General features: G+C 38.2%; 1 protein-coding gene and 1 pseudogene across 1 annotated transcript; both read right to left on the bottom strand.

Moving 5' to 3' along the window:
• Positions 1-125,712: 125,712 nt before the first annotated feature.
• LOC113247985 (40S ribosomal protein S4, X isoform-like) lies at positions 125,713-126,292 on the bottom strand (annotated as a pseudogene).
• A 128,612-nt stretch (positions 126,293-254,904) lies between these two features.
• NYAP2 (neuronal tyrosine-phosphorylated phosphoinositide-3-kinase adaptor 2) lies at positions 254,905-493,760 on the bottom strand. Its single transcript, XM_026491817.4, has 6 exons — positions 493,540-493,760; positions 397,216-397,517; positions 353,788-354,888; positions 320,293-320,499; positions 296,004-296,107; positions 254,905-255,238 (listed from the first exon to the last, which is right to left on the bottom strand). The coding sequence occupies exons 1-6, from the start codon at positions 493,758-493,760 to the stop codon at positions 255,011-255,013; spliced, it is 2,163 nt and encodes a 720-aa protein (XP_026347602.4). The 3' UTR covers positions 254,905-255,010.
• Positions 493,761-576,716: the final 82,956 nt, after the last annotated feature.

The raw sequence follows: 576,716 nt of genomic DNA, 5'->3' as shown, positions 1-576,716 counted from the left end.
ACTTCTGCCCATGTTTCACTCCCACCAAAGGTTCTTAATGACGCTTTGGTGTCTGAGATGAGCAATTAAGGATTTTGACTTAACTGGTAGAAGTTTCATCTTCCCAGTGGCACCAAAGTCCCATATGGCCAGGATGGGGTTTTTCATAGGCAATGTAAGGCGTGATGTCCCAGCAGCCATAGGAGAAATTATAATTAATATTCAAGCATAAAGTCTATGGACTTTATCTACCCTGGCTCAGTGAAAACATCTAAAACATCTGTGAAGTGTGCAAGAAGAATTGATTATGTTATAGAGGTGAGTGTATGTAACAAAAACAATTTTAGAGGAGAATTCATATAGAATAACAGTTCCTGGTGTCATAGATTAAAGAAAGTACTTTTACATCCATCAAAGAATACTCTTAACATGTCATTATGTATGCAAAGGTCACAGTCATGCTTTGACCTGTGTTAATAATCATATCCATTACTTTGTGTGTCATGTAAAAGACTATTTTACTTACAAAATAGTGCAGCATTTATTTTTCTGCTGAAGTTTTAGCTGATTTGTCCAAATAACAAATTTCTGACACCTTTGAGACTCTTAAGAAATTTAATATGAATTTATACCATTGTTTCCTGCTTTTAAATGTCATATAAAAGCAGTTCAGCCGTCTTATGAGTTGTAAAACTTGTAGTATCTAATAGAAGAGAGCTGAGCCCTTTTGGACATGGATCCAGAACCTGGACGGTAGTCCAAAATATGAAAGACATAGTGAAAGCATGTCAATTTCACCATGTATATAAACATGAGGAGTGATGGTGGTGTACATTTTGAGTCAGTTGCATGCAGTGCCTTTAAAAGTAGCCGTTTTTAAAAATAATCAGACTTTTTTATATCGCAAATTATGGTGCTGCCAACCAAAAGCCCGGTGAACATATCTCACAAGGAAATCTGTCATATTAGATATCCAAAGTAAATATTCTTTGAAACATTGTCAAGCTGGGGTCTTTCCACAGACACAAGCGCTTTACTCTCTGTGGTTTGTTCTCATAGCTAGCTGCTTTCTTCTCAACCAAAAAATCTCAAGTTACCTGAAACATAGTTCCTATCCATGTGACTCTGTGCTTTCCAAACCAGCAAATGTTATTTTAAACTGCCCATACTGTGGCCATAATGTCAGCCACACCCAGATAGAAATCTTGCTACCTTGGGGTGTTGGAAGATTCTTCAAACAAAATCTAATGGCAGATTAATTGAATTGTAAGGCACAGGGGGAAAAAAAAGGTGCCATTCTTACAGCTAAAGAATGGTCTTTCAGTTGGTAAGACAGTGAATGTCACTAAACATGACTGAATTTATTATGTTTTGTAGAGTAGGAGAACAGTAGATAGAAAATAATGGAGATTTTAAAGTCAGTATAAGGCAAGTTACCAGAATTTAATAAGTAGCTTCTATATGAAGGTGTATGTAGTTTGTAGCTTCTTTGTAACCTATGTGACATAAGTCATCACCTTTTGTTTTAATATTTATTTACTCATCCTTTCAGCAAATATTTATTGAATATCTCCTGTGTGTCAGGCACTGTTCAAGTGCTGAGGATATGAAAATGAATATACTTGGCAAAGTTCCGTTTCTCAAGGAGCATACCTTCTGGTGAATCTGGACATGCAATAAGTAAGTGAGCACACAATCAGATATTTGTAGTCTGTGATAAGTGCAATGACAGAAATAATAGGGTTATTGTAAGAGTTAGCAACATGAGAAGTGTTAGGGAACGCTTATCTTAAAAGGTGACATTCCGAGGTACGACTTGAATGCTAAGAAGGTGCCAGCCAGATAAAAAGCCAGGAGAAAAGCCTTCTGGAAGAGCCAATAGCACATGCAAAGGCCCAGAGGCACAAAGAAGAGTTAGGTTAGAGGTGTTGGGATCTAGTGACTTAGTGAGTGGGGCGCGGGGAGTGAGATGAGCCTGGCAATGCTGTAAAACTGGGCCTTGCAAGGCAAGGTCAGGGGTTTTGATATTATTCTAGTTGCAGTGGAAAACCTTTGATGATTTGTAAGCTGGGGGCAGGGAAATGGAGTGTCAAGATTGGGCTGAGATTTAAAAACTCTTACCCTGGCTTTTGCCTATGCAGTGACTTATTAGGGGGTAAATAAAATGCAGCAGGGAGGCTGGAGGAGCTCACAGATGCCAGCAGTAAAGATGGGGAGAGACAGACGTTTCCGCAGGGTGTTGTGATTTGTTGAAGCATGGTTTTGGAAGGAGAGGGAGAAAAGACTTCATATGGCCTCCTTGGCTCTTTCTGGGTACCATTCACTGCAGAGAAGAATGTGCTTCCTCAGTGATTGGAGAAACATTTAAAAGCCATCTGAACATAGCAAAGTTCAAATCCTAGAGACTACCTGAAATACAGAATTTTTAAAACTCTCTTTACAAGCACTTAATTTAGTCTTGTTTTATTTCTTATTCAGGGAGAAGGAAAAAGAGTGCTCTGAAGGGGGGAAAAAAAAGCCCAAAGAATGTCTTGAGGTAGTAGTAGTTCCAATAGGTTCCAAGTTGTTTAAATAAAAGCAACACGTACAAAATGCTTGTATTAGCTTCCCGGAGCCGCCATAATAAATTACCACAAGCATGGCGGCTTAAAACAACAGAAATGTATTCTCTCACACTTCCGGAGGCCAGAAGTCTGAAATCACAGTAATTCCCTTAGAACTTGTTTGCAGAGAAGATCTTGCATTTAGACTTTGGCTCTGCTTCAGGCAGAGAATAATGGGAAGATTACCTCCTTGATCCTATAGAAAATGCCTAAGCATCTCTCTCACTCTCTCATGTGCAGTTGTGTTTACAAATACACCATGGGGCAGCTCAGTTGTGAAAAGGAGTGCATCTTGTATTTTATGTGAAATGTATCTAGTCTTATTCTTGGAAGGCCACTGATAGGTAGGGGGTACGGTGGGAGAATGAACAGAATGCCCTGTGATGGTCAGTGCTCGGTCAGCTTGGCTAGGATACAGTACCTCACTTTCCACCAAACTGTAATCTGCATGTTGCTGGGAAGGTATTCTGCAGAGGTGATTAAAGTCCATAATCAGTTGATTTAAGTGTAGAAGATTATTGTAAATAATCCGGGTGGGCCTGAGTCAAGCAGTTAAAAGCGCTTGAGAGTAGAGCTGAGGTGTACTTGAACAGGAAGGAATTCTGCCTGTGGTCAGGAGCTTCTGCTGGTGCCTGAGAGATCCAGCCGACTCTTCTTGACAGCCTACCCTACAGACTTCAGACTTCCTGCTGCTCCCTGTAATTGTGGAAGCCATTCCTTGCAATGAATCTCTTACTCTATATAAAGCCTACTGGCTCTGTTTCTCTGATTAAACTCCCACTTCTGCTTTCCCTATCTGAAACTCACAGTACAATCCAATCATTAAATGATTGGCTTTTTAGGATATTAAGCTTCCACTGACATTACTCAGAATGAATCTGGATTCTAATTCTCCCCTATCCTGCACCTCTAGCAGAAAAAAAGTTATTATTATTATTTTTTTCCATTCTGCAATGTGTTGATTCTGGAAACACTAAAGGTCTTTATCCCTCCAGACCCAGGTACCCATTACACAGTCACTGTCCATTTATTCCATTCTATGGTGGAAGCTGCTAATAGGCACCCTGGCCTAGTTTTGAACTATTTTGAAGGCCCCGTCCATGCCAAAAGGAGCTGAGGGCTTTCTAAACACTGTGTCCTCCTTCTATCAACCGTGCTGCCCTGACAAGATTACTTTGATACAGCAATGCCCCAAATATGTGTGAAGAGCAGCTCTCAAGATAATTTCTTCCAGGAGCCCAAACCATAGGAAGAAGAAAAACCCTACAGGCTTTGGAATCCCACCATCTGCACCTGTCCCCAACTCATCTGGGTTTCTCTAAAGCCACTATCCCCTTTGCATTTGGCCTTATCAAGCAGCTAAGGTGTAGGGATGGAGGGGTGGCGGGTAGAAATTTCTCCTTCTTTCATCATTTCCCTTTTTTCTGCCAGTCCTCAAGAACTGGGAAGAAAGGACTTCCCCCGTAATTCTTCCTTTCTGAAGCTCCCTTAAGTCTGCGATCTAGTTAGCTAAGTCCGATATCATCTCTCATTCAAACCTGCCTGTAAGCTTATTTTCCTGCCAAGTCTCTTACCCACCCTCTCAGTCTCTGGAGTGGTAATCCACAACGGTCACTCTGGGAAGCAGAAGGATCTAGGTGTTCAGTGATTTAAAGGAGAAACACATCCATTTATTAGTAGAATAATATTATCTGCACTGTATTCTGAGGTTCACCTTGATTCAGATGTATGAAATCTTCCACTACCAATGTGTTAGCCCTCGGACCAGGGAGAGGAAAGGTCAGCCTCCCCAGTAGTCATGTCAGAACATGTGCGCCCACGCAAGCAGCAACATTAAAGGGAAGGAAGATAAGGAAAATCTTCAGATATAACGTATTTTCTCATGTGACAACGAAGTGAGAAATAGTTTCAAATTTAAATTTTTGACGTAGTCTTCAAATGAAGTTATACATAGAGTCCAAGACACATAGGGACTAGATTGAAAGATGTCTATTAAACTTTTGTCCCATGACTCAATACTCCAAATGTAGCATACCCTAAATTGATATTTTTTTTACAATCCTGAAATTTACCTTTATGACTGAATACACGTATTGCGCTCTACGTGTTAAAAGTGGTACAGCATATTTTAGATACACCACAATTTTGCAACTCTTTTGTCACTTTTATAAATATACTTGGAATCTCAAAAACTGGAAGAGGTTCAAGCTTCTCTGTAGCTCGGAGAGGTGCTATGATCAGGAAACTTCAGACGGTAAAGATGAATCGTGGCTTTGTCCTCAAATCCAGACCTTTGTCCTTGACTTTGTAAAATGTTTTAGACTATAAATCATTAGGACTATTGCAGCTGCGTGATTTCTCTATTCTGATTCAGTGATAGGGCCATAGCAGGTTATTAAAATATATAGATTGAGTAAGTAAAATATTAGGTTCATTTCCTCTGTAGAGGATTTACCTGGAACAACACTGAAGAGTGAATTTTAAATTTAAAAAAAAAAAAAGACAGGCACTTTTTTCCCCAATTATGCAAGTGTAATTTGAAAATCAGAACAGGATTAAGTTTAAAATAAACGATATTAGTCAGCCTAATAGATAACACCAAATACCGATTTTTTTTCTTTAAAAGGTATTAGAGATTGGCTTAAAATTTCACTTTTCTGTTTCCCCTAAATCTGAGAAAACTTGTTGGAAACATGGAGGAGTAAACAGAAAAGTAAAAATGGGCACATTTCCTAAGTACTTAAAAAAGGGATTTTCCCCTCAGTTTGATGAAAGTTCTAGGAGATCCAGTTTTGTTTCATCCTGAACACTATAAACCCACATAATTTAGACTAAAGAAATACATGGTGAGGCTCGTTAAGGTCAAGCAGCCTGGTAGTATTTGGAGCTTGAGGCATCAAATTCATTTTCTATACTAAGTTCCTGCTTGATTCTGAAGAATCTAAAATGTTCTAGATCTCTGATCTTTCTTTCCTGGAAAGGAAATAAGATAGTTTACAGCTCTAGAAAAAGGATAGATATGAAAACAAAAGCATAAATGATAAAAGAAAAACAACTGATAAATTGAATTTAATCAAAAACTTAAAAAAAATGTTTGTGCTTCAAAAGACACTATCAAGACAAAACAAGATAACCTGCAGACTGGAAGAAATATTCTCGAATCATATTTCCAATAAGGGACTTGTATCCAGAATACAAAAAAGAACTTTCATAAGCCAATAATAAAACACAAATAACCCAATTGAAAAACAAACAGGATTTGAGTGGACATTTTTCCTAAAAAGATATACAAATGGCCAATAAGCACAAGTAAAGGTGCACGTCGTCCTTGATCATTAGACAATGCAAATCAAGACTCTGCTGGGATACCCACCAAAATGGCTGAAATCAAAAAGACAAACAGTTAACAAGTGTCAGTGAGGCTTTGAAGCAACTGAAACCCTCATACATTATCTCTAGGAATATGAAATGGTACAGCTACTTTGGAAAAGAGTTGGGGAATTTCTAAAAAAGTTAAAACATAGATTTACTATGACCCAGTAATGCCACTTTTATGTATTTATCAAAAAGAAAAGAAAGCATATGGCCACATAGAGACTTGTACATGAATGTTCATAATAGCATTATTCACAGTAGCCCAGATAGGGAAACAACCCAAACGTCCATCAACTGATGAAAGGATAAACAGGGTGTAACAGATCCATATCATGTAATGCTACTTGGCAATAAAAAGATACAACATGGATGGACCTCAAAAACGTGCTCAGTGAAAGCAGCCAAACACACACACACACAGACACACACACACACTCTCACACTCACGCACACATATTGTATGATTCCATTTACATGAAATGTCCCAAATTGGCAAATGTACAGACAAGGAAACTGGATTAGTGTTTGCTTCGGGTTGAGCGGGGAATGACTAGTGATTATAAATGTTTCTTTGTAGAGTGATAGAAATGTTTTAGAGTAAAATTATAGCAATAGCTGTGCAACTATGTAAATCTACTAAGACCCGTTGAACACTGACATCATTAAATTTTATGGTATATGTGGTTTACCTCAATAAAACTCTTTAGGCTTTCTCCTTTTAACAATTATGCAAATGGGTTGCTTGTAAGAACAGACAAGAACATTCGTATTTTAAATATGTAACAACCATCTCACAATAGATCACTTCCTTCATCAACTATGCCCATTATCTTGGCAATCAAGCGTAGCTTAATATTTGTCCTGAACTAAATATTGCTTGCTAGGTAAAATTTTTAAGGCTCAACCTTACATCGAAAACCGGGGATGTACTGCATGGTGACTAACATAATATAATAAAAAATCATTATTAAAAAAAAAAATTTTAAGGCTCAAGATCGACCATCCCATTGAATTTACATACCCAAGTGAACCTGAAATGCAAGGAGATACGCGAATGGTACAAGACATGTTGATTAATGCTTTGGGTTTGTCAGTAGGTGTGACTTTGACCACACAAATTCAGGCATCTGTGATTTGTAACTAAAATAACAATGCCAACTATTTTTCATAAAGAGTTTCCCGTATAATTCAACAGTCATTTCATTCTCAGACTACTCTGGGCAGGAGTTGAATATAAAAGTGCTGCTCAAGGAGCAAGGGCATCCCCCCCCCCCCCACAAACACACCTTACAGCCAGCCATAAAAGCAAAACAAGTTTTCTTTAACTTGTCCGTGTGTTGTAGGTCTGGTAGAGAAAAGACCGGCATAGCAAAGGAAGATCATTTAGCAAATGTGTTGTTTAGCGTAAAGCCTTTGATGCCTGGCAAATCCCCCCCCTCCCCCCCCCCCCCCCCCCCCCCGCCTTTCTGACAGAAGCTTTGCAGAACAAAAATCATGGCTCCTGATGAGTCTCCCTTTCTCTCCACCAGAGTATGTTTAGATGACATAAAACGGTAATCTAGCAGCAGCTACAGGATGCCTTCCCTCTGCCTGGGAAAGGTGCCCCCTCTGGCTCTGCACCTCTTACTAGTTCCTCCTGATACAATCCAAGCTCTCCTTTGAAGAAACCCCGCTAACGTCTTCCAGAGACAACCCCCGGCTAGTAATATCTGCCCCCCCCCCTTCCTTAGGGGCCCAGGAGGTTCTTTCAGACAGAAACTGACAACCTCCCCTGAAATCCTCCGCTCTCTCCTAAACAAAGGTGCCATCAGCATTCAGTATTCAGGCGTCCCTAAGCTCACAAGTCTCTTGGAGGAGTACACATGTCCTCATCACACACAGGCTTCTGCAGTCACGCTCCTCTAGCCCTCTAGCACCTAAACCACCGCTTCTTTCCTCTCCGGAGCCCTGGGGATCCGAGCGGGGAGAGCTGAGTTTCTGCCTCTTAACTGAGCAGGAAGTTCCGGGGTTTTCCAGGCACAGGCACTATAAGAATGTGGTATGTTGGCTAAAACTACTTGTTTGCTTAATTTCTCAGAGTTCAGTGAGGTCATTTTGTCATCTTCCTTGTGTTTTCTGTATTTTCCGAAGAATTGCCAGCTTCCAACAACACCCTCTTTCTCCCCATTGGAAATGGAAACACGTCCTCGGCAGGAATTTTCCACTGAGCAGCTCCGGCTTCCCTGGCTGGGGCCTCCGCACAGCAGGCTGCAGGCTTATTTCTTTCCACTGCAGTTTGACATTAGTGAGCCGGCTCAATGAGTTGTATTCAGTCACCCAAAGTCCTCCCCTTGCTACATCTTTTTTTCCCCCCTCCTTTTAATAATGCATACTTTCAAGCAATTTCAGGAAGAGAGCAAAGGCTTTTAAGCGACATTACGTTTAATTAGTTTTGTCACTGTCACAGAATCAGAGTCCTTTGGAGTCACTCCCCCCGCCCCCATAGGCTCCCCATTTCCCGGCCCCCTTCCCTCTCCTTCTGGTAAACACATTAAGGACAAACCTCATGGTCCATATACTCTGCTTGTAATTGTTTGCCTTTGCAAATTATTTCCTTTGAATAATATTTACAAACTATACTTCACTGCCTGACACGATGATAAGAGGGGACACAGATTGCTTATCATCTCAGCTGTAAACAAGAAACGAGAACATGAGCTGGGAAACGTGTTCAATGCCGGCCCTGGCAGCAGCCGCCTTTGCAAATGCTTTCGGCGGAGCGGAGCTGGGTCGCACTCCCTGCCGCCCCAACACTGCAGCGGGAGACCTGGCGGGAGCCCGGGGAGTCCGCAGGGCAATCCCAAGTCCCTGGCGGGGGAGGGAGAAGGAGGAATTTGGGGGGGGGGGTCACAGAAAGACTGCATCCAGAGGAAAACAATGCGTGTCTTCCAGAAAGCAAAAGGCAGCACACGCAAACTCAGATGCCTGCAGGATCCGGCTCCCGGCGGGCGAGGAAGAGGGAATGGGCTGGAGGGGCGGGCGGGGCCTCCCCCGTCTGGCCGGGTGGTAGCGTCGCAGACTGCCAGGGCCCAGGGGGTCACCCCGGCGCAGTCCGGATAGCTCCAAAGGAACCGCGATTCCGCAGAGGGGGAGGAGGGAGGAAGAGGGGGATTTGTTCAAGCTGGGAGGGTGGGCCTCGGAGAAAAAAAGAAGAAAAAGAAGAAATAGATTGATGCTTTGCAGGACACCTAGGGTATTTCTTTCAGGGGGTATTACTTCCACTTTTAGGCAGGAACAAGAGCTGGGAGGAAAACAGCAGCACGGGCTGACAGCTCGGAGGTGATCAAAGGGGAGAGCCTGAATGGCTCTCTCAGCCAGCCATTTATTAGAAAGAGGGGTGCTCCCAGGCCACTGGAGGCGGGAGAGGGGGGATTAGCCTCAAATAAAAAGAGATCTTCCTCGCTCCCTTTATTCAGGATATATATGCAAATATATATATATACACACACACTTAATATTTACGTATATGTATATATAATATAAATGCTATTTCCTACAAGACCCACTCCTTCTTATAAACAAAATAGAGCCCCTCCCCCCATACACAATCCTCACACATGTAAAGAAAGGAAATTCCACCCTTCCTTCCCAAATATTGCCACCTCTGCTTTCTCAGAGCTTGTAATATCACAGGATGGCTTGTCCACTGGAGCACATTTTTAGGCGGAGACGTCCCCCTTAGGGGAAGGTAGCGAAGAACTTTGTGGGAGTCTAATTAACCTCGGAAATAAAGTTTAAAGCGCTCCTGGGACTTGGGTAGAACTTCCCTTTTCATGGATAATAGGGGAAGGTGTTAAAATGCACTTCAGTGGTGCAAGGGATCTCCTGTTGTAAAAATGATGATCCCCGGCAGTGGAGGGAAGGATTGCAGAGCGTGACTACATGTGGAAAGGACCACAAATGCTTTACTAGCGTTGACACGGGTATTGATCCCACAACAAACGCCTGAGAATGGTAGGCGTCTGCTAGGTGTATAAAGAGCACTCTCTTCAGTTGGAGAAATAGGATCTTTATACCCAGGAGTGCATGAGCTACTAAGGGGCTTGAATGGAATGGGAAATACCTTCTCACGTAATAATGATTTTATTTTGCCTGAGAATCAGTTACACACACGCACACACACACACACACACACACACAGCAAACTATTAACTTTCATCACCTAAAGTTTTACAGGAAAAACCAACAAGCAAACTCATTTTTACCCAAATTCACATTTTGAAATAGTCAATGCTAAGTCCTTTATTTAATCATAAAGTGGTTACCTTTTAATGTAGTATTTTATCACAGTGCTGGAATTCAGGAAAAAATAAACATAGTGGAGCAGTTCAGGGTTTTGGGGGGGGCGTTTCTTTTACTTTTAGAATAGTTATGATCAAGGTGTCCTTTTTTTCCCCTTTAAGTGTACTTTATAGTTTTTCTCCAATATTAGGAAAAATTTAATATATATTGTTCAATGTTTCAATTATACAAGCATATATTTTTATTGTAAAAATTTTGCATGATGCAGTGTTAAACAGTTTAAACAATGAAAATTTCCCATGAACTTCCCCTTCTGCAAATTATTTCCTTTTCCAGAAGTAGCCACTGTTTTGCTATTTCCATCCAGACCTTGTAAAATACTTTTGCGTGCATATATGTGCACGTGCAACCGTATGCATTTTTAAAAATAATAAATTGCATCCTACTCTATTATTCTGTGAATTCTTTGTTTTTTGATATACCAATGAGATCTTTCTTTATCAGGACCTATAACTGACCACATTCTCAGAACTACTGCGTAACACTTCATGGCTTATTTTATTATTACTCTATTGAGACATAATTATGTCTCAATTATGTCTCAAAAAATTTGTTTTTGAGGGGGGTTAATAAATAATAAGTTAATAAAACTTATTAATTTTTATAAGTAATGCAGAAACTGACATTCTTAGAATCTTTGACCATGCATGCTAGTACTTTTGTAGGCTAGATTGCATTGCAATTGCCAGGCCAGAGGGTATGTGTATTTTTAATTTATAGATATTACCAAATTACTCTCCAAAGTGCAAAAATAATTTATATCCCCACAAGTCATAGGCAGCTAGACTACTACTTTGATACACTCTCAATCACTGTTTATTATCATTAATTTTGTTGTTGTTTTTGTTTTTGTTAGGATCCTAAACAAAAATAAGGTCACATGGATTCCTCATTGGCCTTTCACAATTACTGCTGTGGTAGAATCAGTCTCACTAACTTTATTGGCCCCTGGTAGTTTTTCCTGTGAATTACCTGTTCAGACCCTTTGCCCCATTCCTCTTTGGATCTTTCCTTTTCGATTTCTAAAAATTCTTTATAAAGAGAGCCTTTGTTTCTTTTACACAGCATAAATATTTCTCCAAGACTGCTGTTTATCTTTTAACTTTGCTAATGGAGACTTCATCATAGAAACATTTGAAGTTTTATGTACCAAATCTGTCAGCAATTTCTTTTATGGACTTCAGGTTGTGTCCTGATTAAAATTGACTAAAGAACATATACCTCTATTTTGTATTCCAGATGGCCAGATTAACTCTCTAGAATTGCTTTTATTTCTTCAGCACCATTCTACATTAAATGAAGTGTGCACTGTATCAACAAATTAACAGAGCTCTGCATTCGTTCGCTTTACCAAAACACTGTGTACATCTTCCAGTGTACTTAAACTAAGATCTTGCCTGTGGACCCATGAAAATTTGTGCATTGCACAAAGGGATAGTATCAATAATGCCTACCTAAATAAAAGTTGTCAGATCCTCCTTGAGATTTTGGAAAAGTTAATGTACTCGAAACTGGTTTTCTCGCAGAATTGTATGAGATAAATCATTTGCATCCATTAAAAATGATGGTGTCATTTTCCTTTCTCCTAAGGTAGTAGAAACACATCCTCTATAAAACTGGAAACATGGGTGTCATTTGATGAACTAGATTGGTGTTAACACCATGGCTTGCCACCTCCCAGGCTTTGGCAGGGATTCACCTAGGAAGCATTAGCTGGGGAAATACCGAAATGAGATTTCGGGTATCATCCCATACATCCTGAATGACAATCTTGGGAATGAGGCTGTGGAATTTATTTTAGGGCACTTGTCAGAGCAATTCTGAAGCTCACAGAGTGGCAGTGGGAACAGGCTTCCCCCATTCATTCGGAGAATTCAGAATCCTTTGGTTCCTCTCTGCCACAGTGGTCTCCTAACTTATTTTCTCAATCTTTCTTGATCCCTACCTTATGTTACCCCAAATGTTCTTATCAGATTTAGTCATCCCACCACTACCTGCAGTCCAACAAAAGAATATCCACACTCTCTGTCATGAATCATGTGACCATGACTTGAACTCGACCTTCCTTTTCTAAGTCAAAGTCATCCTCCCCTCTGATGATGGTTTCCTACTCTAATTGGTCCTTCTCCACCTCTAATTTTTGGTCCCACTTCAATGGCTCAAGCCCTTCCTTCCTCTTGTCTTTAGAGGAGCCACTGCCATATTTTTTCCCCCACTGACTAGAATGGTCTTCACGTCATTATGAGTTACTCTTCAAGACTCAACTCAGATGCTCTTTCTTTTGTGAATTCCTTCTCCTTGTTCTCATCCTCAACAACCCTTCCCCCTCTGGAAGTCTCTGTTATTGGTTTATATCACTGCCTCTCGCATTAGATTGTAAACTTCCCGAAAACAAGACCACTTCTTATTGACCATTGAGTTGCTGTACCTAATACTGTACTTTATACACAGCAAATACTCTGAACATATTTGATGAAATAAAGTAGATAACTAGATATATCCAAATATTCTATCTGAATGGCAACAAAGATACTTGGTCCCTGTAACAGGGTAAATTTAGAAATTAGCTTTATAAAATAGTTAAAAACACGATTTGATTCCATCTGTGTCCAAGAACATTCTGTCAGACTTACCAAATTAATAACAAACATACTATTAGACAACCTAAAATAAATATATACATACATACACAAATCAAAAAAAAACATATAGTACTCTAAAGAGTTAATAGACAAAATAATAGAATAAATCAATGCTTGCTTATTAAAGCTGTTTTTGTCATTTTTTACATCATGACATTTAACTAATTCATTCCAGATTATTTCATTGAATCGAATTATATTAACAATGTAAAAATATTTGGGGGGTAAAACTCCTTCTTTAATTCAGGAAGTGCCACTTCAAGTTAGAAGAGTATAACTTCACATTTTTTTAGTGTTAAATCACATGGTTTTCTGATGGCTATGAAATTCTAGAATTAAAAACAATGTTCTAAGTACTGTACACTACATGCTACCGTTGGAACCAGAGGACTTGGGTTGACTCCCTGGTTGTTTTTTTATGAAATTTGAATAGCTGAGAGACCTGATTTATAACACAGAATGCTTTTCTACTACAGTTTTATTATTAAATGAGGTAATGTAGGTAAAATTGCTTTATAAATGACTAATAATAAAAATATGAATCAGTGATTTCAATTTAAGTCAGAAACTAAAGTCAAAGGTGGGGATGGGGCAAGCCCAGACCCTGAATACCCCACCCCTCCCAGCTCTACTTGGCTCATAGGTAATTTCTTATAGCACCGGTAGTAATATAGATGCTCTTTAGCAATTTAAAGATAATCTCACTGTAGACTCCGCAGTCTGTGTGGTGTTACATCAGGCACCATGAAGGCTACCAGACAATAAAATATACTCCCTGCCCTCAAAAAAGACTTACAATCTATTGGGAAGGTAAAGTAAAGAGTGATCAGTATGGAACTAGGCAATAGTCTATAGCTTCTTAAAAAAGGTTGCCGAAGACGTAGAGAATACAAGAGACAAGGCACAAAGGATGAGTAGTTCTGGCTAGGCAGAGAGTGAAGAGAGAACAGATATGCTATCCATCAGAGGTTTACTGAATGCTGACTACGGTAGAGATCCCATGCTTTCTCTTAGTTGGTCCCAATAAAACCTACTTTTACTATTAAGATCTTCATTTTATATGGGAGGAAACAAGTTTAGTGAGATTGAGTGGACTGCCTACTGCAGATATGAAGGAAGCCAAGATTTGAACTCAATGTCCTGTCCCTGATTTCAGATATGGCATGTTTAACTTCTACACCATACTGTCATCATGACTTGAGGGAACAGGGTTAGGGACAGAGCTGGCAATGAGAGCTTGAACGTTCTAAAACCTGAAGTGATTAGTTCTGAGTATGGGTGGCTTGAAAGTCAGGCTTAGAAGTCTAGTCTTCCTGTGGTGATACAGAGGGTATCAGTGAAGGTTTGAGAGCAGAGTACTACCATGGTGGAGGCAGTATTTAGAGAATATTGATTGGTCAAGAAGGTAGGAGATCAGTGGAATCCAGATACCAGCTAGTATCCTATTGCAGGGAGAGGGTGAAGTCCCCATTACAGTGATGATGGTGAGCATAAAGAAATGCCAGGTATGAGGGCAAGTGCATTACATTGGTTATTCTTCATGATAACCCTCTGCCATAGGTTCTATTTTTATAATACTCTCGTATAGATGAAGCTACATAGTTTAAAGAGATTAAGTAAATTAACAGCTAGTAGATAAAATAGCCAGGATTAAACCTAGATTATCCTGTTTCCTGAGTTTGCACTCTTGACCTGGAAAGTACAGCTTCTGAGGCCTTTGCCTGAAGTCGACATCAGAGAGAGGATTTTGGCCTCAATTTTGCCTGGTGCAAAATCCCTGTGGTATTGGCAAAGCTCTTAGTACCTCCCAGCACCACTTTTCTCCTTTGGGACAGAGGATGAAGTTTGTTTGCCTGTGTGTTTGTTTTGTTTCAGGATGGGTGAGCCCAGAATTATATGACTGTCCCTGTAAAGCAAGAATCTGAAGAAACAGGGATAAGACAGAATGTTTAATCAGTGTATTTTCATATGTCTTGTAATTTTTAATCTAGCCTGTTTGTTTTTGGTTGATGGTTTAATATTACTAGCTAAATAAGAGACGTGAACTTGGTATTATTTATTTTTAAACATAGTTTATAGTCATCAAAATGAACTTTACTGGGTTTTTGTTAAGTAAAAATGCACCTTTCTGAATGTAACAATGGTAATGAGTCAAATGATGGTGTAACTGATTCAGAAGAAATAAAAGCCAAGAAAATTCATACTGGTTTTCCTTTACCTGGGAGTGCATCTCTGAAAGTTAGAGTGTACATACAGGCAGGATGAAAGTTCATGTGTATTAATCCTGCAGTGCTGACGCTGAAAAATCTGATGGCAAATCTTAGTGTTCATTTACTTATATTACATTTGATAAATTTAGATGAATTCTATAGTTCTTCCTTCAAAAGTAAAGCATTTTCATCCCTTGCTTTACATGGCTGTATCTATATATGCGTTTCTTAATATAGGGTATGTATTATATCTGAGTTTATTAAAAACGAGAATATAAAAAGATTGCATATCTAGCCCTCAGTAATTTTCATTAATGATTTCAGTGTAAATTGTTAAAAATAAGTATCTTAGAGTCATTAGAAAAAACTCAAAATTGGTTATTCATTATTTTGAATCAACCATACATTTAAAAATCGTGAAATCTACTTTACAATGATTTCAGGATCTTCCACTTTTCTATTATTTCAGTGAGCTCAGATAACAGATTGTGTAAAAGTCAAAACCAAGTCGTGAAGACATTTCATCTTACTGAACAATGTAGTCAATATTCGGGATACATAAAAATGTCAGGATCCGAGGCTCCTGGTTGGCTCAGTTGTAGAGCATGTGATTCTTGATCTTGCCTTGGTGAGTTCGAGTTGCATGTTGGACATGGAAGCTACTTAAAAAAAACAAAAACAAAAACAAAAACAAAACTCAAAATATGTTAGGAGCCAGAAAAAGTGAAAGTGAAAAAATTGGGCAGTTGTAGTTATAATAAGAAAGATGGTAAGAGCAAAAGACCTAAAGGAAGACCAGCAAACATGGAGTGAGGGGATTTGCAGAGTCTAATCAATTAACCATTTAATGCCAATTACATTTACCACAGCCATTATGTCAGATAGTCATAAAGAGCAAGAATAGCAATGAAGCCGATGCAGGGGGTGGTCATCGTATTGATTGATGGATGGATGGAGTAGCAGGAATGTTCTGTCTGATAAGTTGGCATTTGGGCAGAAACAGGAATGAACAGAGAAAGCAGGGCATGTGGATTTCCCCGGGGGAAAAGTATCTGTGGCGGGAGCACCAAGTCCAGCACTCCCGAGGCAGGTGTTTCCTTATGTCTGGTATTTTCCGGGAGCAACAAAGAGGCCCACGGGTCTGGTGGAGAAGAAGAGCTGTAGGAGTGAGATCGGACATGGGGCTGAGGGCAGACACTTGGAGGCAACAGTAGGACTTTGCATTTTATTCTCATGAAGTGGAAAACCACTGGAGGGCTTTCAAGAGCGAAGGTGCATTATTATTAGGTTTTAATGGAATTACTTGAGTTCCAATCTGAAGAATATCCCTTGGGGATGAGGGCAGAAGCAGGGGAAGCAATCAGGAAGTTAATGAACTTATCCAGAGGAGAGGTGATGGTCATGTGGCTGGCATGGTAGTGGTGGAGGGAAGAGAGTTGGTTAGATCAGGGTTAGATCTGGAAGTAGAGCCACCGAATGTGGCCATTAGTTCTCTGTCTCCTGCGCTGTGTTGTTTAATCCGTGAAGGTACAGACTTCTGTTTTTCTCGTTGCTGAATTAAAGGCATCCAAACCAGTGCCTGGCCTATATAAGATGTTCACTGAATACCTTACATATAAGAATTGAATCGGTGTTGGATATGAATAAGTGATAAGGAGAATTATTCATATTAATTCATGTAGTCAGAGACATAATTTAGGTCTGTTACTTATGTAGTCTGTAAGTGGAAGCAAACCTACCTTATTTATGACCTTACTTTAACATTGAAATAACATCACAGATTCTTTTACTTGGGAATTTATATGAGTTAAAAAGATCAGTTGAAAAAATCAACATTATGAAATAGACGACATAGAATAGTATTCCGAACAATAGACGTATATACTATATATGTATATGTACGTATATATTTTATTCTCACAACTGATATACAAGTATTATTTACCATTAAATCAGTATTGATAATAGTTTCTTGGTAATAGCTAATAGGACAGTTTTCTACTCTTATTAACTCTGGATTGAGATCTTACTCTGCTCTTGATTCTTCTGCTATTTTTTGCATACCTGGGTGCAGGGCCCAGACTGGTTTGTATTTAATGGTACAAGGAATATCTGTGTGTATATCTACAGTTACTTAAATGTCAATCATTTGAATAGAGATATCTTTCTGTTCCAACGGCAAGGCCTCATTAATTGTATGTTTTGTTTTAACCATTGGTTGACATTTCAAAGAATATTTACTATTTTTACAATATGCTAGGATAGGAATTGATTCAATTGAAGGCATTTAGGTCATGAATATCTGTCTCTGAGTATCTAGGAATAATATATTTTGGTTCACTTCTTGATTCATAGATAAGAAGGGTTTTAAGACAATGTCATGGGGTGCCTGGGTGGCACAGAGGTTAAGCTTCTGCCTTCGGCTCAGGGCGTGATCCCGGCGTTATGGGATCGAGCCCCACATCAGGCTCCTCTGCTATGAGCCTGCTTCTTCCTCTCCCACTCCCCCTGCTTGTGTTCCCTCTCTCACTGGCTGTCTCTATCTCTGTCAAATAAATAAATAAATTCTTTGAAAAAAAAGACAATGTCATATTTTAGGTGAAGGAAAAACATCGAGAATTGTCTGGAGGACTCGTTTCCTGTTTTTCTGAAGCCTCTGATTTATAGTTTATCTTCGTTTCTAGGATCTTCAGCTGCCTCATCACTGTCATACCACTAACGTTCACTGCTTATGGTCGTGTGGAGTTTTGCTTAGCACTTTGCCTCAGTCTTGCTTATTCGAAAGTTGGAGGTACATCCTTTAAAGATTTTTTTTTTAACTAGAAGGATAACGATTCGGGAAAACTCTATTTTTTTTACATGAAAATTAAGTCACACTTCTTTTAGCAACCTTTCTCCATGAAGGACCACATCATAAATGTTTGGGGCTTTGCAATTGCAGCTACTAAATTCTGCCATTCTAGCAGAAAAGCAGACAAAATATACATACACAAATGGTAAGATTGTGTTCCAGTAGGAGGTCCGGATTTGGCCCATGAAACATAATTTGCTGACACGTGAGTTAGTTTTGGTGGTGGTAAATAATTCTGACAAAGGTATTTGAATTTATTTAAATTATGCTCTCTGTTGTGAAATATGTTTTTTTATAATCCATACTTCATTCTGTTAACAAAGATCTTTTCTGTGTAGAGCTGAATAAGAAAATGGTGATTTTTCTCTTTGATTCAATGAATCTCCCATGATATGTGGAAAACCTTTTGGATTTGAAGGTTATAAGCAAGTTACAAGTGAACACCTGGCAGCAGGTAATATCCTAATAGAGAGGGAACACTCAAGAAGAAATCATCCATCCCTCGGGTACTGATCCTTGGTAAGCTTACATAGTGAAAAACACCCAGCATCTTGAAAGACACCAGCAAGCTGAGCTTCTGTTTCAGTTAGGGGTTCTTTTGTGCCAAGAGTTTTCCTAGTCAGTGATTTGGAACATCTCAGGAAGGGCATACTAACACTGCAAACAGTCCTTGTCAATCTTCTGGGTTTGTGTTTGTTGACGTATTTCTTCCTATTTCCTAGGAGACTTGTTGCCCCATAGATCTCTTCTTTCTAACTTAGCCTTTTTCATATTTGGAAATATTTTATTTAAAAAAAAATCAGCAGTGGGTTTGAGTTAAATTTGTGTGTGTTGTAGTTTTCCTAATGGTGAAAACATCCAAGCCTGTATTACTGACGTAGAGTAGAAGTGCTCTCCTGACTTTGCCCAAAGCTGAGTTAGGCAAGGAAAATGAGAGAAAAAAAAAAAAAAAAAAGGAGAAGAAGAAGCTCTCGAGGACATGTGTGGATGTGATAAGACACCCACCTTGAACTCTCAAAAGCTGCAGACTATTAAGGACAAGGATGGTTAGCCAGGGAGAAGTTAGAGCAGTGCGCGTTTATACATCTCCTGTACACATCTAAAGTATCTTTCAACCCCTTTAGACTCATATTTTCTGGTACAATGACTGCTACTAGTTTTGTAAGTGCTACTGCTAATTGAAACCACATCGTGGTCAGATAAAAAATAAGCCAGTCAGGCATCCTGCTGAAAATGTACCCAGCAGGACAGCCCCTTTGTTCTCCTTAAAAATGAACTAATTCAAGAAAGGCACTGCCTCTAGATCATTATCCATTAATGTATGCAACATTCCCTCTGCCCCACGCTTTCCACTTTCTCCCATCACCCTGCACTATAATTTTCTTGTGGAAAAATAAAAGAACGCCAGTTCTCTTGTAAACTGCATAATTGGGTTTAATATGCAGACTTGCCATTTCTAGGCATGTACGTTTTCTGCATTAATGGGAGCTATACACGGAACATTTAGAGATCACCTGTGGATAGGCTTGTTAATTAACAGAGTTAGAGCCCTATTTCATTCCATTTAAACCAGAGTAATTGAAATCAGGGTAATCACCACTGCAGTATTCAGTACTTTCACCCCTTTCAAGGTTATTTTAGCAATTATGTTCTTGGCTGAGTGTATTAGTAAATGCTGAGATTACTTCCTGTACCATCTGACTTTTCTCAATCCTCTGCCCCGTGGCATGTCTTTTTTCATGATTGCATTAGTTGAAAAAGCTAGAAATAATCTGTGTCATCCTTTAGCCTTTCAAAGAAATTATTAAACCTAATCCAATCTACTAGTAGTTGTCCAGGACAAAAAAAAAAAAAAAATCAGAATATCAGGCTAAATTTAATCCCCAAATAGATCATATGTCACCTTGTTAAGGACTAAAAGAAAATTTATACACTATCAAATTCAGTAATAGCTGGTTGTTAGTACAGCTCTGAGGTTCCTGGGCCTCTGTTATTGCATGATACTTATTTGTGATAGAAATTTTTGTTTTGCTTTTTTTTTTTTTTTTTTCCAAATCTGAAAATTAACGTGGGTATTCTCAGTTTTATCAGATGGGAGGAACTAAACTACTTCAGCCTACAGTCAAAAAACAAAAAAAACCCAAAAAACACCTGAAATTATTTTTTAAAAGACACTTCCATTTGTAACATCTTCTCTATGTTCCACCAGGACTGGGAAAGAAAGCTTCCTGTTGCTATGTTGCATCATGGCAGGATTAGGATATGAAATCCAAGCTGTTACTATGACGGTTCTGTTTCATTGATGCACTAGTAAATATTTTCTTATTTTTTTTTTAAGATTTATTTATTTCGTTGAGAGTGTGGAGAGGGGCAGAGGGAGAGGGAGAGAATCTCAAGCAGACTTGAGATGGGGGGGGACTCAATCTCCCGACCCTGAGATCATGACCTGAAATGAAATCTAGAGTCGTACGCTTAACCAACTGAGCCACCCAGGTGCCCCATAAATATTTTCTTTTATTCAAAGTGACATTGCTTAGTTTCCCCAGTGATTTTGCCCCCATGTACCCATTTTTCTGGGCAAAATTAAGACCAACATAGCATTGCCTTGCAGTGGTAAATTAACATTAGGAGTTTATGCTGTGGGTGTGGTAATTCATCCCCACATATTTAACCCCTTCCCACTTATGCTTGGTACAATTCCTATAACTAATATTTACTGATTTTTTTCTATTTGCATATCTATACACACCTTTTCTCTGAAGACTAGTGTCACTAACAATTTATTTATTTAGTGACTATTTTTGCCACCCAAACATATTCATAGTCTCATGGTTTCATCATAAAACAAGTACAAACCTCATGTTGTCAAGTATATTTAAGGAATAAGAGCACATTGTGTATTTAGTTCTTTGACATGGCAATGGGGATGCGTGCAGAGTTCATTCAGTGTTGTTTGAATTATCTTTTTTATGAGGAATATTTGAAAGCTGCTAGAAATATAATTATCTTCAGATGTCCATATATCCTGTCCACTGGTATTTGCAGGAAATGTTGACATTTATATACATATTGGAATATTTTCCAGTGGCTTAATAAATATTATCATTTCTTTTTCTTTTTTTTTTAGAGAAAGAGAGAGAGAGAGTGTGTGTGTGGAGGAGGGACAAAAGGAGAAGAAGAGAGAACCCCAAGCAGACTCCGTGCTGAGTGCAGAGCCCAATGTGGGGCATGGTCTCACAACCCTGAGATCATGACCCGAGCCAAAATCAAGGGTCAGACACTTGAACCACTCAGGCTTCCCAATATTATCATTTCTAAATGCATTTTCTATGTATAGTTAAGCAAATTTTCCTTTGGGAAACCCTTCACTTTCTGCTTTCCAGTTAAAATTGTCAAAAGTTGAGAACATTCTTTTAAATCAGGTTAAGCTTATGAAGGATTTAAATTCAATACCTTAAGAGAAAGACACACACAGAGAGAGAGAGAAAGACCCTCAATATTAATGATAATTTTAATTTGCTATGTTTGTCAGAAAAAAAATAACCATAAGAAATAAGACATCCTTGGTATCTTCCATGCTGTTCTACGCAGAGGAACTCAGCAATAAGCTACTTCAGCAATTCTAGCTCATCCTGCTTTGCAAATTTACCCAAACACATTTCTGTTTCATAGTCTACCCTGATTTGGTAATATGCAATTAGAGAAAATGACCATTTTAATATAGAACAATTTTCTTGTAAATTATACAGTAAAAAATATTTGAAACATATTAAAATCAAATGGATTTAGAATGATTATAGTTATGAATGACTGTAATTTGGTCTTACACAGCTAATTCCAAACACTGCACAGCCGCTTAGCAATTTCCATTCTCTAAATTTCTCATAATGGGATTTAAGGGAAAAAAAAAGTGAAATCATCATCTTTCCCTCAAACCTCCTCCCTCTTGTTGCATATTCTATTTCAATAAATGATCTACCACCCTTCCCATCACTCCAATCGGGGAAATCCAGTAGTCACCCCAGCCCCTTTCCTCCACTCATTACTACCACATCTATGGCTGTAGAATTTTATCTCTGACAGACGTCTAGGTGAGTCAGTTCATTCCCCCCCCCCCCACCCCAGTTTCCTCTGTTATCTGCTCTTCACTGAGACCCTCACTGCTCATTAATCTCTGGGCTTCCTTGGCTAGGCATGTAGCCTTCCAAGCACACATCCCTCAATTCATGCTCAGCAGAGCTGACAAAATGGTTTCTCTAAAAGGAAAATACAACAATGCCATATTTCTGCTTCAAATACTTCAATGGATAAAATACAAATGTTATTTAGAGTAAATACAAACTCCTTGAACAGGTATTCAAGATCCTTCACGTAGGAGCAGTCCGTGGTCAACGTCTGCAGCCCCATCTCCCAACACCATGTCAGTTGCACTTAGTCTCCAACCACATCAAATCCATGCTGTTCCAAACCTATCAGACTCTTCAAGCTATCTGGTTTTGCAAAGTCCTTTCCTCTGCTTATGAAGAAGAGGACAGAGTGAAAAAAGTTCTTCACTGCTTTTTTTTTCTTTTTCTTTTACAGTCTGTTCTTCCTTGTCCTTCTTGATTTAGGTCCAGTAAGCCTTCCATTAAAGAAAAAATCATTCTGAGACTTGTTAAAATGGTAAGGAAGACTTGATGCAATAAGCATCAAGATTATTGCAATAGGGGTACTGCAACAGGCAAGAGAAATCAGGCTCAACTCTAAATACAACAAGGACCAGTAAGGATTTATAGCTAATGGACAGAGTGAAGGGTCAGTGGATGGACAGATGCTGAAAAGAGAGAGACAGCAAGGGTAGGGCAGCTCTTGTTAAACTGATCTAACAAGATTCTTGCTAAAGGCAGGCCAAGGACTTAGACATCCAAGGTGGGAGATGAGGAATTTGACCAGATATTAAGGGTCAGTGATTCTTAGCAGGATTCTTTGCTAAGACTGGGTTGAGCAGGCCAACAACCAGATAGGGGCCATTGTCAAGGTTAGTGGAGAAGAGGGCTCAGAGGAGCCAACTAGAATTTAATCAACAAGAGAGACTTCGTCCCTTCCTTAAGCACCAGATAGAGTTAGCTCTCTACTCCTCTCTGCAATTTCCAAGGCTCCTATAGTACATTGAGTGCATTTGTAATCCACTTGTCATATTGTCTTGTGTTGTGAGCATTTGTCTGCCCTTCCTCTAGTGTGAGAGCTCTCTGAGAGGGAAAATTTTGGCTCTTTATCTCTGGGTAGTCTGGTATCTTGCATATTGATTTTCTTGTAGGTGTTTAACAATGTCTGTTAACTGAGAGCTCTATGTGAATTGAAGGGAAAATCTTAAATGATCATCTTTCCATTTTCCTCCAGGGACCACTGTTCTTAGTAAAGTATCTTTGATATTTAGGTTAAGTCCTTTTGACATTGATCTTACCCAACTGGATAAGACTCAGTATTATTCATTCTCTATGCTCTCTTTTTATTGCTGTATGTATTTGTCTTGTGGAGGGATCAATATAGGCCAAAGCTCATTACAACAAATCTATGATACATGAATCTATATGTATATACATATCCCACTTACTGTAGATAATAGTTTATATAATTACAACAATAGATTTTCAGTGTCTTAGAGATTTGTGGGAGTGAATAATAAGTTATGTACGAATGAATGGATGGATGAATAATACATTCACAACAGTTGCTTTTCCTTTTTTTTTTTTTTTACTTTTCTTATCACTTTATGCTACTATTAAAAATTAAGAACTAGTCTTAAGGCAAAGCCTGTGACAGAACACTATTATGCAGAGCCTAAGTAATTATTCTATAATAGTAATCATTTCTCTCTGTGTGTAAAAATGAGTTAAGTGCTCTTCCCCCTTTTATTAAATATTTAATCTCAAACTCTATGTGTTAAATCATTTACTCCTTTCCTTGAAAAATGTCTCTTGAGTTTGGGGCAGTGGTGAACTTAGTTTAAATATTCTGAACTCATAGCAAATTTATTTCTTTAGAATAGTTATTGTGGTTGGCAGAGTTAATCACACAAATAATATGTACTTCTAAAAATAATTTCAAATGACAAATTGACATAAAGAAGGTCATCCATAATCTCATCAACCAGAAATAATCTCTGTGGATGGGTAAGGAATTTTTAACTTGGCAGCTGGCACCAGCCTTCTTAGGGAAAGAACTAGGAACTTCTAGGGAAGGAACTGTCTGTATTTAGGAAAATACCCTAATAGACCACTTTGAAGGAGAAAGGGGAGGCCCAGAAGGCATGAGCTCAAGAAAAGAGATAAAGAAGCTAAAGGGCTCTGCATAAATTAGAGTAGAAAATTAAATGAGATTAAATCGGGTGAGAGCAGAAACTCAAAACAAGACTATTAGATTCTACAGAGAATCAAAAACTTGAGGAAGCACAGTGATCTTCTCAGAGTGTGGACAAAGTGAGTTAAGCCAAATTTATTTAAATATCCCAGGCTAAGGTAAACTTGATCAAGGGAGAAATTTAGCGTGAGGCGCAAAGAGTGGGTTCTGGAGTAAGATTACCTGGGGGCCATTATAGGTTCCAACACTGTTTCTTTGCGTGTCTGTGTGTATGAGAGTGGTGCTCATCAGGGCCCAACCAGCCATATAAGAACATTTAGGAAATAAAACCAAAGGAGTTTAATATTTTACCCTGGTGGTAGAAGAACTGAGAACCCAAATGGAGACAATATGGCAACTAGATGAAGTCATCACCAACTTTACGCTAAAGGAAGAAAGGGAGGCGGGGGAGTTAGCAGGGTCCAAGGGCGATAGCTATGTCAGAAGCTAGAATCGCGCAGAAGGACGTTGTAATTGTGCTGGGCCTGTCAACGGGAACTGGAGCCACAGGAAAAGCACAGCAGCTGCCAGAAACCCTGTCTTGGGAAAACACCAGAAACTCTCACCTGGAGAAAACTCTTTGGTCATACACATCCATAAACTAGATGGAAGAGGAAGAAAATAATTCTGACTTGCAAGGAAATGTGAGGAAAGATGATGAAAGCAAAGAGTTTCAAGTTTCTGTTTCTACACATGTATGTATGTATGTATACGTGTATGTATGCATATTGTCAAGCATACACATACACATGCACACACACACACAAATATATTGCACAACCAAATGGAATCATCTTGCACAGGTCTTGCAATTTAATTTAATTCTTAATATGCCATAGATATTCTCGTATAACATAAACATAAACACAAAGCTATATATCTAGTATCATGGCTGCATTATTAGTCCATTACTTAGCTATAAAATGTATGTATATGGTCCCATATTGCTCTTTCACATTGTTTTAAGTTTTTTCCCTTTCTTTTGAGAAAAACAGAATATGTAAAATGCTTTTAAGATTTTCAGTGCTTTGGTGTTGGAAAGTGTGTATAATATGCTTGCAAATGTGGCTTTTTAAAAATTGAAACCTTAGTGCTGCATTGCTTTTTTTTTTCATCAAAATCTCTTAAGAAACAGATTGTGTAATGTGTGTCAATAACTTCAAAACAAATAATTAGCATCAGAGTTGGGATTTCATCACTCAGCATCCATCATAGGCATCCAGAACCCTGATTTCTTTGAAGTTTCCTGTTGAAAATGATATATGTCATCATGTTAAGTCAGGACTGGTTAGTACGCAGAGCATGGCCAAGGTCACTTGAAGGTTTCTTTGATGCAGACATTCCTCAATTTAGAGCTGAAATAATCCTGACCTTCCTAAGTGTGCTTTACCTTTCTGACAAGTGGAGGAAGCTGAATAATTGACTTCTTTAGGCTCACGGAATCTTTTGCATATACAGAACATTTAGACACTAAATAGAATGATCTGTAAGCCAAATGCAAATGTAGCATTTCAAAGTGTGATATCACTTTGGACAACAGTTGAAATTCTTTCTCTTTTTCTTTGTATTTTATATGATCTCATTTTAAAATCATTTTCTTCCATGTGAAAAGCACAGATCCAAATGGACAGGTTTTTATAATCTTTTCGTACTCTTGATTTCAAAGGTATAGACCTACAAGGCATTGAGAGGAACTAAGGTTCAGGCATGACAATCTAATGGGTCCATTTTACAAATGGATATTATCCCTTGGGTTTGGATTTAACTAACTCATCTAGGTATTCAATATCCCACACCAGAGTACACATCTTTACAATTGACAAACCTACAATGACCCATCTAAGTTACCCAAAGTCCACAGTTTACAGAAGCATTTACTCTTGGTGTTGTACACTCTATGGGTTTGGACAAAAGTATAATGACAGGTGCCCATCATTATAATATCATACAGAATATTTTCACTGCCCTAAAAATCCTCTGTGCTTGGCCCTTTCATCCTCTTCCCCAACCCAACCCCAGGGAACCACTAGCCATAGTTTTGCCTTTTCCAGAAATTCGTATAGTTGGAATCATCCAGTATTGTATTTTCAGATCTGCTTTTTTCTCTTAATAATATGCATTTACATTTTCTTCATGTCTCTTCATGCCTTGATAGCTCATTTCTTTTTAGCACCAAATAATATTACACTGTCTGAATATACAACAGTTTATCCATTCACCTACTGAAGAATATCTTGTTGTTTTCAATTTTGACAATTGTGAATAAAGCTGCTATAAACATCCATATGCAAGTTTTTGTGTAGAAAAAAGTTTTCAACTGTTTTGAGTGAATACCAAAGAGCAGGATTCCTGGATCATATGGTAGGACTATTTAGTTTATAGGAAACCATCAAACTGTCTTCCAAAGGGGCTGTACCATCTTGCATTCCCAGCAGCAATGAATTAGAGTTCCCGTTGTTTTACATTCTCACCACCATTTGGTGTTGTCAGTGTTTTAGATTTTGGCCATTCTAATAGGTGTGTAGTGGTATCTTGTTGTTTTAGTTTGCACTGTCCTGATAACATGTGACGGAGAGTATCTTTTCATATGCTAGTCATTTGTGTATCTTCACTGTGAAGCATCTGTTCAGGTCTTTGGCCCATTTTTTTTTTTTAAAGATTTTATTTATTTATTCGACAGAGATAGAGACAGCCAGCGAGAGAGGGAACACAAGCAGGGGGAGTGGGAGAGGAAGAAGCAGGCTCATAGCAGAGGAGCCTGATGCGGGGCTCAATCCCATAACGCCGGGATCACGCCCTGAGCCAAAGGCAGAAGCTTAACCGCTGTGCCACCCAGGTGCCCCTTGGCCCATTTTTTAATTGGGTTGTTTGTTTCCCTACTGTTGAGTTTTACGAATTCCTTTTATATTTGGATACTAAGCCTTTACCTGATGTGTTTTTTGCAAACACTTTCTCCCAATATGTGGCTTGTCTTCTCATTCTCTTGATATTGGTTTTCTCAGTTTTTCTCAGAACAGATTTTTTTTTTTTTTTAATTTTAGTGAAGTCCAGCTTACTGTTCTTTCTATCATGGATCTTGCCTATGGTATTATATCTAAAAGTCATTGTCGTATTCAAGGTCACCTAGGTTTTGTTTTATGGGTTTTTTTAGGCATTTTGTAGTTTTCTGTTTTGCATTTAGATCTACGAGTTGATTTTGTGAAGGGCATAAGATATATAGATTCATTTTTTGCATGTGGATGTCCAGTTGTTCTAGCACCACTCGTAAAAGAGGCTATCTTTGCTCCATTATATCATCCTTGTTCTTTGTCAATTATCAGTTGACTATATTTATGTGGTCTGCTTCTGGGTTTTCTATTCTGTTTCATTGATCTATTAATCCATTCTTTTGCCAGTACTATACTGTTTTGATTACTGAAGCTATGTAATAGATAAATTGATAAATTTATATGTATAATAGTATATATGATTGATAAAATTGATACATAATGCTTGTTACCAGTTGGCACACTGTGTTAGCCAGTTTGGGCTGCTATAACAAAAATACCATAGAATGGTGGCTTAAACAATAAACATTTATTTCCCATAGTTCTAGAGGCTAGGAAGTACAAGATCAAGGGATCAACAGATTCAAAGTCTGATGAAAGCTTGTTTCCTGGTTTGTAGATGGCTACCTCCTTGGCTATCCTCACATGGCTATGCAAGAGATTATCTCTCTAGTGTCTTTCATATGGACACTAACCACATTCATGAGAGCTTCATTCTCATGATCTAAACACCTCCTACATGCCTCCCCTCCAAATACTACCACACTGGGAATTAGGGCTTCAATATATATGAAATGGGAGGGAAAGGGAGGGAGTAAAAAACATTCAGTCCAGAGCATTCTTCTTTTCCTCTTTCTTTCTTTCTTTCTTTCTTTCTTTCTTTCTTTCTTTCTTTCTTTCTTGTATCTGTGCACTATTTAATTTGCTAAAAAAAAATACTGACTTAGTAAATTAAAAAAAAAATCACATCTAGATAGAGAGTTTGAAATGAATGAAACAGCTCCATTTAAAATATTGTGGACAAAATTATGAGAAAAACTCACGTGAGGAGGTATCCCCATATGTCCTCATAAATAACGTACCTGTATTGAAACTTTGGCTTAACGGGCTTTAGTGAACACTTTTAGGTATGAACTTTTAGAAAATGGTGCACCAACAAAAACACAGATATGTACAACCCTATGTTAAAATAAGATGTTTTATAGAAGAAAAAAATTATAATTTTGTAGAAATATAGAGAGAGATATTTTTGCAGATTATTATAAAAATTGGCCGAGGTCCTAGCCTACAGAGAAAATTTTAAGCAATTCCCTAAATTACACATCAAATAGGGTACACTATATGGAGAGTTAAAAATATACTCTTACACAACTTTTGGGTTAAAGCAAAAGTTAAAACCAAAATTAGAGATTATTTATAAATAAATGACAATGAGAATGTAATGTTTTGAAACCAATGGAATGTGGACTGGATTTTGTTAAGTGGAACATTGATAGCATTAAATACAATTGCTTTAAAAAGTATAAAATGAAACAATGAAGCCAAAGAATAAGCAACAAAGTAAACTTCTAGTTGGTAGAATTAATAAAGATGAAAGCAGAAATTAATCATTACAAATATGAACGTGAGAATTTATTAATGAATCCAAAAGTAGTTCTTTGAAAATTTCAATGAATTAGATACATCTTTAAAGTGTCTGATCAAACAATCATGGGAAAAAATTACATTATGAGTGAAAAAAGAGTCTTAACTAAAGCTATGGAGAAGATACATAAAAATTACAAGAGATCAATTCTACAATGTTATATAGATCCATTTGGACATCTAAGGATAAATGGAAAATTTTAGGTAAATATAAATGATCAAAATTGAAAAAAAAAGAAGTTAAATGTAACAAATCAATAAATCTACAAAAATAAAAGACATCTATTAGGTCTCTGTTTATTAAGAATTATATATGTTTGTCACTAAACTAAAATTGATATTTAAAACACCAAAATTCTATATTTTTAAAAAGTCTGCCTGATAAAGCAGAACTATTGTACAGTGTTAGTGTCAGGAAAAGAGGTCTTGTGTAGGGGAGAAAGGACAGGGAGTGAGTGACCTAAGGGACGAGAGAGGGGGATCTGGGGGTGTTGGCAACATCCTAGTTCCTGATCCAGTGGTAGTTACATGGGATTCGGTGCACTTTTCTGCACATATATTTTACTTCAAAATAGAAAGCCTAAATGACATAGTTTTAAAAAAATCTGACTGGGGCACCTGGGTGGCTCAGTTGGTGAAGCGTCTGCCTTTGGCTCAGGTCATGGTCTCAGGGTCCTGGGATCCAGCCCCGCATCGGTCTCCCTGCTCAGCAAGAAGCCTGCTTCTCCCTCTCCCACTCCCCCTGCTTGTGTTCCCTCTCTCGCTGTCTCTCTCTGTCAAATAAATAAATAAAATTTTTTAAAAAATTGAATAAAAAAGACACTTAAACAGAAAAGAAGAAATTTAAAAAGCTAGTTTAAGTCAACCCTCATCAAAGAGGCACAGGATACAATGAAAGAAAAAAGAAGGACACACTGAATATAGAAACATTTTAAAAAATGTTTTGAAGAAGGAAGGTATAGACTCATAGCTATGAGGCAGGTGGAGGTCTCCAAAGTGGGGGTACTGCATGTGTGTTTGTGTATATGTTTGTGTGTTATTGATGTTTATGCCCATGGAAGGGAGGCAATGATAATTGTCTGAAAAAGTGAGGGTAGCAAGTGTGGTAGCATGGTTATTAGATTGGCCTTAATAGGAAGGTGGTTCCATTCTTCACTGTAACATTAGGGAAGAAAGAAAAGATTCATATAAATATAAATAAAATTGTATGCATTCTGGTGGAAAGATGGAGACATTCCCTCTGGATGTCTTTCATGTTCTCTACAGAGAGAAAGCAGGAGATGGAGAGTTGGAGATCTGACAGCAGTAGAGAAAACTAGAAAAAGTCACTGTGGGGTTTTGGAAATTGGATGGAATGGGAATACATAATATATGTTTTTTAAGCAGCATTGAGGGCCTCCTTGAGGTCGGTAATAATAAATTCAGCAAATATTGGAAGACATTGTCCACCAGAAATCAGCAGCATGGGTACAAATGTAGAAATGTAGTTAAAATTCATCTAGAGTTGTGATTTCATCATGTGAAGAAGAAGAAAAGACAGAGAAACAAGGGACTTTAGAACATTGGCAAGTGGCAAGCCAAAATTTTGGAATAATTCGTGAATTCCAAGTTGGATGAGGAGCAAAGCAACAAAGGAAAAGACTGAGGGATTGGAAGAACTGGAAGTTCCAGTGAAGTCAAAGCTTAGGGCTGTAGTGGCATTGTTGGCCCATCCAGCACATTCCCTCTTTGTAGGCAAATCTGCATGGGAAGCCAACTTTAATCAGATAATTGTTCCTCTGTAAGCAGAGAGTCAGACTCATAGGAGATAACTGAATGACTCAAAAAGCATAATCCTCCCAAAAGACCAGTGTCCAGAGTTTCTGTAAAATAATTTTGGGGAAAACCACACACTATCCTTCTCTAACAATACATTTTTTGGGATTTTTTGTCAAGCATAATATAGCCGTGTTTGCGGGGGGGGGAGGGGCAGGTAGAAGCAAGAGTTTGCCCTGTAAAGGGCATATTATTGATTGGCTATAACAAGACCATGATAAAACGAGCAAGCAAAATATTGCCCATATGTGTTTGGGTGAATTACTCATTTGAAAAAATAATTTTTGAATTGATTTTCGTCATATTGGTCTGTTTCTGATTGAGGTATGAGGCAGGTCTGTGATTATCCAAAATACTGGCTGGAAAGTGAGGAAAATCTATTTTTCAGAACCGACTCTTCTCATAGTTTTAGCCAAAGTTTTGGAAAGAGAGATCTACTCTAAGACATGTTCTCACGTCAGGCTTTATAAATGAGACGCGTACTTTAGGCTTATATGGATAGTTGTCTGATCCACTCTGTAAGCTGGCCCTTAGCTCTCTGAAACTCCCTTCCACAGCTTAGTGCTCTGATATGGAGAACAGACATATGGTTGTTATCACAAATCTCAGTAGAACCATGTGATGGTATACCCTTACCCGTAACTTATTTTTAAGTCACACATTTGCAAGCAGCTCCTTGAATTACTTCCACAGATGGCTAATGATCCATTATATCAAATGACAACAGATATGTCCATTAATTTGAAGGTTTCTGAGAGGGAGTATTTCACCTATGAACTAAAAAGAATGAAAATACAGAATTTCAATATTGACTCCCATGTCCATTTTATTCTGTATCCAAGAAAATATTTTTTTTAAAAAAAGCTTACCATTACTTCTCTATAGATATTTTACTCAAGAGTCCTTCTGGTAACTCATAGATTCTACCACATTTTCTGAAGTACCTATCCTGAAATTGTGTGCTGTGCAAATTTTGCAAGCATTTTAACATTCTTTTGTCTGGCCTTTAGGTAAGGAGAAAGATACTAAAACTCTATCCCTGATTTTGACCAAAACATCTATTTGTCAAGATTAAAATAAGATAAAACAGCAATTATATTTATAATAACATTTATCTTAAGTAAAATTAAGGGACAAATACAATGCAATGTAACAAATAATATAAAAGCCAATATAATACATGTATACATACTTTTTAATTTTGTTAAAGCTGCAATTCTAAGCAAAGGAGTTTCATTTGAAACCTAGAAACCAATTTTTTCCCAAATGATTATTTCCATAGGCAAAATTTCAGTTCCTGCTCTTCCTAAAATTCACCATTTATTAACTCATATGGGAAATGTAGAAATGATCCCACAAAAGTAGTTTGTGGGCAAAGTGTTGATGCAAAACACAACAGGCCTCTAAGTTATTCACTCAGCCAAAGAGCCTTTGTTCTCTGAGACTTCATCCATTTGGTTTCTGGTAGTCAAACTGCTTAGAGTAACTTCGGACACAACAGAAGGAACCAGAAATGGAACACAACATAGAACAGATTCAAACACAGTTCACTAGGCATCCAAACAGTCTTTAAAAGGCATTAAGTCCCAGAAATTGTGGTGACAGTGCAGACAAGATCAGTGATGCTGTTTGGAATATTTCATAAGGGGTCTTAGATATCCAGAATGTATTTTACTGGAAGACGAGACAAAAAGAAATGGCAAAGTTTTTTGCTCTTATCTGCAATGGGAAATTTTATTTTCCATCTAGGGATCAGTAAAGAGAAATAAAGTAAGAGTTTCATGTGTTTGTTTTTCAATCAGCAAATCTAAATGTAACACTATTCAATCATTTTGTTCCCAAATATTCTTTCCCTGATTATTTATCAAAAGAGTGCTACGTAGAATCATAAAACCCATCAGCATTTGTAGCCATCTTTGTCTCTGTTCCTTGGCTGTGCTCAGCATTATTGCTGGGTACTTGTGCTCTTACATGGGCCTCTGTCCAAGAAGGCTCACCTGTGTTGGTAGGGTTCTCCATGGAAACACCAGGTCTGGTAATACAGGTAAGGAAAATGATTGTCCAAAATGAGCGGATTAATTCCTAACAATAATTTAATGTGATATCATCCTTTTATAACATTTGCATTTTCATGCAGTGTCTCTAGTCAAAGACATGAAGAGTTTGAGCTTTGTAAGCAGCATCTCAGGGGCAATCATGAAGACAGTTGAGCTCATGCCCTCCTTTCTGCCCTGCATTAATTCTTTCCTGTTCAGCTCAGGCTCATGCCCGCTATGCTGGGCCAAGAGGTTTCCTCCGTATGTCTATGCTATCATCAGCACTTGACTGCAATCTCTTTGATGGCAGGGATCCCATTTTATGCTCCTTTGGAATTCTTTGTCAAGTAAGGGTTGGGACCTGGAAGTGATCTGGGCAAGAATGTTACCCTGACTACAGCAGCATACCTTTGAAGCTGTCGGCCAAGTTGTTGGTTGGTTGGTTGGTTGGTTGTTTCCTTCTCTTTCTTTTTTTTTTTAAGATTTTATTTATTTATTTGACAGAGAGAGAGAGAGCACAAGTAGGCAGAGAAGCAGGCAGAGGGAGCAGGAGAAGCAGGCTCTCTGCCAAGCAGGGAACCCGACGTGGGGCTTGATCCCAGGACTCTGGGATCATGACCCGGGCCGAAGGCAACTGAGCCACCCAGCCACCCTGGTTGTTTTCTTTCCTCTGCACGGTAATGCAAGAGCAGTGTAGTTGATGATTAAGAGTCTGAATTTCAGAGCCATACTCTTTATTTGAAAACTATGTTTGCTTCTTATCAACTATATGATCATGAGAAAGTTACTGAACCTCTCTTACTCCATTTTATCACCTATAAAATATGGAAAACAATAGTACGTTGCTCAAAGTTTTTTGTGAGGATTAAATAAATTAAATGAGTTAAACTATTTAAAGTGCTTAGAACAAGGGCTATGAACAGTAAGGGCTATGTACTGTTAGTTCTAATTATTATTGTCATTTATTTATTATGGTCTTTGAGGTCTATGGTGCTTTTAGGCTATTTCCTCATCCCAATGTTTTAAAACACACCTTCTTGATGAAACTTAAGTATTAGATTTCAAAATTAGATTTGAATCCTGGATAAAGTGGATACTTATTTTGCTAACTGGTTTTGCTTATTCTAGTCTAGTTAAAGGTACCCACATTGGAAATTAATCTTATCTAGTGTGTGGAGGGCCTTAGTGTTTGTACTCTTTTCTCAAGCCCTATGCTTTGGTTTAGGATGATGATGGTCATATGTGGCAACGTTAGAATTACTGGTGGATTTATTGCTTTCTTCATTGTTTGGTAGAAGTCTGTCCTTGGGTGCCTGTTAAAAGTGAAAGCTAGGCCTGCCTCAAAGACAGTATGACAGCTCCATGTCATCATTGTTCACATCTAGAAGTCAGGATATGATGCTTTATTTGCAGGAAGAATCCGTGTACAGGCTAAAATGGCTTACATATGTGATGAAAACAGAAATACACATTTTACGTGGCTACCATTTTGAAACACATAAAGTTTTTTAGAGATAGAAGGAAGAATAAATATTATCTAGTCCACTGATCCATTCTCTAGACTAGAAAGGCCCAGAATCCCAGTTATTTGTGAAAGTTTATGTAGTCGGTTTAGTGGGAGAACCAGGTCCAGAGTGGAGTTGGCTGGCTGCCTGATTACTATTGTTTCCATTACTCCATGCTTCAAATTAACACGAAAGAGAATCTCAATGTTGTAAATATTTGTACATAATTGGCATTAATTAAAATGTATTAGAAATTTAAGAAATCTATGATATCAGAATCAATCATCAGATATTCCAAATATAAGTAGCTGGAAATTACTTAGGATTTATACCAAGATGTTATGCCATCAAATTGGCTATATATATACTTACATAAAATCACTAGTATATATGAATTCAGTGACAGTAGTAAGCATACTGTATTTTGTATACCAAGCTCTCAATAAATTTTTATAAGGGAATAATTAAAATTTGAACATTATCTTAGTGTCCTAATATAAAATAAGATAATTAGTACAACTCAACAGCATACAGATTGTTTATTGTGTTAATCTTCTCTCTTTATTATAATTGTTCAAAATTTTAAAGAGGTATTCAAAATGTATTTCAGAGAGCATAACATGGCATTTATTCTAGCTTTAAATACACTAATTAGGTATTTTATTTTTCCTTGAAATATTTTCTGAATCTCCAGATAAATTTAATTACTGTATTCTGATTCATAATTTTTAAAAAGTGTCAAAGACTCTGAAACTTGCTATTTAAAAAAAACTGATTATTGACAGCCTATGTCCACCACTTTTGTGCTATTGCTTTCAATGAATGTCTTGTTTATGACTGCAAACTCTTAGCCTCTGCTTATCTGATACTATTCCTCCTGAGATGCTTATCAACTCTTACTTTCTCTGACTCATTTCCAGAAGTGACCTTGATTATTAATTATTGGTTAATGTATCCATATCTTTTAACCACCTAGAATGCTGGGCTTTTATTTTGCACTTCATTGCCTTGTTCAATGCATGGCCAAAAGAGATACAGACCAGTTACCGTGAAATTTGCCAAGATTTTTATGTCCCTAGGGTTATTTTATAACTAACAAGTTACTGCTTGAAAACTTCAAGTCCCATTTTAACATATCAACCTGATGTATATATGAAAGTCTTTATTTCCTGCTACTAGGATGCCAGCTTCTGTCAATTGGGTTTCGCTAGGGGGTCCAGTGATCAATATTGACTCTGTAGCATAAAATCAAAGATATTGTTTACAAGAACATTGTCTTCTGTGGAAGTGATTTTGCCTGTTAAGAAAAACAATATGACTGCAGGCCAGGCTTTGTTTATTTTATAAAAAGTAACCATAGTCCACAGCTTTTACAGTTCACCAGGCTTAGGAAATACCTAATGTAAATTATCTGTTACACTGCATCATGCCTACTCTTTGCTTTGAGGCTACTCTAAAAATTTTTCAGTTATAACCCGATGCTAAAACAGGAGGGGGCATATTTCACTATAAGAGGGCTTTAAAAGTCAACAAATTAATTTGCTTTTTCCTTCCAGCTGTGCAATTCACCCCCCATTCCAGCTTTGAGCTGTAATTAAGTACATGCTTTTATAATAAAAGTAATCTTTTCCTGGTGCTTCCCCAGCTGCAAATTCTGACCCAGATTCCCATTATGAATCATGACTGTCACATGTGCTTGGAAATAGGCTTCATTTCCCTCTCCCCTCCCCCAGCTGCTGGAGATTCTCACCCCTGGATTTAGCTCCAACCTTATTGCAGAACCGGAGAGAGGATTTAACTTATATGAGCTCTTCTTTGAAATCCTTGGGTCGTTTCTGTTTGGAGAAGGGGACAAGCATCCAGTAATGTCAACTAAGGAAAAAGCCATGCTTATTTAACATTGTAGAATAAAGCTAAAGCCGGCCATTGAGTTTAGGTACAGAATTAATTGAACATTTTTAAAGTGAAAGTACACATCTCCAATAAGAAATAAGCTAAGAGGAAGAAACATCTAAGAAGACATGTGGAGAAGACCTATATTCATGAATTGTGCCTAATTTGTATGTCTCTTTTGAAGAGCTTCGAGCTCATCCTGAATGTATTCCTGTATCTCTCCATCTCCACTAGAATGGTGTTCTAGTTTCAGGTCATCATGAAGTCAGCATCATCTCACTACAAGAACTTTGTAAGTGGCCACCATGCTCCCATTCCTGACCTTCTCTGATCCAATATTCATAGTCAGGGGGCTCTTTGAAACAAGCCAATGAAATACAATGGAATGGCAATTCTATTCTCAAGACTTTCTGCTGGTTTCTCATCATAGTCTACAAGATCTGATAATTTGTAGGAGGACTGTAGCTCTCCATCAAAAATTTGGTTTTCCATTCTTCCTGGTGCATTGATAGGCTGTATTTCCTCATCTGTCTCATAGTTGTGGAAGCTGAGGGTAACCATGTGACTGAGTATGAGCCATAGAACATCAGAAGAAGTGATGCATGTGAATCCCAGGCTAGAAATGCAAAAGATCCAACATGCCATTTTCCATGTTCTTTTCCTTCCATGTGATCATCCAGAGCAAGCCTGGAAGCCAAGTATTGGATACTGCAGAATTGGCATCAGCTTATGTCTCTGAATGACCTCATGGGGACCTTTATCTATACTGTAACCCCACTGGTTGTTATATAAATGTAAAGCCACTGAATTTGTGTCTATTTGTCACAGTCATTAGCACACCCCTAACTAACTAGTACAACTCTTCATGTAATGTAGCCACTCATTTACTCACTCTTACACTACCATATTCTATTTCTCTGCATAGCACTCATCACTTGATATGTGTCCTGTTTATTTAATATATCTGTTTCCTTTCTGTTCTCCCCCAACTAGAATGTGAGTTCCATGACAACAGGGTCATTTTTATATCCTTTTAAGAGACAGGTCTATTCATGTTTTTTACCTATTCTTTTTTTTTTATTTGGGTCATTTGTTTTTTATTGTTGGGTTTTAAAAGTTCTTTATATATTCTGGATACTAGACCATTATAAGATATGTGGCTTAATATTTTTTCCCCTTCCATAATTTATCTCTTTAATTATGTGATAATGTCCTCTGCTGCACAAAGGGCTTTACTAAGGTGAAGTTCAACTTATTTTTCCTTTGGCTGTGTGCTTTTGGTGTCATATTTAAGAAATTGCTGTCTAATCAATGTCATGAAGATGTATACCTACGTTTCCTTCTGAGAAATTTAGAGTTTTAGATCTTACACTTAAGTATTTGATCAACTTTGAGTTAATTTTGTATATGGGTGAAGTGGTAGATCTAAATTCATTCTTAAGCTTGTAGATATCTAGTTGACCTAGCATTATTTGTTTAAAAACAATATTCTTTTTCCATTGACTTGTCTTGGTATCTGTTATAGGTTGACTTTTGCCTCCCTTATAAAGGATATATTGAAATTCCAATACCCCATACCCTAGAATGTGACCTTACTTGAATATAAGGTTGCAGTTGTATCCTTATAAGAAGATGGCCAGCCATGTAAAGATAGAGACACGCAGGGAAAATGCTATGTGATGATGTTCCCCTAGAACTGTGAGATAGTAGCTTTAATTGTTTTAAGCCACCTGGTTTGTGGTACTTTGTAATGGCAACCCCAGGAAGCTGATATAGCACCCTTACTATAAATCAATTAACTGTAAATGTAGAGATTCATTTCTGAAGTTTCAATTCTATTATATTGATTTATATGTCTATCCTTATGTTAGTATTACATTGTTTTGGTTACTGTAGCTGCGTAATAGGTTTTGAAATCAGGAAACACATGTTCTCTAAATTCGTTCACCTTTTTCAGGATTTTTTTGGTTGTTCTTCATCTGTTGCTATTTCTTTTAAAAAGGCAGTGAGAATTCTATTTTATTTTATTTTTTAAGACAGTATTTTAATGGAGATTTCGTTGAATCTGCTGATCAATTTGAAGCGTATTGCCATTCCAACGATTATGCCTTCCAATCCATGATAATCAATGTCCTTGCTCTAATTTCCTTTTATTTAGATCTCCTTCAATTACTTTCAACAATATTTTGTAGTTTTTAGTGTAGAAGTCTTATACTTCTTGGTTAAATTTGCTCCTAAGTACTTTATTTTTGCTTCCTATTGTTATAAATGGAATTACTTTGATTTTATTTTTAGATTGTTCAAATGGTAATGTGTAGAAATACCACTGATGTGGACCCTGATCATGTATTCTGCAACATTGCTGAACTCGTTTTCTAGTTCTAACATTTTTGAGTGTGTGGATTCTTTAGGGTATATATGTATATACCAATATTATTACATATATTGATTTTCAAATGTTAAACCAGCCCTGCATACCTGGGATAAATGCCATTTGGTCATGGTGTATAATCCTTTTTACATCTTGCTGGATTAATTTGCTGATATTTTGTTGAGGTTTTTTTTATTTATATTCAAAGATGTTGGTCAACAGTTTTTTTCTCTTGTGATGTGTTTGGTTTTGGTATCAAGGTAATACTGACCTCATAAAATGAGTTAAGAAATTTTCCTTCTTTTCCATTTTTTAAAAGAATTTTTACAAAATTTTAAGAATTCTTTGTGAAGAATTCACATTAATTCTCCTTTAAACATTTGATATAATACACCAGTAAATCCAATCTGGGTGTGAGTGTTTCTTTGCAGGAAGTTCATGATTAATTATCATTATTATTATTATTATTATTATTATTATTATTTCAATCTTTTTACTTGTGATAAGCTTATTCAGGATTTTTATTTATTTATTTATTATTTTACAAATCAGTTTTGGTCATTAGAGTCTCCTAAGAATTTGTTCAATTCATCTAGGTTATCTAGTTTGTCAGCATATTATTGTTCATAATTTTCCCTTAAATCCTTTTCTTATTTATGTAAAGTCAGTTTCTCCTATAACATTTCTGATTTTAATAATTTGAGTCTTCTTCCTTATTTTTTTCCCCTGGTCAATCTCAGTAAAGAATTGCCAACTTTGTCAATCTTTTCACAGAAACAACTTTTGGGTTTTTTATTCTCTTTATTATTTTTCTATTCCCAAATTCTTTATTTCCACTGGCATCTCTGTTATTTTCTTCCTTCTGCTTGTTTTGGGCTTCTTTTCTTCTTTTTTTAGTTTTTTTAAGGTAGAAGTTTAAGTTATTTATTTGAGATTTTCTGCCTTTTTAATGTATACATTTGGAACTATAAATTTGTCTTTGAGCACCATTTGATTGCATCCCATTACTTTTGGTGTCTTTTATTTTCAGTTTTACTTATCACAAAGTACTTTCTCATTTCTCTTGTGTTTTCTTCTTTGATTGATTGGTTATTTAGCAATGTGTTATTTAATTTTGACATTTTTACAAATTTCCTAAATATCCTTCTGATATTGATTTCTAATTTCATTTCATTATGGCTTGAGAACATGCTCCATATGATTTAAATGCTTTTAAATTTGTCTAACTTACTTTATAGCCTAACAGAAGATTTATCCCAGAGAAACTTCCATGTGTATTTGACAACAATGTGTAAAAATTATGTTGATATTGGATAAAGTGTTCTGTAGATAACTGTTAAATCTACTTATTACAGTATTGTCCAATTTTTCTACTCCTTTTTTGGTCTTCTGTCTGGTTGTTCTATCCATTATTGAAAGTTGAGTATTAAAGTCAACTGTTAATGTTGAATTGTCTATTTTTTTTAATTCATTCACTTTTTGCTTCAAGTATTTTTGGGCTTTGTTGTCATATGCATATATATTTATAATAGTTATATCTTCCTGGTAGAAGATATAACTTCTTGTCCTTTTATCTTTATAAAATATCCTTCTTTGTCTCTGGTAACAATTTGTGTCTTAAAGTCTATTTTATATAATACTGCTATATCCATTCCAACTCTTGGTTATTATTTATATGGTATATGTTTTTATCTTTTTACATTCCACGTATTTGTGTATTTGAAGATTTTATTTATTTATTTGATGGAGAGAGAGAGAGAGAGCACAAGCAGGGGGAGTGGAAGGCAGAGGGAGAGGGAGAAGCAGAATCCCTGCTGACCAGAAAGCCCACTGTGGGACTTGATCCCAGGACTCTGGGATCATGACCTGAGCTGAAGACAGATACTTAACCAACTGAGCCACCCAGGCACCCCCCCCCAACTATTTGTGTATTTGAATCTAAATTGTGTCTCTTGTATATAGCACATAATTGAAAATTTTTATCTATTCTGTCATTTAATTTAATAATTAATAATTTAATAACCTCTACCTTTTAGTTGAAGTGTTTAATCCATTTACAATTAATGTAATTGTTGATAAATGATAATTTGTATCAGACATTTTGTTATTTTTCATATGTTTCAGGTCTTAATTCCTCCATTACTACCTTATTTTGTGTTAAGTAGATATTTTCTTGTGTGTCATTTTAATTCTCTTGTAGGTTTTTTTTACTCTATATTTTTGAGTTATTAGTGGTTGTCCTAGGGATTATCATTAACATCTAGATTAATACCAACTTATTTCTAACAATATACAAAAATTTTAGTCCTGTATAACTCCATCTCCCCACCTTTATGCTGGTATTATCACAACTACATCCCTACATGTTGTGTCCCCAGTAACTTAGATTTACAATGATTGCATTATGCAATTATCATTTAAATCAGTTAGGTGAGAAAAAAGGAGATACAGTTACATTTGTACTCCCTTTTATATTTACCTATATACTTGTATTTACCGGTACTTTTTGTTTCTTTTTGTGGGTTTGTGTTACTGTCTAGTATCCTTCTATTTGAGCCTGAAGGTCAGTCAGAGGTGAGAGCTTGGGGCCTCTCGTGTCTTTTGTGAGCACACACACAAGGGCACGCAGGCTGCACAAGTGGGCTGCTTTCTAGGTTTCCAGAAACAAGTTGAGTTTTTCAAATCCCCTATGGGCATCTCATTCTGTAGCTATTCATTTTAAGCTTTTTGGCTAATCTATTCTTTGCCCCAACTTTTATGCATTGTCTCAGACAGCTTTGCTGTTAAAGCATTAGACAAATGCTTCATCCCATTCAAGACACTTGGAGCTGGGTGAGATCAAGTGACTTTGAATTAAGACAAGCCTTTTGAGTGAGGGTTTCCAGGGAACCACTAGGCAGGTCCAGTAATGACAATTGTTTAGGGATGAGGTCCATTCTTTCTTCAATACCAGGAATATGGGATGTTATCTTTCAAGGCTACTGCTGAACTGGAGAGAGGAGGATGAAACTAAGGTAAATTAAAATACCACAGTTTGCTGTTCTGACTCAGATTCAGCAGTTTCTTGACTAAATGCGTCCCTGGTTGCTACGAGACTTTGGTTAATTCCACGTTCTGGGGGGAAAAAAAAGAATCTGGCAAAATTTGCCAGTTTTTTTGCTCTTATGGAGGGATGTACTTTTGGAAGTCCTTACTCTCCCATTTCCACTAACATCTGATGACATTGTATGTTTTATGGCACATAATCATATTAAATTGACTGTAACCACTAATAATTTCAGGGATCATCAATGTTAAAAAAAATGGGCATTTACATTATAGCTGTTACATTATATAGCTCTACCAAATTACTGTATTTAATCAAAAGTTAGGTGTATATCAGTTTCTAGTGCTTAACTTCAGTGTTTATATGCAACCAATTTTTTTGACCTAAATATTGAAAATTGTCTAGCACTGCTTACTACTTTACAAGCTATGATATAAATTAGGCGTATATATTTGAAAATATTTTGAAAATATCCAAAGGACATTACTATAGGAAGGCTTTAGCTACGAGTAATTTAGACCTCAAAGCTAATGCTATGGCAATGATTGAAAAGATCCAGGATTTTAATCACAATTAAGCACTTTTCCTTTAAACCAAACTCACATTGTCAAAAAAGCTTCACAGTAGAATAGAAACTACTACTAATACTTTATGTAGGGACAAAATAAGTTTAGAAATAACTGTGGAATAAGGAGGAAAAGAACTTAAGCCTAAAATTATATGCAACTATGTTACTTATCTCCACTTAATCTTTTAATTTTGTTATTTTAGTAGTAAATTGTATCCCTCAGCAGCTTTTAATTTTCTCTGGAGAAGAGTATTCTAAATGGCTAACCACAAAACAGATTGCTTGCTCTGAGTGAGATAAAATATGAGCTGAACTGCTAATGGAGAGCAATATTTAGATATGTGGACACGAATGGGAATGAACAGGCCTACAAAGAGGGGCTATAACATACCATAAGCTTTCTTTCAACTCCATTGTCCTAGGATTCTATTCCACCTCATGGTCTTTGGGCAACACACTAGGTACGTTTCTTCTCTGTCTAAATATCCCTTTGAAAAATTATATACCCTTTATCTTATGATGAAGGAAAACAATGTCTCTGTTCAAGAGGTAAGTAGAGGCTTGCAATTTTCAAATGACAATTCTTTCAAATATCAAAACATATTTCTCAGATATATTCAGTCACTCTGCAACTACACTGTCTGTTACATTGTGAGGCTTTTCCTTCCCATCCCACTAAAAGCTAAATTAATATATCTACTCCCTGTCTTGTCACGGAACTCTGTAGATACCCCTTTTATAACACTGTCTATATTGTATTCTGGTGCATCTGTCTATTTCCTCAGTTCAACATTAAGTTCCTATAAAACAGAAATAAACCATTATTTATCTCTTGTTGCTGACTCTAAGCCAATTTTCATAAATGCTATGAAAGAAACAGAATTTGATAAAAGAAAGTACTCTAGATACTTATATAAGACTGTAGTAGAAGAAGGGCTTTCTAAGGAGAATACGTTTAAGCTGATTCCAGAAGCATAAGATGAAATCAGACAGATAAAGCAGAAGTAAGGGAGTAGGGTCTGGAAAATAAATTGCAGGTTGGAGAAACAGCCTATAGAGCAGGCTTGGAAGGAGGTAAATGAGTTACATGAAAGTGCAAGGAGGTCAGTGTGAGTGTCGTTTGGCTCACAAAAGGAGTAGGAAAAGTTGTACAGGTTCAGCACAATCATACAGGACTCTAGAACCATGGTAGCCTTATTCCAGATCCTTTACTCAAAGTGGCAGTTGAAGGTTGCAAGCAAGGATGTAATAGTCTAATTTTCACTTTAAAACCATCATCAGGATGTGAAAAGATATCAGGGTTATATGCCTCACAGCCAAGAAGACCTGTTAGGAGGCTTGGGCAGAAGTCCTAGTATTGATAGATAAATGTACAGACTAGGATGGGCAATGGACTTGGGGTAAGGTGGACATATACGGGATAGGCTTCATAGTTAGGGTAAGCTAGACCTATCAATCAGTGAATGGATATGATAGGTAAGAGAGTGGATGTTTTAAAATTGACTCCTGGATCTTAAGCTTGAACACCTGGGAGGAGAAAAATACATAATTGAAATGAGGATGGACAGGCAAGGAACAAAAATTGAGAAATAGAGCAATTGTTCATTTTAGAATACGTTAAGTGTGAGGTGGACAGGAAATGTGGAACATTCAAATTTGGAAAAGAAGAGAAAGGAGGATTACATTTGGGAGTCATCAGAATATGGTTGTTATTAAAAACTATGGGAATGGAGAGAGTTTAAAGTGAGAAGAGAAGAAAGCTCATTTGCAAGACCTGAGGCACTTCAACATTTAGAAATTAGGTAAAAGGGAAGGCCATGACATGAGCTGAAGAAAACCTCAAAGGAGAATAATATTATAGAAGCCAAAAGAAGAGAAATTTTCAAGACACCACTTTATTCATTAATTCGCCATGTAGAACTAAGCTTTGGGTCTGGTGCAAGCCTGCCTAGGTTCGTATCCAAGCTCCACTTTTCAACTCTTTGTGTCTCACTACCTTTCCCATAGGTTTTTGTTAAGATGAAATTAATCAATGCACCAAAAGTACATAGGACAACACTCAAGGAATGTTTGTTGTCATTTTTATTGTTTTTCATTCACTGGAAAAAAATGATTGTAACAGAGGTTTGGAAAATAAAAATCAAGGACTTTAGGTGATGGAAGTTATTGAATAAATTTGAGGAGAGAAGTAGCTGTAACAGACAAAAGTGACTGGCTAATAGGCCATTGCCAACTGTTCATTTCCCCACTATTTTTTTGCTAAAGAGTCTGGGAAGCTCTATTTTTTAGTTCCTGAGCCTCTATTGCAACCAGAGATATCCACAGGTTAAATTTTGGCATGCTTGAATTTAGGTGTCACTTAATGTATAGTTTAGCTTATTGCCCAGTTATTGTAAAGTAGGGCATGCCAGACAGCAATTCCATACCTATACTTGTCTTAAATAATATTTTTACGTCCATATTCTTACATAGGAGAAGACAACCAATGACTACCAGACTTTTAAAGAATACAAACAATATGAAAAAGAAGAGCAAAATAAATGGCAAAGTAAATAGTGATACACCAAGAAATAGAAAATAAATTATAAAAATTTCTCACTTGTGTTGTCAGATTCAAGAGATGTTGTATTGATAATATAGAGGGACAAATTATGAAAAATAAGTAAAGAATAAAAACAAGTTCTTTGAAGTTGAACTACGATTTTCATAAAAAAATCAAAGAAGCAGAAAATAATGTCAAAAATATCTCCCAGACTACAGAACAAAAAAATAAAAGGTTAGAATATATGCTTCTAAGAAATACAAAATCTCAAAAATTTTATCTTTCTTGCTGCCTTCTTTAGGAAACTAATTAAGGATCTACTCTAAAAGCAAGAGAATATTAAGAAAAAAGACATGGGATCCATGAATTAGAGCTTTAGGAGAATAGTGAACTGCCCTCAGTATGAAAATAGAATAGTAAATTTGGAAAGCAACAAATCAACATGGGAGTGTGAAACTAGAGAATTCTAGGAGGGAGAATTTGGGAAAAAAAGGGAAGTTGATGGCAGATGAATTATGAAGCCCTTAAAAGAAACCTGAGAGGATTATCAGAATAATTGATGACGTATAAAAATTTTGAATCCATTCTGTTGACTCCAGTAATATACTGTTTTGAGTGGCACAAGGTTGTGACCTTGGATCTGCTTGTCTCTACAATAAACACTTATGAATAATCATAATAATTATGGACTGGTTCTCAACTTTTAGAATCAACTTGTAGATAAATCTCATAAAGCCTAATTATATGTACTGAACAGAATGTAAATATTATCAATAGCATATTAAAAATGTAATTATTACATTATCAATAAAATTAATAACATATTAATAATGAAAATATTATCAGCCTTATTATGTAAAAGTAAAGATGGAGATGTAGCATTTGAGATTGGAAGATGAGAAGAGGTGAAAGTATGTTAAAGCATTCATCTTCTTAGAAAAGAAAAACTGAAAAAGTCTGATTGAATAAGAAAAGGAGAATTAATTTTACTCTTTAGTAACAGAAATGATAAGTGGAAAAACTGACAATAATGTTTATACCTATATTAGAAAGGAAAGAGAGGCTAGTAGTGTAAATTGCTAAATCCTAATCTTTCATATTAGAAAGCACTAGAATATGTACTCATTTTAACATAAAAGAAATGGAGCTACAATTTTGTTATTCATAGCTATAGAAAAGAAAGAAATGATAATAACCATTGAAAGGTTTTCCAGAGTCCCCTCCTCAACACTCTAGAAGAACCGGGATAAATGTAATGTCTCTTGTTATTTTATGTCCTACTACAGTTTGAATTTTAATTATATGCTTGCATTCATAATAATTTTTTTAATCTAAAAAAGGATTTTTTTTTTTTTGGTACTTATAGGTAATTATGGGTGGAGATGATTTTTGGATTACTCCCAGACTTCTGACTTGGAAACAGGAGAGAAGCAAAATTGGAGATGGAGAGAATTTTGTGGGGTATGGAGGTGGAGATATCAAGCTGGCCTGGAGATGATGAGGTTTCAGGCGCTGGAGAGAAGCTGGGCTAGAATACATATTTTGAGTCAACAACACATAGATGATAATTAAGCCATGCAAATGAACGAGGTCGCCCAAAAAGAGGCTATTGGATGATAACAAAAAATAATGCTGGAGACTGGGAGATTCCTAATTTCTGAAAAACATAGGGAAAAGGTGTTTCAGTAAGTGGAAGAGGAGAGAGACAACAAAAACCAATGGAAGTGCAGTATGTTCAAATTTTTGCCCTTATAATGGTCCTTTTTGTTCCTCCACTGTAACTTGTATCATAGTACATGACCACTCAGCTTCTTTATTCCTGGCTCTGCCTGGTTAAAAACTCATACTCTAGAGCTGCAAAAGAGAGGAAATCCATTATGCAAGGGCATCAGAAGAAAAGCAAGCATCTGTCAGCTATACTATTCAGCAAATAATAGTAAAAAAATCCCAGCATTTATTAAATACTTGTTACATACTTGTAACAGACCATCTAATTCTCACAAGAATGTATGAGAACATTAATTTTACCCATTTTGAGTTGAAGAAACAAAGACAAGATTACTATAATATTAAAGTCAAGTAAGAATCCTTTTTCCCATGCTAATACATTACCCTCATTCCTTTCATATCCAGAGTTCTTTGAAGTCTGTATTTAGTCCAGTGATCTTTACTTCTACAACACTTGAGAAAGGCACTTCTTAATGTAAACCTTGGTCCTGGTCATGGGGTCAAAATCCAAAATCCAAGTTTCTAAGCTATGATAACAATCTTCTACTTTACTATTGCTGCATTTCCCTATTCCCACCAATTACCTTCTGCAAACTCCTTAGAATATCTAATTCCGTAGTCTCTGCTCATTGCCTGTGTCTCAGAACCCTCATGCTTTTCCTACGTGCCTGAACATCATGGGTAATTGGTTCCACAGCTCTTTTTCCAAACCTCTTCACATTTCACTGTACGTATCCCCTCTGGATGGTCAGCCTACTCTCATCATTTGAGAACTTGTTTTTATACTTACTAATACCTATCTCTAAGATAGTAAAGTCAATAGTTGATCTTATGTTGATTTAAATGTCACAAGTGAATGTAATGCCTCTATATATATCCAGAAAATTGACATCTTGTTTCCTCCACATTTTCAGGCTTGAAATATATAGTGCTATTATTAACTATAATAGTAATGTCTTTAACAATTTCATCTTTTTAAACATGAAGTCAACTTGACATTTATATATAGCATTGTGAACATTTGCTGCTGTCACTTAATACTCGTTCTGGGTGTCTTGTACTGTTGGTGGGTTGTAAACTGGTGCAGCCACTCTGGAAAACAGTATGGAGATTCCCCAAAAAGTTAAAAATAGAATTAACCTAGGATCCAGCAATTTCACTACTTGGTATTTACCCAGATTATACAAAAATACTGATTTGAAGGGACACATGCACCCTGATATTTATAGCAGCATTATCAACAATAGTCAAATTATAGGAAGAGTCCAGATGTCCATCGACTGATGAATGGATAAAGAAGTCATGGTGTATATATGCAATAGAATATTACTCAACCACGAAAAGAATGAAATCTTGCCATTTGTAATGACATGGATGGAGTGTATTATGCTAAGTGAAATAAGTCAGTCAGAGAAGGACAAATATCATATGATTTCACTCGTGGAATTTCTGAAACAAAATAGATGAACATGGGGGCAAAAGAGTGAGAGAGAAACCATGAAACAGACTCTTAATTATAGTGAACAAACTGAGGGTTTCTGGAGGGGAGGTGGGAAGGGGGATGGGTGTTAAGGAGGGCACTAGGTGTTGTATGTGATGAGCACTGGCTGTTATACATAAGTGATGAATCATTAAATTCTACTCCTGAAACTAATATTACACTATATGTTAACTAAATGAGATTTTTTTTAAAAGATTTTATTTATTTATTCGACAGAGATAGAGACAGCCAGCGAGAGAGGGAACACAAGCAGGGGGAGTGGGAGAGGAAGAAGCAGGCTCATAGTGGAAGAGCCTGATGTGGGGCTCGATCCCATAACACCGGGATCACGCCCTGAGCTGAAGGCAAACGCTTAACCGTTGTGCCACACAGGCACCCCAACTAAATGAGATTTAAATAAAAACTTGAAAAAACAACAACAAAAAAAAAGCAATTCATTCTGGGTGTCGTTTTTTCAATTGCTTACTTCCATTCTTTTTATAGCACAATTTAATCACTCTGGAGGTTTATTTGATATGAATATTAATTTGATACATCCCTCGGCTTGCTGAATATATATTCAGTTCTTTTTTTTTTCCCAGGAAATATGTGTGGGTAAAGGTAAGCTCTGTGTACCCCTATCCTTTTGAATATCTTCCTATTGCTTTCACATTTAAAGAACATCTTGGACACAAAGAATTCAGAGGGAATCCCTCCCTCCCCCATCACTGTTACCACTACCAGGTGTTTAATAATCTAAAGATCTAAACTTTGCTCCTTGTCCATAACTACTTCTAATGTTTTTTTCTTTTAAATGAATATGTATAACCTTCTTTCTTTGTCCTATGAACTAAAAAAATCTCTAAAATTTGCCACATATTGGCATATTTTTCATTAATTTTGCTGGATCCTCAAGGAAGTCTTCAAATATTCAGAAAATATTTTTGTTCATTCAAGAAAAGTATTTTTCTATTATATATTTGGTTGATGCCCCTATATTCTTACTTTTGGTTTCTTCTCTATGAAGAGCAATGAACTATAAAACTTAAATTCTGTTCTCTATTTTCTATTGTTATCTTTTTGTTCATTATTTTTATTTCCTCTTTCTTTTCTCTTGAAAGTAGAGAAATACTGAAGTCTTCCTCTTTTTCCTCAGTTCACTGACTGCATTGTTTTATTTTACTTACTGCTTCTTATGCTCATTTTATGTACCTTTGTTTGTTTTTTTCTTCATAGTTTTTCTTTGGTGAATGTCTCAACTTTTTAAATTTCCCTCTCTGCATCCTTTTCATTTAGAAAAGAGACAAGCTGAGGTTCCTTGTACATAAAGTGTAACATTTAACATTTATCTCATTTAATGTAAATTTTGTTATATTCTTCAAAATTTAGATATCCAATTCCTTTAATCAGGTTACACTGTGTGTGTGTGTGGGGGGGCTTTGGCAATAAAGATTTATTCACGAAACATTTGGATCACTGATTCGGCTTGTATAAGTTGGGCATTTGCCAACAAAGCACTTCTCCTCTACACAAGTACCCAGAGATTCATGGATTAATTGATTATAATCAGGCAACACTATTACAGCAGAAAGATTGAGTGTATTAGTAGGAAGAATTGACCACCCACTTTGTATCTATATTTTCAATATCACATTCCATTTTTATAGTTATATAGAAATCAAAATGGTGAAATTAAAGGGGTGAACACCATGAATCTATGCCATATAAACAATACAAGAAGAAACTGCCAAATGAATGTCAAACAAATACTTTAAGGCAAGAGTAATTAATAGAAACAAGAGACATATTTTATAATAGTAAATGGTCACCCAGCAAAACACTTAACAATTAAATGCATATACATATATAACTTAAATCCAATTAAAGAAAAAGTTGACAAAGCTAAAAGAAAAGAATCATCAAATTTTTAAAAACGTGAGATTTTAATAATCTTTTAGTAATTGATAGAACAAGCAGATTAAAAAGGTAGGAAGCATGTAGGTGATCTGAACAACAGAGTTCCAGACTTGGCTTAATTAACATATAAAAATACTGAACCTTAGGCACCTGGGTGGCTCAATGGGTTAAGCGTCTGCCTTCAGCTCAGGTCATGATCCCAGGGACCTGGGATTGAGCCCCATGTTCTGTTCCCTGCTCAGCGGGGAGTCTTCTTCTCCTTCTCCCTCTGCTACTCCCTCTGCTTGTGCTCTCTCTTTCTCTTCTTCTCTCTCTCTCTCAGATAAATAAATAAAATATTTTTAAAAAAATACTAAACCTAATACTTACAGAATAACTTTTTAAAAGAGGTGACCATGAAATATTTAACAAAATTGATCACTTACTAGCAATAAAGCTAGTCTCAACATGTCATAAGATTCAAATAATGCATAGTTAATTCCTATGTCAGAGCAGAATTAATCTGGAAATCAAAACAAAAAATACCTTAAAAGTCTCCATATCTTTGCAAATTAAGGAATACTTTTCTAAATAAAGAAGTAATACTTCATAAAATCAGTTGCACTGAAATTAGAAAATATATTGAACTTAATATGAATGAAACTATTATATATGTCAACATGTGAGATGCAGCATAGTTGTGTTTATAGAGAAATTTTTGCCTTAAATTAGCTTACTAGATACAAAGGAAGGAAAAAAACAATTATTTAATAATTCTTTTTAAGAAATTATAATATTAACATTAAATTAAGTCCAAATAAAGTAGAAAGAAAAGTAAGACAGTGTGGAAAATAATGAAATAGAGAATAAGTACAATATAGTGAACCAACAAAACCAAAGGTTTAGCACTTCAAAAAGACTAATATAATTGATATGATACTTCTAATATCAATTATCGGAGAGAGAGAGACATCAAGTAGCCAGGACTGAAAAGAGTAACATCACTACTAATACCACAGGCATTTAAAAGATACACAAAGTTATTGTGATCAACTTTAAAGCAGTAAAAATGAAAATCGAGACAAAATGGCAAGTTCCTAGAAAAACACAAATTACCAGCATAGAAAAGAATTCACCAGGGTATTCTGCCAAACACATCAGAAAGAAATAACAATGAACACATACAAATTCTTCCAAAAGATAGAACTAGATGGAATAGTTTCCAACTTATTTTATAAGGTCAGTACAACCTTGACAACAGTATCTGACCCAAAGAATTTTCAAAGCAAAAATTTACAGGACAATCTCTCAAAAACATAGATATAATATTCTATAATACAATATTATCAAAATAAATTCAGCAATATAGAAAAAAAGTACAGTATATTACGACCATAGTGAATTTATAATCCATTACAATAGCAGAACACTTTTTTAAAATGATACATTTCAATAGATAGTTTATTCCAAATCTTGTTCAATATTCATAAAGCAACCAATACAAACCATCAGATTAACAAGCAAGAAGACAAATTCCATGATCGTATCAGTTGATGCATAAAAAAGCATTTGACAAATTTAAAAAACCCATAAATGATTAAAAACACTTAGATAGGAATAGAGAGAAACTTCCTCAAATTGATAAAGAGCACCCATAAAATCTATAGCTATCAACATAATTAACGGTGGAAGACTGAATGTTTTCTTGTTCAGACTGTGAAAAAGGCAAGGATGTTCACTTTTGTTACTCTTAATTGACATAGTGCTAAAAGTTCTATCAACACATTAAGGCAAGAAAAGGAAATAAAAAGCACACAGAACATAAAAGAAGAAATAAAACTTTCCATGTTTTTAATTGACATAATCGTCTGCAGAAAATCCTAACAATTTGCAAAACAAACAAGCAAATAAAAAGTACTCCTAGAATAAGTGACATCAGCAACATTACAGGATATGAAAGAAACACATCAATTGTATTTCTATAGCAAAGAACACATTGATACCAAAATTAAAAATGCCATATCATTTACAATTGCATAAAAATGTGATAATGTAAATCTATATAACTGCAAAACACTGATGACAATATCAAAAAAGATATCAATTAGTGGAAAGTCATATTGTGTCCACATATTGGAAGACTCACCATTGTACAGATGTCAATTCTTACCAAATATTTTGTCTTTATAACAACAACAACAAATCCAAAGGCATTGGAGAGTGAAACAAAGCACACCATTTCTAGATGAAACTTGAAGTTCAGAAGAAGCAAGAGGCATATCTGAGTTACTAGTTTTTATGACTTTTAACCCAGGGGCAGGTAAAATCTACACATGGGTAATCTAAAATCCTGATAGAAAATCAAGACTTTCTGTCCTGAAGAACTGTAGGAAAAAGATTTGGAAAACTATAGGTATGGGTAAGTTGTTGGGAAGAGTCCCAGAAAGGACTGAAGCAAAGAAGAACTTCAAATGTTGTATATAAACTCTTCCCAATTTCAGGCTGACCTCTAAACCCTCAAATATGGAACATATTCTAAAATATGCAAAAACTCTGAGGCTGAGTTGTCAGCCAAGAAAGATAATTTACAGTCTGAATCCAACCAAGTTAATTACATGTTAAAGAAAAGTAGTTGCTGTTGTTATATTTCTATGTTTGTTTATAATTTTTTAAAATTTATAGTCATTATATGTGTCATGGTAGGATCTTGCAAGAGCTATGTGTCAGATGAGAGGCAAAAATCTCTTGTCAGACTATTTTATCCAGCTCTCTTAAGGTAAAGAAAAACAAATAGCAATGATGCCCATATGACCCATTAACCTCAATATAGTATATAAAATATTTTAAAATCAGTTTATATCATTTAATGTTTGAATCTATGAATAAAGTATTCCTTAGAATAAAGATTAAATAAAATTGGCAGGTGCTAATAATTGAATCCTTTCTAGTGTGTTATTTCTAATTTTGTCATTAACAGTGTTTATCTAGGTATGATTTTTCAACCACTGTTTATAAGAAAGCAGTGCAAATGGTTTTGCTAGTTACTCATAATCAGTCTTTGAAGATCTTGCAATTATATCCAGTGCTATAAGCTTTTGTTTGTTTGCTTGCTTTCATTTCATTTTGTTTAATGATCTATTCACTAATATTGGCCAGTAGATTGTTTACAAAAAAAAAAAAAAGGAAGGAAGGAAGGAAGGAAGGAAGGAAGGAAGGAAGGAAGGAAGGAAGGAAGAAAAAAAGTGATTCACAGTGTTTTTAGGAAATAATTATTAGAATATTATAAATGTATATTTATTGGTTTAATATGGCATAAACAGCATGGGCTCTGCAATTAGAAAGCCTTCCCACTCCTTATTTTCCTTACTACTTTATCTTCCTCTTCACACTTATCATCTCACCAGCTAACATCTGACGTATCTTATTATCTGCTCCCCCAAAACCAACTAAAATGGGGGACAGGACCTATGATCTGTTTTTTTTAATTGCTCTTTCTGTTGCTTCTACAAGAAATTTTGGCACATGGTCGAGATTTTATTTGTTGAATCATAAATCCTACCCCTCCTACTTCCCAGCTGTCTTCTTGGGCAAGTTACTGAAATTTCCCAAACCTCAATTCCTATAGATCGAGAATGAGTATAATAATAGTAACTATCACAACCTGTCTTACTGAATATGACATGAAATCATTCATCCGAAGAATTCCTCACAGTGCACAGTGCTTGTCTAATTCTCTCCCCCCCTCTCTCTATGTATATATATATATATATCCAAATTTCATATACATATACATTCAAATTTCATTTGATAGCAATTGGCTTATAGCGACATCATTCGTGATAGTCCAAAATGGGAAATCAACCCAAATGCCTCTGGAGTCAAATGAATAAACACATTTTATTATAGTAACACATTCATTTATTGTAATATCATTACTTAAATAAACAAATGACTACAACTTCATACGACACAGATAAAAATAAAAATTATTTCAACAAACATTTAATTACCACTTACAAAATAGGCATATGTTGTTAATGATTTCAGAAATGAATAGAGTGTTTATGCTTCGGAAGAGCAGAAGTGCCTTGGAGACTATTAGGGGCTTTATGGGGTGCTAGCAATATTCTGCTTTTTGATCTGGGTTTTGACTGCACAGTTGGGTTCAATTTATAAAAATTTATTGAACTCTACACTTACGATGCATGTACTTTTCTGCAAACATGCTGTATTTGAACGAGACATGTACCTGAAAAAAAAAAAAAAAGGTACAACCTGAAATGGCTTGATTGTTCTCTCACCTAAAGATGACCCCCTCAAGGGCATAAATCCCAAATGTTACTTGATTCAGTTTTCTCAAGAATATCATATAGACAGTTTACTTTCTTGTAGATAAGGTGATTTCTATTTCATTGTCACATTGCTATTAATTATTTTTCCATGTGCCAGTAATTTATTCATTTTTTAACAGACTGTCTGATAGTTTCTAGTAACAAAACAGAGGAAAAGACATGACAAACATTAAAACTGCAAACAAGAAACAGGTGAGAAAGAAAAATGGTTGTCTTAGAAAAAGTCTTTCAAATATTTTAATTTTATTTTAATATGTGAATAGGTAGGGTTTTTACATATAAATCAATATTCCATTAAATATTGACACAGTAAAATAACTCTCATTATTTTATGCTACGCATTAAGAGTGTCTCCATCATATAATGGCTCTTCACTTCTTTATATGACTAATTATGCATTTTTGTTTTTTAAACTCAGTTAGATTGTAAAGTTCATTTGGGTAGAGATATTGTGTGTAAATGCATGTTTAATTTATTTTTAATTTACTCAGAACTTAACACTATGTTACTCAACGACAAAAAATATTGGGCTGATTCTTAGATTCCGTAATTTTGATTTACTTCACTTCTTCACTAGATTTATGAGGCTTAATTTTATATACTTCAGCAATCGAATAAGACATCAGTAGATGGAACAATAGGAGACATGAGCATCTGGGAATTCATTTTCATGATTGTCCTTCTCTCTGCAAATACTGCTCTTGGCATGCGACCTTATATACCTCTAAAAGGCACCTTGGATTTCTATAGAAATCCCTATAGATTTCTAGATCTTTCAGTTACAGATGGACAATAGTTGCACAGATGGATAGACGGATAGTAGTGGAAAATACTACTATACATAATGGGACACAAGTATAAAGATATGGTGTATAATGGGTAAAGAATTCCTAGTTCGGTTCATTCCTAGTGAAGTAGAAGACATGATAGATCAATCAATCAATTATTTGTAGTGATAGCCCTAAGGATTTGGCATTCTGAATACAGCTTGGTTACCTGAGACTTTCTGGGGGATCTATTCTTGTTTGTGGGTATCTTCTATCCCTACCCCTCTCCCTCTTTCTAGTCTGTGTTCACATGTCTTCACAGGTGGATTAGCACTGATCTCAATGACAGCAGTTTTTCTTTCTAGATTCCATGACACAGATGTCCACTCAAATAGCTTGCTGTAAACACTGTTTTCACCCTTCCACTTCTGAGTTTAAAATCCTCTGGAGATTCCTGATCCCAAGTAAGTCACTCTATTCCCATTTATTTCTCATGCAAATATTTTTTATTGAATATTTTCTGACAGGCACGATTTCAGGCACTTTAGAAAGAGATTATTAAGGCAAAATCTTACGCTGCTATCAAATATCTAATAAGCCCTAGTGGAAAAGTCTGAATTTTAGTGACCTTGATATTTTTCCTCCATTCATCTAATTGAACTTACTCCAAACCTATTTCAGTCCTATTTGGGTTTATCTCCATGATTCTTAGATACTCAGTATTCTATTGTTGATACTTTAGCCCATGTTATTCTGTCACCTTAAATAACCTCACATTCTGTGATCACCTCTTAGGTCTATCCCACTCTTACCTGTTTTTCAAAGTCCCTACTCTTAAGAAGACATTCCAGGAATGTGGGATCACTAGTGAGTATTTCTTGTTTATAGTGGTGACTATATAAGTTATCCCCTTCTGCACACGAAAATACATGAAAACCTAATGACTTAAAACAAAAGAATTATTATATCACAATTTCTGTGAATCAGAAATGCAGGCACAGTTTGCAATCAAAGTATCAGCTAAGCTTGCATTCTCTTCTAAAGACTTGACTGAGGAGGATCTGCTTCCAAGCTCACTGTCATAGTTATCAATAGAATTTGCTTCCTCATGGCTGTTGGTCACCTTGCCATCTGGGTCTCTCTAAGGAGCATCTTAAAGCATGGTAACTGTTTTCTTCAGAGCAAGCAAGTGGGAGGGAAGAAAGTAGCAGCAAGACTGAGAATGCCAGCAAGATAGAAGTCATGGCCTTGTGTATCCCAACATATTCCATCATTTTTTCTGTTTTCTATTCATTAGAAGCAAGCCACTAGATACAGTCAATACTCAAGAGGAGGAAATTATACAAAGACATGAATACCAAGATGTGGGAATCATTAAAAGCCATGTCACAAGCTGCCTACCACAGGGATAATGATACTAATGACAAAACAGCTGCAACAACAATTACAATTGTAGTTTTATCCTTATTGAGCACTAATTATTTGCCAGCATGGTGTCATATGCTTTATATATTATTCAGTTAACCTTTGAGCAATTTTATAAGATAGATGCTATCTTATTTCTCATTTCATTGATGGGAAAATGGAAAAATAGAAGATTATGCAACATATCAAAGCCACTACTTATAAGAACATGTAAGAGCTTGCTTCTAATGGACTATTACATGTATTAATAGTCACAGAACACATGTTATAAGCCATCAATTCAGTCATTAATTATATACTGCACCATCATATTGTTTATTTTTCATGCAAACTAGTTATGTTTTCTTGAATGTACTGCAATCTTTTGGAAAGAAACAAATTGCATATATTATTCTATATCTGTTGCATATAGGCACTGTCCTGAAGTAATCAAGTCATTTTTGTTTGCCAGTAACAAAAATCAAATTTAAAATGGCTTAAGTAACAAGGGAATTTAATGACTCATATAGCATACTCTTTTCTTCAATGTATGCTTTATTCTTAGACACAATCTCTCTCCACATTGGGGCCTTTGGAATTTCTAAGCTTCTGTTTTCCTCATTCAGCAACTCTAGAGGAAAGAGAGCTCAGTTCAAATAACTATCCTGGAATTGAGTCATTTTTGCATGGCTTGGGTACTATGCCCACTCTGAAACAATCACTGTCATTTGGAGGGCAGGCTAATCTGATTGATCATATATCCATCTCTGAGGCCATGAGATGAAAATGAATTGTGTTTTGCACTTAAATCAGATATATTTAGGATGTTTTGTTTTGTTTTGTTTTGTTATTTTTTCCTAAATACCAACAAGGTGTCATTATTAAAGTTGGAAGGGAATTTTTCTGGGCATGCAAAAAATAAATGTCCATTGAGGAATGATTACAGTCTTTGGCCAAAAAAGCAATTCCTCAATTTGAAATAAAATCTGTCTCCCATGTACACTTATAAACTCTGAAACCCATACAAAGTTCTGGAGATCTCACCAATATTTAAAAACTATTTAATTCTTGTTCATGCCTCCTATTCTCCTGGCTGAAGAGTTAAATTTCCTTTAATGGATCCTCTGTGGGTGGATTTAAGCTTCCATGGCATTCTACCTGCTCTTTTCTGAATGTTCTCTCATGTGTCTGCATCCCAATAAGAACAAATTCTATAGTATCAGGAATGGAATATACGATAAGATGTGAGACAGATGAAGAATATAACAGAATTATCACCTCTGTTAGTCTGGGTACTCTACTTCTCATTTTTATGGAAGAACATCACAAAAATAGATGTGACATGCCAGGAATTCTGCTTTTGGGGCAGTAAGAATGCAGAGGAATCTGGGATTATTGGTTACATATTGGTGAACTGACTCAACTGAAGATTTTTCAGAATAAGATGTGACCATAAATACTATTCTATGTTGTCCAGTACACAAGAATCTATATGGCATATTTCCAGTTGATGTTGGTGGTGTAATAGGGTAGTGGAGTCATAACAATTTCCATCCTTAAATCTAGGCCAAGATGTTGGGTTCTGATGGATCTTAAAATTTAGATGAGAATCCCAAACATTGGCTGATAGAAACAGAAGGCTGGGGGACCTGGGTGGCTCCGTTGGTTAAGCATTCAGCTCTTGGTTTCAGCTCAAGTCATGATCTCATGGGTCATGGGACTGAGCTGCATGTCACACTCCACACTCAGCTGGTAGTCTTCTTGAGTTTCTTTCCCTCTGCCCCTCCCCCCACTCGTGTGGTCACTGTCAATGCTCTCTTTTTCTCTCAAATAAATAAATGAATCTTAAAAAGAAAAGAAAAGAAACAGGAGGCTGGAATCTGCCTTGCAGGGAGGAAGGAGAGCTAACAGTAACTAAGCAGTTTGAAGGTTTTCACTACTGACAAATCTTAAGTCTACCATCTTTTATCTGGACTACTACAACATCTCTCCACCAGTCATCTTGTTTTTACTTCTGTCCATTTCACCTAGATTTCATTCTCTACAATGCAAGCCAAATCACCTTTTAAAATTAAATAAGATTATGCAAATACCATGCAAATGTTTAAAATTCTCTAGCACTTGTCTACTGTAGTTAGAAATCTTTACCTTGGCCTCTGAGGCCCCTATGTAGTTCTCCAATCTCATCCCCTCTTTTGTCCATTTCAAGATCTTTGGCTTCATTTTATACTTTAATCATGCCAAACTCATGTCCAAATAAAATTTTCACTTGCCATACTCTCTGTTTAAAATGTTCCTCCCTTGTATTTTGGTATGACTGGGTGTTTACCACCTTGAAGTATCAACTAAAATGTTGCTTCATTAGAGAAGCTTTTTGGACCACCTTATCTAAAGTACATTATCATTCCATTTGCTACCCATCACTCTTTGTTCCGTTACTTTAATCAATTTAGTTCTTCAAGAACTTCTTCAAACCAGGAGCTGGTTCTTTGAAAAAATCAATAAAATTGATAAACTTCTAGCCAGACTTAGCAAGGAAAAAAGTGAAAGGAGTTAAATAAATAAAATCACAGATGAGATGGAAGAAATAACAACCAACACCACAGAAATACAATTTTAAGAGAATGCTATGAAAAACTGTATGCCAACAATTCAGACAACCTAGAATAAATGGATAAATAGCTAGAAACATATAAACTGAAACAGGAAGAAATAGAAAATTTGAACAGACCGATAACCAGCAAAGAAATTGAGTCAGTTATCAAAAAACTCCCAAAAATCAAAAGTCCAAGACCAGATGGCTTTACAGGTAAATTCTACCACACATTTGAAGAATTTTACTTCTTTTCTTAAACTATTCCAAAAAACAGAAAAGGAAGGAAAATTTCTAAATTCATTTTATGAGGCCAGACTTACCCTCGTGCCAAAACCAGGTAAAGAGTCTGCTAAAAAAGAGAACTATGGGCCAATATCCCTGATGAACATAGATGCAAAAATTCTCAACAAAATTCTAGCAAGCTGAATTCAAAATACATTAAAAAATGCATTCACCACAATCAAGTAGGATTTACTCTTGAGTTGCCAGGGTAGTTGAATGTTCACAAATCAACCAGTATGATGCATCACATCAATAAAAGAAAGGATAAGAACCATATAACCATTTCAATAGATGCAGAAAAAGCACCCGAACAAAGTACATCCATTCATGATAAAAACTCTCAACAAAGTAGATTTAGACCAATATACCTCAACATAATAAAGGACATATATGAAAAATCCACAGCTAACATCATACTTAATGGAGAAAAACTGAGAGCTTTTCACCTAAAGTCAGGAACAAGACAAGGATGTCCACTCTTATTGCTTTTATTCAACATAGTACTGGAAGTCTTAGCCTTAGCAATTAGACAATAAAAGAAAGAAAATTCATCCAAATTGGTAAGGAAGAAGTAAAACTTTCACAATTTGCAGATGACATGATACTATATATAGAAAATCCAAAGACACCACCAAAAAGTTTCTAGAACTGATAAACAAATTCAGTAAAGTCACAGGATATAAAACTAATGTAGAGAAATCTGTTGCATTTCTTTCTTTTTTAAAAAAAAAGATTTTATTTATTTATTTGAGATAAAGAGCATGAGCAAGGGGAGGAGGGGTAGTGAGAGGAGGGGCAGAGCGAGAGAGAAAAGCAGACTCCTTGCTGAGCAATGAGCACGATGTGGGGCTCAATCCCAGGACACTGAGATCATGACTTGAGCCAAAGGCAGATGCATAACTGAGTGAACTACCAAGGCACCCTTGTTGCATTTCTATATACCAATAATGAAGCACCAGAGAGAGAAATTAAAAAAAACAATCCCGTTTATAATTGCACCCAAAACAATAAGGAATAAACCAAACCAAAGAGGCGAAAGACCTGTACTCTGAAAAGTATAAAACACTGATGGAAGAAATTGAAGAGGACACAAAGAAATGGAAAGACATTCTATGCTCATGGACTGGAAGAATAAATATTGTTGAAGTGTCTATACTGCCTAAAACAAGCTACGCATTTAATGCAATCCCTATCAAAATATCAAAAATATTTTTCACAGAACTAGAATAAACAATCCTAAAACTTGCATGGGACCTTAGAAGACCCTGAATAGTCAAAGCAATATTGGAAAAAAAAAAAAAAAAAAAAAAAAGCAAAGCTGGCAGCACCACAATTCTGGACTTCAAATTATATTACAAAGTTGTAATAATCAAAAAAGTATCATACTGGCACAAAAATAGACACACAGATCAATAGAACAGCATAGAAAATCCTGAAATTAACCCAAAATTATGTAGCCAATTAATCTTCCACAAAGCAAGAAATAACACCAATGGTAAAAAGACAGTCTCTTCAACAAATGGTATTGGGAAAACTGGACAGCAATATGCAAAAGAATAAAACTGGACCACTTTCTTACATCATACACAAAAATAAGTTAAAATTGGATGAAAGTCCTAAATGTGAGACAGTAAACGTTTCATCCAAATTTTAGGGGAGAACACAGGCAGTAACCTCTCTGACATCGGCTGTAGCAACTTCTTTCTAGATATGTCTCTTCATATCTAGAAACAAAAGCAAAAATAAACTATTGGGACTACATCAAAACAAAAAGCTTCTGCACAGCAAAGGAAATAATCAAAAATAAAAGGCAACCTATACAATGGGAGAAGATATTTGCAAATGACATAGCCAATAAAGGGTTAGTATCCAAAATATATAGAGAACTTATACAACTCAAAACCCAAAAACAGATAATCTGATAAAAAAAAAATGAGCAGAAGACATGAACAGACATTTCTCCAAAGAAGACATACAGTTGGTCCACAGACACATGAAAAGATGCTCAACATCACTTATCATCAGAGAAATGCAAATCAAAAAACTACAATGAGATATCATCTTACACCTATCAGAACGGCTAAAGTCAACAACAGAGGAAACAACAGGTGTTGGCAAGGATGTGGAGAAAAAGGAACACTTGTGCACTATTAGTGGGAATGCAAAATGTTGTAATCACTCTGGAAAATAGTATGGAGGTTCCTCAAAAAGTTAAAAATAGAACTACCTTATGATCCAGCAATCTCACTACTGGGTATTTACCCAAAGAATACAGGAACACTAATTCAAAGGGACACATGCACCCATAGGTTTATAGCAGCATTATCTACAATAGCAAGATACAGAAGCAGCCCAAGCGTCCACTGATTGATGGACGGATAAAGAAGATATATATAAAAATCTTGCCATTTGCAATGACATGGGTAGATCTTGAGAGTAAAATGCTCAGTGAAATAAGTGAAAGAAAGACAAATGCCATATAATTTCAGTCATATGCGAAATTTAAGAAGCAAAACATACAAGCAAAGGGAAAAAAATATGAGAGAGAGAGAGAGGAAGAGGGAGCGAGAGAGAAATCAAGAAGCAGACTCTTAACTATAGATAACAAACTGATGGTTACCAAATGGGAGGGGGTGAGAAGGATGGGTTAAATATGTGATGGGGATAAAGGAGATCACTTGTCTGATGAGCACAGGGTGATGTATGGAACTGCTGAATTACCATATTGTACACTTGAAACTAATATAACACTGTATGTTAATTAACTGGAATTAAAATAAAAACTTAAAAATTAAAAAATAATTTTAAAAAAGAACTTCAAGACTAAAAACAAAAATAAAAAATGTTAATTGTCTCCCTGCCCTTGGTAGTAAGACTGTGAGGGTCTGAATCATATCTGTGGATTTTGTTGTTGTTTATAGCTGCATATTGGTTCCACAATAGTCTCTGGAAGAGCAGAGGGTTAACATATATTTGGCAAATGAATAAACAATAATTTTAAGTGCCAATAGTAAATTCTAATCATACTAAAACTTAGTAAATCTATAATAATTCTGAGGAGCTCAGTGAACAATGACCTTGAAATATTTTTCTTCACCTCCGTTTCCATAACTGTAAATCAGAGGTAATTATTGTATCTGCCTCATAGAGCTGTTGTGAGTTAACTAGCAATATATTTAAGTTCTAATAATAAGATATTATGTTACCTTCCTAAGGGTGATCTTAGAACCTATAAAGATGCTATAACCATGAATGAATTAATATAATACATGGAACTCTCACTCTCATTCTTTGGTGTCTTTCTAACTCTTTATTTTTAAATGAATTAGCTGAGATGCTAATTTGTGCTCTAACCTTAAATATGCTGGGTTAGTAATTTACAGTCCGTGTTTCTAAGTACTGTTTTGGGCCTGTGATATAATCATGCAGCTGAAGGATCACATAAATAGACACTAAGGGGAGAAGCTAGGTCACATTTTAAACTTTGAACCAAATTAACCAAGATGAGTAAGTCAAGCCTTATCTCTATTATGATTGGATGCTATTATTGTCACTTGGGTCAATGTCTTAACAGTAGTCATACCACTGATTTCCTGGTATTAATCTTGACCTTTTAACACTGGGTATTTGCATTCACTTGTTTTCGGTTATGTTGATTGAATATAGTTGGAGATATTGCACTTGTTGCATCATTTGGAATGTGAGACAAGATAAATTTAAGGGCTGCACCTGCTATGAAATATTTAGTCATCTCTGACTGCTAATTTGGTTTCAATTTCACAGCTAAATTTCTATTTGTGAGTATGTAAATACTATAATTTAGCTTGGTTCTTGACAAGGCTTACATAAAATAAGCCATGTAGGACTTTTAATCTACTACCTGGATTATTAGATTTCCCTGATCTTAGTGTTCTAATCTGTAAAATGATTGGATATGACTTGACTCTTAGATCTTTCCCATCTGAAATTCTCTGATCTATTAAGAGATGGGGAAGGCGTTAGCTCCAAGCATAAATGACAGATTGGTGACAGTAATATTATATAAAGAGTACATTCAATGTTCTTTTTTTAAGAAATTGGATACATTTATATACTGCAAAATTATTACCACAATAGCCTTAGTTAACACCTTCATCACCTCACATAATTGCCATTTCCTTTTGTGGTGAAACAATTTCTTAACAACTTTTAAGTACTAAGAGTATTGTTAACTGTAATCATCATGCTGTACGTTAGAATTCCAGAACTTACTCATCTCATGACTGGAACTTTGTACCCTTGACTAACATCTCCACATTTTCCCACACCTCCAGTGCCTCACCATTCTATCCCATTTCTATGAATTCTACTTTTCTATATCCTGTATATAAATTCTATCATACAGTATCTGCTTTTCTCCATTGACTTATTTCATTTAACAGAATGCCCTCAAGTTTCATTCATGTTGTTGTAAAAGACAGGATTTCTTCTTTCTCATGGCTGAATAATAATATTCCATTGTCTGTATACACCACATCTTCTTTATCCATTCACCTATAAACTGACACTAAGGTTGTTTCCATATCATGGCTATTATGAATAATGCTGCAATGAACATGGGAAAGCAGGCATCTCTTTGAGATCCTGATTTCATTTCCTTTGCATATATACCCAGAAGTGGGATTGCTGATCATAGGGTAGTTCTATTTTAGAGTTTTAAAATTTTTTGAGAAACCTCCATACTGTTTCCCACAGTGACCGCACCAACTTACATTCCTATCAACAGTGTAGAAGATTTACCATTTCTCCACATCTATGCCAGTTTTTAGCTCTTGTCTTTTTTATCATGAATAGATAGATAGATAGATAGATAGATGATAGATAGATAGATAGATAGATAGATGATAGATAGATGATAGATAAAGATATACTTTATTTTGTCAAATGCTTTTTCTGCACCTGTTGAGATGATCATACAATTTTTATCTTTCATTCTATTAATGTGGTGTATAATATTTATTCATATATGTTAAACCATTCTTGCAGCCTGAGAATAAATCTCACTTGATCTGCTATATGATTCTTTAAGTGTGCTGTTAAACTTAGCTTGCTAATATATTTGGTTTATTAATTTTTGCATTTCTATTTATCAGGAATATTGGCCTATAGTTTCTTTTGCTTATAGTGTCATTATCTGGCTTTAGTATCAGGGTAATGTTGGCCTTGTAAAATGAGTTAAGAAATGTTTCCCCCTCCTCAATTTTTTTTGGAAAAGTTCAAGAAAGAGTATTAGTTCTTCTTTAAAAGTTTGGTAGAATTCACCAGTGAAACCATCTGGCTTTTCTATGTTAGAAGATTTTGATTATTAATGCATTTTCTTACCTGTTATTGGTCTGCTTATATTTTCTAATTCTTCATAACTCAGTCTTAGTGGATTGTGTTTTACAGGAATTTATCCATTTATTCTAGGTTTCTCCATTTGTTTGTGCATAACTGTCCATAACAGACTCTTATGATCCTTTGTATTTCTGTGGTATCAGTTGTAGTATTTCCTTTTTCAATTCTGATTTTATTTAATTGAATCATCTTTTTTATTCTTAGTCTAATTAAAGGTTTGTCAATTTTGTTTATCTTTTAAAAAAAACAGCTCTTAGTTTTGTTGACTTGTTCTGTATTTTTTTCCCCAGTCTCCATTTCATTTATTTCTACTTTGTTCATTCTTTTTGCCTGCCTTCTGTTATATTAGGGCTGAGTTTGTTCTTTTTCTAGTTACTAGAGGTGTAGAGTTAGGTTGTTTATTTCAGATCTTTCTTTTTTTCTTATTCTATTTATCATTATAAATTTCCCTCTTACATCTGCTTTTGCTGCGTCCCGTAAGTTTTGATATGTTCTGTTCCCATTTTCATTTGTTTCATGATGTTATTTTAAATATTTTTGGTTTCTTCTTGACCCACTTGTTGTTCAAGAGTGTGTTGTTTAATTTCCATGAAATTGTCACTTCTCCAGTATTCCTCCTGTTATTAATTTCTAGTTTCATACCATTGTGGTTGGAAAAGATACTGTGATCTCAATCTTCTTAAATTTGCTAAAATTTGTTTTATGACTTAACATATGATCTATTCTGGAGAATATTCCATGTAGGCTTGAGAAGAATGTGTGTTCTGCTGCTGATGGTTGAAATGTTCTGTATGTGTCAGTTAGATCCATTTGGTCTAAAGTTATTAAAATTCCAATACTTTCTCCTTGATTTTCTGTTTGGATGATATATCTTATATTGTAAGTAGGGTATTGAAGTCCCCTATTTGTATTTCTGTCTATTTCTCACTTTAGATTTGTTAGTATTTGCTTCATACGTTTTGGTGCACCAATGTTGGGTGTATATATATTTACTACTGTTTTTGTTGCTCATGAATTAGCCCCTTTATCATCATATAGTGACCTCTGACAAGGTCATTTTTGAGTTAAAGTACATTTTGTTTGAAAAAAGTACAGCTACTCCTGCTCTCTTTTGGTTTATACTTATTTTTTTTCCCACCCCTTTACATTAATGAATCTCTATGGGCAGCATATAGTTGGGTCTTGTTTTTCTTTATCCATTTGGCCATTCTACGTCTTTTGATTGGAGAATTCAATTCACTTATGTTCAGAATAATTATTGATAGATAGGAACTTACCAATGCCATCTTATTAAAGGCTTTCTGGTTGTTTTGTAGTTCCCTTTTGCTTTCTTCCTTTCTTGTTGAATTCCTATGTAAAATAATGGTTTTCCATTAGGCTATGCTTTGATTCCCTTCTGGTTTTTTGTATATCTACTATAGATTTTTGCTTTATAGTTACTATGAGGCTTACATCAAACATCTTACAGATATTACAATCTATTTTATGCTAATAACAAACTACTTTTGATCACATACAAAAACTACTCTTTCATTTCCCCTCCTTTTAAATGTTTGATGTCACAATATACCTATTTTAATTTTGGGTATCTGTTAACAAATTTTTGTTGTTACAGTTATTTTTAATAATTTTGATTTTTAATCTTTATGCTAGAGTTAAGTGGTTCGTATCCCACCATAGTACAATATTAGAGTATTCTGAATGTGACTTTATACTTATGTTCACCAGTGTGCTGTATATTTTAATGTTGCTAATCAGTGTTCTTTCCTTTCACCTTGAAGAATTCATTTCACCGAACTGGGAATGATGAATTCCCTCAGGTTTTCTTTGTCTAAGGAAGTCTTTATCTCTCCTTCATTTCTAAAGGACAGCTCTTCCGGGTAGAGTATTCTTGTTTGGCAGGTGTTTTGTTTCATTTTGTTTTGTTTTGCTTTGCTTTCCTTCCAGCACTTGGAATATATCACTTCACTCTCTCCTGTATTGTCAGGTTTCTGCTGAGGAATCTGTTTAGACTCCTATGGGGGCTCCTTGTAAGTTATGGACTTATTTTCTCCTGTTGCTTCTAAGATTCCCTCTTTGTCTTGATTGGTGACAATTTTATTATAATGTGTCTCAGAGAGGATCTCTTTAAGCTGAGTTTTTTTGGTGACTAAGCTTCATGAATTTGAATATCTAAATTCCTCCCCAGATTTAGGAACTTCCTGGTCATTATTTTTTAAGATATTTTTATTTATTTGAGATAGAGAATGAGTGAAAGAGAGAGAGAGAGAGCATGAGCAGGGGAGACGGGTGGAGGGAGAGGGAGAAGCAGGTTCTCCACTGAGCAGGGAGCTTGATCCTAGGACCCTGGGATCATGACCTGGGCTGAAGGCAAATGCTTAACCAACTGAGCCATCCAGGTGCCCCTGGTCATTAATTTTTTATATAAGATTTCTGCTTCCTTTTCCCTCTTTTCTTCTGGGACCTCAATGATTTACAAGTTGTTTCTTTTGATGGTATCCCATAGATCACGTAGTGGTTTTTTGCTGTTTTTCATTTCTTCTTCTTCTTCTTCTTCTTCTTCTTCTTCTTCTTCTTCTTCTTCTTCATCTACCTGAGTGGGTAATTTCAAAGATCCTGTCTTCTGATTCACAGATTCTTTCTTCTGTCTGATCCATTCTCTTGTTGATGGTGTCTAATGAATTTTTCATTTCATTTATTGTATTCTTCAGCTCCATAATTAGCATTTGATTCTCTTTTATGATTTCTATCTCCTTTTAAACTCATTTTTTTTGTGTGTATGTATTGTTTTCCTGGTTTCACTGAATTGTCTTTCTGTGTTTTCTTGTAGCTCATAGAAGTTCCTTAAAATAACTATTTTGAATTTTTATTGGATAAATCACAGATCTCCATGTCTTTGGGGTTGATTACTGGATGATTATTGTTATCCCATAGTGGTTTGTTTTTTCTAGATTTTTCATGTTCCTTCAAGTCTTACATTTCTGTCTTCACTTTAAAGTAGCAGTTACCTATTCCAGTCTTTCCTGACTTTGGGAGAGATATACCTTCCATCAGCCCTGCTAGGGATTCTGAGGCTTTCTCAGACCGCCTATGGTTATGCCTGCTCCATGCTGCTTGCTCCCTCTTGTGGACAAATTCCTAAGCTTCTATGCCTTTTCTTGATCCTGCAAATATATCAGTGAGGTTGCTGACAGCCTCCTTTTTGTTTTTTTCCAAAGGTGGAGTAGGGGTCCCTGGGTGGCTGGGTGACTCTCTTGATTTCAGTTCAGGTCATGATGTCAGGGTATTAAAATCAAGCTCTGTATTGGGCTCCATGCTCAGCAGGAAGAGTGCTTGAGATTCTCTCTCCGTCTCCCTTTGTCTCTCCCCCCACTCTCACGCTCACTCTTCCTCTCAAATGAATAAATAAATCTTAAAAAAAAAAAAAAAAGAAAAGAAAATGTGGGGTAATGCTCAAGTGTGGTCTTTCACTGACCCACAGATTCAGGCTAGCTTTCCATGTATTCTTACTAGTTGTCTGCACAAGCTCACCCTAACCACCATTGGGAAGGCACACAGAGAGCCAACCACAGTATAGACAGGGTGTATGGGTAATTGTGCAGAACACTGGGAGTGCCTGTGGACCAGTTGGCGAATCTGTATGCAATGTATTCCCAGTGGTTCCTGAGTGGGCTTTTTTTTAATTATTGAAGTATAGGTGACATAAAATGTTACATTAATTTTAGGTCTACAATACAGTAGTTGGATAAGTCTATTTGTTATGCTATGCTCACCAAAAGTGTAGCTATCATCGGTCACCATATAATCTTATTACAGTAGCATTGACTATATTTTTATCTCCATGACTTATTTACTTAGTAACTAGAAGCCTCTATCTCCCACTGCCTTTCACCCTTTTGCCCAGCCCTCTATTCTCTTCCCCTCTGACAATCATCAGTTTGTTATCTGTTTTTATGTTTCTGTTTCTGGTTTTGTTTATTTGCTTTGTTTATTAGATTCCACATCTAAGTGAAATCATTTGGTATTTGTTTTTCTCTGTCTGACTTATTTCATGGACAGACCTCTTGATTGTGTCTGCAACACAGCTAGTACGATCCTTGTCTCTTTCACCCTCCATGAATCCTATCTGCCACTCATCCAGCCTCTTTCTTCTGCCCCTCATTCACACAGCTCATGACTAGGTAGTCTGGAGAGGGTGAGATATAAATGGACCTCATTGACAATATCCCACACAGCTGGGGAAGCCAGGCACTCACTCACACACTCTCACTTGCCCCCTGGGGAGAAATCATGGACTGAGAATTTTTCATGACCCTGAGCTCATGGGAAGGGTGATATGAGTAAAGTCAAACTGTTCTTACCCTCTTCAGTGCATCCAAATTCATCTTTTCCCCTCCAACATTGTGTCAGAACCTCTCTACTAGCAGTTTGGATTATGACAAAGGCTTTCTCATCTGTGGCTGATTGTCTAAGATAGTGTTTTCCAAGGGCTCTCATATTGTGGTCAGGAGGGGATGGAGCTGATTCATAGGCCACTGCAGCCATAGTCAGGATTGAGGTCTGTATGCATATTACCTGATTCATGAGTAGAAGAAACTCCTCCCAAATCTGTAGGCATATAGTGCTGGATCCTATAACTACCACAAAGGCATATTTGTCTATGGATGGATCCCAAATTGTTGTTGTTGAGAGGGGGATATGAGCAAGAACATCTTATTTGGCCATGTTGTGATGTCACCTCAAATTTTCAAGACATTACTAATGACTCAGTTGATCCATCACTAAATGATATAAACATGTAAGTCACACAAGGGGTGGCTGGATGGCTCAGTCAGTTAAGCCTCTGATTCTTGATTTCAGCTCAGGTCATGATCTCAGGATTGTGAGATCAAGCCTCACCTCAGGCTCCACACTCAACAGGGAGTCTGCTTGAGATTCTCTCTCTCCTTCTCCCTCCGTCCCTCTCCCACCTTCTCTCTCTCTCCCCCTAAATTAAATAAATAAATTTTTTAAAAAGTAAGTCATGCAAAATAACTAGAATTCACATACACTAAAAACAGTAATATGGTATCATTTTCTAAATTAGCAAAATATAAAATTTATAACAAATTATAGTATCAAAAAATCAACATACTTATCAATTTCTGGTTGCAGTGCAGGCACTAGCTCTGTTGGAAAGAAATAGCAGGGACTTCAGAATCCTTTCAATTTTAGAAAAAAAGAAAACCAGCTTCAACCAGCATAAGGAAAAGAGAGGAAATGTTGCTAGAGTCATCATGCTGCTCATCATATCTATGTTGGATAACTGCTCAAGCTGACCTCTTCATGGATCTCATTGTTTTGATTTGTATTATTTTTCCTGTAGTGTCACAGATTTACTCTGAAACATATCATCCTTTCGATATAGGTCTCATGGCCATTCTTGAAGAATCACTCTAGCCAGGAGATATAATATTCTGATCAGATAAACCTGGGTCATGAACCTACATTTGTATCTGGCTGATGGGACTATTTATTCATTCTTTCTCCCTTCAGGAATTTATTTAGCAAATATTTATTGTACACCAACAATGTGTCAGGTACTGTCCTGGGTGCTGAAATATAGCAATGAACAAATCAATCTTTCTTGTCAAGTAGCTCACACATCCTGATGGATTAAATGAGTTATGCAATCTATACCTACCTTTGCTATTTTTTGAAATTTAACTAGTTTTCTGTAATCTTCTGATACCTACATAACTTACTTGTTCTGGAGTTTATAAGGTTATTCCCCAGAGCTATATTATTTTTGGAAGAGTCCATGTAGATTGGACTGCACTAAATATATTTTGTCTATTTAAAATTATTTCCCATCTTCCTTTGGGAATGCTTCCTCCACTTTCATATAGTTTTGGTAGTGATTTTAATCAAGACACTATAGCATAATCTTCCACACCCCCACCCCCGGTCACTTCTACCACTAAAGGGATGTTTATATTATTTGAACTGGGCCACACAGAGTACCATTGCTTGCTGGATTTTTTAAGAGATTGGCATAAGCACAAGGGAGGCTTTCTGTCCAATTTCTGTTTGAGCTGGAAAAGACCAACTTCTGGAGTTTAAGTTTATAGAATATTGTCTTAGAATTATTACTGTGCAGAAATCCATTCTATGTGGCAGAGGATCAGATAATTGGGCCAACACATAAAGGATGCAGAACTGAGAAATTATGAAGGAGATAAAGTGAGAGTAGGCAACATGATTGCATCATTGATGCTTTAGTTCACCCTGAACCTGAAGATGATCTTTGACCTGTTGGTTATTTGAGGCAACAATTTTCCTTTCTTATGGTTTAACTTGACCGAGATTTTGATATTTCACTTTTAATGTAAAAAGTCTTGACTAAAACAGGACAACAGAAAACAAACTGAAGAATTCATTGGCGATAATTTCCAAAGCTGGAGAAGAATATATCAGTTGTTACTTAAAGAAAGAACCAAAGAGTAAAAGTGTATTTCTCAACCAGTGTCTGTGTTTATGAGTTGTTGAGAAATAGTTAAAACTATACTCAGGTCACCTCTAAAGAGGTTAACGAGCAAGACCCAGCAGATTCTGAGGAGTTGGGGCAAGACTCTTTGGGGATGTGACATGAGACTGATGGATTATTCCATTCAAGTGTAAGCAATCAAGGTCTGATGATGGCTCTAAAGCAAGAAAAGCAATAGTGACAATTGGAAGGTGAATGGAAGGTGACTTACAACCGAATTGTCAAGATGAGAGTGGGAGGACCTATGAACATCTCATCAAGACTCTTCCAAACTTTACCAAGGAGCAGAATAGGACATTCTCTTCCGTAGTTGGGTGTTTGTGAGGTCTCAGACCAGAAATCTGAATAATAACTAAACGGAATATGGGAGTATAGGGTGATGGGACAGAGAATGAGTGAAAGAAGGAGGCATACAAAAAGAAACAGGATTTGAATGGAGAATGTGGGATAGAAAAAAATAATAATAATACGTATAGATAAAAGAGTAATGAAACAACTAAAAGAAGAGAAGTGATGGGGTGAGGAGAGAAGAGAGAAAGAGAATGAGAATAAAACAAAAAGGTGTTCTGACAAAGTCAAATTTACACATTTTTAACAATTGTTTGCACTCTGAACATTTGTGGAACTTGTAAAACAATTCTCTCTTCTTAGCTGTCATTTAGGTGTAATTATGGCTTGCTCTATACCAGCAGTTAGAAAAAAGAAAACAACAGAACATTTCGGATCAATCAACACTTTTTAAAATGAGTTTCCTTTTGCTTTAAACTTTGTCTCATAAACTAGAAGTTCCATGCAAATATCCAGAGTCCACTACAAATAGTGGTTTGGCATTAATTAAATAAATCAATTTTACATAATTTTTTTCTATCCTGGATGTTTAATGATTTATTTTTATTTATTTTTAAATTTTTAAAATTTGAGCATAGTTCACACACAATGTTTCATTAGTTTCAGGTGTTGATCTACTAAACAGTATTTTGATATTTTCACATTAAAATTGCTTCTTAGAAATTTTAATTAGCTGTATATTGTTTTAAAGGTAAGTTCTGATTTTTTTTTTATCATGGGAACTTTAACTTTGAAATCCTAAAAACCCTATACTTGTAGAAACAAAACCTGTAATTGCCAATATTAAAATGCCTTAACATTCTGCTGTAATGATTTATAGCTGATAGATTAAAGCTATTAATGCAGGAAGGGAAATCAGATTATAAATTCCGTGCATTTACGCTGTTTATGCATGTATCCCAGTTTCCTACACAAAAAGCTATAGAAGGCTTTCAAATTATTTTTCTTTTATGACTGGATGCATGTAGTCCAATATTTTATCATATATTTATGGAAACTGAGGCCCAGGAGGTAATTAACCTAAGGTAAGGTAACACTCCTTAGTGACAAAGTAGTAATGATGTTTTATGTATTTTGATTCTCAACCCAGTACTCCTTTCATAGCTGCCTCTCTTCACATGGGTTAATATTTAATTTAATTTAATTTAATTTAATTTAATTTAATTTAATTTAATTTTTAAAAGATTTTATTTATTTATTAGAGAGAGAGGTCACAACCAGAGGGGAGGGGTAGAGGGAGAAGTAGACTCCCCATTGAGCAGGGAGCCCAATGCAGGACTCGATCCCAGGACCCTGGGATCATGATCTGAGCCAAAGGCAGAAACTTAACCAACTGAGTCATCCTGACACCCTGGGTTAAGATTAAAAAAAAAAAAAAAAATCCAAGTATCTAGTTCCTTCTTCAACATTAAAATTTTTATTTTAATTACGGAAAAATTCTGAGATCATTTTGATCTTTTCTCTCTGCTATACCAAATATCCAGATATTTTCAAATGTTAGTTAATATATTACACACTGAAGAAAATCAAAATTAAGTGTTGAATAACCTCTTACTATCTATTCCAATTAGTTAACAATGAATATAATCTCAAAAGAGTAGTTAATTAACATTTTGTAGGAAATCATATGTGTCCTTATTAACACTTTCCATTGTATTAGTACTTTTCCTAAACTTCTTCAACGGTCTTTTTTCTGATAAGATTCTGAGACTAAAGCAGTGGATATTTTGCCTTGTTTATGTATTTTTTTCCCACCAGTCTTTGAAGTGACTTGGAAAGAGTCTGTTTTCATTGCCCATCGCAAGCATTTAGAATCACTGCAATGGCATTTGTGCTGAATAAAAAGTCCCCATCTTCATTCAGACAATTGCTAGAACTCCACAAACTAAATTTTTAAATGGGCACTTCTTTTGCATGACTGCTTGTCATTCTTGGAAATGTTGAAGGCCCCATAATCCTTGGTGACTGAGGCTGTTATTCTTAACACAGAGTTAGAATGTTGTAAACATGAAATTGTATACAGTAATGGGGTTGAAATTGGAACCAAGGGATGGTGGAAGCTTACAGATTGGCTAGAATTAATACCTTACTTAAGCATGATGCGGAAGAACCGATTTCAAGAATTTTATAAGTAGGAAGAAAGGAAAATACATGTGAAAATGAACATAAACTGCCATAAAACAGAGACTACAAGGCAAGAAGCATAACACTGAAGTAACATCTGATTGGATTGGAAAGCTTACAATCTGCCTCAGTATTAAATAACATTCTTAGCTTGTGACCCAGTCCAACCCAGTGGCAAACTTTAGCTTGACCTTTCAAGATCCTGGCTTGTTCTGATTTATTCTTGAATCATAGACTTGTAGGCATAGAAGGGCTTCACAAGAGAATCCAGTTCGTTTCTCAGTTTCCCTGGAAAACTGCATCTGAGCAAGCCCAGGAACAGAGGACATCGAGCCTATTCTTCCTTTAGCAATTAAATCCTGTTTCCCAAACCCTTACGTTCTAGAGAAAGAGGAGCATTTTCAATGAAATTCCCATGTGCTTTTATCCAGATTTGTTTATAGCTTTTGTTTGTCTTTGATTGGTGGTTGAAATTAAGAACAGTTGATTTTGGTGCTTCTTGTAGTGCTTTCTCAAAGATTTAAAAAACAGTGGTTTTCAGAGTTTTTAATTCTAATACATCATTACAGACATATTAATTAGTTTTCTATTGTGGCTGTAACACATGACAACAAACATACTAGCTTAAAACACAGATTTATTATTTTAGAGTCTGTAAGTGAGAAGTGATTTGAGTGTCACTCTATTAAAATCTTAGTGGCAGCAGAACTGCAGGTAACAGTGAGTCCATTTCCTTGCCTTCTTCAGATTCTAAATACCATTCACGTTCCTTGGCTTATGGCCCTCTTCTTCTATCTTCAAAGTCATCACGATCCAGTCTTTCTCATGTTGTAGCACTCTGGCACTGTCTCCTGGACCCCTTCTCCACACTTAAGGACCTTTGTGAATGTCTTAGCACCATCTGGAAAATCCAGGATGATCTTGCCCTTTTTTAAGGTCACATGATTAACAGCCTCAAATCCATGGACAACTTTCATTCCTCTTTGCCATGTAGCATAATGTATTCAGTTTCTAAGGTTCAGGATGTGGACCTCTTTGAGAGGAGCAATATTCTGCCTACCACAACAAATGACTTTGAAAATGTTTGTTCCTCTTTGTTGATTTGCAGCCTCCTTTGGAACTTCCCTGGTATAATCTGAAACTGGCCCCCATACTCAAAGGGCGGGGAAAGACTGAAGAAAGAGGAAGACTACTCCAAGTCAGTAGGTGGCATGATCAAGGAAACTTATATACAAGGCTAGTCTTGGGTGGCCAAGATCTCTGTACCCAGAGATCCCCAGAACCTTAAAAGTTTACATAAACGCCCTAACTGGACACACATACCATCCAGATGGTCTCAATACCATATCACCATCTCAAGGCTATGTCCTTGCAGCAGCCTCTGGGAGCTAGGAATGCAAGTAGAAAACATATTTCAAGATCAGGGGAGGGTGGTGAGGAGCCTCTAATTGCTGGGATCCAGCTCATGGATGACCCAATGGTCACATCCTCTCAATGACCTCCCCCAACACTCTTTTTTATCCTTGAAATTCTACACATAAGCACACACACACAACTGTGACTGTAAGAAAAAAAAGATAAAACAAAGTCCCAGATATCCCCCTGCTTTTCTTTAGTCGATTTCAGGATGTCAATGTCCCCACTTTAACAAGAGTTGATGAAGGTGAGGGACATAAGACCAAGAAGAGAAGGCAGTGAGAATACAGATGTGACGCTATACAGAGGTTCTCAATTATGTCGTCATCTCAAAACTTTCCAAGAAATAAGTTTTCATAAGATACTACGAGAACCAACCACATATGTTTCCTCCTTCAGGCAAAATAATCCAAAGTAATAAGCAAATTCAAATTTATATCTCTCATGGCTTTCGTAACTTCCAAAGCTTCCTATAGTTCTCCTAAGTGTAAATGATCCCAAATGAAGAAAAACCACACAAACTCTTATGAAATGAAAATGAAAAAAAATGAATGAAAAATGAAATGAAAAAATATCATTCTCAGGACAGAAAAAAAATATTTTTCAAAATTTGCTATTTTAAATGCACGAAAAAAGTAACATTAACTTAAAAAGAAATAAATTTCACTGAAGTACCCAAGGATCTCTGGCATGGGGTGGGTTTCCCTTGGCTGTATTTTTGTCACTTCCTGCCTTCCAGAAATAAGACACCCAAGCATTACCCTCGGGCTTCTCTTCCTAGCCCTGTGCCAACTGCAGTGCCCTGTAAATCAGAAGATGCTGGCTGCTGTAGAACACTGACATAGGAAAGTGTAATGCTCACAAGAGATCTGTTTATATGGGTAAGAGATTATTTTCTGAGAGGAAGATAGCTGCCAACGCAATATTTGATGCATTAGCTCCCTGACACCATCATTTTACATTCTAAATTATGGCATTGAGATGAGATACCTATATTTGACTAACTTGGTCAGGTTGTTCACCTTTAGTATTTAGTTTCGTTTCAACGTCTAATAAGCTTTGGTGAATTAAATTTGAAACCATATCACAACACATACTTTTACGTTAGGCTCCCCAGAGAAATAGCAAGAAGCAAAAAGTGCTGTGTAAGGCTGTATTTGCTACAGTTTGTACCCCCGTGCATCTGGGTAACTCTCTTAAGTAATTATCCTCCAACTAGAAATGTATTGTCCCACCATTCTTCAAACCATGGCTCTACCATTAGAGTATGAATCTTCCTCCATGATCGTCATAGGAGAGGGATGGTGTGCTGGGGAATTCATACCAGTAATTAAAGGTTTTAGGGTGGAAGTGAACCAGGTTACTTCTGCTCACACCTGTCTGGCTAGAACCAGTTGCACAGTGAAGCCTAGTGCAAAGACAACAAACACAAATGCTTCCAGAGACCTGAAAAGGAGAGAAATGCGTACGTGCGAGCCCTAGACATCTCTACTGCAGCTGTCAGAGGACAAATAAAAATAATTTATCCCTGTTTTAGTTTCTTTAAATTTTATCTTTTTTCACATATAATAGAATTGCTATGTTGAAGACAGATTTTCAGCAAGCCCATTGAATATAATATTTTTTCCTGAAAAAGTTGTAAACCACTCTTACGCTTTGCAGAAGTGTAGCTCAATATCATTTATAACCAATAAAAAGTGCTTTTGATTTAGTGAGACAAAAATTGTCTATTCAATTCCCATTTAATCTGTCAAAATAACAACTGGCAGTGATAAGGATATATATAAAATGAATCCTCTAAATTCATGACTCCAGTAGCCAGTGTCGGCAAACAAACCTAACCTTTTGCTGAGTAGTATCTTCGATAAGGACTATAAAGAATTTGAACTTCGCAGAGAAGGTTCATGTTAGAATCCAAACCTATGTATGTGTCATGAAAGTAATTTGCATGAAACATTTTGTACGAACATCTCTTATGTTTAGGTTTAAAATTTCTCCTAGAAAGAAAAATAAACTGGGTGGAGGACCTCAAACACCATCGTATCTTATAATGCGAGTAAATCATATTCTACCCTTAAACTTGAATACCTCATACAAGATTAATTTATTTGGTTTTGCTTTTTTTTTTTTTTTAATTTTGTTTATTTATTTGTCAGAGAGAGAGAGAGCACAAGCAGGGGGAGCGGCAGGCAGAGCAGGCAGAGGGAGAAGCAGGCTCCCCGCAAAGCAAGGAGGCTGATGCAGGGCTGGATCCCAGGACCCTGGGATCACGACCTGAGCCAAAAGCAGCCGCTTAACGACGGAGCCACCCAGGTATCCCTTGGTTTTGTTGTCAAGGGACAGTTTGCAATCCACTGCTTAGTGACTGCTGCTCTAAACTGCCACTCACAGAGGGCATGTCCTGAAGGAGGTATTGCTCAGGTTCACAGGTCATTTATGCCCTGAGTTCTGAGTTTAAAATATTCTAGGCAATTTCTTCTTCTTTCTCCTGAGATGTTTTCCCCAAAACATTTTATTTGAAGCTTATTTCCTGGGTCATTATTCCTTCAGTTTCTAGAATATTGACCTTAATCCCTCTGTCTCTGTTTTCATCAACTGGAGGGGAGCTAATGGGCATCAGGGAGCATCTTCCTAGAAAACAGGAAGGGAAACCTCAATTGCTGTTTTAGAACTGTTTCCGTGCCTCTCCCTCCTGTGTCTCTCCTAGCTCACCCCAGGCTCCATGTCTGTTGACTAATAGGATTATACTTACACTCTTTAGCTGGTCTTCGCTACTTGTCTCATCTCACTGATTATCAGCTCTCCTGAGTTCTATTGTATCACATTTTTTCCTAATACCAGATAGAGACTGGGGCTTAGAAAAACACTATGAGTTCTGCCCCTACCTTGGTAATACTCTCCTATCTAGTTAACCACCCCGCCCCCGCCAAAGCCTTGCTCATGGTACCACATATGTGCTGTAAACATTTTCAATCATTCTCACCATAAAAAAAAAAAAAGAGAGAGAGAGAGAGGACTTATGGTAATAAAATACTTATTCGTCTCCTTAAGTGCTTGTCTGTAATTTAGTTTAATGATGCTACACTTTCTTGTGGTCTCACTAGGCCTCAAGGGCCATTTGTATTGATTTAGCCATTCTGTTTGTCTCAGTAACAAACAGCCACATAAAACACAGACTGGAGAAAGGAACTTTCCTGAAGTGGAAAATCAAATTTATCAGTGTAATAGAACTTTTGATTCTGGGGTACATCTAGGAAAGCATCCTGATTTAAATACACATCTTGAACATGTTAAAGAAAGGCAAACAACATTTAGGATTGTTAATTTTCCATTCTTTAAATCACCAAGAAAATAATAAAAAATTGATAATAAAACTTGTTGAGTTACTTTCTCCTAGGAATCCAGATTTGTCCAAAGTATTATATTCATTTGGGGTAACAGGTAAAAAAGTAGATGAAAAGCAAAGAAGCTGACTAAAGAAAGTGGGAAGTCTGCTGGAGGACTCATGGCTTCTGATGTAATAGTCTTGAAAAAATAATTATTTTCAGATTTTAACAGAAAACACAGTGATGATGTTAGTTGTTGAGGCTGATTGCGATCTTCATTAAAATTATTTCATTTTCCTTAACACGCACCACCCCTAGCTTAGTTAGCTATGTAACTCAACTGCAGGACAACTAGAGTCTGAAATCACAGAGAACCTGTCACTTAAGGTGCTCAGACACTTCATTGCAACTTATTAGCCATGACAGGTTTTTCATTACATTTTTAAGGGGTTGAAATATTAAAGCATTCATTTGGACCCAGGTATCTAGTTGGAAAATGAATCCGACTATCAGTCATGAATAATCCCCATAAAACTATTGCACTGCACAGAGAGGATGGGGTCAGAGGATAGTATCCTGTCAAAATTTATAGTACATTATGCATATATATTACATATGGAAATGGCATGCATGCATGAGAAGAAAATAGTCACCTCTTATTTGCAAATGGCCAGAGAAACATTTCGGGTCATTTCAAATCATTAGGACCATTAACCATGACTCTAATTAAAAACATTGAATTGAACAATCATTCATGGTATGCCTGCTATGTACCAAGAACTCTGCCAGGAACACTGAAATTAATAAAATATGGCAGCTTCACTTCGTGAGCCAAAGTCTATGGAGAGAGACGGATGCACAACGGGCACTCAATACTCTCTTGCCCGTGTGGTAACTGCCAGGGTTCACCTTTAGTTTACCAAATCAGTGCTCTGCGTGTCTCACAACGCAGGCGGCTGCTTTCATTTGCCATCATCAAGGCTCCTTAAAAGAGCATGTTTTAGATTCTGGACACCTTCCCAAAAATATGTTCCAAAAGGTTTTTCGCATTAGCAGCAGACTTGGATACACAGATAAGCAAGATTGCTTACAACAAATATAGTTCTTCTTGATGTGTACATTCTATTAAGGCTTTTGTTTTGTTTTTGTTTTTTGTTTTGTTTCCTTTTGTTTTAATTACCAGTCCTATTGCTAGAAGCAGCCTGCTTAAAAAAAAAAAAAAGATTAAAAATTCAATAAGCAGATCTGGGTCATATTTTTACTCTAATAATGGCTTTCTGTGTAATACTGAGAATACTTAATATTTTCCCTTTTTGTAGCCAAGAAATAGTGCTTTATCTCTTTCTCTCTGTTTTTTAAGGTTAATATAAATATAATTAGTTCATTAAAATAAATTTTCTAAAAAGTTAGAAATATTCTTCGTGTCAGACCCCAGGAAGAAATGCAGTGGAGTCTCATGTAACCCAAAGTTAGATTTTAAAGACAGAGTATAAGGCAAACACCAGTGTGGTCAAATCACTATTGAAAATTATTCAGGACTATTCTTTCTTTCAGATTCTCATAAGTCTTTAGAAGTTTGTAGCTCATTTTTTTTTAATTTTATTTTATTTTTAAAAATTTATTTTATTTGAAAGAGAGAGAGAGAAGAGAGAGCACAGGAGCAGGGGGCAGGGGCTGGTAGAGGCAGAGGGAGAAGCAGACTCTCTGCTGAGCAGGGAGCCCAATATGGGGCTCGATCCCAGGACGCTGAGATCATGACCAGAGCTTAAGGCAGATGCTTAACCGACTGAGTTGCCCAGGTGTCCCTCTTTCTTTTTTCTTTCTTTCTTTCTTTCTTTCTTTCTTTCTTTCTTTCTTTCTTTCTTTCTTTCTTTCTTTCTTTCTTTCTTTCTTTCCCTTCATTTCCTTTCCCTTCCTTTCCTTTCCTTTCCTTTCCTTTCCTTTCCTTTCCTTTCCTTTCCTTTCCTTTCCTTTCCTTTCATCCAGGAGTAGAATAGGTGGGTATATTAGATGAGAAGAGATTTAGTAGTTGGCTCGCAGTGCTGTATCTTGGTTGTACAAAAATATGTATCTTTAAACATTCATATTGCACTAATAGTGGAAACTTTAATAATATCTTGTCCAACACAAAACAAACCATTTCCACTAATTTGTATTTTCCCATGTTACTCTACTCTTCCCTGGCTACACACACATAGGTTGTACCTCAGGCTAAATTTAGTGAGATGAGCCGGTTTATATGGAGCCATGAGAACAATTCTGAGGGCATTCACAACACTACAAGTGTGGACCACTACTCTCCTCTTGCCTTTTCTTTTCCATAAATTGGTTTCACACTGTCTTCCTTTAAACTCAGAGCTTCATGATGGAAGGCATTATATTTTCTCTCATTCCCTGCTGCATTTTCAGTATTTTGCAATAGTTGCTGAAAAAAATAATTGTATGCCATTTGAAACTGTTATCAATAAGTCTTCAGTATGAAATATAGTCCTTTGGAGGTTGGGATAGTGGATAGAGAAAGTCTAACTTTGGTAATGATTTTTAAGATATTAACCATGTATTACTTAACCTATTTTTTGTCCATGAATTCAGAAATTGTAGACCATTTTCTGGTGTTTAGCTCATATCTGGGAGAAAACAAGTACGGTGATACCAAACTAATATGATCAGAGTGATGGGTTCAACCTCACAGCTGACTGTATTGGACATCGTTCAGTTTGCTAGCTTTCCAGACTCTGGCCACATAATTTTTTAGGCTGTCTTTCACAGGTTTCAATGGCCAAAGATTTTTCTGACTATGCATTTAATAATGATAGCTTGATAAAAACATCTATAAAAACAAAAGCAAGGGGGAAAGCATCTTTTATCCAAAGAGACATAATATTGGAGGAATGTAAAGGCAAGTTGCCTTGGACATGTTAGTTTTTTTCTTAAAAAATGCAACTAACTAGATAAGTCAAATGCGCGCGCACACACACACACACACACACAACCAAAACAATACAAAACAAAAATCAAAAAAGTAAAGATGAAATGAGCTTATACTAATGTACTGAAATCAGGGTTTGCGAATGATTTATTGCATCTAAAATCTCTATTTCTGAGATAAAACCCCACATTCTATAGTAAAGTACCCATTTTTTACAGACGTACACTTAATTCTGGACCATGTAATGTCTCTTACAGCAAACATCTCTTGTATCAAGTAAAAGACAACTTACTTCTAAAAAATGTGGAAAAAATACTTGATAGCCCTATAACATGCTTACAGAGAGTATGGCAGTTTATGAGGATTACAGTGTTGTTTCCAGAAATTTAATACCATTGAATAGGGCTTTCTACCAGGCAGAAAATTATTCGTATAGAATTGAACTGCTCAAATTTTACCATAATCAGAAGTAAGAAAACCCAAATAAGAAAATATAACTTAAGAATAAAATATGGGGTGCCTAGGTGTCTCAGTCAGTTGAGTGTCTGACTCTGGATTTTGGCTCAGGTCATGATCTCAGGGTCATGGGATCATTCCCTGCGTGGACCTCTGCACAGTGTCTGCTTGAGATTCTCTCCCTCTCCCTCCGCTCCTCCCCCACCCTCTCTCTCTCTAAAATAAATAAAATCTTTAAAAAAGAATAAAATATTAGAATATAATTAAAATAATTAATGTAAATAAAATATACAAATAACATATTAAATTCCACTTTTTTTTTCTTTTTAAAGATTTTATTTATTTATTTGACAGAGATAGAGATAGCCAGCGAGAGAGGGAACACAAGCAGGGGTAGTGGGAGAGGAAGAAGCAGGCTCATAGCAGAGGAGCCTGATGTGGGGCTCGATCCCATAACGCTGGGATCACGCCCTGAGCCGAAGGCAGACGCTTAACCGCTGTGCCACCCAGGCGCCCCTAAATTCCACTTTTTTGACACTAAAATGCATCACTTCTTTGCCAATTTTTCTATTTTGCATTATCAAACAACTTTGAAATTGGTGTGAAACAATGTTCAATTCCTACAATACAGGTAAGTTCCTGCACTTGGAAAATAAAGTAGATCATGTTGGGTAAGAAAAAACTATTGTGGGTATTAATTTCACACATAAAATGTAGTTCTTTAATTAAATAAACAATATTAGTATTTTGTTGTTAGAAATAGGTAAGTTTTGGGGTGTCTGGGTGGCTCAGTCAATTGAGCACCCAACACTTGGTTTTGACTCAGGTCATGATCTCAGGGTCGTGGAATAAAGCCCTGCATCGAGCTTCGTGCTTAGCCTGGGGTCTGCTTGAGATTCTCTCTCTTCCTCTCCCTCTGCCCCTCCTCTCCCTCTCTCTCCTTCTCTCTCCCTTTCTCTGTGTCTCAAATAAAATAAATAAACAACATCTTAAAAGAAAAAAGAAATAGGTAAGCTTTTATAGCTACTGAGAAGAAGAAATGCCTTTTTTTCACATTCAAAGCCTCCAAAAGCAAATCCTTTGTTTGGTCTATTGGGCCTAAACTGGGAGAGTTGCCTTCGTAAGACATTATCATTAGATTGCAATGACCTTAGAAAGACAGGCAGGATCCTAGTTTTGTTGTGAAATCTTTCCAAATGTTTTTTGATAAAAATAAATATTCAGCATGCATTTGTAGATTGAATTGAATTGAATTGAATTTTTAATGTATTTTCTTCACCCATACAATTAATAGGAACTTTATTCGCATGACCTTGTAGGTTATTGTATTTATGACTAGCACAAATGTTAGCAGCAACTCCATGTTATACAGGAGACCTTCTCCAGTCCTTAACAAATTACATAATAAGAGTGTTTATTTTTTAAATGAGGCCATCAGCTTTCCAGTGAGAACATTCTCAGAATGGCAAGGATAATACAGATCCTTGGTGCTGGATTTCTTTGCTTTGTCCTCACGGACTGCAGCATCAAATGGCAAAGACAGCGGATAATACTTTCCTGTGAGATTTACAAATGACAGTTTATAGAAGAGTTTTATGAATGAATTTGATTGAGTATGTAATTAAAAGTGCCAGTATCTGTACAGTCAAGATGCTGAGATTTAATTTCAAGGTCATTTTGGGTTTTGCTTCATGAATAGTTCCCATGTTCCCATATATAAACAATTCAACTACTTTGACTCACTTCACTGTCAACAATTCCTTCCCCTGGATTTTTGCTTTGACTAGTTCAACTATTGAACTGAACAAACCGCTTCAATCAGTCCAACGGGTCAAGCCATATAGGCGTGTTAACCTAGACACAATTCTGCAATTCTGTGTTTAACAAGACTTCCATCCATGATAATATAGCTCTTAGGGAGGGTATAACTTAAAATTTGGAAGAACTATGCCTTTTGGGTTTGAAAGCATCCAAAATCATTTATTTGAATACACAATCTCCATACATGATGGACCTTAGTAAGAATAGACATCAACTTGTTTTTTTCCAAATAAAATTATACAGTAAATACCTTTTTCAGAATTATATGTAGAAAAGTTGAGCCTAGTCGTGTAGGTGAACTCCACCCAGAGATTGTGGCCTTGCTTGGAATCAGGGGTGGGGTTAGGAGCCTGCTGGAAGAGAAAAGGATCATTTATTTGCCTGCGTAAACATACATTCGCTTGGTGTATTTGTGTGTGGACTACCTCTGCTACCCCCACCCCCAAAGAGGAGATCAAACACAACAGATTGCATGTTATGCAAAAACCACACACATCCAAATCCATTTTTACTAGCGGGAGGTTAAATTTACTTTGCTTAATGTGTAACGCATTATCTGATTCATTTCAGTGACTGATCCATTCAGAGTCTCCGTATCAGATTTATAGGAATACAGAGGAAATACTTAGAATGAATCAATTTAAATGCAATGGTTAAGAAAAAGCGACCTTTGTGCGAAATCCAGGTCTTATGAATGTGCTTTGTTTTGTGGGAGCAGAAATACCAGTGATAAATATAACATTAGCATAAAGAGTCACACTGAACATTAAAAGCTTTAACAGGAAGAGCGCTTGAAATAATTTAGTGCTGATAAACAGCACTGCAGGCAAGTTTTTGGCAATTTGTGATAAACCACAAATTTTCAAAGACCCACAGAAATCCTTCTAAGTGTGCATTATGCTGGAGTCGCGGTGAGTTCATGGGGGTTCTCAGAAGAGTATTTTCAGAGCTGGACATTTTGCCATGGTTAACAAGAAAGTTGTTTCAGCAAACAGTGGGAAGTCTACACACTTTAGCGGTGTTCTGATTCTGGGTGGTGGCAAACGAAGACAAGTATTGACAGGTTAGCCAAACAATGTTCTGATTCTTGATCATGGCAAACTATCACAAGTAGCAATGCCATTTCAAAACAAAAAAGGGGGAAGGTAAATTTTAGTTACAAATAAATAAATAGATAAAGAATCTTAAATGCCAGATATAATTAATTATTTTTTTCCCTCACCATTCTTATTCTCTAGGACTCTTTCAGTGCTTACCTTGAAGACACGCAAGACATATCTTGATTACATGTCAGTTGATATGAAAAATCATTCTTTAATACTTTGGTTCTCTAGAAAACTAAAAAGTATAGATACATACCTCCAGATGCATTGATCTACTGGTGAAAACTATTACATTTTTGTATAAGGAAGTTCCCATACAAAGCTAAATATAATATCTGAGACCATGATTATTAGGTAAGTAGGTCAAGAATAGCCTGATTAAAATTCAATGACATAACAAAGCTTTCTAAGATATACAGACATTGAATTTTATCTAGGATAACACAGAAGAGAACAAGTTGTGGCCCCTAGAAAGAATTAGTAAAGGTATAATAATTTTGGATCATTCTCTCTTTTTCTGCTTCAATTTTTTTTTTTTCTTTTCGTCCTTTCTTGTGGGGATCATAAGATGAAATTAATTGCACTAGGACTTTGATGCCTTTGGAGCAGTGACTAAACTGACATTTTCTCCAGATACATATTTAACAATAGAGAAAATATGCAATTTACTGGAAATTCTAGAAAGGCTGGGGAAAGAGCCGGTTGGCACTGTTCCCGAAGGGGAGAAGAAGGCAGATCAAAGAGTCCAAATGACCACTTTTTCCAAGAGATGATGCAAACGGATGAGGATTGCCCATTGCAAGTACAGATGTGAGTGGGCAACAGAACATGAGCACAGAACTACAAAGCTAGCCAAAGGGCTCCAAAGAGAAGAGCTCCAGTTGTCAGAGGGACAGAGGTAAATCAAAATGCCCAATGGAGTTGTTGTTCAGTGTTTTGTTGATTTGGCTACATATTCTTTGAGCATCTCTTCATGCAACAGATTTGAAATAACATTTTATATTAAAAAAAAGAGAAAAAAATGCAGTAATTCTTATGGATGGCCAACATATTTTTAATATTTAATTATTAAGGTCATGCAAGAATTTTTTGTAAAGATTTTTTTTTGAAATTAATTTATTTGACAGAGACAGACAGAGAGAGAGTACAAACGGGGGAGCAGCAGAGGGAGAGGGAGAAGCACGTTCCCTGCTGAGGAGGGACCCCCAATGTGGGGCTCGATCCCAGGACACTGGGATCATGACCTGAGCTGAAGGCAGACACTTAACTGACTGAGCCACCCAGGTGCCCTAAGTCATGCAAGTTTTAAATTTGTTATCATATTTAAGTGCCCTCTTTCAAGTTCCTGTCATAACTGTACAATTTCATGGATTTTCAAGTTTCCCTATGCAAGTGCCCAAAGTTCACTACTCTTGTGCTTGTTACGTTATCGTTCATCCATGGCCGCAGTTTGTGTAAAACCGACAAGAAGTTTAAGTCTTCTTTCAGTATTTGTATAAGATTCACTTCTCTCCATTAGTTAGGTTATCAAAACTTCCAAGAAACTGTAAACTAATTCCATTAAAATTTCTCTCTTCCTTTTAGTGAATTATTACTTTTCGTAGAATCTGTATATGTTTTGGCTATAATTTGGTTCTCAATTTGGGAATCATTTCTATTTTACCGCTCTCTATCACTTTTATTTCATATTTCCTTAATTTCTATCAGAATTTTTTCAACTCTTTAATCAATACATTTAAATTTGACAAAGAAGATACACATCGCACATATCCAAGCCATCTGTCTGTAATTGCTCCATAAAATTCTCTTAAACATCTTTCCAAGTTATAAATAAAATGGTATATTCAATCTTTATTAAATGTTACATTTCCAAAATATATTATGGATTTGTAATTGAATATGCTTCCTTACTAACAATACTCCTGAAAGTAGAAAACTTTGCTCTCATCTAGGCTTTGATGAGAAACAAAATCTCCACTTGTAATTTTACATTTCTGATTTTGTGAAATATTTTCTGCGGTCTAGCTTCCAGCTCCATACATTCTAAAGCTATTTTTCCTCCTTCTCATTTCACATATTTCCTGTACTGTCTCCCATGAGTTTCAATCATATTGCCATGCAGCCTTGGATATATATATACCTTTGTGTTAGGTCAAATGTTGTGGGTGAACATTTTGAAAGGCAGGAACATTCCTGGAAGATGTTTCCAGCTAGCACACAGAAGTGACTGGGTACCATATAAAAATACCCAACTACACAGAAATTGAAAGTATCCCTAACTCAAATTCTCCTTAGCTAGATCCCCAAAATACCATGACCAAACTAAAAACAGAGGGACTTTAGAGTGGATTAGCGTTGCATTAATTAAATGTGGGCAAACATATTACTTTTGAAAATAAACAAACAAACAAACATATGACCATGTGAATGCCCAGCTAGGACCTCCCCTAGAGCCTTGGAAAAAACTTTGCAAATGAGGGGCCCTCAAATTTACTCATTATTCATTTCACTGTAAACCTGACTGGTAGGCAGAATTCTGAGATGGTCCCTCGAATAGTCGCAGACGCTCCATGTACACACCTTCTCACAATTAATTAGTACACTAATCCAGGCAGTACAGTGAGGGGATCTTACAGATGGAGTTAAAATCTTAGATCAGTAGAGCTTGAGACAGGGGGGTTATCTGGGTGGGCCTGACCTCATTACATGGGTCCTTCAAAAACAGAGAGTTTTCTCTGGCAGGTTGTAGAAGATAAAGTCAGAGAGACATGCACTAGCTAGCCTGGAAGAAAGTGACATAGGTTGTAAATTACCTATGGGAGTCACGTGGCAAGGAACTTCAGGCAGCCTTCAGTTGCTGAGAACTATCCCTGGCCATCAGCTGGAAGGAAAATGGAATCTCCAACCTGCCACTTCAGTGAAGTAAATTCGACTTTGATCAACGTCAGTGATCCTGGAATAAGACCATGAGCCCAGATGAGACTGCAGCCTCAAGTAACACCTTAATTTCATCCCAGTCAGACTCTGAGTGGAGAATCCGGGCATGCCATGCTCAAATTTACAGAAACAGTGAGAGAATAAATGTGTGTTATTTTACCGTGCCAGATACATGGCCATTTATCATGCAGTAATAGAAAATGATTAAAATGCCTTTCTTGGCAAGAGTTGTATAGGAGGTAGATTATAAATTGGAAGTACCCATAGTCATACAAGCAAAACCAGGCAGTGAGAGAGAGAATGGATCGCAACACAAGAGAGAGAGGGTTTTATTCACCACGAGGATATTTAGTCTAGGGAACACTGACCTGCTGGGTCTGAGGGGGAACACAGGGTGAACAGAAGACTGGACTCACCTTCCCAGGAATGTGGGAGTCATTGAAGTGGGCATTTGAATCAAAAGGAATCAACGAATCAAAAGGAAGTGTTATTTCTGTATGGTTTGCCCATAGACTCTCCAGCTTTTCCCCACAGGATCTTTACTAAAATTTATATTGCTTGGAGCTGAGTTTTCTGGAAGGGACGGTTCATGGTGACAGGGAAGAGGATTGAATTTGCTCCCACGGTTGAGATGGGGCCAGTACAGAGAGAGGCGAGGGGCCAGCTACACTGTCTTAGACAGGGATGCTCTAGGAGTCAGCTAACTTTAATCACGACCTCAAATCGAGAACTGTGAGTAAAATATTAATGCTAATCACATGTAACTGTAAATGTCTGAAAAAAGACGTGCTGTGGGATCAAAGGTGTCATCAGAAAAACAAAGTGACATTAGTTTTGATGATTTCTGAAGGATCAGGGCCTGAAACTCTTTCATCTTTAAGCTTAATTTGTTTAGCAGGTGAAGAGGGAATGCTTCTCTAGGAAGGATCCAGGGAGGATATACCCGTAATCAAACTCTCTGGAAATATATTTACAGAAGAATGCAAGTTTTACAACGAGAAATATCATGTCAAGAGCTCCGGGATATAGCTGTTGCCATGGCCAGCAACCGTCTCCTCCCGTAAGCATATCTACACAGCTAGTTGATTTGCAAAGGTGCCTCGATAAGCTTAGAATGAGGACAAAAGAGGGCAAGACTTGATAGCATCAGGCTCGGTTGGCTACTCAGGACTATCTTCACATCTGGAACACTTGGCCCTCCACCTGAAGTTACATATTTCTGTCTCAAGTAGTCCTCATGCTACATTTCCTGGCAAAGTAGATGAGACACTGGCACTGAGTGTCTGTCCAATATGCTGTACTTCCTCATATGGGACCATCGAAGCTCCCCTCTAGCCTTCTTGAGGCTGTATTGAAGTGCTAGCCATGTAATATGTCTTGTGGGTTGGCTTTATGGAAACACCCCTGAATGCTTTGCTTTTGGCCTTGTGACCAAGTCACAGTGAAAAGTAGCCAGCTGAGCAAAATTCATGTTTGCATTTACTGTAGAAATATTGCTGAGAATGTCATCCATTACATCAATATGGTCGATGTAAAACTTCTCCTCAGTTATTTCTTTCAGATTTAAAAAAGTTCTCTCCATTGAAGAACTGGCAGGCTTCTTTGTTTCTAATAATGAGAGCTATGCCACTTATGATGTTGTTTTTTTTGTTTTTTGTTTTTTGGGTTTTTTTAACCTGGATGCCAGGAATTTCCAAGCTCATTCTGAACTTAACCATAGTGACAATGTTATCATTCACTGAGGTTAGCTTAGTAGGCCTTTTTATTTTCAATACTCACAATTTTGTATTTGTGTTTCCTTAGCTTTGATATATAACTCAATACAAGCCACTGCAAAGTCATTAGGTATATAGCTAAGTTCGATATGTAAATAAGCCTGGCTTAGAACACTACTCAGCAATAGAAAAGAATAAACACACAACAGTGTAGATGAATCTGAAGGGCATTATGTTGAGTCATAGAAGCCAGTCTCGAAAGGTCACATTCTGTATGGTTCCATTTATAGAACATTCTGGAAATGACAAAACTACAGAGACAAACAACAGATTTGTGGTTATCAGGGATTAGGGTGGTTAAAGGAAAGTAATGATTGTAACTATAAAGGGATAGCATGAGCAAAATCTTTGTGGTGATTGGATAGTTTTGTATCATGACTGCGGTAGTGGTAACACGAATTCTACACACACTTTATGCTAACATCACCTTCTTGGTTTTAGAATTATGCTGTAATTCTGTGAGATGTAACTAACTGAGGGACTCTGTGCTATCTTTGCGACTTCCTGTGTATCTATACTTATTTCAAAATAAAAAAGTTTCAAAAGTCACCAACTTGTACATTTTACGTAGGAATTTCTTTGTATATAAATTATACCTCAAATACTGTTGATTACAAAAAGTAAGCATCATTGCCATTAACTCCTGAGTAATGAGTTGATGACTTATGCTGATAAGCTTATTGGAGTGATACCAGGTTTGAGTTCCCTAAGAAAATAACAGACTTCTGGAAATAACGTGTAATTTGGTTGGTCAAACAACTTTGGGAAAAGACCTAGGAATATTTATACTCAGCCCACTTGTATCAATGAATATAGTGCTGACAACGTAGAGTGTAAGCCGTCAGTCTGAATCAGATGGGGTTTGTCACCAGGGTACAGAAGGATAGAAGTGCATATAAAGCAGAAAGGAAAGCTCTCAGAGGGAAAACAAATGTTTTATCTGCCCAGCCAGCAACACCAAGGCCAAGAGCCAAGCAGAAATGTGGGTGGGTGCAGGTCATGGGAGACCCGCAGACCATACAGGCATGCACAGACACCTCTGAAATAAGAGAGGGGCCATGGGAAATCCTGCCCCAACTTTCACCCCTCCACGTACGTACTGTTGTTCCAAAGGCATGAAATCATTGCATGAGGTCTATGAGTCACCCAGGTCACAGGGTCGGGGTGGGGGTACTCCTAATGAGGATTTCACCTACAGTGGGGCCATTTAGCCAGCTGAATGAGGAGACAATGCTAATACGGAGTTTGTTAGCTATCCCTAACCACACTCTTCAGATCGGTACTTGTTAATGGGCTTTTAGAGAGATCGCTTGGAGTTTTTGAGGGCCGGGGCTATCCTTGCTGCTTGGATGGCACTGAATCACTCGCTTCTGAGCAGCAGCGAAATGACTCTTGGAGAAAGGATTCCGTTAGCATAGATGAAAATCTATTGGCATGATTCGATTTGGAAAAGTCAGTCTACCAACACAAAAACATGGAGTGCCGTGTTTCTCAAAGTGTAGCCCTCAAGGCCTATGGGTTCCCAATTAAAAAAAAAAAAAATACAGATCTCAGGCCTACCACTGCTGGACCTCAGGCACCACGGTGCTCTTTATGCTGCCAGCCACGGGTAGCGTGTGGTTGAAAGCAGCAGATTGGTCAGAAACCTTCATTTCACCAGTAGGGTTTTATCACCCTCTGTGTAAAGCTGTAGATGTCTGGTGGAGCAAACCAGAGATTTGCTCTTCCCCCACCCCCCACTGCAGAATCCAGAACTCATGAACCGCCCAGGAGGTACACAGATGAGAAGAGGACTAGCAATGATCCTGAAGCTTCCACCCGCAGACTGTAACATAGCATTACTAGTTTCTGAAAAATCTTTGAAGTGCACAGGGCTCAAAGGAAACTAATAATGTAATTCTAGAAGTCCTCATTTGTTTCCTTAGATACATAACACTGCACAAACAATTTGGTTGCAATTTTCAGGCAGTGGTTTCATACTTACTTGATTAAACTATGGTGGCTTTTCATAAGAAGGAGATGGACTGATAGCCCTTCAAGGTTTTTGCAAGTGTGACAATTTAAAATTATAACTTAGCCTGCTTGTAATGATATTTTTAGCTGATTCCTTCTGCTTTTAAACACATTTCTATATATTATTCCCGTTACGTTTCCCTCGTGAACACAGAGGCTGCTTTTTCACCCAAGACAATACACAGCTCTTCTGAGACCAAAAAAACAAAAAACAAAAAAAGAAACAAAGTGTAACATTTAGCTCTTGAGAAAAGTCTGTGCTCAGCAAAGGCGGTACCTCTAAATTATTGACAAGAAATCTATTTCCACAAACCAAGGGCTTTCTGTAAATTTAACCCTCCTTCTCAAACCCCCAGCACCTTCAATGAAGTTATCTAACCTTGGGGGCAAAAGGGAAAGGGGCGGAGCTGTGAAATTCACAGCAAGCAGGCAAGAAAGCTGGCAAATGCTGATGAATCACAGTGTATTCTGAAAGGGTGAGGTCATGCATTTTTTCCCATGAATAGTTAACTCCCTTTTTACTATGGGCTACATCATCCATTTTATTTGGGATTATTTTGTTTGGGTGTCAGGGATATTTGCTCCTATGACCACCCTCCCCCCATAGAAACCAACATTTAATCTATAAACACAAGACACTGTCTCCTTTGAAGCAGGTAGCCCCAGAGCTGCTCAGCTGTTGCCCTTGACCTTAAGAGAACTGTATTTTTCTCTCCACATCTCAGCCCAGATTCTATTTTCATGCCAACGTGACCTTGCGGCCTTTCTTATGAAGGGTTTGCTAGTGGTGCCGAACTGGCCAAGTCGTATCAAAATATTTGAGACATATTTAATATATGTTATGTAGAACTGCAAGGAATTGCTTTGCCAAATCCATTGCCCTTGATAGAGCCGGCAGTTTAATGCAAACCACGTCGTGTATAAAGTGTGTGTGTTGATTAAGAAACATTAACAGAAGCAAAGCAAAACAAAGAGATTTATTCAATAAAAACGAGCAGTTATTTGTGCTGTCAGCAAGTGTATTGCTTTTTAAAAATTACAGAATTGGTTTTCATTTTAATTTGGGGATAAACAAGGTACAAAGAAGAGCAAAGTAAGTAAAATAAACAAGATCATAATGGCCTGTTTTTGAAAAGAAATTCAGGCCATTTATTCTGCTAATATTCATGAGATGTTAGTACTACTGAGGCCACCTAGTAATATCACGTGTAGTATTGGTTTGGTTTGCTCTGGTCTTTTTGGTATTACTTTATTATTATTGTGTACTACTTTTAATGTTATAGAAAGCAAACTATCTGTTTATTTCTATGACTTAAAATGAACCACATCAGAAAACTTGTGATGACCGTAGTATGTGAATATACATTTTTGCTCCTTTCATGGTTTCTATTCTGTATGCCGTGCAGCAATCCCAAGACCGAGAAACACTTCCATTATTATTAAATAACTATAAAGCTGAAGTTCTTCATTAATATTTGAAAAAACACTATCTTCCCTGTGATACATAAATAACATCTGGAAAGATGGGTTCAGATATTCTCACAGTCTACTGAAATGAGTGATTACAATAACAATTTGAATTTCGAAGATTGCTTTCAAAATAAAATAGAAATTCATTAACTTGTGTTATGGAAGTCATTTTTCAATGTTAAACTGAAAAGATCATCGAGACGTAATTTTAATAACTTCTGATTACCATATTGCTCTGGATGTCCTCCATATTCTTGTCCAGACCCCTGCACCAGCCTTCTCCATACTGCCTTGTGCTACAGAAGCTGGGCCTCTATGGTGCGCATCATTGAGCTGCCTTGCTCTATGGCTCTCTGTGGGTTGAGCACTGGTAGTAGACTGAGTTGGAGGAGGAGAATGTGGCCAGGGTATCTTTTCTCAGCTGCCTGTGGCCACAGGTTGGCTGCCTCACTCTGCTGAAGGCCATAGTGTTCCCAGGCAGTCCTGTCCATACACATTCTCCGTGTTCAAGGAACCCATCTCTCTTCTCAGGTGAAGAGGTTGTAACAGCTCCAGAGCCATTCATCCTCTGGGTGATGATCCATCCTTTTTTTGTCCACACTACTTGTAAAGAAAGGAAGATATTTATTAAAAACTCTCCAATTACATCATTTGAAAGGACCATCTGTTTCTGTCAAAATGCTAACATGGCATGTGTATGGCCTATTAGAATTAAGTCCAAGCAGCTTTCTTACACAGTTCTAAAATAAGTCATAACATTACATCAGCTCCAATTTGCTTTTTCTGTATTCTCAACAAGCTACCTGTATTTCTGAAACCTTAGCTGTGTTTATAAGTGAACCATTTAATGTTCTAATGAAAATTTATTTGCTATTGTTAGCATCCTTATAATGGTTTTAAGAAGCTGGTTTTACAGCTTTGATGAAAGGAAAAAGCTAAATGGCTGTGGATTAGAGTTATAAAAGCACTGGTGTCCAACTATTTCCAAAATACATGATCAAATTAGACCTGCTAGCCTTTAAGTCAGTCCAAGCATCTGCTTGAGTGTTGGGCAAAGAATGTTTCCTTCATCACTATATTCTAAGCACCTAGCAGGGGTTGGCTCACAGTAGATTTTCAATAAATTTTTATGTGTTGAATTTATGAAGAAATCAAAGCTTATTTCATTTTCTTTTTTTTTTTTTTTTTTAAGATTTTATTTATTTACTTGACAGAGAGAGAGACAGCCAGTGAGAGAGGAAACACAAGCAGGGGGAGCGGGAGAGGAAGAAGCAGGCTCACAGTGGAGGAGCCTGATGTGGGGCTCGATCCCACAACGCCTGGATCACGCCCTGAGCTGAAGGCAGATGCTTTAACCACTGTGCTACCCAGGCGCCCCAGCTTATTTCATTTTCTGATATTGAAAGAAGCAGCTAAAAGTTTGAAGTCTGATAACTACTTCAAATTCTTTCATATTTCTTTTAAAATTAAATTATATCTGAGATATAAATATGTATCTATAATTATTATTACATTAGTAACCGAGAAAAAATTTAGTTGAGCTGTTATGATTAGGGGATTAGAGTTCATACCCCTACTTTAATTTCCAGAATAGGATATAGAAGCTTACAAGAATTCTGTGAGAATTCTATCCTAATACGCAACCTTAAGAATTTGAAAATTGAGACCAGGTAATCGGAATGACTCATCCACAACTGACACACAAATGTTTTGAAATTTAAATACTCCCCAGTTTTATAAGCGAACACAAGATCCTGGATTTCAAAAGAGATCTCCCAGAAAATTCCAGCTGCCCCACAGACGATGACTCAGAATATGGGCTGAAAAGTAGGTTCCACTTGGGTCAAAATTAACGGAAGCTCATAGCCTATCATCCTCTGCAGAGACAGGCACTAGGGAGCAGGAAGCTGGCTTGACATCCTCACTTCTCAGGACCTTCACAGCACTGGCTGATTGTTGGCTCATCCCTAGCTGGATTCTCCAACTTTAAAGGCTGGTCAAATCTAAGTGAACTGCTATCAAGTAAGTTGGGGTTTCAAGATAAGATGCAGCTAAGATGGAAGATCCCAGAAATAATATCATTCAGGGGTAAAAGAAAGGCTTCCTTTCTTGTTACTCATTCTATGTGACCTCTTCTTGTTCCTCCTTTCTATTCATATTCCCTAATCGCTGTCTTTTTACTAATTTCTCTTAGTTCCTCTCTTTCCTTCTTCTTACTGGTGTCTTACCTTCCACTAGCAACTTAACTAGAGCTATACCATTCTTCCTCCCATCAATAATGTTGACTGCATTAATTTCTTTAGCTGGTAAATTAACAAATATAACTCAACTTTTTCAACCAACTTTTGTTGAAAATCAAGCAATTTTCTCAGGAATAAGTTACAGTTATTGACATCAATGACCTTAAAATCTGGACAAAGTCTTGTGTCGGAGGAGGTCATCAGCAGAAAGTGCCAGTTGATTTGAGAGGTAGACTCAGGCAATGGAAGGCTCTTCACCATCTTCCCTGTCTTTGAAATGAACTTATCACCGTCTATTACCACATTAGGAGCCATTTCAAGGATGTAGTCTTGAGAGAGAGAAGTGCTGTTAGGGCCATCTGGACGGTATACATGCTGAACTCCATTAAGGCTTCTGTATAAACTTTTCAGATTCTGATGGGCAGATACAGAGATTTCCTTGTCCTACAGCTGCCCAAGGCAAGCCTCAGGTGTCAATTCCATCATCTATTGAAACTGCTATCTACCAGCCTGGAGTGGTCTGGCTATTTCTTCCGTCTCTCCCTGCCCTCACCGTCCAGGGGCCAGTTTCAGATTTCATTGGGGACTCTTGAGGAGATGAGCCAACTGCTTGAGACAAGTAAGCAAATGATTGTTCTTCAGTTTCCATAAGTGGGGATGGATTTGATCACGTCTACCTGAGCAAACCAGAACTGGCATCAGGAAGTAGGCAATATTTGAGTTAAATACCAATTCACCATAATAGGTAAAGACAGGAAGAGATCTTAGATTGATTTGTAATTATTAGAGTAAGAAGAGTCTGGAAAAGGAGGATGGGGCTAGCCTGGGGAGAGCCCTGCAAAAATTTATAGATAATCATGTAGTTTGTAATGATTCTTTGAAAATACTTTTAAATATGTAAGTGACATATTGTAGATATAACTTAAATGATCCAAACTGAGCTGAATCAACTGGAAAAAAAGGTTCATTTATCAAAATGAAACAGAAGCATATGGAACATGGGGCACGCTGGCATTATTATTATTTTTGGTTCTGCCTAAATGAGTAGTTATGCCAAATATTTTGAGAACCACACATTTTGCTAGCTTTATTGGTGTCTGATTTGAACCTAAATCAAGATGATGGGTGAAAGTCATTCTAAACTGTTCTTTAGATCTGCAAGGCCCAAAATTAAACAAACAAAACAAATTTAAGACCTAGAAATTTAAGCCTAGTACCATGAAAATACACAAAGAAAGAAAACATTTCTTTGGTAAATAGTTAAGAAAATAATCAGATTATGCTCACCTTTCATAAACTACTTTTTTTTTCAATAAACAAATATTGATTGCTTTATGCTGGCCTATTTCAGGAACAGGAAGACTATACACTTCCCTCATGTTAGAGAAATCCAACTTTTGTGGCCGAGGCTCAGTCTATATAAATATACCCAAGGGACTATGTTCTATCTATCTATCTATCTATCTATCTATCTATCTATCTACTACTTTGCTAAACTACTTTGAAATAGTTTGAATATCATCTGAAATGGAATATTATTTCTAAACCATTTTAGGTCATCTGTCTTTTTCACATTTCCCTTATATACTAAATATTATCATTGGACTTGTAAATTTAGCATATATGAATCTATATAACGTATGGTACTGGGAAAGCATTTTTACTAACAGGAATACTTGCAGGAGACATATTTCTGATTACTTATGTTTAAAAATCCTACTAAATAAACTCTTTTGGCCTATTGCAAAAATGTTTCTTATCCTTTCAAGAAATTAAACTGTTACTTTTACTTCTGGTTGAACTTGTAGAATCAGTTTTCCCAAGCTAAAATCATCATTATTTTTCTATAAGTCATGTCCTAAAGGGATATATTAGTATGTTGAATTTCATACCTCACTACTGGGATGTAGGTGGTATGAATTATTTTTGAAGTAGACAAAAAGCTGCTAAGATGGGCTGATGACCATTGTCTTAAACATCACTTTCCTAACATCAGGGATTACACCTGGAAACTTCATCATAGCCAAAAAGGCAAGGCCTCTTTGGGATGTGGCTCATCAGAATGACTAATACAAAGTCATTTTTCTCATAAATCTGCCTGTTCTCCCACCATCTGTTATTTGCATTTTTCCAGAAAGTTAAAAAAAAAAAAAAAAAGTACTGATGGAATGTTTTGACCCAACTGCAGTTAAATTCACATGGTTTACTGTTTTCGTTCCCGAGATGACATTTCGGCCAAGCCTATAGTGGGATATTGCATCAGAAGCTCTACCATGAGAATTCCAGGTGAGACATCTAGAGGCAAGAGGGGGAATTGCTTAAGAATTCAACCGTTACTCGCGTTTTGCTTCAAATCAACATTGAGTTTTAAAAAAAAATGGTTGTTAAAAAAAAAGAAAGAAAGAAAGAAACCTAGCAGTCTGTGTACCTACCACTGAATATTAACTCATAAACACTCACATGCTTTAATTTACAGCAAGCTAGACCCGTGAGGTTAACAGTTTTCTTTGATTTGCCATGATTTGTACAGTTGTATTTTTTGTTTTGTTTTGTTTTGTTTTTTACGGTCAACACGAAAGGAGATGGATATTTCTGATTTTATGAAGATACATGTTTATAGAAGACATGCTATGTATTATGTCTGGCCATGGGACATTGGTGACATTTAGCATAGACAAATATAAGATAATAGCTGCTCAAAGCTATTAACTTAAATAATGTTTTATTGAAGCCAAAAGGCCCATATAACATTTATAAGAAAACAAATAACTACACAATTCATTCTATGTATGAGGAACTCTACTAGGCACTGCGTGTGCTGTGGTAAGATGGGCAGAAATAGTCCCTGACCTCATGGGGCTTATGGTCTACCGGGGAGAAATCAAGATTTTAAAAGCCAACTGCAAAAGGATGCATAATAATTACAAGTTATAGTACATGCTATAAAGGAATGAAAAGTATGAATGAACTCACGGCATCATAGGAACCCATTGATGGAGGTGGGTTTGGACATCATCTAGTGATCAAACACAGTATTTCAGAGTTAAAGAATATAATGTCTAATAGATAAAGAAGTTTGTCCAAGGTCATATAACTAGTATGTGGCATATTTCAGATTAGACACACAGGACATTTGTTAATTTTACCAAACCAAAATAACGTGACAGCAAATTAAAATGATTTCCCTGGCTTTGGTGGGGAGCGATGAGATTAGAAAAAGCAGTAGAGAAGTTCTTTTTGGTTTACAAATGCCAAAGGAGAAGTGAAGTTGGTGACTGTTTTTACCCTGTTGTATCAGTCAGGCTAAGGTAAATGGTGGAGACAATCTTAAGTTTTAGTAAATTACAACGAGAAAGATCTATTTCTTTCTCATGTTCTGTGAAATTTATGTGTTGCCTGTGGCTCTGCTTCAATTCACCTTCACTTTTGGGAATGAGGTTAATGGAGAAGACATTTTTTTTTTAAGATTTCATTTATTCATTTGAGAGAGACACAGAGAAAGAGAGAGACAGAGAGAGAATGAGCAGGGGGTGGAGAGGTAGAGGGAGAAGCAGACTCCCCGCTGAGCAGGGAGCCCCATGTGGGGCTCCATCCCAGGACCCTGAGATCATGACCTGAGTCGAAGGCAGACACTTAACCGACTGAGCCACCCAGGTTCCCCATGGAGAAGACTTCTAATTGATCGTGATGGCAGAAGGAAGAGCAAATTTGTTGAACCACGTGCTGGCTCTTGAAGCTCCCACTCAGAAGTGTTCCATGTTGTCTCTGCTCATAAGCAGAGTCCACGTTTCATCAGAGTGCAGTCCTCCTACCAGGAGGAGCACCAAATGCAGGTGAATAAAAAATGCAACATACCTCATATATGGATTATATATGCTTTTCATATGAAGTCTCTAAGAGATGCAGTGTTTTAGTGACAATCCTGGCAATTTATCTGGATTAATTCTTGATTTAACCATTGCTTACTTCCTCAGCTTGTATCTACTTTCTCCTGGAAATATCTTCTTTTTTAATTGGGTACCCTCCTCCTCTACTCTCAGCCCATGGCATCTGAGTCCCACCTTCATCTTTTTTTTTATATTTATTTTTTATTTAAATTCAGTTTAGCTACCATATAGTGTATAATTAGTTTCAGAGGTAGAATTTAGTGATTCATCCATTGCATATAACACCCGGTGCTCATTATATCACATGCCCTCCTTAATGCCCATCAACCAGTTACCCCACCCTTCCACCCCCTCTGCTCCAGCAAGCCTCTGTTTGTTTCCTAGATTTAAGAGTCTTTTATGGTTTACCTCCCTCTCTGTTTTCATCTTATTTTATTTTTCCTTCCCTTCCCCTATGTTCATCTGTTTTGTTTCTTAAATCCCACATATGAGGGAAATCATATGGTATTTCTTTCTCTGACTGGCCTATTTTGCTTAGCATAATACCTTCTTGTTCCATCCATGTCATGGCAAATGACTAGATTTCATTCTTTTTGATGGCTGAGTAATATTCCATTATATATGTATTACTTATATAAATATAAATATACACACACACATCCCACATCTTCTTTATCCATTCTTCCACAGATGGATATCTGGGCTCTTTCCATATTTTGGTTATTGTAGACAGTGTTGCTATAAACATTTGAGTGCATATGCTCCTTTGAATCACTATGTTTGTATCCTTTGGATAGATACCTAGTAATGCAATTGCTGGGTCATAGGGTAGTTCTATTTTTAACTTTTTGAGGAACCTCCATACAGTTTTCCAGAATAGCTAGCTGTATCAGTTTGCATGAAATGCCCACTCCACGTCAGATCTAAGCCAATTACTGCTCTATATATTCCCAGGCACAATGATTAGGTTACAAGTAGGGACTAATTCTCTAGTTGGTCTAATTAAAGCAAAGCACCATGCTTCTGTGGAGGTCACAGATGGATGGTCATATAGAAGAAAAGTTTATTTCTTGCTAGACTCAGACCTCAAAGGAGTGAAGCAGAACCTGTCACGTCACCTTGTTCATACTTAACGCTTGGAGTAAAGCCCAACTTGGGGAGGAGGCAAATGATCTGAGATAGTCTAGATGGTCAAATCCCTTGTGACAATGTTTGAGCTCCTGAAAAAGATGTTCATGAAGATGGCCTTCAGTTATTGAGATCATTTTCTGTTATTGAGATAATTTTAATTGTTGTTATAACTAATTTATCTTGGGCTTTCAATACTTGGAAATATGTAATAAATACTTCAAGCAACTTACTCTGTCTGAATCAATGTTTCCTCCTCTTAAAAGAAAGGAACTAGTTGGATTAGATGGTATCCAGATTCACATTCTATAATTGATAATCTAAGACTCTGGGTCCCATGATTGAGTCCCTAGTGCAAGAGAAATAATGTTTGTATCTAATTGGATTTACACATTCAGCATTTGTCTTAGTGTTTTAATCAGAGCTGCTCTCATTTCATGGCATTGCAACTTTATCCAATGGCATAGACACTCTACAGATAACCCGTTAGGACTCACAGAATAAGTCTATTTGTATAGTTTCAGTCTTTGAAGCATTATTTTAAAAGGCCCTAGGATCCAGGCCCTTCAAAGGTTGCCTCTTCCCCCAGGTCCATGTGGTTCTCTGTCCTCTGTCAACAGTGTTTCTGCTGTGCTTGAGTTATTCTCTAGTTTCTCACTTTGTGGTTTCAAGCAGCAAATGTTCAAAACTCTTTCTGATATTCTCAAGATTGTTATTTTGCTTTAGGTACCTGAGGAGTGATCTACTAGAGTCCTTTATTTTCCATAAAATTCATTTTTTCGACTGTTTGGACTATTTTTGGAAAACCTGAGAACATGTGGTAAAAATAAAGAATCACTTACCAATTTTCCACTCCAAATTGGAAATCAGAATTGCTCCAGATGGGTCCCACAGGTCATGTTCGAACCTTGAGAGTTGCTTTATTCTTTGTGAAGTCATGTCAAGACCCTCCAAATCCTTGAAAACAGGATCATGAACACAGAAACAAAGCTCCTAGAGCCTTAGCCATTCTAAGTATCAAATAGATTTTTGTGTTATCAGAGATTGGCCCAATAAAAGCATTTATGTTTGCTCATAGAATGCCTAAAAAAATTACCTTGTGATGTCTCTCCAAGCATATTTTACCAAGAACTTATTTTCAACTTCATAATAACACAATTTGCAATTCACAGAGGAAAGTTTTTAGTTTTCTAGGGGAAAGATTAGATTTAGGGATTCTGAGATTCCATAGGGGGGGAAGCTTGGTCATCTTGATTCCAAAACCAATTCTAAGTCATAATGATACATCAATGGGTCCATAAACAATGTTATAAAGTTGTAATGAAAGACTTCAAATTTCAAGTAGTGGTTTTGCAACTACATGAGGAAACACTAAAGTTCCAAAACAGATTATGCACAAATCTGGTACCGATTCAAATCCACAAACAATACTGAGCTCTTAATACATATATAGCACCATGCTCAATATGATAGGGACGTGCAAACAGATGAAATCAAATCTTTATCCTCCATGAGTTGGCGCTGTCTCAGATAAGGCAAACATGTCCCTATGGAAGGGCTTTAGGGTAGAATAGTTCTCACATGATAAAGGGAAAAGATGAGAAAAAATGCTTCCTGGAGGAAATAAAAACTGAAGCAGATTTTGTGAAGTTTGAAGCCATAGAATTAAAAATGATAATGATGATGATGGTGGTAAATAGAAAGAACAAAAGCAGAAACAGCCCGAACGATAAGAAATGTTTATTAAGGCATTACAGATTCTATTAACAATCTTGTAAAGATCATGTGATTTAAATCTCAGTTACATTAAGAGAAGGTATCGTCTCCTCAGCTGAGGGACAAACACAGTTGCAGCTTCAACGATGTGTTTATGGCCACATAGCTGGTAGTGGAGGAGACAGGATTCAAACCCAGATTTATCTTACTCCAGAACTTGAGCGTTCACCCGTGTCTTGTCTCCGTGTCTTGGTCTGATGCTTCTTCCTTGTCTGTGTGTTCCACACTCACCCTGTTCTGCATTTAGGATCGCCAAAGGAAGGAACCCAGCCTGGCTTACTCTGCTCTAAGCGACCACTCCAACAGTACAACAGAGCTATATTATGCCAACAATGCTGAAGTGGTGGTGACCCAACAAGGACTAAGGTGTTACGGAGACTGTGATCTGGTCACAGAGCCAAAGGATGGTCCCAGGGCTCCCGGAAGCCCTTTGAGGGTAAAACATTTATTCCCTGCATGACAGGTGCTCTTTGACCCTCTTTGACCCTCTTACCTATAGCTGCTAAGCATATCTTTCACTCAAAACCAGGTGGATTAAGAGTCAACTAGTGGTGAACATCCCACCAAATGATGCTGACTCCATTAGTTTTGACACTTAAAGGGAGGAGCTAGAAAAAAAGTCGCCATATTCTCTGAGGTGATAGGACTCTTGTTAGAACATGAATTCCATTGAAAGTGTGATGTGTTGAAGTTCTGCCGAGGGTTTTGATGTGCTAACAATAAAATCCTTAAAGAATAGAGATTACACATTGTGGCTGTAATTGAGGTATTTCTTTGGGAAATTTAATTTTAAGAAATATCCTTCCAATAATCTTGTACTATAGCACTCTGATTGGAATTTTAAGAGAAAAATTGATTTTTTTAGCCTAAGGATTTTGTCAAAATAAAATCTAGAGGCTGTCATGAAGAATCATAGCATTTGATTTTGTTCTTTGAAGATACTAAAGGTAAATAAATCTCCATTTCTCCTTTGATGGACACTTCCCCATGGGGACTCACCTTGTTTATTGATTGCTGAAAGTTGAAGGTCTTTTGATATTCGGTGTTATTTTTATGTGATTCTATTTCTTTATCATTTAATTGTTTCAGCTCAGAATTTGCCTGTGGGCCCTTTGAGTTGTGACAAAACAGCTGGTACATGACAAGTTGCCAGAGTTAACAGCCTCCTGTCACACTTCATTTCCAACTGTGACACCCAGGATGAACACAACCCTAGTTTTAAATGGACCCATTTTTTTAGCCTCAGAAAATTGTCTTCATGCCTTTGAGCTGTTAAAAGGCAAAGAACATATCCACACTAACCTATACCTAATTCATCATCTGGTTAATGCTTGTCTTGTGTTGCCTTTTCACAATTACCAGAAGGTCATATAAATTAAAAATACAGGTCTGAGAAGCATACGAAGAATAAAACATATTTGTGGGGATGTGCATGAAAAATAAAGCATATTTGAAGCGTAAAAAGACAGACACCTCATCCAATAATTCCCAGGACAATGAAAAATTGTAATAAGTTGAGAAAAATATTTGTGCATTATAAAGGAGACAGTGTATGAGAAGTTCTAGAAGAAGGTGGCAAATGGGAATTTGTATTATTATACTCATTTTCATATTTAAATCAAAGATTGCCACACATGGCATCTTAAAAATAACCAAATGTATAATATATCTCATTCATCTTTAAAGATTAAAGTTCCAAATTTCCAATATTATACTTTGGTTTTCTGAGAATAAAACGTCTAAACATATCTTTTTTTTTTTTTTAGTATGAAGTAAATCTTCTACAAGAATGAAACTGAAAAATAATGTATTTCATATAAAAATCATACTATCTTCATTACATAAGGATAAAAAGATAGATTACATTTGAGCCAACATGGTAATGAGTAAAAGTTAGAAATTGAGTGATATGGAAACAGAAATAGAGGAAAGGACAATAAGTAAATTACAAGAAAACAAAAGAAAAATTGAATGAGATAAAAACAGACGATTAAACATATCAGTGATTTTAAAATATGGTAACTATTTGGCTTAAACTTCTTGATGAAAGTTTAGAATGCACAAATTCAATCATAAAGCAAAACCCTCAATTACTATTTATAAGAAATACGGCTAGCCCCAAGTGACCCCCAAATAAAAACAATAATGAAGTAAATAAGACAAAACAGACACAGAAAAGATGGGGAAAAAAATAAAAGGACCATGAGAGAAATTGGACAGAGAAAATGTTCAATCACCAAAAGTGTTTGCTGTTACAAAAAGCACATAGCCATGACCATTTATATGCTGGTAATATAAAATCAAAATGAGAGGTTTATGTGACTTGTTCTAGATCACAGCGTGTATAAATTATGGGACAAGAAATCAAATCACATTTCCTGTCATTAAAACCTAGTGTTCTTGGGGCGCCTGCTTGGTTCAGTCTGTTGGGCGTCTCCCTTCGGCTCAGGTCGTGATCCCAGGGCCCTGGGATTGATCTCCATGTCAGGCTCCCTGCTCAGTGGGGAGCCTGCTTCTCCCTCTCCCCCACTTCTTCTCATTCTCTCTCTCTCAAATGAATAAAGAAAAATCTTAAAACCTAGTGTTCTTTCCATGCTAATCAGGTTTTCAAAATATGGCGAGTGTGGGCATCTGGAAATGACATACCTGCCACTCACATGAATGCACGGATGCACCACCTTAAGGCTGCATGTGTAGTGAATCCAGACGCCTGTGATAACTTTCAGATATTGAAAAGACTGTCATCACTAGTGGGCTCCAGTGCAAAGTAGGAAAAGTTAGTCTTTGGGGTCCTTTCACCTTTCTTGCCCTCATTCCATGAAGAAACTTGCTAACGTTTTGCTCTGCTCCAGCCCTTCCAGTCCTGGAGGGACTGGAAGAGCTATGTTGGCACATGGTACCACACTGCTGTTGGATCTCTGGAGCTTCAAGACCCCTTACCTACAAGAGAAGGTACAAACGACAACCTGAAGAGCTAGGAAGAGAGAAGACAACACCCCTGGTGTAGCCCAGAGAGGGGCTTCACCTTTCCTAGCTCAGTATACTAGACAACAAAAGAAAACAAAAACAAAGTGCCCTTCACTTCATCCCCCAAATGTTCCAACAAGTAATGCTTTCAGTGTCTAAAATAGCAACCCCCATCATCCCAAACCTCTTAACTGTTTAAGTTCGCATTAGTTATTTCCTACTTTTTCTTCTATATTTATTATTTTCAATTGTCTTTCTCCTGTCGAATACACAGTACAGAAGGGCTGGGATTATGTCTGTTTTGTTCACTATGTCCCCAGCACACCAGCACAGAGTAGAGGCTCTATAAGTACTTGGAAGGAAGAAAGAGAGAGAGGGACGGAGGAAGGAAAATGAAATGAAACAAAATGAAAGAATATGGTAACTCTTATTTTTACGTGTCTCTCTGAACAAGAGAGAATTTCGTGCTTCCACATAAAATGATCCCTATATTTCTATAGTATTTTCCCATGCTTTTTGTTTTTTACAATTAAACTTGCTTTACATTTGAATATCTTTCTGAATACTTACCTAAAAAGAAATCAAAACTAAATTACTTCTTTATTTGAGGTATACCTACCCTTACTAAGCAATAGGTTTCTTTTTATGTATTTCATATATAATGCTAAAGAAAATTTCCAAAAGTAAATTAACTTGGAACACTATAATCACTGGTATTTTTCTGCCAGATGTGTAAGCAGGCGCTAAGATGTCCTTTTCTTATGGATTCCCTTATTCTCATATATTTCAGGTTAGTTGTGTTCATGGCATATAAATTTATATAAAAACACATTGCTTCTGTATAAAGGATCAAGGATGCATGACATTTGGCAGGTAGCCTTCAATTTAGTTTCTTAGCTATCTGTAAACTATGTTAACTTGAATTTTTATTTAGAGACAAGTTAAATTGTTAAGATTTATGTATCTTCCAGATAATACTAAATATATTTAGCCAGTTCTTTTACCAAGAGAAATTCAGATACTTTATGAAATGATCCAGTTCGTTGTCTCAATATCTTTATTGAATACCTAATGTCCGTAAATAACAAATAATTCATTTCTATGGGAGTATGTCTTCATTAATGGATGCTATTTACCTTTCCTATGTAGGCTAAATAATATATCATCTATTATAATCAGATAAAGTCCTCCCCACTCATGCATCTCTCTAAACTGGTTCCTTAAGGTAATTCATAATGAAGAAAGTAAAATGCTAGAAATCTCTGGGATAGTAATCATGTATAGATTCAGGGGAGATAGAAGAGAGCCTTGAGCTCCAGATCAGGAACTCAGGCCCCTTAATATATGGACTTCAGCCTGTGAGACTCTGAGCAGAGAACCCTTCTGGGTTGTTCCTTGACCTCTGATCTACAGAAATCCTGAGATCGTAAATGGGTGCCTAAGCCACTAGCTTGGTTGTCTTTTGTTATGCAGCAATAAATAGCTAATACAAACCACCAACCTTATTATTTAAAATACATTGCGTATATAGGTTGAACCATGTGAAATTTCTGGGGTTTGACCATTTTTGACACACAAAATAATGGCCATTTCATAGAGTTCAGTGAATCCTTATGTGGATTACTTAATTTTGGGGGGTTATAGGACGGAGACTCGCAGCAGCAAGGGGACATCTGAAGTTACCCACCACATGATCTCTCATAGGTAGTTTGTGTGGTAGTTTTGTTTCTGTAGAACTAGCAGGAGGATCTCTGACTTCTTCCAGATCCAAGCTCAAAATCCTTTTTTTAAAGGAATTGCCTGATTAGGTCAGGCCTACCTAAGGTAATCTTCCTTTTGATAGATTAGAAGTTAACTAACTAGGGACCTTAATTCACTCTGCAAAATCTCTTCACTTTTGCTGTGTTATGTTGTTTAGAAGCAAGTTACAAGTCCACACTCAAGGAGAGGGAATAAACAAGAGTGTGTGTCATAATTTTAAATTACTCTCATCTCACATATGAATTGGTGAATTTGTTAATAAGATATGCCTAAGAAAATGGTTTGTAATTTATTATCCAGAAAGCCAAAGTCTCTCTCTCTTTTTCTGTCTCTGTATTTTTTTTTTTCCCACTGTCTAGGTATTATTTATCTTAGTTTGTAAATTCCAAGCAGCAGATTTTCCCTTACACAATCTTGTTAATTGTAGATCATTCTCATTCTCATTCATTATTCACTACCATAAAGTCTGTATCAATTTTATTGTTGAGATATGTTACTTTTGCCGATATACCTTCTGCTAAATACCTGGGACCACTTTGTTATGTCCAGAGATATTTTGTCTATTTACATGATTATGGGGCTTTGCATTTTGTCCAAATTGCCTTGATATTCTGGATTTCTTAATTCATTTATTTATTCAAAAATATTTCTCTCTCTTTTTTTTTAAGTTACCTCTATGTCCAACATAGGGCTTGAACTCATGACCCTGAGATGGAGGGTCAAATACTCCACTGACTGAACCAGCCAGGTGCCCCATATTTCACGAGCCTACTATGTGTCAAGGGAGGAGATAGATGAAGTATACAGATTCAACAGTGGTGCATACAGACCAGTAGGGTAGATGGATATTAGTCAAATAATCACACACAAATAAATAAATTGTGTCCGTGACAATGGCTACCAGAAAGAAGAAAAGAACATTGTTTCATATGTGAATGATCTGGCCAACTCATGCAAGTCTGCCACATTTCCCTGAGTTAGGGATGCTTGAAGTAGGTTTGGAAGATGAGGAGGAGGGATGAGGTTAAGCAGAGGGAAAAGAACAGTCCACACAGAGGGCATTGCATGTACTAAGGCTCTATGGTGGAAGGGAGAATGACAAAGATTAGGGCCTGAGAAAACCCCTGTTTAGTGGAGTTGAAAGATCCGTGTTGGATGAGACTGGCAGAGAAGTTAGGGACTGGATCATGCAATGCATAGTATATTCCACTATCATGCTTGGAGCATTAGGAAACATTGAAGAGTTATAAGCAGGAGAAGCAGTATTACTGGAAATAGTTCTGCACTGGGCAGTGGAAAAACAAAGGGCATTCAGGGCGGCTGTACTTAGAACAGTTTGGAGACTAAGTGAGACATAGCAGAACATAGGTAGAACTAATATAGAAGCAAAGAGATGGACAAAGGGGTATAGGCTCAAGGGGCATTTACTGGGCAGTATTGATACAATTGATGCTGAGTTGGTTGTCTGATTACCAACCATCCCAGTTTGCCTGGAACTGATGGAGTTTGTTGATGCTAGATTAGATGAAGTGCTTTTGGTGCTAAAACCAAGAAAGTCCCTGCCAAACTGGGATGAGTTGGTCACCATAAGAAGGAAAGTGAAGGAAGATTATATCAGGCTTCACACTGAGTCTATCCATTTTGGTAGAGGGAATAATCTCCAGAATCTATCTCCCTTTAGGGGAAAGAATGGGCAGTTGGGTGATTTCCTGAGTTAAATTGATAAACATCTTCCAAGCCTATAACTTCTCAAGATTTTACTCTTTTTTTTTTTAAGATTTTATTTATTTATTCAACAGAGAGAGAGACAGCCAGCGAGAGAGGGAACACAGCAGGGGGAGTGGGAGAGGAAGAAGCAGGCTCCCAGCAGAGGAGCCCGATGTGGGGCTCGATCCCATAACGCTGGGATCATGCCCTGAGCCGAAGGCGTTTAACCGCTGTGCCACCCAGGCACCCCCTCAAGATTTTACTCTAAATCATTTAGTAGTCTCATATATGTGAAAAACCATTCGCTCGTTTATTCCATTGATATTTTGTGGATCATCTACTGAACCTATGGGGATGGTATTCTAGTTGGGTTGAGAGGATGGAATAGGCATATAGATAAGTAGTGTCAGATTGCAGTAAGAATTATGGGAAACTATTTCCCATGATGAGTGTTTCTAAGAGTGATAATGGTTGGAAGGTGCCTTGTAATTATCGTGTGTTCAAGAAGAGCCTAGCTAGGAAGAGAACATTTGAGCAAAGATCTGAAGCAGGTGAGGGATTATATTAGTCTACTATATGAGGAGGGGAATTCACTTAGAAAGAAGAAAACAGTGCCAATTCCTCAAGCAAGAATCTGCCTGGAAAGTGTGAGGGGCTGCAAGGAAGACCCAGAGTGTGGCTAGAGCAAGGGAGCAAAGGAAGATTCCAAGGACACAGAAAGGGGTGATGGAGGTGATGTGTGTTGAGACTGTGTACTTAATTCCTAATGAACTGTTTTGATGGAGGGCAACAGCAATACAAGTTAATTTAGATATTTTCTTTTTAGTAGTGCCATCAATGCTTGTCTAAATTTCTTCTACAACTGTTTCTTGAGGATATGGTGATTTACTTCCACTTTTGCAGTTTTGTTCCAAAAACATATTTAACTTGTAAGATCATTCTTTTCTTCTTCCTCCCTCCCCCACTTCCTACTTCTCTTTCTGGTGTGTGTGTGTGTGTGTGTGTGTGTGTGTGTGTGTTTAAGATGACAGGAAGGGGACACATGTTTACTGAGGACTTCTGCATGCAAAACACTATACTAGGTATTTTTCATGAATTAGAGTAATTATTAGATTATCACAATGTTACAGATGAATATCCCGAGTCAGAAAGGCACATGAGCAGCATACAGATGCAGAGTATAGTTGCAAATTCAGATGTGCTTTACTTTGAAATCCATGATGCTAAAATGTTTGAGGGAGGAATCACTGAATAAGGAAAGCTACTTTATATGTATAACTGTAGATTTACATGAATACATATTTATACTATACATAGATATTAATATGCGTGCATTCATAAAATGACTGCAAGATAAGGTAGAAACTAAAGACATTGTGAGATTAAAATGAGATTTGGTAGGAAAGTCAGGTGACTCTAGAACAAGTAATTAGACAAATAATAAAAGTGATTACATAGAAGAGAAGGGCCATATGCACCCCAATGTTCATAGCAGCATTGCCCACAATAGCTAAATCGTGGAAGGAACCGAGATGCCCTTCAACAGATGACTGGATTAAGAAGCTGTGGTCCATATATACAATGGAATATTACTCAGCTATCAGAACGAGTTCTCAACATTTGCTGCAACATGGACAGCACTGGAGGAGATAATGCTAAGTGAAATAAGTCACGCAGAGAAAGACAATTATCATATGATTTCTCTCATCTATGGAACATAAGAACTAGGAAGATCGGTAGGGGAAGAAAGGGATAAAGAAAGGGGGGGTAATCAGAAGGGGGAATGAAGCATGAGAGACTATGAACTCTGAGAAACAAACTGAGGGCTTCAGAGGAGAGGGGGGTGGGGGAATGGGATAGGCTGGTGATGGGTAGTAAGGAGGGCACATATTGCATGGTGCACTGGGTGTTATACGCAACTAATGAATCATTGAACTTTACATCAGAAACCAGGATGTACTGTATGGTGACTAACATAATATAATAAAAAAAATTAAAAGAAAAAAAGAAAACTAGACAAAAACTAGAAAAGATTCTTTTTGCAACATCAGCAGTCTGAAATAAAGGAAGCTCCATAGTTATGGATGAGAGAGACTAAGAGAATGGGAGCAGAGGATTTCTAACTAGATTACCTCTGAAAGAGTGTAGTTTCAGGAATCAGCAGGGTAGAAGAGGTGCTCAAGGTGGGTACAGAGGGAGGGCTGTGGGGAGGAAAGGGGAAAGAAAGAACACAGAGATGTTAAAATGCCACAAAACAAGTCGCTGAAACGGACTCCATGCAGCCTCTAGATGGTTTTGACCACAGAGTGAAATCATGGAAGCCTGCTTGAGCTGTGTTTGCTGGAATATTCTGAACATGATGACCTTTCTAAGTGAATGTCAAGTGCCAGTGGCATTTCTTCCAGCTGAGCACCGCATCTGGATTTGATCATCAACATGCCTTTATCTGTCACCATTCTGGGGCAGTGAGTCCTACCTGGTCTTTGTGACTTGTTAGCCTTTCGCTGGGATTCTAAAATACCATGGGGAAAATTTTCTTCAGCTCTACATGTAGCACAAGATGTAGGGAGCTTATTTATCATCTGTCTATTCACTGAGAATCTGACATGAAGCTTTTCAGAAAAACCAAAATGGAAGGCACACAGTATTGTGGCGGCAGGGAATGCAATCCCAGAGTGTAGCTGCCTGGTTTGTTTAAAGAAAATGAAACTGACTGCCTCCAGTGAGCCTGAGATTGTGGTGGTGATTGTGGCTTCGGGAAACAATGATCAGGGCGCCACGGTTAGCATGATGCAGGAACCAGCAAGCCTGAGAAGAAAGCACTACCTTTCTAGGAGGGGAAGAAAAAAAAGGGATCCTGGCAATGAAGGTTGTTAACCCTGGAACCTGATTTTAAATGATATGGTATAATCTGTTCCAGCAGAGGTCATTATAAACAAAAACAGAACAGAGTTTAATATACCCAGGAGACTCGAGGTGTGGTTCTGCATAAGATGAACTATAAGTTAGTTGACTATTGTAGGTTTTTCCTGTGGCCAATTTATATTTAATTACTGATAATATAAAAACACAAATTAATGTATATGATGGGCTACTTTTGCTCATTGCATTGATCTTGCTTATGGCTCCCAGTTGCTTACAATTTACTGTTATATTTCCTCAGCATGGACTCACATTCTAACCCATTTTTCCCCAGGCCTGGCTACACCTAGTCACTCTATACTAGAGTTCCTAGTTACCTACCATTAGTTCCTCATATTTGTATATTCATATGTGGGTCTTGGTGGCATTAGCTATTCACTTACTCCTTCACGGTATTTTTTAAAAGATTTATTTATTTATTTATTTATTTATTTATTTATTTATTTATTTAAATGAGAGAGGGAGGGTGGCAGAGTGAGCAGGGGAGGGACAGATGGAGAGGGAGAAAAGCAGATTCCCCGCTGAGTGGGGTACCCAGTGTGTGGCTGGATCTCAGGACCCTGAGATCATGACCTGAGCCAAAACCAAGAGTCTGATGCTTAACCAACTGTGCCCCCCAACTACTTCACAATATTGTCTCATCTTCTATCCCCTCCTCTTTATATTTCAGGTCCCAAATGCCAGGTACTTCCTTGGAGTAATTCCTAATTCCCCACTGTTTCTAGGTTTGCATAATCCTTCTCTACATCATTTATTTTCATTGTCTATTGTAGGTATCTGCACACCACTCTTGATAGTGAATTGCACAAGGGCAAAGACTATATTTTACTCATCTTCAATCACTGTATAACAGCCACAATGCATATACATAAGCATGTAACATCATGAGTATTTTGAAATTAGGAACTAATTATATATGTGTATTCAATACACTTCCTACAAAATCCTTTCAGACCTACCTTGCATGGCCCACATCAATTAGCTGGTGAGTCATAGATTCCACTGTGTATTTCATGGTTCTTATTTTTCTAATTTCATTGTCTAAGCCAAGACTCTAATAATTTTTACCTACATTTTTGAAAGAGCCTCCTAACAAGTTTCTATGCCTTGAGAGCATTGCCTTTCCAACACATCCCTTGCAAGGTAACTGCAGGTATTTTTAATGATCTGGACATATCACTTTCTTGCTCAACAACAGCAAACAAGATCAACAGACAACTTTGCTGTGCCCTCAGCAGACATTCAACCAAGAATGGAGAACATGAGTGGCTGGGGACACAATGAACTGAAAGTGAAAACCAGCCCTGCTGATAATCAGCGAGAATAAGGATAGGCCTCATGAGGACCATTCCCAAGAGAGCACAAACAATGCTCAAACAAGGGCACAGACAAGACCATGCCAGCACCACAAACGTGACTAAACATTTTCCTCCTCTGACCAGTGGTAGTGATTACTGCTTCTTTTCCATGACAACTCTAACCCAGTTTCCATCTTCCCACCTCAGGGATACCGAGTCACAAACTAGCCCTTCCTACTTACAGCGTCCTGTTCAGAACTGATTCTGGTTACCCTAATTCCTCCCTAAACTCATGGGACACAAGTCCAAGTCGCATAAAAAGCCCATCCTTAACCCCCTTCATGGTCACCCCCAAGTTTGCTCTGGGACGTGCTCCCTGCTGCTGCAGCATAATCAATAAATCTGACCTTGTTGGGCTCTAGGAGTGTTCCTAGGGGACTTTGTTCATTGAACCGTGATGAGACACACTTCGCAATTGCAGGTTATAACCACCCTCCCCCATCCCAGTAACTTCTCTTTCCCACAATGAAGATCACTGGCAATTATGAGAAGCAGATAAGACTGATGAGAGAATGTTACTCATGGGTCTTGTTTGGAGGAAAAAAAGTGGTAGATCAGTAGATCTACAGAAATAGTAAGCAAGCTGTTTAAGACACTGCTTCCTCTATCTAAATCACCTTCCTATCCTCTGATCATAGGTCTTAATAGATCCTTACACCAAAGACATGCTCTCCCCAAACACATCATGTACTTTTTTGTTATGTGCTACTGTTGTGCCCATTCTCTAATTTACCAATTCCATTAGCCATTCTGTACGTGTTAAATCTCTATGAGCTTAAAGCCCAGCTCAACTCTCATATCTTCTGGGAAATTGTCTCCAGTTCCAACATTCAGAATTAATCACCTTCTCTTCTAGACTCCCATAACTCTTGAATTTGTATTAAACTTGATTGCTTACGTATTCATCTCCCTCTCTTTATCATGAGCGCTTTGGGTTTTATGAATCCATATTTTTTTATTCTTCATGCCCAACACAGTTTCTTGAAAACAGGGCAATTCAATATGCACATAATTGATTAGTTTTAGAGCCATGTAAACAAATTCTCAAGAAACTTGTTAATAATCCAGGTTCCTAAGTTAACATTTCAACATAACAGTCACATCTGGTTTAAAAACCAGAGGTGGAAATTTCTCAAGCCATTTTTTAAGGGCAAGTTTCCTAAGGAGGCCAAATTATAGATCCAAATATTACCACTGAGCACCAAATTACAAAGGAGATGGAATTTTCTTGAACAGTGCCAAGAAGTTGTGTGGTGTTCTAATGCACAGTCTTCTCCCATTCAGGAATATTGCTACAGAAATAACTGCTATAGTCAGCAAAAACCAGAGTATCTATTTTCTTAAGAAAATTAGTTATAATGTTCTTACTCTTTGGTCCCCCACCACTCTTGAAGTTTGAATACATTAGGTTGAACTACCCCAATTTTCCCCTTTTTTCATCAAAAATTTTCAAATATCATCAATGCCACATGGTCCAAAAAAATTCATACCTCCTAACTCCAAACTGTGCTGTGACAGGTGAATGGATTAAGTTGTAACCTTCCTTTAGTTTCATTTTACTTTGCATGAGAGGCTGTCATCATGAAGATTGGACTTGGTTGTCCCCCATCTCCTTAGCAACAGATATACACATCACTACTTAAGGAGAACTCTTCCTGCAGATGGTAAATCCTAACCATTTGCTATTTATTTTTACTGGTTTCAAACTGAGAGCTATGTTTTCTTGACTTTGACCTTCACTGCGTTAAGAAGACTAAAACCAACAGACTGGCCATCATCTTTAGAGACTTATCATACAGCTTCTGATCTACGAATTCATCATTAAAGCTTAGAAATTGGATCTAACTATGGTGCACAATGCACTTTGTTGCAGTGAATCCATCTTCAATTACTGACAGCATAAAACAGTCTTCTGAAATATCACATCAGGGTTATTCTTACTAACAATGACTTCATAAATATGGTGATCTCACAGCATGGATAGTGAGAACAGAGTTGAAGACAGCTTTCATTGTACTAATCTAACATGGTTGATAACATCAGTATTTTTAAACTATGTTTTTTCTAATAATATTTTTAGCATTAATCAGTAAAATTTTACTGTTGCAGATTTTATTTCCAAATTTTACCACCTGGGAAATATTACTACCTTGGAAATCAATTACCATCTAAAGAAATTGATTACAGTTTGGTATCCTAACATTTATAGATTTTTTTTCCATTTCTCTTTCTTTTCCTCCTAGAAATTTTTGGCTCAGGTATTTCAGTTTACTTTTCCATTAGTTACAACTACAAGTTGAAGGTGACAATACAGTTTGCATAAGCAATTGAGTTGGTTGAATGAACAGGAAGTTCTAAGTCACATGTTGATAGAAAAATATAAATATACAATTCAAAGATAAAAAGTGCTTTTCTTAGTTATTGTGCTGCCTACCAGACACATAAGTACTTTTTTAGCCTCATATATTTAAGGTTTTTGGAAGACAATGTTAGTTTTTTAATACAATTTTTGAAGAATGGTTTTAGATTACTGTAAAATTTGCAAGGAAAGTACAGTGTTTCCACATATTTCACACCTAGTTTTCTATTAACACATTACGTTACTATTAGACGTTGGTCATAAACTATGAACCAATGTTGATGCATTGTTATTCACTAAAGTCTATACTTTATTCAGATCTCCCTAGTATTTCACTTTATGTCTTCTTCTGTTACTTAATGTTCATCCAGGATACCACATTGTGTTTGCTCATCATGATTATGCCTCCTTATGCTTTCCTTCATTGTGAGAATTTTCAGGACTTTCCTTGTTTTTTATATTTAACTTACTCTATTTTTAATATTTTTAACTTTGAGTATAGTTGACACACAATGTTACAATAGTTTCAGCTGCACAAATAGTGATTGAACTTCTCTCTATGTCATGCTATGCTCACCACAGGAGTAGCTACCATCTGTCATCATACAACACTAGGATTTTCCTTATTTTTGATGACCTTGACAGTTTTAAGAAATACTGGTCAGATATTTTGTAGAATATCCTTCGATAGGGATTTGTCTGTTGTTGTTCTCATGATTAGGCTGCAGTATTTGGGGGAATAACACCACAAAGATAAAGTGCCATTCTCATCATGACACATCAAGAGTATGTACTATCAACTTGACTTCTCCTTGTTGAGTTAATTTGATCTCCTGACCGAGGTACAGTTTGTCAGATCTCTCTGTAGTAAAGTTACTCTTTTATCCCTTTCTAAACTCTACTCTTTAGAAAAAAGTCACTATGTGAAGCCTACATTTAAGGGGTAGGGAGTAAGTGAAGAGGTCTCCTTGAGGGCAGAGTATCTACATAAATTATTTAGAATTCTTCTGCATTGGAGATTTATTTCCTCCCATTTATTTATTTTTCCCATATAATTAAATAATTGGTCTATACTCGTGGCTGTTTTTTTTTTTTTTTTACATTGGCTATAATCCAGCACTAATTTATTTATTTTGTTGCTAAAATTGTTCCAGCTTTGGCCATTGGAAGCTCTTTCCATTAGCTCCTACGTCCCTTAGACATATCCCCATTCAATTATTTTTTAAGCACCTCACTTGGGGGCACTGCAATATGATCTAGCTCATCTTGTAGATTCTCTGATTTAGCCTTAGAATCAGCTATTTCTCAAAATTCCCAGGTTCTTCTGTTAAGAATGGCATTAGAAACAAAGATGCGGGCACCAGGTATGTTCATTGCTTCTGGGATATAATTGCTGTTAGGCCCTTTTAGCTAGAAGAGCAAGGAAATATATGTGTTATTATATTTCATGTACTTTGCAAATCAGTAAATATTTCTGTATGTGTATATTTTTATTTAAATTAAGCTAAACATATTAATGCTGATATCCTCAACTCTAACTCGTGATCACATGGCTCATTCGAGCTTCCTGCCCTTGCTCATCTGTAACTTCCACTCTAGCAAGAGAAAATTGACTCCCACCATTCAACTTCCATTAAGTTAGGTTTTCATTTCCAGTATATATGCATAATGTTTTCAAAAATGTTAACTGATACCCCCATGGGAAACAACTTTACCAAATGAGGTTCAGTGCTATATACACATTTTCTTTAGTCTTTGTTTTAGTCTCCATTCATTTCAAAATGACTTAGTATTTTTCCTCTAACCTCTTCAGAGAAGTTATTTGATGCATTTGTAATATAATCACATTTTTGTCACAGTCATTCATCCTGGAATATCCTGACCTGCTAAGTGGCATTTTAACTATGCATATATTAAGATTCATTATTTTTGCTGTGAAGTTCTGTAGGTTTTGACAAATGCTTAGTTTCTTGTGTCCAGTGGAATGTTACCATACAAAATAGTTCCACTGCCTTAAAAAGTCTCCTATATCTCATCTCTTCGACTCTCCCTCCTCCCCAAAGTCCTGGCAACCACTGATAATGTTTATTGTTTCTATAGTTTTATCTCTCTGAGAATGTTACATAAATGAAATCATATAGTATACACTATGTATTACATACTGTATACACTATATTATATACGATATGTATTGTAAATCTTTTCTTTCTGATTTCTTTAGATTAGCAATATGCTTTTAGGTTTCATCCATGTTTTTGAATGGCTTGGCAGCTCATTTCTTTTTATTACTAAAATGTATTCTATTGCCTGGATGTGTCCCAGTTTGTTTATCCATTCACTTACTGAAAACCATTTTGGTTTTTGTTTTGTTTTGCTTTCTGAAAACCATTTTGAATAAAACTGCCATAAACATTTGTGTATAGGATTTTGTATGAGCACAAGTTTTCAGACCAATTAGGTAGAAACCTAAGAGAACAATTGCTGGATCATAACTATGTTTCATTATGTAAGAAACTGCCAAACTGTTTTCCAAAGTGGTTGTCCCATTTTGCATTTTACCAGAAATGAGAGTTCCATCAGGAATGAGAGTTCTCGTTGTTCTAGATCTTTGCCAGAAATTATTATTGTCAAGTGTGGGATTTAAGCCATTCCAATAGGCATATTATGGTATCTCATTGTTCTTTCAATGTGTTTTTCCCTAATGACAAATGATACTGAGCCTTGTTTTCATATGCCTGGCATCAGTAAATCATCTTTGGTGAAGTGTCTGTCTCAGATATTTTGCCCATTTATTAAAATGGATTATGTGTTTGCTTATTGTTGGGTTTAAGAGGTCATATTTCAGTTACTGTTCCAGGTGTTTATTTTGCTAATATTTTCTCCTAGGCTGTGACTTATCTTCTTATTCTCATAACAGGGTCTTGCATGGATATGAATTTTTAAATCTAATAAATTCTGTGAGCAATTCTTTATTTAATGAAAAGTGATTTTTTATTGTATCTAACAACTCACTACCACATCCAAAGTCATCTAGATTTTGTCTTGTTTTTTCTGAAAAATTTAGTTTTTACATCTGTAATCCATTTTCAGTTAATTTTTGTAGAATGTGCAAAAGCTGTATCTAAGTTCTCCTCCTTCTCCTCCTTCTTCTCCTTCTCCTCCTTCTCCTTATTCTTCTTCTTCTCCACCTCCTCCACCTCCTCCTCCTCCTCCTCCTTCTTCTTCTCCTTCTCCTTCTTCTTCTTCTTGCGTGTGGACCTCTGGTAGTTCCAGCACCATTTGAAAATGACCATCTTTTCTCCATTGAATTGCCTTTGCTACCTTTGTCAAAAATCATTTGCATATATTTGTTTGGGTCTATTTGTTGGATTCCATTAATTTAAGTGTGTATTATTTCAACAGTACCAGTCTGTCTTGATTAATGTAGTTTTATATTATGTCTTGAAATTGATTACTGTAAGTCCTCCAACTTTGTTCTTCTTTTCCAGCATTATGCTTGCTATTCCAAGTTCTTTGCCTTTCCATATAAGTTTTAGAATCAGTTTGGTTATACATACAAAATAGCTTGCAGGGATTTTCTTTGAGACTTCACTTATTCTATGGACCAAGGTGGGAAGACTTGATATTTTATCAATATTAACTCCTCCAATCTATGAAAATGGAATATTTCTCCATTTATAGATATCATCTATGATGGCTTTCATCAGTGTTTTATAGTTTTATGTAAATAAATCATATAAATTTTGATATATTTATACCTAAGTATTTCAATTTTGGCATTATACTAATTTTTTTTTAATTTCAAATTTAATTTGCTCAAAAGCAATGGACTTTTGTATAGTGCCCTTTATCCTGCAACTGTGTTATACCCAGTGATTGATTCAAGCAGTTTTACACGAATTCATGGGAGTTTTCTATATACACATTTTTTCCCCTTGGTGAATAAAAACTGTTTTATTTCTTCCCTTCAAACCTGTTTGTTTTCCTTTCAAATCAGTATAGATTTTTAGCCCATGGCTTCCAGTATGATATTGAATAGAATATTTCCTCAACTTGAAAAAAAACTTCTCAAAAAAAAAAAAAAAAAAACCTACAGGGTATACCGTAATTTCCAATTACTGAATACTCTCCCCATAAAATCAGGAACAGGACAAGTATATCTGGTCTCACCACTGCCATTCACTATTGTACTAGAAGTTCTACCCAGCAAATTAAAAGCCTAAAACAACAAAAACAACAGAGCATGCAAAACATGCAGTTAGGAAATAAATAAATAAATAAATAAATAAATAAACAAACAAACAAAGAAATAAAACTTTCTCTCTGTGTATGCAGATAATTTCATAGTTTGCATAGAACATCCTAAGGAACCGATAAATAATTCCAGGACTGAGTGAGTTCAGAAAGTTCATAAGAAACAATATGAACAGAAAAATCAGCTACATTTCTGTATCATAGCAACAAATATATAGAAACCCAAATTAAAAAACATACTACCATTTAAAATAGTTCAAAAACTGAAATCCTTAGGTGTAAATCTAATAAAACATGTACAGGATTTTTATGCTGCAGACCACAACATACTGATGGAAAAAATCAAATAAAATCCAGATAAATGAGGGACATATCATTTCCATGGTTTTGAAGGCTGAACACAGCCAATTCTCCCCAAATTGATATGTATGTTTGGTGCAATGCCTATTAATCTCTATAAGAGTTTTTGCAAATATAAAGGAGATTATTTTAAAATTGTATGGAAAGACAAATAACTAGAACAGCTAAAATAATTCTGAAAAAGAAGAATCTACTTGAATTCAAGACTTACTGTATAGCTATAATTACCAAACTATGTGCCATTTTTGAAGGGAAGGACATAAAGATCAATAGAACATAAGAGATAATCCAGACACAGATTCATACAAATATGGCCAATAAGATTTTTATGATGAGCAAAGGTAATTCATCAGAAAAGATGGATAGCCTTTCCAAAAATTGGTGCTGGAAAACTGAGCTTCTATAAACAAACAAACAAAAAAGTGACTTCTCACCTTATATAATGTCCAACTTCACATCTTATACAAAATTAATTTCAAATGTATTATAGACTTAAATGTAGCAATAAAATTATAAAATGTTAAGAAGTTAAATAGAAGGAAATTTTCAGGACTTAAGGCATGATAAAAAGGTTCTTAGACCTGTCACCAAAAACTCAATACATAAAAGAAAAAAAAACATTTAATTAGACTTTATCATAACTGAAAAATCCTGTAATGTGAATTAAAAGACAAACTGGGAAGAAAATAGTTGTCAACCACATAGATGAGAAAGGACTCATATCCAGATTATACAAAGAACTCCCCAAATCCAACAGTTAGAACAAAACCATCCAATTAGAAAATAGATAATTAACAAAATGACAAATATATGAAAATAGGTTTAACATCACTAATCATTCGGTTAAAGAGATAGTATCACCCAACTATTAAAACAGATATTCAGATTCTGGTGACAATACACTCTTTTCACCAGACAAATGCTGATGACAATACTAAAAAACTGAATCTATATTCATCCGCTGCTGGTAAGAATGAAAATAAAATAAACTCAGTGATTGCACTCCCGGACTTTTATCCAAAAAACCAAAAGCTGATGCCCACACAAAAATCTGTACTCTCTTTTTTAAAAATGACCTTTCTTTGCTAATAGCCAAAACCAGAAACAGCCAAAATGTCCCCCAGTAGGTGAATGGTTAAACTATGGTGTATCCATATCATCAACTATTACTTAGCAATAAAAAAGAAATGAACTATTGATACGCACAACAACTTGGATGGATTTCATGAACATTATGCTCAGTGAAAAAGGCCAATCTGAAAGAGTCACATGATCCTTGATTTTATTTCCATAATATCCTCTAAATTATAAAAACTATGGAGATGCAAAGCAGATTAGTGTTTGCTAGGGATTAGGAAAAAGAGAGGTGGAGGGATGTGTGTAACTATTAAGGGGAAACATTAGGAAGGTCTTTGTGGTGATGAAATAATCCCATCTGTTGATTGGGATGATTTCAGTGTAGATACATCTGATGAAATGATACAGAACTATGCACATGTATTATATCAATGTCAATACCCTCTTTTTGATCTTGTAGTATAATTATTTAAGATGCAATATTTGATAGGGAGTGAATGGGTGAGAGTACGTGGGATCTCTCTGTACTGTCTTTGCAACTTTTGTATATTATAATTTTAAAATGAGAAGTTTAAGTAGTTGTAAAATATTTTCATGACTTAAACTTTATAAAAGTATTTATTCATTAATTCAACAAATATTATTAATTGCCTCATCTGCCAGTACTACTTTAAGTGATGGAAATTCACCAGTGAATAAAGCAGTTTCCATTCTCATGGGGCTTCCATTCTAGTGGGAGAGGTACGTAAAATAAGAAATTCAATCTGCAGGTGATGTGTCAGATGGTGACAACAGGGCAAGGGACCTTTAATGATGATGAATGGGGAGCAGAGCTTTATCCACTGTGATCAGGAGAAGCTTCTGATGGGGTCCCAGGACCTGACGTAAGTAAGAGCATTAGTCAGGAGGCTATCTGCAGACATTGTTTTAGGCAGAGAGGACATCAAGACCCTGAGATTAGAAAGAGATTGGCATGTTCAGTGAAGAGCAAGGAGCTTATATGGCTGAGCTATGAGCAGGAAGAGATTGGAAGGAATTGGAATCAGAGAAACGAGTGGCCAGATTGTGTATAGCTGGTGAGAATTTTGGATTTTATACTAACCTAGAAACCCCTTGAAAATATTTGAGGAAAGTTCAATAAAGGTTAAAATTAAAGATAATTAAGACAATTAAAATTAACATTAAAGAGTATTACTATGGTTTTATTTATTAGATTGTAGAAAGGCTTGGATGGATGGCATAACCCAAGAAAAAAACTGCAGCCCACAAATATACATCATCTTTGGTGATGAAAATACAGAAATTTGATTTTTCAGAGACTTCAAAACACCAGTGTTATTGAAGTTGTTTATCTCTTGTCAAATGTCAAGATTATCTATATTTAAGATATTTGCTAGAAAGTTTCTTCACAAAGATATTATGGTGCATAAATAGTTCTAATCTCTACAGATTCGTCCAGTCACATAACAACATACTCCATATATATAACATCTATCCCCCTTGTACTTTAATTCTTTTATTTATTCATTCATTATATATATAGAGAGAGAGCATATTTTATTTTTTATTTTATTTTTGTTAAGATTTTATTTATTTATTTGAGAGAGAGAGCGAGAGAGAGTGAAAGCATGAGCGGGGGTACAGGTAGAGAGAGAGGGAGAAGCAGACTCCCCGCTGAGCAAAGAGACTAATCCAGGACTTGATTCCATGACCTGAGCCGAAGGCAGATGTTTAACTAGTTGAGCCACCCAGGTGCCTCTGGGGCATATTTTATTTTGTAGAAACTGGTATTTGTTCAGTAAATACAGATGAATAAGATAAGATATCAGAGGGCACCTGGGTGGCTCAGTTGGTTAATTGCCTGCCTTAGGCTCAGGTCATGATCTCAAGGTCGTGAGACTGAGTCCTGCTTTGGGCTCCCTGCTCAGCGGGGAATCTGCTTCTTCTTCTCCGTCTGCCCCTACCCCCTCTGCTGGTACTTTCTCTCTCTCAACTATATAAATAAAATCTATAAAAAAAAAAGATAAGATTTCAGTCCTCCATTGACTCACTACGTTGTATAGGTGACTAATGTATAAAGTATCCCGATGCAAGCATGTGGGAGGAGACTTTTTAATAGAAATAGGTGTAAGTTATGGTGAAAGGAAAAAAAATCATATCCTTCATGAGCTCGGACGTGACACCTGATGGATGCTGAAGGGTAAGTAGGTATCTGCCCAATGGCCAAAGAAGAATATTCTAGGGGCACACCTAAATAACAGCCAGTCCCCAGGCAAGAAAGTGTGCAAGATGATCAGTGGTTATGGTATTGGATTCTTAATTTGCATGATGCATGGTTGCACAAAGAAGAGCTCTGAGCTACATAGTTCCAGGTTACACTTCTCATGGGCATTTTAACCTCAATGTGTCCATATTTTTAGAACTAAAAGTGGCTGAGTATGGCTTGGGATCAGGGTATTGAAAAGGAATCTCCAAATGAGGCTTTGGAGATGGACAGAAAATTGAACTTTGCATCATAAAAAGCAAGGACTTCATTTTGTAAGAGATGGGGGATTGTGATAATTTTAGTAGAAATTATCATGATCATATGTACCTCAGAAGTTCTGCTCTAGGAGCAGAATGGAAAACGATTTGGAGAGGTATGAAGCTTAAGACCAAGAAAACCACTTTGTGATCTACGTCTATACTCTTGTCTAGACATGGTAATGGCTGGAGCCAAAGGATTATTAGAGAAGGAAGGGGGTATATGAGGAATGGATAAAGAACACAACCGGATAGAGATTGAGGGGAGAGAAGTAGAAAATTCAGAGCTGTTTAGATGTAGCAGGAGGATGAGAGGACGGAAGCATCTAGGCAGCTGCAAAGGTGTAAGTAAAGATGGTAGAGATGATGTTATCATTGACAAAGGTAAGAAAAGAAACTTAGGGAGCCAGCAGTGATTGTGGGAAAAGTCCAGTGCAAACTCAGTTTGAGCACGTCATGTATGAAGTACACATACGTAAGTTTGGGACTGGAAATACAGAAATGAAAAGATCACCTTTATGTAACAAAATAAATATTAGCAGATTCCAACACCACTTTTTTTCAATAACTGTTGATCCTTAGGATGCCGGGTTAGGTTAAGTTGTTAACAGAGTTCACTCTGGCTATAACAAAGTTAGTTTTGTCTATTTGTTTTTATTTTGCCAAGCTGGGCTTCATGGGAGTTAGGTTCTAGAAGTAGCCTTTGATAGTTACTTAGAAGAAAAAGGTGGAGAAGGAAAAAGGAAAGGAGAAGAGATACAGGAAAAGAAGGAGGGAGAGGTGAAGGATGAGGTGGAAGAGGAAGAGGGAAGTAGCAACAGCAGCTTTCATATAAAGAAATCAAATTCTCCAACCCAACATGTTTTGGTGCCTTCCTAGTATCAGCCCACATCCCCAGGGACAAGGAGTTTTGTCCTTTATTTGTCTTTTTGAGATATCTTCATATCATAACTAGATTTTGACATCTAGGTGCAGGGGTCCCAAAACTACGTAGGTCTTTTCTCAATAGAGCAGTGGATAAGGATCACGGATCAGAATGGTCCTCTATACCAATGACAGGGACGACGGCATGTGTAAATCAAAAGTAGCACGTATTGACACTGGCTAGCTCTGTGGAGATGATATGGAAATGCGAGATAGAGCCTGTAGCATTGTTAAATTACGGATTAGCACAGATCTCATTCTTGAGCTCATGTCAAATCCAGACGGGTTCTTCACTTCTAATTACAGCCTTCCCCAATAGGCACTCCTTAATTCTTTACTAAATGAACAAACTCATGTATTTCATTTGATTTCAACAGGTAGACGATCTCTAGTGATCTTTAGGTAAGATCTGATCTATATATCAGAATGAAGTATGTAGATGTGCTGAAAATATGGCTCAAATATGATAGTTCCACAACTGATAATGGCAAAGAGTTAATGGTAATGATGTATCCCAAAAGGTGGAAGCTTAAAGGTTATCATCAGTGACAACATTGGGGCTTGCTTCGCAAACATGTCATCAGGACCCTCAGGAGAACATGGTAATGTGCTAGGACTTTTCAATGCCGTATGGTAAGTAATACACATGTTCTAGTGCAGAAACATTGTCCAAAGTCATGTAGAAATAGAAAGAACAATAACAATAAAAACCAAACATGGACATTTTATAGGGATGAATACAAAAATCTATATTAATGTTAAAATTAGAATACAAGGCCCAGAGGTTTTACACTAACAAAAATCTCCTTAGAATCTGCCCCCAAGACCTCATAAAAATGTGCCTTTCTGGCCTCCCTTAGCTCAGAATATTGATATTCTGAATAAGATTGAACAAGATCGGGGGCGCCTGGGTGGCGCAGTCGTTAAGCGTCTGCCTTCAGCTCAGGGCGTGATCCCAGCATTCTGGGATCGAGCCCCACATCAGGCTCCTCCGCTAGGAGCCTGCTTCTTCCTCTCCCACTCCCCCTGCTTGTGTTCCCTCTCTCGCTGGCTGTCTCTGTCAAATAAATAAATAAAATCTTAAAAAAAAAAAGGTTGAACAAGATTTCCTTGTGAACTTTAAAGATCAGAAAGCTCAATGAAATTTAGAATGAACTTTGCCACCAGAAAAAGTTAAATTCACTAGATGGATGGCAGGCAGACAGCAAGGGATGGCCAATAAGTCATTGGCTATGTGATCTTTTCATTGGCAATTAGGTCACTGGGGCTGATAAAAGAATCACTTGGAACAACGGCCAGATGTTATACCAACTGGACATACTTTAAAAATATGCTATATTACCTTTAATTAAAAACAAAGAACTTTCCAATCATTTCACTCACTCTTGTCTCTCTCTTTAATAATGGTGAGACGGATATATTTTCCTTGGGGAAAAGAAATCCATGATTTGTTACATTCATTCACCAATAATGAAAATGTTGGAGGGCATCGGCATCTTTCCCATGAAACACATCCAGAGATCAGAATGTCTCTCTGTCGGTGATCATACAAGTTCTTCCCAGGTTGGCACCTCCAGTCACCAGACACAGGTTCCCAATGTCAAACTTGATGAAATTGGTCCTTTAGCCAGTCTCAAAATCAATCTGAGTAGTGAATCAATCACCAGATGAGGGACTCCTTTTGTGCCCACAACGGACTTTCTCACCTTGCACAACTTGTACTTAGCCTTCTCAGGTATAATATGATGAACAACAAAGTAACACTTGGTGTCATAGATCAGATGAAAATTTTCCGCAGTCTTGTCAATCCTGATGGCATCCATAAAACTGGCAGGGTAGGTTATATCAGTTCAGACCTTACCATCAATCTTAATGAACTGTTGCACACAGATCGTTGTTACTTCATCTGTCAGGGCGTACTTGAGTCTGTTCCTTAGGAGAATGATGAGAGGGAGACATTCTTTCAACTGAGGGGAACTGGCAGATGGATGAGGAGAAAACACGCTGGTCATTTTATCCAGCACCTAGTGCTTTGGAACTGCCACACATTTCAGATGTTTCTTGGGCCCACAAGCCATGGCTGTGCTAGGCATGGAAGCAGCCACCCTTGATTGTTTTTTGAGAAAAGAACAATTGAGCTCTCTCACACTTTATTCCCTGAGTGACCAAATGGACTTAAAATTCTTAACAGCTTAATCTCCAATTGCCATTGAGGTTAAAGATACAATAAAAAAAATACCCTGGGGATACATGTGATACTTATTATTTTAAATTGAACACAACAGAAATGCAAGCAAAATTATTCAAAAGAAAAACTTGTTGAAAATATGGTCCACAGAGTCAAAGGAATAGCTAAAAATCAATTTGGCTTCAGAGAGGACAAGAGCTTGGATTTCACCCAAATCCAGGTAGTACAGATTAATGGATAATCTCTTAAGGGGTTCAATTTTTAGAAGAATTCATTTTATCCATTTTTTTGCTCTATTTGCCAAATAGAGCCATTATTCATTCAAGATTGTTTTGACTAGTCTTATCACACTCTTTATTTTTTACATATCTGGCTACTAGAAAATCTACAATTATTTAAATCACTGCCAAGTAAAGTTCAAGTTTACTTGGAAATTTTTTAATCAATCTGTTTATTGAACAGCTATTATATGTAAACCAGGAGTTATATCAAGAAGCATAGATTCTTTTTTTAATTCAGCACATAAACACAGAATATAAATGCTTTATTCAGGTAATAAACTAAGCTATTCACAAATAAAGAACATTAAATAGATATGCCTTATAATCCATCATATGCTAGAGCTGAAACTTAATAAAGCCTTACTTTCTTCAGCAGTGCAGTAGAAAATATATTTGTACTGTGGTTGAGACTGACTAGCTACTCACCAAATCCACTAGCGTCCCATTCCTCTCAGGCACAGAGCTAGGCAACATTTCCCAGCCTTCTTCATGATAATATGTGACCAGATGACTGAGTTCTATGATATGGCCACTCTCAAGCCTGGCCAATAAAATCGTCCCATGTGATCTTCAAAACATCTTCTCCTCCATTTAATTGGTGGATTGTGCTGTCCATGGTGATTGCCAGAAGTCATTTATTTTGTATGTGGTATTGCTTCTTCAGCCTGAGTCCTTGAATGACTGTATGGAAGAGATACTTTCCAGTGCTCAAAATTATGATTACTTGGACTTTACGAGTGAGGAAAGAAAATGGTCTTTTAATAAAGAAACTGAAATTATAGGATTTTACTATTATAGCATTCAGCTTTCTTTTAATTAATACAAATGCATACGACAAGGATGGTTGAGGGGCTTAAATGAAATAATGCATATAAAGAACTTAATAGAGGTCCCACCAAAAACTAAGACCTACAGTAGAAGTTCATTGTTATGAGTAGGTAAACTGTGTTTAGCTGAATAGGAGGAAAAAAACTATATTCAATTATTTTCCAAAAGATTATTAGTATTTGTTCATCTAAATAAATTTGTATCTAATTTTTTTTTCAATTTTGCATTTAGGGTCAGTGCTGAAGTTTTCAGTATCTTCTTTTTTTTATAATAATTTTTTTTTATTATATTATGTTAGTCACCATACAGTGCATCCCTGGTTTTTGATGTAAAGTTCCATGATTCATTAATTGCTTATAACACCCAGTGCACTATGCAATATGAAGTTTTCAGTATCTTCTATAAGTCAAAAATTTGGAATATCAAACTGAACAGAAGTACTCTTTTTTTCCCCAAATATATCCCAGAATTATATTTCATCTCTAAAAATTAGTGTTTCCAAAAGCTCTTTTAGACCTATCTTATTTTTTCTATATCCGTATCTAACGTAAAAAATTCTGGGGCACCTAAGTGGCTTGATTGGTTGAGCAACCGACTCTTGGTTTTAGCTCAGGTCATGATCTCAGGGTCTTGGGATCGAGTGGGGCTTCACACTCAGTGGCGAGTCTGCTTGAGATCCTCTCTCTCCTCCCCCCTACCCCTCCCCAAGCTCATTCAGAGTACACACTCTCGATAAAATAAGTAAATAAATCTTTAAAAATTTCAGATAGAGATTAATAATGTAGTTATTAAGGGAAATGGGAAGGAGAGTTAAAAATAAGTCATGTTGGCCTTTTGTTCCTTAAACTCAGGCCACGAGTATTGAATTAAAAAAAAAAAAAACAAGATGAAATAAAAATAAACTAAATTGATCTCAAGTCAGAAACTGTAATATTTTCTTGAGCAGCTTGGTAAGAACTACAAGCCAAAATTCTTTGTCAAGTAGTCATTGCAAGTTTCAGGCTATTTGCTTACGATCTAAGGAAATATTTAATTGCCTTTACTTTTTGCCATCTAATTTAAGAGTGTTGGAGAGAAGGGCATCTGATCCGAATGCTGGCTTGGGTTGAATGATCCATTTTCCTACATGTATAAGAAATTAGACTCCAACGTGACATGTACTATGCCAAGGTGGACAGATCCAAATTCTTAATCAAACTTCCCTGTCTGTGAAATGTAGGTTTAATTTTTCTAAAAATAAGATAGACCTTGATGTAATTCTATGTAAGGTGTAGAAATTGGAATCAAACCATGAGGGGCACCTGAGTGGCTCAATGGGTTGAGCATCCAACTCTTGATTTCAGCTCAGGTCATGATCTCAGGGCTGTGAGATCGAGCCCTGCGTGGGGCTCCATGCTCACCATGGAGTCGGCTTGCCCCTCTCCCTCTGCTTCTCCCCCCGCTCGCACTCTCTCTCCCTCTCAAGTTAAAACAAAAAAAAATTTTTTTTAAAATGATCCAATCTTGCTGTACTCCTAGGAGTTTGGCAGCTCGATAATCTCAAAAACCTTGGAAGTGGTCTCATGACATGGACTTAAGTATTTAATTGAAGCAATATGTGGCCATAAGCCTATTGCAGAGATTGAAAATGAAACTCTTTATAAAAAATGGTATTTGTTTTTCTTTGTTAGAAAGAATTCAACACTACCTATACAGTAAGGTAGACGTGGAAATGAAAGGTTGAACTTGCCAACATCCTGTTTGAGTCTCCATATTGTCTTTCTGCCTAAAATTAAAAGAATTATTCCAAAAATACTGAAGTGTTCCTATGTATTTGCAATACGTTGCTGATGCTATGAATCCAGTGACTTTGATGTAAGCAATAACACCCCCAAATCCTCACGTGCCCCCTAATCCAGATAACAAAACACAAGACTCTTTTTCTATCTTTCAGTAAACTCACAGCCTTTTACGTGGAGTAGAATTATAGCCTTAATGTACTTTATGACGTTCACCTAGAACATGATTTTCAAGTCTCTAAGGATACTGTGTTCTCTGCAAGGTCACAGTGACACGAACAAAGCAGCCTGAATGACTAATGGAGAAATCTTTTGTACCTCTGTGCAGATCCCTCAATGCAGACTGCTGGATTCGACACTGGAATTCAAAACAAAATCTGTTCCTGATTAGATATAATTAAAATGGTTGCTTTGTGTCAGGTACAAACTCTCATCCCCAACCTCGCCCCAGCTCTGCTTTCTTAGAACTCAGAGAGGTTTAGCTCATGTGTTTATAAAGCTTACAGTAAAAATGTAAAGTCAGTTGTGTCACAGTTTTCTGGAAAACCGAACAAATAAGCAAACAAGCTGGGAAATGAGGAAGTCACAATGAGTGGAACAGTCTGTTAACCATTTGATTATGTTCATTCTAAAGAAAAAGATGTTTACAAGTTTGTCTTCGTACTGAATACTAATTGGCACTGGGCTGGTGGGTGAGCCTCTTAGGGAGGCATTCACAGTGCGCTAAACGAGCTGGTTCTCTGAACGTGCAAGGTAAGCAAATAGTGGATCCCCCTGATAGAGAGAACCTTGGATTTTTAGGGGTGCGTGTGAGTTCATCAACTCTCTTCCTAGCCTGGTATATCAGCACTGATCTTCACATGGGATTTCAGATCCTTCTATCGTCACACAGTATGGAGTTCCAAAACCTGGATCCCAAAGTGTCAGCTTAAAAGTACAAAAATTTATTTTCTGCTTGCTTTTGAAATTATTAAAAATGATTTCACATTTCCACCCTCACATGTGTATGAATGTACAGATGTGGTCAAATCATGCATACGCTTTTAGTGCGGCAGTTGAAAAAAATATTTTTTGCTTCTCCTGTCATCCCTTTTCCTTCCTCTCCACTACCCTCTTCCAGTCCCCCAAAGCCCATCTTCACAGTCTAGTAGTGCCCTTCCATCTTTCTTCTTATGCCTAGATAATCATTTTAACCATGTAGGAATATTTATGCAGATGCACTGTTTATGCGATGTATATTCACATCAATATGCATATAGATGTAAGATTTTTGACCTTTATTTTAAAGAAAATAGAATACATGATATACATATTTTGTATTTTTCTTTTGCCACCCAACAGAGTACTTTGTGGAACTCTCCCCAAGTTAACTGGAACACAAAGGAATAGCAAGAGCAGGGGAGTGGAGAGAGGGATCTTGACTGGTGGGGCAGAGTGTATTATTAACGTTATTAGAATTACCAGCATATAACAGTACTAAAAAGCAGAGTGACTTCTCTTTGGGTGTATTGATTATAGACAATGAACCCCCTATTACTTTCATCCAAGTGAGTTGTTTCCACCACGTCTCCCACACCTATTTAGTAAACCACAGTGGGCATGGAGCTCTCATTCGTTATCTTCAATAGCTGTAAAATATTCCAGGATATGCATATGTGTCTCATAACTCACAGTTGAGCAAATTATTTTCTTATTGAAGGACATTCTCTTTTTGTTTTGTTTTGTTTTGTTTTCCATAGCTACTTTACTATTCTCGGTTCTTATGTTCCAAGGTTCCGGTACTTTTTATCTGTCAAGAAAAATTTCAAGATAAAATTTCTTGTTCCAAAAGAATATGGATTTTTGTTTGTTTGTTTGTTTAATTTTATAATTTTTATTTTGTTATATTAGTCACCATACAGTACATCCCTGGTTTCTGATGTAAAGTTCGATGATTCATTAGTTGCGTATAACACCCAGTGCACCATGCAATACGTGCCCTCCTTACTACCCATCACCGGCCTATCCCATTCCCCTACCCCCCTTCCCTCTGAAGCCCTCAGTTTGTTTCCCAGAGTCCATAGTCTCTCATGCTTCATTTCCCCTTCTGTTTTAATTCTAGAGATAGTTCAAGAATATTCTTGAAAGTGCTCTTAAGGTTCCAAGTTTCCACCAGCAAAGATTTTTTTTTCTCTTTCTCTCTCTCTCTCTCTCTTTTTTTTTTTTTGTTTAAATTACTGTGATGGATAGAAATACTTCATTTCATTAGGACTTACATCTGCTTGAATTTTTTGAGCTTTAGCATTTTTTATGTGCCTGTGACATGCTTGTTTGCTGCCTTGCTCTTCTGCATTTACACATGTTTCTATTGTATTGTTTCTTTTTAGTAAAACAATAGGAGCTTTTGGATATTATAAATTGAGTTTTCTGAATCAAAAATACTTTTTTCCCCAAAAACAAATGTTTATCTCTAAAATTTATTTTGCTACTTTTTGCCATTTACTTACTCATTAATTAAACACATATTTATCAACTACTTAGTATGTGGTGTGGTAAAATCTCAGTTGGAACAGATTTTTAAAAGAATGAAAGGAAAAAAGGAGTAAACAAAAATTGTTTTTATACAGAAGAATTTTAATCATATTAACATAGGTCCAACTTTTCTTTTTAATCCCTTGGGTTTCTAGTCTTGATTAAGAAAGTTTCCCCTATCACTAGAAAGGTAAACACAGTCTTCTAGATTTTCTTACCGTATTTTTATTTGTACTGTTTATTTAGTTTTACAGATGGAATTGATAAATGCAATTTAAGATTGGAGTCTGTCACAAGTTGGTTCCCTGTGAAGCTGACCCTAAAATGAAGATTTATAGAGCAAATTTTATCATGGCGTGCTCTTGGGATTGTCACCTATGAAAGTAGGTTTGGGCCGAGGGAGTAGCTGGATTGCCATGACGTCTCAGTGAGGACTCCATTCAAATCCATGGAGGTTCCGAAACTGGGGTGGTTTTTTTTAGTTCCAGCGAGGAGGCTGGTCCAGTTATCGGTCAAGGCTGCTTTAGGTAGGTGGTATAACTTGGTTTAAGCAGCTTTTTTTAGTTGGGCAATTCCAAAAATGATTAGCAAGACTGTCTATAAGGAGCACTCTCAGCAATTGGGGTGAGAAGGGGAATCTGGAAACACATCATAGCACCCCTACAAGATCCAATCTTATATTCCAACCAGATAGGCAGCGAGTCTTACCGACGCCATTATGGAATAATGTCACCAAATAAAATATCATGTTTAGAATATATTAAATTATACTGACGTATATATTAAATTATATAAGCAGCCAGTCGTATCTGTACCCCTATAGAATAATGTCGCCAAGTAAAATATCACATTTATCATATATTAGATTAGATTGACATGTATAACAGGGATTCTGGGGTCATTTCCAGATTCTTTAATCTTTACCAATTATCTATTTGCCATATAGACAGAAAGGTGGATTTTTGGATAAAGGAGGAAGTGTCTTAAGCACATGGCTCATTATTTCTGTAAATCTACTGATCTACCACCTCCTAAATACTTGTGGATAAGGCATTTTCCTTTATCGATCCCTCCCTCTGATTTTAAAGAAATACAGGTGTATTTTTTTTCTTTGAACTTTGAAAAACATTAGGATGTACAGAACTTTATACGTAGTTACACACTACAAAGATCTAAACCTCAGGGAAAAATAATTCTCTTTTGTGACTTGCCTCTGAGACAGTATTCCTGGGGGTTGATACCACAAAACCAAATGTGTTGATACTTCCTGGTCCATACGTAGGCAAGGTAGGAACGATACGCTAGAACACGTGAATTAGAAAACATAATGAAATAAAATTTCTATATCGTCTAACAAATATAAATGTTGGCATTGACAGGGAAGCAGTCAAAGCAGTCAACATGACTGAAAATTCTGTTTTCATTAAAATGATCTTTTGTTTTACAGTTTTTGTTTGTACAAAGAAAGAAAACGTTGTCATCTTGGGGGGGGGTAACAATTAAGAAGCTCAGCTCTCACTGGACATTTCTGAATATGAACTTTTAGGAAAGAAAACAGGCATAGTTATTCTGATCTGCTTTATGATTTTAGACAATTATGCAATATTGAATAGACTACATAAATTCTCAGAGGCTTAGTTGCTTCATATTTGTAATTAGATGCATAAAAATAGGGACTTTAACCTGAGGTTAGTGGAGTCAGCTTTGAGAGTTTGGAGGCAAAGTTTGTATTTTTCCAGGGAGGGAGGATTGATAACTTCCAACAAATGTTCTCAGACACCTATGGCTCAAAAATGTTTCAGAAATACTCTCAAGATATTTGAAACAGTATTAGATTAGTATTAGATTGTTGTACCACTGGGCTTTGTATATTTCAACTAGCTTTAATGGAGAAAACTTATTTAATCTGTGCTGTGGTCTTCTAAGAGTTAATATTTATTGGGGGTGTACCATGTTTCGAGCATTCTGTGGAACACTCTAGATGAGTTATCTCCTTCAATCTTTGCAGTAGGGTAAAGTAGGAGTTAATGCTACTCTCATTTAATGAATGAGGAATTCGAGCATCAGAGAATTCATATTACTTTTCATAGCCTTGAGGTTTGTATACCGTGGCATCAAAATCTAAGGCCAGGTCTTGCGCCAAATGAGCACTCTTACGGTCCTTGTGCTTTAATGCGTTTGAGGGGGAAATGCTGCAATGATAATGCTTTCCTGAACTAGAGAGTCTGGATGAAATCATAAGTAATCACGGATTTGTAAATAATTTATCAAAAAGATAAAATACAAGATTGGATTCTAACATCCTTGGGAGGCGAAGCAGAAACTAGTTAGTTCAACAAATACTCAGTGTCACTGATTCTGCCTTAATCCATTGTTCTTCCCTCTGCAAAGTCTTTTCAAAAATTTCTCTCAATGAGGCAGAAGTCCCAATTATCCTCTGCTTGCCGTAAGGCAAATCCTAGATGCTAGTGATTCTGCAGCGTGCCGTTTGTGGGCATGGGAGTTTCTTCATGCTATTAAAGCAACAAAAGAAGACATGATTATCTTTGGAAGAAGAGAGATGGAATAAGAATAGTCCACATGATCCACAGCTTGGATACTCATAGACAATCCTGTAGTGGATAGCATGGTATAGTAAGTGAGTGGGAATACATGGATTATTATCAGGAGAGGCACCTGGGGTATTATAAATTGATGTAGTAAAATCCTTTCGGAAAGCAATTTGGCAACCTGTCTGAAAGCTATAAAAACCTTTATACCTTTGACCCAGTAATATCTCTCCTGAGAATTTATCCTAAGGAAATAATTCAAAAAAGGAACACAGCTATCTGCATACAGTTATTAATTACAGCATTAACTCTACCAGTAAAAAGAAAAAAAAAAAACACGGAAACAAAGTCCCCAACAAGAGAAAGATAGTAAATTATAGGTCATTAAGTCGAAAAATATCAGGTAACTATTATAATTGTAATTATGAATACTGTAGCAAAATGAAAAACATGTACAATGGAGTTCATGAAAATAAAGACTACAAAATTGCAGATATTTAATGATGAAGATTTTAAAAAGAGATTCGCACAGGATAAAAACCAAGGGAGATGGAAGAAAGAGAAAGCAGTTGCTATTATCATAGTGAGAATTGGGGCAAAATCAGTGCCTTATGGACATATTGTCATAATGCTATTAGCAAACTGTATGTAGATTTCAGAACCCAAGGACCTGTGTTCCTAGGTCTTACATGTTCGTCCTGCTTCCACAGTACTTGTCTGAGATCTGAGACAAAGGACCAGTGGTTACCTGTATTCATTGTACTGATAGTTTGAAACCTATTCTGTAAATTTTGCTATTTTGAATTACTGCAGTTAATTAGAATAAAGCTATTGAGTCTGACTTTTTCAACTCTATATACATTAAGTACTTTTAGTTGTTTCTCATTGCATTATTAGCTAAATTCCTAACTGGGTCTCCAGTTTATTACCTCCTATTTTCAAAATGCGATTTGTGAAAGCACGAATACAAGCATGTACACATTCTTTTATTTTGAATTATTCATTGATTACCCAATATGTGCAGGGTACTCTAAGTCTCTCCTATGCTTACAGGAGATAATTGCCTTACACTGTAATCAAGGGACCTCAAAGTCCATATGTTGTCTCTTGAATCTCCCATAAAACTTTCCCTTGTGTAGCCAAAAAGCAGCGCCTCTCAACCAAGTACTCTCCATTTGCACTTTCTCATTTCTGTACCATCGTTAGCCTAAAAACTTTATATAAGCCTAGAAAACTTCCCTTAGATAGCCTCTAAGTATTTAAGTCCTAGCTATGTGTCAAAAACCAGTTAAAGCCCTTTCTTCCACCAGAAGCCCTTTCCAGAAAGTACCCACCCTAACTGGCTGCCCTCCTTTGAAATTATATGCCACTGCAATTTAACATTATTTATATTACTGACCTGTAATATTACTGCACTCTTAATACTAATACTCTTACTGGTTGTAAGCCTTTGTTTCAACAATTAGATTGTTAGGACTATGAGGAACCAAAACCCTCCAATCCTTAAATAAGTAGGTGTAAGTAAGCAACCAATACACAGATATTAATCAAATGATATTGGTAATGTGCTTAAGAAACATTTGTCATTGGTTTTAGAACTCACTGAGTTCTGGGTTCTACCAAACTTATCTAATACTCCCATTATAACACTTTACCCATGAATGGCAAAGTTGTAACATCATTTTTGTACCCTATCTCTCTTTAAGAGGTGAGGTTCTTGGACTAAGAGGTATAGTGCATGCATTATCCCTTTTGTATATTCTGAACATGAGTATAGTTTTTGTCACAGAGAGGTTCACTAGTATATTTGAATGTATGCATCAATTAATCAACCTCATTTCCTTTAAGGGTCTTCCATTTATGCATTGATTTTTTTTAAAGCATAATGCCCTCTTGGAATAGAGTTTACAAATAAAGAATTACTTTACCTTACCAATAAGTAACTAAATAAATATTTTTTAAAAGGAAAGGAAGAAACAAACATTTCTCAAGTTCTCACCTTGTGCCTAGGTTGGCGCTTTAATATACTTTTTTATTTTAATATTAACAGTAACACCTATTTCTTTGAGCGTTTAATATTTGCCAAGTACGTTTTCAAGAGCTTTCCATGTAGAATTTTATTTAATTCTCATAACACCATAAAATATGTACAGTTATTCTCCATTGCAAGAGAAGTTTAAATTACCATTCAAAGATTTGTAATTGTAGGATTTGGTATTCTCAACTAAGGAGTCGGATAGTGTAAGGGCTAGAGAAATTTAGCTTTTCTGGAAGTTGACAAATAACAGAGAAATAATGAAATTTAAAATCAATTTAATTCATTTATAAAGGTGAAGCCAGACACTTGAGTCATTCTCTGAAAAGCACATGCTCATATATCTTTTAAAAATTTTTCATTAAACTTGTTATGGTTTTATTGACCCTAGCGCATAAATAGATTTTAGAAAACAATTTACTGTAAAATTCAAAAGATTGGATTTAGAGTGGTAACTCTATCTTAATGAGGTGTTATACCCTTAAAAGGACTAAAATAAAATACATGCAGGCTAACTTACTTTTCCAGTTCTTAAACATTTAGCATCATTTGATAAAACATAAACCTGTTCATTGCAAATCAGACATTTTTACAGCTTAATTTACTTTGTGCCCAGGGAATGTTATGAATCAGACTATTTATGAAGAATTAATCATAAGATTTATTTGTTCTCCGGAGTGTTGATAAGCAAACTTTTTTTAAATCTAGAAAACAGCATTTCTGGACTTCAAAGAGATACTGGCTAAGTTGATTTATCTATTTTATTAGAGGTTATAAATAACTAAGCAGATCAAACTGATATTTATTTGAAGTTCCCTTGTCTAGTTGATAAAATGAGACTATTTTCTATCAGAATTTTTGGAACCAAATATATAATTGTGCCCTATGGTGTAACATAATTCTAGGTATATCCAAAGCCATCCCAAGAACATCTGCTTTGCCCTTAATGGTTAGAAATTTTGTACTGATTAAAATAAAATAAATATTTTTATTTTAAATTAAATATATATTATAAAATAAAATAAATAACCATGCGTTTATTCAATTCTTGTCTGAAAGTTGCTAAATGATTCAGCTTCTACCCAGCCGTGATACCTTGATTAATACACCGTCTGGGAAGGAAGCTTAGATTTGTTTATATGAACTCAACTGTTTTGTCTAAAAACATCAGTTGGAGGATGAAAAAATCTTTTCTCCAAATGAAATGTCATGCCTTAAAACAAAGGAGAGTTTTTTGTTCCTTTTTTTTTTTTCCTTTCCACGAAGGTCCTGGAACAACAATAAGTTTGTTTGAAATGCCCTGCAAACAACCCAAATTAGTACTTTTTTTTTTTTTTTTGAAGTAAGCATGGTGGCCATAATGCCAGAATGGAGAATTCATGTTTTCTTACTTCCATCCTACCTCTGACTTTCTTCTGTTGACCTCAGAGGGCTACAGCTAGTGGGAAAGAGAAGGAAAGAAGGATAAACCTAGTACTCAGAGCTGTACCCCAAGAGATAGCACAAAGCAGTATAAAAATAACAGGTTCTGGAGTCAGATAGACCTGATATGCACATTTTAAATTAATTTTGTTTAGCAAACACTTATGTGGATCTAGTTGTATTCCAGCGACATTCTAAGCTCTTGGCTAATATTGTCTAATCTAATCCTTACATTAATTCGAATGAAGGAGGAACTCTTCCTATACCCATTTTGTAGAAAAAGAAACTGATTAACACAGAGGTTAAGCAACATGCCAGGGGTGCCTGGATGGCTTGGTGGGTTAAGTGTCCGCCTTTGGCTCAGGTCATGATCCCAGGGTCTTGGATTGAGCCCGGAGTCAGGCTCTCTGCTCAGTGGGGAGTCTGCCTCTTCCCTTCCCTTTGCCCCTCCCTCTGCTCATGCTCTCTCTCTCTCTCATATAAATAAATAAAATCTTAAAAAAAAAAAAAAAGCAACATGCCCAAATCACAAAGCCGACCAGTGACAGATGCCAGACCTAAGTACTATGAAATGTGTGCTCTTCACCACCATGTACAGTGAGGCTGTCTCCCCAAATCTTGGCCAAACCACTTAGTGCCCAAACTTCTTGAGCACTTAACCTCTCTAAGCTTCAATTTCTTCAGATGAAAAGCTCGAATCATATCCACAGTCAATGGCTGCTATGAGTAGTCATATAACATTTTCTGATGGTCCTATTCCTTATGAACATCTTCTCACCACAGATATACCCAGCAACTTTTCCTTCCCCAGGTACTGCCACACTCAGCCACGTATATATTTGAGGAGGGTAGCCCATTTAACATTATTAGAGTTGATACTTAATGACATTTTCATACACCACCTTATATTCTAAAACATATCCTAATATTTCTTACTTATTTTGTACCTCTCTCATTAGATTGGTGGCTGCATCTGGGTGGGCAAATGTGTCTAACCTATTTTAAACTGTTTCCTGAGCATCTACCGAGGGGTTAACATGTGGGAGAAATTCAGTAAGTATAATGTCATAAAAGGATGAGGGAATGGTTTTCCTACTATCTGTAACATTTCCATCAACAACATGTGTTAGTAAATGCATCTTCATTAATAGGTATGCTATTAATGATAGCATTTCCTAGGAATAATAGCAATATAAGTAATCCAAAAGAAAGACATCAAATGAAATCACAGTTTTGCAAAAGAAAAAACAAAATAAAGGCTCAAAGGCATTCGACAAGTTCTTAAGTTGTTGAGGTACCAAACTGGTATCTTTTTCCTTTCAGATAAAAATGTGAATTACATGATGTTATGAAATGAGAATCACCAATCAATCAAACAAAAATAAACTAAAAAATAAAACAAGAATGGGGCACCTGGGTGGCACAGTTGGTTAAGGCTTCAACTCTTGGTTTCAGGATCTCAGGGTCATGAGATCAAGCCCTGCATCAGGGTCTGCACTCAGCTGGGAGTCTGCTGGAGATTCTCTTCCTGTGCCCCTTCCCCCCACACACACCTCACTCTCTCTCTCAAATAAATAAATCTTTAAAATAAAACAACAACGATAGCAATAGCAAACAGCAACCAAAATCATAAAGCAAGGTATTTAAATAACATTCTTCCAACAGTATTGTTCCTGCCCCAATGGACATGAAAACTAACTCCCAGAGCCAAGTGATTTGGATGCTCACTTCAGTCTAGGGAGCTGAAAGTGAACGAAATCTCCATATGTGATTACCAGGTATCTGGTACCTAAACCTCACTTTAAATTGCATTCAGGACACAAAGGCTTGGTCAGCACAGCCACAGCTTACAAATACTCATGAATGGTTCCATATGACTGTGTCTGGAAGCCAGTGCGTTCATACAAGTCAAATGCAGAACTGAATTACAGTGAAATATTAAAGACAAAATTGTATGTACTTTATACTTTAATGAGAGATTTTATAGGAAGCAGGCTTTTTTTTCTTAGTTTGGAGGCTTGCATTTCTATTTATTTATATACACGGATATAGCTGGATGTGTAAAACCGCTCACTAAGCTGAGTATTTGGCAATATATTGACTTACCATGTTAAAAAGAAAAAGAAAAATATATGAAACCTTTCTAAAATGAATAGTGGATCTGCGGAAGGAAACTGAAGTGTTTTTACAAAAATGGACTTGAAGTCAAAACCAAAAGATAAATGTGTGTGTTTAAAATTATTTGTGGGCAAGCCTCCCATCTTAAATATTTGAAGTATTTAGGCCTCCAGGCACCTGTTCAAGTTTGTACTGATTCTCCCCCAGGCAGCTGCCTCACTTGCCTCTGCCTCAAGCCGGTCCTGAACTCGGTCCAGGATGAATCGCTGATGAGCAAGTCCAGCTGGTGCTAAATGACAGGTGTCGGTTCCTGATTGCCTTTGGTGGCATGGGATAATTCTTAAAGAAGGGAAGAAAGGAGCTATCAAACACTTGTCCTAAAATCTACCTTTTAATGTTTGTGCTCAAAACAAAAGCATACACTAGAAAAATTAATAGGCCAACATCAGGCTAATGAAGACTTTAAAAAAAAAATCCTTTATTTAAATTCATTTTAATTAATATATACTGTATTATTAGTTTCAGAGGTAAAATTTAGTGATTCATCAGTAGCATATACTACCCAGTGCTCATTATATCGCATGCCCTCCTTAATGCCCGTCACCCAATTATCCCTTCCCCCGACCCCACTCCCCTCAAGCAATCCTGTTTGTTTCCTAGATTTAAGAGTCTCTTACGGCTTGCCTCCCTCTCTGTTTTCATCTTATTTTATTTTTCCTTCCCTTCCCCTATGTTCATCTGTTTTACTTCTTTAATACCACGTGTGAGCAAAATCATGTGGAATATGTCTTTCTCTGACTGACTTATTTTGCTTAACATAATACCCTCTAGCTCCATCCATGTCATTGCAAATGGCAAGATTTCATTCTTTTTGATGGCTGAGTAATATTGCAAAATCTATAAATAATACATTTTCTTAATGAATGCAAAGTTATAGATAATAGTAGCACAGCAAAGAGGTGACAGACAACATTGGTGAGATTTGAAGCATCTACGATATTCTCAGAGAATATGCCCTTGTGACCACTGAAGCCTTGACTCCATGTAGATGGGTTGACCCAATGGTTCAGAGTCATGAAGAACTGCAGAAGTCGTGAACATCCAGACTGTAGGTCCCTGACAATGCAGGCACGGAACACTTTCCATAAGGGTATGAAGCTAAGAGCAGTGCAACTAGACGGCCACAGAAATGTTCCCAATTCCATCCTAGAATCCAGTGAGAGTTTTCTGGATGACAGCATGATGTACCTCAGGAATCAGCAAAATATGGCCCACAGGCCAAATCCAGCCTGTCTTGATATACTCATGATCTAAGAATAGTTTTTCCATTTTTATGTGGTTAAAAAAAGAATCAAAAGGAGAAGGGTGTTTAATGACATGTGAAAATTATGTGAAATTCAAATTGTAATGGTTATAAATAGTTTTATTGGAACAAACCACATGCCCATTTGTTTACATATAGCTCATGGCTGCTGTCATGACAGAGTAGTTGTGACAGAGACGATCATCCACAGAGCCTAAAATATTAACTATCTGTCCCTTTACAAAAAACAATTTGCTGACTCCTGGCATAGCCTCCTACCAGCTGTGGTAATACGAAATGTACTAACACACTCTCAGCCTGTTTCCTCAATCTGACTACAGAGTTGTTAGGAATCTTACATGAGATTACATGTTAGGACCTAACATAATGGCAGTAAATGGTTACCATTTTTTTTTCTTGGTGGAATGGGAAGGACAGAAGTGTTTCTTGGTCTCTGTGTTGTGATGCTACGTAATGGAAGTGGCCACCAGGCCCACTGAGGTTTCTGGCTGCCTGACACTGTATTGGAGGCTGTCTTAGTCTGGCTGCATAACAGAATACTATAGACTGGGGGGCTTAAACAACAGACATTTATTTCTCACTGTTCTGGAGGCTGGGAGTGCCATGGTTTGAGCTTGTGGTCAGGTCCTGGCTTGCAGATGTCCTCTTTTTTGTTATATTCTCACATGGTGGAGGGGGAAAGAGAGAGAGGGAGAGAAAGAATGAGTTCTGGTGTTTCTTTCTTCTTCTTTTCCTTCTTCTATGGCTATTTATCCCATCATGGGCTCCACCATTATTACTTTATCCAACCCTAATGACCTCCTAAAGTTCTCACTTCCAAACTCTATCACTCTGCAGATTAAGACTTCAGTACATGAATTTGGGTGGAAGTGGAGGAGGGGGACATTCAGTCCATGCAGACCCCAGCAGCTAATCCACCATTTCTTCAATGTGTAGCAGCATTTGATTTCACACCAGCTTTATGAAAGAACCCTCATTAGGGGAACCCTAACCAGTGAGGCACTCCCACTGAAGTCAACCAGAGGGAGACATTTTCAGTTATCTCGGTGCCTAAAAGGTGCCACTATACTGAGTGGCAGCGAACAAAAAAAAATACACAGGTTTCCATTCAACAAAGGAATGTTACACCCAAAAAGTCAAAAGCACTCTTGATGAGTATCATCCAAGGTTATGTAGCCCATATTTCCATATTTCCAGGCAGCCTACTCCTTAGCCAAACCCTATATGTCCAATGAACATGGATGCCAGGACACCTGCTGGGAATTTCAGGACGTAAATGTTCTTTCTTCTATACACTGTTGTCAGCGGATACGAAACCTAACACTGCTACAGCATGTCATTTCATGACTAGGGAATCCAGCTTAAAGTGAAAGAAACAATACAGAGCAGAACGAAGCCATAAGAAACAAAGAAGAACAAATTGTACCCTAATCAAGCCACATCTGGACCATTTCCTACCTGTGAGCTTCTCAATCCTGCAGAGTTTATGTCACTTTGAGTTGGATTTCTTGAAATTTTCCAACAGGATTAATTAATTGCTACAGTCAAGACCTGCCTGTAAGTTCAGGTGATGGTAGACCTACCCGTACTGCTGGTGATCCTATTACAGGCCAATAGTCAGAGAATCAGGAAATTGACTTGGCAATGTGCTAGACTTTTATATGTTGGGATCCATTCACAGTTTATAAAATCTCTCATATACACTGCTTTACAAACTTAACTTTTTACTTAGTGTCACTGTATTCAAAGCTCTGTGCTCAACCATGGGAGATGGAAACATGGATCAGTCATGTGACTAGTCCTCAAGGACTTAGTGACCTCATGGTGAAGAACAACAGACAGGCTACATGAGAAATTGAAATAGAAGGCAGAATCAAGTGAGAGGCAGGGGCTCTGCACAGTATTAAAGCCAGAGAAGGAGAGTTATTGCCCCCATTAGATCCTCACCACAGCTCTGTGGGGAGATGGAGCAGATGTTTTTATCCTCATTGTTACAGATTAGAAGATTCTGGAAGGTCCAGTGTAACTGGAGTAATTAGTGACACATTAATTGTGCTCAGAGATTCTGGCTCAGAGCCCAATATTCTTTCCATTCTTCCAGGATACTTCTTAACAATGATAACAGCATCATAAAAAGAGAGGGTATTGTTTATTAAACACTGCATAAAAGGCTGACATACAGGAACCAGACCTATATTGTCAAGGAATAAAATGAGAAATGTGTTAAGATAATAAGGACCAATGGAGACTGTGAAAAACCAGAGGCCACCTGTTCCAATTAAAGAGAAACAACCACTCAGCTTATTATGGGTCAATAATGTCAGAACTTTACATTTTTTAAGAGATTCTGAAATCTAAAAATGGATATTTATAAAGTATTTAACATTTTATCAAGGCCTATCAATTCTTTTTTGCACATCCTCCGAACAGCAGTCAGAGTGATCCATTTAAAAATAAAGGTTATCATTCCTCCATCCACCCCACATATTTGTCAGTGAGAATTCAATCATGAAGCCGAGCCATACTGGGTATCACAAGAATCATTAACTGATTATAATAGTTAGATCTTACATAATGTGGGAAGAAGTAGGGATATGAAGGATTCTAAAAACTGAAGTAAAAAAACCTGGGAAAGAGCCACTGACCTATCACTTAATGCAGTGGTGTGGGTGAACACCTAAGTCCCGGTGTCTATGTGTGTGTGTTTGTAAATGTATATATGTATGTGTATATATATATATATATATATATATATATATATATATATATATATATTTAATAAGCACATTTTATGTGAAGTCCCAAGTTTATAATTCATCCTATTGTGAATACATGTACAGTTATTAAAACTGATAAATATATAGGCATAGCTATAGTTAAGGGTATATCAGTATTAGTGCAAGAACATTCAACCCCGAGTACCAGATAAAATTCTGACTCCAGCACACTGGATAAGCAGCATCTCTTATAGAGTTCGGTCTCTACACAGCTCATTTCCAGGTGGACGTATTATATGTTTCACACTTAAAAACAAGTGACCAGATCACCAGTTATTTCCTGAAGCATCATCACAGAGATCATTCCTTATTCAAAGACCATCAACTTCCAACTAGGAAATTCATATCAAACAGTTAACACATCAAAGTTGTCCTATGAACCAAAGCGCCTTGCCAAGACCATGCCTAAGCTTTTCTATTTTTTCGGTATCTAAAATTCCCTTGCTCACAAACTAGAGAGAGTCACACCAGTCACACCATCTAACTGCAGGTATTCAGGCTGCATAGACTATTGGGTCTCATGAGGTTTTTTTGTACACTTTCTTTCCTGATATTAGGAGGCGTGAGAAATCCCACCCAGCCCTCTCATGAGATCCCTAGGATACGATACTATTAAAGATCTGAAATAACAATGGGGCAGCCTCTGGAACAGATGATTGGATGGAGCACCACACTGTTCAGAGGGGATCGTAGGGAATTCCACTTTGTCTGCATCCTTCTCACACCGCCTGATACGAAACATGTGCCTAATAAATATTTGTTGAGTAAATGATTGAATTGATCGAATAGAATGAATGAAAAAGAAATATATGTGAATCTGGGGTTCTCTAGAATGTGGAGCTTTACCTTCTGGTGCAGCTAAGCAAGAACAGAATTTAACACCAAAGCATTTTCCATTTTTAAGTCGACATGCAGTGTTCCTCTGGGAAAGCAGTCTGGTCACTGACATTGACCGTGGGAGAGCACCAAGTACGTGCACGCACGGGGATACATTAGCCAGTCTGTCGGCACAAATGGCATCCCTGGGGTCAAACAGCCCTCTCCTAATTCTTTACATACTAGACACTTGATCTGAGAGGTTAAACTCTCGTTAAGCAGCCCAGCCACTGTCAAGCCCTGAGATTCTTGGCCGGATCTGCTTTCACATGTTATGTTCTTATGCTCTCTGTGCTGGGCCCGGCCTCCATCTGATATTCTGTCCACCAAATCGAACACAAGACACACAATGAGGTAACAGGCCAGACTTTGTCATATCTCTCCACAGAGAAATTTAAGAAAGAAGAACAAAGTTTGCACCTTTCAGATGGGTGAGAAGCGGCAAATTAAATCCTCATCTTGTCCCCATCACCACTACAAATAGAAAACCTATCCGAGAGCTCTAATGTCCTTGGACATCACATTACATGGATGTCAAATTTTATAACTGATTATAACTCATTTCAAAACAACACAGGAATTTCTCCACAACTAAATAATTGGTACTGTACGTTGTGAATGCCAAGTGGAAAGACAAAAAGAATGACAATCTTACAGAATATGTGAGTAGCAGAGCAAAACCTGTTTGTGCCTGTCAAGCTGCATACCTCCTTCAGTTTTTTCTTTTCAACACATTTGAAATTAAGTCAACACAAGAACATGCTGGGAAAATCTGTCTCCTGGGATTACTAAAGTATAAATAAAATACAATACAGGAGATTTGGATATATATATATATATATGTATATATATATATATGTATATATATATATATATATATGCAAACACACATTAGTCTTCAGAATTAAACTTATAAAGGTCTGACTCAGAGCATTTATGTTTGCTATTTGACCCAGAATGCTCCTTTCCAAATCTTCTTATTTCCCATCAATGCTATCACATATGGCTATGCACTGCATATAACACAACTCCAGAGACAGCACTCATGTTGACTGTGATGTGATTGGTTTTCCTGGAGTTTCAGAACATGGTGGGCTATTTTTGCACTCTAAAGAACTTGGCATCTATATTATATTGTCAAAGAGGTCTTTTCTCCCAACCCTATCTAAAGCCTTTCTACCCATCCTATCCTATCCAGTAACTCTTTATTTCATCACTGTGTTGGTTTCCTTCACGGTGCTTACTAGAATAAGCAATTGTGCCGTTAATTGATTTGTTACATATTCATCATATCTCTCCTCTAAGCCAAAGTTATTTGAGTTTTATGAGCTGTAACTTTTTCCACCTTATTCTAAGCTGCATTTTGTAATGTCTGTAATATCCTAAACCATGCCTGATACAGAGAGGGCCCTTTATAAATCAGTATTGAGTAAGTAAAAAACATAAATAAGTAAATTGGTGAATGCATTTTCCCTGAACATATTTATTTTTCTTTCTCATTGTCAGGGTCCCCATTACAATTAGGTAGAACAAAAACCAGCTTCAAAATAATGGTCTCACCATCCAGCTGTTGTGTAATACATTTCCTCAGTTCCATGAATCTTTCTCTTCTTTGAAGGCATGTGATTAAAATTTAATTGTGCCTGTGAAATATAGCTTATCGGTTAACACCACTTTAACATTTTTGTGGATGCACAAAATGTGTTTAATGATGGCAATATGCAAGTAGGGCTTGTGTGAAAGTTAGTGTAGGATAGTGGATGGGAGAGAAGGCGGAAGAGAGTTTATTGATGAAGAGATGGGACAACCCCACAGAGATTTTTCCATCTGGTTCATAATTCTAATCAAGGCCTGGCTGTTCACTGCTTGTCAGGTACTAAGACTGAGGCAGATGTTTGTGATGTCCTAAACCATATTCCTTCTGCCCTTTTGATTTCAGCACAGTAGTGGTGGATAGTTCCCTGCACTTCATAGCTTTCTGCTAAGGCATTCTCTTTGTTGTGCTCTCTGCCTTAAAAGGCCATTCAAGCAAACACAGCCACAACCTAGAACTGGAGGATTAGATTGAGGAATTAATGTCCCTGGGAGCAATTTCCAACTGTAGGGGTAGAGGATTTTGTGGCTAAATGTTTTAAACTATCTCCATCTTTGGTGAGACACTTGTGAAGCAGTTTCTAAATTACTACTTTAAGGGTCAGTGGAAGGTTTGAGTCACAGTTACCCAGAAGCCACTGATGAACTGGCTATTGGGTTCATTTTTTCCTGATCTCACCTTCTACACTTTCTTACTAGTGCCTTTTGGAATCTGTTCCCAAGCACACTACTTGGATCCAGTTATTTGCTTTAGTACCTACTTCTGGGAGAACCCCAAAAGGTAAGGACTCTAACTTTTGTCCCCTCTTGTTTCATTTGTACCCATCCATCCTCTTCTCAAGAACCACTGTCACAGTTCTGTATTGCTCAATAATAAATTCAGAACTTTCTTCAAGTAAAAAATGCCTAAAATAAACCCAAGTTATCAAAATAAGGCTGTTTAAAAGCTATATGCCCCAAATTTGAGCATTCTTATTTAAGCAGTTTTCTTTCTTTTGACTAAGCCCACCTCATCTTACACATGCACAAATTATATTTATCTCGTTCCAACTTTACAAATGAGATACTGAATAAAATTTAAGAAGCAAACAAAGGCAAGATACAAAAAGACAAATTTATATGCAGACCCCATATTTACTACTTTCAGAGATGGGGAAATTATTCTTCATCTTTCTAGCTTTATTTCCTCTTCTATAAATTGGTGACTAGGATATCCATTTTACAGGTTAATGTTAATGATTAGCTTTAAAGCACACCTCCCTGTACTAGTCTTCCATGCTTCAATTAAAAGAAGAAAGTACATTAAGGAGGCCATGTAATGTAATGGGCACTGTGTATTATGTAAGACTGATGAATCACAGCCTGTATCTCTGAAACCAATAATACATTATATGTTAATTAATTGAATTTAAATTAAAAAATGTAAAAAAAAAAAACCTACCCTGTGACCTCACCACCATGCCCCTCTGTAAAAACATGGGCTGAGGGCTGGGCTGGGCAGAAGATGGTTGTGTAGTACCACCCAGATAATCCATCCATCTGCCTGCCCAATTGCCCCTGTCAGTAAGTTACAATAAGACTCTGTGTAAATAGAAAATAAAATAAAATAAAATAAATAAATAAATAAAGGAGAAGAAAGTAAAAAAAAAAAGAAAAGAAAAGAAAAAAAGAAAGAAAGAAAGAACAGTTGATTCTGGAATAATATGGGTTTGAACTGCATGGGTCCACTTACGCGGAGTTTTTTTTTTTTTTTTTTTTTTCTTTTAATACATTGGGTACACTACTATAAATGTACCTCTCTTCTGGGTATTATGTTAAAGTCAGACTGAGAAAGACAAATACCATACAATTTAACTCATATGTGCAATCTGAAAAACAAAAGAGATGAATAAACAAACAAAGAGAAGAATGTTCCTTATGACTTTCTTAATAACACTTTCTTCTCTTATTTTCTTTATTGTAAGCCTACAGTATGTAATACACAAGACATACAGAATATGTGCTAATCGACTATTTATCCTGTTGGTCAGACTTCTGATCAATAGTGGGCTATGAGTAGTTAACTTTTAGGGGAGCTAAAAGTCATACACATGAACAAGCATACAGACACCAGAAATAAACCATGATTATATGGTCAATTGATCTATGACAAAGGAGACAAGAATATTCAATGGGAAAGATAGTCTCTTCAAAAATGGTGATAGGAAAACAAGACAGTTACATGCAAAATAATGAAACTGGACCACTTTCTTATACCATACACAAAAACAAATTCAAATGGATTAAAGACCTAAATGTGAGATCTAGAACTATAAAAATCCTAGAAGAGAGCACAGGCAATAATTTCTCTGACATTAGCCATAATAACATTTTTCTAGATATGTCTTCTAAGGCAATGAAACAAAAACATTCAAATTATTAGGACTACATCAGAATAAAAAGCTTCGGCACAGCAAAAAAAAAAAAAAAACAACAAACAAAACTAAAAGACAACCTACTGAATGGGAAAAGATACTTACAAATGATATATCTGGTAAAGGGTTAGTATCCAAAAATATATAAAAAACTTATATAACTCAACACCAAAAAAACCTGATTTAAAAATGGACAGAGGACCTGAATAGACATTTTTCCAGAAAAGACATACAAATGGCCAATAAACACATGAAATCCTGCTCAACATCACTCATCACCAAGGAAATGCAAATCAAAACCACAATGAAATATCAACTCATGCCTTAGAATAGCTAAATTTGGGAAGACAAGAAACAACAAGTGTTGTCAAGGATATGGAGAAAAAGGAACCCTCGTGTACTCTTGGTGGGAATGAAAATTGATACAGCCACTGTGGAAAACAGTGTGGAGTTTCCACAAAAACATAAAAATTGAACTATTGTATAATTCCACTATTGGGTATTTATGCAGGGTAAATGAAAAAATCAACTTGAAAAGATACATGCACCCCTATGTTTATTGCAATATCAGTTATGATAACCAAGACATGGAAGCAGCTTAAGTGTCCATAAATACATGAATGAAGAAAATATGATACACACACACACACACGCGCGCGCGCGCTCACACACACAGAGGAATATTACACAGCCATAAAAAAGGATGACATTCCATTTGAGACAACATGGATGGACCAAGAGGGTCTTATGTTAAGTGAAATCAGTCAAACTGAGAAAGACAAATACCACATGATTCCACTCATAAATGAAATCTAAAAAAATTAATAAACAAAGAAAAAACAGAATCAGAACTATAAATACAGAGAACAAACTGATGGTGGTCAGAGGGGAAGGGGGTTGGGGGTTGGGCAAAATAGGTAAAGAGGAGAGGGAGATATAGGCTTTTGATAATGGAATCAGTAAGTCATAAGAATAAAAATCGGAGCATAAAGAATAAAATCAATGATATTGTGACAGCAGTGTAATAGGATAGATGGTAGCTACAGTTGTGGTGAACATAGCATAATGTACAAGCTTGTCAAATCACTAAGTTGTACACCTGAAACTAATGTAATATTTTGTGTCAACTATACTGAAAATTTTTTTAAAAAGTTGTACACAGGTTTCCACTGTATGGGGGCTGGTACCCCTACCCCTCCCCATTGTTCAAGCATCAACTGTACAACTAAATATACTGACATGGGAAAAATCTCCAAAATACAGATATGGAGAAAACAAATTTTAGAATTATAGCACAAACTGATTTATGCTTAAAACAAACCTATAATCCTTTAAAACTATATATATATATATATGTGTGTGTGTGTATGTGTGTGTGTATACATATATATATATGTATGTATAATCTCAATATATATTATATATATAGCCCCCAAAATCTCTTTTATATATAGTTTATATATATATATATATATATATATCCAAAAAATCTCAATTACAAAAAAAATATCAAAATCACAAAAAAATCTCAGGAATGTATATGATTTTCAGGTGGAACATTGACTGAAGGTGTAGTTGAAAGGGCTTAACTTTTTATTCTATATACTTCCCCAAATCTTGTATTTTATGGTACCAATAGCATCTATTCATGCATTCCTTATATAAATATTCCCCAACCCTTTCTATACATAGGGCTCATGTTATGTGAAATTTACCAGTCTAGACTCGAAGCTCTGCACACAAAGCTTAATTTTACTGTGGAAACAAGCAAAAAGCTGCATTTGTTTGTTTGTCTCTTAGCTATCACAGAGATAGTGTGGTGCCTTGGCCATACTAACCATTCAATAAACTCAATAAATTTTAAGTGATTACATTAATGATTAAATAAATAAGTGATTGATTAAGTAGAGATAGGAAAGCTCCAATCTCTGTAAGATGGTCCTATTACCCTTACAGTTGTCCAGAAGCATGAAATCCAGTATAACCTAGAAGCTGCAGGTAAATGGCCAGAAACTTACTTTTGCTTTCTATTTAGTGTCTGACAGTACTTTTCTAGGATTGTTGCTATGATGGGAGATGGTGCTGGTGTGGTATGTATTCACTTGAAGTTGGAGAGATAAGTTGGTTTTCCAGGAACATGTTAAAGAAAAATTAAATGTCAATATCATTTTCATCAGTACTCTCATGAAAACTATTTGGAATAACAAATCTATTTTAGGTTTATGAAGTGTTTTGAAATCTATATTACTCTAAGGTGATGCTGGTGATTGGAAACTGCTCAGGCATGGAACCACCCACATTTAGTGTGGTAAGACTTGGCTTTTTATATCGAAGTGTTCAGATTCCCGGCTTAGTGTTAGATTAACAATGCTATTTGTCTATCATTCTTTCTCTTTTCCTTTTTTGCATACCTAATCTCCAGTCTCTGGGAAAGAGAAATAGCAAATTTTAATGTACATTGACATTAAAGTCAGTAATTCTTTTCAGAAACCCTGAGAAAATCCATCATGAGATACCATTCTGGAATTATCTGTCTTTCGACTAAAACTCTCAGAATTACGAAACAGTGATTTATAGAGCTAAGATTTGAATCCAGACTACCTGACTGCAGAGCCAGTAAATATCAAGTAATATTTAAGTAAATATTATTCAAATCAGATAAAGCTTAAAATATTCAGTGAGAATCTGTTTCAATGAAATCTGTGTTCCAGAAGTAACTGGTCATGGTATATCTTTGTTATACGATGGACAGCATGAATAATAGTGGTGCTATCATCACTAAAACCACAGGATGTTATAGAAAGCTGAAAAAGCTGGTTTCAAATCAGGAAGACACTTATTCTGACACTTACTAGACACAGGATCTTGGCCAAGCTCACCTTGCTAAGCTTCAACATCCCTGCTGGTATAATTCTCCATTAGTATGATAATAATTATCACTATTAAATATGATAATGTATATAAAATGCTGAACACCACGCCTGATGGTGTTCACACATTCACACATACAGTGAATGAACAGTAAATGGTGTACCAGAATTAATTTCAGGTGGATCAGATTTAAATGTAAAAAGTGAAATAATAAAAATAGTTGAAGATGAAAAAAAAAAAAAAAAGAAGTACCACCCTCTGAAATATTATGCTTAACAACTCTTTTCCACATGATAAAATGAAGATTTGGGAAAGTGGAATAAATTGACCAAATTCACATACCATAATTTGAATGTAGGCATCCTGTCCACTCTTCCAATCATATTGATTGTATTTCTACCATATTCAAATTATGGTGCTAGAAATAACTGATATAGGTTAATCTTATCTTCTTTTTTTTTAACCACTTAGTAACTCTCTCACTAGACTAACACACATGAAATTGCATTTGCTCAAATAAGCACTTAATTTTGAGGGCCAGAACAATGATTTGTAGGAATTGTAAGATTGGATTTAAACAGGGTATAAGAAGGGAGTGGACCTAGGAAGTGGAAAATCATTGGAGATATTTATAGGCAAAAGGAACTATACACCTGGCTTTAAATATGGAGGAATGTTGCATGGCGGCCAAGTAACAATGATGCTAATATCATGATAATAGGTAAACATTATTGGATGCTTACTCTGTGCCAGGAATTTGCCTATCATATGCTATCGAATGTTCATTTTATGAGTGAACTATCAATAGCGTACATGGGTAAAGTAAGTTATTCAAGTCACACAGCTAGTAAATTTCAGAGTAGGGGTAACAACTAAACATGTCTTATTCCAAACCTTATCTTGTCAAGCTTTTGTAATATTATCAACAATTAGGAACAAAAGATTTTATTATTAAGAGATTTTTGTCCAGATTCTGAAAAGATGGCAGTCAGTGGAAGTTGCCGACTATAGACTTATGGGCTCAGGAAACACAAGAGAGCTCACCTTTCAGAGCTTGACTGACCTCACCAAAAGGAGTTTGTAACTGGACCAGACTGCTTGGCACCTGATAACCTTGTAATGGTGCTAAGATGATTTCATGATGGCATCCTAATTGAAGACAACTTGTTCCCATTAAAGACCTTTGTGGAAAGAACTTAGCACAATGTATTCCTAATGTCTCTGAAGATGGACCTGGGCACATTTCCTTGATAGTTTGGCTTTGCTGCTGGGATGAACTTCTTAGTGAAACTCACCCTGAAGCCCTAAACTCAGGTGGTATTTCCATACTCCATATTTTTCTTAGATTTCTTGGTACATCTGCTACGATTCATAATACATTCAGCCTTACGTTATTAATATTTATTTACCTGATATCTCTCTACTCCTGAACTATCAATACTTAATAGGCAGAAACCTAATCTTAATTATCTGTGATTATACTCTTCCCATGCAGGACCTTGCATCATCATGTCTTGAAGACAGAAGTCCAGTACCAGGATTATTTGTTGAATGAATCAGTTAATTAGTTACCAGTGAAAGGTGAAGAACTGCAGCCATGACTAGTGCCTTCATTTGTTTCAATACTCTCGTGATTTTTATCTACCTTCAAAGTGTCCAGAAAGGGCTTCAGTATATGACTGGGCCAGGCTCATCCTTGCAAATCTTCATGGTAACAAGACCCAAAGTATGACACTGACAGCCTTTTTATGATTTCTTTACTATTCATGTTACTTGGCTTCTTTGACTGTGTCATTCAGGAAAAATATGCTCAAATATCTGAAAATATTCATAACAGGAATAGTTGATTAATAAGCATTGGGATTTCCCTTTGAAAAGTTGTCATCCCCATCCATGTACAAGCAAACCTTCTCCTGTGGTTCACACATGACTAGGCTATCAGACTGAAACGGGAGACACAGCCACACTCATATCTCACCGTATGTGAGTCCTTTGATCCTTTATTTGGATGGATGTATTTTCCCCAAAGGAATTAAAGAAAAAAATTTATAAGTGCTTAGAACTTATCTAATGAAAACCACTTTCTTTTAAAATGAATAAATAAAATCGATGGCCTAGCAACCTTAAGAAAAATTATCATATATCATAGATATTGTGTGTGTGCGTGTGCGTGCATGTGAGTTTGTGTGCTGTGTAGATGTAACACTTTAGGTGCACACACAGGAGCAGAGGAGTTATTAAGGCATTAAAACTAATACTATTATTAAAATTATTCATATTTTAAAAGGAATTCAAAGAGTATCCATACCTTTACTAAAAGCTATCTAGACCTTTATACCGCCATTATATTATTAAATTCTACTTTTAAAATTAACTAACTTGAATAAATGATAGATATACAAATTTAAAAAAAATTAAAGGGTATAAAAGGTTAAAAATGAAAAGAGCTGTCATCAGCATTAACTCTCCATTCTCCACTTCATACAGTCTCCATCCTTGGAAGGAAACCAATGCCACCAATTTTGGACTTGGACCTACAGAGATTTTCCATCCTTATACAGTTGGCTCTTGTCAGTATAATATAGACCCGTCTCTTCCATATATTGAAGAGTTCATAATACCTCATGGTATTGATGTTATATTTTGCTTTAATTATTTGTTTACTTGATGGATTCTTTACTGGAATGAAATTCAGAACCTTTCTATTACTGGTTTATGTCTCCCTCAGCAGTGCTGATGCTCCCAGTGTAGACTGAGTCTTTGACTTACTAGAAACTTTTAATTACTGATCTGCAACAAAAGTATGAAAATTGAGTATCCAGTATTTACCAACCTTAATAGAAAATTGATCACATTGGGCACCTTGGTAGCTCAGTCGGTTAAGAGTCTGCCTTTGGGTGTTGGGCCACATTGGGCTCCCAGCTCAGCCGGGAGTCTGCTTCTCCCTTTCCCTCTGCCCTTCCCCCCCACTCCTGCACATGCTCCCTCTCTCTCTCAAATAAATAAATAAACAAACAAACAAATAAATAAATAAAATCTTTTAAAAAAAGAAAATTGATAATGTTGCAATGTTGCAATAACTAAGCATGTATTCAGTGTATTTTACAAAAGTATCAGTCTGCAAAAGATTGTAGGGAAAAATATGCCACTGGGTACAGTTTGAGAAATACAGCACTTGGTTATGACCCTTGAACAATGATAATACAGTGTAGGAAGTAAATAAATATCTGTGGAAAGAATAAATAATGAGTATGCATTGGTTTTTCAGCTTTATAGAAGTATAATGGACAAATTAAAATATATTTATAATGTATCCATCCCCTCATATAGTTACCATTTGAGTGTGTGGTTATGTGTGTGTTTGTGTTTGTGTGGGGAGAACACCTGACATCAACTCTCTTAGCAAATTTCAAGCTACCATACATTGTTATTAAATACATTCACCATGATGTACCTCAGATTTCCAGAAATTATTCTTATAATTGAAAGTTTGTGTACTTTGATCAGTATCTCCCTTATTCCCCACCTCCCCTGCCTCTATTAACCAACATTATACTCTTCTGTTACTATGAGTTTGACGTTTTCTTTTGGATTCCACATGTAACTGAGACCGGGTGATATTTGCCTTTCTGTGTCTGACTTATTTCATTTAGCATAATGCCCTCTGGGTTCACCCATGTGATCACAAAAATCAGGATTAAATTTTTTTAAGGCAAGTAATATTCCATTGTATACATATAGCACATTTTCTTTATCTATTCATCTGTTGACTGACACTTAACTTGTTTCCATATCTTGGGTATTGTGAATGCTGTGGCAATGAACACGAGAGTACAGATATCTCTTTGAGATCCTGCTTTCATTTTGTTTGAATATACACCTACAAGTGGGACTGCTAGATCATATGGTAGTTTTATTTTTAGTATTTTTGAGGAAAGTTCATGAAGTTTTCCATAATGCCTGTACCAATTTACATTTCCACCAACAGTGTTCAGAGGTTTCCTTTTCTTCACATCCTTGCCAACACTTATTATCTTTGTCTTTTTGATAACAACCATTCTTACAGGTGTGAAGTGATACTTCATTGTGGTTTTGATTTGCATTTCCCTGATGATCAGTAATGTGAACATCTTTTCCTATATCTATAGAACCACAAACAATCCCTAATAGCTTGTAATTTGCATATCCTTTTAAATTGCTTTCCTAGTAATTCACATTTTTATTATATTTTTTAAAGTGTTTTTTCTTGGCAATGAATTTAGAATTTTAATAACAAAACAAACTGACCTTTCCTTAGATAGTTTAAGAATTACTGTCCTAGAATATTAGCTGATTGAATCAATGTTTTGGGTGCCATGAGACTACATAAGGTTTCTAAGACTAAACACATTTAGGAAAAATGAGAACAATAAAATGCTTGAAAAGATAAAATGTTGTTTATTATTTTGGGATATGTTATATTATGAAGCTGAAGTAATACAGTATCCAATAAACATCAGATATTAAGAAATGTAAGTTTGTAGAAACTAATCAATGGACAAGATTATACTTTTCAAACATCCACTCATATCTATTATTTACAAACTCATTGCTTTTATCAGCATTTTCATATTAAGTTTAAAGGTACATAAAAATTTTTTTCCAAAATTCCATTACAATTTTATTAGCTTGCTTATTTGTTTTTAAAAGTTAACTGATTCAGGTTTCCTTCTCTTACATATTTATTAAAACAACTGAGTTTCCCTGAAAGTTAATACATGTATGGGGGGATAGATTGTGGTAATGTCATATGTCTCATTTTCAATGTTTTTTATTTATTTTACTTTTATTTTTTTATTATTATGATATGTTAGTCACCATACAGTACATTATTAGCTTTTGATGTAGTGTTCCATGATTCATTGTTTGCGTATAACACCCAGTGCTCCAATGTTTTTTTTTTTTAATTTCTTATGTGCTTGAGCATTGTCTATTTTTTTAAAAATGGACTGTGTCTTACATATAGTGATTTATTGGTAAATACTTAATGAAGATTTGTTGACTGAATGAATGGATAAGTCAATAAATGAACTGTTATTTCTCACAGAATGTTAATGAAATTTATATTCAGGTAGTAGGATAATCACATTTTTATCTGTAGGAGTTAAACACACATCTAAGACATACTCTCTTGAGGACTTTTGTTATTCCATTCTACTATGTTATTAAGGTATTTTAGAGAAGTATGATGATATCTCATAAGGATAACAAATCTGAAAATGTCAACAAAAACCCAAATTATATTTTACCAGTAGCTTAGAAAAACTGTGCATTAATCTGCAAATGTGAATAATCATTGATGTGATTATGAGAACAGATCTGAAGGAACGAGTCCATTTCAATATTGTAGAACATTATTAAAACTATCATAAGAAGGGATTCAACCTCTACTGAATAAGAATGACAATTGATCTGTTAATTATCGTTCCTGTTTAGCTATAATAATTTTGATTAGTTTGGTATGCACTGATATAGGAATCTTCTGTCAATCAAAGCCTTGATTTGGTAACAGTGAAAATAATGGCAAATCTAGAGACAGAAGGACTATAGTACTGGCATGTGTAATTTTTTACCTCACCTTATAAACCTGAATGCAGTTTCTCATTAATGAACAAATATCTAGACCAATAATACCTTAGATAAGTAATGTGTTTTATCTTTTTGATGCTCACATCCTGATAGGGAACAGTGTAAATCTCTAAAATATACAGGGTCATTCAAGCATCAAGTTTGTTTTTGTTTTCGCTTTGTGTTATTTTTGAGTAGTTATGGGCTTAGCCTTGCTCTATACAAGAGAAACATAGAAAATCTTGTAAAACAATGTTTCTAATAACTAATGGGAAAAAATCTCATAGAATATTTAGATATTTATTTTCAACATAATACTGGTTTGGGCTTTACATGTATTAAAGTCTACTAAAGAAAGAATCTAGGGCATCACGGGAGAATCTATGGATTAAATTGTGTCCCCCACTCCCAAATTCATATGTTGAAACTCTAACCCTCCATTGTGAATGTATTTGGAGGTAGGGCCTTTAAGGAGGTTAAATGCAATTAAATGAGAGCATGAGATTAAGGACCTTAATCCAATAGGATCGGTTTCCTCATAAGAAGAGAAAGCTACCAGGAATGTGTGTAAACAGAGAAGAGGTCATGAGAGGACACAGCAAGAAGGCAACCATCTACGAGCCAAGGAGAGAGGCCTCAGGAGAAACCAAACTAGCCAACACCCTGATTTTGGATTTCCAGCCTCCAGAACGGTGAGAAAATCATTTTACATTATTTAAGCCTCGCAGTCTGTGGTACTCTGTTACGGCAGCCCTAGCAGATCCACACATGGAGATAGGACTTTCACTGAGGCTTGGGTGTTGGAAGGCTAGATAGGCAGGGGGAGACCTCTTTCATTCCAGAAATGCTGGCCCTCCATTATTTCTTATATTCGGAAATGATATCCTCTTTCACCGAGATGCTCAGCCAGAAATCTAGAATTTGGCCCCATGTCCTCTATTTTTCTTACTCAGGCATGAAATCTACCTCTTAAATACCTTTAAAATTATTTAACTTTTCCCTATTCTCACCATCAACAGAGCAGTTCACAGCACTGTGTCCCCCAGCCTAGGCCACTGCCTTCCTTCTGACTCCCTCCTGTCCATTTTGCACTGTCTCCTGAGGGAACCTTGCTTAAATGTAAGTAGGGTCCCTGTGTGCAACCTCTCTACAATAAAATTTACAATCCTTAATTTTCCTGATGATGACCTGGCCCCCACTTCTCTCTTAAAGAGTCATCTTTACCAGCCTTACCCTTGTCCATTTCAACAATAATGAGATTCTTCTATTGTGTGAAGATACCACAATCCCTCCCCTTCAGATCCCTAAGCTAGCTGTTCTCTCTGCCCCCCTAAAGTTGTCATGTATGTCCTTTCACTTACATGTCTGTCATACATCCCTTTTGTCTTCTACCTTGACGCCCCCTGACATGCCCCCAGTTTCTTTCTTACCCAGAGCAAATAAAGCTTCCAGTTGTTAATCAGGAGGCACCCTTTCATTTCTCTTCCTTAGCACTTATTTCATGTACAAAAATAACTTTAAGTCTACATTCCCTACCTCACTGAAAATTTCAAAGGGTGTACAACTACTCTGTATGCGCCCTGCTTCACATTCCTGGTTATCTGCAAACTGCATAGCACAATATATATTAATTAAGTAAATAAACAGTGACTTTAAAAAGGAAAAAAAAAGTAGATTTCCTTCCTAGGGAATTATAGAGTGAGTTCTAATAATTTAATTCTACTCAAAAGAATAATATTCAGTTCATGTAAACTATAACATTGAGAAAAAGTTTAGATACAGATACAGATATGGATACAGATTATAGATAGATACAGATACAGATATAGATACAGATACAGATATAGATAGATACAGATATGGATACGGATGTAGATATGGATATGGATACAGATACGGATATGGATATAGATAGATACAGATAGGAATACAGATATAGATACGGATACGGATATGGATATAGATAGATACAGACATGGATACAGATACAGATACAAACACAGATACAGACTCTCATGACCATGACTGCTCCTTCCTGAAGTCTGGTTTTGACATATGACCACATGGATTCCTGATTTCCTACACAGGCACCTGGTGTAGAGACATACTCACTGTGTTAGCCTGTAACTATTCTTCCCACATCACCAAAAATGTGATGCTGCCTCCATTCCTTCCTTCTAGTCTTTAGGTGTTAACCTATTTACCAATTTTAATTCAGTTTACTAATTTCTGCCCTTGGAGTTAAAAGTGGTTCCTGATTTCAAGATCCAGAGACACTCCTCAAGCATGCTTCAAAAATATTCAGTTTATCATTCTCATATTTTTACTCTCTTTTTCTTCTCTGTGTTTTTCAACCTCCCTTCACTTGCTCTCACTTTATTTCCACTTCCCCTCACTTCCTGAAAGATCAGTCTATACTCTCTCTCTACCAGATCATAAGGTACATGGAAAGGTAAAAATCATGTTTCAGGAGATGAAAAGAAATTAAAGACCTGATTTTCAGGGTCTCATAACATGTCAAAGGAAGTTCTAATTTATCATCTTCTCTATCATCAGTTCAATCAGTCAAAGATAGAGATATGGGGAGGCAGCAAACATAAGCTTTTTCACTAGCAACCTGGAATTCAACAACTGAAAAATATATGAATTGTGGTATATTGGGTGGGCTTGGGTGAGGTTTTGATGTGAGATGAAATTGAAGCTTCCTATTACCTCCCAAAGAGTTCTAGACATTGGGACATGCTGTGTTCCAAATGCCCTGCCAGCCACAAGAGGGATTACAATCTGGTGCACAAACCCAGCCGCAAACAGATAGAGAGCATCTTAGAACATGGCTTCCCTGCCTGTTGTTGAAAACCAGCTTTGTCTCATGTAGGTCATTGGAGATGAGGGAGCCAATGGCCCTTCCAACCTGACCATGATATAAGGAGCTTCAGAGAAAGGAATAGAGGTTGATCCAGTGTTGCCTTGGAGGTGGTCATGAATAAGCCACTCTACTTCTTCTGAGTAAGTAAGTGTGAATTTCTGCAAAAGTTGAGGTGGTGACAGAATGCTTCTCCTTTATAGGCTGATACTGGAATATGAGGAGAATAAGAAAGATTTCCTCTGGTACATGGGAAAAGCAAGTTCAGCTCTGCACCTTCCAATAAATGGAAAGGATATTAACTTTAATAGTAATGTAGAGGGAGGTAGGAAAGTGATTGAAGTTGCAGCCTGGGAAAAGCCAACATTTAAAAGTTGGGGTAAGAAAGATATGTTAATAAGCGGGTGGAATATTGACCATGTCAAGTTTTATCTTTCCAATTAAACTTTTATGAAAATTAAATATTTTAGTATAAAAGAAGACTGATATTGATAAGAATGGAATTGATAACAATTACTACTTAAGAAATTTAGATAAGACAATGCTTTTCGGAGTGTGTAAAAATACGTTTACTGAGAGAGTCTGGGGTGAGAGCTGCTGATCTTGCTGAGTGTGGTACATGATGAAATTAAATAAAGCAAACAGGTGTTAAACACACAGTTGTCCCTGCTGCCTCAAGGAAACTCACACCCACCATTGAAGATGTCAAACTCAATTTTGAGCCTTTAATTCGTATTTGCAAAATTATTATTTGAACTTCTTTGGCTTTCTGTTAGCATGCTTAAGAAAAATAATTATAAGTACCTGAATAAACACAGAGATATTAATGAATCATTAAATAATATGCTGGAAAATAATGGGACAAATATATATTTTTTAAAAAAGACAATTATGCAGGCAAATCAATCTTTTAGTGTGACGAGAATCCAAGTAATGCTATTGTCTTCAAATACTGTTATGTCAGACAGTTGACACAGTTTCCAAATGTGGAACATTCTTAGGTTGTTATATTGTTTAGGGTATAGTTGCAGCTACCATAATTGAGACCCCAAATAATAATTGCTTAAACAAAAGTTTCTCTCTCTCCCAGAGGAATCTGGAGGCATCATGACATTGAGAACCAACCCTCTTCCATCTAGTTGCTCTGCAGTCCATGGCTATTGTCCACATCCTCATGGCCCAAAGCAACTCACAAACATTCCAGCCAGTGTAGAGGGGGAAAGGTAAGAGGAGGCCATGCACCTCTTTTTCAAGGCATGACTTCATTCTCACATTCCGTGTAGCAGAGTTGAATAACATGGACATACCAGACTACGAGGAAGTTTGTCAAGTGCATTCTTGTCTGGGAGGTCATTAGTGCAACAATGCAGGGGTTTTATTAGTAACAGAAAGAAGCACAGCAAGGATATTAAAGCTAGTAGCAGTGTCCACAACAGTTGCTTTAAGAATTTTAGGGACAAGCTGCTCCTCGGGAAAGTATGTCTACCAAAATTGGCAACCCAGGACCTATTTTTTAAAAAGGTAGTTTATACCTGACTACATAAAATTATGAAATTTTGCATGGCAAATCAATTAGCAAATGATAGATTTTGAGAAAAAATCTTTATAATGCAGATGCTACTAAAAGTTAAATATGTTTACTATGTAAAGGGTTCATGTGAGTTGATTGGGAAAAGACTTACACCACAATAGAAAACAAATCCAAATGTCCCCAAAAATTGTGAAAATATGGTCAAACCCCCTAGCAAGGAAATATAAATTAAAGCAATAAGGTATCATTTTATAACCATCATACTAAAAAACTGTTTAAGTTTCAATATAAATTGCAATACAAATGCAAAGAAAGGGGTATGCTCATTTACTGTAGGGAAAAAATAAATTGTTGTAGCTTTTTGGGAACCAATTTGGTAATGCTAGGAAGTTTTAAAACAGCTCCATTGATCCCACTCATAGAGCTCTATCATATACAGAAGAACCAACTGGTAAAACCATAGGTAGTAAGGTACTTCATGAAAACTTAGTTTACAATGACAAGAACCTGGAATAAAATGAATGCTTAGCAATTGTGAATAGGTGAAAATATTATCCAGATCTCATACTTTGGACTGTTATGCAGACATTTAAGAATGTATTAGAGATAATAATTGCCTTTGAGATATTTCCATGAGGTGTTATTGTATGAAGAAAGGAAGATGCAGGAACTATATGTGTATACATGTCCTGTAAACACCTACTGTGGGTTGAATTGGGTCACATAAAAAGATATAGTGAAGCCCTAACCCCCAGTACCTTTACATACGATATTCTCTGAAAATAGGGTCTTTAATGTAATCGAGTGAAGCTGAGGTCATGCTGGAGTAGGGTGAGCTTTGAATCCAGTATGACTGATGTCCTTGTAAGAAGAGGAGAAGAGACACAGATACACACAAGGAAGAACGTTACATGAAGAAAGAGACTGAGATTGGAGCTATGTGTCCACATGCCAAACAAACCAAGGATTGCTGGCAATCCCCAAAAGCTAGGTGAGACGCAAGGAACAAATGCAACCTTCAAAAGGAAACAACCCCGCCAACACCTAGGATTTGGGACTTCTATAACTATGAGAGAATAAATTTGGGGGGGCACTTTATTATGGCCACCCTAAGAAACTAAGACACCCCTAAACACCCTTCTCTTTATTTCTTGATTTGAACGTGGGAGAGAGCATGAAGAGAACAAAGGACAAATACGGTGAAAAATGAAATTAAGGAGCATTTTGGAAAATAAATACCAAGTCATTTTATATAAATGTGTATAGATATAAGCATTTGAAATTAGTAACTTAAAAACATAAACACATGCAAACCCACATTTCTTCACCTCAGCTACCAAATTTTGATTATGGTGACACTGTCTTTGAGTGGGTAGGCTTATCTTCTTTTTCTCCCCTCCATTTTAAATAATATGTAAATGAACTTTCTTTCTCAGAGAAACAAGATACAGAGTCAGTTCATCTGTTGTCTCTTCATATTAACTTCATCATTTTATTGTAGAATATATCTAGGGACTAAAACATTTTTGTGTGAGATTTTGGTCTAATTTGAAATAATATTAACTTAGGAAGGATCAAATGTTCTCCATAAACACTTAGCCTTTTGTTAATTTAATGCAATATTGGTTAAAAAGCTCCACAAATTGTTTAAGTTAAATGATCATTCAATAATATAATGAAGCTCAAGGTAATACATGCAGAGGAAAAATTGTTATGAAGCAAATACTAAGTTTTTATTTTAAAACATGATGATTCTTGTACATCAAATTGAATAATTCTTCAAGCAGTATTCAGTCTTCTTAGTAATCAGTAATGGTAGTTAGTTTGGGTTGAGAACCTATCTTTCCCTTGTTTTGATTTTATGTTTAGAATATTTCTGAATATCTAATTTCTTACCATTACCATTCTCCTCAACTATGTAATATTTTTATATTTGATGCTATTAAAAACAATGGAATACAAATATACATAAAATTTGACTTCTGTGGCTAATTAACCTAAATCTATGCCACCTAACTGCACACTGATTGATACATCACTTTTTCTCCAAGACTATGATATTTGTATGTTGCTAACTTGCAAGACAAAGATATTAGCCTGATCTTCTTTATATATTAGAGCATATTTCACTAACTGGGCTTCTGAACAAATGAATAAAAATTGACAGAAATCAAAGTTGTCTCAAGAATTTAATATTAAAGCCTATATAGAAATGCTACTAAAAATAAAAAAATAAGAGGTAATAATTAGAAATAAAGGTGAATACACCAAGTAGCAATAAGGACTTTCACTTAATAATCACTAAATGTACTACTATTAAAATAATACTATATGTATATGTATATACGTATACGTAATAGTAAGAATATAGTAATATCAGGTTTTAGGAGATCAAAATACTTTAAAGATTTCTAATTCATTCATAACTTCCTTTTATTGCAGAGGAGTAAGAATTCACTTCATTGTACGATGTGCCTTTTTAATAACTGGCCCTGTAAATACTCAAAGAACAGTTATTTGCCCCCTATAGTTAACTTTATTTATTTATTTATTTATTTATTTATTTATTCTATTTATTTATTTTTTTTGGTGGCAGTGATTAGCCATTTTCCAAGCAGACCATTCACTTCAAAATAGAAATGCAAAGAAAGACTACGAAGTCACTATATATTATTACGACATACATCAAGCACCCCTATTATAGAAGATTGTCAATGTGGCTGAGCCATCAAGGCTACTATTTATGTTGCTCTATCAGCCAAATTGTTAAGAGGATTGCCCATGAATTTCACTGGGATGTTTTATGATAAAACATCTTTCACTGCTAGGCAAAGTCGATTCCTAGTTCAGCAGGGAAGATTTGTATCAGTTCCGTTTTGGACTCCTTAAACATTGGACACATTAGCAGAAAGGAGTGATAACCTTTAAAAGTAAAAGACTCAGATCATCTGACAGCTGTAGCAAGATGCAGAATGATCAAGATGCCCCCACAGTGAAGTTAAAGTTTTTAATGGAAGTACAATAATTGATCAAAGAGACACTCAGGCCTCCTGGGTCCAGAGTGAGGCTATTCCAAGTCCTTAAATCTGCCATAAAGCTCTAATGGACACCCAAGAGGACACTTCTAACAATTTATTTTAGTTTAAGTGAATTCCAGGACCTTAAATTACCAAAGAGAACCGAGTCATTTGCTACATTTGCTTGCATTCTGTTTCTGATTACTTCGCGGATTAAATTAAAATTTCTCATCGTTACTAATTTCATGATAAGCAACAAATGGCTAAAATTGTATCATTACATAGCTCCACCTATATGTAAAGCTCATTTGCTGGAAGGGTCTGAATTTTATCATCTACACACATTTATAATCCTTGGTTGAACTTCTTAAAATACTTTCTCATTGCTTGCTCAAACATCCTTTATGCTTGTACAAAGTTCGTCTCTTTTTTAAAATATATTGCTTATAAAATAGAGATAGTAACACACAGCATTAATCAACCACAGATGTATGCCAACTTACCAGCATCAGAATAGAATCTGATGGTTCTGAGAAATCTTTGTTAAATTTCTCAAGCAATATCCAAACAGTTGTGGAAAGAAATAAGTTTATTGCTTTGTATAATATAGACGACCCTCTTCCAAATAGCCTGTTCAAGTATGCAATGGTTTTGAATCCCGTTGCGACCAACATCTGGAATGGAACTGTCATTGGGTTTACTCTGACAGCTACACAGGAGGGAATATAATATTGAAAAAATAAAATAGGATCCTAAAGTCCAAATGTTAAGGAATTTTAGGTTTAAAAATACACTTGTGCTAATACTGACTAACCACCCACCTCAAATTTGCCTTTTCTGAGTGCCTAACTTATTAAGCATAATTTATTGCATGTCTGCATAAGGTAGACACTTTGATAATTCCTTCTTCCTCTGCAAAATGTATGACTAAATATAAAAATCTGAAAACCAAAAGAATCTAACAAATTAAGTTTCCTGAAAACCATTCCTGATTTCCAAATATGAATGCCCATAAATTTTAAAATTCATTTTTATTTAATTATAAATTTTATATACTAAAAGTTGCCTATTTTAAGTGCTCAGTTTGTAAATTTTAGCAAATGTAAATAGCTTTGTAATCACTCCCACAATCAAGATTTACATCAACCCAAAAGTTCCCCCAAACCCACAGGAAATCAATTTTCTCCCCTCACTCCCAGCCCCCGACAAACACTACTGTGTTTTATGTCACTAAAATTTTGCCATTTTATAGCTTCATATAAATTAAATCATAGGTTTTATAATATTTTGTGTCTGGCTTCTTTCACTTAGCATGAAATTGTATGCTGATACTTTATTCAATGTGAACAACATCTGCCTTTTCATTGGAGTATTTAAACTATTTACATTTATTATAATTACCAATGTGATATCTATGTTTTCTATTTGTTCTATTCATTCCTTGTTATTTTTTCCTCTATCTCTGCCTTTTATATGAATTATCTGTGATTTTATCTCTGCTTCAGCTTTATCATCAGTACTTGTTTTATTATTTTGTAGTTGCTCTAAGCTTACTGTATTCATGTTTAATTTACAAGCTTATACTTAAATAATAGAATGTCATTTAATGTATAACACCTTATAATAGTATACTTCCATTTCCTCCTTCCTCTTCAAAATGTTATAAAATCCATAACACATTTTTATTATATTTGCTTTAAACCATTATCTTTCAAGAGATGGAATAATGAAAAGCAAACATGGATGGATTGAGAGGGTATTATGCTAAGTGAAATAAGTCAAATTGAGAAAGGAAAGTATATTATGTCATTCATCTGTGAAATCTAAAAAAAAAAAAAATCCAAAACAAATGAATAAACCAGTAAAAAAGCAGAATCAGACCTATCAATACAGAGAACAAACTGATGGTTGACAGAGGGTAAGGGAGTCAGAGGAATGGGTAAAATGGGTGAAGGGAAATGGGAGATACAGGCTTCCAGTTACAGAATGATTAAGTCATGGGAATAAAAGGCATAGTATAGAGAATATAGTCAGTGATATTGTAATAGTGTAGTATGGTGACAGATGGTAGCTACAGTTGTGGTGAGCATAGAATAAAGTGCAGAGATGTTGAATCATTACGTCGCACACCTAAAACTAATATAATATGGTGTGTCAACTATATTCAAGTGAAAAAATAATGAATAATTTTAAAATAATAAGACTACAATGTGTAAAAAGAAAAATATAACAGTGATGTACTCACTGCCTCAAATTGGCTATATTACTTCATCATATTTTTCTCAAAAACATTTTCAATAAAAAATTAGAAACAAATTCTATTATATTTATCCACATATTTACCATTACTGCCATTCTTCATTCTCTTCATAGATCTAAACATCTAGGGAACCTTAAATATTTCCTTAGTAACAGATCTGCTAGTGGTGAATTATCTCAGCTATTTGCATTCTGCAGTAATTATAGGGTATTCTTAAATGTGAAGAAAGACACAGAAAACTAAAAAAGTCTGAGAAAACTCAAAAAACATATTAAACTTGATGATTTCTAATTCCAGAATTAAGAATAATTTTTATGATTTGTTTAGGAATTTTACTGTGTTAAGCACGATGTAGTTGTTAACACCTTTTAGACTTCTAATTTGTATTTTATTAATAAATGTAGTATAAAATTTATTTTTCAAAAAAAATCACTGTAACTAAATTATAATATCCCATTTAACAGATGAGAAAATAGACTCAGTGAAATTAAGTAACTGAACCTGCTTTACATAGTTAATAAATGGCAAAGTATGGTCAAGAAATTATATCCCTCAAAGTCCGTATTTTATGTTTTTGAATCCAATATTAGTTGATATTTACAATTCAGAGAGTTTACATAATGTTCCCACAGTCATATATCTGGTACCTGGATTAATAAGAATTTGAAACTTTGCTTAATTGATTACAAACCTGTTGCTAGTACCCATTAAATTATATGAACTTCTGATCAGTCGTAAAGACATCTGATCATCTGCGGGAGAAAACAGTTAATGAAATTATGCACTATAGTTCCAGTTACACTTCTAATATAGCCTCAAAAGAAGTATTTCAATAAATTCTTTTAATTTGATGTCACCTAGAAGCTATTGTAATTCTGATTTTACCCCTAAATATCCTTGGAAGTATAGTAAGCATTAATTATAAGAAATCAAATACTATGTGAGGAATTAAAATGAACATCAGACAACATAAATTTGAATTATAAAAGGTCAAACGGGTGTTCAGCACTTCTAAACTTCAGGTGTAGTACTGATGATAAAATAGAAAACATAGATCAATGAAACAGAATAGAGAGCCCAGCTTATCTTAACTAAGATGCAAAGGCAATTTAATTGAGAAAGTATGTCTTTTCAGCAAATTGTGCTTAACTGTTGTTCATCCATCTGCAAAAAGAAAAGAGAAGAAAGGGGAAAAGAGGAAGGGGAGAAGCGAACCTAGACAGAGTCCTTACATAAAAATTAATTCAAAATGGATCATAGATCTGAATGTAAAATACAAAATTATAAAACTTCTAAAAAAATGTATGTGAAAACAATCTACATGACCTTGTTTTGGTAATTAAAACAAGAAAAATCTTAGAAATGGTCACAGTCAGAAAGGGCTTAAGGAACCATGACTATTGTAAGTAATGTGGTATCTTAGATGGAATCCTGGAACAGAAAAAGACACTAGATGAAAACTAAGGAAATTTGAATAAACTGGATTCTAATTAATGGTAATAATATATTAATAATGGTTCATTAGTTGTGATGAATGTACCATGGTAATGTAAGATGTTGACAGAGAAAACTGGAGGTCAGCAATATGGGAACTCCCTCTATCTTCACAATTTTCCTGTAAATCTAAAACTAATCTAAAATTAAAAGTTTATTTTTAAAAAAATTAAAAATGGAATTTGAAAAGAAATGATTACATCTACTAGATATTGAAATAGTACTAAAGGATATCTGTCCCCTTGTAAAGAAGAGAAAGTCCTGATGAGCTGCTGCTCAAGGGGACACATCAAGTTTGGTTTCTGTTCAAGATGATATTGATGAGTGTTTATGCTTCTCTTCACATTATTTCATTTATGAATTCTTCAGAAGAAAGACATAGTTACATGTTATTTTGACTTTAACTGGATGGTTTAACATCTACTAACCTCTATTTAAGGAAAGGCACTAAGTTCAAGGACAGAAGGGGAAAATGGAGTGATTTTGTAGATACTCTGAGGAAGAAAGGGACAAACTCTTAACAGGCTGTCTAAATAAAAAAATTGATATTTAAACCACAAAATACTATGCTTACAAACCCATGGGCTGTCTGTAATCCATATAAAGCCTGTGCCTATTTCATTTCGAATTTCACTTATTTAAAACTCAGAGATTTTAAAGGAAAAATTGTAAATTGATTCTTAAAAAATACATTTAGGTGTATTTCTCTTTTCTTAAGGTGTATTTCTTTATGGACGAATAAGTCATGGGAATAAAAAGTACAGCATAGGAAATATAGTCAATGATATTATAATAGTGTCGTATGGTGAAAGATGGTTGCTAACTTGAGGTGAGAATAGGGTAGCTATAGAGTTGTTGATTCACTATGTTGTATACCTGAACTTAATGTAATATTGTGTGTCAGTTATACTCAAATAAAAATGATGAAAGAAAGAAAGAAAGAAAGAAAGAAAGAAAGAAAGAAAGAAAGAAAGAAGAAAGAAATGAAGAGTGTTCTTTTAAAAAATGGACATTAGATACACATATGAAAAGAATTTTTATCTTAAATGGGTATTCATATTTTTTGAAACACATCCAGTTGCTAAAAAAGACTCACATCTATAATTACTAACATGATAGATATCACTATTAGACTCTTTCACCTATAAAGAGAATTTATTTCTACTAAACTTTCATAAGTTATATTATTATGGGCCATAGAGATTTATGGCCAAGCCCAAAGTTTCAGACCATGCATATGGACATCTGTCTAGTTTGGCTTCCTCCACTCCTTTTCAAAAAGAGAGAAAAAGAGAAAGAAATCATACACAAAGCTGAATATTTGCATACTGTAGAATATCTGCAGTGTCTTTTGTCTCCAAGTGTTAGCCTGTATTATGCTAATAAGAAAGTATGTGCCTCAAAATAGCTACTTAAAATGAATCATTGTAAGCTGTTCACATTGGGGGCATTTAAAGTACTTTTTTCAACTGTCAGTTAAAGAAAAAAATCATTTTATATTTTTTGGCAAACAGATAAGAAAGTACTAAAATAATTCCAGGAGCTAAAAAATATATTGTGAAAGATTCAAATAACACTTTCTTTACTATTTTTTATTGAAAATAATTTTTTTCTAGGAATCGTTAACAGTGGGAAGAGATAGTCCCATCATTTTGATGGATTTATCTGAAGAAACTGCTGATATTACTTAAGTGAGTAAGTTCTGGAATTCAGCTCTACTATAAGGAAATTTAGTTTCTATTGTAAGAAGAGTAAAATAAATATGAGAAATTAGAAGTGGCAGGAAGTGCTCTTTTTAGATCGTAATGGATGAATTATAAACATTAATTTGAAAAAGCAAACTGGGTCCTCCACTGCTTTTTTCCCAGCCGACTTTCCTTTCTACATTTTAACTGGTATCTTTTTTTCCTTTTTGAACCCAAGAAATCCCCAGCATTTCCCCTGTCTTTTATATTAAAGTATCACCTTGTTTATTTTCTATGCACTTTCATCTTCCACCTAAGCAGAATGCTTATAGTTCTTTGTGTTTTTGATGAGATAATGAGTCTGTAGTAAAAGAGTTAGGAAGGTAAGTTTTGATAGGCTTATGAACTTCCCGGTAAAACTTAGCCGAGTGTATTACCTACATATCATAATCAATATAAATATACCCTTTAAATGCTGCTCTAGGCAACATGGCTTTGTAATGTCTTTGAAAGCTTTTTCTTAAAAACGTTTATATTTCATCATACTGTATTTTAATACATACATGCATATGTGCATATGTGTTCGTGTGTGTCTATGTATGGATATACAAGTATATACATGCGGTTGTGTGTGCACTCCGTTAAGTTATTAACCATTGAAAGCTCTCAGGGCCACACATATTATATATTCTTATGCATCTTCTTATATTTTTATATGGCATTTTAGTATTTGTATTATACTTTTTTGGCCCATGGATATTACAATACCACACATGCTCTCAGCTGATGGGTCCTCCACTACTGTCTCATCCGAATTATGGTGATTATTTATTCATTTTTAACATATACGTTAAAACTTAACAAATGAGACACTTTAAGTATATGTAGTTTAATGTATGTTGACTAAACCTTGGTAAGTTTAAACACAAGTGATTTGGGATGGATTTAAACGGATGGGTAGCAAGAAAAAGAAAAAAGGAAAAACAGCACGCTGTTTTGCTTTGAGTGATAGTTACAAACCTCATTCCACAAGACACTTAAGATCTGAGTATTAAATAAAATAAATGACAAACAAAAACAAAAGAATGTAGAGATCATTAGGAAATTCAAGATTGATGGAATTGGGCATTAGTAAGCGTTCCGTAAGCATCATGGTAGCCTGGGATTATTAAGGAAATACTGCAGGAAGACTAATTGGAAGAAACTATGGATGACGTGTGTTAGGACCACTGAGGATCTAAAGAGAACAAAAAAACAATGACTGATGTAGACTGGGAATGCACTTATATAAAGAATATATAATATATCCTACATAGCCAGAAGCCCATCCATCCAATCACCTAAAGACATTATGGTTTCCTGGGGTTTGATTTGGCAGCCAGTGCATATAACCTAGTAATAAAGCACTTGGTGATGTCAGGTTGAGGCTCTAGATACTCTTTGAGGTTTCACAATGAACATTCACTAATGTTAGATTCAGTGAGCTTACAAAGGAACACTTCCACTAGATGTAAGAGATAAACCACCAGAAAATGGACACCACAGTTTAAGTTATAAATTATGCTCTAAGCACTACTAAAGAAAACCAAAGAAGACCACTGATTATGAGATCAGTTTTGGTTTTCATCAATCCAACAACCCTGCTCAGTTAATGATGATGGTAAGCTGGTCCATCGTACCAAGTACTGGGAAAGGAAATTTCTGCCTATCCTTTCTTATAGCTAAATACAAAAGACTTATTTATAACGGGAACAGAGCCTCCTTTCTGTAGGCATTATGTTACCTATGATCCCATGTTATGAGTGCCTTACAAAAAAAAGAAAAAAAACCAACAATGAAAACATACATCATTGCATATATCATTGATAAGCAAAGTGACCGTGACTAAGATCTTATGCCTATGTGGCATGAGTGTCACAGACTATAGTCAAATTTGGGGAGGAGAGAGAATTTTACCCATGCCAGAATGTAGGCTGTGTACTAGCTTCTCTAATATTTTCATAAGAAGCTGAAATATTTGATCTGAACATTTAATCTCTAAATTTCAAAGTTCTAGTCCAAATTTATAAAACCCCGTAAAGCTCAAATAAAATAAGTCTTCAGCTCAAATTTGCTCCTGAATCTGTCATTTTTCAAACTCCACTGTAATATTGGCATTGACTGAATTCACTCAAGTGTTTCCCATGTTGTTGTTGTTTGCTGTGCACGATCCACCCCCATCCCCAGAAAAAATCTTCTATGGTTGTGTAAGTGAAACTCTTTCCTTGTGTATGAATGTATTCCTGTCCTTTTAGAAAATTAATAATATAAGGACTGGTTATCCTAAACAGAGTAGAAATACTAGAGAGTGAACAAGTGTCTGTCACTTATTTATTCTTCTGAAAGGAAGGAAAAAAGGAAGGAGGGAAGGAAGAAGAGTCACTATGAGAGAGAATGGTAATCTTCTGAAAGCTCTCAAAGATACTCAAAAGCAAGAGGGTCTTTGATGTGCTTGTATATAACAAATTTCTCTGAAAGAATGAGCAGTGGGATGGTCCCAGAGTTGCGGAATAGTCCTGGCACATGGGTTGGCTATGCTCAATCTAGGAGTGATCCCATCTTTCCCAGTAAGGATGATCTTTGTGATGGTTAACTTCCACCACCCATGGGCAGGTAATCACAGTGACAAGATTACTTTTCTTTTTTTTTTTTTTTTTTCATTTTTTAACATAGCCTTAAATTTAAAAGGCCTCAGGGTACAAAACACAATAAAGTCATTCATTAAAATATTTAGTCAAACTGATAGCAACATAATACAGTATATTTCATACTGCCTTTTCATCTTGGCAGGGCAATTAATAAGGCAGGTTTTGTTTTATGTCTCAAAGATTAATAAGCTGGGGCTATAATAGCATCACACTGAGACATGGTTTGCATTAGAAATTGTTTTGCTTCTGTGTCCCCGAACGTATATATAAGTTGCCTCAAAATCTATTTCATAAAGTAGGTAGAATTAAAAAAAATGTAGGTAGAGTAGATGTGAATCAATATACAAAATAAAGAGCAGAAATTTATAAACAGCATAAACTAGGGGATGATTGTTAGGACACAAGTCAATCAACTGTCTTGAAAAAGCAAAGTGAGACTTCACTCATATGTGGGATTTAAGAAACAAAACTAATGAACATAGGGGAAGGGAAGGAAAAAACAAAATAAGATAAAAACAGAGAAGGAAGCAAACCATAAGAGACTCTTAACTATAGGGAACAAATTGAAGGTTGCTAGAGGGGAGGTGGTAGGGGGATGGAGTAACTGGGTGAGGGGCATTAAGGAGGGCACATGATGTAATGAGCACTGTGTGTTATATGCAACTTATGAATCACTAAATTCTACACCAAAATCAATAATATACTGTATGTTAACTAACTTGAATTTAAATAAAACCAATAAAAAAGGAAAAAGCAAAGGGAATGATGTCTCTTCTGGAAGCCCCGAAGTAAACCACATCAGAGCCTTTTTTACACCTTCCCTTCAAAAGCAACTGTGGCTAGGCAGGAACTAAGCAGTTAAAGGTAGAAGGAAGAGGCACAGAATGATGTAGAGGCTAGAACCACCCTCTGGTATGTTAATCTGGTTTAGATTCTTGTGCCATGGCTGGTGGAAGACTGCATTGCCTGGAGATATACAGGTCATCATCACGTACAGATGGCTTGTCAGTCTATCAAAGTAGACTCTGCTACAAGACAAAATTATGACCAGGGACAGGATTTATTAACCCAAAGTGGTGCTTGGAATATATAGAGAAATGGCTGACAAAGATACCTTTGCAATCTTACAATATTTAATATTTTGTCTTAGAGCATCTCAGAAGCTGCATGTGCTGATAGTGTTATCATTCTATAAACGAGAGTTCAAGACTCTGAAAGGCAAAGGGGCTTGTCCACAAAAACAGAGACAGCAGTTGAGAGAGTCAGATCTGGAATCTGACCTTTCTGACTTTAAATTCTATGCGCTTACAACTCCCCAAATATGTCTGTCGCCAAACTGAGATAACACAAAAAACACTGTTCCTGGAACCGTGGTTCTTCAGCTTTTCGGGGACGCCAATGTCCTGTCCTTACTTTGTCACCTCTGTGTCTTTGCTCCACAACATACAGGAATGTGTTGCTGCGTCAACATACAAGCTGCCTTGATCAGAAAGGAAGGAGTATGTTCCTGGGAAGAGCGAATGCAAATTGTCCAAATAAAAAGAAATGAAGGGGAGGTGCAAGAGAGAGGAACACAGAAATGCATGGGGCAGTAGATGACCACAAAAGATTGTGTTTGGGGTTCAGACATGAAGCAAAGCTATCTCCGTGCCTGCAGTGATGGAGGAAGGAAGACACTGGGGTACACACCAGAGATGATGTGGAGGCTCAAAATACAGTTTGTGTATAAAGGGTGAATACCAGAAGCGTGGATGGTGCATCACACCCCCGCGTTCGACTCCATCTCAATCATCCCCTAGCTGTGTGACCTGAGGCAAATCACGTACCCTCCCTGACCCTCAGCGTCCTCATCTGTATAATGGAGGTAATCACATCTGATTCACTTCAGACATGACTACTTTGAGAACCAATTGTGAAATGATTTCATAAAGCACAGTGTGTTTGATAAACGTGAGCTGCCATTACTGATGAATATGTATGACATTGGTTACCTCACATTCTGTCAAATGAAAACCAATACATTCGTGTGACCAGTGGTCAGCCAGAATGTACTTTTCAGGGTCCATCTGCCAAACTCTAATAGGAGTTTATTAGGGAATCAGACACACAGGTAAGTAAATAAAACTTGTATACAAATGTGGCACTCATGAAGCAAGCAAATCTTTAGCGAACATTATGCAATATAAATTTTCATTCAAATCATTTTCTGTAAAGCTTATATCCGTTCTTTTGTCTTCTCTCCATGTGTCTGTTTCTAATTTGCTTTCTTAAACTTAAATCAGAATTATTAGAATTCCATGCAAACATGGAACAACCAGAACACCAGAATTCTAGACTACTTCAAGAATAACTAGAAGACATACAAATGGCTAACAAGTACATGAAAAAATGCTCAACATCACTAATCATCAGGATAATCCAAAACAAAAACCATAATGAGATATAATCAGACCTTCTAGAATGGCTGTTAGCAACAAGACAATGCATACCAAGTGGTAGTGAGGATGTGGAGAAAAGGGAACATTTGTGCACTGTTTGCAGAAATGTGAATTGGTACAGTCATTACGGACAATAGCATGGTGGTTCCTCAAAAAATTAAAGATAGAATTGCCACAGCCATTACCAGCAATATCGCTTCTGGGCACATATCCAAAGGAAATGAAAACAGGATATCAAAGAGATATTGCACTCTCATGTTCATTGCAGCATTATTTATAATAACCGAGATGTAAAAACAACTTTAATGTCCATTAACAAATTAATGGATAAAGAAGATGTGATAGATTATATGTGTGTGTGTGTGTGTATACATATATATATACACATATATACATATACATATACATATATATATATATATATATATGATACATGAAGTAAATGTGTAATGTGGACTACATGGAATATTATTCAGCCTTGAGAAAGAAGGGAATCCTGCTGTTGGTAATGACATGGCTGGACCCCAAGGGCATTACTAAGTTAGAAATAAGTTAGAAAAAGACAAATCCTGCATAGTATCACTTACATGTAAAGCCTTAAAAAAAAATAAAAGAAAGTCAAACCCATAAAACAGAGAGTTGAAAAGTGGTTACCACAGGCTAGGTGATGGGGAATATAGAGAGGTTGGTAAAAATGGTACAAACTTTTAGCTGTAAGATAGATAAGATCTGAGGCTCTAGTGTATAATACGGTGACTGTGGTTGATAGTACTCTATTGTATAACTGATATTTGCTAAGAGATCAGGACTTAAATGTAAATCTCTCTCTCTCTCTCTCTACACACACACACACACACACACACACACACAGTAATAGATTTGTTAATTAACTAGATGAGGGAAAGCCTTTTACTATATATATTTACATCAAATCGTCACAATGTACTCTTTAAATATCTTAAAACTTTATTTGCCAACTACAACTCAATAAAGTTGAAAAAATAATTCCCTATTTAACCTGAAAATTAAAAAAAAATAATAACTGGGAATTAATAGAATTTGGGGGAGCTTGCCTAGCCATGGGCAATTAGGCAAATAGGAACTCTCAAATACAGCATCTAACTTAGATGTTGGGAGACTGTTTTTAAATGAAATATTTTATTTTGAATTGTGTTCTTTTTTTTTTAAAGATTTTTATTTATTTGGAGGAGAGAAAGAGAGAGAGGAAGGAGAGAGGAGCAGAGGGAGAGGGACAAGCAGACTCCACACTGGCCGCAGAGCCTGATGCGGGGCTCAATCCCACAACCCCAAGATCATGATCTGAGCTGAGATCAAGATTCAGACGCTCAACTGACTGAGCCACCCAGGCTCTGAGTTGTGTTCTGAGTTGATGGATTATCCAGTACTGATTCCAGGTAGAAGGACACTGCTGTGGCCAACATTGTTTCATTCACACAACAAACTTGCCTTTAAATGCACAACACTGAATACTTCCAGGTCTGTGGTAGACACTGGTGATGATAGAGAGCTAACAAAGACAAGGAACTCCTAAGATGAAGAACAAGAAATACTTTAACAGGCAGGAATATCAAATGCTGTAAAATGTCAAACCTTCAGTGCATTTATTCACCTTGAGTGAATCTAACACCACATTCCCATTTAACACATTAATCAATTCAGGGGCAGCAGCCATATTTAATTTATCTCCATTCACCAACACCTTGCATGGGTTTGCTGTAAGATGAGCCAGGGAAAGTTGGTCTAACTGTAATTCACATCATGTTGCAATTTAAGGACTTACTGGTTCTGGCAAACGAGGTATACTCACTTCAATTCTTTGTGCGTGCATTCATGGTCTAACACTCCTTCACAGTTAACACTTTTTCTGGATTTGTGGGTAAGGTGAAGGAGAGGTTTGTAATGCCAGCAGCTTCACCAACAAAACTTCCCTAGAGACCATCCCCTTTGGCTGATCTTGTTTTTACTTGGTGTAGTGGGCTCAATGGTGCCCACCCCCCTCTCCAAGGAGATGCCCACATCCTAATTCTAGGAACTTGTGAATGTGATCTTATTTGGGAAAAAAAAGTTTTTGCAGGTGTAATCGAGTCAAGGATTTTAAGATGAGGAGATCATTCTGGATTACGTGGGTAGTCTTAAATTACCAGTGCCCTTAAAAGAGAAAGGCAGAGGGAGATTTGAGTCAGATACAAAGGAGAAGACATAGACAGAGGGAAGGAGGCAATATGACCACAGACAGAGATCAGAGTGATTCAGCTTCAAGTCAAGGAGTGCCAACAACCACCAAAAACTGGAAGAGGCAAAGGATGGACTCTCCCCTAGAGACTCCAGAGGGAGCGCGGCCCTGCCAACACTGTGAATGTGGACTTCTGCCTCCAGAGCTGTGAGAACAAATTTCTCTTGTTCTTAGCCACCCAGTTTGTGGTCATCTCTTAGGGTAGCCACAAGAAACTAATATACTTGGTTTTGTTCTCTGGTTTCACCTCGTGATGATGCCAATGCATTTCTGTCCTTGCGGAGCAATGACTCTCTCGGGTGCATGAGTTGTGTCTTTGTCTGCCTGGGCTGCCATAACAGAACATCATAGACTGGGTGGCTTAAACAGTAGACATTTGTTTTTCACAGTTTTGGAGGCTGGGAAGTCTAGGATCCAAGTGCTGAAGGTTGCCAGTGAGGGTCCTCTTCTTGGCTTGGGGATGCCACCTTGTCAGTATCCTCACACAGCAGAGAGTGGAGGCTCTGTTTGCTCTTTCTCTTTTTATAAAGGCAGTAGTATCATGGAAACCACTCTCGTGACCTCATCCAAACCAAATTACCTTTCAATGGCCATATCCTACTATCATCACATTGGGGGTTAGGGCTTCAACATATGCAACTGGGATGCGGGATATGAGGGCACAAACATTCAGTCTGTAACAGGTCCTCTATTCTAGCTCAACATACGTGTGAACTACATTCACCAAGGCCTTTCATTCTTAGAACATTCCAAATTGGCATTGCTCCGTTCTTTAGGAAATGTGTATTTTGCTTAGAGAAACCTTGCAAAATGCTTAGGAGATAGCCGTGCTGGGGAAAGCAGTCCCTGCTTTTTGCTGTTTTGGAGACTACTCTAGTAATTCTTATTTGACACCCACATCCATGTACACCACTATGAGCAATCATTGTGTGTTTTCACTTGAATGGATCTTTGCCATAGTTTTTGTTTGTTTCTTTTAATCCAGGGGTGTATATTGTAGAAGGCTCCATAGAAATATAAGATTTTCAGTTCATTATCAACAGAATGAATGGCATGATATAATAAATGAATGAATATTTATACAAGTAGTGCCTAGTCCTTGGAGAGCACACTTTTTCAATACTTCCCTATGAAAGGCAACTTTGCTGAGATGCTAAGAGCATGATCTCCAAAGCCCAAGCAAGCAGATTGAAGCCCTGCTCCACCACCCACCCATTATGTAATCTTGCATGAGTTACTTAAACTCTCCGTGCCTCAGTTTTCCCTTCAAGAAAGTGGGAAGGAGGGTTAACTGCGTTAGCATATGTGAAGAGCTTAGAAAAGTATCTGACACAACAAATAATATATGTCAGAATTGCTTGTTCTATCATTATGGGCATTTTATTTGCACAATCTGTGATTTTAGAGGACTCCCTCTATGGGCTCAGTATAGTAGATGTGGAATCATATGGCGTTGCACCCCTCAAGAATGGAAACACTTCATTTTGCCATCCGTAACTACTAAGAGTTCTCACCCTTAGCCTCTGATCTCCTAGGCTCTCACACTACTTTGAGAAGTTGAAGATTCTGAGAAGAAAGATAACTTCTTCTTCATTTACATCTCTCTTTCAAGTATAGGACACTGTCCCAGCTGCTTTTTAACAATAGATATGAGGGGCACCTGGGTGGCTCAGTAGGTTAAGCATCTGCCCCTGGCTCAGGTCATGATTCTGGGATCCAGCCCTGCATCGGGATCTCTGCTCAGTGGGGATTCTGCCTCTCCCTCTCCCTCTGCTCCTCCCCCCACTTGGGTTCACTCGCTCATTCTCTCTCGCATTCACTCTCTTTCTCAAATAAACAAATAAAATCTTTTAAAAATAAACATCGATATGAAAATAAATGGATTGATCAGATTCATTCTTCTTAAAAGATGTTTTTAGGCATTGTTCAGAGAACTTGCTAGAGTGTCCTTGGCTTTTTAAAAAGAGTAACTGGGGTGGTGAGTGGTAATGATGGCGGCTTTTGACAGGCAAATTCCTTGTCTGTGCACCAAAAATGTGACTTGGGGCTAGAGTAGAAGTACTTTGAAGTGAGACAGAATAGCTTGGAAGCTATGATTAAAGAGGACTTGTTTACAAAATAAACTTCAAGATTATAGGAAAACTTCCTCAGTGACTTTTTTAGGTCTTTGATTCAATGAACCAGATCCTGCTTTTCTCCCATGGGGTGAAGCTGACCTAGACCACAATAGAGAAAGTCTCGCAGATAATCTTGCCAGCTCCACGCCAGAGACAATTAGTGGGAAACAAACTGTAGCCTTTAAAGAGCAGGTGGAGGAATGATAAACTAAAACAACATCAATCTCTGGCCCTATCTCCTTTCTCACTGACCATTCACAATTTTTGCAAACATCTAATTAAAGAGAAGACTTTTCGTTTTTCATCCTGGAGTTATAAATACAACACTATCAATCATAGAGATTGTTGGGGCAGGTGATGAAACAGAAATTTCCAACCAAAGGGGAAGGTCTTTGCATGTCATATAATTTTAAGACTTCTCGTCTCTCACTTTTGTTATTTTTGTGTTTGTTTTTAACATCTTTTTTTTTTTTTTTCAAAGATGGTACTCATGAACCATGCTGTCCATTCTGGAGGGTCAGTAATCCCCAAAGGCTGGTCTGAGGTAACAATGAAGGCTGTTTTGGTTAGAATTATGTTTCCAGCCACTAGCCTGCAGCAGGAAACATTATAAACATTTGACAAATAGTTGTGGAATAAATGAAAAAAAAGCCATTAGGATTTTGTCCTCAATCGTGACCTATTTTTTTTAATCGTTTTCTTTTCATCTGCCAGATATAACGGCATTTGGATAAAGCTGTGAACAGACGTACTTTAGAGTCAGAACATGTAAAATTCTTTCTGAAAGTATCTTACACTAGATTCCCCCATCTGAAATCTTGTCAATCGACAGAAAGATTTCTCTGACTATTCTGGGCACTGCTGTCTATATCCATCCCACGTATTTTCTATTGTATTATTTTCTTGTCTTCATCGCACTTGTTATTATTGAATCTACATGTTGATTGCCTGTTTTCATCTCTAGAGTACAAGACACAAGATCTGGATGGGCAGGGACCTGGCCTTCCTCATTCACAGCTATACCCCTGATACCTAGTATAGCACCAAAACCAAGACCGTAGCTTAATAAATATTTGTTTAAAATGAATTATTAAATCAAAAAACAAAATGTTTATCTTCAATAGAATTCAGAATTCATTTTTTAAAAAATTTTGAGCAACTTTTTGATAAGAGTTTTTAGTTATCTTATACCCACATGATATCAATCATGATATTCAAGGAATAGGGTTGGGGTGCCTGGGTGACTCTGTCCGTTAAGCAACTGACTCTTGATTTTGACTCAGGTCATGATCTCCAGGTCATGAGATTGGGCCCCGTGTCAGGCTTTGCGCTGGGTGTGGAGATTGCTTGAGATTCTCTCTCTCCCTCTCCCTCTGCCACACCCCACCTGTTTATACTCTCTCCCTCTCTCTCATATTAATTAATTAATATATGGTATACGGTTATTACAGAACATGAAAGAAACATTCTGATTTCATTGCAACTGATTTATTTTATTTTGAATTTAGATTTGCTTTAATTAATAAAACATTGCTCTGGGGGTGCCTGGGTGGCTCAGATGGTTAAGCATCTGCATTAGGCTCAGGTCATGATCCCAGGGTCCTGGGATCAAGTCCCTCATCTGGCTTCCTGCTCAGCAGGGAGTCTGCTTCTCTCTCTCCCTATGCTCCTCCCCCCAGGTTGTTCTCTCTCTCTCTCTTTCTCTCAAATAAATAAATAAATAAAATCTTTAAAAAAATAAAACTTTGCTCTGTTACATGCATTATATTCATATTGGTACCTAAATTAGTACCATATGAATTTACATTCACATTAGTTCCATATGAATATAAATATTTGGGATAAACTGCCAGTCACATTTGCCTTAATACTTATTCTCACAAAATTCCTCTAATAGGTATTATTAGAAGTTTTGGTGTGATGAAAATGAACTGAAGAAAGATAAATTGCTGGAACGTACATGCAAAATCAGGAAGGGAGATAGGAATCACATCTACGTACTTTTGACTTTTTTGGAAGTTTTGTGCATTTTGGTGTGTTAATAGAGACTATTATCCTTAACTATTATTTATTATTTAAAAGTAATAATGCTTATATAAATGAAAGCTTTCTAAGTCATCCAGATTAAGGATTTGTAATTTTAAATTTTTGGTAATTTTTAAAATTTTTCTGGAATTGAATTGAAAATGTATAATTTTTCATTAATCTTGGGGCAAGATATTTGTAAAATTCATAGCAAGAAGTGAGTTAAAGTCTTCTTAGTACAAACCAAGGTGGCAGTAGTAACAAAACTTTCTCTTCTTGCCATATAGTTCCACTTTTCTTTTTCCCACCAAAAAGTTTCCTTTTCCCAAATTACCACCCCATTAGCCACACTACTTCATGGTATCCTCTTTGCTAAGTGAACATGTTATAGTCACACTGAATATAATGTAGATTTTATTACATATTTTAATTAGAGATCGTAAAGGTCAGTGTTATCCAAAGAACACTCTGTAGTAATAAAAATGTTTTAATTCAAATTCTTTTTTGCCCAGTGTGGTAGTCAGTACCCATGTGTGGCTATTGAACACTTGAAATGTGGCTGGTTTTATTTCATTTTATTGGTTTGTATTTAAATGGACACATGTGGGTAGTGGTGGCCATATTGGACAGCACAGTTATAGATTGTGCGTTTGAAAGGCTCTTCCGGCTTTCCTTTCTCAAACACGCAGAAGGGTAAGTTTCAGAAGGGCCAAACACAGTGGCAGTTCTCAGTATTTCTACAGTTCATCTGGCTTAAGGAATGAATGATCCACCACCACGTTACAAACGAAACAATATTTCCCACCTAAGGTTGTCCAAGCTCTTCTCTTTATTTTTCACTCTAAAGTTCTGGCTGAGTTTAGAACCCAGAGGGTCAAAGGAAGGCTGGTTTCTCAGGATTCCCAGCTGGGAGTGGAGATGATGTTGTGAGTGCCAGATAGCTCAGGAAGAAGCCAGCCCTCGTGAGATCTGCAGCCAAGTTTACCAGATGAGAAAGGAGAGAGAAGGACGAAAAGAATCAGACAGAATAATACTAATAAATGTTTTGTTTAGCTAGCTCTAAAAAAAATTTTTTTTTTCCATATCAATCTGAGGTTCAAACTTGGTAGTAATCTCACTGTATAGCAAATAGATATTTTTGGAGTTTAGGAGTGGGGAATATACATGCATCAAAAATAACATGAGAAATTCAAAGATTTTCAAAGATCTGGAAAAAAAATTTTTTTTCCTTCCAGAAGACATCACTGTTATTTTAGTTTCCTGTAAGTCATAGGGCTTGGAATATAATACATTATATTCCACATAATTTTTAAATTGCTTATTTTCTTAAGTATCATTACCTACTTATTGTGCCCCTGAAACAAAAACAGAGATTAAAGTTGTGGATTTCCCATAAATGTAAAAACCACATATTTCTAAAAAGATTTAACTCCCCAAAGGGGTATGAAATACCTACCCTTTGGGACCATTAACATTTATTAATCCCTATCATGTTTTAGAAGATATACAGATATACAGCTGTGAGACATGCTTAACAGGTTTGTTGTGCAACAAAGAAACATATCTTTGAGGGTTGCTGGAGGGGAGATGGGTGGGGGGAAGGGATAATTGGGTGATGGGCATTAAGGAGGGCTCTTGATGTAATGAGCACTGGGTGTTATATGCACCTGATGAATCACTAAATTCTACCTCTGAAACAAATAATAATAAAAAAAGAAACCTATTTTGTACAAAAGAAACATCTTCTGAAGCCACTTTCACTATTTTCTAATGAACACCTTTTTCTTCAAGCATATTTTTGGAGTGTGGAACTCCACATAATGGAATGGAGCTTTCTGCTATCATGTAATATAACGAATCCATAGGGGGAAAGAGTGAAATCAGAACCACAGAAACCAGCTTCCTCTGCTCTATCAGCCTCCAAAGGAAACAGGTTATATATAATGCATGTAATGGAGTCTTGGGGGCCAGAGACAAGTAGCATGTGCTATTCGATTTTCACTCAAAAAGTTATATTAGAAATGCCACAAAATGAGCCAACTTTTAAAATGCCTAAAACAGAAACCCGGAAAAGATAAGCATCTTCGAATAGAGATGTATTAATAGAGCTCTCTAGTAGATGCATTAATGAAATGTTCATTGAAAGGAGTTATAGAGAAGTCCCTCAAAAGTCAGTGGCCACCTAATTTATCATCCAAACGGAGACACATGGGAGAGCAAAAGTGGGTGCTAATAATAATGAAGTTACAACTGCAGGACCAGCCAAGACAGGTGGCTGCCCGGGTGTGAGTCTTTCTCTCTTAGCCCATTATTCACCCTTCCCGATACCCCTCCGCTACTCAAATACCACCCATATTTTAAGACTGTTTCATTCCCACCGTCTCGATAATATTTCAGGACCTCTCCAGCCCCCTTCTATTTCCCTTTCCCTCCACTTCTGTAGTCCTTGTAATCTGTGCCACACATTTATCTTACATTTATCACCTGCTAATATTTCGCATGTGTTAGTTCTATTTCTATAATTGCATCGTAAGTTCCTGAAACCAAGGACTTTGTTCTATTTTTTCAATCTCCCCAAAGCCCAAAACTAGCCCCTGGAAACCGTTGCTCAAAAATAGCCCTGTAGCATAGAGCTCACTGCTGGTTTCCTATATTCTCAAAGCCATATTCAGGGCTTTCCTCCACCATGCAGTCTTCCCAAATTAAAGCAGAGGTAATGTGCACACGTCCTCTGATTGCAGATATTATTGACCACAATACTCAGCCTCATAGCAGTGCTTTGATTTATCGGCACAGATCACTCTATGGAACATACTCTTTCCAGATAGATCAAAGGCTATCGAGGCTGGGCATTGTCTTATTCCTCTTTGTATATCCAGTGTCCTGCACTGTCCTTACATGTAGCAGTGCTGGTAAAATGTCTAGTATTGGATCCCCTACCAATATCAGAGTGGCTTACCACTTTCCACCATCATGATGCAGCAGCTAGCAAGGCTAGATTAAGCAAAAATGGCCCAGGTGTCAGAGAAATGACCTCTTCTTGAATTGTACATTTAGCTCCCGCAATAAGGGGGGGAAGCTCTGGTCTGAGGCATGCTGGAACCAGCATAAAGTAGAGCAGAAAGGGACAAAAAGAAGCTGGAATTAGTTCTAGCTAAAGGTACAGCTCATTTTAATCCCCTGAACTTGCTTCAGCAGAAGGCTACTGGAAACCATAGAGCTGTTTAGTCGGCTCCTGAGGAGGGGGTCTAGGTGGTCTAGCATGTCAAATATGGCTCAGGCAAGTGCAGTACAAGGTGGTCCCATGGGGTGATCGAGGCGAGACTCCTCTAGGGACCAAGAGGAAGACAACTGCATGGACTGAACTACAGGAGAGGAGATAGTCCATACAAGCTGCTGGTTCTGGTTTCTCAAGGAAGGAGACAGGGAAGAGCTCGGCTGGGAGTCAGGGAAGTAAATCAAGCAAAGTTAGGTTTCAGGGAGGGCAGTGCAATAGGCGTGTGGGCACCGTAGGGATCAAAGATCAAGGCAGACTCCCCGACCTCTGAGACGACACTGGGAGAGAGAGGAGACAGTAAGCAACGTGCCATCGGCATCACGGGACAGACCTGGTCACCATCCATCAGATCACGAGGAGGATTTATCATCTATATGAGTCCAGACTGTCACGGAGCTGGAGCTGCTGGGGCTCTTCTGAACCTGTAATGATGGAGGTGGAAACCAGATGGGCCTGGACACAGAGGCGGAAACTGTCACTGCCCACGCCCCTGTTAAGAGACACTGAGAGGCAAAATGAAACAGGAATGGAGAAGGTCACACATAGAAGGTGAGCAGAGAGTAGCCATTCCCTGCATGCATTCTTTAGGATGCTGATCTAAGAAAGGATGAAATGGTAAGTCCCAGAAAAGCTGGTGAAACAAAATTAGCAAGATTCTTTACCAAATCCTGGCATGTACAGTGTCAATCTCTAGACACAATTCTTCTTCTTTTTTTTTTTTTTAGATTTTATTTATTTATTCATGCGGGGGAGGGGGAGGGGTGGAGGAGGAGGCAGAAGGAGAAGCAGGCTCCCCGTGGAGCAGCGAGGGAGATGTGGGGCGTGATCCCAGGACTCTGGGATCACGACCTGAGCTGAGCTGAAGGCAGACGCTTAACCGACTAAGAAACCCAGGCGTCCCCAGACACAACTCTCTCATTCAGTGAAGTGCTTAGAAGATGCTGATCCCCTAGAGCATGCGCAGAAGTCCTTCCTCAGGAGCAGCGGCGCTGTAGGAAAGACAGAAGACAGTGTGCTGGAACACGCAGCAGGCTCCTAGTCCCCAGACACCGCCTCCACCACGGACTTGGTGAAATCTTAGGCAATGCTATATGCAAACACGAACGGTTTATTTGCCTTAGACTCAACTTATGGGACAGATAATGAAGAGCTGGCTTGGAAAAGAATAAAGCACGAAGCATCTGCCAGGAGTTACACAATTAATTAATTAATTTCCCCATTCATTTTGAAAGCTTACAGTTCTTCCTTTATTCCTCAGCGTCTCTAGGGAACGCAGTCTAAGATTGAAGTTCCATCCAGAAAAGAGGAGAAAAAAGTTAAATAATGCCAACGATGACCTAAGTTCTATCAATCTTTTTCTGCAAGTTAATTACATTCTAGGGGGGCTGTTTCTTATGGGTTCCCTCCAATGTCATTCCGTGGTTCCTTCTTAACATACGTTCTTCCGTAAGTTGTAAGAGAGGGATTGTAACACAGCACAAAGTGGCAGCGGGCAGGCTGTACGGATGTGGCTTTGTACACAGCTCTGTCACTTATGACTTTGGGACCATGGGCTGGTGCACTGGGCACAGTTTTGTGCTGCCCAGACGCCACCCCCACGACTGATGCAAGAGTCCTTCCCATCCGGACGAGTCAAAGGGCAGGTACAAAGCCTAGATCTATCTCAGATGGAGACAGCTCTAAAGGTCCAGCTCTGCCCAGAGTTTCCCATGACATCGGCAGAGGATAATGGTAGAACTGCATTTGCATCACAGATTAACATCCCCCCCTTACCTGCCTTCCTTACTCTCCCTCACCCCCGGGTGTTACTGGTGAAAGAACTCCCCGATATACTTTCTGCAACCAACCTCTGTCTCCGGGTCTGTTTCTGAGAGAACCGTCCACAAGAGCTGGCTCATCATCTTCTCTGGGTCTCAGGTCCCTCATCTGTAATAGAAGAGGGGTATTAATAGCTCAAGTGCATGAGTGATTACTAGGTGTCAGGCTCTTTTCCAAGCATTTTTCAGGAATTAATTATTTTAATTTCTAAAAATCTTCTGATGTGCTATTATCCTCCCCTCTTTCTCCAGGAGAGGAACCTGGGGCACAGAAATTAGCTAATTTGAAAAATGTCACAAACCTAGTAAGTAGAAGTCCTGGGGTTAGTCACTATGTCTCCAAAAATTATCCTCTTCACACTTACGCTTCATTATGTTTCCCCACAAAACAACGGTTAAAATTAAATGAGTATATACAGCCTACATCCATCACAGTACCAGGAAACAGTAAACATTTCATCAATAAATGTTTATTTTCTTCGGTCTGCATATACATCTAAGTGTCACAGGCATCGTGAGGATGGCAGGAGACCATGAGATGATGCGATGTGTGTGTGAAGTCTGAACGCCAACTACCAAGTGACCAGCACTGATTTTTCGAGGGGAGCACATGGTCCACTGGTAGGAACCACCGCACGAGTCAGATTACCTACTTTACAGCTTGGATTCTCTGCCTGCTACTTCAATCTTCTGACCTTCAGTTTCTCATCTATTAAAAAGGAAATAATAATATTATCTATTTTATAAAGTTGTTGTGAAGATCAAAATAATTAATGTAAACTATTTAGCATATTGTCTGGCATAGTAAAAACTGAATAAATGTTAGTTGTTATTATAACCATCATTATAATTAACATTACTTATCATAGAGATGATTTTTTTTTCCAGTTAGGATTAGGCTTGTGTTCATACAACTTTAAAAAATGAAATGACTATCTTAAATAAGAGGAACTTTATTTCCTTCTCTTCTAAAGGAAGTCCAGAGGTGGGTCACCTGATGGTAGTATAGCCTGGATACCTTTCAACACTGTGGACAACCAGCTTGTTTTTGCTTCATGGTGCAAAATGCCTGTCAGAGCTCCAGCTATCACGTTTGCATTCCAAACCATAGGACGGAAAAAGGAACAAAGAAGGGGATTGTTCCTCCATTTGGAAAATGCCCCACCAAAAATACCACCCCTCTATTTTATGGCTGTACATTGGTCACATGCCACATCTAGCAAGTATGGAATGCTGAGCTATGTGGATTTCCCTTCAACCGAAGTCAGGACGCTGTTACAGAGGAAGTAAAATAGGCCTAGACGCTAGAAGGCACCCAACAGTTTCCACCCCAGGGGATGAGCCCTCTGGGCATCTGTTTAACAATCAGGTATGACACTTTTCTGGTTGCGGTCATCGAAAAAGACAAATTGTTACTTTAGATATTGCAGATATCCGATGTCAGTTAACTTAAAGGTGGAGAGTTTTCATTCTAAACTTAAACATTCTAACCCACTTTTGTAAGTAGTTCTATTTTGAGGATTCTAATTTGTACAGCAAAACCTGCAGAAAGATATATCTTATAGTATCAAGCAGTAGAAAACAATAACCCATGCTAATTCTTGCAAGTGTTTCATAAATAAAACATGAAGCAAAAGGAAATTAAATACTGATTAAAGAAATCCAAAGCTTAGGATGTTTAAGTCTGTTATATACATTGTCGTGAAGTTCATCAGAAGCCGACCATTTGGGAAATAGATAAATAGGACCTTTGAGTATCAGGACTAGCTCTTATGGCAGCCAATAGTGGGAGACCAAGGGATGCGTGATTGTCAGCAACATTTTCAGAACCTACAATGAATAAGAAATAGTGACCTTGAAATCACTTAGGAAATTTACGATGAAATAAAATCCCTACTCTACTTATTCAATTTACTCTGTTTCTCCTAAATACACATATTTCAGAACACAAAGGTTTTAACCAAAAGAAAAACATTGTGCAAAGGCCCTCAAATCAAACACTGGATTTATAATAGGAAGAAATCACCACATGAAAAGGAACATGTCACTGTCATGGGAGGAATTGAACAGCTTCTCCCATTCTAAGAATGTGTTAGAGAGAAACCACCCACAGTTTTCCATCGTTTTTTTAACCTGACTTCACCACGAAGACAGCCAGTCAAAATATAAAATTACGGGAACGTGATTTTCAGCTGCACCACAAACCTGGAGACATCCATGTTATTCTAAAGGTATTATCTCATTATAGGCAAGGATTAGCTCACAGGAAACAGCCAAATTATCTGGTCTGTTGGGGAAGAGGCTCTCATATTGACAGGGATGCCGTTTCCTAACTTCGCATTCAGGGAAGGATCCAAATGTCTTCTGGGTCAATCCGTTAGAATCCAAAGAAAACAGTTTTAGCAGAGAAATCACCCTGAACCACAGTTGCAGACTTTTCAAATTAAAAAAATAAAAACTGGGAAGAACAAAGATGAGGGTTTGATGTACTGAGGATCTGTAGGCCTCCACTCTACGGTAAAATGAAAACGACAAGAGCTGATCATCTGAACTTTGGGTTTAGAGACCAAACGATTAGACCTAATGCAATGTCCCCGATGCTTTTACGTGCTTTTGCAACTGGATTGGAAAGAGTGGTTGGTGGTGAGTCTACAAGTCTTACCTGGCTTCATAGGGCAATCAGCTGAAGAAAAGGCAACTCATTTTTCTGACATTGTAATGTATGGATAGCTTTTACTCATTTTAACTTCAGTTAAAACTTAATGTGCAGAAAAAGCAGAATAATATTCTAGTAACTCTTCCAACTAAAAAAAAATGTTATAAAGAATTCTAAACCCGAAAGATGCCAAGATGCAAATGTTTCCTTTTTTTCTTCTCTCCCTGTCTTTGTCTCTCTCACTCTCACATACACACATAGCACAGACTGAAGTAAAAGGGAATATAAAGACCAGTTTTTGGAATATTGGGCTATAAAAAGAAAAATCCAGGTTGAAATTCAAGCACTCACCAATGTTCCCTAAGCTCCCCGCCTGTTAGCTTCTTCCACGAATAAATGAGCATAACCACACCTATTTGAAGACGATCTTGGAAAGTACAGAACGTGAGTTTTGCAGTCAAAAAGGCTCCACTGAACCCTGGTGTTGGCGTCTCTTGGCCTCAGTCTCAAGTCTGCTTTCTGGGGTGGTGATGAGACAAGCCCCTAACACGAGGTCGGGCACACAAAGTCCACCCCGCCCTTCCACTTGGTCTACTGCTGCCATGTTGACATTTCTAATGCCACATCGATACTAACAGCCTCCTTGAAAAGATAATCTTTTATTTTTTTTAAGATTTTTTTATTTATTTATTTTAGGGAGAGAGAGAGAGAGAGGACATGAACGGCACCTGTTGGGGGACGGGTAGGAGAAGGCTCCCTGCTGATCAGGGAGCCCGCCACGGGGCTGGATCCCAGGATCCCGAGATTGTGACTTGAGCTGAAGGCGGATGTTTAACCCACTAAGCCCCCCAGGCTCCCCCGGGAAGATATTCTTATTAAAATCCAGCATTAGCAGACTTGAATGCTGAGCACCCCACAAGCCTCGTGACCTTGTCTCAGTCTGCTCAGTGATAGAGCTCTCCGCCCGTGTCCCTCTGCCGAAGCTCCTGACCCCCTGCCCTGTTTGGCTTTCTCCCGGCCTCCGCTTTCTGGTTGAACACGCAGGCACTCTGTTATGGGTGGTGGTCCCACATTTCTGTATAAGAAGATGCTCAGCGATGGCAAGCTCATTCAAAGGAAGGATTTGTACTGAAGCTGGGGTTATCACTTAGCTGTACAAGACATTTCTTTGTTCTGCACTGTCCGTGTCTTGCACTCAGCACTCCTGGTGCCTGGAAGCTGCATTCACCCAAAATCTAGGGACCACAGAAAATGCTCACTCACCCCCATTCCCAAATGTCTACAGGGCCTGGAGTAAACTCCACCCCAAGTTAAGATTGTGCCTCAAAGTCTTAGCCCTTGAGAAATAGTGCTTTTTTGAAATCCACTCTAGAATGAGCAACCCTGGGTCCCATGGTCAGCACAAGTTGAAGCTTGCTAAATGTTTTAAGCAACTCCTTCTCCAGTTAGTCCTCAATACTGCCCTCTAGGTTGATAACTTGTTTCATTAGATACTGTCAGAACACATATAAATCACGTAGACATTTTTTTCTGTATTATTTATACAGTCTGTGTCTTACTCAGTAAATCTTTTTTTACGTTGTGTTGAAAGGTAAAGTGAGGCACATTAAAATTTTCAAGAGTTTCTTTGAGTATACGTCAATTTGAAAAGGGCAGTGCCAAACCAAAGGTGGTTAGAAGTGATCCACCAACAGGAGCTGTGGGAAGGATTTCATAGAGAAGACATGAAAGGAAAACAGGACATCATTGGATTGGCTAAAGCTTAAACACTTGCCTTATTTGGGAAAGACTAGTCAGTGGGTGTGATCGGTGGTTCTTAGGTTTCCTTTTCTCAGATTCAAGTGTGTTGAGTCTGGCCTCAGTTTCAGTCTGCCTGTGTTGGCTCCCAAGGAATTAGAGCCCCTCAGTCTAAAGGCCTTGTTTAATTACTTCAACGATCATTATCTTAAAAAAATATATCTCTATTTTCTTCTATCACTTAAAACTTCTGCTTTTCATATCTAAGCCATTAATTAATCCATCTTGAATTTACATGTCCATGTGGGGTGGGAATCACATTCTGTTTCCAATGGAAACAGAGTTGATGGGTGTTAATACACCGAAGGTTTGTGTCCCCACAAAGTTCATGGGTCAAAACCTATTGTCCAAGATGATGGTAGTTGGAGGTGGAGAATTTGCCTGGCGATGAGGTGAGGGTGGAGCCCTCAGGAATGAGATTAGTGCCCTCATAAAAGAGGCCAATGTGAGGGGGACACAGCGAGAAGACAGCTGTCTACGAACGAGGAAGGGGACCCACATCAGATAACAAATTTGCTGATATGTTGATCTTGGATTACCCAGCTTCCAGCACTGTCAGAAATAAATTTCTGTTGTTTAAAAACCACCCAGTCTGGGACACCCCAGTTGAACCTCTGACTCTGGATTTCCGCTTAGGTCAAGATCTCAGGGTCATGAGACTGAGTCCTGCGTAGGCTTCACGCTCAGCGGGGAGTCTGCCTGCTTGTCTCCCTCTCTCTTCCTCTCCCTCTGCCCCTGCTCACACACACTCTTTCTCTCTCAAATAAATAAAATCTAAAAAACACCCAGTCTGTGGTATTTTTGTTTATGTAGACCAAGAGAATGGGTCCCTTAAGGTCTTCTATATAATTCTTTAGTTACTTACAGTAATTATTTTTCTCTCATATTTCTCCATGTCATCTAAGGTTTCAAATTTATTTTACAAGTCCATAGTGTTCTACATAGATGATAGATAGATAGATAGATAGATAGATAGATAGATAGATAGATAATAGATAGATAGATGATAGATAGATAGATGATAGATAGATCTCATTATTCCCACTTATTTCTGTGCCTTCTCTATGGTACTGAACCAATATGGGCAAAGGACTGCCTATTTGATTAGTCTCTAATATCTTGGGTTTCTTTGTTTAATATTCCATTGTTGAGGTATTTTTTTTTCATTCTTTCTTTTCTCCCACTTTCTTCGGGTTTAGCCTGTGTTCCTTTTCTAACTTCTTAAAGGTAATTTTCAATCTTTTTTTTTCCAATCATACAGATTTAATTGGTATTATTTCCCTGTAAGCACTGCTCTTTGCCATGTCTTACCTTCTGACAATGTAGTTCAATGTCACTCAGCTCTTGTTACTTTATAATTATTATGATTTCTGATTCACATTAATTATTTTAGATTGCTTAAAAGTTTTTTTTAATTTAAAAATGTAATTTTGGGTTATTTTCTTACTGGTGTCTAATGTAACATTTTTTTACAGAGGTTGTGGTCATCATATTAGTACTTCTTTTGAAGTATAGAATAATACGATTAATTTTTAGAAATGTACCATATTTCTTTGAAAATAATATGTATTACCTAATTTTCCCTAATTTTCTAATGAGCTTATTGTGTGTGTGTGTGTGTGTGTGTGTGTGTGTGTGTGTGTGTACTAGGTCCAGCTTATTAAAATTTTTATTCAAATCTTCTTCATCTTCTTTAATTCTTTTTCTAATAGGTCTGTCAGTTTCTGAAATAAATATTTTTAAATCCTCTAATATTATCTAATACAACTCTGAATTTGCTAAATTCATCTTACAGTTAATTATTGTTTTATATATTTTGCTCTGTACCGTGGAAGAATAGAATTTAGGATTGCTAAATTTTCCTGGTAAATTGTTCCTTTTATTTCATATATTGATCTTCCTTGTCTCCTCAGGATCTTTGGTCTTGAAGGATGCTCTTATTTTCTTTCTTTTTCTTTCTTTCTTTCTTTCTTTCTTTCTTTCTTCTTTCTTTTTTAAAGATTTTATTTGTTTATTTGAGAGAGGGGGTTGGGGGAGGGGGCACAGGGAAAGAGGCAAGCAAATTCCCCGCTGAGTAGGGAGCCCAACATGGGGCATGATCCCAGGACCCCAAGGCCATGACTTGAGCTGAAGGCAGACACTTAACTGATTGAGCCACTCAGGCATCCTGATAGCAATATCTGCTGTGACAATTTGCTTTCAGTTAGGATATGCATGGTGTAGTTTGCCTTTTCCTACTGTTTTTGCTTTTTTAATTTTATAATTAAATTCCTTTCTGATCTCACCTAAGGTGATGAAAACTATTGTCCATTTAGTTGTCAGTTTTTTACATCTGAGTCAGTCTTTTTCTTTGGTAATTTTAAGGATGATTTTCCTTTGGATTTAGGGTTTTGCTGTGACACTATGCCATGGCTTTATTTTACTATATTCAAGACTTGCTATGTTTCTACATTCTAAGTAAACAAGTCTTTCATTGATTCTAAACATTCTTGTTCCATATGTTTCTAAATTTAGCTTTCCCATCATGCTCTCTCTTCTTGCAGATATCCTTTTGGATGCTAGGTTCAAGTCTTTTTAATTGTCTTTATTTTACTCTGATGTCCATCCCATTTCAAGGTCACAAATACTCATATCAGCCAAGTCTTGACCTGTCAAACTTGTCCTCTGAAATTTTGGTTTAATTACTTCCTTTTTCATTTGCTTTAGGTCTATTTGGTTTGTTTTATTGTTATTATTATTATTATCATTATTATTTTTAAGATTTCATTTTTAAGTAATCTCTACACCCAACATAGGTCTCAAACTCAGAACACCAAGATCAAGACCCATATGCTCTTCCCACTGAGCCAGTCAGACACCCCATTTTGTTCTAAAATTTTAATGTTTCCTATTCTTTATTTACATCTTTAATAACTGTAAACACTTTATTTTATAAGTCTTTCATGTGATTTTATTATCTTTGCACTTTGTAGTCCTTCTATATGTTTTGTCTGCTGGATTTCGTTCACAGTGGATAATTGCCTCATCTTTTGTGTTAGTGAAATTATTTTAGAAGTAACTGATTTATCCACGGCAGTCCCACACAATCAGGATTGTGCAATTATCTCTAACAAATGGTATTGTGTTTGCTTCTGAGGAACATCCATGGATTTCAGCAATCCAAAGCATACTTGACAATTCCTAAGGCCCTTAATGTAAATTTAATCTCCATGGCAACTCATGGTGCAGGCTTAGCTGCTCAGTAGGAGCCATCCTTCTGAGATTCTATTTCAAGATGAGCTCCCAGTTCTAGTTCCTTACCTTCCTCAAGCTCAAGAATATATCTCTTCTCCATTCATACGGGTTATAATGTCAGGTCCTAGCAGTAAGAGACTCTAACATTTCAATCCCTGGATAAATCACCTCAGTATCTACCAATTCATGAAATTATACTATCTTCTCCATTTGTGTACATGTGGAGACACCAAAGCCATTTTCCCTGTCTTTTTCCAGCATTTTCATGTGCTTTTTAGTAGAATTAGAGGCTTGCCTTTGCCAATACCACCATTTTGTCCAAACTGGGTCTCTTAATTCAATCTTTATAGTATAATCCTTTATTTCTGTCTACAATGCACTGCATACTCAATAACAGATGAATGTTGTCCTCATAATCTGGGGGAGGAGAGAGATAGATGTGCCCTGAATTATGATACATTGGTGAAGCTTTGCGGAAAGGACCAAGACAGCACAGAGAGAGGCGTCATTAGTTGGCCTTGAGAGGGTGAGCGAGAGCTTCACCACAGAGACAGATTTGAGATGACCTCTTCTGGGTGATAGGGAGCCCCAAGGGTAGGAAAAAACAGAGGAGAAGATTCTCTCAGGGAGTTGAATTTGTAGACTCAGGATGCAGTGTCAGCCTAGAAGCGAGAGTTGAAGCCATAGGAACAAGGACCAAAGGGGTGCAGAAATTAGGGAACAAAAGTAAGACTTGAGAATGGTGAGTTCTCTCAATCAAGAAACGGGAGCGAAAGGCAGAACTACAAAAAGATTTGAAGGGGTAGGAGAAAAAGCAACGGCATGGGATGTGGGAGAAGCAAAGTCGAACAAATACCATCAGAGGACCTCATATTCTGTTGTTGAACAAAAGCTTTTGTTGAAAATGAAGTTTCGTTTTTTAATGAAAGTACAAGCAGAAAAGATCTTTGCAGGCCCTAACCATGAGATGAACTTTCTTTTAAGCAAAAACCACTTTTCATCTTCTATTCTCATTATGTTTTTTTGACCCTCTTGTAACACTAGTTGTGATTAAATAAGTTAATGCTTCTTCGGATCTAGTGGCTAAGGAATAAAACAAATCACAACTAAAACATAAAGACTTTTTATTACAAGTTCTGTTACTGGATGAAGACTTCTAGAATGTGCCATTTATTAGTTTTTTGGGTTTTTTTTTTTTAGAAATGTACTTCTCTTTATTTCATGGCACACAAATCCCTTCATGACATTCCATGATCATCCAAAATGTCACTGTGGGCAGTCGACCCTGGAAAGAAGAAACTAAACATTTATTTACTGAATTAAGAAAATGTCTACCTGAAAAATCCTAATGCATAATCTCCTACCTTATCTTCAGAATTCCATGGGCTTCAATAATAATATATTGTCCTTGATTCCCTGAAGGTTTACTATCTGTCCAACAGTTCCTCCTTCTAAGTCCCAAAAGGGAATTTTGCTTTTTAACTGTCTGCACTATACTAAAAATTAATTCAAGGAATTGACCGCTGTGCCCTCAAGAATTGAGTAATAAACTCTCTTGTATCCATTAAGGCTCTCTGAGAGTAAGAGTTCCCCCAAAGCACCAAAGGGCAATTATTGTAAATCTGCCTAGACAGAGCTTTCAGCATAGAGAAAATTTAATTCTCAAAGCTTACTCAGAAAAGAAAAATTGCCTTACTGAGAACAGCCTTTCTGAGAGTTGTGGTCCAATGTAGAGCACACACGTCCTAGTACCTTTCATCTCATAACTGAGCACAGTGTTTGAAGCAAGATTCTCCCAGAAAAAAATATTTCGTTTATGGTCCCCATACAGCAGTGCTTAACACACAGAAGGTACTGGAGAAGTATTTATTGTCTGGATGAAACCATGAATAATTGAGTGATAAAAACCATCTAGTTCAATGGTTACTAACTAGATTTAAAGATGAAGACATGGAGGTCCAGAGACTTTTAGTGGTAGTGCTAAGACCGCTGCATCAGGCTTATCTTTACTTCAGTCTGTTATTTTTTTTTTTTTAAGATTTGTTTATTTATTTGAGAAAGAGAAAGAGAACATGAAGGGGGAGGAGCAGTGGGAAAGAATCTCAGGCAGACTCCCCACTGAGCGCAGAGCCCAACACTAGGCTTGATCTCAAGACCCTGAGATCATAACCTGAGCCTAAACCAAGGGTCAGACACTTAACCAACTGAGCCACCCAGGCACCCCTTAGAGAAATTTTGTGTGGCTATCTTCTTTCCTGGGGCAGGTACGCTTGCCATTCATTAGTCATTGCACGTAGAATCTTCCTGCTGAACTAGTTGACTCTTAAAGTTTAAGCAATTCATTCAGGTATCAATGGTAGTTTTATACTAACCAGTGGTTTTAAATTCTTCTGTCTCCCGTGCTCCTGAAGGTCATAATATTCTTGCATCCTGTTATGCAGTAACTCTTGAACAGGGATTGTCAAGCCTAAAATAATCTTGGAGTGAAGAGGAAGAGGGGTAAATGCTATTTGAAAGAATCTCATAGTTGATTCTAATGCCCATTAAAATTTTACTTGGATTATTTTTCTGAATTAAGAATTAGCACATGCTCTTAATATTTACAGGGATTCTAGTCCTTTTGTCTAATCTTTCTTCAATGCCCTTCTTAAATTATGCCTCCTCTGAAGTCATTTCTGATTTTTTTTAATGTTTTTTTATTATATTATGTTAGTCACCATACAGTACATCCCCGGTTTCCGATGTAAAGTTCGATGATTCATTAGTTGCGTATAACACCCAGTGCACCATGCATTTCTGATTCTTACCGCTCAAATTATTCTATCCATTAGTGCTCAGCAGCACTTTTATTAAAACTCTGTATAACATAACCTATATTGGAACTTTCTTGCTTACGTGTTTCTAGAGACTAAGGGTATGTATCCCCTCCAAAATTCATAGGTGGAGACCTAATTCCCAATATGATGGTATTTGGAGGGGGGGCCTTTAGGAGATGATTAGGACATGAGGACTCTGCTCTTATGAAACAGGCCCAGAGTGTTCCATCACCCCTACCTCTGTGGAAGGACATAGTGAGAAGAAGCTGTCTATGAACCAGGAAGCGAGGCAGTCTACTGGTGCCTTGATCTTGGCTTCCCTGAGAACTGGGAGAAATACATTCTGTTCTTTATAAGCAGCCTGAACTAAGACACATGCACACTTTTGCATGGGCTCTAACAGAAGCCTGATTTTACTTACCTTTATATCATCAGCTTTTAGCAAATTGTCTGGCCTGGGATAGCCTGTCAATAAATATTTATAGAAGAAAGATAAGCAGGCAGATAAGCACACACAAATGTCCTGGTACTGTGTTAAGAACTCTTGCACGTATCTTATGGTCTGTAGACATAGGCAAGGATAACTGGAAGAGAGATTCTTCCTAATCTTGTTGTCAAGAACTTTGTTTTTAGCTAAACCTAAATACTTGTATGTCTTTGCGTGTCTTATTTTATTTTTGTCTTTGAATGTTTTAATTTAAAGCACACATTTTATAAAAGTAAGACAACTTTGAATTACAATAATGAAAAACACTTTGGATAAATTATATATATATTTTTTATGATCAAAAGCATCCTGCATATAATGTTATTTGGTAAAGGGTGATGTCTCAGGATTTTACTTTAAAAATTCAAGATCTGTGAATGTTTTTAAACTGATATTTCAGAACAACGAAAACCCTTCACAAACTCATTTAATTGCTGGCACTTTTCTCCCCCACCATGTAAGAACTCTGCAAATTTGTTTGTATTGATTCAAGTCTGCAAAGCAAACATGTTTATTTAGATTGATTTGTGAAACTGGCTGTCGTAATGGGATACTGTACTATTTGTTTCAGTATTGGGCCCTGAAAATCAATTACAGGGCACTAAGGCCATTATTTTTGCCTTGTAAACAAAGTTTCTTTAAATTCCAGGACATGTCCACCACGTCAGAGATGAGGGACCAAGCATTTCCTTTCAAGAGGGTATAACACATTTGCCTGTTTAGAGGAGCTGAAAGCCATGAAATTAATATTGGCTCATTCCAAATTTTCCAGTTATGCTCAAATGAATACATCATATTTGGAGAAAAACAACACAAGTCTTATGTTTACAGTGGCACTAACTTGCATGCCAATTCTTAAAATAAGAGTTTTACTAAAGTCATTTCAAAGAAAACCTAAATTCTATGAAATATCTTAGTCCAAATGGTTTCGAACTAGAAAGGATTCTTCCCTTGGTGCGTACCACTTGGCTACAATTAAGGAATGTTATGGTCTTGTGGAATTTCCGGTTTTAGTCATTTAGAGTCTGACCAACCTTCCATCACATTGGTTTCAGTAGTACTTACTAGATTCTTTCAAAACAGAATTGTTCTTTTTCTGGAAAGATCACTTACAATTATATCCAAGAAACAATGCTTAGAGTTTATTTTTAAAAAGAAGAGGAAGTTTAGGTCAAGATTAAAGCTACAACCACCACAGAGTCTCCACCCAAAAAGGCCCTTAAATCTAAGTTCTAGGTGTTTTGTTTTGTTTTGTTTTTTAAATATACTTCCACAAAGGGTGATTTGGAATCCTTGGTTTCCTCCTCTACAAAGAATGAAGGGAACTTCATGGCAAATTTAGGCTGAAAACCCAAACATTAACTCTTCAAAATCTTTGGGGAAATAAACAATGGAAGTAACTATTCTTCAATTAGGCTTAAACATTCTCAAAAATTCTCACCGATTACGTGTTTGGAAAAGAGATGTCAGTAAGGAGCGGTGTCTCTACATGGTACAGTTAACTCCAAAAGGAGTGACGTTGGTAATGAGAATTATTGTTTTTTAATAGTACCTGAGCTATTTTTTTTTAAAGAAGTCTCTCTAAGTGTTCCACACAACATTCACACGCACGAAGCCTGTAATTTCAAAACCATTCTCACCATGTTGTTCCATTTAATCTCGACACTGACCTGATATCATAGACAGGCAGGATTTACACCCCTCAGAGAAGTCTCTGAATCTCCTTTTGTCATTTGTAATATGGCAATAATAAATAACACTTGACAGGTCTAACCCTTGGTATAGGGGAGAATAAAATGATCTCGTCTGTCTCTTATGACAACACCAAAATAAATAAATAAATAAATAAATAAATAAATAAATAAATAAATAAATAAAAACTAATGTCTATTTTATCACGCTGAAGATAAAGAGAGAATTGGGGATATCAATTTAAAAAAAACAGAAACAATATATTCAGAACTATTAAGGAAATTGAGTCAAATTATTCATGAACTATACAAATACATCACAAATACACCCAATTCTTTGTGAGATACACACACACACACACACACACACACACACACACACACGCAGGGCCTCATCCTGCTTATCTTCATGTTTCAGTCTGGGGAACTTTAAAATGATATTTGCTTTATGCTTATCATTGCATTGTTAGTCCCTGGAGAAAGAGTTGAATAATTGAATAAAGAAATGAATATAACCATCTACCTAGAAAGAGGACCAAGCAGATCTAGGAAAAGACCATATACTGAACCATAATGCAAGCTCAGCAAAACAAAAGACTTAAAATCATGCAAAGTACAGTCTCTGATTCCAAGAGACGTTAGCTTAGAAATAACCAAAAAACTAGCAAATAATCAAATGTTTGGAAATTCAATAACACATTTTTATTTAATCCGTGGGGGAAAAAAGAAATTAAAATAGAAATCAGAAATATTGTGAGCTAAAAGGTAGTGGAAACACAACCTATCAAAACTTGTGAGATGTAGCTAATGGTTTAACAAAGGCTTATAGCCTTAAATGCACATTTGAAAAAAAGAAAGGCTGAGGAGGAATTACCTGAGAACCCATATCAGGAAACAAGAAAAAAGAAAAAGAGCAGGAAGATTGTATCTGATATATATAAAGAATACTTAGAGTCGATTAGAACAAGAGAGACATACCAATAAAAAATATTTTTTAAAGATAAATAAGCACTTAACCAAAGAGGATAGCCACATTGTGCAGAAATGTGTGAAAAGGTTTCAAACTGATCGGAAATTTAGGAAATGAAAATTGAGACCATCATGGAAGACTGACCTATAAGCACTAGAATAACTATGATTAAAACACTGATAACAAGGGTTTGTGGGGGTCTGGAAGAACTGGAACCCTCACAGATTGCTGGTAAGAGAAAAAATTTACACAATCACTTTAGAAAAGTATTTTGTAGTAACTACTACTGGAGAATCTTTGCATACCCTTTCCAGGGCACCGTAGAAGAGCAGGGCTTCCCAAACATTTACACATCATAGCATACAGAAAATAATGTTTGTTTAGTGCACTAAGGAAAACTGAGGATGCTTTTACAGCATGACGTCATCAAATTCACTACGTGTGAGCCACTCAGTCATGCTGAGGACTGACGTGTTCAATACATGGGACATTTTCATCTCTGCACCTGCGTGTTAGATTTGCACTTTGGGGGAAGCTCAGTTCTTGGTGACTAAATTGTAACAAGAGGAAAGGGAAAATTCCTATAAATATTTCTATTTTCTCTATATTTTCAATTATTTGCATAATAACAAATACTAAATATCCCCAAGTGGTGGTGTGCTCTGTTAGAATAGGGAACATTCCTGAAGAATGGGAATATAAGAAAAGAGGTCATAGGGCGCCTGGGTAGCGCAGTCCTTAAGCGTCTGCCTTCGGCTCAGGGCGTGATCCCGGCGTTCCGGGATCGAGTCCCACATTGGGCTCCTCCGCTGGGAGCCTGCTTCTTCCTCTCCCACTCCCCCTGCTGTGTTCCCTCTCTCTCTGGCTGTCTCTCTGTCACATAAATAAAAATAAAATCTTTAAAAAAAAAAAAAAAGAAAAGAGGTCATAGAAGTAGTGAGACTTGAGTTATCTTTTTTGAAAATTGCACAAAAGACAATCCACTGAAATCTATGCTGTCAAAAATGTCAGTCTGGCTCTCAGCATTCTGCAATCTGTTTCAAATCCTTGGTGAAATAAGGTGGACATGAATTCATATTTTAAAAAGACAGCTTGGCTTCTGCTTCCAGGAAAGTGGTGTAGATATACTTTTCCACTAAGTATAACTGTAAACCCTGGACATTACATATACGGGAAGCATAAGAAGACTCTAAAAGAAGAGAAGACAGACTTTCTAGAGACCTTTGGACCAGAGAAACAACATGGTGGCAAGTTCCCTGGATTTTCTTTTAGTCCAATCCAATTGGAGCATGAGCAAAGGACCTGAGGAGATATTTCACTGAGGAACAGAGACAGATGGCAAGTAAGCTCATGTGAAGTTATCCAACATCATTAGTCATTGGGAAAACACAAATGAAAGCTAAACGATCTATCAGAATCACTAAAAAAAAAAAAAATACTGCTAAAACCAAATGATGGTGAGAATATGAAGAAGCTACATTGCTTATACACTGAGCATAAGAATGTAAAGTGGTTCAGCCACTATAGGAAAAAAAAATGGGCAGTTTCTTAAAAACTAAACATACAGCCACCAAAAGACCCAGCAATTGCCTTCATAAGCAATTTCCCAAAGAAATGAAGATTTATAGTCACACAAAAACCTATACATAAATGTTTATAACTGCTCCATTAATAATACCCCAAAACTCAAGATGTCCTTCAATGAGCAAATGGCACAGTTTCTTAGATCGATACTGTGGAATACTAACTCATAAATAAAAAGGGACAAACCATGGATGAATGTTACAACATAAATATCCTGAGAATGATGATAGTGATAAAAGCCCAAAAGGCTATATTCTATATGATTCCATTTCTATACCATTCTTGAAATGACAAAATTCTAGAACTGGAGAACACAAGAGGGGTTGTCAGCAGTTACGGAGCAGGTGGGGGCAGGAAGGAAGGGGGTGTGGTTCCAGAGGGACAACTTCAGGAATCTTTGTGATAATGGAGATGTTCTGTATCTTGACTGTATCGATATCGAATATCCTGGTTTTGACATTGTACTACAGTTTTGCAAGATGGTATCACTGGGAGAAACTGTATGAAGGATGTATAAGCTCTCTCTGTATTGTCGCTTTCACGTGCATGGGAATCCGCAAGCCTATCAAGGTAAAAAGTTCAAAAATAAAAATGAAATACTCCAGTTGCACATTCATGTTGTGCAGATGACACGTCTCCTCTCAATGAATTCTAAGCCATTTCAGCATAAGGTTTACCCTGATTCCAAGGCTCTGCTCCCCTTGACTTGGTGTTATTTTCTTCTCATTTAAACTCCCTCCTCCCCCTTTCCTTCCTCAACTCCATCAAGGCTTTTGTACATGATGGGTTTTCTCCACCCTCCTGGTCTAACTCCAACTCAGGTTCAGGAGATCTTTCTTTATTAAAAATGTGTCATACTTCAGGGTGCCTGGGTGGCTCAGTCGGTTAAGCATCTGCCTTCGGCTCAGGTCATGATTCCAGGGTCCTGGAGTCGAGTCCTGCATGGGTACCCTTCCTCAGCAGGGAGTCTGCTTCTCCCTCTGCTCCTCCCCCCCACTTGTGCTCTTGCTTTCTCTCTTTCTCTCTCTCGAAAAACTAAATAAATAAAATCTTTTTAAAAATGTGTTATACTTTAATAATGGAAGTATTTAAGTAACTACCTATCCAGCATCTGATTGATTTGTACTTAAAAGAGATTTAAGAGATTATTTGTTCTAACTTTACCATAATGTAATTTAAAAAACTGAGGCTCAGAATGTGTAGGCAACTTTGTACATTGCTCAAAGTAAAGTAAAAATCCAGAGCTTGGATTCTCGAACCCTTTGCAAAATGGGCTGTTTTGTTTTTGTTTGTTTTTATTTTGCCAAGGTTATTACTTTTGCTTTCGTTTTCAAACATAGCCATAAAATACCATAAACTTAAAAAATTAACTCATTAACGCAGTATATATATATATATGTGTGTGTGTACATCTATATTCGTACACCACATGCAAACAGCAACATTTTAAAAATGACAGAAAAATGACTCGTTAATCCTTTTTCCACTCCAAATAGCCTTTCTTTCCTCCATTGTTTTCTTCAGAGGTAAAAACAAGTACTTGCACGCATATACACACATACTGGGTGTTATACGCAAATAATGAATCATGGAACATTATGTACTGTATGGTGACTAACATAACATAATAAAAAATTATTATAAAAAAAGGAATACAATATAAATACCTCTTTTTTTCTACTCCGTAACACATCTTAGAAATCATTCCCTATCAGCACGTAAATGTGTGGTGGACAGACCTTTGGGCTGCCCCTCTCTGATCTCTCCTTCCTGATATTTACCTCTGTGTGTAATCCCCTCCCTCTGAGTATGGGCCAGACCATGACTAATCACTAGAATATGACAAAGGTGCGGAATGTCACTCCTGTGACGATTTTACCCTAGTAAGACATAAGATTTTGTCTTCCTAGCAGATGTTTTTTAGAGAATCTCCTTACTGGCTTGATGAAGTAAGCAACCATGTGGAAAGAAATGGCTGGCAGCTTCTAGGAATCACCGCCTCTGGGAACTGAGGGTGACCTTCAGCCAACAACCAGCATAAACCAGGTCCCTCGATCCTACAACCAAAAGGAAATGAATCTGCCGACAACCTATGTAACTGTGGTTGCAGATGCTTCCTCAAATGAGCTCCTATAGGAGAACAAGCCCAGACAAAACTTTGCTTCAGCCTTGTGAGACCCTGAGCAGGAGCCCTAACGAAGCAGTACCTAACGCCCCACCCGCAGGAACTGAGGTGATAAATAGCCATTGTTGTGACCTACTCAGTTTGTGGTAATTTGTTATACAACATAGAAAACAAATTGAGCTACCCTATGACCCAGCAATTGCACTACTGGGTATTTACCCCAAAGATACAGACGTAGTGAAGAGAAGGGCTATATGCACCCCATTGTTCATAGCAGCTCTGTCCACAATAGCTAAATCGTGGAAGGAGCCAAGATGCCCTTCAACAGATGACTGGATTAAGAAGTTGTGGTCCATATATACAATGGAATATTACTCAGCCATCAGAAAGAATGAGTTCTCAACATTTGCTGCAACATGGACGGACTGGAGGAGATTATGCTAAGTGACATAAGTCAAGCAAAGAAAGACAATTATCATATGGTTTCACTCATTTATGGAACATAAGAAATAGGAAGATCGGTAGGAGAAGGAAGGGGAGAATGAAGGGGGGGTAAACAGAAGGGGGAATGAACCATGAGAGACTGTGGACTCTGGGAAACAAACTGAGGGCTTCAGAGGGGAGGGGGGTGGGGGATTGGGATAGGCCGGTGATGGGTATTAAGGAGGGCACATATTGCATGGAGCACTGGGTATTATATGCAAGTAATGAATCATGGAACATTGCATCTAGAACTGGGGATGTACTGTATGGTGACTAATATAACAAAATAAATATTAGTTTTTAAAAAAAGAAAACTAATACAAAGTTCTACCTTATTTTTTCCTACAACATAGCATTGCCTTATATGTGTAGACCATATAAAATTTAAAAAGTTTTAAACTTTTCTCTATTAGTAGATATTGATTATGCATGCCTCTTTGTACATAGACATAAATGTACTTGCAGGATTATTTCTCGATAGTAAGATTCTATATTGACCATATATCATAAATGTTTTCATTGATATTGTCAGTACACTCTGTAAAAAAGTATGTCATTCTATGCTTTTTCCAGAAATTTGTAAGGTTTCCATTCCTCTCAACTGTATTTCATTAGTATTGTGTCTAGTTTCCAAATACTAATAAAATATTTGACAATTTTACTCTTTTTCACAATAGTAATACTTTCATGCATTTTAAAGTTGAAATTAGATGGCTAATGATCTAACACACAACTTATCAATACATTGATTTTTCCAAATGATCTGCCTAAGGCAACGGTTACACCCAATTAAAAGCTCTAACACTTAGCAAAATGCCTTTACCCGTATAACTGTTCTATTCTTATAAGATATGGCTCAATCTGTCTGGTACTGGACTACAATGGCTTCAAAGAAAGTCATATTGTTTAATTAAACTATTGTCATCATCTATAATAATGTAAGTAGAAATATCAAGATGATGATACATTTAACTCAAGACCACAATTTCATGGAGCATTTTTACCAAAGAGTACAAAACCCCAATATATTTTCAATGAACATGTCTTTTAACTTTCCAGAGCAAGAGAGAGCAAAAGAGTTTTGGATAAATGCCCAGAATCATTAAGATGAAGAGGACTGAGCATCAGAATAACAGTTGACATAATATGCCAATGTGCACAAAGAATTTATTATTCTTCTTAGGGTAAGAGCCATAGATCTTTGGGGCACCTGGGTAGCGCAGTCGTTAAAGCGTCTGCCTTCGGCTCAGGGCGTGATCCCGGCGTTTTGGGATCGAGTCCCACATCGGGCTCCTCCGCTGGGAGCCTGCTTCTTCCTCTCTTACTTGCCTGCTGTGTTCCCTCTCTCGCTGGCTGTCTCTCTGTCACATAAATAAATAAAATCTTAAAAAAAAAAAAAAAGCCATAGATCTTTACATAGAGGTACCCAGGTGCCTGTAATCATGAAGACTTCTCTCTCGGACAATGAGAACTAGAAAACTTCATTCCCAGGAAATGGGAGGTAACAAACACTTCACAGTCAGTCTCTTTCTTCTCCTACTGAACACTGGGTATGAGAAGAGGCAGATCCAATAGTTTCTGCCTCTTGGGCATGGAGGCACGTTAGGTCTGCTCCCTTGGGTGAGTCAGTGAGTGCTAGTACGGAGAGAAGAGGCGCATGGATTTTTTCGTACTTTGGACCAGGCTGTTACTAGTCCCTACAATGTATTCTCCCCTCCTCTGAATTATTTTGGCAATAGAGTTTGCATACCTCTAAGTTTTGGTGATGAACGTGATTTCAGGTTAGAGAAACATTTTGTAGCTGCTCTTGTAGCTACTTGTAGTCATGTGACTCAATTTCAGACAAGGGATTGTGAAGCATTCTCCTTTCCATGCTTTCATACTTTCTTCTTTGGGGCTGAAATGCTGGTCAGAGAAAAATTTGGAAATCTCTAGTGAAGCTGAAGATGCCCATGCTTCATAAAGGAACGACAACCACCTAAGTGTTCCTGGGTGACTCAGTCAGTTGGGTGGCTGACTCTTGATTTCGACTCAGGTCATGATCCCAGGGTCCTGAGTTCAAGCCCTGCATTGGGTTTCCTGCTCAGCAGGGCGTCTGCTTGAGGATTCTCTGTCTTCCTCTCTTTCTGCCCCTCCCCCGCTCACACTCTCTCTCTCCCTTAAAAATAAATAAATAAATATTAAAACAAAAACAAAAACAAAACCTAAGTGTTCCTCAAAAAAAAGGAATGGATAAATTGTGTTTCATCAGTGTTATCAAGCGGCATGCATTTTTGGATTTTGGAAAAAATAATATACATGTATTAAAAGTATAAATAAGCACAGGAGATTGATAAATTTCAAATTTAGCACAGCAATTTTATCAGTTGTGGGATCAGGAGGAAAGAGACTTTAAAGTTTTGGTGGATAAGATACATATTTTTAAAATATTTAATACATATATGTAAATGAGAATGAAGGTATCACATATTAGAACTTGTGAAGCACACTTCAGAACTGCTTAAAGTAGAAAAATATACGATAGCCTTAAATAAACCTTAAAAGAAAAGGCTGAAAATAAATGGGATAAATTAATTATTTCATGAAAGAAATTAAGATCAACAGATAATAAAACCCACAGAAAGTAAGATAATGAAAAGAAATAAGGAATAAAAATGAAATAAATGGTATGGAGATCATCAATAAAACCAAGAACTGGTTATTTGAAAAATATTAAAAATATAAATCTTTTGTCATATTTTCAAAAAAAGATAATAAAGAGAATGAGCGCAAATAAAAGCATACTCGGAACCAAGAATAGGAATCAAATGACAAAGGAAAGATTTAAGTCAGATGAATAAAAGACTATAAAAAATAATTTTTAATTCAGGCAACAAATTCATCAACACACTTTAAAACATGAAAGAAATATTGGAGGCAATGGAGATTTCCAAACAAACTCAGGAAAGAATGGATAATAAATACTAAAATGAAAAACGAATCAACTACTGATAACTGTTACCCTATTGAGGAACCTCAAAAATTGTATGTTAAGTGGAAGAAAGGGCAAATGCTAAAGACCATATTTTGCATGTTTCCATTTATATGAAATGCCCACAAAATGCAAATCACTGTCGGACTGAAAATAAATTAGTGGTTGCTCAAGGTGGGGGTTGGGGTGGGGGGTGGGGAGGGTTGGGGGTGGAAACGGGAGGCCACATGCAGGCACTAGGGGCTTGTGGTGTGATGAGCATGCTTCAAAGTGGGGTTGTGGTGAAGATCGCACAACTCTGCAAATTTACTAAAAATCATTGAATTTTACGTAGGACTTTGTGGTATGAAAATTGTGCCTTAATAAAGCCGTTAAAAATAAGAAATTCGATGCTCTCATGAACCCATAACCATTAAAATAAATAAATTGCTTATTAAAAAGTGAGCCTGCCTCCCAGCCTACCTCACCATGACCCCAAAAGAAAATAGGCTTAGAGGATTTTATAGGCACCCTTATATCAAAACTCCAAGGAGTAGATAATTCATGTCCTCTACAAATCATGTCGGGAGAGAAATCCACTTACTTCAATGTGTCTGTGGTAATGTACTTTGATAGTAACACTTTGTAAGGATGATATAAGAAAAATAATAAAATAACCACACCTGTGAATGTAAATGAAAACATCCTATATGAAGTCCCATCGCCCTGAATTCCACACTATATTAATAAAAATTATAATTAAGGAAAACATATCCCAGAAATACAAGAATGTTCAAGTTCAGGAATTTGAGAAACTTTGTGGGTTGTAGTACAAAAACCATGTGATTATCTCACTAGATGCAGGAAAAAGTATAGTAAATACCCATCTATGATAAGAACAAAACTCAGTGTGCTAGAAATAAAGGGAACTATATTTAGCATGAGTATTAATTCCTTTTTTTCTTTTTCATTCAGTAAAGTTTATTTCGTGTTTTAATTACTTTTACTTGTATGATTATCATAGGAAATTCAGAAAAAGAAAACGTTCACTGTGTTTCTTCTGTTGTCATAATTATTACGCATTTAATTTAACAATTATTAGGTAAATTATTTTGTTGTTTATTGAAGGAGGTGATGCAGAAAATGATTTCTGTGTGTCCAATTATGCCCAGGATCCACCATCAAAAGAGATGCTTCAGGTCATTGACTAAGATATGTTATGACCAATATTTTTTTAACAAATTTCTTTTTTTTTTAATATTTTATTTATTTGACAGGGAAGGAGAGAGAGAGAACAAGAGCACAAGCAAGGGGAGCAGCAGGCAGAGGGAGAAGCAGGTTTCCCGCTGAACAGAGAGCCCAACATGGGGCTCCATCCCAGGACCCTGAGATCATGACCTGAGTTGCAGGCAGATGCTTAACCAACTGAGCCACCCAGGAACCCCATAACCAATATTTCTATATGAAGAATAGCTATGAGTTATACCTTGGTCTCTCATGCAATGTTGGCTTTTTTTTCTATGAAGCTTTTAGAAGATCTCTCAATATTTTCCTCCTATTGGCCTAGCTCTGAAGATATGTATAACAGTAATTTACTAGAAGAAATGTGCACTTCAAATCATCACTATGCTTACTTTTATAGCATAAGAAATATTCCTATTAATGTCAGGAACACTATACCCCTACCATAGTCCTGACATCATAATGTCTCCTAGAGATCCCCAAGTCATTCAATAGGCAATACAAAGAAAGGATAAGAAAAATAATTTTTATATGCAGGTGATAAGACTGCCTAAATATAAAGACCAAAATAGGGGCACCTGGGGGGCCCAGTTGGTTAAGTGTCTGCCTTCAGTTCAGGTCATGGTCTTGGGGTCCTGGAACTGAGCCCCAAGTCAGGCTCCCTGCTCAGTGAGGAGTCTGCTTCTCCCTCTCCCTCTGCCTCCCTCCCCCTCCCCCCACTGGAGCTCTCTCTCAAATAAATAAATAAAATCTTTTAAAAAAATAAAAAGCCCAAAATAGCCTTCAAAAAAACAAAAAACTAAAACAAACAATTTGAACTAGTAAGTAAGAACAAGGTTACATATAGTCAAAAAGACTAGCATATAAAAATCAGTAATGTCCTTATACCAACAATACCAGTTACAAAATATAAAAGAAAAACACAGATATCCTTCATGATATTTAAAAAATTGTGACACCTCGACATTGTGAATACTTAGGAAAAAATCATCCATGGTTTGAGAAATATCTAAAAGAAACTTTTTTTGTATCCAAATAATAGAGTACCATCTAGCAGTTAAATTGAATGAAAACAAATACATATACATATGCATAAATACAGATAATAAGGGACGGGGGAGAGAAAACACACTATAGGGAAACACTAATGCTATAATGCTCTGCGTATTTTGTTCCTAATAACATTACAGAGAAATATTATAAAGTTTGTTAAAAATGGGGAAGAACCACATAAGTAATTGTTACATGATTTTCTTGTCTTTCCTGTACTTTTAAAACTTTTCATTTGTAAAGGAAATAAGAAACAAGTTTGTCATTAGAGTCTCGCATGTCTGTATTTATAGGACGTGCACATAAGTTCTCTCATTTGTATAAATTGCGCGTGTACTGTGCAAATATAAAAATCCCGATAATCTACAACAGAAAAGGAGAGATTTAGATTGTCCACTTCAAATCCTTTAACCAATTATTTGCCTCGTTTACTTAAGATAAATGTAATTTCAGATTTATGTTATTGAAAACCTCTTATTAAATAGGATTTCCCTTCAGAAGAGTTTTTTTAGTAATGAGTTTTAATTTATTTCGAGGGCATGTAATTTTTATTTTTGTCAAAGGTTTAAAGAAGAAAATCAGGGGCGTCTGGGTGGCTCCGTTAAGCGTCTGCCTTCAGCCCAGGCCTTGATCCCAGGGTCCTGGAATCGAGTCTTGCATCAGGTTCCCTGCTCAGAGGGGAGTCTGCTTCTGCCTCTCCCTCTGCTCCACCCCACTGCTCGTTCTCTCTCTCTCTAAAACAAATAAATAAAATCTTTAAAAACTAAATAAATAAAAAATAAAGAAGAAAACCATACGGGCAGCAAGTTATACATTTGGTAGTTTCCATATTTCTACTCTATTGTTTTCATAGTTTTGGCATAAGGTAATAGGAATTGGGGGAGCAGGAAGAAAATTAAGGGCTACCTGGATATATGCTGTTGGGAAATTCTGTGTCCTGTTAAGAGACTGTGTGGTCCTGGGTGGCTCGCTGATCCTGTCTAATGTTTGGATTTCACTTGGCCCCATATACAGTCTTGAGAACAAGACTGAGCCTTTGTTGACCTCAGCAGTTTGGCTGGGTTTTGTCTGATTATCTCTCAAAGATGGTAATAGATAGGATTCTGTATGGAAATAGTTCAAAAATTCTCGCATTCATAAGAAAGACATAAGGAACTTCGTGAAATGCAGCTCCCTTGGCTCTAACCAGAAATACTTCCAACCGACAGGCTTGGGTCTGGCAGGAAATTTGCATTTTGGGAACCTCAGGTGATCAGGCTACTGTTAGCTCAGAGATCACAACATTGGGCATGGTCAGAAAGTCATGAGTGGGCCAAAGGGAGGTGCTGCTCCCTTTGTTTTTCTCCTCATGTTTTTCTGACTCCTCCTACACCATCCATCTGTAGAATGGGGAGCCCCAAACTCTCACTTCAGACAAAATTGCAGAGGCAAGTTGTATTCGTTTCCTAGGACTCCTATGACGAAGCACCAGAAAACGGGTGGCTTAGAACAACGGGAACTTATTCTCTGACAGTTCTGGAGCTAGAAGTCCAAAATCAGGGTGTTGGCAGAGCCACGCTCCCTCCTTAGCCTACAGGGGAAAATCCTTCTCTGTGTCTCCCAGCTTCTGGGAGCCCCAGGCGGTCCTTGCAGTCCTGTCACTGTCTTCTCTGCTTCAGTATTCTCACAACCGTCTTCCTTCTGTGCCTGTGTCTCTGTGTCCCTTCTCCTCTTAGAAGGACACAAGTCATGTTGGACTGCAGGCCCACCCTACTCCAGTGAGACCTTATCTTAACTAATTATGTTGGCACTGACCCTATTTCCAGATAAAGTTACATTCTGAAGTTCTAGGAAGGACATGAAGGGGGAGGACACTATTCCACTCAGCACACAAGCTTCAAACTACTTAATCACTATCATGACCTTGAAATAATGTTAGGCTCTTCATAAGCAAATGAGAGAATATGCACTCTCTCCCGATTTTATTTCACTTCATTAAGACTTGTCTGTCTGTCAGAGGACACAAGTATCATTTACTTTAGAATGACCTCATTGCTCTCCTTGCAGGATTTGGCATATCCTCAGAAACTAGGAATTCCTTCAATAATATATCTGTGTGTGCATGTATGTAGGAGAACAGAATAAAAATCTCCCAGGAAATCAATGCTGCATTTTCCTTTGCTTGCCAAAAGAAAGAATTTTTTGCAATGAACTGAATTGAATAACCCCAGGAAGGATGAGGAATAAGTCTACTTCACCTTTTCTAACCATTCAAATCTGAGAACCACCCATTAACTTTCAAAAAGCAAGTTGATTCGTAACAACTCTGAAAGGGATTATTATTATTATTATTATTATTATTATTATTAAATAGGCAGACCAGAGAGACTCCAGAAATTCTAGGTAACATTTTTATTTCCTGAGGCCCAGAGATTACGAGAGTCATGGAGAATATCAGCCCCAAAGAGCTCAGGTCTCAATGGTAGGTAGCATTTTCAGGGTGGAGAGAGGCCGTAATATTGAAGAACATCCGTAGAAATGACTCAAATTCAGGTCGTGCTTGATCTTGCCTCAGCAGCACAAGACCTTGCGCACTTCAGTCCCTTTGAAGTATAAAGTTCAAGTTTGATGTAAGTCAGAGACACTCCCTCAAATGGTGTTTTAATTTCTCTAAGCCAAATTCAGTCCTTTGTTCTCAGGCAGCTGATCTCTTGTGAAAGTCTCTGTGGAGCCTCCAGGGCCCGCAGCCATCTCCCTCTGAGTCGGTTGCATTATGCACCCAACACCACCATAATCGATTAAATCACGGCAGTTTACAAACTGGCCCAGAAACTCAGGGTTGTTTGTTTGTTTGTTTTAAAAGATGCACTGACAAACACACTTTGTCATTGTGATGTTGAAGTTTCCAGGATATTCTGATCCCCTTGCTTCTAAGTGTTGCCTTTCAAGGACTGGAGAGGCACCCATGAATGGTCACAACCAGCCATTCGTGAAGGAAATGGCTGTGCCCTTATAAATGGTTCTTAATCATAATTTATAGACTTGGACGCTGGAAGACTCTCATAATGCTTTCCAAGTGGTCAGAAATATGTACATGTTAGTTTAATAATCATGCATCCTAAAACTGGTCTTTTTAATAGGCGAGAATTTTCCATTTATGGGTAAGAGAAGATGAGTTGGAATGTGAATAATCTGTTTCTCTGAAATCTTCCACCAGCATATCAGACCTCATTGATAACAGGGATAGTTGGCTGTGTGTGGTACTAATTCACTACGCCTTTGAAAAGTACATATATTTTTAGTAATGTAAAGTGGAAAATAATTGTTAAGCAGACATGACCCGAAGTTTCCATGTGCATCAGACAGTGCGGCATACAGAACAGCTGTAGTCATTCTAACTTCTTCCACATACATCATGTTAAATCAATAAGTACAAGTATGATAACTGAAGGATATGGAGAGCATTTAGTAAAATACAAAATAATATGTGTAAAGTTGTCTATGATAGTGGTTCTCAACCTTTGTTATGCTTTACGATCAGCTGGAAAGCTTTTAAAAAGCGCAGCTGTCCCCATTAACTAACGAGTGGGGAAATAAATTGTGGTATGACCATACTCTGGACCACGGCTCAGTATTCTCCATACAGCATAAAGGAATGAGCTACTATCACATTTAACACTATGATGGATTTCAAAGATACCATACTATGCGAGAGAAACCAGGTACAAAGATTAAATACTTTGATTACATTTACATGACCTTCTGGAAAAGACACAACTTATAGGAATAGAAATCACTTTAAATGTGTGGATTTTAGTGCATGTAAATTGTAATTCAACAAAGCTTTGGAAAAATCAGTTACCCAAGTCTCACTCCCAGAGATTCTAATTCAGTTGTGGTGGAATGCAGGCAAGGGCAATTTTAAAAAATCTCCCAGGTGAATCTAAAGACGGGGTTGAAATCCACTGCATTGTGTTTATAGCAGAAGCCCCAGTCCCCTTTGACTGTGGCTTCGAAATCCTACATAATCAAGGGTAACTACCTGAAGTATTAATAGTACAAGTATCACCCCTTCTCTACAAATAGAACTATAATGCGATTTTCCTTATCAATGCACATTAGTCAATTGATTTGTAGTGACTTTAAGACAATACAGTGGTATGTTTATATTTTTCTCTGTGAAGATCACATTCAGCTATTTAACTCTACTCGAGAGCATTGGTGAACACTGGTAGCCCCCATGTAAGATAGAACTGCACCTTAAAAATCCGTTTGCCGATGATAATACCTATTTTTGGTTAAATTAAGACTGAGACTTCTATGTGAGTCAAGATTCTTATGTGATTCCTCAAATAGCTAAGGAAACCTCAGTTTAATAGGAAATGAATATTAAGCATTTATTACCTAAAAGACACCATAAAACCTAAGGAATCTTCTCTCTAGTGGGAGAAATAGGGCATGTATGCACGTTCAGAACTAGAGCATTTGCTAAGCATCAAGTGCCCTCAACCAGCAACCTAATCTCTACAGGCAGGGGAAGTAAAACATGCCCCCCCCCCACCCCCGCCTGCAGTGCTCAGACCTGGTTTCCCTACCTCCTGTTTCTCCCACATCAAATCCATCCACCACTTTAATACCAGATTGAATGTCAGTCTACAAATCTGATCTCTGACACCCCCGCCCGAAATCATTCAACAGCGTACCAGCACCCAGAGACTACACATCAAATTCCAACCTGCTGTGTAAACGTTTGCAGGATCTGGGCCCTCCCTCTGGCCCCAGCTTCCTCCCATCGTTGCCAGCTTTCCCCTACAGGCTTCCCCAATGTGTTTGAGTTCCAAGCCCAGTTACTACTAAATCTGGGGGGAAACGGAAGGGAAACAATGTCGGTTGACCATATACTGTGTTACTCTGGGCTAAGAATTCTACTAAGACAGAGCTGACTTCCTGGCATGAAATCTGCCAGGTAGCACAGGGCCCACCCCTGTACCCCTGCTGAGGGCTGAAAGACACCCCATGCTTGGTTTCATGTTCTCTTGTCGCCATCTTGAAATTCCTCATCATGTTAATAATTGTATCTTTGACCTAGTGACTTGGAAAGGATCTGCCACAGAACAACGGGGCGTGCAGATGAGTACAGACAGTACCCCGGGGGCAGTGTGTGTAGCCTTGTGTCCATCAGCCAGCCGGGGAGCAGGTAGCCCCTGGTCCGTGTGCCCCGCAGGCATCGGGGAAGTCGTGGGGAGCTCTCACTGTTTTTGTAGTGATGTTTTCTCTGCCTGAAACACACATTTTTAACTCCCTTCGCACTTGCCAACTCACCTTCCATTACCTAAACATTGGAGAAGCTCCTACACGGGCTCCGAGACGCAAGTGAGCCATCATTTGTCATTTGAAGACTTCCCTGAGTGTTGCAAGAGTTCATTATCTCCTCCTCGGAGCCAGCACCGGTCCGGCACTAACCCCTATTCCAGCATGTATCACGAATATTACACAATTATTCACGCGTATTTCAGCCCTCACTAAATTGTAGATCCCTAAAGGAAAGCACTCCTTTTATTAATCTCTGTATTCCTGACACTCGGCACAGCGCTCAGCACGTCACTGGCTCTCAGTAAGTGTTTAACTGAATTAAGCCGCTGGCACTTACTTAGCAAATGGGCTTCCTGCTGATGGAAAATGAACGTGTGGTCAAATTATCCTCTTTACAAGCTCGGACGGGGGTAGGCAAAAGAGAAGCTCAGTATATTTGGGGTGCTCTGAACTTTCCAACAATCCACCAAAGCCCACTCTGATGAGACACAGCCGCCCCCACTGCAGTGAGCCTCTCCTTTTCCTCTGCTCCATTCTCTTTGCCTGTCACCTACTCTGTCTCTTTTATGTAAAATTAAACAATATCTCAAATGCACTTGGGAGTAGGTCTTCCCCAGATGAATGAGTTTAATATTGTGGTGTTTACTTTCTGGCTTTTTGTTGAGGATTTAAATCCAGGTGTTTACAATCTGGGGTCCTTCTGTAATTTGGGGGTTTTTTCCCAAGTAGATTTTCTGAGGCAGCTGGTGGCACACATGTAAACAAAATCAAAATATTTGTTTATATGCCCCTGTGGTTTTGCATCTACTAGACCAGGTGACGGAAGATGTTTATTTTATAGTTGACTGTGAATGATGTAATTGAGATTGCATTGCCTGGGAAATGTAAAACAATTGAAATGGGATTTATAAAAGTACGTTAACTGTTAGGGTGTATCCGTGTAAAACAGAATAATTACAGGTGTGGTCGTTAAACAAAGTTGAAGAGAGACATATATGGATATTGATATAAATGGTACATGGGACTGAGCACCTATTACGAATTAGATACTACGTTCAAGAAGCCCAGAGAATAGAGTATGTGTTTTGTGGGCTTAGGAAAGCAGACATACATTTAGGGGCCAGATTGGGAATTTGTAAATTGCTTTGCTCATCTAGGATATTCCCTAATGAATTGATCTTAAGTAATACCTTGTCCTCATAGCTGCTTTTCTTAAAAATGTAAAAAAAAAAAAAAAAAAAAAAAAAATCCTCCTTTACGAGAGAATGTGTGGCTTAGGAGAAAGAAAGAGTAGCGCCAAAGACACAAGAAAGGATATGTGTAGGCAGGGGGTAGGCATGAAGGAGAGTCCCTGGACATTATCCGAACTCGACCTAGCGGTTAACTGAACTGTGCACAGCGCAGGGGCTGGACCCTCGCGAACAGGGAAGAATGAAACCAACACGGGTCTCGTCTGTGAGTGTCTACATTTGTATTGACAATAACGTAGTTCCGTGTAAAGTTGCACCTGGGAAGGATGCCGTGAAGAAGAGTCACATGATAAGAGGAGAGCCTATGTTAGGACCAGTGGGTGGGATCAGATGAGACAGAAAACCATGGGAACCAGAGAAAGGGGACAGCAGGGACAGAGGAGGGCAGGTATAAGGGTTAGCATTAGACTGAGGCAGGGACTCCTTGCAGAGGGAGGCAGGCACCTGCAGAACCTAAGGAATTTCGCCTTTATGCGAAAAGTCACGGGAAGCCTTGCCTTGTAGCCGCAGAGTAAGCTGATCAGACCTGGTCAAGTTCATCTGGCTGCAAAGGGGGGAAAGATTGAAGAAGAGGGGGTACGAGAAGCTTCTCCACCATTCCTTGCTCTTCTCAGTGGCCTTCATCTGAATTCCCAGTCCAAATGTAACAGATAGTGAAAAGCTCAATGTTGGACGCTGTGACACACACACACACACACGCACGCACGCACACATACACACATGCATCGTCATTATTAATTATTCATCCTTCCCTTCTAAAGATCCACAGTCACTGAAAAATATCCACACCTACAATCTTAAACCACCTCCAGGGACTGCAGGGTCAGGACTCTGTAAGGTCACACAGCTGCTTAGTGAAATGGCTCGATCCCATATAGGCCAGGGCCCCCGGCATAAGAAAGAAAAACAACCCTGAGCATTCCTTAGTTAGCCTTGCGGAGTCTGGCCGCAGTGCACAAGGATAGGCCAGCCAGGTTCAAGATACATCGGCGTGTGTCAAGGAATGTATAGAAATGTAAGCCAGCTGGACAGTTGATTGCAGCTTTTGTAGGCTCTGACCGAGGGAGCGCATTTTTGAGTGACTGCATATTTGTGCTTCTCGCTAATCAAAGGCACCTGAGTGGGAGAAACACAGAAGTCATTTCCTAATTGAAAACAGTTTGAGAGTCTAAACACTGGAGTTGGTCCTCCCCCCACCCTCCCTGGTGAACGACTTGGAGCTTTCCCAGCATCCAGAATAAAGAGTGGTTGTATGATAACCTTATGGTGGGTGAGATGTCAAGCATCATACTGCGTAGAGAGGATACAGCCCATTCCTTGCCCTGAATTGCAAGATGTGAAGTCTTCTTGGCATGAATTACTAAAGATCCTGATAATGTCAGTGTTAGAAATCTCGTTATAGTATGATTGAGCTTTGGGACGTTTGTTCAATACCTACAAAATAATTGTCAGCTTGATCTGCTGAGTTCCTTCATTCAAGCCTACGCTTCTTGTATACCACATCAAAAGCCAACTCTCTGAGAGATTCTTGAGACAAAAAGGCAAATGACCCCCAGAACTTGCCCTTCGGGAGCTTCTTCCTAAAGCTAGAGACGGACTGGTAAACAGATAGGAAAGCCGATAGAAGACTGTGGTTGGTGTTGAGTACCAGGAAGCACAGATGAGGGGACTGCACACTCTGTCTGAAGCTGGGGCTTCCACTGGCCGTGTTCTCACTCCCTACTTGTCCCTTTGGGATCAATGGCCCTCCTTCACTCAGATGACTGCCCTTTCATTTCAGTACGGCCCTTCTTGCTAAGCAAATCAAAGCGTAACCCCTTAAGGTAAGACCCCTCCCCACCAGTCTTTCCTACAAGATGTGACTCTAGTCATTCTCCAAATTCTCATCCTCTACCCCGTGCCCCCACTCCAAGGATGGCAAGCGTTATTAGAAAAAGAAGTGAAGTCATGCCAACAGAAAATCAGTTTAAAGCATCCTCCTCAAATTGTATGCACTCTGAAATTTCTGGCTGGCCAAAAGGTCAAGAAGACTTAATGCCTACCTTTTATTTTAATTGTTTTTGTAATCGCATATCCATATTGTGTTTTTTTACTCATCATTGTACACATGGGACCAAGAAAAAACAAATGAAATAATAGCCTCATTAATACATAATCATATTAATAATAATATAAAACATTCTTGCAAATGAATACCCACTTAAAATCATCCAGAAAAAGTGTAATGGTACCTTGTAACCATTCCTTGAAAATAAAATACGAAAATACAAATATAATTGATACAGAAGAATCAATAATCATGTGTGTGTGTTTTATTTTTTATTTTCAATTCCTGCTTCAACTCTCTCGGCTTCTAGTTTTTACGCAACTATTCTACCACTACACATAAATCCCCAAATATATATCAATCCTTCAGGCATCGTCTTCACCAAGCAACGCAAGAGTAGATGGCATTGCTGTCTAGTTTGGTGCTGATCTATCATGGTTTCTGTCTCATCTGGATACTCAATACCACTTGTCAATCTTTTGTCTTGTTGCAATGACTAGTCCCTCTTACTGCTATTAAAAATTCCCCATAAACCTCAATCATCCTGCCTGATCCTTTCTTCCCACTTAAGTCAACGTACTCACCTGAATACATAAATGGAACGTATCAGGGGGAAGCCATCCAACCTTGTAATACTGCTGTCTCTCGACCAAGCTTCTCCTCCCCCTCCTCCATGTCTTCTTCCTTTCTTAAGCAGATGCTACTTCTCTGTCTACCTCTTATAGAGCGGTGGTATACAGAGTTGGGTTCCCTTTTCGTTCTTCTCAACTGTCCCTGGGTGGCTTCCCTGAGAAGCCAGCTCCGCGATGGAGCCAAGCACGCCGGGGCTTCACAAGGGCCTGATCTTGGACTCGACGTCTGTGGAAGGAGGGGGCAGAAGTGGGCAAAGAGACCTCTCAAAACGTCCCCAAATTGGAGTGGGAGGGACAGACTTTTAGGGTCAGTCTGTCTCAGAGGCTGGTGCCAGCTACTCTGAGAAGGAATTATGATCTTGGGAGAAGTGGGTCTCTCCCTCGGAGGGAATCTCCAAAAGTAGCGGCAGTAGAGGGTGCCAGTAACACTTCCAAAAGTTGGGTCATGAGGCTCTAATTCATGAAGAAGGCTGGGCTGTGTGTTGCATCATCATGTCCACCACAGATTGCCCCTGGACACGCACACACACAAATGTACGTGGGCGCACATGCACACACGTGTGCACACACATATGCCAAGTCTCTGTGACTTCACCTCACATCTTAAATCTATCCTCAAATCTATCTATCATCTATCTATCTATCTATCTATCTATCTATCTATCTATCTAATCTATCTATATTTATCTATCACCTATCATCTATCATCTAATCTATCTTCTATCTATCTATCTGTCTATCATCTATCATCTATCATCTATCCTAGCTCAGATCTAACCTACTCTATCATTCCTATCTCCTCTTGGATGCAGAAGATGTAAGATACAGATTTAGGAGTGTGAATTTCCTGTCCCCCTCACCATCTTAGGGAGGTTCATCCATGAGAATGAAGCCCATGTTCCAGGAGAGGCAAAGACCAGAGTGGATGGTGTGCTAGTATGCCTCAAGCCCAACTTTCTTCCCACAGTGACAGGAAACTTCCTTCATTTTCCTCAGCTAATTCATGTAGAGGTTCTGATGCTTGGAGTGCAGGGAGCTCTAACACAGAACATCACCCAAGGTAGGACTAAGCGGGGTCCTAGTGGGTCACTGTGCCCTTCAAGTCAGGCAGCACCTGCCCGATATTTGTCTGGGCTTTGTTATGTCTGGCTGACTTGTGCCAATATGATTAATCCCTACTGTGTTTTATTTTACCTCCATGCTTTCTTTTTCCTTTATTTTATTTTAATATGCTCGGTTTTAGCAGGAAAGTGCCTGCATTTCTCATGCAGTCGACAGGATGATTCATTTCCCAGAGATGTTTATGCCTCTTTTATCAGAAAGAAAAGAAGTGGGAAAGAAAAAAAAAAAGCCTTGGAATTACTTTTAGACACTCACTTCCTTCTCCACTCTGACATTTAATTGCTCGCCAACACCCTTAAAGAATTATCCTTCACTGACACATACATTTCATACAGTGTAGCTGAAGGGGAGGTAAGAAGAGCACATCTGACTCATCTTTTACAGGATGAGAATTAAGGGAATGGTGCATGTGTCTACTTGTGTGTGTGAGTTTGCAAGTACGCAGAATAAAAGGGCTTTTCTGTTGGGGGAGACTCAGCAGTGGGCTGGTTATCTTAACCAGCCTCGTCCATCCACAGACCATCCACTCTCCTTTTAGAGATTAATTGATCCCTATGGGAGCTGCATGACCACGGTCTTTAGAATCAAACTTACGTGAAGGTAGCTAATGCCCCAGTGATGTTGATTCTTGAAACAACAAAGCAAAAAGATGTAGGGAAGGCACCACTTGAACTTGTCAATGATATTTACCTTGCATTTACTTTAAATCTGCCTCTCTCCCAGCCATGGAGGTAAACATTTTTTCCTAGGGCAGACGATCGATTAAAAGTACCTCGCTGCCAGGGCTTCTGTGACGCAGTTCTGAATTCCAGTTTATAACTGATTTCTAGAAATCATAAAATAAGCAACATTCCTGGAACAATTTATACTGTGCCACATATATTATTTCCTTTTGTACTTTTCAGTATCACGTGACATTTTGAGAAGTAGTTATTAGATTTCTCAGGTTAGAGATTTAAAAACTAAGGTCAAGGGATGTCAAAGAAGTGCCCAAGGTTTCATGACTAGGAAAGGAAAGAGTGAACATCACTTGAGTTTTCTGACACCAGGGACTAAAATTCGTCTCACACGGAGCACAGAATAAATAGGAAAGAGCTGAGTTTCTCTAAAATATTATATATCCAAATAAGACCATCGGCAGTCTACGCATAACGAAAGCAATGAGAAATTTCTGTTTCTAGGAAAAGAGAAATAATTCACTCAACAATTACTTAATGAGCCCTTATCCTTACCCCACTATTTTCCTACCGCCCACCAACCTAGTGCTGGCATCTTTGACAGCTTTTTTTTTACAGCTGAGACCACAGCACTTGCCCAGAAATACCCTTAGGGTCATGGAAGAAATGCCTGTTGAGTCAAAATTCATGGGGATGGGTGGGAAAAATGCACTTTTAACATGTGCTCTGGGCAACCCTTATGGATGGCAAAGTTTGCCCTTCTGGCTTACAGATCTTGACTCAGATTCCCAAATAGCTTCAATTTATCCTTTTCTCATTTCCAGTACACAAGGTAAACGCTGCCAGAGAAATGAATCCGACTTTCTTTCTCTTTCCGTTATTAGCCTTGAAATAACATTTTCTCTCAAATGATCCTTCTCGGAAGCAATGAAGTGACAGGTGCTGATAAGTGGGGGCCACAGAATCGAGTCACGAATACAGGAATATTTGGCTGTGTTTCTTGGAGAACTCTACGAGGGTGGCCCAACTCTGAGGGTTTTTTGTTTTGTTTTTCATTTTGTTTTTGTTTTGGCAGTGATCCCATCCGTTTATCTGACTCAAGTTTCTGCCCGTATTTTCAATGATTTGTCCTCTCCTTCTGCCCTGTCCTGTGAATTACTTGGCAGAATGTCTGCTAATTCGGAACAGCCCATGTCAAGGGGCAGCTGTTAGATTTTGTGCATGTACATTTTGAGATGAGCAGATGCAAACGCCTGAAATATTTGCTCTTTTATGGATCTCTCAGGATAATCTGATGTTCCCGACATCTTAAATTTAAAATCATAACTCAGACTTCACACTCTTGAATATCAACTTTAATCTTTACCATCTCCGAAGAAGTTCACGATATAGTAACAAGTATTGACAGAGACTCAGAGGGACAAAATTCTGTGCACATCCAGAAGGAAAGGCTGGACTTACAGAAAAGGATTTTACTCTTCAGCTTGCGACCAGTGCTACAATCTGATCTGTGAATTCTGCCTTCTAGGGGTCCATTTCCCCGGGGGTATAAATCCTTCTTTAAGGCCCGTGTGGGGAAAGCAAGGTGAGAAGAATGTGGCTTAAGAACTCATTAAGTAGGTAAAAAGGCCAAATTTTTACAATCAATCTGAGACAGAACTACCAGACTATTTAATAATTGTTCATTAATATTAATAGTCCTCGAGTCCTTTTCTGCAATCTGAAATATGGCCTCTTTTCCATGTCAGAGTCCTAGTTATACATCAGTCAGCCTCATCAGTGTTTGAGGTGGGAGGCAAAGTTTAGACGGGAGGGTGGAGAGAGGGAAATTACAAAAGAGGAGCTTCCCAAACCATGGGACACAGGATCTTTTAGGGCATGGAGGAGGAACATTTCTAAAGTTCTACGCTAAATACCAGAAATTTGCATTGTCTCCTGCCGTAACTGAAAATGAGTGTGTCTAACCTGGGGCTTTTAACCGTAGGACTATTGACACCAGAACTGGGTAATTCTCTGTTGTGGACATGGTCCTGCTTATTATAGGATGTTTACCAGCATCTTTGGCCTCTACCCATTAGATGCCAATGTACCTCTTCCCCATTATGACAACGAAAAAGTCTCCAGACGTTGCCAAATGTCTCCTGGTTGGGGTGCGGGGAGGACAATCCCCTCATGTTGAGAACCACTGAGCTAACTAGACTTGGTCTGTTACAGGGGTCACCCTCTGTGTGTGAGGCAGTACTCAGCCCAGACCGAGGCCACAACCCCACCACAGAGAGCACGTGCCGGACTTGTCACTGTAGACTCCGTCTTCACTGCTGTTGGGCTCCAGCCGGTAACCTCTTTCCACTGTATTAGAGGTAAAAACTTTCTACTGAAAAGTTGAAGTGCATCCCTTTGCACAAAATGTCCTTTGTTTTCCCCACTCTGCGCTGTACCGCTAAACCCTATTCATCTTTCAAGACTCGGTGACAGGTGTACTTACTTATTTCAATTTCTCTAAAGTTGAGTTTTGTGTCCAAAAATAAAAATATCTCAATAAGTACACAGAGTGTAATATATTATAATTGCCAGTAGATCTATTTATCGCATCCACTAAGTTGTGAGTTTCTCAAATAGTCATACCCTATTACTTTTCCGGGTATCTCCGCTACTACCCAATGGATACTTACTGAATATTTAGTGAAGAAAGAAATACTAGTTATATGGACTTTGGGTTGTTTTGTTTTTCTCGGTATAAATTAACAAATGTTTCTTTTCCTTACGTTTCTTTTCCTTCCTGTTTGATTTTTATGGTGTCATAGCAGGGAAAGTTTTTTCAGCACTGCTGAAGTCCCCCCCAGGACAAACCCATTGATGATAAGGCTAGTTCCAGAGACTTCAAGTTCTCTTCACTTGACACTGATTCTCTCTCTCTGAGGCCAGGGATGCTCAGGCACTATTGGACATCTGCCAAAAAGCACACCCAAAACCGGACTCGCCACACCTGCTTCATCTGCTTCCTCGGGTATGACTTAAATCTTCTGAATTACTAGCAGTCAAGGGTAAATGACATTATAAAATGTGCATCTGAGTGACTTCAAGGAAATCTTTATTTTCAAACATCTACAGGCAATATCTTTGCTCTGACAACTACAAATCTCAGGACAACCAAGTTGCTATTTATGTAAAAAATTAAACTTCTGGTCTTTAGTAATAGTGATTTTTATCTCAGTCTCTTTATAAAAAAAAAAAAAAGTATCTTTGAACTTTCTTAACACTGAGTCCTGAAACTAAAAACTGTTCTAATTTATATCATGGGCCCATGCATAGCTATTAAAATATCCATTTAAATATCAAATATATTAGGGGTGCCTTGGTGGCTCAGTAGGTTAAGCATCTGCCTTCGGCTCAGGTCATGATCCCGGAGTCCTGGGATCAAGCCCCGAGTCAGGCTCCCTGTTCAGCGTAGAGTCTGCTTCTCCCCCTCCCTCTGCATCTCCCCCTGATTGTGCGCACTCTCTCTCTCAAATAAATAAATAAAATCTTTAAAAAATATATCAAATAGATTATGTTTTTGTACATCGTTAGTGAATATCACCTATAATATTAAAGTTACTTAATCCAATCCTGTGATAAATCATCAACCACCTTATGGTAGGTTGAAAGATGAGATCGTGAATCCATGACCTGAGCAAAGTACCAATATCATCCGTCCTCACATAATTTGCATATTTGTAAATTGAGAAATAGGCAGCCAACTTAAAACATCAGAAGGGAACTCAAGTGGAGAATTCCCTGAATGAAATTCAGCAGTGTTAGCAGGGTAAAAGGAAAACGAAGTTGATCACCCACTCAGCATTGATTCTCGAATGCCAGCTTCGATCGTTTTTCTGAAAGGCCTTGACGGCCTTAGGACCCACTTGTTCACGCAAGCCTCCCTCTTACTCTGTGCAGGTACTTTCCGGGGAACTGAGAATGCAGCATTGAGCAAGACACACAGGGTCCCTGCTCCCATGAAGTGTGAATTCTAACATGGAGAGTCCGAGAAACAAATGAAGAATATTTATGCCAAGTGCATTGAAGAAAACAAACACAGTGTTACATACAGTGTTAGTTGGAGCACTTATCAGATGAGATGCTCAGAGAAGGCCATGAGCCTTCTGAGCTCAGATCTGATCTGCAAGACGAAAGCAAAACAACATTGGCTAAAAAGCAGTTGAAGGAGAGGAAACGGTAAGTAGAAACTCAGTGAGGAAGAAATAAACGTGACAGAAACAGGACCAGTAAGACTGAATCTTAGTGATCAGGAACAGATGGGCTAGGGCCAGGACACCTAGGGACTTAGAGATTAAAAAAGGAAATGGGATTTTATGCCAAAGGCAAGAAGCCATTCATAAATTTTAAGCCATAGAATGACATTATCTTACTAATTTTGAAAGCTCTCTCTTCCTGCCAGTGTTAAGGTCCAAACAGAACACCCATAGCAGTAATATTCTTTACTTTTCTTGCTGCCTAATCTGCTAACATTAAGTGTAATTGGCAGCTTTAATTGTGGATTCATTTTTAAAGACTATCTTCATATTTCATTTTTAATTTCAGTCATCACCATAGTCATTAATGCCATCTATAATTATTAGGACTTCCCTTCTATGCTGCCAAAAACTGGCTTCTAAAGAACCGAAGATTTACTGTACTTTAGTTCCCCCAGAGTATAGACCTTAATATCCTTAATATTTTAATTCTATATATGACACTTTCCCCTCTATTAAGGGGCATTATTTTTTTATACAAATACAGCTGTATTCAAGGTAATCTAAAATATTTACAGTTTTACAAACTCCTTTAATAATGATCGACCACTGAAAATACAGGGTTAACCTCGCAAATCTCCAGAGCTCATACAAAGCAATAAATCTGAATCAATAAAATGTAATTGACAGGGCAATAGGTTATTACTGATATGAAAAACTATTATTAAATATTGGTTCTTTTTGTTGAAAAATGTGTGTAAAGTTCAGAAGTAGAAGATACTGTTCTTTCTCTGCATTTGTCTGTTTTCAATTAAAGAAATACTTCAAACTTGTTATTAGAAGTAAGGAAGAGCTAGAAAATGATACAGGTATGGAAGAGAAAAGAAAATACTACTAGGAAATCAAAGATGTTTATCTTAAAACCTCAATCACCCAGATGACTATATCCTATACACAAAATAAAATATCAGGAGACTTAGAGGTCAATGAGAAAAATGTCCCAGGTTATTTCATTTTGACTAACAAGTGGTATATTAATAAGTGTTCTCCAAAGAAACAAAACCAATAGGATATACAAATACATAAAAAGAGATTTCTTTAATAGAATCAGCTCATATGATTATGGAGGCTAAAAAGTTCCAAGATATACAGTTAGTAAGCGAACGACCCAGAAGAGTCAAGGTTTCAGTTCGAGTCTGAAGACAGAAAAAACTGATGTTGCAACTCAAAGGCAGATAGGAGGCATTCTCTCTTACTTGAGGGAAAGTCAGCCCTTTTGCTCCATTCAGGTCTTCGACTTATTAGATGAGGCCCACCCACACTAGGGAGGGTAATCTGCTTTACTCAGTCTATACAATTTAAATGTTAATCCTCACAGAAACACCTAGAATGATGTTTGACAAAATATCTGGCCATCCTGTGATCCAGTTAAGTTGACCTGTAAAATTAACCATTGCAAGTGGTAAGGTAATGTTTAATGCTTAGGCCAGGATTAATTTATCCATTCATCCTACAAACATTCATCGATTCCTTGATAAACATTAGGTCCATTCTGGGTGCTGGGGATCCAGTGAGTGTAAGAAATAATCTCTGACTTTGGGGCACCTGGGTGGCTCAGACAGTTAAGCTTCTGACTTGATTTTGGCTCAGGTCATGATCTCAGGGTTGAGATCAAGCCCCATGTTGGGCTCTGCACTGGGGCATGGAGCCTGCTTAAGATTCTCTCTCTCCTCCTCCCTCTCCCCCTCCCCACACTCTGAATGCTCTTTCTCTCTCTCTCTCTCTCTCAAAGAAAAAAAGAAAGGAAGGAAGGAAGGAAGGAAGGAGGGAAGGAAGGAAGGAAAGAAGAAAGAAAGAATCTCTGACTTTAATGGCCCTTGGGAAGCAGGAAAATGTATACATACATAATCAAAAAGCCATGGGATAGTTACTATAGGGAATGGATTGGAGCGATGAGTAGTAAGAGTCTTAACTCTAAAATTTAAAGAATGGTAACAAGATTGTTTGCAAAGAGGAAATAAGCTTCCCAGAGAGAGGAGTGTCCAGTCTAAAGAAATGCCTTGCATCAGAAAGTAAAGAGTTGGAAAGGCAAGTGGACTAAGGAACCACCATAAGCCTGTACTATGGAGAGAAGGCCAGTGATAGTGGGAGGTCTTGTCGTAAAAGACTTTGTAGACACTGAGTATTGTTCCTTGATTGTTACCACAAGCCAAGCGCAGAGTTTTTACTAGATGAAAGGGAACTCAACAGTTCACGAAGAATTGTATTCTGTTTTTGAAAAAAAACGTAGCTAGTTTTCGCTTGAATTTATCCAAAATATTTTCTTTGCAGACGTCAACTATTCACATTTGTTCAGCCCTCGAATGACTTGTTTTGTCAAATGTTTAGACTTCAAATTTATATCATGACCCTTCTGTCCAGTGCCCATTAATTAAGTACCAACCATGACAGGAACCATGCTATTACCCAGTGGGACATACGTGGCCCAGGACAGATGTGGTCCTTTCCTTATAAAGCTGAAAGCTTACTAGAGAGGGAAGTAAATAGAGAATCATAAACGAAAATAAACGTGATTACTGCAATGAATGTAATGTAGCCACGACTTGGTCAGCAAGGCTAAACTCAGAATTATCCCCAAACAAAAGAAACTTAGAGACCTCTGGAAATCTTAGGCTGTTTTTTTGTCTTGGAGAGTCAGTGACGCAATTGCTAAGGTCTTTAAAACAACTTGTAGGATGGCCCTAACGTCTGCATAAACCCACGGTCTTGCTCAAGCATAGACCTATTATTTTAACTGTCATCTCCACCTGGGAATGAGAAATAAATTTGAAGTTCTTTCTTGACTTCCTGATCTGACTCATCCATACTTTGTTTCTAGCGGTTATCACTGATGAAGTGTACCACTGCCTTTTCAGCATTGTTGTTTATCTGACTTGGAAATTATACTTTGAGCCTATGCTGTCAACGTCCAAGAAATGACATAAAGGATAAGAATCAAGTTTGTCACAGTTTTCTGCCTCTGGGCAATTAGAGTTTTATAGCTACTTCTTAGAACTAAATGGGAAACATAAATCCTGTAATTGAAATGAGATGAACTCATTTGCTTACCTGAAGACCAAGCTGTTTTCATCATGCCAATTCCCAACACCCGGAGCCTCAAACAGAAAGCACCAGCCTTTGGTGAATTACCATCAACATAGTTTTCATATCGAGAGAGGGAGGGGGAATAAGAGAAACCCAGAAGCTGAGAGCTGGTTCATACCCGCCAAGCTCTGGTCCAGTTTTCCTGGTTGGTTGGCCTCAGTATTAAAAATATTTGCAAGGTGCAGTAATTAAAGCCCAAACAATTTATTGAGACCTTTCTCTATCTGCCTTGTACACACAGTCAGGTCTGCCCATTGAGTTCCCACTCCTCAGTCTCCTGTTGCCATTTGATGGCGGCCATTCCCATTCACTATCCTGCATTCATCACACACCTGCTTCCAAGTGCCTGGGCCCAGGCCACTCTTCTTTGGAAAGACCGTCCTCCACAGCATCCATGCCCACAGGTGATGTGACTAAGGCGCTTTTCAACTCCTGGTGAGCTGGAATCCTCTTTGTCATTACCGCGGCAAGATCACATAAAGGCTAAAAAAGAGACTAATGTTGGGAGGGGGAGCTTTTAACAGAGAAGAAGCTTTTACACAGTGAATTAGCATAGATAAAACATTGAATATCCCAGTTTTGGCTCTAATTTTGCATTTACATACCACCTATTTTAAGAATACCTAGACATTTAGCTATACTAGGTATTGAACTTTTTAATTCTAAAATGAGGAAACTCAAATACAGCCGGCAGTTAAATTCAATTAACTGTGTTACATAGGAGTGCTTGGGCTTAGAATGAACACATATTAATTCATTCATCCATTTAGCCATTCATGTATTAACTCATTCAATAAATATGTATTTCAAATCAACTGTCAGTAAGGTTCTATTCTAATCAGAGCCCTAAACATGTGGGAAAAGATTGGGTTGTATTTTCTTATCATATTGGATTTATATGCCACAGAAAAAGATTGTATAATGTATTTTTTTGAGCTTTTTAGAAGTACAATAAATATTATCTATTTCTGGGATCAAACAACAGGGTTATTGTGGTTTTATAATCTCATTTATTCATTCGTTCATTCATTTATTCATTTGGTAAATATGTGTTAAAATCCTACTATCTATATTGGATGAAGCTTATTTCCTACGGAGAGGAATAATTATCTCCATAGATTATTTTGGTCAATATAAGAGTCTAGCATGGCTTGCTCACAAGATCTTTAACAGGGAAACGGAATACATTTGTCGCTTTGTCTAGAAGTGGAAACTTTCTCCCGAGGCAGTTGAGAAACACTGAAAACTTTTAAGGAGGAGAGGGATTTTGTTGGGTTAAAAATATCTTGCTGAGTGAGGGTGGAGGGTGGGTCAAGGACTAGAAGCCTGGGGAGACGGGAAAGGCCAAGAAGTCGGCCCTGTGGGCCATATGAGAGATGATGGAATCTCCACCAGGCACCCCGAGGTTGGGGGATGAAGAGGATATAACCCATTCAGAAGAGATTTTGTGCCCCCATCAACATACAGATCAAAAGCCTAAATATAACCTAGTTATGTAGATTTAAGAGTCACCAGTTTACAGGCAAAGATAATTGTTAAGGGACAGAAGGGCTAAGCAGTAAAACCCAATATTCATAAAGTACTTCCCACATGTCTGAATACACAGATTAGCTTTTGGAGATTACATTCACAGATTAATCCTTGCAATAATCCTATAATTCTCTCCCATTTTACAGATGAAGAAACTAAGACGGGAAAGGCTAAAGAAAATTTCTCAAGCTTCTGAGCCGCTAAATAGTGATAGACTTAAAATCCAGTGATCTAACCACCAGACTAAATGGCATTATTGTTACTGTCATGGAATCTTTAATGTAACAATTCTTGCTCACAGTAACATCAAATTGTACAGAAGAATTATACAGTTCTGGAATTCTCTCTTTCCTAATCCCGCGCTCTGCAGTTCTCTTTCACTTTAGGCTGTTTTCATATCTATGGGTTTCCCTCCATAATTTCAGATAACAGGCTTATTGATGCTCTTTAATAAAAACTATATCCAGTTTCTCGTCACTATGAGCAATGACTTAGCTTACTGACTTTGACCCCCATTCTTCATCCCTAGCCCCGGTGTTTGATAGTTATATATATATATTTTTAAGATTGTATTTATTTATTTATTTATTTATTCGAGAGAGAGTATGTGTGAGAGCATGAGGGGAGGAACAGAGGGAGAAGCAGACTCTCCACTGAGCAGGGAGCCCCACTTGGGACTCGATCCCAGGATCCTGGGATCATGACCTGAGCCCCGAAGGCAGACGCTTAACCAACTGAGCCACCCAGGCTCCCCAAGGGTTGTATTATTGCTCTTACTTTGTATACTGATCTTTTATAACAGTATTAGACCTAGATTTCTAGTTCTTTCTCCATAGAATTTTTATGGTATCCTTTACCCCTTTTCCTGCTTCTTAAAACGAAGTTGTCACTACCCTTCCGACCTCCCTTATTTACTCGCCACACTTCCTTCCCTCTCTCGTCTCCCACCTCACCAGTGACATTTTTCCTTTTTAGGTAATTGACTTGGTCGACTTTTGCACTCTGTTCTGCACCTACGACCGAGCTGGCCGTGCCTTTGCTCCGTCCCCTGACTCCCTGAGCTCCAGCATGCTTGAGCAGCTGAGCCATCAGGACGGCGGGAGTGATTTTATTAGAACCGCACTCTCGTCTCGGGTGTAATGTTGGAACCCTTGTGAAAGCTGAAAGAGATGTTCCAAGTATCACGGTCGAGCTGGTTTTATTTTATGATACTAAGTCCTACCGTATTTTCATTCACTTCTCTGTGGGCTACGACCTTGTGGTGCATTTTAATTTTATCATTTCCAATTGCCTATTTATTTTCTATTCCTTTCCTTTTCCTTCCTTCCTCCTTTTGTTCCTATTTCTTCTTTTTTCCCTTTCCTCCCTCCCTTCGTCCTCCCCCACCCTGTCTCTTCAAATTGTGTGCTTTGACAGCATCCTAAGATTTTCCAAACTTCTACTTCAGAGAAATAACAATTACTTCAGGACTTTCTTGGGCAGTTTGGGCTTCCCCGCTCACTCCTTTTCCGGGGGAGCATGAATAATCTGGAAGCTTGCAGATGGTGAAAGGATAGGAGGAAGGAGGTGTGCTGGTCCTCTCTCCACATCTGCCCATGCGGACCTCTGCTGAGAGGACATGGCCCCATCTCGTCCTCTTTGCAGCCCCTCCTCAGCTGGTCTCCATCTTGAGTATTCACAACACTCAGCCCTTCCCCTGCTCCACTCGGTGGTCAGGAAAACTTGGCAGTACTATTGAAGTCTGTCTTGAAATATCTTCACAACTCCATCAGACTCTTCTATTTCTGGGTCACGCATGAGGGACTCTGTGGGGCTTGCCAGATTCCAGGGATTTAGATAGAAATACTATAAAAATCTCTTCTGCTTCTGAGTTCACCAAACTCTGGAAAATCTATCCTGACGCCACCTCCCCATTACCACTCAGGAATTGGGCTTCAGGGGAAGGTGGAGGGCACAAGTCCCTTTATCCGAGACCAGTATCCATGATTCACTTAGTGACTGTTTTTTGTTTTTTTTTTAATAAAGGAACTTTCACCCTTTTCCACCAGCCCAAAGCATTCCGATCTCCTGCACAGCTAAGTGGCCCCATTCTCAATTCTTCTCCCCAATCTCTCATTTGAGCAAGTACTTCAATAAATAGCTCCCCCCCCTTTGCTTTGCTCTTTTAATCCCACCCTATGTGCAAAACATCCTTTAGAACAAACCTCTCTCGACAGCTGAGTCTTCCAGTGAGTTCCAGATGATCTATACGCCACACTCCAAGAATGTCTGAATCGCAATTCAAACTCAAGCTGTAAAGTACTTACATGGACTAGTCTTCACCAGTGAGTTTTACCAGACATGAAACCTACATACTTCCTTAAACAAAAGTGGCCAATCAAAAATATTTTCAAAATCGAACCTGACCCGAACTGATAAATCTTTCTGGTTCCGTCCCAGAAATAAAATTGTTTTGAATTTCAGCCTTAGGCCAAGATGCTTATTAATACTAAATTCAGGTCTCTCTCGGATGTTCTCTTGGCACCTGGAGGCCTCCTGGGTTCATTCCTTGGCTTTTTTTCTCAGCCCTTCAGGGATCTGCTACAGAAAAAAAGCTTCTAGCACATAACCCAGGACCAGTTTCTGCCATCCTGGCGGATGGGGTTCCCGTGACCTGCTCACTCCCTAGTCCAGTGGCTCCTAAAGGCCATTCAGATTAACCTTCAAGGGCCTGGAAATATCAGGCTTTTTTGTTTGTTTGTTTTCTCCCATTTGCTCTCTCTGTCATTGGAAAACCTCTTAAATGGGTTAAGTAGGATCTGTGGTTACATTCAAATTGATGTTCTAACAGTTCTCATTAAAGTTTAAAGAATCTTCTCGAAATTAGAAAGTACTTATTAGCAGGTATTACATAAATTTTTGAAGAGAAAGATGAATCTTCGAAGTATCTCAGTTTTATGCTTAAAAATATCAAGAACATATTTTATTATTGCTACACGCTGCCATACGATAACCCGATTCGTAATAAATCCTTAGGGAATCCTGAGGGATTTTAAAATAGAATAGATTCGTACAATCTGGAATCATTAAGACCTAAATACAGGAAGGGTGCTGGCTACATAATCTTGCAAAACCCTCTAACCTTTTGATGCTTTGATTGATGAGTCTGATATCACTTTGCTTCAAGCTTCATGAGCCCATTGACTACTAATCAGGTTTAATAAATGTAATTCCATTTGAAAATATTAAGTACCATAAAATTATTAGCTTGATGATTTTCAACTAAGTGTATCCATAAAAAATTCTGACAGTTTTCAAGAGCAGTGATCATTGAACAAAAGTGTTTTCTGCACACAATATACCACATCCAATATACTTAGAATTATATTTTAGAGGTTTGCCCATTTCTTTTGTAATACAGGATAAAAAATTAACTAGAGGATGAGCAAAGTTTCCTAGTATGACTTATAAAATAAAGCTTACAAAGAAAAATCAATAGAGATCATTTATTCTCTAAAGAAATGAGAATAAAGTTTAATAAGTAAGAGGGCAAATCTATTTTGATAAATATGCATTTGATAACTAGATAGCCTATGGGTAAAAATAACCTGACTTAAATGAAAACTTAAGGATTCAATTAACATCCTTACTGCTTAATGCCACCCAAAGGAATTTCAAAAAAAAAAGGTTCTTGAAGATTTTCACAATTTATTTAAAAATCAGGTTAATCACTGCACAGAGAACAAGTTAAATGAAATTCAGTGCAAACAGATTTGTCATAATATAAAAAATACACTTCCTGAAAAATACACATATAATACATTTTTGAGAGGATAAGAATGATGGCTTATGGGGCGCCTGGGTGGCTCAGTCAGTTAAATGCCTACCTTCCGCTCAGGTCATTATCCTGGGGTCCTGAAATTGAGTGCCCCCTGCTTCAGGCTCTCTGCTCAGTGGGGAGTCTGCGTCTCTCTCCCTCTGCCTCTGATGTTCACACTTTCTCTCTCTCAAAAAATAAAATCTTTAAAAAAATTAGTGATAGTTTATTATGCTTTTCCACAGTCTACTTTTTAGAAGTTAATATCTAGAAAAACTGGCAGTTCCAGAAGCGAGTTTGTTGTACTATGAGGTTTTTATGATTAATTTTATGTACCAACTTGACTGGGCCACAGGGTGCCTAGAAATTTGATCAGACATTGTTCTGGGTACTTCTGTGAGGCTGTTTTCAGGGAAGACTGACCTTGGAATCAGTCGACTGATCAAAGCAAACCGCCCTCCCTGATGTGGATGGGCCTTTCAATGGGTTGAAGGACTGAATAAAACCCAAATGCCGACAAGACCACCCCTCCCCACCTGCCCTGTGCAAGTAAGAGAGAATACCTCTTGGCCTGATGGCTTTCAGACTGGGACATCAGCTTTTCTCCTGCCTTCAGAATTAAAACATCAGTTCTTCCTGGGTCTCAAGCGTGCTAGCCTTCCCACCAGAACTAAACCATTGGTTCTCCTGGTTTTCAGGTCTTCAGACTTGAACTAAAACTACAATATCGGCTCTCTTAGGTCTCCAGCAGAACAATTCTTCCTGGGATGCCTGAGTGGCTCAGTCAGTTAAGTGCCTGCTTTCTGCTCAGGTCATGATTTCAGGGTTCTGGGATCGAGTCCCGGATCAGGTTCCCTGCTCAGTGGGGAGCCTGCTTCTCTGTCTGCCTGCCATGCGCGCGCTCTCTCTCTCTCTCTCTCTGACAAATAAATAAATAAAAAATCTTAAAAAAAAAAAAAGGACTAATTTTTTCTGCAGAACTTGTCAGGCTCCATGGTCAAATGAGCTAAACCCGTATAATAAACCACTCTTGGTTCTGTTCCTCCAGAGAACCCTGACTAACACAGTCCTCATTCCCAAGCATTGACCCTGTGAAAATTTATAGTCTCCCGATTTTAAAAAGATGTTCAGTGCCATTTGGCATTTGCTAAATTAATATGCACTGTGGGTAACAGCAAAGTGCTAGAAAGTGAGTGGGTTTTTAAAACCAGATTTAAAGTCAAATCCTTGCTCTCACACTAACTGGATGAGTGGTCCTGGGAAGATTATTCTACCACTCTGAGAAGTGTGTTCCCTTATTTATTAAAAAGGCATAAAAAATTTAAAATTAGAAAAAAAAAACCCTCCAGGGTTGTGTGGCTTACGTGCACAATATAGGTACACAGGGCGGCAGAAGTAACTTCCATGTTTCATCAGGGGAGAAGGTAGACTAGCTCCCCGAGACCTGCTTCTGCATAGCACGTGACCAAAAGTCTAGTTTTAGCCACCGAAGAGAAAAGATGGCAAAGACTTATGGAAATTAATTTGGCCCCAAATTTTACTGCCTTTCTACATTTGTTACTCTCGTGATTCCGAGGAAATCTGACTTGGGGGCAGATGAGACGACGTCCAAGAGCTCCGCGTTACACAATATGTCCTTACGGGATTCTGCATGGTCTTTCCTTGGTGAAAGCAGAAATACTGAACTAAAGAAAAGATGAGGTTTTCCATACCTGTCACACGTGAGGAACCCACAGGCTCCCCTCTCTTCTGTTCCCTGTTCTCCACAAGCTGGTCCCTGAGAGAAGGGGAGGATGTTCAAGAGAAAGTCTTGGGAAAGATCCCAGGAACAGTGGGCTGGGTGCTATTGATCTCCTCTGTTGGCAGTACTTTTAAAGGGCAGAGAAACATCCAGAATGGTACATGAGTTGGTGCGTGTAAGAGCCTGTGTGTCTGGATGTGTGTTACAATCCGTACCTAATGTACTTTTTATCTGGAGTGGATCACTTTTTAATACCCCCTCCTCTATAGGAAACACATTGTTTTCAGTAATAAGTATGAAATAAAACTAATAAAAATAATGGCCAGAAAAGAAGTGCAGACACTATAAAGTTTTTCTTATTGAACTTTGCATACATAATTATGTTAGCAAAAGTGAAGTAAGACAAAATAAAATAATTTTTCAGTATAAAAATTAAAAAGCTGGCGGGGGTGAGGGGATGAGAAAAATGTGTGAAGGGGAGTGGGAGGTGCGGTCCTCCAGTTATGGAATGAATAAGTCCCAGGGATGAAGAGCACAGCAGAGCGGATGCAGTCACTGGTGTTATTGTATGGTGACAGATGGCAGCCGCACTTGTGGTGAGCTCAGCGTTCCGTACAGAATTGTGGAACCACTATGCTGTACCCGGGAAACCATCGCAACGTTGTGTCAGCTATACTTGCGTTAAAAAAAAGGCACAACTTTTTCATCAGTTTTCATATCCAACAAGCAGTTTGATCTTTGATCTTTAGGGGACAGTTCTTTATAAGCTATATAAATACTTGCCCATTAACTTACTTAGTTAATATTAGTGAAATATACACTAATGTACGTTTAGTGACATGTACACTAACTTCATTACACGAATGTAATATTAATGAAACATATTCTTTTTGTGAATGTAAGCAAAAAAGTACAATGTAGGCAGTTATTTAAACCCTACTGCTGTTGTAATTTTATTTCTCTTAAGTAAAAAAGAAACTAATAACTAGGACAGAAAAACAAAAATTTAACTTTATTTTTATGTATGTAAAATCAATATACATTTCATCATATAAATGTAACAAAGTATTTTCATTCAGTGAAACATTTCACAGGCAAACTAAAACTCGCTGTACCATATAAAAATATCACACCTTACAATTCACACCGTTTCACTGTTTTATATATTTCAAACAGTATAAACTCTATTTGCTGGGGTGAGTGGGTGGTCCAGTGGGTTAAGCAATTGACTCTTGGTTTCGGCTCAGGTTGTGATCTCAGGGTCCTAAGATCAAGCCCTGCGTCGGGCTCTGTAAAGAGTCTGCTTGAGATCTCGCTCTCTCTCTCTCTCTCCTCTGCCCCACCCACTCCTACTCTCTTTCTCTCAAATAAACAAATAAATCTTAAACACACACACGCGTGCGCGCGCACACACACACACACACACAACTCTATGTACCACATAGATCAAAAGGACCAACTATAGGAACTCCGCGTCTCTTTAGGTGTTTTTACAATCACTGTGCCAGAATTATTTCTTTTGGATCAGCTATTAAAACACAAGACCAGGTAGTACCTGCCGTAGGAGTTAGAGACACAAGCATGCCCCAGATCGACTCCAACGATTCTGCACCAGTATGCATCTATCCTCAAGAGAAATATCTGTTGCTGTGTCTCTGTATGTTGTGAATTGTATAACTGGAGAGTCTCCAAATTAACTTTCATGTAAGATACAACATTTATTAAAAGTATTAATAACAATGGCTCATTTGATGTTTATATTTATATAACCAGAAATAACCACAAGGATGGCTTAGAATGTAGACCAACAGGCGATATTTTCAGGACAGAAGTCATTCTGTTTATTAGCCTTCCCACCCCCAAGCACATGGTGGTGATCAAAGGTAAGCCGATTCCTTGGTCGTGTTGCTGTTAGAAGTCAGTTTGGGTGAGACACGCCTCCTTGCTTCCGGCAGCACTGCCGCTGTAGCCTTGACATGCGAAAGCTGATAGTGTCTGTAACTTACTTGCAGACACTTTGGCATAGGCCATAGTAACTTTGTTTGTGCTTGTTTAAACACATCCCAGTGATGACTAATTCCCATTAGATTTACCTGAATAAAGCGTGTGCAGTCCATGAGAAGGTGATCGCGTAGACTCTAACCAGGACCCCATATTCCCGGGGTGGCTGTGACACGCGCATCGACTTTATCTCTGCTCAGCATCCAAGGGCTGTTAATACAGCAGAGTGGTTTCTAGAAATGTTTTTCACTGGGGAAGGGAGTCGTGTGCAAGCCATAAGCATTATCCAGCAGCCCCACCCTTGCACAAACTCAATTTCAGAATCCACAGTTTCCAGAGCCCACCCCAGTTAAAGGGCCACTTCCACGTGTGGCCCTGCATCTAGCCCTCTTCACAGAACTGTGTCCCCTGAGCTGACTGGCGGTAGCCAACACTTGAAGCTGCTCTGTAGGGAGCCAACCTTCAGCGACCTGGTCTGGCTGTGTGCATGACTGCATTTGGGCCCACTCGCTAAGAGCCCTTTTGAAGTGGGTGAAATTCTACACTTGTTTTATCTTTCACAGATCACTTAGTGGCAAGGTGTGGGCAAAGGGCTCTCATGTGCCTCTAACTGGAGGAAGGTACGAATGCCTGCCTAACAGAGAGAGGCCACCGTTACAGCTCCGGGGGCGGGGGGGGGTATCCGTGCGTGTGTTGAAGTGATGAGCATTGAGGAAAATGGGCCAGAACTTTTTCCCTAAAAAACCCTTTCGTTTTAAGAAGCGGTGAGCCACAGGGAAGAGACTAAGGTCTGAAGTTCCCTAGTAAAACACATGTTGGTTTAATAAAACCAAACGTTAATGCCTCCTTCCTCCCGGAACAGCTAACAGAACCTTGGCGTCTTCACCGAGCCACACAAATATCGCTTGGGACCTTCAAGATACACCCAACAATTCCACACAAATATTATTTGGGACATTCAAGATGTAGAGGGTAATGGTTTATTGTCCCAGTCACCTTCTGACAAATTTTCTCCCCCTCCTGGAGAGGTGGAAAAGTTTCAAGAACCTGTGTTGCCTTTCTTTTCATTTGTGTTTAAATCAAACAAATAATGTATTGGAGCACTCTTATGATGAATTTTGAAAAGTATGTTGTGGTATATAAAATAAAAATAAGAGTACCTCCCCTCTGCTTTTTTTTTTTTAAGGTTTTATTTATTTATTTGACAGAGAGAGAAACAGCCAGCGAGAGAGGGAACACAAGCAGGGGGAGTGGGAGAGGAAGAAGCAGGCTCCCAGAGGAGCAGGGAGCCGATGTGGGGCTCAATCCTAGGACCTTGGGATCATACCCTGAGCTGAAGGCAGACGCTTAACGCCTGAGCCACCCAAGCGCCCCTGCCCTCTGCTCTTGACCAAGGATGTACCACTTCCTCTTGTTAATGGGTTAGGATTTCAAAATTGTCTATCCATTTACATGAATACATATGCACATATGCAAATATATGTTTTCAAAATGGCAATGGAATTTCAAGATCTTGTAGTGCTGGATGACTTTTCGACTAAAATATGAACATGCTTATCTGCCTCAATATAGTTGTAACACATTTTACAGGAGTTTCTTAGTGTCTAGTACTCCACCGAAGCGTTAAGTATAACTTGTGGCACCCGTGGGGTGAGGTGTGGCCCTGTGAATAAAATGTAAGTAGGAGACACATGTATCATTTTCAGGTGGAAGCTTTCAGAGCTGTCTGCAAGCCACCACGCCCTCTCCTCTGCCAGAGAGTCTGTGTAATGCTCCAGACTGGCGACCCCTCCAGCTGCCTGCATCCTGGGTGAGAAGATACAGGACAGAATCCCTAGCTGACCTGAGAGGGCCACACACGAGCAAGAAATAATCTGTTGTTTTAAACCAATGAGATTTTGGAGGCGTGCTCCAGCATACTGTAGAATTTCTGGTTAATACGAATAGTCTCTACAGACAATTTTGTAATTCAATTGTTTTCCTAATAACAGAATTGGGTATCGCATCCAATTGTTCATGTATATAAAATAGTGGCAATAGAAAATCTTATATTTATATCATACATTTCTGTACCCAAGGCCAATTTTATATAGAGTCAATGTATGTAGAGTCATTCAGATATTGTCATCCTCTAAAAAAGCATGAACTCTTTATACTATTAGAATTAGTCATGAGGATACACATTGACTTACACTATAGCCCATACTGGTTGATCAATATTGACCGATCAGCCATTTAATATTTGTAGGATCTGATGATTCAGAAATATGGCCCAATGTCATTTAATTTGTAGTTTCTGATTATTGATTTTTCCTATGTTTTTATGTGTGGGAGCTCTTTCTATCTACTCTGAATTGCTCATCCATACCTTCCGTCCATATGTCAATTATTTTGTTTTCCATCTAGATTTCTAGGGACTCTTATCTGTTAGACATCCTTACCCTGGTTATGCTGTATATGTTGCAGATATTTTCTCCTAGTCTATCTTTTGCCTTTAAATTTTATTTCTGGTGTCTTTTATGACAGGAGCTTTCATATTCATATAGTAAGATCTCTCTGCCGTCTTCATAGATATGGAATCTTGAATTTGTTGGGCTTAAGAATTTTTTTCCCCAGACAGCAAGGCATTATAAAATGAATTATATTTTATTATAACTTAAATTATTTATAAAATGGCATTAAAGTGTTAGGGGTTGTTTTATGTTGAACTCTTAAATCCAACTAGAATTTATTTCAGTGAATGGTGTAGTGACTGCAATGTATTTTTTGTTCAAATGAATGAGCAATTTTACCCACATGATTTGTTGAATAATCTGCTTTTTTCTGTGGATCCCTAACAAACATCTTGAATCCGAAATTCCAGAGCTTTTGGCATTTGCTTCTAGAGGGGCTGAACCTGAGAACGTTTGGAAAGAACTGATGTAGGCACATTACCGGCACTCAGTTGCGGGTGGGTGGATAATGATCTTGAGGATGGTCAATTGTTATCTTCATAAAAACAAGTCCCATGAGAAACCTTGGTGGTCACCGTGTTTATTCTTTCTAAGAATGCACATCATCATGAAGGAAAATCACCAAAGTGTCTGAAGTAGAGAGTTCGAACAGGTGTCAAGTCTTTAATATGAATGGGGTGCCATGGAGGTGGGGGAGGCGATAGGGAGGAGAAAAGAGTAGAACAAACAGAAGGGGATCTGCCTTGCGTATAGATGGCTGCTCGGCTCCAGCCCATCCAGGCCATGTGGACACATGGGCCCACGTGAGAACCCTTTTCCAGCTTTTTGCCCAAGAAAACCCATGGGTCCATCTATTTATACAATTATATATATAATTTCCTGCTGCTTGATTGAGAATGTGCACTGGTATGCTTACAACCATTTTTTCTCTAGAGGGGTAAGATTTCTGAGGCAGAAAAGAAAAGATGTACTGAATCAAAAATGTATTAAACCTTAATTTACCTTTAACCAGGTGCCTGGTTTTGTAGTCCTGAGATAGGAGATGACAATATGTGAGAGCCAATTGTCTGCTTCCAGCGTGAGGCTCCAAGTGCTGGCAGATCACAAGGCTTATCTTGACATGGAAGGCAGGTGAGCTAGGTTTTTGCCCCAAACTAAAAATGATAAGTTATTCCTCCTTCCCCGGGGAAGGGGAGAGGCAAATGAGAGTCCAAGATGCTATCAAGCGCCCCTCACAACAGAATGGCTCGTTAGAGTGAGGGTAAGTTCCATGCCTCACATTAGCGACATTATACATCTGATATTTTAGAAAATCGTGATATGTCTTCAAATCTATGAGGTACCAAAACAGGAGATTTTCGTGCTCTGTATTTAAGAATAAAAGTAGTAAAATATTTATCTTTATTCATTTTACAAGAATAAACAATAGTCTTATGGTTCTTGGCGTCACCATTAAATTTTGTTTCCTCCAGAAGGATACAAGCTTTACCAGATTTTTTTTACCTATTTATTTATTCATTTTTATCTTCCAATATACATACAATCTCTAATAAAAGATACCTACTTTATTTTCCTGTAGAATGATAGATTACATACGTAACCCCTTTATCATTTCACTCATCATTTCACTGTCCCCTGTGAAGGCCTTTAATTCTTAAACCAATTCTATGTCTTACAGCAAGTCCGAATGCTTGTTGCAGACTGAACATTTGCAAGTCATTCTTCTATCTCAAGAACAACTCTTCTACCTGTGTCTGATTTTTTTTCCCAAACACCAAATGTGTTAAGTTTCATTTCAGTCAACATTAACAAAAAAATAACGAAACTGGGAGGAATGAAATCAGAGGACATGCTAAATTGCAAATGAGTGTTTTCTTTTAACAACAAGTGATTAAAAGTATCCAAATAAAATATACAAGGCATTTATTAAGCGATCTATAATAAGTAGATAGGCCCAAAATTGACTAATGTTGTCTTGACTCAAAAAGTCAACCACCAGTTTCACTGCGTTGCTGTCGGTATTGAAAGTACACAGTTTATGAAGCATGTATGCATCTTACTGAACTAGGTGATAGTTCAAAAAAAGTGTCCGTGAAAATGAAAAACATAGTAATCATAGTAAAGCAGAATAAAAAGCTGTTTTAAACGTTGTATCAGTCCAAATCCAATCAGGAGATGGAAACCGCACAATCATTTGAACAGGGAAAGTTTGATGTAAAGAATTATTAACTGTAACAGGGAAATCTCTATACAGCAGTAAAGAGAATTCCAAAAATTACCCAGGGGCTGTTCCTACCCAAGGAAGGAACAAATATGGAAGATGGGAGGCAATTCTTCAGGGAATCCGGACCTTGTTAGAGAGAGTGTGGTTGTGGGTCACTGGATGTCAGAGAAGTATGCTGAATTGCCTTGGTGAGAGTTGGGCCATTGTCCCTGGGTACGCCAGCAACTTCTCTCTGGGACGCCATTCCAACTGGATGGGGGGAAGCATCACATGGATGGTGTAGGGCACAGCACAGGAGGAGCAAGAAGCAGATGAGGAAAAAGGACCTGAAGAGAAATCTTTTCTTCCTATATCGTCTCTCTAATGCCCCCCTGCTGACAAATCTTAACATGATGCAAGCTGCAAAGAAAAACCACAAGGGGCCCAAATCCATTTTCATAAAGCAGGCAACATGGGGTAGATTTGGAGCTGAGAGGTATAAATAGATTATTTTCACAGTTATATTTAACTTTCTATTATCTAGTCATTTATTTTTTCAATTTCTTTTTTTATTTAATTTCAATTAATTAACAGATAATGTATTATTGATTCCAGAGGAAGAGGTCAGTGCTTCATCAGTCTTATAGAACACCCAGTGCTCATTACATCACCCTCCTTAATTTCCGTCACCCAGTTACCCACCTTCCCTCCAGCAGCCCTCAGTTTGTTTCCTATGATGAAGTGTCTCTTATGATTCGTCTCCCTCTCTAATTTTGTCTTGTTTTAGTTTTTCTTCTCTAGACATTTCCATGTGGACATAAGTGCTTAAGTTACCAAGAAGTTTAGCTTTATCAGTTTGATTCCTATGAATATTAAAACAATCATGTTCTAATGTATATGAATATACCCAGGATACGGGACCACTTTGACGATGAATATAACGTGCTCAAGATAGGCTATGGACCTCAGGGTTTTCTGGAAATCTGAATCATATTTTCTGAGATGGTTGATAAAGTGGCTCCAATTTCTTTTTTTTTTTTTAAGATTTTATTTATTTATTTGCCAGAGAGAGACAGCAAGAGAGGGAACACCAGCAAAGGGAGTGGGAGAGGGAGAAGCAGGTTTCCCGCTGAGTAGGGAGCCCAATGCGGGGCTCGATCCCAGGACCCTGGGATCATGACCTGAGCCAAAGGCAGACACTTAATGGCTAAGCCGCCCAGGTGCCCCATGGCTCCAATTTCTTAACTATATATTGTTTATCTATGAAATTCTGTGAGGACTGAAGCTTATACAAATTGGGAAAGGGTGATCTTTAAGGAGAAAATATGCAAAATTATGAATTCCATAATTCATATGAAAATGTACCACTAAGCCTAAGGTAAATGTCCATCCAACCTAACTTCTTCTTAGATCCCCAAATTCCCACAACCACGTCAATGACTCCAAATTAAGGCAAAGCAGGGTTAAAATAGAAAAGGCATTACTCTGAGCTGACTAGTCAAAATGACCCACATTTTGCAAATTTTACAAAATCATATGACCACATGAACGTATTATTAGGGTCTGTCCCGCCATCCGAGAGTAGCTTTTACATGTGTGTAGCATAAAATTTACATGTGTGTAGCATAAAATTTACGTGTGTGTAGCATAAAATGTAACCACCTCTGATGATCAATCTAGCTATAATTTATTAAGATCTATTAAATTCTATTGGATTGCCTCTTATTTTTTGTTAGTTTTCATTAAATGTTTGATGATTCTTGGTTTTCTGCACACATTCATTGAGAGGTAGGTTCATCAGCTTAGGTAGGCGGCATGGGCAGCCTTTTTATTAGATCTATATACTCTTAAACTCTACCTATGCCTTTGGTTTTTAGATAGTGCAGGTGATATGCTTTATATAGTCTGGCATATAAACACCACTGGGCCCACATAACATGGCCCCTGCCTCTCTCCCTGACCTCATCTTGAGTGTATCTGTGGCCAGTGGGGTTCCTCAACACATCAAAGCCCATTCCATCTCAGAGCCTTTACAATCCCTCAAATATCTGAAACCCTCCTCCAGGTCTTTGCATAGCTGACTATGCACTGCTTCCATCTCCACTCACCTCTTCAGATTTAGTGAATAATACATTTATAAACCAGAAAGAGAAAGCTCTGAGGAGTCATTAGAAAATATCAAGACCAATAATTTTTGCCTTACTTGCCTCTCTGTACTGACCTTATTCATTTTTATGCCTTGAGGTGCTGTCTTGCTTGCCTCTCTAAATCGCTCTGATCAAGTTCCCCACTGGGCTTTTCTGCAGAATCCTGGTATCACTTTGAAAGAAGGCCACACATTTAAATAAAAATGAGGTCAACTTTTTTCAAAGTTTCCACCCAGGAGCCTTTGAGAGGAATTGTACTTTTCCCAAAACTAAATAGTCCTAAACTTATTTTTTAGCTTTATAGGAGCCCTGTTCTTGTATCTCTACCAGCAAACTCCTTACCTTTGTCCATGTTGGTTTATCAACCCCTTAATCCTCCATTTGTTTCAAGCTCTACCTTGTTTATTGCCCATTTCAGTATTTGAAAGTAGGTACTTGTCTCTCTCACCCAATGCATACAATCATTTGAATTTGAGATCTTTGATGTCTAACACTGGAGTCTGGGAGAAGGCAGGGACTTACGATACTGGATCAGTGGGTTTCTGGAACCAAGTGGAACTGTTCGGAACTTGGACAAAGTAATTGGTATTATAAGCTATGAGAAGTCAAGAATTTTCTAGAATAGGACAAACATTTAGTTCAGATAAAATCTAGAGGATCCTCAGGCAAGTAGACTATTTTGATAGTATCGGGGATGTCTAATCAACCCTGTGGTGGTTTCAGTGGTTTGTATGATTGTCCTCAGATCTTTCCATTGTAAAAGGAGAAGTGTATAGTTACTGAGGAATCAATATGTCCATGTGTGTGATCTCTGACACGCAGGTATCAAACCTCAAGGGAAAGAGGAGAGTAGGCATAAAAATCTTCCTCTAGCAAAGGCAATGTACATCTTCCGGTCTCAGAGAAAGCTCCCTTCAGCCTTTCAAATACTTCTTAATTTTGCCACTTCTGAATATCACTGGAACACCACACCTTATAATCCTCAAGGTCTGAGTGAGGGGGCTTACCTTGGTGCTAACAACTTCAACCTCAACATGACTAATCATATCAATTGTGTCAACTCTTTGTTCACAACCAAATTCCCATCATGGGTAATAACAGCTGACATACAAGAACTCAAGAAGTATTTATTCAGTGAATCAAATCAAGTATATTAATATGCTAACTTTGTCTTTGAAATATACAAAAAGATCTTAACTATTGAAATAATAACAAATCCTTTTTTTCCCTATCCCAGTGTTATGGGTAACACCTTTCAAGGACCCTTGTGATGAAATATTGCTGAGGAATCAAGTATCTAGGTGTCAGTGTCCTGTGGGAGGGGACATTTTAACTTAAGAACAGATACTTTTCTATTGTCTCTCTCTTTCTACTTCTCTCTCACTCGCCCGTGCTCTCACTCTTCACCGTCTCCTCTCTCTCTCTCTCCATTATAAATATGGTATCATCCAGTATCTATCCGTCCACCCTGAAGAAAGACTAACAAAATTGGATAGATGTACTATCTCAAACAAAGTACCTTGTTAAGCTGATATGTCTTTTTTTTTTTTAATGTAGCTAAGAAGGTACTTTAAAACATATCAAGAAACTTAATTCAATATAGTATGGCAATGATAGTTACCCTAAAATGTACCAGAAAAGTCAATTTAAAAGCCAACTCACTGTTTGATCTTAGTGAATTCATGTGACCTTCCTTGCAACCAGTTAGAAGATTGATAAGAAATGATCAATAAAGACAAAGATTTCTGAAAACCGAAAGTCCCCTCCCTACCCTGGGCTGTAACTATGAGGTTTGTTCTGTCGTAGGGAACATACTGCCTCTTTGGTGTTAAGTATGTGAATCTAAGTTAAATGGATTAATTCCTTTCATTGTACATGACACAGCGTAGTGTTTGCATAGTGTCAAATGTCTTCGAACCTCTGTATACAGTAAATATCGAACTGACAAAAAGTAGTTTAAGTAAGAGGCTGTGTGGCATTTGTTTCAGAATCAGAGAAGCCTGGCTTGAGTTTCCAGGATCTGTAACTACTATCTGTATAAGTTTAGATAACTTCTGTAAACTTCAATTACTTTACGTAGAAAATGAGTAGAAAATGAAGATAATCATAGAGTTGAGGTAAGAATTAAGTTAAACATATTAAAAATGTTTCAGTATCTAGCATGGAGTAAACAATAAATCAGTCATTATTGGCATCATTATTGGTGATATTCCTATCACGACCAATTGTAAACTTATAGTTAGTAATGACATAGGGCATCACTGTATGCATTTTGTGATCTAAAATCATTCCTGCTTTTATTTCTTGTCCTAATCTTTTTATTTTCCTTCTTATAGTTCTCACACATTGCTAACACATGTTATCTTGTTGTATTTTGTGCGTTAATAAAAAAAAGTTTTATTTTGCAACAAAGGGGAGTTTAAATAAATTTGTAGATGGATAGATACAAACCATAATTATATAAATAATATACATATCTATAGTAATCTGGGGCTATGAATTACAAAATGTCACAAGATCTCACATAATTCTTGTTTATTGGTGATGGACCAGAGAAAGAGGAGAATGGGTAAACGAAGTGGGTAGCCTTTGCCCTGTTACTGTCTACAAAGTGGTAGAAGTACAGGAGGACTTCAACGAGTGTTGAATAAATATGTAAATGAAGTCAGCGAACATTATTTAATACGTCCATGTGCAGAGCAATGGGCCAGGCACCTTGGGGAATGAAAGATTTACCACAAGCAAATCTAGCTCCCCTTTCTGAAACTTACCATAGAGTATTAGAAGACAAACTCTAAAAATAAATAAATAAATAGATAGATAGATGATAGCTAGCTAGCTAGCTAGATAGATGATAGATAGATAGTAGAGAAAGAAATATTATAAACAGATGGCATTTTAATGAGATTCAAACACAGTCCAGTGTGTTTGTATGTGCTGGGGGTGGAAATGGGTTTTTGAGCGGCAGACATCAATTCCAACCTGAGGGATATCTGACAGATGCCTAGTACTATTACCAACAATGAAGATTCTGAGTAGCACCTGGACACTAATTTCTAAGCAATGTCTCGAATAATTTTTCATTCCTTTACGGGCTACCCAGGCAAGGAAAGCTGTATGCAGTCAGTGCCACAGTTATAAAGACACACAGCAACACCCCTGAGCTGCTCCAGCGTAACCCTGGGGCACTTGGCTGTCTTAGTCACTTAAGGGTCCGACTCTTGATTTTGGCTCAGGTCATGATCGCAGCGTCATGAGATGGAGCCCTGCATAGGGGTCTGAGCTGGGTGTGGAGCCTGCTTAAGATTCTCTCTTTCCTTCTCCCTCTGCCCTCCCCCCACCCCTGCTCATGCGCACTCTCTCTCCCTAGGAAAAAATGTAATAAAAAATACATACATACATAAATAAATAAATAAATAAATAAATGTAATGTGACCCTGTTCTCATAGAATATTGACCTCTTCAGAGGGCAGATGGGCACCCAGTCCAAAGAATTGATTTAACCAAAAGCTGGAACTTTCTTCCCACAGTAGCACCGTTTGCCATGAGGTGCCTATGAATAACTGTTGAGTAGGGATATGGAAAGATACAGTTTTGTATTTGTTCCTGTGGATAAAGTGTTGTTTCTGGTGAACATGACACAATTTCCCATGTATGGGACACAGATGATGCCCTAATATAGCTTTCTTGGTACCAACTTCAGATTCTAATCATCTGGGAGGTTGCAGGGAAGAAAGCAGAAAGGATAAAAAGGAAGAGGGGGAGGAGAAGGAGTTGGTGAAGGGGAGAAGGAAAAGCTGTCCAGTCCTGAAACCCAGGCTGATAAAATCAGAATCTCTAGGAGTGGGGCCCAGGCATCAGTAATAAAGAAAGTGTCCTGAGAGGAGTGTCATGTGCTGCTGTGGTTGAAAACCGCACCGGGGCAATGATCTGGGACAACACTTCCCAAACCTTACTGGGCGTAAGAATCATCTGCATAGCTTGCTGAAACAGATCCATGAGCCCCAGCCCCAAAGATTCACATGTCTGGCTCCAAAGATCCCTCTAGAATGGAGCTCAAAGTTTTGCACTTCTAGCCAGTCTCAAGATAATTCTATGTTGTCCAACTGTGAAGTACAATTCGAGTACCAGTGCTCAAGAGTAGGGTACCAAAGGCTCCCTGAAAATAGGCAGAAAAGCGAGGCACCTCGGGTTTGTTGCTCAGCAGATGGTCCATGGCCAGGCAGTTTCAGCGTGCCCTGGGACCTTCCAGAGATGGCAAATCTCAGACTCGGATGAATCAGAACTTGAGTACTGTTACCAAGTTCTGCAGGCGATAGGCATGTTCATTAAAGTTTGAGAAGTACTGCTCTAATTCTCAATTTTGGCCACTTTGGAGTCACTTGAGCACTTTCAAAACCTCACAAGGCCTGTGACTGACCCCAGGATGTTTTGTGGACAGGAGGAGTTTTTAGAAATTGCCAGCAGGACTCTTCTGTGCAGCAAAGTTTGAGAAGCACGACTCTAGAGGACATGATTTGAGGTGATATTGTACAAATTTTTCCATAAACTTCTCCTCTTCCAATCTCCAAGTCTGTCACCTTCTATTAATAGATATTCACCTGTACCTGTTGATAAGAACCCTCCCAAACGCAAACGGCCAAAGGAAGATGGGTATTGTTTCATCAGTCATTCGCATCTTAGTGTTAACATAATTAGACTCTGAGATCACAAAGCTGGAAATAAGCGAGTCTTACTGGGAATTGGGAGAATAGAAGAGATGATATAGATTGGGGGGGGTCCTTCTTATTGTGAGCTGAGATGGATGGACGTGTGAAACGTTGACGATATGGAATATGATTAATTATTTCTTGTTCAACCCAGAATAGAGTGCCCACAGAGCACTGAGTGGCTTGAGGGTGGTGGGGGGGGGGCTAAATGGTGGGAGTAAATTGGATTTCTTTAAAGAAATGCTCATGAAAAGAATTTGAGGAATTATAAAATTATAATAAATTTCACTGAAATTGGACATGTGGCAGAAGATGTAAGTGGTTGATGATGTAGCCATTAGAAACTATTGCCGAGACTATATTATCACACATGCACTTTTTTTTGTGAGCTTGCTGAGCTCCAGAACCTCACTTTATGTATTTCAAGTGTCCAATGATGTTTTAGTTATGGATACCCCAGTAAACGTTAACCACACTGACTTGCTCCCTATTTAAACAAGATCAGTTCTAGAGGTCTGACTGAATAAATGAACATGGCAAATACCCACCCAATAAACATTTCGTCTGCATACGCAGGTCTAAGATAGCTGGATTTTGTTTTGTTTTGTTTTCCTTTAATGCCTCCGGCATAATTTAGATACACACTGAGTCATTTAATTGGATTTAGGTGCATATTGAAGAAAGAAAAATGTCAAGTTTCCTCTTACTTAGTGGCTCATCTGTTTGAAGCAGAAGCCAACGGTGATTGAGGACACCTGAGGGTCACATAATGAAATCCGGGTCCTCACTAGTCACCTGGGGAAAACTGTCACGATACATGTCATGTCAGAGACCGCTTCCAAAGTCGAAAATGTGTGGGTTTTTCTTTGAAAGATTCTTACTAATCTTGCTTCTCGGTGAATAAATAAAGCGACGACAAAAGTCAACTAATTTAAACTATTGCTTTTATTATAATTACACGGGAGCACAAATAAATAAGCACAAAAGTATTGTAAAATATTGCCAATGCACTAAAGAAAACAAATTGTTTTCAAACAACATCTGGTTACTTCAGTAGTATCAAAGTACATTTATAATTACATGTTACCTAAAAAAATCAAGTACAAAAATTAAGAGAAATTAAAACATCAGTGTTTATATTATTATGTATATAGAAATGGCTAACAACACGTGAATAGAGAAATCTGTTAGCTAATGCTTATTTGCACAATTTTTCAGGCACATACCTGACATTTTTAATGAGTTATGAAAAATGTAATATGACATTCAGATTCTTAGATACGGTAAACATGTTATGTTGGAATGGATGTTAAATGGTTTCTTTTAAAAACCCTGTCTTTTAAAAATGTAGTGCCATTATCCACTAAAAAACATATTGTTTTATATCATTTCTTCAATAGCTATTTGTTTTAACTTCTTGAAAAGAGCAAGAAAGTAAACGTACAATTGCTAAATACGTAAACACATTTTTAGTGCAAGATAACAAGACCTGTGACTTTACTGTGCTTTGTTTTTTTATAATCACAGTGCACTTTACACCAATGGCTACACTATAAATGTTAACTCAAGGAGTTCCAAACAAAAGAAGTGCATACTAAACATTTTCATATATATTATATACAGTTTGTATACTGTATGTGGGCGTGTACATGTGTAGATGTCACTGCTTTCAGGGTGGACAACCCAGTCATATTTGGGAACAATCAAACACTTCAAAAAGATTGAGATAAATCCAACACTATTTCTGTAAAGGTATTTCCCCTTAAATTTGAAACTTTGTAATATTTAAGGGGAAATGTCATCAGACATTTTTTTTTTTAGGTTACACACATTTTGCTACAATGTAATTGACCCAAATATCAAAGGGTTTTAAATCAATCCAAACAACAAGCCACAATGTTCAAGTCCAACATGGCAAACGTGTTATCCTTTTACTGAGTTACATGGACAGCAGTACATATCCTATGTGTACATATAGAGTCTTATACATAAACATATTTTATACTTAGACATTAACTTTAATATGTTTTAATATTTTATTCTGACTGTACACTTGATCTGGAAAAAAAGAGAGAATACCATATATAAACACATAAGAGATGTCGAACACGTGATACTGTATAACTTCTTAGAAATTTAATTGGCTTTGTTTTGAAATTTTAATGATAGCATAATTAAGCTCCTTGAAGGCAGGGACCGTATCTTTTTGAATATGTAGTTCTAATGCTTCACAGAATTTTTAAAAACAACTAGTAGATAAGTTTCTCAACAATGAACTGTTAATAATAAATTAATAATTGTCCACATTCTACAATTAGCTCTCTATTTTCCCACTGAGGGAAGATGTAGTGAGTGAATCTTATTATAGGTACCATTTTTCTTCAGTTCCATCTAAACTGGGGGCACAATGAAGTATGATTTGTTATTCTATTGTACTCCTATTCCTTTGAAAGGGTAAACTGTTCTCATCTCAGATTACCTACCGCTTAAATCACAGGAATTTTTTTTTATTTCATCGGTAGCCATAATTAGCTTACAAGCTCTATTCTATTTTAGGGAAGTGCCTCACTTTTACATATAGGTGATTAAAATTGCGTTGTTAATGTGCATTGTTTTGATGTCTTATTTAGTTAGTTAAAACACTAACCCAAAAGGGTTGTTTAGTTTTATTGACTTGATTCCTAAACTTGCTCAAAGAGTCAAATCAAATTATGTGTGAGGACAAGGACGAGGCCTAAGCCAGAGTGTAGTAAGAAAAATGTTTCTTTATTCTCTAAAAGCATTCAAGAAAACGATTTGTAACCTCCATGTCTGAAGTTCCAATGTCACTATTTTGAAAAGAGAAGTTGTATTTCGTTGTATCCAGGTAATTTCCAGATATTGGAATGTGTATATTCTTTAAAACTATGAATGTGAACCTCTTAATGTTTTGTTTTGCTTCACTTTCCCAAATATTTTGTATGGGCAGTCATTAACCTTCCCTCACATAAATCAATCACTCCAAACTTGCTCCCAGGACACGAATACAGGGAAAGGGGCAGCAGTGTTCACATGAAGAGCTACCTAATGGCTCAGAAGATACTGGCTTCTGGCCTTGAACAGAAATGCAGGATCTCCCTCCCATCGATTCCAAAGGAATTTGTCTCTTGAGTGGTAAGAAGTGTTTCCAATAGAAAAGCATCTTGGGGACAGCCAATAAAATTCTGTTTCTGTAAAAGTTGTTGGGAAAAGACCATTTCTCATATGTACAGGCTCTTTCTACCTGATAACCATGCCATGATACAATTTGTTCTGTGGCACTGCTTAAAAAATATGAGCTTTCTCTTTCCATAGTGTTCTGGCTGTCCACAGAATGTTTTATCCTCTGACCACATTCACAGATTGACGTGTCCTGATTGCCAACAGAGAATAAGCTGATTTTTCCCTCTATCCTAATGACCTCTTTTTCTCCGTCTAACGAAACACGACGCAAAGAGAAAATGAATGATAGAATGGTTCTCTCCACGTCTGCGAAGCTGCAACGGATAGTGGGTTGGGCACCCAATAAACGTTCTTGAGTCAAACATCAGTGAAGCGGCTTTCCCAGATCTTTCAGTGACTTCCCATTGAAAGGAAGATTTGGAGAAATTAAACAGAAACGGTTGCCTAAGGTCAGATTTTCAAACAAGCTGCCTTCTCAGAAAATAACTTGCTTGAAAAAAAAAAAAAGAGTGCATGAAACCTGGCAATAGCATGAGTTTGGCAGAACAAATGGGAATGACTGAATCCAACACAAATCATTTCAATACCTCTGTTTCCTTCTTGACAAGTGGCCAGCATTAAAAAATATCTTCTGCCTCATTCAGAGAGATATGGGAAAAGATTGGCATCTGAAAAACACACTTGGTTATGTTACCTAAATATAAATTTCAAAAGAATTATTCAATCATTACCATACTGAGCCTGAATATACATTTACATACACCCAGATCATCCTAAGGATGCTGAGAATTGGTGTCTTACACCTGATTGACTGGCTTGAGTATACGTGGTCAGAAGAAGTTAAATCAGGCTAACATCCTGGGTCCTAAGCCCATTTTATTTCCATTCTGATTTTATCTTAGCATATTGTCATCACTCTTAGATTGGTACTCCGTTGACTGTTGGGTTAGAAACATAATCTCTAACTGGTGAAACATGGCAGTAGGATTTATTTAAGCTACTTAACATCTCCCCATGATTTCCTGTACTTGTGATCCTGCTTCTTCTTCTTCTTCTTTTTTTAACCACCTCAGTTATACAAGCAAAACCTAAAACCTCAGTAAGCGTGTTATGTATACAGTTCTCCTGCTGAGTACTCATTCACGCAAAAACAACAGATACACATGCTCCCACTTACCCTTTTTCCTTATTCTTTCAGAATTCTAATTGGACATCAAAATATACATTGATTATAAAAGAATAAAAAATTATTTTATAACATTTCAAAGGCTTGAAAGGAACTATTACTGATAAAGCATTACTAGGTTTTTAAGCAATATATATTACAAAAATCCCCTCACTCCTGTTATATTTGGTTTTATTGAGCAGCTCTGTACTATTGCTGTCAAAACCCTTACAAGGAAAACCACTATGACAATAACTTCGAACACATACCGTTTCGCTCAGAAATATAATACTAAATTGATTGTTAAAGAAGAATCACATACTGTCAATTTTAGGAAGCATAAATAGTAATTTAAATATACAAAATATACGAGATAGTTTCCTTTTTATCCATCCGTGGCAATATTTATATGCAACTAACAAGTTATTCTTAAAAGATATATAGGATTTGTTAAACTTAAACTTTACCACCACATAAAATCGAAGCCACCCCATCCATCCCTTAGCCCCTGCATTTCCTATTTCTTCCTTGAAACAAAATAAAATAAACAAGTGGTCATAATTCTTTGGTCATGGTATCAGAATCAGTAAGAATGGATGTGATGGTCACGCACAGAAGATTACGACCCAAAAATGTGGTGAAAACTAGTTTGAAAAACTTAAGAAATACTATTTCATTCATGGACCTAAATTTTGCAAAAGATTGGCGTTTAGTGTACTAAAATATGTAAACGTATCTGTCTGAATGTTTATTTCTCATTTTCTAGGGGAAACAAACATACACGTGAAAAGTTACTTAAAAATAGTGATGGCAGTGGCCATAAAGCCACTGGTCCCACTTGCTTGAAAGCAGTCGTGCTATTTAGCTTTTGATTCCTTGTTCCTTCCATTGTCACAGTGAACCCTGGTCTCCTCCAATCAGATCCATGATGCAAGGACACACGTCCTGAAAGTCATTTCTGAAGGAAATGTTTTCTGCTGGGATATCCAAATGTATCCGAATAACTTTCTCTGGAGTCTGACTAACCATTGCTTAGTATAAACAAGACAATATTGAAGAGAAATTCTTATAAAGCCAATGCGGCAAAAATATTGGTGTTGATGTAATGTGGACGTCCAAACTATGCATCACATTTGCATTCATTTCCCGTCAAACCCTTAAAAATTTACAAAGCAACAGATGTCCATAACGAACATGATACCTGACTTCTACGTTACTAGCACCAGATCATATAATAATGTGACTGAACATGATTTATAGCTGTGAGCTCTCATACAGAAGCCAAATGTGGACAGAAAAAAAAAAGTAACATCTGAAATGCAAAAATTAATAATAAAAGGCATCAACGGATTACATATAAAAGAGATAACAAACCAGTTAATACCGAAATTATATCATATAGTAAAACTCTCAATATTTCTGTACTTTATATACGTATAATGTGTATTATTTCAGGTGTCACCCATAAACTAGTAAAATATTTACATCTTAATATCTTTTGGATTCAAAATAATCCGGGATAAATAAGTGTCTTAATTGCAAGGATACAATTAATATACATTTTATCGAGAACTTGCCATGAGTAGGCACAGCTTCCCATGGGCTTTCCAGGGAAGCACTGGCATTCCATTCCATTCCGACAGAGAAGATATGTAACAGTTACTTATCACATGACTGAGTCGACCTCTCTCTTCCTGTCAAGTGATGTGGAGCTCCCGCTGTCCTGCGCACGTCATATGGCCGTATCCCAGAACACCGTTTGCTGCTTAGAATAGGGTGGAGGGCTGTACTTCTTTGCCCCTGCGTTCTTCTTCCAGCTGGGCAGGATAGGCATGCTATCCTGTTTGCAAAGGCCCTTTTCCGTTTTCTGTCTAGCTTTTATTTCCTTGCACAAGCAACGCTTTTTCTCAATCATCTCAAGCATTGTATGGTCTCCATGAAACCACTGCATGCATGCCACCTAGCAAAAAAGAAAGAGTGAATACAGAAGCAAAAAATGGAATGAAAGCAATTTCTTTTTTCTTTTTATTTTTTTTTTGCACTGTGCTAGTAGTCGTTTCGAAAAATGCCAGCTGTTTGTCTATCTTTGTAATTCTTACAAAGCAAAATTAAAGTATGGAAACTGTAATTAAATTTTGTACTTAAGTAAACTTTGTGACATAATCAAACAATTATTTAGGCAAGAATATTTTTCCAATATGATTCAGGAGCTCACAATATGGAAATGACCCTTTCTTTTTTTTAAGCAATTGGCCTGGTATTTACCTATTGCTTTTATGTCGACTCCATCGTCTTACAGGTCCCAATGTGTCCAAGTTCAATTATTGGAATTACTTCTCAGTGAGATCTAAGATGAATGTGATTTGTTTTGAAGAATTTAAAGACCATTTTTGTCCTTGAAATAAAACTTGGGTTTGTTTATGAAAAGCATGTGGAATTAAGACTTTTCGTAATTCATCTACCAAAATGTGCATGCATCTAATGCTTGGAATTTAAAGGTTTAAATAATTTTTTGCCAATATTTGTTTTCTATATTTTTTGATGTTTCAGCAAATGTCTAAGTCAGAATCATTGGCCTGTGCCATCCTACTGACCCACGCCCCAATTAGTTCCAGCACTTCAGAGAACCAGACCCATCAGGTCAATTATGTACTAGGAGATGATTCAGAGCTGACCATATATTGACACACATACATATATTTCTGGACAGATGTATATGCTGTCATATCCCCTAATATGTCATGTCCCCAGGTATATGCTGTCATGTCCCCTAATAACTGTTCTTTAGAACAGAACTATAGAGTTGAGTCTGTCACACAAGGAAAACAATGTGATTGGGCCACGAACCCAGCATGGGGAAGCTTCCACTTAATTCTGTAAGCAAATCTACTCTTTGACTTTAAAGGTTAAAATAGCTCACTTGGAGTCACTGAATTAGATGTTACAATTTTAGTATAAAAATCAGAGCAAATACTTAAATAACATTTACTCTATACCAGATCCCATTCTAAGTACTTGGCATAGTTTAATTCATTCATTCTTCACAATGATGATACTCTGAAATAAGTACTATTTATTAACCCATAATGATGAGTAAAATGAGATTTAGAGAGATTTAGTAACTTGCTTAAGCTTACAGAGCCAGCAAACAGCAGAGTCGGGATTAGATCCCAAGAATCCATTTCTAACACTGTGCTTTTAACAACTACTCTATGCTGACTTTTAGTGTATGTGTAGAAGTGGAAAGGATTGAGAAGATAAATTAGTACAACAACATACAGATGAGGAAACTTCAAGAAATTACATATGTTGCCCAGAGCCAGGCAGATAAGTTTCTGGCGTGAACAGGCAAGATTGAAATTCTCATGATTCCTAATCCTTTATGGAGTGGGCGGGGTCTAGAGCGGGAACACAAGAATTCAAAGCCTAGATGTGTCATATTTCTCCCAGTCACTGCACTTCTTGGTTCCTTTATCTGAATAACTGAATCGGTAATATCTCAATTTCAGAAGTTGGTATAAGGATTGAACTGGACAATGAAGGTAAAGTCATTTTTCAAAACACTAAACCACTGCCCAACTATTATTATTGTAATACTGACAAACACCTAGGAGTTTTCCATACCTGCTCTGTCACACATGTGCGAGGAGCTCTGTGTATGTGACGCTCCTTCTCCCAGCCACCCTGAAAGGTTGGATTCATCTACACAGTGCAAGTGTGAAAGCAGTCTCAGAAGGTTTACGAAGCTAGATCAAGGTCAGAGCTTACTACATGTAGTAGAGACCTCTATCAAACTCAGATCTGTCTGACTCCAAAGTGAATATTCTTTCTACTACATCTCATGATTGTTGTCTAGAAATCATAATAGTTATTGTCATTTCACTCTGACTACCATTTCTAGACGTTACTCAAAAAATACACATATATCTATTGCTTTATGCGGGAATAAACAGTGCTTATCAGATAAATCCAAATCAGTGGCTTGGACTTGGAACCCAGAAGATGGCAGTCTTATCGCCCATGTGCCTAACTTGATACAAAGTTCTTTGAAAAAAATGAGCTGTGTTTTATGGGCACGGGTGTTTGCTTTTTAAAGGAAATTCTTGATATTTGTTAAATTATTCCAACCAATAGGCTTTTGTCCCAACAGAACATTGCCAAAGTGGCTTGGAAATTTTTCAAAAGATTTCTAATATTTTATAACTTGATAATCCATGCAATAAAAATACAGTAAGTCTATTTTGGTGGAAATACAGGCAAAATTTATTGAGTGACTATAAACTCTTAAAATGGATTTATAACACAGAATTCCCAGAGGGCAGGCCCCCAATTTTATCCATCAGCAGCCCCAACATGCAGAACAGAGTCATTAAGCTCTCGATAAAAGTTTTATGAATGAATAGAAGCCACCATCATTGAACAGTTTTTGTTAACTCTCGGAAAGCTCACCAGATCATTTTCTTCTTAGTAAAATCTCACTGGATTTTACACATTTCAACAAATTTGCAAAACCTCCAACCTCCATTCAGGTAAGACAGTTACAGCATCACTTTGGTATTTGCATTTATTTAGTTTTCCACACAAACCTTAAATCACTTGTTATTTAATTTTCTGTAATATTTAAGAGTGAGAATCAGTACATGTCAATGCAAAATAATAATTCTCCTAGATTGCTCTAACAAGAGTATCTCCAATATATTGCATAGTAGTCATTACATTTCCGGTATGTATAACTGCATTACTATAGGTGGGTATTTTCTGTCAGCTAGAAGTGTGTACTATATAAGTGCATCAATTTAAGAATAATCCATTCTTTAAAAATATCTAAAAAATAAGTTTAAGAATAAAGATTTATAAAGTATGATTTCCATATTCTTTACATTTTTATTTTAAAATAGTTAAATATCCACTTGATTGATATAATGGTTAAAAATATTAATAGAAGAAAATCAACCACTTTTTTTCAGAATGCCTATAATATTAACCTATTTTCTTTTGGTGGTCAATACAAATTCTGTGAGAAAGCATTGGTCAATATATGAATGATGGCTAGATATTCCAAGAGAATTTAAGTACAGGTTATTAGAAAACAGCCAATTCAAAAATTTTTTAATTTCAATATTTTAATAAATCTGTTGAAGAGTGCTACAGAATCATTTCACGTTAAGCTGTTATCGAACATTTTTTTCTCATTTAAGATACCCATGCAAGTTACTACTATGTTAAGATGAGATAAATGCTTTTTCAATGTGATTCATTTTGGGGAAGACAAATCTACTTCCGATGTTTACTTTTATAGAGCATGTGGTTTTCAATATTTCTTTCTGGAGGGTGCATGCTCTTTTTAATTCCCAGAATTAAGCTCCAACGTTACCCACTCTGGCCATTTACATGGCAGAATCTCTCTCCCTAAAACAAGTCTAAAAATTACATTTCACTCTGACAGTAAGATGTTTCCATTTATTAGTTTGTACATAACAAATAGGATATTAAACAACTATATGAAGCGTGTGAAGAATACTACCCATAAAATATTTCATGACTTTGCTGTGTTTTTGTTTCGTTTTGTTTTATCACCAAATTCTTCACAGCTTTTTACAGTTTAGCTATAAAATTCCATTTCACCTCACCCCGGAGTTAAAAGAATTCTGGGATTTGATGTACAACAAGCATGCACTGGGAGACAAGTGTAAGACAATTGCTCAATTGATATGAATACAGTTACATCTATGGGACAAGATTTTCATATTAACATGATTCAGCAAAGGTAATATTCTTGGCTAAAAGTTGATGGGGATGAAATCAAGTGAAGCTCTTCCTCAAGAACGTAAAATGTAAATCCCCATCCCTTACGAGCAGGCTACACAGAGTGACTTCTTCCCAGAGAATACAGTCTGGAAAGGGGGAGGAGAGTAACTTAACAGTGGATAGCCTGGGAAACACTATGTACACACATCAAGTGATTGATGGCGATAAGTGATGTCAATCCTATGGACCTTGGACACCATGTGATGAGAAAGGCACACGGCCTCTGTGTCCCTCCTCCCCCAAATGCATAATCTCAAACTCACCATGAGAAAAACACCTAACAAATATAAATTGAAAAATACTCTACAAAATACCAGTCCACAAGTCCTCAAAACTGTCAAGATCATCCAAAATAAGGAAATTCTAAGAAATTATCACAGTCTAGTGAAGGCAAATGAGACTTGATAACTGAAATTGACTAACGTGGTATCCTGGAAGGGATCCTGAACTAATAGATAAAAACCTAGAAAATCAAAATAAGGAATGGGCTTTAAAAATACTGTTTCAATATCGACTCATTGGTTGCGACAAATGCCCCATAGCAGTGTAAGATATTAACAAAAGGGGAAATTTGGTGTGGGGTATACAGGAACCCTCTGTGCATTCTCTGCAGCCTCTCTGTAAATTTCAAACTAAAGTTCAAAAAATGTATTTTAAAAAATCACCTGAAGAGACAACATTCTTTCCAAATGCTAACTGTAACTTATCTTTCACTCTTTAGATGGAAGCGACATGGTATAATGGAAAGAGTTCAAGGACTTGATTGGGATCTTCATTGTTAGGTGACATTGAAAAGTCATGTATGTCTTTGAACTTGTATGCACTTCCTCTATACATTGTATATATATTGGTACATAATTCATATACACACAGTATATATATTTGTATATACTTCATATATATTTTATGTATATTGTACATACTTTATGTATACATTATGTGTATTGCTACATATGTCATACTTCACATCTTTGTATGTTTGTGAACTAAATAAAGCTGGCAATTGGATTAGAAACTGTAAAGCCCCAAACACTGCTAATGATCTTAATTACTAATCCTTCAATACATGAAGAATAACATAAATGTCAAGGAGTCTTTAATTTACCTCAATCATTACCTTCTCTAGGAAGTAAACTAAGTACTTCTGATATTGAGTATATTTTATCCAAAGAACAAAGGAAAGAAAATATCATTCAACAATACATCTCCATACTATTTATTTAAAATATTCAATTGCCAAAATATGTAAACCATAAGGAGATAAAAATATTCTAAAACAAGCACTTTAACACTAGCATTTCAACACTAAAAATGATACCAGAATAAAATTGATACAAGCAGGCATATCTCTATCAATTTGATGTTTGTGCCTCATGAGTTAGCATGTAAAAAATAATAATAATTTACCAAAGACTTAGGGGACAAAGCAGTGTTGAGCAAGTGCCTTGTTGGCTTCAGAATTAAATTTAACTATTGTGAATAAAATTTAATTTCTTAAACAAGAGACCTAACACCAGCACTAATTTTCAGATGCTCCCAGGGGGGATAAATCAGTTCCATGCTGTTCTCTCTGTGCCAATTTCTCTAACCCTATAACCTACATTATGAGAAATCATTTCCAACATGGGGAATATAAGATTTAATCTGGCTGAAAAAGAAGTCGAAGTCATCACATTTCTTTGAATTTTCTCTTTACCTTGCAGAAAATTTCTCCAGGAGAGCATGGATAGCATTAGTGGGGCAACAAGTAAGAGCAGGCATGAAGGCTGGCTGGTAAGATTTGAAAAAGAAAAGCTAATTTCAGGAATTATGGGGGATAGTGAGTCCCCTGCGTCTGTGCAGTTCCTCCCCACCCTTAGCTGTCATGAGGTCAGCCAGAGGTGTTAGAGAAACGAGCGTTCTTCCTCTCTCAGGTAGTGGGCAAAGAGATCGATACTTTAGTAACGAAGAATACGTAAAAAATAAACATGTAAGTAACTGTAGCTTTCTTATGTATATCTTCAGAATAATGGACAGGAGTTAGCAAAATACAAGCCACTTCCAGAATACAGCCTACTGCCTGTTTTTGTATAGACCATGAGCAAGAATTTTTGTTTTATGTTTTAAGTTGTTGAAAAAAAACAAAAGGAGAATATTTTGTGATACCCGAAAATTATACGAAATTCAAATGTCAGTGTATACGAAGTTTTAACTGGCACACAGACAGGGCTATTTGTGGATGTATTTCTACAGCTGCTTTCATGTTATAGAGTTACATAGTTGGGACAGAGATCACACATCCCACAAAGCCTGAAATATTTACTGTCTGCCCCCTTACAGAAAAAGTTTGCTAGTCTGCTACGTAAGTGGCTAATTAACCCTTGAAATATGTATATTTTGGAACTGTCTAATAGAAGACCAAAAAGGATAATGTTAATATTGATGCAATAAAAAGGGCTATAAAGCAAGTCAAGTGCATTGATTCATACATGCTCACATATTTTTCATATCAAGTTTGGCCCATTAGATTTAAAATCAGCTCTGACAATTAGTTTAAAGGAATTATTTGAGCATGTTAACTACACATTTCATCATGAGAAGGAATAAAAATAATGTCAGAATTAAATAAAGTGGATTGTCTGGTGTAAATTAACTAGGTAAGAGACTTAATATAAGGTCAGTCCCTCGTTTTAATAACCCTGAAGTAGTCATTTGCTTGTCTGTGATGTGTTATTGTAGGAATTCAACTTCAGTATAAAAGTTCTTTTGAGAACTTTAAAAAAATAATTCTAGTGAATTATATTTGTTTTCTTCTTCTCTAAATATATTTTGGGAATATTTCAGCTCTACATATTATAGGCAACAACAGAGGTCCTCAATAAACCTTCTGAAAGTGACATAACATAGAAATGGAAGCGTTATAATTACCTTCACTTGTTAACAAATTCACTAATAAAGTTGCTTTATTACTTACCAAGTAACAAATGATCAAATCCATGTTACTTGATTCTTACACAGAAAACAAACAAACCAAAAACCTATCTTTTTCTCCTTTTTTAAAAGAGATTATGTATGTATTTAAGAGAGAGATTGAGAGTGAGTGTGATGGAGGGGAGGAGCAGAGGGAGAGGGACAAGCAGACTCCTCACTGAGCATGAAGCCTGAGATGGGGATTGATCCCAAGACCCTAATATCAGGACCTGAGTCGAAATCAAGAGCCAGACCCTTAACCAACTGAGCCACCCAGTTGTCCCCCATCTTTTTTTCTTTGAACGAGTAAGTTTTGCTCCATGTATCCGTTATAAAATAGTTGATATTTTGAAAGCAGACAGAGGTGACCCAACATCATAGTATTTTCTATGCTCAGTGTTTAAAACGTACAGTTAAATAATCTATATGGCATTATAATTACTTATAAACACCATTTGTTCAACTTTGGAAAGTATATATTCAAGGTCAGGAAGATGACTCAACACTAATTGATTCTTGTTCCTTTTTTTATGAAGACCAAAGTGAAGCCATTTGGAAAGATAATGCAAGCATGCAATCAATACCAAAAAAAAGTATGCAATACCAAAAAAAAAAAAAAATAGGTAAAATAAGTGTACAATACAAAAAAAAAAAAAAAAAAAGGTAAGTGGGCAATACCAAAAAAAATCTATAATATGTGTGCCATATCAAAAAATGGAGAATCTAAATATACAATACAGAACATAATATAAATGTGCAGTACCAAAAAAGTGGGCACTTTTCAATTTCATGGGCCTGGATTTAATCCCAAGTCTTTCAATTTCACTATGGTGGTGTTGCCCAAGTTAGTTATTTTGTTTTCTTGCCTGAGATATTATGGGAATTAAATAATCTTCACGTTATATTTTAATGATATTATTTGAAATAGCATCTTTGGTATATCTTTAGCTTTTTTGATAGTTTTTTGACTGTATTTTTTTCCACTTTAATTCTGACCTATCGATTGGGTGATTTTTAAATTGTTCCCTGGTACTGCTCTCTCATTTATCAACAATGTTGACTCAGAACATATGCCTAATCAAAGAATTACTAGACAAGTTTACATCTAAGGCATGTACTGAAACTGTAGATTTTACTTCACGTGCCTAAATTCTGCTTTAAAATATAAATATATTGATAAAATGAAAGCGACATCTTGATTTCAGAGCTGCTTTTGAATGCAACATCATGGGCATACATTAACCCCACCTTCTTTTTCCAGATCTAAAGATCCCTCTTCACGTATAATCTCTGATTAACTACTAGGCATCTGAGAAACATCACATGTTGGTATTTCAAGCCATAAAAGCTATTTGTTTTTACATATTTGTGCTTGCTTACATGATCAATTATGTAAAACTCACTAATCACAAAGATTTAAAAACTATAAGTTAATAAGCCTTACAATTGCATGGCTTTAAAGACAAAATAGAGCTTTAAGTTAATGTAGATTGCTCATTTTCTCTGCCTGCAAAATGAGGACCACAACCAACTTCAGTTTTATAGTGATGTCCTTTAATCAAGACCGAGTCACAAGTCGTATCCAAGGTTGATTTTAACTACCGTGCTACACAGGGACAAGTATAACTGATCCCAAGCTCCTCTAAGCCACTGCACATCTTTCTCAAATAATAACAATTCTATGTAACTGATCCCAAGCTCCTCTAAGCCACTGCACATCTTTCTCAAATAATAACAATTCTATTTTTGTGTGTGTTCGATTTCCTATTTTCTTAAGAGACACTATAAGACAGATGAAATGGATAACATGACCTGGTTTTCCCACTTATTTGTTGTGAGATGTGGGACAAGTCACTGAACCTTCCTGAAGCCTTGCTTCTTTCTCAGGGAAATGAAAATAATAAGACCTCAAGATTGTTGGGAGGAATGCAGGTAATTAACTTAGCAGCTATTACAAAGTGGACACAAAAATATAAGCTCCTGGAGCTGCCTGGGTGGCTCGGTCAGTTAAGTGTCCGTCTCTGGATTTTGGCTCAGGTCATGATCTCAGGCTCATGGGATCTAGCCTGCAATGGCTCCGTGCTCAGCGGGGAGTCTGCTTCTCTCCCTCTCTCTGCCCCTCCTCCAGCTATCTCTCTCTGTCTCTCAAATAAATAAGTAAATCTTTAAAATGTATATATATACAAGCCCTTCTACCCACAGTAGACTGTGAGTTCTTTGAAGACAGGACCTCTCTTGTTAATCCTCATGTCCTTAGCCGTCAGTACAGTGCAAGTATGTAGTAAGTACTCGAACAACGGACGGATGAACAAACAGATGACTAGAAGGGTAATGTTGTCCGAGTGCTTTCAGGAAAAGGCGCTTTGGAAATTTTTGACTTAATGATGATTTTATTCCACTTTTGTACAGTTGAATTCAGCAATATCCTGGATGCACAAGGTCAACCAAATTATTTCCTATGATTTTTGAACCTCAGGAGGCATCGAACCTCAAACTCAGCCCTCGATTCCATGTGAGCCATGCCCTGGGTGCTCTATAGTTGAGAGCATCTCTCTCAGATTCTGGCTGGGGTCTTGAAATTCTTGGGGTCTCAAGGATTCATATCCTTTGACTTGGGGGGGGGGGTCTCAGAATCCTTGGGCCTTTGGCTCAGGTTAAGTGACACATCCATGCTCCCTAAACCTCAGCATGTACTTACCATCCCTTGGGAGCTTGTTAAAATGCACATTCTTAGTCACCATCCCCAGAGATTCTGACTCTAGGTTCTGGGTAAAGTTGGTCTCAGAAAACTGCATTCAAATAGTCCAAAAAGCATTTAACTCTCCTTCAGCAATGTTTCTCAAACTGTCATCTACCTTTACGTGTCCAGTGTCACGTTCTTGGTTTGGTTCCCGGACTACTGAGACCACCTCTAATGTTGCACTTGTAACCCACCAGCCACACTCTGCCCAAGCTCGTTCTGTGAAGCCCCCATACAACCATAGTACTCGATTGCTCCCCATTTCCTGCAGAAAATGGTTCATGCTCCAGATCCATTACACTGAATTTCAACATTGTCTTTTCTGGCTAATCATTTTACCCCACTGTTTACTGCATACTGCCGTCATACCGGGTTATCATAGCTCACCCAACACCATAGGCACATTACTGGCTTCCATTCTTTAAATCAAGCTATTTTCCTATTCTGGAACTCTCTTCCTCCCTGAAGCCTTATCTTTCATGGGAAATTCCACTTACACTTTTAAAGTCCACCTAAACGTATCAAGAATCCATTCTGAAATCCTCTATGATCTCTGATAGCCATGCTTGCTTATTGCTGGTATAGTATTCCTTCCCTCCCTCCCTCCCTTTCTTTCTCCCTCCCTTTCTTCCTTCCTACTTTTCTTTCCTTCCTTCCTTCTTTCCTCCTTTCCTTCCTTCCATCCTTCCTTCCTGAAGTCAGCAGATCTCTCACATCATGCTATAATATTGTATTGATTATGAGTTTTGCACAAGATTCTGAAATTCTTGAAAACAGAAATCCTGTTTATATTATTTTTTCTAACCCTAGAATCCTAAGTCAGTACCCTCAAAGAAGTCCCACAATGTCTTAATAGTTAAAGTTTCTTTGAAATGCAATTTCAGAGTGATTAGTCTGAGAAGATTTTTTCACTTCTTTTTTCTAATTATAAAAATAATTAATCCATATTTTACAAAATATTTTACAAAATATGGATTATAGTAATATAATAAGAAAAACAACTGTGATATCACCACACAAAAATTGCAGTACATTTCTTTACATATAAATCATATACACATAATTATAATTCATGTATATACGTAATCATTGTGTATGTACCTGTATATACAAATTATTCTTAACGTATGATTATACTATATAAAATTTTATATCCTTGCATTTTCCTTATTATTACAGTTACTGTCTTAGACACTTTTTTCAAGACATGATAATAAAAATGAATTATTCATTATGAACACCTTTTACTTTGCCTTTGTATAATTGTTCACATATTTGGGGGTTTCATTTTTTAAATGCTGTAAGTAATATCTCAATACCTAATGACTTCTTCCTTCAGAAATCCACTCACACAGTAACACAAGTCAAAGGGTCAGAACATTTTAAAGCTTTTGATGTAGATAGAGCTTATTTGTCTTCCAGAAAAGTTAAACCATTTTCCATTCCCGTAAGCAGTGTGGGATTCATACCCTATTACCACAGACACAAGCAAGCAAGCAAACAAGAAAGCAAACAAACAAAAAATCCTGTAAATGGTACGTGTCTAGGAGAACACTTTGATTTCTACATTTACTTGTATTAATAGTGACTTGAAAGGGCTTGAATATTTCCAAAATATTTAATAACAGATCAGTGGATTCATAGCCTGAGTTTATTCTTTTCTTTTTCCCCCTAATGAGGTGGTAGTTTCATTTACTAATTTATACTTTTTAAATACATTTGGGGCATTTATATTTTATTTATCGTAATAATTTCCAGTGTTTGGTCTTTATAGTCATTTATGTTATTCCAGACAGATGTTCCTAATTTTTACACAGTCAAATCACTTGTTTTTTTTCAAAATACCTGCATTTTTAATTCTTGAAAGTCCCTGCCTTTTCAATAATTGATAAATATAATTATGTATATTTTTCAAGGTTTATGGCTTGCAAACTCCTTAATTCATTTTTTCCTTCATTTGTTTATACTTTTCCTTGTCACTAAAAATATGTTGCTTAGGAAGGGAAAATATATTTAATATGAAAAATGAGACGGAAGGTAAAACACTGAAAGGACAGATTTTACTTCTTAATTCTTCATGAGGTAAGAATCTACTTTTATTTATTTCAAATATTTCATCAGTGGTTCAAGCGCTATTTGTTACTCATAATGGCTGAGTCACATTTCAAATCCTAGAAGTAATTCTGTACTATAATCTCATTTTATGAGGTGGTAGCTGGTGTGGAACAACAGTCGTTTGAACGATGTGTATCAGCTCTACCACAACGAAAATAATGTCTAAGTGAAAAAATTGTGCTTCCCATCTTGAAATTGCCCTGGTGTCACCATTATCTTCTTGAAACATAAATCTATATGCATACTCACATACACACCTCATCAGTCTTTTGAAAAAAAAAATACTGTTTCATTTTCTAGCTTCAAATGATGCATAGTTTGGACAAATGTCATCTTCCAGGTTGCAATTTATTGTAACAGTCTTCGTAAGTGTTTCACTTAGGAAAATACTTAACAATTATGTTTTTAAAAATCACTATATTTCATTAAAAGAAAATAAAAATCTCTTTTGAAGACTGTTGAGAAGTCTATCATAGGCAAATACACATGCACACATAATACATATCTACACATTTCATGTATATTCATGAACATATGTAAGCATGTGTATATAAAGTATGTATCATACATTTGTGTATATATGTATTTGTATATATTTTTGTATATATGTATATATTATACATCTATGATTAAATTATTGGAAATTTCTAGAGATCTCCTGGTTACCATGTTGTTCAAAAAATATAATTCTGAAAGTTTTGCTGAAGGAATATATGTGTCAGTAATATCACTGAAGAAAAAATGGGGGTCTACAGCTAATAAACCTCATATCAAGATTATTGATGGTTTCAAGGAATATCAAAACATTCTTGAATGCTTTTACAAAGGTTCTAAAAATAAGTGAAGAAGTCATATTCTCCTTTGATCGGCTGACTTTGGAGAGAAGGACTGTCACAGTCTAAGGAAGATCATGACACCAATAATGCAGTAAGCAGCAAACTGTGGTTTATTATACATAAACCATGTTCCAGACACTCTGCGGGCACTTAGCATATATTAATTCCTTTAAAGCTTAATAATTCCATAAGCATGTCTTATTGCTATTTTTTAAATGATAAATTGAGGCTTGAAGAGGTTAAGTAGTATCTACAGCATCATATTCTTAAAGCTAATTATGATTAATGTGGCCCAAACTGGACACACACACACACACACACACACACACACACACAGCTATTATGGTACTTTCACTTCATATAGTTAATGACATGGGAAAGTATGTTGGATTAAATAAAGGTGTTAAAACTTGTTGCTGAAAGATGAAAGGATTAGAGGATTTATAAACTATCAAAACTTTAGTGGAGAGGTAAAACTGTGACTTTATTATTTGTAATATTTGCCATTACTGTCAACACCACCACCTTCTCATCATCGTTATTAAAATCATGGGCATAATAACCAGTTTCCTCTCAGTGGGCAAGGCATCATGGGAACACTCACCTGCTTCGTTTCATTCTAGCCACAAAATAACCCTGTGATCACCATTTTCTGGATGAGAAAATCAAGTTCAGAAGAGGTTAAAGGTCACTTAGCAGCTGCTGCAGACAGATTCCATAGGGGGTGCGAAAGGAAATTAACAATAGAGCAGAACACTACAATCTCCCTCCCTGGGTCAGACCCTCTATCTATAGTGCAGGTTCCTTGCATTTAACCCACAAGAATACACTCAGAAGGGCTCGTAATATTTTCACTTGATTGTCTTGAACATCCAGGGGTCAACTGCAAAGGTATTTCTTCTCTGCTCTTCACTTTACCTCCCTTTTGGCTTCCTTCTCAAAGACGCAATTACTAAAACGTTTAATGGAATGGGCATCCTGATAGGAGATGTGTCCAAGTGGTGAATAAGAGCAATTTCAATAACAAGAATGACGATTCCTTTCTTGCTATAGAAAAATTGCTCTATCTCATCTCACTTCCGAATGGCTCGCTCACTGGTAGTCCTTCCATACAATTGTACACTGAGCATGCATTACCTGTTCTGGATACCACACTGCAGAAGTACCCCCCTCTGAAGATCTTTTTCTTGTTATTTCATCACCCACAACTGAAATTCATTTCAATAAACACCTTTTTCCTCCCTTCCATGGTTGCAAACAATGTAGTAATCCTTCCACGCATACTTATGCTTCTCTAAGTATTTTCACAAGTATGGTGAGATATGGTGTCTCTTGACTGAGTTGCACAAATGTTAGCTGATTCAATGAGTTACGTTAGGAGAAAAAGCTCAAGTAAAAGCCTGCATAAAGGAAAAAGGCCAGGGTTGTTTTTTGTACCACCATGAAAGAAGATGCTAATGGCATCAAACCATCATTTCACAAGTTCTTTGCTGTAGCTGAATTTTAGAGAAGAAAATTTCACCATCAAGAAAAGTGAAGGTTTTAAACACTGTAAATGCATCACATTTTCATATTACAAGATGACAACTAAATGCAAAAAGCAAGTTGTAAAAATTGGGTATTAACTTTGTATCTCTTTAGAAATACACAATATAAATTGACAATTGTATGTAACTTAGCACATGTCTCTGGTGAAAGACTTGTCAAACATACAGCGGAAACATATCTATCCAAAAACGCATCATCCACCTAGATGTGAGTGACGTGGTATCTGCATCTTTACACGTGTATACAGAGCATAGATACACATGTAATAAGTGGATTCCTCTGTGCAAGGATACAGAAAAATGCAATGACTGAGAAATAATGATAATATTGCATGAGAAAGAATTGATTTGTCATTTAATTCTCAAATGTCTGAAATTGCCTTAAAGTGTTGCTGTTTTAAAATGTGTAGAAAGCATAAATGATATCTGATGTGATATATGACATTCATATATCAAAATGTGAGATGAGGCTTTTCAGAGAAAAGTTGATTTCTGTCACATATAAAAAATATGTCTATGTCCATAGGCAGGACGATGTATATTCTTAAAAATATATAATATAATACAATATAATAATAATTAATAACATGGTTATAATGTTAGATAATAAACAATGTCAATCATAAAATAATATGTAAATATATAATATTTAAAATAATATAAAATATTAGATAAAAATATATATTATTCTTGATTTGGCTTTTTACTATTTTATAATTATAAAACTCTTTGCCCTTGGAAAGCAAAAAGGCTATAGAAAAATTGTGATGCATTTTCTCCAATTAAAAAGGCACAACATATTTCTCAGCAATTAAACCTAATAATGACTACAGATATAATTTCAGCTGTTAATTGATTAAGCTAATTGTTTGTAATAAAGGGAAAAAAAACCCTCTGAGCAGGTTTCAGAATTAATTTATGTTTTTAAATGAGCAAGAAGTTTGTAAGTAGAATGCCTTAAAGAGACATCCCCTTAAGGAGCAAACAGTATTACAAGATAAAATTCAATTACAAGAAGTATATTGATGTTTTTCACTAAGTATATTCTCTTAATCGCTTACATTAGCATTAATTTAATTTCAAGTTTAATTTCATTACAAAATATTGGCTTTTAATAGTGCATACGGACTTGACCACAGATAAATTAGGGAGAGTCGCATCTCAGTAAACATTTGTTTTATCTAGCAAAAGTAGAGGGAGGTTCATAGAGTATGCTGATCCTTAAGAGTAATCACTGGAATAGCCAACAATCATTTTTAGTTCTTATAACTTTGAATAAAGCTGGATAAGTACATAAAATATATTTTTTTCTCCACCAGAACGCATTGCTCAAGATGAGCAGAACTTTCTTAGAAAGGAGAAACACACTTGCGGCCACAAATAATTCTGAAGCCAGCTTTCCTGTTCGCTACCTCTGGGCCAGTCACCTCCTGTGTCTTGGCCTCAGGTTAGAAAGAACCAGAAGGCCCACACTGAAATGCAGGGCAGCATCAGGCTCACAGCTGCATTTTATACAAACTGCACAATATTTTACATTTTTGAACCTATGTGAAAAAAATCAATAAATTTCATGGTAAAAGAGAAAGAAACCGAGGGGAAGGGAGGGGGGCGGCAAGAGCACTTGGGTTCTTCTGAGAAATCAGAGAAACACGCTCCAATTGGTGGAGGTCAGTTTTCTCTGCTCTTTCTGTAGGCTTATCTCTTTCAGTTCCTCCCGGTCCCTCCGTAACTCAACGCTGAAGCCCAGTGCCAGTCGCCATTTTTCACTTTACTGGTTAATGAGGTTTTTAATAGTAGAAAAATATTTTCTGTACTGCTGATTCTATCAACGGGAGCAAGCACTTAGCTTCAATCCTTCCTGCGCAGCTGCAGGCACGGTTGGGGTGGGGGGTGCTGTGTCTCCCTAACTGCACCATTTAAATAAATCTCCTTTTGGGGTGCCTGAGTGGCTCAGTCAGTTAAGCATCTGCCTTTGGCTCAGGTCATGATCTCTGGGTCCTGGGATCCAGTCCGTGTCAGGCTCCCTACTCAGTGGGAAGTCTTCTTCTCCCTCTCCCTCTACTTGCTCTCTTGAGCGCTCTCTCTCTCAAATACATAGACTAATAAATAAATAAATTTATAAATAAATAAATGAATAAATAAATAAATCTCCTTATGTTCTGTGATTCTATGTTGGAGTTACAGTGACCTAAAGCTTGAGGCTTTTCATCCTAACTCATGGCTAGCACTTACTCCTCAAGTCATCAAAACCACCCTTGTAATTTTGGCCATAGCTCATTGGACTCCTATTATAATTGCAATTCCGCAGAAGAGGTTGGCCATCACCTTTTAGCCAACTTCATTCAAATCTTCATGGGTCAGTATGGGAAGGCAGGAAAACCCAACACCTTGGACGAGAAACCCAACATCCCCTAAGAGCAAGGAGTTTCCTTGAGCCTATGATCTACCAAGCCAGGAGCTCAAGAGATTGGCCCTTTCCCTGCTGCCTTTATACTGCCATCTGGCTTCCTGCTTCTCTCCCGGCTTCCTGAGGTTTACTCGCTGCCCAAGAGGACATCCTTCAGAGCACCTACAAAGACAACAGAGGGCTCAGCTGACTGCTGTCTGGGAGAGGCAGGTCCTGTGTAAGATGCACTCAGCAGAGAAACAAACAAGGGTTTCCATTCAAATCGCAGATTGAAAGTCTTGTAATCTAATTTCCAGAATGAAAGGTTCTTATTTGCTGGTAACACACCTCTCATGAGGACAATTTGATGCAATGGACTAAAGTTTGAAAACTGGGAGGAATTGTTTATTAAATGGTAATTAAAGTTTTCACCACTGAGAAGTGCCGCATAGTTTAAAAGCATCTTTTCTAAATCAATATTCACAAAACGTCCAGCGTTGTGAAGCACATACTCAATTTCATCCTGAGAGTGACTGGTGGTGTTATCTGGAAATGACTCTGCCATCCCCTGCCCCTCCCAGCACCCGCCTTTCAGAGAATCGTGTATGGGCCATAGTATCATTCTCTTCTGTACATAAGGACAGCTTATGTTCAAAAGTGGAATCAGAGCTAAGTTTTAAAGCAGTAAAGTTCTTGCTGAAAATTATTCTAGGACTGTCCCTAGGCCTCTGCCCTATTATGCTACCCTGGCTGACAAGTCTCTATAGCATCTCTCATCATGATGCCCTTCGGCTGGATGCTTCAGAGGAAGCCGAGTCAACAGAGGGCAAATGCTGGGAACAGCACAGGAGGAACAGAAAGAGGAGCAGAAAGACTACTACAGCAAGTCATTGTCCCTAGAGAACAGCTTTCATCCTGCTATTTATCTGCCTAGAAACATCGAAGGGCTGCCATTGTCAAAGCGTTGTGTCTACATAAGTTAGGTTGCTATTGAAACATGTGGACCGTATGGTCACATCTGTTTTCATGATCTCATTGCTTACGACTCCTTCCTAAGAACTCTGGCCTCCCACATCATTCCCAAGTCAAATCAAAAGATGATTTCTCTCAACCAAGACGGTTAGATGTCCAAAGATGTGACACGCCTATTACTTTTGAAAATAGGAGGAATCCTTTCTGACATTCTGATCTAAGAGCCTGAAGAAACAACCAACACAGCTTCAGAAATCCATATTTCATAACAGCTAAAATGACAAGCTCTCTTCCTACCCCCCCACGTCAGATGGGTTAAACCACTCAGAAATAAACAAACAATTGGGGGAAAAAATGAAAATCAGAAAGACAACAGGAAGCGGGAGGATCTGGGTATTTTGTAATAGTTTGTAGCTGCCAGAGGTTCAAATAGAATTGAGGATGGCCTAAAAACTCCGCTACTACTTTCATTTCTTCATTCCCATTTCGACCACTTTGCCTATGGTTCTCTATACCTGCTGACATAAAGGTAATTCTAAATACATTGGTGACCTTCTAGTAGAATAACCACATGTTACTCATGAAAGACCTTAGAATTTCTCATGGGTGTAAGCAGGACCACAATAGCTAATCATAAAGAGCTTATATCTTTCAGTAATTTTATCTTTCTTGGAATACCTTCCTCAAGACCGATATTTGATGGACTTTTTTTTTCTATTGATATCAACATAAATGGTTTTCTAAGTTGGTTCAGAAAGGAGAGCACTCAGGCTTGAGACCACACCTGCCATGAATGGTGCCTCCTTCAGTAAGTGTTCAAAGAACAGTGAGCCCTGGAGGATGCTTCTCTGTAGTACTAGTGGCAGTTGAGTTGCTAAAAATAATATTAACAATCACGAACACACATTAAACACAGTTAAGGTGCCAGGTGCTTTATATATGCTCTGATTTACTCTTCAGGTCAGCCTTCTCGAAAGGTAGCTAGCATGATGCCCATTTTATAGATGAATAACTGAGGCTCTGTGAGTAAGAAACAGGTTTAAAGTCACTGAGCAAATAAGTGGGTGGAAGCAGAGTCTGAATTCAGGTGAACTCACTCCACATCCCCCCACTTTTAAGTCTTACACCATGTGGTTCTGTTCTTGGAGTAGTTGTGTGACTACAGTGTGATTGTAAACATTTCATGTTGCATATCTATCATTGTTCCTGGAAAATAGAATGTGACCAATGAGTGTTCACTTTCTTTCTCTTACTACTTCACAGAGTAAGTACCTGAGGCATTACACTGCTGTCCAAAGATGCACCACCAGGCAACAGAATAGCCAAATCTAACTCTGGAATCATCTGTGCCTCCCTGGCTCCTCTTGGAATTCAGTAAAACCTCAGTGATTCCCAAGACTTTAGATACTTCAGGAATCGACTTCTGCTTTTTCACCATGGCTGTTATCATAATTGATGCATATCATAATTGATGCACCATGGCTGTTATCATAATTGATGTATCATAATTGATACAATAATTATTGGAGACCTATCTATACTCCCTTGTAGTTACAAAGGACCTTGTGACTGAATTCTGTGTGTCTCTCTCCAGACAAATACAGATCTTTCAAACAGATCTCATTTCCCCCCACCCCTCACCTGTCAGCCTGAGGCAGCGGATTCATCAGAAGGTACAGATGTTCTCAGGATGACAGAACTGCACTTGGGGAGAAGCCCAGGCTTGTCCAAAAATCAGCAATAGCCATCAGCCAGGAACATCCGTATTGGATTTATTTGATGGAAAAACTTTTTTTTTTTTTTTTTTTTTTTAGTAAAAAGTACTAAAATTTTGGGCTATGCCTGTTTTGGAGCTCAACTACTCACCTAATCCACAATCACAAATGTAAAAAAGCATACAAAGTGTGTAGGAGTATATTACTATTGGACAATCTGTATTCTATCTAATCTTTTCATATGTCTGTATCCAGATCTAGGGCGCAATGACTCAGAATGATATTTTCCAATAATTTACGTCTTATTTTAAAAAAAAGATTTACTTCTATAAATGGAGACATATCTAATTACAGAAATGACAAGCAATATAATGATGAGATGACCTCTTTACACACTTTTCTTTTTATGAATGTGTGGGTTAAGAATTACTAAACAAACCCTAGCCTTTTAAGAGCCAACAGCCCATTTTCAGTTTTCAGGGAATAAAATTGCATCGGAGGGGACACTGGGGAAGTTATAAACTGCCTCAGCTTTTTATTTTTAAAAATAGGAATGCCAGTCTCTATGATGATCTGATTATGTGGGGTCAATGAAATATAAGGATGGCCTTATAATAAGGTTATATAAGTAAAAGCTGTTATCTCTGTCATTTAAAGATTTATGTTCATAAAGTTCCTTTAATTAAAAAATTCTTGAGAAAACTGAGCCCTACAACACTAGAAAATTATAAATTAAATATAAATTATTGTCAGCCGAATAATTCAGGGAGCAGTGCCGTATTTGGCATTGGTGGTAAGACAGGGTCTATGAATGAACAGCGACCCCTTGCCAGTGAAAGAAAGCCCCAGCAACAACCCACACTCCTGCACTCTGTTAGCACTGTCTTATCAGTCAGGTCTCTTGGAACGAGAGCTTTTTCCATACTTTCAAATCTGAGCAATGCTTTAATCTGCCAAAGATGTCTTTGGTTAACAAGGGAGAGAGCCTTAGTTTGTCAAACTTCATAACAAAATTTAGAGGCTTCCATTGACCTTCGGCCTGGAGGCACTGGAGCTCATAAGAGGCTATAGTGTTGAGGCCAAACACGCACTCATGACTTACAAGGGAAAGTGCTAAGAGGTAAACTGGATATCGCAGGAGGTCAAATATGCTAGCTGCTCGTAGACCACCTCATCTCACGTCTCCATGTATATTCACTAAATACTTGTGAATATCTCTCCATGCTACAGGTGAGGAAATGGAGATGGCAGGGCTGGGTGGTGAAGGACAGAAGGTTATAAGCCAGGGCCGATCAATTCCACACCATCTTTCTACGTGCCAAAGCATTCTTGAGAATTAGAAGAAAAGGTCAATAATAAAATTGATAAAAAAAAAAAAAGAACGATTAGAAACCCTAGTCTGAAAGCAAAACTGTATTATCAATATGTTTGCAACATATAAATATTGTTTTAAGTTACATTAGTCAATGACATGTCTTAATTCAATATAATTATCATATGCCTTAATGGACGTTGTAGACAAAATTTAAAAAAATACCCAGGCACTCACTGTATCATATATATAATATTTAATGCACAACCTCTCACTTACTAGTTAGTTTTTCTTTCTATGATCATGATTTCAAATTATACAGTATTACTAATATTTTCTTTTCTGCTTTTTTTTTTCTGAAATAAGTACTTGCTTTTTTAAGGCATTCCTCTGAAATGAGAACATGCCTCCAAAAACAATTGTAATGGTGTCCATACTTGTAGGCTGCGTTTTTCCCTGAACACAACTTGCCAAGTTTCTCATACAATATATTTAATATCTTTCTCTTAGCTGGGACAGAAATAAAATAATTTATTCATTGTCCTTTGAGGACTGAGCAATGATAACAAAACCAATGATGTTGTCAAATCTATTTTATCATAAATTACCATTATCCTATACTCTTTAGAACTATAATTACAGCTCATCTTAATTACTACTATTTTTCAGATAAGGCATCTGAGTCAGAGAGGTTAAATAATTTGTCCATGGAATTCAGCAAGGGGATAATTGAGCTAGGATTAAACCCAGAGATTCTGCACATCTGCAGATTTATATCCAATCATACCATGTTCATGAGCAAAGCATTTCATAAATAAGTATATTCCGGGAGGGACTCCTCTGGGTCCCCTATGTTTATATTTCATATCTATCATGAAATTCAAAAATATATAATATTCTGGAAAGAAACAAATGGTCTTTATTTTTATTTGTACTCATTTAACAAAATGCAACAAATTAAATGAAAGGTTGCCTTCTTCCCATGAAATTTTAGAAAAAGGTCTGAAAGAACTTGACCTTTGAATATGGAAGCCATTAATTCGTTCCAAGTTTTGAGAAGAGCAATGGAAACTCTTTCACCATGAGTAAACAATGACTAATGAAAATCATTAATGTAACCTATGCGGGTTGTGAAAAAGACACATCTTGCCAAATGATATGAGAAGGTAGTCATGGATAATCATTCATCTTGGGATAGAAAAGAGTGCCACATCATTTCTCTCTTGTTAGCACGGAAGACTGGAGTTGTGCCCCTCCCTTCGCTAAACATGATCTACTCTAAAATCTGCATGTTACTACAGATACAGCTTCCAGATCATAATCCTATTCGAGCTCTCTGAATCCTGGAGACCCCTGTGCCCTTGGCAAACATCAACAAATCTTCAGGACACCCCCACTGGGACCAAATAGAATCTCCGGTTCTCTCTCGTCATATCACTCCCAGGAGAACCTGCAAAGAGATCAGACTCAGGATATGAGATGTAATATACGCCACTTCTCAATTGACTAATGGCAAACAGAGAGAGCTTCCTGGTCTCAAATGGCAAAAGGAGGAAAATCAGCAAAGCAATGACAAGTCAGGGTTTATGGTCATAGGACAAAGATTCTGGACTGAGGGTAGGTTTCCATCCCACACCCTGCGCTGATTCACTTTGCATGTCTGTAGTTTCTCCAAGAATCATTATCACACCTGAGCTCACGGTGGCCCTCTACCAGCTCACCAGGAATAGCCCCAGGGGGTAAATGGGAACACAAATGTTTCTTGCCAAGTGTCCCAAGCACACTAACCTTCCGCACTCCCCACCAGAGGCTCTAGATAAAGGATTAATTAATCTTTCAGACTGGTTTTATGTTAGGTTCACAAAGCATTTCATTTACAAAAACCAGAAAATATAGCCCTTCTTAACTGGTCCCATCAGGATGCTTTTTAAACCTCCAAATCCATACAACCTAATATATATTCAAAGCCTCAAACTCTCTGCAAGTTACAGTCTCTTGAAGGCATCGGTGTCCTCATCAAAGTCTTGCTAGGAGAAACAGAAGGTTTTCATTTATCTTTGCGTCTTCTCTCTACCCAGCAGCATTCAGAGCACAAAGCTAGGACCCAATTCAGGAAAATTAAGAGCTTTGTGGCTTCACCTGACTTCCTCAGTCTTAAATGGGTCCTTTGCTCACCACACAGCAAATCTGTGAGTTTCAATTCAGTTCAGCAACAGAGCACCTGCTTTGTCATTATGCCCAAGATTAAGGAGAAATAGGACTATCCGTAGCGAGCACAGAGATGGTTGACGATCCCTTTGGCATTTCAGCCTCCCTGCCAAGGAAGAATGGATGGGAGGTAGTAGTGCTGGTGTCCCCAACTGTTCTTGTTTCTCCATGTTCATTTCTCAGAGAAGACTGAGCTTTCTGACTATCCTCTGTGTCTAATAACTGCTCATTGATACACCAATTCTATCACCAAAAAGGTTGCACGACCAGAGCATAAGATGGTAATTTGATTCACAAGTGTCTGTATCTCCTATAACTGCCTGGAAAAAACGTAGTCTGCCGTTGACTCATAGTAATCATCCAAGGATGGTATTTATTTTTCTAAAGAGATTGTTACATGTGGTCCAAATAAATTTTAGGAAAATTGACTTTAATCCAGATCTCTGTCATTCCAAAACATATAAAAAATGAGAATTATTACTTGATGCTCCCAAAATGATTGCCAAAAGCCTACAGTAAGATTTTTAGAGAAAACACTGAAATCATTTTCTGAGGAAGAGATAAACTAAGTCAATAGCACCCCTCTGTGGTAAAAGCAGGTTATACAAATGATAATTAAGACCATTATTTTATAAGGGTCTTTACAATTTTTTTCCTATAAAATTATATTTATAAAGGCTACAGACCCATCTCCGAATCCTGTCCCCTACCTTCAGGCAGGGCCACACCAGTGTCGTCTCACCGACTTGGGAAGCTGCTATGGTTTTAAAGGTCTCCAAAGGGAAGATTTCATGATCTCTTCTGGTAAAACAGTCCAGGATTTTACTCTCAGGTCTCATAAAAATCCTTTATACAACAGCATCCACCCATTTCCTCTAGTTAAACCTGCCTCTTGGGTTGAGATGAGAAACAGATGGTTTCCATCCTTATCCTTTGGCAGCTGTGTACATCGTTAAGGCCATGGAGAGAGAATCATAGCAAGAGGAACTCATCGTGGTTTGTCTACGCATCCTTCCAGGGTAGGACCTGCAAATACCAGGCCACTGTTCTGTGCAAAGGGTGTGTGTTAAGGGACCAGAATGTGCCAGGCAAAGCTCTTCAGCTGAAGAGGGTTCCAGCTTTCCCTTAGACCTGGGGAATCCCTGTGCCCTCCAGACCCTGCACACTTTCTCACCAACCTGACTCTTCAGAGGAGATGCTCAAAATGGTTTCAAGCAGATTTTTGAACAATAGTACCTACTAAATTAACCTCTTCATACTTTGCCCATCATCTGATGATGGGACACAACTACAATTGTTCATAGTGCTTTCTTTCCGTCTTTCTTTTTTTCTCTGTTGATGTCTAGCATAATTATACCTTTTCTATTACTGCACTGAAGGCTACTTTACATTTTCCTAATTTGAATATTAATTTGAATATTAATGAGTTTTAAAAATGTAATTCGCTTTAGCACTTCCCTGTGATTTTCAAAGTCTGCCCAGTACATTCCGGATACCTGTTTTCATAGGGTCGACATGAGAGGACTGCGCTGCCTTTTCTGTTTTCTTTCTTTTTAGTGTTTCCCACCGATTACAGCTCTGTTATTGTTGCTACTTTGGGAATAAAGAATGTAGGTTTCTATTTATATCTCTAGATAAGGTCTGTTTTGATAACCACTCGGTGTAGAGACTACATTTGCCTCGTATTTTTCCACTGCAGTGAGTTTTTAAATGATGAATTAAACATAATGATATCTTGTTTGTGGTAGGTAAAGACAGTAGATGCAGACATTTAATTGGGGTCCTTTAATTTTAAAACAACACAGCATAATAAATGCCAAATTCACATTCCATAATGGCTTTTTATCTTTTCTCTAAAAAGGAAAAAGACAGATTCATGGAAAGTAGTAATTAACACCTATTCCATAAGTGCATGTACTATGTTTTATACTTACAGGCAGATCATACATATTGTAAAAGAACAACTCTCTGTTTGTTCTTGCCTAAAACCTCACTGTAAATTAAATATGGTCCATATACTCATTTCATAGTGTGTCGGTATTTATACTTGTCTTTAATCTTACTCTACAATGTTTGTAGTTAATGTATATTCAATCTATTTTAGTCTAAAATTAGCAAACAGAAAAGGTGAGGCATCAGTGGGGACACGATGTCTTTTTTTTTTCTTTATTCATTCATCTTTAAGCATTGCCCAGCATGGAACTCAGTACTGTCAAAAGATTTCTAGTCCAAGTGAGCTGTTAACTCTGAAGGTCCTCTTCTGCCCTCTAGTGGTAATGAGAGGTACAGAACATTGCTCAGACAGTGGACAGGGTTCAAATCCCAGACTTGCCATTTCTAGCTATGTGAAATTGAGACTTAACTTGACCTTTCGTTTTTCACTTTTCTCATCAGACATAGAGTAATGATGACAATTTGCAGGATTGATGTGGCGGTCACAAAAGAAAATGTAAAGTCAAATCTATTTAGAAATTGATCAAACAAAAACAGATTTAAAAAAAAAATAAAACACAAGATGCATGATATATTGAATCAGTGGATTTGATCCTGTGGTGGACAGACTCCAAAACAGCCTCCTGGGTCCCTCCCTCCTGGTACACTGAGTATTTAGAATAGAGAAACAGCCCTTATCAGCTGATCCAACATTGTGTTCCCAGTCATGAACCAAACTGACAAACTGTGTGCCATGTGCTTCTCGGAGAAGGCCTTCTGGCTCAAAATGTTTAACTTGAATCTAGTCACAAAGGAACCATCAGACAGATCAAAACTAAGGGTCATTAGGAAAACAAAACAAAACAAAAAAACCAACAACCCAACAACTTCTAGACTAAAAATTTCGACATCTTGAAAAATCACTGAGGCTGAGAAATACTCATGATGGAAAAGAGACTGAAAAAAGGACAATGAGAACTAAATGTAATCTGTGATCCTAGATTGGATCCTGGATCGGGGAAGGGCATTAGTGTTGGGGCACTTGTAGAGACTTGAAAGTGGGCTTTTATGAGACCATCGTATTACATCATTGTAGCCTACGTGATTGCTTTTCTGAGTGTGATTGTTTAGAAATATGCCCATATGCCCTTGGTCTTAGGAGATACTTGTTTAAACATTTAGAGATGAAGTGATATGATTAAAATATATGTGTATCATTTACTAGGCTAGAGCTCCTTTGAACACAAGAAGTTTTATCAGCCGCTGAGCATCCATCAGAACGTCTGGTGCTTATCAGATGGACAACGAGCATTTGCTGAGTGAATGTATGAAAGCAACTTGCAAACTCTAAAGTGCTAATGCTAATTACTGCAACGTCAATGATAGTTACACATGGTAGTTATTAGTAATGACAGTTACACATGGTAGTTATTAGGATTTGGTTGGTGTACAAGAGATGGTAAAAGCCAAACAGTGGGTATGAGACACAGGCTGGAAAATTTTGTGTGAGATAGGTGATTTTAGAGTGTGGAGGCTTTAGAAGGAGGAGGGGAAGGTAAAATAGCCCCAAGTTAATTATAACCACACTCTTTTTGCCCAGACCCCAAATGACTGTTTACAGCACTGTGGCAAGTAAGGTTATCAAGTCACTATCAGAAAGTTTGCAGCCAGCAATATTCTCCAGTGAATCTTTTTCCTAGAGTCCAGGCACTGCTCTGCCCCTGGGAGTCGCTAAGAGAGAGAGGAAGGAAAGATGATGGACAGGAAGAGGAGGGAGGAAAAAACATGACATGCTCTCCTCCAGACCAGTCCCTTGGCCTCACCTCTCTGGGTCATTTCTCTCCATCTCCATGATGAATATTGAAATATAGCACTCCCTGGGGGACCTGTAAAATCCCTCAAGAGTTTTAAAGGAAATAGGGAAAGGCAAAATGCTGCCCCCTACTGGCAGCTTTAGCAAATCTTCACACACAATTCGTGACACCGTTAACAGCTGCATTAATAGTCTCCCTCTCGTGACTCATTCTGAGAAAACAGTAGAGCTGGAAGGTAGACTTTCTTTTAAGTGAACATACTAGAGTGGTAAATAGCTCTTTGTCACTGACAGTTCTCACAACTTTTTAAAAACCTATTTAAGTTCTTTGCCTTTGTATTTAAATTTGGCTGCTGGAGTAGCTTTAGAAATTCCGTGGGCATGGGGGCGCCTGGGTGGCGCAGTCCTTAAGCGGCTGCCTTCGGCTCAGGACGTGATCCCAGCGTTCTGGGATGGAGCCCCACATCGGACTCCTCCGCTGGAAGCCTGCTTCTTCCTCTCCCACTCCCTCTGCTTGTGTTCCCTCTCTCGCTGGCTGTCTCTGTCAAATAAATAAATAAAATCTTTAAAAAAAAAAATTCCGTGGGCATGTACCATGTGCTCAATCACCCAAGAGAAGAGTTCTCCTGTGTTTAGGGCATCCACCCAGGAAATCTGAGGCCAAACGGTAGAAAAAGAGAGAGAATGCAAGCCAGAAAGAAGTTCAGCTTCAATAACCTTATGCAAAATTTTGTGAAAAGAAAATTTAGATCAAGTAGAATATATATAGACTGTGATAGTGTGATTTATAATAAGGAATTTATACTTGGTCTTCATCTCCATTCCTGGCACACTGCTCCTAGAACCCTTGGAATTACCTGCCAGGAGAATTGGAAGGGTGTCTTTTGTTATGTTAATGAGATGACTTTTGGAAAGCTGGAAGGATGGGAGCTGGCTGTTGGTGGAGCCAAACATGTGATTAGAGGGTCAGAACTTTTTAGTCCCACCCACTTCTGGGGAGGGAAGAGGCCCTGGAGAATGAGTTCAATCATCAGTAGTGAATGATTTAATCAACTGGACCTACTTAATGAAGTCTCCATGAAAACCCAAAAGGAGGAAGTTCTGCGAGCTTCCTTCCACAGGTTGGTGACCATGGGGAGTTTCAGACAGAAGGGGGTTCAATGAGCTCCTTCCCCAGACCTTGCCCTATGCACCTCCTCCATCTAGCCATCTTGATGTATAATAATAAACCAGGGATCTAGGAAGTAAAAGGTTTCTCTGAGTTCTGTGAGCCGCTCCGGCCAAGTACCTGAACCCAAGGAGGGGATCATAGGAACCTCTGATTTATAGCCCAGTGACAACCTGGAGTTTCCATTATGGCATCAGAGGTGGGGTCAGTCTTGGAGAACCGAGCCCTCCACCTGTGGTATCTGGTGCCATCTGCAAATTGAGTTAAGTTGTAGAACCCCCAACTGGGGTTGGAGAATTGCTTGGTGGTGTGGGGGGAAACCATCCACACCTTGCAATATGAACTAATGAATACACATTGTGGCAGGTGTCAGAAGTATAAATGTGATATAAGTTTTGTGTTATTTTAAGAGATAAAACTTCAGGGGCGCTTGGGTGGCTCAGTCGGTGAAGTGTCTACCTTTGGCTCAGGTCATGATCTCAGGGTCCTGGGATTGAGTCCCGCATTGGGCTCCCTGCACAGAGGGGAGTCTTCTCCCTCTCTCTCTGCCCCTCCCCATAGCTGGTGCTCTCTCTCTCTCTCTTTCTTTCTCTCAAATAAATAAAATCTTTCTAAAAAAGAGAGAAAAAATTTCATATTGAACTATTTGTGGGGAGAGGATGTCATTATCACTTCTATTAGGAAGCATAAAGGTCTTAGTGTGTCCTCCAATCCCACTTTATGTTCTATCTTAAATATATACTTGCATCATTAAAGTTTATCTCTCTCTAGTGGTCCCCATGACATACTCTTCCTCTTTGTGTCAATAAAGCTGCTTTTTTTTATTAAAAAAAATCAATGTTTAGTAATGAACTGAGTAGGTATTTCCCTTTTCGTGTGAATTGCAGGCATTGTGTTATCTCTCTCAGTGGTACCTAAATTTTAATTCTCTTCTCTAACATTTGTCTCTCATCCTCCGCCAGCAGGTAAAAATAGCAAATTAATGGAGGTGGGCATGTGCAATGACTATGTGCCGAGCCACCTGTCAGGAGCCCAAATGCTTCTGCAAATTATTATAACAGCTTTACAATGAGATGCCTATCTGTTTCCGCCTTTAGCATTAATTAATTTATTCATTCAATATGTACTAAGACAACTAGAGATTTCTAAGATGAACATATACACCCCAGCCCTCAAAGGGTCTACGATCTAATGCAAACAATTATAAGCTGCATTTTTGGAATCAAAAGAGATTCTCTTTGGAAAAACAAAAAAAAAGGGGGGGTCCCATGGTCAAATATATTTGAAAAGCATGATATGTGAGAGCCTCCTCTTTGCAATTTCCAATGCACATCTGCAAATTAAGAACTCTGATAGTAAAGGAATTTATCTAATCTGACCTTTCCCCAGATGGCTTTTCTGGGTAACAAACAGAACAGAAGACAATATCCCTCAGACAACGTTCTCCTTTATACAAAAATAAGGCACACCAAGTATAAAATACAGGGGAGCTGTGGACAAGGAGATATGCTTGGGAGGGTGGCAGCAGCCTCAGGAAATGGGAGAACACAATTGATTCCAGACTTGACCTATTGATAAGTAATGGTTTCCAGGAGGCCAGGATGAGGGAGGGTATTCCAAGAAGAAATAAGTGTCGGGCAAATCTTGGAGACATCCCGGGGGCATTTGAAAGTGAGAAAACCATGGAGGGTAGTGGATGGGCATGAGATGTACCAGATAGGGTGCCGGATAGTGAAGCTGAACAGAAAGACCGGGGCCCGATCATACACTCCTTGAAACCCATGCAAAAGCACTTTATATTCCATCCTGTAGGCAATGGGCATACTTTACAGAACTCTGCACTGAGGAGTCAACAAACACATGGCACTCTCTTGTTGGTGTGGAGGCTGGATATGGGGACAAGTGGGGAGAGTGGACCTGAGCTGGGGAAAAGCATGAGCCTCTCATAAAGCCGCACTGGCAGGCACCAGTCTCGCTATCTTCTGCTCTCCTGTCCTGTGGCTTCTCTTGTTTCCCCTTAATGCACCATACATCCTCAAATGCCTTGCACGTCTTGGCCCCAGCAATGTTAAATGTTCCCCCCCCCCCAAAAAAAAAAAGCCTACATGTTAAATAATAAATTACTGAAAATAAGCATTTGCCTTTAAACATTCTAGCTTAAAACGGGATTTCATATTCATTGTCTCATTTCATATGGATGTAGAAATCAAAATACCTGGAAATTCCATGAGGCCTGTGGAAAGCAACCATGGGATGTGAAGTGCTTCCCATGTAAGACTTCTCTAAAGTTTCCTCGTTTCATCATTCAGGTGACTATCAGACAAGCGACAGCATAGATCGCGTTCCTGCCTAGGTTGTAGCCTGAATGATCCCTGACTGGCTCATTGGCCTCTCCTGAAAAGCCTCAACCCTTTCACGATGGGGTGGGTATGATTACTCTTGACACCTTCTGGTCCTTCAAGTAACTTCCTCATTTCCTGGGAGCTAAGTCACGATGTTCAACCTTCCAGACTCCATCCGCGTCAAAAAAGCTGACAACTAGGGATTATCAAGTAGCTCCAATGCTGCATTTATTTTGGGAAACAAAGGCTTTGGAGTGATAGTATAGTTGGTCACCCCCCACCCCACCCAGTTTAAGGTGTCTGTTCACAGGTTCCCCACGGAAGCCCAGGGCTGCATAAATCTTGGTGAGTACATTCTTTGTCCTTTGTGTGCGGCTGGCTGAATCTACTCCGGGGCTCTAGAAGCTGCGTTTATGTGTGCGTGTGTGCGAGAGGGTGTGTTTTCTTTTCAGCGTGTGAAAAGACGTGCTCGAGTGTTCACGTTCCTCCTCGTGTGCGTGCACACACTCATTCACACGCCGCACACCTGTGGCTGCGTGGCTGGTTTCTCAGGACCCCCACGCACGGTCCATAAGAGAAGGACAGTCAACGAGTGACCTCTAGCTTCCTTCCAGGAGCTGCATTCCCGGCCCCACCTCACCCTTGGAGATCATGTTCTTAGGTGGTACCTTGCTCAGTTGAAGTCTGAGTTGAATTTGACCCTCTGCTATGTGAGCTTTTAATCTAGAGGTGTTCAAAGGCAAGACCTGGAAAAACCAAAGAATGATTAAATAAAGAAACGGCATTAACAGAAATGAAACGGAGTTATATGAAAAGAGCAAAGTCAGAAGGGCAGCTATTTCTGGTAGAAAAGAAAACAAACACCGAGTAGATAGAACCACCCGGGCTTACCCCTCACGTCCACATAGCCACTAGCTATGAAACTCGGTTTTCCCATCAGTGAAATGGGGATAATGTTATCTACTGCACATGTAGGCTGTGAGAATAAAATTAGATAATATAACTTCTTGAACATGGGGGCAAGCACATAATAAGCCCCCAACAAATGCCACTTTGGAAATCTATTTTATTTGGGAAAGATGCTTCAATGAGAAGGATAGTGTTTATTTGCTGCACAGAACAGAGAACAACAGTTTGTCCAGCAGGTGAACTAAGTGGAGAAAGTGAAGATTTCTAGGGCTTCCTGAATAAGGCACTCGTAATGTGAGAGTATTTATTATTCGGAGTCAAATGTAGTATGACTCTGAGCCAACTTTACTACAGCATACACATCTCCTCCTGCCCCAAGTGTAATTTAAGTTGGAGGTAATTTTACCCACTAGTTAGGGAGGCCTCTCTTTTCAGGAAAGAATCCTACACAATATGTTTCAAATATGCTGGTGATAAACAAAAGCAGTCAACAGGCATCCTTGCATTCAGCCAGTCAAGCTCCCTTTGCCAGTTTTCTTTTCAGATGCAACACAAGGAAAAATGACCTCCTTTCCTTGAGGCTCAGTTTGGATTTAGGAAATTACAATGCACAGAAGACGTCATAAGTCCTAAGGAAAAGAGTTGCATCTCATCATCAATAATGCATAGCATTCAGAAATCACTGGCTGCTGTTCGTTATTCCCTCCCACCCCCAAAAGTACAGGAAGGTATATTGAAAAGTTAGACAACCTAAAATTGCAAGACTAAAGTCATGAAAATTATCCAAAACAAGTATCATAAAAGACGTTTGTTCTGGGTTTCTATAAGTATTATGGTTACTTTCGCAAACAGCGTATTTTCTCTGTCATAAATCAGTTTTGAGTCGCTTAGTTTTAAAATCCAAGTACAGATTGTAAAGCACACTTTGGCTGCTAGGTGGCGCTAGGCGTCCACCTAATGTTATGTGACCTTCCCCGCACTAGATGGTCCAGCTCCATCTGCAGCCTGATACTCATTTCAACAGTGACAGCCTATGATGGGGAACGTGTCTGTGGACTTCTGCTAACAACTGGCAGCAGAACACAACCGTAGCGTTTAGCTCTCAAATGGAGTTAGCAATCGGAAAGCTTTAATGGTCCTACAGTGGCTATCTATCTGTATACAAGTCCAACAAGCTCTACAGTGATACATTGGTAATCTGTTCTCTAGACTGAGCCAAAGCATTGCTTTCAAGTATATGGACATTTGGAACAAGTCTAGCAGTTAAATATTTTCAACTGCCCTCCTTCCCGGGGTCTCTATTATCTAATCATTTAATAAAAATAGACACGGAATTGGAAACTTGAAAGATCAGCTTAGAAACACATGGAATAAACTGATGGGACATACATGGATTTAAGACCCTTAGCTTTACTTTCCCGAATATGTCCATATTATCGCCAGTCTTGGAAACTAGAATGCCCTTGGCATCTGAAGAGGAACAAATGAAGCTACAGAGGAATATATATATATATATATATATATATATATATATATATAGTCCATAGTCTCTGACTTTGCTTAAGAAATACAAAGCAGTGCCCCTTTACAACCATGGATCGTGGCGAGGCTGGGCACACGTTCACTCGGGAAGCCCGAACGTGGTTAAAATTCAGGCCTCATGTGTACATAACAATTTATAATGCAATATCCTGAATGCTTTTTCCATTAAAAGGCAAAATAGGAATGAAAATACAGAACAGTCAGATCAATATCATAGGATAAAATATTATAATGGGCACGCTTGTGGATAAATGCATGTGTGTGTAGGAGAAAAAGGCATTTAAAACTGTGGTCTGGGTGTCTGGGTGGCTCAGTGGGTTAAGCATCTGCCTTCTGCTCAGGTCATGATCCCAGCGTCCTGGAATCAAGTCCTGCATCGGGTTACCTGCTCATCAAGGAGTCTGTTTCTCCCTCTGCCTCTCTCTCTATCTCTGTCTCTCATGAATAAATAAATTATTTTAAAAAAAACACACAAAACTGTGGTCTGGGGAAACTTTTTAGTGTTGAAGTTGGTAACAAACTTATCCTTCATCTCTGCATCTTTTGTCTTGACCCCAGCAGGTAAGGGCTTCCCCTGCAGCCTAAACTTTTCTTTACGTCATTCCTACTTTCACTCAGATAGAAGAGTAAAGTAGTATTAGGGGGCAGGTGGCCTTTCTGAAATGATAACCTTAGTTGGTTTCTACTCACTTGGCTTCCAAGCCACACATGAGACCTATAAGGTAAGAAGACACGCCAGATACAAATTCCTATTATATAGTAAATAATCAAGTAGCTAATTTCCTATTTGAAAAAGGAATAATGAATATAATTGCATCAAGTGTACTGAGAAGGTGGTAGGAGAAAGTAATCCATCTCAGATGCTGGCAATAAGGAGATGCACTGTCTAGAGAATTTAAAATCAGTAATAAAAGTGACTAAAAGTCTGTCTGCTTTTTAGTATTACCGTGCACCAGCAGTTCTAAACAAGGTCAGGGATACAGGGGGAAAGAACCATTCCCTCCTTGCCCACCCCCATCGGAACACCACTGATTAGAACAATTCTCTCACTTGGAATTTCTTAGCAAGCAGGGGAGTAAATTTTTGGAAGAAGAAAAGCTATAAGGGAAAAGAGAAAGAATGAGCATTTTCTAGCAGTTTCTGTCTGTCCATTCAAGACTTTCCCTACATATGTTATTCCATTAATCCTCAAAGACAATGACCATCATCCAGGGCACAGAACACTGTGCCCAGTTTACAGATAAGAAAACAGACGCTGAAGAGCTGAACAATGTATTCAAGTTCACACAGTACTAACGGGTGGATTCAGGACTCTAAAAGAAGTCCTTCATCCTCTAAGTAGCTGAGCAGCTAAGATCACAGACTGACATTTACTAAGTACAAAACTTGGACAAAGTATTCGAGTACCCGCAGTTGTAATGTGGGATGATAACAGGACCCACAGGCTAGAACTGCAGAGAGCTCCACTGTCACAGTGTCAAGAAGCTCTCAGCACAGTCCTGGAATATAGCACGGCAGGGATGACAAGAAATAGCACTTGGTTTTTATGATGCAAACCTCATCTAAGAAATCCAAACAATTTCTGGATTTTCCATGGGTTAAAGAATGCTGGAGTATATCCTTAAGGTACTTCATACTTTCACCTGCAGGTCTGGTGGGTTATGGACTCTGATGCTGAGAAGAAGGATGCACGCAGGAATCAGGGACTACAGCGGAGTCAGAGGTGGACACTCTCACAGCCCGTGTGTCCCCATCCCCTCCCCTCAGTGTCAACTGGTTCATGACTTCTTAGAGAACATCCTCTTGTTTATTACATTCTGCCTCCTACTCTAAGGGAATAAATGGCAAATTATTCTGGGGGGGTGGGGATTGGTTCATCCTATTCGATAATGGTGTTATTGAGAGACGGGTCATGAGACTACTGGTCTTTAAAAGGTGACTCCCAAATAGTCTGCCCCTTGAAATATACAAAAGTTAACATGGGCTGCCTAAATAACATGTCAAACTTCTCAGCTACACTGTAGTGTGTTGTAAAAAGCATTCTGAGTCTCTGCTCCTTGAATTCTTTATAAAAGTAGAAATCAAGTAATGCCAATATTTCATTACACATATTACTGTTATTTAAAAGTGATCACAAAATTTTGCTTTTCCTTTAAATATGAAATTAATTATATAGCGTGTCAATGGGTACTCAAGGCTAGTATTTATATAAAGCAATCAGACAGGATTATTGAGAGCACACATAAGATACTGCTTTTTTTGTTTTTTGGCACTTGCATTATTTTAATGTACTTTTGCCATAATGCATGGCAATGGATCAATATAAACACTGACATTCTTACTTATAATATTAATTTATTCCACATTTCACAGGGCTAGATCCAATCTCTTCAGTAAACATCATTATTATAACAACTATAATTTCTTTGTAACATAATTTTTGTTAACATAACACTTTACTTTACAATTTGAAGTTAGTACAGATAAACCCTTCTCCAGCGTGATGATGTTGCATTGTAAACATAGTAGGGGTTTCCAAGTACCCTTGTTGGGTTTTACATATTTGGAAATATACGTCAAGGTAACTTGTACGCAGAAGGAAGCAAACGATAGGAGTCATTTTTAAATCTATTGTATGGCCTGAAGGAAGCTCTGTGGTGGGCAGCTATGTGTTAATGAAGTGAGTTCAGCGTTGGCTGCTTGGCTGTGTGTTCTGTTTCTGCTTTTCCTCCATTTCCATCCTGCTCTGTAATCATGAGCACAGAATCCAATCAGCTGTGTAAAGTACAAATACAACGCAGAACACTCTCTCGGGTCAGGTCTTATAGGAGGAACTGGAATATTCACAGGGTCTTAACAACAACAACAACAACAACAACAACAACAACAACAAAAGTTTGTTCAATATTTGAGCAAGGGACAGTAGAGAAGGAGCCCTTCATCATATTAAGTTGGGATGGCACACACTCCCCCACCACCTCTCCTGTTCCCTCCCTTCCTAACACCATTCTCTCCCACCCACCACAAAACTTCAGCTCCTAGAGAGAAAGCACATGAAAATGTATATACAACTGATCAGATGAAACCTCTTAATATATAGGTTCTAGGTCTACAAGACTTAAGGCTAGAATAAATTATGAACAGTCTTGGTAAAATAAGTTCTATCCATGCTGATGGTAGCATGGAAATTCTAAAGAGAAAACACTGTTGAAGCTTCTCAACTCTTTAAATTTTTCTTTTTCTACTTGATCCTATGCATGGAAGGTGAGGTTAAATAAGAACATACCCTTTAAGGTTACATCATTCAGAGATGTAGGTAGGCATGGAGTGGATGAAAACAGAATTCCTTTCTATGTCTTTGTTTGAGTATTTATGTCAATATACTCTCCCTTTGTCTTTCACCTTCCTTATGCTTTCTAGGCTCCTATACATTTTATGTGCAAATGTTCTGACTAAATGGAAAATTAAATGAAAGCCCAGAACTCATGCAGATCTTGAGAAAGAGCAGTGGTCTTCTCAAAGCTTTGAGACAAAGCATTACTGAGGCTGTGGGGCGAATCAATGCATCCCACTGCATTGGAGGTGGGAGACTAAGGAAAAGGACAAAATTAGATTGTGTGAGAAAAACATTTTTTCAAGGATGTATAGAGAGGGACATTTATCAAGAGAGAAATTTTGTCAGTCAGCAAAAGATCACTGAGTCTCACACAGTGTGCTGGCCGTTAGAGGTATGCCTGGAATGGGGCACAGGCCTTGTCACAGAATCACATATACTGATCCCTAATCAGAATCACATATACCGATCCCTAATCCCTAACTTTGAATGATTTACCTTCCTTTTTTCCAGGTATCTAAAAAACAATTTTTGACATCCAGGCACAGCCAGAACACAGACTGGATATGTGTCAAGCTTTGGACACCCAACACGTTCTTCCATTATCTGGGCAACCTGGCTGGATGCTGGCATGCAGACACAGCTATGGCATCCATGGGAAAAAAGAACGTGTTCTACTCTGCAGCCAGCCCGGGGTTGGCTCTCATTATGCTCCAGCAGGGTCATCAAACTGAAGGGGGATGTTAGGAGCTTGGAAAGAGGCCAGAGGACTGGCACTGAAAGGAATAAACATTTGAGAAATCATCCTGAAGGAGCAAGTTGAAAGGACGTGGGTGTGCTCGTCTGGCCAGCAGCCGTGGTGAGGCCTGTCCTAGGTAATGAAGAGGCATCTCTCATGGCGTGGAGGGCCCACAAAACAAGAGATAATGGCTTTGGAGGCTACTGTGGGATTTCTAAAGAGATTTGGGTCTGTCAGCCTTCGCAATGTATGTCCAAAGGAAATTACAGAAGGCCTTTTCCTAACACTTCCCCAAGATCACGGATCATCAGATATAATACAGTTTCAAAGGATAAACTAGCCACAGGGAGAAGGTGAAGTTTCATTTCAACGCTTAGGTCACAGTTATTGCGATGCGATTCTGTGACGTGATGTGATCACTGCTCTGTGATTCCCTGATTCCACGTGGGGATCTGTTATTTCACAAATGTGAAGTGTGTACATTCATGAGTGAGTGAGCGTGAACAAGTATGTACGTGTAGGTGTGAGTATGTGAGAGCTTATGTGTATGAAGGAGTCTAAGTGTCTGGAAATGACGGTGTTTAAGTGCGTGTGCACATACAGTGGAAGGTGTAATGCTCATCTCCTTCCTTCCCTGAAAAACAAATACAAGCATTCTTTGGGACATCTGTCCAAGGAAAGCTGGCACTTCTGTGTGGAGACACTGCCTAGCTGCTCCATTCCTGAGAGAAAGCATGGCTTTCCCAAGGCCACGAGCATTAGCTGCTGTCCTATCACCTGCTGCAGCAAGACTACGGATGGTATCATCACCAATGGAATGGAGGTCATATTCCAAGAGGTAGGCTTGTTCCTGGCCTGATACAGAGGAACAGCATGAACATCATTTTCTACTGTCTGCAAAAGTGGTTACACCCTTTCTTCTAAACACATGGCTTTCTACTTTACTACAGAAGAAAAAAAGAGAAAGTTACATGTGCTCCAAGTTCAGTATGACTTCCATGCCATTTTACTTTTATAACTAAGGAAAGAAAATAACATTTTCATAGCAGGAACTGAAATTCAGTCTAATTTCTAAAGATCTGCTTTAAGACAAATGCCAAAATATGTGGCCGCATTGCAATAAAATTCCAAGGAAATGTCTTGCCCCATGTCTAGTCTACTTATTCTGGAGTGAATTAAGAAAGAAAAAAACCTGTTTTCATCTCTCCAAGTTTCAAAGAATATTGTACTCTAAATGCTTTACAACTCACTTCTTTCCTGAGCATTACATTTTCTCTTCATATTTTGAACTTCCAGTCAGATAAGATTACACATTTCTACAAATCTTGTGTCTGCTGTAGTTATCTGAGGCCCAAAGATTGCAAAACCAAGCAAATGTTATCTTGACCGTTTTTAATACACACATGTTCATGGCGGACAGTCACTGTTGGCCCTAGGCTCTTCTGTGGCTCAGTGAGTAATGACTGTCTCTAGACTCTTCGGGGCGGGCCATCATTATTGGCCAAGGCTGGGCGGGGGGGGACTTGTGGGCACCTCTGTACTTCTCTGCTAAAGCAATGTCAGGCACTTCCATATGTCCCTCTTGCAACACTTCTTAGAAAACCCCTACCACTACATGTAATGGTAAGTCAAAAACTTGTACTGAGGAAATGGAAAAGTGATAAGATATGAATAAACAATTTGAAAGAAAACACAATTCCTTCTCTCTGAATGGTAATGTTCCTTAATGTGGCTGAAATGGCACACACGTCCTAAAGCCAAGTTCCTCAACTGATAAGCACCGTTGGAATTATTTTAGGGATTAGTGATTGCTTTTGTTTGTTTTAAAGAAATCATGTAGTTTCTCCATGATTTCCTAGTAAGAAGTCGGTTCATCTCCTATTAAGCATTCTGTGTTTAAATAATGGCTGGGACACTACATTAAAAACTAATGATGTATTGTATGGTGACTAATATAACATAATAAAAAATTTAAAAAAAATAATTGCTGGGAATCCTGGTATTGGAAAAAACTACTTAAGAAGCGATGAGGGTGATTGTTTGATAATGCTAGACGTTCCATATCTGAGTCGTGTATAAATATTCACTCTTACAGTCCACAGGTCACCACTGCCTTGGATAACCAAACAAAGGGCAGTCTCATCCTTGTTGTTACTTAGAGACACATCTCAGTCAAGAGCCTGCGAGAGAAGAGGATCTTCGATAAGTAGCCACTGACTTTAGTTCAAAGCTAGGTCATAGGGGTGCAAAGCAAGGTTCTTCTGAGCCATGCTTACCTCTTTAGTTTCAGAATATAGGGATAGGCGAATTCTACAACCTGTCACAAGCCACAGAGGAGAGTCTCAGAGGCTCGCCTTCTAATTCAGAGCCCTGACAGTCCACATACCCTGTGCCAGAATTTCTGCGGGTTTTATAGGGAAACTAACAGTGTGCAAGCAACGTGAGGGGCTTTCTCATGTTGCTGTATTTGGAAGAATAAAGAGTATTTCATCAAGTGAGCAAGGACTTGATAATGCAAAGGCACAAACATTGTGTCTTGTTTTTATTCTAGAAGTTTACCCCTGCTTTCATTGAGAGTTAAAGGGGCTTAGGATGGAACAACTATAAAGACAATCAGGAAAAAATGGAAAACAAGACAAAGAATAGAAAACCACTCTGTGACACTGAGGGTAATGTAATAGCAAGATACATGTCCTTGGAAAATCGATTATGTGAATGCAATCTTCTGACAGCTAAATTTCTTTCCTTTCTGTATCTAACTTTTTAAACGTTAAATATTGGTAAATGTAATATTTTTGAAATAGCTTTAAATCAACTAAAGTGTCAGTTTATCTTAGGTTAATTGTGTTATTTATTAATCCATTGTCTTATCGTTTCTACTTCTTTTTTTGTCCAAAAAGTGTTTGAGCTGGATACATTGAGTTATGAAAGCATTTAACATTTTAAATGAAGACACAAGGAATTCTAAATGACACTTGAGATGCCCTTGAGAGAAGCCTCTCATCTCTCGTGTTTATAGATATCTCATATATTCATAAATCAAATCCTGTGCGTATTTAAGCCAGACCAAAATACTAAAAAGCATCATGTCTCCCATTAGAAAAAAAAAATGCAATTATTCTGCTTAGTTATGTTTTTAAAATAGCTTGACATTTTAAATAATTGATGAATATGTAATTTGCTAATCAGTAACGGACAGTTCCCATGGAGGTACCATCGCTAGTTTCATGATTTACTATTTCAGAAGAGTTTTATGAATGCAAAGATTAAAGCCGGGAAGCGGAGAGAAATCACTCCAGGATGACATTATCCTATTTAACACCCATAATACTTAACAGTAACAACAATTAAGCTTCACAAATTAAGTCGATGTACTGAATTTCTATTGGGTGGGATATAGACAGACATTTATGTGTCATGATTTTTCCCCGTACTAAATTCCCCATAGACAACCAGGTACCCAAATGAACATCGGAGCAACATACTGTTCCTGTAAAGGATTAAATGATATTTTAGTTTATGCCTTTATTTCTTGTCTCTTTTGCCAAGTGATAATAGAGGTCTTATTTACCATGCACAAACACTTACATTCTCTTTCTGAGAACATTTCTGATGTTGTTGGGATTAGATAGGAGAGTCATTTATTTAAAAGATTGCCTTATTAATCTAGAGTTTTTGGTAAATATCTAGGTTATCTGGTCGGTCAATTTGTCTTTATGGCCTAAGAAAGAAGGTTAGCTGCCATGTTCAATCCAGATGAGTTGGCATATGAATATTTATAAGGACATCGATATTCACAGTGTCTTACAATCATGCTCCAAGCTAAATAGAAATAAAAGCAAAATGGCCACAAATATTACAGTATAATAGGATAAGAGGTAAAAGGTATGTACAAATTCATTGACAACATCTGTGCAAGTGTTGTAGACAAAACATTTAAAAAGAAATCTACATAAAACAAAGTAGATAAATTTATCAAATGTTGATAAATTTTCAGAGACAGTATAAAAGTACACAAAACATGGAAGAGAGAAAGAATTGTTAAAAAAATAACCGCTAAGCCAATACATAGAGTACAAGTTTACTACATTAAGATTACAGAATGATGGGAACCAGAGACAAAAAAAACGATTTGGTAACAAACAGCAAAGAAAGTTTCACCAGTCACAGAGAAGAAAGACTTTCCTTTTCAGATGAGAACACAGACTGCCACGACTCACCCCCTCCACCCATACACACAGAGAAAAATAAAAGCAAATGCGAAAGTTGTCTACAGCAACACATGACAGACAGAGGTGGGAGCGTTTGGCATGTTGCATCACAGGAAGTCAATCACGATTGGCTAACGATGATGGTACCTGGCTCTGCTGCAGGTCACTGGCTTGCCTGAGAGGAGTAACTGACGGAGGGGGCACACCTGACGTGGAGGCAGACCGGCCTAATTTGCAGCTTACTTTCGGTTCTGTGAACAGGGGGAAAAGGCAGAGTATTAGCGGAGCAAGGCTGGCAGTGATGAACAGCGTCCAGAATCCCATTTTGTTTCGCTGCATGTTCTCTCAACCCCTCAAATACTTGTGATGCTTGCTAGTAGTTGGCAGGTGATGGAACGATCTCATAACCATGGACTCTAAAATAAGCTTTATGTGCAGTCAGCTCCTAGAAATAAAGAAACCATCACAGAAGCATGGCCCGTGTTCCCTGGGACATTTTATCTCATTTAGGGTTAGTTTCCACAGAGTGATTACTAAAGCCAGAGCCCCCATTCAGGGAAAAAGCAAGTGACATGATCACTTTGGGTACTTTCTTTCCAGCTTGGTCCATAGGTCTCTTATGTCCTGAAATGTCTTCTCCACCTTCTTGAAAACTTCCTCTCCCTCCCTTTCTCTCTCCCTCCCTTTCTCCCTCCCTCCTTTTCTCCTATTTTTTTTCTAGTTTTGAAATCCATATTATTGTGCTTGTCCTAAATACTTTAATCGTGTTTTCAGTGGAGCATTTCTTTGATGCATTATTCACTTTCAATTTTATAACCACCTTCTAAGACTCTGCCATTTTTCATAATAATAGCATTTTTCCAAATTATAAAGTCATTCCCATAAATTTTCTTCTATTTCAGGAATCCAAATGAGCTGTCCACAGCATGGACAGGATGCTTTGGAGATTAGAATTTGGGGATGGAGAGAGTTCCCTTCATCCAACAAGGTACAGTAAGGATGTTAATTTCCATATATAATGAAGATATTTGATAAGAAAGAGGAAAAAAAGTCATACAATGAAAAATTGACACCTGTGCTTTTGTCACAAACTTTAACTGTTACTTTTTGAGTGTCTGGTATATTCCAGCTTCTATCTGGGCTGTATTTAAATTATTTCTAATTCTAAGGTTACTCCATAGAGTTATAGAGTTAGCTATAAGGTTGCCTACATATGTGTGTGTGAGAGAGAGAGAAAGAGAGAGAGACCTCCCTGCTGACCCCCATAATCTCTCTCCTCAAAACTAACTTGGACATGGGTCTCCTGGGTGGCTCAGTTGGTTAAGCATCTGAATTTGGCTCAGGACATGATCTCAAGGTCCTTGGATTCAGCCCCACGTCAGGTTCTGAACTCACCAGGGAATCCGCTTGTCCCTCTGCCCCTTCCCCCACTCATATTCTCTCTGTCTCTCAAATAAATAAAATAAAATAAAATAAAATAAAATAAAATAAAATAAAATAAAATAAAATAAAAGACTAACTTGAACACAATGGACTGAGCTTCCTAGATTACTTTGAAACCCTCCACCTTGTTCAAAATTTTCCAGTTACTCCATATTTCATGTGATAAAAACTTCAAACACACTTGACTAATTTTCAAAGGCCTCCTGTGATCTAGCTTCATCTGATCAGCTCCATTCTGTTTCCACTGTCCTGCTCCCAACTGTCTCCCCTCTCAGTTTCTGTATTCAGTCCTGCTTCTGTCCTTCACCTCAGGGTGTGCCCTTGTGTGGACTTTCATCAGACTAAGTCTTATCCATTTCCAAAGACCAACTTCAGTGAGTCCTTCCTATTGTCAAGCACCCTGATTCTCTTCTGAGACCTGTAACCTTACCACTTACATAGCGTTTGCAGTGCTTGCTGTGGCTTTGAGCCATTTATGTTGGTGGGGACCACATAGTAAGTGTTCAATTAATATGTACTTTTCTTTCACTGAAGACACTCAATTTAACCTAAAAAGGTCAATACAACTTCTAAAAATAAATGAAGGCAGGGGCGCCTGGCTGGTGCAGTCGTTAAGCGTCTGTTTTCGGCTCAGGGCGTGATCCCAGCGTTCTGGGATCGAGCCCCACATCAGGCTCCTCCGCTAGGAGCCTGCTTCTTCCTCTCCCACTCCCCCTGCTTGTGTTCCCTCTCTCGCTGGCTGTCTCTGTCAAATAAATAAATTAAATCTTTAAAAAAAAATAAAAATAAAAATAAAAAATAAATAAATAAATAAAAATAAATGAAGGCAATGAAAGTAACATAGAAAATGTTTTAAGGCCTGGGTTCAAAGCCTAGCTCTCCTACTTATGAAGCCAGTGATTCTCACTCAAAGGTCTGTGACCTTCTAGGGTCCATTTCAGAAGAGGCATGAGGTTTAGAAACTCTCCCTTCCTTAGTTTTATGCAGATGATTCTAATATCTACTCACCTACTCTTATTTATTTATTTATTTATTTATTTATTTATTTATTTATTAGGCTCCACCCCCAGTGTGGGGCTTGAACTCATGACCTTGAGATCAAGAGTCACATGCTCCAGTGACTGAGGCAGCCAGGTATCCCTACTCACGCCACTCTTGCAAGGTGTTTAAATATAACAGTATCATACGATAACATAAACTATCACTATAACCTAGAAATTAAGCTCATTTCCCAGGAAGCATAAATCCTTGCATACCTTAGCAAATCATCTTTTGTTATATAAAATAACAGGTAAAGCATTCATCAGAATCCTGGTTGACATGTTTTTATAATTAGGCCAATGTTTCCATATACCCCTTTACTGTGGTAGCACGTTTAGTCACATGGAGTCAGAAAATTCAGTATCTTTCCCTAGGAAAAGATGGCAAATAACATTTCTTTACTTAAGGTCCTTTTCAAGTTTACGTTAAAGGGATTATCTGATGAGTGACACAATTGAAGGCCTTTTAAATTATCCGATGTTCCTGGGGATTAAATTCTCCTGCTAGGTTTCCAGTCAGATTTTGATTTAACCAGGCTCTTTCAAACATAGACACTGATATCTCTAATGAACAGTACCAAAATCCACACAAACTCCCCATTCCGTCGTGACCTGGAAAGGCCTACCCTTACCCCCTTTGGACATCAATCCGAGCATGTCTCAGCTCATCAAACCCCCTTGGGTACTGCAATATAAGCCATTAAATCCCCATTACACACAGCAGTTTATGCTACTAGCCAACCACCCTGCGGGCTGGCTCTAAAGTTGAGTCAACTGTTTGATCCCAACATGGCTCCTATAGGTTATGATTTTACCTACAGTAGCAGAGTAACACTGTGACCGTAAGTTCATTATGTACACATGCTTACACAGGCAAACACACACACACACGCACACACACACGCGCACACAGACACACACACACACACACACACACATACACTGTGTAACATTGCTGCTTAATGGTGGTGCGTTTTTTAAACAATTTTTGAATTTAATTTTCAAAACTGTGAGGTTTGGGTTTATCTTTATCTCATTCACTCTGCCTCTTCTTTCAGTTTTACATGGTCCTTAAGTGCATTTCAAATTTATTATGGTATTTATGCGACCAAGTTGGTGAAATGAATCTTTATGATGTTACATCCACTAAGGTTCCTTTGACCAAAAGAAGATCCAAAAATCCTGGAAAAGATTCTGGTTATAACCAAGCCTCACAGAGATTCTTGACATAGACATTAAATTGTCCAGTTCAGTTACCCTTGGAGATACACTGTGCTTTGAGCCTTAAACAGGAAAGCTTAAGAGCCATAACACTAAAAACAGTAAGTTTCTATCCTGAATTTTGATGATATAAAAATTACCAAGGCTTTTTTTTGGGGGGGGGTCAAAAACAATGGACATGTGCCTCAAAAGAGATCTAATGTAGAACCTTCCTCCCCAAGAAAAACTCATTCCATTAAGAGATTAATGATGTACTAAAAGGCACCTGTTATCCCTACACCCAAGGAAAACCTCTTGCTTTGTAAACTCCCTCAATCATCATCCTAGAAGTAACAGTTGATGTTGTTTATGAAATTTCTGTGAAGACCAAGTGTAAAGAGAATAAGAAGGAATAAGAAAAAGGTAGTAGATTAAGAAAGAAAGAGAATAAGAGGGTAAAAGGAAAAACAGAAAAAGAAACAGGGAAGGCAGGAAGGGAGGAAGCGAGGAAAGAGAGAAAGATAAAGAGAAAAGAGAAAGAACAAGAGAGAAAGAAAAGAAAAAAGAGAGAAAAGAAAAGAAACACTAATTTTAACTTTTTGGAATAAACCATTATCAAGATATCATGGGATGTTTTCAGAGTAATAATTCATAATCATCTTAAAGTTTTTATTAAATAAGTACCCAGTGGGCTATGTGACTTAATAATTCTTTCTTTTTGTTCTAGTGGATACAAATTACCACTGTTTTGTTTTGTTTTAAAAATAGTCATTTCTCAATCATTTCTCATCTTCCCTTTAAAGTGAATTGGATTTCTCTCCAAAATCATGTCCTTGGTATTGTTACAGGATAATCCCCAAGGCATCCACTGCTATTATTGTGAGTATCGGAGTTCTCTTTGCTTTCAGAAAGCAACTCTTCTCAACCTCTGCATCTACACAGCATAGGAGATTAGTGCATTTTCACCAAGAAAATACTTTAATCTAGCATCAAAGAAATAAAATCAAATTCAGAGACATATCTTTCCTCTGTCTTGTTTTTTTTTTTCCTTTTACACAATAGTTTTCTGTAGTAGCAGAGACATATTGTGATTTCCCCAAATCAGTCATGTTGCTGAAAGTTTCTAATCAATGACTTAAGTCTTCATGGGAGTTGCAGGCCTTTTAAAAATACACCAACGTGCACTTATTACAAACTCTACTTTCATTTCTAGGGAAGGCATTTTTTTGGAAGTAACACATAAGCTACCTGAGATAAACTGGTGTCTAAGTAGTAAGAGGCAGTTTTGCCAGGGTTATGTTAAAGCCTTCATGGATTCAACTTTGTTTTAAAACTTCCATCGTACATCATAGTAAACATGTTAGGTGCCCTCAAATCCCACATTAAGTGTAATTTGTCCTGTATATAATTTGAATGCATTTTTACAGTTTTGCTTCAAAAATTATTAGACTGAATAATCCAATTGATTCATGACTGGTTATGATTTCTAGACAGTATTCAAGTACACTCAGGAACTCTTGCAGTATTACACCATCTAATCTAGAAATTGCTTTCCAATGTAATAGAATTGTTTTAATACTAAATTTAACAATTAATTAAGTGGAACTAATGTTACATTTTATAGTGATTTAATTAAATATTCACTAATGTTAAATCTGGAAGTTTCTTTTGGAATTTTGGTGCTACTATTTATTTCTAATATCCAATATTTTTATAGGTCCCTGAGAAACTCATAGCCTTCAGCATTGTCAGTATGACGCTGAAAAGAAAACAAGTCTGATCGTTTTTGTGATCATTTTGTGACCAGAGAAAGAAAATCGGCAGGCTGCAAAAATCTACTCTGGGAGTAGATATTCTCTCTCCAGGTTTCCATGGAGCTTTCCTCTGAATGAGAGTTGTGTAGCTTTGAATGAGTCCCGGTATCCCATAGTCACGGACCAGGGTCCTAATGTTACCTGAAGGGCCAAAGAGTAAAACTATTGATGCTGGACTAATTGGTAATTCTTCTTGGAAATATTGGGATTCTGGTGAAGGTCTAAAATCCAAAGAAAAGTGAGGTGGAAACATGAGAGGTAGAGGTTATGATCCAATGGTGTACACAGAATGACAAGACCCATTGTGTAGAGGAGAAAGGATCGCACGCAGGTAGAGTTAGGCGTGCCCATTGTATTCCTTCCAAATATCTGAAGAACTGAGATTTTCTTACCACTTCCACCTTCTTATCTAGAGAGAATATAAATCGTACTATCTATTGCACAGAGATAACCTAGGTACTGCAATGCATGGTTGGTGTTTTACAGGGCATAGCACAGTGTAGCATTAACAGTTTGGGGTTTTGTGTGTGTGTGTGTGTGGTTTTTTTTTGACAGCCTCTTTTATTTTTTTTATTTTTTTAAATGTTTTATTATGTTATGTTAGTCACCATACAGTACATCATTAGTTTTTGATGTAGTGTTCCATGATTCATTGTTTGCGTATAACACCCAGTGCTCCATGCAATATGTGCCCTCCATAATACCCATCACCGGCCTATCCCAATCTTCCACCCTCCTCCCCTCTGAAACCCTCAGTTTGTTTCCCAGTGTCCATAGTCTCTCGTGGTTCATTCCCCCTTCTGTTTACCCCCAATTCATTCTTTCCTTCCTTCTCCTACCGATCTCCCTGCTATTCCTTATGTTCCATAAATGAGTGAAACCATATGGTAATTGTCTTTCTCTGCTTGACTTATCTCACTTAGCATAATCTCTTCCAGTCCTGTCCATGTTGCTGCAAATGTTGGGTAATCGTTCTTCTGATGGCTGAGTAATATTCCATTGTATCTATGGACCACATCTTCTTAATCCAGTCATCTGTTGAAGGGCATCTCAGCTCCTTCCACAGTTTAGCTATTGTGGTCAGTGCTGCTATGAACATTGGGGTGCATATCAGCCTCTTTTATTTTAGTATATAATTTCTGAAACACCCTTGGTATTTTCATCACTTTAGCCGAATATGAAAAGGTGCTTCTGTCTTCAAAAATACTTCATTTCACATTAAAATAAAATTATAGCACATGTGTATAAAGCAATTTATTTTATCTATTTAACAAGGAACATATGCCCCTTGAAATCATTACATAAAGAAAATCCATCTACCAAGATATAAATTCAAAAAGACACATTATGATTTGTATCAAGATCAAATGTCTATTACCATGGGGATAGAAATTTCACTTTGGGTTATGGCATCAAAAATAGAATAAACAAACAAGCAGAAATAGAATTAAATTCTCTCATCACTGATATTAGGAATGAAAACATGACAAAAATAACTTAACCTGTTTTTAAAATGTTATCTCTCACTTCTAAATGACAAAATAAAAGGGAAGAAAACCAAGTTTAAATTTTATATGTCACCCACCTTATTAATGTAAAAACTCTTTATTTCTAACAAATGAAAATCAACACCGGATGCAAAACGAATGACATCTTCTGTTTATACCATTGGTTTTTGTGGTTTGTTTAAGACCAAGTATCTTGAGACAAAATCTGGTCCAGTATAATTTGTATGCTCCTTACCACAGGTTCTATTTCAATGGCTATTGACCTATGCTTCTTTCTTGAACCACTGTCTGTTATAAACATACACAAAGCAATATGTGTCTAGGAACACGATTTATCCAAGAGCATGCAGGATCATGTTCGCCATGGTAGGGGACTTCAGTGTGATCTCCAATAATGGCCATGTTTGTTCACTCTCTAGCAGAACTGCTGGAGATCTCTAAGATCCTGTGAGGAGGTGGTGACATGAGGTCAAAACTATTTTCAAAGAAGTACTAAGTAAGATGTTTTTTGCTTTTCCCACTGTGTTGACAAATTCACTGGAAGTCTAAAAACAATGCTGGATATCTGCTGTTACTTTAGCACATCAAAGCAACAGCACGAAACTGTAGTAGTCATCAGGTACTTCTCACTGCCACACACACTTGACTGTTGGGCAGATACTTTCTCAAAAATGAATGAAGGGAGTCTATTGCTTTAAGGAAGACAACTAACAGAATTTGTGGACAATGATAAATCTGAGCTTTCAAGCAGGAATTAAAATTTCGAAAAAACTTGTATGCGCCACTGTGAGCTTGACAGCATCCTAATACTTAAAGACTTTTCTTATGAGATCAGTGGTGATATTAATGTGCTGTATTGATTTTTATAATGAAATGTGTCAACATATGGAAGATTTGCATGACTTTGTGAACCGATACTTTCTAAAAGCATGGTGTTATAAATCATGCATGAATAAAAAATCTATTTAAAATGCAAGGTAGACCAATGGATTTTAATGCAACAGAGCATGATGAGTTTATTGATATGTAATTAACCCTTATGAAACTGCTATTCGTTGAGTTTGGGTAGGATACTAAAGAAGGATATACACAACTACATGAAAAGGCTATTAAAATATTCCTCCTTCTTTCAGTTACACATCTGTACAAAGCCAGATTTTCTTCATGTATTTTAACCAAGGCAACATATCACAACAGATTGAATCCAAAGCAGATATAAGAATCTATGGTCTATTAAGTCAGACATTAAAGAGATTTGCAAACATGTGAAACAATTTCAATCTCTTCACCATTTGTTATAATTTAGGAAATATGGTTATTTTTTATGAAAAAATGTTATTTATGCTAACATATAATGAATTTATTATTTTTAATAAATGATTTTTTAAATTCTCAATTTTAATTTCTTTTTTTTTTTTAAAGATTTTATTTATTTATTTGACAGAGATAGAGACAGCCAGCGAGAGAGGGAACACAAGCAGGGGGAGTGGGAGAGGAAGAAGCAGGCTCATAGCGGAGGAGCCTGATGTGGGGCTCGATCCCAGAACGCCGGGATCATGCCCTGAGCCAAAGGCAGACGCTCAACCGCTGTGCCACCCAGGCGCCCCTCAATTTTAATTTCTAATATGATAAGCATTCTTATACTTAACCCATATGTTAGACTTAACTTCCAGTGCCAGGAAAGCTCTTTGGGATTCTTAATAAGTTTTAAGAACAAAAGGGGTTCTAAGACTGAAGAATTTGAGAGCAATTACTTTATCTAAGACTTCAAGTGCCCAAAGAGTTCCCTTAAAAAGGTAACTTTTTATGCAATTAATATGCAATTGGAGTAATTAAAAAACAAAAAACGAAACAGGAAAATATCATGTTGAAGCACAAGAAACATGGGAAAACCTTTGAAAATTTCAGGGTATTTGGGAACAACCAGTTTTGAAATGCTGCCCTAGAAAAGTGTCTTTGGTAATGTCCAAGAAACACTATTACCAGCCCCTGATACCTGAGGGAGCATCCAAATTCTCAGGGAACTTTTTCATAATTTATAATAAGAAGCAAGCTCCAAGGTTCACTCATTGATTCTTTGACGTTCATAAATGAAATCTGATGGAATAATTGAAATGCCCTCAAAAATACTCTTGATCGATCATGAGCTTCGTTTACGAAAGTCACTGTTTTTACTCCTCCTTTCTGATCTACTTTCTGTACTTTATTTTTGTAACAATGTTGTTGGGACTATGCATAACTTAAGTCTGCTATTTGCTAAAATTTTCTAAAATTGTTGGTAAAAGTTTTGGTAGCAAGTGGTTAAACAAGACAAAAAATATTTTAAAATTAAATTTAGGAGAGGTAATGACCATCTGTCATTTTCACCTGTCCAGAATCCATTTACTCTTATTTTTTTGGAGTAGCAGTTTGGATATCCTTTAGAAAACGGCATAACCAGCAATCTCAGTTCTTACGGTTCCACCAGAGGAGTTTCCCCAACTGCGGCTTCAAAAGTGACCATGTGACTCAGGTCCATCCAATCAATCATTGTATCCCCTCCGCCTCACTGACTGGTTCAGGCGTGGACACTGGGCACAAGCCAGCCAATGAGAGCTGTCAAATACTTTTGCAGGAGCTCTAGAGCAAGAGTTATACCTTTAAATCAGGCCTGCTAAGCTCTCCTCACTTAGCAACTGAACAATCCTGGACAATTTGCTTGACCTCTCTAAGCTTCGGTTCGTTCACGGTAAAATGGTAGCAACGCTGTATCCACTTCACGAAATTACTGTAAGAATTAAATAAGATAAATGCAGATTTCACCGCAGCAACCGGCATGTCATAGGATCTCAAGAAATGCTCGCTATCCGTATTATCGAAAGGCCAATCTGACCGCTCAGCTCCTCTGCTTATAATGTAAGGAAGTCTAAACTGCCTCCTCACAGTGGTCCATGAGACTCAGCTTACCGAACCAGCCTGCCTCACCGCCTTAGGTTCTCCGAAAGCCGCCTGCCTTCTTACTCTAGGATTTTGATCACGCCACTCCGCTCTGCTTGGAGCACTTGTGCCTTCCCCTTTCCTTCCCTTTCTTCCTACACTAAACCATAGGCTCTGTGAAGACAGGGGCCATGTCTAGCTCATTCCTCAATATATCTCCCCTGAGTAACATAACTGACCCCTGGTAAGGACTCATGACTTATTTATTGAATGAGTTAGTTTAAACCATGTTTTAAAGAATGATGGGGCGCCTGGGTGGCTCAGCCAGTTAAGCATCTGCCTTCAGCTCAGGTCATGACCCCGGGGTCCTGGGATTGAGCCTTGCATTGGGCTCCCTGCTCAGCAGGGATTTGGCTTCTCCCCCTGCCTCTGCTCCCCGCCCCCCTTCGTGCTCTCTCTCAAATAAATAAAATCTTCAAAAAAATAATGAAGCCAGTGTAAAAGATGAATTATTTGTACATTTCTCATTAATAAAAAAGCATATTCTTCCCTTCTTTCACTTTCTCCAAGTTTCTAGCAAAAAGGCAAAAATACATTGACCAGACTCCAAGGGAATTTAACATTAACAAAATTAAGGAGGGGAAAAATGTAGTGCCTGTTTTGGACAGCAGGTGGGAGTGCTTTGATTTGCTATGTATTCTGGTAGGCTGACAAAGCTTCCAGAACTAGTCTCTGTAAAGGCCCACTGTAAGTCAGACAGACCTTCTTCTTTGTAATGTCTACTAAGGCTTTTCACAGAAACAGGGCTTTCTTTGTGGATACCGTTGGTGCAGCATACCCACAGGGCTGTTCCAAAGAAAGCCAACTCCTGACCACTGGGAAGCAATGTCAGGGAGGACTCCTCTGAGAAAGGGCACAGGGTGGAGCCATGCTCCCTGCAGGGAAAGCTACGAGGAGCTGGCATAGAGTCAACGCTCGAGCTGTGCATTGTCACTGTGGTTCTCCAACAGGATTAATCTATAGAGAGGCACGTAGGTGAAGGTAGCTTCTGTGCTCTCTGAATTGTTTGTGCCTGGCTAACTAGTTTTCCCCAAGAGAATCACGGAGTACACAGAAATTCAGAATTTCTCTAATAAGAATGAAATTACTATCAAGTCGTATTTTTTCTCACCAGTCTTCGGGGTATCTGGATAGTAGACAACATCGTCGTCTATGTACATATTTAGTAGAAATCCAGTTTAAGAGACTGTGCGTGTGTGTGTACTCACACATATAGTTATACATAGTATATGATAATAAGTTAGCTGACTCTGCAAATTGGATCACATAATACCCAAGCTTAAAAGCCGTAAGTGGCTTTACATGCACGCACACACACACACACACACACACACACACACACGCACACACACCAATTAGTATCATCAAATTCCTTGACTCTATACTGCTCCCATAATTTTAACCAACCCTCTTGATACAAAAAAATAAGAAAAAGAATATAAATGGCTTAGAGAAAACCCAGCAAACTACTGCAAAACCAGGTCCAGCATCCTGTCTTACTGGACTGGGGCAAGAATGCCCTCGTGCTGTATAAAATCAAGCCCACCATAGGCAGGTATAGCTCTTCGGAGACCGAGGTGATCAACGCATACTGTACTGTTCAGACAGGTGTTCCCACTGGGAGAATTTTGCTGAATGAGTAAATGATGGAAGCAAAGGAAAACAAGCACACATAATGTTGCTGGGGTTTGGGGGGGGGCAGGGAGTGTGACATGCTGGCTCAGGTGCTCAAGAATGGATTTTTAGATAGATCAAAACAATCAGTTATAAATACCTCTCAGTTATAGGAATAGAGGAATTTCACGGACTAGAGAGCAGAGAACACATTTCTTCTTTGGATTTATGAGGCAGGTCATTTGGGGCAGTGTATTTGTCTTCATAATTCTGTTTCCCTTGGTTTAGGATGATGATACATTAGCTGACTTGGTAAATCTGATCACACAATCCCCAAGTTGAAAATCCATAAATGGCTTCCTGTCATTCTTCGGTAAGACCAGAATTGCTGATGTGACCAGCAGGGCCTAGCCCCCGTCAGGCCCTCGGCTTCCTCTCAGCCCCCCGCCTTGCTCCCACTCCTCATCACCCCGACATCCCCGCTCCCATGTCACTCAGAGCTGCTGCGTAACACACTCAAGAGGAAATGGTTTGGTTACAGATTGTAATTACATGTTTAACTTTCGTTGTTAACGGCAGTTCCCCCACTGGCACGTGTTCAATGCTTGATAACCTTTTATAGAAAAAAAATTAGCTGAATGAATGAATGGATGAATACATTCATGAATTCACGAGCACGGAGGTGGAAAGAGGGAAACCCAGTCTAATTACATCATGGGAAGAGAGCTGTACTAAGGGTCAGAAGCCTGAAATCTACTTCTTGATTTGAATCTGCTACATACCAGTGGGTCTGGACAATTTAGCCAATTTCACTTGAGCTTCAGTTTGGTCACCTAAATCATCAGATCATAACGCTGGGCCGTAGATGAACAGGGTTTTGTGAAAATCAAATGAGATGGCACTTATAAAAGTATTTTAAAAGCTAAGACATGGCATATAAATATAAGGCATTATTTTATTTTATTCTTTTTTAAGATTTATTTATTTATTTGAGAGAGAGTGTGCGTACATGTGCACATGAGTGGGAGAGAGGCAGAGGGAAAGAGAGAAAGAATCTCCATCAGACTCCCTGCTGAGCACAGAGCCTGATGCAGGGCTTGAGTTCATGACCCTGAGATCACGACCTGAGCCGAAATCAAGAGGCAGACATGAGACCAACTGAGCCACCCAGGTGCCATAAAAGTGATAAAATTAAATTCTGTAATTCAGTTTATATATAATTTGCAATAATCTTAGAGCATTTATATCAAGTTCTGCTTTCTTTAAACTTGTATACTTAACTGTTAACTGGAACACAGAGGACCTCAGATGCAATCAGAAAGCAAAGCTTTTCTTTTCTCCCCACAAACCAGCTACAACCTGCTGTGGGGTAGCGGGGAGTTTTTTCTTGCCTTTTGGCTAAACCCTAGACCAACTCCCAGAACTTTCCTTTTCATTTTGATAATTAAAAATTTTCAGTTTCTTCAAGTCAAAAAAAAAAAGTCTTATAGGAATAATAATTCAAATGCCTAGTTTTTTACATTATAATTTCAATTTTGAACTTTGTTTCAAGGAAACACTTCTCTTCTGGCCCATTTAGCCCTATTCCTGGCACAGAGGAGACCACCTTTCTCTCTACCTCATCTCCAGGTCCCAACATGTCTGCCTTCACAAGGGCTGAGATAGGAGGAAGGGGTTGAGGTGAGGGGGTGGGAAAGGTCTTCACTGACATCAGCATGAGCTGATGTTTCTCACTCTCTTGTTATAGGGATGGAAAGGAGGTGAATGTCTTTCTTCTTGGGGTGCTTTCAAGTGTACCTGGAAGGCCCCCCTTGACTGGCTATCTCTCACCTGTAGATCCCCTTGCTCTCTGCCCTCCGGACATCCTGTCAAGCACCTTGAGCCTCCTTGCCACTCTGGGCAGTCACATGACCGAAGCCACCCCCGTTTGCTGTCTGTGGCCTATTCTGGTCCATGGGAAACGCACTTTACACACCTTTAACACACCATCAGTGGCCAGTTACTTGCCAGGAAACTTTCTGCTCTATGGTCATAGGCCATTTGGCTAACCTTTTGCACTTTTATTTTACTGTGTCATCTCAATGACTAGAAGCCAATAGTGAGATTTCCAGGTAGTCCCATTAGTTTCCCTGCCTTGATTATCAACACTGAGAAGGATGGAGACTCATGTCTCTCTCTCTCTCTCTCTCTCACACACACACACACACACACACACACACACACACACACACAGAGTCTACCCCCAGTCTCTGTAATACCTAGTGGCTAGCCTCTCAGCCTGCAACCACATTCCTAGGCTAAGATAAGAGTTCACTTAAGGACAACAAAATTCATTTCAATCACTTCTTTTCCAAGTTCTGCTTCTGTAGTCTAGCTTTCTGCCTTGCAATGTGAGAGTAATTACCTCGTATCATTTTTAATTATCCTTCTACATGTTACACACTGTTTATTTACCTTTAAACCCTATAAAGACACAGTCTGGCTATTTAAAATGGTTAACTCACCCCACGTCCCCCTTTTCTGGTTGTTTCTCAAAGCCATATCACCAGTATCAGGAGAAATACAAACAAAACAATTTCTCTGGTGATCACAAATTCTAGCAGGCAGAAGTCACAGTTTTCCACAGAGAAATAAAAGTGGACTGCTGGGGATATGACTTACATTGCTCTCTGAAGGCTCTCCAAATGAGAATTCTGTTATGTGTTTACTACAAGAATTAGGAAAGAGAGCGTTAAACTCTAGAGTGTGAAAATACTGCGCTGAACCTAGCAACGGGATCTGCCCGGTTCCCGGAGGAAATAACCATGCACCCAATTATAATTGAGAAGTGGAGCAGATGTGGAGAGCTGTCTTCTGGTGCCCAAGCCCACTGTACAGAATGACAGCCTGGAGGGTCGTAGACGCTAAAGCCCACAGCTGCTGAGGGCTGCTGGGGAGCCAAGCAGGAAGTTAGTCAACATCCTAAAGCAAAGCCCAAATTACGGCAGAGGCCTGAACTCTACCACATTGGTTTTTTGTTCTTGTTGCATAGTAAAAATGAGAAAGAACTCACAGTTCCTAGCAATATATAACTCCTCGACAGCAAAACCATGGCAGTTAAAAATGATGCTTTGAAACATGGGATGGTGAAGCAACAGATGGGAGAGGATCTTCACTTTTTACTTTGACTTTCTGTGTTTCAGTGAGCATACTCTACTCATATAATCACCATTTCCATTTGAGGGAAAATCAGCGAAAATGAAACAGACCATGGTATCTATGTCAGTTAATTATTTTAGGCTACCCTCAAACTCAGTGACCTAAAACAACACTCATTTAGTTCTGTTCATGAGTCCATGAATGGGTCAAAGGATTCTTCTGTTCTTGGTTGGGCTCACTTGTCATCTGTGGTCAGCTGTGTTTCAAGGAGGTGCTTCCGCTATGTCATATTATGCTTTTGCACATGCTTAGGGGTTGGCAGGCTGAAGGCTGAAGACTCTTGGCTTTCCTCCACATATCTCCTCCTCCCACAGGCTAGCTATGGTTTGTTTATGTGGTGGTGGTAGGATTGGAAAAGAACAAATAGAAGCATTCTTGAGGCTGAGGCTCAGAACTGACACACCGTCCCTTCCATCTCATTGAACTGGTCAGTACAAGACCCAAGGCCAACCCAGATTCAAGGAGTAAGAAACAGACCTTACTTCTTGATGAGGAGATCTGAAAGAACATAGCAACAGTGTGGATACAAAGAAAGGAGGGTATTGGGACCATAACTGTGTCCCAAAGGTGCCAGACCATGTGAAAAAATGGAAGAAAGAGAAGAGGATATAGTTTGGGAATTATGTAACCACATCAAAATGTTTAATACTAATGGGGTTCTAAAAGTAAATCTTTTTCAGCCACACTTCAGTGAGTGAGCTCTAGGGAACACTCTACCTACCTCCCAGCACCTACTTGTCATGCCAGTATCAAATTTAATATCACTTTCTCCAGGAAGCCTGTCTGAATCACCAGAGAATAAATCATGTCACTGTGTCTAGTATTTCCCCCTCATAACATTTATAAGAATCTTTTATTTTATTTTCTGTCTTCCCTGTTAGACTACACACTGGGAATGTGGCTCTAGTCTACCCTATTTGCCTTGCACACTCTGCACCCCTGCACCTAGCTCCTGCAATGACACAGAGAAGATGCTGGATAAATATTTGTTAGAAAATAAAGACAAAGGGAATGAATGAATGAATGAATGAATGAATGAATGAATAGATGAATGAATGTCAAGTCAGCTATTTACAAAAGGATATGTGTACATTTGGAGGTATCAATATTTTCTTGTGCTTCCCACATCCTTGCCAATCCCAATGAATGGGATTTAAAATGTGAGAGAGATTAAGATTTTTTTTGATAATTCTGTATAATGCAGCAACCAAGTCTTAAAGTCTGCACCTGATCCTTTCTCCAAATTTTATGAATATAGACTCAGGGGAACCCCAAAACAGGCATGGCACTGGCCTAAAATCTTTGTTGGAAAGTACACAAATAAATGAAGCATGGGCTGATGCAGTAATCGTGGTCCTGCAGCCGGTTACATTATATGTATCTAGAGAAAACTCTGTATCATATTTGCAATAAGCTGCACTTTCCAAAGGAAACATTCAGTCTTGGTCCTAGAAAAAAAAATCTGAAACCTTTCCAGTAAAATTGAATGGTAACAGAATAAACCGTGGGCCTACTAGCTATTATAAACCAGCTTTATACCAGGCATTTCTATGCATTTTTTTTTTAAAGATTTTATTTATTTATGTGACAGAGAGACAGCCAGTGAGAGAGGGAACACAGCAGGCGAGTGAGAGAGGAAGAAGCAGGCTCCTAGCGGAGGAGCCCGATGTGGGACTCGATCCCGGAACGCCGGGATCACGCCCTGAGCCGAAGGCAGACGCTTTAACGACTGCGCTACCCAGGCGCCCCTCTATGCATTTTTTTAATTTAATCCTCATAATGACCTACACAGTGAGATTTCCTGCATCTTTTCTATAAATATAGAAAAACTGGAGCACAGCAGTGTTATCTAATTTCCTCAAATCATTCGCACCAAAATATTAATTTATTAACATTGTTGCAAAGCATGGTTTACTTGCACTAAAAATATTAGAGAGTGGAGTGGGGGGACACGTGGCTGGCTCAGTACATACAGCATGTGACTCTTGATATCAGGGTTGTGAGTTTAAGCCCCACATTGGTATGGGCCTACTTAATTAAAAAAAAAAATTAGTGAGACAGAGAGAGAGAGACAGAGAAGAAAACTGCATAGATTTAGTGTTGTGCCAGGAATTATTATCATAAATACTGTTCCACAATTCCCAGTCCTGCCGCCCAATTTAGTGCTGCTCAATGTCTCTCTTTGTGTGCTTGGGACTCTTCCTGGATACAAAGCGCTGAATCCTGAATGTTTTTGAGTTATAGCTGCTAGGAGGTTTATCAGCAAAGTGAGTCATTGATTCCAACATTATCAAGTAGAGTACAGTAAATATGTTTCAGAATTTTCAAGAGGAAAACATCTTTCTTAAAAATCAACTGGTAAAAATGCAGTATTCAAAGACCACACTCTTGGATTCAATCATCATCCCCTTTGTTGAATCCCAGTTTTCTGTTTCTTATATTAAATGTCCCCTATTCAGTTACATCTCCTTGGCAGGCATCCAATCTTAGGCCTTAGGCTAACACCCTAACATCTTTGTGATCTTCCCAATCTTCAAAGAGGTGATTGAAATATGAAGTAGAATTGTGAATGTCTTAGAAACCCTAGTCTGGGGGATTGGTGTGCTAAGTGGTCAGGCTGGAACCTGAGCTCTCACCATCCCCAGCAAACGAACCCATGATCCCCACTTTGGCTGCATTTCTCATGCTTTCTTCTCTGTCTAAATTCATCTCAGTTCAAGGCCCAGCTCAAATGCCACTACTTACAGGAAACTTGCCTGCATTACCCAGTACCAGTGATTCTCTCTGCTCTCTTACAAAGACATTTGGAAAGGTGTCTAGAATCATAGTGATAACTAGTATTTACTTAATATCTGTTGTGCTCCAGACACCATGCTAAGTGTGTTAGTACATTATCTCATTTAATATTCACCTTTAATTCTCAATAGCATCTATGGGTTAGATACTATTATGTCTATCTTTTATGATGGAACTTGGTGACATGATGGGTCATACCCAGTGTTATCACTAATTTAAAAAAAAACAGATTTCAGACTTAAATCTAGATCTACTGGATGCCCAAATCACAGTGTTCAACCACTATCTTACCTTATACTTTATGCATGCTTTTATTTGTCATACAAAATTCACTCTCCAAACGTGGCGTGTGAGAAAGGGCACATTTCTTTGTTTTCTTTAAATGAAATCAAATCAATATATGTTTTTGCTTCCCTGAACTTGTGTGCACAGGACCCTTCTTGGACGTGAAAGTCTGACTCATGAATGGTGGTGGAAAATGTTTCCCTGCAATGGGTCATGAAAATGCCCAGAATTGTTCTGCAGAGCAGAATACTCAAGATGGCTCTTTTAGTCTTCAAACCACACTGGTCGTCATGAGGGAATCTCTTTTCCAAGCATTAAGAGCCCCTTGAAGTACAGAGCTCCATATTTGGGAATTTAGAATCGTAAAGCATAAAGCCCAGCCTCACTGGAAACCCCGTGCAAACTCCAGTCCACCTGCCCTCCATCCCAGTCAGAAGCCAGGTCACTTTAACAGGATGCTACGAAGGGATAGGCTGCTAGTCCTTACTATTCACAGAATGCCATACCTCTTTCTTTCCTAAAGTAAAAAAAAAACTTCCTCCTCTTCCTGATCATCAAAAGCTATTTACCACTTTACCACTCTCGGGGTGCCTGGGTGGCTCAGTCGTTAAATGACTGCCTTCAGCTCAGGTCTTAACCCCAGGGTCCTGGGATCAAGCCCCGTGGGCTCCCTGCTCAGAAGCAAATCTGCTTTTCTCCTCTATCTCTCGCTCTGCCCCTCCCCACTTCCCCCACTCCTGTGCTTGCTCCCTCTCTCACAAATAAATAGAACCTTTAAAATAAAAAGCTATTTACCACTCTTTAATCCCCATTCATCCCAACAGCACATCCTTCTCAAGGAGCTGCAGCTTCTGAAAAATAAAAACCAGGAGGGCGGGATGCCTATTGGCACCTGCTGCTTCTACTATACCCAACCTCTCTGTTTCGGGGTCAATTCTATGCCCCCACCCAGTGGAATGTCACAGCTTGACTTTAAGTCTTACTCAGTTAGAGGAACTAAACTATTCGATTCATTGTTTTTTCCTGAAAATTGAGCTGTATTTAAAAATCAGGAGATTTTGCATAAGAGCAATTACATCTTGAAATCTGGGGTAAACAATTCTCGTGGTGAGCATCAGCTGGCACTGAATAGCTTCTGGCCCTTCGAGAGGCCCCTGTGCTTTCCAGGTCACCTGCATTTCCATCATTCAGTCGGATGTTCATTGGTATGCAATGGATTTTCTCTGCCATGGAGAAATATTTTTCCATGTCTAAGCTTCTAACAAATGTGGAAATATATAACTTACACCAAAAGGGCCTCAAGTTTCCAGAAAAATGGGAAAAAATGCTTTCCTTTGTGGAAGTCAAGAACATTCCCATATACGGAATGTGCAAGCAAAGCACTTTTGTTTTGAAGGAGGCACCTCCCCTAATTCACTCGCTAATATGACAGCCGGTCCTCCTGGCACCTCAGTTCACGTCCCGCGCTGGACCTCCTCAAAATGGCAGACACACACATGGTTGAACACACAGAAACTGAGGTCTTTCCAAGATTTTTCCACATAGAATTTAGCCAAGGCCTTCCAAATTTACTTCCAAAAATGCTTCTTCAGTCTAGCCTGGCAAGGCCAAGCCGCGGAAGGTTTTCTCCCTCTTTGCTCAACCTGTTCACCCCCTGTGGAAAGCTCTCTATACATCTCTACTCAATTAATACTAATTATTATTATTTGGGGGGCACCTGGATGGCTCAGTGGGTTAAGAATCTGCCTTCGGCTCAGGTCATGATCCCGGGGTCCTGGGATCAAGTCTTGCATTGGGCTCCCTGCTCAGCGGGGAGCCTGTGTCTCCCTCCACCCCTCCCCCAGGCTCGTGCTCACATTCCCTTGCATTCTCTCTCTTGCAAAAATAAAGAAATAAAATCTTCTAAAAAAATTATTTTTAAAAAGATCTGACATAATCTTGGCTTAAGACTCCAGTTCTCCATTAAGTCCTCTGTCTTTTTTCAAGCCTGCACTAATTTTCTCTTTTCTGAATTATAACGTACAGTAAACAGTAAATAACAATGAAAATACATTTAACTCTACTAATTAATTTATGTTCATTGTTTTGTGTTATAAAGAAGCAGAGTAAGATCTTTGAGTGGCAGAGACTGTGTTTTATATACCCTGTGTGTGAGCGTTTATCCTCCAGAGACTATTACAGAGTTAGATACAAACTGGTTAGAAACTATTTGTTGATTGATTCAGTGACTGAAATCTGAATTTTTGTGAATACTCTATTTAGTTGTATAACTTCCACTTTTCCCCATTATTTTCATGAGCATTTGGGTCCCAGACCTCCACCGCCTTCAGGAATCACCCTCTGGGGAATCTCTGGTTTACTAAACAACAGTGGCTTTAATAGAGTACCACAGCAACCAGTGGCAATGTTAATTATAATTGAGATCTCCTGACACATTTCTTCGCTTTACTTCAGCAATTCCTCCATTCCTCAAAAGAGCTGTTAAGAGCAGCCATTCCAAGTGGCTAAACTACTTTTGGTAAAGCAATGGTCTGTGACTGGTAGCAATTCGTGTGTGTGTGTGTGTGTGTGTGTGTGTGTGTGTGTGTAATTGGGAGAGAGAGAGAAAAACCAGAGGGAAAAAGTTGGCAGACCGGGGTATGGATAGATACAGGGGTGGAAGAGGTGAAACCTTCTTTCCTCTCTAGTGTTAGGTGTGGACCTGAGTACCTCATTTAGTTAGGGAGAAGGATTATTGGTTGCAGTTCTAGTGTTTCTGATAGGGGCTTAGCAGTTCAGCGACCCAGTGGCAAGGAGACAATAATGGAGAGGAAGTGTGAAGAAAAGGAAAAGAGTAAATACTGACTTTCATTCCAAAGCAGCAAGTCCAAAATGCACCCTTCACTAGTTACTTGCTTATTCTGGACAAAGGCCATCTCACTGATGAGTATCCTTTAACTAGGGCATCATTTGGTTAAAACACAAAAGGTGAGTAAACTAAAAATATTCTCATTGTATACATTTTTGCTAGTGAAGCTATGGCATTGTCTAGTATGGAATTGGCACATTTTAGTTTCTTTCTTTTTAGAAACATTAAAGCTACTAACATAACAAACAAATTTCCCTTTGTCCTTTCCCTCAAAAGAGGTATACGGGTAGATTCAATAGATAAAATTGCTGTGACATATTTGGGAAGGATTGACTTCTAAAAGTTCAATTAATTATAATGCTCTTTTGAGGTTCTTTTTTTTTTTTTCTTTTGAGAGAGAGAGCGTGAACTGGGGGGGGCGGGGAAGCAGGAGAAGGAGAGGGAGAATCTTAAGCCGGCTCCATGCCCAGCACGGAGCCCAATGTGGGGCTCCATCCCACAACCCCAAGATCATGATCTGAGCCAAAATCAAGAGTCAGACACTACACAGACTGAGCCACCCAGGTGCCCCTTGAGTGTTCATGCTGATAGTTTCTCTGGCACATAAGAAACCCTAACTGACATTATTATATATGGGATTCCACATTTGCCCCCGCATTTCACATTTCTTTCAATAGAGATACAAAAAAGTCTTTATCAAAATGTACCAAAAATCTCTTCTTCTTCCACCTTTATCTACATCTTTCATCACCTAAGATGGAGAGTGTGAGGGACTGAAGATATTTATGTCATTTCTTCTGGTCAGTAGACAATTTACTGCCCTACAAACACAGCTGAAAGACCCAGGAGAGCAGATTTTAGATGTCATAAAGCAGAAGAGAGGCTTTGGGAGTCTGCCGTGGAAGAAAGTGGAAGTCTGTTATAAATTCTGTTTACATGCTACATTACTTGGAAGAGTCAGGTCAGTGTCAAAAACATACTGCAGTTTGCCCGTTTTTATGCACTTTTCCAAATGTTCATTAAAAGTTTAATTGCGAACCATCTAATTGTTTCATTTTCATTTATTTCACACATTCTTCTTTTGCCCACACTTTAAAATGTGTGGGTTCCCCGGGGTCTAATCTCAGTTGCCTGCTCTTCTATTCAGAATCATCTAGTCTTAGGGTTCTAACCACCCCAAAGGTCTCTAGCCTCAGTCTGTAATACAGTTAAATCTCTTTAGCTCCAGACCTGTAACTCCAAGTGTCTACTAGCTTCTTAACTAGATGTCCCAGAGCACTTCCAACCTAACATAGTCAAAAATTAAGTCCTGACTTTCCCACCTAACTCTCGGTGCACAGCTCATATTGGTGATTCCTTTTTTAGTAAATAGTCTTCAAGCCACCCCTTATTGAAGCTTTGGAGCCATCATGAATCATTCATGATGAAAACTGAATTGCATTATACCTATCTTAAAAATACTTAAGTGACGACAAAATATCTACCACATAATGTCCAAAACCTAACCATGAAGTGGCAGATACTGTCCATTGCATATGCAACATCATCTTCCCCTTCTCCCTGAGAATATAGACTGTTGCTTTCATTTAGAAGCAGAAGCCCTTTGATTTAAGAGAAAGAAGGGTCCTCTCTAAATTCATGGAAATCCTCCCCTTCACTGACTGATGGGTCCAGAGGACATGTTTCCCAGTTTAGACCAACTAGATGAAAGGGACTCTTTGCTGGGGCATCACGCCCAGAAATGTCAGCTTGTGATCATGAAAAAAAAATCAATAAGGGTAGCAGAAGGGCAGAATTAAAAAAACAAAAACAAAAACACAACAAAACAGAAAGTCCCTGTGTCCTCAATGACATCATTGAATTGCTGCAAAATACCTAGAGCTGCCTGCCTCCAGATCGTTAGCGGAGTTAACAAAAGCCATTATTACTTGAGCCACTGTTAATTGGCATTTTGTTGCTAAAAGCATTTCTAGGTGATACACAGGCCCGTCAGGATTCTTGCTATCTGGTACCAACCTACTTTGCAATTTCTTCCATCAATTTCCCCCCACCTTCCACTCCAAACACACCATGCTCTGTCCCATAGCATTTCAGGTGTTCATCCAGAAAGCCAACTTCTTCTCCATCATCCTCCTGGGGAGCAGCTCTTGATGTATTAAGCTCTAGTTCAAATGTTACATCCTCAAGCGGTTATTATTTTACCCACCCAAACCCCCGATTGTTCGTGCCAAAATCATACACTCTCAGGAAAAATTAATTGATTTCTCTTTTGTTTCACATATTATTTGTATGTAACATTGTATTGTGATGATCTATTTGTCTTTCACTTGACTTTGAGCACCTGAATGCAAGGATGTATTATTGATCACTGTGCTCTCAGACACCAGAACAGTGGCCGTTACCTAACAGACATTCAGGTAATGCTTTTGGTTTTATATCCTAGTCACAATAAGAGTACATATTATTCATATTTTTTGGATAGAACTGGTACAAATTTAAATAATTAAAAAATACTACTAATAAGCCTAAAATTAATCCTAAGTCCCAAATGAATTGTGATGTCAACCTTCTTCTGGCGAGGTATTTTTTTTTCCTACAAAATAGAATTTGTTCCCTATGTTTTTCTTTTTGACAAAATGCACAAATCTTCTCATACACCTATAGTTATTTATACTTTACTAACAAAGACAAATTTTTACTTTCTGCTAAATTCACTCGTCTCTTCTCCAAGATTTTCATGATTCCATCACGAAATAAGTTACATTTTAGGTCTGGGAAAGCTACTGCTCTGCCCCTGCCTGGGTCCTATTCTAGAAATATCCCTTCCCAAGTACAGAGATCATTCATCCTGTTTCAGTTTTAACTTGTGCATGAGTGTCAGAGAGTCCACAGGCTAAATGAAGGTAAATTGCTTTCCACGATGAGTATCAGAGCTGAAAAGAACATTAAAGGATTGGTCTTTTCTTCAGAACCCTAACATTTTTAAGGGATAGAAACCTGAAAACTATAGGAGGTCACTTGATTATTTGTTTTGTCTTTCAATTGACAGCTCTCTGTGAGTCCATCACGTAGATTAATCACTTCAAAGCAAACATATGCTGCTTTTAAAAATTTGATGTTTCATAATATTTATCTATTAACAATGCAAAACTGCATTGCAGATTTTAATTTCAACTTGTGAAATCTAAAGGTGTATTTGATGAAAATGTTCCAACTCTTCTGACTTAGATCTGGAAACTTAGTAGCATGCCCATGGTCCAGCTACAGCAGTCAGATCATCACTGTACATGCTTCATGATATCTACTCTCTCTCCTGCCTTCAGACAGTTTTTGTTACTATATATCCTCACTTTCATTTTCTGTTCATTTTTTCCCAGTTGCCTGAAATCTTTTCTGAAGCACAGGAGGCATAAACTCTAAATCACTTAAACTTTATAAATTAAAACTGCTTTCGATGAGGCCTCTAGATGCTTTGGATGAAATTTAGTACAAGATGTTTCGAGCTGTCAGAGCTGCTTCATTGTACAGCTCCAAGAAGCACTATTCACTTCTCCACCGCCCGTGCAGAAAATGCTCCCTGGAGTGGTGCAATACAGTGTCTCGTCCCTTTGTGTGAAGGGCTACTTATGCTGTCTCTATGAATAGAGACAGCTCTATTTGTGGTTATGGTTCTCCAAGCGATAACTGCATCTGAAAGATCATTATTTTTCTTACCTGAGCTGTGGTTTCCTGCTAACAAGGTGGGGCTCACAGAGCATCTTCCCAGTCTACTGGTGACCACAGGCGGTCCTGGTGTTCCATCCCATTCCTGAGCTTTGATGGGCTCTCTGGAAGATGCCCCGTGGTGCCCTCTTTCTTTGCTGTCCAACTTTGGTAATGGCTCCGTGCTGTGGCTTCGGACTTTCAGTTCCTCTGTCGATTCTGTGTATTAACCAGAATGACATTCTGTTAAACAAAAGTCGAATCCTTCCCAGATTCCTTTAAAACATTAAAGAACGATTTTCTCAAATGCTTTCAATATATTTTTGTCAACTTGGGAGTGTGTTGGGGATTACAACATTTAAATATAACAGGGACAGAGATCACATGGGGCCTTTTTTTCTGAGGTGTGCAGGTTAATATCATTGGGAAATAGTTTTCTCGTTGGAAGAGGAGAACCTCGATGAATCTTGAGTCTTTTAGTAACTCTTGTGCTCAACTTCAAGGAAACCTCTTAAAGAGCATGTCAGACTCACTGTCTTTACTGTCTCATCTTGCATTCATTCTGCCACCCACTCTGAATTCATGAATTCAGCCCACCACTCTGCTAAAACTGCTTTTGCTAAGTTCACCTAGTGTCTCCTAGATGGCAAATTTAGAAAACATTTCTAAGACATTTGACACTCTTTGATTACTCTCATTTATATCTTCCATTCTCTTGGCTTCAATAATGGCCCGTCTTCCCAGGTTTTGTTCTACATCCAACACCATCTCCTTGCCATTCATGTGTTCTCCTCCTCCACGCAACCCTTACATGTCCCCAGGACGCTAGCTTAACCACCATTCTTCTCATTCTATATATACTCTTCCTGTGATTTTTCTTCCAGGATTGTTAGTGATTTCTAAATAGTTTACCACAAGCCTGGGTCATTATCTTGGGCTTAAGACTCATTTACCCAACTGCCTGCTGGGTGAGTCCCTCAGGATCCCCCATGGATAACACAAATTTAACATTTCAGACATTGGACTGACACCACTTCTTACTAAACCAATAGTTCCTCCTGTCCTGTCCAGCCAACCACCCAAGCTAGATGGTCGTATTTCCCTTTCTTTAACTGTTACTCCCCAAACCTATCAGCCAGCGGATTCTTCAGATTTTATTCGTGAACATCTTGCGTTTCCTTCTGCTGCACTTTGTATCATATCTACCTACCTCAGTAACTTTGGTCCTAACTCTAATCATTGCCCGTGAATTATTGCAGCTTGTCTCCTATTCTCTATCCTTGTCTCTCTATAGTATGAGCTCCCTATATTGCCAAAACGATCTGCTTAAAATGCAAATCTAACCAAGTGTATTTTTCAGTGAATGGGTGTAATAGCCATTCTGTTACACATATACAGAAGTGTTTAAAAACACACGTAGTGAAGATGGTTTATGAGTGATAACCACTTGTTACGTTCAAAACAGTGTTGTCTCAGGAAATAGATGTGATAGCCATTCTATTATGCACATAGAGAAGTGTTTAAAAACAAAAACAAACAAAAAATGCAAACCTGTTTATAATGTAGCCTTGACTAAAATCCTTCCAGAAGCCTCCTGTTACCCACAGAATTATGTTTAATCTCCTTATTATGACCCACAAGATTCACCACTATGTCGTTCTTCCCTTTCTTTCAGACTTCATCACTTCCCACCTGAACACTGTATTCAAGGAACACTACTGAATTGGCTGGACCTTCTTCCTCCCTACTCCACTTCCAACTCAAACAAAGCTGTTTTTATGCTACCATCTTCTACCTCATCTGCTTTGAATACCTTTGCATCTTGTCTTTGCTCTGGGAAGGCTCCTCAGTCCTGGTTACTCAATTTAAGTATCCTCTGAAGTCTCCTCCACCCATATCCCCACCCCGTGCTGGCATTTGCTCATCTCTGCTTTGATGTCTTATATCATCTTTCCATGTATCTGCTTTTCCCAAATGGCCATGAGTTCTTGGAAGCAGGGACAAAGTTTTGTTTTGCTTTGTGTTTTCCATTGGTGTCTTCAGCACCTTGCATACTGCTCAATAGGTATTTAATTTATTTACTTATTTAGTAGTTTTCTCAACTCCTCAGGCATCTTTCTGATGTGTGTAGGAAATACAATGTTCCTAATGGAATAAGAGAATGAAGCAAGTGTTATAAATGTATTAAAGTGACACAGAGCTAATAGTATTTTCAAAAATCTGATTATCCAACAATCACAAATTGTAAAATTCACCAAGTTGAAAGTTTCTTTCAAATGAGGTATCACTGGGAAAGACTGCAGTGAAAAAAATCACAGAAATGATTCAGAGAATCTGTATTTTGTTTTCTTTCTATTTAGGTTCAAATACTCATCAACTTGCAGGAGCGTGAGAATACAACTGTCCCACTTTGGTTCCCCATTACCTGAATCTGTGGGGCAGAGACAGAACAGGTTTGTAATGTAGTCAGAAGCCCTAGGTGAGGTCATCTGAGTGGCTCAGCTTTGCAGCCCTGGCATGGTCATGGGCCAGTAACCCACGTACGTCACTGAGCACTTGGGTTCTCCTCTCAAAGCCTCATTTTTTCTTAACTACAAAATAGAGATAACATTAGACAGGTCTAACCTCTCCAATTTCATTGGAAGGATCTAATGATATTCCACATTTTAAAGTATTTTTAAAACTAAATAGTGCCACACATATAAAAGATACTATTAATTTAAATAAACTGTAGCCATTTGTCCTTTATGAATTTATTTAATCTTTCTACATCTGGACTAGATAAACACTGAGAGATTGAAAACATAAACGGAAAATTGCTAGGCCACATATAAAAATAGAACTCCAACCCATTATCTACAATAATGAACCCAGAAATCCAGTCTACTTTCCTTAAGTCAGACTTATAGGAAGTCAGACTACTATCTCTAACAACCAGTCCAGGCAGCCAAACAATAATATGTATAATAGTTGGCCCAAAACAGCCAGGATTTAATTAATAACTGACAGCTTCCCAAATTTTTGCCCCTGCTTCCGACATGGGACCACAAGAGAGAATCAAATATGCATCCCTATCCAATCACATAGGATGCCCTCCTGGTTGGCCTTGCTCGCAGCCTCCCCATGCCAACAGCCTCCATTTGGGGCAAATCTGACGTCTAGCGCTGTTTCCCACTAAGTTTTTCCCACAAAACTTTCTCACTCTTCTCCACAATTCTAAGTGATGGTGGCTAACTGCCTTGCTATAGCAAGCTCTGAATAAACAGCCTTTGCCTGTTCTCATTTGTTGGCTCTTCATTTCTATGCACACTGCTATAGTTCCTTCCAGCTCCAAGAAGCTATGCAGTTGTGTAAACACATGTCATGAATATTATTCTATGAGATAAAACTTAAACCAGGAAGGTAGTCTTATAATAACCTCAGAAAGATTCCTGGCCTTTCAATGGGCCTCGCATAAGGCTGAGTCTCAGTTACACTAAAATCAAATATAGGAAGTAAGAATATTTAAAAAGTGATCCATTCCTGCATAATAATTACAGCAAGACAATTTAACTAACACTTGCTTTTCAATGCCCTGAGTCAAATGGAATAAAACCAGTATCAGAAAAGAACATCGTAGACTATTTCCAAGCTGTTTATTCACAGTTTCAAGGAAAATGTAACTCTGGCTTCCAAATGTCACAGCCTCAAAGCCTAATGACCCATCTGTTTCACTTTACCTTCTCTTCCAGATTTCGAACAAAACATTAGATGCTTGCTTTTATTATCAACGTCTGTATTTTTTTCCACTACCAATCTTAAGCATTTACTATGTCTCCTTCCCTCCCCCCACCCTTTCTCTCTCTCTCTCTCACACACACACACAGAGGCACAGTCTTCTACCACTGGAACTGAAACTAACCAAACTAAAAAAACGCGTACACATAACCTTGGATTCAATGTCTTTCCTGTGGGTTTGGGTAACATTTTTTTTTTTTAAAGATTTTATTTTACTTATGTGACAGAGACAGCCAGCGAGAGAGGGAACACAAGTAGGGGTAGTGGGAGAGGAAGAAGCAGGCTCCCAGCGGAGGAGCCTGATGTGGGACTCGATCCCAAAACGCGGGATCACGCCCTGAGCCAAAGGCAGACGCTTAATGACTGCGCCACCCAGGCGCCCCTTGGGTAACATTTTAAATATGAAAGGCTGAGGATCTGTGTCAAAGCACCTCCACCAACATCAGTTTCTTTGTTCTCATTCAAATTACTTGCCTATACATACTAAGGAAGTGTCACTTAGGTCTCAAACCTCAACTAAATAAAAGCCCAATGTAACATTGGAAACAAAAAGGAATCTTTTTTTTTTCTTTCTTCCTTCTTTATTTTCAAGTCCCAGAGGGTAGGCTTCAGTGCATCTTGGCAGATACATTTAGAGAAACTTGAACAAAAGCGGAAAAAATCATGCTACTCGGACGTGTATGGATGTACCTTACGACGTCTGCCTCCCAGACAGAAGGCAAAGCTGAAAACCCTGGAGGAAAACCGTGAACGTACTAGTGAGCATGTTATTTGGGAATAAATGCAGTTTCCTACATAGATTCATGAGAACCTTCTTATAAAATGCATTTTCTAATTAAAATACTATGCAAATCTTCAAAATAGCTGTTGCAAATAAATGGAGAGCAGACAATCAGACTAAGAAATATATACAAGAAGACATATTGAAACCCCAAAGAAATCTATTCGGAGGAATCAGGAGGTATTTATCCCTATGCATATATCTCAATGTTTGCTTAAAGCCTGAAAAACAAAACTGATGTTAGTACCATAAACTTTCCTGAAGGAGGTAAATCTTAGGCACTGTGGTAAATTTCTAGGTGGGATCTTAGTTCTTTCAGATCTAAGTTCTTACAGCCTGAGGGTGTAGCAAAGGGCCAACTCTGTGGAAGGTGGTGGGTCATCCTCTACCCTGGAATGAAGGATCGAGTGTTGACTATTGATCTAAAATCTGATGTTCACATTGAAATCTGATCTTGAACTGAAATCTTGCTGTGAGAAATGTGTGTAGATTCCATTCCATTCATCTTTCAGACTGTGTACTTTGCATATTACCGGGTCTTAAACTTCTTGCAATGTTCAATCAAGTTAAAGGACAAGCAAGGATGAGACTAGGTGCAATCTTTTCATGACCAAAATATTCTCTCCAGGTTTCTAATCCTATCACACTTCACGCTTCTAATTCTGAAGTTCTTTCTCAGAATTTCCCCGCTTTATGCTATCCCTGGGTCTACACTTGTCTCTCTGGCTTCTACCTTATTCCTCTCCCTCTGCACACCCGCATGGGAGCCCTGGGCCACCTAGAAGGACTTGGCTTCCTAGGTCTGATGGCTTTTACCACCAGATCTGTCCCCCACCAGATGCTGAGGTTTCCCAGTTTCTACGACTCACTCTTCCTCATCAACATTTACTTTCTCAACAGAAATGGTACAGAGGAGTGGTGTGGCTCCGTGGCTCAGTCAGGTGGCTCAGTCGATTAGGCGTCAGACTCTTGATGTCTGCTCAGGTCATGATTTCAGGGTCATGGGTCAAGGCCACATTGGGCTCTATGCTCAGTACAGAGTTTGCTTGTCTCTCTTCCTCTGCTCCTCTCCCACTCTCCCTCTCTCTCTCTCTCTCTCAAATAAATAAATAAATAAATAAAATATTTTTAAAAAAGAGAAATGGTACAGAGGATTCTTTTAAGTCTCCAAAACCTAAAAATCCCTCTGAAGCTCTAGAGACAAAGAAAACACTATCGCACTGATGGACCTTTATATATGGCCATCTGGGGGACCACACACATTAAAACTGACCACATTATCCTCTTTCCAGACTTACTTCTTTTCTGGCTAGGAAGATCATGTAATTGTTGATTGATATGTCTAGTTACCCCGCCAGACTGTAACAGCTTCTTAAGACTAAAGACCATATCTTTCATGTTGGTCCTCAGTATCTAACAGAGTCCTCAGTGAGAACAGACAAGATGAATGAACGCATGCATGTTTCACCCAGGTCAGTTAGTTAATTAGCCTTCATTCCTGGATCTAACCCCATCATAGGCCATGACTCACAGCCTCTCCCTCCCTCCTCTCCACTCTCACCCAGCACACGGGCCATGCCATGAACCAATAACCCTCAATGACAAATGTAAGTTAGCTAAAATTATTTTTGTGAATCCATACATGTTTCTAATGGACTTGCTGACAGATCAGAAAACAAGTTATTTGCCCGGGAAAATGAGTATTATTTGGAAATACGACCAGTCACACCATTTTCCTGGAGGAACATAAGATCCTTTCTTTCTCTCTCTTCTTTCTTTCTCTCTTTCTTTTTTTCTTTCTTTCTTTTTCTTTCTCTTGATATGTAAGAATTAACTTGCTATATCATTTCATTGTTTGTAAGAACATCTAGATGATTCAGAGGATTTACACTAGGGGCTTTTATCTATGCAGTTCGTGACTGCAGTTATTCCTAAAATTACACCCTCTCACAAAGGGATTCCTTGGTTACAAAATATGGACTCGGTGCCTGGTGATAAACGGACCAAAGCTCATGTAGCTGATGAGCATTGGAGCTTCCTGTGGACAAAAAGAATGCTTCAGAATTGTCCCCTTATATTGGCCTAATCAGCAGGATCAATGTGCCTCCATTCTATTCCAACTGCTGAACAACGGAAATAATGAAAGGTGATCAAGGCAGATTAATTAGGCAGAAAAGACAGCACATTTGAAGTGCTGAAAGAGGCACTGAAGTAAATTGCATTATCAGATGGGTATTAGGTTCAATCATCAAATTTAAAGCTGAAAGAGACCTTAGAAATCACAGTTGCAACAGCTCATGAAAAGCAAGGTATGTGCATGTCATTACTCAGCTGGCCCTCATGCCTTTGGGAGGAGAGCTCCAGGGAGGGGGACTTCCCACCTCACAGGGAAGGTTTGGCTCCCTTCTGAACATATTTAATTGCTAGAAAGCGCTCATACAGAGCCCAAGTCGGCCTCTCTCCAAGCACCACCATTTGTTGGTTGTTGGTAGTCCTGTTTCTAGAGCAACTCAGAACTAGTCTATTTCTGTTTTAAAGCAGACACCCTTTATAATCCCGAGTGAGGCAGTCCGTCTCCCGCTGTTCATGTCTTCTTCCCAAAACAAATCTAGAACTCTCACCCTCCAGGGCCCCCTGGCCTGAACACTAATTTCATGTCCTAGTGTCTTTCAGAACTATGGTCTTTGGAGCTGATCAGAGCCAGACAGCCTGACACCGTTTTCCTACAAGTCCAAGTGAGCACCAGGGTCCTTTCCTACACTTCTGTTTTCCATCTCCCAAGTCTCCAGGGAAAGAGGGCCAGGGCTCCCATGTTTCCACAATAAAAGGGCACCAGAGAGCAGGGCCAATTTTTTATTTTTTATTATTGTTCCTCTCTCATGTGAACTCTTGTCGTTTGGGGTCAGTTCTGTCAATTCCAACATCTAAGGGATGTCACCTCTTCAAATATAAATAGAGAAAGAACAATAGCTCAGGCATCTGGAGATCACAGGGGTTTTAAATAAAATTGGGAAGAAAGTCCACATTTGTGTGAAGAAGGCACACAGAGTAAAACCTCTGTTTTAATAAGATAGATGAGACACATTACTTCACAAAATAATAAAATAGATGAGGCACACTGAAGTAGGATGGAATACATAAATAATCCTAATCATTTTACAGGTGTAAAAACAACTCAGAGCCCTTGCGCATCTTGTCCAAGGTCACACAGATGGCAATTAGCAAAGACCTGAGAAAGAGACAGGTTTCCTGGCCACTGCCCAGCATGTATCTCTCACCGTAAGACACTGGAGCTCACATACTGACTTATATTCAGCAGCTCTTTTTTTTTTTTTTTTTCGTGGTTGCAAGGAATAACACTTATCATAGGGTGTGATAATAAATAGAATTTCAAACACCATGTTTGGTCTTTAAAAACTCTCAATTAAACATCCAGATGATTTAATTATTCGCCCCCCCCCCTTTTTTTCTATCAGGGTGGATAAGGATTGTCGAGATGCTGCCAAATTATCTCCGCTTAAAAAAACCCTTCACTGAAGTCATCAGGCATAGCTCAAATGTTGACATGTTTTAGTAACACTTTCTTGAAGAAATTCTAGTATCGCAGAGTAATGAGAGACAATTTAGTCAGAGAATGCAATCTATATTTTTGTCTGTTCTTGTAATGCAAAAGCCAAGAGGACCCACGGTCAAAGTCCAGGCAGATGCTGATCAAATCTGTTTGCTCTCTCTGGGCGTGTACTTAAACTATACTTCCCAGCATTCCTTGCAGTGAGGGAGAGCCACATGACTGAGGTCTGGCCATTAGAATGTGGGTGGATGTAATGTATGCCATCTCCAAGTCGGGTCATAAAACTTCCCACCAAATCCCTATCCTCTTGCATTCCCCTCCTGCTGGCTGGGAGTTTTTTGAGGTCCCAGGTGCTGGTGCTGGTAAAGCCACCACATGGAAACTTCCCAGTAACTGGGGGGAAAACGTCCTGTCTCCCACTGAACCCACTGATGGGTTATCACATGCCTGGGACATTTGTCGTGTCTTACGACATGAATAAAAGACACGTGGTGTTGTATAAACCCACGGAGGTTTTGCAGTTATTTGCTATGGCAATTGAACTACCCTAATGCAGATTTTAACTGACACTAGTTCTCATTTTCCTTCCCATAAAATATAGTTTAAATATAAAATCCTTGACTCTCTACTGAGAACAATATTTTTATTGGCATACTGACAGAAAAATGAGGGGCATAGAGATTAGTTAAATTGCCAAGTACAGTGTAAGAATTTGGCAGGCAATGCCTCTCTCTTTGCTCTAGTTCTAATAAAAATACTTTATAAAACTGACAAATACATTTTTATTGAGTATTTAATAAATATTTTAAACACGATGGCTTCAGTACGTACGAGCGGAATGCACATGTGGAAGAATCACTCAAATGATCATTCAAACAGCTTGTATATTTTCTTTATATACATGTGAATGAAGATAATGCCACCCCCATTTTTCCAGATAGTTTTTCTTTTTTTTTCTTTTTTTTTTTAAAGATTTTATTTATTTATTCGACAGAGACAGAGACAGCCAGCGAGAGAGGGAACACAAGCAGGAGGAGTGGGAGAGGAAGAAGCAGGCTCATAGCGGAGGAGCCTGATGTGGGGCTCGATCCCATAACGCCAGGATCACGCCCTGAGCGGAAGGCAGACGCCCAACCGTTGTGCCACCCAGGCGCCCCATCCAAATAGTTTTTCATCCAAAATAGTAGCGAAAAACAAAATCTCTAAGAAATAACTTTAAAATAAGATCTTTAAAAAATATTCACAAACAGTGACTATTTACTTAACACAAAAAATAATTTTGATATAAATTAGATATGTTTGGGGATCATTTATAATAAAATATTTCTCAGAACCATTCTGGAGTGAGGTTAAAATGATGTGGACTCCATGCTCAGGTCAGTTCAATAAAACATCCTTCCTGAGCCTTAGTTTTCTCAAATAAAACTGTAGGTTGAAATAAATTATCTCTAAGTATCCTTATGAGTCTAAAATTGTATACCTCTGTAATGCCAAAGCTAGTACAAAAAGCAAAATAGTTCATGAAGATTCAACAGCATTTCTATTTCTGTTCCAAAATATACTTTACTTTATATTTCAGAATGTTTTACATTTGTCAAGGTGACTTTTTTGTAGTTTAATTTAATTCCCCTGCCAGTCAAATCACAGTGAACTCAAAAATAAATTAAGAAAGTGAGCTCTTAAAAAACATTAAGGAATCCTTTAGCATCACTAGCAATCCTAACATCCAACTTTTTTTCCCTGCCACATGATGGGTAGACTTGAAATAAATAGGAGTCCTGGTTTTAAAAAATACATAGATAATGCCCTCAGTGTTTTTCCCTGTTTCCTAGTTACTGCTGGAAGAGCAGAATGCCAGCTCTAAACAATGTCTTATACCAACGGCAGCAGCACAGTGATGAAAGCTTCCGTGGACTCTGTGGCTATTATTCATCAGATGTTACACTACACTCTTTACAAACAATATTCCTTATCTTTGCCTCGCCATTCCAGGCATGTCTAGTGATAACGCTCACTGTTCAGGAAACTCAGGGTCCTGCCGTGAATAAGTTCACCAAGGCCCATCGAGGGTGGGTAACTGGAGGAACCTGGATTTGAACTCAGGGCTCTCTGAACAAACAGCCATACCAATGAGGTTTTATTTAGTTTTCTTTTCTTCCATTGGGGTTCTTTTAAGGAGGATCATTTACCTTATTTTGAAAGGTAATCAAAAAATTTTTAAAGCCCACCTGTCTTTTTAAAAAATTTGAAGATTCCAGGTGCCCGGGTGGCTCAGTTGGTTAAACACCCGACTCTTGATTTCAGCTCAGGTCATGATCTTGGGATCTTGAGATCGAGCCCTGTGTTGGGCTTTGCGCTCAGCGCAGAGTCTGCTTGAGATGCTCTCTCTCCCTCTCCCTCTGCCCTTCCTCCTGTTCTTTCTCTAAAATAAATATATAAAATCTTAAAACTAAGAATTTTAAAAAGTTGAAGATTATATAAAAGGAAAATTAATACAAGGAGATTTGGGAGAAATCAGTTGTCAGTCTACATAGCATAGATTATGCACAACTCAGCTCCTGAGACACTTCAACAGGCAAGTTATACAGAGGTCCGCAGTAGTTTTCAGAATGGATTAAATTCCCACAGCACACTGTGTAATCCGAAGCAGTTATTAAGTGATATTTATCAGTAACAGTGGAATAAGTCAGAAAGCAACATGCATTTTTTTAAGACTGCTTTTAACAGTTTACTCTGACATACTTTTTTGGATTGCTTTGATTAAAAAAGGTAAGTGAAGAAAAAAATACTTTTTTGCCTATTATGTTCAATCAATAGCAAGATGCATATGTCTTGCTCCATATGTATACACATTTTACATGCCAGGCACTGTGGCAGTGAGAGACTAAGGCGGTGAACTAAAACACCATGACCTCTAGCTGCATGGGGTTCCTTCTCTAAGAGAGAGAAAAAAACAGTTTACATGAACTAATATGGTATTACAGCTCTGATAAGAGCAATAAGAAGAGATGGTAGACAATGAAAGGATAATAGATGATTTTTCTAGTTGAGAGGTCAAGAAATCTTGATTAAATAGTGATTCAAAGAATGGCATGGGGAGAGGGAGGAGGGTTAGTTGAGTTTTGGAGCCAGTGGAAACTAATTGGCTTTTTTTTTTTAGGTTTTATTTATTTATTTGAGAGAGAGAGCGAGCATAAGCAGGGGGAGGGGGCAGAGGGAGAAACAGACTCTCCGCTGAGCAGGGAGCCCAATGTGGAACTCGATCCCAGGACCCGAGGATAATGACCTGACCTGAAGGCAGATGCTCAACTGACTGAGCCACCCAGGTGCCCCATGTTTTCCATTTTATTTTATTATTACTTTTTTAGAGATTTATTTATTTGTTTTGAGAGAGAAAGTGCGTGTGCGAGCACATGAGCATAGAGGGGGCAGAAGGTGAGAAAGAATCTCAGGCAGACTCCCCGCTTAACATGGAGCCCGACACAGGGCTTGATCTCATGACCCAAGCCAAAATCATGAGTTGGACGCTTAACTGACTGAATCACCCAGGCACCCCTATTTTTTTTTTAATTTAAATTCTAGTTAGTTGACATATGGTTCAATATTTGTTTCAAGAGTAGAGTTCAGTGGTTCATCATTTACTATAACACCCAGAGCTCATCATAACAAGTGCCCTCCTTAATCCCCACCCCCCTTCTAGCCCACCCCCACCTCCATCCAACAACCCTCAGTTTGCTCTCCACACTTAAGAGTCTTTCATGATTTCACTCTCTCTCTCTTTTTTCCCCTCCTGAATGTTCATCCATTTTGTTTCTTAAATTCCACATATGAGTGAAATCATATGGTATTTGTCTTTCTCTGATTGACTTATTTTGTTTAGCAGAACACACTCTAGGTCCATTCACATCATTGCAAATGGCAAGATTTTATTCTTTTTTTTTTTTTTTAGATTTTATTTATTGTTTTGACAGACAGACTGCCAGCGAGAGAGGGAACACAAGCAGGGGGAGTGAGAGGGAGAAGCAGGCTTCCCAATGAGCAGGGAGCCTGACTCAGGGCTCCATCCCAGGACACTGGGATCATAACCTGAGCCGAAGGCAGATGCTTAACGACTGAGCCACCCAGGCGCCCCTAGATTTCATACTTTTTGATGGTTGAGTAGTATTCCAGTGTGTGTATGTGTGTGTGTGTGTGTGTGTGTGTGTGTGCAGCATCTTCTTCACTCAATCATCGGTCGATGGACATTTGGGCTCTTTCCATTGTTGACAATGCTGCTAGAAACATTGGGGTGCATGTACTCCTTTCAATGTGTATTTTTGTATCCTTTGGGTAAATACCTAGTAGTGCAATTGCTGGATCATAGGATAGTTCCATTTTTAGCTTTTTTGAGGAACTGCCATACTGTTCTCCAGAGTGGCTGCATCATAATTGTCGAACACACATGGCTCTTTCCTTGGTACTGTCCTCTCAAAAGCTGATCTTGCCTAACAACGAACTTCCAGCTTGACAAAAAGCACAAGCAAAACCAATACTTTACAAAGAACGGTGGAGAGGAACAATGATTCAGGTTTCATAATAAGTTCAGCCTATCTGGAAGAAAGCCTTTATATTAGGAAAGAATGGGACCTAAATTTACATAGAAAAGAAGAAACAAATTAAGGAGGGTTTTGAGTGACAAGCTAGAGTTTGTATTTTTGAGGAGCAGGGTATGTGATGCCCTCAGCATTAAAGGAAGATTCTTGGGGTGCCTGGGTGGCTCAGTCATTAAGCATCTGCCTTCGGCTCAGGTTATGATCCCAGTGTCCCAAGATGGAGCCCCGAGTCGGGCTCCCTGCTCATTGGGAAGCCTGCTTCTCCCTCTCCCACTCCCCCTGCTTATGTTCCCTCTTTCGCTGTCTCGCTCTCTGTCAAACAAATAAATAAAATCTTATAAATAAAGGAAGGAAGGAAGGAAGGAAGGAAGGAAGGAAGGAAGGAAGGAAGGAAGAAAGGAAGATTCTCCCAGGGGAAGTATGCAAGAAGGACCAAGAGGAAGATGTGTGAGGAGTTATCCCAGGTCAGCATTCATTATCAGCACCATCTTATCTCTGGGCACATGAAATCCTCAGAACTTAAATATCACCATCTTAATATTATGATGCCATCAGCTTCTTAAACATTCTTTTCAGTGGGGTGTACAGACATAGATGCAAAGATGCAGAAATAGAAAATATTTTGTAGTGTATCTTTTTATAAACAATTTTTAGTGTTTGCATTTAATGTAGATAAACTGGTGACAATTTACTAGATGAAGATTACTGTGAACTTCAAAAATCCATCATATGTTTAATGACAAGAAAACCATTTTTTACCACCTCATTGTCTGGTCTTAATCTGATGTCAAAATTTAGAGAGAAAAATACCAGGCAAGGTTATACTGAGAACTCATTAAATAACTACCCTGAACTCAGAGTCAATTCTCTGCATATTAAAAATGGAACATAATTATGGAAACTGTCCTTATTGTTCAACAATTCCTTTTTGACTTCAGAATAGTGCATAAAAATGCAAATGTCTCCTTATAATTTACCACATGAAATATTTATGCCCACAGCTCCTGGCAGCCCCTAATAATGCCAATGGTGGGCTTTTAGTTTTTCCTTCCCATTTAAGACCTGACATTCTAAAGCTTATCTCTCTCTCTCTACATCTGATATATATCATAGAGAAACTACTGATAAGAATCTCTTAGAGGGACAAATAGCATTCTAAAAACTAGGCAAAGAGAGTTTTAGGGTTATAAAATTTTTATAACCTGGATCAGGCACACATTTTGACTTAGGATGTTTTAAGATACCTACGTCTTTTGACAAATTCCAATCATGTGCCAACAGTTAGAGGAGACCTGACACTAGACATTCTTAAGTAGGACACAAGGCAGCAAATTAACATAAAGCTAACAATCTAAAAAAGAATCTTCTTGAAGAAAGGAGGCCACAGGGACTCAAACATATGTGATTTTTACATTTTCCTTCTTCCTTCTGCCCTAGTCACAGCAATGCTGAATAGAGACTGTCATGGTACAAAGATCTCTGGATTTAATTTGGGGGGGAACTTGACCCTGGTAATGGTTCTGCCATCATCTAGGTGACATAGGGCACGTTTTCTTTCTGTGTTTCTGTGTACACATCTATCAAATAAGGGATTTAGACCAGAGCATCCTTAAGATGTTTTCTCGATCTGAAATTCTATGGGAAAACATTAAAAAGAGGGGGACAAAACTTGAAAGCATATGCTTGTTTTCTTCAGTTTAAAGGGAAATGGGGTTTATGTGCACCTAAATACCTTACAGAAATGGTATTTGATGAAAGCGTCACCTCCTGAAACCCAATGTACTTAAGATTACAACTTTGGCCTGTTTTAAGGAGGTTTTCAAAGTAATTAATGATACCTTACCATTGGACAAAAGAGGGGTGGTTTTTCATACAAGACATCCTTAGGTCTTGCCAATAGCATGAGAAATTAACACAGCCAAAATGCAGAAGAAACGACGCCAAACCCAAGGAGAAGTAACAATACTATGAAGAGACTTAAACAAAACAAAACAAAACATGGCCATAACTGAGTTGCCCCTTTATAAGATACTCAAGAGGATTTGCCTTTTTGAGCAGAATCACCGCTTACTAAGACCACTGGGAGAAAGCAGACCAATTATCTATCGAATGTAAGGGATCCAAATTAACTTCTTCTATGGGGAAAAAAATGTGGAATTCTACCGATGACTCTACAGCATTTCTGTTTTCAACTATTTTCTTAAGCAGTAAAGTCAGAATAACCTTTTGAACAACAGCAGAGAAAGAGAATCACTGGAAAGATCAAAACAATATTCCACTCCTAGACGTTTTATAGATTGGGAAGACTTTGGTATAATGTAGGACACTTTTATGTATCCTCAAGACTGAGTTAATATGCACAGGAAATTACTATAAGGCATTTGGGATCAAAATTGATGTTCCTGTTGCATGGGGTTATTGCCACAGTTTTATAGAAACGGCTGAGATGCTGTTGGAAGATATAAAATTGGTGCTAATAATGCGGAGCATGGATTCATACAGCAATTCAGAAACCAAGTACAGCGGGTTCATACCTGTGAATGCCAAGATCTGGGAAGTCCCAACGCCAACATGGTACGGCGTAAACACAGGTGTCTTGGGGTTATGAGACCCTGGGTGCCAGTTCAGATTAGCCCCTAGTGAATTGGGAGGCCTTGGGCAAATCGCCTTCCCCTTCTAAACCTTCAATTTGCTTATCTTTAAATGAGGCATCTGGACTCAAGATTCTTCAAGGTTAGGATTCAACTGATGAGTACCAGAATACATTCTGTATTAGAGATTCCCAGCCCTAACGGCATATTAGAAACTTTTGGGGAGCCTTCAAAAAATATCTATGCCTGGCCACAATTAGATTACATTGCTAAGGCGGTGGCCTTGACATGGGTAAATTTTTTTGTTTTGACACTGGTAAATTTTTAAAAGCTTACCAAGACTTTCTGAAGTAAAGCGAGGGTCAGAACACTGTTCTACGCTTAATGGAACATTTTTAGCAACACGTAATATACTTTTCATTACTCGTTTTGTAGACTGGCTGGGTTCTCTATTTCCCTGGTTTTCGCTATTTTAGCTGAAAGCATTTTAATTATCTTTCCTTACCCAAGAGAAAGGAAAAAAAAATAGGAGCTGATCTATTTTATATTTATTAAAATTCCTTGAAAAAAATGCATAGGTGAAGAAGAAGAATGCTTGACCACATCAAATCTTAAAATGATCACCATTATTTATTTACTTACTTGCATTATGATTGTTCCCCATCTTCATAAATAAGGGGAAATTGAGCTGCCAGAGCTAAGAACACACACAATCAGTGAGTGGGTGGGTGAGAATTTGTTGTTGAATTTTTATTCTTTTGCTTTGCTTCTTCAGCTAGGCTGCCTTCTAATTGATAAGGAAACCAACAGTTTAAGGAAGATAACTGACTGCCTTACATCACCTGCCAAACAATCATTAGGAGATAGAAAAGTCACTGATCCAAGACAGCTACAAAACATCATACTTACTTCTCAGTGTGGTCTGTTTTCTATGCCTCTTTTTTTTTAAGGTCATAGTTCGCTCTTTTAATTTTCGAAGGGAAGACAAGCTTTGCCACTAGTAGGTGGGAGGTGTGTGGGTAGTTGAATACATGCACAGGTGCAATCAACTTTAATTAAGACTCAAATCATTTTAACAGGCAGATGGAAAAATGCTTCAATCTTCTTTAAAAGAAACAGAGGCATTCAGGCACTAAAAATATTAATGCATGGGAAGAAAAATATCATTTCCATTCTTCCTGAAAGATGTAATTCTGAAAATACATTCATAACTGTTCCTGAAGCAAACACTAAATGCTAAGAAGAATAATCCCGTCATCACAAAGGGTAGAAAGAATAATTAAATTCTAGCAAAGCAAATGCAAAACTTAGATTGTTGGAATCGCAGTTACTAATGGCCATATTTGGGGGGTTAAAAGAGTCAGAGCTATTAAGGTTTCATAAGCAAAGCAAGGCGGAAATTTTAACCCTTTTAAGGGTAATATAACTGATGACTACAGAATTGAATGTATAAACTATTGCATTTCTTGCTGATTTTAATTCACCGATCCTCTAGATAAATATGGCTAGGATAAAGAAATGGTGCTGGGAAATCATTGTCGGTCCATTTGGAATTGTTCATAGTTTTCTTAAGGAAAAACTATGCATATAAATTTGAAGAGGGAGGGGAAAAAACCTCAACACTTGCTTAGGAAAAATCTCTAATTAATTAGTTTTGTTCCCCTCCCCCCAAAATAGTGTTTTAAATGAAGTTAGTCAAGAAGATCAAGTAAAGCTATAGGCAAAACCTATAGTTATCTATTTAAATGTTGATTTCTTAACATTTAGAGGGCATTCAGGAGAGCTGAACTCTTTTCAGAATGTACTTTTACATAACATCCTATTTTTGCTCTAGTATTTGAACCTCTTTGGATTTTAGTTTGTCTGTAACACGAGGAAGTTGAATAAGACTATTTCCTAGGCCTAGCAAATATTTATTTGTCACTGTGTGACTCATGGTCTAAGGACAGAGAGTAGGAAGTTAAGAATCTTAGTCTCCACTTGTTCTCTTGGGAGCGAAGGAAGGTAGAATACAAGAGTTCTCTGGAAATTTTATACGGCAGTATCATTCCACTTGTATTTCTTTCTTTTCTTTCTTTCTTTTTCATTTCTCCCCCTTTCTCTCCTCCCCTCCCTCCCTCCCTCTCTCTTTCTTTCTTTTTCAGCTTATTTTTAGGTTAGGGGCATGCCACCTACCCCCTTGTGTCACCTTGGCATCATCATTTCTCTGTATTTTGTCACACACACACACACACACACACACACACACAATGCATGTATGAACTGCTTAATCACAAAGTGCCTCAGGAAGAGAGGGGTTTATTTTTCACCTTTTTATGAATTAAATTAAAATAAGAGAGGAGCTGCATTAGATGTTACTCTTTATTTTTGATGTTACCAATACTCTTCATTACCCTGATGCCTTGTTTCATAAGTTATCTGGTAACAGACTTCTTTGTGGAAAATCAATCTGAATGAAGAATAAGGCCTGAGAGAATTCCAAATATCCGTTGTATGGGGTTAGGCTTATGGGTTAAAAAGAGGAAGGGAAACAGGGAAAAACCAAAGGAATAGGAGGAGAATAAGGAGAGAGTAGTATTTGCAAGATTCTTCACCTGAGGCTATGATTACGCCTCAAACAAAAACCGCTTGTCTGCTGAGGGTCCCCAGACCAGCATATTGGAGTGAATCAAGGATGCCCAGGCCTTTGTGAGATTCAGAACCTAAGGAAATGTTGCAAGGTGGGCCAGGAGGGCCAGAATGGCACAGTGTAGAGGCAGGGGAAAGAGACACAATGCCTTTTTAAAATGCTCCGTTCTAGGGGTGCCTGGGTGGCTCAGTTGGTTAAGCATCTGACTCTTGATTTTGGCTCAGGTCATGATCTCAGGGTCATGAGATTGAGCCCTGCGTCAGGCTCCACGCTGGGCACAGAACCTGCCTAAGATTCTCTCTCTCTCCCTCTGCCTCTCCCCCAACTCACAAGCATGTGATCTCTCTCTAAAAATAAATAATAAAATAAAATAAAATGCTCAGTTTTTAATCTTTCTGCCTTTTTTTACTATTTATATCTTTGTAACAAAGTTTTTGGCTGCCAAATCTTCTCTCATAAGGCACCTTCCTCATTAATAAATGTACCTTTCATCTTCATTTGAATTCTCAGGTTTTATTGCCTGACATTTCAAAATAAAGGTTCTAGCACCTGGAATAGTTCCTGGCATACAGTAGGTGTTTTATAAACATGCATTGAGTGAATGAAAGACTGAATGAATGCATATATGTGGTTAAAATGTTTATGAATTAATAGCATCAAAAATCCCCCAAATACTTAGGAATAAACTTAACCAAGGGAATAAAATGTATGTACACTGAACACTACTTCTTCCGTCAATTTTACAGGCTCACTCTCCTCTAGCTTAGGATTCTGGAATTTAGCATGAGGCCAACTCTCCATTTTTATCCTCTTATGTGGCTGCACATTAACTCTTGAAGGGAACTTGGCTGATCTGCAGCAGGAGCCCCTCAGTAGAAGGAGCCCCAGTGTGTTGCCCTGATGACTACTGCCCCTCTGTCTAGCTGGATATGATTCCTGTTCCTATTGCACTCCCTTCAATTCAGGTATGTAACATACAAGCCTCCGAAAAAGTTTGCTGCATGTCTTACTTTCAAAAGCCTTGGAACATAGGTGTCTGAAGACCTCACTCTGGTAGATTCCATTTTGCTCCTTTGTGGATTATACTTGAATGCAAGTGGGTGCCTTTTAGGACTCGCTTTCCCTTCCTCAGTCCCAGACCTAGGAGTTTCTGTTAATTCGAAGATATCACAAATGTAGCTGACACAGGAGCTCACAATCCCTCAGGGGCACAAAACTTAGGTCTTGCTTCACTTATCTGGCTCAATAGCTTCCATAGTCTTCTCTATTCTTGGAAGAACTTTTAAAATTAATAGAGGATGCTGAAGCCCAGGGAAACACCCATTTTAGACCAACATGGATTGGGAGCTGGGCTCCTTAAATGTCAGCTACTTGTGAGTTTCCGTAAGTGTTCCATTGATTTCACATGGAAGTAGGTCAGGACTGCTTTTAACTGGAGAAGCTGCACGCTGCAGGTTTCATTTTACTATGAGGAGTGAATATTAAAAATTGATGTGCAAAGCAAACCTCTGCTTAATTAGCATCTGGATAAAGACTTTACTGGGAAAGCCGTGGAAGTCCATAAAAAATGAGAAAATTGACAATGACGCATTTCAACAGCTATTTCTGTGTCGTAGCCTCTCATTTATGAAAAATACTATGGACAGTCACTCCATGCATTGCCTACTCATGCTAGTTAATCTGTATTGAGGGGGTGAGCATTCTTCCTGTGTCTGTGGCTAAACTCAGAACTCTGTACAAAATTTAAGTGTTTGTTGTTGTTTTCCGGCATTGAATTTTTCAAATGCTAACCTTAACACTTTTTTCCATGTTAACTGAACACTTTAAAAGAAGCGATTCTATTGAAACTGCTTAGACACAACACCGTTGACTGTCCTCCATCTACATACTAAATATTTTTTATATTAAGCATTTGGGGTCTTCTTGGTTTCCAACTAATTCATTGGCCAATACCTATGTCTTTTGAGAAGCAGAGTTTTTATTTTAAAAAATGAACTATTTTTAAGCAGAAAAAAATATTTCTTACATTTGAAAAACATGTCAACCCCCTCAGTTCTAGTGACTTTTTTTCTTTTGCTGATGAAACATCTTTCACAATCATGTTTCATGTTGCCTGACCTTTTGTTTTGTTTTATTTTAAAGATTTTATTTATTTATTTATTTATTTGAGAGAGAGCATGAGTGGGGGGGGCAGAGAAAGAGGGAGAAGCAGACTCCCCACTGAGCACAGAGCCCAGTGCCTGGGGGCTCCATCCCAGGACCCTGGGATCATGACCCGAGCCAAAGGCAGATGCTTAACTAACTGAGCCACCCAGGTGTTCCTTACCTGACCCTTTGTACAATGCAGGTGGCCTCCTTGTTCTCAGAGCTGTTCTTTATAGGGTAAGGTTAACTGTATGGCACCAGGTGTGATGTCCCTCCACCTTCAAGGCTGAGATATCACTCAGAAACCTGAAAACAGCCCGCCCCCTGTGGGAACAGAGAATGGCTTACATTCTCTCCAAAGCTTTATGCTCTCACGTCAGGTATTGGATGAGCTACTTAAGATGTCAGATCCTTTACCCAAGCCGAACTGAAGAGTTATACAAACTATATGGAATCTCTGAAAATTTAATTCATTTTTGACCTTACTTCGTTTTTTAATAAAATATTTATTTTTTCCACAGAGAGCTAAAAGTCAATTGCCCCTTATAGTTGCATAGCAATTTCCATTTTACAAGGTCTTTTCTTGAACCCAATTTTCTTTAATTTTTCACAATCCTCTGAGGTAAATATGAAAAAACCGATACGTGGAGAGTTTGACATGCCCTAAAAGCACAGATGTTTAGTGATAAATCTACCTTTCAACCGCAGGACATTTGACTCCTGTGTCTTTGCCCACACGTGTATCTCACGGAACTCTCTGAAACTACTTTCCATTAAAATGAGATTATTTTTTAAGCTGTTCAAACAAAGGAGTTTTTAAAAATAAACAAAAGTATAGAAATGAGGTATAGGTTTTATTCTCCTTAAATTCTAGAAATTAAATAGGAAATGGGCCATACTCATACCATGTACAATCTAGCTGATAGTTTTCTATCTACAACATAATATCCTAATACTGCTTCTAGACTCATTCAGTAAATAGCTATGCTATGCTATTTTTAATGGATTCTACTTTAATTCTTATATAAACTACTTAGACTATGAGTACTTGCTTTCATTTTCCTTGCTGAGTACTGTCTAGTTTCCCCAATCAGTAACGGGACTGACTTCTCTTCTATTTCATATAAAAAATTATCTAAACCTGGGTTCTCCACTGATATTCTTTGGAGCAGCTGGTTCTGAAATATCTTCACTAGTCTTGATCTTCTCATCCTGTGCAAAATTCAGATTATTGTCAATGCTTCGTAATCATGGTAATTCTATCAGGCTTTGCTATTTAAAAAATGTTAGCTTTGGAAAGATAATCCATAAATATAAACTGAGTATGCAAAACACAGTCCTAGAAACCATGGGTGCTTAAATAAAACATACAGTCTTTGTTCTCAAAAATTTACCATTTAATTGTGGAGATTGGATACACATTCATTCACTTTAGTGAAACGGCCATTTGATGATTCAAGGAACACATATTGAACATGGACTCTGTGCCAGAAAATGTGCTGTGGCTGCAATAAAAAAAGACTCAGGATTGTGCCCTGACAATTTAGTTAGGGTGATCAACATTCAAAAGCTAATCACAACACTGTGTCAGAAGAGCTTTTTTATATAAATGGAAGACAGACCTCCCCTACCCCTGCCAAAAAAGCAAAAGAGACAGAGTCCAAAAAGGATCGCTAATGAGGATCTTATATCTTATGAGAATCAAGAGAAATGTCTTCAGATGGAGCAAATAACAATGTCAGATGTTCTGTGAAGTGTAAGAAAACTGAAAGAGGAAAGAGGCCAGGGCCAGAGACCAGTTGGGAATGAGCCCTGCGTGACTTGGGAGTGAGCAGAAGAGGGAGCTGGGTTGTTGGAAATGCAATGGAGGGCAAGAAATGGAGGCAGCAATTGCAGCGCGTTCACTTGAATGGTTTGACCATGAAAGGGAAATAGAGAATCATGGCTGGATAGAGAATCAAGCTGTTTTTCTCCGAAACATCAATGGACAATTTTATTTTACTTCATATTCAGAACTCATAAACATAGCTTGGTTGAGATGCCAAGGTGAATTCTGTAGCCCTAGAGTAACATTATCCATCAACCAAACAAGGACCACTCTGAGGCAATCGAATTTCTTAGGTTTGAAATTTCTCTTGGGCCAACAGTGACAAAAGCTTTCATTGTTTTGACATCTCCCTCTTGTCATCAATCATTAATAAGTGGTTAAAAACTAATCAATCAAAGAAAGAAGCTAGCTTGTGGATCTAGAGGCAACTTTGATACTCGGAATGTGAGAGCTTTGAGAGAGCAATGCCTCCTCTTCAGCTGTCATCATTCTGTTGGGGGCTGCTAACACCAAAACCTTGTCTCAGTCTTCTGGTTCCTGGGAATCTAGATTTCTTGCTTGAATCATGGGAATGAAAACCACATTAGAACTACCCACCCATATCTAGGGATGAACGATACACGGATGCCCCCAATCTTTATGTGTTCTTTCTGCCTTTTGTTTTTCTACCCTTTCTTCTTTCTCAACTTAATTACATCAGTTCCATCTATAACAAGGAAATATATGCAAAAAAAAATTTTAATGCTATTTTATTTAATGTAACTGTAATTTGACTAGAATAAAATGTAGGAGAAAGTTTTCCCTCTACCATCAATTGTCAAAAGAATGTTACAGACTTCAAGATTTGAATTTTTTTCCTTTATGTTCAGTTGTTCTGGGTATACCTGGCTAGACAAGATAATGCTGCTTCAAAATCCATGTTACTAACACTCTCTCCCCACTGTTAGATTCTATTTAGTATTTTTATTTCTTTCATTTGGGAATAGCAATAGCCCAGATTCTTCAACTGATTGGTTATTCCACTAGAAGTGGAACATTTAATTAACCTAGCTCCCATCAACTAACAACAATAATGAGTTTGCTTCAACTGAGAAACACCATGCAGACAGTTCATTAAATGTGTGATTGCCATCCATTTACTGAATTCTGAAAAACTGAGTTTTCCAAACATTAAAAAAAGCTTTTCAAATATTTTATAATTTGACCCCATTTTTACGTAGGAACACACACGTGCAAGACTGCCAGTCACATGATAATAGCTCCTTGGATTTATGCACTGCCTTTCTGCCAAAGAGGTTAAATGACCTGGTTGAATGTGCTTTCGTTCTCTTTAGCACCTAAGTTCAATAATGCTTAATGTTAAGCAGATTGGAATTCCTTCTTTAAAATGTTGATCTCTACTATTTTCTTAAAAAATGCATCTCTCTCTCTCCAAATGTTGAGAAGTGATCAATTTTCATAGCCATTCATTTGTACGGAAACTGATGATGATTTGACATCTACAAAATGGTCCACATTTAAATGCTTTATGGCTATATTCTTCATATCTTTCTCCTAATAAATCTGCCTGGAATGGAATAGACATTCTTTTAAACAGGACACTTAAGAGCAGAAGCAATGAATTCAGCATTCAGCATAGGTCATTTTTGGCTGAACGACTATATCGATTTCATTGTGGAATTTTCTAAGTCAGAGGATCTGATTTTTTTTTCACTTAATGGTCAAACATTTCTCATATGGCTTTTGTTTCCTTGAGTTTAGTAGCCCTCTCAAATCATTACGCCAATTCATTCAACAAGTTCAATAAATACTTATGGCATATCAACTTCGAGAAAGATTGCATTGGTCTGAGGGCTACCTTAAAGAAAATGATGAATAAGTATGGCCCTTGCCTTACTTGGCCATACGTCTTAATGGGAATAAGAAAAAAAACTTCACAATATATCAGAATAAGACCCACACTTCTACAGAAGTACAAAGTACTCTTGGAGTTTGAAAGAGATCATTTCTAGACAATAGCACAAGAAAAACTCTATGAAGAAGTATGTGGACTCTAAGCAGAGATTCAAGGATTAGACTCTGTTTTCTGGACCTATAGAGGAAGCCCTTCCAGCAAGAGAGAACAACATCAGACAGATAGTCTCAGAGGCAGGAAGAGGGTCATTTTTTTTGAGGGATCTACCCATCCTTCAGTAATCCAGGGATGCATCAAACAACAGAGTCAGAAGAGACTCACGGGTTTAGCATATTTTCATTTGAAACGTGAGTAAAACTAATGCATTAAGAGATGAACTGACTTATCCAAAGTCTCAAAGCTTTTTAATGGTTGAGCCAAATGGAAACCATCTCTTGTGACATCCAGTCCCTGCCCTAGCCCTCTAGATCATATTTAATTAGGAAGTAGGACAAATGTAGGGCAGTGAGATGTGACCGACAGGAACGCCTTTACCTATACCTAATATTTAATTACTTCTAGATGTCAAACTGTTGAAAACATAGGATATTAAATACAAATCAGAAATTGGATTTCTTGTTTGAGGTAATTCAATAGGAGCGAAAGAAATCAGTCCTAGTACATTAAGTACAAGATGAGGGAATCTTGGTTTTTTAAAACATTGACTGGTGTAGCCTTATTTCTGAATTGAAATGTTTCTGCATTTTATAAATCTAAAGCAGGGAGGGTTCTTCTTAATGCAGAATATTGCTGATTAAATTGCCGACAAGAAATTGCACTTAAAGATTCAGCAGCCGGAGAATATAAACACAGGGGATAAACACGTCTGCCTGCATCAATCAAAGACAGTTGCAGTCTACCCCCAGAAAGGTGAGCAATTATTTATGAAATTATGTCTTCTTCAGTGATTCTGTGTTGCAATCCAAGAAGAAACTGAATGAGGAAAACAGACAATGTCATGGTCCCAATTACCCAAGGAGTCGCACGCATTTTCAAAATCAACAGATTTTACTTACACTCTTTTAACCTCATCATCTTGAAAAGAAATTTCTTTAGCTTTAAAAAATAGTAATAATTAAGTAGGTCAGTATGTTCTTGAAGAACTGTATTTTTTTATTTTAATTTTAAAGATAAGTGTCTGATTCTGTCAACTGCACATTAACACAAATCTAAAGAGAAAAGAGGTGATGCTAAGCAGCATTTTGCATAGGGCTCTTTTGGAGTGTTTGTTTTACTAGATCGGTTTCCAGATTAATGATTTCGGGGCCCACACTGCCTTTGAGCATTGGCTGGGGTTTTTGATCCATGGGCTATGGTGTTTTGCCTTGTGGTAGCTAAGGGCCATCAAGCTACTACATAGTTATGGGCAGGAAGCAAGCAGCTGAGGACAAAAGCCCTACAACCCTGGAGGTAGAATCAGCTAGTTGGTAGCTCAGTATTGAAAATCTCATGGACCAAAGAAATATGCATGTATTTTTTTAAGTTAAACTTGGAGGCATTGAGGTGAGCACTCACATCTTCTCGCCCGGGTCATTTAGGTGATTCTGAGGCCCCCTAGGCAGACCACATGCCTTCAGGGACAGCTCAGAAGCCTGCAGTACAGGACAGCTCATCACAGAGGCTAGGATCTTCCAAAGTGAATTTTAGAGGGTGCTGAAAAAGTTTTCCACGCCTTTCCTAAATTGATGACCACTGTTGAGTGGCTATTCAGGTACAGATTTAGCTCTCTCTTACTAAGCAGATGACACTGTAAGTCATTAGAGTTTTAATGACAACTGGTATATTTTAATGGCAACAGGAAGAGGAAAGAAATTGGAGAGAATGGTCAAGTGTAGATAAAGTATCATTAAAGCCAGAAACTCTAGAGCTAAATAAACTGGATTCAAGTCCCTGATTTACTCTGATAGGACACTGGGCAAGTTGTGCTTCAGTGTCTCCCATCTTTAAAATGGCAATGTTAATATCACCTGACCCAGAGCATTGCAGAGAGGATGGAATACAGGTATGTAAAATGTCTAGAACAGTGTCTGACACAGGTAAACATATCAAAGTATATGCTACCATTATTATGGAAGCATTTTTGAGGAAAAGTTCGGGTGCTGCACACTTTCCCCAAGTTCTCACCACTAGCTGCTTTGCTGGATCCCACTCTGGGCAAAGTTCTTGAAATCTGGTTTTGAAATCGTTCCTGAGATAAACCTGTTGGAGGCAGAGGCATGTTCCAAGAATTTCATCACCTCATTCCCCAACATCACTGTCAGCTCTAATGCCTGGGATCTCTGGCTCAGTCATGACAGCCAGACCTCCTCATTGCTCTCATAATGCCTGCTCTCCCTGTCCTTCCAGTGTCTCCCAAGGAAGACTCCCGTTCTGTCATATTGATTAGACCATGTGACCAAGTGTCCTCTCTGGGAAGCACCCCCTTGTTCTGGGTCATGGCTCCATCTGGGGTCACCACTCTCGTCTGGCTAGCCCTCCCACTTAGATGGCCTGCAACCATCTAGGCAGACCTCTGGGGTAGGGACTGCTGCAGGCCTGAGTCTCAGGTTCTCCTGCCTGCCTGACCAACAGCACCAGCCCCTGCCAGACGTAGCTCTTATCAGTGGTTCTCAAACTGAAGTGCTGAGGAATTCTGATGAAGAGAATAACAAAGGCCCAGCATGTGTAAGATGGAGGTTCTAACTAAGAACCAGAATGGACATTCTTCACAGCTCGCCTGCCACATATACCACTGTTAAACTCCCAAGGTCTCTGGGAGAATCCAGACAGAGCAAAATGGATTTTCCTATTGATCCATCCAGATGGCCCTGATTGTCTTCTTTGCAAGATGCCAACTAATCAGTAGCTTACTCAAGGAAAGGAAAATAACATTCACTCATTTCAAGCTCTCCCCTCTCTCTTCTTTCTCTTACATAGATTACATTTCTGACTTTGTTAGATAAAAGCAATGTGTTATATGTTTCTCTTGCATACAAGTAAAGGGTGTTGCCAATATCTACCCATATATCTCTGAGTAACTGTTGGATAGCAGGATAAATATTACTGGGGATTTCATTAAAAAGTCAATGTCCCAGGCCCAACCTCTACAATTTCTCATTGAACAGGTCTATGATAAGGCCCAGGAATCTGTTTTTGACAACACCCAGGTGAATATGACACAGGAGGTTCTTGGACCAGAAGTCTAAGCTTTCTATGTCTTTGCCTACATACTTTGAAGCACCCGAGGGCCTTCTCTGAAGCCTGAGCATGTCATCATGGTATTGGCTCAAGTGTGTCATTAAAACCCAGGTTCTGGTTCAATTTCCCCTGTAAGCAGCTGGAAGGAGCCTTGCTAATGCAGAAAGCAGCCTGAGGCCATGGCGCGGGGCTCTGAGTGGAGGGAGGGGTGCAACCAACAAACACTAGGAGAGGCAACTGACAAGGGTCATGTCTTTATTTAAGATGTTTAACAAAACCTACAGGCTTTGGTCTTTCCAGGCCTTCTGGATCCTCTGAGATACTCTTCAGGTTGTTCTGAGGGAAGCTCAAGTCCCAAATGCCTTTAAAGAATCCTAGACTTCTACAAGTTACAGATCCAGCTCCTAACTCTGGTCAGGTGGTTCCAAGTCACCATGAATCCAGAAGTTCTGGCCCAAGTCCCAGGCTGAGGGCACACCCATTCTCACTGCAAGTGAGAGACCCAGACTCGTGAATTCTCCTGTCTGCCCTTCCCATTGACTTCTCAATATTTGCTTGAGCCCTAGCCACTCTGAAAAGCCCCTGCTTTTCACAGGAATGAAAAGGAGATATAAAGTCCTGAATTACTCTGCTTGTTCTATTTTTTTTTTAAAGATTTTATTTTTTTACTTGACATGACAGAGACAGCCAGCGAGAGAGGGAACAGAAGCAGGGGGAGTGGGAGGGGAAGAAGCAGGCTCCCAGTGGAGGAGCCTGACGTGGGGCTCCATCCCAGAACGCTGGGATCACGCCCTGCGCCAAAGGCAGACGCTTAACGACTGCGCCACCCAGGCGCCCCTCTGCTTGCTCTATTTTACAGAAAAAATATTTTAAACAGGTCAAACAAAATGTGTAGGTGATCCGAAAATAAACTAACATTCATTTTGGGTTTCCCAGGACAATTAGGTCTTGGGATGTTGATATTCTTACCATCTCATCTATGAATCCAAGAGCTTCATTCAAGGCTTAGTAAGTGGGTTAAATAAAGTAGCCTTTGAAGGTAAGGGTCACAGAGTCCCTACCCTGCAGGTCACACACTTAAACTGAATGAGAGGCTCCTCAGACAAGGTTATGTATCTGTTTCTTGGACCACAACTGATTAACGGTGTGATAAGGCACTGAGGGGAAGAGTTGAAGGAGAATAGGAGAGGCAGGGGAGGGAAGAGCGCCTATCCACATCCATAAAACTACCTGAAAGAAAGACGGGAGCCAGGAAAACCACAAGAAACAGACAAAAGAATTCAAATAAATTTAAATGATACAGCAGTAAAGGGCGAGTCAGAGCTACAAACTCAAATAGCCCCTGAAGACATCCCAGTGTCATAATAATTAAGCTATCAACACAGTGTCACTGTTATTATAAATGGCCAGGGCAATGATAGTCGCCACTGTGAGAGGCGTGTCCTATTCCAGTCACCTTGCTAGACAATTTTTTTAAAAAGATTTATTTATTTATTTATTTGAGAGAGAGAGAGCGAGATTGAGAGAACAGCAGCAGGAGAGGCAGAGGGCTAGGGAGTGAGAATCTTAAGCAGACACTGTGCAGGCCTGACACGGGGCTCAATCTCATGACCTGAGAGCAAGACCTGAGCTGAATACTTAACCGACCACACCACTGAGGTGCCCAGAACAAACACTTCAAGCGCTCTAGCACGTAGTAGGCACACTGTGATGATCACAGCAATGACTGAATCACAAAGATGGCTACATGATGTTAGTAGAACCTTCCTTTTTTCCTGAAAGTGGGATAAAAATAAATACGGAAATACATTTTAAAAGATTTCCTTCCAAACTCATTCTTTTTTTAATTGAAAATTTCTTTTTAAATGAAATTAGTAAGTCGAATCAGTTTTTTCACCAGCAATGCCCAATATTTTAGCATCACTGTACCTCAAATAACTTACAAAACGAGAAGTGTGTGTGTGTGTGTGTGTGTGTGTGTGTGTGTGTGTGTGGTGGAGGGGGCATGGAGATAGGTTTTTGTTGTTTTTTGGTTTTTGGGCTTTATTTTTTTTTTATTTTTTATTTTTTGGTTGGGTTTGTATGCATGTTTCCTTTGGGTTGTTGTTTCTGTGTGAGTGAGTGTGTGTGTGTGTGTGTGTGTGTGTGTGTGTGTTTTAAGAAAGTAAATGGAAAGGCAAAGGTTACATCTGATTCCTAGGTTTATTTCATCAAACCAATAGGACCCACTTACACTTATAATTGTAAAAATACAACATAACATGTAAAAATCTTAAATGGGAGTATTTTTAAGAGGCTGAAGGATGAGATGTAGCAGTAGAAAACTGTATCTCCATTAAGGTGGAATATTGTTGTGTATAATGAAGCTCCTTGGCGATACCAACTTCCCATTTTTTTAATAACAATACAAGATGAGGGGGCCTACATCTTTTTTTCCCTTTGCTCTTACTTTAGGCCCTCTTGTCTTTGTCCTTCTGTGAGCTCTATGCGGACCTTTGCAGGTGCTTTATGTGTTGGTGTCCATATTGGCTTACCTGTTGATCCCACCTGTGTGTGCATTTCTTCTGTATCTTCCTTGGTGTCTTAGTTTCTGAATTAGTCACTTTACTGTTTCATGTTTCTATTTTTTCCTTAAATTTTCTATTAACGTTTCTCCACACATACCTTTTCTATCTCATACCCCCCCTAGGTATATTACAGAATTTAATTATATTCTTCATTGTGTCTTGTACTTTTTTATAGGAACATATATTCATGCATTTATATTAAATATAGGCAAAACCTCTCTTTTAAAAATATTTCTTATTTGAGGAGAAAAATATTTTAAATACTATTATGGTGAATACTCCAAATTCACTATAAACATATTTGAACTTCACATACTTCTCATGTAGACAAAAATTTACAGCAATAAAATACAAGTGGATCACTTCTTACATGCCTTATAGACTCTCTCTGCACAAAATTAAGAAATATTAATAATAACCAATGCAAATAAATATATTATAGTTAGATTATTAAGTGTCCTCATCTATAGCTAAGAAACATGACAATGTCCCATCAATCAGGGAAAAAAAAATACTTCCTAGAACACTTAATGTGAAGCCATGTTTAGAAAATCATGCAGTGAAATGAAATTGGTTCATAGTCTACCACTATCATCTTATTGTATTTCTTTCCTATCCCTCAATCTCTGCCAACAGTTGTAAGCTTTTAAGATATGAAATTAAATTAAAATTTTAGATTTTTTAGATTATTAAAATAAGAGTTGAAGGCATATATTTTACTTGACATAGATTTTTTAATTAAAACAGAACTATTACATTTGCTTTGAATTGAATATTAGGAAATTATCAAAACGACACTTTCAGTTTAAGCCAGAGGGTATGGAGAATAGAAATACCAGGCTTAATTTTATTCTTGAAATGTAAAAAAGAGAGAAGAAAGAAAGAAGGAAAGAAAGAAAGAAAGAAAGAAAGAAAGAAAGAAAGAAAGAAAGAAGAAAGAAGGAAAGGAAGAGAGAGAGAAAGAAAGAAAAGAAGGAAAGGAAAGGAAAGAGAAGAAAAAAGAAAAAAAAACCTTGAGGTTTAGGAGTCATGAATGTGATAGTACTTCATATCACTTATTCTGTCCTTATGATGTCAGCAGTGTCTGTAATTTCTACGTGGCAAGCATAGAGGGGAGAGTTGCATCACTGAGTATACTGCAACAGTGATTATAGGTTAGCTCCCAATTACCAACAAGTTTGGATCTACTTTTTGAATTACAGAAAGATCCTGAGAGCCACTGTGCTTTTTTTTTTTAATTTTATTTATTTATTTGACAGAGAGAGTGAGGGAGAGCACAAGCAGGAGGAAGCGGGTAGGGCAGAGGGAGAGGGAGAAGCAGACTCCCCACTGAGCAGGAAGCCTGATGCAGGTTTGATCCCAGGACCCTGAGATCGTGACCTGAGCCAAAGGCAGATGCCTAACCAACTGAGCCACCCAGGCACCCCACCACTATGATTTTTTTTTTTTTTAGCATTTTCTTCTGGAGTCAAAAGTAAATAACATGAAATTATTCTTTGCACTATCTGCATTTGTCTGCCTTTCCGTTTATGTAAAGTAAAATATTGAAGTTAATGGAACTCAAGCCATGCCCTTTCTCTGAAGAGTTCATACATGATTAACAGCACACAAGAAGGAATTCAATCCTCAGATCCCTAAAAGCTATAAAGAGCCTGGATCACTTTTCCATGTGTAAGCTTTGTTTTAGAAGCACACAAAGCTCATTTTGGACTCGAATGGAGAAGTCTGTGACATATAGCACATAGACAAATTCTAACAGATGGATTTTTCTTGAAATAACTTCATTAGTTAATCATTTCTTTTACATATACTTTTTCTGGCTAATTGGTATAGCTGCCAGCTGGAGCTGTTAAGGATCTTCCAAAGAAACTGGTAGGTAGGGAGAAAAGCCAATAATTTCACCAAATCTAGGCTGAAACACCCATTAATTTCACACTCACCATTACATATTTGGAAGGCAAAATCTTATTCTTTCATTTTTTTTCTCCAATTTATTCCAAACACCTTAATTGATCTGTGCTTAAACTAAATCAATCATCTAGAGGAAACTTGAAACTTTAATAAATTAGTTAGGTCAGGGTTCACCAAACTGGCCAGTATGGACATTGTGGGCCAGATTATCTTTTTTTTTTTTTTTTTATCAGCTTTTAAGGAGTACTCTGGCCTGTATCCACTCGATGTCACTACCCCCAGTTGTGACAACTAAAAATGTCTCCAGACATTGCCAAAACTCCCTGGAGGCCAAACTGCCCTAGCTGAGAACCACTATTTTATTTTATTTTTTATTTTATTTCATAAGATTTTATTTATTTATTTGACACAGAGAGAGCACAAGTAGGCAGAGCGGCAGGCAGAGAAAGAGGGAGAAGCAGGCTCTTTGCTGAGCAGGGAGCCCAATGCAGCACTCGATCCCAGGACCCTGGGATCATGGCCTGTGCCGAAGGCAGACAGATGCTTTACCGACTGAGCCACCCAGGCGCCCCTGAGAATTGCCATTTTAGAAACAGATTGTTCCTAAGTTTTAATTCAATTTAAAAATAATTTAATGTACGCACATACCTATGTATTTTACTTCAGACATGTCTAATAGATTAGAATTTTTTTGCCTTTCAGTCTGGTAAATGAAATATTTTGGGCAAGGGTTATTTAAGCAGTAATAGTTTCATAAATCTTTCTGGGTAAACAAGCAAAACAGGCAGGATATGTGGCTTCTAACATGAATGAATATTAATTATCTAAGGAGTGCCATCGCCACTGAGGCTCCTGGGTGGTCCAGTCAGTTAAGCATTTGACTCTTGGTTTTGGCTCAGTTCATGACCCGAGTCCAGAGACTGAGCCCCCCTTGGGCTCCACACTCAGTTGGGAGTCTGCTTGAATGATTCTCTCCCTCTGCCCCTCCCCGCACTTTTTCTCTCTCTATTAAATAAGTAAATAAACCTTAAAAAAAAAAAAGTGCCATCACCATCTTTATCATCAGAGGTACTGATTTTTTTTTTTCTCTAAGGAAGGAACTCGGTGTGATTGGGTAAGTGGATAAGTAAAATCCTGTGTTGGGATAACCTGAGATGAAAATGATTAATTACTGCATTTTTAAGTAAGGGAAAGCAGTCTACTTTAATGCAATGGACACAGAAAACTGGGATCTGTTTTGACTTTACTGTATACATATGGAGTGATCTGGGGTTCACAAGAGGATTTAGTCATTCAGATAAAGACATTTCCTGGTCTTCGAAGTTCTATGGTAAATGTAAGGTGCATCACCTATTTATCCCTTAGTGATTTTTCTGTAACTTATGTTTCAGTGGATCTAGGAGGAGTACCATAGGAATAAGATGCTAATTACCATAGATGTTAAAAGGGAAGCAAGGAGCCTTTTCTAGTTTAGGGTGAATGTGAGAACATAATAACCCCATGAAGTATGCAGGGAGAATCACTCACCATGTTAAAAAAATACTAAATTCTATCCAAATTTCTATCTTTCCAGCAAAAGCTTTGTAATACAGAGTTGCTCAAGCAGGTTTTTAATATAAGATAAAGATGAATGTTAACATTTATTATTATGTTTATATACTTTGTCTCAAAAAATCAAGTTATTTACCTAAAAAATTCCACAGTAATCTGTTTACTTTATGAGACTTCTTAGAGCCACTGTAACAATTCAGATTTTACACTTCACTGTTTAAAAAGTCATTCTTCCTTTCAAGAGCGTATGTTACACTAGGCCAATGAGTTCTTTCAGAATGCACTATCCTTCCTCGTGGCAAAGTGAAATAACCCACTTTGATATTTCAACTCAAAGAACTAAAGGCCCTGCACTCTGTCTTCATCTGCACACCCCGGGCTTCACTTTATTTTTAAGTCGGAAACCCAGATCCCATAGACTCTGCGCACTTACTCTCTGCGGGGTCTTTAGAACGGCGGCCGCTGGACGACTTCCTCAGCAGGCTTCGTCCAGAGGTAAAGAGGCTGGTTAGTTCTTCCAAGGGACTCGTGGGGGTCCTGGACCGGGAGGCACCCGGAGCCGGGCCGTAGGTGTTCACCGAGGCGTTGACCATCTTGGCCCCATCCTGCGACACCGGCCTGCCGGTCGAATGAGGCACTGATGGAGAGCTCCTGGAGAGGCTGCCCGAATGCACGGCGTCGTAGGGCGGGGGCCGCTTGAGGCTGAGCGGGGTCAGGGACCTCCCCATGCTGACCGGCGACGGGGAGGCCGAGTGGCTCTTCGGGTAGCCGTGGGGGGACTGCGTGCGGTACAGGGTGGACGGCGGGGGCGGGGACGAGGACAGCGCGGAGGCGGCGGCGGCGGTGGCGGGGCCCAGGGCTGCGGCCTGCTCTTTGTCCAGCTTGGGGTGGCTGGAGGCGTGAGAGGGCAGTGAGGACGGCGACGCGCCGGCCTGCTGCTTCATGTAAGACACGTTTTCCAACACGGGCAGCTTGGTGACCTCCAGCGGGGTGAGCGGAGACTCGTCAGAATTGGGGGAGCACTGCACTGGCGCGGGGGGGAACACCAGCAGCGGGGGTCGGTGAGAAAGCAGGTTGGGGAAGGGCGGGGGGATGTCACAAAGCAAACCCTTTGGAGTACATGGCACTGAGGACTTGGCGACGTCCGAGTCAGGCACCGTGGGAGTAGCACACTGCGAAGAGCAACTGTGATGGTCAAGGTCATATTTGGAATCTTGGCCCAAGTCGTCAAAGATGGGGTATTTCATCTCCTCGTAGACGGCCTCGCTCTGGTCATCATCCTCCTTCCTGAAGTCTCTGAGAATGTTGCCCACCATCTCGATGTACACGGGCTCCTCCTCCTCGGGGTCCCCCGCCGGGCTGCTGACGTGGGACAGAGAGGGGTCCCGCGGGAGCGACGTCCTCCGCGGCCCTTGCTTCTTGATGTATGTTTCATCGAAAGATGTGCTCAGCTGAGTGTTCGGGTTCCGTTTGGGTTTGGGAGGAGGGATCTTCTTTGAATATTCATCACTGTGGGGTCTGGGTTTGGCAGACACTACGAAAGAGAAAAGAGAAAAACAGAAAAGTAAAATAGATGAGTACAATAGGAAAGCCTTCAAATAGGACTTGCACTTGGGTGTATCGCTACGAACTTCTGATGGGGGCAGGGGAGGGGATGGTAATCTGCTTTGTCTCTAGTTTGAGGCTTAACTTAAAAATCAAACAAAGTCAAATACTTTCCATATGTAGGAAAACCTGATGACAGAACAATGGTAGCCTTTATCTCCAAACTAGTATTAATAACCCGACACTGATAAATGCATTAACCAGGACTATTCGTCCCTCTGCCTTAAAACTTCTGAACAGAAGCCTTCCGATGAAACATGTTCCGTAAAAACAATCCTAAATTTCATAAAGATTAACCTCCAAGAATTAAGTGAGAAACTCAGTGGGGGGGGAAATATCAAGTTTCTGTTAGCACAAATGGTCACAAAAATACCGTGGGATTTGAACCTTTTCAATGATGTGGGTATTGCCTATGATCACCTCTTGCTTTCATTTAGGATAAAAATGCCCAGCCTGCTAGACTTAATCTCTGCCTTGGTTCAGATAAATAACTTCTATACAGATGGGTCTGATACTTCAGGGGAAATTGATGTGAAGATCTTATGAGGCTAGACAAGTTAATCTCTAAATCTCCAGGTATTGTTGATTATGGTGTATTTGTCTGTTTTTGTTCATGAGATCTCTTACGATATCCCAAATGCTATCTTGGAATGAATTTATTAGGTGTGTTGCAATGACACATCAGAACCCCCTCAAGCGGCTTACAAGAAAATAATCCAGAGAATGTTGTATAAGCTTCAAGATTAACTTTTGGAAACTCACAACAGGTATATTCCCTAGTGTGTTCAACAGCCTGCTGGAAGGAAGCACCCCTAGAAATGAAACATAAACTCTGACACCATCCAGTAGGGTGGAACAGGCTGGCAACATGTCAGTGACTGAAATCAATTATTCAGCATGCAGGGAAGGTAGTGGCACCTTGTTATTAACTCATTATCTCATTGTGTTGATATATGATTACAACGATTATCATTATTATGCAATGTGGCAGAATGCAGTTACTTGTGGTAAATGGTAGCATATAATGTAAGGTGACAGTATAGTTTATTGGTGTAAAACTACTGAGAAAATAACAAGCTTCTCTATAATTTATAGCCTTAAAGGAGGCGGAGTCTCAAGGCACAAATCAGGAAACACCTGAAGTCATCTTTGTTTTTTTAGTTAGCATACTATGACACGGGAGATTTCTAAAACTTACTAAAGGAGAAGCAAGGGCTTAAAGATTAGTCTGCTGCTCTACACATAAATCATGACTACAGAGAAAGGAAACCCATCAAATATTCTAGAGAAGTGGCTATGTCGCTCACTTTTCTAGGTCATTCCTGCTTTCAAATATTCTGTTCTATTGTGCCCGTGATGACGTTTTTACTCACTACAATCAAATATCTTTTTGAAGGAAGTTTCTTAATGTAATCTAGACTTTTCCCTTTAACTCCTATCAGGAAAAACTAGATGTTGCTCTCCAGGGGGTTATAGCAGTGGAGTCTTTGAGGCCAAAAGTGAAAAGCCTGGAGACATAATGGGGCAAAAATCACCCAGACAGTTCTTTAGGAGGGAACCAAAGTGGCCAATATCTCCTCTCTGTACCTCCCACGGGTCTTAAATTTTACTGGTTTTAAAATCTACTGTGTATGTTAATTTTCATGAATTAAATAACTCATCAGATCATATACAAAAATCTGAGCCTGATGTATAAAGTACAGTTATACATCACTGAATAAAGTTGGCTTAGTACTGGGGGAACATTGAGTCAGGTCCTAAAAGAACAAAAGCCTATTCAGACTATTCTTCTAAAGCTTATTCCCTGCCATCTTCCACCTTATGGTCTCATTCTAGGCTAAGTAACTCACATGCTGGGAAAATGTTTGCCACTGATTATTGGGTTCTAGAGATTGAATGGTATGGGGTTATGGGAATCCTTAGAAGAGAGATATCTGAATAGTGAGGTGCTCTGTGAATGGAGGGTTAACCTAAAGCTAGGAATTAGTGTGTCCATGAGATGATAACTTCATTATATGGGAGCAGTCCTACTTGGAATAAGATTAGCATTTTTATCCTTTCTAAATTTTAATGCACTTCTGTTTTCTTTGACCCTCCACTAAAGTCTGATGTCCGCACCTAGACTTGGGTAGTTGTATAGAAAGAAATAACAGGACAGGCAGAATTCAAGCATCTGAGCCCAAGCACAGGTAGCAGCACGGCACCAAGGGAAGACCATAACCCAGGAGTCCCAGGCAGTGAGGGGTCGATGGTAGAGCTAGTTGTGAAATGATACTCAGGGAAGCAGTAGCCTTGTGAACAACCTTGGAACCAGTGTCCCTCTTCCCACATAGGTTAGAAGGTGGCCTTTGGAATGGGCAAGACCAATGCTTGGGTTGCACTCAAAATGTGAGCAAATTTTCTTTGCCACTCATTTTCTTTGCCAAAAGGAACAGAAAAAAAATTAAATAAAGATACTTCATATCTATGAAATGATTGAAGAAAGAAAAGTTTCTATTCTAGAACACAACACAGAAATAAGTAGAGCAACTATTCATAAGGAAGGAATTTAGACAATCCATTTGTATTGTGAGGACAACTTCAATGCCAAACCAAGCACGATATTGTCTGACAAGGGGAAGACAATATGTGACTCTTATGGTGGCTCTTAGATAATCAAAATTCACCACTGCTATGGACTGAACTGCATTTCTCCCACATTGATATGTTGAAGCACTAACTTCCAATGTTATTGGAGGTATTTGGAGATGGTGCCTTTGGGAGGTAATTAGGCTTGGATGAGGTCATGAGGGTTGGCTCCTCATAGTGGGTGGGATTAGGACCATCATGTGAGGATATAGTGAGAAGGTAGACATCTACAAGTCTGGAAGAGAGTTCTCACCAGAAACCAACTCTGCAGAAACCAACTATGCAAGCGGCACCTTGATCTCGGACTTCTGGCCTCAAGAACTGGCAGCAAATAAATGTCTGTCATTTAAGCCACCCAGTCTACGGTATTTTGTTATGGAAGCCTGAACTGACTTAGATAACTGTGTATTTATTGAGCCCTGCATAAAGACGCTCTACAGCTAAATGATAAGCACCCACTTTAATTCCATCCTCTGGCATTCAAATACTTGAAATAGCTTTGTTATTTTAAAAATTAATACAGCTCTTTCCCAGTCTTTTCAATTTAAGTTTCACCTGCCCCTGCCCTATATCTCCTTATCCCCTGGAACCATGTCACAAAGAGCAATTACACCTAAATATAGAAATTCTCCTCCCAGGTACCCACCCAGGGACACCGTTCCCACCCAACAGCCTGTAATTCTGGTTGTTCTTGGTCTGACTCTCTAATCTCTGATTTGTGCTTTTGATTCCGACCCGTTTTCTGGATGCATTTTGTTTGTTGTTGTTGTTTGCTTTGGCATACTAACGCCCTGTTCCACTTTGTTTTACTGTCCACCAGCTGAAGGGGTTCCCCAGCCAGCCTTGCCCAAGGAATACTTCATCATCTGGGCAAGCTAACCCCTCCCTTTCCCTTTCATATAGTGCAAGCACATTTTGTTTCCCGGTCCTCTTTCTTTGTATTGATCCAAATTTGAAAAGAGTATTGAGGATTATTTAGATAGTAAAGAGTTAAGTAAATTACAGATGATTGGGATGAATAAACAGATTCATTCCTTCAATATCAGGAGACTTTTTTCCAGACAATATCTGCTTCCCATTTCATATCCCCCTTGCAATTGAGTAAATAATTCATGGAGCAATAAAAATTTGTTTCAACTGTCATGTATGCTTTTTTTTTTTAAGTTTACCCATATAAGGAAAAGCCTGAAATTTTAAACAACATTGTCACATAATTTATTCTACTTTAACCTCACTCTAGAGAATTAAAAATTAAAGGAAAAAAATCATTTTTAAACAGTCATTTCTTTAGAGAATACTTAGAAACAGTCTTGATCTATAGACATAGATGCTGAAATACTGCTAATAAGACAATGAAAATTCCTTGTAAATTTCAACATTAAACTAAATTCAACCATAATAAAAAAGGTGATTTTTATTGCTCTTGAATGAATTTTAACTTATTTCTAATAAGCCCAAAGATAGAGGCAATAATTCCTCTTCAGCTCCAGAACACACATTTTAATGCTTAAAATAGCATAATGACAGTAGCATTGAATAAGCAGAAAGTGACATTTTTGAAATGAAATATCTGAGCACAAAGGTTATGCATGGCTTTCAGTCATGCCCAGATGATCTGTCTTTTACAGTTAATTTTGGAAGTTCACCATGTCCTTTGTCAACCTATCCTTCTGAAATAATTTTTCCTTATTAAAAAAAAAAGGTATAATGTAAAACCATGCTTTAGTATCTGTTGATGTTCTGGACCCAAGAAGTGGAAAGATGTGACACAGCACAGGTCAATACTTCCCTGTTTTTCTGGTCACAGAATCTCAGAATTTGAAGGGCTCTTAGAAATTATCCAGCCCAGGGGTGCCTAGGTGGCTCAGTCGTTTACGTGTCCACCTCTTGATTTTGGCTCAGGTTTTGATCTCAGGGTTGTTAGATGGAGCCCCATGTGGTTCTCTGAGCTGAGTGTGGAACCTGCTCAAGATTCTTAAGATTCTTCTCTCTCTCCCTCTCCCTCTGCCCTTCCCCACAGCGTGCACGCTCTCTCTCTCTCTCAAATAAATAAATCTTTAAAAAAAGAAAGAAATTATCCAGCCCAAATGCTGTTCATTACTGATGAAGAAACATAAATTCCTCAACAACTACATAAAAAAATGAAATCTCATCATTTCAATTCAATTTTTTATACCTTTTAAGACAAAGGAAAACAATAGGGGGAAGTTCTGCAATTTAGTATTTTGTATATGGCATACAGTACCATTTCAAAAGGTCTCCTCAGAAATAAAAATTAAAAAAAAATAAAAATAAAAGGTCTTCTGAGCCCATGCTATAATGTTGGTATCATACCTCTGGAGCTCTGTAGTTAGAGAGATATATTAAACAGGTAATTCAAATGGGAAACAGGAGTCCAGTTGAGAGAAGTAGTGTCCACACTGTGTGATCCTAAAACTGGCTGATTCTGGAAGGTGAGAGACACATTTCCCACTTTTGGCAGAACTGTGCTCACAATAACTCTCTCTCTCACAACTCACAATTCCAAGGGTTTGAGGGATATTTTTATTTTCACAGTCACAAGCTTTGCAATTCCATCCAGAAAATTCTTCTTGTTGATTTTATTTTTTTTAAATAAGGTGTTTGTAAAGGGATAGAGTTGCAAATGCCCTTGGTCTGTTTACAGTAGGACCAAGAAAGTATGATTATGTGCAAAAAAGGATCAGATTTGGAGTTGTAGGACCTGTGTTATTGTTCTGGAAAATTGACAACTCAGATCAAAGTTTGGATGGAAACAAAGGATATAAGACATGGAACTGGCTCAACAGCATGGTTTTAAAGTTGAATGGGACTTAGAGCTTGGCTTAAGCTAGAAGATGTGATTCTAATCACATCTTTGCTTCGGGTAAGCTGCATAACTTTGGGCAAATTACTTTGAAGTGCATTATTGTTTATACTCACTTTCGCCATAGATAATAAGGGACTTTAATCATAACTGTCTTTTTTAAAATTATTCATTTCAACCATTAATTATAAAATAAAATTTGTAACCAATATTTTGAAAGAAATGAATTAAAACAGATGAGAAAATACGAGTACATTTCATGTGAAAAGAGTAGAGGTTGTTTCTTGAAACAATATTTACTTATAAGTATACAGATATTTCCGAAGGCTTCCATATCTTGTAGAGGTTATGATGAAGGATGTTTGAACAGTCCTAAAGCAGACACTTTCTGGTTGATGGCCTTCAGGAAGGGCTCCATCAATCCTTTCCCTTCCAGTATGTGCAGACTTTTCCAACCTTCGAAAGGTAGAGGATTTCTTCTCTCCTTGAATATGGCAGCTTTCACCTTCTCCCAAAAGAAGTTGGGCACCATGAAAGAAGTCAAACTACTCTGAGATTACCATACAGTGAGGAAGCCCAAACCAGCCAAGGGGAAAAGAACCAAGAAAATCAGTCAATAATGAAAATGAAACCCTGGCCATACCACTCCAGTCAGTCTGTTCCGGTGACCCCTTAAGCTCTCTAAACCATCTCTGGTAAGACAGCAGACACTTTGAATCAGTGACAAGTTATCCCCACAGTACCTACTGAATTCCTGACCCACAGAATTATGAGGAAATATGACTCAGGGATAGTTTTTTGTGCATGTGTACATACCTGAAATGGTACCAAAATTATGGTGCTACCTTAACAAAAAATCTGAAGCTTGTGCAATGGCTTCAGGGTGGTGGCAGAGGCCTGAAGGACAGGGGGAGACTGAAAAGTCGGTGAGCAAATTGCTATTGGAGGCATAAAAAAGGAGAGCTGTGTTATAGATTGGTGGAAAGTTGGCAAGACTGTTGCCTGTGGTAATGTAGATAATATAAAACGTACCTAATGAATTTGTGGACCTGACTAAGCAGAGTTCTGGAAGGATGTGCAAGTGTCAGCTGGCTTGTTTAGCCTTGTACAGTAGAGGGCTGCATGAGAAAGAGAGACACTAAGGAAGGAAGTGTTCCGTTCTCAAGCAAAAGTGAAAGGAAATTGTTCCACACAGGACCTGCCATGAAGCCTTCTCTGATCCGTAAAAGGTTTTCAGGGTGAAAAATGGCCCTGAGGGCAAAGGTCAATCCAGAGCTCTGCCAATAGATGGTGGCCAGTCTACGTCAGGTTTTGTAGCACAAATAAATTGCATTTTTAGCTTGAAGAACTTTGCGTATGAGGAAATGCACTCAAAGAGCCTCATGGCACATGGGCATGATTCAAACGATGAAATCCGAGTTTTCAAGCTGATGTTGTAATGCAAGAAAACATTTGGGAAAGAAGGCGAGAGCATTTTGCTTACTGGGAATATTGTAGCTGAAAGGCAAATTGTAGTAGACAGTCTTCAAAGATAGCTGTCTTCAATCCCTTCCCACCTCATGTGCTTTCTACTTATCAACAGTTAGAGTCTATCTACCTCTCCTCAAATCAGGGCTGGCCTTGTGACTTATCCTGACCACAAGACTGTGGCAGAAGTGGTCATTTGAATCTTGGACTTGAGAGAACTGACAGCTTTCACTTCCTCTACCTTAAAAGCCTGTTGCCATATGAGAACTCTTAGACCAACATGCTGCTGTGAAGAAATTCAACTGAGTGATGTGAAAAGGCCACGTGGAGAAGAAGTAAGCTCAGACATGTGAGTGAAACCTTCATGGACCTTCCAATCCATCCCAACTGCCAGCTGAATGCAGCGCAATGAGAGACCCCAAGCAATATCATACAGGGTAGAAGAATTACTCATACAAGCCAAGTCAACTCACAGAATAATAAGAAGTAATAAATTGTTGCTGTTTTAAGCCATAGCATTCCGGGTTGGTTTATTGCACAGCAATAGATAACTGAAAGAAATACCAAAATTAATTTCCTGTTTGTGTAGATATCTCATAGAAAATGCTATTGTTATTTTCATAGAACTAGGGTACAGTGTGCACCCTGAGGAAACAGAAAACATCTTTCCAGAAGAGAAAAATTAAGGAAATAAGATTGCATTCTGAGTATTATAAAATCACCACAGGATGATTCAAAGAAGCGATATAAAAAGAGATTACACACTTTCTGGTGAAAAAGACTGGATCGAAGTCAGAGTGAAGGCATTGATATATCGAAGGAAGAACAACCACAGGGGATCTTGCCAGCCGGGGAATATCAAATCAGGAGACTCATAGAGCAAAACATGGTGGCACCCACAGCAGTGCCATGGGTATCCGGTCCTGCATGACATCTCTGTTGTGGGTACGGACTCTGCATGCTCGTAGAGCCTGAAGCCCTTATATATGATTTTCAGGAGTCCTTCTTTTCCTAACTTCAGTTTCTTCAAGAAACTTCTTAATAATTTTGTGTTCCAAAATATTATGCATATGTTTCTCATTAAAAACAAGCAAGACAGAATTCTGGTTTCACACACTGCTATGGTCTGAACGTTTGCATCTCCCCCCGCCTCCTCCAAATTCATGTGTTGGAATCTTAACACTTAGTGTTATGGAGTTAGAAGGTGGGGTCTTGGGAGGTGATTAGTTCATGAGTGTGGAGCCCTTGAGAATGGGATTAATTTTCTTATGAAAGAAATCCAACAGAACTCCCTAGCCTCTTCCACCATGTGAAGACCAGGAACCCAACCAGAACATGAGCATGCTGGTCCCCGATCTTGGACTTTTAGCCTTGAAAGCTGTGAAAAATACATTTCTATTATTTATAAGCTACTCAGTCTGTGGTATGTTATATAGCAGCTCAAACAGACTAAGACATATACCTATCTCCTTTGAGCTTGTTTATTATGACATCTTGGTTATTCTAGACATCTGATGATGGAGTTTCTGAGTTTATAGATTGAAGGCCAGTACTGCGTCAGGGCAAATTCACCACAGCAACACCATTTCGTGGGAATCTGTCCAGGCAGGCTGCCAGCATTTTCAAGGAGTCACAACTCTCTGTTCACAATGTTCATCCCAACTTCCTAGTTTGATATTTCCACCCCGGGGCAGTATCTTTTTTTCTCAATCACTGTTCTCCCGCTCCAGGCATGGGATGCCCTTTAGACCCAGCCCAGTTATAAAGAACAGAAATGGTGCAGGGCTGTAGGCACTTCCTTGGTGGCACTACCTCAGCCTCTAAGATTCCACCCAACATTCCGTACTTTACACAAGTCTGGACAAAATAAAGAAAAGAACTGTAGGGAATGTATCCATCAGGGAGAGGGATTACTCTGCAGGGATGATCCCAGTTGGACAGCATGCTAAATGACTAGGTTTCACAACTGACAAAAATTCATGTGACCAAATAGTAGTCAGGCTCCTGAACCTTTTTCTCAAGGCCTATCTGTGTACTTCCTTATAAAATCTAATTTTACATAATTCTGCTAAAGTTGGTTTAATCCTAACCCCCTACCCTCAATATCTGATTACCCTCGAGATCTGATCAGGTTTTTCATTCTTCACCTTCCCTCATGTGATGTCTGATCACCCCAGCCTGTCTTCAGCAAGAATCTTACTAGGTGAGTTCAGCCAGAAACCCCCCTTACCCCAATGTCTCCTCTTGTGATTTTCCACCCACCAACCCCCACTCAGCTCTTTGGCTATAAATTCCCACTTGCCCATGCTGTGTTTGGATGGAAGTGAACCTCTAGACTGAGTTCTCTTTTCCCCTACTGTAATAGTCCTAGATAAAATTTGTCTTTGCCACTTTAACTAGGGTTCAGCTCTGGTTTTTATTGGACACCCCTGAACTAAACATGTCTGGCTTCTTCATGGCATTCAACTCTCAGTAGAAAGTCCCTTCTTCAGAGAAGTCTTCCATGACCACTTAATCAACACACATCACACTGGATATTTCTCTTGTTTATTTCTCAATTGGCTTATGTAAGCTACTAAGTGACTGTGTATATATTTTCCTCTTTCCCACTTGAGTATAATCTCCATGAGAACAGTGGTTCCCCATCTGTCTTGATCTTTGCTAAATCGTCTGTGTAAAGTAACTAGAACATCCGAGGTTCTTGGTAAATATCTCTTCACTGTTCATTGAACAGTAGACCTTTTTTTGACATTCTTAGAGTCAGCATCCAGAATTTTGGGCATTCCGCAGTGGCTCTAAAGAGCCATGAACAACCTTAGGATTTGCCATTTCCTTAGGCATTATTTGAATTAAGAAGGAGGAAGAGGATGAGGCATGTGAAGAATAGTTAACAATGGCAAAAGACATGAAAATTTAGGAGAGAAGGATCAAAGGAGGAATATGCATTACCCATGTATAGAAATTGAGTCAGATTAAGTATTTCACCAGCCGAAGAGGCAGAACATAAAAATTAGCCGAGGGATGAAAATGGTCCTTTTTCTGTTGCCTTATACTAAGGAAAGTTCAGAGGGGTATGTATAAGAACACAGGGCAGACAGAACTCACAAATTAGATCTTGCAATGTAAAAACATGTAAGGTGGGGCTCCTGGGTGTCCCAGTTGGTAAGGTGTCTGACTCTTGGTTTTGGCTCAGGTCAGGATCTCATGGGTCTTGAGATCGAACCCTGCTTCGGCCATGTGCTCACCGTGGAGTCTGCTTAAGATTCTCTGTCCCTACCCTTCTTCGCACCGCCCCTGCTCACGCTCTCTCTATCTCCCCCTCTTTCAAATAGATAAATAAGATCTTTAAAAAATATTTAGAAATTAACACAAAAGGTCTAATGACTTTGTGAGCACTATCCTAGACCATGAATTTTGGTGGGGGTTATAATAATCATTTCCTGCAAAAAGAACTTTTTTTGTTGACACAAAACTTAATATAGTGATGCCATTTGAAGCAATGTCACAGATGTGGGAAATAGGAAACATAAGTACCCCAAAACTCCTTCATAAGTCACCCTCTTGCACACACCAGGATCTCTCTGTGGTAGTAAAGAACTGCTCCCACTAAGACCACAGTATGGTTTCACTTAAATAACAGCATGCCAGACCTCCCATAAGAACCAAATTCCCATCTTTTTTCTTTTGGTATATTTCACATACTCTTCGCTCAGGCCAACCCAAACTTCCACTGTTGCCCACAGTTCTCAGATGGGTATGTGTTCAGACGTTGCTCCAACATTTCCGTCTGCTCTTCCACTATCTTACCTAAACACAAACCTTCCCATCCTTTAAGCCCTAATTCAAGCATCAATATTTTCTCTTTTCTTGTTTTTTTCATTTGTGCTTCACCTATTTCTTCTTTGTTACTTTCTTCATTTCCTACCTGTACCTGGTTATTGGCTTCTCTCTCTTAAAGATTATGAGATTTCCAAAGGCAGAAACAACTTGTCTTTTTAAAAGCCCCAACAAACTTAACAGAAGGACTTACTTCCAATAGTCATATGATCAATAATTACTATAAATAATTGTACACTGTGTAATAAACTACCAATGCATAATGATTGAAAGCTTTCAATTCTTTCTCATGTTTTCCTTCAGATTGTCTTCCTTGTTCCCTCCATTTTCAATATTTTTTCATGAAAATTGATCTCCTTAGAGTTTTTAGATGCTTCATGTTGAAGACTAGTTTTTTTAGGAAAAGAAACTAACTAATTAAAGCTATATGTCTACATTTCTACAGCTTTCCCAAAACAAGGACTCCTTGGATGATTTTAGCTATGCATTGCAATTATCTGCACTCAGTAGTCGATCAAATAATTCTTAGCAGATCTGGGAAAACAATACACATTTTAAAACTTAGAGATAGCTGTGTTATTAAACCACTGGTTTAATAGTGGGTTGTTGTTGTTTTTAATCCCTTTGCCTAAATATTTTGAAGTCATCAGCTTTACAAGTTCATGGCTATCGGCTATCTCTTGTAGCATCTCTAACTGCAGAGAAAGGAAGTTACCAAATAAGTTAATTTCCTGAGTCTTGAAGGGGAAAAACATGTGATAACAAAAAAGTAACCATGGAGAATGCACAGTGCTGAGCACCCAATAGAAGCTCAATTAATTTGGATTCAACCCAAGAGGATATTATGTTCAGGGAAAGTAAGTTGGGAAAAAAAATCCGATTAATGACTGGAACATTCCCCCTGTCCCTGGGGCAAGTCAACTCTATAGAAGCTGAATCCCTGCAGTTCCATAGATACAGTCTACTGGGGATTATCCTTTGTAAATCTGCCCTGGCTGAGATATAAAGGTAGAAATGTTTGTGATCTTTTTAAGTATCTGAGATCACAAAGGAAGCAACATGGAATTACAGAGCCATAAAACATTTCATTCAACTTCACAGAAGTTGCGTTGATGTGCTAACACCTCAAATGAAAAATAGTAGGAGTAGGAGTAGTAGTAATAATAAATTTAAAAATAATAACTACCATGTAGCAAATGTATTATTTGTATCAGGCAATCTGCTTTTACAAAGATAACTTTATTTAATCCCCACGACATCTCTAATACTATTATAAATCCCATTTTACAGACGTTGAAACTTAGTTATAGAGAAACTGAATTACTTGCCCAAGTGAAAGAAACTGACTTTGAACCCAGGTGATCTGACTCTAGTTACCAAATTGTCAAAGGATAATTTGCCTTTAGAAATGATGGTGCACATTTGTTTTACAAATATATAGGTAAGTGTGTTTTAACCTTTTTAAAAAAACATTACCAATACTCATCCATAAGTCAGATGAGCCTGAATTCTAATCCCAACCTAGTTATTGCGTACCCTTGGGCAAGTTAACTGTAACCTCTTTAAGCCTCATTGAGCTCAACTCTTAAATGGATATAATGATGCTTATTTACAGGATGTTATGAGGGTTTAAAAAGATGCTATGCCAGGGGCGCTTGGGTGGCGCAGTCCTTAAGCGTCTGCCTTCGGCTCAGGGCGTGATCCCAGCGTTCTGGGATCGAGCCCCACATCAGGCTTCTCTGCTGGGATTCTGCTTCTTCCTCTCCCACTCCCCCTGCTTGTGTTCCCTCTCTCGCTGGCTGTCTCTCTCTGTCAAATAAATAAATAAAATCTTAAAAAAAAAAAAAGATGCTATGCCAGAAGTTTTTAGCAGACTGACACAGGAAGGGCTTAAAAAGTATAAGCAATATTACTATCAATTATGATCAGTATTCATTAAAAAATCTCTCACTACCTTGGAAGGTATGTAATGAGAGCATATGCTTTCACACATACTTCACACTTATTTAGCACTGAGCTATAAAAATTAATGGTGCCAATGCCAGAGAGCCGACCAGTTCTGGGAAACTGTAAAATGAATGATTGCCTAAATAAATATAGATTTTATGTTCACTGAAGTATGAGATCAATATTTCAGGTTCCTTCTATATTAGGTTTACATCCTATGTATATCCACATAATAGAAGTGAATTTACTTTGAAAGATGTAACCTTTCCTTTAAAATTATGTGAGCATTGGAATTTTTTGGACAATTACCATTTCAGTGTTGGCATTCTTAGTTGCTTATCAGCCTAAGCTGAAAAGGAAAAAAAGTTAAATTTCCTTGAATAAGTTTTAACTTAATAATGTAATTAAAATCAAAATGAAAGGGAAAATGAAGGATGTAAATTATGACATATATGGCAATGCAGAAAAATCAAACAGATTAACACCTCTTATTCAAACACTCTTTTTTTCCTGAACTGTAGATATACCCTTAGGTTTTGCAAAATGACATTTTGGGGTGTTCACCAAGCTTCTCAATTTAGGAAAAGTGTGACTAGATTCTAAAAAAGAGAGAGAGAGAATATTTCCAAAATTTGAGGTGGTTCATCTCAAGGACATCCTAAAGTTTTATGCCAAATGCATGTAATAAACATGTAGATTTTATTATATTTATGTGATTCAGTTTTGGATATTATAGATATCCCATTATCCCTGTGTAGTCTACCCTTCATACTTACAGAGTAGGGCTGGAAAGGGAAAGGATTTCCTTTTGTGTGTGTGGACAATTTTTATTTAGCCCTATGACCCTGTAGGTCTTCTTTAGTAGGCTTTTTAATATAATTTTCATTTACTTTCTCTAAATGCAGATGAAGAAAATGGTTCCCTCCAGCCCAGGGTGGTTTGACTCAAGCCAGAACCTCACTGATGACAAGAAACAGACACTGGTCTTTTCTGGTTCTGATTTCTTAGGGATTGCCCAAACATCTCAGATTGCAGCAGTGAGACACAATGGGAGAACAGAAGCCTTTGCTTTGGAACCCAGGGCCTCAGACCAGATTTGCTCTTTTTTTTCTCCTATTATTTGGCAATTCTGTTCAATCCACAGACATTTCAGGGATGGGGCTCGGAATAGGCCAGCCAACAGTGGGCACCAACAATGGGCCACGCAAAGCAACACCCCGGAGGAGACAGCAGATAGCAGGCAGCCTTCCCTACCTTGGAGGAAGTCATGGGGCTATTTGTGACTCTAACCTTCTACTATTCAAATAGTTTCAGCAACTGCAGAGGTTATTATTTGGTTAGATTTAAATTAGCTTTCTTTACGAATCAGGATTACATGAATTCTGAACCTAAAACGTAAGGAAAGAAAGGGGCATTACAGTTTACCCAACCTGTATTATTCTCAGATTATGCCCTGTGATTTTTTTTTTCTGTACCTCCAAGCCATACCTTAAACATTTAACTCAACATCAGCTTGGACTCTTAATCTAAAAGATAAATTTCAATGCACAGATATTTTGAATAATAATAATGGGAATTTGGGAAAAGACTCTAAACCTAATCTCAAAGTATTTTTTTTTAACTCAAATTGGAGTTTGTGTGTATACATATACACCTGTGTGTGTGTGTGTGTGTGTGTGTAACATGTTTATGTATACATTCAAGTAACTATCTATCAATGAAAATGGTTAGTATGCTTGATCAGATCCTTTAAAATACAGTTGTAATTATTATAATCAATTAGCTCTGACCATGTCATGAACTCACTCCCCCATTCCTACTCAAAACCTGGTGGTGCATCCTCATAATTATTAGGATAAATAAGGTCTTGGCATGGCTTCCATATCTTACTCTGTCTCATCTTACAGTGCTCATCATCCTTGTGATACCACCCCCCCCCCGGCCCCCACAGCTAGAGGCTCCTCTTCCAGGTTCAGACCAAAAAAGTGATTCTGCCACTAAAGGTTCTCCTGCCATGTCCTCCCTACACCCAGAATGTCCTTCCTAGAATTCTTCATTCCCTTTGTCCCCTCCTACTTAACCTTTAGATCTTGTTTTAATTTTCCCTCAGGGGCCTCTTCTCTGGAAATTCAATCTACTAGTAATCTCCCCTGGAAAGCTCTTTTTTGTGCCCCCTTTTTTGGTCATGTTTATTTGGGTTACTGATTGTTTAATATCCTTCTTCCCCCCGGATTGGAAATTTATGTTTGTCTTTCTCACCTCTAATGCCTCAGCTCCTAAACCAGTGCCTGTGTTAGAATAAAATTAGAATTTTTGCAAAGTTACAGATAAAAATATGTAAGCTTTCATATTGCTCATTCATTCCAAACAGCCTTTACTAATTTTATCGGAAGTATTTTACAATGAAGTAGATAAGCGGGTAAACATGGTCTCGGCACTAGACCTCTTATCTGTGATCCATGTACAAAGAATTCCTCATAGTATGAGAAGTAGCAAAAGCTCATCACAATTAAAATAGGAGAAGAGATACAGCCCAAGTTTATCCAGGTCAAGCTGGTAGTTTGGGTACAGACAAGACAACTACTAAGGAGTGTGGTGCTGAAAATGTACAAGTAGGGAGAGCATGTGATGGGAAGTTAATCTTAACAAGGTCTGGAGTGTTCAGCAGGAACAAACCATACAGGACAAGCACACAAGGTAACTGGGAGCACTGCTGATTCTTTCATTTCTTAAGACTCTGACCGTTCCCAAGCAAATTTGTCCCTACAATGCTTTTCAAATAGCACAAAGACCCAAACAGGGGAGACAAACTGTTCTCAGCCAATAAGAATGTTGGTGTTACCTTGGAGATAAGCATCCTTTGCAATCAAACCCATGTCCTAAAAACCTCTGACAATCACCCTCCAGCCCACAGCACTTAGAACAGAGAATAAGAGCTTTCGAAAGGGCTACACCGGCGAGCTGCTTGAAACAATAACAGAAATTCCTGAGTCACGGAGATAATGGAGATATTGGACACATGTGGTAAAAGCCCTTAGAATAAGCAGGAAGCCACATGCCCTGGATTTCTTGAATTTGCCTATGTATTTCTGTGTACAGATTCCGATGAGAAGAATTGTTTCCCCCATGTATCATTTGTCATGCACCCACACAAAGCAACAGCAGAAACTGTTCTTTCCCCCAGTGCATTTACCATTTCAGGGGAAACAAAACACATATAATTTCTAACTATTTACCAGCAAGTGAGACTCACAACTGACAAAACACGTAGGAAAAGCACCAGTAATCCAAATGGCTGCTCCCACTCCTTCCTGCCCTGTCCCATCTCCCAGATTTCTAGTGAGCTTTTTATAACGTTCTAATCCTTTCCATAAAGTCCAGTTGGATCCAGAACTTTTCAAAACACAGGAAGCCGGACCTTCACTAAATTATTTCTTTTGCATCATATGTTCACTGCCATGAATTTGGTGAAAGCTGGCTCCAGACACAGAGCTAAATTGAAGGAAACAGGTGAAAAGCTTTGGCCCCTAATTCTGGAACCCAATCCATTGGGGTGAGCAGATGATTAAATATTTAATTTCAAAATGACCTAACACATGCAACGATGGAAGGATATGTGCAAGCTACTAAAAGAAAAATATCTTTTTATTAAAAATAAACCAATTTTAATATTGCAGTTCCCCAGATGAATTGTTGCTGTGTTTGAGGTAATGACCTCTGTTTCAGCCATGATAGCACTACCACAGATAAACCATGATGGCCTCTGTGTTTGCTGGTGTCCTCCCCGGAGGGCTGGCTCCAAGACAGCCTTGCCTGTCATCAGCTCCTTATGTACTCAGGGTCTAGCCAGGGCTCTGGGACATAGCAGGAGCTTTACGATATATGCCCTGAATGGCTGGTTACAAGGATTCAGAGCTGGAGATGTTGGCGGAGTCCTCAATGTGCCCTATAATGATGTCCTCCAGCCACACTGGCCTCCTTCTCATTCCTAATTGCCGAGCATATTCCAATCTCAGGGCCTGAGTGCTTGCTCTTCCCTCTGTCTGGAATATTCTGCCCCCAGGATCTGGATGGCTTACTCCATTACTTCATTTCAATTCTGCTCCCAGGTTTTTGTCTGACCACCTTAGCTAAAATAGTCATTCCCCTGCCTCTTCTCCTCCCCACCACTCACTCTCTTCTTCACCCTCATGGCAGCCATCACGAACTGCCATCATAGTGCATATTTATGTCTGCTTGTTGTCTGCCTCCCTACACTCCGTGATGGCAGGGCCTTGTTTCCAGGCACTGCTCTATCTCCCAGGGCCCACAGGAGGGCCTGTCATCTAGGAGTTGCTCAAAAAATAGTTGCTGAGTTGCGAAATTCGCAAGAATCCTCAAGAAGCAGTATTTGGAAGGTGTTTCCTTTGTTGTCCGTGTCTCTGCCATCTCAGATCTCTACAGCAAATCAGTTCACAGAAGCTGGAATGGAATGGAATGCGTGGATGGGTTTAAAATAATAAAAAGTAAGAAAGGAGACTAGAATGAGTCAAACCAAAAACCACTTGGATGGTAACCATTTTTCCTGCTCCTTTGTCCACAGAAACCCATATAGTTTTGCTGAGCCAAGAGACACATGTAAAATTCTGAACACATCACAAATCTCCCAGTTCCTGCTTGCTCCCGAGAGTTTCTGTTCCAATTGAACAATTACAGCCTCTAAAAATATGCCCGATCATCTGGATGCAAATGCAATATTTTATTGGTAGGAAAGAAATCACTCAATTACCCAGATCCTACCCAAATTTTGCTATGATTATGGCTTTTTGAAAGGAATCATGCTGTTTTGGTGAGCAATTTAGTATCATGTATCAAGAACCTCGAAAAGTACATTCCCTTCTGGAAGATTGCTCTCGTAGGCGTGGATCCCAAGGAAATAGTCAGTCATGTATGAAAAGGTATGTACAAGGCTCTATATCACAGTGTTGTTTCTCTCAAAATAAGTTCAAAACAATGTAAGTATCTGAGATTAGTGTTACATACCTGAATGATGAGCACTTACAACTATACGCTGAGGTGCTCTGTAAATAGATAAGCATGTTGTGATCACATACTTATTGACATAGAAAGATGGTTAGGATTTACAAAATTATAGTTTTGTATGTTGTATATTGTATATCTACTTTCTATGATTTACAAGAGAATAGCTGTTCTTTATCGTTTTTGTGTTTATGTATATTTTATCATTTTCATGTCATTATCTAGTTTCACTTTTAAAATAAGTAATTTTAATATTATAAAGTTAGGAAGAAGATACAGTCTGCCCCTCCAATTTATATCATGTGTTCATAATGGGGGGATCTCTTCCACAATGGGGTGGAAATTGATTTTTGGATCAGGGGCAAAATATTGTCCTCTTTTACATGAAAATACACATACAGCACATCAACAGGTATACAGTGTGTCAGTGGTATTATATTTCACAGGAGGGTGATTAGGAAAAAATATATTCTAAGAGGCTCCTTATAAGTGTAATAATGAAAAAATGGTTGAGTAAACCCCACTTCATTCCAATCCAAACATTTTAATCTTATGTTTACGTATCTTTTTGGAGATTTGTAAGTTTCTTCCATTAACTTTGCACCCAATGACTCCTCCTCATTTCCAGGAATTGCAGGTTTAAATCTAACCATTGGCACTGAGGAGAACGCCCTCCATAAATCCATGAGGAGTCTCTGAACAGAAGTAAAGCAATGAGGGAACTAGACCAGTAATGGCTAAGAGCCGCAGCATAGGAGAGCGTTAACTCCAACATCCGGTGAGACACTTTAGGCGTCTTGAAAGCAATCCTTAGAAATATTTCTGCTTTTTCTAATTGAGGTCAGACAATGGGAAGCTTTCACTAATCCTTAGACAGCGTTTTTTTTTTTTTTCTTTTCTTTTCCTTTGGCATTTGTACAATGCCTTCATTTAAGACCTTCCTTAAAAGCATCCTTTCAGTGATAAGTGAGCGACGGAGTTGGCGAGCCTTTTCTCTACTGACACTCATATTTCGGAAAGTCGGGATTATGATTAGAAAAGCGCAATATCAAAGACAAGGCCCAAGTCAGTCCCCAGAGCAAGAGCAGCTGAAATTAGAATTATCACCACAGTTTCCTCCCAGGAACAATTTGGAATCCATCAAAAGGACAGAAGGGAATGATGCTAAAACATAAACGATGAGGGGGGATAAAAGCCAACTTTCACCTCCCAAAATAATAAAAACAACTTTTCCAGGTTGTCCTAGGACATCCTCAAGAAGTGAATCAAATTCCACTTGCAAAAACCAAATAAGATGGGGCTTTCCAGTAACATGTCACAAAGGGTATTCAGCCCCCAGATGCACTGAGTTCTTGGTCAGATTTGGTGATGCCACAGTGTTGAGATAATATATTTTTTTTTCCTTACGCATTCCCAGGAATGGTATCTCAGAAATCAGGGTAGTCTCATTAAGGAATGGCTCCATCTGGTAAGGCTTCCCATGTTTATGGAAGTCACAGTCAGAAATTTAATGGGAGGGACGCCTGGGTGGCACAGCGGTTAAGCATCTGCCTTCGGCTCAGGGCGTGATCCCAGCGTTGTGGGATCGAGCCCCACATCAGGCTCCTCTGCTGTGAGCCTGCTTCTTCCTCTCCCACTCCCCCTGCTTGTGTTCCCTCTCTCGCTGGCTGTCTCTATCTCTGTCAAATGAATAAATAAAATCTTTAAAAAAAAAAAGAAATTTAATGGGAAGCTCTGCTAGGAAGAATCGTGGCAGACCTAAAGATGCTCGTGTCCTAAAACCTGGAACCTATGAATACATGACCTGACATGACAAAGGGGAAATTGCAGATGTGATTAAGGTTAAGAACTTTGAGATGATGAGATTAGCCTGAATTATCCAGATGAGTCTAATTCAACCCCATGAATCTTTGTCCCCAGGCTGTGGCCCGAGGAAGAAGTGTGATGATGGAGGTAGGGTTCAAGAGATGTGGTGTGAGGACCTGACCAGCTATTGGTCGGAGATGGAGTAAGGGGGTCATAAACCAGGGAGTAGCCTACAGAAGCTGGAAAAGTCAAGGAAAAGGATCTTCCTTACAGGTTCCAGAAAGGAATGAGCAGCAGAAAATCAAGTCTACTGACATGTTGATTTTAGACCAGTGAGACTCTTAGCAGAATTATCAGATGGCAAAGTTACATTTTAACCACATCATCTATGGCACTTTGTACATCGGCAATATGAAAAGAGCATCAAGTCAAGGGTGGAAATCTCAATTCTCACTTTTTCACCTCCAGTGCTAGTTCTTAATCATAATCCAAAATACCCTGAGTGTCAGTGTGACAGTCAGTCCTTCCTCCACAGTCAGACCACACTCCCCTTTGGAGGGTAACACCGTGAGATCAAACCAGTCAGTACCCAAAGCCGTATAAGCAGGACAGGGAAACCAGAGTAAGGAAGTCATATTGTCAAGGACCCTTACTCATTTTTGCCTGAATCTTTTTAAATTAGCACTGTAATGCATTAGGCAACATTATTCCACCATATTTGTTCAGTTGTGGCTTTCTTAGAAAAATAAAGGCCCTTCAAACTATGTAATCACACCTCATCTTAAAATAACTGAGCAGATTACAGACCCTGGCAATCAGCCTAGCCTATTCTATTTGGTCTTTTTTGTATTCACCCCAAAACACAAATATAATAAATGAGTGATGGGGAAAAGAAAGGATAAGCTTTATAGGTTCTTTTGGTACAGGGACTCTGATTAGAATTATACATTTGACTAAAGTTTCATGGGCTGTTCTGTTTTCAGCACTTTGTTCTCAGCTCAAATATTGAGAAGGCCATCCTTGACTACCTATTTAATATTGATCATCAGTCTCCCCCCCACACACAGTCATATTTCCCTATTTCTATTTATTCACAATATCTGCAATCATAATTATGTTTTGGTTAATGTATCTATGTTCTCCACTGAAATAAAAGCTCTATGAAACAGGAGATTTTGTCTATCTTATTCATGCTATATATCCATTTTGTAAAAGACTGCTTGATACTTACTGGGCAACCATTAAATAATTGTTGAAATGATGGGTGGATCAATGAATGAATGAATGGATGAATGGATGAATGGATGAATGGTTGGGTGGATGAGAGAAGAAAGAGAGTCAATACCCAGAAGATAAAGACATCTTCAAAGAAGTGGTGAAATTTCATAAATCTTCAATTGGTGGCTATTAATTAGAGAGATGGAGAGAAGCAAAGATTACAGATGACATTCTCCTAACACTAACACCCAGAGAGGCATATAACTTTGGTGTATGAAGAATACAGGAACTAGTTTGAAAAGATTGGAGCACAAACGCAGAATCTGACAGAAGAAAAGCCGGGATTGTTGCATGTTTGTGATCCAACAGCTTTGCCTAGGAAGTGGGTATAAGGTAAAGAGAGAGAAATAAGAAGTTGACTCTGGCTTTTCAAAATAGGCTTTCTTTAACTGTGACCTCTCAATATTGAACATCCCTCATTTCAGTGGCTCCTCTATTCTCAGGTGAAATAATTTGAGATATCGTATTAACCTCCAGTTCTATGTCTGAATCTATTCAAAATAAGCCTGTGGGGAATTTAATTTGTCATCAGATATTCACTCCCCATCACCCCATACACGTCATGGGCGGGCGGGGCTGGGGGGGAGACAGTCTTCCACATTTTGTTGAGCTTGACCATGTAACTTGAGTTGGCTAATGAAACTAGTGCAGATCTCTTATGTTCTATGTCTAAGAAGAAGTTTTAGACATGTGTGGTTTGACTTGTCCTCTTCCAGTCATGTTTCTGAGAAAACCATGTTCCAAATTCTGCTCATGCTGCTTATTGTATGTTCCAGCATGAGAGATACTTGGAACAGATCTGAATGTGATTTATAGTCTACACCTGAACACTGCCAGTGATAATGATTTCAACCATTATATTCTAGTTATTATGCATTATTATGACAGTAAAACCTTACTAATATAGTTTGTCAATGAGAATTCATGCTACAGGGGAGCTTGGTCATGAAATGTAGGAAAGACAGTTAACAACTCATCAATATTTATCCTTTCCTTAGCATAGTATGGAACTGTCACCTAGAAAGTAGCTGTTCAACTAAAGACTGCGTGACATATGGAATCCAGGCGAAGCCATGTGACAGTTCTGATCAACAGATTGGAATCAATAGAAGTGATGTGTGTCTCTTCAAGGCCAAGATGATTAAGAAACCATCACTTTCCCTTTCAGCCAGCTGGAAGCTAATGACTGAGGGGACCCACAAACAAGAAAGCCATAACATTGAAGAAGTTTGGGTACCTGATAAATCACATAGGGAGAAGCCACTCCAGACCATAAACACCCACACATGAGCAAGAACAAAGTTTCTCTTTTCTTAAGTACTGAAATCTGGTTTGAAGCGGCTCACATTAGCCTATCTAATAAGTTTGACATATAACAAAATTGTATGTATTACAAAATTATTGAATTACATGCACAGGATTATTTCAGGATCAAAAAGTGTTTCTTTTTCCTTAAGAGAATGTTCCTCAAAAAAGAATGTTCACTTTTTTAAAGAGCTAGCTTTCCAATGTGGTAACATTTTTAATTCCTGTAAATAAATCTGACAAATCTTTAAATGTTCTAGCCGAGAGGAAGGGATCAGTGAAAAGACCCCCTGCTCTCAGGTAGTTTATATACTAGCAGGAGTAAGACAATAATTGTAATAAGTAAGTTATATAATATGTTGGAAGGTAATAACTGCTGATAGAAACAAAGAGCAGGGTAAGGGCTATCAGGGTGTGGTGTCAGGATTAGGGGGGATGAGAAGACACACATTAATTATATTTAGCTGCTTCTTGCATACAAAGAGTGGAAATGGAGGGAGGAATGATCATTGTCAACAATCTCTTCCATCTGTATTCCTCATCAACTCCCAAGTGACTTTAGAAATTCTAGAGTTCCCATTATCCTCATATCAGCACTACATGATTTTGACTGATGTTATTACTGGGCAGAGGAAGAGGAGGGGACTACTCAGGCTTGGACTAGTTTGTATGGCAATGGTCCTCTGTGGATAGGATCAGACATACTTCCATACTGTGAAAAGCCTATGGTGGCATCCATTGGCATGCACACCAGACCTGTTGGTTACACTATTTACTACCGATAACCAGATGGATAGACCTTAAGTCTGGAGGTTCTAACAACTCCTAAAGATTAACCGAAGGCTGTGTTTAAAAGATTTTAACAACATGGAATCTTTGGTTGTGATACCAACACTAAAGTGACCAGACCCAGGAAAGGGAAGAGAATAACCCAAATCTGACCCTACATAACATTTGGATAAAGGAAGAAAAAGGAAATAAAATATATGCCCTACATATAATTTGGAAAAGAGAAGAGAGCGGAAATAAAATAAAAATCCAACTCAGGTGCAGGAAATGTATTTTTAGAACATAAGAAACAAAATGCTTGTTTTTTCCCTCCCACCTATCCTATATTTATTTTGGCTGCTCCCACCTCCTTCCAAATGGCTGGTCAAAACATACATCCTTCTGGAATGAAGCTTGAACATACTTATTTTAGCCTACAAATTATCCTCTAAAAATCATTCCAAAAGCATTAACATATTTTGTATAGAAAATAAATAAAGATAAAAAATTGTGAAGGAAAACTGGAACATACTTGCAGTTTCTGTAAGCTGCTATAATACTGTATTGAGAAAGCTGTGATTATTTCACAAATGCTGCTTAAAATTCCCATGATCCATGCATTAGCCGTTATCACAATAAATGTTTTCTGAATGATACTTTTATAGATTTTTTGGATTGGGAATTTTTCTATAATACAAATAGCTTATATTAAGGCCAGAAGAGGACACAAGAAAAAAACAAACAAACAAACAAACAAACAAAAAAAGTGTACTACTTTAGAATATGTATTGCTTAGTGCACTGTTTCGATTGCCAGTGAAAAATGAAAATTCTGGTACAAAAAATGATTAACAATGCAGGCTAAGGAGCCATACTGTTACAGGTTCATTAATGCCTAAATTTTGTTCTTTTTCATTTTTAGGAGATGCTTTCTTTTTCTTTTTTAATCCTTGATAAAATCTGATCAATTTTTCACCTCATTATTAAGCCTATAAAATAGAAGGCATATACACACTTTTGATATTAGGGCCTTTAAAAAAAGGCTTATGTTCATGAAAATGAAGAGTAAAGAGATTTTGTCCAATTATTCTGTAAAGCCAATGTAATAAAGTATTTCCAAGGCAAAGGATCGAGACATAAAAAGTCACCATCCCACACAGGGCTGTGCTTCTCTTTTTCACTCCCAGCCATACTACTGAAGAGACAATGGCAAAGATGGTGGTAAGGAACTGTGCTGGTCAGGAAGATATCATCATTTGGCTCCAATCTCACCCTGGTCAGTTTTGTAGTACTGGGGTTGGGTCTCCACAAACCTTGCTTATGCTTTAGCGCATGCTCCCTGTTATAGGCTTTCAAAAGGAGGCACTATAGGAAGGCTGAACAACTGAAGGAAGGAGAAAAGACTTGTTCCTCCCTGTTTTGCATCTCGTTTTTCACTATTGGGATGGCATTTGGCTCTAGTTTCCAGATTCTTCCAGCAATTCTGGAACTAGCTTCATCAACACAGCTTCTTCTCTTAAGAACTTTAGATGCCTGGTCATTAGGGCCCTTCCTCCAGCTTCTGGGGTTTAATAACCTCTTCCCTTGGCTCCCAAAAGATGTAGCTGCTTCCTGAAATTTCTACTTCTGGGTTTTATCTGTATCCTCTTTTTTTCCCAGTGATTCTCTATCTGTTGAATCAGTTCTTATGTGAAATATTCTGTGTTTAAATAGCAAGTATAATCTCTATAGTTGTGACTGGACACTGACTAATATAAGAGCCAAGTAAAAGAGTTTAAATATGTGAGGGAATTTTGGACAATCTATCTTTCATTGAAAAGGGCAAATAGAGTGGCTCAGTTGGTTAAGCATCCGACTCTTGGTTTTCAGCTCAGGTCATGATCTCCCGGTTGTGAATCAAGCCCCACATTGGGCTCTGTGCTCAGTGTGGAGTCTGCTTCAGGTTTTCTCTCCCTCTCCCTCTCACCCATGCTCTCACTCTCTGCTCTCAAATAAATAAATAAATAAATAAATAAATAAATAAATAAATAAAATCTTTAAAAAAAAGAAAAGGGCAAATGGAGCAAAATTTTGTGGGTAATGAATGAAAAATAGAGGAAGAAGAAATGTCTATGTAATAGAAATAAGGGCTTCAGCTATTTCATAAACTTTTCAAGCATTAAAATAAATTTGTTGATGCCAAGGATAGCGTCTGATAGCTTTCTTTTGGAACTTCTAATGGCTGAACATATTGACTTGAATATAGTAAATATCTAAACTGGTTGCTATGGATCAATAATTTCTTTTTTTTTTTTAAGATTTTTTTTATTTATTTGACAGAGATAGAGACAGCCAGCGAGAGAGGGAACACAAGCAGGGGGAGTGGGAGAGGAAGAAGCAGGCTCATAGTGGAGGAGCCTGATGTGGGGCTCAATCCCATAACGCCGGGATCACGCCCTGAGCCGAAGGCAGACGCTTAACCGCTGTGCCACCCAGGCGCCCCTGGATCAATAATTTCTAAAGGAAAAGAACAAAAATGTCTATGAAAGATAAAAGGATAGGTATTACATACAGTGACATTCTTCTGCTGTCTACATACTTTCTTCCATAGTCAAACATTTGTAATGAGCTTACCAATTTGTCTGCTTACTTTGTGCATTGGAGAGCTGCTGAAGAACATCACACAAAACTACAATAATTGAAGATTGATGTTATTTTCTATTATGTTCATAAATACAGCTCATACAGCCACTCAACACTACCCAAAATATTATGTATTCCAATTCCCATAATGATAGTCTTACTCTTTGTGTATCTTCCCCACCAACGTTTAAGACATAACACTGCATTGTTTAAGAAAACAGAAGCAACCCGTGATAGTTCCCTTAGTGGCCCCCAATGAACTTTAACTCCTGGCATGCATGACCTTGAATAGCCTCTCCCCCATCAACTCTGGCTTTGACCATGTAACTTGCTTGGCCAAAAAGGATATTAGCAAGTATGGCACAAGCAAATGACTGATAAATACTTGAATATCAGGTGCGTTCTCTTAGAAATGCTTGCTCTTGTAAGTCAGCTGCCATGCTATAAACAGAGACTACCAAATTATGAGAACCCACATGAAGAAAGACCTGGAGGTTGAAAGACCACCTTCCAGCCAAGCTTCCAGCTGAAAACAATAGCTTAAATGGCCTCAATCACACTACAGGGAGCAGAGCAACTTACTACATTCAGTCAAATCCCAGAATAATGAGAAATAATAAATCATTGTTAATCCACGAAGTTATGAATCTTTTGTTACATAGCCATAGATAACTGGAGTATCATCTGAGAGATTTTTTTTCTCTTATTTTCATGACCAAGTCAAACCACACACCAGAATTCCTACCCATTTCCTTACTTGCTTTTCTTTGAGGACAGAGGAAGAAACCTTTGTCCCATCAAAGGCCTTTGTCATTTGATGGGGACTTTCTTCCTCCATTGGTCATCTCCCCTCCCTCTCTTCTGAATCGTTCTCCTGACCATTCTAAGTTGCTCTTGCTTCTCCCGTAGTTTACACAAGTATGTATGTACATATCTCACTCTGATCTCTCATCTTCTTCCAGCTACCACCCCATTTCTCTGCTTCTTTTCATAGCCAACCTTTCAAAAATTACATCTGTCCTCCCTCTCCTTCCTCACAGACCATTTCCTCTTTAAAGTCCCTTGAATTTGGCTTCTGCTTCCAACATTCCCCAGTTGATTTTTTTTTTGTCCTGATCACCAGTGGCCTCTGTATTGTCAGATCTAACAGAATCACTTCTGCCCACTACCTGTGTAAGCTCTCAAAGACTTGTCACCATTTAGCACTGTATCATTGTACCTCCTTTTCTCTCTCTCTTTTTTAAAATATTTTATTTATTTATTTGACAGAGAGAGACAGCCAGCGAAAGAGGGAACACAGGCAGGGGGAGTGGGAGAGGAAGAAGCAGGCTCTTAGCGGAGGAGCCTGATGTGGGGCTCGATCCCAGAACGCTGGGATTGTACCTCCTTTTCTCTTGGCTCTTGTTTTCCTTCGATCTTACTGGCTACTTTGTCTGCTTTCTTACCTAGCTTCTCTTCTCCCACTCAACTGAATCTGAGTTGCTCGTCGGTTATTTCTAGGTCTTCTGAATTTCTTCTGCTCTCTCTTGCAGTAGGATTCTATTAATTCAGTGGCCGAATGATATCTGTTTTAATGACAATCAAATCTATATCTCTACCTCAATTCTCCAGAGAACGATATCCAACTGTTTACTGTTTATCTCCACTTAAATATCTGACAAGCATCTCAAGCACGCTCATCTGAAACCCAGTTCTTCCCTAATCTTCCCCATCTCAGCAACAACTCCATCATAAATTCACTTGCTCTATCTAGAATTATAGGAGTAATCCTTAATTCTGCAACTTATTCTTTCAACAAACATTTAATTGAACACTTACTAGCACCAAACATGCACTAGATTAATATGATCCTTGTCCTACAGGATGTTCACCCCTTAGAGTCGACAACAGATATGAATGGATAATTATAATATGACTGAAAAAAATGCAATAATGGAGAAGAGATAAAATATATTTATAAGCAAAGAGATAGGATTCAAGTACCATTCTGGGAAATGGAGAAAAACATTTCAAATAACCAAGTTCTGAGAACTTTTTTTTTTTTTAAAGATTTTATGTATTTATTTGAGAGAGAGTGAGCACAAGCAGGGGGAGCAGTAGAGGAAGAGGTTGAAGCCAACTTCCTGCTGAGCAGAGAGCCCAATGCAGGGCTTCATCCCAGGACCCCTGGATAGTGACCTGAGCCAAAGGCAGATGCTTAACCAACTGAGCCCCAAGTTTTGAGAACTTTTGCTCTCATTACAGGAACTGTTTAGTTTCTTGTTTGGCTTATTACTTGAAGGTAACCATACAAGTTAAATCACAAGCTTTGTATCCCTTAGGATAAAGAGTTTTCAGATTTGAAATAAACGTTTTCTTAATGTAGAACTTCTGTCAAGCTGTGGTTTCTTACTGTTGATTTTGGTTTGGATTAGTCTCTTCCTCATCAAATATCTTTAAGTTATTCTCTCCTCAGTGTTTCAACAGAATATGGCTATAAATCCCACTTCATTTCTTTCTCTCTGCATTCTTGTTTTTCTCTGATCCAGCATAATTTTAGAGTTGCAGGAAACTTGACATCCCCAGTAAACCTCCTACTCTCAGAGACACATGAGCGTTATGTAATTGAACAGTGAGGTACATTGCTTAATACACAGACATTTTTATTTTAAGCACTTACATTTGGCAACAACTTGAATATTAATAAAAGTATGTGCATATTTCATATATTGTATTTCACTCAGGAAGTGCTGAAAGATTAAGAATCATGAGCAATTTAATCTGTCTAGTGTGATATTCTGTGGAAGTACAAGGGTTAAAAGAAAATAATTGTGCTTCATAGGAAAAGTATTAAAAAATATTAATAAGGTATGGATTTTATTATACCTGTAGAGGGAGGAAATGCCAAAGATAATACTGAATATTGCAAAGAATTTTTCTCTAGTCCAGTGGAGTAAGAAGGTCATGGTAACAGACATAAATTCATATATAATGGCGAAAAATAATTCACAAGGATTATCTCAACTATAACTAGATAATGTATTTCTAATTAGGATATTTAATATTAATCTCTGCAACTTTGTTTCCTAATAAATAAAGGCCAAGTTTCAGGAAATTTCATAGGGATATGAAAAAGAGTAAGACCTTTAAGAATAACAGCTTAAAGGAAAAGATAGTCTTACAGAAATAAAACACTGCCAATGCCAGCAATGCCAAGCATGGCAACACAGTATGGAAGGAGGCACAGAGAAAACAATACTTTGTTCTGGAAAAATACAGTCCTGTGAGGAGCTGTGCAAGTCTTCAGTCAAGGAAAAGGTTTGGGGCAAGAATGTGAAGGACAGATGGAAGTGTTGAATTACTATATTGTACACCTGAAACTAACATAACATTGTATGTTACTTAACCAACTGGAATTAAAATAAAATTGAAAAAAAAGAAGAAGAATGTGAAGAATGTGATCAATTTTCCTAGGGCCAGGGGGAAGTAGGCTAGCATTCAACACAGGTAAGGCTATGAGAATGGCAAGGGGCATGGAGGGGTGCATTTGGAGGGCAGGAGGGAACCCTGAGCTCCAGGCTGTGAGCAGAGCCTGGGCTGAGCAGGAGAAGCAAGGCTGGACAGGTTGACAGGGCCAGGTGAAGACAGCCTGGGGTTTGTATAGAAAGTGGCCTTGATCTCAGTTAACATTCGAAACTAGATTTGTGTTTTGGAAACATGAAAGTTAAATACAACCTTTTGCATTTATTTAATGATAAAATAGCTGTGGCTGCTATGTTTATAATTTAAACACCTATAGATCTTTTACGGAAACTCATTCTTGGCTCACAACCTTCCAGATTGCAAGAAAAAAATGTAAATGTAATCAACAGCATGCATTTAATGAGTTTTCATCTATACAGAGCGCCAGGATCCTTGTCTCACAGAAAAGTTTTCACAGATAGGACCTGTATATCCTCAATATATCTATATATCTACATCTGTGTATCTATACCAAACCAACAATACCTATACCTATACCTATACCTATACCTATACCTATCCTGTGCCTGCACCTATCTCCCTGGTAAGTAAGGAAGGGAGGGGGACTATGCGCAACTGCTCCGATAGAAAAGATAACACTTTTCTATTTCTCATCAATTCCACTGCTCCTACCTTGCTTTGTGCCCCCACCGTCTCTCACCTGGATTACCTGTCTCCTGACTGGTCTCTCCGATTCTACATCTGAGCCCGATGAGTCTATCCTCACTGCAGTCACTAAAATGATTCTTTTCAAACATCATGCCACTCTTCTGCTCCACCTCCTGAATGGCTGCCATGGATGCAAAGCCCTACGATGGCCTAGAAGGAAGGTTGTGTAGGGTCTCACCTTCTTTTTCCTCTCTGACCTCTTTTTTGTTCTTGTCCTTTTTTTTTTTCTTTCTTTTTTTTTTTTTTTTTTGAAGGTCTAGGCCCAACATGGGGCTCGAACTCATGACCCTGAGATCAAGAGTTGCATGCTGTACTGACTGAGCCAGCCAGACACCCCTTGGTTTTGTCTTTTTCATCCACAATGTTCCCTCCACACTGACCACCTACCTATGGGCTTCCTGCCTTTGGGTCTTTGCAGCAACTGTTTTCTCTACAGGGAACACTCTCCCTCAAGATATCCACATAAGACACATCCCCACCTTCTTCCTGTCTGTGCAAGTTATCAATTGATTGTCTCTCACTTCTAAACTCATCCTCTTTTCCTGCTTCTGACAAGAGATCTAGGCTCTTTAAATATCTTCTTCTGGGCCAGCTGGCACAATGTTAAGCTTTGTCAGGAGAAGATGCTGGAAAAACACTGCAGCAAAAAAGGGGTTTTGCTTCCTGGTTCCAGCAGCTCACTAGCCAAACTTCTGAAGTGAAAGTGGCTTCCCCATGTCCAGCTCCTGCAAAGTATGCGACTTCTCTAGCCTTGGCTCTGGAAACACCCAAAAGCCACCAGCTGCCTATAGCAAACCCCCCACCCCAGGTGCTGTTGTGGTGGAGTAACTCTGATGAGAAACTCTTAGGAATGGTTTTCCCCCACACACCAGAGAGGGTTCTCCAGCAAGTTCCAGAAGGTAAATTTCCAGCAAAAGCACTATTCCACAGGAATGGTTCCAGCATCCAGTAATCCATAACTGTGCCTCCCAACAAGGCCTGGAACTCAGCTCCAGCTGGAGGACACTATCTCAGCTGTGGGGGGTAGGGGCTATTTCTCACGTGTTCTATTTCTGTGTTCCCTGCAGTTTGTTCTACTTCTTACTGGTTGATCTCCCGTTACTCGAATCGTATTATAGTCAGTGATTCTTTACAGTAAATGCTCCTTGTTCAAATTACTGTGCAGGTTCCCTTGATTGGGCCTACAATGAATCGATCTTAAATATCAGGATGAAGACTTTTCTGCTCTCTCTACTCAAATGTACTCACCCTTTGGATCCCTTTGCCTTGCTCTAGATTTTTCTTTCTTCCATAGCACTTACCTTCCAGCATATTAGCCAGTTTATGAATTTATTTTGTCTATTGTTTATCAACTGCTTACTCCTGCTAGAATAGACACACCTCAAAGGTATTCACCTTTTTTAAGTTTGTTCATGGATGTATCTCAAACTCCTAGGACAATAACTGGTGCATAATAGGTACTCAATAAATACTTGCCGAAGGAATAACCACACAGATCACAAGCAGGTGCCACTCTGAATATACTGTCCCACATGGGGGGACTTTAGCATGGTTTCAGCGACTACAGTCAGAATTTCCATACCCTTTGAGGACAAAGAGAGATGCCAATCCTTCCACTTGTCTCAGATTACAGATCATAGAAGTTGTGTATTGCTATATGTACAGTCTTAAGATACCATGGAAGAACGTGGTCCCAATGCCTCAAATTCTTTTGACCATTTTAACCAAATCAATAATTCCTTATTCAGTTATTTTTTTGAATGTGGCGATTACTTTCATATTTAATCTGCTTGAATTCACTATCAAGGTGGTGTGTACATGTTGCTAAAACAAAGATTTTCACAGACGCTGAAACCTAAATTCTGATTAAGACTTTAAGAGAGCATACCAGCTAAAGAATAGAGATATATGGCCTTGATCTAATCACACATAGATAGAAGCATATATTTCCTTTTCTTTTTCAAAGCTTATATATCATTGAAATAATGATAGTCAAATTACCCAGACACAGTTAGGGAAAAGAAATAAAATTGAAATATGCAAAAATGGGCAATGTCTAATTTTAATTTCTCATTGCTATTTAACATAAGGATACAAAGTCGATTTATTCTACGGAAGTGAGTGTTTCTAGTTTGAATTTCATCTCTGTGCACTCTTAGCTTTCTTTTAAAGATAACCCAGTCCTTTGTATCTCAAAAAGATGGAAGACTCCAAAAGATAAAATAAACATCTGTCCCCCAATAAAGATTATATACGGAGAGTAGATCTTTGGTTACTTGGAACTGTAAGAATATAACCCAGCTTGGTTAGCCACATTTTCCAGAGATATAAGAGCATTCTCATTCGGTAGCAATACACTTTTTCATTGTAAGCATTTTTACACAGAATATTTCTAAAATGTATTGCATTTGGGGGGCACCTGGCCAGCTCAGTCGGTAGAGCATATGACTCTTGATCTCAGGGTTGTGAGTTCAAGCCCCACGTTGGGCAGTGTTTCCTTAAAAATAAAATAAAAAATATATTGCATACTTATTGTCAGCAGTTTAAGACACTTCCTCTGAAAAGCCATCTCTGCCTCTTCGAGTGTGAGGTAGGTGTCTTTGGTCTACACTCACAACAGACCGTGTACTTCACCAGCCAGTACACTGATCCCGCTTCATTGTGACTGCCTGCTTAGATGTCAGTGGCCCTCCCTGGGTTGTAATGTGTTTTAAGGGACATAACATATATTTCCCCTTTCTCCATTACCTAGCATGGTGCCTGCACATAGCAGACAGTCAATAAATATTTACTGACTAATGACATCCTCGGGGGCATCACCACTCACACTGAAAGTAATACAAGCGGAGAGTAATCAAGACATTTTGAGCGGATGATGCTTTTTGACTTGACACTAACTGTATAAATTCCTTAAATTTTGTTTCTCTCCTCTAGTAGCAGGTAAAACAGTCCTTGCTGTTTTTCCCATGATAATTCATTTCTTCTAATATGCTACGGGGGTGTGAAAACAAGACCTGAAAACAAATGTATACTAAGTTAAAAACAAACAAATAAACCTGCAATTGACATTCTGTAAAATTCACAAGCCTCAGTGCAAGAAGGAGTTTAGTTCCCCTAAGCTCTTTTTTTTTTTTTTTACTCCCCTTAGTTTTCAGCTGTTCTCATTAGATGAAGTTGTCAGAAAGCAGAGGTTCCAAAGGGTGATGTGTTCCCATGTTCTGCTCCATATAATCAGCTTAATTTAATACATATTAATAGCAAAAAAGAAATTTAAAAAGCTTATCTTAAATCACTGCCCTCCCACTTATCAAGAAAAATCACAGAAAGCAATACATATTATAGGAACTCTCAGTACAGACAGAGGGCCATAAAATCAAAGCACTCTTTCTGCAGTAAGTGGATGCTTCGTTGAGGTCAATTAAAGGCAAGATTTATGCACACTTGCAGTCACTCTGCCTTAAAAAATGGCTTTACACACTTTTCTTGAAGGTAGAGTGAGAAACTGCTCAGAAACTGGATGCCTTTATAATGGAAAAATAGAACTAATCTGGAGGATATCCCTGGCCTATAAGACTATGACAGAAATAGTGGAGGAGAACCTTGAAATACATGTGAACAGGGAAGGTTAAGCTAACTTCCAAAAGTCATTGAAGGGGAAGAAACCTCAGGTCTCTATTTAGAGCATCTCAGTTGAGAAACTTGGTTTTTAGACCTTATCTGAATGGCACAGGCTGAACCTTCTTTGACTTATAATGTGGGGATAAACTTAAAAGGTATACAGTGCCAGTAACACAATACAGCCCGTCAACAGTATTCTTTATCACCACCCATAATTAATTTGTGTATCTACTAAGATTCAGAAATGCAAAACAATGGAGAAAATATAAGGTTTTACAAACCTGAAACAATCTCATCGTTTAAATCATTTGGAACAGTGACTACATCGCAAACCAAACTGGGACTGAGTGATGGGTGGACAGCATGGGTAGTAGTTGTCCTGGGACCCTGAGAGATGAGTGGAAACTTGCTCTGGAGACTAATTTGGAAAAGGCATTCCAGGCAGAAGGAATGCCACATGCACAGAAGGGCCCAGAAGCAGAAACGAGCTTGGCCTTTTCAGAGAAAATTATGTACTTCAGGACCACTACAAGGATCATGCATGTTGGGAGATGTGACTCTACAGGTTGGCAGGAGCAAGGTGATTAAGATCATGCTCCTGTGTTGTGCTTTTATCAGTAAATGGTGAAATGGATAACAAATGAACCAATGAAATCAAGAGGTGGATAATGATATGACTGGATGTGCAGGTGAGGAAATCCTTTTTGGAAGCAGTAGGGAGGGTGGATTTGAGAAGATGAGACTGAAGGAAAGGAGAGGAGTCAGGTGCCTGAACAGTTGTCCAGGTGAGAAATGATGATGGTCTGAGTTGGGAGAGTAAAAGCGTAAATCATCGATGGAGAGGGGCAGACATGGGAGGTATGAGGAACAGAACTGGCTACACTTGATGATGGATTCGATGTCAGGGGAAGATAAGGAGAGCAATCTGTTAAGGTTCTTACATTCTAACCTTGGTATCAAGAGAGGAAACATGGATGAAATGGCTGGTTCAGTGTGGGCATGATGAGTTTGAAACTCCATGATATCTACAGATAGACACGGGTCCAGAGATTCAATCAGACATTTGGACAGTATGTGGATTCATCACCTATTTATTCAACAACTGTCAGAGTAGAAGATAAAAGCCAAGGGCAGAATCTAGAGACATCATCATTTAAGAATCAGGCAGAACAAGAGATGCCATCAAAGGAGATTTAGAGAGCGGTGGTCAGGAAGAAAACCAGTAGTGAACGGTGCATGGACAGCAAAGGAGGAGGGGGGCAATATGGGGGTTACCAATAATCTAAAATGCTGAAGAGAAGAAACAAAGAATAGGCATAGAAGGAAGCCACCAAGATGGGAACCAAGACTGGATTCAGTGTCATGGTGAGTGTGGAATTGGATAGTAAGCTATGCATCTCGAACAAATGAGAGTTGGCTCAGTAGAACAAGCACATGCAGAAGGCCTTTTAGAAACGAGATGAACAAGGAGACATATAAGATGATGGCTTGACGATGCCATTGGGTCAAGGTCAGAAACAGGTGAGATTAATAGTCAAGGTTAGTTTAGTCTGAAATGAGTTAATCAATTCCGTCAACAAGCACATGAGTATGGAAAGGACCCTGAGGCTCAGATGAGACCCCAGCCCCAGCTGGTCCCTGGACTGCAGACCCTAACTCACAGAAACTGTAAGAAAATGAAGGTATATTATTTTCAGCCACTAAGTTTATGTCAATTTGTCGCACGGCAAGCAAACACCCTCAAAATCAATGCCTTACCACCACACTCAGGAACTCTGGGCTTATTGGTCTCTCAGGGAAAAAATCAGTCTGTGCCAACAGCATGGACAAAAATCCTCTTACGAATCTAAGACAGTGAGACAATTGAGGCTAAATCAGACTCCACAGAAGGATGTTGGGTGAGACCATTAGAGGCAAGGTAGCTCGTTGGACCAAAATCAACAAGCTCGGCAAGGACTGAGAGAGAGAGATGTGTTGTGTGATGACTTATTTGCAAACTGTTCCATTCACGGGCCTCAGGGCACATTTGGAGAAAGATCACACACGCTGTGGATGTCCAACCCTGTCTCCGTCTGAACAGCGCCTGGTTTGACAGATGGCTTTTCCACTAGGAAGCCTAGCAGCTTCTGATTCTGTCAACCTGGAAAGAGGAATCCGGGAATGTGGGACTCCGGTGATCATCTCCCACATCGCATCCCAGAAAACAAACGAGAATACACACCAGGACACGATCCAATGCGGGAACTATGAGGATTTCCGGAGTTCTTCTTCCCCCTTTCTTTGTGTTTTATGAGTGCTGTGCTACACGGGGCTTAGAGCACTTGGTGGGCACACACCATGAGGTACAAGTGCCACTTGTTATGTGGAAATGGTCCTAAGCAGGCATGCCACAGAAATGGAAATGAGCCATTCAAAAAGCCACCCGAAAAGCCACGGCTGAGTCCTTTGAAAGAACAAAAACTGTTAGTGAGAAGAAAGGACGCTCTCAGGAAAAGATCTGAACAAATCCACAAAAAACTTAGCAGATACTCAAGAGCCCTCATATGTCAGTGTTTTCCCAGGTTCCTTCATCTCATTTATTTGCAAGATCTGGCCTAGAAAGTTTGGAAAGGCAGACACTGTCTGAACTGCCCTCCACTCCCTTCTGAGAAACAGCCGGGTGCCAAGAAAGGAAGGGCAGCTCTCCTCTCTTTGTCCCACTTCACGTTTTCTGCCTAGCAACTCGGTAAGATGGATTACTGTTCCATTGCTACATAACAGGTTATCACAACCACAGCAGCTTAAGGATCCATACCCTTGTCTTAGCTCACAGTCCTACAGATCAGACGTCTGGGCACAGCCAGAACCCAGTCTTCTGGGTCTCAGGGTCCCACAGGCTGAAATCAACATGGCAGCCACACTGTGTCCTTGTCTGGAGATGCAGAGGACAAATCCACTTCCAAGCTCATTTTTGTCATTGGCAGAATTCAGTTCCTTGCAGTTATAGAACCAAGGTCCCTGTTTCCTTGCTGGCTTTTAGCTGGAGACTACTTTCAATTCTTGGAAGCCACCCGTATGCCTTGCCACATGGCCGCCTCCATCTTCAAGTCACCAATGGTATGTCAGTTCCAGGGAATACTCGGGTTGAGTATAGCAGGAAGTAAGGACTCTCCGATACCCTTTTGGATGGCATTCTACCTACCACACGAGATCAGTATTGTTATTCCCGTTTTATAGGCAAGGAGAGGGAGGCTGAGACGGTGTTAAATGCTGTCAGCACTGATGTGAAACCCATGTCTGTTTGCTTCTCACACCCTTATTTCTCTAATACAGCTGAGTTGTAAAAGGAATGGTCTTAAAATGTTTGAATGTCTGAGATCTGGGCTAGTCACTGAGAAAGCAAAAGCAAGTATACCGCTGGCCCTGAGTGGTGCTGTTTTAGGTTCCTAAACCAGAACTCTGAAACCCGAAAGTTCCCTCACATAATAAGCACACTCAAACTTCTCCTCCTCTCTCCTCAAATGCCCTTGGGTTGCTTTTGAAGCTTTATCTGTAGAAAATCAGATTTGGGCACCTTTCAATTGTCGGCCCTGAACAACAGAAGAACAGCAAATATTCTTTGTAGGAACAAACACTTTATTAAAATGTGTTAAACTGCTTCTTCCAGAGCTAAACAACTAATTACATGGAGGAATTCCCCCATGGTTGTCATGCCAGATTTTCTGGTTTCTAGAAAGGATTTCTTTCACTCAGCCCTTGCTCTGTGATGTGCTAGAGGAAGGCTGAGTTGCGATGGTGGAACTAAAGTGATTATAAGCAACATGAGGGAAAGAACCCCTTGTTCTGTTCGCCAATGGATCCGAAGCATAAAAGAGAGCATTGTTAGAGGGTGTAACTTTCTACCTATGGTAACCTGGAAAAGGAATTTGGGTTTTTTGTTGGTTTTTGTTTTTAAGGCAGTGACCTTATGATGAATTTAGACTTTGGTTCTGGCTTAACAACATATTTCAAGTTGTTAAGGGTGGTCATGATTCCAAACATTTCTGCAGGTACTTCGATTTCCGATTAACACCTATGACTCCACTAAACATCTCGAGAAGGGAAAATCAGAAACCAGGAAAACTATCCGAATTCAAAAATATTTTCTCATTATTTTGTAAGGAGACAATCGTGAAATAATATCATAAATGAAGCATTAAAAATGACCCAAAAGAGGGGTGCCTGGGTGGCTAGGTCGTTAAGTGTCTACTTTCGGCTCAGGTCATGATCCCAGGGTCCTGGGATCGAGCCCTGCATCAGGTTCCCTGCTCAGTAGGGAGGCTGCTTCTCCCTGTCCCTCTTCCCTCTCCCTCCCTCCCCTTCATGCTCTCTCTCTCTCTCAAATAAAGAAATATTTTTTTTAAATGACCCAAAAGAAGGATTCATAACAAATGAAATGTAAGAACACTTAGTTTTGGAGGGTGGGGGATATGGGTGAAAGTGGTCAAAAAGACGCAAACTTCCAATTATAAAATAAATAAATCCTGGGATGCAATGTATGATATGGTGACTTTAGTTAAGATATTGTATTACATACTTGAAAGTGGCTAAGGGAATAGATCTTAAAAGTTTTCAATACGAGAAAAAAAACTATAACTATGTGTGGTGACAGATACTAACCAGACTTATTGTGCTGGTCACTTTGCAATATATAAAAATACTGAATCATCATGTTGTACCCCTGAAACTACTATGTTATATGTCAATTAGACCTCAATTAAAAAATACTTAGTTTTGTTTTTTTAAAGGACTCTAAAGTGTAGAGGTACTTGATGTTTAAAGAAACATACTTTCCTCATTATACGAAATATTTTACTAATGTCATAATATCATGAAAAGATTATTACACCTAGAGAATACTTCCCTGTTTATTCAGTCTGTTGTGTAAAAACTTTCAAGCCTAACGTGTACAGTGTGTGTGTGTGTCAGGAGGAGGCCTTTTTTTTTTTCTCTCCTATTTGTTTTTAATATAGGTGTTGCACCAAACCCAAATTTTATGTTATTCAAGCCTATTAATAGGCAGTAAGTGCACCTTTAAAATTGTATTAATTTATAATTGCATAGCAATTTCTTTCTACCATGCACCATCGTGGGCATTATCCCACTGGGTTATCATAAGGCTGTGAGGGAGGCAGGGTACCATCAATTTTCAGTTCTTTATACTCATTTTAAAGGTAATGAAACATATGGTGACTAACATAACATAATAAAAAATTATTATAAAAAAATAAAAAATAATTTAAAAATTAAAAATAAAAAAATAAAGGTAACGGAACAGCCTCATTGGATCACTTGCCCAAAGTCAAGTGCCTGTTGGTTCTAAGTACGGTCTCTGCCTGTACCACACAGTCTTGAATGATGACGCTATTGAGGAACAGGATGCCCGTCTACCTGAGTGGCGGGGGTGGAGAATGAAAGCTTGCACAGCTCCTGCTTCCTCTGGGTCATACATGAGACACATCTGGTAGGGCTTTTCATCCTTTCCAGTTAACTCTCTTTATCTAATCTAATCTTTCCTTAAACTAAGCAGGTACCACACTGAAGAAAAAAAAAAGAGCAATTAAAATACTTATTGCATACTTGTTGCCAGTATATCGTCTCTACTGTATAATTTGTAAAGGTGTTACTATTGTAGAAGACCCTTAAGCAGAGTCTTAAATGTACATCTGAAGTGTGATAGAATTAAAATTTTTAAAAACTAAATTGTACTTTCTTGGTTTGTAATTTTTTGCGTGTTCATCGTTAAGCTATTTTTTTCCTACTCTGAAAAGCTGTTTTGCTACAAGTCCAGTTCTTTTTTACTTTCATCCACAGGGAAGTCATAATCCCCTACTTAAGTAGAAGCCAGTTACCATGGAAATCATTCTAACGCCACTGAATCAATATTTTGATTTTGCTGACATTTAATGTGAAAAGACGAGACAGACTAAGATTCATAGAAGTCACTTTTCATCTTTGTTATAATTTTGATAACTAGGAAAATTGTAAAGAAAACATATGCCCTGTAATGAACTCCAGTTAACTCCCAGTTAGGAAGAACTGAGAATTCATAAAAGAACAATCTACACATTTATATGCTTTTGGCTTTGAGTGTACACATATGTGTGCATGCATTTGGACTCAAGACTTTTTCCCCATCTCTGAACTGCGCCCTGATTCTCTCTTGTTATGGAAGTCATAACTTGGTAGAGGAGATTTGAATGCATTCAATTTTGCAATTGCCTTTTTATTAAGTGTTCTGAAGAGGTGAAATTTGCATCGAGAATCACTCTTCTATAGAAGTTGACCTTTTCTGCATTGGATCCCAGTAGCCCATCCGGCCCACTGACTGTCCTCAGACATGTACTACAGCTGAAACGTCTCAATCCCCATGCTTAGATCTCCTTTGAGGAGAGATGTTGAACTTGGACCTTGTGTTTAGTAAGTCTCATGCTGATCAAGTAGTTTCCCACGTCTCACTTAAGTCTTTGTGCTGCTCTAATTTAGTCACTGTCTCCTTTCCTGTCCTCAGAAGAAATAAAGATAATAGAGCTACTGTCTTCTGTTTGATAAGTAGCTATTTGAAACCCTAGATCTGTAGATGGTGAGGGGATCTGAAAGAATTAAGAGCTGCTCTCCTTCAGGAATTAGGTACCTAAGGCATCTTAAATGTGTGGTAATCAGTTCCACTTTTAAGACTACCAAATCACCATTCAAATGTTTCTTCTGTGGGACAACATCCTGTATTTCTGCATCCGTTCACTTTGAAGGCCCCAGGGCCCCCTTTCTTGAGAGAGACTATTCTGGAGGTATTTTACCCCGCTTCCAGAAGTTTCCAGCAGCACTGCAGTGCTTGATAACACACTCCTTCCTGGCTACTTTCCTCCTCTGTTTCATCTTTGCCCTCCCCTTTGGGAGGTCCTTTTTTTTTTTTTTTAATATTTTATTTATTTATTCGACAGAGAGAGAGACAGCCAGCGAGAGAGGGAACACAAGCAGGGGGAGTGGGAGAGGAAGAAGCAGGCTCCTAGCGGAGGAGCCTGATGTGGGGCTCGATCCCAGAACGCCGGGATCACGCCCTGAGCCGAAGGCAGACGCTTAACCGCTGTGCCACCCAGGCGCCCCTGGGAGGTCCTTTTATTTCTCCTTGATTCTTCAATATTTCTAGATTAGATTCAGGCCCGCATCATTCAGAGACCAGCATTCTAAACCAGTAAACTTCTTTTGTAAACAATCTAATATCATTAGCTATGCAGTTTTTTGGCAAGAAAAGTAGGAGAGGGGGGACTTCTGGAAATAAGATCAGAGAAAATAAAGAGAAATGAAAGGCACCATGTAACAACATCAGGGGAAATATTTAAACAATATTTAAAATTTACAAAAACAGATCTCTAGGGCCCTTTAGTGTATTAACAAGTAAAGGAAACACCTAATTTGTTTCTACAAGCATCAATGTGTTACAAGTTGAAGGACATGCTGATGACCTTGAATCAGGAGAGAAAGGAGTCTTTGCACGCATATCCATGTCATTTTCATTCATTATAGCAAAACTGGACCAACCTAAGAATTCATCAAGGAGAAAACGATTATATAAAGTGCTATGATGTATACTTCTTAAAAATGGTGTTTCTTAAATTGAATGCCATGGAAAATAGTCACAAGAGAATAAGTGAAAAATAAAACAGAAAACCGTATGCATTATGATTCCGATTTTGTAAATATGCATACACATACATGTTATTCACATATGTACTCACATACATATGCACATAGTCATGTTTTTGTATGTATGTATGTATAGTAGGAAAAACCGAGCCGCAGCGATTTTCCATGTAGAATGCATGGATTAGCTCCACCTCCAGGAATGTATCTGTATTCTTCAGTGTGCACTGAAGCTTTGGGGTTTTGTATAAATAGGCACCGAGGCATCAATATGGGAGAAAGGAAAAATGAGGTTGATGGAAGAGATGTGACAAGCCTCATGGGCAGCCCATCTCATGGACTAGGCTTGAGCTTCTGTGGAAAGATTAGACCAGAAGATGAAGGAACTTTCAGGAAGGACTGGCGAGCCTTCCCAGCTGAGGAAAGGACCACCTTGGCTTCCACTCCCAGCTGCCAACCACCGTGACACTTGGTACACTGGGGGCTCGGGGAAGCCTGCTGTGGAGAATGTCAGGGACAGGCAGTGTGAGAGAAAAACTAAGGGACCCGGCAGCCCCGGTTCCTCAAGCTGGCCACCGGCGGCACAGGCGACCTTGAAGCGCTTTCCACGACTAATCCACAAAACCCAAATGGGCTTGTATCAAAGCACACTTGAGACTGCTCTCCTGCCAAGGGACTCTCAGGAGAAACTCAGGAAAATGGAAACTTCCTTATTCGCGGAAGACTAAAGAGCTGGTGAGATCTGCGGTTACCCTGACCTAATTCATCCTGCTAGACCAGCAAGGAGGCGGAGAGAGATTTGTGCATTTCAGAGCTGAGGAAAAACCCCAGAATTTAGAGACAGGGATTGAAGGAGACGTTGGAATATATGCACAGCGTGCGTGTTCATTTTCATCAGAAGGAACTCCACCGCAATGTGCAAACTCATTATTTCTCAGAACGACTACAATTTGCCTTCTGTGTGTGTTCCTGCTTTACAATGCTCCCCTAAGACTCACATCATGCTTCTAGATTCATACGAGGGCTAACTAACCAAAGCAAGACGGTATCAGCTTTAGATGTTGTTTTAGGCCAAACAACTTCCTAATAATTTGAAGCTGTAAGGGGGTAAGAAAACACCCGCGCTGCCTTCCCTTGTTTGTGGGTGTCCTTTGTCGACATCTTAATAAAAGGCCTCCTCGTCTCCACTGCTCCTGTCCGGGACTTCAGGGACACGGAGGCAGGGCTGGGAGACCCAGGCGGGGAGGGCAGGAGCATGCTGACCCAGCAGCGCTGAGGCCCGACCCCGGGGAGCGGGCACGCGTGTTACCTTCGGGCCGCTCGGGGGCCTTCCCGCTCTTGCCCGGCGCCGCGCTGTTGACCGTCTCGGACGACGTGCTCAGCTTGGTGCTGGGGTCCCGCTTGGGCTTGGGTGGCGGCTGCCGGCGGGAGCCACAGCTGCTGTCGTCGTCTGTGCCCCCGACCGAGTGCAGGGACTGGGACCTCACGGAAAAGCCGCTGGAGCAGGGATGGGGAAGTCTGTCCTGAGGCGCAGGCATCGTCATGAATCCCATGCGGAAATGCTTGCCCGCGTAACTTCCTTCGTGGCCCCGCCCCACTTCGCCACCTATGCTGTAAAACAAAGCAGAGCCAAGTCCGTGAAGGTGAAGGTCACGGGGACGCGAGCGTCTTTGTCCTAGGGGAGAGTTCACATTTTAACTCAAGGCTGGTGAAGGAACATTTGCATTGGCACGAGAACACTCTGTGCTTTTGCATTAAGTATGACGGTAAAGCAGATATAACCTGGTTATAATGAGAAATCCTAACACTTATTTCCAGCCATCCTAGTATCCTGGCATCCAGATACTCTCAAAATAGTGTTCTGAAGGAAAAGAAAATACTGCAATAGCATATTTCGTCTTCAATTGCTTTTCTGTAAGGGAAATCTTGTCGGGGGCTTAAAAAAGCAAACAAGAGGTCCAGGACAACATTGTTTTTTGACACAAAACTGAGGTCACATGGGCAGCACCTGAGACTCTTCTCCACTCCATAAAATTAACCCTAATGTCACCTGGTTAATATAGTGGGAAAACAAAACAAAAACAAACAAATAAACAAACGAAAACAAAAACAGTGAAAGGGGTGCCATTACCAAAAGGGGGAGGGGAGGAAGGAATTGCCAACCTCTGTTAGTTCTCCAAAAACCTTCAGTTATACTAGAAACGTAGTTCTATTAATAAGCTAACCTCACAGAATTAAGTAGCATAATAATATATAAAGAAGTGTAATGAAAATAGCATGTGATCCTGGGATAGTTGTAAATACCTTATAAATAGAGTATGCAAAGTTTTTAAATATAAGGTTCTTAAGTTTTAGGTAGGAAAGTTTGGACAAAAGTTTTAGAATATAAGAAATCTCTCTCGGGGCGCCTGGGTGGCACAGCGGTTAAGCTTCTGCCTTCGGCTCAGGGCATGATCCCGGTGTTCTGGGATCGAGCCCCACATCAGGCTCCTCCGCTAGGAGCCTGCTTCTTCCTCTCCCACTCCCCCTGCTTGTGTTCCCTCTCTCGCTGGCTGTCTCTATCTCTGTCAAATAAATAAATAAATTCTTAAAAAAAAAAAAAAAGAAATCTCTCTCAGTTTGATGCTCAGCAAATCATAAAGGAAATAATTCTTGGGCCCTTCTCTATGTTATTAAGTAATGGTGGCTTTTTTGTGAAGAAAAAGGACATGAATGTCAATGAGAATTTTTAAAGAGAGATTTTTTTCTAGAGTTTTCCCCATTTATGTTCATTCATCAATAGAGGAAACAAAAAGAAACATTGTTGGCAATAGTCCACTGATTTTCTTAGACAGATATGAATGATGAAAAAGTAGCTTTGAGTGTATGAATTTTGGAAGCCTGTTGAGTCTACCTTTCCAGACATGTTTATTCAAGCCTTTTTTTTAGCTTTCATTTTGGCTGGCTCTGCCCTTGTAACATAATGAAATTCAAGCTAAGGTTTTGTAATTCTCTGTATTGTATCTTCCATAGCATAATAATGTTTGTCACAAATTTTATGTTCCAGGAGGAACAGTAATGGAAAATGAGGGGATTTCTTTTCTTTCCCTCTTCAGTCGAGGACTTAGCACAATTATACGAGCAGGGTGGATAGAGCCAGAAAGGATTCAACAAGAACCTGAGACTGATTCTGGCATTAAATTTGGACGATAACTTGCCACTCAGTCAAGTTATATATATTTAGTCAAGTTTTTGTATTTATTTCTTTTTTTCTGAATATTTTGAGTGGATATTCAGACACTGGATATACCATCTTTGCAAAATGAAATAAAGATGACTGGAAGCTGGGTACACTAACCTAAAGAGATGTCCAGAAGCATGAATGAAATCAAAGAGCTGGCTGGATGGAGCACATCATTGCCTTAAGCATCCTAAGCCTGGGCAGTGTTTCCACATATTTTATGTTCTATGCTTTCTTCAAGAATATCCATCAAAAAATAAATGAAGCTTACTCAAATGGAGTAGTTTAGGAAAAATCATTAAGAATTTAAGATAGACAAAGAGTGGTGGAGGAGGGGGATGGGGGTGGTGGAATGGGAAGTTTTCTCTTTGATTTGTGATGATTACACCCTTCATCTTTCTCATAGATATTTGATTTCATTTAACTTTGCCTTCAATCATTTTGCATCCTCATCTTTTCCTTGTTTCTGTTGTCATATCACTGAACAAAGAGTGCTTTAAGGATTTATTTAGACAGCCATCTCATTCCGAGTAACATAGCCCCGTGAGGGGATTTATGCATGTGTTAATGCACACGGGCATTGATGAGACAGTTACTAGGAATAATTGTATCAGCAATTTCTGTGCTACTTTTGACCTAAATAGAGCCTGTGCCTTTTTCCAGACAGATAATTAGCTCTGCTGCTTCATTTCAAAATTACATTTTTTCAGCATAAAACAATTTCATCTAACTCTGAATGCTTTTGTTCATATATGTCCATACACACACACACACACACACACACACACACACAGATACACACACATTTCTTCCAAGGAAAAAATTAATGTATACTTCAAACAATAGTAGGTCTGAGTTGCTAGTTTAATTTGACCAGGCTGTGAATGCAGGATAAAGGAATGGGACTAAAATAAATTGGATACAAAGACCATTGTCCAAGGCAAGGTTCAGGGTAAGCAATGAAGGAGTTATGGTACATCCATGTTCAAGAGACCCGTGAAGATGATTAGTCTAAAGCAAATTGAAGATTGTGGAACATAGCATATAACTAGTTCCTGAATTTATTGTAGGAACATGAGGAGTTTTAAATATATGCAGATTCTGGGACCCACACTAAAGACAACTACCGAATCACATCTGTTGAGTCAGAACCTCTGTAGGTGCAGCCAATGAGTTGTGTTTTTAAAAACTCTATCCAGGTGTTTCTGACATAGCCAATCCAGAGACCTCCCAGTAACATTAAGGACAATAGTTAGAGCCATTAATGAGAAGACATCTGTTATTTAGAAACAGCCAGGGAAACACAAACATCAGAAAAAGGGACAAAGGGGACTTGCTAGCAACCAGTAAAATACCACACATAAGAAAAGGTACACTTTATTAGTCAGATCTTGCTAAGTTATCCTGCAGTAACAAACAATCCCTGATTCTTAGTGCTTTACAACAACAAAGGTTTATTTCTTGCATGCATTAATTGGGTCGACCATGACTCTTATCTACAGACCTTCTCCATTCTAGGATCTAGCCTCTCCTGGGATATGTCTTTATGGCAGAAAGAAAAGGACTCACTAAACCACGTAGTGTCTCTTAAAGCTTCTGCTCAGACATCACAGATAATTTTTCATTCACATTCCATTGGCTAAAACCAGTCTTATGGCCAAACTTGATGTCAGTGGGGTAAGGATAGATTCTACTCCGACAGGAAAGCATTGCAAGTTACAAGAGAGTATGTGAGGACACAAATTCCTCTACAAATACTGGTACAGCAGCTGTGGTGTATGCAACAGGGATCTCCCTTTAAGAAAGAACTTGCCATGAGGAATGAAGTTCGCCAACTACCAAAAATCCAGTGGTCATTATGGGGAATTTGTATTTTCTGTCCCTGTAATTCTGGGCTCTACAGGTTAGAGATCCTATTCCCCCAAGCAGGGCACACCGTTTCTAGAAGACATAGGAAGATTCCATTGATCAACAAGCCATAGCTGCCTCTTGGATAATTTGAACTCCCTTTGTAGTGGCCAGAAGGCCAGAAGACAAATCTCCGTTGTGATCAGCGAGAGGAGGCAGGACTGCTGCCACATGATGGGGTAGAAAGAAAAATGTGTGGAACCCCTTTTGATACTCCCTTGCCCAATTGTGATTTTGAAATGCAGTCCCATGAAGCAACCATGGCCCACGAAGTGTTTGGTTACCAGAGGTTCCAACCTTTCATGGAAGGGATTAGTCTTACCACCAGGTAAACCACTGAGACCAGCAGAGGTGTTAGCTGACGGTGAAATGAGGTGAATTTATAACAAACGGGAGGTGGGGGGCGGGGAGGAAAGAATGAGTATCAGTTGCAGCCCTCATATGAACTGCAGCGATGAGGGCTGTAGTTTATTACCCTAACTTTTCCCTGATAAGGCTCCCCTCAGGAAGACTCCTGAGGGAGCCATGAAACAGCTGTCCCCAAAACCTGTAGGAGAAGAGCATCTGTTAAGGAAAAGGGGTGAATAGTAACAGCCATGAAGCCCTGTGGCTCAGATCGTCCTCAAAAGAAACTTCTCTAAGGATAGCAGCTGATAGCCACCAACTACAAAGTCTTCAAATCTGTGGAAACATTTTAGTCAAGGTCACTCTGTCTCTAGAAAATTCCTCACTAGTAGCTGAGCATGATGTGGTATGGGACCTGGTTATTTCTGCCCAGTGTGGGTGTCCTTTCTGGGCAGTCTTGCTGTCTGAGTGCCCCTATTGGGTGGCAGAGAATTTCCCACAGCTTCACCATGGTAGGAAGCTCTTCCTATCCCACAACTTCTCCTTTAGATGTCATGCTACATTGTGACATGAGGTCTGTCCTGCCTATTCCTGGTCCCTCCCCATCATCCCAAGCATCCCTCTCAATAAATCTCTCCTAGTTTTTGGTTTGTTTGTTTGTTTGTTTGTTTTTTGGAGAGAGAGAGAGCTTGTGTGCACACACACGAGGATGGGGAAGAGTAGAAGGTGAGGGAGAGAGAATCTTAAGCAGGCTCCATACCCAGAGTGGAGCCCAACATGGTGCTGGATCTCAGGACCCTGAGATCATGACCTGACCCAAAATCAAGAGTTGGACACTTAACCACCTTACCCACCCAGGCACCCTTAAATCTCTCACACTTCTAACCCCATCTAGCTTGGTGTCTACTTTCTAGAGGGCATAAACTGACGCATGTGGGAATAACCATACAACCAATGAAACTCATAAACCACAGAAGCTGGAAGAGAAAGCCTAAAAACAAATGTGTGACCCCAGAAATAATAAATGCCTGGGAAAATAGGGCACCCTCTTGTTTCAGACTGAGCATTTAAATGGTGGTTGGGGAGGTAGGACCAACTCCACTGCAGGAATACTTGGCTGGAAGTGAAAGTTATGTGGGCTGAAGAAGGCAGAATCTTTTTGCAATAAGACTCTAACACTCAAGATAGATGAAGCCTGACACATCTCATGTTATAAAAATAAAAATAAGTTTCATAATCCTGAATTTAAACAAGTATGCTTTTTCTCACACAATGAAGACAGTGTTGCAAGATCTGGTTGCAGATTAGTTTTTCCAATATAAAACAAACAACAAAAAGTATTGCTTAAATCAAAGGAGGTTATTTCCCAGGAGTAATTGATAAAATATTTGTAAACTTTTCCCCCAAACACATTATTGGCTAAAGCACAGGCCTGGACATCTGTGCTCTGGAGTCATGGAATTATGAGCTCCCTCCCCAGTTCCATCACTCAGCAACCAAACAACAGTAGCTATTGATCCCTGAGACCATTTCCCTATCTGTTAAATAGCAGTACTGGCCTCATGGATTGCTATCAAGTTTACCTGAGGTACTGCGTGTGAAGCTCTTAGCACAGAGTCTGACATAAAATACACACTCCATGCTTTATCTTTAAAATTCCTACTTTGAAATCCTGTCCTCCTGAATTTTGTTCCTGAGATCATCATTTGCCTGGTAAGACTGTGTTTTTAAAGGGTAGTATAAGATACCACATTACCTCAAGAAAGTACCCGCAAAGTCAAAACAAAATCCTGCATTCAACTCAAGGTATCAAGATAATCTAGACAAATATAGTCCTCATGCTCTCTTAACTTCTTTCAATACTTGCTTCAGTTTTTCAAAGCACCTGTTGATCAGAACAGACAAAGGCACAAAGCAAGAACTTCAAAACTGCTCTGACAATGCTATTCCGCGGAGATTGTTACTTGTCTTGCTGTCTTCTTGAAAATCCACCAGCATTAATGTTTTGTGTCTCCTTCTGGGAACTGTCACCTTTCAGAGACAAAAAACACAACCCCTGAGAAGGGTAAGCTAGCAAGGTGAGATGTCAACTCTCAAAGTGACAGAGGCATTGCTTCTGTGTGTGATTTTGAAGCCAACATGCCAATATTGCACAGCAGAGCCTTCCTTGAGAACCACTGGAAAAAAACAGAATCCCATTCCACAAGGATTCCAGACAGATAGATAGATAGACAGGTAGACATTGGTATTGGTATCGATGAATGGATAGATAGATAGATAGATAGATAGATAGATAGATGATAGATAGATAGATAGATAGATAGATAGATAGATAGATAGATAGATAGGGATATCCATATATATGGAGTCTAGAAATTTAGAATACAAACTGAAGGGTCACCTAGGAGTTTGTTGTTTGGATTTTTTTTTTTTTTCCGAAACAATTCTGTGAAGCTGATCACAAAACTTCATCCCTAACACTGATGCACAATCTAGTATATTTCTACCTTCACAAACTTCTGAACCACCTGGAATTTTTTATGTTGATTCTTCAAGAAGATATATTTATCTGGTATCAGGAAAGGAAACATTCAACCATGAAGTAAATGGGGGGAAATCTAAAAGGGAATGGAGGCTATGGCTGTAAAGGAAATAAAATTTGCCAGTGGGCAAGTTGACTACCATCATTTGCTCATTATTCAAATCTTTCATGTCAGGCATTTTATGATGAATTAGTACAAGGAAATTAATATTTGGACTTCACTCATTAAAATTATGACTTAAAAAGTTTGTATTTGATCCTGCCGCCCTCTTGCCTTCTCTTCAGATATACAAGACCAGATGCTGAAGACCCCGTGCAGCCCACCCCACCAGAGGGACTCTTGGTCCAGAGCTCCATCCTTTTCTTCTTCAACATTGGCCTCTTCTAGTATCATTTCCAAGCTAAACAATCTACATACAAGAAAAGTTGGACATAAAATAAGCCAGGAGGTTAGTGTGCTACACCTTTTTCTATTTTGACAGGTAATATACCTCAGCTAAATGTCAGATTTAGCGAGGCAACAGAGGCAGAAGGTAGATGAAACTCATCCCGGCCCCATTACACCTTTAGGAGTACAAGGGGCTGTTCACGTTCACTCACCTCGAGCTTCGTGAGGGCAGGTATCCTGCCTCCTTGCTCCCTGCTGTCACCAGCACACTGTAAATGCTCAAACACATTGGTTTTGTGAAGGAAAAAACGAATAAAGGAAATAAGTCCAATGTAAAGATAGCCAGAGAGAAGGCTTAGTTAGGGAACTTGGTGGAGTTTTGTCATCTGTACTTCCCAGAGATCCATTCTCCCTACTCCTGGAAATTCCTATGTGGAGACCCATCCTCTTCACTCAGACTCAGCCAATCAACCACTAGATCCCTGTGGCCACCAAGACTATTGTAGACACTGACAAATGCCTCAAGTCTATCTAACCAGAGGAAACTCTGAACACTGTGTGTGATCCCAGACCTGCCTCATCCCTCTTAGCACCATGAAGGGAGATAGTTTGCACCAGGTCTGTGGCACTGCAGAAGACCTCGATCTCATTATGCCTGCAGCAAGGTCAATCTTAGGACCCTTCAGTTATATGAGCCTCTAAATTCTACTGTGTTGAAGTCAATAATAGATGGGTCTTCTGATATTTGCTTTGGAAAAAGTCCAAAGTGAACCAATAGATTGAAGCAGTTACTACATAAATGCTATTGGCTAACTTAGGTCAGAAAATGCAGTGACGTCATTGCAGAGCAAGAGGTGAATGTACCATATTTCTTTCTTGCTTAAAAATATTCTTCCTATTTAACACTGGAGGTGGGAGCAATTAACCAACTTACATGTTTGCCATACATATATGGCATCATGCAGTATACTTTGAGGTGGAAACTTGGCTCCAGTAAAATTAAACTGTGCTCATATTTTCCTTCAGATTGTTCACTCACCATCACCCTTAGTGTCTTCTCTGAGTCTCACTTGCTCATTCAAAGCCATAATCTATGGATTTCTTGCCTTAGGCTCAAACATTTATTCTCAGCACCTCTTATCCTCGGTGATACCTATTTTCTACCTTTGTGCCCCTAACATCTTAACTCCCTTAGATTTTTTTTTTCAATCATTAATTTCTTGTGTCTGGGTATTTATTGATGCTTCTTGGATCTCAAGGTCAAGTGTTAAAAATGGAATCTTTACACACTTCTTTGTTAACTGCTGTGGTGAACTATTATAGAAAAGCAAAACAAAACAAAACAAAACAAAACAGAAAAAAAAAACACCTCCCAAAGAGATGGCATGCAATTTCTGTTAGCTCCAGATGTTATACTTAAAGTTGATATTCGTAAGCATCAAATATGTTTTTTCTCCTTGCTACACTATTTCAACTCTGCCCCAAATTTGTTACTTCAGAAAGAATATGAGATACATAATCAACCAGTGACTAGCTTTCTCAGTTGAAGTAGGAAGCACATACTTTCTGAGCCTCAATTACCTTTATCTTTGTAATGGTAGAAGTACCGTACAGGGTTGTTATAAGAAATTTTTAAAAAATAAAAATTTCACAGTCACCTAGCAATGTGGCCAGTACAAGCAGAAGCTGGAGAAATATTAATTGGCCTCCCCTACCTTCCTGATTTGCCAGGCAACTCTGTATCAGTTTTTATCTTTCTGTACCCAGATATAAAATAGACATCGTAATGATCAGTTTCCACCTCACTGCACCATAAAGGAAAACATACTCTAGCTATATCAATGCAATTTGTTTATTTCTCTAAGTGGGCTTTGACAGTAAATGTCAGACAATACACCTCCAAATCCAGATTAGGGGGAAAAAAAGAAAGAAAGAAAAGAAATTTGCTCAAAAGTGAAGGAAAAGGAACAAAAATAATTAATTTTTCTGCCATTATTATTGGCTGGGTATAATATAGAGTTTGGCAAATCTATTGAATGGATTTATGATTATTTATTGTTAACTTGATGATAATTTAAGATTTTTATGAAAGTTAGGGTTTAGGGTGATCATGGCTAGGGACATACGCTTGAACAAATACGACATTTTTTATCACAAAGTACTTATTGCCAAGAATTAGAGGTTGATATTGCTGCCTATTAATTTGACTCTTAGTCATAACGATAAGGTATAGGACATAATAATAAACGAATAATAATTTAAAAATAAAAATAAAGGAAGTTAGAGCATGGAGTAGAGAGATTTTTTTAACCTTTATCAAAGTTATAATGCTTATTAAAGAGTAGGCATAGAACATTCTATGGAACATCTTTCAGAGACTTATTTTTACTTAAGACATGACGACTGCTTTTAAGATTAACATATGTTATTATCTATGGCACTTTGGAATTTAAAATTAAAATATTTCTTATGTCTGTACATAAATAAGACTTCTTTGCTCCTTAAAGTGTCATGGCTTGAAGAAGAGAGGGTCTATGGAAAATTCAAATCGAATCATGATATTCAGATTCAACTTAGAACATAGTTTACAGAACTTCACATCGTGGGAGATCTTTTCCAAAAATTCAACCAAAGACGGGGAGGTTCTACAAAATATATTTTATTTGTGTCTTCAAAACTGACATAAGCTTTGAATGTGGTTTGAGAACATGCCAAGTTTTTACAAATGAGTTTAGCTAACCATATGTGGCTCATTTTCTCAACCTTGAAGTGGAAGCTAGAAATACAGAATGTTCACATTTAATGGCCTTGAACCTCTTGAGCAGAAGGGGCTAACTTAATGCCAGTTTAAAGTATAATCATTGCTTTGGCATAATTTTTACAAAGGAGGAAACAACTCTGTGTTAAGGCGTTTAATTCATCTACTCGCTATTTATTCAAAAGTGTTTGAGTACCTACTCCTTGGCAGTGACCAAAGCAGAGTGGTCAGTGTCCTCAGGGAAGCACAAGCTACTGAAGCAGCATGAGTTCAGCATGTGGTCAGATGTGCTTTTAGAGGAAGTGCAGAGCCAGTGCAATGGAAGAACAGGTCGTGAGGCCCTAACCACGACTGAGGGGCTGGGAAGTCCCATGGGAGGAAGTGGCTTTGCAGCTGATCCAAAGCATGAGTAAAACTTAATCAGAAAGGGAGAGAAGAAGGGAGAAGAGAATTTATGTGCTGACACTGGGCATCTAGAGAAACTGAAAAATTATGGAGGTGTTTGGGCAGAACTTGATCAAAGCTGTTTGTTTTGTACTTCCAAAGGCTAGAATGATGCCTGACCCAAAGAGGACATCCAATAAATATTTATTAAATAAATGAATGGAGAAACATATGATTGGAAAAAATTGAGAGTAACTCCTAGGTTTCTTAAGCACCAAGATGGATGTTGTATGTTTCAATGATATTCTGCACTCTTTCCCCCTTTCCTTGAATTGACATTTTCTTAATTTATGATGAAGGAGAAAGGAAAAATCTGTGAATCCTCAAACACTATTAATTCCTGTCCTTGTTATAAGAGTTAACAATTTGAATTCAGGGATCAGCTTAATCCCCTCCTCTCCATCTCCACTGGCCTGCTTTGGTTTAGATGCTCATCATTTCTTGCTAAACTAATGCAATTTCTTCTTAGCTGATCTTTTTCCACAGCGCTGCCAGATTATCCTTGTAAATGCAGATTTGCTCATGTCACTCCCTATATTAAAACTCTTTGATAGATTTTCCATTTCTTCAGACTAAAAATGCGAACTTTCATGTAACACTCAAGGTCTTTCAAGATTCAGATCTTATGCCAAGTCTCATCTGCAACATTTTCCCTCCTTGATTTTAAGATTATTCTAATATAACATGTTCTCACCTCCACTTTGTTCCAGATTGTTAATCTAAGGTAAAGTTCAAGACCAACCACATGCCAAGTGTGGCAACGAGTCTTGAGGAGACAGATGAGTTAAATCATGACCTCAACCAGCAGTCACATTGCTCTGTCTGCCTGAACTTCTTCCTTTGGCCAAATCATTGTTTAAGATCTAATTCAGATGTGGTTTCTTTGAGGGAGGCTCCCATTATCAGCCATTTTTTTTTTAAGTTGAACTCAGTGCCTCTCCTGTGGGCTGTCACAGGGCTCTGTGCTTCTCCATGTCACAGCACCTCCTTTATGGCACTCCAGAGTTGTCAACTGTGAGATCTCCTCTATTGGTCTGTGAGCCCCTTGAAGGATAGAACCTAAATTATTTGCAGCAAGCAGAAAGTAGGTAGGGATAATGGAAGGGAGGGAAAGATATGACCCACGAAAAATTGCTCAGCATTTTCAGAAGCTTTCTCTTCTTTAATTTCTTTTTTTGAGTTAGGCATTCTCAAACTATCATTGGAAAGAAAAAAAGCTGAAAGGACACTATGAGACTCAGCTATGATTATCCAATAATTATTTTCACTGTGAAAACAAAACGGAGGCTACTAATAGCTACCTGTCATATTGTTTGTAGATAATTTGGTTGCCTGAGATAACACAGTAAAAGCCTCTAAACTAATTTTTATTTAACAGATCCCTGGGTTAGATCTAATTCTTCTTTAACCTTGTAAAACATCTTGATTAACAGACAGAGCATTCTAAATATCCGTAGCCAATAGGCTCATTCTCTGGCATGGACACAGGCTTATGTTCTGGACCCTGAATGGTAATTGTGAGCTTATGAGAATCAGTTATGTTTGCTGTCAAACCTGCTTATGTCTACTGTGTTTTTTGTCATAATTATATAATTAAATATTATGTAAACCAAAGAAATATGAGTGTGAGCAATTAGTGAGAATTTCTCTGAGAACGCTGTTGAAAAACTCTGTTGATTGCTTTGAAGATGTTCAATAAAAGGAGATTTACTAAAAAAAAATGGTCTAGTTGGATATGCTGAGATTAGGGTAAATCTGTTAAATCTAAAAGGACTCTGAACTGTGGATTTTTTTCTAAGTGTCTTTAAATTCTGGCTCCACTTTGAAGAAATTGGAACTACATTAAAAAGTGAAAACTAATGGGGACATTTTAAGCATGAAAGTTTTATGGAAGTCCAATTAGGGAAAATGCACGTGAGTAAAAGACTCTATTGCAAGCTTTAGTAAATACTGTGTATTTATAATCTTCAACTTTAAAAAGAGTTTTATAGGTGCTTATGTATTTCTCTTTTTAAGATTTCTCTATTTTTCTACATTTTGTTTAATCAGCCTCAATTGTATTAGTTCTTCAAAATTCACATTCTATAAATAAATGAACTAGCAAAGAGCCTTGTGCATCGGAGAGGCTCAGGAAGTCTCAAAAAATGTTGGTTTCATTCCTCCCACCTCCCCTCAAAATTACCCAAGACTCAAAGGTAGTTGATTCAAAGGAAGTTATTTTAGAGATAGTCATTGACCAATAGAAAAACCAAACTTTCCTTGAAGTACAATTGTATACTTGAATACAATTGTATACTGTAAAAAAAAAATGCGGACAGTTAGTTTACTCACAGAAAATTATTTAAGTAATTACATTCTTAAGGTACTTTGGAAATGGAGCCTGGAAAGGGAGCACATTTTCCTAGTGGTGATAGTGTGTAAAGCAATGTTCTCAACTGAGGAAAGACCCAGACCACTCAAAAAAGCAGCAGATGCCATTTCAATATATTTTTTCTTCTGAGAAGGTACATATCAGTATCTGGGTACCTAGTGACTTTCGTAGCCCAGATCATCATCTACGACTTGGCGCTATCACTGAAAGCATCATCTATGACACTGACATCATCACTGAAAGCTTCTGATAATGTGTGCAAAACTAGGAAGATATAGACCCCATTTTCCAGAGGCTATCTTATCTACCACATTGGCAGAAAGGGTTTGATAGAGTCCAAAGTGACTTCAGTCATGAATTTCACAGCCAGAAAAATGGGTTTTCCCTGCATCTATAAAATTTCCAAGTTCATAGCCACCTATTCATTTATTTTCTAGAGGAGAAATAAGATTTGCCAAGCAAAAGATTGTAATAAAAAAGCTTTAATGTCAGCCCTATTTCAAATGTAAGGCATTCACCCCTCCTAAACATTTGGAACTTGCTCTTCAACTTGATCATGGCATCTTAAATTTTAATGGAATGATGCTCTAAATTTCTGGAGCAAAAGGAGATCTCAAAAACTTTGTAGAAAGTACCTCTAGATGCAGAATATTTGAGCACAGTGAAATGCCATTTGCAAAATATCCTGCACAGTTCCCAGAAAAATTTTGCAGTTTAAATAGAGTTATGGAGTGAAAGGGGAAAATGCACTTTGAAAAGATCAAGAAATTCTAGACATGCATTTACAGAATAATTGAGGAAATGATCTATCAATAAATAAAATACAATGCTCTTGCATCTTCCATATCAGGCCAAAAATCATCCAATGTCTCTCTAAATAACATTTTGAAATCATCTGAATGCAACTGAAAATTACCCTTGTTAAGAGTGAAGATGATACTCTACTTATAAATGGTACACACCCCATAGTGACTGTTCCAAAGCTTCAAGACATCCTGGGTTTTGTAAATTCCCACCTAGACCCTCAGCAGAGAACCGCCAGTTCTGTTTCACTGAGAAAGTTTTGCCCTCCAACAGGAGGCTCCTTTGTCTTCCTCTCCATCTTTGAAGTTCTCCACATCTTTAGCTGTACCTTTTCTCTGGTTTCTTGACTCAATCTCTCTCACTAGAATTTTTCAACATAAAATTCTAATTCCACAGTCTAGGAGATCTTCCTTTTTCTCTGTCCAGATTCTTCTTGATCTTCTTGTTTAAAATATTTTATTTATTATTTATTTGAAAGAGAGAGAGGGAGCACAACTGAGGGGGAGGGGTAAGGGCAGAGGGAGAGGAACAAGCAGACTCCCTGCTGGTCAGGGAGCCCAATGCAGGGCTCAATCTCAGGACCCTGAGATCATGACCTGAGCCCAAAGCAGATGCTTAACTGACTGAGCCCTTCCTCTTGATCTCTTTAGAGCTGTTTTCACTAACTTGACCACAGCTTCTTTTTGGAATGTCCCATTTTCTTTAGCTTCTCTAAAATCATCCTTCCCTATTTTCCATCTTTCTCCTTGCTCCTGCTTAGTACCTTCACTGACTTCTTGCCCCTTATGTTTCAGTATAGGGCAAGGTTCTGTTTCCACATTTCTCCTTTTTCTGATAAAAAAATATCATTTTTAAAAACTTGAATCTCTTTCTTACTTACATGATTTCTTTTTTTTTAAATATTTTATTTATTTATTTATTTGAGAGAGAGATATCAAGAGAGAGAGCATAAGGGGTGGATAGGGAGAAACAGGCTGCCTGCCGAGCAGGGACCCTGACGCAGGGCTCAATCCCAGGATCCTGGGATCATGACCTGAGCCAAAGGCAGATGCTTCCAACTGAACCACCCAAGGACCCCTATGATTTCTAAATCTAATATTACTCTGTCTCCTGCACTCTAAGACCTATCTTTGCTCTCTCTCTAAAATGCTGTATATTTCCAAATGGATATTCCTTTGATACTCAAGGTCAATGTTAAACTCAGCATCATTTCCCTGTTCCTTTTATTGAAACTTAGTCTTCAATAGTATCATCAGTTTATCAGTCATAGAGATCAAAGCCTTCCAAATAATTTGACACTACCTTCCTATATGCATATGTTCAACTGGTCAACAAATCCTTCCTCTTCTCCCTGGATTTCCTGTTTTCCAACCCATCTACAAGGCTCATATTAGCTTTCAGTTTTGACTACTAAGTGATATTCTTAGCTGGATTCTCTATCTCAGTTTACCTCACTTCCCTTCTTTAGAGCCTTTAGGAGTACCCAAAATAAGAGTCCAGTTCCTCTGTAAGGCAATTCAGGCTTTGTATGATCTGACCCGGCCTCCTTTCCAGTTTTGTCATATTACCCACTCACGTAGTTCTCTCTTCTGGGGGCCTTTCCTTTTCAAACTCCATTGCCGTTTGAAAAAAAAAAAAAATCAAGTCCATCAAGATCTAAATTGAATGTCACTTCTTCCCCAAACCTTTCATCAATATACTCTCACTTCTTAGCTTGAATATCTTTTGTATTATTTGTCATTTTCTGCCTTACATGATAGCCATTATACACAAACATGAGATTCTGGAATTTTTGAGGATGGGGATCAAACTTTGTGCATTCCTTTTTCTCCTATGGCATCTGGTATGCTTCTTTGAACATAAAAAGTAGTATGTAAATGTTTAAGGATTTAAATTTAATTAAGATGTTAATTAAAAGAAATATGTGGTTAACTATTTTAACTCATTATTCCCAGGTATTTAAAAGGTTACAACTCTCTAGAAATTTTGCTTCACTAAAATAAGTCTGGCAGACCAAAAATATGTTTTTTAAATAGAAGTTTGGTTTAGAAGGAAGTGAAGAGATAAAGTGAAACAGAGAGAATAAGGACATTTTGTTGTCCAGAAACTCCCAACTTCTAAAGAGAACTGAGCTCAAGATCCACAACTGAATAGTTAAACACCGCCCATTTTTTTTCCAGGAAGTATCTACAAAGTGGGAAAAAAATTTATAATCTATGCATCTGCAGAAAAAGACACTAGAGATAACACACAGACACACAGACATACACAGATACCCACACGCAGTGCACACACATGCTTTTTCCACTCTACTTAAATTCTGTTTCTAGCTCTCCACCTACATCATCCTGTGGCCACTAGGGAATTCATTTATAAATAGCATCATTCGCCTTTCAAATGGGGTAGTGATACCTTAACCCAAGATCCCTCAGGGTATTTGTGGGATTCAAATGAGAATGTAAAACAAGGTCAGGTTATATTTTCCTGTTTAACAACAAAAATCATTTCACAATTTTTTCTTTAGAGCATACCACCTTTGCAAACGGATAAAGCCCAGAATGGTACTCCGTGGTATTTTTAAAGTCCATTAAAAAAAAAAAAAATGCCTACAGTTCTAAAACCCAAACTTCCATCCCTCATTCATATAATCAAAGTGACATGTAAATGTGAATCACTAGAGATACTACTTAAGAACCAAATCCTCATTCATGGATGCATTAGTCACTCTAAATGGAGTGGCCAATGTGCTGTGTTTACACCCAACAGGTTGTACATCTGCTTAATGCACCCAAATGTAATAACGTGATAGATTGAAATATGGATGCTACAGACAGCCTATGCAGAGGCCAGAAGCTTGGCTCCCTACTTTCTTAGAATGACTTTCCGGGAACGACTCACTTTCCCTGATTGGTTTCCTTCAGACAAAATAATTGAATCTAATACTCTGTGTCAATGCAAACGCTCAGATTATTTGCTTTATGGTGCAGCCCTTAGGGGCTTCAGGGTCCGGTGTTAAAAATTTGCCTTTGATCAAGCCTCATCCTCTCCTACACATCTTTATTCATAACAAATTAGAAGCTATTATCACAACATATTAGCAGCAGTTTTAATGCCCACAGTGCGTCTTAAAATAAAAAGAAACAATTTCCTCATTACAATGGATGCAGTATCTTAGTTGGCCTCATTATAATATTTATCATCTGTTATTTGTCGCATGTGAGAGCACAATGAGCTGTTGCCTTACCCTAGTGAAAGATACACACCCCTCGGGGCTTACAGTTTATTGGAGAGCACATTTAAATTCAAGCTCTACCTTATTAAAATAAACCCTTCTTATGCACATCCACGAGGACCAGGGAAATGTGACTTCATGGCTGCCTTATTGAAAAGGAGTTTCTTATTTACTGAAGAATGGTACAATTTAAGGAGTATAATTAACTTAATGATTCCTTGGTAAAGTTCCCTACCACCACCCCACCACCCCCCATTTATAACTGTCATTTGTGGGCACCTGTTTCAATTTTCTCTTAAAGAGTTTGCCTTGGAAAATATAGGATTTGAATCTAGATTGAAATCACCAAAAGAGATTTCGTTGTAACTCATTTAGTTTTAAAAAAAACAGTGGATGAAATATTATAAGTTTTAGGTTAAATTGGGAATACATAAGATACAGTGTTAAATATACACATGTTCCCTGACCACTAGATTTCTTGAAAACTTCTCCTCCAAGATATCTTGTTTCTTCCTATCTCAGCTACCACTCCTATGGTCCGACCTGGACCTTTTGATTCTCAATACCTTCACCCCCTCCATAACCTCAGCTTAAACATCTGCATCATTGAACATCAGCATCTGTCTTTCTGACTCACTATCACTGGTTAAGCTCAAATCCCCTTTGTCACTTTTTTGGAACCTCCTATCTACTGGTCTTGCAAACTTCTCTGTGCTCCTCCTCAATTGCTGTAAGTGTTGTCTTTATGTACATAGCTTAAATTCTACAGCAAATCATTATTATCACTCCCTGGCACGAACCCTCAACACCCTTGTCCTTGTACTGCGGTGTTAACGTGATGAGTCCAGGCGTGTCAAATGAGGAGTCATGGTCAGTCAGTTCATGGTCATAGAAGGCGAGACTGTCATCATTACATGCACAGGCGACCCCAAGCAACAGCCAGGTTTAGTGTGTAAACTTCTCCTCCCACCTTTTTGCCTTAGCATTACTAGGTCAGTCTACCTAAGACCCATTTAAGGGGACCCTTCCTTGTTCAAATGCCCACAACAGCATTTGATTTAAAAATATTTTATAATGTGGCAAAACCACACATACTCAGTCTTAGTTTCTACTTCTACACTTACCAATACCTATTTTCTGCTGATGACCTCCACCAAAAATACAGATACCTGATTAATTAATACATATCCAAATAATTAATTAAACTCATAATTATTGAAGACCTATTTGGTCAAGACAGAGTGCTAGGTCCTAGTCATTCAACAGAGAACATGACGTTTATCTTCCCAAACTTGGAGCCAAGTGTTCAAGATGGATACCACGAAGAGAACAGTGATGTGAAAGAGCGAAATAGGGAAGATCTCCTTCAGATGGGATTGAGTGAATATTTCATTCTTCTAGCAGAGGGTACTCTTCTCATATCTTCCAATCCTATCTTTTAAAATCTAGCACCAATTCATTCTCCAGTACGGTTCAAACCACTCTCCCTGAGAGCTGATTTCTCGAAACTTCTCTCCTTAAACCCACAGAAGTACAAATAGAATAGATTTCACTTTTCTAATTCATTTCATAATTTTAATTTTTTGTTCCCAAACCAGGTAAAATCTCCTGAAGTGGTGAGGGGATCAGTGCTGTTTTTTATGTTTGCTTTTAATAGGCCTTCATGCAATCCTGAACATTCAGGAGACTGTTTTAACAGAATAATTGACCTATTAATATTTCCTTAAAAATTATCAAAATAAGCACATGTAAACATTATACAATGGAAGGGTTACATGAGTACTCTTAATTGAATTCTGCGTGATAAGCAAATATCGTGCTTTGAATTTCTTTGACCAAATTTAATGAGTTTAGACAAAGTTATTGCATTGTTTTTGGTTGGTATTATTCGTTTTTACTAATAATAGTATAAGAAACACAGGTGTAAACAAGTTCAGTAGTTTTGTCTTGTGTTACATTTAACATTTTTGTAAAATCCAGGCAAACAAGGATGGAGGTAAAAATGCGATTGCATCGTGTATACAAACTCTATAAACAGAAATCACTCTATTCCACCTCTTCTTACCACTCTACCTCAACCCCCGAAAACATGATTAACAGAAATACTAAATAACATTCCCTCAGACAATACCACCAGGTTCAGAATAAAACAAAACAACAAAATCCTACCTTGACAGATACATGTGGAATGCCTATTTGCAAATCATTTCTTCCAAACCTTTTACTCTCTGTAGGACCAAGTTTTCTGGAAGGAATGGAATTTCATATCCTGATATCTGATATCTTCCTTCATAAGACACAAGCAGGCTCTGAAGCAGAAATGAATGGCTAGTTGGGAGAAGAAGGTGAATCCAGCAGAACTGGCCACCTCCGAGTAAAGCATCAGTGACTTAGTTCACACAATGGACTCGATGTGACCGAATGCATTATGGCAACTGATTCATTCTTGCCTTTGAAGTCACCCTCAAAGTCAAGCAAACTAATACTTCCCATTTCCCTGCAGAGATACAGAGATTATTCACAGTAAATCAGGTGACAGAAACTTTGGTTCACATCCAGTTTTGCGGGGAGACACAGTCAATGAGTAATACGTCCAGCTCGATGAAAGTTGGTGACCTATGGGTCACATTCCCTCACATTAGGGGAACTGCCAGTGTTCTCACCAACTTGGATTTATAAACCATTTTTCTTCTTAAGAGTACTGAATGCTGTCATACATTTCATGGGATGTGTTGCTGCAAACACATCTCCATTTTACATTTTAAATAACAATAACAAGGAATGAAACTGAAGAGTTGGAAGTAAGATTAGAGAAGCAACTGGAAATACGGGCTTGATTCATGACCATCGTATGGGCTTGCTTTGAGTGGCTTGGGAAGTCATGAAGAGCTTTCTAGTTACGTGCTGGAACTGATCACATTGGCTTGGCAAAGCCTCTTGTACGCATATCTTTCCAACTCCAATGTGACTTTACGTGGGCAGCTTGAGGTCACCCGCAATGGAAATGTTTACATGGGGGAAATCAGCAAATGCCACAAATGAAGGCGTTTCCTTTTTTCCCGACAAAAGCAATTATTTAAACTTTTCACCATTGTGAACAGAAGAGTGACACGGTATGAACTAAGTTCTGAGTTAATAATAGGAGTTGGGGTGTGAGAACAAGAGAGGGAGAGATCCGTTGGAAGAGTCCTGCACTAAAGCCATGTGAGCGTTCCAGTACTTAGACTGGAGTAAATCTGCTCTCAGGAAAACAGCCCTACCCGTTGTTTTGAGAAAGTTTGAAAAGCCACATCTTTATTATAATAATCTCCCATTATTTTTATGTTGGCCACCCTGTACATGTTAGATAAACACGACCATAAGCAGATGTCACTCTGCAGCTCCCAGTTCATGACCCTGCACCAGCCTGTGATTTTTCCTGACACCAAGAATGGTGCCCTCACTCTTTAACAATATATGTTCAGGGAATGCATTTTAAACGCACTTTAAAAAAAAAAAAAAAAAAAAAAAAAAAAAAAACCAGAAAAGTTGCTATAAAAATGTGCTTATGGCAGAAGTCCCTACATCATACCACACCAAGGGAGCTGACAGGATGCATTGTGGAAGTAATACCTAAATTATTAGAATCTTATAAAAATACCTGTATTCTTCAAGTGATATCTTCATTACAGTGTCCTTGTATAGTGTGATTATTTATACCTACTTTATGAATGAAGGAACACAACCTGATTGGTAAATTGACTGGTAGACTCAATTCCAGAATGTTCCACTTCCAAGACAGTCTGCCTCCTCGTATCATGCTGCATGGCTTACATTTGAACTGAGGATTAAAGACCCCAGATACTTCATTTAATGAGTTGGAACAGTGCATAAACTAAATTACTCATAATAATAATGATAGTAATAATAAAATTATAATCATCTATGTTCAAGGCAGTATCTTATACATGAATTATCTACAAACAGCCCTGTGAATGAGGGACTGTTATTGTCCCTGTTTTCAAGATGGAAGGATGAACTGTAAGGAGCCTAAGTAACTTGTCCAAGGTCTCACAGTTTGAACCTAAGTTGGTTTTGAACCAGACCTGCCTATCCCCAGAGCTTGTGTGTAGTCTTAAAACTCATGGAACATGGGGACTTTTTTAAAGAAAAAAAATTCCAAGTACAGAGTCTTAGAATATAGATATCCTGGACAAGATGGCCTGGTTAAAGCAGCATTGTCTCTGATGGCCCTGACATAGCTGCTTCTCAATCAACAAGCAGAGGGATAGTCACTGTAACCTGTGGGCGTCACAGGGCCATTGCTCTTCCTATCACCCACCAGTCCCATGCGCCATGGATCAGCCAACACATGATGGACACATGCACCTTTTCCTGGCTTTAACTACTCAGGGACACAGTCTGCCATTTACCTGCTCCACACAGGCCCTAGAATCAACCCACATCCTTTTGGTCCATACCACTACCTTCTCCACTATTTTTGTCCATAGTGTCCTGTTCCACAGCCAGACAGGATACAGCTCTCCCAATTTTTTTTTAAGATTTTATTTATTTATTTGAGAGAGATGGAGAGAGAGCATGAGCTGAGAGAGGGAGAAGCAGACTCCCCACTGAGCGGGGAGCCCGACGAGAGACTCGACCCCAGGACTCTGGGATCATGACATGAGCCTAACCAACTGAGCCACCCAGGAGCCCTGAACATTCCCAATTTTTACTACCTGAGAATATGCTGACAATGTATAGTAAAAATAAATAAAGTAAGTGGTTTAATCATGAGCTTTCACAGCCTGCAAAATCTTTTGCTGCCGTAGAGGAAGTGACATAGAGTGCATGACTTTTATAGAGAAGAGGAGACTTTCTGAGACCATATTAGACCAGAAATATCTCCTGCCAAAAGTTGAGGCTATCAGCATCTCCCATGACTTGAAACATCACTAACTGCAGAGTAAAGAACCCCAGCCCAACCCACTGGAGAGAAGCCATCTGTAACAGACAACTTTGCAGTACATGCACTGACGAGGGGGAAACTTACTAAGTTCCTACCAGAGACAAATAATTGTAATAAAAACTATAGAAATATATTTGGTGCAGATTCTATAGTTAAGTCTGAATTTCAAAAAATTGTTGAGAAATTGCAAACCCAGACACTTAAAGAGCTCTGAGTTAAAATCCATAACAAAAGAAAGAAAACATTTCAACACGGACAGGTGCAGTGATGGTGTTCAACACAAAACAAGATGTGTGCATAGTAAAGGATAGTAGGACTGAGATGCCTAAGGAAGCAGATCTGGGTTTAATCAGCAATGAGACATTTCCTATGACCACAGTGCAGCTAAGGAATTCTCTAGCACTTTAGAGAATAAGTTGATTGAAATCTGATTCTTGCATTGTATGCTATAGAATATGTTACTTGTTGCTTATATAATTATGCTATAGGTAATAAATTATTTGCATTACTCCTTCTGTAGTGTGGCAATTTCATTTAAACTTCTTTTTTTGACCTTTTAAAGTCCTGTGTTAAGAACTCTTCGGGCATCATTAAAAGGGATGTTGGATGGACTGGATCATGTTCAGAGACTCTAAGACTTGTCCATCTTGATCGTCATGCTGTCCCCAGCATCTTGTGCATTACTTGGAACATGAATACCTTCAAAAAGTGCTGATTAAATAACGGACCAAACGAATCATCTTATAAAAGCAGGCAAGAGAGTGATTCTCCAGATGGGCAAATTTGAGACTCAACACCTCTTCACAGTAACTCATCATGTGACTCATTAGGCAAGTATCCAGATGTATTTAAGGTTGCCTAGCTAATAGCAAACTTTAGGACAAAGTTCGGCAAGCCCACATTTAAGAAATACAAAGGTGGGCGCCTGGGTGGCACCGCGGTTAAGCATCTGCCCTCAGCTCAGGGCGTGATCCCGGCATTATGGGATCGAGCCCCACATCAGGCTCCTCTGCTAGGAGTCTGCTTCTTCCTCTCCCACTCCCCCTGCTTGTGTTCCCTCTCTTGCTGGCTGTCTCTATCTCTGTCAAATAAAAATAAATAAAATCTTAAAAAAAAAATACAAAGTTAAAACAGGATTTCAATTTACATAATCAGTTACCTGTGTCTTACCAGGGCCCATATGGTCCAAAGCTCCTGACAGAGTAAACCCTGCATAAACTCCCCTTTTAGTCTCTGGATTTGTAATCCTGGTTTGGGATTACCAGATCCAAGGAATAAGCCTTTCTTGGTCTACCTGACATTTCTTTCACCCCGTAGACTTCGCTGTAGAACAGTAGGTGCTACGTATAAAATTTAATTTACAAAGAAAATCAGGGAGATGTATTTACATTTACAAGGTAAATCCCCAATCTTCCTTGAAACTTGTCTTTCCCTTCATTTAGCAACGAGCATCCTAGATCACTGCTCCAAAACTTTATCCATGGAGATGCCTTGAACATTTCTCATCAAAGGATAATGATTGTGGGTTTCATGTGCTGCTGTTAAGGGAGTCAAACAAGAGTCTTTATGTTGTAAGTAATCAAAGGGATACCTTTGGGACAACACTGCATGTTGAATGGTTTAGAACGGAACAGAATAGAATGGAAATTGAAACTCAGAGCTAGAAGCTGTCCTAAGTCCCTAGAGGATTTAGTTCTTTGCTTCCTGAAGTGCACTGACATGTAGAAGCCCCTCTAATGGCCAGTAAGTGAATTAAAAGAGTTCTAGGAAACTTATGTCATTAAAAACAGTCAAGTTAAAGACAGTTCAACAGGCTTCTTAACCCCAGGTCACGAGAATGAACAACATACAAATGTGTGATGTGACCATCCAAGAAGATTTCACAGTTCGGTTTCATTGAGAATTTCACAGAGCTATGAACATCCTTTGGGGAATGGACTTGTAGTTGGTGATTTTCAAACCTGGCTGCACATTGGACCCACCTGGAGAGCTTTAAAAAATGGTTGTGTCAGGATTCACCCCCAGAGAGATCTATAATTTGGTCTGGTTCAAGAGACGGGGCACTGGTGTTTAAAAAGTGTTCCAGGGTCTCACAACGGGCAGTCAGGGTTGAGAAGCTTTGCACTTTGGAGGTGAAGAAAGTGCTTAATTACATGCCCAGATCCAGGCTGTGTGACCTCATCTTGCTTTCTTGACCCCCACAGAATCTGGGAATTTGAGAACATAGCAAAAACCGGTCCCTGTTTCATCACTAAAATGGGCAATACATTATTTATCATACTTTTAATAAGAAAGGAAAACAGGGATCTATTGTCTTGTTTTATGATTCATTATTAGTTACTGGTGAATGGGACAACTCATGTTTGAAAGAAAAAGAGGAAGCTCTAATCTATGAGGAAAACAACTGTAAAAACATAAGTATGATGTGGACTTTAGAGTAAGTGTGCAGGTGAGTGAGTGACACTTTTTATTTCAGTTGAGAGTTGATGTCACTAGTCATCAAATAGTTTTGTATATGGAGTTAGAACTGCTCTTCCTCCTGGATTCTTAGCAAAGCTCTGCTGGAAAGCATTCATTTCCTTACCTGGGCAGCATACTTCCCTATTTACCGTGTGGTTTTGAGTTGCCTTTTAAGGGAAGTCCTTGTTTCAATACTACTGATAAACTCACGGGCAACAACTATCCTGGGGAAATTCAACTCACGGCAATTGTTTCACTGAGCTCTGTAGACCCTTGGGGAAACTAGCAAAAGTCTGCCCCAAAAGAGTGTCTCTTATGAGAGGAGTAAAGGGGCAGCCCACCTACCCAGAAAATTTTGGAATTCAGTCATATGAGAAAGATGAAATAAAAATTCCATTAAGTTGACATGATGGGCTTACAAAATGAGCAGTCCAATTTTTTTCCTCAAACAAAATAAACAAAATCTGTTTATTATCTTTTTAAAGGCCAAGGATTATCATTCTTTTCCAGGCACTTATGACTTCATTATGTGTAAACTGCCAGACATGTTTGTTCTTCAAACTCTGTGGGAGAACAATTCAGATTTTTCTCGGCCATTCCTTTATTCTGAGTGGCAGCAGGATTATGGAAAGGAAATACACAAATTTGATTTAAACCCCATGATGGATGGTCAATCACTAGGGGTCAGAAAAAAACTTCTTGAGAAAACAAAGACAGCTTTTCAAATGCGGAGACCAAATTTCTTTTCCAGTCCCAATGGAAACCTTCGCCCTCTCTTAAACCAAGCACCCCGGGAATGTCAGCTACACTTCAGCCAATGCTACCAATGAGCCACTACATACAAAGACAGTCAAAAATTTGTTTCAAATACTGCTTATGGAATTGTTCCTGATAATGTAAACGTAAGGGGGGCGGTGTATGGGTGGGTGAGGGAAACTAAGAGCAAGTGACTGCTAGAAAAATCTATAAATGCCTATAAACCAACAGTACCACCCGAAATACCATAGGTTACCTTACAAAGTCTATACTGGTCTAGCCAAGCTAATTAAAAATTTGTATTTGGTCAAGTTGAAAATTACTTATGAGAAAGCAAAGAAGAGGTTCTCGGCTCCAGCAGAGACGGAGGGAAGCTGTGAGGACCCTCAGGTGGGCCTCAAGGCCAGCACCTCTGCACGGTCCCCTCCCATCCCGTCTGCCCCAAATACACGTTTGTAGCCAAGGCCAAGCCAAAGTTTACTGATTCTCAGTACAAAGCAGGTGGTAGGCCAAGATTCTCCTTCCCAGGGAGAGAGGGAAGGTGAGCCAGGCAAAGCTCACTCAGCACCCAGAGAGTGTCCGAGAGCATAGAAACCAGAGACAGGAGTGAGAGGCTGGCCTTAGCTACCAGAGGCCTCTAGAGGATATGCATGGCTTCAGAAGTGCTGGTCATCTTTTCCCTGACCCCAGTGCTGTTTCTCTCTCATACCACTGGCTAACATTCCCGTAACTGGTAAGGCCCTTCCCACTAAAAATGTGCACATGTGGGGATCTCTGAGGAGCAGCTGGAGCTCAGATGTGCACGGGGTAGGAGGTCATGATGGTATCACACAATTTTCTCAAAAGGGAGGACCCAGAGAGATTGAACTGTGAAGAGAGGAAGGGGGACAGGTAAATATCGGAGCAGAGCTTGAAGGAGGCCATTGTCTCCAGCCAACTCACCCAAAGTGGGTTCTGATGGGGTTTTTTCTTCTATATTTTAATACAGCCACAATCGCTTTGACTGAGGATAATGAATTTAGATAAGCAGTGCCTGGAAATAAATCCAGAGGTTATTTCAAAGGTTATTTATGAGAAGCAAATGTCTCCATGGAGGAAATCAGGGGCATTTGGAAGCAGAGATCATGTCTACCTAATACTATAAGCCCAGCTCAGCAATAGGCAGGGCTCAGAGCCTGTGTCTGGTTGCTCTTCGGGCTTACACACAGCGCTGTTTGCACAGGTCTTCAGAGAATTCTCTGTAGCATCAAAGCTTGGAACATTTACCTCCTACAGAAATGCTAATAGCTGGCAGCTTTCTTTTCAGCTCATCTACTTCCATAGCTTCCATTCTCGGCTATTCTTTCAAAGTCGACTGTTGCTGGGAGCCTAAGAGCTGTCAATGTTTTCTTAGCTTTACTGTTTAACTCTTATTCCTGATTGATTTTTCATCCACAGCAACAAAGTTTTTCAAGAATCCAGGTCTTCCCTTTTTACATGGGTCCTGAAATCATACCCAGAAGGAAGGCTCAGAAGATGCTGGCTATTCCAGGCAGGGTACCATGCACTTTGCTCAAAGTAGTCACCATGAAATGGGGGGGGGGGGGGAGAGTAAGAGCAAATGCCCTGGGGGCATTGGTTGCCAAAGGAAGTGGAGACTGTTTTGCTCCCCAAGGGGCATTGGTCAATGTCGGCAGACATTTTTCACTATCAGGACTCCGGAAGGCATGGCTCCTGGCATCCAGCAAGTAGAGGTCAGGGATGCTGGTAAACATTCTACAAGACGCAGGACAGCTATATCAGCAAAGATGATGCAGTCCAAAACGTCCACTGTGCCTTTGTTGGAAACCCTGCCCACTTTGACCCAACAGCTTTTCGGGAAAGGTTACTGGTCAAAGTGGGCACAAACCCAACTTAGAGACGTTACTAAAATGGTTGTGGTCAGCAACTCCTTGTCCTAAATTTGACAGCCTGAGTCTGAATAGGCCAGGCTGATGAACCTAAACTTCAGAAGGCCTTGAAATCACCTGGAGGCTTTTAAAACCCAAATGAATGGGCCGTACCCTTAGGGTTTCTGGCCTGATAGATCTGGCATGAGCCCCAAGGATGTTCTTTTCTAGCCAGCTCCCAGGTGATGCTGAAGCTGCTGGCTGGGGACCCCGCATTGAGAACCACTGGACTAGGCTGACCAAGTTTGATTCCAAAGTCCCTGTTCAAACCATAAGGTTTACGAATAACGTTTTAAAGCAGAGATTAACCTTAGTGACAACTCTAAGGAGATTCGACATTAAGCTCTTCAATATGAAGCAGGAGCAAAAGGTCAAGTAGAAAACAGTAAGGAATGTTGCAGCCAAACCCCCGAATTCTAGGTCTGAGGGCCCCTTCCCCGAGGAGCTAACTGAGCTAACGTCTTTAGTAAATCATGTGGTTTCTGATCCTCAGCCCCTCGTCTGCAACAGAGAGAACATGCTTGTCTTACCCACTTCACAGTGTCATGGGGATTATTAAATAAGACTTCATGAAATGATACATGATATCTTCACACTAGATGCAAATGGACATAAGAACTCTTGTTATTCAGCAACGAGCTTGAAGCCACAGAAGCAAGTGGCAGAGCCCTTGGCGAAGGGTGCTGTTCCTAGCTCAGGATGGTTGCTCAGTGGAGATTAGTAGCCTAGAAAAGTACACACTGGAGCCCCATCCTTTCTGTAGGTCCCCAGTATGGGCCCCATTCACAGAGCTAAGAAGAAAGAACAATGTGAACAAATACATATAATTGCTGTTTGCTTCTTTCACACTCTGACAGAGTTTCTCAGAATATGTGGGCACCCAGGGCCGCCCCCAGCCAAGTGGAATACTCACACCCATAGAGCACCCAGATGAAAAGCTCATTTCTCTAAATACTCAACGATGATTTATTACCATGGTGGAGGAAACATCACTGCTTCTTAAGTTGGAGATTCCAAGCCTCTCATAGTTTCCCTGAAAATCACAACCCCAAAACACATCCTGGCAGATGGGAGCCCTTTGAATTTAAAAATTACATTCATTTACAAATAGATGTATTTTAAAATTTTAAACTAAACACCCCTCCCTCCTTGTATTTGTAATTTATCTGGTTCCTTAAGCAAAAGAAAGAGCTTGCTACTTAGTAGCATTTAAAATAATTTAAAATACATTTTTCAAAATCGTTGTTTTCCCATGCCTGAAATAGACAAATGGTTATAACACTTTTCCTCGTTTAGGAATTACGTTATCAAATTATTTCCACATAAAACTTCTAGTGATTTACACATAAATAAAATTATTTCAATTCTCCATATAAAACTTAAAATTAACAAATATTTTGAACATTAAGTTAAATAAATATTTATTTAGAGGCAGTTTTCTTCTTAGGTATACAATGACCCTATATTATTATTTAAAATAGCATGTGTGTGTGTCTGTATATACTTCAGACCCTTTCGGTGAGTGGTTCTTGTCAAAATTATAAATAATTATAAAAGGAAGTTATTTTGACCAGTGTTTTTACCCAGTGTTTATGAGTTCCACAAACAGCTCTGCAACTAAGCATGAAAGCCACACTTTTTTCTTTTTAACTTTCTGCTCAGATCAGGGCAGAAATTTTGAATTATGGTGGATTAACTTCATTTTTAAACAATTAAAAATAAATGACAGATTTGCACATTACTCAGCTGCATATATATATTAGCAATGCATAAGGGTCACACAGGTGCACTATAGCAAAACATAAGCCGGTCTCTTCTCGATACAAAGATGAAATATTTACCAGCTATCTGAAGACGTCCTAAACAGTCCGGAGGATCCCTGAAATAATGAGTCCGCGGCCTTCATCCTTCCTCTATACAGCTTTGCATCCATCTCCCGTTCCCATTCCAACCCTACTGTCCTTCCTATCTGCAGCGAGGCTGCATATTGTTTACCTCAGCCATTTGCTCAGGGGGAGCAGGCTGGGGACGAGAGCCACCCTAGGGACTCCAGCTCAGAGACCTGGAGGAGGGGAGTTCTACAGAAATGACTATCCTGGAAAGGAGGGCGCAGTGGCAACAGGGAGAACGGGCGCAGCGGCAGTGAAGTACACAAAGCAACATTCTGGAAGGTTCCGTTTTCTTTGGCAGCTGAGTAAAGAGGAGTAAGGAAGGGGTGTGTGGGTGCTTTCTGGAACCATCAGGAAAACTTCCCTGCATCTTTCTATTGAAACGACTCATTTACCCGTCATTGCGAGCTGCATCTTCTTCTCGGATCTCTTAACCTACGGCTGACATAGTGAAACAGGAGAAAAATACTAAGTGGTCTCATAGTTGATACAATACGGAATGACAGCAACAGAGGCCAAGACCGGGGGGAGCCATGGCAGAGGAGCCCGGGAGCACGGGGGAGGAGCGAGGGTGCACAGAGAGGGTGTGGGGCCCCCTTTTCAGCCCCTTTCCCTCTCAGACCACCCACCGTATACACACAATTACTGACTTTATAGGCAGCCCAAAACAAAACTTTTATATGCAGAAGCAGATAGAAAGATGTTTCATCATGAAAAAAAATCCTTAACGACTCTTTTTCTGTCAAATTGCAGGTAGTGATGCTTAAAGGGTCTTGAAATCGATTTAGCAGGTCACTACCAGAATTTCATTTTAAAAAGATAGAATAACATAACAATAAAAACATCAAAAAATAAATAAAAATTAAATAAATAAGTAAATAAAAGGATAGAATACAATGGAATCAGAATTAGCATTGTGCTTCCCGTATAAGGGTAAGAGATTTTTGTATACAGTTGCTTTATTTAATTTTACTCGCATTACACTCTCTCATAATTCTATGTGTCAGGCTTTTTATCGATTACTACTGTTGCCACTGCATCTGTGTGTGTGTGCGTGTGTGTGTGTGCGCGCGCGCGCGCGTGTTTGTGTGTGTGCCCGCGCGGCCGCGTGTGCATTTCTTGTTGTCATTATTTTGATGTCTCACTCCCCCAACTAAATCACAAACTGCAGGACCTCTTTGTTTGCCTCCTTCTTGTCTCCAGCATTTAGCACGATGTTTGGCCAAACTAGGAATGAAAAATACTTATTGAAGAAATGATAAATAACTGCCTAACAGGCCTTGCCTCGCAAAGGCTCACTCTGAACAAGAACATCACAAACCTTGTCTATTTTATATATTGGGTTTCCAATGCATGCAATATTTAGTGATTTTTAAAATGTTGTGAAATACTCCTTCCTATCATTGCTTAAGGGAGAGAGATGGCTCACAAGTCAACACATTAAATCAGTCAGCCGAGGGTGAAAAATTACAAAGTTGTAACTGGACCCACAACTTTGTTCTCTCTGTTCTTGTTTTTAATCCATTCAGTTCTTTATTAGGACATCACAAGGTTTAGCATTGGAAAACTAGCAACAAAATTGAAAACAAAAATAAATAAATATAACGCAATGTATTAATTCACTAGGCTTACAATAGCAATTTTATTCCAAAGCATTTGCTAATGAAAATAGTGATCATTGGATGAATTGACAATAACTAATTAGAGAAAAAAATTAATAATCATAATTAACCAATTTAATGAAGAGGTGTGATGATTGATAAAAACAAAGTTATAAGAAGTACATGGATAGGGGCGCCTGGGTGGCACAGCAGTTAAGCGTCTGCCTTCGGCTCGGGGCGTGATCCCGGCGTTCTGGGATCGAGCCCCACATCAGGCTCTTCCGCTATGAGCCTGCTTCTCCCTCTCCCACTCCCCCTGCTTGTGTTTCCTCTCTCGCTGGCTGTCTCTATCTCTGTCGAATAAATAAATAAAATCTTAAAAAAAAAAAAAAAGTACATGGATAACCTGATTGCTTCTTGAGAGAAAATTAATTTTATAAGGCAAGACTTTTAATTGACATATATTTCTGAAGAAAAGGCATTGCTAAAGAAAGAAAAACCAGAGATCAGTAGTCATCCAATTTTTCTGTTATTTCTCCCTTGGATTTCACGGTACGTAAATTAAGAATCATTCTGAAATTTCAAAGAGATGTCCAATTAAGGAAGACGCGAGTGTCTCTTGTTGAATTGTAGCAGTCCTTACGTCAAACAAAGAAGTTGTAAATAAGCAGGAGGGTTGTTTACTATGAATTTAAGATAGCTAAAGCAGAAACGTATTACCCGGATCATGATATTGAACTAAATTATAGCAAATTTTTAAAAATATTTTTTCTAACTTAAAAAATAATTATGTAAGAAAAAAATTATCTTCTTATTGTTCTAGTCATACCAAACAAGTTTCAAGTCATCTCAAACACAACCCTATAGATGTAATTCTCTTACTTAAACATCTTCAACGGGCCTATCTTGCCATCCTTTTCAGTTTTGCATTCAAGATCCTCCTTGATATTCCCTCAACCACCTTTGCCATGCACGGCCTCACGACATATCCTCTATCAAGCATACAAACCACTTCTCCTTTTACAAAACCTGCGTTCTTGTTCCTCAATATTACTCCATACTCTTTCCCCTGCAAGTCCATCGTGAATGAAGTGTACTCATCCTACTGAAAACATACATTTCTCCAAGGGCTAGCTCAAATGCCCTTTCACTTAAGAAACATTTCTCAGACTCACCTGGTTGACCTCCATCTTTCTCTACTCCATGTTCTCACCATGTCTCCAATTTTTAACAGTACAACTTGTTTTATGTTAGAATTTTCATATACTTATCTATCTTTCCTAGTGTGAGTTTATTGTATCTTAGAAAAAAAGATGTCACATTTATTTAATTTCTAGAACTTTTTGCACCCACTCTTCCCAATAACCACTATAATTGTTATTACATAGTAGATATTCAATAATGTCTATTGAAGAAAAATAGTCTTAACAAGGATATGTCTTTCAGAAAATCATTTTCTAAAATTTAAAAATGTCTCAGACTATCAGAAATGAGTGTCTAAGTTAGGAATTTATGTCTTTAGAGCAGTATGGATTTCCTTAGAAAGTAAGACAAATTTTGATTGCTTTAACTTTTACCAAGGTTGTATGGCTAGTGGAGTTCAACACTATCAGTAGACAGGTAAAGAACTAGGATTTCTTAATATAGGATTACCTTCGGGGATTGGTTGGAAATTGAAGAGAGGAATATGGAGATAGAATAATGTTTCTGCATTAAAAAAGATACTTTGTAGAAAACAGGACTGGGGGAAGGAAATCACTTTGGGGAAAATTTCATGAAATTCGATTTACATATCCTAGAAAATTGACATGCTTTCCGTGTCCTAACAACCTGGCCAAATTTAACCTCTGAATCTTCTTAAGTTTACCCTTAAGGAGATGCTGATCACACTATAAGATATACAAGGTGACTGTAAAGGCAAATAACCTTTGGTCATTGATGGTGGATTAAAAAAGGAAATGAAAGTAATGGTACTTTGGAATTCTAAATGTTTTAATAATGCATTGTCACAAATCCAAAAAAGCTATTAGAGGTTATTGTTTTGGCTGGACTACCAGAACCCATGGAAAGTTGAACTTCTGGCGTGCCATCCTGTTTTATTAAAGGACTTTTGATATGCATATGGAATAGTGCCTCTTAACTATCCCTATGGGTCATTTAGGGTCATTCAAATTGTCTGGAATTTTTTCATTAAGTATTCTCTCTGAGATTCACTTAATAAGTAGAACACATTGGTATTTCTAATGCACTGAGGTAGGGTATTAATTTAGGACAACTTGTATTTTAAATTAAGAATAACTGACCTGATTTTGCAAGAATTAGAAATTCCCATGCAAATTAGACTGAATTCAAAGGATTGGATTTGATGACAGTGGATTTATTTAACTGAATTCCTTCTTCTGGCCAGAGGGTAGAGAAGTTCTGCCTCTGAAACCTTACTCAACCCTCAACATACTTCCCATGAATTGTTTCACCATATCTTATGTTTTCTCTCTTGGCCCCCCTCTTCATCTATTTGTTGAAACACCTGTGAACACACTGACTCCCTCAATATTCAATCAGATCTGCTTTCATAATTTTAAAACATATTAACATCCTAAGGTCAGATCTCTAATTTCTTTACAATGATCGGATTCCCGGACACCATCTTAAATTCCTCAAGTCGAAGTTCTTTACTCTTTCCCTTTACAATTCAAACACTTTTCTTGGGAACTGTCCCTGAAGAGTCATATTCCATGCCTTCCACTATTTGCAGAACGCTTTCTATATGAGCGTTTAAACTATACTCTTCTTCTCCACTTTCCAGTAAGTTCTTGCATTGCTCTTTCCTGTATTACTCTGGCCACACCTTCCTGAACCTTGCGCTCAGGACCACTGCTTTTCATGGAAGTTTATCGTCATCTGTTTTCATCCTCAGATTACTCCTGGGAAAGACTTAAGGTCTGATCACTAAGAATAGAAACAATATAAACAATGAAATGATTAGAAATTAATATCCCCAACTCCAGGCTAAACCTGCAACTCATTGTTGGGTTTGCTTCTAGCCAACATGTCTCATGGTCAAAGACAAAAAGCCAGCATACAGATTTCCCAAAAGCTTAGAAGTTTATGAATTTCCTGATTTTCCCATTACTAATCCTATTATGAGTTACGCCTTTGAATCACTTCACCTTTGAGAAAAATAGATTAATAATAAGCACAGTTAATGTCTTCCACCTTATTCTCAACTTAAAATAAAAGAAGAGGAAAAAAAAAAAAAAGAAAGAGACTGGCTTCTTTTCCCAGGACTGTTAATCACCGTTGTGCTCTCCATCACCGTGGTTTAGCATTTCAGAATCTTTATCCTTCATACCCAAGACCCACATTCTTCCTGGACTCTTCCATCCCCTGGCACAGGCATTTATCCTTTACTCTTAGCTTATGGTAAACAGCGTCTCTGGACCAGCCTCGATTTGTCTCCTGTTTGGATAGCACCAGATTCAACTTCCTAGAACATGCTATTTTTTTTTTTAATAATGACTTATGTGCCTATAAATGCTTACAGGATTAATTTAAAATGTCCTGGGTTGAAATTCAAGGTTTATGTCCTAAAATCTCATAGAGTTTGAACTGATTTCAGATACTTTAAACTTTTTTTTTTTAAATACCAGGATTGATAAGTCTTGACTTCAAGCCTTTAAATTTGATTTTCTAATTCTTTCCTGAATTTTTGTATCCTACTTATCCTCAGAGGCCGTTCGCCCTCCTCTACTAGGCCATCTCCAATTCTTCTAACTCCCATTTTCTTCCTGTTTTCTCTGCAGAATTACATACTCTTCTGTTTTGAGCAGATGGAGGAGCCTCCTTCATATTACACACACACACACACACACACACACACACACACACACACATCTATATCTATAGCTCTCTGTGTATACTTAGCTGTATATTGACTCTTTTTTATAGTAAGGCTCTAAGCAAATTAGTCTGGGGCTTTGCTATGCAAAGTATGGTCCACAGACCAGCAGCACCTATAACATCTGTGAGTAACATTTAGAAATACAAAATCTCAGACCTACTAAATCAGAATCTGCATTCGAACAAGATCCCCCAGTAATTTACATGCACATTAAAGTTTGAGAATCACTGCTTTGGAGGTATACTTCCAAAAACAGACATATAATATTGATATCTCACAAATGCTGAATATGACATATACAGTATATGATATATAATGCTTGGTGTAGGTTTTTTGTTTTGTTTTGTTTTGTTTTCCACAGCCGCCTCCCTCCAAAAACATATGCAGTGATGGCTAAAACTAGTTCTGGTGCATACAGGCTACCGAAACCCAACTGTTAAAACTTCACAAAGCTTCTGAAACAGTTGTTAAACACAGGCATTTCTGAACATTCAATATACAAACTCACAAATAAATCATATTAGGAAAAAAAGTAACACTCAAAACTCATCACTTCCCAGTTATTTTACTCCTTTTACTATTCTTTGTATCTTGAAGTCGCTGGGTCTATTATATCTGTATGGTCTAATACTACGTAAGGATGTGTATATCTCTTTTCAACTGTGCAGTGCGTGACCACTGGTTGATAGCTTGAAATCAGTCATGATGATAGTATTTACACCACGGAAATCCACCAATACTACAAATCAGAGCTGATTTAGTGTTTTGATTTTCTGGATTTAGGAAAGCAATGGAGGAAATGATACTAATGTCAATAAACTTAAAGTGTGTCATAAAATAAACATTTGAATACATTTTCTTCTTCTAAGGAGCTTGTTAAACATTTAGCAGTAGATCACTGGATAAAGACAAAAGAAATAGAATGTTCCTACAATGAACGGAAACCCAGCATGTTTTTTACATAAAAACATTTTCAGACATCTATTGAAAATAGAGTAACCCACCCTATAGGTTTTTATCAATTCATTCAGACTCTACTCAAAATTTTCTCTGAACCTATATTGAGCTTCTGAAGCACCACAAAATTATGAATTATTCCATAACATGTTCTGACATATTTGTTGGAAAATCACCCAACCTCTCCAGGCTTCTTTTCCCTTTGCTGTAAAATGAGGAATTTATATTCCATAAGGTGCCATGTTCTCCAAGACCATTAAGGCCAGAAACATTCTAAACATGCAGCTTTATTAGCGACTGGGACAAATGTCATTTTCAGTTTCTCCTTGGGAAATCTGTTCAGTATTATGAAAAACATATCCAAAAAACCAGACTAGGAGATTTTAATTATAAATGAAATACTGATTTACTCTCTAGCTCTGGGTACTCAATGGCAAAATAGCTGAGCGAAATCTGAAAAGCTTTATTATTCAGATACATAATACACTCAGTCAAATTGTACCCCTCACACCTGGATATCTAACTAATGATTTCTCAATCTAGATTTTTGGAAATAACATAAGTAACAACAACAACAACAACAAAACTCCAAAATATCATTTTTGCCTTTCAGATTCGAGGAGAATATTTTTCCTACCCCATTTGGAACTGATACTCCGAATGTATAAATCAAATGCAAGTTAGTTGCACTTGTTTTCTTCAGTTTTGTCCGTGTTTTTAACATCAGCATTACCATTCATTAACATGACCAAGAGAAATTTAAGTGCGGCTGCCAGGGGAGGAACTGAGAGAAGCTGGTGTCATTTGAGGAGGTAGAATGGAAGTTCCCTAGTGTACTGTGAGCGGTCAGTTTGGTTTAGTTTAGCTACAGACTAGAACTTGGCCAATAAAACAACTGTTAGTTTAGGTAAGCTTATACTCTTCATGTAACATATTCCAAAATGGGAATAGTGAATATATTGGTTTGGTTCACTTATAACTTCTTTTTTCTTCTGCTTTTGCTATAGGTTTCTATACATTCAAAAATTTCTACCATAAGTATATACAAATCTAATATTCAGGAAAAAAATAGGGGAAAAAAAAGATTTCTTCTAGGCGATAAATACTAATCTACCCAGAACTGGAGTATCTGACAAGGATTATAAATACTTTGAGGGCAAAAATTTTTTACAGTTGTATTGACCCCCATACCTAGGTATACATTCAGGAAATAACAATTCTCTGAAATGGGTGATGTTTTGAAAAACAAAAGAGGAATACCGTATTTATCTACTGTTACCAAGGAGAGATAGATGCCATCTGATTTCTTTCCCGAGAACTTATACTGAAGCATTTATGAGACAAAATTTAAATGAAAAAAAATAATTACTATTTAGATATAAATGTTTCCAAAAAATGACAAACTTCCTGGGATTTTTAAACAGCACCCACTGAACATATGCTGATAATTTGTCCCCTTCTTTTCTACTCAGAGTCAAAATTAAGAGCTTCAATCTTGTACCATGTTTGAAAATAGACTAATGTGTTTAGGGACAATTTAATTTTGAAGGCCTCTTGCCTCTACACCAAATACGATCCCACTGCAGGTGCACTCAGGCATCTCCCTCACAATCGGCCTGTTACTGTCTTCTAGAGTCAGAGAAGCCACCACTGAAGACGCTCTGCTACCACCTGTCCACTCCTCTAATCGTCTACTTCTTATTTGCTGACAGGTGAAAGTGCATTGCCAAACATGTGATACTTATCTCCGAATGAACGCAAAGAGCAGCTAAGCGAGCATCTCAACAGCCGAGTCCACTTCTGCGATTCTCACAGGTGTGACATCAAAGTGGGCTGATTTTGAACAGTTTTCTTCTTCTTGGGAGGCAATATGATTCTTAGCAGTCAGGTTCTCAGGTTTCAAATCCAGGCTCTACCTCTTACTAGACATGTGACTTTAGGCAAATCATTTCTCCTCCTTACCCTCAGCTAGTCCATCCATAACCCAAGGATGACATGGTATCTTGCTCAGCGGACGGAAGGAAGATTAAATATGGTGTCCTCACTCAGCAGGGAATATAATAAACACTTGGGAAATGGTACCTCTTGCCTTTACTTTTGACCTCTTGGTTACATTCTGTAAGTTGAAATTAGCAGCTAAGCGATGTTGCGGTGCATTTGGTAAGGCTATGCGGCATTTTAATGTGTTTCATGGAGTCTTTCCACTGTCATGGAAAGATAGTCCAGTCTGGCTTTGAAGGCAAGCAGAGCCAGGTTCAATCCCAGCCTCGACATTTGCTGTGCACCATTGTGAGTAATTTATACTCTGTCCGCTTCTTTTCTCCTGGGTCAAATGAAGCAACATGCTTCAAAGGGGACTACTTGGAGATTCAATAGGATAATGCCTATAGAATACTGCCTTCACCTAGAACCCGGAACCTTGTAGAAATTGGCTACAAGGGTTCACCAAATCAACGGTAGCCATGTAAGTGTTCAGTGGGGAGGTTGCCCAGGAAATTTACTCTATGTCTAGTTTAGAGACCCACTCCAAATGAAAGTAGCCTACATTATTTTAAAAAATGTGTTTAAGTACAACTATGCCTCAATATTTTCTTATTCACAGCAGATGAAAAAAACTCTTTGAGAGATAATATTGCTTTTAAAAAGTCTCAGATATATTCTACTTAATCCATCATCACAGCAATATCCAAGGATCAAGGTCACAAAGGCAAATTTTCTAAGCAGCCAAAGAATTAAAATTCATCCAGACTGCTCTGCTTCCCACACATTCATTCACACACATGGATATATACACACTAGGGCATAAATAGCTTCAGGTCTGGTTTTTAAACTGACAGTTGCTTTGTTTGGGGACAACCAAGTTTATAGCACGTTCAAAAATACAGATGTGGTTTCTGGCAGACATTTTCTGGCGAGTGGCTAGAGTCTGGTTAATTTCCGTGAACAGCAAATGGAGGTTTGTCGAAATACCCCCACACTGAATTGAAGACTGATCCTCAATATTGCTCTAACATATATTGTGGGCAAAGGTATGGATGCATGTTAATAAGATTCAGCAACATTTTTGGCATTGCCATCTGGAAAGAAAGTATGCTTTATGTAAGATACATGTGAGATTATATGTAAACATATTACATACCTATATAAATATATATGTAAAGTCTTACATAAAAGTTTGCATAGTCATTACAGTCCAGTGCTGTCACATGTGCTAGGTTTTTGCTTTTGTCTTTTACTACAGTCCTAGCAAAGAGTTGGTTATTAATATTTTAGAATACACGTAAGACAGAACACACAATGCTCTGTATTTTGTGGGAAAGGAGAACTTCTCAGCAGGCATTCCCCCATGAGATGTTTTTCTTAGAACTGTTTCTTACCCACCAGAAATGCTGAATGTACTTTTCCTCAAGCATGGCACAAATAGCATAATTCAACAGAAATTCAAGAGCCTACACCATGTATGCCAGATTGCAAGACTGCACTATTGTCCTGAAATTTGAAGTTTCAAAAGTGAAACCTAATAGGATTTTACTTTTATTTCTAGTAATTGGGGGAATGGATGTCCACGTGTTTGCATGTAATACTGAAATAAGAAGACATGGAGAAAATAGGGAAGGGCAAAGCTTTTGTATAGTAATATTTTCAAAGGAGAATCTTAACCAGACCTATTACCTTAGGCACAAAAAATTAGATCAGAATTAACTTAAGGAAAACACATCAAGTTTTAAAACCGTGTATGGGGGGTGCCTGGGTGGCTCAGTCGTTAAGCGTCTGCCTTCGGCTCAGGGCGTGATCCCAGAGTTCTGGGATCAAGCCCACATCAGGCTCCTCCGCTAGGAGCCTGCTTCTTCCTCTCCCACTCCCCCTGCTTGTGTTCCCTCTCTCGCTGGCTGTCTCTCTGTCAAATAAATAAATAAAATCTTAAAAAGAAAAAAAGTTTTAAAACCGTGTATGGGTTCTAAGATGGAAAAACAATGTAATCACTTACCATTTATATAGTGCTTAGGAGATGAGAAAGCTGCAATATATTTATTTCATTGTGAAGTCTTCAAAATAGCCTATTAGCTGTTAAATAACACTTTTTCCTCTTACTTTAGGCTACTGAAATCAGAGTTTTGAAAAGTATCACCTGCCCAATTGATAGAGGGATTCTCCATATCAAAGTTAGAATTCATATTTACAAACTGTTAAGTTCACAGGTCGCATGAAATCATGCATTATCATTAGTAGAAGAAGCTTCTCTTGTCCTTTTTATCTCCTTCATGTCCTCATGGCTTCTCCTGTCTGTCATCAGGCTGGTAGGTTTTGCTAGAATGACTGGATTATTTAAGCGGTGATGGGTTTGTGTGTGGCTGTTAAATCCCTAAGTCCCTTTACCACACTTCTTTTTCTCAGTGATTTTCTATTGTCTAGGTCCGAGTTGCTCCATTTATCATTCAATCACACCCTTAATCTGAATGCCAGCAGTTCGTCTACTTGAGCTGGACCTGTGGTTTGAATGATCTTATGTCTGTGTTTCTTCACCTCTTCTGACAGGGACACCAGTCATAGTGGATTCAGGGTTCACCCTAATCTGATATGACCTCATCTTAACTTGTTTATATCTGCGAAGACCCTATTTTCAAAGAAAGTCACATTCACAGGTATCAGGGGGTTAGGACTTCAACCTGTCTTTTGGAGGGACACAATTCAACCTGTAACAAAGTGTTCATCTCTCGATGTTCAACCCAAGCCCCAACTCCACCAAGAAGGGTCTTCTCATTTCTTTAGTTCATGCTTCTCTCTTTTTTTTTTAAGATTTTATTTATTTATTTGACAGAGAGAGAGACAGCCAGCGAGAGAGGGAACACAAGCAGGGGGAGTGGGAGAGGGAGAAGCAGGCTCCCAGTGGAGCAGGGAGCCTGATGTAGGGCTCGATCCCAGGACTCCGGGATCACGCCCTGAGCTGAAGGCAGACACTTAACGACTGTGCCACCCAGGCGCCCCGAGCTCATACTTCTCTAAATTTTCACAGATTGAATGATTCACTGCAGCCATTAACTATGACAGGTTTCTTCATCTCTCTGTTCCAGGAACCTAGAGTAGAAGCTGGTACAGAGCAAGAACTCAATGAGTGTTTGTTGAACGAATGCTTATGTTCAAAAAGTGAATGAATTTATACCATATAATTCAGTTTTTGTGTTTTGTTTTGTATGCAACGGCACTGTGTTACTTGCTTTATTTAAATTAACTGCTTTTCTAAAAGAATCTGAAGGACATTAGTTTATCTGTTTTGTATCTCAGAGCCACAGAGGTCAGCCTGGGATTCCCACATGGCTGATAATCTGATAAAGGTTTTGCTAATTGATCGCTCTAGAAAAATCTGATTGAAAGGCAGTGAGACATCAATAGTCTATTCAGAGGCATTAAGGAAAAAGCGGAAGTCTATTTCAGGCAGAAAAAGAGACTGCTGAGGTGAAAGCAAAGACAAATAGATTGGTGATTGAGGTTTTATTTAGACCACATACAACTTCTCCCAATATTATAAAAGGCTCCAGAGAGCTACCTGATTAGAATTGTTTAGATACCATCGAGGCATAATTTCAGACTTCGAGTTTTGACTTTTTGGTAATACGTCTTTCTCTCCATTTGTGTGTTTTATCAGAAAAATGATATGTATCTGTTTAGAAACATACTCAGTTTACTGCGAAACAGTATTTTAGAGTGGAAAATCATAAGAACAACTCCTGCAGCCTTGCCTATTAACTTTTCATAACTCCTAATCAGTTTCACAACGGGGAGCAGAGCAAGGCTCACACCTGGGGTCTTAAATATGACAAAGAATACTTGAAATAAGAGAATTAAAATCGTTTTCCCTCTTTGTATTAATGTTTGTACTTAAGTAGTCCCTTTATCCCCAAAGTAGGTCCAAATGCTCATTTTCTTAACCCTGAAAGATATCTGCACAAGTTTACATGCAACCAGGCCACCCACAGAAAATAAGCAAAGTATAAGAGATTGCACGAATTTCCCTAAGTCACAGATGGGGAGAAAGAAAACATGGTTTGTCAAGCGGGCATGAAGCTTTTGCAGATGTCTGAAGGAAAAATGTTTGGAGAAATGGTATATTCAGAAAACATTGTGTATGTGTTATTTTTGTTCAGGTCAGTGGTGTGTGATAGCACACAAAAGGGGGCAGGCTCCCCCCCCCCCCATGTTATCAAAGCTCTCTTGCCATTAAAGTGGCTGTTTAATGCCACCAGGCCCATATTTGCAATGTAAATTAATAAACAACATGGTGCCTTCAATTGTAGGTGAACCTTAATAAGCCTGCTGATTGCTTCTTAAGAGTGCAGTTATTTTCGTGCTTAAAGAATTGCTGAATGGTGGGAGAGCTGTGCATTTCATAAGAACCCCCACAATGGGCAGAAGTTATTGAGTGTGAAAAAGAATTAGAGTAAGCACAGCGATTGTGATTGAGAAAGGAGTCCAGATTTTTGTCCACTGAAATGCATTCATGAAATGTCAGATGTGTTTTCCAACAAAGCCCTCAAGGTCATAGCAAGTAGTTTTAGCATATTAATCTGTATAGGAAACACCCAACAGTATAAATTTCTTCATGAGTCTGACCCAGAGGTATAACAGGTAAATACGTAGGGGCCCAGAGGAGGACAGAACATACGAATGGGCCTATCGGCACCGGAGCCAGATTCGTGCATATGTAGAAACCTACATTTAGATAATCCTGGAGTTCAGGCAAAGGAGACTCCTTTTCTCCCACTATTGAAGAAAATCTACTCCCCAGTTCTCATCCCTCTGCTCTTGATGTTATGGGAAAAGTAAGTGAATTCACCATTCCCCTTAAAACAGCTCTTTTACGTACTTAAAATTGTATATTTCATTGCCTTCCGCATATTGGATTCCCAAGTCCATACCCCATCCAAGGGTGAGATGGAAATACTCATAACTTTTGCCAGTAATCGGATTAAAAGTCTCTAAATAGCTCATCTCATGCTGAGTTTGCTGCACAAATGCTATCTCAAAATGAGCGAGAGCATTTCAGAGAGCTAGCCGCAAAGAGAAAAAGAAGTATGCATTATAGGCAAATCAGACTCTATTGCTCCTTGTACACACTCAATCAGTGATCATCTCTCCCCTTTGCAAGATGAGGGCACATCTGTGCCTCACTGCCATGCTCTTACCATCCCCCAAACAACCAATGGGATGCAGAAATGCTACAAAGGAAGACCAAAATTGATAGCCTTCTCATAGCCAGTACACTTATAAGAACTAGAAAATTTCACATTAATAAAATTTTGGCTTCTCCTGATTCCAGAAGACCTGGCAACAATGGGACCAAGGGTCCTGATGCCGAAATAGGCTGGAGATGAATTTGGTGCTGCCCCTTCAGGGTATAAGTGCTCCCCAGTTGAGTGGAAACAGTGCCCCTCCTTATTAAGTTAGAAGCAGAATGCCTCCATCATCTATGCCATTTTCCTGGCTTCTCAAGGTTTTTTTGTTTTGTGTTGTTTCTGATGCAACAAATGTCTACCCACTTCCCTGCATCTCCTCCTCAGGTCTGACTCTCTGCTTTTCCCCAGTGTCATAGATGTGGGAAGCAAAGGCAGAAGAAAAATTATTAAATTTCCTTACTACCTACAGTCCATTGACAAGTCCTTGAAACAGGTAGAGTGACATTCCTCTAGGGACCCAGCTGCCTCGATGTTGATGCTTTGCTAAGGGCAAAAGGCAATTTTAGCCTGACCCTCAGGATCCTATGAATCTACTTTAACATATAAAAATTCCTTTGGAAACTTCCTTTATCTCTACCCCCAAGATACATGTTTGCAATCATCCCCCAAGCATATGACCCACCTACATACATCTGAAGGGTCTCGTGATGCAGGTTTTATTAGACGGTAATAAATGACCTTTCCCAACAGTAGCTAGCCCCCTCAAGGTCCTGGAAAACCTTGCTTCCAAAATTCCTCAGAGACTTAAGCTATCCCTAACCCCCTCCCAACTTGAAAGTATATTATGGGCCACTCCTCATGGCGCCAGAGCTGCTCTTTCTGGCCTGGGGTCCTGTCCCCGTGCTTTAATAAAACCACCTTTTTGCACCTAAGACATCTCAAGAATTCTTGGCCATCAGCTTTGAACCCTAACTAACACCTTTCCTACATCGTCATGACATTGGGTCATGAAGCCGATTCTGAAATGTTGCAGGATAGAGCAAAGGATTTCTCAGGCGGTGACCTTCAGGCCAACACCAGGGGAAGAGAAGTGGAGGGGGAGGAGCTAAAATGGGCAGAGTGGGAGGTCCAGCTGAGATGTGTTCCTGAAACGGCAGAGCCTCCCACAGGGAGTTCCGGACTTCATAGGGCTGTTGGCATTGTCCTGAATTTGGCTTTTAGACCCCTGCCTCTGGAAGTTGCTGGATGTGGGCTGCCCCCTGCTGATGCAGTCCCAACAACTGGTAGGACATATTTTCCCCCTTGAAATTCCTGTGCAGGGCTATGTGCATCACATCTGAGAAGCCAGTTTGCTCCCTCCTCATCCCCCAGTCCCTCCCATCTGATCTAGCATGGAAGGTCGTTGACGGGTCTTTGCTGTATTAGGACAACTGCTATGAGGACTCAAGCTTCTATAGGTCTGAAGAGTCACCAGGAGGGCCTATCTGGCTGTCCCTCCCTATAAGCAGGGTCCTCCAGGGTTCCTGAAATGCACGCTGCTTATAATCCACAGTCAAATAAACTGCTGTTCTTACCCCGCATCCGCCTGCCACTCCAATACCCGAATGCTTTCTGAGTCTCCTGGAAAAGACCAAAGAGGGGTTTTCTGGGTGGGTGTAAACGAAGGGAGAAGCTAATATGGGAAATAATGACTACAGATGATTTGATTGAAAACAATTTGTCCAAATGGCACAATTAAGCATCGGTTTAGTCACTTGTCAGTGACCAGAGTACACTGCGGCCAGGTTCCCCTACCCTGAAGTGTTCGCTCTTACAAATAAAGCCAAATAACACGTTTTTTTAAAAGTAAGAATTCTGAATAATGGACCAAGTTATCTGCAAATAACATGCTAGTCAAAGATATATCAGAGTTAAAAATACGTTTTAAAAAAGTATGATTGATTGACTGATGACCTATTCCGTTTGACAAAATTATTTCTGCAAATTTGTTTGCCATTCAATAATCTGCTGCAAATCATTCCAAATGCCAGAGATGGAACTGGGCCCTGTCTTTATCCCACAGCCCAGAACCAGCAGCCAAATTCAGGTCCGGAGTTGGGGAGGTACAGGCTTAAGCCTGCCCTTAACAATTTTTATTTGGAATTTAGAGTGCTGAACGATCTATCTCACACACAGGTAGGACTGACAGGCAAATTTCCAGATCACCAGTCTCTACCTACTCCTTTACTGGGCCCGCTTCACCATGCCAGTTACACATCTGGTCCCAGGAGGTTACTTGCGTTTGAATCTCCTTCTGTATAAGTCATTAATCTATAGGACCAATTGATTACGACCCCTTAAAAAAATACGAATCACTAAGATTGAATGGATAAACAACCTAAATCAACATTTTAGAGTGCTCTTGGGGGCGCCTGGCTGGCTCAGTGCTGGAGCAGGAGACTTTTGATCTAGGGGTTTTAAGTTCAATCCCCACTCTGGGTGTAGAGATTATTTTAAAAAATAAAAATCGTAAATAAATAAATAAATAAAATGCTCTTGGCATGTACAGACATCTGCCACTGGAACATGAAATGGGTCATTTTTTTAGTGCGTCAACTGAAGCTACTGGAGGGGGCTCTAAATACTATTCTGATCTTCTGATCTGACTAGAACTCAGAATTACTAAAAGTGCTTCTAATGTCTTACAGTTTCGGGTCGTCCACATGTACAAAGCCAGGGATTTCAGTGCAATTTAGGGAGAATCACATTTCTTTGGAGCTGGCCTGGAAATATATGCTCTAATAAGATCAAGAAGATGCATAGCAGACATATTTCTCCTCTGACCCAAATATAACATCGTCAAAGTGCTAAAGCCCTTCATCAGGACGGAAGAATTGGACACTGGAATCTTCTAGTCTGGGTGGGTGCCTTTGGTCAGGAAAAAAGGCAAAGCTTATCAAGACACACAAAAAAAGGTGAAGTCGGGTCTCATTGAAATGATGATGAGGGCAATGGAGAGGAGATGGCAAGAAAGCGAAAAATGAAAAGAAACGAAGGAAAAGTATCCTTCGTTTCATTCTTTATATCCAAATTTTAGTAGTTTTTATGGCTTCAGCCTTTCTAATTCGAGTTTGGTAACAATCACTGCCATGTACACTGATTTAGAAATCTCTGGAGAAATATGTGTGGAAGAACAAAATCTAATTAATTAAACCTCCATACTCGTTAAATAAACCTATGCAAATGTGCAGCATATATATACACAATATGCGTTTATATGTTTAAGTATATTTAATTAGATATTATATTTTTACAGGACGCACATGTAGACTTCAGGGGGGAAATCACTTTCTAATTAGGATCAAGCGTTTTGGAAATTTACATTTCTAACTAATTAGTGTTGATGTTGAGACACCCACATTTAATTATACTGCAATCTGTGGCAGAAGATACATGTTTTGACTCAAATAAATAATACAACAAAGGTTCATAAATTATTATCTTTCCTAAGTTAACAGTGACACTAGCTTAAATTTTTTTAAGTCTGTAATAATGGTTGTTATCATCAATAATTCAGAACCTTGTCAATCTTCACTAACAGATCTGCTCACTATTAGCTATCAACGGAAAGCATCACTGCTTGGTTGTTTTTTGTCAGTGAACCTTCTCTCGTCTCCAATCCATGTAGAGTAATGGAATTTAGAAGTATCTTAGGTAGATCCCCTTCCTGTATTATTCTGCCTCTCAAAATAAAAATATGGTAGAAGCTACAAAGCAAAAAGCAGGAGGAAGACATCTGGGACCCCACGGGGAAAAGTGAAAGGCAGAAGTTGCAAGCCCTGTATCTCCCTAAACACAGAAAGAGACTAATTTCTCTTTCAAATTCACTCAGCCTCTACTCCCCAAAGTTTATTCCAGGAACAGATTTTTTCTCTACTGGCCCATTCCTAGCATACCCTGTAGTTAATTCTTCCTTTTATAAAGTATATGTTATTTTCAGCTAAGTGTTCAAACACCAGTTTACAAGGACAATGAGAAAAGACGGATGGAGGCTTGTGCTCAACAGGCTGGGTGACAATTTCAGTGCTACTCTGTGTGGGAAGACGTGTTCTTGACATGTTCTCAAGTCCCTGGCGGAGTCTGGCACAGACCTCTCTGGGCCAGAATCGAAGATAACCTATGAGACACTTCCTCAAGTGGAACAAATGGATAAGGTCCATTTGGCATTTATTTAGGGAAATTCATCATCAGTTTAAGAATTTACATGGAGAAAAACAACTTTGGTGGAGTCTATGAACGACTCCCACCGTGCTTTGTGCAAATGATCACTGATGTTTTTTCTTTGAAGAGGAATTGGATCCACTCAATGGATGACTTCATTTCTCCTTAAGTCACCAGGAGTGGTTTTGGTCACTTATTGCTAGTTACAATGAACCCATCCATGCGGGCGACACGCTCATCCTCTGTTTTCCAAATGCCAATTTTAAATTCCAAAGTGATGATCTAGCAGAGCCCACCTTCTCCTCTGGCCATCTTACTCTAGAAAGAAAATGAGCAAGGGCTGAAATGAGCATGCCCAGACTATTCCTTCCCAATGGATCGATCAGAGAGTAGCCTCACCTCCCCTGTGTTCAGAGGGAGCCTAGAAATGTTAGACTCAGAGATCTCCCTTCACTTGAAGAGAAATATCAGGATCAGAGTTATCAACCCCCCCCAACATGAAACTATAAACGTAACCAAATGTGGCTTCACCATATAACTTACTACTAAATCTTTTAGTGGGATAAAGTCACAAAGATTTTTAAAAATCAGTAGATTCTAAGGGTTTTTTTTATCACAATGTTGTCAAAGTAAATTATCAATGAAAATAATCCATCACTAGCAATATTAACAGAAACTGTCATCTAAAATATAGATAATATTTGATTAGTAAGACATTGCTATCTTATTAATTGTAGATTACCTGAAGGGAGGTTGGTAATCCTCTTGGAATCTCTTAAAAGCTAATATAATGCGTGCTAAATAATACCTATACAAAAAATATTGTTAATTGATTGGCTAATTAATTGATTGATCGGCATCCATTTCACAACTAAAGAAGAATGACTAAGACAATGCCATCCTGAATCTTTTCATCCACCTCAATTGCTCATACTCTCTAAATGTAATCACACCCCTCAGACTGAGTTTCCAGGCCAACAAAGTACAAATGTGATAGAATTTACCCCAAATCATACTTAATTAAAGCATGTGTTTTTCACTTTCAAATATATACTTGCTTTGTTATTCAATTTAAATTTCAATGTATTAAAATAGTTAAATGGAAGTTTGGGTTAGTCTGCAGACACAGTTCATCCACTTGTAGAAAAAGACAGTTATTTCGGCTCAACAGATATTCAGTATGCCTAAAAAATAGTACTATGTGAGCATCTGGTGTGGGCGGTGGGTGCTACATTAGTCATCGTGGGATACCATGATGAAGAGGACAGTCTAACTCTACCTTAACCCACATCTTAATCTCAACACTATGTTGTACCCAAATTTTGGCGAGGAAGTAGATACATACAATTAGCAATAGTACAATGTAAATTCAAATAAAAAAGAAATATTAAAAAATACACATAATTTAAAATCATTTCTATCAACAAGTTAAATTGTTCAGCTATACTGAGGAATCTTTTTAACGGGAATACAATAGAGCAGGAAGTAACTAAATATCACTCTTCGCTGGCTCTACTCCTTGAAAAGGTGAGTGAGGATGGATCTTTCTGTTTGTAAAAGGCTACGAAGAAACTAGAAAGAGACTAAATAGGAGCTTATAAAACTGGAAGCAGAGATGACTGATGAAAACTTGAATAATGGTATTCAAGTGAAATGTATTATTTATATCTAAGAAAAGGACGGTTCTTCATGCTTTCCATAGGGGTCTGCAGAGAAATTCATCAAGAATTTGTTTAGAGCATAATTGTACCTTCTTAACTAATTGGTAAGAAGGAACTAAATATTTATATTTCCAATAGACCTAATATTTGTAAGTTGAAATTTGCATTTGCTAAAGATGGGACATATTGAGTCAAAGCATTTAACTGAGCACCTTCTTACCAGAGCTTTGATAGAGGCGTATGAAAACTAGTGAAAAAGCCAGAGGTTCCTGCTCCGGGAGAACAAAATCTAGCAGAATTTTCTTCTTTAGTGTGAATCAAAGTTCAAAGATATGTTTCCTCGGTACAAAGCAGCATTACTTTGGCATTCAGATAAATCTAAGCCTTTGTTGCATTCTATGAAAAGAAAAAAAATTTAAACAATCTTCCTTTCTAAATGAAAGGATTAAGGCTATACTGACATTCATTTGATCAAAAAATTTGCAACCAGCTCTTACCTATAGACTCTGAGTTATATTTTGAAGTCTTTCAAAAAGCTGCAAAGAATGCCTTAACCTATGTACATTTTCTTAAATGATCTCTTCAGTGAATCTCCTTTGTTCTCTACATATTGTTTATTTTTTTTCTTAAGCATCAGAGGAAATTAGTTCAGTTGTAACATTTAATCAGGTAACTAAAGAAAAAGGAGGGAGAACTAAAGCTCTACTAATTACTTGCCAGAAAAACACCTTAGAAATGATTCCACATTATTTCTGACTGATCAAACGCTTGCTCTAGAAAACATCATATGTGAGTACTGATGTCCTTGTAGACTCACGTGGGCATTAAGACTGTTGTTTTCCTCTCATGATGTTTGATACAGAAAAGCAAATGTTTCTTTAGGCACTATCCTTTTTCCTACCTGCCTGCCACATGACCTTTGGTCTTGGTTAATATAATAATGAATAACATTTATCTCTGTGTATTCACAAATACACTCTTGAGACCAGTAAAATGGCATATGGCTTAATTGAGTCATCTGTTCAATCGTAATTATTATTAGCTGAATACGGTCAGCCTGGTGGAGGTTGACAAGAGTCTGTGTTATTCTTTGGACTCAGGGGTTACAATGTTGTTCTGTTCCTTGGTTTAGGTGTAGTTACATGCAGTTTTTCCTATTTTCCTAATAGTATATACTTAAGCAGTTTCCGTAGTATAGTGTCAGAGTTTTTGTTTCTTTATTTGATTTTTCAAAGATAACCACATAAGAATGAAAGTGAGATTAATTCAAAGTGATTTTTTTCTTTTATCAATAAAGTAGTGTGTTATTGAAAGACTGGTGGACTCTTTTCTACTCTACTAATAAACATTAGCATACCTTTAACAACAAACCTGGGATCGTCTTTAAAAGAATGTTAACAATTGACATTAAATCTATATAATAAAACACTGTTCTGAATTAACTTGAGAGCTGAGTAGAGACCAACAGTAGGCACATGACTGTGATTGGCACAGGAAAAGCAAAGAATGTATACTCATTCACTCTGGAACAGTGTTGGACCAGTGCCAGGCACACACCAGGGCCTTGATAAATACGTACGGAATCAATGAAGAAGGAAAGAATGTCAGGCAGTGGCAGAGACAGAAAATCAAGTCAAAATTATGTTCTCAGTCTCTGAATAGAAGATGCCAGGATGCAAGTTCAACAAGTATCAGATCGTGGGTTATGAATTGGGGCCAATACGAGAAATTCTCAGCGGCAAATGGCTCATCAGGAGATGTGATCTCATGAAGAAAGTCTGGGCGGGAGTGACTCAATTCACTGAGCAATATCTGGTTGGCCTCAGGTTATTTTAGTTTTTGTATGCTTGTTTGTTTCAGGGAGCCATGTAAGCCCACTGGTGATTAAGCAGTAGACACTCATGAAAATGTAATGTGTGGTAAATGTCTTTCATCTAAAAACCACCAACAAAGTAACTAAAGTGGCTGTTTCTGTAGGCTTGGATTCTACGAGGCCAACCTTCCTGGTAAATAAATATGTTCGTTCTCCTATGGACCTGTGCTTCTGAAAATCCAAGAGCTACTCACACAATTCCTGATGAAGAGAGGAGACCCACCACAAGACTCTTTAAGCATTATTTTCTAATGATAGGCTTATGCATCACTTAATCAACACTGACATTTTAAGAACTTGATCATCTTAGTTTAGTGAATGCTGAGCCTCTCACCTAAGTTAGAAGAGGAAAAAGGTTTTCCTCAACCCTCTTAGGAGCCATGACGGTGCGTGAAAATTAAACTGACAGATTAATGGGAGAAAAGCACCCAAATTTATTTAATATAAGTCTTACATGACCTGGGAGCCTCCCTGAGGAAATAAAGACCTAAAGAAACGTCGAAACCCACTTGCTTTTCTATCAGGTTGAACAAAGTAAGGCAATTGTGGAGTTGTGCTTCACTCAGTGGGGAGGGTAAAAGAAAATAAGAATTACTGAACAAGGTCTGTTTGTATAGAATTCTCACAGTCCCAACAACTCATGCTTGAAGATAAGAGTGTTTTTGCTCCTTATACAGAAGGGTGTCTTGAACATAAGAGTTATATCTCCTGCTTTCAGGAAAAGTCAGAGCACCCCGGCTGTACCTGCTATTTCTCAAGTGCCTTTGGTTCAAAATAACCAATATGCGGAAGTGGCATATTAGGGGGTGATGTGCTCTGAACTCCTTCAGAATCAGCAAGCTTCTCAAACATTCCCACCAAGTAATCCAAAGACTGGAGGAGCATGAAAGTTTGATCCCAGACGAGGGAGGAGGTTTCTGAGAAGACCCCACAAACGATCAGTGTTTTCTCGATTTCCCCTTAATTTCTATGGCACTGTTTCATTTTCTTCAGAGTGTATCCACTTGAAGATATAAAGATAATAAAGGCTTTAGGAAAATACACCATGTTTATTCTCACTTTATATGTGATAGTTGCACTTGTGCGTAAAATCAAGGACATTTATACCTCAGTTTCAGAGAAAGCTATTTCCGACCTGGCCCAGAGCTGATAAAACCACATGATGAATTATGAGGAAAACTTCCTTGCAATATATATATATTGAAAGGGGTATGCCGTTCATCATTTCTCAGGCTTTTTCATATTAAATGGTGTCTTGCACAGATAATATAGAGCTGAGGATATGAATACGGATATGGACATAGGTCAGTGGTTCGTGATTTGTATGAGCGCTGCGTGGCCGAGTGTTAAAATACTTATTTGGCAAAGACGAGTCTATCAATTACCTATGGCTCCTGTAACCAATGACCACTAACTTAGTGGCTAAAACAACCTAAATTTATTTTCTTACCCTTCTGGGGTTCAGAACTGTGAAATGGGTCTTGCTGGTCAAAATTAGAGTTTCTGCAGGTCTTTCTAGAGGCTCGGGGGGAGAATCTGCTTTTTTTACCCTTTCCAACTTCTCTTCTTGTCCGTATTGCTTCATTGAAGGCTCTTTCCTCTATCTCTGAAGCCAGCAATAGACAGTTGGAGTTTTGCCCAGGCCCCATCCCTCTCACTCTTCTCCCTCCCTCTTCTCCATTTAAGGACCTTTGATTACATCGTGCTCACCCAGATAATCCAGAACAATCTCTTCATTTTACAATCAGCTGTTAGCAACCCTACTTCCACATGTAACCTCAATTCCATTTTGCTATATAATATAACATACTCACAGGTCCCAAGATTAGGACATGGACATCCTTGGGGAGCCATTATTCTGCCATGCTAAGGTTTGAGCCAACATCACCATTAAAACTGAACTCTTGGGTATTAGAAAAACCTGTAAGTTTATGAAAAATTATTATTATTGAGATTTATTTCTGAAAATCTATTGGTAAAAAATTTTAAAGTTTTACATTGTAACACAAATGCACTCATTTCTTTGTTTAAAAAATTAATAGATCGGCACTTTTCCTGGAAAGTGTCTTATGTGACCTTAAAGAAATTACATACCTGAAATTCTAAAACAGTACTGAAAGTTATTCTATTGGCTCTAATGTTAAAATAGTTCTCTTAGAATTATGATACCTCATTTGGTTTTTCTACGACACATTTGTATTTATTGTTAGAAGCAGTAATTATCAAGGAGGATTTAATATTTTTCAAGATAGGCTTCATGTGGAAGCTTTCTAAAAGTAACAGTATCTTAGGTCTTATCCAACTGAATCAGAATCTGAATGTTTACAAGTTCCCTGGCTGATTTGCAAGCAGATTCAAGTATGAAAAGCACTGCTATAACAGAGTCTCTTCCTTAATGTAAACATTTATATTAGCTGTCACTATGTTTCCTTGCTTTCTTAACTGTTTAAAAGGCCTTCATTAATGTTTTGTGCATAAAATTAACAGCTTTCATAATCATAGTTTTATTTGCACAATAAAAAAATAAACAGTTCTATTTCACATCATTAATATAATTTTCAATGTCTAGAGAAGGACTAATACTTTGAGTTACATTCAGAATGCTCACCTGTATTTGAAAGTGAATAGCCAGAGGTAATTACACCAGAGAGCTGAATGATATGCCTTGTTTTGTCACTGAGCTGGGTAGACTAATTGGATTTGAAAGTATCCTAAGAAGTCTCAATGGTTGATGACACAAAAATTTTAAAATTCTGGGAATTACATTGAAGCAGGCATTTGCTTACTCTGTTTTCTGAAGGCCAAGGATAAAGCCGAGGCAACAGTAGATTTTAGCAAAACACTGAAGCTGAAAGTGAACTGTGGTGTGTGTGCATGAGTGTGTATTCATGGCTTTTCTTGTCCTTTAACACTGATTTGGAAAGGAACCAAATCAAAATAAACAATAACAAAAAATTGATCAACTTAACACCCCAGGCACTCTTTGGCTGCTTTGTTGAGAACAAATCAAATTCCATAGGAAACTCTAATGTTGTCCTTACATATCTGAGAGGCTGTCAAATGAAAGAGGAATGAGAGGTGTACGGTAAAGCCCTCAGGGCTAAGACCGAGACCAATGTGAGGAAGTTATAGGAGGAAGGATTGCATTCATTTTAAGAAACAAATTTCCCGGATGCCTGGGTGACTCAGGAGGTTAAGCGTCTGCTTTTGGCTCAGGTCATGATCCCAGGGTCCTGGGATCGAGTCCCACATCAGGCTCCCAGCTCTGCGGGGAGTCTGCTTCTCCCTCTCCTTCTGCCTCTGCCCCTGCTTGTGCTCTCTCTCTCTAATGAATAAACAAAATCTGTAAAAAAATAAAACAAAATAGAAACGAAATAACTTTCCAACCGTCCAAGGGAGCTGTCCAAGGATGAGATGGGCTGCCTCGGCACCTAATGAATTGTCTTCTGGTGAAGGTATTTAGCTTTAGGCAGAATGACCATTTGAAAAGAGCACGGCAGAGGGATTCCAGTTTCATTTGGATGACTAATAACAATGGCTAACATTTATTGAGCCCTTCCTAAGAGTCTGGCACAAGGCGCATGCAACTTACATCCTCAATTTGCTTACTCACACGCCATGCCACGGGGGCCACTGTCTTCCCAATTTTAAAACAGAGGCCCAGAGAAGCAAAAGGACTTTGTCTAAATTGTGCAAGTCATGAGTGGCAGGGACAGAATTTGAACCTAGGTCCCTCAGATTATAGATACTTAAAATTAAATGGAATAGACTTGGACCCTCATCGTCCCTCAACAGAACAATACTTTCTGCTAAGCTGTGCTAACAAGCATAGGATCACTCTAACTTTTAAGAATGATGCTTGACATTTTACTGCTTCCAAGGTATTTGACACAAGTAAATCATTCAATATTTCTCAATACAATTTGTGGACATGGGTGCGTATTTGTGTATCTATAGTTACAGATAATAGATAACAGAGATGAGGAAGTGGGGGTTGGCCTACCTACTGCACAGTGATTGAGAGGATTAAACAGGTTCATGGAAAGCAACTCAAGAGCACGTGGTTTAGAAGGAATTCACGAAGTGTTTGTTGAATGAATGCACAAATGAAAAACTTTCCATTCTTAACATATCATAGAACAGAATTTTGAAGCCAAGAAAAAAAAAAAACATTATTTGGCCCATTTTTTTATGTTACATTTATTAAATGCCACAGAAATTTGTAGCTGAGTAAAATGAGAAATGTGGGCTGTGTGAGGTTTTGGGATCAATTTGAACTAGAATTAGCCAGCAGTTCCTATCAGCTATAAAGTGCTCCACCTGTTACTTTAAATTACAGTCTTGGTAATGGTTTCCTTAAAGTATACATCATCTGTTCAGTCTGGTAAATGCATTCACCCTGTATTATATTTTTTAAAAAGGCAAAGCAGTAATTTCCAGCCTTTAAATTACTCTTACAGATAGTGATGGAGTTTTGCCAGATCTAAATCTTCATAGCATAATAAAAAAATCCATCTGTTTCATTTAAGTGCAATGAAATAGTTCTCTGTATAAAAACAGGTACATTTTGTGTTCCTACATACGTCATTATTAAAACAAGGAAACTGTTAATATTGTAAGATCAAGGATATTTAAAATAAAACAAAGGCTTTTCTCAGTCACCATGGACAAGAGCAAACGGTGAGAAGAGTTCCAAATGGATCCGAATAACTTCCTATCTTTCTGGTGACTGGCAGTTGTGGTTGGATCTTCTGTCTCTCACGTTTCCTCATTTTGCTCCCCCATCCTCTCCAATGCCCAAAAATCAAATCCTTCCATCACCTGGTCCCAACTTTCCTTTTTAATTTAACTAATTTCTTTTATTATTTCCTTTAGCATTTGCAAAAGTGACCCATTGTTTTTGCTACCTCATAGTTAGTCACCCTTTATGTGGAATTGACACCCCTATTTGGCTTTTTGGACCTCCCCTCCCTTCCTCTACATGGTACTTTCCCAACTATTCCAAGGCTGTTCTCTTGCAAAGCATTGAGGCTTGGCCAGAACATGAGAGTCTTCTGGCCATCGTGATGGTTTAAGGATGACCAGTTAAAACCACAATCTGGGAGAAGACATGTTCTTTCTACTGGTCCTCACCTGGGAGGTTTTAGACACCCCACGGTTGCTAAGAGGCTGTGGAAATCTAGAGAGACAGAGTCCTAACGTTACAAGATTAGAACTTACGGAGCATTTGCAATATGGCCGGCGCTGTTGTGAGCACCACACATGTGTAAATGCATCGTTTTGTCGGTTGCAACAATCATATACTCATTTTACAGTCGAGGAAACTGAGGTACAGTTTTTAGGCGTGCCAAAGGACACTCAGTTATGGAGGGGCAGAGCTGGGGTTTGGACCTGAGAAGGTGGCTCGTCTTCACCACTACCTTGTGTGGCCTCCTCAGGTGCCATCATCTGAGCTGAAGCCATTTGGATCGATGTGAATTTTATTTCATTGAACTAAAAAATCCCACTGAGACACTTTGACTTGAATTTGCCATCACTGCGAAAACCCTGATTTGTCTCCTCAGAAACAAAATGTGTCTCATGAGTTTCACTCTTCATATTTACCAACTTTGGAAATACTCACTAAACCTATTCTTCTTAGCTGAGTGTTTTCTACTCAGTCCCATTTCGAGCATGAAGCCCTTCCTTGCCCACTCCAGGCGACAGGATTGCTCCCTACTTTGCACTTATAAACCTCCACCAGCGTAGGGCTGCTGACTATCTCCTTCACACTATTGAATGTTTTTGTTCCTTCTCATGTCTCTATCATTTTTGTCCCAAATGAAATATATGTCCTTAAGGTAAAAGCTAAGACCATGTATTATTTTTCTCTGATTCCTCATCGAAAATCCTACAAAATTGGTACTAACAAATATGCGTTAGATGTCAGATGATCAGAGCTAGTTATGGTGTGTAGAAAAAATCGGAGTTTGGCTTAGGAACTATGTACTGGGCATTTTAAAATGCAAATGCATTTTATAAAGAACTATTCTAGCTTCATTTTGCTTTTGCATTGTATACATCTCTAATGATCTGATAATATTGCTAATTACTGAGTAGTTTTTGCTATAGCAAGAATCAGTTCTCTTGTCCTCAAATACCTGGTAAATCTTTTCTCCTAGTGGACCACGGCTCATCTCTACAGCGTTGCAAGAGTTTTTCATAGTTGCATAGCACGCTTGGGTTTACACTATGTAGAATATTGTTTCATCGTATCCTCACAACATTGTGAGGTCAGTACTATTACTTCTCTGATATAGTCAAGGAAAATTAGATTCAAGGATACATGAGTGTCAGTGTGTGGACATCCACCATTATAACGTAAACCCTTACACACATACCTGAACTCATTCTACTCTTCTATTTTATTATTTTGTGACCAGCAGAGTATCTGTCACATAGTCAGTGCTCAATAAATATGTATCTGTTTGACTGGCTCTGATCTTTCTTCGTTCTTAAAGATATATTCAGTGTGTTATGTTGAACACTACAAGATGCTATAACAGACAGACAGTTCTACGATCCCCAAGGAATTCAGCAGGCAGTCTGCACAGAAATGATCTATTATAAACACATACGTGTCCTTTTCACTCACCAGAGTTGGTGCAGATCTGAACGTATACCAACCACAAGGGCAATGAATAGAAACCAAGCTCACAGTTTGCAAACCAACTTTAAAATTAACAACCTAAACTTAGAAATTGCTCATTGAATCCCTGCTGGCTAATTTTGATTCTGGAGCATGACAAAGATGAGGACTTGCACCATTCAGTGCTTCTAAATAGTGATGATAATTTCAAAGCTTGGAAGGTGTAACTTAAAGTGTGAGCTGTCTCTTAGAGGAGGGGAGAATCAGCACGCTGGGACTTAGAACTGGATACATTATGCCCATGCGCATCGACAAGAATTGTAAGCACATATATTAACTGAGTTCCGGAAAACAATAATTCAGAAGCATCCATGACTCAACTTTAGTAAAAGAGATTTCTTTAAGGGCTAATTCATTCTTATACTTCTTTTTTAAACTGGTAAGTGAATGGGGCACCTGGGTGGCTCAGGTAAGCATCCAACTCTTGATTTCATCTCAGGTCATGATCTCAGGGTCATGAGATCGAGCCCCATAGCAGTGCTGAGTCTGCTTGAGATTCTCTCTCTCCCTCTCCCTCTGCCTCTCTCCCTCTCTAAAATAAATAAATAAATCTTTAAAGAAAATAAACTGGTAAGTAAAGAATGGGTGCATTAATTCAAGTATTTCATTTAAAGAGAGGTATCCACTTAAATAACCTAGCATTCTTCTCCACCACCCTGTCCCCTGAATATTTTGATTTAAATGCATCTCCCTGTGTTTCCACAATTCCTCTGCTCTCTTTCATCTTCCACCATCAGAGCCATGTCACTTTCTCCCGATCTTTAACAATTATTGAAGACTGTCGCTGGATTGCAGCTTGTGTCCTCAAAAACAGGAGGTGGTGTGTTAATTGCCTGAAAAGATTCCAACTCCTCCACTTGGCCTGCTGTCTCTCTCGTTTTCGCTTTTCTACCAAAATGCTTCCTTTACTCCGCTTCCACAGAGCTGGATCGGTCACTAACCGACCATAGCCGTGCACTCGTATTTTGCCAGCAAAGCTGAAAAGGCCGATCTCAGGTGGCAACAAACTGGGACAGCTTCCCAGGTCCGTTTGCTTTTCCATCACAAGTTCAATCTTCCTAAATTCCACTTCAAATGGAATCCCCACCTGAGTTCTTTTTAAACTACAGATCAGACCCAAGAACATGAGGAACATTCCTAGAAATTACATTTGTTTGAACAGCTGTTTGGAAGGACTCTCACCGTGTTCAGATTCTTTTATCATCTCTTGGTCAGGGAGCTACAAGTTCAATGGCCAATATCGAATTAAGCATAAATGATGCAGTGGAATGTAGAAGACATCGATTTTACCATTCCCTGGCCATTTCCAAGTTTCTTCCAGTTTAGTGCTCTGAGTATCATAGATTTATTGTATTTGATCTTTCAACCTCTTTTATCTAATCATTTTGTCCGAGTCTTTCATCCATTCTATATAAATTAAAAGAATTGACAGTAGATTTGAGGGTCTAACCTTCAAGTTTGGAATGTACTCAGCATTATTCTTTATATTTTCTTATTTATAGTATCTCTTAAGGGCTAGCATCTTACCCCAGGTTTAGGGGTTGTGACTCAAATTACTTTTATCCACAGACAATGTATATTGTTTGAATATCAAACTCTCAAGGTTTATGTAATAGAGTTGTCGTCCTTTATTTGATATTGGTATCAAATATGTTAGAATATTTTAAGACTAACAGGTTTTGTTTTGTTTTTTAAAGATTGATTGATTGATTCTAGAGAGAGACAAAGCACAAGCAGGGGGTAGGACAGAAGGAGAGGAAGAGAGAGAGAGAGAAGCAGACTCCCCACTGAGCACAGGGCCTGATGAGGGGCTCAATCTCATGACCCCGAGATCATGACCTCAGCCAAAATCAAGAGTCAGATGCTTAAGCGACTGAGCCACCCAGGTGCCCCAAGACTAACAGGTTTAATATACGGTTTTATAAATAGAAATTACAGTAACAAACAAACATGGTTTTAGTCAAACCTGAGGGAGGTTAAATGATCTATTATGTAAAAGAAGGAACAATGGGGTCCAAGCTTGGGTGAAAAGGGACAGCTCTAACAGGAAGCACCCTGATGGCCTTGCATGCCTCCCTCTAGGCCACATGGGCAAGGCTCAACCATGGTCTTCCCGGAGTTTTGGCACAACTCCCTGCAATTTCTGCCGTAGCCAGTGGAGGTAAGCAGTCTGGTGAGCAGCTGCCTCGCCCCACCTCGGGCTGGAGATGCAGAGTCATCTGCAAAACTGCTTGGCTATGATTTAGTGTTAGCTTCTCAGTGCAAGAGACACTGCTCACGCGGTCTCTCATATGGCCTCTCCGGTTCAGAGTCATCCTGTTGGACCAGGGACATGGAGAGCAAACACCACACCGATCTAGACTTTGCTGTCTGTGTGTAAGTGATAAACTGTCAGAGTCCACTCGGGCTCATTGTCCCCTTACCAGCCAAACGGAGCAGCTGTATAGTAGGAATCCTGGCGGCTCTGTTCATCTCCCCGCTGCTGTGTACGAGCTGCTTTACCACTTAACACAGAAATTTCAAACACCTTGAAGTATATGCTGTTTTTAATAAATCAATATGACATAATTGGATCTCACAGTGAATGGCGAACCATTAAACACTGCTCGCATGTAAGCACCACGGTACTGGGTCTTCTCATTCCTGGCCCCTCGTTAGTTGTGACTTCCTTCCTCTGTGCTGTGGAACTTCATATTTTCTCTTAACTTCATTGGTAATGTAACTGTTTTTTTCACATCTCTGTCTACCTGGTGTAATTAGTTATGCACACTGGAGAGAATTATTTGTTTCTGTATCCCAGATTCAACAGAGCATAATCAATTGAATGAATGAATGAATGAATGAATGAATGAACAAGAGTAGCAGCTAATCTTCAGTTCATGCTTCCTAAGTCCCATATGCTTTCTAAGTCACTTAATTACTTATCACAACAACTCCAGAAGTTTGGTGCTAGTTTTATAGATGAGGAAATTTAGACAAAGAAATGTTATTAGCCCAAGATAAGACTGGTAAATAAGTAAATAAAATATTTTATCAAAAAAATACTAGGGAAATTTTTTTTTGACTTGCATTTATACTTCATAGACTTCTTTAATTAAAACACTCCATCCTTAATATCTTCTTTGGAATAGTATAACACTTTGAGTCTAATTTATTTTTGTTTTAGTTCTGTACCAAATTGGGCTGCTCAGATTTTTAAGTCCTGCTCAGATTTTTTTTTTTTTTTTAAGTACCATCTCAAAAGGTATCACAGTCACATGAATCACATTTTGGCCATTCACACGAGAAATCAATTAATGCGAATCCCAATATACACATGACTCAGTAGATTAAAGCATATAAATATATGTGACCTAATTGCAGAAAGCGGTGAAGTGAGGGAAGCACTGTCTTTTCCAGATGGTGCCCTGAAAACTTTGTTATTCTATCTTTCTAAGATCTACTTGCTGGCTTCACAGAAATTCAAAGTCAAATTAAGCACCAGAAATATCAGGAAATGAGAGTGATTTTTTTTTTTTTTAAGAGAGGGAGAGATGGGGAGAGGGGCAGAGGGAGAGGGAGAGAGAGAATCTTAAGCAGGCTCCACACCCAGCACAGAGCCTGATGCAGGGCTCGATCCCACGACCTTGAGATCGTGACCTGAGCTGAAATCAATAGTCAGACACTTAACCAAGTGAGCCACCCAGGCCCTGAGAGTGATTTCATGTTCAATTGATACAGTTTTTATTATTCTTTCAAATATTAAAAGACTAAAATTTTGATGCACTTTAGCAACCTGAGGAAAGTAGTATTTTGACAAAATTGTATACAGAAAATAAGTCAACATTTCCTAGGCAGAGTAGTTGAGACATCTGAAGATGTTATGAGTAACCCAAACATGTTCATAATGTTTTGCCACTGAAATGTCAGTGATATACCTCTATAACATTTTTTTTGCAAAATACAACAGTTTTTATAAACTAGGTTATATGAACATAATTAAAGCACCATATCATATAGCTCATGGCCAGGTCAGTAACAAAAACCATGGACTAACTTTTTCACTCTGTGTGTTTTGTGCTGGTAAAGAGAGAGAGGAGGAAAATGTTCCAGATTTTCAGTATTTCTTCCTACAACTCTATGGCAGAAGAAGATGATAACATAAGCAGTATCATCTTCTAACATGTTATTAGGTGTATTATGAACATTTCCAAAGTAGATTGGAAAAATATCAGTATTTCTAAGACTCCCTGTTGTTTCAGTATGGCATTATAAGTTGGCAACAAAATGATGGAAAGGTGATATTGTTCCAGTAACACCTGGCCGATGATGACTGGAGCCAACTCAGAAATCCACTTTCCCTTCCGCAATATAAATTCTACAGATCTCTTATTATCAAAATAATGAATCACGTCCCTCAAGAAGTTTACTGCAGGTAAATAAATTGAACATGTATTATTCTCTTAATTTTGATTCTTCCGTCTTATATTGACATGTCCCAAGTGTGTGTGTGTGTGTGTGTGTGTGTGTGTGTGTGTGTGTATAAGACTAATAAATCAAATAACTCAGTTGTGTATAGGTTCTATACAAATTTTTTTGGGATGATTTCACTTTTTAGAACTATTTCACTCTGTATCACAATTTTATACTCATGTATGTTCACATCACTTTAAAATACCACAGATGGCATGGGACACAGATGGCATGTGTGCTAAGAGAAAGAAATGCTGAACTCAAGGAAGATGTAGTTACCAGTGCACCTAATTTAATTCACATTGGTTGTGGTTATGCTGATAAGGAATACATTAGACCACACATGTTGAATTTCTATGGGAAGTGTAGATGCCATTGTCAAGAGAGGAAACAAATCTCTCTGGCAATCAATGGCATGCACAGTAATTTTTTCTGAGTAGTTGGCTGCCATTTGATTATATATAGTTTCGGCCTTTCAAAATAATTCCAAGAGTATCTAAAAAAATTGTAACATGAGCAGACGATTACTACTAAGTGTTTCACTCATTTAATATAGAACTACCCATTGAGATAATCTGAATCCAACTAGTAGCTGCCATCTTGGCTTGGCAAAAGACCATACAAAGGAATGTGTAAAACATCTGGGAGCTGATAAATCACACAAGGCCAATAATGTTTGTTAAAAGTTTGTTAACTCACTTGAATCAATGGTCCATTAGTATTGTTTTTCAGTCTGAGCCTGCATGTCGTAAAGATACTTTACCAGTCCAAAGGGAAAGTGATCGAAGCTGTGTGGGACAATTACTATACAGCTATTCCTCAAAAGAAAACTCAAAACTCTATGCATAATATCTGTATATAATTCCAAGAAAAAAATAGTTGGTCTAGTGATTAATGGGCCTTGTCATTATTTTACAAGCAGTTTCTTGCAGGTGTGGTTCTATTTTTCTTTAAGATTTATTTATTTGAGAGAGAGAGCAAGAGGGGATGAGTAGACTGAGAGAAACAGGGAGAGAATCTCAAGTAGGCTCCCTGCTGAGTGTGAACCGGGGCTCAGTCCCATGATTCTGAGGTCATGACCTGAGCTGAAATCAAGAGTCAGTTGCTTAACCCAGGTGCCCCAGTATGGTTCTATTTCTAACGTGACTATGCTGTAGTTCCATCTTTTTTTTTTTTTTTTTTTTTTTTTTTTTGCGCCATGGAATCATATATGTATCAGAACCATCATTTTATACCACATTCAGGGATTGGTTCTTCTCAAGCAGGAAGTGATATTTAAAGAAATCTGTTTGCATGAACATCAGAGTGGCCTTTACTTGGCACTTATCTCTACTCCAGGAGCTATGTGTTTGGGGTCTTAAAATGATGCTGAGAATGCATTAGGAAAGACAGGAAGAGGAGGAACTGATATTTAAGTATGCTTGGTAGATGATTTCATTTTGTTTTCTCATTTAAGCCTATTATAACTCTGTCAGATTGGGAATTACCTCTGTTTCATAAGTGTAGAAACTAAACCCCCCAAAATGAATGATTTGCCCAGGTTCAGTGGCAGATGTGTGATTTGAGACCAGGCTCTTCTGTCTCCAAAGAATTTCTAGAAAGCAGCAATGTTGGGATGCTGGTTGGCCAACACGGATTCTATTAGCTAAGTTTGGGGAATACTAGGAATGCAGAGTAAAAACAAAAGATCGGTTTCTCATACAATTTGTCAGAATACCTAATATGAGAATGTGCATTATATATACAAAAGTTGGGAGAGTATCTGCCACGTTCCCCAAATATAAAATCAGAAAGCCTTTATAAGCAAGGAGCATCTCCAAAGGACTAGTGCCTCACAGAACACACTTTGGGAAATGTCATCTTTTCTTGATGCATTAGTCAGGTGAACCTCTTTGAGAGACTAGACGTATGTAAATTATTTTATGGAGAAGATATGACACTGAACAGCCTAGGCGTACATTGCCCTTGGGTCAGTATAAACTATATTATCACTATGCGCACCTGTCACCAGCCTATGTTCTCTTGTCTGGATGCTCGTTTGCCGTACTGTGCAAGCTTGCTCTTTTCCTTCTTGGGTTCTGAGTTCCTGCATGCTAATTTTTTGCCTTAGCTAGTCTTCATAATTTGTTCCTTGATTCATGGAATTCCTGTAGGTGTGTGAAACTACCCAGCTTTCTCATTGAAATCACAGTCCTGGTTTAACGTGACTTATTGGCATTCAAATTCTTTTGTTCCAATCCTGCCCTTTGATCGCCATTACTTCCTGGTTCCTGACTATTTTTCTAAAATTTATTCTGATGCCTCTTAATATTCGTGTCTTTGGATTATTATCTACCTCAACCAACCATCTTGTTTGACCTAGGGTATGTAAGGCTCCCTTTCTCCAATCTCTAGCTCCCAGATGACCTTTGACACACTCTGCCTGGATTTCTGATCAGGTCTGGCTAATCCTCCTAGCTCCCTGTTCATTCCCTACTCTTTGTTTTAGCCTTAGCTTTATTTTCGGATCCTAGCCCCCTGTCCTGTGCCCTTAATCCATTATGTCACATAATCCTTACACAAACATCATGCACATGTTTTTTATAACTTTCACTAATTGAGGTATTTTTTATCAGAATGTAGTATTTCATCAGTAAATGGAATATTTAAATTATTGTATATCTATTTTTAAAAATAGATATGTATTATAAAAGCTACAGGTACTTTTAATTACCATGTCTGAAAAAAAGCAATTATTTATCAATGTGGTTATTCGGATGTAGCTGGGACAGCTGCTGGAGGTGCAGGCCTGGTCTTAAGAAAGAATTAAGCAACATCTAGAAGGATTGCCTTTTAAATGTAAGTCCAGCCCCTCTTTGTGATGCTAAGCATTCGTGTGACCTAACATCACCTTTTCCAGAATGACACTGACTTAAATCTACTCAAATAAATTATTGTTCCTCTTTTGACTGCCTTGCTGGGGGAGGAACAGCCCATTCACATGCTAATTTGAACAGGAAACAGGTCATGAGCAAAGGCATCTTACAGTGTATCAAGTCATAAGCATCAAGCACTTATATTTTTAATCTAAACATCACTGCAAGAGCCTGGTACATCTCTACGTTCATATAGATTACATCTGTAGGTATTTCAAAGCTGAAAATTCCTGGTGAACACACAGCAACCTAGACAGGTATCATCCCAGAAAAGCCTGCTGATTGCCCAGACACATCCTCACAAGAAGGCATGGTGACGTCTGGTTAATTCCCCACAGTCAATGGCAGAACCCTCTGTATCCAGCTCTCTCCAATAAACAAATCCAGCTTTTTGGCTAGAAGCTTAGGCTTTAAGTGGCACTCAAGTACAGGTAATGTAGCTGCAATTCAGACCCTTCCTTAGCTATTCCCTACATACTGGTGTGTCACGTGTTCCTGGTGAAAGGTCTCACTCTCAGCCTTCCAGGCTCAGAACCTGATCTGTTTGTGAACTAGGACTGGATTGGTTCCTTAATAATGGACTCCAGTTAACCAGATTCCTATAGACTGATGTATAAAATGATGGAAAATGAAAATCTCCCATTATTTTACACATAAATACAATTCACCCAACCTAAGCAGGGTTCTTAGAATTCTAGGGAAACTTGCCTCTATCCACCAAGATAACTAAATCTTTTGGCAGATAAAAATCAACCTAACATGCCCCACAGCTCTTACCCTCCACAATAATCTTTTCCCTCCTCTTCTCCAACCTTTTGTCTCTCATTAAGCCTGTGTCTTATATCATGCACCTTGGCCTATTCCACCACTCTCTACTTGATCTTGTCCTAGCTATTCATCATTCTTATGGACTGGGAGTCATTCTGGCCATACTCCATAACCCATGTTCCACATTGATAAAATTCTCTATGCATAAAGAAGTCTTTCCTGAGTATTTCCCATTTCTCCTTAGCTGAAAAGAACCACACCTCTTCTCGGAGGAAGCTGAGTGGGTATTTTTGTTTATCTCTTTATTCTGAGATTATTCAGAGACTCATGTCCATGAGTCCACATACTTAATATTACATCATGTGGTCAAAATTATTTTGGAGTGGGGCGCCTGGGTGGCTCAGTCATTAAGCGTCTGCCTTCGGCTCAGGGCGTGATCCCAACATTCTGGGATCGAGCCCCACATCAGGCTCTTCCGCTGGGAGCCTGCTTCTTCCTCTCCCACTCCCCCTGCTTCTGTTCCCTCTCTCGCTGGCTGTCTCTATCTCTGTCAAATAAATAAATAAAATCTTTAAAAAAAAATTATTTTGGAGCATTGTCTGAAGTTATCAGCTAAGAGCATCATTTTCTCAATATCTTATTAACTGTTAGTGTCAAATGGAACCTCTTCATTCATTCCACCTGATGGGCCCCGTGGAACCAATAGATGGAACCAGTATGCAACTTGATGGAACCTGATGGAAACAGTAGCCCTCTGTGGGACAGTGCTGCTTCCAAGCATTTAGCCTGTAATCTTCATGTAAAAGTCACTGGTTCCTTGAGTTTCATGGTATTTGCTTATGTTTTCCTCCTTTTCACTAACTTGTCCTCATTAATTTATGGAGCACATGGGTCACTCTGTCCTCATCCACTCTCTGTCTTGCCGTGATTCTGGGTATCTTCAATGTCCAACAGAAACTGACTAGTTCTTGTCTCTCATTTCCTTGGTGTCCTCATATCCAGCAATTTTTATTTCTATTTAACTTCAGTGACCCACTGCCATGGCTGCAGCCAGCAATTTTAGTGGCCGAGAACTCTCCACCACCGAAATAGTAAATCTAGACAGCTATTCTATGATCACACTTTCCATCATTTCTGCTCTCTCTGTTACTCTTTCTCTTACTTGTGTTCTACTCCTTTGTGCTTTAACCTCAGAGAAAGTCCAAATTTTAACCTTTCTACTTTCTCTCTAATTATGAGACCATTCCTGGTTTAACGCTCTTCCCTATTTGGCTCAGATCCCATGGTCTGTCTCTTTAATTATAGTTTTTTCCTGTATCTTCAACTTCTTTGTCCCGAGTATATCCTTCAAATCCAAATTTCAAAAACTCAACTCATATAGATTTGCCCTTTCCTGAACCTGATCCCAGGTTCTGGGCACTGCTAGAAAACCCATTACCAGTGGGGAAATTTGTTGACATTACATGTCCATGATCTCTAACCTCATCTCAGGCTTTTACTCTCTCTTCCCCTCCCTCCAACACATGGACTCACTCAGGCCCACCCACATATCACCTGCCTCTGCTTCTCCAGCATATCCTGCCCAGTGCATTTACTTTCAGTCACAGTGAACTATTTCGAGTTCCTTAAACCCATTATGCTTGGGAGCTTCTTATCTCGTTTCTTTCTTTGCCCTAAAATAATCTTTTCCCTAGTCTTACCCTAGTTAACTTCTATTCATTGTATAGGTCTTAACTCACCTATTCCTTCGCCTAGGAAGCCTTACCTGATGCTTTAATTCTGGCTTGGGTATGAAGCCTATGTACTTCCAAAGCACATGCATCCTCTATTAGAACTCTCAGTGCCAAAAAAATAAAATGGTCAGTTCCATAAATATGTGTTGAGTGAATGAGCAAATGGATGAACAAATCATTTAGATGGTTTTCCTGTTTTACCCTTGGCCTTATAATGATATTATTTTAAAGATACCTACCACCTTAAATTCTTCATTCTTTAATTTGGACATAGAGAAAGATATGTGAGTTATTATCTACTAAAGCATCTTGATATTTTTATCTCTAGAAATTAAATCAATGCAAGGTCGTATATAAAAGCATCAGGCATTTGTCAGTGACTTTGCAATACTTGTTAAATAGGGTCTTGAATTCCCAGGGCAGAGCTTGGTAGACGAGCCTGTCGCTGTAGTGCCACAGCAGAGGCGGTGCCCTGTGAAGAACGGAAGCATGTGTCTATCTTGGATAAAGCCAGAAGCTTTTGTTCTGTGGCAGGCTCTTAAAACCATTGCAAGAGCACTGCCTTTGTATTCATGTTTAGCCAACGCATTAGTTAATGTGGTGGTTTTTAAATGAAACTCCTCTATACCCCATTAAATTCACTTATCCTCAGTAAAGTTGAACATTCAGAACCAACCAATAGAGTCTGGACACAAGTACCAGGTACTCAGTACTGGACTCGGCCTAGCAAAGGGTATAGAGAGCGTAACTAAGATGTGGTGTGAGACTTGTGGTTAGAAGCACAGTCCTGCTTCAAGAATTCTCAAATTGGATCTGAATTTTCTGCCGGATAAGTTTAGGAAATCCCTGCATTTTTTCTGTGAGATGAAAGAAACATAAAGAAGAAGGCAATGTCCATTTCTTCCTTTGTTCTTTAAACTTTATGGCTTATATAAACATCTGATTTACACTGGTATAAGAAAGCAAGTAAATAAAAACGGCCATTGTTTAGATTATATTTTAAAAAAAAGAAGCACAGTCAAGATCTAAACAGGGGCACAAGGCATAGCAAGAAAACAATCATGTGCTAAGCTGCTTATTTCAACTCTGTGTATGTTCCATATTAGTTCAGAGAGAGAAAGAGAGTTACCATTATCTCATATGCGGCTATTTGAATTGAAATCCTCATCCATAAATTAGTTATAGAGAGACAGCTGGGGCAATGTAATTGTTAAAAACAGACTTTGGAGAAAGACAGGTCTAGATATAGTGGAATTTCTATTAGCTCTTTGGCATTGGCTCTCTTACTTAACCTTGCTAAGCCTCATCTGAAAGGTTGATTAAATCTGATGATGTGTAGGAAACACCCAGCCCAGCATCTGTGTCAAGTAAAGGAGACCTCATTTAGACTTGCAGGTGTGTTGATTTGAGTTTATTTAGCATGGTGGAGAAGTGCCCTTTTTTTCTGAGAGAAGCCCCCAAATTTACCAAATAGCATTACCTTTGTTCTACTTAGCAAGCTGAAGGGGGAAAATGTAACAGTCGTGATGCACTAGTAGTGTGCTCTGAGAGGAGAGACCCTAACGTCCTCAGGTGTTACAGCCAGATGTGATGATCCTTACTAGTAAACAAGGACAACCTGTCCCGCCTCTTAGCTCACGCTGACACAGACCTATCCCAAAATATGGCAATACTGGTGTTTTATACCAGCTCTTATCTTTAGATGATTAGAACACGAACGAGCAGGAAATTTTTTTGCACCTGTCACATACTGACCTTCGTAAACATAAACAACTTGATGATTGCCATTAAGCCATTCCAAGTAGCTTTGGAGGAGGACACGTGAAAGCTCATGTTCCAGCCCAGCACAGCACCTTTTCAGAAGTCACAGATGCTTGGCTTTAGAAGCGAGACACCAAATAACAAGATTATTCTAATTTATATTCCTTGGGTGCAACATAGCTAGCTGAATTCTATTTTTCCATTTCATAGCTCAGCTCATCTCTTCCTCTGTAGAGCCATTTTGATAATTCATTAGGGTAGCTTCTGTAGTTACTCAGGCCATCTGTTGCCCCTGTGGGTGTCTGCTCCCTAAGCCCCAGCACCAGACCCCTCCTGAGGGATGGAGGGCTGATGGGGCAGAAGCTCAGAGAAGGAGAGTCTGTTAAGCAGGAAGAAGATGGCAGCAGGAAAGGCAGAGGTAGTGCAGAAAGGGCAAAGAATGCACAAGAAGCTGGCAGAATTTGACCTGAGAACTAAAACCATGGAAAAGGAAAGTCTGCCATCTTTCATGCCTATGAAGGCAGACATGCAGAAAGTTATGCGTAGAGGACGGCAAGCATTTTTTGTTGTTCTTTCTTTTTTTCCTTTCCTTCTCTTCCTTTCTTTCCTTTCTTCCTCCCTTCCTCTCTTCATCCCTCCCTCCCTTCCTCCCTTCCTCTCTCTTTCTTTCTTTCTTTCTTTCTTTCTTTCTTTCTTCTCTCTCTATCTCTTTCTTTCTTTCTTTCTTTCTTTCTTTCTTTCTTTCTTTCTTATTTGGAAAGAAACAATCAGAGTTAGGTTAGAGAGTTGGGTTTGAGGCCAGATTATGGCATATTTTACATTATACGTTAAATCATTTTGTCCCCCCCCCAAATTCATATGTTATAGGGCCTTGGCAGATGTAATTAGTTAAGGTAATATTGGAGTCTGATGGTCCCCTAATCCAGTATGAGCGGAGTCCTTATCCAAAGGGGAAAACTGGGGGTGCCTGGGTGGCTCAGTCGGTTAAGTATCTGCCTTCAGCTCAGGTCATGATCTCCGGGTCCTGGGATTGAGCCCCACGTCAGGTTCCCTGTTCAGTGGGGGAGTCTGCTTCTCCCTCTCCCTCTGCCCCTCTCCCTGCTCATGCTCTCTCTCTCTCAAATAAATACATAAAATCTTTAAAAAAAAAACAACAACAACAACAAAGGAGGAAACTGGCCACAGACACACACACAGGGAGAACACCGTGTGAAGATAAAGGCAGAGATCGGGGTGAATCCAGAGATGGCCAGTAAACCGGCAGAAGCAAGGGACAGGCCTGGGACAGACTGGCCCCTCACAGCCTCAGAAGGAACCATCCATGGCAACACCTTGACCTTTAATTTCTGGTCTCCAGAATGGGGGCAATACATTTCTGTGTGTGTTTTTTTTTTTTTTTAAAGATTTTATTTATTTATTTGACAGATATAGAGACAGCCAGTGAGAGAGGGAACACAGCAGGGGGAGTGGGAGAGGAAGAAGCAGGCTCATAGTGGAGGAGCCTGATGTGGGGCTCGATCCCGTAACGCCGGGATCACGCCCTGAGCCGAAGGCAGACGCTTAACCGCTGTGCCACCCAGGCGCCCCACATTTCTGTGTTTTAAGCCGCCCAGTCTGTGGTACTTCGTTACAGCAGCCAAGGGAATATATTCTGAATGTTGGACAAATGATTGTTTGTTCTTAATTTTATAGCCAAAGAAAAGCACAGAAAATGTCAGGAAAGAACCACTCTGACCAAGTAACTTGGTCGTTGTGTGTTAAATTGACTAAATGTGGGATGTAGGAGGTCAAGACAGGGAGTTCAGTGAGAAGTCCACAGCACGATTGCAAATCACAGTGCCCGGCACCAATAAGTGATCAATAAACAATGACATCTTACATTTATTAGTACTTAATAGCTGGCACATTACCTGTATCATCTCACTGACCTCTCATGACCATCCCATGAAAGAGATGGTATCCGTATCTCCCATTTACAAATGAGCAAACGGATACTCAAAGGGAGTGAGTGGAAGAGCCCAAGATTAAACACAGATCTGTCTATTTCCAGCATCCACGTTCTTTACCACTATGGTATATGGCCCTATAATGATGCTATATTTGATACCTAAAAGAATGTGTGTATATGCTTGTGTTTGTATGCATGTGCACAGCAATGACTAAGAAATAAAGCCAAGAAGGGTAACTGCTATAATATAAATTCATCCCTTTAACTAACTGAAGTGGATACTTCACAGGGAAATTAATTAGTAAAGGAATACCAATGTGTAGAAACTTCTAAGCATTTTAATAATTGGGAATGATATACAATTTATTCTGCTGACAGAAAACTAAATCAACAGGCAGACTGTAGCTATGGGCATAAGGAGATTTGAGATTTGAGTATTTGACCAGCCAAATCAAATTAAAAAATTAAGCTCGCTTAACTTCCATTGTGACTGCTAGGGTTGAAGTCTTGAACTGATGGATAGCACACCATTGGATTCTCAACTGTTCCATCTTAGTTCACCTCATTTGTATTTATAATACTGGTACCATTGAGTTTCAGTAGACTTCTGTTTTTTTATCTCTTTATATAAGTCACTTTCCCTTTCTTCCCTAATCCTTTATTGCCATATATTTGGAATAAAATAAAACGATACCTTTGTTCAGTTATGTGTCTGTTTCATTTACTTTGAATGTTTACTTGATTACTGAAGATCTCTGAGGGCACATAGCCACTCTCAGGACTGTACATTCAGAGGAAAAACGTCACCAAAAAAAAAAAAAGAGAGAGAGAGAGAGACAAAGAAAAAATATCATGCATATAAAAGACTACTAAAGAAGTCACAAACCATGGGTCAGGATGTGGCAAGAGCAATATCGTGAGATAAAATAGGCTCTTCATATCCCAGGGCACTTTTCAGGCTGCCCTCAGAAAGCACTGTCAGCCAGTACAAAGGTTCACGAGAACAATAATGTTCCGCCCAAAGGAGGATCATTCAACGTCAATGTCTGGCGCAGATAGGCAAGTCCGGTCATATCTGAAGGGTCTCAAGTTGCTTAGTCACACCCGTATCAGTACACAATCGCACATATGTAAAATAGGGCTTTGATTTAAAGAACATCAAATATGTGAAATTATAATATATAGCTCATACCCATCTATAACAATGGAACCATCCATATATTTCTCCACTATGAAATGACACGCTGTGCAGTCTTCAGAGGAGAAAGTTCACAAAGAAAATCCACTATCTGTAAATACCAACTGGTTTAATAGAGCAGCACCTCCAAGTTCATGTTGTACATTCCAGTGCCTATTAGTAATGCAGCCGCAAAGTGGACCATCAATCAGCTTCGGCTGAATGCATGAACACTTCCTAAATAAAGGAGTTGTTTTTCCCATCATGGGAACCTAAAGCCCTTTTTTTTTTTCCCTAAATCTCTCCTTGTAATTGCACAAGTACCATTCCTGCTAACTCAAAGAACAGCCCTCTCTTGCCCCCAAATACTCAAAGTTCTGCTAGAATTCCAAGAAAAAAAATAGGTTTATTCCCCTAATTTATGTGTGGAAGGACTGGTGCTACGGTGGCTGTTGGTGGACAGAAATTCCTAAGCAGCTTTCAAGCCCCCTACGAAGCGGCTGTTGCAGGGGGCGGAGTGGCAGCTGTCCCTAAGGTTACTCAAGCCTTTCCCCACACCATCTTACAGCATCCTGACTGGGTACTCCGCTGCCTTTCTCCAGAATCCGTTACTTCGCAGAAGACCTTGCCATGTTCTCCTCCCCAGCTCTTCCGAAGGCAGCACAAAGGAAGTTGCTCCAGTATTCACAGAGACCCTCCCTTCCCACTGAATAGGAGAAACTCACAGGTGGTTGACTGATAGTCATTCTTGTACTAAAATATTATATTAGCCCATGATTTGATAATTATACAGATACGTATTATTCTCACTCATTCTATTCGCAGTCAGTTCAACATCCCGTAAATATATATCTTTGTACAATACAGTTTAATGAAACAGCTGACATTTTATGACTTATACAGCTTGACTATAACATTTTCAAAAATCATTTATTGAGGACCATTTGAAAAACCATTTGAAGACCATTAAATCACTTAGTTTGGGGGCTTTCCCACTCGGCTTTTCTGGAACAAACTAAAAATATACAATACCACATTTCATATAACATTTGCTATAAAATTTTTAATATTTTAAAAATTGCTCTTTGAAAATATTTGACCATACATTTCTTGTTTAATTTTGATTGACTATAATTTTCAGCAAGTGTGCATATTCTAAAGTTTTGGCGGAAGAAGGCAGTCTAATGTAAATATTATTTTTAAATAAATGGCTTTTTAGGAATACTGAATTAAACATTTAATGAATTTAGTCTAAAAACAGATCATAGATATGTTACCAGATATTCATTAAATTATATTTTGTAGAGTTCTTTTGTATTTTGGGGCCAATAAGCATTTTAAAATTTCAAATATTCATGAGGCCTTGAGAAACTTATATGTCCTAAGCTCTCTTTACAAAATGCTTACCTTAGAATATGGCTGTGGTTGAAACTCCAGTATTCTCCATCAAGGTGTGTTTTCTTGTTTGCTAAAAAAACTACACTTCCCAGCATCCCTTGTAGCTAGGTGTCATCATGGTACTAGGTCACGGGTAATGAGTGAAGTGTGCAATTTTGGGTCATGCGTTAAAGTAAAGGAATCTGACTACCCTTGCCCCTTTCTGGTGGCTAAAATGCAGATCTGGCAGGACAAGATGGAGCAGATATGGATCTTAGATCACAGGAAGGAATGAGCAGGAGAAGATAGACGAGCAAACCACAAAAACATGAAGGAGTCTAGATACAAAACATGGTGGAGCTGTCATATGAGCCCTAGACTATTTACGCTTGGATTGTCACAGAGGTAGTATGGGAGGAAACTAGTCTTTTACCTTTCTTAAATCAAGGTTATTTCATTCTTTGTTAAAAAAGTTGAACTGATGGTGGCGCCTGGGTGGCGCAGTCGTTAAGTGTCTGCCTTCGGCTCAGGGCGTGATCCCAGCATTCTGGGATCGAGCCCCACGTCAGGCTCCTCCGCTGGGAGTCTGCTTCTTCCTCTCCCACTCCCCCTGCTTGTGTTCCCTCTCTCGCTGGCTGTCTCTCTCTGTCAAATAAATAAATTAAAAATCTCTAAAAAAAAAAATTTCCTGTCCCTTCTTAAAAAAAAAAAAAGTTGAACTGATAAAGTAGGATTTTGGAAGATGCAGGACTAAATCAGAGCTGGCTCAGCTCTCAAGAAGATAGATGGTCTGGTAGAGAAGAGATAGATACAGATAAAGATACAGATATGGATATAGATACATAGATACAGATATATAGATATAGAAAGATATCTTAACATAGGTGGCAAGATGATTTTATGCTATCTTTTCCTATTAACCAAACTTGAATATATATGCATAGCACAGTACAAATATATATACAAGATCAATGATCAGCCACTGCAGACAAGATCTTTAAAAACTATTACCATTATAAATTATATGGCCCTGCATGCATCTTTGCAGTACGTATTTTAGCTGGAAACATTGTTTATAATTGTCTTACGTTAGATTTTTTTTTTTTCTTTAATGGACATCAGATTTTTCTCATGATGGAAACTTTTGGTCAACCCTTCCTATATTCAATTCCTCAACCCCTTTCTGTTTTCACAGGAGATGCAACATGGCCCTGCTTCTTGATGCATAAATGCATTTGCAAATGAGTTCCCGGAACATGCTAATGATATTTTGTTCTGGATCATTTCCAAAATGGTCACAAGCAAACAAGCTCATTTTTAAGAGAGAGAGAGAGAGAGAGAGAGAAAGAGAGAGCTTAAAGGCAGACAATTATTCAATGGCTGTTAACTAAAAACATTTGCGCATAAACGTGATTACTTAGGAAATAGCACTGGAGTCTGATTGACTGGCATTGGAAATTGAAAATGGACTCCCTTGAAGTTCAAAAGCTTTACCACAAATCACAAGATTCATTAATTACCGTACATAGGATCTTGGGAGTTGCCTGTTTGTAAAATCTGCTGCCTTTATGTTCTTGAAGCTAAACCAGAGGGGCAGAGTCCCAGCAAGGAATTAAAACATAGAATTTTGTTAATTAAACCAATATGTAAACCGAAATTCTGAAAGAATGTCAGGAGTATACGGTTTGCTGGTGGTTTGTTCTTCTATGGCAGTTAGCATATGGAGAGCATGTAACTAGGATGTGTTTAATCCAAGTGGATTAAAATACTCTTCTAGGATTTGAAATAATTTTTCAAAAAGATTGAGCCCATATTTTCATCACTGTTTTCAAGACATAGAAGTGATATGCATCACATGTTCTAAAATTTTGTTTTGTTTTGTTTACTTTGTCTTTTCTACTTAACCCTGTTTTAATCTTTGGTTTGGTTTTGATCAAAAGAATAAATCACTTTTTACGTAATAAGTAACTTTGATGCTATTAAAATAATGGCAAAGCAAATAATATCCCTTCATTCAGTTGAAGAAGAGAATTTAAATAGTTTGTGTCAATTACAATCATTTTTGCTTGGACATTTCTGATTTTTTTCTCTTGGTCAGTCTTTGGAAAGGTTGCATGTTATTCACTTTCTAAGACACTGATAGGAACGTTAATAAGGTCCTGAACACTGCAAAATATGTTTTCCAGTCATAGAGATTTCAATACGAATAATTATTTAGGGACAATCTAAGGTGGTAAATAAATCTTTAACTATTGCATTCTATATTGAATACAAGTAAAAGTAAGGAAGAGGAGAGAGGGAGGGAGAAAAAGAGAGAAGATGAGTGAGCAGATCTAAAGAAGGCAAGAGAATTGCAGGAGTCAGAATAACCCAGAGTTTATCAGTTTATGCTGACACATTTTCTTGGCAAAGGCTGCTGACTGTAGGCAAAGTCACATGGACGGGAGGCTGGTGTGTGTGTCTGCTTATGAGCCCGTGAAGCTCTTTGCCTCCAGCCTAGCATGTGCACCATGTGATGCTGGGGTTGCCATGGTAAGTACATAGCATGCAATGGAGTTGTTGTTTTTTTCCCCCTTTCTTTCTGATATGCCGCTCTAGCTTAGATACACCAGAATTCAAATTAATACTGTAAGAAAATCTCTGGAAGACGAAGCTTTAAAGGCTTTGGTTAAACATTCAGCACTTACACTAGATTCTATAAGCAAATGTGCTATCTCATTTACTATTTTTTTCTCAAATTGAAGAGTTTATCATAAAATGGTCAATGGATTATCGGCATACAATTCCAAAATATGTATTAACTATAGCTCATTGTTTCCTCTTTTGCTATGTTGAGGCTTATATTTTAGAGGAATCTTTAGCTACTTGATTATGTGTTTCAAAAGAAAAGGATTCCTTTTGTTGTTCTTCAAAATGTCACAGACATTGCAAGAAATTCCAGGCGTGTTGAAATTTGTGAAAATCTGAAGACATCGTTACAAATTTTACATAAAAGCAGCCTTGAGAACTAGATAATGCCTTTGGAGACTTCATGGTCCCTCTTGAGCGCTCAGAGGTCCTCTTGACTCTCCACAGTATCACCATGTAAAAGGCAAGCTTAGCAGTCAGATGATGGATTTGGAATCCAGCTAGCATTGCCGAGGTGACCTGCCAGATTGGCTCAAGTAGAAGCAATTGATGGGAGGACCATTTCTCATCTCTAAATGCCACTCCCAGGATAATGCATTATTTCTGATCCTCCTTATTCTCTTCTTTTTCAGAACTGTTCTTTGAAGTCGGATATACCTGAGCTCTACCCCAATTCTACCACTCATCATGTGATCTTGGCAAATTTCTTAGTCTCTTAGACTCAGCCTCTTCATCTATAAAATGGAGCAAATGATAGGATCTAACTAATGGGAATATAATCTGGATTAAGTGGACATAGCATGTAAAAAATACAGAAGATCTGGTATGAGATAAGCACTAAATCAATGTCAGTAGCTATTGCCACCTCTTTAAAATTATTTACATCTTTATTGCTTACATTTGGCACATTCTTGAAAACCAGCTATTCTAGAATTTCAAAAACTCTCTCAAAGTTCTACTAAAGTTTTAGTTTGCATCTGGATCAATAATCCAGCTAGGGAACTCCACAGAGAGTACAGTTCTAATTTCCATTTCTTGATGCTTTCAAATCACATGTTTGGGGAGGGCAGAATACCAGTAAAATTCCCTTCAGAAGAATTGGCCTGGAGGGTGATAATCAGGTCAACAAAAACCAATGGACAGAATAGCAGGATTTGGAAAGCTATGGCCCCCCGGGCCAAACCTGGCCTCTACCTGTTTTTGTAAATAAAGTTTTATTGGGGGTGCTTGGGTGGCTCAGTCGGTTGAGCATCCTACTCCTGGTTTCAGCTCAGGTCATGATCTTATGGGTTGTGAGATTGAGCCCCACATCAGGCCCTGCACTCAGCAGGGAGACTACTTGAGATTCTCTCCCTCTGCCCTTCCCCCCGACTCATGCACTCTCTCTCTCAAATAAACAAATAAATCTTAAAAAAAAATATAAGGTTTTATTGGAACACTGTAATGCTTATGGTTTAAGTATTTTCAAGTTGCTTTAATAGTTACAATAGCAAAGTTGAGTAGTTGCCACCGTGAGTTTATGGCCCACACAACCACTACCTAAAAATGTAGATTAAAGGGTACCTGAGTGGGAAAGTACAGGTAAAGGGAGGAGGTTCTTAAGAAGAAACAGAGCTGCCAAATTATGTTCAGAACTCCAACTTATTACTTTTCCAAGCTCCATCTTGATACCTATATTGAGAAGGAATCAATCTAACACTGAAGAGAAAGGAATAGGCAACTATGGATGGGACAAAAATGAAGATTTTAAATTATAAATGGTTATGAACTTCATTCTTTTCTTCACTTTCCAAGGAAGAAGAATGTTACATCCCAGCCCATCTGGGATTAATCCCAACTCTTGTGCAGAGTTCAGGTACTGCACAAAGACTGAAGGAGGAGAAATCAACCTCTCTTGCTTCCCTGCCAGATCCCCCAAATCCTCAGAGTTAGTTTATCTATGCAATTAGGAGTTTAAAGTCAGAGAAGAGAGTGGAGAGAGGAGAACCTGAGTTGCATGGTATGGGGCCTATTAGTGGTTTATAGGTGAAAAAGAGAGTCATTGGTTTCTCCGAATGAAACAACCCTTTGGCTATACCGTGAGATAGTCCAGCGAAGGTCTAGATCACTTTACATATACTCCAAGCTGTTAGACTCTCATTTGTTTGAATGCCATTCTGTGCCAGGGTATGGCCATTTTTGGCTAACTTTTAATTTTACATATGGAAATCATTATAGAAGATGCATTAAAGGTTAGAATAGAATGATAGAGTGCTTTAGAGCAAATAAGAGGAAACAACCAACGTCTTGTGAAGACAAGAGAAGGTTTCAGAGAGATGATGCTTGAGCTTGGTCTTGAAACAATCATAAAGACCCACCCAAGACACCAGCTCATGAATGGTGTGAAGTATACAAGCATGAGCAGAGGCAGAACTTGAAGGGGAACCACATGTCCTCTACACTAGGAGACTAGTGGCCCCTCTAGAAATACTGACATTCCATTTAACCCTCACTACCATCTGGCAAGGTGGGCATGACGATCATGATTTTCATGGATGAGAACACTAAGATACTTTGAGGATAAATAAATTTGACTAAAACTTCACAGTTTGATGGAGTGCCATTATTTGTAGCCCGTTAGTATTGTATAAAAAATGATCCATTTGTTAGCAGTTTCCTAGGTGTTAATACTGAATGGTGATTATCTGGGCAACACTAAATATGCAGGCAGTCTGGATATTCCTTAACATTCATCTGCCTTTTTCGGAGTTTTGTGGAAAGAATCTTAAGGATGAGAGGCAATCTTTCTGTTTCAAGATCTTTAGCAGGTTTTTAAACTTTTTAATCCCAGGATTCCACATTTTATTGCCCAGCTGTTTTCTGTCTAAAATCTAAACTAAATGGTATCATTTAGGTCAATTATACCAGGAAACTAGTCTTGCTTCTCTTTCTAATTCCACAATAATTAGCTATATGACTCCAGGATACCCACTTTCCTGCTGGATGACACTACATATTAATCTAAATCTGAGAAAAATTGTAAAAAAGGGGTTTGTTACCAGCTTATTCTCACATTCATTTTACATCTCTTTGTCACTTGGGTATCCCCTTAAAAGGACAGTGCTCACCAATGTTTTATTGAGAATGGATGTAATAAATCATTCAAAGTAAGGCAAAACTGACTATTACTAGTATGACTATGCTAACATGTTCTCTCTTCATTTACCTTATAAGGAGTGAGCCAACATGGAAACCAAAAGAATAATTTTATAATTTCGAGATTTATGATACTGGTTATATCAAAGGAGGTATTTTCGCAGGGTAAGGGTTAAATTAGCAACTCCTCAAATGACATTATATTATTAACGTCCTATTAATTCATGAGTAAGGTCTCATAATATCAATCAATCATTCAATAAATCATTCAAATATACTTATTGAGCATCTATTGTTCTGAGGGCTAAGATGCAGTACCAAGCAAAGCAAAACCCTTGCCCTTGTGTTGTGTATATTTTAGAATAAAAGTTAACACTCGGTGCTTACTGTGAGTTCGTTTTTAAGTCCTCCACATGCCTGATGTCATAGGTTTCTTTCATAACATCCTAAGCTATAGATAATCACCACACCTTTATCCCAGAGAGAACGGCAGCCCAGAGAGTTTGTGTAATTTGTCCATGATCACACAGCGAGAAGAAGTTAAGGACAAAATATGTCCTGGAAGGAAGCCTGACACTGTAGATTACACTGTTAACTGCTACACTAAACAATGGGTTCAGATGAAAATACTAAATAGGTAGAAAAAAAGAAAATGAAAAGAAAAAACCCCAAGAGATAAGTATAATACGGAACTAATTTTCCAGAAGACATTACAATTTTCTTTTGATTTTAATTATCAAGAATTTATTCTTGACAAACTACCTCTCTTTTTCTTTATCTGTTATGTTTCCCATTGTAATGAATATAAACTTGAGTTTGTATTTCAATGTTCTTCTCGCCATCTCTCTCCCTCCCTCCCTCTCTCTCTCACACACACACAGATAATTCCACTTTCTCTTAATCTAGGCATCAACTGAAAATTAGACATTTATAAAGCATGTATATTGACTTAGTCCAATTTTATTATCAAAAATTGCCTTCATGAAAGTGTCTGCTAAAATAGATTGTAACACAACTCCTACTAGTTGTATAAAATCTAAAAAGAAAGAAAGGAAGGAAGGAAGGAAGGAAGGAAGGAAGGAAGGAAGGAAGAAAGAAAGAAAGAAAGAAAGAAAGAAAGAAAGAAAGAAAGAAAGAAAGAAAGAAAGAAAGAAAAAGAAAAAAACCTAAAACCCAAACACTTAGTTCCACTCAGATTATTCTCTACGTAACAGGTAGTTTCCATCCTACCACAGGGCAGAAGATGCAGATTCTTAAATGTATCAGAAAGAACTCTTTTTAAAAGTCCATTTTCAAACAGAAATTTGACAATAGAAACGCTCTTTAATTTTCCCCTTCATTTTAAGTTTGCCATTCCAACTGTGTGTCAAGAATTTAATTGCAGCATGAAATTAACCAGTTATAAAATACTGCACTTGTGCCCTTGCCTTCTAAAGCAGAATGCACCAAATAATTTGCTTAATGGCCTCTAACATGAGACCTCAATTTAATAACCAAAGTGCCCTTACTTGTTGGATAAATTCCTGATGAGAAATGCTCTGCGTATAATCCATCGAAGCATCGGTAGATGAAGCACACACCTTCACATGCACACATATTCGCAGACAAGAAAACAACTAAAATAAAAGTAAAAATGCTGATATGCCAAACTGACTAGTTTGAAATAAACCGTTTGGCAGACATGCGTTGGTAGGAGTGCACCTGCTCCTTCCTTCTCTGGCTGTGTTATGGTTGTGCTTCATTGACTCCATAGTGGGAGGGACGTGGCCACTACATTGACATGAACTTGCCAGGCGCCTCATATGTTTCTGTCTCCTTTTTATGAAAGTTTTCTCCCTGAAAAAATCGATTTCTGTTGTTGAAGTTGTCAAAAGTGTGGTTTCTAGAGAAGCAATATTACTGTAGCAATTAAGTGCCAGTTTAGACATGCAGCTTTTCGTGTACTGGAAATAGCTTCCAATTGTTTTTGGCTTACTTTATTAAAAACTGGAGGACTCTTTCAATGATGACTCCTAAGCATTTTGCAAACTCACTTATAGTTTGAGAGACTAAAGAAGAAGGAAACAAAGTCTGGCATTTCAGGGACCTGGCTAAAATTTTCCTGACCTCTAAGCTTCCTTTTCATTTTTGTCCTTACTTTATATCTAATTTATTTCTATATAATGCTTTGGTTTTAGGAAGGCCCAGTCCTGACTTGACCACATTTAAATATATGCAGTATAAATATCATCAGTGCATTGGTAGTCAATGTAATTATTTATATTTACCTGCCTAAACTATGAAAGTCAAACCTGAGGGCTATAGAATTCCCTCAAATTATAATTTTCTCTTTTTTGCCTCATTTTATATTTATTCTATGTTTCTAATAAAATACCAGGCAAGCATAACTCTAGGTCTCAAAGGTCATTACTCAAAAATTTTAAAACTTCTTATGCTAATTTATAAGCCATGTACAACAGAAGACTCTTCCTACAGCCTATATGAGTGTGGGTTGGGTTATTTATGTAGTTATTTGCTTTCCCCAGAAATTATAATTAGGGTTTGAATAATACAAATTGAGGCTGAGAACATTTAGGGAAAGTGTACAAATGGGATGTTTGATTAATCTGAAGTACTTATTCTTGAGAAGAAAAAAAATTTGATGAAAACTTTAATTAATTCATTGTCTCCCTATCATTTTTAATACAAAGTAACATTTCCTTAGTCCATTTCTTCAGTCTATCCTAATGAATTTGAAAGGGCGAAGGAAACTGTCTTTTTCTCCAAAGTTCAGACATGAATGCAAACAAAAATGGAACAAAATGTTGATTTTGAGATATAAAAGTTCTGATCTTAAATGCATGAATTTGACTGCTCAAGGTGTTGAAAGTAGCAGGTGAATTTACTCCATACTATTTCTTGTATGACTACATTGCAGAACACATTGCATCCTTATCAGGAACTAACAGGGATGCCTGGGTGGCTCAGTTGGTTAAGTATCCCACTCTTGACTTTGGCTCCGGTCATGATCTCAGGGTTGTGAGATCAAGCCCTGGCTCTCGCCTTCAGTAGACATGGAAACTGCTTAAGATTCTCTTTTTCTCTCTACACTCCACCCTCCCAGGCATGCTTTCGAAAGCAACTAACAAATCCTGCTAGTTGGCACATGGAAATAGTTTTATTGCATCAGGTAGATCGTCTTGAACCCGTTCATTAAAATGGAGTTTCACCTGTTACTGACGTCATACAACATGCATACATTATGAAAGCACATCATTAAAACATAAACATGCATACATTTGTCTAGGAGAAAATCAGGCCATGATATGAGGGACTTTTCCAGTCCTCCACATGTTCACCGAGGCCATTTCGGTTTTTTCCCCAGTTTACCTTCCAAGAGCTCACACATGCCATCAAACCTGAACTGAGTTTCTCATTCAACTCTGGGGTGACAGAGGTCATTCTCTTTTCATGTTAACTAAATCACAGTCTGCCTCAAACCAAGATTGCCAATTGTGTTAAATTAAAGATAGAGGTTCTTTGCTGAAGGCAACTTACACGGGGGACTGTGGAAGCTGACTTCCTTTTAGAATTCTAAGTCACATTGAAATGGAAAGGCTTGGGCAGATAGGGTCACACCATTAACGACAAATCCACAAGCAGCATTCCTCCTTAAAACCCAATACCATCCTAATCTTTCATTCCTCCACTTTAATGCAATCATACAACAGCACAGGCTTAGGATTTCCACCTCGTTTCAAAATGCTCCCTTCCATGCACGGTATCTCCTTGGAGACTTTTAATCTCGTAAGAAGTGGTAGAATGCTTTCCTTTTCACTATAGGTTCAAAAGCAGGTGCTTTTATTTTCAGGCTGTATACGAAGTCAATGGACTTCTTCAGAATAATTATTGTGTCGACTCAAATCAAAGAACCTCACGAGGACTTATTATATTGTGCCTTTAAAAAATCTCTGTTGATAACAATGAAGGCTTCTGATAGCGAACCATGTGGAAGGATATTAGTCATGGTAGCTATCATTAAATAGAATTCTTCATGGGTGGAACCCAGACTAAGATGCCGTAATTAAAATATTCATGGAGGTATTTAGTTACTCCATTTTCCCTTCCCTTTTATCCTCCTTGTCTTGTGCCTGTTTTCCCATGATGGAGATCTCTGTGCTACAGTAATGCCCTCATATGACTTTGCAGACCCTGTATTGACTATCCTTTTCCGGCTGTATTTTTAGTTGACACTTTTGGCAATGGCGTTTAGTTGGATTATTCCCTGCAGGTTTATTTTTGGTAAATGGGTTCGCAGTGTAGTTGTCTATTGCTTATCTCTCTGGTTATCTGTTCTTTTTTGCTGTAGGTGGTGGTGTTCATTCAAACAGACATCATTCTTCTCCTTCACCTGTTCAGTCTAGTCTAATCCTGTGAAAAAAATTCGTCGTGAGTCAGGAGAAATTCAGCATGGCATGTATTATTGGTATTGTGATTTGAGTGGCAGCCGACCAACACTTAGGGAACAATTTATCTACCTGAATTGGACTAGACATCACTAATGCACATGGCAGATTGATTGTACAGCTTTAGTGGACGTATTCTTTATTAATGAGATTCAGCATGATTTGCTAAAAAAAAAAAAAAAAAAAAAAAAAAAAAAAAAAAAAAAAAAAAAAAAAAAAAAAAAAAAAATCTGTTGAACCATGTACCATGTTTTGAAACTGTGTTTCTCCTCTCTGCTTTTATTTGAAATACCCAGGCTTCTTAAAGAATTGTGCACAAACTGAACAAGGTACACACACATACACATATGCAAACCAGATTAGAGTTGAAATGTATTATAAAACATAGGAACTAAGGAAATAAATTGAAATCCTAAGAAGTTGCTAAGAAGAAATAAAAAGAAAATTGTACCGAAAAAAAAAAAAAAAGAATCTGAGAATAAAACTTGATATTTCAAAAAACTGATTTCTAGAAATGAATGCATCTGCACTAACGGGGGTGTTAAAGCACATGGAATTTCTTCCTAAATAAGATATGATATTTGTATTGATCTGCTGAGGGTTGGGAGCTGCTGAGGTTTTGGGGTTCAAACGGCTCAATAAAAATTCAGAGAAAAGTCCCAAGCAACTCATCTCTTAAACCTTTGTTTCATTATCCACAAGCTAGTAAGCAGAAGAGAATAAATTACATTAATTGCAATGAGTTTTTCCTAAAACACTTTAGAGGCAAACTAAGGGTAAATTATTTCAGATTCTAATCGCCCCATGATCAACCTTTCCCTGCTATATAATTTCATACCTGGTACAGAAGGAGGATAAAAAAGGAAGCCATCCCCTTTCTCCTGAGAGAAGACTTTATAGGTACCCTGATCACTATAAGGATATCTCCCCATGACTTTTTTTAAAAAAATTTCTCCATTACTGTTTTTTTTTTTTTGTTAACCACAAAATGACATCTCTTTCCAAAATAAAATAAAATACCAGCTGCTGGAAAAACATTTCCTTAAAAAATTATCTATAAAATAACTTGTTTGACAAGTCATTTTCAGTCCTGTTTGTCATTTCTCCCCAAAACAAATACTACTTCAGCTGTGTATTAGAACAGGCATTTTAAAAATTCTATGTGACAATGTAACAACAAGCACCCCAGGGGTCAAGAATCACTGTAGGAAAATTCTTAAAGGCTCAAGTTTCTCCATGCAATCCTGGTTCTTTTCAAAAAGAGCTGGAGAGATCGGAGTTACAATTACTGCATCAACTACCAAGAAAGAAGAGCTCTTTCTCCGTGCATAGGGCAGTTAAGTGCTATTGTTGGGCTAACCTTCCCCAGAATCCTCAAACCAGTAAGAAGCTGAAACCTTTTAGCAACATTTACATGCAGTGTTGAAAGTAACATTGCTCTCCAGAGGAGAAATCAAATCGCAGAGCATTTTTCTTAAACAACAACAAAAAGAACAACAACAACAAAATTTAGAATGTAGCTCTTGTTGACATCAAGTAGTTGTCATTTTATCTTCATGATTCATTATTTCTTTTTCCGTTTACCTTTAACCTAAAAGTTATGTCAGCTTCATAGAAAGTATGCATTTCCATGGGAAGAGTAAAAATGTAGCTCCTTCGTCAAAAGGAAAAACTTTGAGGGTAGTTCTCTGAAAATATCTGGAAATTCATTAGTGAATTACATTTAAAAAATAACATGCTATACCAGTTTATTTACTATGCCCTAGGGAAATCCATTGTCAGCACACCAAGTGAGTTTCATGCAATTTGATTTACAAATGTTTCAAAATCTAGTATGCACAGGGGACAGTTTCTCTGCTCTTAGAAACCAATTTAATAATTAAAACTAAAATTACCAGTTATTGCAACCTTTTTAATCTATTTGTATGCCAAAATCCTTTCGACCCTCACATAACTTTAACAATTGCAGGAGAATGAACAAAAATATGTGCACATCAAGAAGATGAAACAGAATGATGAAGTAGGAAATTCACATTTGGGGGCCCTGGTACACTTGTCATTTGCAAATGCTCAAAGCTAACAAGCTTGTTTCTTTCCCTGTGTTGGTTTCTACCCTAAACGGAGGTAGAACCTCTTTGAACATGATGCCATATGTCATTATTAATACAACCACATTATGTGATGAAGATAAAGGTGATAATGATGACAGTAAAAGCAGTAATAGTAATAATAATACTAATTCTAACAATAATAGCAGTTAATTCTAAGCAGCAACTAAGCAGGAGTGTTGGCTCCTCCACTAGTCGCTTCATGTGTATTGTATCTTTTTGTCTCTGAACAATGCAAGGAAGTGAATACTGTTATTTCTAATTACCAAATGAATAAACTTAACCTTAAGAATTAAGGGACTTTTTTATGGGTCTCACTAAAGCTGGGAAAGAAAATTACTCATCCCACCTTTGTCTGTGTCCTAGGGTTTTGCCACTACTTGGTTACGTTCCCCTATACCCCACCCTCCAACACACACACAGTGTTACTCCAAATTGTCTTTTTACAATGGGATAATCATCTACTGGTTTATTGTCATACCCAGGAACAGAACAAGTGCGTAATGTGCATCAATTAACAAACTAATTATCTATGTCTCCGTCATTGTAAAAAGGTCGTAAGTAGATATTACCAATGCTAATCACTGAATCAACCCATCCTCGGAGCATTTTTTTCTCTTCAAAATGATCACGTACTCGGCAGGTCTACACCTACCTGCCTTTTATCTCGCTTCTTAGATTATAGGACCAGGGCTGTTATCTCCGCCCTAAACTGGAAAGTGTCTGGGAGTGTGGATCACGAACTCCACTAACTCCACACAATGGAGAGATCTCCAGGCAATTGCTCCCTCGCTGTGGTTAATCTACAATGCTTGGTCTCCTCTGAATAAACACTTTAAAAAAAAAAAAAAAAAAGAAAATCTGCCCTCAAACTTAAATGTTTGTGTGTATAACTTCCAGAGTTTTATAAAAGTATTTCAAACTTCTATAAAATTATGCAATCTCTCACCTACAAATTATCAAAAAGGAAACATTAATTCTTACAAATATCAACAAATCATTAGAAGCCTAATAAACACATCAAACTTAGTACGTCCAAAATCTTTCTTACCAAAACCCTTTGTCTGCTCTCCTTCTATCCTAGTTAATGGGAATGGCATGTTTTTGCCTCGATTTCAGCCCCACGTGGAATTTGTCACCAAATCGTCAACTCTACCTTTACAGCGTATCTGGAATTCCGCCACATCTCCCGCTGTCCGTGGACTCTGGTCCACACCAACGTCTTGCCTCCTCATACTTGTTTTTATAGTCTCCCAACTGATGCTCCGGCCTCTGCCCTCACCTCTCCACATAGCCGCCGGCACGACTCTCCCTTTAATTATGGAAGCCAGAGAGGGCATTCTTCCTCTCGAAACACTGTGATTTCTCATCTCACCTCATTTGAGTGAAAGCCAGAGCTCTGACAGTAACCTCCACGTCCCGTCGAGACCCAACCCTGTTCCTTCGGACCTCACTGGCCGGTTCTTGTCACACTCACCTCCGGTCTGTTCCTCCAACGTGCCAAAAAGGCTCCCACCTAGGACATCTTCTCTGGATGGTTCCTCATTCTGGAGCACAGCTTTTTCCCTCAAATGTGACATGCTCTGTGAGCCTTTCCCTGACCAGTCTGTGTAAAATTGCCTTCTCCCCAGACCCCTGACCTCCAATGCTCTGATTTACTCTTCTTCGTAGAACTCATCACATTTTAACTTACTCTATACTTTACTCGCTTATTGTCTGTCTCCCCCATTCCACCGCCACGAGATTGTAAATCCCACAAAGGCGAACATTTTTACTACTTTGCTGCTTTATCCCAAGCACCTAGAACAATGCCTGCCGTGAAATAGATGTTCAATAAATGCGTACGGAAAAATTTCGAATGGAAACAAAATAGCTCAGCAACACACATAAACATCAGCCTAATAGGAAATTAAGACATCTCAGCAATGCTCTTCATTGCTGAACAACCTCATTTCTTATTCAACCATCACGTTATGCTGCGTGGTATACTTAGCCTCAAATCAAAGACTAAAATGCAATTTACTAATTAAAATAATGGATTTTAAATGCTGGTCTTTTTATTTTTAAAGCATCTTCCTTGTATATCTTATTGAAAGTGCTTTTCTTAAAAAAAAAAAAAAAAAGGTTTGCTTTTTTTTTTTCCCTCAGCTTCCTGGCAGGATGGTTATATTCATATTCTAGAATGGACATGAATATTTTGTCACGTATTTCCAAATATGAGTGTCATTGAGAAAAACTTTTAACTAGAGACATGTGTTTGGGGCAAAGATCCATTTTGGGAGGGGGTCTTGATTTTCCTTCTATCGATTCATGATTAAAATTAATTTCAAGGTAACCTATAAATTTATAATGAAGATGTGTTTTTCAGGCTGAATCAAAGTTGGACAGAGCCTTGGAGCTATTTCATTAGTATGCTCGGTCTCTCGCAGTTTCATTTGCTACATTAGACATGTTCTCTAAGCCATATTGCATTTTTAGTAGCTAAAAAATCCTCCGACTCATAGCCTTGCTCTATAATAATTCCTTTCCCTTCTCTGGGTTTTTGAACATCTTACAAAGACCATGTTTAGTTAAAGATTGAGACTATCATCCGAGAGCCAGAAAAGTATAAAAAACAGCCCTGGGCTGAAAGCTATTGCCTAATTAATCTATAACCATCCCTAAATATTTAACAGTACTTCTAAAAGAAAGATTACCTGAGATTTTCCAAAGGGTGTCTTTTCATTCAGGTGGCCATAGGATTCAAAGTTTGGAAGGTCTACTCTTTGCTGCAGTTTCCTCAGCATTAGAAGAGCTTAATCCTCATGCTGACTGACTGGCCCATATGGGGTTATGTTCTGAAAGCCCCTCCTCTTGCCAACATCTGTCTATTTATTTCAGATATGGAACAGATACTGAGATTCTTAAAATCTAAAGTCAGGGCTAGGTCCAGAATCTAATTCAAGTTGAAACAACCACAAGTATAAATAGCTCCCAAGAAGCTAGGTGAGGAGGAAAAGGAGACTTATCTTAAATGAGCCATAAAGGGGTCTTCCTTCTGTGGCTTCTAATCCGTCTCGGCAGGTGACTGAATGAAAAACTTAAAATCGTCTTCATTACAAATATAAATGCAGCCTAAATTGTAAATAGATGAATGCTACTAACGTTTGTATTAATCATATTAGGACTGTGGTGACCCTTCCCGAAAATGGCAGGCCAGAAGGACAGACACCACCTTGATTTGCAAAGTGAACAGGCACAAGGGCCAGAATGGACCAATGTGGTGTCCTTAGGCTAAGTGGGGAAAGTTAATGGTAATGACCATAAGTGGTATCCCTGGATATATGCTCATTAATATTAGCTTTCCCCACCAGCACTGAAAAAAAAAAAAAAAAAACCAACGTGGAACACTTTCAATAAATCAATTTATTTAGGATCCGCCTTGTAGATTTGGCTTCTGGCTCAATAAAGAGCAGCCAGTGAGAGACGGACAAGGTGAATTATTGAATTCTGTCTTCTAACTGTATGATTCTATGAATAAAAATCTCCCATACATTTGGTGTTTAACCAAAATTACTCCAATATCTGGATATCTTGTTTATCTTTGAAAAAAAATCTGGATGCATAATTTTAACGTAAAAACAAGCAAAACAGCTTGAGGTCCTCTGGAATGATTAATACAAAAGTGATTGGAATTAATCACAAACGCAAGAGAAAGCCGAAATTAGAGAGGGTTATTAAGATACTGTCTGCTGTTTAATCTCACCCCCTTATCAACACATTAACCTTGTTTTCTCTGCCTGAGCACTGAGTCCTACAGCAAAATTAGGTCAGAAACTCACATCAGATCAGATCAGCTGATTCAGTCCAGCAAGACCCTGACATGCTGCAGATTTGAATTTCATTCTAGATAGGATTATGGCTGAGGGCTTTTTGAGTTTGTTTCCTGGGCTCTAAGCACAGGAGCTTTCGCTAATTGTAGAGTATTTCTGTACTAGCTGTGGAGTATTTCTAAATATTTTAAGACTAGCTGTAAATTATTTTTAAAAGTTGACACAGTTATGTTTCTGAACCCTGGTTCATTTAACTGTCCTCAATTCACCTGAACAATGGTGCTTCAGCAACTGTTTTGATATACAAAGACGGTATTTCATTTTTCTACATGTCTCCAATTAAAACAAACCCAATGAGATTATCTATTCATGACCAAAGTAGGTATTCATACAGCACCTGAATAGATAGATCACTCATGAAAATAGAGCCAGCAAATGCTCTCTCTTTCCAGGTAGTCTTGCCACAAATCATGAGTATGATTTCAGAAGCCATAACTATCTAGAGAGGATTTATGTAACTGTTAACATTTCTCTAATAAGAGTTCTCTGTGTAATTATGTCTTGGCTAAACATTTTAAATATTAAAGAATTCGAAACCCTGGTATTAGAACCATTTGCTTTTTAGGTAGCAATGTTTTAGAAAAAGAAAAGCAAATACTTTCTTTATTTTTATTTTTTTCCCCTCCATGGTCTAAAGTATATTTAGTGGTCCTTTGTTTCTCTTTGACTAACAGAAATACTGAAACCTTCAAATATAAATAGCTCCCAAGTACACATACTAATATGCAATTGCATGTATTTTTTTAAAGGAGCTGTAAGTAATCTAATTCCATTTCTGACTGTCACTTTTAAAGAGGAAATATAACCTCATATAGATCCCTTGAGGGCATCCACAGGGAACAGAGATGTTCCTAATCAGCCTAAGTAGTCCTTTGTGACAGAACCACTTTGCTCTAGCGGAGAGCTGTCTTCCAGACATGCAATGTTTGGGAGAATTTCACTAATGTAACATTTGTTTCATTAGGGGGAAAAAAATCCAACCCGGTTGGATAATAGAAAACATACTTGGAAAAACATGTACTGGAAACATATTTTCTTGTTGCTTTTTATTGAAGGGATGTTGCCTATATTGTTTTCAAAATTCTGTGGCTAATAGTAAAAGGAGACAGTGTCGGGACAAGTTCCAGAATCCAGAGAGAAAAATTCACTTGAAAGGAAGCCTCAAACCCCAATGGGGTCTTGGTATACCAGATGCTCTTTTGATCACCACTCCTCCTCAGTGAATCCTAAAGGAGGCTTTACCTATACATAGTGAACTTCCAACACTGGCCTTATGTTCACAGGTGCACACAGGCACTGCCTTTAGAACTTGGCTGTGGCCAGATTCTGTTCTCTTTGGTCAGTTGCCTCCTTCTTAATGTCTGGTCCTATGCTGTATTAGTGGTTCAACATTCCCGTCATCCCTGTTCCTTAGACATCACTTTTCACCCCCACACATGGCAAACTAGGGTTTTGTAACCCACCTCAAGTAAGCACACTTGTTGGAAGCTATAGGTTTTGAGCATTTGTTTTCTTACAGGCTTTTTAAAAGAAGTAAATCTCATTTAACAGTGCCTGCACAAAACCATTAGGATTTAAAATAGCAGAAACGATGAGCTACTGAAATAATTTTTTCATTCTCCATTAACTTTTCTCCTTTCGGTCTTTCTCTCCCATTCTTTCTAATCAAATGTTATTTGGGGCTGTTAAAAAAAAAAAAAAAAAAGCACTAAGGGATCACTTTTTTTATTTATTTAGAATTTTACCACAACAAGCCTTTTCAGTAAAATCCCATTTGAGAAATGGAAGTGAAGATACCAGAAAGTTAGGAGTGACAGGGGGCTCAAGTTAGTTTAAAAATAAGGAATTGGACTCAGAAAGCCTAAAATGACTTACAACACTGAGAAAGTGATGAGGATATTCTTTTTCTGAGAGCTCAGTGTTTTAAGCCTCCCAGCTTCAGCACAAAAGGCATTTCGGCACATATGTGATCCAGAAGGTCAATCATATGAAATCCTATTTCCATTTTTTAAGCAATCCTTGGCAGTCTGCACATTTCTGAAATTGCAACTGGCATATTTCACAGAGAATTATCATCAATGCCTTTTCAAGGTCAAACATGCCCCATCTTTAGATTTTCAGCATTTATATCCCATATATTAAATCATGGCATATATTTAAGAAGGCATTCAGCAGACATGTTAAAGAATTTTAATTGTTTAAGCTATGTTCATTAGTGTCATGTAGATTTTATTTACAATAGGACATAAATTACATGTTAAAAATATTAAAATATGTGTTAAATTTAGATGTGAGTGTTCTGCTTCTGTTGCCAGCCCTGAAACCCCAAAATGCTTGCATGACCAGAATCTTGCTAGGGGATTTTCAAAAATATTCAAAATATATTTTTTAGTAAGAAAATTGAAGTAATTCCAAAAATGTACTATGAGAAGGAAATAAAAGATCATTATGTTTTCAATTGTCAGAATCCCAAAATACCAGTCACCATACAAACAAAATAAAGTTGAATTTGGATATTACAGTGGACACTGAGAGGAGATAACAAGATATCCGCAGCCAGCCCTGGCACAGAGTCATGAGAGATCTTTGGGCCCCTCCTCCTGTCTTATCATCGCATTTTTGGCCCTTTGAGACATTTCTGTCTCAAACCCTGCCCCCTGAACAATATCCAGAGACCTCTATGTCCTCAGGTACATGGGCCATGTTTTTGGAAAAGAAAGACATCTAGACGTCTCAATAATTTAGGAGGTTTTGCTAGTATTTTGTCCTTTCCAAAGATATTTATTTACACTTTAAATTAGGATTCCAGAAAAATATTTGGAGGAGTGGGCATGGGAAAGAATGTGTAGAGTCACCAATAGAGAGACACATACCGCATCTTCAAATCCTATCACATGAACAGCTAAGGAAGCAGTAACACAATGGTGTTTGGGTTGTGATGAACCAGGTTCAGGACCTCGTCTGCAGGGTTAATCATTCATTCATGCTCATTCAGCCATCCATACACTGGACCATCTTTTCTCCTACGATGGCTGAGCAGTCTATGCTTTTTCCTAAGATGTCTTAGATCCCAACCTTTCCTGCCTACTCAAGTCCATAATCACAGTGATTTTTCCTTTTTGCTCCTAAGCCATTAACATTTCCCTTTCTATTGTAATCATTCATATCAACATTTTCAATAAGCTAGTTTTCTCTCTTCTTAAAGGAAAAAAATATAGAAAAACAAAGTACCAAACACCCCACTTTGCACTACAGCTACTCTCCATATTTTTCAATTTCTTTAGCCTCAAAGCCCTCAAAATAGTTCTCTATATTTTGCTTCATTTCCTTTCTTCCCACTCTCTCATGAATACAGTCTCACTGGGTTTTGTCTCTAGCCCTTCACCAAAACTGTTCTTGTCAATAACACCAATGTGGTAAGAGGCGTCAATTCTCAGGTTTCAATATAGCTGATCCATCCGTAACACCAATCTTCTTTAATCACTTTTCTCACTTCACTCTGAGACATCACCTTCCTTCATGGTTTTCCCCCTCTCTCATGGCTATTCTTCCTGGACTCTTCTGTTCCTATCATGTAAGCAGTCTGGTGCCCCAGGGAACCATCAAGGGTGCTTCTCCCAAACCTCTCTAATTGTAGATTCTAAATATATTCAACTAGCCTCATGCCTTGAAATCTACAGATTATGATGACCCTCATTTTTTTTTTAAAGATTTTATTTATTTATTTGACAGAGCAAGAGACAGGCAGTGAGAGAGGGAACACAAGCAGGGGGAGTGGGAGAGGAAGAAGCAGGCTTCCAGCAGAGGAGCCTGACGTGGGGCTCAATCCCAGAACGCCGGGATCATGCCCTGAGCCGAAGGCAGACGCTTAACGACTGAGCCACCCAGGCAACACTGACCCTCATATTTGTATCTCTAGCTTTGATCTTTTTTTTTTTTAATGATTTTTTATTATATTATGTTAGTCACCATACAGTACATCCCCGGTTTCCGATGTAAAGTTCGATGATTCATTAGTTGCATATAACAACCAGTGCACCATGTAATACGTGCCCTCCTTACTACCCATCACTGGTCTATCCCATTCCCTCACCCCCCTCTCCTTCTATCCTGGGTAGCCCTGTTAGAATCTTCCTCATATTACATTCAAGTTGGTTTCTTTTTTTTTTTTTTTAATGTTTTTTTATTATATTATGTTAGTCACCATACAGTACATCCCCGGTTTCCGATGTAAGGCTTGATGATTCATTAGTTGTGTATAACACCCAGTGCAGGGGGTGGAGGAATGGGATAGACCGGTGATGGGTAGTAAGGAGGGCACGTATTGCATCTAGCTTTGATCTTACCATAAATCCCGGATCCAACTCTCTATCCAGCATCCTCCACTTGGATATCCAAAAGTGCTCACAAAATTCAGATACCAAAGCTGAGCTTTTATTCCTTTAACAGTTAACTTAAACCTCTTCTCTTCTAGTCTTTGCCATTTCATTAAATGAAAACATCATTCTTCTGGTGTTTCAGGCAAATGACAAAACACACACACACACGCACACATGCACACAAAACAACAACAAAACAAAGTTGAAAGTCATCTTCATTTTTTTTCTCCTACTCAACTCCTACATCTCATCAATTAGAAAATTTTGATGGTGCCCATAATTTGATCATTTTATGCCACCTTTACTATTACCACCCTAGTCCAAGCCACCATCACCTCTCGCCTGAATTACTGCAAAAGCTTTCTCTCTGGACTTCTTGTATTTAGCCATGCCCATCTATCTATTCAACACAGAAGCAAGAGTAACCCTGGTAAATTGTTCAGTAAAAGCAGGTCGCACTTTTGCTTAAAAATCTTCAGTGAATTTTATTTTCTCCTTCAGAATAAAACACAAAAGCTTATAAAGTTCTGCATTATCTGGTGGTCTTCTACCAGTCTAGACTTACATCCCCCCAATTCTTGCCTTGGTCACTGTGTGACACCTTGTCCTCTCCCTGGAACACATCGAACTTGCTATTCCCTCTGCCCAGAATTCTCTTCCTGCCAATAGCCACACACCCCACATTTTTGGCAGCACTTTTCCAATGTCTCGAACATCATTTAAGGGGCCTTGCCTGAGCTCTGTTTTTATCTCCTTTACCAAACTTGGCTTTACCACCTGTTATATATATTTATATATTATCATGTTTAGTGTTGTCTCCTCTTCACCCTTCCCTCAGAATGCAGCTTCCTTGTATCAGAAACTTTGTTCTGTTCGTTGCTGTCTCATCAAGGTCTTGAACATTGCTTGGCACCTAGCAAAAATTTAAGATGTATTCTCCAATCAATTAATACATTTAACAGCAAATGTTTATTGAACAATAGATCTGCTTTAGATCCTGTTGGAGGAACCGTATAGAAAAATAGGATCACTCTTCTCATGAAACTTACACTGTAGTTTGGACATCAGCAGCCATGGTGCATATCGCAAGCACTGTTTGCCAGTGGCCTTGAATCATCTTGACCTCAGGTGTTAGGTGCCCTATTTCTCTCACCTGGATCAGTGTCATTCCTTATGACCAGGATTAAGTCTCTCTGCCTGATCCTTTTTTCAGGGTGGAGTCAGAATTCAATTTGGAGATAAGCCCACTGTCTTAATATCTTTAGATAGAACCCTTCGGAAGACTGTTGATGAAACACAGAAGTTATCAGTACAGTGATAAGCACTCTTTAGTTCTCTGTAAAATCTAATGAAACTTCTGCAAATAATTCTATATTTAAGGTTAAAGAAAAGAATGAATGATTGAGTTTTAATCCCAAGATCAGGAAAACTTTCACTTTAGAGATGAAGCTGTTTGGAAGACAGGTGGGTTATCCTTTTTTTGTTATGGATTTTAGAAAACTCATTCCCATAAAAACAAAATGCTCACATACACACAGAAATCCATCAGAATTAATTCCCAGGGGGAAAAATTGTCCTGAAGAAAGGACATTTAGTGTGCCCTAGAAGGGAATCTGTGATACCAACTAAAATTGGAGCAGAAAGAAAAAATTACATAGTCCCCAACAACATATTGACTTAAATATATGTAATTGTGACAACATTTATCAAGTATATAATTTCGCAAACATTTTTATACCTGGTAATGCATGGATTTCCATTTTAATGGTCCAAAATAAAAAGATTACACTCTTTCAAAATAATCCTCTGTAACATTTCTTTTCTTGGTTTCCAATTCTCTGTCTTTCCCAAACCTCTCAAATAAAGTTATTTACCATGAAACAATTAAAGTAGTACATCCTTTTCTAGTTTCATTTAAGAATAAATAATTCATCTTAAAATAATAATTTCCTTAATATCATAATGTTCCCAGAGAGTAAGCAAAGTACTAATGTCAGATTAGATGAAAAATCTACCATCAAAATAGCTTAACTAATATTATTCAGTATCCAGTTAATTGATATGGATTAATTTTCTAAATTCTGAATCTTTGCACTTAGTAAATAGACCTTATTGAAGAAACAAGACTTTGTATAACACAATATGCCTCTACCTGTACCCCTATTGTGCACACACACATACACACACATACACACGCCGGAAATACTATGACATTGAAAATCAAAGATGTATTTCCTTCTTTGGGTTTCAGTGCCCTGGGAAATGTAGTCTCAATTTGGAAGCTGTAATCTGGCACTTATTTGCTTGTAGCTGTAAGCGTTGTGGTATAAAAGTCATTTCATTTCAACAAACCTGGGGCACTTGGTACCAGACAAGATATGTAATAGTCATAAACCTCTGCACAGAGAGCACATGGTGAGGGTTCCCCTTGCCTTCAGAGGCTCATATAATTCTAATTATCGATGAGTGTTTTTATATTCTAGGAAGAAGATGAACTATTACAAAGTAAGAACTATAAACAAAGACCATTAAATAAGGTGGGGTTTTTCTCAAACATTGACTATGAAAGTGTTTATGTGTTCCCTTGGGCTTTTATCAAGAGGTTGTTTGGTATGAGATTTTATTAAAGAAAACTGAATTCTTTCCCACTCCCGGCTGTACTTCCATATGCACAGCACAACAGTAAATAACTTTCGTTAGCTAAGGTGAGAGTCCTGTGAGTCGGATGAATTGTGTTTCTGTTACAGTTGAGGTGCCCATTTCACTTTGTCTCATCAAGCCTAGCTGGGGTAAACACCCTCCCTGACAGGGCGACAACATCACAACCTTTGCAGAACTCACCGATTTCCTTGTGTATGCAAGACTCAGAATACTTATATTTATACTTACCGTTTTATTGCTTCTTCTTGTCTTCGGCGTTTTTCATTCTTCTCCTTCAAGTAGGCCAGGTTGGTTTCATTTCTCAAGCGGTCATTCTCTCGTGCAATGTCTGATGCATTCTGAATAACCAAGCCATCGTAGGCCTTCATCCCCATATCCTCAATATATTGGAGAAATGTGTCCAAAGGGTCTTCCTCAGGATTAGAACTCATCATCTTGGAGGGTATCATGTAAAAAGGAACACTTCCTGTAGGATGAGAACACGTTTTACCTTTATCAAGGTGAAGACAAGAAACAAGGTGCTGTTTATTCACCCTAATATCTCATCAGCCCAAAGCTCCAATGATTATGGTAGAATCTATGTGGAGAAAATGTCTCATTAGAAACCACAGAACATCAAGAGTATTTGAAGTAAATATTAAATGAATGTTGCCCAAGTAGAAAACACTCCCTCAAACCAACAAAATTAGCACATCAAAAGCCAAATCTCCCGCACTGTGATCATACAAATACAGGATGCCAACATCAATGTTTGGTTGATGCATTTAGCGTCATGATTTCGTTCCTAAAACTGTGTTCTTATATCAATAAGATATATCAGATCCAAGCTTCATTTATTTTAATTGCCATAAAGACTTCTTTGCTCAATTTGAAATAAAATGATATAATTATTTGGAATGAACTTTCTTATTGTGTATGTTTTCCTTATAATTTTAAATTAAGATCTACAAACCTAAATCATTTGTGCAAAATATAAGCAGTAATCAAGGGAATACACATTTCTAATATAATTTGTTTTGGAAATAATCCCTTTTGACCCAACATTATTTTCCAAAATGTGCTCCATTATGTCTTCCTACTATGACTCAAATATCATAGGTCACCAAGATCACATTAATCCTCACCGGTCTGGTAATTCGAGGAGTGACAACTACAATTTTCACTGCTACATGAAGGTTTAAAAACCCATACCATAGAATGGATTAATGAAAAACCAAAATCAAATCAGAACAAAAACAAAACATAGGACTTTCAACCAATACTTATTCCGCTCATCTACAAAATGATGGAAATAATAGCTTCTACCTCTTGCTGATGTAATGATTTAGAGAGGCGATGCTATAAGGAGTTTAGCATAGAGTTTAACAATAATACGCATATAATAATGTTAGCTAATATTATCATAATAAAAGTACAGGTAGAAGATTGGCAGCAATGCTAACATCAAATGTGTATGTGTATAGATAGATGGGTGATGGATAACCAGCAGGCTATGAAAATCAGGATGCCTTGAAGTAGAAGTAGCCAATGAATCATGGAAATCAATGAAGGCAGGGGATAGAGAAATGGTGCTTTAATCAATCAAAAATAGAACTGGAGTTTAATTAATTAATTGCATACAAGATAAGTATTTTACCCTTCTAGCTTAATAAGGGTTACTGTCCTCAATTGCATCTTCACTGTTGTATAGGAAACTGGTATAATTGAGTCAGATTGAAAAATCAAAAGCAAAATCAATTAACAAGAAAAAAAGTTGGCCATTTAAAATTATAAATTACAGTTACATCTTTTATTTTCTTTAAACGGCCCAGAAAGACACTTTTAAAATATCAGCCCAACTATCTAAAGTAGACGCCCCAGGCTTTCATTTTTGCCACTATAAATCATTTTCATTTTGATTTTTTTACGAGTATAATCATGTTCCATACCTGGATGGTAGCTATGGAAACTTTACTTCTTATCAGAGTTTGTTAGCATTTCAACTGCCAGTCATTCATATGTTATTTGAGGCCGACTCTGAATTTAAAGATTTATTCTCCAATCTGTAAGAAGTTGTTGAAACTAGAGGATATGAGTTGTTTGTTGACTCTTGATTTTTTTGTTATGTTAAGCTTTATTATGTTTGGTTTGGTTTTAAGCCATAATGGGCTGGCAAATGAAATGATCTTTTAATTCCGACTACCTCGTATAATGGAATTATATTGTAATATCAGTCCATGAGTTTAGATGCTCAAGTGGTGGACATACATAGAAATAAGAAATTATTGCAACAAATGACTGCAATTTTCAGGGAAAAAAAAATATAGGAACATGATTCTCAGAAAGCTGAAGCATTACCATTATTGAGAATTCATTTCCACCAAGGACTTCAGCACTAGATGTGCCTGGATAAAAAAAGATCTGTATAATTTTATGGCAGTTAATTCTACCATAGTTAAGCAAGCCAAGTCAGTATTACAAGGATTCCAGAGATAATGCCTCAGGGTGGAAGAAGAGCACTCCCCCTTTGCCCTTGAGCAAAACTGTATATATCCCATTGGGAAAGGCATTACCCCAAAATTTGTGTTTCTTCTCTTAAATTTTCCTCCCATCCAAATGACACCAAATATTCTTTATACAGTTTATATATTCCAAATATTAACAGGGTTAATTGGGTACTTCTGAAAATTAATTACCTCTCTAAGTGGTCTTTCATGTTGGTTGGAGTTTAAGTTGTGTTTATTCCAAGACAATATTAAACAATAATATCATAAAATATTTATACTATGGAAAGTTGTACTATAAGATTTTTTTAAAAGTTGAGATGAAAATTTAAGGGATAAAAATCAACCATAAAATCTAGTAAAACTTCCAGATAATGAAATTGGATGAATGCAAGCATGCTTGCCATCTAGTTCTAGGGAAGGATTTGATTCTACGATTGTTCATTTATTCAAGTATTTATTTCTTTTTTTTAAAGATTTTATTTATTTATTTGAGGGAGACAAAGAACACAAGCAGGGGGAGCGGCAGAGGCAGAGGGAGAAGCAGACTCCTCACTGAGCAGGGAGCCTGATGTGGGACTTGATCCTAGGATGTTGGGATCATGACCTGACCCGAAGGCAGATGTTCAACTGACTGAGCCACCCAGGCACCCTTATTCAAGTATTTCTTAAGCAGCTATTATGAACAAGGCACTGATAAGGCAAAATTGTGTCCTTCTAGACAATCACATTGCAGTGTATAAACACGATAAATAAAAAATTTCAATGCAGTGTGACAAGGGGACTGATCCAGGTGGCAGTCGTGGCTTTCATTAGTTCATCATGATTTATGGTCACCATTTCTAAGGATGAACAAAGAACATTTTTCAACAATTATATCTAGCCTTCAAAAATAAACATAAACAATGAACTTGGACCCTACCGATGCTTAAGCATCACACTTTTCTGCTCTCTTGTCCACGTGTAAAAGGTAGTTTGTAATGGGGGGCAGGGCACAGGGCGCATAGGCAGTCCTGAAGAGCATGGCTGAGAACTTGGGCGGTACGGCCTGAAAATCCCAATGAAAGGATCCCTAGGTCTCTGACTTTGTGCAATTTAATGAATACCTCTAAGCTTTAGTTTCTATGTTTTCATGATGGTGGTTGGAATAATAATTACCTCCTTACACTGTTGGAAGTTCAGTTAGAAAATTCATATTCAAGAAATGTGAGCATAATCATTAGATACTTTTCACAATTCTAAACCGTGGCCAAGATTAAGTTTAGTAATCACTCCTTGGTAAACACATTTTTTACTTTAGAACAGAAGTGAATAGAATGTTTAGTGCAGTTCAATGTTCTTAGTCACAGATGTACAAATGGAGGCATGGAAGGCATTCATAGACTTGCCCTCTAACCAAATGCATGCAGACAGATCACTTATCCATTCTGCCCCATTTTCTACACCTAGAAAATAAGGGAATTGGCACATAAGAACCATGAAGCTCAAACACTCAGACTCTACCCTTCCAAGCCAAAGAATGTTTCTCAGCCAACTGAACTCTGAATGAACTGATTCATTCATTCATTCACTCCTCCCCAAAGGAAGTGAGGCCTCACTAAAGAAAAGTGAACTTGATGTGAAGTGTCCATCTTATTACGACCGCTACAATTTCAATGTAGTGAGAACTCACAGTCAGGTATGATCATAAATCTGTCTTTCAGAAATTTATAGTTATGGCTAAGATAGATATTGAATAAGGTACGCTCTATACCATTAAAAACTTGGCTTCGTTTTGACTGCTGGATATTAAATCAAGTTCATTTCTGGCCCTTGAATAACAAGCTTGTATGCAAGTATTTTGTAAAGGCTTGTCTTGAGCACCTAATTCCTAATGTTGGCATCTTAGGAAGTCCATAGTTAAGGAGCAAAAGAGCCCTTCTCCTTTAGGTATCATCTTTAGTCCTACCATAGTAAGTAAGAGATTCTTATTAGACCTCAAATGATTACTTGTACATTTGTGACAACAAACTGAGTGAAGTTGAAGGGAGCTTTTGCTTTTGCATTTCTCCGGTTATCCCCTTTATTTGAATTAGTGTGTGTCTGCAGCCATTTTGCTCCTAACAAATTAGACAATTTAGCCCCCCCTAGAGCATTGGTTGACAGCTGACATCTTTGGTCTTCATCTACAAGGTAGATAGGTTTTCATAAGAATGCATGGCATGGACTCAAATAGTACAAGATTTATATGTGTGTTCTTTTTCTTGGAAGTTGTGGCTCATATTGAAAATCTGTTAGGACTGTCCTGGGAAAGCACTTAAATGACTGCGATCAGAATCCCCATACAAATCAGATAGCTTCACGTCTTCACTTTATGCCTTTCTTCTACTGCTGTATTGTGCATTCATAAAACCCTCCTTTTGTTTGATTTTTGGATTACTGCATTTAAAATCATTGCCATTCTAATAAAAGCTACAGATGTTGGCTTCAACACAACTGGATAGTTAATTGCTCATCTTTATCTTATTCTTTCACTCTTGTTACTTATTTCCTGTAGACCACACCCTTCACAGAGACTATTTTTTGTAATATTGTGACACTTCCTAAAATTTCACTCTACTCAGCTAAGATGCACCAATTTACACTGGTGAGATTGAGGTCCATGTTTAAAACACTAAGCATTTAACTTTGTATTGAATTAACCATGTCTTTATTTTCTTTTGTGTGAAACCATCACTGTACCTTACCTATGCTGAGCCTAGAGCTGAAAATAGCATTACATTTCTTTACAATGTTTTTACTGAAATAAAATTATTTATTACATATACAAAGGTATCCAAATGGAATCCACAGAAACATAAAAATCCACTTCCTTTTTTTCTCTTTCTGTAGCCACTACTTGCATCCAAGGAACCCAAGAACATGAGACACTACATGACTTTCAATGTTAAAGCCAAAAAAAAAAAAAAAAAAAAAATTGGAGCACATTTTTGAGAATTAAGTGTATGCAAAAACTTTAACTGAGAATACACATTTATGTAGATTTACCTTGTAAATTAAGGAATCAATTTTTTGTTGCCTCAATTTACCAGAAGATATTTAATGTGGCACTAACTGCTGTCAAGATTGGGTTCTCCATAGAATAAAAGGTATTCAATTAATTACAGACTGTTGTTGAAGAAAAGACACACAGAAAGGGTCAGATAAAAATTAAGCATGCCATCTTCTTAGACATGTTAAAGTATTTATCTTTTCTTAAAATTCAGAACAAAGTTCTCTTTTAGTGTAATGTCATGCATTGTGACATCAGTCACTCTGGCTGCACAAGGACTGGCTCAGGTGGGTGTGCACACGGACTTATCAGGCAGAGCCTTCTGATGGATCACTGGCCGCCATTTACCAAAAGGGGGGTTCTAGTATATCAGTATCATCTGAATGGATTAGCCCACTGGCCCTTGTGAGGGCCCATTCTTTTATCTCTTCTCAAACTGTTTATTCAGAATTCTTGAAATGGAACTGTTCTCTATCTGAAACTTTGGTTTTCCAAGATTTAAAGTTGTGAAAACTCCATTAATCCAGATATTTTCCGTATCTACTGAGTGACAGAGGAAGACAAAACAACTGTTTGGGAAAGAACTGCTCCCCAATTCTGGAAGTTAAGAAGCTTCTTAAATTTTAGGTCACAGTTAACCCCATAAAATAAGGTTATAGCTAGAATAATGTAATGTTAATCTTGTATTATTATTATTATTCTGTTTATTTTGACTGGGAAAAACAAAATACATACAAGGGAATAAATTTCCTGGTAGAAAGACTAGGCATTTTGCCTTCATTTCACATTTATATATTTCATTTCATTTAATATGGGCAAGTTTTCCAGGCCCTCCCCCCCTTAGTTATTTCTAAGGGTTCCACACCACACCTGTCTCAACAGTGTGAGGAAGTTATTAGAATTTGAGCTATTAAAATTTGATTTTCCCTCCCACTCCAGTCATTGCATCTTCTCCAAGATAGAGAATTCTATTTTGTCCAGCAGAATCAACTCATCCAGATAAGCTTCCCAAGGCAATTTTAACTATCTTGTTGTTGTTCAGGAGAAGGAAAAAGATCTCTTACATTTTCTGCATGTACTCAGACCAATTTGAAAACACATTGTGAAAATATAAGTATTTAAATAATCAGGCTTCATATACATATGTAAAATATGTATGCAAATAAATTTCTAAAATGTGCTGACTTCACATAGGATCAAATCAACAGACAAGATTGCCTGGTTATCTTTTGTAACCTGTGTAAACCATGTCAAAATTGGTTTTCTGATAATGTGTCAAAAATAAATCTTATCATTTCACTTTGATTATACTTAAAATCCTACCCTCACAACCCCACAAATGGTCACACTCATTTTCTTATTCTCACTTTCATCAAAATGCAGCTGTTCTGCCCAAAATGGGAAATGTTAGAGTTAAAACCACGAGAGCTTGTTGAAGTGACTACAAAGATGCTGATTGCTTTTTTCTCAGAAAGCAGACTACTTTGTCGTGAGTTTTTCTCCACTCTCTCCCTTCCCAAAATGGGTAAAATGGTCATAGATTATGTTAATGGAGTGGCATCGTAAGTCGGACACCGGCCCCCAACTTCCAGGTTGTCATGGTGCTATTTGCGTATGGTCTAAAGAGATAGCTCATTTCCAGTAATATCAGGGACTCACAAAAAGTGTCAATGGCTGGGGTACTTTTCTGAGCCTTTGGCCAAAGGCTTCCAGATGCTTACAAGGCAGTATTTGCAAAGTAGATATAGTCAGTAAGATAAATTGCTGACTGGAGCTACAGTGGAAACCATCTAATTGAATTGAGAGTGTACAACTTTTTTTTTTTTTTTTTTTTTTGTAACAATAGGCAACCTTCTTGTCTCTAGGATTTTTGCACTTCTCTTTCTAAACTTTGCAAGTGCCTCAAGTCCTTAGGCTTCTCAATAGTTCCTTGTGAAGTTGTAGTATTTTCTCTCAGGTCTGTTTTCACTGATTTCCTGAACTGTCAATGTCCTTCAGAGTCCCCTTCTTTGCTGAGTTGGCAAACATATGTTGCAATTTCCACAGAGAAATAAAATAATTTTACTATTTGTGGCTCACATATTCTTGTATTAATCTGTTTACCAATTGACAATATAGAAAACAAGTTGGAGCATTATTTAACATGTGAAGAATTAGGAGAGGAGTTAATTTTCACTCTTGCTCTACAGTCATTATTTCATACTACTTGGTTATAAATTCTTGCATGTTAAAATGACTAAAACTACATTGTGTAACTTCTTACACTGGATTCCCTTATTTTGGGGCTATGTTTAAAAAAAATACAGTTCTATGGTACCAAAACAACTTTAGGATTTCCTAATGAGAAAGAACAACATTATTTCATGTAATAGTTCTTCCAGCTAGGGAAAACCACATTTCTTGTATTTAAAATATTTCTGGTTCTTGGAAAAATTAAAATGGAGAAACCCCAACAAAACAATTGCGTGTCCCAAGTAAAACAAGTCTACTTAAAGTTCTACAGAAATATTTGTTGTGATGAGACTAAGGAAATCTTCCTGATACTGAGTGATATTAAAATACATGTTTCTCAAAGAGGTTTATGTCTACTCAGTTAAGAATAAGCAGTTTCAGTGTATGTCTGATAGTTGGGTTTTTTTTGGGGGGGTAAGATTTTTTTTTTTCTTTTTGAGAATGCAAAATTAGGCTGACACAAATGTGCTGAGAGACTGTTGTAAAATATTTATGGTATGGAATAGCAGATAAATAGCTAGCATGTACAACGTGAATGCCAATTAATACCCTGAAAAATATTTTCAATGCTTTTAATAATTTAACATGGCTTATTTTACCAATGAAAATCTAGTTTAACCATTTCCGTGGTAATGTAACTAAGTGGGTAAGAGGGTACAAAATAGCCTGAGGCTTATTAAAGGCTTGGATACCTTCGCTGTGGCTTTATTTCTGTTCCACCTAATAAGACATGCAAACTTCAGCATTAAGTATCCCCAGATAAAATCCATTCCATTTCATAACCAGATTGTTTGATCTATTTAGTGCTGGATTCAATTAGCATGCTTAGAGAATCTGAAAAATGAGATACATACCAAAATTTAAGTCTCCAGGGAGAGCTAAGTGCAATAATCAGAAGGTGACTTGTGTCTGTCAGAGCCCTCTCTCGCGGTTGATCTCAGGGCAGTTCTGTAGGAGTAATCCAGCACCATAAGAAATAGACTCGTAGTTCAGCTCAGTTTTTCTTCAATTAAAGTGCATTGTATCTGGATGGGAAAAGTGTCCATTCCCAGATTCTTCATCACTAGAGATCAGAGCATTCTTGATGTTCTTCCTATCAGATAAAATGGCCTTTAAAGTTTGCTAGGAAGATACGGTGGCAGAAGACAGGTGCTTGTTTCCTTAAATCGACATTCAGAGAAAAGAGGGCATAGCTAATGGGTGGGGATGAATACACAGCCCCTCTCCTTCCAGGTCCAGCAGGAAAGAAATTGAATGATTTTACCCACTTTGCTACACAGATGATTACAAGACTCGAAGCAATCACCCAGGCTGGCTAAGGTGCCTCATTTGATTATATTCTGTGAAGACAAAAATAAATGAAAACAAAAAATCAGAAGCATCCTCTCTAAATGTCTCCTTTCAGCCAAAAAGATGCTCTTTCTCATTGCTACTTACATACAGAAGGTTTGGAGCAGCCTAGCTTGTGGCATCGTCCCTCCCCCGTGACAACCAGCTCTCTCTCTCCCATTCTCTCTCTCTTTCCCCTCCCTCCCTCCCTGCCCCTGACTCCCTCCCTTCCTGCTTCTCTCTCTCCTCTCCAGCTGCCTTAGTCTGTTGATGCTGCTGCTGATTAATCAGGGATTCTGAAACAAAGAACCTACCTTCTGAAATAAGCAGTAATCTTTCTTCTCTGTTTCTGCAATCCGTCTGCATTGAACGGCAAAGCTGCCAGCGTTCTAGCACCTTGGATAGTTCCTGCTCACTAGGCCCATTGCAAACAGGAGAAGAAGGAACTGAAGAAATGACAAGAAACCCGAAAGCAGCATCGTTCTACTTCGGATTTTGCCTCCCTGGGGCCTCCCATCCTCATTAAAAGCCTCACATCTAGGCAACAGAACCTCTCTCTTTTATCTATCTGAACTGAAGTCTGATTAGTAAATAATAAAATGAAAAGAGGATAAAGAAACCCCTTCATTTATATCCACTACAACACTAATTCAATCTTTACGGAGAAGAAAAATAGAAATGCATCAAAAATAAATGTTCTTACTACAGAGGGTGTTTAAGTGATAAGCTTTTCACCTCTGGCATGGCTAATGAAAATGAGCAACAACTTAAATGGAACATCGAGCTCTCAGTTTGATACCCTTATTTGATATCAGTGTTGCCTCCACCCTCCCTGCACAGCCGAGCCAGGCACACAATTACTGCTGACGTACTTCGGGCTGCTGCTTGGGGAAAGAGGGGAGGAGCCTTTTAACCTCATCAAAACAGCTTCATGCCACCTGCTCCCATGGCATGAGAACAAAACTAGCCCACTTAGAAAGAACATGCACGGCACACACGTATGTCGAATAAAGATCGCACTCAGAGAGCAGGCTATTTTTTTTTTTTAACAAAAATAAGATGTGAATTAACTATGGTGTGTGTGTCACTGACTCCTGTAGACACACTGTTGAAATTATTTAAAGTCATCCTATTTCCTACATTTCCTGAGGGCTCTCCTCATTCCATTCTTAAAAGCCTGCTGAATATATGCATATATGCCATGTTATATAATACAACTTATCTGAATATATATATATATTCAGATATATGTATATATATATATACACTGTGTGTCTATGCATACACACACAGGCTCTACGTTTTTATCTGACCTGTTTTACCTCACAGTAAGAAGCATAGTGAAGTATAATATGGATATTTTATTGTGTAAGTTGGTATGATGGTAGATACAACAATAGCAATGAGTTTCTGTTTAATTGGGACTAAAATACCAATTTGAGGTGGGGGATGAGTTTATTTTTTGATAGTGACAAGTAGATTTTTTTCACCACATTTTTTCCAGTAACTCTTTTTGAAAATAACCCTCACTCACAAACTGATTTTCCCAAGGGTTGCCCCAACTAAATTCATAACTAATTTCTTAGAAGAATGTGATCTGAATGTAATTTTTCATGTATTCACAGACCATAAAAAATAATAAGCTTCAGTTTACCTTCCTGATTCTTAAGTGCTATCTGACACTGTACTACGATCTTGCAAAAAAATTTTTTAACTTGGAAGTATCTGGGGAAAAATAAAATTAACATGTTGCATTGCTGTAAGAGTTTCAGTTTTCACATGTCCTAATGTGCATTCCTAAAACAAATCACGTATGTCACTTATTTCTCAGTCTTTGTGCTTCTACTTTTTGGATAGAACAGAACATCTGTTTCATAACTGTGGAAGATTAGATAGATGAAAGAAGGAAAGGAAATTTAATTAGGAAAGAGAAGAGGCCACATCTCTCTCTCTCTCTCTCTCTCCTTCTCTTTACCATCCTGCCCCCACTTTTTCTCTCAAAGACTGTGGGAAAAAAGTGCCTCAAGTACCACTTACAAGCTAGTAACAGTCACCACACCGTCATCAAGAGGTTATTTGTGGTGGTCAAGTGCTCTCGTAGAAGTTGTCTTTCAGCATGTGACCAAAACCAGAAAAGATTCATTATAAAGAATTTCTGTGACAGACATTTTAGGAAGTAGAAATAATTTATCGTGACCGATAATTCTATCAAGTTTGGGGGGACTACATTTTTTAAAAGAGAGAGCTCAAATAGACAGTACTATAAAGCCCATTTCTACAGAGGAGAAAATTAACACCCCGATAAGCATACTGACTTGTTTCAGGACTCACACTCATTGGCTCATTGGGATAAGGATAAGAGGTTACTGGGCTGCTCTTCATCTCATCACCCTTGACAACACAGTGGCTCGCAGTCACCTTGTTATCATGCACCAGGACAATTTCAAAGAAAGTGAGGAGAGATTGACTTATGGTTGCTAATGATAAAACACAACCACACACACACACACACACACACACACACACACCATTTTTACCCACAAAAATCCCGAGTAAAAGGGATTTTTATCCCCAGAGAATAGGGAGAGCATAATATGTAGTTCTTTATATTTAATATTTTCAGCTTTAGGAAAATTTGTGACTATTGTGTTTCCTTCCTGTTTTCATTTCTTTTTTTTTTTTTTTCTCTTATTTTCACAGAGAGGAGTTTGGGAGCCATACATTGGATCAACCCTATAGACCCCATGCTCTCCTCATTCCTGGCCACAGTATACATTGATCAGGCAATGTTGTCTCTGGAGATATATTAGTGTACAGAAGCTTATGGTACCTTGGGGGGGTTCGTGTCTAGAAGGTCCCCAGAACTAGCTCTTTAGGTCTCACTGAATGAAACAGAAAAGGATTTATACTTTGAAGTAACCTTAGAACCAAATGTAGAATTCATCTCTAATCATTTCAGTAGTATTCGGAGAAAAAGTTCACAGTACAAAATTAAACGTGAAAATTTTTACGTTAAGAATAAAGGTATAGAGATATCAACAAAATTCAAATTATAATTATGTGTTGGTTTATTTCTTGAACATCTTTATAAAATACACAGATGTTTCTGATGTCATAGAAACCAGTCATTGAAATTCCTCATGACTTGATTTCTTTTAAAGTTCTTAAGTCAAGATAAAGTTTGGCTCTTTCTGTTGTGCTATACTGACTAACAGAGTTGATGTTCTTGGGGTTAAGTAGGTCCCTTCCATGAACTCAGATAGACAAGGAGTGCTGAGGCTCTGAAAGTGCTTCTTAGTCTATAAATCAGCCAGATGGTGGGGAGTGCTTTCTGTATAACAGTGACGCAAATGAGAAAATGAGAATTGAAACCAAGCGATCTAACTACCTAAATTTAAGGGGGTTATTTAAATATATCAAGATGTACTCTCTGAAGTCATGTCATAATTTATAATAAAGCCTTTCTAGTTTTTTTCATCATCTGTAATCTTTCTATTATTCTTTCCACATTTAGCTTAGGGAGATGACACCTCTGTTATAATGAAATTATTCCACTAGGGAAAAAGCTAATCTTCCCATCCAATCAGGATTTCTAAGCATTCTGGTAACAGCATGAAAGGAAAGTCTTGGTAGAATGGGAGACATATGCTCCTCATGATTTTTGTCTATATAACAATGGAGATGTCGACAGTACTTGCGCATGACTTAGGGACTGTCAAGCAGTGGATAATGATATAGTGCTCCAGGATCCAGAATACTGAGTGACTGGGGGTGGGGGGAGATTTATTGTCTAATAATATACACGAAAGTTAAATTTATACTGTCGAGGGAGCAAACTGGCAATAAATGGAATATTTCATGACAGGAAACACATGAATTGACCCAAACAGGAACTGATTCCTCTTTTCTTTTGTCTAGCAGATATTTCCTAGTGAAGATTTCAGAAGATTTTACATTTATAATAAATTTTATTTATCTCTATACTAAAAAATAATTAAGATATGTTAAAAAACAACCGTATGTTCTAGCAAACCAGATACTCCCACTCCAACAAATCTTCTCCCTTCTTTGAACAGATAATGTCTACTCAAGTTTCAAAATCAGGAATACATTACCCTGGTTGCCTCTCCTGAGTTTCCACCGTCAAACCTAGATATGTGCTCTCTGTATTATGAACTACCCCATCAGTAAATACACCACCGGTAAAGAATAAAGTCATGGGAGTTTTTTCTAGCATACCTATTTCATCCTCCAAGTGTGCTGGTGTGAGACTCCTGACAAAGTGGGATCCTTCCCTTCTATTCCCAGCATATAGATTGCATCTAGCCAGTGGCAGGGATTTGTTGAAGGAATGCATGGCTCCAGATCTCAACTAATGACATGGTCTGACCAAGTAGAAAATTCAAAAAGGCTCGTATATTTTTAAAAATGAAATTCTAAATCAAGATTTAAAAATGCCCCCCCAAACTCAAATATTTGAGGAGGGAAAAACTTACCAAGGGGACACCAAATTTTCTAACTGAAGAATCCAAAACAATCTGTTTTATACTGACTAGAAATAATTAGAATACCACAGGAAGACCAATTGAATACAAGAACATAGAGATTATGTTTAGAAAAAACAATAAAATTTTTCTGGGAAACTGTCTTGGAGCTCCCACTGCCATAACAAAATATCATGAACTGGGTGGCTTAAAAAACAGACATTTATTTCTCACAGTTTCAGAGTCTGGAAAGTCTAAGATCAAGGTCCTGGAAGATTCAGTTTCTAGTGAAGTTCCTCTGTTGGTTTGAAGCCTTCTCGCTGAGTCCTCACAGGATGTGGAGAGGAAGCTCTGGTCTCTCTTCCTCTTCTTAAAAGACCCTACTCTCATCGTGGTGATTAAGACCCTCCTGACCTCATCTAAACCTAGGTACCTCCCAGAGACCGCACCCCTCAATACCATCACACTGGGGGTAGAGTTTCAACATAAAAATTTGGGGGAGACACAAACATTCAGTCTATAGCAGAGACATAAAATAAGATAGGGGGGGAAAAAGCCTTCTTCTGGAATAGAAAGAATCAATTTTGTAAATAATTCCTTCTGACTAAATTGGCTTCAAAGTGAATGTATTTTTGATTTAAATAAAATTTGGTGTTTGGTGGAACTTGAAAAGCTATTGATAGATAATGTCTTGACTAAATATTAAAACATGTTGCAAAGCTATATTGATTTTCTGGTAGCGTGGACAGTTAGTTGACTGTTAATCAATGGAAGAGTTCAGCATCCAGGAAAAACATATATGGGTGTTTAGCACTTGATATATATGCTTTTGTATATCAGTAATACAATTAAACAGACAAAAATGCATACATACACATAAAGGATTTTTACAATTCCTCGCATAAAAATAAATCTAGATGCTTGCTACTCAAAGCGTGGTCCAAGAAGTTGCAGCATCAGCATCATCGGGGGCCTTGTTTAATATGGGAAGCTCAGTGTCCCCCCAGACCATCTGAGTAAGGAGCTGCGTTTTAACACACGCCTCAGTGAGTAGTGTGCATGGTAATATTTGAGAAGCACTGTCCAATGAAAATTTGCATGGTGATGGTAATGGTCAATATCTTCCCTGTTGAAAATGATAGTCAGTAGGCACACACAGCCGTTGAGCACTTGAACTGTGGTCAGTGAAAATGAGGAACTAAATTTTAATTTTATTTAATTAATTTTAATTTAAAATTTACATATAGATAGTACTATCTTACCGGACAACGCAGCTCCAGACCTCCCTTTGAAATACTTTCATATAAAAAAACAATCTACTGAAAGAAAATTTAATATGATTTAGGGTGGAGATGGCCCATCTAAAGATAATGTCAAAGCTCAAAACAGGTACGCGACAACCAAGAAAATTGAATATATAAAAATGCAAAATATTTAAGTGGGAAAAGATTATAAATAAAGTTATTTAAATGCAAAATCGGGAAATTATTTGCAACATATATGAGAGCTAAGCATTTATAGTCCTCCTACATTATTAATAAAAAGAAAAACTCTTACAAATAAGCAAGAATGAAATACCATAGTACTAAGCAAGGACAAAAGATAGGAATGAGTTATTTACAAAATAAGAATTTGAAATGACACATAAATACAAAAAAAAAAAGTTTAACCTCAGTAGTAATAAGATGCAAATTAAGTCACAAATGGTTCATTTTCTAAAAAAATTCCCATCAGCATGGGAATTCTCCACAAATATGTGGAGAAATGAATAGTTATATAGATGTATGCAACCAAAATGAAGGGAAATCTGATAGTGTTTTAATTTTTTTTTAATGAGCACATGGTCTTTGAAATAATAATTCTACTTTAAGGACATGATAAGTGTACAAAACTATACTTTGAGGCCACTTATGGTTTGTAATAACAGAAATTTGAAAATTCCCTACACATTCAACAATAAGAGATTGAAAAATAAATTATTATGCAAGTCTTAAAATTATGATATAGATCTATATTCATTTATGTGAATGTGAGTACTGTAAGGAGGGCAAGAGCGCTATTTCTAGAAAGGAATTGTCAGGCTGGCATATTGCTTACCCCTATATCTTAACTGCATGACAATGGGCAAGCCATGTAAGTTTATTGATCTGAAAAATGACAATAATATTAGTGCAAGTCATAAATTTATTGTGAAGATTCAAGTAGTCCATGTAAAAGTCTATGTAAAATAAAAGCCTGTGTATGGCACTTAGTGTGTACCAACAAATTCTAGCTGCCCTTAGTAATAGGTGTAATCACAATATAGTCAGCAGTACTTGGAAAGATAACCAATACTATGCCTGAAACCAATTCACTCGTGTTTTTAAATACAGTGGCCATTCTCTTCATCATCCCACTTGTAGAATTATTTTATCATATCTTCTATGACACTGTATTCTTCTGTTTTCCTTCTTATTTTGGGGACTTCTCCCTCCTTGACTCCTTTGCTGGCCCTCCTCTGCTTGAGTTCTAAATATTGGAATGCCCTAGACTTCATATTATTTTCCTGATCCCCGAATCTATAAAAGAAAACCAACCTAGTCACTCATCATCCCATCGATCAGGCCACTTTCTCTGCAAATACTTATCACTATTTGATATTATCTTGTTTATCCACACATGTATACACACATGCATATATTGGATATATTTTTACTACTTTTTTATTTTACCAGTTCTTTCTTACTAGGATACAAGCCCCATGAGAAGACACCTTCAAGGTGCCTCATCTCTGGGTCCCAGCAAATAGAGAAGTGGTTCATGTATAGGATACACTGAACTAAAACTACTGAATAATTATATTACATAGAAAATAACATAACATACCATGATACATGCATACCTATAATAATACTCATGCATAAACATAATAACAACAGTAATAGTAAACACATATATGATGTTTAATATGTGTTCAACTTAAATTAACTCATTCAATCACCACACAGATCTTATGAGCAAGCAAATTTTCCTTGTTTTAAATTAGAATATTGAGGCAGAGTTAAAGGGATTTGTTTAAGGTTACACACCTATTCAGAGGGAAATTTCTAGTACAGAAAAAAATAGCATTATTGTGTTTATATCTAGGTAATGATTTTTTTTTTTTTTTTACTCTTTAAAAAGTAGATGTATGTGTTGCTTAGTTTTCTCGAATGAGCATGTGCTATTTTTATAATAATTTTACATGGTAATTTTGGGGAAAATGTAAAATTCTATCTTCACAAAATTCCTCCTGAGAGAGAAGCCTTTGGAATCTGCAAGTTTCCATTTATTTTTAAAATGAGAAGCCTGGGTCAGGAGGATTTGTGAAATGGAAATGTGGCCAATGCATTACCAAGTTGGCAATATCTGCAACCAGGAGATAAAAATTCAAAAGTAGGTATGAGTAGTGTATCGGCCAGATAGGATTTAGGGAAGAGTTATATTATAAAGCAAGAAGGAATTGCAGGTGGAAACAACCTGTCTAATGAAAATATTTAAAACAGGGTTTAGAAGATTGTGTCCTTCAGGACAGGGGGCGAGTTGGTTGTCTGTGACTGCCTCCGTTGATACTGAGCCAAGCCTTGCCCTCTTTTTTAGCTTCTGCCACTTAAAATGCAATAGTATTTCCTGAATGGAGACATTGTAGTCTTATTTAAGCTCACACAGAGTTAATAAGTATTTGAAAATACCCATCAGTAATTAGAGAGAACAGTGGAAGAAACAAATGAAAGCTGTAGCCTACAATATATTCTCCTCCGAGCCTATTTCCTCACCTCATTTAGTTAATCCAAATAAAGTTCTTTGAGGGAATTTTAAGGCAGATGAAGGAGGCCAGGGAAATTGATCACTGAAGCAAGGTATGAGGTACCAACATCCCTTCGAAACATAATAATCAATGAGAGTAATACATTCAATGTTCTCATTTCTCAACATTCGATCTTCTAACTCTAGCCTGACTACGAATTAGATTTAAGGTGCTCGTGGATAAAGTTTCGACTTGATTGTGCTGTAGTTCACTCTCTGGGTGGCTGGCCATTATTTTGAGGTCAAATTTAAATACAGAAACAGGACCTTGTTCATAAACCAATGAAATCCCTTCATTAAACAGATCAGGAAATTGAAGACACAATGTTAAACAACTTGCCTAAGAAAAGGTAGCTTCTTCTTTGGCTCTCCAGGACTAGTTAGTTCTCTTTCTGGTCTATGACACTTTATTTTCATTCACAGTTTTTTTTTTTTTTTTTCCAGCTCTTTACCCAGGAGGTTAGGAAGAATAAACTCACATATTTCAAATGCAATCCAGGAGTAAAACAAAGTTCGTAGAGTAGTGAAGTAAGACAATGAAATATCTACTGGGATTGGACAAATATCAGGCAGGCCCTGGGTACAATTTCGAGGCGGTTTCCTGGTGATCTCAGGAATCCCTTTCGACTTTCCCCACTCTATCTCATTCTGCACCCTCAACCAACTGCCTACTACCCCACTCCTTGACTCCTGAAAACTTCACTCAAGAGACAGCCTGCTCTTAGTTCCAATTTGCACCCATGCTTCCCTCTGCTTGAGATGCCCTTTCCCGGATATCTGCTTGGCCTTTCTTGACACCCCGTCTAAACTCCCTCCTGAGTATCTGCTCTCAGTTGTTAACATGCCACCTGGTTGGCTTTGGAGCGACGTTCATCCGAGTTTACAGCTCAGCTTTAGTCTCAGTTGTGTGTCGTGTACAATATTTAACTTCTAGGTGGTTCGACTTTCTCATTGGAAAAAATGGTAACAGGAACTATGTTGCACAGTTGTGATAATTAAATGAGTTGCCATTTGCAAAATGCAAAACAGTAACTCTGATTGCCCTGTTTTATTTCCTTTCATGTGTTTTTATTATACGTTTTAATCTTAATAATATATTCACTTATTAACTCATTATTTATTATTTGTCTCTACTGTTGTAAAAAAAATTCTAGAAGAGCAGGGAACTTGATTTTCTTTTTCATCTCACATCCCAAGTACTCAGAAAGTTTCTTGGAAAACAAAGGCTCTTAATAAAGATTGCGTTAAGTAGCCAGTAGTGTTCACATTTTGGAGTACTTCCGTGTCTATCTCTGGGCCTGTCAGTCTCAGGCTTATTTCTAACCATGGCATGAAGCCTTGTTCTGATTGAAGGTGTTTCAGGCCTCAGCAAAGAGGGTGCTGAAGGGCACAGGGGACCCATGTGGACAGGTGGCCCCAATTCTGTGTCTCCATGAGTCACCTGTGAGCATTGAGAAAAGTCCCTTTTCCAAATAATTTTCCCAAGTGAACCATAATTGTTTCTGAAATTCTGTTCTTTTTTTTTTTTTTCTATTGAAGCTTTGCCTTTATCTGAAGGTTACCCAAAATATTCCCTCTGAGGAGTTTGTGTTCACATACAGGTGAGCTCTAATTTGGGGGATATCACCTAGTTTAATATTTTTTTCTCATCATAAATAGTCCTCTGACAACAAAAGGAAAATTTGTGTTCATAATCCTCTAATTATTTTGGCCAATGCTGATACAAGTAGGCGCAACACTGATAAAATGATAGAAATGAAACATGGAAGCAATCCAGTTCATCAGTTTGTAGTCATGAAAAGTTCATATTTTTATGAATTTCTTTACATTTTAGTTTTCTCCTTTATTGGGTCAGAGGGAAATGAATGTGGAATAGAATTTCAAATAACATAAGAGTATACAGAAAGGCATGCCTTGGGAGATGAAAAATACTAGGTTTAGAAAAAAGTGAAGAATTGAAGTAAATCAATTACTTTCCAAGTTTAAATCACATTTGATCTAAGGCTTAAGAGATTAGCAAAAATATTCAAAGGAATTCAGAGAACCAGGCCAACCACACAAAATCACCAGAGTTAAGAAAATGTAGATAACTAATTTTGGAAGTGAAAAAACTTTCGATGACATAGATATCCAACTGCTCCCTAGCCCAGAGACTACATTCACCAGGTACCCAATAAACACTGCTTATTGAAAAATGACTATACGGAGTAAGCACAATGGACAAGTTCTAACTTGCTCCTCCTTCTCCTCCCTCTCCGCCTCCTCCTCCTCCTCTTCCCCCTCCTCCTCCTCCTCCTTCTTCTTCTCCTTCTCCTCCTCCTTCTTCTTTACTGTTATTATATTTCCTATGGCTATCAAGCATGGATGTAAGTATGTAAACACTTACAATTAATAAGTAAACAATTAATGAAAACAAATGTTTGTGAATGAAATCTACTTGGGCATCTAGAGGAAGTTAGAGGTAGGGAGAGGAAAGAACGTAAACGTCAGAAGGGAATAACAACGTGATCCATTTATTTTACAGTTTAAACTGGAGTCTAGTATAATCTAGAGATCTCTATTAAATTTTCACTTATATGTCTAGGTTTAGATGAGTCATTTCAATAAACTCTGTTTTTATTCCTTGATAATAAAATAAGATTTATAACTGCCTTGTCTATAAAACAAAATACAACCATATCAAAATTATAGGAATGTTATTATAAGAAAACCATATTAAATTAAACCACATAGCATAAAATAGTTAGATAAAATTAATTTTTTCCAATGTCTTTATTTAATAAATGAAGAACACATGACCAAAAAAATGTATGATTTCTGCAATGTCCATCAGTGATAAATCCGTGGTATAAGCTAATGTTCTGGTACAGTCATTATGGAAAATATCAAGTTTCCGCATAAATTAAAAATAGTTCTACCGTATGACTCAACAATCCCACTTCTGGGTGTATATCTAAAGGAAATGAAATCAGGATCTCAAAGATATATCTGCACTTCCATGTTCACTGCAGCATTATTCAGAATAGCCAAGAAAGATATGGAAACCACCTAAGTGTCCATCAATGAATGAATGGATAAAGACAATGTTGTGTGTCTATATGCATGATCATATTTACATGTGGAATTTTAAAAAGTTGAATTCATAGAAGCAAACAATATAATATAATAGTGGTTGCCAGGGGCTGAGAGGAGGGGGAAATGGGAGACCTTGGTCAAAGGATACCAACTTTGTTATAAGATGAATAAATTCTGGGGAGCTAATGAACAGCATCATGGCCCTAGTTAACATTAGAGTAGCGTATGCTTGAAATTTTCTGAAAGTAGAGCATAAGTATTCTCACCCCAACAAAAAATATGTGAAGGGCTGGATGTGTTAATTAACTCCATTGTGGTAATCATTTCACATTGTATATGTATATTAAATCATTCCGTTGTATACCTTAAAAAATCACAACCGAACTGTATGCAGTTTTTTGTCAATCATACTTCAATACTGCTGCAAAAATTAGTAAAAACGTAATTAATGAAATAATCTAATATTTTGTCTCCCAGTTCTGTGCTCTTTCCCACAGAGAGAAGACCCAGATGGACAGTCTGGAGTAAATGTGACCCGACTTGTAATTCTTCATCTAGGAAATAATATTTTGTGCTCACGTGTGTTCCAGGTGCATTCACCTGGGAAATCATGTAGTGGGCAGCTCACTACAAAGTATACGTAACTGTTATGAGGGAAAACAAATTTTGTGATACTTTTGATCCCTTGAATTTCTGCTTATTGACATAGCATCATGATTTTTTTCAACACTTTGACCTCTTTAAAAGCAATAGAAGAAAAACAAAAGTCAGAAGAATATCAAAATGTATCTTGAAAAGATCCAATTTTAGTAATCTTTTAAATACAATGTGTAAATATTTATGTATATACCACATATATACAAAATCTCCTGTGCATGAGATATATGATTTATAAATATGAAATATATATATGAAATCTCATATATATATTTTTTTCTTAAAGTCAATGTATTGCCATAATTTTAAATTCTACCTGTTTGAATGTTATTGTAAAATTTCAATAATTACAACAGGGTAAAGGATTTGACATAAATTAGGTTGTAGTAGATGCTCTAAATTTCATTTAATTAAATAGAATTAGAGGAGGGGAAATAGTTGAGTCTGGCTGCGCCGTTAACAGGTAGTAAAAGTCCAGGGTAATTACCAGTGATTTTTAGTAGCATGTTAATTTTGAATGGAGACTCTTATCTCATCTAAAATATTCAGAGCATTGTCTCTAATGATTAAATTTCCTATTCATGGTAAGAGAAAATACGCACCTGGAGGGGTGCTACAAGAAAGCAAGAGCAAACCTGAGGCACTGAACACACAGCATATTTTAATTTGAGTCCTTTGTGAAATATTAAATGATCCTTAGCATTTATTTTATTTTTAAAGAAGTACATGTAGAGTCATCTAAAATCCCCCGCAAATCATTTTAAAGCTACTTAGAATATCTTGAGTTTGCTGTTTTCCAGCCATTTAAATTAGTTGTGTATTTAAAATTAGTTGTATGTTGGGGCGCCTGGGTGGCTCAGTCGGTTAAGCGTCTGCCTTTGGCTCAGGTCATGGTCTCAAGGTCCTGGGATAGAGACCCACATCGGGCTCCCTGCTCAGCCGGGAGTTGGCTTCTTCCTCTCCTTTTGACCCTCCCCCCTGCTAGTGCCTCTCTTTCTCCCTCTCAAATGAATAAGTAAAAAAAATCTTGAAAAAATAAAATAAAATAAAATTAGCTTTATGTTTTTAATGGAACTATTGCACTGTAAAGAATGTTATGTCTTAAACTGATTATAAGCTATAGTTATTCTATTCTCTTTACACTCAGGTCCTAAAACTGAAATTGGTCATTGTATGTAGCAAATAATTTACACAGCCTAAACAAGTACTTCATGGATGAGGAGAGTTTGTATGTATGACAAGTTTTTATCTCTTAGGCTCATTGATGTCTTTCTTTGTAGGTAAACTTAGAGAACAATTCAGGAGAATCTGTATTGCTTTATGAATCATTGTTTTTTCTTGAAACAGAAACCAGACTTAAATTAATCTGAAAAAAGAAAGGAAGACAGCTATTGGGAAAATAGAATGGTATATTCCATCCCCACTGAGGGTCTGAATGACCAATGGTGAGAGGACTAGGAATGGGTGAGCATTAGAGACAGCTAGACACAGGGCTTAAATGCCTAAGAAAAGTCTCTCTCTCTCTCTCTTTTTCTCCTTCTCTCTTTCTCTCCGTCTTTCTCCTGCATCTTGGCTTGAGTTTTTCTACTATTGACTAGATTTTTCTACACAGTAGAAGACCTGGCTGCCAACGCCTCCTAAGATTCCTAGTTCCCAGTCCTTAATACCAAGAGTAATTATCCATTCTTGAAATTCCAGGGAAGAAGAGCAGGAGTGGGGGAGAGGAGAGGACTCACCTCTTCTCCCCAAGGGCATGACCAGAAAGATGTACGAATCACTTGTACTCACATCCTACAAATCAGAACCTATATTCACGGCCAAACTTAGCTGTAAGAAAGACAGAAAACATGTCTTAACCAAGGCAGCCACATGTCCACGTAAATTTTAAGGAATCTATTAAAGGGAAAAGAGTGGTATAAATATTGGAGGACAACTCACACAGAACCGTCATGGCAGTGAAGATGCAGGAAGAATAATCCACATATTGCTTGCTTGATGTAACTGGGGTAGAAACAGAGAAGGACCAAAAGTGGGTGTTCTCCCAAAAAAGACAGGGGTTTTTTGAAGGCATCCTTAAAAAAAATTACTTTGTTACTGCAAATGAAGCTTTTACTGTCAAATTATTTTTCATCACACAGTTAGCCAGCTAATTAAAGTTAAGACGGAGCTGGTCTGGTTTTGGTTTCCTCTGTTGGGTTAGGGTAGTTTCATTTAAAAGGTTAATGGGTATGTTTGTCTGGGAACCTCGTGACCTGTTTGTTTTCAGGGACAATACTGTTTTCTTGATAACACCTGAATTTCTGAAAGCTTCCGATTAGGGGATTAAGAATAATGTGCTGGATCCTGCCAGGTGAGTAACTACTCACTAGGTGAAAAGCAGGACGGTAGAAACACGGAGTAATTTTCTCCAACAAATGGTAAACGGCACTCCAGCGAAGCCACACTGACTGCTTGTTCTAAGGAGCTATTTCAGACCTGGGAGAAGCTGAGTCATTCAATGGAGTCTGACCCCATGCACTTTCCAATTGCTCCTCTCATTCCATACAAAAAGCTGAAACGATCCAACGTTTTCCAGGTACCCAAATCAGAGAGACCCCCAAAATAGCTCAGGCTGGGGGCATCCCTGACGTGGTGCCCAAGATGTTCTCCTCGGAGATGTTGCTATTATGTCCACCTAAATATCTTTCGCGTTTTAAATCTGATGTGTAATCCTCCATATCAGCCTCCTGCCAAAATAGCTATTGTGTATTTTAACTGGCAGAGGATGGCTGCCACATAGCTAAATTGGAGGCAAGAGTATTTTTAGTGCTTGGTGAAAGGACTTACATAAAGAGCCCCTCTATTCACCCTATCGGGATCCTCTTATGTAAAAGGCCTGGCACGAGCGTAAGGTATTATTATGACTATAAAAGCTCCTCACTCTGTAATCATAGGAAAGGCAGTATTATGGAGAAATACCACGCAGTTGCATGGCAACTGAATCCTAGTGGAGTTCGTTACCACGCAGAGGAGTTATGACGAGTGTTTCCAAAGCAGCCCAGCCAAGCCGGCACCTAGATTACAAGCAGGTAAACACCCACCTGTTGCCTCAGGACATTTTCTCCTCCATCCCGGGGATTGAACGGAATTCAAGATGAAGATGTGGTTTTGCTTCCCGGCACGGAGCCTCACTACCAGTTAGGGGGGTTTTGTCTGACAAATGCCTAGCCCCTTTTTTCACTGTGAAAGAATGAAAAAGCAGGTGCACGCACACATGTCAGGAAGTGGCAGCGACGATGGGAAATCCAGAAGAGCTGCTGGGGCCAACCCCAGATGACTCTAGAAATGTAAATGGATTTAACCAACCTCTAAAATGGGCAGAATATCTCAAGGTCTTCTCTTGCCAAAATAGAAAAATGTAGATAACATTTCATTGGGTAGATGTTATGCTTTGCCTGCCAGAAGCCCTTTTCTTTTGTGGCCATCAAGACAACTTCATCTTCTTTTGAGAAACTACTTTGTCCTCACTCGAATCCGTGTGGTTCAGATGGGGCTAAATCCAGCGTGATGCTAAAATGGACATGTGACCCAGAACCAGCCAATCGGCATATTTCATTTCCCTGAGATTGGCTCAGCATTAGGCATGTGTCCAAGACAGGACAATGAGCCTAATTCTGGGGCTCCTTTTGAAATGTTTGGGAAAGAGGGGCTCTCTTTCTCCAGGGCTGTCTTCGTCTGCTGGGGGGTCCACCAGAGGTGGTTGGTGGCCACCTTGCCTCCTGTGAACACAAGTTCCTTAGAGTAAAGCCAGCTGCAGAGACCAATGCAGAGCCGAAAGATGCAAGACAGACGGCCAACGGCCTCGTTTGAACAACTGGGTCCAGTTGGAACAGACACAGTATCTCCAAACTTCAGATAATTTTTTGGTGTTCTAAATTTAAATCAGTTTGAATTGGGTTTCTGCCATTTGGAATGAGAAGTTTCCCCACCAATATTCAGCATGAGCTTGGGTTTTGGAATTTGCATCTGCTCTCTGCCACTAATTAACTGTGTGACCTAGGGCAATTCGCATACCTTCTCTGTGCCTCAGCTTCTTTGTTTTCAAAATGAGCATAATAATGGTACCTTAACTCACAGTTTTGTTACATTATGTGAGGCAGTGCATGTCTTTTACGTGTGCCTGGACTAAGAGATGAGCTTAATATGTGGTCTTTATTACTTGCTAAAGAGCTGTAGAGATCTCTCTCTAAAATGGAGTATTATTCAAGTATACAGAGAATAGGGATAGTTTAATCACTCATATTCTATTCTCCTGGGCCACTAGTTCTCGAGTTTCACTTAGCCCAAGAAACACTAGTTGGCTTTTAATAGGTTCAGAAAGATTACTCTCATACTGACCTCGGTGGAGCACAGCACGAGGGAGGTGTAGGCCATAGTATTTGAGGGACCGGGAAATTTCCATCTTTGTTCTATGATTGGGGCAATCCTCCCCACACCTTGTTCCCTCAAAGCACACATCTCTCTCTTCTCTCTGAGAAAGCTGGCATAATAAGGTTGGACCTTCAAAGCCATGCAGGAAAGTCCTCTGCATAAAAGCTTTCTGCTCTGCTATGCAGTTTCCCCAGAGGAATAAAACACCAGGTGCGGGATACGCCCTTGGAAAGGGAATGACATAAGAGGAAAAAATACAGGAGGTACGAAGCACAAATTAATATCTCAATATATTGTCCCTTTGAGAAAGCTAATAGTCACTGAGTCGTCGCAACTTTCACTGTGTCCAGCAAAAGTCCCCACACTCTCTCACTCGTGGAGCCTTTCGGCAACTTTTTCATGACACCTGCAGGCCAAAACCAAAACCAAAGCCAAAACCAAAAAACCCTAACCATCCCATTTATTAAATGGTTAGGTCTGAACATTCTAACATATCCACAATTATTTACTAATGTGTCACATACAACTATTGGGCAGCACATAATTTCTCAACACTTAACGATGGGTTTCGGCATACCTACCCTTCTTTTCGGTTCCACGTGGATTTCTGCATGAGAGTTGCTTTCTGTCATAGGCACCATCAAACCCTGCTTTGCAAAGATACAAAACCATCAAAAGCAATGTAGTGCAACCTGATGTGGAAATCACGAGGCCTAGTTTGTGTGATGTCCTTTTCCTTTGAAAACTCAAAAATCTCCCTTTGGAGTCTGCAACAACACTCAGGGCACTTCAGTGCACGCTTTGCAGAACCACGAACACTCAGCTATTTCCAAGTGTTTCCTCATGTCATCTATACTATAGTTCTGTGAGGATAGGGACTTTAATAAATCAGGTTTTAAAGATGAAGAAAGCAGATTTTGGGGTTTCATAACTGGTTTAAAGTTTTTGCTAGAACGGGGGAGACAAGGATTTGAATCAGGCATTCCAGAGGCCCTGCTGTCTATCTCTGCTCCCCAAGGAGAAAACTAGGGAAAAAAAAAAAAGCATTTATAGCTTACATTATTTTGTTAATTCCATTTCTTAATTTATTCAATCATACATGGGATGTTTAATGAACACTAACACTGTGCTCACTGATGAGCTTGAAGCTGGGAATCTAGAGTGAGCCTGACCTCAGAAAGTTGACAGGGACAAGGAAGGGCAATACAGTTTGGAAAGGTGCTGTTACAAAATTACCTTAGGGGATAGCAGGGGCCACAAGACCATAAAGGATGATCAGACAAACTTCATAGAGGATCTGAAGCTTCAACAGAATACTTAGCTGCTAAAGGGGTATCACGGAAGCACCATATCGACGGTTCCTAAGATGTCATCTCCTAACACAATCGGCAATAAATACAAAGAAGCAAAACCAGGAGAGATGCTAGCCTGTTGGGGGAGAGGGCAGCCCAGGAAGTTAGGGAGGCAAGAAGAGTGAGTCATATCTAGATATGTGGTTGAAGAGGGAGGGAGGGGTTAAAATGATCAGCATTTTCTGGGAACATATCCAGGAACTCAGTGTTTCCCAAAGAGGGACATTGATCCTGTAGAGATGGGAGGTGGGTGAGGAATGGGTATATAGGAAATAGATATAGGAGACAAGAAAACAAACAAACAAACAAAAACAAAAAACAAAAAGGAAAAGGCCAATCTTCTTAATAAATAGCATGGGCACAAATGGGCACAAATATTATAAACGCTTTGAGAATGTCTGCTGAGCAAAAGAACAAGCAAATGAAAAAGCATTCAGTTAATTGAGTGTTTACATGTCTTGGGTCCACTGTTCTCTAAGAGCCACTGCTATGGGCAACAGGGAGCTTTAAATTCTCACTCACCTCTAGTGATAATCTTTTCTTAAACTATTTCAGATACTTTAATTTTCTTTAGAAGAAAATGCATGTACTAATTTTGCTTCTCATTTCTCTCTGGGAAGTTGGACAGAGGTGATGGGGAGATAAGGACTATGTTTTTAATCTGGGGGGCCGGTGTCCATGCCTTACAAAGCAGGGATGCAAGTAGCTAACAGAAAGTTTAGGTATGCTGAGCACTGGGTGTTATATGCAACTGATGAATAACTGAAATCTATTACTATATGTTGGCTAATTGAATTTAAGTAATAATAAAAAAAGGAAAGTTTAGGTATAACAATGAGTTTGCAGCCCGCGCAGCTCTCATTCAGGATACGAAACAGAAGCATACGTGACTTCTGTTACACATTCTATCAAAGAAGCAGAGCCCTGTAGACAGAGTGGAGTTGAAATAAATATGCATGCCAAAATCACCTTCAAGGGGAAAGCAAGGTTGTCTGTACTCGAGGGTAGAATTGGCTCTGTTACAATTCAAACATACCATAAAAATGCTTAATGATGCATTTTCACAAGCCTGGCCCATCAAAATCCCCACGTGTCCAATCTGACAATTGCAATGCTAATGAATCAGAGTTTGGGGAGAGATTTATTACCAAATTAATGGGGGAAGTGGCCATCAACCAATAATGATTATAATATATCGAGCATTTATAACGTGCCAAGACTTGTGTGAAATATTTTACGTGCATCTGCTCAAATCTCAAACATTCTGAAGAGCAGCTGTGAGCCATCCCAACTGTACCGACAAGGAGCTCAGTTGTCAGGTATCACACCATTATGTAGACGGCCAGAAACAGCGTGGGAATCCAGAAACAAATAACCCTAAGTCCATGGTCTTGACCACTTTTATTTTTTCTAAACAAACATTTCACAATAAAACCATTTCCAAAAATGTTTGCACTTTGGTTCATGACATGATACCAAGAAGTTTCATCTTTCCGAAGCTACATTTCAAGCATTCAAAATCCTTACCTCAGCAACCAGCACACGTGGAGAGAAGAAAGCCAGACCGATCTTCCCACATGGTTTTCTGACAACCCCAGGGTCTGATCCAGCAACGGTGGCTACAACTGGGAGCTCTGCGTACCGACGATTCTTTCAGTAGAGGTTTAAGACACCTGGCTTTATGAAATGCCCTCCTAAAATTGTGTGTGAAAGATCTCTGACCTGTTCTGAGTGGTAGAAGTATAGTTAGCAAGCAGCTCTAATCTGTATTTTTTCATCAGTAAAATTCTTATTTTAAGTGCACCAAGATATTTTAAAATAAAAAGGAGAATGGGTATTCTTCACCAGATGCAGGATACACATTTTAAGGCTTTGGTTACTGCTTTGGAAAGAGCAGTGGAAAAAAATAGTAGATGTTTAAGTCCCTTCTGATATCTGTCTATCAGTACAATTCTGAAGCTGTCACAACCAAGGCAAAGATTTGGAGTACCGATTTACCTTCAAAATGAAAAGAGAAAATGTTACAAAGCACTTTATTTTACCACTGATGAGCAGGGCTACAGTTAACGGTCTATCAGTGTCTCATTAGCCTTTTTCCCTCGCACCCATTGACAGCTACGTTTCTCCTAATTAACATAAAACAGCATTCCGATGAATCTGCTGTATACAACAGACTTTTCCCCAAGAAGCTGAAAACAGAGAGCCACCAGACTATTGAGTGAGACATGCCATAGTCAATTCATAAAAATAGCAACATAAATAGATACAAGACATGCGAAGCAGGTATAAACACATATAAATATAATTGTGTTTAATAACTGTATTTAATCATTAAATATGGGGGGATTGGGTTCTGAATGGTCTGCACCTATCACAGACTTATTGATCAGCAATTCACTCCCCACTCTTCCTTTCAGGTGGAGTACTTCCCTGTCCCAGGGACTTTCGGTTTGTGCTTTGTGACCTATTTGACCTTTGGACCGTGAGCAGATGTGAAGCAAGCAGAATTTTAAATACGAATGTGTGGTTTGGCTTGCCTTCATGCACTCTTAGGAAGGAATAAAACAGGCCCCAGATAACCACTGCTTCTTCTCATGCGTGGAGAACCACGCTGCAAGTCCAGCTGACATGCAGACCCTTTCCAGGTGACCCACAGAACCATGAATGGGTGTTGTTGCATCTGGGTGGGGTTTACTACCCAGAATTATTGTAGCCTAACAACTCACCTCCAAGTATGTCTAATGACAGTTTACTCTAGACCACTCTGGCAAACTCTATATAACTGAATAGTTAGTCTGGGTGGTCAAATGATGTTACTGTATCCCGAGCACCTTGGCACTTCCTCTCCACTGGCAAAGATCTCCTCTCCCTGTTCCTCTAGTCCAGCTTGTAATGAAACGTAACTTGCATGGGACCCTCTTCTAGCAAGTAAAGGAGGGACTGACTATCTGCTTGTGTGATTGTCTATCTCAGGGTGGAGAGGGTCCGTGGTTGGTTCCGCATAGCTCTTCTTTGCCTGAGTCCACTGTTAGAGTCCTCATGATGGTGTCTGATGTTGGCTGGTCTAGCTACTCCTGTCCTGATGGTGGCTCTCTCAAATTTTCTCTGATGTTTCCTACTTCAAACATCCGATTTTAACAGATCAGATGGTCTTGGGTGCCCAAATAGCAAATGGCTGAGACTGGGAAGGCCTGGCCACTTCCCCTAAATCTAACTCACAGCTTCTGTGAGGGGTCCCCCTCATCAGCCTCTTTGGGAAGATGACAAAACATAAAATATTCCCCAGTGACATCTATGGTCTACCTGCAAGCCCATGGGGAAACTGCAAATACCCCCGGAAACTGGAGAGCAGTCTTCAACCTCTCCTGCCTAAGCATGCCACTCACACACCTGTCTTTGTCTTCCCCAATACCAACGCAGAGCCCGTAAGAGATTCTCAACCTTAAGCCTCTGCCAGATCTTGCGGACTGACCCAGAGTTCTGGTTGCTCTGTGCCATCAAATTCAGGAAGTTTAGCCAGCCTGGTTACTGCAGGGGAGAGTAATTTCCTCCCTGCCAAGGCAAAACTCAAAAAATCAAGTCTCTTCCTTTGCAACTCGGTGTGAATCTGGGGAGTCAGGTACATAGTATAAATTTTGGGGTGATAAAAGATTTAAAGAATTTTAGGGGTACCTGGGTGTCTCAGTCGTTAAGTGTCTGCCTTTAGCTCAGGGCGTGATCCCGGCGTTCTGGGATCGAGCCCCACATCAGGCTCCTCTGCTAGAAGCCTGCTTCTTCCTCTCCCACTCCCCCTGCTTGTGTTCCCTCTCTCGCTGGCTGTCTCTCTCTCTGTCGAATAAATAAATAAAATATTAAAAAAAAAAGATTGAAAGAATTTTAGAGAACTGAGTGTTTATGTTTTCAGGTTTTCTTTTTTTATGTCAGGTAGTCCAAGAAGTAGAAGAAAGGAAACAAATCAGTATCTTACGTTTCAAGTTATTGCCATGATGCTTCATTCACCAAGTCACGAGGTGATTTTTATTTTAAGTGGCTGTATCAAAAGAATAAATTTGATTGACACTTTGGATTTGAAGTGTTGGGTGTTCATCTTCAGAATGTAAGTTCTGTGAGAACTGGGACTTCATTGTTTTGTTCACTGCAGAGAACTAAAAAGCATCATTTGATTAAAAATTTTTTTAAAAAAATTAGTTGAGTAAATTGATACAATCAGCTTAAAGTTTTGTCCTCCCATTTGATTTTGGCATAGAAATACCTGACAAAGTTGGGATCAACTTAAGGAAAATAAACTAGGTATTACTTTTATTTTCCCCATTCCAATTTTTTATCTAGCCATAAGTTCTTTTCCTTATGAGAGAAATGTAAACCATAAGACATATATGCCCAGCTCTTTGTCATTCAAATGCTCACATTCTTTTCATTATACTTAGGTGTGAGCATCGTTAAAAATTAACATGTTCATCATATGTAACTGTTTTTATTCGTTAAAAGTAAATACCTCATTTTCAATAATTAAATCCACAAGGTCCTTCTTTCTTTATCAAGAAAAACCAGAACTATTTTGAATAATGTAGCTGTAGTTCTCATAAAACGTTTTTCCAGAATAATCATATGATATTGATTTCATAGCTACAATCCCTTAACAACTTATCTAGCAATGTAACTTTCACACAGGAATTTGGTTGTTCAAAGCTTTGGTTAATTTCCTATGGATATATAAGAAGTCAAACTCTAAGAAAAAGCAGTTTGAAAGGACAATTTTATGGATATAAACACTCATGATTGGTTATAAATACTTTGGGAGTCAAAAACTCACTTTGGCAATTAAATTAGAGTCTACCATGTTTTCCTCTGATCTCTTCATTTTGATCTCCATTCTTCAAGCTCTGAAGATCACACATCAACATCAACTCCCTTTGCCTCTTTATTCTCTTCTCACAGATTAGCCTAAGGTTTGAGTTGAGAAGAGAAATGCTGAATTTCAGCTAGCAGTCAGTCTAAGATCAGTGGGTGAGATACATTCTTGAGACCCTTCACAGGACGTGAAAATGTCTGGCTGCACTGTTTAAGAGTAAGCTACGTGGATGTCATTCACATAGCACACTTGGTGCATTTGGAATAGGTACTCTATAGTATAGACATCCCCATGGTATTGACCTGTGTACCCTTCCTCTATACAATAGTAAGGGTGATTTTGGTAGCTCTTCTATAACAGAAAATACCAACCCAAACTGGCCTAAACAATATGAGGCCTTATTATTCTTTATTGAAAGACAATTCTTGATGGATATCTTCTGTTTCCTCGCATTTTGTGAGCAGATGCACTGCCTGTCTTTCTTTCAGTCTGCCTTTTAAAGGATGTTTGCATGGTGAAGAGACTTGGAAGATAGACATGTGTCCCTCCAAAGTCAACAACAGGCCTGTTTAGTGTATAGTATCATGAAAGTAATGTCTCCTTCATAAACAAAGAGCAGGCACGCTTACTGCCCATGACAAAGACACAGGTTCCCTAAGCTCAGGGTTTCTCTCCTGTAACACAACCCACTGGAAGAACAGGTATCTTCTGGCCCTCTTCACATCATCCTATGGGATTTGGGAGCTCAGAGAACCAGCGCCCATTCTGATACCCTGGCTGTCACTATTGTGTTAAGAACCAAATCATCTTTGTTCCTTACTCAGGAGTCTCACGCCTTCTGCCAGCATCCATGGGACTCGCAGGCTGACTTGTTGACTTGCAAGGAGTAAATTTTCAGATGCTTCTCAGATCCTGACAATCATACAACAAGAAACAATGATAGGGTTGGGGTGCCTGGGTGACTCCATCGGTTAAGACTCCGACTCTTGGTTTTCGACTCAGGTCATGATGTCGGGGTCCTGAGATGCAGCCCATCTTCTGGCTCCACAATCAGCAGGGAGTCTGCTTGAAGATTGCTCCCTCTGCCCCCCCCCCCACTTGCATGTGCATGCTCTCTCTCTCTTTTACCCTCTCTCTCTCTATATATATATATAAAGACTAATGATAGGGTAGACTTCAAGCATGCATCAGGATTCCAGCACTGCTCTATGATGCATTATGTATTGCTCTCTTCTGTGTGTTGGCTCCAATCACAGTCTGGTAGTGAGACGGTTGCAGAAGTGTTGCTCTGGAGGGGCGCCTGGGTGGCACAGCGGTTAGGCATCTGCCTTCGGCTCAGGGCGTGATCCCGGCGTTATGGGATCGAGCCCCACATCAGGTTCCTCTGCTAGGAGCCTGCTTCTTCCTCTCCCACTCCCCCTGCTCTTGCTGGCTGTCTCTATCTCTGTCGAATAAAATAAAATAAAATAAAATCTTTTAAAAAAAAAAAGTGTTGCTCTGCAATCTGGCCCCACACACTGAGGGCAAAAAGAGATTGAAGAAAGAGGCAGGCCGCTCCAGATTAGTAGGCAGCGGTTTTAATTAGCAAAAGAACATTCATGCAAGGCTTGTTTTGAGCAGCTGCAGGACTAGTAGAATTCCATAACTGCCCACCAGAATCTTCACAGGTTATACATACAAAGTGGCCCTAACTGGGTTCAGTCACATACACTGTCCAGATGCTCTCAAAACTTTGAAAATGGTTCCCACTGTGGGAATGGTGAACAGAATGTACATTGCAAGGACAGGGAAGGGGACAAGGAGCCACCCATTTCCCGGGTCCAGCTTTTGAGGCAAAGGGCACTCACATGGTCTTGATGACTTTCTCCAACAAGTTCTAGAGGAAGCATAAAAATATGACAATCCTAGCAAAAAGGCAGGATGATGCATTTCTCTGTAATTTTAAAAAGCAAGAAAAATTTTCCCAGAAGGCACTCACAATCTGTTGACCAGTCCTCGGTTAAATGCCCATCCATAAACAAACATACAAATTAGTGAAGAGACATCTGATTGGCCAGCACTGGTGGTCATATGCTCTTTCCCATAAACCATGCTAAAGGCAGAGGGAGAACAAAGGAGTGGGCTGGTCCCAAAGACGGTCTGTGTGGCTGGACTTTGGGAATGGGTAAGACAGAGAGTTTTATAAGAAGCAACTGCATTACATGTAGTTGTTGATCATGGTGGAGATGGACAAAGTGGATTTTTAAGATAGTTTGCCATGAATTAAGAATGAATCTCTCTCTCAAAAAAAAAAAAAAAACAAACACAAAAACAAACAGAATGAACCCCCCACACACATACTTAATGAGACACTAAGCATAAATTGCTGTCACCTTCAATGACTATATATATATATATATATATATATATATATATATAAGCTACCATTTCCCAAGCAGAGACGGGACTGTATGGAATATTAGAGGAATGTTTAATTGATGCTGTGCTGAAACGGGGAAGTGCATAAATAAGTCTTCCAGGAAAGCACATAATTGTAAATAATAAATCCCTGGGAAAATATTTTGTTTCCGATTGGTGCAAGTGTATAAGGGCTTAGCTGATTTTTCCAGGTCAACAAAATAGGGGGTAGATGGGTGAAGCGTTAATAAAGTAAAAAATGAAAAGACCAGAAAACCTAAGTGATGAGAAAGTATACTATGACCCGTGTGTAATCTCTCTACCCTCCTTTCTATTTATAGGACCAGGAAGTGGCAAATACATTTTAACTTGTTGTCTTGCCTGTTGCCTTAATTTCCCAAAGTAATCCGTTTCTGTCAGGTTAAATTAGAAATATTCTGTCGTGGATAATTTTGTGTTCAGTTGACCGAGCTGCAGGGTGCGAACATGATTTTAGTATGGCCAAACATGATTCTGGGTGTCCCTGGATGAGATTAACGTTCGAATCAATGAAATGAGTAAAGCAAATTGCCCTTCCCAACATGGGTAGGCCTCATGCACTCACTTAAAGACCTGAAAAAAAACATAAACACGGAGTAATTCTTTCTGCCTGACTGTTGAACTAGAATATAGGTCTTTAGAAGCCTTTAGACTTCCACTGAAAAATCAGCTCTTCTTGGATATCCAGTCTTAGACTAGAATTCACACCATCAGCTTTCCTGGTCCTCGGGCCTTTGGACTCAGGCTGGAACTACACACCAGCAGTTCTGAGTCTCTAGCTAGCTGACTGCAGATCTTAGGACTTCTCAGGCTCCATAATTGTTTGAGGCTATTCCTTAAGATAAATCTTTTCAGCTGCATCTTATTGGTTCTGTTTCTCTGGAGAATCCTGACTAACACATACTCCTAAGGCAGTTTTAGTTGGTCACATCTCCCTAGACGTATACATTCAAACAATGTCGGTTGGACGGAGGGCTACTTGAGACATATCTGTTTTCATTCACCCCCAATAGCATCATCAAATTCTACATAATATGGTAGCCATAACCAGGTGTGGCTGTTTAAATTTATATAGAATTCATTAAAATTAAATTCATTAATGAAAAATAGAAATTAATCCCTCAATCACGGTAACCACATTTCAAGTGCTCAATAGACATATAAGGCTAGGAGTTATCACAATGGACAGCATGAACACAGAACATTCCCTTAGTCAAAGAATATTTTATTGGATAGCACTGGGCTATACAATAATGGAGTCTTACATCATTGACCCATAACTACAGCATCCTCTTGTATCTCTTCATTTCATTTGAAAGTTCTCTATACAATGAAAACATTAGGAACAGACGGTATATAGCCAAAAATTACCCTTGAAAATCTATCAGAACATGGACATTTTGTGCATATAACACTATACAGATATATAAAAATGCATAGCGTTATTTAAATGCATATATATGAAAAATACATATGTATAAATATATAACGTTTTTAAATGTTTCAATTATTCTGCAATACTCTCTCTGACAAGAAGAACATTTTTTTCAAGATTTATTTGTTTATTTGAGAGAGAGAAAGAGAGCAGGGGGGAGGGTCGGAGGAAGAGGGAGAGGGAGAGAGTCTTAAGCAGACTCCACACTGAACATGGAGCCCAACTCGGGGCTTGATCTCAGGATCCTGAGATCATGACCCAAGCCAAAATCAAGAGTCAGCCGCTTAACCAACTGAGCCACCCAGGTGCCCCTTTGACAAGAAGAACATTTTTGAGTTCACACCAGCAAACAGGTGAAACTCTTCTTCCTCTGTCCAGGTTCCAGGTTTACAAAGGCTCTCTTTTTTTGTGTGAGACTGCGCCTAAGCCTGGCCAAAGAAAGTCCATTCCTGGCTGTGCTCATTTCACTGCCAGTCAGAGGGCATCTGGAACAGAAGCTGGCTCATTGTTTGTCATTATCACAGCAGGTACCACCCCCACTGGTGGTGACTAGGTGCTTCCTAAGTCTTCATGGGTTTGTGAATGAGGAGCTGGGAAGGAATTTATCTGGGAGAGAGAACAGTACAGGATGAGAAAATCATCATTGTTTACACAGGATCAGAGGTAGGCCTTGAATGGAAAAGAATAATATGGCCGTGTGACCAAAAAAATAGGAAAAAAAATTCACTTAGAAAAAAAATGAAGTGATCTAAGACACAAAGATGGAAATTGTCACAGATCTTTTTTTTTTCTATGTATTTATTTGAAAGAGAGAGTGAGTGAGAGAGAGCATGCACAAGCTGGGGGAGGGGCAGAGGAGAGGGAGAAGCAGACTCCCCTGCTGAACATGGAGCCCAGTTCAGGGCTCAATCTCAGCATCTTGAGATCATGACCTAAGCTGAAACCAGGAGTTGGACTCTTAACCGACTGAGCCACCCAGGAACCCCAGGCACAGCTCTTCTTAAGAGAGACCAGACCTGTCCAACTCCTTCTCCAGGCCCACCGTACGCACTATGCTTCCGTGCACTTGCACTACCCCTATCCCTCACCACACCACTCTCATGACCTCCTCTCTTTCCCAATCTTTGCATCTGTTGTCAGCTGTCCCCACCACACCCTGAAAATCCTTCTGCACCAGGGAGACTCCTCTTCTCCTCTTCCCACCTCTCCGTCACGTTCACCTCTACAAAGCCTGCCTGACTCTCCTGGGCACAGACACACTTTCTTGCACGCTCTCGGATTACCTTGTTTACCTCTCTCCTTTCCTAATTACATGTTTATATTTCTGTTTCCTTACTAAATTTTGAACTGCAGGGGGGCAAACTCATGTCTTATTAAGCCATGTTTTCAGGGCCCAAAGCATAGTACGTGATTACCTCGTCTATAAAAAGTAAATTGATGGGTTAATTATTAAAACAAAACAAAACAAAACAGGAATAAGAAACGCATGAGAAAGAGGAAGAGTGACAGCCCAGCTCAAGCCAGTGAATCACTGAAGTCTTGGCTGAGATGGTGCAAGTCCTACTAAGTACATCACAAACTTCTCAAACTTTTGTCACTATTTCCCAATTACTCAGGAGTATTTTGCTTGCAAGTGACAAAAACCCAACTCAAAGCAGCATGAACAAAGCGAGAGTATTTTGGCTTCTGTAGCTATTTGAGAGAGAGAGAGAAAGAGAGAGACAGAGAGAGAGGACATGATTGGGGGAGAGGCAGAGGGAGAAGCAACCTCTCCGCTGAGCAGGGAACCTGATGCAAAGCTCAATCCCAGGGCCCCGGGATCACGACCTGAGCTGAAGGCAGACATTTAACTGACTGAGCCACCACCCGTCCCCTATGTTCACCTTGTTCCTGGACAGCCCCACAATGTGGTGATCTAGAAGCTGCAGGATGGCTGGAGCTGGATTTCCCTGGTTGTCGTCTCACTGGCCCTCATGGAGAGAGATCCCCTTTTCCTGATTGTGCCAGCAGAAGTCCAAGTGAGCCAGTCTCTGTGCCAGGATAGACGACTCCGGTGCAGAGATTGTGATGGGGAGTGCCAGTGTGTGATGCTCTGATTGTCTAGGCTTAGTCCTGGATCCAGGACTGGAGTTAGCTCTGCTTGTTCCACATGGACAGAGTGTTGGGCAGTGATACCCCAAAGGAACCTGGGATGTCCTTATTAGAAGAGGGAGAACAGGCATTGATTGGGAAGACCAAAACAAGGATGTCCCCGATTGACACTTTTCAATGTCATGCTTTTCCTGCTGTAATATGAGCAAAGTGTGGTTATTATATGTCTTTATTTTCTCTGTGGTAGAAACTATGATGCCTTTGCTTATTTCATTGCTGTCTTTAAAACTGCAAGTGGCTATTTCAAATAAGAGAGTGAGGGGCGCCTGGGTGGCACCACGGTTAAGCGTCTGCCTTCGGCTCAGGGAGTGATCCCAGCATTATGGGATTGAGCCCCACATCAGGCTTTTCCGCTATGAGCCTGCTTCTTCCTCTCCCACTCCCCTGCTTGTGTTCCCTCTCTCGCTGGCTGTCTCTATCTCTGTCGAATAAATAAATAAAATCTTTAAAAAAAAAATAAGAGAGTGAAAGCAAGTGCTGTACTTGTTGACACGTTTTTTTAATCCTCCTAAGAGGCATTATAGTTTATTACAATCAACTTTGTCCCAATTCTAATCTGCTATTGCTTACCTATTAACCCTGTGATTCAGGTCCAGGTTTGTGCACTCGTTTGTTTTTGTTTTTGTTTTCTTCCCAGCAGAGGAATGTGCCAATCAACCTCTTTTGCTCTCTTCTTTCTGACGATACTCAAAGGATTCCACCTAATCAGGGTTTCTCCACTCCTGGTAATGCTAGGTGCATCTCCGTGGGCTTAAACAGCATTCTCTACATATCCTTCTCATTACGTGGCCAAGAGAATCTGAATTTGGACTTAGTATATGTTTCTAACATTCGCTTTTTACAATGGAGAGCTAGCTTTACTCAGAGACTTTCATGGGCACCAGGACCTAGCTAGAAATCCATAATATTTTTGTGGTCTCCTTATCTTCAGCTGTACCGATAACAACTATATGTGCCAAATAATGGTAGTTTCAACTTAAAGAAGTGCTAGAAATGTGATTTTATATACATTTATATAAATAAACCAGCCAATTTTTGCTAAAATATTAAGTGCATAGAAGTATGGACACTATGTTGCAATGCCAAAGTCAGTAATATAACTTAGATGCTTATAGGCCTGAAAGTGCTAGACGGTTAACACGTGACTCTGTCTGGTGTTTTCACAAGGGCTGCTTGTGTTTATGTCAGTTGGGGTCTGCCCATGAAACAATATTTTTGTTTCAAAATTGTTAAGAGATTATGCTCCAATCCACAGTGCATAAGGAATTCTGCATGAACTAATACTTCTGGAATGTGAATTGTAATACACATTGTGTTTGATTTAATTAGGAGACAGTGTGATCTTTTAAGAGTTGCTGGTTTTATATCCATTTCTACACTGCAAGGAGAAAGCATCATGCCAAGGACCCTTCATGTCAGTGGGATATGGAGACAAAACCACATTTGACTGGCTCCAAAGTAATAACTTGACCAACTTCCAGGGTGCTACACCAAATATCCCCAGGGAATGGACATTTGCTGTCAGTTAAGTTCAGTCCCAGGTTTATTGATTAGCTACAGTTTAGGGATAAGGGACATCCTCCTCCCCTTCCTCCTGAGCTAGGGAAAGGCAAGCTGATAACAAGGAGTTCCTTCAAATTCAAATGACTTCACAGTAAACGCAGCCTCACTTGGGAACATCGGAAAAGGGAATAACATAGGAAGCACATGTTTTCCTTAAACAAAATAAAATGATTTAAGCAAATGCAGAGGAGCCGATAGTGGGAAATCCCTCATAGGATTTCAGTCCCATTTTTGTTCCCCTAAGAATAAGGGATAAGTGCATTTGAACCCAAGAACAGAAGTACTTGTGCCGCAAACTAAGCTTCTCTTCCTTGAGTGTTAGAACGTGGCTATTAGCTTCAAATGGGACACAGAAAATAGACTTCATAATGAAAGTTCCCTGCAAATTGGCTCACTCTCATTAGAGAAGACATTTGTTTTCTTATTGCCCCTAATTTCCCTGGTAGCCTAAAGAAGTGAAAGTTAAAGACTAGTAACAAAGATAACTGTAGTAATTGTCACACTGAAGCAAAACACACACACACACACACACACACACACACACACACAAATAGAGAGAAAGTAAGGGAAGGCCATATTTCTCCCAGTTTGGGGCATTGTTTATTAGCAAATATACTCCTTGAAACATTAGCTGAAACAGGCAAATTACTCCTACTGCTCCATTCTGGCTTCTAACAGCATCTATTTGAGCTTGAGGTGCAATATTATGAAGTTTCAAAATTCAGGCAACTCTTGTGGCATGAATACATTCTAGCATGCAAAGTGTTTAAACATGAATTGTTCAGTATAAAATTACTTCAAAATGGTGCAAAATATAGGCTACATGTTGAAAAAGCAAAGTATATAGTTTCCATTAAGCATCCAAGGTTATAGTAGTCATTCTATAAATAATAGTAACATCTGAAGAAAAAAAAAGCCAGTATCAAATTTCCTTTGGATTGTACAGATTTACAAAATGAAAATAGCATTCTTGGTGTAAAGTGATTAAAAGCACATCTTGTAAATCTCTGTGAGTTATGGCTGCCTCCCAGTAAAAGCCAAGTAAATCAGATCCTTTTTAAAGTGTATTCAAATATTGTCAATTTAAAGATGCCCTGTGAAAATAAATAGAACATGGGGCAAATGAAGAAATAAAGCAGTTATAAAAATAACATATTAGGAAAAATAAGCGCTGGTTCTTTGCAAAGGAGGAAAGAGCTAATAAACACACAGTGCAATCAAACAGACAACCCTGTGGCATGCCCGATAAAATTGCAAAGATAAGGAATACAAATATATTCAGTTTGGGTTAAAATAGGAGACCATTTTTAAGTCATCAGTAAATAATAGTTACTATTCTACGTAAAACAGATGGGAATCTGGGGAAATTTTAAATTATCAAAATTGACACCTATGCTAAGTTGTAGGAAAAAATTAAAGAGATCTATAATCTTAGATTCATTTTTTAATTTTATAAAGGATTGTTTTCAATTGAAAGTCAGGAAGCAGATGTACTTTTGGAAGAAATTTCATAAACTCTTAAAAGAAACTGTAGTTTCTATATCACATAACCTGGATCAGAACACAATAAAAAGGGATGCCTGGGTGGCTCAGTCAGTTAAGCATCTGTCTTTGGCTCAGGTCATGATCCTAGGGTCCTGGGATTGAGTCCCAAATTGGGCTCCTTGCTCAGCATGGAGCCTCCTTCTCCCTCTGCCTGCTGCTCCCCTTGCTTGTACTCTCTCTCTCTCTGACAAATAAATAAGTCTTAAAAAAAAACAATAAAAAATTCAAATTTTCCCACTTCATATAATGAGGATAGTGGAAACCTAGTATTTTAACTTGAGAGCTATACCATAAAAATGGCATTAGGGTTTTCTTGCCAATATAGTTCGATACATAAACATCAAAGTGAAAAATATGTGTCAAACTTATATATATATATGTGTGTGTATTGCCAAAAAATTACACTGGACAGAATTAAATAGGCAAGGAAGACTTTATTCAAGACTATTGCAACAGGGGAGAGAGAGAGGATTCCATTGAAACAAAACGTGAGAGAGTTTAAACCCTGGGATGAGCTAGTGAAAAGTTTCCAGAGGAGATATGGGGCAGAAGCAGGCATTGGTCAGTGTGATCAGGTCATCTGCATTTGCTAATTAGCACTTATCAAAGTTGGATTCCTGCTCTCCCCCAGAAATTGGGAGACTGAAACATTATCTTGCTTGATGATTATATTTCAAAGAGATGGTTCCCAAGGCCTTGAGGAAGACATTCCTGAATTACAAATCTAGCAAGAGAAAGGGCAGAAAAAAATTTATAATTGCAACTTTTCTAATGTCAGTACTCTAAAAGCATGGTGGTCAGGGGCCCATGGTCAGGGAAAAAAAACTGCTTAAATTTAGTCAGGCTGAGGTGAGCATTAAGGCCATCTTAGCCAACACACGAACACACACACACACACACACACACACACACACACACACACCCCTCACAGATATACCTGTAAAGTGTATGTGTATAAAGGAGAATGCCCTCTACATAAATAGGTTTTATTCCAGAAATTCAATGGTTGTTGATGATTTGAAAACACTATTATACAAATATAATCCCAAATTGTTTGATAATTGCCCCAAAATTCTTGATAAAAATGAAATGCTTGTTCTTGATTTTATAATAGGAAACAAAACAAACAGAAAAAGCACTGAGTAAAACAGAAGTAGAATACAGTACTTCTTTCCACATTTAAAAACATCTCTTAGACCAACAATCAACATTCTCTTAAGCTTTAACAAGAGACACGTCAATAAAGGCAGATACAAGATAAGAATACCCACAGTCACTACTACTTAATTTTCCCTTAGGAGTTTTAGACCAGTGATTCTCAAGATGTGTTCCATGAACCAGTGGTATCAGCATCTCCCGGGAACTTGTTAGAAATGCAAATAATTGAGCGGGTAGGTAGGGGCAGCGCTCTGTGTGTTAAGAAGCCCTGCAGGTGATTCTAATGCTTATTTGTATGTTTTTATGGTATTTCTTTCTTTCTTTGAGAGAGAGAGAGTGTGCATATGTGTGCATTTAAGAGAAAGAGGGAGAAAGGGCAGGAGTGGAGGGGCAGAAAGGGAGTGATGAGGGACAAACAGACTCTGCACTGATTGTGGAGCCTGACCCCGAGATCATGACCTGAGCCAAAATTAAGAGTTGGCCACTTAACTGATTGAACCACCCAGGGGCCCCTCTCATGCATATTTGAAGTTAGTTCTAGATAAAAAACAGAGAAGGGGTAGGCAAAGTCTATGCAGGCATGTGGTCTGTATCACAACTATTCAACTCTGCCAACGTAGCACTAAACACACACATGATTTTTAAGCAAATGGGTGTGGCCATATTTCAATAAAACATTTTACAAAAACCGGTTGAAGACTGGATATGGCCCTTGACAATCGTTTGCTAATTTTTTTGAGTCTAGAATTTAGACAATAACAGAAGACAAGAAACATAAAAAAATATATACTCATCAGAGCAGAGAAGTAAAAATATTATTTCCAGATGACAGAATAATTTGTACTCTTGGAGAATAAATGGAACCACAGTTAGATAAGAGCAAGCAATAACACAACCAGAAACAAAATACATTTAAATGAATGAATATATTTTTAGATTAACTATGATAACATAATAAAGGTTTGTTTTTTTTTGTTTTGGTGCAAAATGGTGATTTTATTAAAGCACAGGGATAGATCCCATGGGCAGAAAGAGCCACTGCCTAAAGATCCTATTTTTAACAGTAATAAAAACATCTAAGAATATAATGTCCAGATGTCGATACAAAAATAAATAGATTTTGTAAGAGTCAAAAGGACACCTGAAACAGAGGACAGTGTTCCAGAGGCTGCGCCCTGCAGCCAGCTCTTGCCCACAAGACTCATTACTTCCTGACAAACCAGATATTTTAGCTACTGCCTGGTTTATTTTCAGTATCTCTCAACAAGACTGTAAGGTCTGTGATTGCTGGGATTTTTACCTGCATTGTTCACTGTTGGAGAGAAGGCGCAGCTAGCAGTGCGTGGCACATAGTAGGAATTCAGTCAATATTGGTGGCTGATTGAAGACGTGTATACTCACTGTTCTCCAGTTAACTGCTAGGGCTAATGCAATCCCCAGTTGGAAATGATTTGAGACTTAACAAAATAAACCTCAAATGCATCTAAGTGGGTGTAAACAGCCCAAAGTGTTGCAGAAAAAGAAAGAAAAAAGCAGGAGGACAATCTGGCTTCACTGATATTAAACTGTACTAACTGTAATTATCAAAACATTGACAAATTAGAAATCTTGTCAGTGTGCTCTGGATTTAGTGTAAAAAAAAGATGTCATGGCAAATCAAAAAGTATTAAATCTATGGTATTCTTAATAAGTAAGTGAATAAGCAAGATTATCATATTAGTTTAAAAATAGGCAAAGGACTTAAAAGTACTGAAAGAGAAAGCTCCATGTGGTGGCATTAGAGCATGGTTAATAACATGGACTTTTGATTTTGGATCAAACTCAGATTCCTCCCTTTACTAGTAGTGTTACCTTGGGCAAGTTATTTATCTTCTAAAAGCCTTTAAACTTTCTCTGCACAATAGGACTTGTACTTACATCATAAATTGTTTTGGTGAGTTAATGAAATAATATATATATAAACCAGTGTCACGTTTATCTCACAGTAAGTGCTTCATAGATGCTGATTTTTGTTACATCCAAATTGCCCACACAAAATCATCTGAATGTCCAAAAAAAGAATTGACTGATTTATGATACTTTCAAGGAAATCACTATTCCAAAATTTAACTCATGTATTTGAATGATATCTAAGGACATCCAAAAAAAAAAAGACAAATGTTGGAGTAAAACAACATGGAAATTATATAAAGAAAGTGGTATAGATTTTATTAGGAGAGGGAGAGAAATACAAACAGATACGTGGATAGACGCACTGAAACAAACACTGGCTGAAAAGGATACCAAAAGATTAATGGAAGCCCTCCCTGGGCGGAAGGCTTATGAATGATTTCCTAATATGAACATGTGTTACGTCTTTAGTAACAGAACACATAAAATAAGATAAAGGAATTCTTTTTTTAATTTTTATGTATTTTTTATTTATTTTCAAGTGTGTAGTTAAATTCCAGTTAGTTAACATTACAGTGTAATATTAGTTTTAGGTGTTCTTAAGGAAGTAGAATAATGATTTTCAAACAAAGATGTATCTAGCTTACCCATTTCAACGATCATTAAAGTAAATTCTTACAAACTTTAATGTTGAAATTTTAAGGAAATAAAGCTAACACAGGATTTCTTCCCTTGAGGTTTGTGTCCATAGTGTCTAAAACTCCCATGTTTTCATATTTATTTTCTTTTCAAAAATGTCCAAGTGGAAGACAAAGTTCCAATCTGGTTTTGGGGTGGTGAGGAGAAGGGAAGGATAATTCTAAAGGTCATGAGGAAAGGCAAAACTGGCACTCGCGATATGTCCTTGGAGAATCAACTGCAGAACCTAAATTGGTTTCTGAGGAGACTGGTATCAAATTGTTTAATAAGAAGGTCCACGTTTCCAGGATTCTATTCTCTTCTTGTCTAAAAATACCTTGGAATGCGATAGTCTTGAAACCCCTTTGAGACTTGGCTTTACTGAATGGCATTTCGAAATAAATTCAGGTGCTTTGTCGTGGAAGATTTGGTTAGCCTTTTATTTCACACGTTATTTTGGACGCTGACAACAAATCCAGAAATTCAAAACATGAGCAAATAATCCAGAATTACCCTTGAAAAGCCACAAAGGAGGCAGTGTTCGTAGAGAAAGGGATATTGGACAGGAATACGACAAAGTTGTATTTCTGGATTTTTCATCAATGTCCGTGGCAATTCATTTTGGTTCTTGGGGGTTCAGTTCTCTGATCTGAAAAATGAAGAGGCTGGATGTGATGTGTTTGAAGTTCCTTTTCAAATTTAAAGAAAAGTCTGTGAAACGGTATGAATTAAATGGTCTTGATATTCCTAGGAAATATGAATTCAGTGACCATCGAAGTGTATTAAAATCAGTACATTTCAACTATCTTTCAGTGTGGAGAGAAAAAATCAAAATACTAAGTTCAACCCTGAAATTCTTGTTATAGAGCATTTTATTAGTGCAGTAATTACCAAAGCAAATTTTTGAATCCCAGAAAAAGCAGTCAGCAGATTTCCTGAGTTATCTTAGCAGAGTGCCAATGACCAGAATGGCTATATATTTGCTTAAAAAAAAAAAAAGTGGTGAACCCGAATTTATTGGTGGGCCACTAAAGGCAGAATAAAAATCTAGTAATACAGATCCTCCCCTAAGAGCTTGTTCCTCAAGTAAAGCCAGTTTTAGGCCTTGGTATTATCCGGATAATAATTTCAATGTCTTTTCCTTTTCAATGACCCTGTCTCTTTCTCGCTCTCACCCACATCTAATGAAGGAAAACAGTCTTCATTTTTTTAAATCTTTTTGGTTCTGCCCAAATATTGATAAACTCTTTAATAAAATCTACTTGGAAATTGGAGAAGTGGTTGATTCTGGCTTCCGATGATATCCAAGTACTAAAATCTCTGATAAAGCTCTGCTAGTTTCCCAGACAAAATATGATGTCTGGGAAGCCTAAATGTAAAAGACAATGGTTTCCATATTTTGTTATTATGCTTATGATGCTGTCCTTTACACATCGCATAATAATTATGTTTGTAGGACAGCATCTCCCTCTGGACTGTGAGCTCCACTGGTGCAAGGAGTGTGTCTCAGGATAAATCCCCAGGGCTCTGGGCGCTTAATGCATGTCTGAACAATTAATGCTGAATGAATGAAGATCTGAGAATACATCCTGGATTTAAAGCCTCTTGATTTGAGGTTTGGAGGTTTGTTACTTTTTATTTAAATATATTATCCTCCCCCAGGGCTTTGATCTGATAAGTAAAGCCAGGTGATTATAATATCACATAAATTTTTTATGATGAAATAACATTTGTGAAGTTTTTTTTATTAAAGATCAATTCAAATAAGTTAGTATTATCATTACCAGTAGGATGCAATATTAAAAGTGGAAGACCTCAAACTTAGCAAAGCGGTATAGAAATCCATTGAAAGACTCAAAGCCTTTTATTCTTCCTTAAAGACAAGACTGAAACACAAATGCTGTTGTGACAACAGTGGAGTGACATGAATATACACAAATTACTAGTATCAGTTTTTTTCAGAGCTGGATACAGGAAAGGAGAAGCAGAATAAGGTAGAGAAGGGGGACCAGAAGTCCTACAAGGAAGGGTAATATTCAGGTTTCCCTAAACTGGCCCTCAGGATATCAAAGCTCTGAATTCTTTGCTCAGGGGAGTTTTTAAAGAACTTTTTAAATGTTCCAATTTTTAAATAAAATAATTTGCCAGTTCCTTCTTATTCTAGAATAAAAATGGCAACAAACTTAGCAGAAGGACTATATTCTGAAGATACAGAATATATAATGATATTCTGGCTGATTGCAATCTCGACTCCAGCAATGACTAGCTGAGTGACCTTGGATAAGTTACCACTCAGGACCTGTTTCCTCAGCTGTAAAACTGGCTTGGTATTGCTCAGGGTCTAGGCTTGATTTAATGTTCGTTTTCTACCCACCATGTCCACCCTCCTAGAGTGGGAGAATTACCTCAGCTGCATGGTCTTGCTATTAGCCTTGCATGACTATATGAATGAAACTCTAACCACATGCAAAAAAATAATGGAACCTCTTATTCTGAGGTGGGCATAGTGGGGTCCACAGCCTCGGAAGCACTGGCTTCTTAACATAGCTCCCTGTGGGATGCCAGTTTGTACCCATTCAGGGGGATGAGCTTTTGCTTATGCTGTATTTGGAAGGAGGTAACTTAGGCACAGAGAAATTAATATCCTATATCACAAAGACATTCGTTCCTTCTAATGGCCCACTGTTGCTTGTGAATCTCTCCCTCACAGACAGAGGTATATACACGTGAGTCCCCAGAGAGATATGAAGAATTAATACGCTCAAGGGTGTTGTTATAACTGTTGGCAAAACATACAAAAAGGGAGTTTAGTTTGTTGAATTTGCAAAATCTCTTATTTTATTAATAAAGTTTTTATTTCCTTTGAGCCCGTAGTCTCTTTAAGTAATTCATTGTGAAACCATGTGTGTCTCTATTAGGCTAAATGTTCTGCGTAATAGGTTAGTTAGGCATACGATCAACTACCTTTGTATCAGTAGTAGGACAAATTGGAACTCACTGGTCTTTTATTAGCTGTGTTATGAAGCTATGGGTATCTAAGAAATCTCAATATCGAGTATCTTCTACAGCTTCCCTGTGAATATGTGTTCCAACCACACCACTTCTTTCTATGCTTTGCACTTTGTTCTACTTCGGTCTTTTCCGGATGCAACCATTTAGAATGTCCTGCCCACAGATCTTGACCCTCTCACTTCACAAGTCACCTCTTTAGGGAGGCTTCCCGTAATCTAGTGGTTCTCTTTTTAACCTGAAATTCAGTTGTAGTTTTGCACCATGAGCTTATTGCATCCTTGATGTCTAGAACAGTGCCTGGCTCTTAGAAAACATCGTGTGTTGAATGAATGGGTGAACGAATGGTATAAGTTCTCTTATTTTAACCTCATAATGTGGATTGTCACAAAGCCAAGATGTGGCATAGATGCTCACAGTCTATATTTTAAAATAATTACTTTGAGATTCTGTGTCTCACCTAACAAAAACAAAACAAGCAAAAAACACTCCTGGGGAAAAGGCAAGAAATAACACAATCAACAGTGGCGAGATTTCTCCTGCTCCAAATATGCCAGGGTAGGTTCACCATCATCTATGCCTTAACAGCTCCCTCATTGGTGGTATGGAGGAAGAAAGACAAGGTAGGCTGGGGTGGGAAGATGTGGGTAGAAGCTTTCGCAAGGAGGCTCTCTCAAGCTCTGCCTGCTAAAGACAGTGGGAGTTTTATAATATTTTTTTAACACAATTGTCAGCCAAAACAAGCACCTGGAATCTCATATTCTGCCTCAGATTCCGGCCTTAGTATCATCAAACTGCCCTAATGTTTTCTTCAAGTAAGAGAATAAAAAAAATTATGAAAATATAAGTACTTACCCCAGCGACTTAAAAATTCTTGCATGTAGAAAAGGATATCATAAGAAGTAAAACAAAGAAAAGAGAATAGAGCTGAACCATTTAATTTCCTATATAATTATAGGGAAAAATGTTTTTCCCACTTTGGTATCCTACACATTCAGTAGGGAGAAGAATAGCACTATAATTTACATTTGCCCATATGTAAAATGATGATATATATTAATATATATATTAAATACTTAATCCCTCATTCTTTCATTGTATACATATTGAGTATTTGGTATGTACCAGCTCTGTGTTAGTCACTGGGAATACAGTAATGAACAAAATGGCTGAGCACTGTTTTTGTAGGAATTACATTCTGTTGTAATTGAGGAAGGCAAAAACAAACAAATAAATGAACAATCCCCTTACAGGTTGTGATAATCATTATGGGAAAGATAAAGTACTATGAAAGCTCTAATACAGATGACGGGAAGATGATTGTGTGCTCTAACTTGTGAGATCAGGAAAGATCAAGGTAGCACCCCCTTGGTCTCCAGAAAATTCTGTAAATAGAAAATTATTGTCCATGACTAAATCTAATCCTTTTCTAATAACACATAGGATATTTTCCTTTTGGAAATTATACAAACTCTGGAAGGTTTCACAGGAAGAACTTTGCTCTCTTCTTTCCATTATACCCCTCCTGCTTGGACAAAGGTCTGTGGACTGAGCTTCCTGCATGGCTCAGCTTCATCTGTTTTATTCCATTCTCAGCTGTTCAAGGATTCATTACATGTCCCTTCCTCTTGAGGAAGAATCTAGTTCCTTTCCCATTTTAGGTATGTTCACAGCCAAACTCTTTCCTTTCTCCTCTTTGGCTTGGTTTGTTCATGGATCATATTCCACGGTATCACTTGGCTTGGGTGCATTTCCCATTTACTCTTCCCAGAAGCCAGTTGTACACAAGGCAGATGTGGGTATATGTGAGGTAACTCAGACCCACATTTCTTTTTATCCATTTCCCATTGCATTTAAGCATTTCTGAATAGTCCAATGACTGTAAATGGTATGTAGTGACAGGGTGCTGTTCCCTCACCAGGAATGACCAGCACTTTTAATGAATAAGGACATGATATAGGCTCTAGCATCAATAGCTCAAACCCAGCCTTCCCTTTAATTCCTTTGTCTCCATGACTCCGTGAAATTGATCATCAGTTTAGGAATGTCCAGCAACAAGTTGGAAGGAATAGATTAAGCTGTAGTGGTGCTAAATTTTAATTGGATCTTAGACAAAGATATCCCTGGTAACTAAATAGAATGCCAGGTACATGGAAGAAGTAAACCAGGCAGGCAAATGTGCAATTGCAATTAGTGGATATATATGAACTCAATCTTAGTAATTATCTGTTAAGAATAGGAGTCAATAGCTCTTCCAGTGACCTTGAACAAATTGTATAGCTCTTTAAAAGTTTTCCCAGTCCATAAATCAGAGTTAATACCATTTTCTATTTACCGACCTCAAACAATGATGTCTCAGTATACATTACGTGTTCTGAGATCTGTCTATAAAAATCCTGCAATAATAGAAAGCGTTACTTTGTTGAAAATTAATGTCTTGATATTTACATGGTACCTCAAAGAGTTACAAACTTATACTCCATTTTTACCCACATGGAACAGCTGAGTTTCTACTCATTTTCTCCCACAGATATTAGTTTTTATGTTTTCATGTTGTTGTTGTTGTTGTTGTTTCTGGCCGTATTTCTAACCTTTTTAGATCGTTTTATTTCATCTTTTCACCTCCACTTGTGAATTCAAAACCATCCAATTTGGCATCATTAGGGAGTTTAATCAGCATATTTCTTTCAGACAATAATGATGTTAAACAAAAATGCTGTGTTACTGTAATGACATCAAAGTCAATCCTCTTTTTGGGACAACTGGCCACGCATGAGAACAGATGTGGCAGTCTCTGCCACAAAAGGTCAGTTGAGAGTAGAAGGTAGCAGTACTGGGAAAACATGAGATAGGACATTCCTGCTCTTATATTCCAGGTGAAGACCAAAGAATTTAGTCAGAATCTCAGAAGCAATGGGGTGTGCAAACTATTTTTTTTTAATTCAGTATTAGGAATGTGGTCAGTATTGGGAATGTGACTTTCTATCAATTGAGGAACACTCTCTGAGCTCGTTCCCCCCTTGGAATCACTAGACGGCTGAAAGTTAATAATTATCATGTCTAGTATGGACTGAAGAACTACTGGGCACTGTGCTTGGCACTGGCATATTCTATGAAGCTTCTATGACATTAGCCCTGATTCTAGGGAGTTCACATTGTGTTAGAGACACAGAAGTCTAATGTACTTTAAGCCAGCATAAAAAGTGTCAAACAAGCCAAGAAGCATAGATGAGAGAGCGAACTGGGTGGTATGGAAGGAACTCAAAGAAGAAATGACATTTTAATTGAGTTTTTTCAGTAAGAATTTGAGCAGTGGAGCATGGGAAGAAGCTAGTCAAAGGGCCCATGTATGTGTTCAAGGGTATTTGGAGTGAGGCACTTTCTAAGGCTGGGGAATTGGCTAGTGTGGTTGGAATAAAAGACACCAGTAGTGAGGACAGGTGGGAATGGCAGAGAAAACGAAAAATCGAGATTGGATCACGAATATCTTGTGAAGGGTTTGAAGTTTACTCTCTAGGCAATTGGGTAGAGTGGAAGCAACCTAGAATTTCAAGTTGGGAATTGACATGATCAATTTATGTCAGTATTGATCACTAGACTGATGTCTGAAGAAATCTCAATCCAGTTTAAGTATTTATGTTTTTCAAGCCATTCCTATAGGACTTGCCTTCTTCAGTTGTAGAGAGCAGATATGCAAGCAGAAATCCCACAAAATACAGATGGGTATCTGAGTTTTGATTTCTCTTCCATCCCTGAGAAGTCTATTGTCATTAAACAAAGTTCCCTCTTCTCTAAAATGAGATCATGTAAAATGTACTATATGGTAAAAACAGGAGTGGCTAAAATGTTCAGAATAGGATCTACTTTTCTCTAATATTCTAGTTATGTTATACTTAATTAACAAGACTTTTTAAAAGACTTGCTAGTTAACAAATGTGTAATTATATATTTATCTAACATATTTGCTCGGTTTTCTAGTTATTTTAGAAATCACTAACAGTCTTTGTTAGAATTATAAGCTTCGCTATTAAAAAAGCATTTCTAACTCATTTCAATACACTTTCCCGCCTTAGTAAATATAATTAACATGATAATTAACATGATGACACACAATTTTACAGTTAATTGAAGTTAAAACCTGAGAAACAATTCCCTTTTCTATATATTAACAAACATCTGAATACAGATGACATAAAAAAGGAGTTATGTTCACCTCAAGAAAGTACTTTAAAAAGCTTTAAAACTTTTTTTTAACTTAATATGTGAGAACATGTTTGGTCACCTTACTCCTGAGTAGAAAGTAAAAAAGTTAATAAGGCTTTACACTAATAGGCTGAGCTTGACGCCATCAATATATTAAATTCTAGAGGTATGTTTGCTCAATGAATGAATGGATCTTCAGTTAAACCACTTGTAATGTAAATTGATTAAATATATGACCATTATCCATTTTACTGACAGCTGTTCACATTCCCCTAAGGCTTACAACTTGCCGTTATCAATTTTTATTGAGCATTCACAAAGATTTAGGCATTGAACACACCCAGTGCATTAAATCTCCCTGCCTCATAGAGGTTTACCTTCTGGTAGGACATCACCTGGCCTCTCCCCATATTAAGCCTGTCACAGCAAGATAGAAAGGCAGTGCCACTCCTATGTTCCTTGAGCCCATACTCTGTGTGCCCAGCACTATGCTAGGTGCTTAGTATCTATCAAGGCCAGATAAATAAGACCAATGTGTTCTCTGCCTTTGTGGAATTTATATCCCATCATGTTCTATCAGGCAAGGGCAGCATTAAACAGATCATTACGAATGTCATAACTGAGAAGAAAACTAGAAAAATAAAAGTGCCGTAGAATTCCATAGTCTGGGTCCTAGGTTAATTTGGGGAGTAAAAATTCTCACTACTTATAGCTTCTTTAGGTTTGCCCTAGATTCATCTCTTTTTTTAGGTTTTGTGTTGACATGCATGCATTCCTGTGTTCATTTCACAAAAGTTCATCAGTTTTACCGTCAAGTCCTATCACTGCAAAACCTTGGAATACTATTGCAAGTAATATGGAAATTTTCCACATATGTTAGGGCCATTGGATGGGACAGATTTAAGTGAAGAGCTTGCATGCTTCTGCCCTCCAGAAAAACTTATAATTATGATTTATAAATTTCTAGCTTTGATGTGCAGTAAAGGTTACAACGATGGGAGATAGGAGGCTACTTCAAGAATATCAGAGCTAATAAAAATTAAGAGTAAAATACATGGGGAAATGAAAGGAGACCTTGCAAGGTGGCATCAGATTCTTCAGCAAACGCTCTAAAGTGTTTTTAAAATTGGCATTGCTGTTAACATAATCATAAAGTAAGGGGTGATGTGGCATTTTTTTATTAAAACTCTACAATCAAGAAATTACAGGAAAGCCTTATTTCTAAAAGAAAGGAGCTAAAAAAATCTGAACGATATTTTTTTATTACATTTTCCAGGTGTAATTTGTGCTAACTTCTCCACACCGAAATTTTTATACAGTATTTTGGCAATCAAATCATTTTAGAAATGAAATGCATGATGTTCCGTTACGTTCACAGAAATCTAAGGAACCACGTTCATGTGACTCTTTTATCAATCAGAATTTTGATCACCATTGTAGCTCCCAGAGAATATAGTATGAGAGGTGAATTTTCTGTCCGTGCAAAAATAGTAATAAAAAAGTGAAAGTGACACGATTACTTCTTATCTGCTAAGCTTCATTATTCATGTCTTATGCCATTTCCCAACCACTTTATTGGTTCGCCCTTCCTTGGGTATTTCTGATACTTAACAATCGGTTTAATTATAGTTACTCAAAATAATATGGAGAACAAAATGATTATACACTATAAAGGATATTTAATTTCCCAGTGTTGGCCACAAAACAAGTTTCAGCTAAATGCCTCTATTAATTACAACTACAAGTCTAGTCCCAGATCTATCTACACTAATGGATGACAATGTTGTCTGTTACATTGGCACTTTCCATTGATTTAATCTGTTGGATAAAACATGACCAAGGCAATAACAGTCACGAGGAATATATAGGATCCCTGGACCTTCCCCACTTTCTCAAAGTCTTGTTTCTCTTTCCTATTGTGATCCATGACTAATTTATAGCAGCTGAAAGCTGACCTCAAAGAAAAAACTTCCCTTCTCTATCCTTTGATCACTGTGACAGCTACAAACTGAAACACTTTGCAAATCTCTCCGTCTGGGCATCGAGGGAAACACTGTCAGTCAGGCTGTAACCTTTATTGAGCCCCTGTGTGCGTGCAGAGCACTGCTTCGGCAGCTCTGGAATATTACAAAGGTACTGAAGTTCCTGCAGAAGACCTGACCATCAGGGGCTCTCAGAGTAAAAGACAGTAATCAATTCCAAGATGAGTCTATGACTACATAAAGGAGATCTATTCCTGCTAGAAATTTTCCAGTGAACTTTACTCTTGCACTCTGAGCTTGCACCGAGGTGCCGATGGGATTGCCCATGACATCATTTGGTAATTCAGCTGCTGGTCCAGTCCTGCCTAGAGCAGGGAATAATTCTAGGGAGAGGATAATGGAAACAAATCCTTTTGGAATAAAAAAAAAAAAAATCACCATATACACAAGAGAAATAGTATAATATTCTTTTGATATGGGCAACTACATTTCAGTTTAAAACATATTTAGGAAGTTTTCTTCTTTTAGCGGTTAACTTTATTATGTAATTTGCAGAGCTGTATAGGAGAGGCATTCATTATTTGTTGCATGGCATTCCCACATGGGACGAGATAGACATGGTTTGGGGGGGATAATGGCTAAGGAACATGGATAGAATTTCTTTTTGAGGTAACAAAATGTTCTAAAACTGATTGTAGTGATAAAACTCTATGGATATACTAAGATCGTGCTGCCTAAACGGGTGAATTGTATTATGTGTGAATTGTGATGTGTAACGAGGCTGATAAAAAATAATTCCCCGTCTATACCTGTGGACTCTGTGTCAAATAATAGCTACGACCAGCATTCTTACTCCTCTCTTGATTGATTGTTGATTAGTTGACTCTTTACAAAATTCAGTTACCTTAGTTCCCCTAGCCAACATAAAGGAAAAAAAAAAAAGGCTTTGAAAGCTCAGCTTTTGAGTCTGAATCAAATATTACCTAACGCACATGCTTTAATGAGATACGACCTTTGAAATTACACAGCTACATTCAATTATCCAAAAAGCAGACAAAACATGCAGTTGTTGCCATCATTCTTCTCCTTGGAGGAGTGCTTCTTTGCTGTGCTTTCGCTCTCCTCTGTGCGGGAGGGCTGTTGCCCCTTTCCTTTCTCCTTCTGCCACAAAATAGTTGTCAAACAGGTTATGCTGCTAAGCGAATGTTAGGCTTGGAGAGAGTGACTGAGTTGTTTTCAAAGAACCACTGTTCCACAGTGCCTTTTTCTTTTAGTCCATTTTAAGTACATAAAAGCTACTTTAAAAGGTATTATATTATTCCTAAGTAAGTCATGGAAAGTGTATGTGTTTTATGATTTGCTTGCTTTCATCCCTTCCCAAATGACAAAAAAAATATTAGGTTTTGAAAGAGGTATATGTAAAATCATAACAAAGCAGAAACAAGCCAAGTAACTCCAAATGATGTAATAATTCTAGAGAAAAATATTCTAGAGAAAGAATAATTCTAGAGTAGGGAAAAATAAAAAGATGCAAAGGACATACAGCTACTTGGCTACCACAATTTGAGGTTCTAAAATTAATCCAGATTACACCTTAAGGGCTCAGTACAGAAAATTGGGTGATCCTAAGGATACCCTAAACTAGACCTTCATATGTGGGACTAGCACTTAGGACTAATCTTTGTCTGAAACCAGGAGGGATATTGGGTGTGTGTTTCGTTAAGGAATAATTTACATATAACTTTATATTAATTTCAGGTGTACAACATAATGATTTCCTATTTGTATATAATGCAAAGTGCACGCCACAATGTCTACTTAGCATCCAGCACCACACATAGTTACCAAAAAGATTTTTCTTACGATTAGAACTCTTAAGATGTACTCTCTTAGCAACTTCGGAAAACGAAATACAGTATAATTACCTATAATCAGCAGGGATTGCTAAGAATTGTTAAAACTTCACTCATCATTTATTTCCTGGCAGTTGATCATGTAGTGGCTTATTATTAGTAACTCCAGAATCAACAAATCTTATTCCTTTTCTAGCCCACCTTTTCCTCATCTCTTCCTCATGTGTTCATCTAGCCCCTTTATGAAGAATACAAATCCTCATCTCCAATGCGGTTCTTCTACTCAAGTGTCAAGAACTCAAAATGTCAATCAGGTCCTTCTATTTAGATTCCTTAAAAGCATCATGTCCACAACTGAACTCTCTGCACATGTCGATCCCCAAAAAACCTCCCCACCCTAACCGCTGTGTTTTGTCAGAGGCTATTACCATGTTCTCAATTTCCTGAGCCATAGATGCCAGTGTCGTTTTGAATCAGGATTTTCCTTCATTTCCAGTATCCATCCAGTTACTCAGGCTTATTGATTTTTCCTTTAAGTTGTTCCTTATTCACATAATCCTTTATATTTACACTGCAATTTTCTAAGTACAACACCTTAATACTCTTTTCCCTGGATCATTCTAAGTCTCCTGGCTAACTTTCCCCTCTCCCCGATTTTAGAGTGGGACTCTTTGAATTCACAGCAGGTGTAACGCTCACGTGATCTCCCTTAATCATTGCTTATTAGTCCTGGTTTCAAAAGCCTTGCTTGCTCACACCATTTGCGATCATTTGTCTGATACCTCTGTATATCTGCAAATCAAAAATTATATTTGGGGGTCAATTTAAAAACCTCAATTTCTCCATATAATCTCCTCTGGCTGATCAAAATTTCTACAAGGTTCCATTCCTCTGAATTACTATGGAACATGGAGTTTACATAGCCTAAATGATCAATTAATAGTATAAAGCTTTGTTTTGTCAGTAGTTTTTTCTTGAGTGCTGGTTGAGGTTCCTGGGCATAGGGATTAAGTCCTTTGTAGCTTAATGATAGTGATAATGGTGGTTTAATGATGATGACACTATTTCCACAAGTCACTCGAAGTAATATGGCACTGCTTTGTTGGAACATAAGCTGACCACTCCTGAAAGGAAAGAAAGAGTGAGTCAAGGCTGGTGGGGTTTGGGGGGTGAGGGTGGAGAAAGGTTAGGGAAAAATGTCTTCCAAGGATGGGACAAGACCCCAATTTTAAAGATAAGGTACACAGCAAATGCAAGGTTAGGAGAGGGAGTGAAAAGCAGAAAAGGAACTTCTAGAAAGTGGGTTCTATCCAAACTAAAAGTCAAGGAAGTTCCTTCCAGTCAATTTGCCAGATTCTAGAAGTGGAAAGGAGGTTAGAGAAAAGGGAACAAGGGAGATGAAGATTTGTAACCTATGAGACTGGAGTTTGGGATTTTGGCTTAGTAGATGTGGGAATAAGATTAAAGACCGGAAGTGTTGTTAATCAGGAAAACCACCCTGGTGCTGAGGTAAAACTAGGTATCACAGCCTGGTAGGAGGAACTAAACTCTCCTATGAAAAGGACAGTTTTTATGGGAAAGACGGATTTTCTGTATACATTCCTAGGTTCTTTCTTCCTCCTTCCTTTTGGTCAAAGAATGAATTGAGAAAGTCTGATGGTGGATGTTAGCCCATTGGCCCATGTTTTTCAACTGAGAGAACTCATCTAAAAAAAAATCCATAAGTATCACAATCTGGTATCTTTTTCTCTTTCTTTTCCTTCTGGAGCCAATACCAGATGGTTACCTAGGCAAGTAATCAACACTAAACCTCACCAGTGATGACACAGACAGACATCAAGGGTCCCTTGTATGATACACTGAGAATCATCCCTGTGGTATTGCAGGGGGAGAAAATGCATAGCTTGAATCTAATCATGAGGAAATATCAGAGCAACTCAAATTGAGGTACACTCTACCAAATAGGGGGCCCGTTCTCTTCAAAAATATCAAGGTGACAAAAGACAAAGAAAATCTGAGAATCATTCCAGATCATTCCAGATTTTAAAAAACTAAGGAAATTTGACAACTAAATGCAACATGGGATACTGGACTGGATTTTGAACCCAGGGGAAAATTTGTGAGAAACAATATTACGTAAGGGTATAGATCTTAAGAATTCACATCACAAAAAAACCCCAAATGACCACAACAAAACACAACAACTTACCTATGTATGGTGACAGATGTTCAGTAGAATTATAGTGGTGATCATTTCACAATATACACACAAATCGAATCATGATGCTGTAGCCTTGAAACTAAGATAATATGACATGTCAATTACACCTCAATTAAAAAAAGAAAAATTACAAAGACAATTGGCAAAATTTGAACATAGACTGCAGATTAGAGGACAGTATAGAAGCAATGTTTAATTTTTTGTTGTTTTTTTCTTAAGATTATTTATTTATTTATTTGACAGAGAGAGACAGCCAGCGAGAGAGGGAACACAAGCAGGGGGAGTGGGAGAGGAAGAAGCAGGCTCTTAGCGGAGGAGCCTGATGTGGGGCTCGATCCCAGAACGCCAGGATCATGCCCTGAGCTGAAGGCAGACGCTTAACCACTGTGCTACCCAGGCGCCCCTAATTTTCTGGTTTTGATAATGGTACTGTGCTTATGCAGGAGCAGACCCTTGTTCATAGGCCCTTCACTGGTGATTTGGTGTCTGCAGTTTACTCCCAGTAATTCTGAACTCTAGATATAGAGTCAAACACTCATAAACTTAGGTAAGGAGCATATTGTGGGCTCTTCTATGATTCCCGAAACTTTTTCTGTGTTTGAAATTACATGAAAATGTTATTAAAATGTTGAACTTCACAGTGAATAGATGACTTTTAATGAAGGGATGAGAAGAAGGTTGCTCTAGTTTGTTGTTTGTTTTCTAACAGTCAAAGAGCTTAGGAGCAAAGAAATGGAAGGACAGCCTTTAACATCTCGCAAAGGAACAATTAAGAACCATATGCCAGTTATTTTTCAGTAGAAATATTAGATCCAACAATTTTTCTGTGTGAACAGCTCCTTATCCATTTTAATAGATTAACATCAAAAATTCTTTTTGTTTTGATCAAAACTGTATTTGAAATTCTTTCAGGACTCCACTGTGAAACAAATTTAGTGAACAGGTATCACAGGGAAGACTTCCCAGCCTAACATCCACTCTCGAGATCTAGGTTATGGGAGACTAAATCATTCATTTCCTCATTTTTGTTTTAAAGGAAGAGTGAAAAACATATATAGCACCAACTCACTTACTTAATTCAGCAACCAGTTCTCATTGAGCCACTGACATTGTCACCTTTTTTGGTCCATTGATGCCATCAGCACTGAAGTAGGAAAACAGAGATACATGTAGGTAGAATTTTTTTTTTTTTATGTAGGTGGTACTTTTCAATTGCTTACCATTTAATTTCTTTCCTCAAGAAATTTTGTTTATTTATTTATTTTAAAGATTTTATTTATTTGAGAGAAAGAGCATGAGTTGGGGGAGGGGCAGAGGAAGAGAGACAAGCAGATCCCCACTGAGCAGATTGCCCAACTGGAGGGACTCGATCCCAGGACACAGGGATCATGACCGGAGCTGGGGGCACACACTTAACCCACTGAGCCAGCCAGGTACCCCTCCTCAAAAAATTTTAAAATAGGTTCCCCCCGCCCTCACCCTCCCATCCCCAGTTTTATGTCTTAAAAATGGTGGTGTACTGTTCCTTAAAGTAAAATTTGTATCATATAAAAATATAATCTCCAAAATCTCTAGCTAAGTAAATATACAGTTTACATTTTATTATTTCCACTTTCTTTTTTAAGAAAATTGAACTTCTTTTACTTGAGTCAGAATACTGCATGAGAATAGCTAAAAGCCAGAACAAAAATTACCCACTGTTCCATCACTAATGAAATCAATGTCTTTATTCATGGTGCCCCATGAAATTGTCCACATGCAATTTCTATTTTCATATGTATGTAGCAATACTCTAGACAGAATGCTATTCTGTGTGTAATTCCATGCATGCATTGCTATTTCTCCACAGTATTGCTTTTTTTGTCTCCTTTCTGTTCTTTTCTTTTTCATTCTTTAGCCTTCCACCCACGGAGCCCAATGTAACAGATTGACATATATCCCCTCACATCTTCTTGCACAGTTAAGAGTACATACAAACATACATGATCAAAGACCTTTTATCTCATTAATCAGAATTGGTAGATGCTCAGTAATGGAGAGCATTAACTGATGCACACATAACCTGACTATTTTATTAATTTAATTATATGCTTCTAAACACATTACATATGCTTTTAAGTGTATGGAGCCGGCTGATTTTAAATTTTCTTGCATAAGTCACACCCAAATTTCCAGTTTGGTCTTCTATAAAGTGGATCAAGCTTTTGAAGATACTTACTAAGCAATTTAGTGTGTGATTTTTCTATATTTTTATGATTTTCTTCTCTGCTCTTTTCGCAGTGGCCTTGCCCACACCTCAATTCTCAATACATATTTTCATAGACTTTCATTTACGGAGTCTTTTCAAAGTTTTTAAGTTTGTCTTCATGAAGCAACAACTCTTTTTTATGACATTTATTTTTTCAAATTTATTTTTAAAGACTTTTTTTTTTTTTTATTAGAGAAAGAGAGCAAAAGAGAGAGAGAGAAATAACACAAGCAAGGAGGAGGGACAAGGGAAGAGGGAGAAGCAGACTGCCTGCCAAATCCCCAGGATCCACGTGGGGCTGGATCCCCAGACTCCAGGATCATTACCTGGGCCGAAGGCAGACGCTTAACTGACTGAGCCCCCCAGGCACCCCTTTTATGACATAATTATAATCACTTTATGTAACATTTTATTAAGTGTCAAAATTGCTGTAGGAATAACTCATGGTGCAAAGGAATTTAGTAACAAACACAACTGACCCTTAGCAAGTGAATGTTTAAAGGTAGGAACACTTAGCATTATCTCCTCCAGTGCCGTCCATGTTGTAGCAAATGTTGAGAACTCGTTCTTTCTGATAGCTGAGTAATATTCCATTGTATATATGGACCACAACTTCTTAATCCAGTCATCTGTTGAAGGGCATCTCGGCTCCTTCCACGATTTAGCTATTGTAGACATTGCTGCTATGAACATTGGGGTACATAGTGAAATAAGTCAAGCAGAGAAAGACAACTATCATATGATTTCTCTCATCTATGGAACATAAGAACTAGGATGATCAGTAGGGGAAGAAAGGGATAAAGAAAGGGGGGGTAATCAGAAGGGGGAATGAAACATGAGAGACTATGGACTATGAGAAACAAACTGAGGACTTTAGAGGGGAGGGGGGTGGGGGAATGGGATAGACCGGTGATGGGTAGTGAGGGCACGTATTGCATGGTGCACTGGGTGTTATACACAACTAATGAATCATCGAGCCTTACATCGGAAACCGGGGATGTACTGTATGGTGACTAACATAATATAATAAAAATCATTATAAATAATAAAAAAATAATAAAGGTAGGAACAGAACGGTATGGATAAAATCATATGGGAATCAACTTCCTAGAAGCAATCCATGTGCCTTTTGCTTATTTTATGGAAGGAATGGATAGCAGATGAATTTGGTTCTTCAGTGAAGTGGAAGACAATTGAAAGAACTGTTTCATGTATGTTTTTTGGCATTCACTTTATATAAGCAAAATTATCAAATATATATATTTATAAGCAAATTGCTTTTCTTAATGACACATAATTGCTATTTTTCCAGAATAATAGCTTAGATCTAACTTATTCTTTTCAATAGCTGAATGATATTTCATCAAATGGACATGTTAAAAATCACGTCAACTGTTTCTTATTGATAGCATTTAGATTATTTCCAGGTTTGGTCACTTCAAATGATGTTGTAATGGAGATCTTTATACATATATGCTTAGATACTGCTGCACTTATTCCTATGGGATAAATTCTTTAGCGCTTGTTCCTCTTGTCTTTCAATTTCTACTTTTAATATCCTGTAACTTCAAGTATAATTATACAATATTTTAAAACAAGGCTGGGGCTCAAAATGGATCACTGTAATTCTTGTTTATACTTGGCAAAATTTTGACCAGTTTGAAAATTTCAAACAATCTGGGGTCTGCTGATAATTTTGAATTCACTAGGATTTAGAACCCTACCATCCACTTGTTGGTTTGAGTAGTTTTGTAAGTAAATTTCTGTAGTCCCTGTACCTCTTGCATGTGAAGAATGCTACATCTAGGACAGCTCTGATTTATTCTTGTGATTTCTTCTACTGCAAAGTTTGTCATAGAGTCCAAAGTAAAACTTTGTCTGTATTGAGATGGTATAGGGAAATAAGAATTTAAACACATAAAATATTATACAATACATAAATCAAAGCACAGGATTTCCATTTCTTACAACTCAGAACAAGGGTATAAATAACATAAAAGTTAAGCCTGTTTTTACTTCCCCGTGATAATGTGAATTATTTTGAGTTTTATAGTTACTGTAGCACAGTGGGCTATAACATACCAGCATGTGATGTATTCTCCTTAAACTGTGACCGGCATTAACGAGCTGCTTTAAGCAGATTCAAGGCTCACAAATATCCCAGGAAAGTATCAGGGCCACGAGGTTACATGACTCTTCCCTGTAATGTCTGCAATCATATACCGTATCTTTGAAGTCGGCTGTTGTGCATGAACGTGTAATGACATCCCATCGCTCGTTTTGCAAGATGCACTTTTATGAGCTTTAGCGTAGAGGGGACCTGATATATTTAATATGATAGTTGTTCTCTTGATTATCAATATCTTCATCTGTGGACGTTTAGTAAAAGCCACAAGTATGGAAGTTGGGCTTTATTGTAAGTTTTCTTTTAAAAAAAATATTTATTTATTTATTTATTTATTTATTTGAGAGAGAGAGAGCGCTTGAGTGTGGGGAGTTGGGTGGGGTCAAAGGGAAAGGGACAAGCAGATTTCTTTAATTGTTTTAGATATCCCTAGTATATAAAAGCCAGAGATGCTAGAGACAATAGAAGCTTAAGTTTATAAAAATGTATTTTGCATTATATCATTTATTACAAAAATAAGTATGTCTTTCCAGTCTGACTCTTCTAGACTAGAGTGAGTCAGAGTTTTTTAAGGAAACGGTAGGATTCTCTTTAATGAAGTAGATCTATACATTAACCATGCAGACCAAGGATGCGTATCTCCATGTTCGTTTTGCCTCCTGCACTCACAAACCTGTTTTTGGCAAGAATAATGATGAAGTCTATCTTAAGGTTTTCATTAACGCTTGGCAGGTACCAATTAGCTACTGTGGGTTTATGTTAATCTTGTAATATATATACACAAAGTGGCTACATAGGTAAAAACTGAATACGTGGGTGATAGGGTGTCCTTGTCTGCCACATTATGCTAAAATTCTTGGTCATAAAGTTAACATGAACCCTCGCCTCCTTGATTCCTGGATTAACAGAAATAATTTTTTGTATCTATCTCCATTTGTCACACCACTTGCTAAGAGAGACCTAGTCGTAATTTTTATGATTCAACATTTCCTGACTGTTGTCTTTATGTTATTTTCCACTCAGGATTTCTACCAAAACCACTAGTGATCTAATCTTTGGTAGACAGAGTAAATACCCACCATTTGCATCAACATGGATGGAACTAGAGGGGATTATGCTAAGTGAAATAAGTCAAGCAGAGAGAGACAATTATATGGTATCACTTTTATGTGGAACATAAGGAATAGCATGGAGGACATTAGGAGAAGGAAGGGAAAAATGAAAGGGGGAAAATCAGAGGGGGAGAAGAACCATGAGAGACTATGGACTCTGGGAACCAGACTGAGGGTTTCAGAGGGGAGGCGGTGGGGAGATGGATTAGCCCAGTGATGGGTAGTAAGGAGGGCACGTATTGCATGGAGCACTGGGTGTTATACGCAAACAATGAATCATGGAACACTACATCAAAAGCTAATGATGTACTGTATGGTGACTAACATAACATAATAAAAAAATTTTTTTAAAAAGAAGCACAGTAGAAAAGTGGATCTGTTGCTTGTAGAAAGAGTCCTCCCTATCTTCAAAGTCACTAATATGCTCTTAATGCCTAAGAGCCAGATATCAAAGTGGAAGTGCTCAGATCTATAGAATCTACAGATTTCCATGATGTAGTTGTTCTCATTGAGGATGATTTCCAGCCACCAATGTGATGTCACTAAATGCAGATTTGGGCAGAGATGTTAACCATCCGTTCTTCCAAAACAATACAGATCCCTTCCAACACACCAATTTAAAAATGTGTTAACCTCCAGCATCTTGGCATATCTAACCAAGTGAAACTGAGTAGGGGATGGGAAGTAGAATTATAGAGGTTAAGAGAGAAGTTGTATTTCTGATTCACAGTTGTAATTGAGAAATATTAACTATGGAAAATAGCAGAAAGGAAGCTAAATTTCAAAACATTTGATGAAACATATTAATTTATTGTTCCTGGGAAGTTCAGGGTTAAGTGGTGGAACCAACCATGGCTCATAATTGGTACCCAATAATTTTTTTGTTTTGGTCTTTGATCAGGATTTGAAATAAGTTACAATATGCATAACAATGCTAGTTATTTTAGATAAATCTGAAACTACTCAACATGATGTATTGCTTTCATATAACTAAGATAAGACATTTTCTTTGAGGTGATATAACTTCTATATTCATGTATCTGTACATTTATTCCATCCATGATCTTTCATGAGACTTTGTGGGAACTCACGCAACCTATTCAGCACCTCAGAGTTTACTTCTCAAACAAGGATATTATTTTACATTCTTCTTTTTCAAAAATTATGACTAAGTAATATAAACATTAAGAATGCTTTGAGCTGTAAGTGGGCACCAGTACCATCCCAAACTATATAACAACACTATCAAATAGAATTTTCTACACGGATAGAGATGTTCTATATCTACACTGTCCAATTAAACATTCAGTTTCTTAATTGAACTAGCCACTTTTCCGGTGCTCAATTGCCACTTAATTAAATTAAATCTAAATTTAAATAGCCACATGACACTAGTGGCTCCCATGTTGAAAGTGCCGCTCTAAAAGACAAAGCACCAATGTTTACTTCTTCTTCATCAGCAAAATCAATAGTTGGCCAACAATTCTGTCACATGTAGTGACACATATGGCATTTTGAAAAAAAAAAAAACTGTTCATGAATTTTAAAAACTATGTTTTATCACTAATAGTGGCAAAAATGGAAAGAAATTATATATGCTTACGAGAAACTTATCAGTTCACAATTTTAAAGCTTTTCAAAGAATCTAATTTTCTTTCACAATAGGAATTTCAAACATGGATGAAGATATAGCTAGAGGAAGAGAGAATAAGTATTAGAAATGAGTACAATTATGGTAGTAAATAAATGAATATTTGCATGAAGTCTTACCTCTTCAAGATTCATAAAAATATCCAATATCACTGCAGATTTTTCTATCATTGATTCAAAAATACATGTTGCTGACTTTGTAAATTTGCAAAAAGTTACTTAACACTTAGAAATGTATCTGAAAATCATCTTATAAAGCTGAAGTGGATATTTAGTTGAGAACCAATTTACCATAATATTCTAAAATTTAATTTCATTCAAAAAAATGTCTGTAAGCCTGTGGTTATCCTAAATTTGGCAAAGTAACTTATCCAACTGTTTCCTAAAATACTTTTGGACCTGATTTAAAACAAAACAAAAATAAAACAAAGCAGCCACAAAAATATCTGTAATTCAAAATGGTTAACTGAAGTTTTTATAGCTATTTTTTTTTATTAGTTGATCTTCCATTATGTGGCACTGATCTCTTGGCAAAACTGTTTGAGCTATCCAAATCATATACCCAGGAAACAATATGCATTTTGTTTACCTGTTCTAGAAGCTTTGAAAAAACTCCCCTAGTTCCTCCAATTAAAATGTGAAAGGCAGGCACAAAACAGTTTGGCTGGTTCACTCAGTGATAAGGAAACACAGGCTTAGTTTAATTCATTCTTCTAAAGTGCCAACTGACAAGCTTACATTGAATTCAGTCCAGGCTCAAAAGTATAATTGATGTCAGCTCAAATTCTCAGCCAAAGACAAACACTGAATCTGTTGCTATTGGCTTTGTTTGGGTTTCAGGTGCAGGGCCCCTGCCATATGGTATCCTTGGGGCAGGGTTTTTGTTATGGTGTGTGTGTATGTAAGTGTGTGTGCTTGTTAATATTGCAAACATCCTTCAGTTGCAAAGCAAACAAAGGAAAGGCAATCCACTCATTGCCTAGAACCACTATAGACCACCAACTGCTGAGTACTATTAAAGTTACATAGAGCATTAGACAAATAGAAGTTCCTGTCCAAGACACTACTTTACCAATGAATTCTTTATTTGCCCTTGACATCCTGTTTTCCTTTCACCAACAAATGGCTCTGCATTTATAATTAATGAATTGACACTGTATTATTAATATAAACTTCAAGATATTTTACAACAGACCAGTGTTCTTTTTTCAAATTTTGTATCCAGAGTGTTCATTAAATCATCATTGACTGTGACAGGAGAGTAATTTTTTACATATGTAAAAAATATTTTATTTGAAAACGGCAAATCATTTGGACCACGTGAATGCTTTACATAAAAAACTATTGAATAATTTAAAATATAGATATCCGTAATATGATCAATATATTTAGTACTATATTCAATAGATTTGAAAAATTTTAGTTTTCTTCCTTGTTGACATGATTATAACCTTTATGACTCAATCAAGTAATTTATCAAGGCCCTGTCAAATTTGGGCATTGCACGAGGCCTTATGGGGAAAAAAGACATAAAACAAAATCCCTATTCAAGAAGCAAAGAGTTTTCATGTCTAAAAGGAATACATATGAAACTATAGTGGATATTATAGGCAGAATATAATCATCAAATATAAGTAGTAGGGGATTAAAAGTCCAAAGATATAAATAAACCCTGAGAGGTTCCATAAAGGAGGTAGGACATAATACAACTTTGAAGAATGAATAGATTTTACATAGAAGGACGTGGTTGTGGAATATTATTACAAGTAAGACTAAGAGCATGGGAAAAGGGGGGTTAGAAGAAACTTTTTGGGTTATTTGTAATTATGGATACCAGTATGAGTAGTCTGAAGGAGAATAGGGAATATTGTCAGGTAACTAAAATGGCAGGATTTGTTAGAATTGCAATCGTAATTGCAAGGCTTTTGGACTTGATACTATAGGAAAGTGTTTTCAGTGAGGTATAGGATTGTAAATCTATGCAAAGAAGGGCCTGGAGGTGTCTGGTTAGACCAGGAAAGTGGGATTTCCAGGAAAGCCCATGCTAGTCTGTTCTATATATGAGAAGACTTTGAAAGAGTGTGTTGAGTTGTGTTGTATTATTAAATTTTTAAAAAGTTTCCATAGACAATAACAATCTTCCAGCTCCTTAAATCAATCACAGTATAAACTTAGCTCCCTGTAAGTATATGCAATGCATTTATAGTGCAATGATTCTGTTTTTCTGACATGGTTATCATTGTGAGTTTTAACAAGTTATTAACAGAAGACAAAAATTTAGAAATCCTGACTTTATACCTACACCTTTGCTATAACTGATAATGTAAATGCAATACAAATAAACAATTAACAATAAATCAGTTGACCCTATGAAGGAAAAACAGTACGGAAAGTTAGGTGTTAAGCTGCTTCTGCCCAGTATCTTAAGAGGACAAATGTATCAAGATAATTACAGTTGAGAGAGTTTCCTCCTGTCATTCCTGCATTCTCCAAGAATCCAAAGACTAATTAAAATGATCTTTTCACACCTGTTAGCTTCATTCAACACCCAGCTCAGGAGAGAGTCTTGGTTAGATTCACCTAAATCATTTTGTTTTGAAAATTATATAAAAAGTCAAGCTCCTTCTAAATACTATGGCTTCCTAATACGTCCACCTCTGAGTACTTCTCCAGCAGTTACCAAGATCTATGTTTCAAATATCCTAACTTATTAATTAGAAAAGTTCATTGCTTAACACTCTGACTCAAAAGCACTGTTCAAGTGGGAGTTACAGACCAAGGATTTCAACCGAGTTTTTAAATGTTGCTTTATTAATATGGAGCATACCTCTCCAGTCTATTTGGTTAAATGCTCTTCTGAAAGGCCAGGGCAGGCCGATTTGTCCTGTTGGGTATTAAATTTGACCTTTGGATTGTTGCTCTCCCTCTCACTAATCCTGCTCTTAGATATACAGTTACCATTCATTTAAAAGGAATATGGTGACCATGCTGTTAATCATTAGAAAGGGATTTTGTGTTGCAGATTTATTAACATCTTGAATGCCTGAACAGGTGTTTTTGGGGTATGAATAATCATTATGAACACCTCATCTGCAGCTTTTTCTTATTCTACATCCATCTTTTTAAAGCAGTTGTTCTCAACCCATTAGGGTCACCTGGGAAGCTTTGCCACAACTCAATGCCCAGGCCCTCCCTCAGACTAATTAAAACAGAATCTCTGGCCTTCTCTGCCCGGAATTTGAATTGGAACAGTGTCACATGCTTCCAATTTGCAGGGCATTTTATGATGTTGTGTTCCATCCAGTATTTCCTCAAATCGTCTTAACTCTATGCTGAACCCTGGGGAGTAAGAGAGAGGAAGAGGTAGCTTGTGAATGAGCTGTCACTGTACTTTCTGTTGCAAGTGATACAAAACCCAATAGAAACTAAATTAAGGAAAAGAGCAAACTTCCTGAGTCATGTAACTGGAACATTCTGGACTTAAGGCTAGGCCAATGGGCGGCTTAACAACGTCACCAGGACTTGGTTTCTCTTCACCTCCTGGCTCTGTCTGCTCTTGTGCTGGTTTCATTCTCAGATTCCATTATTTTGGACCCTTTTCAATTCCAGGCTAACATTATCCCAAGTGCAAGTTAAACAGCAGAATAAGTCTCTTTAGACAGGTTGTGTTTCAGCTCTAGCAGTCATTCTAGTTGGCTAATTTGGGTCATGTAGTCTTGAACCCCCCCTTAACCAATTGTGATTTAGGGTTCACAATTAGGCCTGTATTTCATGTCCCTTTCTGGAGTCTGGGGTGGAGTCCTATCCAAAACATATCATTGGAATTTGGAGGCAGGTAGTTTTTACCAAAATTCATATTGCTCCTACCTAAAGAGGGAAAACCAATGCTGGCCTTCTAAAAAAAAAGAGGCAAATGTCCACTGTAGGGTGACCAGACCACTGGGTTAAGTGCTCCAAGGGATAGAAAATAAAAGTGAGTCTCTATCATGGATGAGTGAATGAGTGATAAGTGGCATACAGGAGGGTCCCTGAGTACACATTAGCCATGGCTGGCTCTTTATTAGCCTTAAGGCACAAAGGATCCTTTATAATGACTCAGGGCTACAGAATATTATGGGAAAAGCAGGAATCAGTATAGAATCAGTCAGTATCACCATGCCTTGCTAAATGAAGTATGGATTGTAAAAACATGTATTTAAAAAAGGAGGAATGGCATGACATGTGAAAGGTAACCAAGAGGTTTTTTTTTTTCAATTTTTTTCCTATTATCTCAAAAAAAGGAAAGAAAAAAAAGAAAAGAAAAGAAGAGAAGAGAAAAGAAGAGAGAAAGATTCCCAAGGATAAGGATCATGCTTTATTCGGTCTGCATAGGGTAGCCTATAAATACTTGATGAGATTATCTTATAGCCATAAAATATAATGACAAATTGTCTCCTCCACCATCACCATGATGAAGTTATAGCTTAAAGATTACACGGTTCTAGAATCAGTTGCCTGTGGTCCAATTCAAATTTTCTGTGACCTTTGGAGAGACTTTTCACATCTCAAAGTCTGAACTGTCTCATGTCTAAAATAAGAATGACAATTATTCTTACACAGAGTGTTGTGAAATGAGGTAATCCATGAAAGCATAAATACAATGTTGGCATATAGTGAATGTGGGTAAATATTATATATCTACCCCTCATTCACCTCCTCCTCCTTGTCTCTTCTTTCTCGCCATAATCATAATTGTTAATAAATAGCATATAAGATTATGCAATCACTGAAAAATGTTCTTAGTTGCCTTTTAATTGGTTGATTTGGTCTACATATATTTCCACAATATTAGGGAAAGAAAGGGGGGCTGTCATTCAGAATTCTATCATTCAAATTGAAATACTCTTAAATACTATTAATATTTTGGTGTTTTCTTCATTTTCTACTGTGTATGTTTTATATACTTATTCTTTATGTTTTCATTTTTAAATAAAATGCTCTTTATTTTTTCAGGTTTCCCTACACTTATTTTTTTCTACAGTTGTACATATAGATAGTATAGTATTTCTCATAATTTCAAAAAGTCTAAAAAGTTACCCAAATTCCTATTCTTAGGTTAATTCTTTAGTTAGCTAACTAGCTGGATAGTTAGACGTTTGTCAGAGTTTCCTTTTTGAGTTTTTATATTTGAGAATCAGGAAACATTTTTAAAACTGCTGCAGACTAAAAGTAGCATTGAATATCTCAGTCTGGAAAAAAATTATAATAATGTGCAGATTTCACTATCTAAACCAATTAATGAAGATTCCAAGTAGAGTAAATCACTTAAGTGTCCTTAGAATTAAATGGGTTAAAAAATGTATTTATAAATTATCCTGAACTCTAAATTAATGTTAAGATCCAGTCTTTAAACTAACACATATGCAACTCATTCAGTTACAAACCATTTGGCAACCATCTTTTTCAAAATGTCAAGACAAATAAGTATGTGGAAGAAACATATGCATAGTTCTCCCCTTTGGAGGGCACCAGCTCCTCACTATCTCTGACAAATTCCTAAAAAACCAACTGTTTCATCTCTGCTGCAAGCAATTGCTAGTCAGCAGCTGCCACAGCCAGTGCCCCTGCAGCATTGAAGCTCACCCAACCCCACCAGAGTGGGCCAGGAAATGAGTAAGCAGAGGGCAGGGGACTGGCAGAAATAAGACATGCTCAAACCCTCTCAACCAGGCACTCTTTTTCCTCTTTCCTCTTCATTCTATTCCATCCCTATGAGAACTGCAGGCCAGGGAAAAAGCCAAGAAGAGCCCTGATTGTTCTTCTGAAGGTCATGAAAAATACTCCAGGACAAAATAGCCTCAGTAGGACAGTGATTTCAATAACAAAAACAGGGAGGTTCTAACATTGCCATTAACCCACTCCCTTACTATCTTTCCCAATTGCTTATTTGTCTTCTCTAACGCTCCCATCTTCAACTGATCACAGTCCTATCAGCTTACCCACCAGACAATATTTCCAAATCTCCTCTCATTTCCTCCCACCTCCCTTCCATTGCATTATTAACTGATTCTTATTCTTTCCTCACTAAATTGTCGTGGGAACCTTCAGTTGGTCTCCCTGGTTTCAATCTCTCATTTCTATTTATTCTTCACACTGCTGCCAGGATGATTTTCTAAGTCTTTAAATCTGCCTATCTAATTGTTTTGCTTTAAAAAAAAATTAAACAAACAAAATCTCCATTGTTTCTTTGTGCGGATGGGAGAGATATAAATTCCTTACCATGACATTAAGGTCTTTGCATGACTTGTTTCCAGTTTAAGATAAGGATGCCATTGTGCTTCATCCTCTCGCCTACCACACCTACCTTGTTTTCCACCAACACAGACCTTCCCACCATTCCCTTAACACACTTTTTTTCTTCTGGACCATATAAGTGTGCCTATGACATTCTCCCAGTGCAGGAAAGAATATCAGAATTAGCACTTGCAAAGCACACTCAATTTTCCAAACATGTACTCTGCACAACATTGCAAAAATGTAAGAATTATTGTTTCTATTTTGTAGGCAAAACAAGGAGAAGGAAATTGTCCAGACACACACCATGCTTGATGATGTCGCTTGACTTAAAATCTATGTCATTTCTTCTTGGTGGAATGCCCTACACCCAATTCTTTGCCTGAAAAATTCCTTACTTGGCTACTAAATCTCACTTTAAGTGTAGCTCTTCTCCAGAGGCAATGAAGTAGCCTTCTCTAGTATCACAATACCTGCTGGGATGATCCCAGAATTTCTGTATGGGAGGCTCAGGGAAGCAATCCACTTGAAAGGAAAAGACGGTGGGGACAGGCAAGGAAACTTATCTTGAAGCTTTATTTACATAATGAGTACACTGTTTCTACCTTATGTTTTATGCTAATGAAGATAATGGGGATACCAGTGTCCCCAGTTGACCTTTGCGTTGGCATTGCAATATACCTTCTCCTATGATAGATACAATTATATTCTAATTTCTCCACTAATATGCTTACTTTCCAGATCAAAAAAGTGACTCCTGAAGGTTTTGCACAACTTCTTATTCATCTTTCTATTCCTCACCCTTGTTAGGGATCTGGCTTTACATGGGTGCTCACTAAGTGTGGGGAGGAATGGGAGCAGAAGTGGATGAAATGGTCAATTCCTGCCATAATAAGTTTGAAATTTTTTTAAAAGATTTATTTATTTATTTGAGAGAGAGAGAGAGTAGAGGAGGAGCAGAAGGAGAGAGAGAGAGAGAATCCTCAAGCAGATTCCCCCAGAGCATGGGGCTTGATCCCAGGACCCTGAGATCATGACCTGAGCTGAAATCAAGAATCAGACACTTAACTGACTGATCCACCCAGGAGCCTATGGAATATCTTCATTGAACTTCATCAGAAACTAGTTTGGAAGTTTAGTGTTTTCAATTATCAAGAACTCAGGCTCTAACTATCTATTAATGCAATGCATAGATATTTTAGTAATTAGGTTTTAATACATTTAAACAAATAGGTCACTTTAATACCCAAAGTCAATGATCCATTCATCCAAATAAGTACCATCATTTGCTTCTGAAAAGATAGCTTCACAGTTAATTCACTTCAGCCTTAGTAATGACTATATTTCTATTATTATAATTCAATTGAAATTAAGCAAACCTTTCAAAAAATTTAAGCTTGGATCTTGGATACTTGGCTGAAAATAGTAATTGTAAATTGTGGAAGTTCTAAGGAAACATGTTTTTTATAATTGTATACCTCAAAGTGGGAACTCCTCAAGAACGGGACTATAATTCTAGAGAGAACCCCAAGAGTCCAGACCCTGATATGCTGGGTCGGATTTTGAGGGAAGATGTTGACAGAGACCCCATGCAGCTCATTGTTTCTTCGTGCACCCAGTGAAATAAGACAGGAGACAATCATAGTATTTTAATTCTCTCACTAATGTTATGATGATCACGATGACTGCTATTTGAGTCTCTGAGGCAAACATTGGATTCTTGACATGAGCTGTCCCACCTAATTCTCACAAATATACTCTAAGGTACATGATGCTCTCCCGTCTCTACCAATGAGGACACAAAGGTGTGGAGTTTACACAATTGCCCAAAGTAAGTAAAGGAATAAGATTTGAGGCTACAATTTGACAAGTGTCTTCCGTAACTTCTCTGATATCATCTTGTTTTTAGAAGTATAAATTCTGCTTAGTTGCTTCAGACATATTTAATTCTTTAAGTTAAGAGTGTCATTTGGAATCATAAGGTATTTATAGAATTTGATTTAATCTGGTAATGCCTCAATTTACTTCCTAAAATCATCTTGAGGGTTAAATGATAGAATTAATGTAAAACACTCAGCCTGATTCGGGGCTTAAAATAATCACTCAAAAAACTTTAAATGATGATGATGGTGATGGTGGTGGTAGTGGTGGTGGTAATGATTTAGTCCAAACCACTCATTTTCGATGATTCAGTAAGAAACTGGCTCACAGAGATCAGATATCAAGGACCCCTGAAAAATGGTGGCAAAGCCTAATTCTCATTTCTCTATGAGGCACTGCTTGCCTAGAGATTGCTTGATGATATATTATGGAAAGTATCATCTGTATATCCTGGAGGTAGAAGACAAGCAAACAAAAGGGAGGCAATCCATAGGCTCAGTGTGATCTATTGCCTTGCTGCTCAACACGTGTTCCAAGCAGCATCGGCACCACCGGGGAGCTGGTTAGAAATGTATACTCTCAGCCCCACCCCAGACTCCCTGAAGTGGAATCTGCATTTAACAAAGTTCCCAGTGATTCGTAACCCATTCAAGTTAGAGCAGCACTGCTATAACGTATCTCAGCACAGAAGCACAATAAAGATAAGCAAATGGGCTGTGGAATGAGAGGGGCCTGGGTTCCAACGCCGTCTCCACCACTTGTTAGTTGTGAGACCTCGGCAAGTTCTCAGAGGGATTACATGATATAGTGTATTTAAAGCAGCTACCACAGTATGATAATTCTAACTATCATCATAATTAAGATAGACCGAAGTAAACCCAGATAGTAATTAGAAGAAGCATGCTTTAAATGACAAATGGGAAGATTTGGGCATGGGTCAAAACTTCCACCTTCCAAATGAGAATAAAAGAGATATATAGAGAGAATATTTTAAGGGTAATTATGACGTATCTAAGTTTGTTTACTGTGTGTGTGTGTGTGTGTGTGTGTGTGTGTATATTTGTGTGTATATACACACACACACACACATGCATATATACATATAGATATAATTTCCCAACTATATACAAAATATTACCATTCCACATACAGTTTTATATTAATGTAGGAAAAACAGCCCTGACTCAAGAGTAGATATGGATTCTGTCCACTAGCCACGGCTGGATTCTGAATTGACCATCACCTAATACCATAATCAGGTTGTGTAGAAATGTACATTTGTCCTTTGTTTCGTAGAGAATTAACTTAGTATTAATGCTTGTCTTATTTTATTCGTTTTCAGTGTTTTATGTTTTTAAAGATTTTATTTATTTATTTGAGAGAGAAAGAGAGTGAGCGAGAGTGAGAGAGCTCAAGCAGGAGGAGAGCACAGGGAGGGGGAGAAGCAGACTCCCTGCTGAGCAGGGAGCCCCACATGGGGCCCCATCCTGGGACTCCAGGATCATGACCTGAGCTGGAAGGCAGACACTTAACTGACTGAGCCACCCAGGTGTCCCTAGTTTTCAGTGTTTTAGAAAACTAGAATATTGATAAGATGACCGCTTTCCTGATGATTTGAAAACAGACTGGCCAAGTAAAAATGAAGGAAAGCTGGGTGGACTAGGTCTTCAGCAAAAATGAAGTTCTTTCACTAGTAGAACTTTGTAAAAACCTTTAACCTTGTGGACTATCATTTTCTGTTTGTAAAATAATGACATTCTGATGGCCAGCAATGAAATGGTATTTTGAAGCACCTCTTAGATTCTGGAGCATGTTCTATCACTCCTAATATTACATGCTGCATCTGAGTGTGGACCAAATGTGCAGCCTGATGTAGAGAGCTATGAAGTAGCCACTTTATAAATGTAGACCGAGGCTCTTCCTCTACCAGGCATGCCTGGCAACATGGGTGAGTCTGTTCTCTATCACGGGGCCAAAATGTGTGCTCTCTAAATTTATTTTAGCCAGTTTTTTTTTTTCCAATTTTTTAAAGAAGGTTTTATTTATTTGAAAGAGGGAAAGAGTGTAGGAGATGAGGGGAGGGGCAGAGGCAGAGGGAGAAGCAGGCTCCCCGCTGAGCAGGGAGTCTGAGACTGGGCTTGATCCCAGGACACTGAGATTATGACCTGAGCCAAAGGCAGATGCTTAACAGACTGAGCCAACCAGGCACCCCTGTTTTAACAAGTTTTATATATGAAACATGCATGGCCTTAAACCTATGTAATCATCACATCGGCTTGACATAGGTTGGATAATGAGATAGCAGTATTAAATTTTTTCCATGGCATATTTTTCTCCCTACCTGGATAATCATCTTTTCTTTATCTAACTGTGTTCTAAAAATAATAAGTAAATTAGAAGATGGTAGCTGTAATTGTCAGATTCTGGTCTGTATTTTTCACCATCTAATAATGTTGGTCTTCAAGCATTCTATATACACTTGGGCCACTAAGGTTAATGCCTAGTTTGGAACGCCTAATCCTAGGTTCTATGATGAAAAATCTAAAGCCATATTAGACAGATTGATTCCGGTGCTTTAAAATTAATTCGACCTCTTCTTTTAAGTTACAAAGAAGCCAGGGTTGTGACAAAGATCTCCTGATCTATTTCTCAACAAATTGTTCACCAATAAATCTTAGGACTTAAGTTTTAGCCATTACAGTGACCCCTCCTTCCATGTATTATCAGTTCGCGCCATGGACCTTTAGGGAAGTGCTCGTCAGCACTGATTTTTTGCCACTCTAGAGATCCTTGAAATATTATATTTGATAACCATCCTAAGACCTGATTAAATTGCATGAGATAAGAGCCTTTTTTCTTGCAACTCAGCCGGATAGATAAGTCCGCTACAGCAGCTAAGAGTCAGGCAGAATGACTTCCATCATCCCTCCATAGTCAAGGCCTGCGTGAATCTCCTCTTCCTGATTTTTCGAGGTTAATATGCATCAAATTTCCCCCTCTCATTATAATGATGTCACACAAGTATGTGGAAACAAACCTTTCACTCCTCTGTAATACTGCATTCTTCTTTCTGTAAAGGCTTTCAATTGAAGCTAGTCTTAAAAATATTCCATAAGGTCGCCGGCCTTAAAACTGCTATTAGAATATGGAATCAAACTGTATGGAATCCAAACAGCTTAATTAATGCGCACAGCTTTTACAAATTTAAATACATATCATGAAAACAGTTTATTCTCCAGTTCAATGTCTATCCCAAGTTTTAGAAGGGGCTTTAAACCAGCCTCTGCGGGTCATGCCCCGGCCTCCTCTCTAACTGTTTTCCACTTGCAATAATACAACAGTGTCCAATTTGCTCTCCTTCCTTCCTTTCTCTTTCCCATACATTTTCCATAGTCATTTACTCCATTAGATTCATTTATTAATGCTATTTTCTGGTACCCACAACATGCCCTTTGCTAGGTTGTATAATTACTATAGAGGGCTGAAAGAGATATAATTTCTGTCTTCAATAGACTCACGAGCAGGTTGATGGAAGAGAATCAATCAATGGACATGCACACAGAAAACGTAAAATTGCTAATTGATTCGTGCCAGGCAGGAGAAGCTGTGCAGTTTAATGAGGGTTGGGGTGGGAGTGGAGATGCTTTAACGAAGCATTTGACCTTGCCCTGCAGATCGGGGAAACCCCTCTAAGAAGTGCTGTTTGACTAAGAGTCAAATAGGTGGGGAGCAGGGGAGCAGGGAGCATCCCAGGCAGAGAGCGCAGATACGCAATGGTCCCTTATGCGGGGGCAGCAGGCAAGGAGAGGACATGCGTGTCCTAATTACCTCTCCCAGGGGAGATGGAGGGGAGAGCAGAGAACATTATGAGCAAGCAGGACCTTTTGAGCCAAGAAGAAGAGTTCTGTCCTCCCCCACACCTCAGAAGAAGATACTTCTTCCTCTTCACCATTTTTCCTAAGTCTTACCTTTTCTTCAAGGTCTATCCCTAATACAAATCCCAGCTCCTTCATAGTGTCTTTCTAGAACACTTTATTCCTCTTGGTCGCCCTTCCTTCCATTTCAAATTCATGTGCATCATAGTATTTTCTTTTTATTCCTTCAGATTTTATGTATTTATTTGAGAAAGAGAGAGAGAGAACAAGCAGGAGGAAAGACAGGGGGAGAGGGATAAGCAGACTCCCCGCTGAGCAGGGAGCCCTAATGTGAGACTCGATCCCAGGACCCTGAGATCATGACCTGAGCTGAAGTCAGCCGCTTAACCGACTGAGCCACCCAGGCGCCTCCACAGCATTTTTATTCATGTTTTTGTACAAATAGTTTAGCTCTTAAACTGAACTGTATATCACCCAAGAAGTGTTTCTGCCTTAAAACTTCTTAAATTCCCAGAGAACAGCATGGTGTGTAAGTAGACCCGAAGTCACGGCTTCGTAAAGGTCAGCTTCAGTCCCATCTAAACCATACGCAGAGGGGTCTCCAAAGAAAAGAAATGTTGCATTATTGAACAATGGAGTGAAGTGAAAAGAATAGAAATGAACAAAACAGAATAGAACAGATGGTCTCCATACCTAATAATTCACCTATTCATTAGGAGCCCTTTGTGACAGAACTACCATATAATCCGGCTTACCATTCTAACAAAGTAAATCACTATATTGTGTGGAGAAGACAATTGAGAAATAAAACATGAAGTAGATGCTTCCAGCAAGTCATTAACAATTAAATGTAAAAAGGAATTTGAATTGGGGAAATTAGGTTAATAGAAGCAAGAGTGCTTATTTGCCTTGTAAACATTTACTTTGGGTGTTTAGAAGCGATTTAAAGGTAAATGGCAGCAAAATAAGTACACAGAATAGACTCCCAAACAAGGGAGCAGTTAGCTGATGAAGATGATTTCTAACCCCTTCCTGCTTGGAGCAAAGAAAGCGTTATCATCTCTTCTCAAGACTCCCCTTCTATCTCACACCTTCCCTGGGGTTCCCCACGGGCTTCTCATGTGTCTGAAGAGTCAGTCCCTTCCTCTGGCCATAGCTGGAGCCTGAGCAGCTGCGTCCCCTTACTTTTGCCTGTTAGTCAGTGGACTTGGCTCCCTCCACTGCCAACTTTTCAAGAAGCAGCTTCTTCCACTGAGAAGCAGGGCAATAGAGTAGGGGATGGAGAAGAAACAACAGGAGTAGAGGTCACAGCACCCTCTGCATCCTGTCTGTCCTCCAAGTGAGAAGGGGAATATTCACCCAGAGTGCCTCCTACTGGTCCTCGGACTGCCCCTCTCCTGCTGCTCCCCCATCTCCTTCCTAAGCCCCCTGGGGCTCATCATTCCACCCTCACACCACCTTTGTACCTGTAACCGAGGCATCATCTCCCTTTTGTGCACTTGGCCATGTGATAACCTGCGGGCCCCTTCCTCACTCCTTTTTTCTTTATTTTAATTATTAACCTATTTCATCTTTTAATGCACCTTGTCATTTGTTTTGTGTTGCTAGATTTTGCATATTTTCAGTGTGATCTGATACTGCGTTCTCATTTGCAATTCCATCGTACTGCATTTTAGTGCTTTTCTCCATTCATTCCTTTTTTTTTTTCTCCTTTAGAGTTAGTTCTTCTCTCCTTACTTAGTTACTTACTAGAGCGCAAGTCAGGGGAGGAACAGAGGGTAAGGGACACGCAGACTCCACGTTAAGTGCAGAGCCCGACTTGGGACTCAGTCTCATGACCCTGAGATCAACACCTGAGCCAAAATCAAGAGCCAGAAACTCAACCAACTGTGCCCCCCAGGTGCTCCTCTTTTACTGACTTTTCAAATGATTCAAAAATAATGATGACAACAAGGGAAAGTACATAAAAGAGGAAATGATTCATGATGGTCATATAAAATATTTGACACTTCATAGGATATCCTAGTTTACCCCTTTTCCTGAATATCTTCCTCTCCGTATTCCTCCATTCCCCAAGGCATGGACAAACAACCAACAAGCTGCTGATATCATGGAAGCCCCTGCCACTGGCTGCAGTGGCCCACACAATGTCAAAAGCTGGCAGGGAGAAGTAAAGGGTGAACCTGACCTCACTGCAGAGGCCGCTCCAGCTCCAGGGAGGAGATGAGCTGGTTGGGACTGACAGCTCTATCAGCTGGGCTCAGCACCGGGGAAGACGGTGGGGTCCTTTGTAGCAAAGGCTGAACATGTCCACAGCGGTGATGAGGTTCTCCTGCTCGGCTTTTCCCCATGGGGTAGAAATCCCTGCAAGGGAATCCCACTGGGCACCAAGCTACACTGGACTAGGGGATGAGGGGATACAGGTAACATGCTCCCTATACTTTTCTGTGGGAGCATCCTCATTTTTTGAGCTTCTCAAGATTTTTGCTGCTTCTTTGTAGTCCAGAGCTTTCCCAAAGCTAATCATGCTAGTTCAAAATTGTTTATTTATTGTTTTTTATTGTTTTTATTTGGGAGATGAGCATTAGGACCTCCTAGCCAGCCATCTTGCTGATGTCATCCTCCATTAATGGTATAATGTTTTACCCCAATAAACGGCTCTGTTTAGACAAATTATAAATAAAATAGGAGCAGCAGAGAACTCTCAATTACAAGCCAGAGTTCTGGAGTCAACCAGCGTGGTTCAAATCTAGCCTCCATAGGTTATCAGCCGTGTGACCCTGGGTAAGTTACTTAACCCTTCTGTTATTCCATGTCCTCGTCTGCAAAATAAGGATTATATAAATGCTCACCTCTAGGATTGCTTTAAGGGTTAAATTAAATCATTAATGCTAAGTACCAAGACACTAGTCATAAATGCTGAATTTTAGTTATTGTTATTATAAATATGCTTTCATCTAAAATAATGGACTATGCATTAAAATTATGTTTGATAAAGCTTAAATTTAAATTTTCTACCTCCAGTTAGACAGCTTGAATGTCTTTTAATAAGTTTAAATCATTATCATAATGGACATAACATTTTTATGTCCTTCTTCTCCTTCCTAATTTCTCAGACATTATCTAAATCCACTATTTCTTACTCTCATCTGGTTTACTGTAATGGCTCCCCAGTGAGGCCCTCTGCAACACCCTTCCCTTTTCAATTCATTCTACGTGACTTTGCCTGGATCTTCTTTATAAAGTCGAGCTTAGCATCCTTCCTGCCTCCAGAATGAGGTTGGAACTCCTGAGCAAAGTCCCCACAGCTGGGCAAATGCATCCCCTTGAATTTACCTTCCTCTACTTCTGTTTCCACATTGTACACACTGACCACTCTGCTCTTGGATATTTCTTTTTTTCCTAATAGGAAACATCTTTCCTCTCCTTTTAGCTTCTGTTGAACTCAAAGTTCAGTGCAAGTGTACTTCTTTCATAAACACTGCTCTGATTTCCTCAGGTAGGAAAAAAAAAGTACTACCTTCTCTAGGTCTCTATTTCATACTTCCTTCCATTTGGTTTCTCTTCATCTTTTTTCATTCGTGTCCCAGTTATTTGTGTGTATCACTGAGTTTATATATTGTTCAGGGAGGGATTGCAACATTCACACCCACCGTGGACTCTAGCTCAAAGATGCTAATGCTGGATTGAATGACTATAGACCTTACTGAAAAGAAAGAAAGGTATGGTATTGGGGCAGAGATAAATGAATAAGCCAGAGAGGTCTGCAAGCCAAGTTATAATGACCAAGTTCAATTGTGGATGCATTAAAAAAGCAAGGGGAAGTTCTCATTGTTTTTCTTCCGCCTGCCCCCAAGCAAGTTTGAATGCCTTTTCCTAAGAAAATATGTTTGTTCAGTGCTAGAAACCATGTGCAAAAAGTTGTACCTCCACGGTTGGGAGTCCTGTGTTATTTGCACGACTTTTCCTACTTTTTGGCCTCTCGTTCTGAATCTGTCTCTAATTCTGGTCTTGATGCACAAAATTAATTTTGACATGCTCTTTTAGCATGTTTCTAAACATCCTTTTCCAATGTTTTTTGAATTGCTTTTTTAAAAAAAGATTTTATTTATTTATTTGAGAGAGAGAGCACGAATGGGGGAGGGATAGAGAGAAAGGGACAAGCAGACTCCCCTCTGAGTGGGGAGCCCTCGCAGGACCCTGAGATCATGACCTGAGCTGGGGACAGATGCTTAGCCAACTGGTAGCCCAGGTGGCTACCTCAACATGTGATCTGGTCCATGAAGCATTTCAAATTGTCTTAAATCTATCTTATTACAGAAATTACATCTTTGAGTTTTCTTAATTATATTATCTTACAGAAAATAATCATCCCTCCCTTTTTGGTCAAGAGAAGAAGAGAAAAGGGGAACATGTACCAAGCAATAAGGGCAGGGGTTCTTAGAAACCCAAAACAAAATCAAGAAACTTTGTATATGCTTTATTCTTTCCTAGTGAAATTTCTTTTACATGCAAGGATTTTGGTCCTCCCTGAATTTCTTTTTTTTTAAGATTTTATTTATTCATTTGAGAGAGACAGAGAGAGAGAGAGCATGAGCAGGGCAGTGAGGGAGAGGCAGAAGGAGAGGGAGAAGCAAGCTTCCCATTGAGCAGGGAGCCAGATGCAGGATTCAATCCCAGGACTCTGAGATCATGACCTGAGCCAAAGGCAGACACTTAACCACCTGAGCCGCCCAGGCGCCCCTTGTTTTTCCCTAAATCTTAAAAGAAGGTGCCACCAACTGGATTTAGAAAAACAACCTAATTTCTATATTTATAAATATCTGATTTTACCAGTTGTATTAGTTTCCCTAATGTTGCTGTAACAACTTATTACACACTTGGGGGCTCAAAATAACAAAACTTTATTCTCTTCCATTTCTGAAAGCCAGAAGTCCAAGATCAGTTTCACTGGGTTACAGTTGAGGGTCAGCAGCGCTGGTTCCTTCTAGAGGCTTCTGGGGAGAATCCTCATCTTTTCTGTCTCCTGGAGGCTGCCTGTACTCCTGCCTGGCGTCACTCCAACCTCTTGCTTCCACCATATCATCTCCTACCACCTCCTCTACAGCCAAGTCTCCCTCTGCCTCTCTCTTATAGGAACACTTGTGATCCCATTTAGGACGCACCTGGATGATCTGGGATAATTCTCCATCTCAAGATCTTTAACCTTATCACATCTGCAAAGTCCCTTTTGCCATATAAGTCAACATTCACAGGTTCTTGGGATTAGGACACAGATAACTTTGGGAGCCCTTAGCTGAGCACATCAGTCTTATTTCGTAAGGAGAAATTTCTTATTGTTTTCATTGTATCCATTCATTTAAAAATTATTGAGTGCATCTTATAAATATATTTGAGGCAGGGCACGTGGGTCGCTCAGTCGGTTAAGGGTCTGCCTTCAGCTCAGGTCATGATCCCAGGGTCATGCTGGGGAGCCTACTTCTCCCTCTCCCTCTCTTGCTCTCTCTGTCAAATAAATAAATCAAATAATCAATCAATCAATCAATTTGAAGCAAAGCACAACTGATCTACAGTGGAATGTTAATAATTGTTGTTTTGCAAATTCAGGAGTTCCCTGGGTGAAATCTGGCCCCCGCACACTGAGAGCAAGGAGAAACCAAAGAAAGAGGCAGGCTCCGCCAGAGGGTGGGTGGCAGGTTTAATAAGCAAGGGAACTTACATATGAGACTTGTCCTAAGTGGCTACAACACAAAAAGATCTCTGCACCCATTATCAGAATCCTAGAAGTTTATATAGAGTTCATATTGCGGTTCAGTCACATATACCATCCAGGTGGTCTTAACAATGCTTTATTCCCTCAAGGCTATGCCCTTGAAAATGGCTCCCATTGTGGAAACAGTGGACAGAATGTATACTGCAAGGACAGGGGAGTGGTGAGGAGTCTTCAGTTGCTGGAGTCCAGCTCACAGGTCAACCAGCAGTCACATCTTCTCAATGACCTCCTCTAACAATAAATAAAACTCCTTTGTGGGGACTGGACAGTAATACATGGGAATATTCTTTAAAATTACTTTGAATTTTTCTGTGCTTCTAGTAAATTCTGCACAGCGTCATATTTACATCATAACATTACCTGAACGTTGTTGCAAACCTGCTTTACCCCTGAGTCTTACCTAAATGTCTGGGCTCCCAATCCACTATGAGCCCATCCTTTTATATCCACACACAGGACTGATTCTCTAGTGCCAGGCCTAGGCTCCACTTTACACTGATTTCTGGGCCCTTCTCCAAGCCTAATTTACTCCAGAATGCACACCCTGCCCTACACCCTTAGCCTTGGTTCTGGTTGGTTTGGCTGATTAATTCAAGGATCTTATTTTTAGCCAC

The sequence above is a fragment of the Ursus arctos genome, unplaced genomic scaffold, assembly GCF_023065955.2.
Source record: "Ursus arctos isolate Adak ecotype North America unplaced genomic scaffold, UrsArc2.0 scaffold_1, whole genome shotgun sequence".
In the NCBI taxonomy this organism is placed as follows: Eukaryota; Metazoa; Chordata; class Mammalia; order Carnivora; family Ursidae; genus Ursus; species Ursus arctos.
Note: the sequence above shows the minus strand (reverse complement) of the source record. Positions and strands in the feature narration are given on the sequence as shown.

Coding starts and splice junctions, on each gene's coding strand:
- NYAP2 (XM_026491817.4), bottom strand. CDS start 493,760: ATGATACCCTCCAAGATGATGAGTTCTAATCCTGAGGAAGACCCTTTG. Junction 397,518..493,539: donor CAAGAAGAAGCAATAAAACG/GTAAGTATAAAT, acceptor TTTGTTTTACAG/CATAGGTGGCGAAGTGGGGC. Junction 354,889..397,215: donor GGCCCCCGAGCGGCCCGAAG/GTAACACGCGTG, acceptor TCTCTTTCGTAG/TGTCTGCCAAACCCAGACCC.